This window comes from Vipera berus, assembly GCF_964194415.1.
Source record: "Vipera berus genome assembly, chromosome: 1".
Classification (NCBI taxonomy): Eukaryota; Metazoa; Chordata; class Lepidosauria; order Squamata; family Viperidae; genus Vipera; species Vipera berus.
This window is the reverse complement of record NC_138202.1, coordinates 113476852-114000049: the sequence shown is the minus strand read 5'-3', so window position 1 is coordinate 114000049 and position 523198 is coordinate 113476852. Positions and strand designations below refer to the sequence as shown.

The following is a 523198-nucleotide window of genomic DNA, read 5'->3' as shown; positions in this document are numbered from 1 at the left end:
TCTGTCTGATCTGTTATAATTCAGAGAGCAAATTGGGGGTCCACAATAAAATATTTAAAAGACTTTTTAGATTTGCAATAGTGCTGATGGAACTACAAGATTTTCTGGTGGATGATTTGTATTCTCTATGAAATGAAGCAAAATATAATGGTGCGTTGATGCAGGCTACCACTGTGGCTATGTTGGCCACAACTTCTCAACCTCATCAATTCTATATATGAGTTGCACTCATAAAATAATTCAGTACAATTTAGGGCCACAGTTGGGACAAGAATTTCCATTGCTGAGTAAGGTAGTTGTTAAATGAGTCTTGACTGAGTTTATCATGTTTTTGCCATAACTATTAAATGAATTAATGCAGCTGCTAAATGAATCACATGATCAGTAAGCAAATCCAGCTTCCTCCAGCAACTTTGCATGTTGGGAGTCAGTTGGGAAAAGCACCATTGTAAATACATGCTGGTTGCCAAAGGCCTAAATTTTTGATTAGTTAACCATACGGATGCTGCAACAGTTGTAGGTTGTAGGTGCGAGGACCATTCGTCACTTTTTTCAGTGCTATTATAACTTTGAACTATCCCTAAAAGAATGTTTGTAAGTTGAAGACTACCTGTAACATTTTCCATATTTTTTTAACAAAATGGCTATCTTGTATTTCATCTAATTGCAAATTTTGTCTCCCCACAATGGAATGTATTTTATAGTTTTTGTGATATTTTTCATTCACCCTAAGAATTATGCTTCAGTGCTAGAATGGGTTCTCCATATAAATATATTTTTAATGTCTCTTATCTTTTTCTCTTCATTTAAAAAACCAAGAGGAAGTGAACTGTTATTATTAAATTAAGCCTAGAAGTCAGAGGCTGCTAATAGTATCTGAATGTTTTATTCAGATTTTGAGAATGCTGCCGCTCTTTGTTTTACAAATGCTGCTGCTCTTTGTTTTACAAAGTAAAACAAAGCAGCAAAAAAATTCCTGGAAGCTTAAGTGAATGCAATGCAATCTATGGCCTTCTGAAGATGTTCTGACTCAGAAAGAGGGGGAGTCTCCCTGATCTAAAATCTGCTTCTTGGGTTCATCTTCTGCAAAAATAATCTGTCACATGTAAAGGGATTTAGAAAAATCTTTCTATGTGTGACTAGGCCCAGGTTGCCATAATCTGATACTGACTCAACCCAATACTAGGTCCTTTTTTATTAAGTGCAATTTGAGCCAATAATCATGCTGAGAGAGGAAACTGGGGTTCAGGTTTATTTCTATGCAGAACTAAAGATGGACACCTTAGAATCCATGTCTAAATCAAGTATTCCTGTTGATATTCGACAGGCTGCTGCTTTTTCTCCATAAAACCACATATACGCATAAAAATTTCCTGATATTTCATAACGTTACTTGTTTATTGGAGACATGAGCAGTTTAGGTTAACATCCCGTAATAGACATAAGGGGTGCACTTCATTAGCTAGCTCTCCACCACTGGGTATTTTTTTAACATGCTAATGACAAACTTTTCACCTCTGGACATTTGCCCAGATGTTCTGAGGCCCAGCTTAAGCAAAATGCCCCATTATGTTTCCTTGTTCCATTAATGGGCCCACTTGCAAAATTTTTCAGCATAGGTACAAATTCACAATTAGTCAGCTAGACTAACACTTCCTTTTTTTATGATATTTTGTTGATTTTTTACAAAAAACAATCCCTAGTGCTTAGCAAACAGTGTGTTGTCTGGGTTCATATACTTAACAATAATTAATTTCTACAATTAATCAATATGTTAGTCAATGATATAGTTTCTTGATCTTCTCTTCTTCCTGTAGTATTCTCCTTTTGTCTGTATTAAACAAATATAATTCTTAATACTTTCAGTACATACAAGGTTGAATATAAACATTTTCCTAATATTTGTACAACTAACAATAACATCAACATACAACATCTTTTTAAAATCAACTTATATATCAATTGTATTTATAAAAGTCATCTTATTAATTCATTATGTGTCCTGTTTTCAAGATTCTTATTTAAGCTTAATTTCCGCACTGTATTCAAACCACTCTTATTAGTCAGTTTTCTCAAAATTAATTATCTTTAAATATCCAAACTTTTCATTCACATACACCAGCCCAATATTTTTACAATTTCATATATTGTAAAAAGTATTATACTACTTATATACAGTATTGCTATTACCCTTGCCATCTTCTCATCTTTCCCTAGTACCTTCTCCTATTAATATCTTATGATTTTTTACTTTTTGTATGTATCTTATGATTTATGATTGTATCTTATGATTTATGATCTATGACTTACCACTGTGTTGTTGTTTGTGTGTACACTGAGAAGCTCCGGAGACAAATTCCTTATGTGTCCAATCACACTTGGCCAATAAAGAATATTCCTTTTCCTCTTATCTATAATCACATTTTTTATCTTCTGATCAGCAAAAATTCATTAAGAGTTACCAGAAATGACAACATAAATATTTTAAACTTCATCAGATAAGACAAATTCATACTCCTTCCCTTTGCTTTTAACAATCTTGATCTTTAATCCTTTTAAATAGTCTCCCACAACTTGTTTTATTTGCTTTTTGCCTCTCCCCTTCAAGACTCTTCTGTAAATCCAAAATAAAAAGCATTCAAATTACTCTTCTGTTTTATTGTGTATTAATTAATAAAGCATCAGCTGGTTTCATTTGCATAGCCAGTGTAACATCATTTTCCATGTCATTCCTGTGACCTCTCATTTTTAAAACATTTGAATCAGCCAGTCTTACCCAATAAAGTTACTTCCTTTTAGATAACCTCTTTTAAATCCAGATTTATGATAGCGAACAATCTTAGTAATTTCTGAATACACTGTTCCCAAATATCCTTGAATTTTTCCAAAGTTTGAATATTTTCCTCCATTCTCTATTAATGGATCTCTTCTCATTTAATTATGATTTTTAGGTGTTTTTGGTTCCCCCTAGTGTCCAACCTTCATACTCCCATTTAATCATGTTTCCCCCCCCCCCCCCAATGAACAGCATTTTTCCTTGGGAAGATTTCTCATATTTAATTTAAAAACCTGTAGGAGATGTCCAGACTAAGCCTGAGGGTAGGGTTAAACACATCATCTGTCTGGAGTAAAATCTGCATTTACCATAAGTAGACCAATTTCTTATGTATAGGTGGCATGGAATAAAACTGAAGTGCTTTTGAACTCTATCCTGGCTCCTGTTTTCTTGCACCTGACATTAATCTGATCTATCTCAAAAATGTTCACCGACTATATGAAACCACAGCATGGCATCAGATCTGCAAGCTGGAGCTACAGCTGATGCTTCAGAAACAGAAGGCACCCACACAAGCCAAGGAGGTTTGGAAACTGAAATATGGAATTACCAGGTAATATGCACCAGATTGCTTTTCTTCTGCCCTTGCCAAGTTCAATTCCCATGAGAACTTAAGATTTTGAAAAAATGATGTAGGAGGAGGAACCCATGGAGAAGAAGGGAGGGGAAAGTGATGTAGGAGATGGCTGGGCTGAGCCTCAGGGCATCAAAGGCATCATCAGTTTGGAGTCTCCATGCCCCCAAATAGACCTACATCCAGTCCCTTTGAAGTCCATTGAATTTTATCTAATGCCAGTTTGCACTGACCATTAGTAAATCGGATTCTTGAGTCTAGGTTGCATGGAATAAAATTGCAGTGTTTTGAACTCCATCCTGACTCCTGTTTTTTGTACCTGACAAAATCTACATATATTTTGGTTAGGAATGAAAAAATCGCCCAGTGTAATGAAACTTGCTGTTCTGAAGTCTGCTATATACAGAAAACACTTAACAAGCGGTGTTATGTATGCAGGCACCTGCATAGCAACAGCCACCAGGGGGCGTTGGCCTGAACGGTTTTGGCGGGAAACTCAGTTTCGGCGGGAAACCTAGGGCCAACCCCATTGGCTGTCTGCTTACCTGGCCAGGTATTTAAGGAGGCCAGGTAACCCTCATTTCCCCAGTACGCTACCCCCTTCCAATAAAGAGCTGAACACGTACTCCGGCTGGCGTCTCTTCCTTGCGTTGGACCCACTACACAATAGTGGCGATGAAGGTGGGATTGCTGCCGACAAGGAGCTGAAGTCACTGGGGAAGCGCTCCGCGAGCTGAAGGGAAAGGCATTTTCCTTCCTTCTTTCTGCCCCCCCACGACCGCCAGCCGACCAAACCGCGCCGATCACCGCATCAGCGACCCAAGATCAGATCCAACACCGCGATGGCAAGAGCTGGACAACCCCGCGAATTCGACACCCGCCAACTCGAGACATGGGCCTGCTACCTGGCTCACGTAGAACTGTACATGCGGTCCAATCAGATCTCGGAGGACGGCGCGAAGGCGGCAGCCCTGCTCTGCCTCGGGGGACCAGCGCTCCTGGAAATCGCCACGAACCTGTTCGCCCCGGAGGTCATCAGCTCCGTCGCGTACCGGGACCTTGTGGCCAAGCTCAACGCCCATTTCAGGCCCCGACGCTCCAAAGTGGCCGCCAGGTCGCAATTCAAAAAAAGGGACCAGCGCCCCGACAAGTCCAGCGCCAACTTCCTCACTGCCCTACGGGAGGTCACCGTTGCCTGCAAGTTCTCGAACTTGGAGGAGCGGTTGCGGGACCGGTTGATTTGCGGCCTACGAGACAGGCGGCTGCAAGAACACCTGTTCGAGAGAGAGGAGGTTTCGCTCCAAGAAGCCGAAGATGCCATTCTGGCCCACGAGGCGGCCTGTGGGGCCGTCCAAGCAGTCCAGGAGACCCGGACCGGCAGCCAGGCAGCCAGCGTCCACTGACAGGTCGCCACAGCAGAGGACGAGCCAAACATCAACCTCATCCAACGAAAGCCGACCCCCGACCAGCGAGCCAGACGCCCAGACAACCCCAGGCCTTCCGGAAACGCCGCCACCCCCCAGAAGTGTGCAGGGTGTGGTGGGAACCACGTGCGCAGCCTCTGTAAGTTCTGGTCAGCCATGTGTCGGGCCTGCAAGAAAACAGGCCACATAGCCGCGGTCTGCCGTAGCCGCTGCCCCCGAGAGGAGATCCACGAGCTGCAACCGGAGGAATCGCCGTTCGAAGGTACTGGGACCCCGACCAAAACGCGAATTGGCTATGTTGAGAGCCGGCTGGCCATTAACCACATGGGTAGCCACTGGCTACTCAAACCCAAAATTAGATTATCAATCCGCTTGCAAGGCGTTCCTTGCACCATGGAGCTTGACTCCGGATCAGCGGTCTCAATCATTTCAGACGAGACCCTTAACTACATTAATAGCCGGAGCAAGCAGCGGATTCAATTACGGCCTACAAATTTAACCCTGACCGATTTCCAGAACTCGCCGGTCAAGGTAAGGGGGGAGGCTACCGTCTCGGTGGGGTTTAATGGTCGCGAAGGGCACCTGGTGGTTGTAGTGGTAGAGGGCCGGAGAGCCAGCCTGGTCGGCCTAGACTGGTTTGAGGCCCTGGGAATCACAGTCTCTGGGATCCACCGGATCCAAGGAGACTCCATCGAGGCCGTCTGCAAGGAGTTCGCAGACGTCTTCCACGGAATGCTGGGCAGGTACACAGGGGCCCCCATTTCATTCAAGCTTAACTCGAACGTTCCCCCCGTTAGGGTCCGGCCGCGGCAAGTTCCCTTCACGCTCAAACACAAAATCGAGCGCGAACTGGATAAGCTTGTGGCCCAGGGGATCTTAGAGCCCGTAGATGGGGGGGGAAACCCCAATCATCACCCCCCTCAAATCCAACGGGGAAATAAGGATCTGCGCCGACTACAAATGTTCAGTGAACCACACCCTAAACCCGCACGCTTACCCGGTCCCCGCGGTCAGCCGCGTTCTCGCTTCCCTCCAAGGCGGCGCCATCTTTGCAAGGCTCAATCTTGCTCAGGCGTACCAGCAACTCACCGTTACCCAGGAAACAGCTGACATTCAAACCATAGTAACACACAGGGGAGCGTTCCGAGTGAATAGGCTGCAGTTTGGGGTCAGCGTTGCTCCTGGCATCTTCCAGGAAGTTATGGAGAAGACACTCAGGGGAATCCCAGGAGTCTACCCCTATTTTGATGACATCCTGATTGCAGGAGCATCAGCAGAAGAACTGGCAGGTAGGCTTAGGGAGGTGCTGTCCAGGCTGCATGCAGCTGGCCTCAAACTCAAGAGGGAGAAATGCAGCATAGGTGTTTCCTCCACAGAGTTCTTGGGATTCAGGGTAGATGCCAGGGGAATCCACCCCACAGAGTCCAAGGTGAGGGCCATCAAACTAGCACCCACACCCAGGAACAAGGCAGAGCTACAGGCATTCCTGGGTCTGCTTAACTTCTATCATACATTCCTCCCATACAAGGCAGCCATTGCAGAGCCACTTCACAGGTTACTAGACAAGCAGGCAGCTTGGGTCTGGACTTCCACCCACGACCAAAGCTTCAGGGCTTTAAAAGCTCTACTGTCGGATAAGTCCACAGTGACCCATTTCATCGAGACAAAGCCCATATGCATTGCATGCAATGCATCCCCGTATGGGGTGGGCGCTGTTCTCAGCCACCTCGAGCCTAATGGGGCTCAAATCCCCATTGCCTACTATTCTAGGACGCTGTCTGGAGCAGAGAGGAACTACGCCCAAATTGACAGGGAAGCCCTAGCAGTTGTGGCAGGAATTAAAAAGTTCCACGATTATCTCTATGGCAGGGAGTTCACTGTTTTCACGGACCACAAACCACCCCTGGGCTTGTTCACAACAGACAGGCAGACGCCCCAAATCCTGTCCCCCAGAATGCTCCGATGGTCCATCTTCCTGGCAGCTTACAATTGCAAGCTGGTGCACAAGCCAGGGAAGGAGATGGGCCACGCAGATGGTTTAAGTAGACTTCCCCTTAATACAACAGAGCCAGATCCAGCACCGGCAACACAGATCCTAGCATTGCAGGAATTGCCAGAATGCCCAGTTCATGCCAAGGACATTGCCAGCAACACAGCCACAGACGACATCTTGAGCAGGGTACACACATGGGTTTGCACAGGGTGGCAGGACAAGTCCCCAGGGCCTGAGTTCCAGGCCTATTTCATCAGGCGACACGAGCTCTCCACACACAGGGGTTGCCTCCTCTGGGGTATCAGGGTCATCATTCCCACAGCAGTCCGGGGCAAGGTATTGGAATCCTTACACGAGGGACACCCAGGGGTGGTCCGGATGAAGGCACTGGCCAGAAGCTACCTCTGGTGGCCGGGGCTGGATAAAGACATTGAGGACAGGGTCAAGGCCTGTTACACGTGCCAGAGATCCAGGCCTGAAATGCCATGCACACCGGTGCACAGGTGGGAGGCTACACACAAACCCTGGTCCCGCATCCACATTGACTATGCAGGGCCATTTCAGGGCCAACTGTTCTTAGTAGTAGTGGACAGCCACTCCAAGTGGCTGGAGGTAGTTCCTGTCCCCAACATGACATCGGCTAGGACCATCCAGGTGCTCAGAGCTCTCTTTGCCACACACGGCCTCCCCGACATAATAGTGTCTGCTAACAGGCCTCAGTTTACCGCTACTGATTTTCAGGCGTTCCTGAAGGCGAACTGGATTAGACACGCCACCTCCGCGCCCTTCCATCCATCGACTAACGGGCAAGCTGAGCGGATGGTAAGGACGACCAAGGACGCACTCCGGCGTATCATCAGCGGGGACTGGCATCACAGACTGGCCAAATTTTTACTTGCCCAACACACTACACCGTGCGTTGCTACCGGGAAGAGCCCAGCAGAACTGCGATGGGGACGGCGTCTCATCACCAAGCTGGACCGCTTACACCCAGATCGAGTAGCAGCAGAGACAGATAGGTCACCAACATCATCATCATCATCATCACCATCATTAGCACCATCACCTCCAGCGCACAGAGTCCTCAACGTGGGGGATCTGGTCTGGGCCAGGAACTACGGGCCAGGGCATCCATGGATTCCGGGGGCAGTGGTTGAGAAAACTGGGCCCCTATCTTACATTGTGGGGGAGGAGGGGGACAGACACATAAGGCGACACATCGACCAGCTCAGAGGAAGGGTCCCTGAGTGCACCACACACGCCCAACAGGATAGCCACACCCCAGGAGAGGTTAGCCCAACCGTGAACAACTCAGAACAGGAACCAGAGGAGGAGGGCCTCCTGATCCCAGCCCTGTTCAACCCAGCACAGCGGCCTCACGAACCAGCTGTCCAAGCCCAGGGCCAAGCCACGCCCAGACGGTCCACCCGACCCCACAGGACACCTGCCTACCTGGCGAACTGTGTGTGCAAGTGATCACCCCACAGTACCTTGTTTTTTTTTGTTGTTGTAGACACACAGTGTATATAGTTATGTAACCAGTTGCACATTGTTCCATAGTTGTTATGTGGTTCTTCTCTAAGGGGGGAGGGGTGTTATGTATGCAGGCACCTGCATAGCAACAACCACCAGGGGGCGTTGGCCTGAACGGTTTGTTAAGAAAGTTTGTTAACCCTTTGTCCATACAGGTGCTGACCATGACTTGGACAAAAATGGCTAAGAACCCAGGATTCTAAATTTGTCAGAGACCTCTCTTACAGTCTCCTCATGGGAAGCTGTTTTTTTTTGGAGTGCTTGGGGATGATCCTGAATCCTTTGTTTGTTCAAAGAGGAATTCCAAGTTCCAAGTTTGCCATTGCTTCTCTAGAAGTTTGATAAATCCAAATTATTCAATGCTAATAATGAGAGATGCGGGGAGTCTCTCTTGAAAGTAATGGACATTACAATTTTTAATGTAGATTAGCAATTACCTTACAAGTCAATATTCATATTCCCAAATAAACAGAAGAAATTTTCAGGGATCTTTTCTGTATTAAATGAAGCTAGCAAACAATTGAAGAGAAAGTCCAGGAAATAACAAAATAACATAATAACAAAAAGATTGCTGTAGATTTCAGATTAAAATTTGTTATAGAATGTGAAAATTTTAAAGTATTTGAGAATTTCCTAAGAATTACAAAACATAGATCTACAAATTTGTAAAGTACAGCTGTGGATATTTTTTAATCAGTGTAATTGCTATCCTATCTGCAAATTGCTTAATGAACATTGATAAACTTCTAAGCCAGGGCTTTTCAACCAGTGGTACGGTTAACACCTGTGGTACATTGGCACCTGGCAGGTGGTACGCGACCACCCTAGAAAAGTGGTAGTGGGGGAGGGGAATGAGCTGAACCGATGGCAGCACCGCACAAGCCTAGGTGAGAGATGGCTGGAGCTGCAGGGCTGTTAGGGCTCAGTGGAAGTGCCAGGATCAGTGCCAGTCTCCAGCTGGAGCTCGGCACTGATCCTGGCGCTTCTGCTGAGCCCAGAAGAAGCACCAATCAGCTGGAAAGCAGCACTGATCCCGGCACGTCTGCTGAGCCCAGAAGAAGTGCCAATCAGGTGGAATGTTGCAGCATCCTCAGGGTCTTGTGATTTACATTCAGATGCTTGGCAACTGATTCATATTTATGACAGTCACAGTAACCCAGGGTCATGTGAAGTGACCAAAGCCTGCTGCAACCATCCAGTAGAGGGGGGGGAATAAAAACCAAACACCCCACCCCATCCCACCCCCGCTGCCAGTCCTCAACAGAAATGCTCACAACAATGAAAACCTTGGACAGGAGGAAGAGCGCGACCAGGTGGGCAGGCAGGTGTCTTGCTAGGCTGTGGCTTGCGGGGCACTTTTTTCAGGGTACCTTTTTCAGTGCCATTGTAACTTCAAACAGTCACTAAGCAAACTGTTGTAAGTCAAGGACTATCTGTACATCACTTTTTTCCTTTTTTTTTTTGGTCATCAGGTTTTTGACACCTTGCTAGGTGACTGGTGGTACTCGGATGTTGCCATATCCTAAAAGTGGTACAATGGGTGAAAAGGTTGAAAAGCCCTGTTCTAAGCCCATTCCCAGGAACTGACCTCCCCCCCCAAATTAGTCCCTCTGCCAAATTCTTAGCAGTTAAAAGCTAAGAAAGTATGTTTGCATACAGCAGGGACAAAGATCCCGTATGTCCCAGCAGATTGTCGTCTTGGACTTTTGATTAGGATCATGGATAGAACTGCATCTTAGAAAACATAGTACTCTAGAAGGAACTGAAAAGAATATGGTTAAACGTTACAACTGTATCTGTGTTGTCGCGGAACAATTAACAGTCCGACCAGAGGTGGATGGACCGTGGTTCATTTGCATGGTCAATATCAAAGAAAAGAAATCCAAGGCATATTCTATAGTAAAACTTTTAATGAGAAAACAAAAGACCTAAACTGACTGCATTCATCCATCAGGCAGAAGGGGAAAGAGAAACAGAAACTGTAAGAACATTTTCTAGGCCTGGGCACAAAACAGTTTAAAACCAAAACATTGGCTGGACATAGCTGGAGTCACTATGGTTACAAGATAAGATAAGGTGCAGAGCAGAAAGAGATGTACAATTAGAAATGAGCGAAGCTGGCAAAACTAAAAAAACACACAGTGACATCCCCTTCTTTTGTCAGTGAAGCAGAAAATCAGATAAGGCACATCTTCTTGCGCAGATACTCGTGTTGGGCTGTAGGAAGTGGCTTGTTCAGCATATCAGCAATTTGGTCATGTGTAGGCACATACTGCAATTTGACAAAACCTTGTTTAACTGCTTGTCTTATATTTTGGTAACGGATGTCAATGTGTCTAGACCTGGAACCTGTAAAGCGATTCTCAGATATATAAACCACAGATTCGTTGTCCTCCATCACAGTGATTGGTTGAATCGGAGGTGTCCAGATATCTGTGATTAAGGCATCAAACCACGTTAGAGAATTACATGTATCTGAAACACAAGCATACTCAGCTTCTGTAGAGGAACAAGAAACAAAATTCTGTTTACGCACATGCCAGTAAACAGGACATCCATTCAAAAACATCACATAACCTGAAGTGCTTTTACATGATTTCTTATCACTTGCCCAATCTGAATCTGCATAACAACATAACTCTGCATAGTCAATATGTGTGGGTTCTAACAACAACTTCATGTCTTTGGTGTGTTTTAGATATCTCAATAATTTCTTAACACATGTCCAATGAAACTGTTTTGCCTTGCCTACGTGTCATGATAGGAGATTAACACTAAGTGCAATGTCAGGTCTAGTCCAACTACTAATATATAGGAGTGACCCAATGACTGAGCGATAAAGTGTTTGATCCTCGAACTCAGGACTCGGTTCATGTGTCAAGTTGTGAAAATCAGTTTGCATGGGTATACTCACAGGTTTAGCATCCTTCATGTTGCAGTGATGCAATAGTTGTTCAATCTTATCTTCCTGTGTAAGACTGAACCCCTTCTGAGTTTTGGTAACTTGAACACCTAAATAAGTGTTAATATGTCCTAAAGACCTCAATGTGAAAAACTGTTGTAAAGCTTTAGCAAAACATTCACTCATCTGCTTATTTGGACCAATATAAACAATATCATCAACATAAACAAGAATTATCTCATACCTATTATCAGATCTTTTTGTAAACACGCATTCATCTGTTTCGGACTTAATAAAGCCCATTGAATTTAGTTTGTCAGAAAGACATAAGTACCACATTAAACCAGACTGTTTCAGACCATAAAGACTTTTGTGTAGAAACCAAGTATCCCCTTCTTGCTGTCGGAAACCTGGAGGACCTTTGACATAAATTTCTTCATCAAGATCAGTGTGTAGATAAGCTGTTTCAACATCAAACTGGAAAACTTCTAGGCCAAGGATAGTTGCAGTGGCTAAGGCGATTTTCACACTCTCCGTCCGCACTGTGGGTGAATAGGTATTTGTATAGTCCTCAGGATAACGTTGAGCGAAACCCTGGGCTACAAGTCTGGCCTTGTACAACGACTCACCATTTGGCTTCTTTTTAATTCTGTAGACCCATCGAGTGCCAATAACTTTCTTGTTTGCTGGAGGGCTTGCAGGCGTAAACACCTGAAGTTTCTTTAGACTGTCCATTTCAGCCTGCATTGCCTCAAACCATTTATCTTGCTCTGCTTCAGGAAGATGTTTGATTTGTGTGAACGTCTCAGGAGGAAGTGTAACATTACAAATCAAAGGTAAAGGTGCTTTCATTACTTGCCACGAATATCGCTTTGGTGGAATTCCCTTTGTGGTCCTCTTGGAACGTCTCGGGCCAACCGTCCATTCTTCTTCCGTTTCGTCCTCGTCTTCATCGTCAGCAGCATTGGCGGCTTGCGGAGACGGAACAATGGGTTGAGAAGAACTCGTGGAAGGAACATTCGCCTGTGCATCTTGACCATCAGGCTGCGTGGAATCAGCATCATCATCTCTATGAAAATAAACTCCAGGATCGTTAGAATGAATCCTGGACCAGTCAGCATCTTCCTCAAAAATAGCAGATTGTGAAATCACTATTACATGATGAGAGTCTATGTATTTGCTCCATTTTGAATTATCATCAATGCCCATAAATCTCATCCTTTTTGCTGCAGGACCCCCTTTCTTTCTTTGGGCTAAAGGAATATTGACCATAGCATAGGAACCAAAAATATGGAGACGTGAGAGGTCAGGCTTGTGTCCATATAACATGAAATAAGGGGTCTGATTTATCACACTACTCCAAGTGCGGTTGATGATATGTTTAGCATATTTGATAGCTTCACCCCAGTATGGAAGACTGAGGTTAGCATCTTCAAGAAGGCAACGCATCATGGTTTGCAGAACTCCATTTCTGCGTTCTGCCACTCCATTCTGAGCCGGAGTGTAAGGAGCTGAGGTCTGGTGTAGTATCCCATTCTTACGCATCCAGTCCTGGAAACGCTGAGACATGAATTCAGCACCACGATCACTCTGAATTCTGGCGATGCTGACTTCGAATTGGGTATAGACAAGATTGGCAAAGTCTTTAAAGATCTGAAAGGTCTCCGATTTTTCTCTCATAGGAAATACATAACCATATCTAGAGTAATTATCAACAATTGTCAAGAAATATCTTTTACCACCAATTGTTGGTGCAAAAGGACCCACTATGTCAGTGTGTACTAAATCAAAAATGCGTGTTGACAGGTGTGTAGCGCATTTTGGAATTGCTGCTGCTTTAGATTTGGCTTTCTTGCAGACAGCACAGTCCAAGAACACCTTACACCCCTTTAGATCCAAACCTCTTGCGAACTCTGGCATCTTCTTCAGAACACGGAAACTGGCATGACCCAATCTTCTATGCCACTTATGGGTACACCTGGAATGCAAAGGTTTACCTGTTAGTGAATTCTCAACATTAGCATTTTTATTAGGAACCTCAGGCTTGCTGTGAGCAACCTGTGTCTTATTTGTCCTTTTATTGGCTTTAGGAGCCTTTGGAGTAGCAACAGGATCTCTCTCTGGGACATCTTTCACTGGGCCTGTGCTCTCCCTTTTTGGAACTGGTATACTTGCCTGCTCTTGCGGCTTAGACTTTGGTTTTAAGTAATAAACACCACCAATCAACATGGTTTCAGCAACAATATCTCCATCTTTAACTACATAACTTGCTTTTTCGAGATGGTGTACCTGGAATTTTGATACCCTAGACAAGTGACACTGACTAAGCAAACTACTACTGGCAGACGGAACGTAGTAAACATCGGGAATGAATGCACCGAGCTCTTCAATATAAACAGTTCCTTTTCCCATGACCTGAACAGGATGATTTGAAAAAGAGTACAGTTCACGAAGTTCAGGTTCAGGCTCGTGCATCTCTGTGTAAAGCTCTTTTCTGTAGGTAACATGTAACGCTGCTCCGCTGTCCAAAGTCCAAAGTAGGCGTCTGTTGTACTCTGGTTGAGGCTGTGGATCGTTGGTTACAACCAATGTGGCAAGTGGAGCTTGAGGATCACACCTGGGACCACGACCACGACCTTGTTGTCCGCCTCTACCTCTGCCTCCTCTGGAATCTGTTCCTCTGGGCTGGTACATGGCGGGCGCTGGAAACCGTTGGGGACAATCCCGGGTGGCATGTCCCACACGATTGCAGATGTAGCATCTTGGCATTCTTGGAACGTAGGCTCTTCCATGGAACGAACGCCTCGTTGAAGCTTTTGATGCAGGTGGTTCCCTTAAATGTGGCGCGGCTTGCATAAGTGCCTCTTCTTCGGTTAAAATTCTGCATACATGATCCACTGTGCGTTGAGCAATAGGCACTTGATTAATTTTAGAAATAGCATCTTTCCATTCATAATTCAAAGAGTTAATGATAATGCTGATCATTTGAAAGTCATCAATAGGATAGCCTTTTTCACCCAGTTCTTTTCTTATTCCTTTCATTTTAGTTAAGTGTTCTCCAATATGCTCACCAGGTTTTAATCTAGAACCATGGAACTCAGACAAAAGCAAACATGTAGACTCAATGGACGTAGGCCGGTAACATGCTTCTAATTGAGCCCAAATTTGTTGGGCAGTTGCATCTTGTGAAAATGTGAGCTGCAATTCAGTGTCCATGGACATCAATAACGTTGTGCATGCTCTATTATTCAAGTCCCATATGTCAGGAGGCCATGGCTGGGCAGGAGGATTAAACACCATCACATAGGTACCTTCTCTATGAAGCAAAAGTCCAACTTCACTGACCCATGCCCTGTAATTCTGTCCTGACCGCTTCAGTTTTGAATCACCAGCCAGTGGTACAATAGAGGGTGCCTGTTGAGGAACATGCAATTGGGGTACTGGCTGTGCAGGTTGTGCAATTGGGACTTGGCCTTCAGGGGGCACCAGTGGCGCCTGTGCCAGGGCCTGCGGCAGTTGCACTGAAGCTGCTACAGGTACTGGTGCTGGGGGTGGCTGTACTTGAGCTGCAATACCACCGTGGCCAGCAGAAGGTGCTGGTGCTTGAGCTGCTACAGTAAGTTGGCCTGCAGTCAGCACTGGCCTTTGTATTTGAGGAACCAGTGGAGGCTGCACTTGGGGTGAAGGCTGCTGTGCTCCATCTGAGACAGGAACTTTAATAGTAGCAGTATTAATAGGCATTCTAGCTGAAGCTCCCAATGAATGAGGAGGTGTGGCAGCTTGGAGGGATGCCTGCTGAAGGGATATCTGTGAAAATGTATTCTGCATTCTTTGAAACAGAAGACAGTCAGGCTCCCGTTCGTCTGACACAAGATTCCACTGTGGGCGTGCCTCTGTCTTTGAGGAAGAAGGCAAAATGGCGATCCCTTGTGGGTGTGGCTTTGCTTGTGAAGAGGGAGGCAAAATGGCCGATTCTGAAAACTGAATGCCAGCAGAGGCTCTCCCATGCTTTTTATACCATGCTGCACACAACTTTGCGTTTAGCAGATCCTTCTCTAAAAATTCAATTTGTTCATAATAACTTTGCAAAGTCTTCTCCTGCACAGTTTGCTCAGGGCTTGGAGAATAATAGCTCACCTCCTTCCCTAGTGAAGCCTTAGGTCTAGCACCAAACCTCTCATAATCAGCCTGATCCCCATGAGCAGAGGTTACAACTGGGGCATCAGCTTGAGAGTCTGTAGAAACAGAAAATGGTGAAACTGACCTTGGCTCAGAGGCTGCTTCTCCAAGACGTGTAGCCGATGCCAACGGAGTCTGTAAACTTAAAGGAAGATCTCTCCGTGAAACGGCTGCCTCCTCCTCAGCAGAGAGATAACTGGCCTTCTTCTTTCTCCTTTTACTTGGCATATTTTGAGCAATGAATCACAGCCTCCTCAGTGCCGGACTAACTGCCTGGCTAATTGCCTATCAATAAATCTTGAAAATAAAAATGAACCATCCTCTGCTACCAAATGTCGCGGAACAATTAACAGTCCGACCAGAGGTGGATGGACCGTGGTTCATTTGCATGGTCAATATCAAAGAAAAGAAATCCAAGGCATATTCTATAGTAAAACTTTTAATGAGAAAACAAAAGACCTAAACTGACTGCATTCATCCATCAGGCAGAAGGGGAAAGAGAAACAGAAACTGTAAGAACATTTTCTAGGCCTGCGCACAAAACAGTTTAAAACCAAAACATTGGCTGGACATAGCTGGAGTCACTATGGTTACAAGATAAGATAAGGTGCAGAGCAGAAAGAGATGTACAATTAGAAATGAGCGAAGCTGGCAAAACTAAAAAAACACGCAGTGACATGTGTTTCCATGGATACTATTTCAGAACTCAAGAGAAAGCATCACATATCTAACTGAAAAAATACTGAACACTCACACTAGTTTTTCTATTTTACACTCGTCATCTTGGAACCCCTTACATAGCAATTCTGCTGCTGTGTCATCTGCATCATCGAGGGACAACTGTAACATTTTTAGTCTCTGGTTGTTCTTGAAGACTTCAGCAAGATGCCTGCTGCAGGACTCTTTAAAGGACCATTCTTCCAAACTGAAAAAACAGCAAATATTCAGAAGAATTAGAATATTACCTTCTGATTAGTAGCATTAGTATAGTGGAATTCAAATTATACTGTAGAAATCCCAGACTCCCAAAAGACCTTTTTTGATTCCCATATTAAAAAAGTTTAACACTTCTGCCTTCCCCCCCATTTGCAAAGTTACATTCCTGCATTCAGTTTAACACTTCTGCCTTTTCTCCAAATCTGCAATTGTAAGGCCACATTCCTACATTCCATCTCTGCCTCTGGTAATAAAACTCTTTCCTTATTTACAACCACATTCCTGTCTCTGATTCACATGTGTATACAACAAAGACTTGTTTCAATTAAATTGCCCAGTATATAGTTTTCCTGAAGTTGTCCTTGCTTCAAGATAGGGCCTCTGCCTTCCTGTGATAAACCTTTGCTCCTTGCTTCATTTATAACAAAGACTTGTCTTTTATAATTGTCTATGTTTCAAGTTATGTTTCAAGTTATGTTTCAAGTTATGACAACCCTTGTATTCTCTGTAATATAATAAGCTATGCTTTATTGTTTCCTTTGACCTCACATATGTTCATTAGCAGATGTATGCAATGAGTTATGTTTTTCCTTTATGTTAATTCCTCATGTGTACTTCACCCCTCCCAAATGAAACAGCCTAATAAAAGGAGGGTTTGTGGAGCTGTTAGGGGGGGCACACCATCCACCCCGAGCACTCCATGCTCCCTCACCTTCTTGTATTGGTGCCTCAGTTTGTCTTACTCTGTCTCTAACTCTGCCTAATCATCGCAGTTCCCAAGTATGACCGTCGGAACTTCCGGCATACTGGGTCGGTGGTAAAGGGCAAGATCCTTCCTTATTCAAGGTGTCCACCCTTGCGAGGGTCCCTCTAAATTCCCACCCCTGTTACGGGGCTCTAAGAGTTGAGGCCAGAACCCTGACCGGTCGCTCATCGCAACAACTGGGGGCTCGTCCGTTGGATCGCTCAGCTTCAACTCCACAGCACGACTCCTGTCCAGGCGTGTGCTGCCTGCATTCCCTGTTCTCACGCACCTCGGAGAAGGCTTTACTCGTGAGTAAATGGGCTCATCACCTTTCAAAGTTTCGTCAGGGCATAGGGACGAACTTTTTAATATAATGCAGAAGGCTAATTTTGTTCAAAAACACAATGGCACCATGGTCCATCTTGTAGGAAAGAGACTTTTGACAAAACTTTTACGATATATTAACAAAAATTGTCTGGCTTATCCAAAATCAGGCACTTTGTCTGTTATAACCTGGGAAAAGCTAGGTAAATATTTTCACAATCATCCCAGGGCGCCTGCTGATATTTTGTCTGCATGGCAAGCAGTGATGGCAGCATTAAAACTCTTGCCATCTCCTTTAGATCTAACATCTTCTATCTCTAAACCTCTTGATCACTCTTCTGATCTTCTGCCTTCATCCGTGCCACCCCCACCCTATGAAAAATCAGAGAAACTTCCTCCTATTGCTGTGCATGTCCCCCCCTCTGCTCTGCCTCCAGAGAATCTTTCTTCTGCCTTTTATTTTTGCCCTGCTGTGCCTGTCTCTCCCTCTGGCAAAAAGGAAAAAGCCTCTGAGCTTCTTGCCATTTCTAAACCCCCCCCTCCCCCCTTCCCTCCTCCTCTTTCTCCAAATCTCTCTCCTCACTCAAGAGGCACCTTTTGTTCACTCTATGCTTATGACTCATGCCTCTGGGACATTTCTTTTCCTCTTAATGATTCTCTTTTTCATTAAGCCTTTTCAGTTTCTCCGCCTCCCCCTCCTTATGAGGAAGATTTGTCATCTTGTTATCTTGTTAATTTTTTGCCGCCACCAGCAGCCGGAGGTTAACCAATCCACCCTTGCATCATGAATTGATCAACTATGTGTAAGGATTTTTAATAAGTATAGGTAAGCTAACATGGTTTTGACTATCACAATATCTTGTTTGGGAATCTGAATATAAATAAAAAAGAAATAGAGAAAAATTTTTGCTGTATTACCTCAAGGAGTAAATAGGGATCAATTATTTGGCACGGGACAATTCATTACTAATGACCAACAGGCTCAAAGCCCAAGGGAGGCTTTTAATTTGATACAGGAAGGTTTTGCAAAGGTTTATCAAGGTCCCAATCAGGCTTATTCAGACTTTGTGGATAGACTGCAGGAAGAAATAACAAGGCAAATAGACAATGAATATGCCCGAAATGAACTCCTGTTAAAATTGGCTTATGTGGGGCTTGAAAGAGCCTCTTGGGGCGAGCTGTTCTCAGTAAAGTCCAGGGGCGCGCCTGTTGATTTCAACTGCCTGGACCTGCCTGAGATCTAGCTAGCTCTCTGGATTATTGTTTTGGCCTAAAACCCCAAATTGATATGTGTGTTTTGTTCTGTTTTAAATAAATGATGTTTTATGTGTGTTTTGTTCTGTTTTAAATAAATGTTGTCTTAATAGTATCTGTGTATATATGTCTGTCTGTGTTGTTCTGTGTTATTTCCAAGACTTGGAAGAGGGTCAAAATCCTCTCTGATAACACCAAACAAAAAGGCCTTATTTAACAATGTATGGTTTGTCTGGAGAAAGTATGAAATGGAATTTTTGTAATGTATGGTTTGTCTGGAGAAAGTATGAAATGAAATTTTTGTATGTGAAATTGTTTATGCCAGCAGTCAGAATGGAAGTGAATGAGTTAATTTGCTGATATGTAAATGTGAGTGTGTGTGAAAGGAACAGTAAACTATAGATTTTATTGTTGTAAAAGCCATGGATGATGTGTGAGAGTAAATGCATGTAAAGGAGAGCAAACTATTTTTATTTATTTTTTTTTGGTGGTGAGATTTTTGTAAAGTTTCTTTTACTCCCCCCCAACCCTGCTGTGTTACTTTAAGAGTGAGAAAGGGAGAGACAGCCAGAAGGAGGGGGGGTGGCTGGTCCTTTTAACCATTTTTTTTTCTCTGCTTAGAATTCCAGTCTGAGAAAGGGGGGTGGATGTGAAACTTGATGCCCACTCTTGCAGTTTCAGCTTGCAATTTTTTTTTACTCGAAAGAGGAGAGATTCTTTGTTGGAGAAGTTTTTTGAATTCTTTGAGTTTTAGTTAAACATCACCCAAAAGAAATTACTCTGATCTTTTTGTGGAGTTGTTTTTTGTTTTTGCTTTTTTGTTTTTGATGTTTTTGTGTCTGTGTGCAGGACACATTGATAGAAGGTGATATCTGGGAGAATTTCCCTCCCTTAATCAGCACTAGCCTGTGGATTTTATGCCTTACAACAGGCTCTGAGATTGTTAATACAGGAAAGGAGGAACATATACACTGACTCCAAATATGATTAGAAATGTAGAGGATTGATTAATAGCTAAGAGAAACAGTTGGCTCATGCAAAAGTTGATAGAAGCTGGAAGCAGAAAAGTCAGAAGTTAGGCCAGAATGGCAGAAGGGCAGTGAATGAATGGAAAAGAGAAGGGAGAAACAGAAAAGTGGTTTTTAAGTTGGTTTGCACGGATTTGTGAACACAAGCCTTAGAATGCTGAAGGAACAAGAATGTACTATAGGGAGAAACATGGGAAGTAGTAGAAAGTGAGAGGTAGATGTTGCATGATGGGAGTCGAATGTTGCTATTGTTTAACCAATTGAAAATTTTGGAGTAGATTCATTTATCCCATACGCCCAAAGTTTCTGTTTTAACCAGAGAAGCACAATTAGCTCAATTGATTTTTATGTCTTTGCAAATTTGGGAATCATTTTTTCAAACCTCGAGTGAATTACAATTTTCCTTAGCTGATTGGCATGGCAAGGTTTCTTGCCACCCACCACCCATTATCATTCGCAATGCAAATTGTTCGCACTAACCAAGTAAACAACACCCCAGCGGTCAGCTCAAAAAACTGAACTGGCTGCTTCAATTTTTGCTTGTCAAATTTTTTTCCTTTCAACCTATGTTTATCACACAATTCAAGTGATTTATGGACAACTTTTTTTTAACCTTGCAAAATTTGCTTTCTGAACGCCAACATCTTATTTTTTTTGCTCACATTCTTAGTCATCAGCCTTTTCCAGGTTTTTTGCAAGTGGGAAACAATGTTGCAGATCAGGCTGCCTCCGGACCTTCAGCCTGTTTTTTGCAACCCCTCACCCCCTGGAAAAGTCATTCATATTTTCATCAAAATTCCAAAGCTTTGCAGAAGCAGTTTATTTTCATGTTTCAATTGATACCTTTTCAGGATTCATCATGGCCACCCCCCAAAGGGGAGAAGCCACCAAACATGTCATTAATCGTTGTATTCGGACCTTTGCAGTGCTGGGATGTCCAAAAGAACTCAAAACAGATAATGGCCCTGCCTACAGCAGTCAAGCCATGGCAACATTTTGTCATCATTGGCAAATAACACACAAATTTGGTATTCCATTTAATAGCCAAGGGCAAGCTATTGTGGAACGCACAAATCAAACACTCAAAAATGCATTGCAACGATATTTAGGGGCAAAAGGCGTAAGCCCCCCGACACTCCCAGTGTTGCAAAATGTTCTTGATGTTTATCTTTATACTCACAATTTTTTGAACCTTACAGGGTCACCAGCCACTTCAGCCGCTTCTCGACATTTTTCTAACCCTCCTTGTCCAACCTCCAGACCTTCTGTTTATTATAGGCAACTACCAGATCCTGCTTGGAAAGGACCGGTACCCCTGATCACCTGGGGAAAAGGCTACGCTGCAGTCCAACTTCCAGATCGCACATTGTGGGTCCCTGCACGTTGCGTACGGCCCTATCATGCTATCACAAAGCCTTCCCCTGCTGCTGACTCTATGTCTTTGCCTTTACTCTTTAGCGACAGCTCAATTGAGGGCTGACCCGCATATTATACTTGCACCCCCCTTCACATCTGTCACTTTCACTTTTTGAGATGACTCTCTGCCTCACTGTAATTATGTATTGCAACACCGCGGTCGTTATCTTGCTTCTCCTTTTCCGGCACATATTAAACACACTTATTTTCCATGTACTATCTTCCTTCGTGTAACAGTCACCCCCTCCACTATTGGCTCTTACTCCTGCCTTGGATTTCTAGCCAATGGCACTCGTTTCAATCAAACCGTGTATCTTTTCTCTTCATATTCTGCCTCCTACCTTCCTATTCCTTCTCTGCTTGCTTTTTGGCTCTCCAGATACCCACCCTATTCAAAGGATCCCTGTGCTGTACGCTACGTCCGCTGCAGACACCCCTCTCCTGTCAACACGCTAAAGTGCCTCTGGTCTTTTGATCGCCTCGTCGGCCACTGTGAAGGAGGAAGCAAAAATTCCCCGCCGCCTCATCATCACATTCATCAACGGGCTTCGCCAAGTCACGGCCAGCGAGGACACGACCAACGTCCTTTGTCACCTCCCCGCCGGCCGCGTAACATTGCTTGGACCGATGCACAGCCTGCTGCACCTACCACTCCAAGAAACATTCTACAAGCCTCATCACCACGACGACATTTTCCTCGATCACGACGCTCTTTGCTCTCCGTCCCTAACAACCAGCACCGCCCTGCAAACTACACCTGGACTATCATTGACTTTCAAGGAAACACCCTATACTCCATCTCCAACCGTACCCTGTGGCCCTGGTTTCCCACGCTCTACTTTGACTTTGCTGAAATGCTCGTAGGAGCCCATGGGTTTAAGCACAAAACAAAGTGCGATCCTTCCCCTCGTGAGGTCTGGTGCACAGGCCCAGGCCTGTACATTTGCCCAGGCTATATTACAGACCTATCCCATATAGATGAATGTGGAACCGCCTCTGATTGGTATTGCAAATCCTGGCAATGTGTGTCCACAGGAAAAATTTGGTGGACCGCACCTTACACTACTGATTACATAGAGGCAAGACTGGGGCCGGACTCCAACTTGCCTTGGTCATTATGCAGCAATTGGGCCTGCTGTGGCGTTCGCCTCAACCCAATGTACGTTACCTTCACATCACATGGAAAAAGGCTCCCGCTTGCTGCTTGGTTAGCAGGGAAAACGTGGGGGGGCAGATCCTATGAAAAATCCAGATACAGTCATCCAGGTAATATTTTTATAATTCGACTCACCATGTCCCTAGAAGTATCCCCACCTGTGGGTCCAAATAAGCAAAATAACTCTCCTTTTTTACAACCCTTTTCAAGGGAAACTAATCCATTAATAACTCTTGTTTCCTCCACACACGACGCCCTAGTAGCAGTCCATGCTTTCCCTGACAATGATACTAAATGTTGGTTGTGCTTATCTTCTCAACCCCCTTTTTATGAAGCTATTGGCTCCCCCTCCCCATTTGCAAATAGCACCTCTGATGCCACTTGCAGGTGGTCCAATTCTTCTATAACTATATTTTCCATTGAAGGCCAAGGATGCTGTCTTGGATATGTACCTTCTAATTACTCCCACTATTGTATTAATGCCTCATCTGATGCTTATATATCTTGTATGATATCTATACCAAATGAAAGGACAGGTTTTCCCTATGGAGTTGAGGGATGGTCTATAACGTATACTCACTCTACAACAGCAGATCTTTCCAAACGACTTAAGGGTCAGTTCTTCATTCCTTCTAATGGATCCACTTGGGCTTGCTCCACTGGTGCCACTGCATGTGTCAGTGGAGACATATTACACACACAAAAAGCTTTTTGTATTCAAGTCTACCTTCTCCCAAAAATGTCTGTCTTTTCTGATAATGACTTTATCTCCCGTATGGAACCACCCCAATATTCTCTTCGAGCTAAACGTGAGGTAATCAGCACTGTGACCTTAGCCATTCTCTTAGGCCTGGGAGCCACTGGTACAGCAACAGGTATTACAGGTATGGTCCTGGGTGACCAAAGCATCCGCAAGTTAAGTATCGAAATTGATGCAGACCTCAAACGAATCGAACAGTCTATGGTTGCTCTCCAAAATTCTCTCACCTCACTATCAGAAGTTGTTTTACAGAATAGAAGAGGCTTGGATTTGCTTTTCTTAAAAAATGGAGGTCTATGTGTAGCTTTGAAAGAAGAATGTTGCTTTTACACTGATAGCTCAGGCATTGTGCTTGACTCCATGGCAGAATTAGACAAACGATTGAAAGACAGAGAAAGGGAACGCTCCCAGAATTATACTTGGTATCAAGGAATGTTTAACTTTTCTCCCTGGCTGACCACCCTTCTCTCAGCTATAGCTGGTCCTTTAATTTTATTATTACTTGCATGTGCAATTGGCCCATGCGTTATGGGTAAACTTTTAAATTTTCTACAACGAAGGCTGAGCAGCATTAGCGATGACATTCTGTTGATAAAACACACTGTTGACAGTGAATACAAACACCCTCTTTTAGAATTCACTTCTGACCCAGAGACTGATGCACCCTCACACCAACACTCTTTGAAAGGAACACTGACGCCGGCACAGGAGTTGTCGGAGGATTTCTCTTTTTCCAGCGTAAGTATCCTAGAAGAGAAAGGTTTTGGATCTTGAGGGGCCTTCTCAGTAATTGGCTTTAAAAAACAGAAAAAGAGGAGTTGTAGAAATCCCAGACTCCCAAAAGACCTTTTTTGATTCCCATATTAAAAAAGTTTAACACTTCTGCCTTCCCCCCCATTTGCAAAGTTACATTCCTGCATTCAGTTTAACACTTCTGCCTTTTCTCCAAATCTGCAATTGTAAGGCCACATTACTACATTCCATCTCTGCCTCTGGTAATAAAACTCTTTCCTTATTTACAACCACATTCCTGTCTCTGATTCACATGTGTATACAACAAAGACTTGTTTCAATTAAATTGCCCAGTATATAGTTTTCCTGAAGTTGTCCTTGCTTCAAGATAGGGCCTCTGCCTTCCTGTGATAAACCTTTGCTCCTTGCTTCATTTATAACAAAGACTTGTCTTTTATAATTGTCTATGTTTCAAGTTATGTTTCAAGTTATGACAACCCTTGTATTCTCTGTAATATAATAAGCTATGCTTTATTGTTTCCTTTGACCTCACATATGTTCATTAGCAGATGTATGCAATGAGTTATGTTTTTCCTTTATGTTAATTCCTCATGTGTACTTCACCCCTCCCAAATGAAACAGCCTAATAAAAGGAGGGTTTGTGGAGCTGTTAGGGGGGGCACACCATCCACCCCGAGCACTCCATGCTCCCTCACCTTCTTGTATTGGTGCCTCAGTTTGTCTTACTCTGTCTCTAACTCTGCCTAATCATCGCAGTTCCCAAGTATGACCGTCGGAACTTCCGGCATACTGGGTCGGTGGTAAAGGGCAAGATCCTTCCTTATTCAAGGTGTCCACCCTTGCGAGGGTCCCTCTAAATTCCCACCCCTGTTACGGGGCTCTAAGAGTTGAGGCCAGAACCCTGACCGGTCGCTCATCGCAACATTATACCCTTTAGTTAGAGGTATCAAATATAAAAACAGATGGTACATATAATATTAAAACAATTGAAAGCAATAGTTATGGGCAGTTATAGTATCATATCAAATCCTGAACTTGAAACTCAAATACTTTGGCCACCTAATGAGAAGGAAGGACTCACTGCAGAAGAGCCTAATGCTGGGAAAGATTGAGGGCAGGAGAAGAAGGGGACGACAGAGAATGAGGTGGCTGGCTGGAGTCACTGAAACAGTAGGCGTGAGCTTAAATGGACTCCAGAAGATGGTAGAGGACAGGAAGGCTTGGAGGAACGTTGTCCATGGGGTCGCGATGGGTCAGACACGACTTCGCAGCTAACAACAACAACATAGTATCATATGGTTAGATATAAACAATACATTTAAAGTATATTATTTTCTTTATAAAAAGTCTCAGAAACTTGATGTTGAAAAAGTACTTTCTATATGTTGCAGAATATAGAAAATCTTCAGGAATTTGGACCAGGAATGCATTCTGGGATTCCACAAAAGACATCCCTCATGCAACATGACGGTAAGGTCTCTGCATCACACAACCTTTGACATCTATTGCCTCTCACTTACAGCAGATTCCTGTATCTTCTGCTGCAGGTGAAAGAATCTATGTTTGGTAATATCCATACCAAATCAGGAAACAAACCGATCTGTGAAAGGGTAGAAAAGCTTGTTTCAATCTGTGCAAATCTAAAGTTTTTAGACGTCCCTGAAAAAATGGCAAAGAGGAAGAGGAAGAAGAAAAGGAAAATGATAGCAGTAGTTCAGAAAATAAAATAGTATAAACTGCATATGTTGTGTCTTCTGTTTTTTTTTTAAAAGAACCACTCAAAATGTAAATCTTCTATGGAGTTTAATTATTGAGGTGGATCTTAACTTTATTTGTTATTGGTACTAGGGGGCAAATCTGATTATTTTTTATGTTTATGGTTTCTTGCTTTTTTATTGCTTTTGAGGGAAAAGGGGGTGACTACTTGTTTTATTGATAGCATAATACTTTTTTCAGAGACTGCATTTCTTGCAATTTGTAAAACTACTCCACAACTGAACTTTGTTTTTCTATTTTTTCCAAAATTTCTATTTTTTCCAGAAATACAGGGAAAAAACATTTTTTTCTCATGGCTTCAAAATTTCCAGAAATTTTACATCTCTAGCCCTGACCATCTCTTTTCTCACTCCAGAGGAGGCTCTCCAACACTTTGCTGTGCCTTTCATCAAGGAATTCCAACAATAACAATTTATCCTTCCTTATATTTTTTTAAACTCTGTTTCCTTGTCTCTCAATGCTTCAGCTAACATCCAGTTCCAGTACTGCAGGAACCCCAGTAAAGCCAGTATTATGTAAAGGTTTCTGTATCAAAACATCTAGGATAAAATGCATGCAGTTTCTTACCTCAGGGCTCTTAATTCTGTCAGCTTTTTCAGTGCTTTAAAGAAGTCTTCCACGTATTTTTCATTCAAACTCCATTCCCTAAAGGGGAAAGATGTTTGTGCTCTTCAGCCTTTACTTCAGTGTTTCTAGTTCCTCCAATTTGCAAATATAATAGGCTTCCAGTTCATGAAATAACACCCAATAAAAATAATTGTGGAGTGAACTTTAACTTTCTCTTGAAAATCTTTTGAATGTTCCACCAAATCTTAATCCAAAAAGCTTTTATATTTCTACAAGTCCACCAGATATGAAAATAAGTAGCATCCAAACTGCCACATCTCCAACATTTGGGCTGTAAATTAGGATACATACAAGACAACTTTTTAGGATCCAGATGCCATCTATAAAGCATTTTATAAAAATTTTCTCTTAAGTTTTGGGCCTGGGTAAATTTTACATTTCTAACCCAAATTACTTCCCATATATCCAATGGAATCAGTTCTTGAATATTTTGGGCCCACTTTACCATGCAATCTTTAACTAATTCCATTTCCGAATCCAATTCTATTAAAGCATTATAAATTCTCTTTATATGCGCTTGGTTTTGATCTTTAATTTGTTTTACCAAATTCTCATCCATTAATGTAATACCAACCTTTTGATCTAACTTCCACCTAGCTAGCAATTGAGTATACTGAAACCAAGACTGTACAATATTTTCTTGCTTTAACTCAGCTAACGATTTTAATTGCCAATCATTCCCTACCAATCTAAGTAGTTCCTTATAAGAAATCCTATCCAAGTTCACACCCATAGATACACCCTCTATCACATGTCCAGGAATCCCCCAGATTGGTATTTTATAATTTAACTTATAATAATACTTTTTCCAGACACGCAATAAGGCACTTCTCAAAATATGAGATTTAAAAGCCTTGTCAACTTTTTATCATAAATTAAGTATGCATGCCACCCATATAATAAACCCCATCCCTCAAGATGAAGTATACTTTTATTTGTTAAATTAAGCCAATCACTAACCAATGTTAAAACCACTGCATCATAGTATAATTTCAAGTTAGGCGCCTTAAGTCCTCCTCTTTCCTGTGCGTCTTGTAAGATCTTAAGTTTAATTCTTGGTTTTTTCCCCGCCCGTATAAATTTATTAATACCCTTCTGCCATTCATCCAAATTTGAATCTTTTTTCAAAATAGGTATCATTTGAAACAAGAAGAGAAACTTCAGTAGAACATTCATTTTAACAGCTGCGATTTTCCCCAGCAAAGATAATTGTAATTTTTTTCCAATTGTTTAAGTCCTTTTGTACTTTTAACCATAATGCCTCATAATTATTCTTATACAATTTTACATTAGAGGCTGTAATATATACTCCCAAATATTTAACCTTTTTCACTATTTCAAAACCTGTCAGTTTAACTAACATTTCCTTTTCCTTCATAGTCATGTTTTTAGATAATATTTTAGTCTTATTATTATTTACCTTAAAACCAGAAACTTTCCCATACTGAGTTATAACTTCCATCAAGTCTATAACCGATTGAATCGGTTGAGATAATGTCACAACCAAATCATCCGCAAAGGCTCTTAACCTATAATCATTCTAATGACAAGAGGTTTTGTGTAGCTGTATATTTTGCTGTTCAGACCAGCACTGTGCATTAGCATTGTAATAGTACAAATAAAAATATTAACACTGAAACACTGAAGATGTTGCATTGCACTTGTCTTATTCTGCATCATAATTTCCCCTCATTCAGAGCAGATGTAACACTGACCAATCGCTGAATGAGTGTACATTAAGCCAGAACTACCTGAAAGAGCAGTATGTGTTTCCCAGTATGGTCTCTAGGGTGTTTTTGCAGGTATAACATATGCAGGGCAAGTTCAGTATGTAGAAATAGAAGATTTAATAAAAAACGATCTTCAAAAAAATTGCAATCTCATTTTCTTTTAGCACCCATATAGCAGACCTTCTCAGGGGTCTATGAAATCAAACCTCTTTGCCAGTCTCTGCTGAAAAATAATACAATATCAAAACCTAATCAAACAATTATGAGAAATGGTAGTGGCAATGAATATGTCAATTTCAATTTTTCACATGGTGTTAATCAGTACAAACAAAAGCTCTTTTGAGATCCTCCCGAATGTTTAAAAGTCCCAAGAGAAAAAAGTTGAATTAACAGACAAATTCAATATTGCATTAAGCTGTCCTTGTCTCGTATTGAGGCAGGCTAGACTCTGTGCCAGCTTAAGGAGGCTCTGCTTAAGACCGTGCTGTTCCAGCAGTGACTAGCCAGGTGCTCCATCTATGCTGTGGGATAGCTGGGCCTTCAGTGGCTCCATTCTTCTTCTGCTGTGCCCCCCCCCATTTCTGGGGCTCCTTTTCTTGCTCTTGCTATGGGTGGGCAGTTGAGGGCTGTCCTTCCTGTGTGTTGCCTTTGCCTGCCTAACAGACCTGTTATGTTGTGGGTTCTGATGAGCAGGAATGATGCCACGCAGTTGAGTACAGAGAAACTCATTCTTTATTTAATGCTGGAACTGTACTGAGGACTTGGGGATACCTTGCCACAATATATAGCCAAACCCTTTGGTAGCAACCAATCGGATTGAACCCATGTTTGCTGCCTAAAGTTGACCAATTGCAGGACCGGAGACATCCTGTCTGGGTTCCTGGAGAACCGTTAGTTCTCCAGCAACGCACATGGTTAGATACCAAAAAGCCCAGTACATAACACCCCTCCCTCCTAAGATCAGGTTATCATACCCTTGACAATAGTCAAGGCTTATTAATCACTCCCAACACCCAAATACTAAAATATAATAAACAATAATAATGAATGCTTTTGTTAAGCCAAGGTAGTTAGAATGTCATTACGCGACCTTTACAGACGTGCCTTGTAGTGTAGACTACAATGAGATTAAACAACGGCTAAAATAGCCTGTCAATGCAGTAAGACTATAATGAGATTAAACAACATTTCAATGAACATGCTTGTCAGCTTTAACCCCCCAATTTCTGTAGGCAGTGGTACAATGTCATAACATTACACATCACTTTATTTTACAACATAGTCCGTAAGATATGCAGGGGGTTTGTGTGGTCTGGAGGAACGCCTTGGAGTTCCAGTCACTTTGTGGTCTAGCAGCTTACCCGGTTGGCTGGGTAGACCCATGTCCCCTTGTGCTCCGTTGTCCAGGGGAGTTGAATTGCTCTGGCTGGCCTCTCCAGGTTGGCCCACCCCAGACTCATATTGTTGTGCAGAGTAGGCACAGCGGTTGCTGAAATTCGGCTGGTTTGCCTGGTCAGGGGTCCCATGTTGCACTTCTGAGCTGCCATGTTCTTCCTCAGAATCAAGTTCCACTGAGAAAGGAAAACCCTGGTGGTTCTGGTGTGGGTTGGCTTGTGCACCAGCTTGAGGACCTCGGGAGGGACTTGTACCATAGTCCTCACTTAGTGACCATTCTGGAAACATTTTCCTCAGTTGGTCAATGTGCCTTCTGACCAGTCGCCCTCCCTCCAACCCCACTTTATAAGATAGGGGTCCAGATTCTTTGATCACCTGACCAGGAACCCACAAGTTTCCAGGCCCGTAGTTTCTGGCCCAAACCCAATCACCTCTTTGCAGCCCCCTCGGGGGTTTTGGTTTAGAGACTTCTGATGCCACTCTGTCTGGATACAACCTGTCCAGTTTAGTAATTAAGTGCCTTCCCCAATGAAGCTCAGCAGGACTTTTACCTGTAGCTGTGCAGGCTGTAGAGTGTTGACAGAGCAAGAAATCTGCCAGTCTATGATGCCAGTCACCTGTGATGATGTGCTTGAGGGCCTCCTTTGTTGTCCTCACCATACATTTGGCTTGTCCATTCAAAGAGGGATGAAATGGTGCAGACATGGCATGTCTGATGAGGTTAGCTCTGAGAAAAGCCTGAAACTCAGCAGCAGTGAATTGAGCCCCATTATCCGAAACCAAAACATTGGGCAGCCCATGTGTTGCAAAGAGTTTTCTCAGCACCTGGATGGTCCTAGCAGTAGTCATATTAGGGACTGGAACTACTTCCAGCCATTTTGAGTGGCTATCCACTACTACCATAAAAAGCTGTCCTTGAAAAGGCCCAGCATTGTCAATATGAACCCTGAACCAGGGAGTATGTGTTTCCTCCCATCTATGAACTGGGGCCTGAGGCATTTCAGGCCTAGATCTCTTGCAGGTATAGCAACCATGGACTTGCTCCTCTACAGCCTTATCCAGGCCAGGCAACCAAAGGTAGCTTCTAGCTAAAGCTTTCATTCGTACGATGCCTGGGTGGCCTTCATGTAAGGACTGTAAGACTCTCTCCCTCAATACTGTGGGAATAATGACTCTGTTTCCCCATAATAAGCAGCCCTTATGTGCAGACAATTCATGTCTCCTGACAAAATAACTTTGGAAGTCAGGGCCTGGACTTTTTTCCAACCAGCTCAGAATTTTATCTGTGGCAGTCTCAGCAGCAATGTCCCCAGCATGGAGGGGAAACTCAGGCAAGTCCTGAATAGACAATATTTTAGCAACAGGAGCTGGATCAGGATCCGTTAGTGGCAGTGGTAGTCTGCTGAGGCCATCTGCATGGCCCATTTCCTTCCCTGGTTTGTGAATTAACTTAAATTTATATGTAGACAAAAATATAGACTATCTCAGCATTCTTGGAGATAGTATGTAGGGAGTTTGCTTATCTGTTGTGAATAGTCCCAAAGGGGGTTTGTGGTCAGTGTAGACAGTGAAATCCCTGCCATATAAATAATCATGAAATTTCTTGACTCCAGCCACTATGGCTAAGGCTTCTTTATCAATTTGTGCATAATTACGTTCAGCAGCAGATAAGGTTCTAGAATAGAATACAATAGGAACTTGTTTCCCATTCTTTTCTATGTGGCTTAAGACTGCCCCCACCCCATAGGGAGATGCATCACATGCAAGACATACTGGCTTAGACTCAATGTAATGAGTTACAGTGGACTTTTCTGAAAGAAGGGCCTTAAGATCCTGGAAACTTTTTTCATGTATGTTAGTCCATTTCCAAGGGGCTTTTTTATCAAGTAGCCTGTGGAGGGGCTCTGCTATTGCAGCCTTATGAGGTAGAAATGTGTGATAAAAGTTCAGGAGGCCCAAAAATGCTTGCAACTCAGCTTTTGATTTTGGCCTAGGAGCCATTTTGATGGCCTTTCCTTTTGAATCAGCGGGGTGAATCCCACTAGCATCGATACGGAACCCCAAGAATTCCATTGATGAGACCCCAATACTACATTTATTTTTCTTTAACTTGAGGCCCGCATCGCGGAGCCTTTGTAACACAGCCCTGAGCCTGTTGGCTAATACTTCTGGGGATTTCCTGGCAATGAGAACACATCAAAATAAGGACAGATACCCTGTATACCTTTAAGTGTGCGTTCCATAATCCCTTGGAAGATACCGAGTGCAACGCTGACTCCAAACTGCAAGCGTTTGACTTTGAATGCCCCTCTATGAGTTACTATTGTTTGAGTCATGGCTGTGGCCTCATCTACCGGCAGTTGCTGATACACCTGCACTAAATCAAGCTTAGCGAAAATGGTTCCCCCTTGCAAGGAGGCTAGAATATGGTTGACTATCGGGACCGGGTACGCGTGTTGATTTAAGGCTTTATTTAATGTGCATTTGTAGTCTGCGCAAATGCGAACCTCTCCGTTGGGCTTTAGTGGGGTGATGATAGGAGTTTCCCACTCCTCCCATCAACAGGTTGTAACACACCTTGCTCTACTAGTTTATCAATTTCAGAATCGATTTTGTGTTTTAAGGTGAAAGGAACTCTGCGAGGCTTGACCCTAATCGGTACAACATTAGGATCTAATTTAAAAGAAATTGGTGACCCAGTATAAGTTCCTAGTTTTGATTTGAAGACATCAGCGTATTCCTCACAGACAGCCATGAGGTCTGCAGTCTGTGTCTGGTTAATGCCTGTTATTTGAATGCCCAAAGCCTCAAACCAATCAAGTCCAATAAGACTTGTTCTTTGGCCTTCTTCTACTATGACATCCAGGTGCCCCAAAAACCCTTTAAATTTCACCAATAAGGTGGCTTCACCCTTAACTTTAATGTGAGCATTCTGAAAATCAGTTAAGATAATATCTGAGGGCCTCAATTTAGCCCACTGGTTGCTGCGTCTGCACACAAAATTGAATGTGTCATGGGAGATGATCGAGACTGCCGAGCCGGAGTCCAATTCCATTTTGCATGGAATTCCTTGCAGCTCTACTGAGAGCTTGAATTTAGGCTTAAGGGAACGATGAGCCCTGGTGCGACAAACGCTTCTCTGGCTCTTGAAGAACCCCACACTAGTTGGACCCTGGGCTCCAGTACCTCTCCTTGTCAGTTCCTCCGACCGGTGCTTGGGTGGCCTGTCTCTCTGGCGAGCTCTGCACACAACCGTGATGTGGCCAGTCCTACTGCAAGCCCTGCACGTGGCCATACGGAATCTGCAGTTGACGCGGGAGTGGTTGCCTCCACACCCCTTACACCTAGGTAAGAGAACGGCCCTGTAATCGTTCTCTCTTTGCTGGTTTCCACGGTTTTGTGTGCTTGACTGTCTCTGGAGCTTGTTTATCTCAGGTTCTTCATCTTCTGACGATTCTCCGCCGCATTTGGCGACCTCATGGTGAACAGAATCTTCTATCATGGGAGGTTTGGCAGGCTGCACTGTTTGCATGGCACCTTCAGCTGCTTCGTCAGCCATGACCTCGTCCTGTGCCTCGGCGAATGTGAGATTTGGTCTGGCGAACAGTCTCTGTTGGAGGGTTCTGTCTCTTAGGCCACAGACGAGTCAGTCTCTCAGACGTTCCTCTAGATTCAAAAACTTGCAGAGATGCGCGGCTTGCCGTAGGCCTGCGATAAATTCTGAAGCTGTCTCTCCTGGAAGCTGCACTTGCTGGTCAAATTTAAAATGCCATGCCATCTCCGACATTTTAGGTTGAAAATGTCCGGTCAGCTTCTTCTTTAGGTCAACAAACGATACCGCTTCTATGGGCGTTGGCGCGATTAGGTTTTCTGCAAGATCAAAAGTTGCTGGCCCGCACATGCACAGCAACGTTGCAGCTTTTAGGCCTTCTTCTGCAATCTGGTTTGCCCGTAAATAATTCTCCACTTGCGAGAGGTATGACGGCCAATCTTCTGGAAGCTTGATGTCGAACTCTCTGAGTTTGCCGACCTTAGGCATCTTTTCTTCGATTCCTGCATTTGGGGATCCTGCTTTTTGAGCTCAGGAATTGCGATCTCTGAGCACACAGCCACTAGTGTTGTTATGTATTTACATGTATTAACGATAACATACTTATAATAGAGTACGGGGCTGAGGTAAAGCCGCGACAGCTTTTGACAGCTGTCAAAAGCTGCCGGACAGAACCACGCAGGCGCAGCCGTCTGACAGCTCTCGGCTGTCAGAATCACCTGGCAACAGCACGCGCTACCGATGACAGCTCCGAGCTGTCAAACTCAGCCGGCTCGGATTGGCGAAGCAGACGGCGCGGGAAACCGGCTCAGCCCTGATTGGACAATACGTTGACAGCTGCGAGTATAAATAAGAGCATTGCTCTTCTGTTCTTTGCCTGGTTCTTAATAAAGTTAAGTTTACTTAACTTTGCTGTCCCGCCTGCTCTCTCTCTAAAGCACTGGCGACGAGGATGGGATGCCTGCTTGCATAGCTGAAGTCACCGCCTAGGGGAGAAGAGATTTTTCCCCTTAGCTGAGCTAGTCACTCGCTGAAGTCACTAGGAAGCCTAGCTTCCACACAACGCAAGCAGCAGCACCCACGACCACGACAGACAGCATGACGAACCATGGCCATATTCGCGAGTTCAACACTCGCCACCCAGAATGCTGGGAATCTCATCTAGGCCAGGTAGAAGGGTACCTGGTGGTGAAGAAGATTACGGACGACCGGGCGAAGGCAGCCGCCCTCCTCTGGCTCAGCGGGCCCGCCGTCTACGATGCCGCTGTGGGACTCTTCAGTCCAGAACCCATCGCAACAATCTCCTACGCTGAACTCACCGAGGGGTTGAGTAAACACTTCATGCCCACGAAGTCAGAGCTCTTCTGGAGGGTAAATTTCGCCCGATGAGTACAGCTTCCTGACGAGCCCGCCAATGGCTTTATAACCCGGGTCAGACACGCCGCGCGGCGATGTCGGTTCCCCGATTTAGAGGACCGAATCCGGGACCAAATTGTCATAGGGCTTAAAGATGAGCGGCTGAGGAGGAAGCTGATCGCCAAACCCGCTCTGACGCTGGCTGAAGTGGCGATGGAAGTCATCGCCTACGAAGACAGCCACGGTGACAACCAACGTTCCCCTGATAGCGGGCCCAGCGGGTCCGTGCACCAGGAGGACGGCGGTTTCAGCGGTCCAGAGGAGGACGACATCTCCATGGACATCGATGCCGTGAAGCGGCGATTCGAAAGACTCAGGCTGCAACGCAACAACCGAGGGGGCCCTACCAACAACCAAAAGAGCACCAGCTACCAACCGAACAGGGCTAAATGTGCCAGCTGCGGCGGAAGACACCCGAGAGCATCGTGCCGGTTCCGCAGTGCCAAGTGCCATGGATGCGGAAAAACAGGTCACCTCAAAGCCGTGTGCCGTAGCCGGAGTCGAGAAAATCTACATGAATTGGAGGTGACATCTGCAGGTATGAACCAACCCACACCCAGGGACAGGCACAAATCCAAACCCCTAGTGCAAAATGTGAAGGGGAAAGTGAGGGAGCACACGGTCCACAGCACCCTTAAGCCCAAAGTCAAGGTGGACGTCCTAATTCACGGAATTCCCTGTGAGATGGAAGTGGACTCTGGGTCCTCCGTCTCACTCATTTCTTGGCAAACTTACAGGGACATTTGTAACCGCAGCCGTAAACGGCCTGCCCTACGCCCCACTAAACTCCGCCTAGCAGATTTTCAAAAAACGCCCATTAAACTCCGGGGAAAGGCCTCCGTCCCAACGGAGTTTAAGCAATTTAAGGGACCCCTTACTATACTAGTTACACAGGAAAACAGGACCAGCCTGCTAGGGCTGGACTGGTTCGAGGCGCTAGGGATAGCGTTGACAGGCGTCAATGCCACTCAGCTGTCAAACTTAGAATCCGTCTGCCTTCAATTCGCGGACGTTTTTGACAGCTCACTAGGGAAATACACAGGACCCCCAGTATCATTAAAACTAAACCCGAATGTAATGCCTGTCAGAATCAAGGCTAGAAGAGTTCCCTTCGCCTTGAGAGAAAAAATAGAAAATGAACTAGATCGGCTAATTAACTTAGGGGGTCTTAGAACCAGTGGAAGGGGCCGAATGGGAAACACCCATAGTGACCCCAATTTAGCCCAATGGCCAAATCAGATTATGTGCTGATTATAAGGCGACCCGAAACCGTGCATTAAACGCCCATGCCTACCCGGTCCCGGCTGTCAAAGACATCCTCGCGGCCATTAAATCAGGCGCCATTTTCGCTAAGTTAGACTTGGCGCAGGCGTATTTACAGCTGCCTGTCACCCCTGACACCGCCTTAGCACAGACAATTGTCACGCACAAGGGAGCGTTTAAAATTAACCGCCTTCAATTCGGCATCTCTGCAGCCCCAGGGATCTTCCAAGAAATCATGGAAAAAACACTTAAAGGGATCCCTGGGGTCTGCCCATATTTCGACGACATCCTAATTGCAGGGGAATCAGAAAACGACTTAGCGGACAAACTAACAAAGGTGCTCCTTAGATTCAGGAAGGCTGGCCTCAAATTACGAAGGGACAAATGCTCCATAGGGGTGCCCTCAACGGAGTTCCTAGGTTTTAAAATTGACGCAAAGGGGATTCACCCCACTGAATCAAAAATAAAAGCCATCAAGACAGCACCCACCCCCAAAAATAAGCAAGAACTGCAAGCCTTTCTAGGGTTAGTTAATTTCTACCATACCTTCCTGCCTCACAAAGCCTCCATCGCTGAACCCCTCCACAGGTTATTAGACAAAGGCAAACCCTGGAATTGGTCACCGCAGCACGACAAAAGTTTTAAACTTCTAAAAAACTTACTGACCAGCAACGCTACAGTGGCACTGTTCAACGAACAGCTACCCTTATGTCTGGCTTGTGATGCCTCTCCATACGGCATTGGAGCAGTCCTAAGCCACTTAACTAAGGAGGGAACGCAAACCCCTGTAGCGTTCTATTCCAGAACGCTGTCAAAACCTGAGCGCAATTACGCTCAAATTGATAAAGAGGCTTTAGCTATAGTTGCTAGCGTAAAAAAGTTTCATGACTACCTATATGGTCGTCAATTTACCATTTTTACGGACCATAAGCCCCTATTAGGAATCTTTACAGTAAACAAACTGACACCCCAAATATTATCTCCCCGCATCCTTAGATGGTCTACCTTTTTGTCAGCCTATTCATTCACGTTGGAATACAAACCAGGGAAAAGCATGGGCCATGCAGACGGGCTTAGCAGACTTCCCCAACCAATAATCGACCCAGACCCTGCACCAGCTGGAAAGATACTGGCTATTTCTGAACTGCCAGAATGCCCATTATCAGTCAAAGACATTTCTGCAGCCACAGCTGCAGACAAAATCCTGGGCAGAGTCTTAGGCTACGTCACGTCAGGCTGGCAATCCACACCCCCAGACCCAGAATTCCAACCTTATATTTTGAAACAAAAAGAATTATCCACCCATCAGGGATGTTTATTATGGGGCAGCAGGGTAGTAATACCCGAAAAGCACAGATTAAAGGTGTTGGAAATCCTCCACGAAGGTCACCCGGGCACGGTCAAAATGAAGGCTTTGGCCAGAAGCTACGTCTGGTGGCCGGGATTAGACAAACAAATAGAAGCACATGTAGCCGGGTGTTATCCCTGCCAACTTGTCAGAGCAGCCCAGCCCCAAGCTCCCATACACAGATGGGAAACAACCAAGACACCCTGGTCACGCATACACATAGACTTTGCGGGTCCATTCCAGGGACAAACATTCCTAATAGTCGTGGATAGCTATTCTAGATGGCTAGAGGTGGCCCCAGTTACAAGCACAACTTCTGCAGCCACAATACAAGTTTTAAGGGGGTTGTTTGCCATACATGGGCTTCCGGATGTATTAGTCTCCGATAATGGCCCCCAATTTACTTCCTACGAATTCCAGAGTTTCACAACGGCGAACTCTATTAGGCACACCACCACGGCTCCATTTCACCCATCCACGAACGGCTTGGCTGAGGTGATGGTGAAATCAACCAAAGAGGCACTGCGGAAAATCATCACCGGCAATTGGCACCGCAGACTTGCTCAATTCCTTTTATCACAACACACCACCCCCTGCACAACTACAGGAAAGTCTCCAGCAGAACTTCGCTGGTTCAAGAGACTAACTACCAGACTGGACCGTTTACATCCTGACAGATCCCCACCAGACCCAGAACTCCCCCTCAAGTACAGAACCCTCAGCACCGGGCAAGCTGTCTGGGCCAGGAACTACGGAGGGGGCAATAAGTGGACACAGGGGGTCGTCTTAGAACAAACAGGCCCCCTGTCATACGTCATTGACATGGGAAATAATTCCCACATCCGCAGACACATTGACCAACTACGGCGTCGCAGCCCACAAAATATGGGGGAAAGGGGGAACCTTGAAATGCAAACTGAACCGCCGCCACAGGCAACCGCACACCAAGACACCCCTGAACAAATGACACCACTACAAAACCCCGCACAACAGGACCCTTTCCATCAAGGAAACCCCGAAGCAAGAGAATCAAGCCCCCCGCCCCCCGAGCCAGATTCCAACACATACCAAGAAAAGGAACAAACGGAAGAAGCAATTCCCCGACAGTCCGAAAGAATAAAAAGACCCCCCACCTATTTAGAAGACTTCGAATGGGGCAACCCCAAAAAGAAACAATCGGGGAAACGGCAACTCAATCAGAGGGAGGGGTAAGGGGTGTTATGTATTTACATGTATTAACGATAACATACTTATAATAGAGTACGGGGCTGAGGTAAAGCCGCGGCAGCTTTTGACAGCTGTCAAAAGCTGCCGGACAGAACCACGCAGGCGCAGCCGTCTGACAGCTCTCGGCTGTCAGAATCACCTGGCAACAGCACGCGCTACCGATGACAGCTCCGAGCTGTCAAACTCAGCCGGCTCGGATTGGCGAAGCAGACGGCGCGGGAAACCAGCTCAGCCCTGATTGGACAATACGTTGACAGCTGCGAGTATAAATAAGAGCATTGCTCTTCTGTTCTTTGCCTGGTTCTTAATAAAGTTAAGTTTACTTAACTTTGCTGTCTCGCCTGCTCTCTCTCTAAAGCAAGTGTAGCATTACTAGCTGGCCTAGAGAGGGGGGGATGCTTCTTCCCTCCAGCGAGTAATGCCGACCCCTCGTGACTTCAGCCCTCAGGCGGTGAAGCAGGATCCCACCTTCATCGCCACTGTTATTTTGTGGGTTCAGATGAGCAGGAATGACGCCACGCAGTTGCGTACAGAGAACTCATTCTTTTATTTAAAGCTGGAACTGTACTGGAGACTGGGGTGTACCTTGCCACAATATATAGCCAGTCTCTTTGATAGCAACCAATCGGATTAAACCCATGTTTGCCGCCTAAAGTTGACCAATTGCAGGACTGGAGATGTCCTGTCTGGGTTGCTGGAGAACCATTAGTTCTCCAGCAACGCACGTGGTTAGATACCAAAAAAGCCCAGTACATAACAGTATCTTTGAAAACTTAGTACTCTGGAAGGAAGAGAAGAGAATATGGTTAAATATCACAATTGTGACTATCTTTCCATGGATACATTTCCAGAATTCAAGAGAAAGCATTACACACCAAAGTAAAAAAGAAATACTGATCACTCACCAGAATGTTTCTACTACACAGTCTGGATGTTGGAGTCCCTCACACAGCAATTTCACTGCTCTCTCATCTGTATCCTTGAGGAACAACCATAACACTTTCAATCTCTGGTTTTTCCTCAAGATCTCAGCAAGATGCCTGCTGCAGGATTCTGTGAAGGTCCATCCCTTGAATCTGAAAATACAGCAACTCTTCAGAAGAATTCAAATTATACTTTCTAGTTAGTAATTTAATATATAAAAATAGATGGTACAGACAATACATATTAAAAATGGTTATAGGTAATCCTTGACATATGACCACAATTGAGCCCAAAATTTATATTGTTAAGTGAGAAAGTTGTCAAGTGAGTGTTGCCCCATTCTAGGACCTTTCTTGCCATGGTTGTTAAGTGAATCACTGCAGTTGTTAAGTTAGTCACATGGTTGTAAAATGAGTGGTTTCTCCACTGACTTTGCTTGTCAGAAAATCACAAAAGGGGATCACATGACCCTAGAACATTGCAAGTGTCATAAATATGAGTCAGTTGCCAAGCATCTGAAATTTGATCTTGTGACCATGGGGATGCTGCAACGGTCGTAAGTGTGAAAAACGGTCATAAGTCACTTTTTTCAGTGCCGTTGTGACTTCAGTCACTAAATGAACTGTTGTTAAGTCAAGGACTACCTATAAAATAAAAATAATAGTTATGGGTAATCAACAAATGTAAAGTATCATATGGTTAGATATTGACACTACATTAAAAGTATCCTATAACTAATATGTAGATTATATGTCAAAGTAAAAAATAAGTTCTAGAATGCAAATCTTGGGTTTGGCACATTTCATGTTTGCAGTTGTAATCTAAAATGTATTGCAAATAGAATAGAATTCTAAATCTAATTTCCTTTTAAAATAAGAAGTTAATCTAGACATTGAAGTATATTCCCTCGTTGGTTAGCCATTGTTCATCAGAAGGGATCAAATATCATTTTCAATAAAGAAATATATAAAATTCTTGTAACTTTTAACATAATCTTAGAATTCATATTTTTAAAAAAACAGGTGGTTTAGTAACCCTTAATAAAAATATCTCAGAGTGAAATGAGATTACGACTTTCAAAATTTGTTCCAGTCTACAATGGTTTGTTTACCACTATTGTTGAAGCATGAAATATCGCCACCACATATGGAAGAGGGATTGAATCTTTTCATTACATTTTTAGAATTTCAGAGAAAAAGTGTTACTGATTTTCACAATTGTGATTACAGTAATATATTAGTGGCAACACATCTTACATGAAATATCTCTTTACTTTATTGTTCGAGGTAAATTTAATATTCTATTTCCACTGAAATTTCCATTATCCCATCTCTGTAAGTGTGTTTGTGTGTGTACATGTGTGCTTAGATGTGCTTAGGTATAGTTGTTCTGAAAATAAAATCTACGTTGCAGGGAAAAAAATAATAAAAGGAAGACTACTTTATTTAACTGAGGATAAGAGGGATTACCAAATATTTATCAAAAAATGCAAAACAATTACTGATGCTTAGACTCTTCAATTAAAACTAGTTGACTAGTTGACACTGGGAACTTTAGTTCTGCATCTTTCAATTACATCTCTTAAACCACGTACAGAACAGCCAGCCACAGGATTGTTTATTTCCTGGTGCAGCCCTGAGTGTTCTCCTCATCTTCATATTCAAAAATGTCATACAGATTGGACTCACAGAACATGAGTGCTTTATGATGTTGCTTTAAGGAAACAACAATTGCAATGGTCCCCCTGTGATGATGGATAACTGCCCAGTGCAACCCAGGTCTAACTTATGGCTGCCAATATGAGTGAGGTCAGAGAGAAGACCATGGTTGTCATAGAGGCCATAAAATCTGAAATAATACTAAATCTCATCCCCAAGACCTGGAGCACTCTTAGATTGGAGATTCCACCACAGTCAAGCCATGAAATCCAAGCAGTACTGCTGGGCAGCAACCATCCTCAGCCCGTCCCTACAAACTCATGTAATGGCACTTACAACCAGGTACCAACGAAGAGGCACAATTGTTCCCTAACCCTAATCCTTCCCTAACCCAGAAATCTTGGCTGATGGAAGAACAAAACTGGATAAAGAAAAACTGTATCCAGGTTACTGTCTGCTAAGGCTTCTTTTATAGCAAATGGGGCTGGCAGTGGAATACTTGGAAGGAATAGGACTGAAGGATGATTGTTAAGACTTATTACTAAGATTTACTGAAAATGAGAAAATAACATAAAAACCCAGTGAGTAGCATTTACTTTCAGATGAGGATCTCTATATATGTTACTCTGGGAAATATAAGTTTGGTTGCTTTTTCATGTATTTGTAATGAACTGGAGAAGGACTCTTCCTCTTTGGAAGGCGGCTGGAAGAAATATGCTGCCCAGCCTCATTTCCTCAGTCTTTCTACCACCACCAATTCCACATTGACCAACTATCCAAACAGCCATTCTAATTCACTCCATCTACCAAGAGCATATTTCTATTTGCCAAGCACTTCCATTGATCCAGCTATCAATTCAACCCATCCAACAGGGCGCAGTAGCCTATTTATTAACCTTCAATACCCCCCCCCCAAATCATAATGAACAAACCACTCTAACCCTTATCTTATGAAGCCACAAAAACAGGTGGGATATCCCTGTCCCTCTCTTTTCTCACTTCAGGGCAAGCCCTGACACTATTACCCTGCCTCTCATCAAGGAATTCCCATGAAAATACTGTACCCTTTTCCTAACTCTGCTTCCTTATCTCTCAATGTCAGTTATAACTCAGTTCCATCCTAGGCTTCAGGAATCCCCAGTAAAGCATCCTTTATTGTTGACCATGAGAAATTGATGAGAGACTTCTGTAACAATATTTAGGTTAATAAGCAAACTTCTAATACTATGTAGTGGTTTCTTTATCAATAACATTTAGAATAAAATGCTAGCAGTTTCTTACCTGAGGACACTTAAGTTTCTCAGTTTGGTCAGTGCTTTAAAGAAGTCTTCCATATATCTTTCATCCAAACTCCATTCCCTAAAGGGGAAAGATATTTTTGCTCTTCAGACGTTCGCTTCAGTGTTTCCATTTCCTCTACTTTGCAAATATAATAGGCATTCCAGTCCATTTAAAAAGTAATCACAAAAATGCATTCATCTTGCACTATGGGAAATTAGTAGTAGAAAAAAGACCATTTTGTAAATGAAATGGTTACAGATAGTCCTTGACCAACAGCCATATTAGAACCTGACTATTACAGTCAGAGGTTGCGACAGCCATTAAGTGAAGCTCCCATGTGATTGTCTTACTTACAACCCGCTACCCATGCTCTCCCCGAAGTGATCTTTAAATAAAGCAAAGGGTGCACCAGGGGCTTGGTGGGAGGCCCTGGGAGGCCTAGTGCAAGCTCTGCCATGGGTCACATAAGGCCTCCCCATCCCTGAGCCACCCCTACAGTATGCTCTGCTTCCCTGCAGGCTGTGGGCCTGCTTCCCAACCCACTGGATCCCATACTGTCTTCCCCACCTGGCATCACAAATCATTCACTTGTCTTTGTAGATTTCCTTCTGAAAGCTCTGGAGGTCACATTGGCAACATCTTCATAGCTATCCATAGTGCTCTGTAGATCACATTGGAGAAGTACAAGCTGCTCTTTCCCTAGGCTATATGGTCTGCTTCTGGAAGCAAGAGCTTTTTGGGGGGACTGTTGCAATGAATTTTGGCTGCTGCAAAATGGTGCTCATTTCCAGGAGTGAGTCATGCAGCCTAGGGATGGGATGCGACTTACTGTTCTTCTCCAATGCAATCTATGGAGCAGTGTGAAGATCTGCAGAGCTCACTGGAGATGGCATGGGAGAAGATGCACCTAATCTAGACATGTCAAAACATGGCACTCTATGGGAGCAGTCTGATGGGAGCAGCCATCAGACCCTCCAGCCTCTAGAACCAAAGTTTAGTATTCAGACTGGCTCATTGGATTCTCTGCTGCTTGTTCTGTTACAGGCAACACTGATGATTTGAAGGTACAAGGTACAAGAACATTCTATAGATTAATTTCTCTCTTAGTCATTTGATTCCTGGCTATTAGCCCAAAATTTACAACTTGACAATACAGCTCCTCAAACTTATAATTGTCCGGCTTTCTATTTCCATCATCTGGTCGGGACAATCACAGGTGAGAGGAATAAACAAGGAGGAAATCCTTCCATTGGGAGCTGTAGTAAACTCACCCCTGTGGCTAAAGCAGGATAGGAGAATGAAATCTGGACAAAGAGCTCTTCAGCCAGCTTCACTTCCCACAGATAACAAGCAGCTAAAAACTACAATAAGAAAATTATTCTGATTTCCTTCTGTTAGAGAAAAAATACAACTTTAAAGCCAATTTATTTATTTATTTATTTAATTGGATTTATATACCACCCTTTCCCGCAGGACTCAGGGCGGTTTACAGGGTATTTAAAACAGGAAATACAAAAGTTAAAAACAATTAAAAATAATTACAACAGTCCCTGAAAAAGTAAAAAAACACCCAATTAAAATTAAAATTAAAATTCTCAGCCTGGGCCAGAGAGCTCGAAGAGCCAGGTCTTCAGGTCCTGGCGGAATGAACGGAGGTCGGGGGCAGTCCTAAGCTCCACGGGCAGCTGGTTCCAGAGGGCAGGCGCACCCACTAAGAAGGCCCTCCCCCTGGGTGTTACCCGCTGGCAATCTTTTACCGGCGGCACCCTGAAAAGTCCCTCCCTGTGGGAGCGCACTGGACGAAGGGAGCTTGATGCTGGCAGCAGGTGTTCCCTCAGATATCCTGGACCCAAGCCATTTAGGGCTTTATAGGTCATTACCAGCACCTTGAATCTCACCCGGAGGGCAACCGGAAGCCAATGCAGCTCGCGGAGTAGAGGTGTTACATGGGAGTATCGGGAAACCCCCATCACAACTCTCGCGGCCGCATTCTGCACCAGCTGAAGCCTCCGAGTGGGCCTCAATTTCCACAAGAATAAAATAATTAAAAGCTGCGACACCATAAAGCTTTATAGCAGGCATGTCCAAAGTGCGGCCTGCGGGCCATTTGCGGCCCGCGGGGCGGTTTCATACGGCCCTCGAACAGCCCTCCCTGCTCTATGTAAATGTGGCCCTCCCACGGCCCTCCTGACGTCACCGCCCAAACCTGGAAGACGAGCGGCGCAGGAGGGGTGGGAGAGGGGAGCGATTTGCCTGCAGTCTTTGTGAAGTAGCAGCTTTAGCCGCAGCTTCGCCAGAAGAAACCGACGGGCCCGCTAAAGCACTTGGCGACCTTTGAGTGCAGGGAGGTGGGGTGAAGAAACCCGACACCGCCTCTTGTCTGGCTTCTCAGGCTCTCTCTCTCTTGAGGGGGGGGACGATCTCGCTGCGCCTCCCACTCTAAGGACCAGCCGGGCAGAGCCACGCAGGTAAGCCCTCCTCCCTCCCTGGTAAAAAAAAAGAAATGCAGCAAGGAGGTGCCTGGGGCGGACCACCTTTTCCTGGATGGCCAAACCGCCACGCTCCTCCCCCCACCCCGGGCTTGGCGCGGCGTCTGCCCCGGTGGCCAGGGAGAAAGGGCCTGCCACACGAGGGAGGGCGGTGAGAGGGCCAGGGAGAAAGGGCCTGCCACACGAGGGAGGGCGGTGAGAGGGCCAGCCAGGGAGAAAGGGCCTGCCACACAAGGGAGGGCGGTGAGAGGGCCAGGGAGAAAGGGCCTGCCACACGAGGGAGGGCGGTGAGAGGGCCAGGGAGAAAGGGCCTGCCACACGAGGGAGGGCGGTGAGAGGGCCAGGCAGAAAGGGCCTGCCACACGAGGGAGGGCGGTGAGAGGGCCAGGGAGAAAGGGCCTGCCACACGAGGGAGGGCGGTGAGAGGGCCAGGGAGAAAGGGCCTGCCACACGAGGGAGGGCGGTGAGAGGGCCAGGGAGAAAGGGCCTGCCACACGAGGGAGGGCGGTGAGAGGGCCAGCCAGGGAGAAAGGGCCTGCCACACGAGGGAGGGCGGTGAGAGGGCCGCATCCTGACGTCACCGCCCAAACGTGGAGGACGAGTGACGCAGAGCAGGCACCCCGGGCAGCGCTGCCCAGCCGGCCGCTCCCTCGGCGCTCTTCCCTCACCGTTCCACGGCCGCCTCGCCCTGAGCGCACGCTCACTTGCCGCCTCCGCTTCCTGCACCTTTTCCTGGCTGGCCGAACCGCCACGCTCCTCCCCCCGCCCCGGGCTTGGCGCGGCGTCTGTGCCGGTGCAGCGAGGCTGACGGTGCACGCCTGGCCTGGCCGAGCGGGAGAAGGGCCTGGTGGGCGGAGTCACCGAGCTGGCGCCAGACAGACCTCAACGGCCTTCCCGCCCCCGGAGACGCCCCGGTGGCCAGGGAAAAAGGGCCTGCCGCGCCCTCGGATTCTCTCTGCGCTGCGAGCACCGCTCGGTTGCCAGGCGGGCTCCGAGTGGCAATTTTCTTGTCCGCTGCACGGAAAGGGCTCGGCTTGAATTCTTCCCGGATGTTTCTGGTTGGTCCCCTCTCAAGTGCTAACCAGGAATGCAGGTGAAGCCCTTGGTATGTGGCAGCTGAGAAAATTGCCTTTCAGAGCCCCTTTGTGCAATGGTTCTTTTGTCAGCCAGAAACAATTGGTTGTGACCATCTACCTGGGCACCCTCTACTCTTCAGCAGCCTCAAGGCCAGGCAAGGGGTGGGCGTGCGGCGCTGGTTCTCTTCTCGGCAGGGGGGAAGGTGAGGCAGCGGCGGGGCAGAATTTGTGAAGTGGTGGAAGTGTGTGAGCTGTTACCAGAGAGTCTGACCTTGTCAAAGCAAATAACACAGTTTCCATCTTCCAAGGTCAAACAGAAAATGGCGACTATAAATAAGAAAAGGAAAGTTGACAGTGAGGGCCGCCGTTTCCAGGAAAGGTGGAAAGTGGAATTTTTTTTCACTGAAATACGGAATCGCTCTGTTTGTCTGATATGTCAAGAGACTGTGGCCGTTTATAAAGAATTTAATATCAAAAGACACTACCAGACAAAACATAGCACATATGACAAACTAACAGGGCGCGACCGCAGTGAAAAGTTGAAGCAACTTGAAGCAGTTTTAATGTCACAACAGCGATTTCTCACAAGAGCCCGTGAGTCAAATGAAAATGCCACAAAGGCAAGCTATGACGTGGCAATGTTAATTGCTAAAAATGGCAAGTCTTTTGCTGAGGGTGATTTTATTAAAGAGTGCGTTATGAAAATGGTTGAAAATATCTGTCCCGAGAAGAAGCAAGAGTTTGCCAACATTTGCCTGGCTCGTAACACTATAGCACGGAGAATTGAAGATATTTCATCAGATATTAAGAGACAGTTGACGTCCAAAGGACAGGATTTTGACTTCTTTTCAATAGCCTGTGATGAAAGCACAGACCTATCTGACACAGCTCAGTTGCTGATTTTTTTGAGAGGGGTGGACGATGAAATAAATGTGACTGAAGAGCTACTTGACCTCCAGAGCCTTACGGACCAAACTAGAGGAAAAGATTTATTTGTTACTGTTAGTTCCGCAATAGATGACATGAAACTGCCCTGGAACAAAATTACTGGGATTATTACTGATGGGGCACCTGCTATGGCTGGTGAACGAAGTGGCTTATCAACCCTAATCTGTAACAAGGTGATTGAAGAAGGAGGCAAAGCTATTAAACTCCATTGTATCATTCATCAACAAGTTCTCTGTGCTAAATATCTCAAATATGATCATGTTATGAAACCGGTTGTAAAGACTATTAATTTTATTCGCGCTAAAGCTCTGTACCACCGCCAGTTTAAACAGTTTCTACTGGACATCCAGGCTGAATATGAAGATGTTTTATATCACAACGATGTAAGATGGCTCAGTCGAGGGTCTGCGCTGCAGCGTTTCTACTCTCTCAGAAAGGAAATAAAATAATTCTTGGAAACAAAGGGACAACCGATGCGAGAACTATCTGATCCTATTTGGCTGGCTGATTTGGGGTTTCTAGTTGACATAACAAAGCATCTGAATGTACTAAACACGAGTCTTCAGGGAAAAGATGCAGTGGTGAACCAGCTCTATTCACACATCAAGGCCTTTGGAACAAAGCTGCAACTTTTCCAAAGGCATTTGTCACAAACACAGCCCAATACCATACATTTCCCAGCATTGCAGGAAATAATGAACAGTTTTTCACAGGACAATATCAGTGTGCAAATGAGCAGGTATGCAGCAGACATCGCATCTCTGGCTGGAGAGTTTAAACGGCGCTTTCAAGATTTTGCAGCTATTGAAAAGGAGATCAGCCTTTTCTCCTCTCCATTCTCTGTTGACCCCGATGATGCTCCAGATCAGCTGCAGCTTGAGCTCATTGAGCTGCATTGTGACAGTGAGTTACGCAGTCGTCACCAACAGCTCTCTCTTGTGAACTTTTACCGCCAACTGGATAAGGGCAGGTTTCAGGAGATTCGGACATTTGCAAAGAAAATGCTGAGCTTGTTTGGCTCAACATATTTGTGTGAGAAGACATTCTCTGCTATGAACTTTAACAAGAACCGTGTGAGGACAAGACTAAGTGACTCTCATCTGCGTGACATTTTGTGCATCAAAACCACTGCCTTTCTACCAGACCGAGCCTATTTGCTGCAGTACAGATCTCAGTTTCACCCTTCACATTAGTGCAGGTAAGTTTTTTTAAAATTTTATTTAAAATACATTGTGAAAATTCAGCTGACAGTTGATCTTAATGTTATAAAATGAAAAGTATGCCATTTGCAATTAACTTGGGATAAAATAATTCATTTGCATTTAATTGCAATTGTTCAAAGAATGTTCGGAAAAATGTTCGGCCCTCCAGCATGTTCACTTCATCCAATCTGGCCCTCTTTGAAAAAAGTTTGGACACCCCTGCTTTATAGGAAAGGCCTTAAATGTTAATGTTGCAGTTTATTCTGTATAATAATTCTCTCAACAAGACTAGAAAATGAGCCCTTTATAGATTCAGTGATGAAGCAGAGAAAATATCCAAGAACTGTGTCCAAGTCACACCACTAGAAGGATTTTTTTTACTTTCTCAATCCACTCCTCTTACTTGAGATGAAAAATGAAGCAGGGTTTAAATTAAAATCTCATACATAATCAATCTCTATAGTCAATCATTCTTAAAAATGACCTTGTTTTAAGGGAGATGCTTAAGACATTTCCAATTATTACAGAAGCATCACCTTATGTTATCTACCATGTAAGATGGAAAGTTTTACATGCAATGAAACTTACAAATGTAGTTCCATGGAACATTTTAGGGTATTGAATGTAGTTCTTTTTAATTAAAGGGAGAACTCCTTGAGCTTAGCTATGGCCAAGTAAGCTTCCAATCAGCCTTTAAAGACTGCCAATATTGGGCAATGAATAAAATAATCAAGTTTTTTATTTGTTTATTTAAAATTGTTAAGATTCTCTAGATCTCAATAGTAACGGCCTCTCCAATCTTGAGCTGAGATGAGCACTTCTTGGTGATATGATTATAAGGCTCCTTAAGGCCAAGAGGAATTAATTGGTGTTGGTCAATTGCTCATTTTTAATCATCCTCCCATCCCACACAGCCCATCCCTTGCCTTCACTTCTCAGGACTGAGAGCGCTCTTTAACTTAGCTGCCCAAAGATATTTATGCATACTTCTAAGTGTCATTTTTCTGGTCTATTATTATATATGAGACTGTAGGTTACAGAATAGTGGTGGCAAGATCATAAACAAAAAGAACTGTTCAATAGATTTCCAAAAATACTTACTCATTTTCTGGAAGAAATAATTTTGTCTCTGCATGATGTAGAAATTCAGAACCTTTGACAAAGAGGTACTTTAAATTCTGGCAGTGTTGTATACAATAGCTCAGGATCATCAATTCCATATCTGAGTTGCACTGATAAACTATTTCAGTGCTATCACATATTGCATTTTTTATAAAATTGTCATCTTGTGTCTCATATAAATAACTAAACATTTCTTTTTGCAATTGGAAATTACGTCTCCTTTTTGTAATATTATTTTTACACAGTCTAGTAAGAATTCTTTATTCTTAGGAGAAATTTCCCATCCAAATTCTTTTTTCAACTCTTTCATTCTTTTTGCTTCATTTAAAAAACCAAAGAGGAAGCAAAATCCTACTGCAAAATCAGGCCTAAAAGATTTATGTCTTTCTAAAAGTGCCTGTAAATTTTTATTCTGATTTTCAGAATGCTGTTCATCTCCTTCTTGTAGGACATAAAAGAAAGCAGCAAAAAAACCTCCTTGAAGCTTAAATGAATGAAACTGAAGGTTTGAATACATTCAATGTCCCTTTTGAAGATCCTCTGATTCAGAAAAATGGGGAGGAAGTTTCTATGATCCAAACTGTGCTTCTTGACTTCTTCTTTCATAAATAAGGTTTTCTGTTTCCAAACCCCTTCTGCAGCCAAAGAGCACAACTCTTTCACATTTGATTGGACATCCTGTTTGGATTCTTTGTGGTGAAACTTTAACAGACTAGAGAAATACAGCATATAGATTGCAGTGGGGTTATATGGTGTCTTCTGCAGATCCTTGCCTCTCTCCATCTCCTGTTTCATCACTGTGCAGATGATCCAGCACTTTCTTTTTGTAGGTAAATTGGAAGCTAGCCAGGCATGGAGGGGAAAGTCAAGAAGCAGGAGGACAACCAATCACGTTTTGTGGGACTTGTAATCCAGATTGAACACTAGTCCAACTTGGCTGCCAACTCATCCAAACTGCAGTTTCTGAAGTTGTCTTTAAGAAATGCCAGAGAGCATCAGGGAAATAAGCAGCTCAGGCTACAGTGCAAAATTGCCCTTGGTATCAAATTTTATTAAAATCTTTGCTCCCCTGCTTTTTTATACATTTCTCCTATCTGTAAACTCAACCATTTAACACACCCTTTCTAAATATTATGTGCTTATTAAGCTGCCTAATTACATTAACTTTTTATAATAAAGTTACATCAGAAAAATAACACCAAAATCACTCAAAAGCAAATGTACTTATGTACAATAAACTTTTCTTCATATAATTTGTATCTCCTAATTTTACAAATGTTAATCATTTTTGACAAGATCTGAATTCCTTCATGGCTAGATACCAAAGTAAATGTATTGTTTTTAATTGTTCAATAGTTTAACGATGAGATAGTCCAACTGTGTTATCTTTCCTTCTTAAGGTAACAAAGAAACGTACTGTCTCACAGTATAAAATATCTCTATGACTCATTGTCTATCTTTCTGTAATATGGGTGATTTGGGTGCTAATCTTTATCATTGTAGTTCTGCATTTTCCAGCTAAACGTAGAGAAAACACCAATATGGATTGTGCGCGCTCGGCTCGCAGCTTTTTCGAGTTTTAACAAATTGGTGGACTTTGTGCTGCGCGATCAGATACTGCCCCCTCGCGGCATAAACTGGGGGTGGCGACGGGGGAAGGCGGCGAGGCTCCGCCTGTCCCTTGCGTGGAAGGCGTGGCGAGTTTTTTTCACAGAAACTCCCTTTCTCCGCTTGGAGTTTCCACTGAGCAGCAAATTCGCCATGCGGAAGAGGCGGGGAGGGTCGAGTGGTGTCCGAACTGGCAGCGTGGCCGGAGTTGGAGAGAAGAAGAAAGCTGCCGTGCTTCCTCATCCTCTGTAGCTTTGGAGTTCCCGTAATCCGGCGCCTCTTTTCAGAGCTTCCTCTGTTCCTTGGGAATGTTGCTGTGAGGATGGGCGGGCTCCTTAATTCCCTAGAAACCAGCCTGAAGTTTGGGACTACATCAGGAGTTGCAGGGGGGTTGCCTCTTCCCTAAATTCTGTAAGACTGCCTGACGCTCCTTTGCACCCTTACCAGACAGAATGGATCCATTTGAGTCCTTTCCTTGTGGATTTTAAACTGATCCTCAGTGCCGTGGGGGAGGGGGGGAGGAGGGGAGGATGGGAATGGAAATCCACCCCTTGGCCCAATGTCATACAAACAGAGCAGCGTTTCTCACTTTTGGGACCTTTAAGATAGCTGGATTCCAGGTAGCTGGGGAATTCTTGGGAGTTGAAATCCACCCGTAGGTTCACCCATAGGGATGTGATATATTTATTGTATACCTTTTTTTTCCATCTAGAACTCCAGCCATTACTCCCTCCCTCTTCTTAATATGGCAGTGGTGGGTGAAGACCCTGCCAGATTTACGACAGATGCTCTGCCTTCTGACGCCAGACTCCTCCCAACATTGACAAATGCCTACCTGGGCACCCGAGTCTACAGGGACATCCTTCATGTCAATGGGGTGTACAATGGAGCAGTTGGGCAGACACATCGGGCCGATCTCCCCAGTCCCGTCGATGTCAAAATGGATGTGGGTGGGGCTGATGACCTGAGAGAGACCTTCTGTCTGGACACAAGGACAGGTAAGTGACAATGCCACTTTCCTCATCTACACTGTTTTGGTAGCCAATACATTCCTGCCACCCTGTCAGGGCAGCTTTCTTCAATTCACATGTCGAACATAGAAATTAGCTTTTGTTTTGAAAGGCAATGTGACTCCATGATTTATAAAGGAGAAAAAGGGGGTGGATATAGAAAATTCAAAGTGGGCTATGTTCTCTGAAGTTTGAATCCCTTCCTATCTCATAAAGGAATCTGAAAATCTCTTGATTTTAAAATCAGCCTCCCCAATTAGGTCTCCAGATGCAACAAAGTGGTCCCCGTTTGCATCGGGATAATGCAAGTTGTTCTCCAGCATGTCTTATCCAACTGGGAAGCCTCCTAAAACCTTCAATCTGGAAGAAGACAGGAATTTTTAAAATAGGAATGTATTTTAATTACAGTGCAGAGTGCTCAAAATCTGGAGAACATTTTCACCTTTCTGTGAAAATGGGTATGGTAGCGATGTGAAAAACTCACTGTATTTTGAGGAATTTGCTGACATACTTGGATTTCTCTTGACATACTTAGGAAAAGTTGGAAAATTTGGAGCTCGTTCTCTGTTAACCTGCTTATTTTTCATTCTTGGTTGCTGATCAAAAGTGAAGGGGGAAAATGTTCACCTAGATGCAAAACTTTTCTTGTCTGTAAAAGCCACAGACTCTTTAGCTCCCATCCCAGAGTCATGGGCCACCCTCTCCAGGTCAGGTCTTGCAGTCTGGATACCATAGCAACAGGGTCATAAAGTCACGATGCCAGGTTAATAAAAACTAGTGCTGGCCTTTACACTGGGAGCTTCTGCACAGAACTTAGCACTGGTTACTGTGAAAATCCCCCCCCCCTTATGGGGTATCACTGCTGTCCTTATGAAGGAGCTCCTAACAGCTTGTAAGAAACTGGGTATCAGCTTGCTTGGTACATACACTTTTTATATTAAGCTTTTAAATTAATAATAAAGCCTAAAATTTATTCATTCACTGCTATGTTTATTGTCTCAGAAGCCAAAAGACCAGCTGTGTGACACTTGGCAAAACAATGGATCATCTTTCAGTCCTTAAATTGGACTTCATTTAATTGTTAAGCAGACAATCGCAAGCAAAGATCTTTTTCACATTTCAATTCATCAAATAACAGAAGGGTTATATTGTCGGCCATGTTTCAATTTCTTGTGCCAGACCCAGTCCCTTATGTGAAATTGCAAAGTAGATTTGATGTCAGAATTTAGGGTATGCATTCAAACTGACCCTTTCCTTCTGCCTGTAGGGTCGTATATCCATACAGCCCAGTGCTCAGAATATACAGCTACTCATACGATTTATGCCCACCAGTCTCTTGTCCATCTCCTGGCCTTCCACATAACGATTGCAAGGTCAACTCTCAAAACTAAGCCCATCACAGTGAATCTCCACACCCAGTTCACACCCGAGAGTCCAGACTTGGACTTGCAGAAAGGGCCAGATTTCCTGCGAGCGCAGTGAGTATTATTGTGGGAATGGTTTTTTGGGCTCTTGGCCAGGCATCGAAAGACTGCGATAACAAAATCTAGTTATTTTTCTTGTGCTTTTGAAAATAAAATAAATGCAGTCCCCCTCCAGAGGACACAGGGAGACTATCATGCTAAGAGGGTGCTTTGGATTATAAAAAAAAGGATGGATTTTTGTCTAATATTGCATTCCGTAACCTGCTGTCCTCCAGATATGCTGGCTCTACAACTTCTTGAACTCCCAACTAGCTTGATCTACAAGGCAGAGTGATTAAGGGAGAAGAGAACCATTGGCCCCTACACTTAAAAGGCATAGGCAGAATTACAAAGAATAAGAAAGGGAAGATGGAAAAAGTGTTAGATTAGAGTTCAAAAGGTATGCAGAACAAATTCTTTGTGCTCAATGGATATAAAATTCCAGTGAAGTTTCTATTGTTTATTAGATGGTCTAATCTCCAGAGAGAAACATAAAGGTTCCCATTTTTTTTCTTTCTCTTTAGCTATTTATATGGAAAGACATTGGTCCCAGAAGTAGAGGGTGGCCCCCAGCCTACTGTACACATGATCTGGACCCCGGTGCCCCAATCAGTGACCCTCCCTGGAGATCACAAGGAGCAGAGATGGGAGTTCCTCACTGCCATAGCAGAGAGTGAAGAGGATGTGCAAAGGACCTTTTGTGAAGGAATGTCCCTGATCGGATCTGGTTCCTTATATCTGTCTCACATCCAGGCCTGGGCAGTACTCTGGGAAGGCTGCTGTGTAGATGTGGACGGGCCTCTTCCCTTGAGCCAGGCCATCTATGGTTGCCTGTATTACCTGCTGAGTGCCATTCCTCCTCTTGGCTCTGCTGGCTTCCCTTTCTCTGGAATCAGCCCAGGAGGCCTTTCCAATGGCACCTCTGGTGAAGACTACTGGGGCCATGTCTTCTGGGACCAGGTGAGCAAAGGGCACTGCCTCAGTTTTCTACTACTGTATGAAGTGGAGATGAATTGGGGAAGATGCTGCATGCTGTGGCAAAGACCTGGCCCTCTACTCTCCTGCAACTAGTGTTAGCTTTCTGTGCTGCTCATGTAAAGACTAAAAGGTGTTGTGAATTTTGCACAGTTCCGCCTCCCTCAGTGGCAGATTGATGTAAGTGCCATGCAACTAACTGTTAGTTCAGATATGTGACTCAACCTGGAAAGTGAAGATAGAAAGTTAGACTTAGTTCATCTCACCTGGCATACACAGGGTATAATGTGTGGGTGTGTGTTTAAGCTAGGGATCTTTTTAATTGAAGGTGACATGGATTGAATCAGCCCATTATCTATGTTGTGTCCTGAGGCACAGTCTCTGCTTCTCAAATAAAATATCTTTTTCAAAATAGTCAACAAGTTGGAAGGTTTTATTAGCAAATGACCTGAGTGTGGATCTGTCTCTATCTTTCCTCTGCCATCTCCCTCTCTATCCATTCCTTTATAACTTAAGCTTTGTTAAACTTTCAGTTGTTTCATCTGACATATAAAATGCCATATTTTATTATTGCTCTTCCTGATTTAAACACTCCCCTAAAATGTGATGTGTACTGGAATCTAGCTAGGCATATTCAGTATGAGATTCTGGGCCCATCAATATTTCTTCCACAGTAGTGAGAGTCTCCTGAGGAGGTTTGATATCAACTTTCCATCAGCCTCCTGCCCCAGAGAAGAATATTCATCATGTGGTTCTCTAGTTTGATCTTTACACTGAAGCCACATCATTCCTGGGGCCCAGATTTTTTTTTTTTTGAGGGTGGGGTTGAAGAAGTTTGTCTCCCAGAAGACTCCTGCTCTCCATCTCACCCTCATCTGAAGCTGGGAGCTCTTATGGGAAAGAAATAACTGCTGGCTTTACTCTAATGTGCGGATCTTTTTGCATTTGATGGCAATATTTATATATGTTGTCCTTTTTTAAACCTAGGATACCTGGATATACCCAAACATCTTGCTTTTCTATCCAGAAGCTGCTTGTGCTATCCTAAAATACAGGATCCGAACACTAGAGGGAGCTCTACACAACGCACAGGAACAAGGCTGCAAGGTAGAAGCCTTCTTGCATTTCTTTCCAGGGAAGGCCTGAAACCAGTTTTCTTTATGAAAGAAAAATCTTCACAGCAGGGACCCATAAGAGGTTCTTCTCGACTTGAACTATTTTTAACTTTATCATTTCAGCAAGTTTTTTTTTTAAAAAGCAAAATTCTGGAGCAACAGCAGCAGGTCTTTTGAAACAAAGGTGGCTCTAAACCAGGGGTTGGCAACCTTGTGTTGTTTTTTTTAATGACTCGTGGACTTCAACTCCCAGAATTCCTGAGCTAGACATGCTGGCTCAGGAATTCTGGGAGTTGAAGTCCACGAGTCATAAAAGCCAAGGTTGCCTACCCCTGCTCTAAACAGTTAGGAAAGCCTGGATGATATTCAGAAGCAGCTCTTGGAATCTGAAGTGGGGAAGACTGGAAGTCAAAGGGCAGGAAGTGGGGTCTAAACTGAGGAGATTTTAATTCTTTAACTCAGAAGTTAGACGACTTCTTTTCCAGAGTCAGACCTTACTTTGAAGACAAGTCAGGGATTTTTTTCTGTTCTTCAGAAAGCATAAATGGTTGGAATAGACAAAATACTCCAAATTTCAACAGGTTAATTTGAAAATAATTTATGAAAAAATTTCTGAAACAGCACAATGTCTAGAATTTATTAAATAAAGTAACTTGGACCAACCACCAGTAACTCCACATTAATATATAAATCATTTGAAATTAAGCTAGATAAGTCATTGGAGTCATGGTAGAACAGTGGTTAGAATGCAATATTGCAGGCTAATTCTGCCCATTGCCAGCAGTTCAATTCTCACCAGCTCAAAGTTGACTCAGCCTTGCATCTTTCCAACATCGGTAAAATGAGGATCCAGATTGTTGGGAGGCAATATGCTGATTCTGTAAACAGCTTAAAGAGTGCAGTAATATGGGGTGGTATATGGAGTGGTACATAAGTGTAAGTGCTATTGCTGTTGGAGTACATTTCTAGACCTCAGTGTTACGGCAGTAAGCTTAAACAACAACGAACAATTACATAATAGTAACAATTCTAAGATAATTCTGAAGAGCACACTTGATTCAGAAGTTGGCTGCTAAAAACATCAGTGACACCTGTGTTAACATGGGTTCAGAGAGCACAAGCATGTAAGCATTTTTCAAATGTGCTACTTATTGCTAAGCTTTAAAATCAATAAATTTCGATCTCATTAAATGTTATGGTAAGCTATAGGTAGGGTGGGGGTTAAATCTTCGAAACAGTCTTAACTCCGGGTGATGCACTAATCCCTGCAGTTTTCTTGGCAAGATTTTGGAAGTGACTTGCTATTGCCTTCTTCCTGGATGAATGACTGCCCTAAGATCACCCAACTAGATTTCTGCCTAAGGGGGAGACTAGAACTCAGAATTTCCTGATTTTTGCCTTAACCATTCCACCAAACTGGCTATAGGCAAATCATTATAAAGCCTGCAGCATTGGCACCATAACAGAAAACTTGCCTATTGGATCCAGACAATGGCCCTCGGATGCCATCTTCCTGGGTGTTCTTCTTTCCTATGAACATGTGGCTGAATACTGAAGGTGGTGAATTCAACACACACACATCCCTTACATGAGTTTTACCCAGGGATTTTTTTCTTAAAAAAAAAAAGGTGCCGGAACTCTCATCTTGGCGGGCACAGGAGGCGGGGGGACAGCACTGCTGCGGTCACAGGCACGAGGGGTGTTGGCGGCAGGCTGCCCCCCCGGGGCCAGAGCAAAAAAAAAAGAGGTGCCGGAACGTCATTCTGAGCGTTCTATGAGAAAAAAAGCCCTGCTTTTATCTTTTAATCTTATGATTTTAAATATATATTTTTTCTATTGTAAGTTGCCCCAAGCCTTGCCATGTGGATTGCATACAAATATTATATAATCGGTAAATAAAGGTAGAACATATGTTAAATATACATCAAATGATAATATGCTTCCCTACAAAGTCAATTCTTGCTCAATGACAGACCAAGGAGTTAACTCGGAAAGGCAAGAGGAAAATCTAGAAGAGGTCTGTGCAACTTGTAGAAGGGAAAGGTCCACACTGATAAATTAAAAATCTTTGTGGTCTGCAAAAGAATGCTGGTGGGCTAATCAATGATTTGGTGACTAGAGGAGCATCTACAGTGTTGGAGCTCGTGGTCATGGTAAGCCATGGAGGCACTAGGCAACATGACTTTCAGGGCAGTGGTGGTGATTTTATTACTTAAAAAAAAAAGTCTCTGCTCTGTCCATGGGTGCTTGGTAGGTTGTATGTACAGGCCTGGTCTAGAATTTATTTATTCAACTATGTGACATCACATGATGTATTGCACTTTTCCCCCATTGCCGGCAATGGGGTGGGCGTGGTTTCGTTGTGACGCATATGGCCCGCGGGCCAACAGTTGGACATGTCTGATCTAGAGACATCCATTTTTTGCATTGCAAAGATGCCTTTCATCTGTTGTTTATATGGTTTTATTTTTGTGTGCAAAAGGATTCTAAATTGAGTCATGTCCTGGTGTGAAGTCTGATAGCTTGAGTTAAAGAGCCTATAAAATCTCAAATGACTCCAGTTGTTTTGTTCAAGTATGCTAATGTTCTAAGGTAAATATTATTCATACTATATAATATCCAGATGAGCACCTCAGTAGCATATTGTAGTTCTATGAGGTGTGGTGGGCTTCATAATTTGTGGACTGAAGAAACCACCATGCCATATGTATACTGTATATGCAACTGCTATTATTTTTCAAGCTACATTAATTGAACACATGGCACACATCACAAATCAGATTCCTCTGTAATGCACTATTCCTTTGCATGACCGTAGGACATTTAGAAACGCAATTATGTTCTTATGCTTCCAAGGCATTCTTCCTTATCTTCTTGTTATATTGATAACCATAAAAATACTCAAGGTCTCTTGGGATAGGATAGAATAAGTATGCTATTTAAGGAATGCAATAGAAAGTATTCACAATGCACAATGTATTTAAATTTCATTTTGTTTGAGGCAACTTTTTATAAAAGAATTGCCATTAATTTGTTTTAATAAAATAATTTAAATCAATTTTTACTTGATTTCAAATTAAATTAATTATATTGGTTGACAATGAGATTTTTTTAAGTACAATTGCCAAATGCAATAAACTGGTTTTAGGTATATGTGTGCACTAATTATTTCAACACCAATAAATTTTAACAACAAATTATACAATTTTTTGTGCAAAAATAAAACAAAACAACAGATTTAAGAGCTGTTATCATTAGTTATCCTTAGATAAAAAATAATTCCATCATCCAAAACTTTATTATACTGCATTTAATGAACAGATGCTTTGGGATTAAAAAAAAAAAAGACTGACTACATTTGATTGTGTATCACCATGGCATTAAAACAAAAATTGAACAGTGTATGAAAAATAAAGGTTCCCTAAACGTCTGCAGGCTATATCTATACATTTTCCTTGATAGCACCCTTGCCTTCTTTTTAGCATTGTTTTCAACTTCCCAGCTTAAAAAAGGCAAGCCGTCCCGCACCAGGAGCTGAAAGTTTGTTTAAGCAGGTTGCAAGGCAACCTGTTCACACTCGGCCTTTCTTACCCTCCCACTTTTGAATTAGCCCGTACAGATCGCATTTCCTTCCATTTGAGCCATCTGAACGTCCATCGATGCGATGCATTCTGGTGTTCTGCAACCTGGCTGCCTGAGGAGAATTTGGTTCTCCCGAACAGTTTCCTTCAGGTGTGTGTGTGTGTGTGTGTGTGTGTGTGTGTGCGTGCAAAAAAAGGTGTCGGAACGCCATTCTGAGCGTTCTATGGGGAAAAAAGCCCTGGTTTTACCCCATTTGACCCAGTCAGAGCTATTCTTTGCCAACCGAACAAGGCACAGAATAACGTTGAAAAGTTGCCTTCTCTCACTGAGGACAGAAACTGGATTGAGCAAAGGAGGCCACTGGTCAGTCTCTAGCAGGTTCTTCTGTCATGCAGCAAAAAGCTGCCCATTCCTGACCAAGCATGCTCCAGATTTGGAAGCCCTCAAAGAAAGGAAACGTTTTACTCCTTAATATGCCTTGACCTTGTCCAGATACTTTATTTTATTTTGGCTTTGGTTTTGGCAGGGTGCAAAGTTTCCCTGGGAGAGTGCAGCAACAGGCCGAGAGGTCTGCCCTGAGAAACTTTATGGAGACGAGGAGATCCACATCAACGGAGATGTGATGCTGGCATTCGAGCAATATTTCTGCATCACTCAGGTAGCTGGGGCTGGCTTTGGGCCTCCTGTCCTGCTTATGCTTATGCCAGCAAACCTGGTTAGTCTGTCTGAGTCAGATGGCCAATGGAATCTCTCCTGATGTGCTTCTAGGACTTGAAGCTCTTTCAGCAGGAAGGCGGCTGGGATGTAGTCCAGGCTGTCGCTCAGTACTGGTGCAGCCGAGTTGTGTGGAACTCTGAGGAAGAAAACTATCACATTGCTGGTAAGTATGTAAGGGAATTCCTGAGCAGGGATAAAAGTCAATTCAGTGCATCTTCTCCAGCAGCTAAAGCTGATGAGGTAGAACCTATAACGATAGGGGAGAATGACCTTGGAAGACAAGAGGAAGAGCAGTAAATGCCCAAATGCATTGTAACCAATGTGCACCCTTGGACCTTTATACATCAATACTTATTCTAAGAGTAATTCTTGGAGGAAAAAAAAAGATTGGACAGGTTATAGATGGCCATTCCTAACCATGAGGACATCACAGCGATGGCTTTGAAAGGGCTGCTGTGTTCTAAAAACATCTGCCTCCTTTTAGGTGTTCTGCCTCCAGATGAATATCATTGCACTGTAGATGATTCTGTCTATACAAATGCAGTTGCCCAGAGGAGGTAAGAGATTTCCAGAATCGTTGATCCTACTTCTCTGTCCTTCTCTTCTTCCAGAAATTCTTCTGTGTCCTTCTCTTCTTCCAGAATTGCTGTTCTTCCTTCTATGTCCTTTGTTTTTTTTCTACTTTAGACTTTTTTATGGTTAACATTGAATTCCGGTTCTTAATACATCTGTTAGCTAATGCAAGTTTAAATACCGTATATACTTGAGTATAAGCCGACTCGAGTATAAGCCGAGACCCCCAATTTTACCCCCCAAAACTGGAAAAAGTCATTGACTCGAGTATAAGCCGAGGCTGGGATCCGCCGTTCTGCAAGCCTCCGCCGCCGGCAGAGGCTCGATCCGCCGTTCTGCAAGCCTCCGCTGCCCCATTCTCTCAATGGGAGGCTTGCTTCGGCTGCTTTTCTTTTGGCAGAGCCATCCATACTGGAGGTGGATGGGGGCAGGGCTGGTGCACGTTTTGCCTCTCTCGCCCGGTGGAGAAAAGGGGGCAGCGGGAGCCTCTGGGTGCCCAAGCCACGTCTCCAACCTGTGTGTTTGTGTGTGTGTGTGTGGCGGGGGGGGGGAATCAAATTGGATCTTTTTATTGATGTATCGTACTTTTATTCGGTATTAGGTTTTTATGGATCAATTATGAACACCCGGGGTCCCTCTGCGACTTACGGGCAGAATATCTAACTTCAGAGCCGTCCTCTCCGGCTGCGGTGGCCTGGGGGAGGGCAGCGCGGGGCTCTAGGAGGTACTCAAGATAGTTGGGGGGGATCCAACCTGCCGCGGGGGGTGGGAGTGGGACTTTAGTCACGGACGGCGAGAGGAACCTTCGGAAGGGGAAGCGGGAACGAAGAGTAGATGAGGGTGGAGCGATCGGGGAGCCGGTAACTCAAGTTCCCCGAGTGGCTTTCAGCAGTGGAGAAAATGCAAAATCGCTCGAGACCAAACTCGAAGGAATCAGCTGCCGGTGGGAGCGAGGCGATCCGTGCGGTCCCGTGACAGCCAGTCGGGCAAGCAACGCGAAGAGCGGCAGGGCTTTATTTTTGCACCGTGGAGCTCCCCCTCCCCCTCCTCCCAAACTCCCCCTCTCTCCCCCTTCCCCCCCTTTCCCAGAGCTGAATACAGGGTATTAACCGGCGGCGGAGGCTTGCAGAACGGCGGATCGAGCCTCTGTTGGCGGCGGAGGCTGGATCCGCGCTCCGCAAGCCTCTGCCGCCGGCTGGATCCGCGCTCCGCAACCCTCTGCCGCCGGCGGAGGCTGGATCCGCGCTCCGCAAGCCTCTGCCGCCGGCGGAGGCTGGATCCGCGCTCCGCAAGCCTCTGCCGCCGGCGGAGGCTGGATCCGCGCTCCGCAACCCTCTGCCGCCGGCTGGATCCGCGCTCCGCAAGCCTCTGCCGCCGGCGGAGGCTGGATCCGCGCTCCGCAAGCCTCTGCCGCCGGCGGAGGCTGGATCCGCGCTCCGCAAGCCTCTGCCGCCGGCGGAGGCTGGATCCGCGCTCTGCAAGCCTCTGCCTCCTCTTCTCCAAAAAGGCCTGTTGGAAAACTGCACAGAGCAGAAGCGGCAGCCAGGAGCCCACCATCTCTCCTCTGCCGCTCGCTCTCGCTGCTCCAGCCCTGGCGAGCCAAAGAGACGAAAGGCCCCGAGCGATAGGAAGGGGATCTCTGCCCTAGAGCGGGAGGGGGGAGGGAAAGGGGGGGAGGAAAGGCCCGATCGCTTTGTGTTACCTGCCGTGAAACCAGTCCTTGCAGGCGTCGCACTCGATCATGAAGCGGGTTACATCGTAGGGCAGCCAGGCAGCGGAAAGAAGCAGGCAGGCAGGGCGCGGAGGTCCGGAGACCTGCCGACATTTGGGGAGGTTTGGGGAGGTACGCGCGCACCTCCCCAAACCTCCCCAAACTTCGGCAGGTCTCCGGCTTGGGAGAGGTGCGCGCGATCCCGGAAGCACCGAAGCCTCGGCCGCGCGCAAGTCCTCGGTAAGTTCTTTTTTTTTGTTCACTGGAGTATAAGCCGAAGTGGATTTTTCAGCCCAAAAAGTGGGCTGAAAAATTCGGCTTATACTCAAGTATATACGGTAATTTAAAAGCTCATCGGCACGCTCTATCCTTCAGGAATATAAAAGATAATTATGATAGACTGAGCCTCATGTCATATTTTAGTCTGGCTGTATTTCTCAACTCCCCCATCCTTCCCACTTCCAGTTGACACAGAATTTACTTTCTGGTTTCAAGGCGGAGTTGACCTTCAAATCCAGCAATGATTTAAGAATAATCTTTCCCCCTCTCTTCTTCCTCACCCCCTTTGAGAAAGATACTGCCCATGTAAAGAAAGAAAAGGAGGGCAATGAAATACAAATAGAGTAAGATTTTTTTTATAAGGATACTCTGTCTTATGAAATACATATTACTTCTTTGCAAATTGTAAACTACTTTTGGTGAGCCGCCCCCTAACTGGTTTGAATAATACAAAATCAAGCGCAAATTTCTAAGCACTTTAAGGATTATTTGGGAAGCTTTTTCAAATTCAGTTCACGTGTGTGACTGTTTCTCTAACTTTAGAGGTTGTCATCACATCCCTATCAGTTAGTGCTAAGGAAGACATCCCTTGTGTGGGCGGTTATGGAATCATAGAATGTCAGGGAAAAATAAATTAATACTTCCCTATCAGAGGGCGATGAACCGTGGTTCATATGACACCTGGTAAACAGCAGGTAAAAATAAAGAAACCCGAGGCATATTCTACTGTATATAAAACTTTAATTGGGAAGCAAAGAAAAACCTAACTGACTACATCTTCCCATCAGACAGAATACAAAGGGAATAAAAAAAGTAAAGTGAGAAAACTTTTGTAGACATGCGCAGTTCTAGGCATGAAACCATAACATGGCTGGACATGTGACAATCACCTTGGTTACAGTGATAAGATTACTATGCAGCTGGCAGAAACAGAGTGAGACATGCAGAGCTGACAAACAGAAAAAAACACACGCAGTGACAGCCCCTTTTGTCAGTTACGCAGAGCTCAGATAAGGCACATCTTGTTGCGCAGATACTCGTGCTGAGCTGTAGGAAGTGGTTTGTTCAGCATATCAGCAATCTGATCATGTGTAGGCACATACTGCAATTGAACAAAACCTTGTTTAACTACTTGTCTCATATTTTGATAATGGATGTCGATGTGTCTAGACCTTGAACCTGTAAAGCGACTCTCAGATATATAAACCACAGATTCGTTGTCTTCCATCACAGTGATCGGTCGAATCGGGTGTCTCCAGATATCTGTGACTAAAGCATCAAACCACGTTAGAGAATTACACGCATCTGAAACACAAGCATATTCAGCTTCAGTAGATGAACAAGAAACAAAATTCTGTTTACGCACATGCCAGTAAACAGGACAATCACCTTCGTTACAGTGATAAGATTACTATGCAGCTGGCAGAAACAGAGTGAGACATGCGGAGCTGACAAACAGGAAAAAAAATGCAGTGACATAGAATTCCAAATTTGGAAGAGTCCAGACTAATCTTCCACATTGTACAAAAAAAATCCATTAAACATGAGTTTTGGCTATCCAAGATCTCAGTTTCCGTGTTCATTTAAAGATACTCTAAAGAAAAAGGAATGGAAATACACAGATGATAAGGTTGAAAATGTTGCTGCTGATTTTCTTAGTTTCATTAGAAGCCATCTCTGAAATTTATGAAGAGCAACGGCATTGTTCAAAAATATTCTGTTCCCAAGTAACACAGGTAGAAAGCAGAAAGGTTGAAATACAATTGCAAACCTCATGTAGATAGTTTCTGAGTCTGTTAATGTAACATTTTTTTAAAAAAAAAAATCTGTCTACCCTGGTACTAGTCCACTAAGCTTCTTAAGTAGCATATTCCCGATTTGTCTTCTGCAACAGAATGTATACTGTTGTATCTTCGGGATGCCATTTAATTTCACAGGAGTAAACATTAAGCAGATATGACATCACAGTGATTAAAACTTGTTGGGAGAAATAATTTAATACCTCTTTAATAATAAATTAGCAGCAATCTCAAAGAAAACAAGTGCCCCAAATCTGATGTTGTTTTTTTTAAATGCTAAATGTCAACAATTTGTAATTCTCCATTAACTCAGCTAGATATTTTTCTCTCCATACCATTTTAGCTTGAAATTTGCAATTGACTTGGCCTCCCAGTTGCATTTTGTTGTCCCTGAAGAGTGGAAGGAGATTATGAAGAAACTTAAAGTGCCTTTGGATAAGAGTAGATGTTACCATCCAGAATATGATGGATATTGTCCAGGTGAGGGACTCAGAAGAAGAAATCAAGGTGTTCATCCTATCTTTTAACACCTGCAGGTCAAATTGTTCACTTAATTGTGAAAATGTAACCATCACTCAACCTACACACTAATGTGGAGGGCATCAAATTAACGTTTTACACAAAATTCAGTAGTCAATAGTCATTCTTGCTCAGGAATGTGCTTTCTCTACTGTGGGAATGGGGATGAGGAGAAGAATTGTGTAAAGCCAAGAGATTTTTCTTTTCCTCTCACCAACAAAAAAAGGCAAAATTGTTGTCCTCTCACTTCCATTAACTCTTGGGAACATGGTGATTTTTTTTGCCAGGAGGAATTAGGAAGCTTTGTTTTCCCGTTTTTTCCAATTATCCCCTGGAATCCTCTGATTGCCTAAAACTGTTTGAAACACTGAGGACAACATTGGTGACACTACATGTGGCTTTTGATTATGAGTTGCCTATCCCTTCAAGAGGGAATGTGTTGGAAAGAGATAACTCACACGTTGGCTAACTTATTATTTAACCTGGTCGGCCAGATACTAGAACAGACATGTCAAACACAAGGCCCAGGGGCCGGATCCGGCCCGCAAAGTGGTTGCATGTGGCCCGCGAAGCCATCCTGGAAACAGTGAGGGGACGGCCCCCACTGCCTTGGCCCTGGCCCAGAGACCCTCCTCCTTCCTGCCAGAGACCCTCAGATCTGTCCCACTCCTGGCCAGGCCCCCATAGGCACCCTTGATGCGAACTATGTAGAGCTGGCCATGCCCACCCAGTAAGCCATACGCACTCTAGCCACGCCCACCCAGTAGGCCATGCCCACCCTGGCCACGCCCACCTGGCCCCCTGAGGGCAACCGCAATGCTGATGCGGCCCTCAGTGGAATTGAGCTTGACACCCCTGTACTAGAATATCCTCAAGTTCCTTCTTCAGATGGACATTTTAGCCAGCTCCTAGAGCTTTATTGCAATAGAGTTTTAAACAAAGGAGAGCTTTTCTCAGCATATTAATGTATTGTAACAGCTGCTGCATCTTTGCTTCCTATACATCAAGATTCTTTAACATAAGTAGAGGCTTTCTTTCTGTATTTCCCCCTCCCCCATCAAAGGGAATGCAGTATGAAAAGGAGATGTTCCATTTCCTTAGCAATCATCACCCCACATCTTGGCCATATCAGAGCTTTGCTTCATGCCTCTCCCCATAGGTGAGCCAGTGAAACAAGCTGATGTTGTCTTGCTTGGGTTTCCTGTCATGTACCCCATGGAACCAGAAGTCAGAAGGAATGATCTAGAAATCTATGAGCCGGTGACTGATCCCAAGGGGCCAGCCATGACTTGGGTAAAAAGCTGACCTTGAGGAAGGGAGCGAGTGATTTCTGTCGTAAAAGTGTGGGCTCATGCCCATCTGCAGTGCATCTGTTTGAATAAGGCTGTGTTGGTGGTAGAGTGCTCCATCAGTGGTACCATGTCTTTCTCCCTTCAGAGCATGTTTGCAATTGGCTGGTTGGAGTTGAAGGAAATCAAAAGAGCACAGCAACAAATGGACAAATGTTTCAGCAACATCACCGAGCCATTCAAGGTCAAGCAGTTGGGCACATTTTATTCCTGTCTTTAAGTTCTACTCTTAACAACAATCATCTATATATGTGAATACTCTCTCTCTCCCTCCCTCCCTCTCTCCCTCCCTCCCTCCCTCCCTCCCTCCCTCCCTCCCTCTCTCTCTCTCTCTCTCTCTCTCCATTTTCTTAGATCTGGGTGGAAAACTCTGATGGATCAGGAGCTGTAAATTTCTTGACCGGGATGGGTGGATTTCTTCAAGCCATCTTTTTTGGATATGCTGGGTTCAGGTATAATTCCTACTCAAAATTGTGTGGTGTACCAGAACATGTTCTGTTGCAGAATGAATGACATAGCTTCCCTAACCCTAGAGTTTCCTATAGTTTATTTCTCAGCTATCTTATTGTGTATTTGACTTAAACTTATCGCTGTATGTTCAGAAAAGTTGCATGCAAGTATGTGTAACTGGGAATAAGTCCTTATAAAAATATAGCAAACATACAGGTTAGAAAGGTTACATCTAAAAATAAATAGAGTGCAAATTTTGTAAGAAAGTATTTTGTAAAGCAATGCAGAAATTCGATAGAATGAATTCATTTAGCACTTGCTGTGACTGATTACTGTCTATACAACAGGCCCTTTTGTGTCTCACTCCACACACACACATATATAAATATACAATTGTATTAAAATTAGACCGTTGGGTTTTTGGAAATGCCAAAGTGGATTTGATAACAGGGATAACTATTTTTAGAAGTCAAGGTAGGGGGGAAAAAACAAGCTTTCCCCACTGCAGACGCTTCTAACTGCAGTCATCAAACTCCTCTTGTTTCTCCTAACGGGAAATACCATTAGCTGAGCAGCCAGTTTCCCTCAAGCAGGAAGGTCTCCTAAGACCATCTTGTCTTTTCCCACCATGTTTTCTCACCACATTTTGGTTTGGTATAGCCATTGAATTATGCCCGTTCTATGAACATCTGATTGCAAACTAGGTAGCATCATCGGTGGTATGATCACGTTACCTAGTTTGATAATGAAACATCTGCAAGAAAACAAGCTCAGAGAGCACCAAGGACCTCACAATTCAACCCTGAGCTACAAATATTATCTTCCATCAGTACTTTGTTTTGTTTTGCTGATATTGTTCCACAGAATACTATGTGCATTGATGATGCAAAAATCAAGTTACAAAAGGCATCAGCCACTCTAGTCAGCAGGATTAACTGTCGCCTGGTAACTCTCCAGAGTTTCTGCAAATGTATTCTTCTCCGAGCTCTGGCTTTTTGGCTTTAACATTACTTTTAAAAACTAGTTAATTTAACTTGGACCTTAGTAATTTTCTTTGACACCCCACCACTCCCATCAAGCTTTGGAAGAACTTATTCTTGGACTCTGCTTTAAAATCCGTTGTTCGGGAAAGACTGATAATCTTGAATGACAGCCTGGGTCATGTATCTGTATCCCCTTTCAAGTCTTGTGATAACGTCTGGCCTATTCTAGCCACCGAGTTCTTTCTGCTCTTCCTAGGATCTCCAGAAGCTGCCTGAAGTTTGACCCTGTTTATCCTGATGACATAAAGCAGCTGAACATTACTGGAATCTGCTACTTAGGAAGCAAGCTGAATTTCACCCTCACCAAAGAGAAAACCACCATCAAAATGACCAAGTCTTCCTCTGATTTACACTTATCTGCTCTGGAGGTGGTACTGGCTGGAACAGGAGAGCATCTGTCCTTAAAAGAAGGTGTTACATTGTTTGCTATAATATGAAGAGCCTACATTGCCCCTTACGATTTAAGAACTTTGTATCACTAGCACTACTGGACTAGCACTCAGCATGGCCTCCGGGCATTCATATTTGTTAAAGCTGGAACTGAACCAGTCTAGATCTATAGCTAGCCAAAAACTAAGATCAACCCCTATAGATGAAAATCAAAATCTGTATAAGAGGATGTGTAGTGACTTGCTCAGGACAGCTGAAAAATCTGATAAGTGAATGCCAAACTTACCTGTGACACAATTTCTCTGATGATTTTCCCTCTTTTCATAAGACATAGCTCTGTCTTCTCTGGATTTTCCAGGTGGGAATCCAGGCAAAGCAAACTTAGCTAAACAATTATAACTGGCAGCCCTTGAGAACTTTAGGTTTTGACAGAATTCCTTGAGTTCCAGCTGTTCCAGAGCTCCTAGAAGAAAATGCATAGCAAGAACCCTGCTTAGCTAAGGTCTACTATGCCACTAGATATTGAGACCTAGAAATAATGTTAGGCGATACCCATTGCTTTGTGTGGGGGGGAAACGTATAGACGCTCTTCAGGGTGAAATATCTCTGACCTAACAGACCATGTTGAGTGTAACAGTGTTCCCCAATTGCTAACAGGAAATTTTGAAATTCATGTTTCTAGAAGGGACTGTAGTGCAGACTACAACAAGGTTTAATTCTGACTTTTGGCCAGCAGTGTGGCTAACGGAAGCAAGAATTAATAACAGCTGGAAATGTGTAGATTCTCCAATTTTGTTCTACAAGTATATGAAGAAGCAGCATGAATGAAGGATGGGACTGGAATAGATTTCAATCACTGTTTTACACACTCTTCCTTTCTTTTTGTTTCAGGGCAAAGTGTCTCCTTCTTTACAACTACTGGTTGGATTCAGAAAGAATCTGTTCTGCCATGAAAACCAGCTCTCAGCCCAACCTACCTCACAGGACTGTTGTGGGGGAAATAGAAGAAAGAAGGTTTATTAGAACTGTTTGCCACTTTAAATTATTTTTAAAAATAATAAAGGAGGGATACAAATTTAAAAAATAAATAAACTTTATGACATACATAAAAACTATCAAGAAAGAGTTGATAATTTACTTATTCTACATTATTACTGGCATATTACAGAGACATTTGTAAGTCTCAGCAATATTACTGGAGAAATCTTTTTTTAATGAGTATGTAATGTTACAGTACGCAGCCTGAGATAATACAAATTCCATGGATACTTAATGAAAAAATTATGCCTTTGCCGTTTTGCTTTAATATTATATTGTTGCTGCCCAACTGCATGTTGAACACTTATATTTTCATTTGTACAGCGTAATTCTTGCATAAAGGTAGTCCTTGACTTACAACAGTTCATTTAGTGACCGTTAGAAGTTACAACGGCACTGAAAAATGTGACTTACGACCATTTTTCACACTTACAATCGTTGCAGCATCCCCATAGTTCACATGATCCAAATTCAGATGCTTGGCAACTGATTCATATTTATGACAGTTGCAGTGCCTCATGGTCATGTGATGAGCTTCTGTGACCTTTTTTTTTTTTTTATTAAAAAGTTTTAACATACAATTTTTCCCTTCAAAAATCCCCCCTCCCCCCCTTCTCCCTCCCCCCCTTCCTCTCCCCCCTCCCCCCCCGACTTCCCAGAGCTAAGTACAAGGTATATATAAAAAAAACAATCATAAACAACCATATACTAACAACCATAAACTCTAAAATCTATCACTCTCTAGCTTATATAGGATAAAACAAACCTTAGTAATATTAAATATACATAAATATAAAACTTCTTAACCCTATACTTATTCTGAGTAAACTCAAGCCATTTTCTCCCTTCCATAATATAGCGTTCCTGCGAGTAATCTTTCAAATAGGCCGAAATCTTCACCATTTCGACCAAGTCGGAAACCTTTAAAATCCACTCTTCTATGGTCGGCAGTTCCTCTTTCCAGTACTATCCTATCAAAAGTCTTGCTGCCGTAATTAAATTCAACATCAACTTAGTATATTCCATCAAATTTTTATCCAAAAAGCCTTAACCTTTTTGCAGGTCTACCATATATGAAAATATGAAAATATATTACGTCTTTATCACCGCACCTCCAACATTTAGGCTAATAATTCAGATACATGCTTAGCTTTTTAAAGTCTAAATACCATCTATAAAACATTTTGTAAAAATTCTCTCTTAGATTTCAAACTTATATAAATTTTACATTCCTCATCCAAATCTTTTCCCACCTCCCACTACTTGGCTGTAAGTACGTTGTGAAAGTTCCATAGACTTCTGCTGATCTTGTTCTTTTATCTTTTTTGATCGTTTTAAAGCAGCACGCGTCACCCTCTGTTCTCTGGGATCATCCAAAAGTGTTATAACTTGATCTCCTGCAGCACCATTCTCCTCTATCTGTCCATCTTCAGCCTCTTGATATTCTCCTTCTCCAGATCCCTTTGCAGCTTCCAGAAGTGTTAATGGGGTTGCTTTTAAAACATTATTGTAAAAATCACGCGCTTGCATCACAGTAACCAAACGGTACCTTTTACCTTCATACATCACCATCAACCCAGCTGGAATCTCCCATCTGAACCTTATATCTCGTTGCTTGAGCTCTTGCACCAGAAATGTAAAATCCTTCCTTCTCCTTAAAATCTTTGGAGGAATTTCTTTTAGAACCAGAACTTCTTGATCAGCAATCACGACTTTAGTATCATAGGCAGCTTGTATAACTTCATCTCTAATTTCCCTTTTTGCAAAATAAACCACCACATCTCTAGGCAGCTTTCTCTGTCTAGCAATCCATGAGTTCACACGATACACTTTATCCATACCTCCTTTTATTTCAGATGCTGGCTGATTCAATACCACTTCGAGAGCCTCAGAAACCAGCTGCTTTAAATCTTCCTTAATATTCTCCTTTAAACCTCTAATTCTAATGGCAAACTGCATCTGGAAATATTGAGCAAGACTTAATTCTCTATCCATTTTGTCTCTTAAATCTTCATTCTCCAATACTTTTGCTTCTAATATAGCATTCTTTTGAGTCAAATCTTTGACTTTTTCATCCAAATCTTCCACACATTCAGCCACTTTATACACTGAAGACAAAATGTCTACCTTCATCACGCTGAACTTCTGTTCCATCCTCTCTTCTATTCTCTCCTCCAATTTCTCCTCCATCTTTGCAAATTTATCATCCATTGATTGATTAATTGATTCCAAAAGTTTATCCAGAGCATCTCGTAAGTCCTTCGATGTCACTACATCAGGAGGATGTAATGCCTGCAATGATGATTGTTGCACCGGGGAAGTTCCAGCACTCCTAAGAGTTTTAGGGGGAGGTTTAGCCGCCATCTTTTACTTTCGATTGTGACGCACTTTCACTTAGAGTTTAAAAAATCCATCAAGCTCGAGAGTAGAATAAAATAGTCCTCTTCACCTTTTCCTCTTGTACCGCTCTGCCTGCTCTTTTTATTCCATAGTCCTTCCTTCAGGCAGGGGTGGTCGCAGACGCCTGGCTCTGCTCCATAAAGTCAGGAGCAGAGGCGCTGGCCAGCTGGGAGCGACCCAGGCTACGGGGGAGTTCGATCCTTCGGCCGCCCAAGCTGCAAGCTCAGGCGGCCCCGGAGAACTCAACCCCTACCTGGGGCCTCACCCCCTCCTCTTCTCCCGAGGAGGGGGCTTCAAATTCGCCCGAACAGCTGATCGGCGCTGTTTCGGGCGAAAAAAAACTCAGCTGAGCCGCGGGCAGCCCGGGAAGGCTGTCTCCGTCGCCGCGGAGCCACCGGAAGTTCCAGCTTCTGTGACCTTTTGACAAGCAAAGTCAGTGGGGAAACCAGATTCACTTAACAACTGGCAAGAAAGGTCTTAAAATGGGGCAAAACTCAATTTTCCCTTAGCAACAGAAATTTTGCGCTCAACTGTCATAAGTCAAGGACTACCTGTATTTATTCTCTTTTTGCAACATAGAATGATAAAGTACAATATTATTATGCTAGCCAAATTGCCACAGTAGATGACTTCGTAAATAACTGGCGTTGTATAAGCAATTTCCATTTCTTTGGTAACCTGTTTGGGAAGGGCTGCCTTCTTGTTTTCCAATATTACCAATTTGTTTTTCCATGTGATCCAGACATTTATGACACTCAGTTTCTGAAATGTGGATCTAGAGCTCATGAAATGCCTGAAACGTTTCCTCACTGACATGAAAGCTCTGCTTTTCAATATCAGTTCTGCTGTGATTAAGCTGGAGTCTTCTTGTTGTTGTTAGCTGCGAGTCGTGTCCGACCCATCGCGACCCTATGGACAACATTCCTCCAGGCCTTCCTGTCCTCTACCATCTTCTGGAGTCCATTTAAGCTCACGCCTACTGCTTCAGTGACTCCATCCAGCCACCTCATTCTCTGTCGTCCCCTTCTTCTATTGCCCTCAATCTTTCCCTGCATTAGGCTCTTCTCCAGTGAGTCCTTCCTTCTCATTAGGTGGCCAAAGTATTTTAAGTTTTAGCTTCAGGATCTGGCCTTCTAAAGAGCAGTCAGGGTTGATCTCCTCTAGGACTGACTGGTTTGATCGCCTTGCAGTCCAAGGGACTCGCAGGAGTCTTCTCCAGCACCATAGTTCAAAGGCCTCAATTCTTTGGCACTCAGCCTTTTTATGGTCCAACTTTCACAGCCATAAACTGCAACTGGGAAAACCATGGCCTTGACTATACGCAGTTTTGTTGGCAGGGTGGTGTCTCTGCTTTTTAGTGTGCTGTCTAGATTTGCCATAGCTTTCCTCCTCAGGAGCAAGCATCTTTTAATTTCTTGGCTGCAGTCCCCATCTGCGGTGATCTTGGAGCCCAGGAAAATAAAATCTGTCACTTCCTCCATTTCTTCCCCATCTATTTGCCAGGAATTGAGAGGGTTGGATGTCATGATCTTGGTTTTCTTAATATTGAGTTTCAAGCCCACTTTTGCACTCTCCTCCTTCACCCGCATCAAGAGGCTCTTTAGTTCCTCTTCACTTTCTGCCATTAGAGTGGTATCATCTGCATATCTTAGGTTGTTGATATTTCTCCTGGAGTCTTAATCCTACCTAATTCATGCCTATTGGGAGTTATAGCCTGCACTTGAGGCCTTTTTCATTCTGATAATATCTTGGGGGAGGGGTGTAACCTCTATTTTGCATCCAAACTAAATAATCTCAAAGAAATGTGCAAATTGAACTCTCTAGAAAGTTTCATCAATAATGTCACACCCATTAAAATATAATCATAAGGGAGAATGCTCTCAAATAATTAAGCCAGATAGTGCATCCATAAGCTCTGAACGTCAGAGTCAGTCTCAAGAGAAACATGTATTGTAAACACAGCATTAGATGTTCCTTTCTCCTGAAGTTGCTTCTCAATCCTGTTTTTTCTGACTTCCTGTCTAATGGAGCAGTACTGAGGAGTTCTAACTCCTTCTGTTGGATTTTGTGACACTGGCCCTCTATTACCTGCCATGGCCTTCTTCCTGTGTGGTCTTGCACATCTGTGGTGGCTGCATATGTTTGGAATGAAGCAGGGTGGGGGTTGGGCACAGAAGGTGATCTGTGGATTTCAGGATTGGTTTAGGTCAGGAATTGCATGTAGCCCCTTCACTGGGAATGAAAAAACTTCCTTCTTTCCAAATAATGGGGCAGTGTCCTCAAGAGGAGCTCAGCAGAGAGAGAAGCCTTCTGTGAACAGCAACCAGGCGGCTATTTAAAGGCATTTGTGAGGCATCATTTCCATCTACTTTAAACCTCTGAAAGTCAACAAAGGAACCGCATGATGGCACCCAAACCACAGCTGCAACCAACATTATCCAAGTTAAAAAAAACATTTTGCATCTGGCTGCTCTGGCTTAGCCTGTGAAAACCTCGACATTTTGGGTCGTTGGAGATATCCTGCAGCATTCATGGTTTTTGAGTGTACTGTAGTGTCTGTGTGGGAGGTGAGCTATGGTTCAGTAATATTTTGGAATTAACAGTCGGGAAATGCCAACAAGCGCAGAGGGGCTGGGTGCCATTTTGCAGAGTGGCAGTCAGGCCTGTGTCTTTCCATTCTCCAGTAGAGCTAGGAGGAAGAAACAGCTGCAAGTTCCATTTGTCCAACCTTGCCCATTTGCTGGGCAGCAAACTGGGGCTTCCGCTTGCTTCCTCGGGTGAAGAAAAATTCAGCAGAAGTGCTTTCCAAATTTCTCCTTTAGACTTTTGCAATCCATCTTCCATGGAGCTGCTTTTAAAAATGGTTCAGAACCTGATGATGATCAAGAGATTTTCAAAACTTATTTAGCATCATGATCCTATGCTTTTGGCAACTCCATGGGTTGCCTGTCCATTTCAGGTTCTAAGTATTCACTTTTAAGCAATGGACAGGACTTCTTGCTTGAAGTTACCTGGATTTCTAGAGTGGACATTTTTTAAAAAAATGTTAATTACATAGAATGTGCCCTTCTATGGTTTTCTTGCTTTTTACTATGTGCATCACAAAGAAAAAAGGGTTTATAATGCTTTGTGCATCATACCAATTGGATGTTTGAATTTTGTTTGCAGCTTGGAATTCTGAGTAGATGGGCGTAGATTATATATATGACTAATCTTGGAATCACTCAATCTAATTGGGAACTCCCCTGTCAGAAGCAACAAAACAAGCTGTGTAAATTTCATCTACAGTACAGGAGACTGTAGATAAGCACTGCCTTCTGCTATGTTGGTTTACATCAGTATTTTTCAAACTTGGCAACTTTTAAGATGTGTGAACTTCACCTCCCAGAATTCCCCAGGTGGCATGCTGACTGGGGCATTCTGGGAGTTAAAAGTGTCTTTTAAGGTATGCTCTGTTGCGAGTTTGGAAAAAGTATAGACATAAGTTAAATTATAAGATACCAATTTGGGCAATACCTAAACATGCAATAGAAAATATAAATGTGGGATTCAAACAGGATGAGACTGCATATAAGCAAATTTTAAGTCTAGAAAGGAATGTATGGCAATTAAAGCCATATAATATTTTAAAAGAAGAAAAGATTGTACAAACTTGGTTCCAGTATGGGCAATTACAGGCAAGATGGAAAGAGGACCAGAAAGCTGGCTTTTCAATGACTGATGAAAATTTGGTAAAACAAATTAGAGATCAAGGTCAAGCACATATAAAAAGGATATATAATGCATTGATAGAAATTGATTCAGAAACGGAACTTGTTAAAGATTGTATGATAAAGTGGGCCCAGAATTTTCAAGAAGTTATAACAATGGATACTTGGGAAAAGATCTGGGTTAGAAATGTAAAATTTACACAGGCCCAAAACTTAAGAGAGAATTTTTATAAAATGTTTTATAGGTGCCACTTAGACCCTAAAAAATTAGCAAGAATGTATCCGAACTGCCAGCCCAAATGTTGGAGATGTGGTTGTGAGGATGCAACATATTTTCATATATGGTGGACTTGTAAAAAGGTTAAAGCCTTTTGGATTAAAATTTGGTGGAATATGCAAAAGATATTTAAGAAAAGGATAAAGTTTTCTCCGCAATTGTTTTTATTGGGTATTATTACAGATACTACTGTTATAGACACTAAGTTGATGTTGCATCTAATTACGGCGGCAAGACTTTTAGTTGCGCAATATTGGAAAAAGGAGGAATTGCCGACTATAGAAGAGTGGACTTTGAAAGTTTCCAACTTGGCGGAAATGGCAAAGATTTCAGCATATTTGAAAGACCAATTGCAACAGAGATATATTGTGGAATGGAGAAGATGGATTGAATATATTCAGAATAAATATGGGACTAAAAAGTTTCATTTAGCATTTGAATAAGTAGTGGATTTTTATGATGTATGATTAGTTATTTGTTACTTTATTAATATTATGATTATGGAGAGTTAAAGTCCGATAGAACTTAATGTTTTATTTTTGTTGTTAGCATATTTTACTTTATGTTTGTATTATTATACCCTGTATTCAGCTCTGGGAAGTCGGGGAGGGGGGAGGGGAGGGGAGGGTTGGGGAGAGGGGAGGGGGAGGAGGGAGTTCATTGTATTTAAAAATTGTAAAACTTTTCAATAAAAAAAAAGTGTCAACACATTTTAGAATTGCCAAGTTTGAAAAGCACCAGTTTACATGTATCACATTTCTGTTCCTTACATAGCTTATTAGACTTAGGAAAAGAACAACCTTGTCCTTTATCATATATGATTATTTCTATCTTGCATCCTGGGAATTTGTACAAGACCCCATTTTGGACAAAGAGACCTTATTTTTTAACTTTTATTTAGCTTATGTTTATCACTTCTTACTAGTGCTTTATGCCACTTATTTGTGATGGATTCAGTTTGGGTCACATCTGCTAATGTATATTGACTTTGGATGTAGAGCCTTGGTGGAACAGTGGGCTAATGCCTCCTTAAGTAACACCAGCTGCCTGCAATTAGTGCAGGTTCGAGTCCCACCAGGCTCAAGGTTGACTCAGCCTTCCATCCTTCCGACGTAGGTAAAATGAGGACCCAGATTGTTGGGGGCAATTAAGCTGACTTTGTAATAATGCCGCTTGGGGGGTGTATGAAAGCCCTAATAAGCAGGCATGTACATAGAATGAAGGCTACTGCTAAGCTTGTAAGCCGCCCTGAGTCTTCGGAGAAGGGCGGGATATAAATGGAATTTAAAAATAAAAAAAATGTAGCAATTCTTACTCTTCAATCTGGAAGGAGGTTGTTTTGCAATTAAGAATAATCTGGACAAGATCAAACACTTTGAGCCCTTGAATGAGTCCCAGTAACCCAAATACATTACAAGTGGATTGGACTCCATGACTCAAAACCATATTTCTTGCTTACAACCGCTACTTATAATGCATAATTAACCATTTAATATATATAGATTCTGTGATGGCCATTCATTGTGCATTATGGAATTTGCTCCCTGTCACCTTGGAATTAGACCTTTTCATTTTCCAGTGATGACTTTAGATTGACTTCCAGGTAATTTTTTTTTAATATTAAATGAACATTTTTATATTAAAATCTCTTCCAGAAAATTCCCTGATGCTGCATTTAGTCTATTGGGATTGGGATTATATTCTAAAATTCTGAACACTGAAAACATCTATGTAATGAAGTGGAACATATTGTTGATACTGCACTGGTAAAGCATTTTGGGGTAGTTTCTCTCCTCTCTCTTTTGCTAAGGGCAAATTATTTCCCATATAGATGCAGATTATTCAGATTGATTCAAAGAGAGAGGTGTACTTTTCCCACATTCAAGGACAACCTTTCTCCTTCCCCAGCTTCCCCCCCCATCCCCTAAATAGGACAAATCACAATGGATGTTTCTCTACTTCTCTCATATGTGGTTGGCTACTCCAAAGGCAGCCCTAAAATCATATTTCTAAAATTAAAGCCATCTCTTTTTTGGTACAAATGACATTCAGTTCCTGGGCAGGATGTCAGTTCTGTACTGCAGAGCAAGCTGCTAATCCTCCATGCTTCTCCCAGCCATTTCTTAAGCCAGCTTTAGAAAGTTCAGCCTACACTGCAGTTGGTTGGTGACAAAGGTAAACTGGTGTTCATTCCAGATTCTGGGCACTTGTTATTTTGGCTTACTTATTTTGGCCCCCATAGTATCATGTTTCCCTAACTGGCATTCACACACCCCTCTTTCTTCTGTTAAGATTCGGTTTTATCCAAACAAATCCCACAAATTCCAAACTAGACCTTATACATAAAAAGCCCAGAACCCCTCTGACCATCAAGCTAGCATGTGGGAATGTTTAACAAGGGAGTGAAATAAACCTTGGGTGCCCTGTAATTAGGCTGGCGGCAACTCAGGACCTGTCTTTACTAGAGGAAATGCTCATCCCTTAATCACCAAATGCCCACAGCTGTTCTGAAGCCCTTTAGGGCAGGTTCAGGGAAAGGAGATTGTCTGCCCTTTTTCTTCACCCAGCTGTCAGGAGGAGGATTTACCTTTGAAGTAACATGTAGGGCTGAAGCATTATGAATGACTTTTTAAATTCATTTTTATCTCTTGTTCCCACCTAAGGTAATCTCCATGACTGACAGCAGGAACCTCCATGTAACTTATAGCAGTTCTGCCACTTATATAAGTTTGGATATATGTGAAGCAAAATCCAAAGTCAGTCCTTTCTAAACTCCATTGATTTTGTTTGGGGGGGGGGGAATTAAGCTTGTTGAAATTGTTACTATTTCTTGAATAGCTAGTATTCTTCTAAATAAATATGCACAGGAACAAATCAAAACTCTCACTCAAAGCAAGTTATTTCTTTCAGTGTGATTTCAGGATTGCTATCTTGTCATAATGGTTGACATTATAAAAGGCAATATGTTGAGCATGCATCTAGAAATGGCTGTGAATTGCTCTTCTGGGAGATCTCTAGTTATATACAATGATTTACCCTGCTGGCTTGCTCAGAAGGAAGCCCCTCTGCATTCACAAAGAAGCGTATCTAAGATTTCAGCCTTAATAAAATGCTGAGCAGGAGTTCACACTTAGTGGCAACCTGAGTAAATGGAAGTTCCAAATCTTCTGTACACCAGAATCATTTTGACCACACAGATATCTGGGAATCAACCTAAAAGTTAAGGAAACAGAAAATTATGACCACCCAGTTGTTCCACGTTGGCTCAGTCAAGACACCAGCAAATGAAAAGGAGCTGTTAGCACGTGGCATATCCCATTGGTTGCAACACCATAAGCTGCAACATTTAGCTGATAATAATAAGATAATGATTGGCTTTCAACACAGCTCACACGTTTCATGCCACCATCCAGCAAAACAGCTGGAAACACGATGCTTGGTAAAATGTTCCAGCAATAGTAAACGAGGTAGCCTTTAGCCACAAAGGCTTCAAAGAGCAGCAGCAGCTTCTCTGCTATTATCCTGAAATAGCCATGCTATGCAATAAATTTCCAACCCAGGCAGTTAAAGGGCTAACACATAGCCAGGGCAAACAAACTAGTGGGGGCCATGTGCATCCAAAATTAAAGAGGACTTTTTATGCTAGGGAGTGCTTTTAAAACAAATGGTCGAGGCAAAAGAGAGAAGAGAAACCAGTAAATTACAGAGCTTTGCACTACATTACAATCCTTGTTCCTCGGTGTAACCAAGAAACTAAAGATGGGTGAGCCTCAGAGGAATGTTAAGCAGAGGTTGTGAATCAATAGACATTTTGTAAAACATCCCCCAAGAAGCCCAAAACGGCAAGGGAAAGCAGAAGAGCTTGGTAGATGAGTTTTGAATTATTTTATTATACTTCTATATTGGTAGTAAATGCATGCACTGTGCCTCTGTAACAATATAATTGGACTATATTTTCCCCCTTTGCTAAGTGAAAGGAAGCTAAGACATTCCAGTTATTATAATAAAAGCTTGGTTAAGAAATGTCTGAGGGTATAGCAGCAGTCTCCAGTTGGTGAATCACTACAAATTTTGAATGGCTTCAGATGTGGAATAGGCACATTGTTTATGGATTTTATTAAGCAGAGATTAGTATGATATATCTTAATCCAGTTTCAACTTTGTACCACATTGTATTGGTTTAGTAAAGGAAAGTGTAATACAAATGATTCTCTTTGACTTGACTAAAATTGCCTTTATGTTGAGGATATTTTTCAGCCAAAGCTACAGGCTCATTTAGTCATGACTATTTAGAGAAAACAGATTTTGAGTCCAAATTACTTTTGGAATAGATTCTATTGCCAGTTTTGAAAGTCTCTGAGACTACAATCACAAACACATAGTTGGAAGTTACCACCTTTCACTCTAGTCTAAACAGTCAAGGATTTTCTTTTCTACTTGGACACAACAGCTCTTCTCAAGGGCATCTCCAGGGAGAGAATAAAGTGTCAAAGAGGCAAGATGGCTGCCACTACCACATAAAGCCACGTTTTTTTTATGTACATTATGTGTCAGCTTCCCTTTTTTTGAACAGCACTGCTAGCAGATACCCCCAACTCTTCTGCTTCACATACTATACTATTCTGTGCAATTTTATACCATCAAGAGCCTTGGTGGAGCAGTGGGCTGATGCCTCCTTAAGTAACACCAGCTGCCTGCAATTAGTGCAGGTTCGCATCCCACCAGGCTCAAGGTTGACTCAGCCTTCCATCCTTCCGAGGTAGGTAAAATGAGGACCCAGATTGTTGGGGGCAATAAGCTGACTTTGTAATAATGCCGCTTGGGGTGTGTGTGAAAGCCCTAACAAGCAGGCATATACATAGAATGAAGGCTACTGCTAAGCTTGTAAGCCGCCCTGAGTCTTCGGAGAAGGGCGGGATATAAATGTAATAAAAATAAAAATAAAATAAATAAATTATGGATTCAAGGCTACAGGTTTGAAGCAGAGCTGGCATGCCAGCTGGACTTTTAGACAGAGGTGATCCAAGTTCTCCCCTCTCTCTCTTTCTTTTATTTAGGTTGAATAAATAATAGGTTGAAACATGACCCAGATCAAAATAATTACTTATATTAACACTGAAATGTACAGAGGACTACTGTGTTTTAGTTCTGTACTTAAATAGTAACTAGGGGTAGTCCTTCACTTATGACCATAACTGAGCCCAAAATTTCTGTTGCTGCGCAAGACACTTAAGTAAGTTTTACCCCATTTTATGACCTTTCTTGCCATAATTGTTAAGTGAATAACTGCAGTTGTCAAATAACACAGTTGCAAAGTAAATCTGGCTTCCCCATTGACTTTGCTTGTCAGAAAGTTGCAAAAGGTGATCACACAATCCCAGACACTGCAACCATTATAAATATGAACCAGTTTCCAAGCATCCAAACTTTGATCACGTAACCATGTGGATGCTGCAATGGTCATAAGTGTGAAACATGGTCATAAGTCACTTTTTCAATGTTGTTGTAACTTCAAACAGTCACTAAATGAATGATTGTAAGTCAAGGACTATCTGTATAAAAAAGAAATTGACATCGACAAGAGGTAAGGAACCAAACAGGGCTCTAAGCAAGATTTGAGGGTTTGCTCCTAAAGAAACTAACATCTAACAGACACACACACACACACCCTGCCCCCCATACAAGCCACTAGAACTATTACATGGGGCTTGATGTATTATCTGTATTATCTAAAGAAGCCCAGGTGATAAATGTTCTTATTCTGGCAATCAACTGGAGTAATGCCTTCTAGATATTTCTGAATTGCCTCAGACTCACTTAGCAAACATTATAATAAATTGGGGAAAACCTTTGTAAGAGACCTTCCACCTATTCTGTCTATGCATGCCAAAGCATTTTATTACATAGTTTTCTGGCTTATAGATTAACTGTGCAATCTTTTAAAAAGCTATTGAGAAGAAAATGCCACCAAGTTCAATGGGTATCTATTGTTGGTTGAGAAGTTTTATTATTGAGCTTAAATTACACCTTTGCTAAAAACAAAAACAAAAAAACCCCTTCCCATTGGTTTTCTGCATATGCCAGAGTTCTCAAACTCAATTAACTATTCAGTTCAAGGTAGCTTGTCCTGGGATCTCACCATAAATGATATATAAATGGTGCAAAAACAAAAGGATAAACTTTTTAAAAAATCTGTTTTAGCTAATATATATTGATCGTAATCTTATACATAGTAACATATTAGCAAGTAATTTGAAAGAAACAAGGCTATCTTTGTAAATACAAGTCAGTTTCCAGATGCATTATAATAATTATTCTTATTAGGCTAGCTTTTCAACCTGCTTTCTTTGAATTCTGCATGTCTGCTTACCCAAAATGTGGGCAGATCCAACAGAATATACAGAAAACTAGGAAGGAAAGAACCTCAAAACAGACACGTGTGAGACAGGTCAGAGATGGAACAATTCAGCCATGAGCCTATGAAGGGCCCCCCCGAGGGTGAACATCGGCAGGACTTCTTGAGAAAGGAGTCCAAGGCTTGATTAATGCTTTACTGTAGTGAACCAGATGACCCAGTCAGAAGCAGGTAGGGGTTTTGTATTGTGCAGTGCTTGAGTTACACCCCATCTCTTGTTGCCCTTCACTTTTTGTCCTCAACATCCTCTGGGAACAGTCTGTAAGCCAAATAGTCCATGGACTCCTGAGCTAGCTTGGAAAGGTGGAGGACACCCGTAATCACCAAAGCAATGAGCACCAATGGCAGCACCACACTCCACATTGTGGCAAGGATGTTGTAGCATTTGGCTTTGGAACTATAGCGATGAGCAGCTTCCAGATCCCCAGCCACCTTCTGATCCCGAGCCTTCAAGGGAAAAAATAATAATTAATACTTGAGAATATATTTTTGAATACATTTGAATAGTTTATATAAACCACTTTGCTGCTGTGTTAAAGGTTTGTGCTCTTCCCCTATCTTCTGAAGTGCAAATGGCACAGTTTAGGGAAGAATAGTGGGGGGGGGGAACCATACGTTAACAATTCTGCTTAGTGACATCTTGCTACATTTCATATATCTCAGTTCAATGCAACCTAATTTGTGGAAGGCTAATCTAATGCAGAAATCCCAAAGAGGCAGCAGGAAAAATCAATTCATGTCCTTAATCTTGGTAGACCAGCAGTTAAACATTCTTTAATTTTAAGCAGAATAGGAACATGGCATGTCTTCCTGCCAGGGAAAACCACATGAAATAGTAATTGTTCTCTAGAATTTGCCCTAAACTGTTCCTAGAATTCTTTTCCATCTGTGCCTTGACTGATTCCATCTGCTTGTATATCACTACCTCTCCTATCATCCTATGTTGTTTTTAATCTCACATTTTCACAAAGCACAGTGCAGCCTCTTAAACATAATCAACAAATGCACCATTCATTCGTCATCAGATGGCAAAGATACTGATGCAAAGGTTGTCTCACAAATTCTCTGCAGATCCTTGCTCATGCTGTCATGTAATCCTTTTCAGTAAGTGAGCCTCAAGCCAGTTTCATTGCAAAGAAACCTCCCAAATTAAATAAGATAAACTAGGATTGATCTCATTGTAGCCTAGTTCTTTCACACATCATTCACCTCCTCTCCTAATTTTTCTCCAGTGCCTTTAGTAGCCTGTCACAGAATTATGTAGTTCCTCCCATCTTTCAGATCAACCTACAGCAAACACTAGTGCCCTTTTTGGAATGTCTACCTACCATTCACACCCCACTCACTTAATGGCTTGACTATTGCAACACATTCTACATGGTGCTGCCCTTAAATTCTTAGAAGCTTCAACTGGTCTAGAATGCAGTGCTGCAGGCAATGTTGGGCATGCCTTCGTATACTCATCATCATCATCATCATCATCATCATCATAATAATAATAAAGTTGGAAGGGACCTTGGAGGTCATCTAGTCCAACCCCCTGCTCACATGGTTTTGTGAGCCGAACTGGGTGTCAGTTTGCTTCCAAGTGTGATTCAAGGTGCTGGTTATCACATATAAAGCCTTATATGTCATTGGGCCAGGTTGCTTGAAGGACCACCTTTCTTCTGTGTTTCTGCCTGGCCAGTATAAACTAAGATAGATGGTAGATTCCAGACTCCTGCAATTAAACAGGGTCAAGGCTTTCTTCTATTATGATCAAGAAAGCATGACTTCTCTTCCACAGTGTCTAACTTCTGGAATGAAATTCCCCTGGATATTTTGTGTGAGTCCCACCCTGATGGTGTCCTGGAAGGTCTTGAGGACCTGGCCGCTCTCCCAAACCCTTGATTAAGGTGGATGGAGCCTCTTGATGCATGTATTTCTATAAACATTTTGTATTAAATGACCAGATCTCATCTTGTTTATTTTGTACTATATTTTTTTCTTTTTCTTTTTTACTATATTGTGAAGTTTGGTGGTGCCCAAACCAAAGTACCAAAAGTATCATCCCTACATTAGCTGAGTAAAGGGATTCATCTGAAGAAAATTGCACTAGCACATATTTTAGCCCATTTTCTTTATATTTGGCAGCCTTGAATAAAGCATCTGTATGCACATGCACACACGTGTGTACTTGTGTGCTTGTTGCGGTCTAACTCTTCCCTGGTTTTTTTTATCTACCCAAAAATTCATGTTCCATTTTAAACAACTACTCATAACAGGGCTGAACAAGTTCATAAAATTCCCTTGACTTCCCGGAAGACCTATTGTACTTCTTCCTTTCTTACTCATAGGTAAGAAAGAGATCAAATGTCCTTCAGAAATGACTTACTTGACATAAATGCAACAATTCCCTGGGAAAAGTTACATATTTAGAATATAAATCTGGGATGTCAATCAAATTGCTGGATTGGGAAATTATGGAAAGGATCACTATGTTAAGATACTGTTCCATAAAAGCGTACAAGGTTGACAGAGCTTGTAATTGAGGTACTAGAACTTCTAAATTAGATTTAACTCTTTTCTTGTTAGATATAAAGAAACACCTATTTTAGTGTCCCTAAACTTATCCCGAGTGCCGCGTAACAGAGTGAGCGCCTGTTACTCGTCCCAGCTTCTGCCCACCTAGCAGTTCGAAAGCACGTAAAAATGCAAGTAGAAAAATAGGGACCACTACGGTGGGAAGGTAACAGCGTTCCGTGCGCCTTTGGCGTCTAGTCATGCCGGCCACATGACCACAGAGACGTCCTCGGACAAGCGCTGGCTCTTCGGCTTTGAAACGGAGATGGGCACCGGTCCCTAGAGTCGGAAACGACTAGCACGCATGTGCGGGGGAACCTTTACCTTTACCTAAACTTATTAAATCTACAAATTTAATGAGCAACTAATGCAAGATGGAGCTTTATGAACCTCGAAAGTTTCACAGAAGCTACAAAGGTTCCATAGCACAATATCACAGCTAACATTTGGGAAATGTTCTCTTCCAAAGGTTCCCCAGGGATCATCCCAGGTAAAAAGTCAAACCCCAATGCAGCTCTTGATATATAAGAATAATATCGAAAAGATCTCCTACCTTGACAGAATATGCAAGAGCTACGAAGCCCAGGCAGCAGAGATTCATATAGAGGGTGTTGAAGACTGACCAAATCATATAGTCCTGGGGGACCACAGGAGGCCTGACGGTGATGACAGTGGGAGACGTTTCCTTCTCGTGGGATGTCATGGGCAAGCAGGTTTTGCAAAGGTACAGAGAAAGAAAGAGGAAACACAGTTTCCCAGGAAGATTAGCCTGTGAAGGAGCCAGACCAGGGAAGCCCTTTATATAGTTCCTGGCTAAGGCACATTTTCATCCCCCCGTCTATTTATATAGCAAAGAAATTACAGCTGTAGTTTGTCTGTGGTTATCAGAAATGCCTTGCTAAGACTAAAAGAAATATTTGGTTTTGATGCCTGCCCTCTCTCCCTTGGGCAAGGAATGCTTTTTTTATACCACTGTGGTTGTTTCTGCACTACTCCCCACAATGGAGAGTAATTCAGGCACGTGGCTCAAAGGAAAGATGGGAAGGTGCACAGTGCCACCTACCCACTTCAGGGTGTTCCTGTGAATGACAGATCAGCATATAGCAAAGAGAACTTGGTGTCATTTGCATTGCTTTTTCTTGTGGTTTGGAACGTGGCTCAAGATCCCAAAACAAACAAGCTCATTTTGGAATTCCAGCAACAAAGTTTTATTTAAAAAGAAGCGTTTGCGAAGGCTTGGTGAACTGAAACACACACAGGAGTTCAGCCACACCTTAAAGAGCTGTTTGACACATTTTTATATCCTACCCCCCCATGCAGATTCCCCCCTCCCCTATTGCACTCAACACCCCTTCCCTAATCATGCAATAAACTATCCGGACCGCCTAAAACCACTATCCCCTTCCATGTTCCAGAAAGCCCCTTTGTGCACGTCTTATCTATCACCATCTAATTTTCTGTTAACAAAGCTCGGCTCCTATAGTTATTTCTGTATTTCCTCTTCTTGCGGTTTCAGTTAGCTAGCAACTTCTGCTGAGTTTATGACTTTCAGGTGGCTTCCCCTACAGACCTTTAGATTCATTAGAAATTTCTGATTAATAGTCTATTCCTTTCGTTATTCTTCCAACCATCGTGTCTTCCCTTGCCCCATTGCTTATTTCCTGGGATTTAGAGGCCACAAACACTCTGCAGAAGTGGCCCCAGACTTTTGTGAACCTATAAAGTTTACCTAAGGTTGACAGCTGTTCAGTGGTGGGATTCAGCAGGTTTGCACCACTTCGGCAGAACCGGTAGCTTTCTGTTGCCCAGGCCCAGAATGGACTTCCAGAAGTGACATCCACACAGAGAACTGGTTGTTCACATATTTGAATCCCACCACAGCAGCTGTTGCAGTAAGACCAAATTTGCACACCTTTACATACAGTACACAAAAGTGATTTCATTTGATTTATTCCCAAGGTTGCTCACATAAGCATAAAAGCAGGCCCAAGTCCTATCCCAGGGCCTACAGAAAGAGGCAGGCCTTATGTGTCTCCTTAAATGTTAGCAACCTGGAACCATATCTCAGAGAACAGGGAGGAAGACTATTCCACTGGGTAGGTGCAACAACAAGAAAGGCTCATATAAGATGGTCTTGCTTAATTGATGAGATCCAGAGAATGTTAACCCTGTCCAGCTTATAGGATGGCTGAAATAAGTTCCAAAGAGCTTGCAAACGATCAATTTTCCCACTGGAGGAAACTCTTGCCTCATTCCCCTTCCTTGCTTTTGAGTTTCAGCATCTGAGTAGGAAAAGCTGACTTGCCAGCTTACATTTCCCACTGAGTAATCCAGGAGAGAAGCAAGCTAAAAGAAATCTGATTATTTTTCCTTTCTTTGTAGCAGTGGGCAAAGTGGCATGCAAAGTACCAGGCTATTTAAGAGTTATTTTCATTTTATTTCCCTTGTGTGTTGAATGGAAAGTGAGAGGATTTTGGTTAGTGAAGTTGAAACAGTGACATAATGTCAACACTCTTGGCATTGGCTTACGGTTTCTGCAGTCTAAATGTATGCATTTTGTTAAAGGTTTTTAGCCCTATTTATGGTTGGAATCACAGGACAAATCTCCATGTGACCTTCACAGTTCCCAATGGGATTTTTAATATAGGAAGCGTGATTTCTTGATAACTGGACAATTTCACTCTTCCAAATGACACTTATTTATTTTAAACATGATCAGACAAATGCATATTTTTTATTTTTTTTATTTTTTATTTTATTAATATTTCTATACCGCCCTTCTCCCGAAGGACTCAGGGCGGTTCACAGGGCAAGAATAAAATACAAAGTTACAAATATTAAAAGAAGATTAAATTAGTTGCCCGTTAAAACAATTAATATACTACATTTATAACAACCCCAAAAATACTACAATAAAAATACAAGAATAAAACCCCACCAATCCCCCATCAGGCCAGGCCGGCTTGTACAAACAAAAACGTCTTCAGATCGCGGCGAAAGGAGCGAAGATCGGGCGCCATCCGGAGCTCTACCGGTAACTGATTCCATAGTTCCGGAGCGCCCACAGAGAAGGATCTCCCCCTGGGGGCCACCAATCGACATTCTCTGATCGGTGGCACCCTGAGGAGACCCTCTCTGTGGGAACGCACAGGGCGCAGGGAGGTTGATGCCGGCAGCAGGTGTTCCCTGAGGTACTCCGGACCCCTGCCATGTAGGGCTTTAAACACCATTACTAGTACCTTGAATCTCACCCGGAAGACAACTGGTAACCAATGCAGCTCACGGAGCAGAGGTGTAACATGGGAGTATCGGGAGACTCCCAACACAACTCTCGCGGCTGCATTCTGTACCAGTTGGAGCCTCCGGGTGGTCCTCAAGGGCAGCCCCATGTAGAGAGCGTTGCAGTAGTCTAGACGAGAGGTCACGAGCGCATGAGTGACCGTGCATAAATCATCCCGGCTTAGATAGGGCCGCAACTGGCGCACCAGGCGAACCTGGGCGAAAGCCCCCCTAGTCACAGCCACTATGTGGTCTTCCAAGGTGAGCCGTGAATCTAGGAGGACTCCCAAGTTGCGAGCCCTATCTACAGGGGGTAGTAATTCACCCCCCATAGAAAGAGATGGAATATCCGAATAGACCCGGGATGAAGGTATGCAAAGCCACTCAGTCTTGTCAGGGTTGAGTTGAAGTCTGTTCCTCCCCATCCAGACCCGGACCGCCTCCAGGCAACGGGACATCACGTTGAGGGCATCACTGGGGTGGTTTGGGGTCGAAAGGAAAAGCTGGGTATCATCAGCATACTGATGATACCCAACTCCAAAACCACGAATGATCTCACCCAGCGGTTTCATATAGATGTTGAACAGGAGAGGCGAGAGGACCGACCCCTGAGGAACTCCACAAACGAGAGACCTCGCGGTCGACCTCTGCCCTCCTGTCAACACCGACTGCGAACGTCCCTGGAGATAGGAGGAGAACCACTGTAAAACCGTGCCTCCCACTCCCAATCCCCTGAGACGCCGCAGCAAGATACCATGGTCGATGGTATCGAAAGCTGCTGAGAGGTCCAATAGGACTAGAACAGAGGAATGTCCCCTGTCCCGAGCCCTCCAGAGATCATTCACCAGCGTGACCAATGCCGTCTCCGTGCTGTACCCGGGCCTGAAACCCGATTGGTACGCGTCTAGATAATCCGCTTCATCCAGGACCAGAGGGAGCTGATGCGCCACCACACTCTCAACAACCTTCGCAAGAAAGCGAAGGTTGGAGACCGGACGAAAGTTGTTCAATACAGCTGGGTCCAAGGCAGGCTTCTTGAGGAGAGGCCTCACCACCTCCTCTTTCAAGACGGCAGGGAAGCTACCCTCACTCAAAGAAGCCGATATAACTGCCTGGAACCAGCTGCGCGTCCTCTCCCGGGCTGCATAAACCAGCCAGGAAGGGCACGGGTCCAATAAACATGTGGTGGAGCTCAGCCTCCCCATAATCCTGTCCAATTCCTCCGGAGTCACAGAATCAAACTCCTCCCAGGTGATATCGACAAGACCGCCCGTGTCCTGATCGTCAGACTCTGCCCAGTCAGAGTCCAGACCGGTCCGAATCCGAGCGATTTTGTCCGACAGATGTTGGTTAAACTCCTCGGCACGACCCTGCAAGGGTTCCTCCCTCACCTCTTGATTCAGGAGGGAGCGAGTCACCCTAAACAGGGCGGCCGGGCGATTATCTGCGGATGCGATAAGGGTGGCGAAGTGGTTAGACCTCGCCTCCCTTATCGCAGCGAGATAAGACCTAATGTAGGCTCTTAGTCGCAATCGGTCGGATTCGGATCGGCTGGATCTCCAACCGCTCTCTAGGCCCCGTCTCCGACGCTTCATCTCCCGGAGCTCCGCGGAGAACCATGGAGCTCGACGGGATCTGCACCGGGTCAGGGGCCACAAGGGTACAACTCGGTCAAGAGCCTCAGTGGCTGTCCTTTCCCAGGCTTCCACTAAGGCATCTGCCGAGCTGTGAGCAAAGGAGGCAGGTGGGGACCCCAGCGCCGCCTGGAACCTCTCGGGATCCATTAAGCGTCTGGGGCGGTACCATTTAATTGGTTCCACACACCCACGGCGGGGGGTGGCAAAACGGAAGTATAATGAGTATTGGGAATGTGAATGGAATTAGCACTTTAATTTTTCCTTGTGGGGAGGGCAAGTCTTGTTGCTCTAAGACTAGCAGTGAGTCAGGTAGTAAAGGAACTGTTTTGGCAAGCTGCCTCTACTCACCAAGAGGAAGAACCTCCATTTGTTCATTCCATTCTTTGTATTTTGAAGATTGCAGGTCCACTATAAATTGCCTTGGAGGGACTGGATAACATGTCCTGTGGAAGTGCCCTATATCTGTTGAACATAGATTGTATAACATAGACAGGATGGAGGGCCAAACCAGACACAATGCAGAAAATGAGTAATCAAGTTCATTATGTTTTTTTAAAAAATGGTCCGAAGGCTACGCAATTTCCAGAGCCCAACTTCTTTTCCAGAAGCTATGCACTAAGGGTTCATCTCTGGACTTTCCCATGAAAACTGAACCAAGGTAAGATGCCATCTAGCTTTTAAGTTCCCTACAAATAAGAATACCGTAGTCAAGTGCAGAAATGGTAGTCTTCCTCCCTGATGAGGAACATTGGCCTGTCCTTCCTTCTGACTAGTCTCCAGCTCTCTTAGCTATAGCTTGTTCAAGAGAGAATATATACTTCAAGCTAGCCTTAAATTGGAATCATGGGGGAATCTTAAAAGCAAGCCTTTTTAAATTCAGAAAAAGAAGCTAGTAGTGTCCATGGAAGATGCCAAAAAAGACAAGATGGCGGACATGTCTTCATGACGCAAGCCACCATCACCACCACCACCTTCTTTTTTTAAGGAAGCACTGTACTGGGCAAGACAGCAATGGTTCACAGTGGACCTTATTATAAAGATGCTTTTGTGACACGTCTTAAAGAAGATATTTTAATGAAATCTTTGCTCTGTAGATCTTGCATACCTGATGCTGGTTATAAATAAATGAGCAAGTTGGCCTGAAAAAAAGAGCGATTTAAAGCAGAAGAAATGTGAGTTGAGAAATCACAAAAAATTGGAAATGAGAGCCATCATTAGTAATGGAAAATATTAAATTATTGCAATTATTTGATTTTGGGATAAAATTGCGGGAAAGACCTCAAAGCTTTAATCCCAACACGATTCCTATATTTTCCATTGCCTTTCTCTCCCATCTCACTTTTTTGTTTTTCCCATCCCTCCCTCCCTCCTTCTTTGCCTCATCTCCCAATTGAAGCCAATACTTCCAAAGAATTCAATTCACAAAATGCTTTCCATGATAAATATATATGTATATAACCCAGGAGATCTGATCTTACTTTCCTTTAGACATAGGTTTCTTGAAAGATTTCTAATGGCCACGTGGTGGGGCCACAGTTGAAAGAGAGGTTGTTGGAATGTGCTCATGATGTGAGGAAACAAGATAGAATGACAGTCTGTCTGTATGGAATATTCTTAAAACATTAGGCAGGAAAAATCAAATGCATAGGTATAGTATAGGTGGTACCTTGCTCAATAGTAGTAACTGTGAGAGGGATCTCGGAGTCTTAGTAGACAATCACTTCAATATGAGCCAGCAGTGTGCTGCAGCTGCCAAAAAAGCCAACACAGTGCTAGGCTGCATTAACAGAGGGATAGAATCAAGATCAAGTGAAGTACTAATACCACTTTACAATGCTTTGGTAAGGCCACACCTGGAATACTGCATCCAGTTTTGGTCACCACGATGTAAAAAAGATGTCGAGACTCTAGAAAGGGTACAGAGAAGAGCAACCAAGATGATTAGGGGGCTGGAGGCTAAAACATATAGGGAACAGTTGCTGGAATTGGGTATGTGTAGTTTAATGAAGAGAAGGGTGAGGGGTGACATCATAGCAGTGTTCCAATATCTCAGGGGCTACCACAAAGAAGAGGGAGTCAAGCTATTCTCCAAAGCACCTGAAAGCAGGACAAGAAGCAACGGATGGAAACTAGTCAAGGAGAGAAGCAACCTAGAACTAAGGAGAAACTTCCTGACAGTTAGAACAATTAACCAGTGGAACAACCTGCCTCCAGAGGTGGTGAATGCTCCAACACTGGAGGCTTTTAAGAAGAGACTGGACAGCCATTTGCCTCCCAGCCGCCCGGTGCACGCGCACCTCTTCGAACGGGCAGTGGTGCGCGCGCACCTCTCCAAATGGAGAGTGGCACCGCCCGTTTGGAGCGCGAAGGGGCAGCGGCGCCACTCTTTGAGGAAGCTGCCGTGGCCCGTCTGCAAAGCTGCCGAAAGCGGCAGCTTTGCAGATGGGCCGCAGCAGCTTCCTCAAAGAGCGGCGCCCCTGCCCATTCCGAGAGGTGCGCGCGCACCTCTCCGAACGACCGGAGGTGCGCGCGTACCTCCGCGCGAACGGGCAGCGGTGCCGCTCTTTGAGGAAGCTGCCGCGGCCCGTCTGCGAAGCTGCCGCTTTCGGCAGCTTCGCAGACGGGCCGCGGCAGCTTCCTCAAAGAGTGGCGCCCCTGCCCATTCTGAGAGGTGCGCGCGCACCTCTCCGAACGACCAGAGGTGTGCGCGCACCTCCCCAAACCTTTGGAGAGGTGCGCGCGTACCTCCGTGCGAACGGGCAGCGGTGCCGCTTTTTGAGGAAGCTGCCGCGGCCCGTCTGCAAAGCTGCCGCTTTCGGCAGCTTCGCAGACGGGCCGCAGCAGCTTCCTCAAAGAGCGGCGCCCCTGCCCATTCCGAGAGGTGCGCGCGCACCTCTCTGAATGACCGGAGGTGCGCGCGTACCTCCGCGCGAACGGGCAGAGGGGCCTCTCTTTGAGGAAGCTGCCGCGGCCCGTCTCCAAAGCTGCCGCTTTTGGCAGCTTTGCAGACGGGCCGCAGCAGCTTCCTCAAAGAGCGGCGCCCCTGCCCATTCTGAGAGGTGCGCGCGCACCTCTCCGAACGACCGGAGGTGCACGCGCACCTCCCCAAACCTTTGGAGAGGTGCGCGCATACCTCCGCGCGAATGGGCAGCGGCGCTGCTCTTTGAGGAAGCTGCTGCGGCCCGTCTGCAAAGCTGCCGAAAGCGGCAGCTTTGCAGACGGGCCGTCGCCGTCGGGCAACCGGGAACCGGTTCCATCTCACTTTTTAAAAAATGGCAACCGCGTGCGTCCGCGCATGCGCAAAAAACCGTTTTGCGCATGCGCAAAATGTTTTTTGCGCATGCGCATGCATGGACACACGCACGCGGCTCCCACTTTTTTTAATTTGTGATGGAACCGGTTCCCAGTGGCTCTTTTCCTTTTTTAGGTTGCCGACCACTGGTATAGGGTTTCCTGCCTGAGCAGGGGGTTGGACTAGATGACCTCCAAGGTCCCTTCCAACTTTATATTATTATTATTATTATTATTATTATTATTATTATTATTATTATTATTATTATTATTATTATTATTATTATTATTATTATTATTTTATTATTATTATTATTATTATTATTATTATTATTATTATTATTACATTAACATTTTCTTTCTGGAGCAATCATAGTGGGATTCTTTAATGTCTCTTCCTCCAGTCTAATTTCTCTGATTTAAATCATGCCAAACTTCTACAGGTAGTCCTTGACTTACAACAGTTCATTTAGTGACCAAAGTTAAAACGGCACTGAAAAAGTGACTTACAACCGTTTTTCAGTTACAACCTTTGTAAAATCCCCATGATCATGTAATCAAAATCCGAATGCTTGGCAACTGGTTCATACTTATGACCGTTGCTGTGTCACAAGATCATGTGATCCCCTTTTGCGACCTTCTGACAAGCAAAGTCAATGGGGAAGCCAAAATCACTTAACAACCTGTTAGGCAGGCTCTGAGGTGTTGCTTGATAAAAAAAAAAAGTACAGGAAACCAGAAGTTGCCTTAAAGCTTTACATTTTTATTCCTCTGAACAAAGATGGGCCCCTCTAAAAAGAGAGAAAGCCTCGAATGACAGAAAATCCCTATTTTTATACTTTTTGATTACATAAGCAATCCATCCAGGAAAGCTGAGACACATAAAAGATTTCATCCAGTAAGGCTGGCACACTGTAGATAAGAAGGGAGAAAGCAAAAGTAGCTAAAAATGTTTCCTTTTGGGTCTTTCCCTAAGACACTGTATGTTCACAGGTGGGTTAGGACATTGGGTGTTCTCCTTGCATCCATGACTCTGCAACTCCCCAAAGACAGTGGGGCCATCTGCACATATTCACAATTCATACTTCCTATGCTGTCCCCTAATTCCGGGTCAACCGGGGGAGTGTATTGTTTTTTGTTTTTTATATTGGGTTTTTTATGGTTTGTAAGCCAGCGAGTCACTGAGAGTGTGTGTGTGGCCATATAAATCTTCTAAATAAATAAATGATTCTCTCCCCACAAAAGACAACGGACTCAAAAAGAAATAGGTTCGGTTTTCACAGTGCATGGGTATTGGCCTACTATATATTCCAGGAAATTAGTTCAAGAAGGAAGCAATCCGATCATGAACAGTAATTCCTTGAGAAGACTAATACCAGAATGTATTAATACTGTATGGGCACTTACTATACAGTATTTCCTTCGGCCCAGCTTTGTTACTGAAGATGCCCACTTGAGGGCAGACATGTATCAGCAAAGGAAAGGAACAGAAGTTCAGCTCCTTTCACTCTGCTGTGGCTTCCTGAAGAATTAACATCCTGAGAACATTACTCCCATTTAATGCCCGGTTTCCCTTACATAAGGGACGCGGTGGCTCAGTGGGTTAGGGAACTGAGCTTGTCGATCAGATGGTCGGCAGTTTGGCGGGTCGAATCCCGAGTGCCACGTAACAGACTGAGCGCCTGTTACTCGTCCCAGCTTCTGCCAACCTAGCAGTTCGAAAGCACGTAAAAATGCAAATAGAAAAATAGGGACCACTATGGTGGGAAGGTAACAGTGTTCCGTGCGCTTTTGGCGTCTAGTCATGCCAGCCACATGACCATGGAGACGTCCTCGGACAAGCGCTGGCTCTTCGGCTTTGAAACGGAGATGGGCACCGGCCCCTAGAGTCGGAAACGACTAGCACGCGCGTGCGGGGGAACCTTTACCTTTTCCCTTTTCCCTTACATGCCTATGAGGGAAAAGGTATAAAGCCCTTCTCATGCTCCCATGTAACAGCCAAACTCACCTTGAGGAATAAGTTAAAAGCATTGCAATCCAAACTATTTTTTTTCCATTCAGTACAGGACAATTTTTATCCAACCTCCAATTTTTCCTTCTTGGGGTGGACTTGAGTCAAATTTCAGGCTAGGATTTGGTACGGAGACTATACTGATTGCACTTGTAGATGATCTCCATTATGCCAACTGCACTAGCTCTCAGTAGGAGTCTGCATGCAATTCAAGAAGCCTGTTGTCACCTTTAAAGCTTGACTTGGTATGGAATCAGTACTTGCAGGAACTGCTGTGCCTCTTGCTAAGTTTCTGCCCACCTCACCAAATCAAGCAGTGTGGGCATGCTCTGGATCTCATAGGTCAGACATGTCAAACACAAGGCCCGGGGGCCAGATCTGGCCCGCGAAGTGGTTTCATGCGGCCCGCGAAGCCATCCTGGAAACAGTGAGGGAACGGCCCCCACTGCCTTGGCCCTGGCCCAGAGACCCTCCTCCTGCCAGAGACCCTCAGATCTGTCCCACTCCTGCCCAGGCCCCCATAGGCACCCTTGATGCGAACGATGTAGAGCTGGCCATGCCCACCCAGTAGGCCATACACACTCTAGCCACGCCCACCCAGTAGGCTACGCCCACCCTGGCCATACCCACCAGGCCCCCTGAGGGCAACTGCAATGCTGATGCGGCCCTCAATGAAATTGAGTTTGACACCCCTGTCATAAGTGATGCAGGGCTACTTGGTTGGCCCTAGGAAAAGTACTTTCTCTACTGCAATACCTGTCTTGTGGAATAGCATCCCCATTGAAATATAGACAGTCCTATCCTGTTGACCTTCCAGATTACTCCAGGCACTGGTGACAGAATTTTAAGGGGTGGGGGAGGCAGGGTTATCTGAGAGATTGATACTGAGTTTTTGGCAGGGGCATTTAGATTCCTTTTAATGGTTTGTAAACATGGATTTAAAAAAAACCACCCTTGTTCACTTCCTATGGTTCTTTTGGTAGATATATGAACTTGTTAAATAAATACAACAGATGCCATTCTAAATGCCACTTGGTTTAATCCATTTATTTATTTGGCCACCCATCTTACCGCAGGGTAATTCTGGATGTCTTACAATCTTAAAAAGATAAAAACTATACAAAATCTAAAAGACATAATGTACAGATCCAAATACTGAGCCCCAATTAAAAGATGGGGAGGGAATAGAATGGCGGGGGGAGGTAGGATCTGTTGTTAATCTATCAAAGACCCATGTGAAACCCCTTCACATGGAGCCCCACACCCAGTGGGGGGGACGGGACAAAATGTTCCAAAGGGCAGGCACAATGGCAGAGAATGCCCTTCTCCTAGACCCCGCCAGCTGGAATACTCTGGCCAATGGGATCCACAGCATGATTCCTCTGCCAACACCATCCATGCCAGTTTTAAGTTTGGTACTCATCCCACTTCAAACAAAGGAAATCAGTTATAAACACCTGAAGTTTCTACACCAAGGCTGTTCACAATTCACAGAAGATACATGCCATAAAGAATGTATAAAAGAAGATACAGCAAGTATGTCCATTGTGACTGGTCTCGTACCAAAGGAGACAGAGGCCCAACTAATAATATTGTATATAGAATATAAGATGGAGTACATTATAAACTCACAAGACTACCACTCTTATTAAAGAAAAACTTAAAACTTGATCAAGAAGCAAAGCTGATTTAAATCAAAGAAAACTGTCAATATAATTTGTGTTTTGTCATTTATTTATAGTTACCGGTATTTGCATTTCAAAACAAATAAAACTCAACTAGTGTCCCATGATACCTCCATTTATCCTAAGTATAAAAAGTAAAGGATTATAAATTCAAAATTAACATTTCTGGTGCACAAAAATTTACAGAGTTATTTGGGAATTTAATGTTTTAACCATAGAAATCAGTGTTCAATGACTGGAATGTGATTGCTTTTCCTTAGAAAAATTGCTTTAAATATCACTGCTGTATTGAACTGAATTTTGTTTGCTTGGTCTTAAGTCTCTCATGAACTCTGTCAAGTTGTCATGGAAATCTGGAGTTCTGCAGAATTCAATTGAAAAACTGTTCTACAGATAATATAAATCTCTCCCCCTGTCAGTATAGCAAGTTGTATTAAACTGCACAGAATTCCTCCTTTTGACAAGGGAAAATATACATGAGACAGAGAAGTGATGCAGCCAATATGCCATAAAACATGTTTGGTGATGATATCCTAAATGAATTACTTGTTCTTCACTGATCTGGTGGAAATAATCGGGGTTCCTTCCTCATTTCTCTGAATAATCTAACAATATCTTCTGCACTTAAAATTATTGCAATGAAACAAGTAACAGTGATTCCAATTCCAATTAGGCAGGCAGCAATGTTCAGGCATCTGGCTTTCTTTCCATAGGTAGCTGCACTTTCAGGATCTCCAATAACTTTACGATCCCTTGCCTGAAAAGGAAAAAAATGAAAAAAGGCATATTTATACCAGTTATAAACCTCAAATTATCTATATATGACTGCTGTGAAAATTAATGCTATGTTCAGGCAAATACAAAGTTCCTATCCCTCATATCTTTGTTCATACTTTAGCCTTGGGGGGTTGGGGATTAGACTTGGAAATAAGTCTAAAACAGTATTTGTCCATTTTATTTTTGCTTCTTTTTTATTCCATTTCCATGCAAATACTATGAGGGCTATATTTTGTTTGGTGTTGATGTTTATAACTCTGAATTGTATGGATGCAGTGTTGAGAGTGTAGTCACTGTATTAACACCATCAGTAAACAACTCACTCTTTTGAAGCCAGATGTTGGTGACAGATTGGGATTAAATTCTCAGAGAATTTGAGAAGACCAGAAACATTTTGGAAGAAATAACAACAACAACAATAATAATAATAAAAGTTGGAAGGGACCTTGGAGGTCATCTAGTCCAACCCACTGCTCAGACAGAAAACCCTATACCATTTCGGACAAATGGCTGTCCAGTCTCTTCTTAAAAACTTCCAATGTTGGTGCATTCACCACTTCTGGAGGCAGGTTGTTCCACTGGTTAATTGTTCTAACTGCCAGGAAGTTTCTCCTTAGTTCTAGGTTGCTTCTCTCCTTGATTAGTTTCCATCCATTGCTTCTTGTCCTGCCTTCGGGCGCTTTGGAGAATAGCTTGACTCCCTCTTCTTTCTGGCAGCCCGAGATATTGGAACACTGCTATCATGTCCCCCCTTGTCCTTCTGTTCATTAAACTAGACATACCCAATTCCAGCAACTGTTCCTTATATGTTTCAGCCTCCAGTCCCGTAATCATCTTTGTTGCTCTTCTCTGTACTTTTTCTAGAGTCTCAACATCTTTTTTTACATCGTGGTGACCAAAACTGGATGCAGTATTCAAAGTGTAGCCTTACCAAGGGACTGTAAATTGGTATTAATACTTCATGTGATCTTGATTCTATTAATGCAGCCTAGCACTGTGTTGGCTTTTTTGGCAGCTGCAGCACACTGCTGGCTCATATTTAAGTAATTCTCCACTAGGACTCCAAGATTCCTCTCACAGTTACTACTTTTGAGCAAGGTACCCCCTATATACTATACCTGTACATTTGGTTTTTCTTGCCTAAATGTAGAACTTTACTTTTTTCAACCACTGAATTTCATTTTGTTAGATAGCGCCCAGTGTTCAAGTCTGTCCAGATCCTCCTGTATCTTAAGCCTGTCTTCTGGACTGTTGGCTATTCCTGCCAGCTTGGTGTCGTCTGCAAATTTGGTGAGTTCCCCATCTATCCCCTCGTCCAAATCATTGATGAAGATGTTGAAGAGCACTGGGCCCAAAACTCCTCTCCATGTACATGCGGTTCCATTGAGGACCACACGCTGAGTATGGCCAGCCAGCTAGCTACGAATCCATCTGGTGATGATGCTTTCTAACCCACATTTTTCTATTTTATCAAGTAGTAGGTTATGATCTACTTTATCAAATGCCTTACTGAAGTCCAAGTAAATTATATCCACAGCATTCCTCTGATCTATTAATTCTCTTCCCAAAGCACAATTCCTTTCCTTTAAAAAAACGATCTCATTTCAAACCCAAAATCTAGTGGGACAATCCCCATCTAAACTTCATTAGCAAACAAAGTCAAAGCTGGTTACTTCACATATTCTTGCCCAGGGCTTTTTTTCTCATAGAACGCTCAGAACGGAGTTCCGGCACCTTTTTCGGATGGAACCTTGTAGGGTAGGCAAGGCGGGTTGTATGACATGTGTGAGTTCCGGCACCTTTTTCTTTTACAAAAAAAGCACTGTTCTTGCCTGTCACACACATACAGCTAGAGCTGGAAAGAGAGATTACTAAAGAAAAGAAAATCTCACAAATAAATGATGGCAAATTTGAACCCCCGTATCCTTTTTCTTCTTATACACCAACAAAAAAATATTATAAAAATATTATACTGTAAAACTAAAAATACCATACTATACTATAAATAAGTATCAACCCCTAGATCCCTAAATTGAGTCAGTCAGCGTTCAGGAGAATTACGGTTTTTTCAATGAGCGGGGAGGATGGCCATCTCCAGCCTTAAGCAATCTTTTCCACTGCGTAAGTCACGCTTATGCAATTCGGTAGAGAAAAATCCAGCCCTCGGCGCATGGAAGAACGAAATAGAGCCTGGAATTTCCACTTAATTGAAATGTGTTGATAGGGACAAAAAAAAAAACAACAACCCGCGGACTGCAACGAGGGATGGAGCCAGAAAAGTTACGTGAATCCTGAAATACTGAACGAAAGCAAGAAAGAGAGGCAAACGTTCCCGAAAGAAATGTGATGCCAGGGGGAAAAAAACTTCGATGAAATCGAAAGTGCAGAATTTCTACGGGAAAGAAGCACCGGCGTCTAACTTAGCTTCTCGGTCCCTTCTGGGCTCGCTCGCTCACCTTGATGGAGAAGACGAGGGCGCTGAAACTGAGACAGCAGAAGCAGCCGCCGCTTAAGAATAAAAAGTTGAACAAGGACCAGAGGAGATAGTCGCGGGGCTGCTCCCCGGCGAGTCTCCTCGAGACAGGATTGAAGCCAACGGAGCTCTCCTCCTCGTTGCCGGCGGCCTTGTACGGGACGGGCTGGAGGTCGAGGCAAATGGCGCCGGACGACATAGCTGCCGAAAACAACAAACTCTGCGGAGGAGCCCAGAAACAGAGCGGGCAGGACTGCGCCGCCAAATTCAAGAAAAGGAGGTGGGCGGGGCTACTTGAGGGGCGTGGTCTGCAGGAGAAATGACACCTAGCTAGAAAATCAGAAAAAAATGAAACGGAGCGACTGAAAGCCCTGAGTGGCTTCCGAGAAAGAAGAATGACGTTGTCTTTCAGCCAATAGCTTGGGAGCTGCGTGACAGCGCAGGCCCCACATGTGCTTAAGAGCTGATGTTTCCAGCCCGCGGCAGCCCAAAACGGTCTTAGTGGTGCTTGCCTAATATAGAGCTGGAGGCTTCTTCAGGCCATGCACTCCGGTGGGCAGGGGTGTGGACATACATTGGGATCCTTATTCCGTCATGACCAGATTGAGAGAAGATGCGAGTACTTTCAGTTCATAAACAATCGTGGAGAATCCTTGGGACTCACGTCAGACGTTCGGAAAATGCCTAACGTGACTGCTGGCTAATCAGTCCCCCTCCCCTCCAAAAGCGAAACAATTATTTACATAATATATATATATATATATTTAAAAAGTACAGTCCAACCACGTGTGGTGTTATATATTACATAAGGAAATTGGACATAATTTAAAAAATGGACTGAGCAAACGAGCTCAGGCATGTGTAAAATAAGAATAATGAAAACAATACTAAAACGGTTTTATTATTAAAACAGTTTCGTGCAGCCTATTAATCACACAGCAGGAAAACTGCAATGACGCAAAAGTGTAAAGTGAGAAAAAAAATTAGTGACTTACAATAGATAAAACTATGCATACTGAAAATTGGACTTAAAATATTGTGCCAAAATTTACCCTACTATTAACAGTAGTTTTGCATCGAACTAAACAAAAAATAGAGAACACAAGACTTTGTTGCTGAGTTTTAGTAAGTAAGTAGGAAATTGTACTTTGGCAATTCAAATTGATGGTCAGATTGGCCCTAGTTTCTGTCTCAGTACTCTCTATTAAGTAACTGAGTCAGAAGATCATTTATACAATTTATCAGAATACTTTAGCAAAAAGGGTGTCTATGAAAAAGAGGGAACCCAGGACGAAGAATCAGTACAGCACAGCAGAAAAAAGTACAAAAGAACAATTGATTGGATAGAAGAAACCATCCTGCCCAGTTACATCAATGATATGGACCCTTAGTTAAACATAAGCATGACACTGAAATAAGCATTGTATTAAAGGGGTGTGGGGGGGGGAGTTAGCATGACAAAAAATGATATACAATCAGGGCTTTTTTGTCATACAACGCTCAGAACGGAGTTCTGGCACCTTTTTTGGATGGAACCTTGTAGGCTAGGCAAGACAGGTTGTATGACATGTGTGAGTTCCGGCACCTTTTTCTTTTACAAAAAAAGCACTGTATACAATCATATAGAATCCCTTATGAAAAGATTGCAATCAGTTGAAACAATACATATACTTGAATAATCTTTTGTTATTCAGCCTGAGAAATCCCTTTGCTTTGTAGTTAAAAACTTACAGAGATCTGGTTGCTAGGACAAAAGGTTTCTGCGTTCCATTCTACATTATAAGGTTATGGGAAAAATATAAAAAATAAAAAAGTCTATGTGGCTTTGCCCTCAAAACCTAAGCAAACAGGACTAACTTCATCTGTCAATTGGTGTCTTTTGTCCATTTTAATGTTGTTTAATACAGAGAATAACGTCTCACAAAAGTATGTGGAAGAAAAATTATGAGTGAAACCATTGCTAGAAACTTTTAAAAGTTTCTGGTATTCGATTCCAACTTTCACAATTTCTTGTTTGTAATAGCACTTTTCATTCTGCATACAATTTGTTTCTAAATCCTTAAGTTGAGACTTCAGACTGACAAACACTTGAGTTATAATAATAATATTATAATAATAAAGTTGGAAGGTACCTTTGAGGTCATCTAGTCCAACCCCCTGCTCAGGCAGGAAACCCTATACCGTTTCAGACAAATGGCTATCCAGTCTCTTCTTAAAAACTTCCAGTGTTGGTGCATTCACCGCTTCTGGAGGCAGGTTGTTCCACTGGTTAATTGTTCTAACTCCTTAGTTCTAGGTTACTTCTCTCCTTGATTAGTTTCCATCCGTTGCTTCTTGTCCTGCCTTCAGGCACTTTGGAGAATCGTTTAACTCCTTCTTCTTTGTGGCAGCCCCTGAGATATTGGAACACTGCTATCATGTCCCCCCTCGTCCTTCTCTTCATTAATCTAGACATACCCAATTCCAGCAACCGTTCCTTATGTTTTAGCCTCCACTCCCCTAATCATCTTTGTTGCTCTTCTTTGTACTCTTTCTAGAGTCTCAACATCTTTTTTTACATCGTGCTGACCAAAACTGGATGCAGTATTCCAAGTGTGGCCTTACTAAGGCATTGTAAAGTGGTATCAATACTTCACGTGATCTTGATTCTATCCTTCTGTTAATGCAGTCTAACACTGTGTTGGCTTTATTGTCAGCTGCAGCACGCTGCTGGTTCGGGGTAAATTGGAACTCTGCTAACTGAAGCTCTAATCCTTCAATTTGTAGCCATTGAAAAACATTTAATTCCATAGTAATGTAGATTACTGCATCTAGATACTTGTTTTAAAAGCACATAACCAAGACAACACAGGAATTACTTAGGGACAACTTTGTGAATGTCCTAGAGTGGCCCAGCCAGAGCCCTGACTTGAATGTTATATTGAACATCTCTGGAGGGTCCTAAAAATGGCTGTCCACTTATAGTCACCATCCAACCTGACTGAATTTGAGAGGATTTGCAAGGAAGAATGGCAGAAAATCCCCCAATCCAGTTATGCAAAGTTTGTCGCGTCATACCCAAAAAGACTCAAGGTTGTAATTTCTGCCAAAGGTGCTTCAAACAAAGTACTGAGTGAAGGGTCTGAATACTTATGCCAATGTGATATTTAAGTTTTTTCTTTTAATAAATTTACAGACATTTCTAAAATTCTGTTTTCACTTTGTCATTATGGAGTGCTGAATGTAGATTAATGAGAAAAACATGAATTTCAATAACGGTAGAATCAGGATGCAGCATAATAAAATTGACAAAAGTGAAGGGGATCTGAATATTTTTTGAATGCACTTTATTGGAAATCATTGTCATCACTGAGACCCCTCCTCAAGAAGCCTGCCCTGGACCCGGCTGTTTTAAATAACTACCATCCGGTCTCCAACCTTCGCTTTTTGGCGAAGGTTGTTGAGAGTATGGTGGCGCATCAGCTTCCTCTGTTCCTGGAAGAAACTGATTATCTTGACCCGTACCAATTGGGTTTCAGGCCCGGGTACAGCACGGAGACGGCATTGGTCGCACTGGTGAATGATCTCTGGTGGGCTCGGGACAGGGGATGTTCTTCTGTCCTAGTCCTTTTAGACCTCTCAGTGGCTTTCGATACCATCGACCATGGTATCCTACTGCGACGTCTCAGGGGGTTGGGAGTGGGAGGCACTGTTTTACGGTGGTTCTCCTCCTACCTCCTGGGTCGCTCGCAGTCGGTGTTGATGGGAGGGCAGAGGTCCGCCCCGAGGTCTCTCGTTTGTGGAGTCCCTCAGGGGTTGGTCCTCTCTCCCCTCCTGTTCAACATCTACATGAAACCGCTGGGCGAGCTCATTTTTCTTTCCACCCCGAACCAACCCAGTGATGCACTCGACGTGATGTCCCGTTGCCTGGAGGTGGTCCAGGTTTGGATGGGGAGAAACAGGCTTCATCTCAATCCTGCCAAGACTGAGTGGCTGTGCATACCGGCATCTCGGGTTAACCAGGTCATTCCACCATTAATGCTGGGGGGTGAGGTGTTACCCCCCCCCCCCGTCGATAGGGCTCGCAACTTGGGCATCCTCTTGGATTCACAGCTCAATTTTGAAGACCATATAGGAGCCGTGACCAGGGGGGCTTTTGCCCAGCTTCGTCTGGTGCGCCAGTTGCGGCCCTATCTGGACCAACATTTATTATTTATTTATTATTGGGACTTATATGCCGCCCTATCTCCTGAAGGACTCACATGCCCTACGCACAGTCACCCATGCGCTCATGACCTCCCGGCTAGACTACTGCAACGCTCTCTACATGGGGCTGCCCTTGAGGACCACTTGGAGGCTTCAACTGGTGCAGAATGCAGCCGCGCGAGTTGTTATGGGAGTTTCCCGATACTCCTGTGTAACACCTCTTCTCCGTGAGCTGCATTGGCTTCCGGTTGCCCTCCGGGTGAGATTCAAGGTGCTGGTAATGACCTATAAAGCTCTAAATGGCTTGGGTCCGGATTATCTAAGGGAACACCTGCTGCCGGCATCAACTTCCCATTGTCCTGTGCGCTCCCACAGGGAGGGCCTTCTCAGGGTACCGCCGGTTAAGGAATGTCGGCGGGTTATTCCTAGGGGAAGAGCGTTCTCTGTGGGTGCGCCGGCCCTATGGAACCAACTTCCCATGGAACTCAGGACTGCCCCCAACCTTTGCTCATTTCGCCGGGACTTGAAAACCTGGTTCTTCGAGCTGTTTGGCCCAGACTGAGGGGTTTTAATTAATTAATTTATTGGGTTTTAGCTTAACTTTAGGGACTGTAATTTAATCATAGTTTTAACTGATTTTAATTTTGTATGTTATGTATTTTAATTCTCCCTGTAAACCGCCCTGAGTCCTATGGGAATAGGGCAGTATATAAATTTAAATAATAAATAAATAAATAATAAATTTCTGCTAACTAGTAAATCAGAAATATGCTTAATAAATAAAAGGATGCAATTTTAGATGTTTTTAATACATTCTCCTCAGTCCATGTTTAGCTTTGGAGTGTGCAATGCTGAAACCTGCTGGTGTTAAATTCATGGGGCCTGTTCACATGAACACAAAAACTGACTATGATGTTAATAGTCACTCATTTTGGAAACTGCTTATGCCTTGAAATGAGCTTCGCTGTGCAACCACTCTGTGCGATGATTGGAAGGCATGCCATATCCCTATTGAATTTTGCAAGTTGCTCTCTCCTTCATGTCACCACCGATCACAATTCTGAAGATGACAGATTATGTGCTGATACAAATGGTAAGGATCCACTTTAAGCTCTGGGTGGTGCACTGTCACATATTTCTTGTATTTTTTTTAATTCAAATTTCTTTGGTAACTCAGCAAGACAGAATAGTTATTGTCGGGTGTTGGTGAATGGTGAATGCTGGTGTGTCACCCAAAACATTGTGGTGTTCGCTTTTGACAAGCAAGTTGCCATCATTACAGCAATCTCAAAGCAATACAGATAACAGATGACAAGGATTTTTAACATCTCCTTGCAAACGGCATGTGTACCATCGTGCTTGAAAGCAGCTACCATTGTCCCAGTCCCCAAGAAAACTGCAGTTGAGTGCCTGAATGACTACAGACCTATTGCATTAATGTCTGTAGTCATGAAATGCTTCGAAAGATTGGTTCTCCAACATCTTAGGACATGCCTCCCACTGGACTTTGATAAACATCAATTTGCCTACAGGGGAAATAGGTCGACAGACGATGCCATAGCTACTGCTTTACACTCTGTAGCAAGTCATCTCGAGAGACCTGGAAGTTATGTCAGGATGCTTTTTGTTGACTACAGCTCAGCTTTCAACACCATTTTGCTGAGCATTCTCATCGAGAAGCTGACTGACTTGAAATTCTCCCCCGCCATCTGCGATTGGATTCAAGACTTTCTTAGGGATCGGTTACAAACAGCGAGGGTCGGGTCTGCTTTGTCCACCCCCCTGAAGCTTTGCACTGGCACGCCATAGGGCTGTGTGCTTAGCCCCTACTGTACTCTTTATATACTTATGATTGTGTATCATCTGACCCATCCACTGCGATAATCAAGTTCGCAGATGATACAACTGTGGTGGGTCTTATTACAGGTGGGGATGAGACAGCATATAGGGCGGAGGTACAAAAACTATCCATATGGTGTAGTAACAACAACTTGCACCTAAACATTGGCAAGACAAAAGAGATGGTGTTAGACTTCCGGAGAAAAAGGGAGGAACCTACCCCACTTTACATCGGGGAGGACTGTGTGGAGAGAGTTTCCTCCTTTAAATTTCTGGGAGTCTACCTCTGTGAAGATCTGACCTGGAAAGTTAACACAACCCAGGTGGCTAGAAAGGCCCAACAGAGGCTTCACTTTCTTAGGGTCTTGCAGAAGAACAGGGTAGAACAACGGCTAATGACCATCTTTTACCGGTGTACTATAGAGAGCGTCCTCTCGTATGGTATTGTGGTTTGGTATGCTGGTCTGACAGCCACGGACAGGAAAGTATTGCAGAGGGTAGTGAGCACAGCACAAGATATTGTGGGCTGTTCCCTGACACCAGTGGATGACATCGCCAGGGCTCGTTGCCTTGGAAGAGTGAGGAAGATTCTCAGGGATGACTCACACCCTGGACGGTATCTCTTTACTCTCCTACCATCCGGTAGGAGATATAGGAGTATAGCCAGCCATACCAACAGGCTGAAAAATAGCTTTTATCCATGGGCTGTTAGGCTTTTAAATGTGATATAATCTCTGTGAACCTATGCAGAATTGACTTGGGAGGCCGGTGTGTGGTGTAGTTGGTTCACATGGTGTGGTAGGATGGAGGGTTTGTTGTCACTGTGTGTTGGGGAGAGAGAGCACGGGGAGAGGCTCAGCTAATCTCAATGTACACATGTTGTACTTTGACAATAAAGGTTTATTTATTTATTTATTTATTTATTTATATTGTGAAAGAATACTGATGGGGTTTCAGTGACAATTAAGGGTTTGGAAAGGCCAACAAGAAAAAATGCAGTTTAGAAAGCATCCCACCACAATTTTAAAAGCCTTGTTGGACAAAAATTGGTAAGAGGGAACTTTCATCCCATTTGTGGCTTATTGGTTTTATCTCCCTTCTTAAGATGAAGTTGCTTTGTCTACTCAAGCAGGGCTCTAGGCTGGGTACTGTACTTCAGTTTCCAAATACTTCACAATGTAAGGCTTACATGCACATGTTCAATAACAATGGCTTAAAATCTTCCGTAGTCAGATTTCTCTGTTGACATGATGATGGGTGATAAAAATGGAGAAACAGTTGTCACTTAAAATGAAACTTTAGCCCACCTAATTGCATACAGGTGTCTCCTGGGAACAATATGCCTCACATCATCATGCAAATTATGGAATTTTCATGATTTGGGCAATGGTATCACAACATATACCAGGGTAAGTAAAAGAGTTCGCCAAAGCCAAGGATTAATAAAATACTTATTTCAGGATGAGTAATGCTGGAGGTGTACTTCAAGGTGAGTTTTGGGTAAGATTACCATATTTCAAATTGGGGAAATTGGGGGAAAGTTAATCAGCCCATTGGTTAAACTCGTTCTCTTCAGGTATGCTTGCATAATACATTAAGCCCAGTATGGTGGGAAAGCAGGCCTAAGGCCTGCAGGGACCCCAAAGAGTGGGAAGCAGAACAAGGGGTACGTCGTGAAGTGGAGGTGGCCTTGGGAAGCCCAGAGTAGACCCTATGTGAGCTGGGGAGGTGCTGCAGTGTGGGCCAGGACCTGCCCTAAGCTTCCCATGGCCTTCCCACTCAAAGCACCCTGTGTTCCCCTTAATGACCTATACTTAATAATCATATTGAAGAGAATGGGGATGGTGTCTAGCACATGGAACCAGAAGATTTCTTTAGAAGATAGGCTTAAGATTCAGAAGGATATTGAAAGACTTGAAGACTGTTCAACATAAAAAAATGCAATTTAGTGGTGAGAAACGCAAGATTTTACACTTAGGCAAGAAAAACCAAATATGTATAGAATACAGTAGGTGGTACTTGGCTCAACAGCAATAACTATAAGAGGGATCTAGGAATCCTAGTAGACAATCACTCAAGTATGAGGCAGCACTGGGCCACAGCTGCCAAAAAAAGCCAATACAGTCGTAGGTTGCATCAAGAGAGGGATAGTATCAAGGTCATGTGAAGTGTCAGTTACCGCTTTATACTGCCCTGGTAAGACCACATTTGACATATTGAGTCCATGTTTTGGTCACCACAATACAAAAAAGATTTTGAGACTCTAGAAAGAGTGCAGAGAAAAAGAATAAAGATGATTAGGGGACTGGAGGATAAACATACAATGAATAGTTGCAACAAAGAGAAGGACTAGGGATGACTTGATAGTCTTCCAATATTTGAGGGGCTGCCACAGAGAGGAAAGTGGTCAAACTATTCTCCAAAGCACCTGAGAGCCAAACAAGAATAGCTGGCAATTTATCAAAGAGAGAACCAATCTAGAACTAAGGAGAATTTTCCTGACAGTGAGAACAATTAATCAGTGGAATTACAGGTGAAACTTGAAAAATTAGAATATCGTGCAAAAGTTCATTTATTTCAGTAATGCAACTTAAAAGGGGAAACTAATATATGAGATAGACTCATAAAATGGAAAGCAAGATAATTCAAGCCGTGATTTGTCATAATTGTGATGATTATGGCGTACAGCTCATAAAAACCCCAAATCCACAATCTCAGAAAATTAGAATATTACATGCAATCAATAAAACAAGGAGTGTACATAGAACAATATGGGACCTCTGAAAAGTATAACCATGCATATGTACTCAGTACTTGGTTTAGGCCCCTTTTGCAGCAATTACTGCCTCAATGCAGAGTGGCATGGAAGCTATCAGCCTGTGGCACTGCTGAGGTGTTATGGAAGACCAGGATGCTTCAATAGCGGCCTTCAGCTCTTCTGCATTGTTCGGTCTCATGTCTCTCATCTTTCTCTTGGCAATGCCCCATAGATTGTCTATGGGGTTCAGGTCAGGCGAGTTTGCTGGCCAATCAAGCACAGTAATCCCACGGTAATTGAACCAGGTTTTGCTGGAAAATGAAGTCAGCATCCCCATAAAGCTCGTCTGCGGAAGGAAGCATGAAGTGCTCCAAAATCTCCTGGTAGACGGCTGCGTTGACCCCGGACTTAATCAAGCACAGTGGACCAACACCAGCAGATGACATAGCTCCCCAAATCAACACAGACTGTGGAAACTTCACACTGGACTTCAAGCATCTTGCAGTGTGTGCCTCTCCATTCTTCCTCCAGACTCTGGGTCCTTGGTTTCCAAATGAGATGCAAAAGTTGCTCTCATCAGAAAAGAGGACTTTGGACCACTGAGCAAGAGACCAGGTCTGTTTTTCTTTAGCCCAGGTAAGACGCTTCTGACGTTGTTTGTTGTTCAGGAGCGGCTTGACAAGAGGAATACAACATTTGAAGCCCATGTCCAGGATCCGTCTGTGTGTGGTGGCTCTTGATGCACTGACTCCAGCCTCAGTCCACTCCTTGTGAAAGTCCCCAACACTTTTGAATGGCCTTTTCCTGACAATCCTCTCCAGGCTGCGGTCAACCCTGCTGCTTGTGCACCTTTTTCTTCCACACTTTTCCCTTCCGCATAACTTTCTATTACAGTAATGTGCTTTGATACAGCACTTTGGGAACATCCAACTTCTTTTGCAATTACCTTTTGAGGCTTTCCCTCCTTATGGAGGGTGTCAATGATGGTTTTCTGCACAACTATCAGGTCAGCAGTCTTCCCCATGATTGTGATTCCTACTGAACCAGACTGAGAGACCATTTAAAGGCTCAGGAACCCTTTGCAGGTGTTATGGCTTAATTAGCTGATTAGAGTGGGACACTTTGAGCCTAGAATATTGCACCTTTTCACAATATTCTAATTTTCTGAGATTGCGGATTTGGGGTTTTCATGAGCTGTACGCCATAATCATCACAATTATGACAAATCACGGCTTGAACTATCTTGCTTTGCGTGTAATGAGTCTATCTCATATATTAGTTTCCCCTTTTAAGTTGCATTACTGAAATAAATGAACTTTTGCACGATATTCTAATTTTTCAAGTTTCACCTGCAATCTGTTGCTATTAAAACAATTCTGTGAATAGGCTAAAGCAGTTTCTTTATAGTTGATCACCTAATTTACAAGAATATCACCTTGGAAAGGATGGTTCCATAGATACCCAGGTTCTTAATTGTGAAAGACTTTAAAGGTGCCAATTAGCACATTCAATTGCACCTGGCAGCCAGCTATTAATTAGTGCTCTGTACAGATATGGAATAAGTATCCTTGTAAGTAACCTTACAAATATCTTTGTAATAGTTTCCTTCTGACAGAGGAATGAAACAAAAACAACAATAAACATTTAGAGAATGAATGGTTTTATTAGCTGCCTTTTACCAACAAAAAATCTTCCTACATAGAATATAAAGATATGTTTTTATTTGTGTTGAACTCACCTCAGCTTCATATTGAAATACAGAAAGCTCTGATATTGAAAACATACTGAAATACATAAAAAGTTCCACGAAAAATTAAAATACAGTAATCCTTTTTATTTAACTTCTCAGAGTCACTTAGGTTAAAACGGGCAGTATATAAAATTGATAAATATAATAAATTGATAGAATAATAAACAAATAAAACATAACAAAAATGGATGACTTCTAGGAGCAACAAAGCTTAGGAAGGCAGAAATCTAGACCTTGGGTTAAAGAAAACATCAACTCAGTTAAATAATCTACTTTTCAATAAATAACTTCAATAAGTTGTGGTATGGAAATAGGATATAGATATAGTGAAGAAAATAATCTTTACATACCCCAAAATGTAACCAGTTGATATACTTAAGGCATGCAGCAGAAAGCTAAAGCAATGCTATAGAATACATAGTTGAAAATAGTATCTTGGATGTGTGGTTTAGTTCCCTTTGAATTCTTCCAATTCATCTGGAAGCTTCATTATTTCGAAGACTGTGTTAATGATGAACAGTGCACTACTGATTAATATAATGATGATGATAATATAGATTATGATGGTTATTATCACTGCAGCAATATTCAGGTACTTGGCTGTCCTGCCATGATTAGCTGCACCTTCAGGGTCTCCAAGAACTTTACGATCTCTTGACTGAAGTGAAAAGGGAGAGATTTTAAAAAAATAAGAATTAGCAATGGAAACATCTTTGCAAATGTTTTAATTATTTAAATCTTAGGTAATCACATCAATATCAATAGTTTTCTCTTCAATGCTATCAAGAATGATCTAGGATTATTGTATCCCTCTCTACCTAGAAATTAGAGCAGTGTTTTCTAACTTGGCCACTTTCAGGTACAGTATATAAACTTCAACTGCTGGAATTCTTATAAATTGCCTGCTGGAAATCTGGGATATGAAGTCAACACGCTTGGAAATTGCCTCAATTAAGAAGGTTGATTTAGAGAGTAGTAATCATTCTTTTCCTGAAAAATGGAATAAGGCATGTAACTTTTAATGAATTACCAATCTTTTATATTTTTCATATATTGGGAAGAAAGTAAGAGCACCAAAAAGCACCACTATAGGAAATACAACTTTTCTTTTTGTGAAAGACTCTACAGCAGGTATGAGCAATCTCTTTTTCAAGCAACTAGAAGCCCCTGCTCAAAGCTAATAAAACAAATAAACAAATATGTTTTCAGTCCTGTCAACTTTACATCAACATTATGTCTTTAGTAGCCCTTATTATATATCAGATATAGTATTAATGCTCTTCTAGTTAGTACAACTTCAGTAAGCATAGTGAATGTTCAAGAAATTGTAAGTTTATTCTAACATCTGGATGTCCACAAATTTCTACTCTATGTATTGTTAAGACAAAATAGAAAATAGGCATGAAAATATTATTAATTTGGCTGAAAAGATCATTGGCAGTTCCCTCCCCTTCATCCAGGACATAGCACAGAAGCGTTGCTTCTGTGGGTCCATAAGATTATCTGGGACACTACACATCCTCATCACAACCTGTTTTCCTTGTTACCTTCTGGGAGGAGGCTTCATGGTATCCGTAGTAGCAGAACATCCAGATTCAGCCATAGTTTCATTCCATACAGCATTAACCTTGTAAACTCTCAAGCTTCCTCCTTCCTTATATATTCAAGATGCACAGTATTTAATATTTATTTGTTATATATATGTAGGGGTGTGGGTCCATACATATGTTGCATATAGTCAGGGCTTTTTTTCTCATAGAACGCTCAGAACGCTCAGAACGGAGTTCCGGCACCTTTTTTGGATGGAACCTTGCAGGGTAGGCAAGGTGGGTTGTATGACATGTGTGAGTTCTGGCACCTTTTTCTTTTACAAAAAAGCACTGTATATAGTATGGTTAGATGTGTGTCATGTATGTGTTTCACTTTGAGAGCAGGCAATTTTTGATGTGTGCCATTGTGCCCACAGTAAAAAATGACAATAAAGGTTATCTTATTTTATCTTATTTATCACTAACATGCCTACATATTGAAAACTCTAGGTTATCCTATCAATTCAAGCTCAGAAAAGAATTCAAGCCAATATTGGATGGATGATGTGCCATATAGTAAGTGCTGACTCTTAACAACCACATAGACTTTCTCCATGATGATATGTCCCTAACCTGATCTTTCAGATCTTCCAGCAGTGCACTCATTGCCACTGTAATTGAATTCATCCATCTTGGTCTATGGGATTATATTATGATTACAATTTGCATGTGAGAAAGTTGGTTATAAATGAGTTCAGTGACAGAGATTAATCTGGGCAAAACTAACAACTTGGTTAAACTTTATTCCAATTTGAATTTACCTCACTGAAAAAGTAGACATTTTCAAATCAAGCAATGATTTCCCTTTCCCCATGCTTAATGAAGCTTTGCTCATTTGTACAGATTGTATTGTACATTCATAAATTGATATGGTTGTAAGTCCAGACACTTATGTGACCAGGCTTGTTTTTTATTTTATTTTTTGCAGCAGTCAGTAAGCAAACCTCTGCAATCGACCTCATGGTTGTAATGGAAACCCTGTTCTTCCAAATGGGTGGATTTGTTGGAAAGCTGCAAAAAAATGCTAAAAATTGGCAAAGAAGCCAGAAATTGGAAAACAAAACCCACCAGAAATTGGAAAAAATAGCAAATTCAATTGGTCATAAAGATGAGCAGGTTGCCCAGTGCCTGAAACGTGGGCATGTGATCACGGAGGGACATTTTATAATGGCTAGAAGTGCTTTATGCCCCATAAAGCATTCATTCTGATTTCACTGTAATTTCAAATGCTCATTAAATGATTGGTCATAAGTCGAGGATTACCTGTATATCTGTTCTATGAGCTACAGACATACGCAGGGGGAGTCTACAGATTGGGTTCAGTAACACTGACTAGGCCCAGCAAATCTAGAACAACTCAGTCAGTTGAATGGGTTTTGAAATTTGGTTTCCCAGAACCCTGATCATTATTCTGTTCTCATCATCCATTCACTTTCATCAGAGATCAGGCAAGCAGACACCATCCCCCATACTTGCCACATCCTCTGAGAAAAGCTATTTTCTCTATGTATCAAGCAAGCACAGAAAGCAGTATTCTACTCTATTTGATACAGATACACCAAAGCCTGACACCTCTTCTTTTCCATAAGGGATACAGTATAGAACTGCTGAACCAGAACCACAGAACCACATTTGTTGACGGTTGTGATAGCAGCAAGTACATTTCATGCTGCTAGAGGCCCCTTAGTATATATTTTATTATTTTATTTATATCCCACCTTTTATTATTTTTACAAACACTGCTCCTTGGTGGAGCAGTGGGCTAATGCCTCCTTAAGTAACACCAGCTGCCTGCAATTAGTGCAGGTTTGCATCCCACCAGGCTCAAGGTTGACTCAGCCTTCCATCCTTCCAAGGTAGGTAAAATGAGGACCCAGATTGTTGGGGGCAATTAAGCTGACTTTGTAATAATGCCGCTTGGGGTGTGTGTGTGAAAGCCCTAATAAGCAGGCATATACATAGAATGAAGGCTACTGCTAAGCTTGTAAGCCGCCCTGACTCTTCAGAGAAGGGTGGGATATAAATGGAATTAAAATAAAAAAATAAATAAAAATAAATAACTCAAGGCAGCAAACATATCTATCACTTTTCTGCTCCTATTTTCTCACAACCACCCTGTGAGGTGAGCTGGGCTGAGAGAGACTGACTGGCCCAAGGTCACCCAGCTGGCTTTCATGGCTAAGCAGGACCTGAATTCATGGTCTCCTTCTTTCTAGACTAGCGCCTTAAAACACTAGACCAAACTGGCTGCAGGTTTCCTATCTCCACACAAATGGTATCTCACTTCCAATTAACAAAGATCATTTCCCCAAATTTTGCTCTGCCCCAAAAGATGGGATTGGGTGGGGATTTTTATTTTAATCAACAAAAGGCAGTTTTAAGTCACCAATGATTTTCCCAATGATATTTCCCCCTCAATATGAGCTATTGTGTTGATTTAATTCCTAACAAAGCAATTCTGTGAGACCCAGTTTAGTGCAATGATTGAAGCACCGGATGACAAACTGAGAAGCCATGAGAAGCCAGCTGGATGAGCACAGGGCCACTCTCTCTCAGCCCTAGGAAACAGGCAGTCCAGAAGTTCTTCTGAAGACTGCAGGAGCTTCTCCAGGAGTCAAAAACTGACTCCAAGGCACATACACAGACAAGGTGATTCTGTATAATAAAATCTAATTAGTTCAAGAAGGCAGCATGTAACTGGAGGGAGGTAGGTAGGTACTGTTCTGTATCTTGAGCTAATTTACTACTACTTATAAATAGAGGGGCTATTTACAACAAAGACCATCCTCAATTTAGAGAGATGCTGAAGTAGAGATCTTAAAGGCTACAAAAAAAGAAACGGGGAGGGAGAGAAGCAGCCAAATCTGAAAAGAGGACGGGGGGAGGGGAGAAATGAGAGGGCGCTTCCCATTTTTTCCCAACTGCGTTCACCTTAAAGGAGAAGAGGAGGGCGAACAAGCCAAGGCAGCAGCAATTGCAGGTGGTAAAACTGAACAGCGACCAGACCACGTAATCCTTGACCGCAGGATTAAGACTGGCCTTGGGGTACTGATAGGGACTGATGGGGTGCGTAACGGCCTGGGTCGGCTCCATGGCCAAACCAACCCTCCGCTCACCAACGGCGACCAAAAGCGCCGGACATTAGGGCGGTCGAGCTGATTGGCCGAGGGCATGCCCGCGGCTCGCGAGCCCATGCGATGCTAAAGTGGGCAAGGCCAGTTGGTGTGCTGTCCTTGCGAGGGGCGAGGAGTTAGCTCGGTCCTTTGCAGAGCGAATTGTAGCGGTGGTTACGCTCTTCGTACCGCTAGGCCAGGGGTCGGCAACCTCGGCTCTTTTATGACTCGTGGACTTCAACTCCCAGAATTCCTGAGCCAGCCATGCTGGCTCAGGAATTCTGGGAGTTGAAGTCCACGAGTCATAAAAGAGCCGAGGTTGCCTACCCCTGCGCTAGGCGGAGGTGGGCCTCGCCTCGCTCTTCGAAACCATTTTAAAACTTCTTTAGAGCTACGTTTAGCAAACAAGGGAAAGGTCGGCCCTGATGGTCGTTAACTCCGCCCACTCTTGCGTTAACCTTTTTCTCTAAAAAGACAAATGGGTTTCTGGAAATCTAGAAGAGAGGATAGTAGAGATAGAAATAAACTTGTCGTTTCATTTTCCCCTTTCTATTTTTACTTTGGTTTTTTTTAGTAAGAATTCCGCCTTGATAGAAGAGAGAGAGAGAGAGAAAAAAAATCAAGAATACGGTAAGGTTTATTAAACTTCGATAACCTAGAGCAGGGGTAGGCAACCTCGGCTCTTTTATGACTCATGGACTTCAACTCCCAGAATTCCTCAACTCCCAGAATTCCTGAGGAATTCTGGGAGTTGAAGTCCATGAGTCATAAAAGAGCCGAAGTTGCCTACCCCTGACCTAGAGCAACCTTCATTGGATGTTTTTCATGCAGGTGATTACAGCTCAGCTTTAAAACTCCTAAAGCAGTCCTGACACATTTCTAATCAAAACAGTTCACAATATGATTTCATTGTGATTCAATGGAACTTTCCCCATTTTAATTGTACAATCCTAACTTGTCCCAAATACTGTATTTTCCATTGTCCAATACTTTAAACCTTTCCTTCCTGCATTGGAGGATTCAGCTTCAATGTCTAGCTAACTCTTCAAATGGAGTCTATTATTTCAGAGAAAGTTGTTCCTGAAGTCGGGGTTTCTCCTACAGTTAGTAAATTTGGCTTGCAAGTTCCTAATTGATAATGTGGCAGTATTTACGTTTATTTTATTTTATTTATTTTTATTTTATTATATTTATATACTGCCCTTTCCCGAAGGACTCAGGGCGGTTTACAGGGTGATTAAAACGAAGAATACAAAAGTTGGCACTGGGATATGTGCAACATTTTTGCACTGCTTTTGATCAGAGAAATCAGTATTCTAAAGTAAATTTTCTTTTTCTCCTGGCCTGGAAGGATATATGAGAGAGTTCTGAGAATTTACCATAGCTTTATTCTATTCCCAGCATAATGTTTGTTAGAACTGCACCATGAGTTTAAAACATTAAATGAAAATGAATGGGGTGTACACTCTTGAAAGCTCAGCCCAGAAGCAGAGATTTATAAATGGAGCTCTGGCTGCAGAAATAAATATAGTGCATTCCCCCCAATCTTAAGAGTTCTCATTGTTCAAAGCTACACTTGTTCTTTGTATCTGAGAAGCAAATAGACTGTTACTTTGCATATGAACTTATGATAATGGCTTGTAGTATGCTTCTGATTGAGACTGTCAGTTTCAAGAGATAGAGAATACACTTCTTTGTTGTTTGGATTTTTTTTTATTAAACAGAAATTGCATTGGGACCAGCTGTAAAAGCTGATCTCAAACTTCCTGTCACTGCATTCCTTGAAGAGAGTTTCCATAACTCTAGCCTAGAAAATAAAAGGTGGCAACAATTATCATTTGGTATGCTTTGAAAACTGAAAACATTAATATATTTTCTGTGCTGCTTTTATTATGGATAAGTTCAGATACTTGCAAGGCTACTGATCCAGCTCATGTGGACTTTTTATTTTGTTAAAAAGAAAGAGGATTTAATTATCTGCACCTTTATTTTGCAGTGACAAGTTATTGCATGAGAACAGATAATAGCTTTGTTGTGCTGAACAAACCTGCCTTGCAGCTGATAAATGGGTATTTTTAAATACTTACTGATGATTACACCAAATCTGGGAATCACAATTTTTTTCACATGTGATGGGTTTGGATTAGGTCCATTTCAAGACATGGAATGGTTTTAAATATAGCAGTTAAGAATCTGGTACTGTATTTTGGCTTCCTCTTTGCCCCAGATTATCAGAGCTTTTACTATTCCTAAGAGCAGGCCATAGCAAAAGATATTTCCCTAGACTGTAATTTCAGTTGCTCTATAATACTGGTACTAAAACCATCATATTCCTTGAAATCAAAGTTTCCTCTGATACAGCCGATTAGGGTTCTATACATGACCCATGCAATCTGTTTTGCTAGAATTAATTCATATTTATACAATCACAAGTCATGTCTTGTCATACTTTTTATCTTTTAGTTTGAATCCCCCTCCAGTTCAAGCCTTTTTATTGCAGCAATCTCTACCTTTCCTTTTTCTGCCCTTTCTTATAACTGAACACAGTGTAAAGTAAGTACAATAACTTTTCCCCCCACAGCTTTACCTCTGAGCAAAGCAAATATACTATATCCATTAGTGATTCCCAAGAAAGAGAGGCTGAAAGCCAGCTTGGTGGGTAGTGTTTCCTGTGACAGACAACAGGTATGTGCGCTATGTTATGCATGTCTGTGCCAAGGGGCTGGTTCTGTAACCATGTTGAACCAATTGTGTTGTATATTTGTGGTTTCATTAAAGACTTTCCTGCAGTTGTCGTTCATATTGTCTTTCTACCTAAAGTGAAACAGACACCCTGCTTTCCCCCATACCCATCTCACTTTACAGAAGAAGTTGCATAAGACCTAATTCAGCAGTTATATCCTCTTTAGTGTTTTCTGGGGAAATATATTGTACTGTTATTATACACATGGAATTGCAACCTACGTACCTAATGTATTACTATCAATGAGATAGAATTGGACTTTTTCTCTTTTATGAAATTGGTTTCTGTTATTGAATACACAAATTTATTTAGCTCGTTATTGGAGATTGCATCATTTCTTGCCCCATCAACCACTAGAGCAGAGTGAGAAATAGATATTAAAGGAGACTTCATATTTTCCCCCTAAATTTCTGTCTTTTACCTGGTCTTTGTTAGTAAATTGAGACTCTATGTTTAAGAGTCTAGGGAACTTCCTTTTGACTTCTTGTCTTTCAAGATGCAATTTAGGTAGGTATAACTGGGGATTCTTTGTCCTGTATATATTTTAATACAAATAGTGCTTGTTTAGTGAATATCTCATTTAGCAATCTTTCACTGGTATGATTGTGATAAAATACAATTTTTCAGCCAATCCTTGCATTTACAACCTTCACGGGTTTGTAAAACAAAGGAAAGCTGAAGTAAAATCGTAAGCAGTTTCATTTACTGATCGCTTTGCTTAACAACCAAGTCAGAGGTCACAATGGTGATCACCAAATGAAGACCACCTATAAATCTACCATTTTACTTCAGTTATGTCCATTAGCTGTCAATAATAAGTGGGCTGTCTGAGACAAGTGTGCCCTCATTCGCCTTGGAGAGCACACAGGTGGAAAACCTGTCCTGTTTAGTGTCAGTACTTACAGAATGAATGAACCTTTATTGTCAAAGTACAACCATGTATACATTGAGATTGGCTGAGCCTCCCTTCGTGCCCTCCAACCCCAACTCACAGTGACAACAAACCCTCCATCTTATTACACCATGTGAGCTAATTGCACAACACACCAGCCTCGCAAGTCAGTTACACAGAATACACTTTAAATAATGCTGCATCTCTCCCACATTCTGTCATTTATTTCCCTGTGTATTTTCTGTCTCTCTATTATGCAAAGTTCAAAGTTCAATGCATTTTCCTGCTATGCTTCCCAGAAACAGCTTGATAAACACCCTTTTGTTTCAGGCTTCCAGACTAAATAGAATGGAGAATTGCAGCAATAGACTTTCTCCACAGCATATATTAGGCTGCATTGCTTGAAAAAGAAGTAATTCTTCCCATGAAGTTGTTAAGGTTTGAAATAACTTTGGGAAATAGATACAGGAAACCCTAGCTCAATTTCAACTAATGGTTTAATTAATAACAGTGACTGGGCATCTTGTTACATAGCTATGAAGAATATTCTGCAAGATCTACAGATAACAATATGATTTTTCACTTGGTTACTAAATTCTTGGACTTCCAGATGAACAATGAGTGCATGTCACTAAAAAAGCATTTGAGAAGCAGTGTGAAATTCCTCATCTGTTATGATTTGGTCTTCAGTGGTTTTGTTTGCTATGATGATGCAATCCATAACATTCTGACTAGCTTGTGTGAAGCAACTCTGAACAGTGTGTCTCTCCCAGTCCAGCAATCCATGTCTGGAACACCACCAACCACTTTCCCCCTGAAATGAATAAACCATAGATTCACTTTGCTAATTAGTGTATGAACGGAGAATGAATGGAAAACATCTACAAAGGACAACTTCTATTTGGATATCTGCATATTACATTTTTGAGACATATGTTTTAAGAGAGCACCAAGAGGAAGCTGCTTCTTTTTACATGGTAGAAGCAAACACTGAATTCCTGGAAATGTACTATCTACCATCAAGGAAAGAAACCAATGTGAAATAAAAAGGCTGTATGGACATATTACAATAATGGTGACTTTGGTTAAGATTCTATAAAACTGTTACCTTCGTGAAAAAAAGGACTGCCTGCTACAAGTGCTTTTATAAGCAAGTCTTTTCCATCTTGCTTCGTGCTTGCTCTGGTCTAGTATCCAGGATTGCAGGGCCAGCAGTACAAAACGTCAAATGCAGAATTAGGACTACATAGGTTTATTAGACGACTGTTTATTAATCTACTTTGGATTATTACGTATTCTTCACCAGCCCCAAGTGCAGAACTGATCACTCTGCCCTGTAAATTTCTCTGTAACATTATCCCGTGCCCTCTTACTCTCTTTTTGACTGTGGAAGGTAGACCAGCTTGCTCAGCCTGATTTCCTGGAGTTCTGACTGAATGCATTGGAATGTCCAGCCCTAAAATTGGCCTCCAGGTCTGTTCCAAGCAATTCTGTGATTTCTTAAGTCCAGAGCTAGATAATTGTCAATGGATTGCTACCCAGATTTTCAAAAAAATCTGCAATAAGTCAGTTCCAGAGAGTAAAAATTTAGACCCTTGTACAGTACCCATCCGCCTGCAGCTCCCAAGATTTCTCCAGATTTAATTCCTTCAAGTGAACACTTCTTTAATAATGCAGGTTAATCATAGGAATTCAGGTATGACCTCTGGGAAAAATGTATTTGCACTGATGTCACAGTGCCATTTAAAATGATTTCTATGACACCTCTGGTTTTGTGTTATAGCGACATGACTGAGGGATTGTGGGGTTCCGTACCCCATGGCTGATTTCGCCCTGCCAGGGGACCCTAAATGTGTCTAAAGTTGCCTCAGAGAGACAACAAAGGAGGAGGCCCTCGGTGGATCACAGAAAGACGGAGGTAGATCTGTATGATCCGGGGGAAGCCCTCCAAACCAACAGGAGAAAGGCTAGCTGCACCTCGGTGACTACCCCAAGCTACCGGCAGCCGAAGTCCCAAAGTACCAACTAGAACAACTGTGAACAGTGTGTTGGAAACTGGGTGAAAATATTGGATCTTTTTTTACTTCTAATTTCCTGGAAAAGATCCCCCTAAAGCAAAAATCCTCCGAAAGTAAGAAGGAAGGGGATTGCCCTACTCTTCCATAGATGGAAGAAAGCGGCCCTAATTTTTATGGGGAATAGAAACATACTGAAACGGAATTTCAATATGTCAATATTTGAAACTAAGCTTAAAAAAGAATGTCGAAAACAGGACCTATGGTGATTCAATAAAATGACTCTTCGCAACTGAAACATAAGCTGATTAGAAAAGATGTTATACACTGATGTTAATGTTATTTGTATAAACACTAGAAAAATATTTACATTTAACTTTGTATGTATTGAAAGTACTAAGAATTGTATTTGCTCAATGTTGGCAAAAGAAAAACACTATTTGAAGAAGAGAAGATCAAGGAAATGTATCACTAAGTAGTATGTTGATTATGGAATCATTGAAACTAATTATTATTGTTGTTAAATATATGAACCCAGACAACACATTGTTTACCAAGTACTAAAGATTGTTATTGTAAAAAAAATTATATAATGATTTCCATGACATCAGCATCAGCACTGATACATCTGCCATGGCAAGGTATCTCAGAAAAAGATATTTGGGTGGACCAATATCTAAAGTGATAAATTGTGACCATTACCATTACAATTCCATATAATCTCCTCCTGAGAAATATTTGCTTAGAAGAAGTCTTGCTGGGGGGGGGGAGGGGAGAGAGGAATGAGCATTTAATTATAGCTGTTGGGTCTGTGGTCTCCAACCTTTCCGGCTCAGTGAAGGCAACAGTGATGGCTTTGTGGGGGAGAGGAGTTAGTTTTGCACATGTACACTTGCCCACCATTTCCATGGCCAGGTTTCAAACAGGCTGTGGCCTGGCACTGGGCCATGGATTGGGGACCTCTGTTCTAAGGTGTAGAGGGAGTGGCCAACTATAAGCCATTTCCAGGATACTATGGAAATGCCATCAGATGGTAGCTGGAACACAGCAATGTGCAGGTGCTTCAGATTAACAGCAGTCTTACAGCAGAGGTGCATTTTATAAGCTCACGTTCACTGTGATGAGTTATAGCGCCTTAAAAAAACCCTACAAGCATGATTGAGCCCATACAATTTATTTGAAAAAAATGAATAATTATTTTATAATATGCCACAAGCGGCTCTAAAGGCATTTTCTATTACAAAAGTCATAGAAAAATATAGAAACTCACGGAGAGAGTGATTCTTTCCCCCAGGTTATACCATGGTCGTTCCACATCAGTAACATTACATAGAAGAAAAAGCTGCCTGAGAATAACTAGTAGAAAAATAAGCCAAGAGTGCCAAACAGGCAGCAAAGCCATGTGTTATATTTAAGAAACAGCCTGACATCCCACATAAGTAATGCAGTTATACATTCCAACTCTTGAGATGGGTCCTTGACCACTTCCAGCTTGGTAATGGCAAGACAGCCATTGTTGCAATTGCTGTACGGTACTAGTTTCTCAAAGCAAGGACTATTTTCAAGCCAACAATACATTAGGATTAGGGGTGGAGGCTCTTGTATCAATGACAGGAGGTGGGCAGTTTTCAAAAGTGAAGTACACTGGTGCATGGTTCAGTGAGAGTAACTATTAGTTAACAGCACAACAAGGATGACAATGAAAAGAACAAAACCCAGGATGTTCAGCAGGAGGGCAACAATGTTCAGGCATCTGGCAGTAGAGCCATAGCTGGCAGCACTGTTATAGTCCCCAATCACTTTGTGATCTCTAGCCTGTTAGGAGAGAAGAAAGAAAAGATCCATTACTAGAAGCAACCCATACAAGAACTACTGTCATCCTCCTGAGCTTGAATTATGGTACCAAAATATTCTCCACAAAACAACAGAAATGCCATGTTGACATCAGGGGAAGCAAGAACAAGCCAAAACATCTGATTTGCAAAGATGAGACATGCAGAACAAAATGTGCCTGAACCATGCAATATTGTCTGCTACGTGAACTATGTTTTCTAGGAGACAACACTTTTTTGTCTTTTGCCTTACAGTTCTCCAAAAATGTAATTGGAGTTAAGTTGCTTAGGCCCCTATTACTATTCCCCACTTTCAGGAAACAGCCTGTTTAGGTTAGATATAGGTATTCTTGATTTATAATCACAACTGAGCCCAAATTTTCCATTGCTAAGCAAGATAGTTATTAGGTCAGTTCTGCCCCATTTTACAATCTTTGTAGCCGTAGTTGTTAAGTGAATCACTTCAGCTGTTAAGTCAATAACATGGTTAAGTGAATCTGGCTTCCCCATTGACTTTGCTTGTCAGAAGGTCACAAAGAATGATCACATGATCCTGGGACACAGCAACCATCATAATATACATGCCAGTTGCCAAGCATCCGAATTTTGATCAGGTGACCACAGGGAAGCTGCAATAGTTTTAAGTGTAAAAAGCAATCATAAATCATCTTTTTCAGTGTTGTAACTTTAAAAGGTTACTAAACAAATCGTTAAGTTGAGGTCTACCTTATTAGCTTAACACTAACTCTTTTAATGCATGTAAAATGTGGCAGTACAATTGTGTTGGCAGTAGTCTGGGTTATTGTCTACGCTGAGAGGAGTAGCAAATTTAGAAATAAAAAAATTCAAAGAAGCATCACGCCCCTATCTTATGTTTTGGGAGGCCGTTCATACAAGATCTCTTTAAGAACATGAGTTTTTCACTATACTCCTATGTAAGTTTCCTCAGAAGTAGGTGAATTAACTTAATTTTTATTTCAACTGAGCACTGCACTCAGCTGCAGCTTTAAGAGGAAGATTACTCCCTTTGAAGTTAAATTTCTCTTTCCATCCATTGCATTTAAAAGTGGTGCTTCAGAAAACATGAGTTCTAGATGCAAAAGCAGTAATTGAAAATTAAGAATGAATTTCAGTTGCCCAATTGGCAGTACAATTATCATGCAGCATACTTGCATATGTGAATTAATCTGGCCTTTGGTTAGAATTCTCTGCACTGGATGAGACATCTCATTTTCGTACCAGTGAGTTATAGATATTTCTGTGTAATTATCTAAATTGGTTTGTTGATGTTGGGTTTTACATTCAAAACAAAGTGCAGAGAATTGTAACAAATGGAAAGATTAATTCACATCAAGAAATATGAAGCATAACTGTACCGGCAGTGTGGACAGCTTGAATTTTTCAGCAATATTCATGGAAAAGCTCATGAGACAAAGCTTAACAGAATGCATGAATTCAACTGCACACATGGGCAAAATAACTGGGATGTCTGGTGATGATTCACAGAGCAGCTCCATCATATGCCAAGCATAGTAATAGATGGGGATATACCATGTTCTTCTCTATGGCTGGTCAACCTACACACCCAACATAGAAAACTAAACTAAGGACAGAATGCACAAAAATGCAAATACTGTATTTACTCTTCAGTATTTGCAGAAAGGTTTGGCAATCTTAGAAAGCAAAAGCAATGTTTACTCAACATTAAGTCAGGATTTGTTTCATCATAGATTCCTGAATAAACCATAACTAGCCAAGTTCATATAACATTCAGCTCCCAATGTACAAAATAAATAGTTGTCTCTTGCCCTCAATCAAAAATGTATAGTTCTCTGAAAGCTAAGAGTCTGACTACAAGATGGCAGGATGTGTAATATGCTACTCAAGATTCTTACATTCCTTAATTCTTTCAGATTAAGGCTGCTTCACACCTGCCAATGCATTTTAACAAATGCAGCCTCAGGTGTTAACTTGCCTGTGTTAAGTGCCACAGGGTGTTATCAAACACTGTAGCTTCATATCACCACACAGATCATTCTTTTTAAGGAGATCATTTGCCATCCCATGAAATATTGAGTCATGAAGTAATAAACATGCATGTTCAAGCACAGCACCAGACTAGAAGCCAGGAAACTGAGTAGCAGTCCTGCCTTAAGCTTGAAAGCCAGCTGAGTGAGCAATCACTCTCTTTCAGCTCAATCCTCCTCACAAGAGGGTTGTTGGGCTGTTGTAGAGAAAATAGGAGAAGGAAGAAGTATTAGGTATGTTCACTGCCTCAACTTATACATTTTTTTTATTTTAATTCCATTTATATCCCGCCCTTCTCCGAAGACTCAGGGCGGCTTACAAGCTTAGCAGTAGCCTTCATTCTATGTATATGCCTGCTTATTAGGGCATTATTAGATGGAATAAAAATAAATAAAAATAGCTTACAGCAGTAGGGAAATAACTCCCCCTTCAAAATGAGAAGTGGTGCATCTTGCACAATGTATTTATTCAAAGTTGGCTTAACAATTCCATACTCAATTAGTAAAACGCTTAAGTTTTCAGGTGACAATAAGTCAAGGGTCTTCAAACTTGGCCCATTTATGAATTGTGGACTTCAACTCCCAGAATTCCTCAGCCAAGCATGTTGGCTGAGGAATTCTGGGAGTTGAAGTCCACAAGTCATAAAAGGGCCAAGTTTGAAGACTCCTGCAATAAGTCTTTAGACTCGGTTCACACAACCTATTAGGATAACATACGACTATGATTTCTAAATCCAGCCCACGAGAAGAAGAAATTACAGAGTAGTAAAGTATCCTCTAATCTAAATGTCTGATTTAAACAATAAAAAAGCGGGGGGGGGGGAGAGAGAGAGAGAGCAGACCCTTTCCTTGCAGAATTTACATTGCATAGGGCAGTCCCGCTGATTTCCCTCTCTGAACTATCCGGCTTTAGCGCTCGCTTTCTGCTTGAATAGAGAGATTGGGCTATCTTAAACCAAGTCACTCCCAGCCACGGCAAGCAATTTCCTTCTCCCAACGCGTCAGGCTCTAAAGCAGCGTTTTCCAACCTTAGGAACTTGAAGATGCGTGGACTTCAACTCCCAGAATTCCCCAGCCAGCTATGCTGGCTGGGGAATTCTGGGAGTTGAAGTCCACGCATCTTCAAGTTCCTAAGGTTGGGAAACGCTGCTCTAAAGGAGCAAAATCAATTCGCGAATCCCGGCAGGCGATCCGCAGCGGAACGTCCTTAATGAACTACTGCTTATCACGAAATCCCACGAAAGGTGCGGAATACCGATAGTTAAGATCGAGTTTTTAGGCCTGTTAACTTTAAAACTCAAGCGTCCCATCGGAACCTCTTTTTCCCAAAAACGTTTTCCCGGGAACAAACGAGAAGGGCGGAGAAGCGGAAAATACACAGAAAACACCCAGCGCGTCTTCTCACCTTGACGGAAAAAAACAAGGCCAAAAACCCAAGGCAGAAAACGTTGAAATATAAGGTGGTGCAAAGGGACCAAAGAATGTGGTCGCGGGGCGGCGTTGCATAGACCTGCGGCAGACGGATCACGGTGGCCCCAGCCGGCACCCCGGGAGTCTCGAGCGTTTGCAGATCATGCTCCTCCTTCAGCTGCTCGTAATTCGGCATGCCTGCCTGGCCCTGAAGCGAGTGGGAGAACTGGACGGTGCTCGCCATTTTTCCGAGAGGGAGGAAGCGGACGACCACAACTCTCTGAAAGCCTAGAAATGGGACTGAGCAATTTCCCCTGCACAGAAGTTGGAGGCGGGAGTTTACGCGCTGTTGGCGCCAGGGAAGGCGGTCCTCTTGGAGAATCGAAAGTTGGTTCCGCAGGGTATTTCTCGAAAGAAATGATTTTGAGTTTCGGAATGTGTGCTTAAGGAGCATGGCGGATCGTCATTTATTTTTATTTTTTTGACGATGAAATTCTATTTAGAGGAACAGCATAACTTTAGTAATACTGTGGGCTCAACGAAGAATTCCATGTAACAGTCAATACGATCTGGCCCTAAAAATTAAGTTACTTTGAGCACAGATTTAACCGTGGTCATGGGTCAGGCAATGTGCTAGAACACATATACCACTATTTACCAATCAAAGTGGGACCTTGACGTTTCTTTACATTGAATGTATGATTTCCTGGTCTGTGATTTTATCTGTTCAAAGCCACTCATTACAACACGTGACTTAGCAATGTGGAACTGGCAATTGTGCCTTAACCTATTGTAGTAACCCAATAGCCTCCTGTGGTTTATCCTTATGTTTAGATAAATTCACCTCATTACTGTCAAGAATATTAAAGATTGTCTTAAGGCAAAAGGAGTTCCCCAACAAAGGGGCTTATTTCCTTTCCAAAAATGTGAAACTATAATCAATATCTTATTTATGGCTTTGCTACATTCGTGCATGGAAGGAAGAGTAGTCAGGCTGTCTCTTGTCAATCTACAGTAGTTAACGATAACTATCTGATTTTTCTTTTAATAATATAAACGCTTCCACAAAGCCATCTATTTGTCACTTCCCTCTTCTTAGATTGCTCTCTTTTCTCTTTAGATGCTGGTTATTTCCATTCTTCTGCAGTTGTTTTCCTATGAGCATTTATAACATGAGACAAGTATTGTATTGTGGCATAATATATATTCAAAGGCTTTATATTCTTTTTCAGCAATCACAACAGTATAGCCTGATTAACCTTTTAAGGTTGTTTTTTGTTATCAAGTAGAGTATAAGTCTCACAGAGTTCAAGCCAGCTTTCATAACAATCAGAGTGAGGCAGGCCATAAAGAAGGACATAAAGTGAGGCAGGACATAAAGTGAGGCATAAAGAATATATGTAATAGTTAGAAAAGAACAAGGAAATGGAAAATGCCAAACCACAAGTTCATCTGTCTGTCACACCTATTTGTCAAAGCACAGAGCTCAGTTACAAGTAACCACATGTCTTGCAACTAACCACATGCTGGGAACTTAGGAGCTTTTGCAAGCCACCTGTGACCTTGATCAGTGATAGGTTGCAAGATATTTAGCTGAATTCAGCATAGCAAGGGGGGGAGCTGGGGGCTGTAATTCAGGTAACCAAGCAATGCTAATAAGTGACATTTCCGTGTTTTGCTGTTTTTGAAGTGTATATATGTACTTGCTTTTCCATGAGAACTTGTTCTGATGTTGCTATGGCTATTTTTGCTCTGAACCTTTGTGCAAATAAACTTCTTTTGATTCCGGGGTCTGAGTCTCTTGATTCTGCAACAAGAGCAGACTAGCTTTGCAGTCACTATATACTATTCTTAAAAGGAGTAATAACTTATTACTAAAGACTAACATAGAAAATGCACTGTATAGTCCCATTTGCTCATAGTTGCATCTACTATCCAATTCTGTGAAATATCTTCCCTGATATGCTTAACAAGCTAAAACCTGTAGTTTTATACACAGTCTTACTCCCTTTTGTCTAGACTCTTAAGTCAGTAGCAGTATTGTTCCAATAGTTAGATAAAGAAGCCATCTTCACATTCACATTACAAAAATTGTTTTATTCCATAAATCCCACACCCCTAGAATGCTTCTGATATATTCTCACACCCTTTACAAAAATTCAAAATGGTAACAAATTACCTATAATTTTGAAAACCTAAGTTTTCGCACCCCCTGGAATATCGTCTCACACCCCCAGGGGGCGTGAGCACCCATGGTTGGGAACGCCTGCCATAAACACACTAAACCTTTATAGTTTTGCATATTTTGTGTTACATCATGCATACTATCAGGTTTTCCATGTTTTGATATCACATCATTTTTGTGACTTCTTTTTCATTATTTTTTTCTTGGACAAAAGGGAACTTATTTCAATAACATCCTTTGTCATAATCAGTTTCACTCTCATATTTATTTATTATTTATTTATTTTATTACATTTATATACCGCCCTTTCCCGAAGGACTCAGGGCGGTTTACAGGGTAATTAAAAAACCAAGATACAAAAGTTAAAAACAAATTTTAAAAAATTATATTTGTCTCTGCATAAATAAAACCCCAGTTAAAATTAAGAATAATCCTCAGCCTGGGCCAGAGAGCTCGAAGAGCCAGGTCTTCAGGTCCCGGCGGAATGAACGGAGTTCGGGGGCAGTCCTCAGCTCCACTGGCAGCTGGTTCCAAAGGGCAGGCGCCCCCACTGAGAAGGCCCTATCCCTGGGTGTCGTCCGCCGGCAATCTCTTACCGGTGGCACCCTGAGAAGACCCTCCCTGTGGGAGCGCACTGGACGCTTCCTTCAATTTCATCCCCATTTATTTCATGTGTTATATTGTTTACGAAGTCTAAACTATTTTTTTACAATATGTGCACATTATACAATATCTTTGTCAAATGAAATGAGACCACACGGTCAGTTTCATCCAATTGCACCTTGTTGGGTATATTTCTGTTTAGGCTAAAGCAAATCAACACGAAAGAACATTCAAATTTGTGGTGGGATATAGAGTATTTCCAAAGTTGGGGAAGCAACAATTTTTCTTCTGATTTGATAGAAGACCTACTTTTTGTAACATGCTGCCTTATGAAGAGATCTGGAAAACACAAAAGCTTGCATATCCTTTTGTGCTACTTTGGCTGGTTCTATAAAAGATGTTGCCTAGTTACATACAGCACCTATTCAATCTTGAAAAATTAAGGTTAGGCCTGGTTACTAATTGGGAGACTGCTCAGAATGCCAATTTGTATGCTAGATTAGGAAGTAAAAACATCTTTGAAGAAGGTGATAGCACACCATTTCCAAATTTCCAAGAATAAAAGAGATACATTCCTTTGTATAGTCTATTGATTAATGTTCATAATTTCAAGTACAAATTCAATTTAGACTTCTGTGTCTGGGTTGTTAGATCCTTATTTTCTACATGGCAGTAATGGGATGTTGTACTGAAAACTCTTTATTGTCATCTAGCAGTTATGTGGAGTTTTCTAGTCTCAATTCTATATATTTGACTGAACTAGTGGCAACTAAAAAAAGTGTTTCCTATACTGTGATTTGTGTTGCTTTGACCATTTGAGCACCCTGTTGCTTGTGCTGTTACTATCAGTCACCTCTTAGAAAGTGGAACATCATCATCTATTAAACCTATATTCTGCCCAACACTCAACACCTCTTTTCCTGTTAGTGGGACTGTATGACTGATGCCCAGAATGCTTCCCCCTAAACCAGAATATCTGGTCAATCTATCACAAAGGAGAATTTTAATTACATTCACATTAATTACATTCTCTGAATCTTCATAGTTTGTACTCTAAATTCCAGCACTGAGTATGCACAAAGAGAAGGTAGGTGGAGGACAAATACACATATCCCCCTATTGTCTATGGAGATTCTCAGTCACCCAGGTCGTGGTTGTCCCAAAGGTGCTTTTTCAAAAAGCAACTGGACTTTCTTTGTTACCATTTGCCAAACTTGTGTCACTCTAAGGCACGTCACACGACATATCAGGACTTTTTCCCCATTGCCGGCAATGGGGTGGGCATGGTTTCTGTGTGACGCATCCATCCCATGGGCCAGCAGTTTGACATGCCTGCTCTAAGGTGTGTGAGGTAAGACTGGAAAAATGCTTCAGTTGGGCATTAAGACAGGCAGCTGTCTCTGCAGAAGCTAATGTTCAGTAGCTAATAGTTAATGTTCATCAGCCTAGCAATGCCCACCTGTTAGAGGGCAGCGGCTGTGCCTGCCACAACTTAGAGTGGCCAGTATTGTCTAGACAGAATTTAACTCTTTACTTTCTCATCAAAATCATTAATAAAATATGCCAGATAGAATTAATGTTAAAAATTTGGATCTGGAAAATAGGTAAAACACTATTTTAAAAATGAAATAAAGATGACATTAAACTGTATAGTAGAAATTTGGATTGGAGTGTATTTGGACCAGAAACTAGAAACAGATTATGTTGAATCATTGATTGGTTTATTGGCAGCGCTGAAGGCAAAGACAGGCTTAAAGAGAGGTGGAGTTAAAAGTACCTCTATATATATTTTGCACATTAGAATATACATAAAATTGGCTACAACATATTACGTGCCTAATGAGGTCAGTAAGACCATTAAAATGTAACTATGAGATAATGGGGCAGGAGGACAAATAGTGTTTTGTAAGAACAAAGAGGCAGTGTTCTATGAAGAAAAGTTTTTTCTTAGCTTTCTTCAGCTTGTTTCTCACTGTCCTTTTCCTGGCTTATCAGCATTCCTTGGCTTTTGAAATGTTTTAGGGCTGAGCTAAGTTTCATTTTCAGAAAGCATTTTTTAGCAATAGGGGTAGTGGCCCACCTTGTGGCTCCACCAGTGCTGTTTTTCCTGGGCAGATGTTTCTGAACTGGGGGCTTTTATTTGGGGCCCCAGAATTCTCTTTCGACAGCTTTAGCTGGGTGTTGGAGATCAGACAATGGCAGTATCTTGAGGATGTGGCTAAAAACAGATACTGGGGCATGTTCAAGCAAAGATCGGAAAATTTGAGAATGAGAAGTTAAAGGTTTTCATTGCATAAACATCTTCTACAGTTATATGCTCCTAGCAGTGAGTTTTGAGTTTCTGTTTAAGACAAAAGAGGAGGATGCAGTAAGTCTTGGCAAGCTCTAGGAGTTTCCAGGAAGGGGCCTAGCAGCTTATTTTATCTCCTCCTCTGGGAAAAGACAAGAAAATACAAGTTGAAGACAAGTTCGATAGTCATTGTTCCAGATTTTAAAAACACAAAATTAGGGACACATTAACCAACTTTTCACTTGAGCTATCCATCAAAGAAGAAACACAAATAATATACCATCTTAATAATTCTGCTTTCCAAAATTGCTTTGAACCTGGCAGGGCAGTTGCAGGATAAAAGGAACATCTGGATTTACTCCTGATCAGGCCAGGAAGGTAAAAGATTTTGGTCTGTGAGAAATGATAGTTCCTTGATCTCTTAAAAACCTTGTTTAAAAAAATCAAGGGGTATATTTTCAAGAATATTTGTTCAGATTCACGCTAAACTAAACATTCTCACAGTCTTCAGTTTAACTATCCTTGCAAACTTTTCTTTAATGAAAACCAGGTGAACAATTGGCTGTCTGGAATTCAAGAAAAATAACTGAAGAGAGGCTTTTTTAAGGCTGCAAAAATGCTTCCCTCCCCAGCCAATGTTTACAGTAGTGGCTTCACAGCAGTTTTCTGTTGACTGAGTGGATTATACTTTTCATACATATTCTGATCATTGCTGTGGAGTGAATGTCTCTCAAAGATGTAGCCAAAAGGGTTATGTTATGTGTGTATAGAGATTTAAAATAACATTAAATGCTTCTGTTGATAAATAAAAATGAGCATTCATCTCCTTAAAAGTACACTGGACAAACATGGCAATTAAATAATTTTAAAGAAGCTAGGGGCAACACAACATACTAAGCCACACGAGATGTTTTATTTTTAGCTTGGCAATGGTATATCCACATAGGGAAAAAGCTCAACATTCATCTGTTCTTGCTTTTTTATTGCCCTGAGAATCATCCACACTCTATGATTTCTGGACATCCCTCCACGCCCCTTAATGGCTGCTTTCCTTCTTGTAACAGAAAAGCTACAGACTGTCCCATCTGGGTCCTTTTCTCTGACCCGGAAGAGGAAAACAATGAGATAAGTACCCCTTCCTGCTCTTTTTGAAGCTGTGAGCACACCTACTGCTCCTAGTCTCTGAGTTCCACCTAATTTGGATTCAGTTGATAATCTCTGCAAGAGCCTTCACACACCACTTGTAGGCTGGATCCTAGAAGGTTGTAAAAGCAGGTGGCTGGGGCATTGGCTAAGCAAACTTACTGCTGTAGCATGGTTTCTGCTGCTTTAACTCTAGCAGGAGTGAATTCAGAAAAGCAAGAGGGCAGAGGATTGTTTTTTTAAAAGGGAGAAAAAAAAGAAGAAAACCCTGGTGTGTGATGGAAAAATAAAAAGCTGCAAATTTCCCTTCCCCTTCCTTGCTTCTCCTTTCTCACTTCCTCAAAATTTATTTTTGAATCAGATTCTTTGGATTTCTGGCCTAGAACCCCAGATATAAGTATATTAAGAATATCTGTTTTTTCTACTGTTCAGGTTCCCTCTTACTAGGAAAAGCTATCACCCAATGATCACTGAATAGAGTTGGCAATTTCTGGTCAGTGTGGTGCTCCTTTCTTCAGCAGGAATTCCAGGACATGGGACAATTCAAATTTCTTCAGAAGAGATGAGAAGGTGGCAAATACAGCCAACAAATTTATGCAGGATAAACATCTTGTCTGCTGATTGAAGCTTTTCTGACATGCTTCTCAGGATCTTCCTCAGAATCGTAGAATCAAAAGGTTGGGAGGGATCCTAGAGATTATCTAATCCAACCCCTGCCAAAAGCAGGAAGCTATTACTAACGGATTTCTTCATTCATAGCTATTCATCTCCTAAAACATCCAGGTCCTTTTTTGAAGAGCTTTATCACTAGACTTTTTCTTCCCGATGTCCAACCAGAATCTATCTCCTTTTTATTTATATCAATTGTTTTCTGTCTTGTCTTCTGGAACAGCTCTTAACAATTCTGCCTCACCTTGTTCACAACAGCCACTTCAGAAAACAGCTCTCACATCTCCTTGCAGTATCGTCTTTTCCAGGTTACACTTCCAACTATTCTTCCTGCATTTTTTTTACTTCCAGAGCTCCTCTATTCTGGTTGTTCTCTGGGCAAGATCCATGTTTGTCAATTCCCTTCCTAAAATACGATGTCCAGAACTGCTTGGCAGTGGGGAGCTGGGGAGACAAAGGCTGGAAGAAATGACTAGAAAAAAGAAAAAGAAGTGATTGACTTAAATAAACCTGAACAAATTTTAAAAAAAAAGAGACAGAGAGACTTAAAGACAAATATAGTTAAGGGTATATAGAGGAAAAGGCAACTTACTGAGAACTTAATGAACAAAACAAAGGGTTGATGCAGGAGGCTTTCTTCATGCTATGTGCCCCACTGGCTGGTGTGCCCACCTGCAGTTTGAGTTCAGGAGAGGTGGATAGGATCGGTAGGCAAGTACAGCACCATTTGCCAGGGAAACCAACCTAGTGTGGTAGCTGGAGTGGAATGCTTTCTAAGGAAAGAAAACATTAGCATTGTCTCTTTTTTCCCAACCTTCTCCTGCTGCTTGGAATATTCTGAGCACAGGAAGAGCTTCAGTCTCTGAAAATGCAATGCAATGAGAGAGAAAATGTTGCCAAACTGCAGCTCCCAGGAGCATGACCACCACTAAGGAGAAGTATTAGAAACTCTAGGTCAGGGGTAGGCAACCTCGGCTCTTTTATGACTCATGGACTTCAACTCCCAGAATTCCTAAGCCAGCATAACATAGCTGGCTGAGGAATTCTGGGAGTTGAAGTCCATGAGTCATAAAAGAGCCGAGGTTGCCTACCCCTGCTCTAGGTGTACTGCCTTGTACTGCCAAAGCCCTGAGATAAAGACTGCAGTTCAGCAGCACCTGGAGATTCACAATTTCTTCATCATTACTTTAGTCCCCAGGCAGAGCTGTATTCCCTCTGAAAATTATTCAGAAGTCTGGTGTGAACCTAGTGCTTTTCTCTGATTTTTGAAGAATGCAAATCTGAAAAGCCTTTACTTTCAGAGTCACATTAAAGTTGCATTTCTTTAATGATCTGTTTCAATAAACCAGAAGTATTTTTTTTTCTGGTTTAAGCAAAAGTTTGAGAAAAGCTGTGTATCCTTTCGTGAATATCTGACTTTACAAAGTAGTTCTTCCAAATCAGATTCAAAGTAGGCTTATCATTAGTAAACCATGCCTTGTCAGTGGTTTAGTTCTTCTTTCCATTTAATGTTTGTTCAATATTGTAATATATTGTTTTATTTATATGTTGTATACAATCCTTGGAATTTCTCAAAATTGAATAATAGATCCTTCCAGGTCTGATAGGTGCTGCAATCCCATCACATTGGAAAGATGCAAAGTTTGGAAAGTTGAAGAAGTTGAAGTTGAATGTAGAAGAACCTTCTTGGATGAGAAGAGAAAACCTCTTCAAAGAAAAACAAAATCCACTTGACTGGTGAGAAAGCACTTTGGGATTCCTATTTTAAACTCTTTTCCTGTGTTATGGCACCCTCTTGTGTTTCCTGTTTTCTATTACATATACACATACACATACAGGTTGCTATAATGATCATTCTTGGTTAGTTTTCTGAGGACATGATTCAGTGTAGGTATAAGACAATTTGTTTATGGTGGAGGTGGTGGTGGTTTAACAAGTTCACATACAAATCACAGCTAATGTGGTCAAAACATGAAAAGTAAATTAAAGGAAAAGGAAAGATAAACATGAGTTCATAGTCAGGTAATTAATCCCAGAAGCAACATTTAAGGAGCAAAGCTTTCAGAAAATAATGTCCAATAGCTGACTATGCCAACAATCAATACAAGGCTGTTTATCAGAACTAAAATTCTGTTCACTAATTTACACTACTGTTTACATTAGAAGTTCTGAAGTTGCTATGCTCTTCCTTTGAACCAAATGGTGGAAACTGGATGGTGCAGCTGATCTAAACTGTGGAGTTCTTAATGCTTTCTGAACTTGCAGGTGTTGTTGCTATCTAGTTGGGTGATGAAACAGCTGCAAGCAAACATCCAAGTTCAGATAACACCAAGAATTCAGCAGTCACAGTAAACCTTGATATTTTTTCTACTGCTCTAAATTAGCATGCTATGATTCCAGTGAGAAAAACTGAATAAAATTTATTTACGCTCTTCTGCAAATATAAAACAACATTCTCTGCATGCATACGTTATGAAGTTGTAAAATAGGGAGGCAACATTCTGGGGGTGAAAGCATCTGTTATGAGCCATATGAGTGCAGCTAAGTAAATTGTAGACTGGGATTACCATTTCCTTCGGACTTGCAGAGACACATTAAATTAACTTGGGAACTATATATCACACTAAGATGGTAGATTATTTGATGCCTACAACTTTGCCGGGAGGCTTCTGAATATCTTCCCTCTTAGCAATGATGAAAATAACATCTGCATCAAACCTTAAGACATATGGATTATGAAAACCATTCAGAAAACAAAGATATACAGTAGCATTATTTTGGTAGTATAATTGGTAGTGGATTGAACCATAATGTGATGGGAAATCTAGAAATCTGAGATGCTTATAGATAGCTACAAAGGGATGGTGAATCACATTCTGTTAATGTTTGTATTTCGGTTGTAGAGGAATAGCAAATAGTAGCTCACCAATATTGCCTTCCCCTTCCAAATGCATTTGTGCTCTTTGATTAGCCTGCAGAGCAATGTTACTGGGGTCAATGCCAGTGAAGGTTCAAAAGCCTTGAATTCATTTTCCACCTAAAGCTTGGAATTGTACCTTTATAATGAGATGTCCTTCTTGTCAGTGAAGACAGACTGGGGAATGAGGTGGACTGGGATTCCAGATTCCCCAAGGAGTTCTTTAGATCTTGCACTCACAATCTCTCATTATCTTCCTGCACTTCTAGGAAAAGCCAGTTTGATACTCGTGCCACCAATTACAAAGGCTTCTCTATCAAAAGGGCAGGTATGTTGGTTGGAGAAGAAAGTGGAAACATCAGATATCAGAGGAGGACCACTACAAGCTTGCAGACAAAATTTCTGCTGCAATTACCCTTATCAAGACCTGTATAAACACACTCCCCATTCTTCTGCTGCCTATCTGGGACTTGGCTCTTTGTCAGGCACATAACAGAGCTGACTTATCATATAAGAAAGCCTTACTTTGAACAAAAGCAGTGCCAGAGACCTAAGTAGGGAATAGCCTTTATGCTAAGGCTAGAACACCCATTGAGTTTGTTGGTTACAGTCAGGGCTTTTTTTCTCATAGAATGCTCAGAATGGAGTTCCGGCACCTTTTTTGGATGGAACCTTGTAGGGTAGGCAAGGCAGGTTGTATAACGTGTGAGTTCCGGCACCTTTTTGTTTTACAAAAAAAGCACTGGTTACAGTGATCATATTTTCTTGGGAAAAAAGGACAAACCTGAAAGGGGGCAATCTGAAGGAGGTCCATAAGGATAAAAAATTGTTTATGTTTATAATTTTCTTTTATAAAGGAAAATTCAGGAGCAAAACCCAGAAAATAAATTAAAGAATAGCTTTCTGAAAAAAGGACTGTCCTTTATCATAAAGAAAGTATGGTGTCTGTGCTGTTGGTGGAAACTGCTGCACCCTGACCCATTTTCTTCCTTGATTTGATATTTTATTTTTAGAAATTACTTTTTAGTTATTGGTTTGGACTGCTGACACTCCCAAGAATCTGCTTTTATTTTCATCTCTAGCCCTGTATTCTGGAGGAAAATGAACTATAGCAGGTTTTTTTTTACATGTTTGGGAGAATCCAGTGTTTGTTTTCTGTTACAAGAGACCTTGCCCCACAGAGAAAAGATTTAACATTTCCATAATGTTGCTAGGAGAGATTGGTATTATCAGTATGCTGAAGATGCCCAGCTGTACATCTCAGAAGTACTGATCCAGTATTTGAAACCTGTCAGGTCTGAATCAAGAAGAGCAAACTCCAATATCACTTGAAGCCAAGATCGCCAAACAGAAGCTGTCATAATTTTCCTCTTTCTGCTATGTATTCAAAATGGACAGTGATTAATATTTATATGTATATGTATATATGCATACATATACATGTATATATGGTTATGGTATATATATTTGTATATGGTGTGTGTGTGTGTGTGTGTGTGTGTATGGTATGTATGTGTATGTGTATGTTAAGCACTAATTAGCAACTTCTGAACAACACGGATGGAACTGGACGAGATCGTAATCCTCTCTTTATAATTTTAAAACCTCTTCCTGGAAAAAAAGAATTCCCAAATCAAAGAATATCCCCAGATGATAGAGAGAAGGGGAATTTCCGCCCCATTCTCTCAGGAAAAGAGAAGCGACAAATAACTTTCTTTGGGGGGAGTTCAAAGAAAACTACAAAATTAATTTGGATTTAATATAGCTTTGACAAATTTGGGGACTGAAAGTATTTAAGACTTTCTTTTTGAAAAGATATTTGGAAAGTTGGTGAAATAAGTTTGGATTTAAAAGTTGGAAGATGGATGGTGGACCTTGGCATTACAATTTATTATGCTTAAAGAAAATTTGGCAAAAAGCCCAGACATAGATGGGGCTCTTTGTTGTTCCTGGAAATTTTTCCATTTGCAGACTGCAGCTAGGAAAATTGGGGGGGGGGATCTTTAGGCTGTTATATCTGTATGAAGGAGACAATAAATTGGCCAGCCTGGATTAGAAATATTGACTGATTTTTAGTTTCAAGAATTATCAAGAAATATTAAGAAACAGTGGGAAAGTTGTTTCTGGACTATTTCTCTTTGGAAGAAACATAGATAATCAACAAGAAAATGCAAATGGACTTCAGAAAGAAATTCTTTCCATGTTGAAATCTATTCAAGGGACAATTGTTTTAAATTATGAGGAGACTAAAAATAATTTAAATAACATAAATGAGCAACTCTCCAACTTAAACTTACAAGCAAAAAACATTCAGGAAATGACCATAAAGAATGAACTAGCAACTCAGAAACCAGAAAAAAAATAAAAATTTGTTTTCTTTGTAGCAGTTCATTGATTTCATAAATGCAACACACTATAGTTTTTTTTAATACATAGCATAAAGGTAAAAAAGGATATATATGCAGTGTTTTCTTCATTTTGGATGTCAAAAGGCTTTTGTGGCTCCCAGTGTTTTCTTTTCTGTGAGAAATGGGTCCAAGTGGCTCTTTGAGTGTTTATGGTGGCCGACCCCTGGTCTAGTCTAATGAAAAGAAGGACTAGGGGGGACATGATAGCATTGTTCCAATATTTATAAAGAGGAGGGAGTCAAACTATTTTACAGAGCACCAATAGGCAACACAGGAAACAATGGTTGAAAATTAACCAAGGAAAGAAGGAACCTAGAACTAAGGAGAAATTTCCTAATGGTGAGAGCAATTAACCAGTGGAATAACTTGCCTTCAGAAATTGTGGGTGCTCCATCACTGAAGGCTTACAAAAAGAGACTGGACAACCTCTTGTCTGAAATGATATAGGGTCTCCTGCTTGAGCAGGGGTTGGCGTAGAAGACCTTCAAAGTCCCTTCCAACTCTATTTCTCTGCGTTCTGTGGTCTAGTCCAGGGGTAGGCAACCTCGGCTCTTTTATGACTCATGGACTTCAACTCCCAGAATTCCTGAGCCAGCTGGCTCAGGAATTCTGGGAGTTGAAGTCCATGAGTCATAAAAGAGCCGAGGTTGCCTACCCCTGGTCTAGTCAGTGGTTAGGACACCAGGGTAGAAACCAGAAGGCTTTCAGTTCTAGTTCTGCATTAGGCATGAAAGTCAACTTTATGTCAATCTCTCTTTCAACCCAGCCCACTTCACAAGGTGGTTGTGGGAAAAATAGAAAGTAGAAAGGGTATTAGTATGTTCATTGTCTTGAGTTATTTATAAAAATAATAAAGGAAGAATTAAAAGCTTTTAAAAAGGCAGCAAACAATAAGATGAAAGGCGAATACTTGGTGTGATGGATCAGCACAAATAGTAAAATAAAGATTTAAAAAGCAGTCAAACAACAAAGAGAAAGGCGAACCAATGTTAACAAAACATCTGTGTGTGTGTGTGTGTGTGTGTGAGAGAGAGAGAGAGAGAGAGACAGAGAGAGAGACAGAGAGAGAGAGAGAGAGAGAAGGAAACCTTCCCATTCATTGTTTGTGCAAAGTCTGAATTCCTTGGGCGTTGGTGATCTCTGCCCATTCTAGGTTGGCCGGCTCAGTTTCTCTTGGGGCTATATTATTTGAGATAGGGTTTCCCCTCCCCATTACAGCCTCTCTCTTTGCCTTCTGAAACAATTGCAAGCCAGATGTGTTCCCCCCACCAATATTGGTGTAGTTCAGACAACCTTCCAATCTCTTATATTGCCCTCAGAGCCTCTGCAATTAAGGCTGCCAAAAGTTGGTCACATGGCTTTCTGACATTCTGAAATAGGAACTACAAAAAAGGTGAAATTTCAAAACAACCTTTAAAACTTTATAAAATAAAGAGTAGGGGGCAATCAAAATTCCCAGCAAACACAACAGGATTATAGCTTTGCACTGCCCACAATAGCCCCTGGCCACCCATACAATGTTAGGCTATTAAAGAGATGGTTTAAATGATTGTAAATGTCATGTAGTTGACATAATTTAATGCTCTCCTTTCTTTTTATTGTATTACGTGTTTTATCTTTTCTTCCCTTAACAGCTTTTAGCTTTGGAAAAGTACCTTGAAGCTCTAGATAACCTTTCTTCCCCTTCTCTTTTCCTCTCAATTTTCTCTCCTGAGGAGAGATTTGCAAATGGGGCTTGGAGAGCAGCCCTTCATTTCTTTCTACTACAAATCAGACCCTCCCCTTTCATTGCTGGGGACTCCTTATTGATAATCTAGATTTACAAGTTCAGATCAGTCATCAGTTTTGGAACAGAGTTTTAAAAAGCAAAAATAAAATGTGATGCTATCCAAAATCCATTTAGAGATTAAGATTTTGGAGACATATTATTGATCTCTTCAGTTGCCTTGGTTTTGCTTAATGCACTTTGAATAATTTAGACATTAATGATACATTTTATTTCTGTGTTAGGACCTGGGAGTCTCAAACATTTAAGGAAACTTGACAGTTATATTTACCATTCTCAGTCACAAAAACTGTCAAAACAAAAGGAAGGTGCATGCTATTCACACATTTCTGTGGTGAAATATAGCTAATATGAGATCAAAACAATTATTTTCATCATATAAAAATCCCAGGCACCCAGTAATGAATTATTTCATTCTAAAATGTTTTCCTGCTCACTGTGCATAGAACAACTCTTGCTCATGAAACAGACAAATACCAGCATAAAGAAGAAAAACAATTATGTAACCAAGTAGCCTGAGGATAACCAAGTAAAATAAAGACAACAATGATATTGTGTGAAACAACTTTTCTTTTTTCAGCTAAACAAACTTTAGGCTAACAAATTTTCTGTAGGGCCTGCCTTAGGTACAAAATTAATTTTATTCAAGACATTTCACAAGTAGATTTAAGTCAACTTTCCACTCTCTCTAATTTTACAATTGGTCATAACAGACTTGCCAAATAACTCAGCTCATCCTTACCTTATTGCAGGGGTGTCGAACTCAATTTCATTGAGGGCTGCATCAGCATTGCGGTTGCCCTCAGGGGGCGGGGTGGGTGTGGCCAGGGTGGGCGTGGCTAAAGTGCGTATGGCCTACTGGGTGGGCGTGGCCAGCTCTACATCGTTCGCATCAAGGGTGCCTATGGGGACCCAGGCAGGAGTGGGACAGATCTGAGGGTCTCTGGCAGGAGGAGGGTCTCTGGGCCAGGGCCAAGGCAGTGGGGGCCGTTCCCTCACTGTTTCCAGGATGGCTTCACGGGCCACATGAAACCACTTCGCGGGCCGGATCTGGCCCCCGGGCCTTGTGTTTGACATGTCTGCCTTATTGCATTTCACGAGGAAAGCTAGTGCAGTGTTTGTGTAGTTATTGCTAATAACCAAGAGATGGCACTAATACACTGTTATAGAACATGTGAGATTGGGAAAAGCTTTCATTCTCCATTATTCTAGAGGAAAAGAAGATGTAAAGAACTGTACTTTTATTAAGGGTGTATAAATGGTCTAGTTTCTATTCAACCAGATGTTAACAACTTTGATCATTCTTTAAGAGAGATCAACCCAACGTAAGCCCAAAATCAAAATATCTTAGAGGACTTTTAGAGATCTCACCAAATGATAGCATCTAACTAACCTTGTCTAGGCTTGGAAGTTAAGCAGAATTGGGCAATACTTGAAAGGGAGACTTTCAGAAAATGTCATGACTAGACTGGGAAGAAGGAAAAACCTACAGTAGAAAGCAATGGCAAAAGCAGTGGAAAGGAAAAGAAAGGGAAGGAAAAGGGAAAGGAAGGGAAGGGATGAAAAGGAAAAGAAAGGAAAGGAAGGGAGGAAAAGGAAAAGAAAGGAAAGGAGTGGAAAGGAAAGGACAGTTTGGTCTAAGGCAGGGGTAGGCATCCTCGGCTCTTTTATGACTCATGGACTTCAACTCCCAGAATTCCTGAGTCAGCATAGCTGACTCAGGAATTCTGGGAGTTGAAGTCCATGAGTCATAAAAGAGCCAAGGTTGCCTACCCCTGGTCTAAGGGTTAAGGCACAAGGCTAGAAACCAGAAGTCCATGAGTTCTAGTCCCACATAAGATATGAAAGCCAACTGGGTGACTTTGAGCCAGTCATACTCTCTAGCCCAACTTACTTCACAGGGTTGTTGTTGTGGGGATAATAGAAGGAAGAAAGAATGTTAGATATGTTCACCGCCCTGTTTATAAATAATAATAATAATAGTAAATGCCGGATAGAAATAAATAAAAAGAAAACCACAGACGTGCCTATGAAATCACCAAAAGTTGAACCTGATCTGAAGGGTGTTTCACTTTTATATTAGAAGAAGTTGAAGTCTCCTCTGTTTACCACTCCAACAAGGTGCTAACAATGACATACAAAGCCCTACATGGCATGGGTCTGGACTACCTACGGGAGCACCTTCTGCCAATGTCAGCACCCCACCGTCCTGTGCGCTCCCACAGAGAGGGCCTCCTCAGGGTGCCACCGCTTAAGGAATGTCGGCTGGTGGCCCCCAGGGGGAGGGCATTCTCAGTGGGTGCGCCAGCCCTCTGGAACAGCTTACCAACCGAAATCCGGATGGCCCCCGACCTCCGTACCTTCCGACGCGACTTAAAAACTTTCCTGTTCCAGCAGTCCGGCCTGGCATGATAGCGTTAATTGGGGTCCCAGTTTGTTTTCACTATTGTTTTTTATTATTTTTATTGTTCATCTGTATACCTTCCTTCCTCTGTACACCGCCCCGAGTTCCTCGGGAGAAGGGCGGTTTATAAAAACTAATAAATAAATAAATAAATAAATAAATAAATAAATATTGCCTGCCATAGTTTCAAAGACTGAGAAGGGGGCAGTACACATTCAGGGCCAGCTCTGGCTCAAGAATTCTGCTATCTGCTTTGTAAAAGCAAAGATCTGTATTCCCATCAAATCAAAATATCAATACATGAAGTTTATCACCTTAATTTTATGATTGTAACCCAAGAACAAATTTTAAAAGAGCTAACAACCATTCTTTCCCTCCTTCACAGTAAAAATACAATAATAATAAATGTAACAATTTGTGTGTCCTTTCATAATAGCCAACAATTGGGTAAACAGCGCATTCATCTCAGAATCTGATCTAAGAATGTTGGCATCACAGTGATGAGCATCTGAGCATTTTTGAATGAATATTTAACTTGCATTTTCAGTAAGAAAACTGGAGCGTGTAGTGGGATGGGAGAGATTAGATATAGTCTAAAAGCATCACAATATTGATTAATATTTAGATTAGAAATCTCCCTCTGGACAATATTCCAAATCTCATTTTTTTCCCAGGAATTGAAAATGGGTGATGGAATATAAGAATGCTAAGAGTGCTGAAGGCTGGCTTCCGGTTTGCGCATGCGGCGATGGCGGATGTGCTAGAACAGGGGTGTCAAACTCAATTTCATGGAGGGCCGCATCAGCTTTGCAGTTACCCTCAGAGGGCTGGGTGGGTGTGGCCTGGGTGGGCGTGGCCTACTGGGTGGGTGTGGCTATAGTGCATATGGCCTACTGGGTGGGCGTGGCCAGCTCTACATCATTCGCATCAAGGGTGCCTATGGGGGCCTGGGCAGGAGTGGGACAGATCTGAGGGTCTCTGGCAGAAGGAGGGTCTCTGGGCCAGGGCCAAGGCAGTGGGGGCCATTCCCTCAGTGTTTCCAGGATGGCTTCGTGGACCACATGAAACCACTTCACGGGCCGGATCCGGCCCCCGGGCCTTGTGTTTGACATGTCTGTGCTAGAAGGACGGTCTCCCCGCCATCCAGTCGTTCTTCCTTGGAGGACCCTGAAAAGGGTCAAAAGTCGCCCTGGAGGAGTGACCACTGTGAGGAGGTCCTCCCATGATCGCAGGGGAGCGTCAGCCCTCCATTTGATCTGGAGCAGCTCCTCTGGCCCAAAGCGATCATTAACCCGCTCCCTGCTGAAAGCCAAAATCACCATCAAGCACAATGAAGCAATCTGGAGGATTTGGGTGAGACCTTACCTTACCTTTCTTATTTCCCTAATTACTTTCCTGTGAGACTCTGCTGAAAATCTCCTCACCCTCTCTTGAAAGATCGGCGCCTGCTTACTTGGGGAACAAAAATTTTAAAGCCTCAAAAGAATTCAAATGACTAAGCTAAATAATTAAGCTACCTTATTTATACTTTTGGAATTTTTGGGCTACTAAAAAGTTCTTATTTTTGTGGGGACCTATTACCCTATTTACTGCTTAAGTTGTGAAAGAAGGGGAAAAGAAAAAAAAAGTCTGGAAAAAGATTTTACATGCTATTGAGGACATCTTGTGGCAAAGCCTGGTATAGCAAGTAAACCTCTTCTTTATTGTGAGATCTGGCTGTAACAGATTTATTCTTGACATTATCTTTAAAGATAAGAATTGGGAACACATGGCACTGAAAACAACCTTTAGGAATAGTGGAGGTGGACATTCACTGACTCTTATCAAAATAGCCTCCACTAAAGACCTATCTGTAAACATCAAAGAAATGGAGGAATATATTCCACCACTTGACTATAAACTTATACTTGAAACAATCCTGGCAATGACTGAACAAATGAAAGCCAGACTGAAAGACAAATCTGACAGCATAAACTCACCAAATGAGACTCTGACTTCAACTGATGAATTGACAACCCAAAAACTAACAGAAGAGGAGGAAATTAACAACAAAATAGGGGACTCTAAAGAACAACAAATACAATCTACTGAGAGCCTTAATGCCCAAACTTCAATTTCAACTATAAAACCTACAATTCAACAGACAACAGAAGCTGAAGAAAGCAATACTAAGATGGATGATGCCAAAGGCCTTCAAATACAATACATTAAGAACCTAACCAACCAAACAATAACTATAACACCAGACATGACCTCTTACCTAAGCCATATGGGATTGAAAGAAGACCAGACTGAATTAATGACAACTATGCTATGCCAAACATGGAGATTTGATCTATTAGAGTGACAATTCAATGACTATAAAGGGGTCGCTCTCCTTGAAAAATTGACGACTGGATGGTCTCCCTGGATTCAAACAACCTGTGTAGGAAGAGAGAGAGACACATTTGAGAAGTTAAATGCAATGATATGGAAGCCTGCCTGGCACAAAAAGAAAGCTAGAGTTAAATTTTAAAAATGGGTTTTTTCTTAATGTTGGGATTTGTAATAATAAAGCTTAAAATCTCTTTTAATAGGCCAAGGGGAACTGTTAAAAGATATTAACTGATTTTATATTTAGGACCTAGATTTCTAAGGGAATGAAAATTAGCTACTAGAACATAACTTTGAATTATATTATAGAACTTGGAATGACATAAAAGATACTTTGTTAATTATTGATGAACTACAAAGATGACAAATAGAATACATTTTTGAAATATAATAAGAATGCACTTAAATGAACAATGTACGTATTTCAGATATGATAATTATAATGAAATAGGGGAAATGTGGGTTACCCCAAAATTAAGTTTTTTAGATACTATAGGCTAATTTGGAGCACTGTATTGAAATTAGATAAAACTTAAAAACAGGACGTGGATAAGTATATGTGAAAATGTATTGATAATTGCTCTAATTGACTGTCACAACCAGAAATGTATTAATTTATTTCTGATATTGTGACTAAGGGAATTGGAGAGGGAATTTTTGTTGATGTACCCTGAACTATGTACAAAAAGATTTTGTCATTGGACTTTTGACTATCCAATCACCACATTGCTTCATAAATATTTGGATGTAAAATTAGAAAATTAATAAAACTTTTTTTTTAAAAAAAAGAGTGATGAAGGCTGAGACCAGGGCCGTGGCCTGGGACCAAGTTCCTCTTTTTTCTGGGCAAAAGTTTCTTCAAGTCCAGTTTGATATTTAGTTGCTCTATGGACAATTCCATGTCATTTCTTCAGAACAATGCAGAAGTGGTTTCTCCTTGCCTTCTAGGATTTCTTTTTCATTTATTTGCTTACTCCTAGTGTCTCTGACAGATTGCTATTCCCTGGAGATCTTCCACTGAGGTTCTAATCAGGCCTGGCTCTGTTTAGCTTCTGAACTTACAAAGGATTGGCCAGATGCTGCTGCCTGATGAAACTTCCACTTCTTCTGAGGTTGTATTTTAATTTGCAGCAACACAAGAAAGCACAGGCAGAATTTATTTTGAAAATGTTAAATGTTGCCTCAATCCAGTCAGCCGCTATTGGCATAGATCCAGATGCAGGATTGGAGGCACTATATTAAAAGGAAAATGGTGCTGTGCTGGCAACATAACATAAAGAGAGAATCTCAGTATGAGTGATGGAAACCAGGGACCATGAGGAGCATAGCTGGGAGTATGTCAATGGGCATCTCAGGGTGGTTGTGCTTGGCATCTTCCAGAAGATACTGAATGTTAGTTCTAAGCTCAGGTATCAAAGGGAAATCTGACCAAGAAAACAGGTTGTGTGCAGCATTGTAATCAACTGCATCCTGTGTAGAAGAAAGAGATTGGCAAAGGCAGGGGGAGGAGTTAAATGAGGCATTATTTTAGAATTCCTACATAGTCACAAGAGGAGAAAGTCCAGTCCCTCTTGAATGCTGCTAACCTGGCCCAAGGTCATGCTGATGGTTTTGTGCCTAAGGCAGGAGTAGAATTCAGGGTCTCTCAATTTCTAGCCTGATGACTTAACCCACACACCAAAGTGGCTTTATTAAAAGTTTTTCTTATAATATGGCACTGTTCTTAGTATGTTCACTTTCCAGCTGCATCTTTTATGTCCAATGATGGCTGATGCCTTATTCACTGTTTTCACTGATACACTTATTTGTTTCAACAAAACACGTTCAAAGAAAACATGAATTCCTGAGTAAAAGTCAATATTTAGAAAGGGATCTCTAGGAGAATCCGGAAAATTATATGGAAATTAATCTCCTTTTTTCTGTTGCAAATTATTATTAAAGATATAAGTAGCAAGCATTTATGTTTTGGGGACTGAAGAATCACTGTGGCTTCTAGTCTTGTTCTTACTAACTTTTAGTTATTTGAGAGTACCAACAGAGCTGCATTTCAGTTTTCGAAAAGATTGTCCCAAAGTTCTTTCTGTAGCAGCCATAACTTCAAAACCTGGTCATAAATAGCTTTTGGGGAGAGAGTCCATTTTAAGCTTGAATGGTTGCTAAGCAACCAATCATAGGTCAAGACCTAACAATATATAGTATAGGATAGGTTGTTATTCTTGTTAGTGCCCAGTTTTTGCCATCTTTTGTTGCCTTGTTTTCCACTATTTTATTGGGTTTTTTCTGTGTTTTTACATATAGACTACTCAGAGTCCCTGTGAATCAGATGGTATACAAATGTTTCATCATCATCTACTTAGACCTCTCAGCATAAGCTCCACTTACTAGATGGTAGAGCCAAACCCCAGGGTTTGTTAAAGAGTCATGTCCAATTGAGCTGAGTTGATTTAAATATTTGATTTGATAAAATAGCATATTAATGCATACAAAAGTCCATTCAATTTTCAAATCAGTTCAAAGACACTTGATATAATTCACCTCAACTAAGTGATCTGGCTTCAATCATTCCACTGAAAGGGGTGAATTGATAAAAAAAACCCTTCTGAATCAAAATCTTGCACATCAGCATCTACTACAGTTTTCTTCCAAGTGGAAAATTCAGATTTTTTTTATTATATTCTGGGTGAAACATCTTCAGAAAGTTATGGCTATGCCAGCAATTGTATCTTACAGTGGTGGCATTCTTTAATATTAAAGGGGCAAAACAATGGTGAGTATATGCCAATAGAATTCAAGCAGTAGAAATCCAAAATGTTATGATAAAATCGACTTAGACTGCTTCTTGTCAGTTTCTGAACTCTCTCCTAGAAATCAATATTTCAAGTGTCAATGTATATCTAGAATAACTGAATATAAAAACTGTTTAGGTTTTTTCTGTATTTACTGTGGAACAGCTTTAGACATTCTTCTCTGCAATTGCTTTTGCCACTGGTGTTTTAGATGCACAGAATGGTGCAGACTAACTCCTACTGCTCACCCATCCTCACCATATGACAGGCAGCAGTAAAGAGGAATAATTTACTGTCTAGCTAGCCAAAGTTTTCCCATTGCTTATATGACTGCACAAATGATGTCTAAGACTCCATAGCATTAATTTTAGCCCAGTTGAAATAAGAACACGTTTTATATTTATGTTTTAATATTTATGGCTTCATTCTATTGTATATTGCCCACAGTTGCTTTGTTCAGTGAGATGGGTTGCATACAAATATAATAAATAAATAAATAATGATAATGGACCGACCAACTGAGAAACCATTCTCTGTGCTAAAAGCTCATCCTTATGTTCCATTAATCAAGGCATGAAAATGCCCCACTGTTTTAGAGGATATATCTTCATGACTTCTTGAAATGCTTTGTTAAATTTATTCCTGAGATCTTTGCTTTTCTTGGCTTTGGCTTCTGTTCACTTCTTGGCAATTATCCACTGTCTGTTCAGATCCAGTTTGCCTTCTTCTATTTTTTAGTCTTTGGAAATTTATTTTCACATTAATTCTTAACAACCTTTTTTGACTTCATTCCACAGTTCCTCCGGGTTTCCATCAATGAGATTCAGAACTTCAAAGTGATTCTTAATGTTCTCCATGACAATGTGGGTATATGTTCAGGATTATATTGTAGAAATTGATTGGCTTTCTTATCCACTTTAGCTTGACCTGAAATTGCACCTGAGCAGTTTGTAATATGTTATATAGTCAGCCTCCAGTCACATCTTTGATGTTACAACTAAGCTTTTTTACCTACTTGTGCCAGTATTAATAGTCAATTTCATTTCTGTGCACTTTTATCTGGTGATGTGTATGTATGTAGGCATTGTTTTGGTTGTTTGAAGACTGTGTTGGTAATGAAGAAATAATTAGATTTGCAGAAACTGATAAATCCTTCTCTCACCTCACTTGTTTCCTAGGTGTACAGTCCAACTATATTTCCTTTGCTATTTCCAACTTTATCATTCCATTCTCAATCACAAGCAGCATATCTTGCTTGAATTAGTTGTCAGTTTCAGACTGAATCTGACCACAACATTCTTGAATAAATAAATAATATATATTTTGCAGACCAAGTTTTACAAAAAGGAAGAAAAGATTTTCAAAGAAGATAAAGGGCACTTTTATGTGTTGTGTTGAAATTATAATACAGTAAAGTACAAATTAAATAAAGGTAATTGGGAAATGGGAAAGGATAAGAAAGGGGGAGAAGTGCAGGTTGGGGGGGGAAGCAGTAACTTCCAACTTTTTTTCAGTGTGATAAAATACAACATAAAATTACAGCCTCAACTTTTTGCTTTTTTCATATTTAGCAATTACTAGTCACTTCTTTAACAACAAACTAGTCTAATCCACAAAACCCAAAGTCAAGAGTTCATTTTTTTCTGTCTGGAGCACAAAGTCCAGTAGTAGTTTCTAAGTAGAAACAAAATTAGGTATATTGTTTTCTCTGATCAAAGCAATCAGTTTTGCCATTTTCTGATAGCTCCATCACTTTTTCCATCCATTCTTCTTTGTGGGACAAAGGAAGATAAAACTTTGGGTGCCATCATGAGAGCTGCATCACAGTGCCTCCTGGGCCTTACTCTACTCCAACAGTGTCCTCTTTGTAACTACCACCATGAAAAACTGCAGCGCTGCACCCAGACTTGAAAGGACCATTTTAGTCCATTCAGTTTGTGCCTCAACATCAAGAACACTGAGGAATTAAGACATTAGGCCGAGCACCTCCACCATCCGGGTCAGTGATGAAGATCTAGGGAAGATGTTCCAATACTTAGGGTCCCATCTCTAAAGTGACAGTGGCATGACTGGAGTTGTGTACATGAGGGTGAATGCCACATGGTTGCAGTGGAATGAAATCACTGAAGTGATATGCAGTAGGCATATGCCAATTCAATTAATATCAAAAGTGTACAAAATGGTGGTCTGTCCGGTATGACACTCAGTGTTGGCCAACTATCAATAGTGATAAGTGCCCTTTGTATGTTATGGAGATATGCATGTTCCATTGGGCATTAGACATTTGACCATATCAGCAATGATACAGTCTGGCAGCATATGGGCATTGCATCTATAACAGGGAATGCAGGAAAAATGCCTATAGTGGTATGGCCATGTTGTATGAGTAGCACTCAACACTGTTGCCTGCACCACCTACCATTTTAACATCAATGGCAAATGCCTTTGTGGAAGACCAAAGCAAAAATGGCAGGACACAAATAAGGGGGACATGAAAAATAATCCTGCTGGACCTGGTTGCTGGCATTCATTGATCTAAAAAAGAGATGTGTTCTACCAGGTATGTGCTATTAGTTTTGTCACAGTGAGTACATTGCAGATTTCTCCTGCTTTTGCCAATCAAGGGGTTTCATATACCAGTATTTTTTGTAATTATTATGAGTTTTATTTCTGATGACTCATCTTTATCCTGACTGATCAATGCTCACAGAGCCAGTATCATGGAGCTGCAATTCCCATGGTTATTTGTGCAATGAAACACAGTTACTTTTGGTGAGGGGTAGCTCCATTTTGCCTGCTTCATTTCAATTTGCCAACACAGGGATGACTGCTGTTATTGTGCATTGCTAGTCAATTACATATCCTTGATGGCTGTCCACTAGCTAGTTCCACAGGCTGCTGGCCACAAAGCCAAAACTGGAATCCAATCACCTGCTGACAGCCCTTTGCTGCATCTGTCAGCTGGGTTATTTTTGAACATGGTTCTGGTACTGTAAACTTGTGGCCAGTACTAGTCCAACTGATATGTGACAGGCACAGACAAAGAGCTGCCAGTTTTGTAGGAAAAAGTCCTCCCACCATCCCAAGCTTCCTTTGGCCTGATGCAGCATTCTAAGTATCTGTCTAAACTCATCCAATCCTTTCCCGTATTAAGGAAAGTGTGTGATGCTTGTTTTCCCCACTAATAACGGCACCTGGTGGGATGGGAAACCAGCCAGAGATCTCCAACAAATTATTTCCTTCACCTATGTATTGCAATAAATAAATGAGCATTGTCTTCTATGCCAGCTGTGTTACTGTGAGAGAATATGGATCTGCAATAGGGACCAATAAATTTATGTGGGAAGACTTCTCTGCTGGGGCTGGAGGACATTTTAACTTGGTTGTCTGGAAAAGCCCTAAGGGCTGAGAATGATGGGCAATTCCAGGCTCTGTAAAAGTGGGTGAGAGGAGTCAGAGGTGGGTTATCAAATCCCTTGCAGACACTGAGAGGTAGAGTGGATTTACATAGGCATTGTTTCCATTGCAAGGTGTTAATCACAGTACAGGATGCACTATCTCAACTCATTTAGTGATTCACCAAGTATTCAGATAAGAAGCTTGAATGGTTTGAAAGCAGATTGTAAATGTTAAAATATATGTGATCTGCCACAAAGTGAACTGCAATGTGTCCACCTAGTTAGATTTGACTCCATCCAAAATTAAGACCCTCCATGGTGTTCATCATCTCTGTGTTGCATAATAATGCTGTTTCCAAGCAGTTCAAAATCAAATCATAAGGAGGTCAAAGGAACGCCTGTCCCCTTTCCTCCTCTCTGCTGCCAGGCGAAGGGGAGAAAGAACTGGCATTAACGCCAAGCAGTTTTTATATAACAGAATAGGCTCTGGAGAAATGGCTGTTCAATCAATTAAAGCTGCTGAAAATGTCAACAGCAGAGAAAAGCAACAAGAAAGAAAGCAACAACAGTTCTCAGCATCTAGCCAACCTATTGATTGCTGGCTGGAGGGGGCAGTTTTCACTTGGTTAAATGAAATTTTAGTAGGCAGCAATGGGAAGCTGAAAGAAAAAGACAGTATCAGTTTACCAATAGGAACTTGGAGGAAATGAATATGTCCCCACAAGATAGCCTTGGTTAATTTAACCAATTTTAGTGAATTGATGCTATTTTCTGGATTCACACATTAATTCCTAAACCTAACTTAACAAATGCACTGTTCATAATATATGCTAAGGCCAAACAACAAGGATATGATCGCTTAACATACTGGTCCAGTTTATTTTTATCTTGCCTTTATTATTATTATTTATTATTATTACTCAAGGCAGCAAACATACCTAATGCTCATTCCTGCTGCTATTTTCCCTTCAACCCTGTGAAGGGAGCCTTGGTGGAGCAGTGGGCTAATGCCTCCTTAAGTAACACCAGCTGCCTGCAATTAGTGCAGGTTCGAGTCCCACCAGGCTCAAGGTTGACTCAGCCTTCCATCCTTCCGAGGTAGGTAAAATGAGGACCCAGATTGTTGGGGGCAATAAGCTGACTTTGTAAAAATGCCGCTGGGGGCCCCCGTGAAAGCCCTAATAAGCAGGTATATACATAGAATGAAGGCTATTGCTAAGCACATTGATTTGTGCTTTAGATTGTAAGCTGCCCTGAGTCTTCGGAGAAGGGCGAGATATAAATGGGATTTTTTTTAAAAAAGTGAGTTGGGCTGAGAGAGAGTGACTGAGTCAAAGTGACCCAGCTGGCTTTTATGCCTCAGAAAGGACTAGAACTGTCTCTTGGCTTCTAGCCTGATGCCTAGACCAAATTGGCATGCAGCATCCTAAGCCAAGGGTTCCTACATCACGTTGAGTCCCACACAGCCAATCACATTTAGTCTTGCTTAGCATAGTGCATGGATCCTGCTACTGAATCATGTTAACATTTGATTGGTTGAATGATTTACATGACATGGCTAGACTAAGATGTGATTGACTAGTTTGTGATTCAGCATCTCAAGTGAATAATGCAACAGTGGAAATACAACACATAAATTGAAGTCCAAGGAGTGAAGAATAAGGCAGGTAGAGAGCTACTTTTGCCAAGTTCTCCTCTATTTGATGGCCCTATGTTTACCAAGATGTTCGTTTAAATTCTGCTCCAGGCTTCAGTTTTACAAAGGTATCAGAGTTCAGTGCTCCTTGTGTAACCATAAAAAGCAAAAGCTGGGCTACACCTGAACTTGCTAGTGAAAATTTGTACAGTAAAATGTTCATCTGTACATCCCCCATACAGAATACTGCCTCCTTAAATTTTTTGGAATGTATTTATACTGGAGTTTTGTCCATAAAGTATATGATTAAAAAATGTTGGTACAATAGTGAAATGGCGAGAATTCATATGATTTTTTTCTATAAGAAAATACTGTTTTCACAGCTTTTATTTTTCATATTTATACTATTATGGTTGGCATTAAGAAGTAAAATTTCTTCAACTGAGCCAAATCCCTTTTGAATTTATGGATACATTCCAGAGCTTTTTTTGTAAAAAAAAAAAAAGTGCCGGAACTCACACACGTCATACAACCCGCCTTGCCTACCCTACAAGGTTCCATCCAAAAACGGTGCCAAAAGTCCATTCTGGGCATTCTATGACAAAAAAGCCCTTTGGATTGTTACAATATGGAAGAGGTTTACAATGGCTTTATAGCTCTTTTAACCCCACCCCCAAAATCAGGGCCTTCTTGCCTTCAGTTGGTTGTTCTACTGCAGCTGGTCTCCTGTCCAAGTACTAATCCATTTTGACCTTGCTTAGTTTTTTATTCAGAAAAATTTGCCAAAATGAATGTATTGCCACTTTAAATGGGTAGCTAGCATGACTTAGTATCACAATGACACAAAGCCTTTGAGAATCAGGGCTTCTTCATACATATGTTGTTTTAGGATCTACATTAAGTATGGCGATGGTTTAGCATTTTGTTGGAACTGAATTATAATGAATTGTTTAATAACTTGTGTTAAAATACTAACTTGGCTCTTAACTGTTGAGTCACTCAGTCAACAGAATGTAAATTTAATAAATAACTTAACTGCTTCTGACTGAATATACCATCTGAAATCTGACATAATAAATAGCATTCAAAGTAAAGAGATTATAGATTTACTGTTACTTAGGCCAGTGTTTTTCAACCTTTTTTGGGCAAAGGCACACTTGTTTCATGAAAAAAATCACGAGGCACTCCACCATTAGAAAATGTTAAAAAATTTAACTCTGTGCCTATATTGACTATATATAAAGTAATTCTCTTGAATAGGAATCAAATAAACACAAAGAAAGTATTTTATAATTACTTTTCAATTTTTCCCACGGCACACCAGGCAACATCACTAGTGTGCCGCGGAACAGTGGTTGAAAAACACTGACTTAGGCAACTCTGAAAATAATATTCATGTTCCCTTGGAAGGTTAATATAGAATTCCTGGTATGATTTTGTCCCACATCTCTGGGAACATATTTCTAACCTGTAAACCAGGTTGATTTGGAATATCTGACACACAATCTTTGATAGCAAAAGGAAAAATAACACATATTCTGTAAAAATTAGTAAACCTTTTCATTGGCACATTTTATGCATAGCATTATCTTTCAACTCAGTTAATATTAAAAAGGCATGATATTTTTCCTAAGCCATTGTCTGATTTCTTGGTTCCATAAATATCAAAACACACCCTGCTGCTATTTCACAAAAATATCACTAAAGAGAGGAACTTGAGAGTTAGTGTCAACCTCACCTTTGTTGAAGCTGTTATTTGGCTTGTCATTATTAGCTTACAGGAATTATAGGCTGGCACTTCTAACTTGTACTTGGCTAATTTTAAGAAAAATATTAACATCAGCGAGAAAAAGAGGAGCAGAACGGAAACTTGCTATTATTGAGGTCGCAACAATGGGAATACAGTGTTAGTTACAGTTTTGAGGGAATGATTTAATAATATTTAATACACCTTTTTTCATGGGTTCCCCAATTTAAAAATGTATGGTAGAGTTTATGTAAAAAGCCTTATGTCTATGCATTTATATTTATAATTGCATACAGTAGTATTTGCTTTAAGCCAATTGCTTTTGTCTTTACTTTTTGCATTGGGGTTATACGGTTATGAATGTAGTAATGCTTCTTTTCTAAACTTCATCATTGGCTGACAACATTTTAGACAAAACGACATTAGTTGCTTTACTTCTCACTAGGAAATTTACAGATTTGTTTAAACTAAATTAGGAAGGATTTGGCAGATCACTACCATCTTTCCAAATCAATGAAACTGTATGCATGTATAAATTATACATACAAATAATATGTATATATAATTTCATATATATATATAATTTCATATATATAGATCTTTGGTCATTCGGGTTTTTTTCTCATATATATAATTTCATATATATATATATATATATATATATATATATATATATATATATATATATATATATATATATATATATATATATATATATATATATATATATATATATATATATATATATATACTGTATATAATTTCACACACATAGACATATAATTTCAAGATCACTTAGGAATTATAGCAATCCTTGCCACTGCTACATTGCTTATCGAAATTAATTTAAATTACACAGTATTCAATTGAAACAAGAACAAATTCTCATTCTAATGATACTAAGCAATAATTAATCATTTGATAGAAAATTTGTACACCCAGATTTTAGCTGTAAATATATTGCACTGACTTAAATAGGGTAACTGTCAAGTAGACATTTATAGGATTGCAGCCTTAAGTAGAAAAGTGGGTAAAGGTGTTTTGCTCAGAGAAAACTAAGGGAAGAAAGCTTCAGGGGACTAGGGAAGAAAATACTGTACTACCCCTAAGTCTTAGTGTCCCACTAAATCCAAGCAAAAAACCCATCTTCCTTGGGGTTGTCTTGTTTCTGGGGTATTTTTGCCCCTGTACTTTGTGCTTCTAACTGTCCCTTACAGCAACTTCCAGAACCAGTATCTACCTCCCATCAGATACTTCAAACCAACCCTTTTTCATCAGTCTGCCAGGGGTGCCCACTCCCCCCACCAATATCAACAAGGTGCCTTTTCCCCCTACTAGTATCCTTCTCTGGCTCTCACCCATGGAGAGGTGTGATGGCCATCAGCTCTTGCCAAGGAAACACCTTTCACTAAAACCAACAACTCCAGTCCATATTACTTCAGCCAGTCTACCAGGTCTGCTTACAAAAAGGTCAGCTCACAAAACCCTCCATGGCTAAAGAACCCACAGTCTCCATAGGCAGATTATCTTCCTGACGCTCTGATCTTTCTATCAAGTTGTTCCTTATATTTAAATGAAATGTAGGTAGGTGCAACTTATTCCCATTATTTCTGGTCCTTGTTTCTATGGCAATGGAAAATAATTCTTGACCATCTTCCCTATGGTACCTTTTAATGTACTTGAACACCAATATCACAGCTTGCCTTGTATTATGTTTTCCAGGTTGCAGATCCTAAGCCCCTTCAGCCTGTCCTTGTAAGGAATGTTCTCAAGTCCCTGTATTAAGCTTGTCACCCTCCTCTGAAGCTGATCTAAACTGTCAATCCCTTTCTCAAAATGTGATGCCAGAATTGTCCACAAAAGTCCAGCTATGATCTCAGTTATGCAGAAGAGAGCATAAGGACTATGTATTTTTTTTGTACAGCATTTCTTCTGAGACTGCAACAGGCCTCCTAGAAACTATCTCAAACTGCTGTTTTGTGGTCAGCTTATCACCCAAGTCCTTCTTTAATGTACTGTTTCCAAGCCATGAATCTCCTTGCTTGTAGGTGTGCTCTATATTCCCCCCATAAATATAATATCTTAAATTTCTCCCTGAAGATTTTGTCTCAGCCCAGTCTTTCAACTTGTTCAAACTTTATTATACAGTAGTCTTGCCAATCTTCCTAAGTATTAGCCAAACATCCTTGTCATTCACAAATCTGATAAGCATAATAATAATAATAATAATAATAATAATAATAATAATAATAATAATAATAATAATAATAAGTTGGAAGGGACCTTGGAGGTCATCTAGTCCAACCCCCTGCTAAGGCAGGAAACCCTATACCATTTCAGACAAATGGCTGTCCAGTCTCTTTTTAAAAACTTCCAGTGTTGGAGCATTCAATCAATCTTGTAATTCAGATCATTGATAACAATGTTGAAGTATTATGACCCCAACGTGACCCACTGGTTATTATTGCCCATCTTGATTAGTGATTTTTCTGAACATGGGTTACCCAGCCATATGTGGACCTATCTTATTGTAGTGCCAATGCAAACCACATTATCACAGTTCATCAATGAGAACGTCGTGTGGAACTTTGTCAAAAGCTTTGCTGAGATCAAGGTAGATTATTTTCTGAACATGGTTAGCCAGCCATATGTGGACCTATCTTATTGTAGTGCCAATGCAAACTACACTATCATAGTTCATCAATGAGAACGTTGTGTGGAACTTTGTCAGAAGCTTTGCTAAGATCAAGGTAGATTATATCTACAGTATATTCCCCTGCCAATAATGAGTTATCTTGTCAGAAGAGATGAGATTTGTCTTACATGACACATAGCAAGTCTTCAAATTCCATACAAATAGTATGCTCTATTATCTGCTTTAAGATCTTTTCAGGTATTATGTTAGCTCACTGATAGATAATTACTGGGATTCTCTTTCTTCCCTTCTAGAAGAACGGGGCCAATTTTGTTCTTCTGTGGCGCTCTGATATCTCCCTTATTCTCCAGATCTCCTCAAAGATAATGAACAGACCTCATGAATTCCTTCCATATTCTATTGTGCATTTCATCAGGACATAGGGGTATGAACATTCAAATTAATTAGAAGACTGTTTACCACATAATTTCTGACTTCTTCCCTTACCTGTAGTGTTCATTCCTAGTCTATGATATTCAAATCATTTTATTTTATTGGCTGAAAAGACAAAAGTGAAATAGGAGTTCCTTTGCTTCTGTTGGCCATTCCTCCATCTAGAATGAAGAGCAACCCCAATGCCTCTTTTGACTTTCTTTTGCAACTGACATGTTTGAAGAAATCCTCTTGGTCTAACATAGGTAATCACGCCTCCAGCGCTTTCATTTCTTGTTACTCCTTGCTAATGAATTCCTTGCTAAACTCCACTGTCAAATCAACAGATGTTGATTTGGCCTCCAGAGAAAGCCATGACTGCTTACAAAACAGGCAGGGCAATGCTAAGGATAGAGGACAAACCATAAAATATTTACTGGGGTCCTCTTGAGAACACCTTGACTGCAACCATTTCAGCTGACCCCAATTGTACTTGGTATTTCTGAAATCAGAATGGGGAGGGAAATCTAAATTAGACATTTCAGAACAACTCTTCCCCTATTCCACTTTTTTACATCATGCAACAACCAACAATAACTGCAGTCAATTATCACAAATTAATTTCTGAAGAGCACTAGCAAAGCAATTTCCTTGATGACTCATGAGGATTTTCAGAAGCAGTTCTAGCACTGATTGAAGCTCTGATGGGCATACTTGAAACTTCCCAGGTTTCAGAGAGTTTGACTTGCCATATCCAGGAGAAGAAACGGTTGAGCCCCACAGCAGAACGCTTTACTGCTAGGATGTATCATAGCAAGCCGTTTCTGGCATTCTGCCACAAGGGAAGCCAGCTGCACAGTTTCACCTGCAGCCATCTCAAAGGCCGCCTGCATCCTCAGCCTTTACCATCTTGGAAAATCTTGCTGCTTGCTCAGAGTACCAGTTTGCATCTGCTGGGAAGATACCATCCCTCACGAAGGGGACGCTCTAGTAGAGTTGTAAGTGGCATCTCAAACGAACAATAACATAAAAAACGGGAAGATTTTCTTCCTGAAGCTACAGCAGCCAGATTTCTCTTTCAGGAAGTAGTTCGAAGGCCTGAGAGGTTTGCAGAGAATGATGGCAGCCCCCTCCCTCCTCCTCCCCCCCCCAAATACATCATTCCCCTCCTTTGCCTAGGCAGGCACTGAATCTGCTCCCCAGGTGGATGTTTGCACGTTGGCGTGGAGATGAACGCCGCTCACAGCCGAACTCCCCTTTGCCCCGCCTACTGAGCGAGAGGATTGGGCGGATCGAAAAAAAGGGGGCTGCCATTGGGTCTCGTAGGGCTGCCCATCTGGCTGCCCCGTTTCAGGCTCGGTTGCATCACAGCGTGCGGATGCTGCTCTCTTCGAGCCAAAGCCAGAGCAGCGACGGCGAAAAGGCGATGCTGCTGCCAGGGCATCGCTCCGAGCCGAGCGCGCAAGGCGGGAGCAGGCAACCCAGCAGCTCCGGCTTTGCATCCGCAACGAAAATCCTCTAAAGTGCAGGCCGAGGAACCACAATAATTCAAGAAGAGCCCAAAGCCCGGACGGGGGAGTAACTCTGGGCAGCTTCTCTCCCTCCATTCATTGCCTGGCGAGGACGAATTCTATTACCCTCCTTGTGGGGCGGGGATTTCGGGCTGCTTTTCCACGCACAGAGCCTCAGGTAAACGGAGGTGTCGGCGAGGGAGCGAGCTGTACACTCCCGCGCTGCTCGATCGCTGGCGGGTCGGAGGGAGTCTCCTGCTGCCTGGATGCCTTTGTCCCTTCCCGCCAGGAGTTGGCTGGAGGCGGCCGAGCTTTTCTTGGGGGAGAGCATTAAGGGCCCCCACGCATTCCCGCATCCTCTTGGAGCCGCTCTCGGTAGCCTCCTCCTCCTCCTCTTTTTCCTCCCCCTCCTCCGTTCGGCAGCCCTTTCGGCTGGACAGCGCCAAAACGAAGTTTACGCGCCAGTCCGAAGACACCAAAGTTGCTGCCGTCGCCGCTGCAGGTAACGGAGCACAAGCCGGCGGCCGGCGGGGAGAAAGCGGTAGTCTTTGCCTTCGGGGCAAGATGAGCTGCGAGGGGGCGACGCGAGGCCGGGTTAGGGGCTGACCCCCGCACGTCTCTCCCTGCCTTTCTCTCCCGTTCATCCTCCCGCGGCTCGAGCACCCCAGCTCACCCCCCGGGGGCAGAGAGACCCCCCGGGCATGCTGCCTGGAGGATGCTGTGGTTCCCGGTGAAGAAGATCCGGAAGCAATTCAAGTTGCTGCTGCTGCTGGTGCTGCTCACCTTCGCCGTGTGGTTCACCTACCTGCACATCAACCTGGTGCGCCAAGGCAAGGCGCTGCGCTTGCACTTCGCCTACGGCCGGGGTAAGCAAGTGGGCGGTCCCCTCCCCCCCCACACTTTTGATGCCTTTGCTTTCTTCCGCCCGGGAGCGGTACCCCACCTTGCTTGCTTGCAATTTCCCCAACTCTCCAATCCCCGCGCTATCCTTTGCTTCCCTTCTCAGCGTCTCTTCTGAATTTAAATATTGAGCCATCTGTAGAAGAGTTGCACAGAATCGTGCTCATCCTGTCTGGAGTGATTAATCTGGAATAATACCAACTCTCACGTAAAAGCAGTAGGGCAGGAATATTTGCAAAGCGAGGAAGGAAGTGCTGTCCTACCTTAGGGTGCGTAAATGGATTCAGGGGTAGCAAATAAGTGTTCTAAATTATCAGCCACCTTCTTGAGGTGGCTCATCTTTGTGTTTTGCGTATCTTGCTAATCTTTCCTAACTTTTCCCTTTGATCCATTAACAAATCAGTGTCTTTAATACCTTGGAAAAGAATATTCAGGGCATCCTGAATAGGCTTCATACCTGCTTGTTATCCAGGAATGCTCAGCATCTTAACTTCTGAGGCTGCATAATTGTTTATGTAAACTACATTCATACAGTCTCATTTGGAGGCTAAGGCAGTGAATCACCTGTTTCGCCTCTGGCATATTTGAGAAGACTGGTGTAATAGTTAAAGGCACTGGACTAGGAGCTATGAGAATGAATTATTTTCACCTCTGAAACAATAAAACCAGCTAGGTCACTTGGGCCAGTCATTCTCTCTAAGTGCTAGGAAGAAGGTACTAGCAGAATCACTTTTCCTGGAAAATATTGCCAGGAAAACCACATAGGCAACCATGTAGTCACCATGGGGTTCATTTGAGAGACCAAAACTCATAGCTGGGAAACATAATTTGAGAAATGAGGAAGTCAGTTGGTTTTGTTGAAGAAGGCTGGGTTCTATTAAACCACTTGGTATTTTATTTTTTTAATGCTTGCATGATTGTAAGATGGCAAAACTTGTGAAGATATGTGTGCATGTACATCAATAAATGGTGGTATTTCATAGCAAGGACCTGCAATTACCTGAATTGATCTCAGTTCAAGGGCTTGAATTGATCTCAGTTCAAGAGCAGCTGTCAGATTTTTATTTCTATCAATCTTGATCTGCTAAGGGACAGTCTCCCGGTTGCTGAGAATCTTTCTCTTTTAATGTTAACAGGAAAACTCTTGCAAACTCTGCAGCCCAACCCTATGCAGGTTTATTCTGAATCCCCCAAAGTGTTCAGCTGTATTTTGTAGCTAGGTTTGCAGGTTTCATTTCCCCATCTGAGTTCAGAGGAGCCCACAGAAGAGCTTCTGTGCACTTAACTGGTTCCAGAACTGAGGTCAGGCATTTGGCTACAATTTCCAACAAGCTGTCTAAAATCCTCCAGGTCTTTAGTCTTCGTGGCAAAATGTTTGTAACAGCAGCTCAATATTTCTTTAGAGCTGGACTGAGTAATGATTTCTGAATCCAGCACACAGAGCTCTACTGTATATCTTGGGGGGAAGAGGAATTCCTAAGAGCATGGAAAATGTAGCTTTTTTCTATCTGAGTCACTTGCTGAACTCATACATGGGGCTGAGAAAAGAGAAGCCATAGTCATAATGTCTTCTTTATGCTATTTGAATCTCAGGGGTGACAAAGGAGGGCTTTGATCTCATACAGATTAAGGAGGTAAGATGGGGGCATGTCCTTCTAGGTTGGTTATTTGCTGAACCAAATAATGCCTTAATGGACAAGAAGAAATGGGAGAAATGTCAAGAGGACAAAAAATAATGAAGTGGGTTAGGGAAAATCCTTACGATTACTTCAAATGTTTAATTTTTAAAAATGTTTTAAAACTTCTGGTTGCTGATCAACTAGAGGAAGTAGATTTTTTTTGGAATGGCCATATAATCAATTTAATTTTTAAAATGAAAACCAAGTTTGTGAATTTCACTGAGTTTATGAAAGATGACTTAAATTGTACCACAGACTTTTGCTCATTTGCTAAACCACAATGGGTAGTTGTCAGATAACACAACTGCAGCCAATTTTGATTTATTCAACAGATTATGATTAAGGCATGGTTTACTATGATGTTTCAGATTACCGTATCTGTAATTTACAAGCTCTGTGTTTCTTTTAATCACGGGGCATTTGTTATATCTTAGTAGGAATTTAATTTGGAGTCCTTTTTGCAACAGAAAAAAGAACGCATTAATGGACCTTCTTCTGACCTGAAATCTTAGATGCTACAAATTGACTGTACACTGTTCTACTATAGAGGATGATGGAAATAGATTTAAGAAGATTTTGGGACTTCAGCCTAAGTTCTTACTTGTTCTTCCGTTCAGCTGCATTTTTTTTAATAATTAATTGCTTTTTATTTTAGTTTTGCTTCAGGAAATAGAAGTGTAGTTTGAAGTAGCTTGGTTTACACCACAATGATCCAGGAAACATATTTAGCTTATTACAAGTAGACACAGCAAAAAAATAATGCATAATGTGCCTAAAGTGATATACCACCTGAAGCAGTCCTCTGCTTCCCATCACAGCCATGTGCTACATCTGGCTCTGCTAACTGACATCTCTGCCTCCTGATCACCCCCTAGAAGGTTGAACTGTTATCCTTGGTCCTGCCTAGGTATTGTGTTATAAATGTGGAAATACATATAGCTGAATTGTCTCTATATAAGAGGCAGTGTAGCAAGACATAATGGATGGTCTTATTCTTCCTCTCACTGCATGGGTGGAGATGGTGCTCTTTAGGAGCATTGTAAAATCGGCTCTCCTGAAAAGCAGGTAGAAGGGCAATGTAAATGCACGTCTGGCATTTTGAGATGCAATCCTAAACAAATAATGGATAGAAGCAAGTGTGTCACTGGGATGAAGTAAGATGGAGCTTGGCTGCAATAATTTTGCAGATCAGCATCTCTGGATTATTGCCTAAAGAATGATATAGTTAGTTCAAAACCCAAAGAGATCGGTGCATTAGGAAAGAATTCCTAGTACCTTAAGGGTGAACAAAGTGATTTCCACCAAGAAGATTGAAATTTAACTTGTAGGGTCAAACTACTTGATTTGAAAATTAATTTAAGCCATAGCTAGCATGTGCAAGTGCTATCTGCACTCAAGTTTTATTAATGCCAATCCAGTCTTTTCCTAAAGAATTGTACTAGAAATCCATTGTAGCACCTGAAATATGTCTGTTAAGAAACTTGATTGAATGGCTTCTAATGGGTCTATGTTTTATAGCAGGGGTGTTCAAACTTGGCCCTTTTATGACTTGTGGACTTCAACTCCCACAATTCTTCAGCCAGCATGCCTGGCTGAGGAATTGTGGGAGTTGAAGTCCACAAGTCATAAAAGGGCCAAGTTTGAACACTCCTGTAGGCACATACCAGTTGGAAGCCATAATATAGCTGTGTTATTTTTTGGTTTAAAAACTTTTGGTTTACCTGGTAAACTGGTAATCAGAATGTCAAATTCGGATACTTTTGGTTTTTCTAAATACTTTTGCAGAACCTATGATTTTCATAAAACTGCTTGCTCATAATAATCAAGGGAGAATTACATCTGAAGTTATACACTTGGAACTGAACTTTAATCTCTATCTTCAGACAAACTGATGCTACAAAATTATTTCACAGGACTGTTTTTCTTTACATTGTAAACAGAGCCTGTGTTTTATGGTAAAATGTTTAAACGAGCCTATATTAGATATAAAAAATGGGGAGGAGGATTTTTAGAATTCCCAGTAATCTTTTATTGTTGATCAAAGCTTATTGAATAAGTATGTGTATTGTGGATATTTTTTAAAAAAGTAATGATTAACCATTAGGAATTATTTTGAAATCTTACTTGTTTACATGCACATAGGCAGTGCTTTTTTTGTAAAAGAAAAAGGTGCCAGAACTCACACATGTCATACAACCTGCCTTGCCTACCCTACAAGGTTCCATCCAAAAAAGGTGCCGAAACTCCGTTCTGAGCGTTCTATGACAAAAAAAGCCCTGCACATAGGTAAAGGTAAAGGTTCCCCCGCACATGCGTGCTAGTCATTTCCGACTCTAGGGGCCGGTGCTCATCTCCGTTTCAAAGCCGAAGAGCCAGCGCTTGTCCGAGGACGTCTCCGTGGTCATGTGGCTGGCATGACTAGATGCCAAAGGCGCAACTGAATGCTGTTACCTTCCCACCGTAGTGGTCCCTATTTTTCTACTTGCATTTTTATGTGCTTTTGAACTGCTAGGTTGGCAGAAGCTGGGACGAGTAACAGGCACTCACTCTGTTACGTGGCACTCGGGATTCGACCCGCCAAACTGCCGACCTTCTGATCGACAAGCTCAGCGTCCTAACCCACTGAGCCACTGCGTCCCTATCATATCAAGATGCAAATTCCTTTTCTTCGATTTCATCATGTCTGATTCTCAGAGATTGCCTGGACAGTCCCAGCAGTTTTCTTGCCAAGGTTTTTCAGAAGTGGTTTGCCATTGCCTCCTTCCTAGGGCTAAGAGAAAGTGACTGTCCCAAGGTCATCCTACTGGCTTTGTGCCTAAGGTGGGACTAGAACCCTTATCTCCTGGTTTCTAGCTTAATACCTTAATCAGTACACCTCTCAAACTGAGTCTTAGTTTCAGCGTACAAAGAATGACTATATTCAGGAAATAAGAGGACAAATACATATGACTCTGGAGCTTACCAGTACTATTATAATTGTTTGATTTATGCAGATTTTTAACAGTACTGTGCTGTCATGGATAGCTTTGTGGAGGCTTTGATTGGACATGGGCATGGTGGTATGCCAATAGCTTTGGCCGGCCTGGAGAATGACTTTTATTGTAGCGGACACAACCTTTTTGGTTGTGTGAAATCAGCAGTAGCCTTTGCTCCCATTACCCACCAGCTTAGACTTAGAAGGCCCAATAGTTATTAGCTGCAGTCTTTCCCAACTGATCAGTTTAAAAAAGTAATAATGGATGACTTTTGTTCTGTCCCTTCTTCTTTGTCTTTTGGGGCCTGCTCTGCTCTATCTTATTCCCAGTATTTTTAAAATTAAGGAGTGGGAACCCGTGACCCTCTCTAGAATGATACTACTGAACTAACCAACTCAGCCAACTTGACCATTGATGAGGAATCCTGGGAGCTGCATTCTCAATCACAGGCTCACTATTTCTCATTTATATGAAACTATCATCCAGCTAAAGAATTGGATTTTGATATTAATATGCTGTTGACTCACAGGTATCTGAATTCAGTTCCAGAATGAGAATGAACAGTTGAAACTTAAAAATAGAGGTTTTGTAGGCTGGGAACCTGGCTGATCTGGAGAATATTATACAAGGTGTTCTGGATGGGATGTTTTTTTGCCATGAAGAACCAGGTACAAACTTAGGGCAACCCTGTATTCATTGCAGCTTGAGAGGTACAGTCCAGAGTGGTTTTGACAGGATCCACCTTATTCAAAATCTGGGATTTTAATTAATATGTAAGATGAGATATCAATGCTTTATCTCAAGAAGAGATAGCTGCCACTGGTTTTTGGAGTGGAATTGTCTCTGAAGATAGCCTGGAAACTTGAACAAAATGTAGCTGGATGGATACAGAAAGTCTGTAGACCCAATTCTTTTTTCCCAAAAATATATTTATTTCACCTGTCTGCCCTATATTACCTTAAAAAAACCTCTAGTACTTTCTAGGTCCATTTCAAACTGCCAGACTGGAACTAGTAAGAATTTAAAGGTTAGCTGAAAGGCTTCCTTCAGATCAATATACTAGAGAACTTTTAGGGAACTAGAACTTTTTAGCAAAGACTGTAAATCTGTTCCAATCGGCTGATGCTTTAATTTTGGCATTTATATAGTGCCTGGAGATCTTCTTCTTGAAATCAGTTTTATATGATGAAATAGGTTAATAATTTATCAATGTCTTTTCTAATATGTAAATAATTTGAGAAGGCATTCTTCTAAAAAGGACTTTAAAATGAAAAACCTTAAGCAGTAGTATCATAAGATTGACTTCTGTTGCATCATCAGTATAGTACCTTGAATAGAGTACAACATTCATGCCAAAACTGAAATGTTAGCTTTATTCCGTTTCTAAGTAATCTTGGGCTACTACAGCCACACAGAGAATTTAGTCATTTTGTTGCTCCAACACTGGAAGTTTTTACGAAGAGACTGGACAGCCATTTGTCCAAAATGGTATAGGGTTTCCTGCCTGAACAGGGGGTTGGACTGGTTGATCTCCATGTCTTCTTCTTCTTCTTCTTCTTCTTCTTCTTCTTCTTCTTCTTCTTCTTCTTCTTCTTCTTCTTTTTCTTTTTCTTTTTCTTCTTCTTCTTCTTCTTCTTCTTCTTTTTCTTTTTCTTCTTCTTCTTCTTTTTCTTTTTCTTTTTCTTTTTCTTTTTCTTCTTCTTCTTCTTCTTCTTCTTCTTCTTCTTCTTCTTCTTCTTATTATTATTATTATTATTATTATTATTATTATTATTATTATTATTATTATATAGGAGTATCTGCTACTGCCATTGCAAGGACATATAAAAAAGAAAGAAAAATCCCTGTTAAAATGACTTTTTAAAAAAATTAATATAATCAGCTTTATTAATTATTTATAATCTCTTTGAATAAATTCTTTTTTTTATTAAAAAGTTTTATAAAAATTACAATATAATCCCCAAAACCAACCCACCCAAAACCCCCTCTCCCCGATGAAGCTACCATGAATGTAGACTTTTTGACGAAACTTTATGAAAATCACATAATTTCTAAAAGTGTATATTCTGGTGGTGTTTGTGCTCATGTTCAGTTCAATAAGATGATGGTTTGTAAGCAAGGTAAAGTTGGATATTTTATTTTCCTAATACCCAAGTGCTTCAACTACTGATTTTAAAAATTATTTTCTGCTTTGATAAACCTGGTAACTGAATATAGCAACATTCTGAAACTACTTCCACTGCTCAGTATGTGGAGACAGATAGAAGGGTGTAAAGTGCTAGAAAGTAGAAAATAAAAGAATGAAAACCTTTTTATAAAACATCAAGGGCACATTTTTCCACTTTGGTAGATGATGTATCTTCTTACTAGTTGCTTTTGGAACAAGTGTAAATGACTGCTCAGAATAGTATGCAACTTGAGTAAATATATCAGCTTGATCTATTTTGAATATTTTGTTACAGCTTGTTGCCTTATATATCTGTTTTCTTCTCTTCAGACGAGTAATTTAAGAACAGGGTCTAAAGCAGCCTTCCCCATCTGGTGCTTTTTCCATTTCCCAAAGATATCTGGGAACTCCATGAGTTGTGTGAAAACAGTTGTGATTAGTCTCAAGATGAAATTGAAAACATGAGGAAGATGTGCACTTAAGATTAAACATTGGTTTGGAACAATAAAAGTTGATAATTTTTTTGCACTACATCTTCCCATCTTCTCCTAATATTTCTGGGAGATAATTCTTCCGATCATTGCTATTGCCACTGAAACCTCATCCTCACCAAAATGAGGGAGCTGCCTGGGCTGTATCACTTTGGTTGCTGAGAGGCTAGTGATTAAAGTTCCTCCATAATCATATTCCCCTTTGAACATTGCAATTCAGATACTGCTTTTACATCTGCATGCATTAGCTGGCTTTATATCTCAGACCAAGCCATGATGTGCCTCATTCAGTTGTGGTTTAGTATAATACATGAATCCACTTTGGTTTGTAAACTATGATTTATGACTTAGCACAATGTGAAATCCAGCCATTAACTTTTATTTAAAAATTCCTCAGTCACATGAATCATACCTGTGCATTTGGTTGTTGGTGAAAGTAGAACTCTGGATTCATACTACAATGAGAGACGTGTGAACTCAGACTTTTGCTCACTTTAGACTTAGTGTAATGAGCAGAAGCAGCCATTGTCATGGCTTATCTAAGCTTAAATATTTTACTCAGAAACCTATATTAAAGCACGGCCCATCAAGAAGTAAAATTTTGATTTTGCCACTTCAAAATTAGTTTTGAGCTGTGTCAGCTCTTAAGAATGAGTAGGTGGAGGAAATACAAATGTATTACAGGAATTTTACAGAACTCTATGCCACAAAACCACACACCTATCGGAGGATAAATCAGAATGTTCTCTGAAGGCTTAATCTATTGAAACCACTAGATGTCATTGATTATTAACTACATAGGCTGAATTTAAGAAGATGTTGTAGATAATCAAATTCTCCTGATTGCACATGCTCCCCATTATATCATTCTTCTTCCAGCAAGTATTCAGAGAAAACCAATGACAGTGTTTTTCATAACAGAGTGTTAGTAAGAACAGCAACTGTCATTTGTTTTTACTCATGGTGATACCTGTCTTTGAATGACAATGCAAATAATGAATAATGATTTCAGAACTATACATAGTTTCAATATCACGCTTCCACTTCCGAGGCATGCTGAGTTAACATCCATTACAATTCTAAGTTAATGTTGTAATGCTGTTTTGCAGAAGTTAATCCTTGGAGATCCGTGATATAAGCTGGAGTACTCATTGATCAAATTTACAAAACACAGACTTAAGAGAGTAGGTGAACATTTTATGAGGGGTGGAGAAGCAGTTTAGAGCTGAAACAAAATATTAAAAGACAAATACCGAATGTTAAAAAAGGTAAAGTTTCCCCCGCACATGCGTGCTAATCGTTTCCAACTCTAGGGGCCAGTGCTCATCTCCATTTCAAAGCTGAAGAACCAGCACTTGTCCGAGGACGTCTCCGTGGTCATGTGGCCGGCATAACTAGATGCCAAAGGCACATGGAATGCTGTTACCTTCCCACCGTAGTGGTCCCTATTTTTCTACTTGCATTTTTTATGTGCTTTCGAACTGCTAAGTTGGCAGAAGCTGGGATGAGTAACAGGTGCTCACTCTGTTACGCGGCACTCGGGATTCGACCCGCCAAACTGCCGACCATCTGATCGACAACCTCAGCGTCCTAACCCACTGAGCCACCGCGTCCCTTACCGAATGTTACTGAAAGGTAAAAAAAAGTCCAATATGTCAACTTAGAAGAACAGAACCATCGTAAATGCCACATTTCCCCCAGCTGTCTACACTAAACAGAAATGAGGCTGTAAGTGCTGGGAGTGATTAAACTGTTGGAAGAAAAGACAGGTTAAATGAAGTTTGTTACTTAGAAAAGAACAAAATAGTAATGGGCTGCTGGTTTAAGTAATTATTCTGTACTCTTCAGAACAATTGTCATTCATAGTGTGAAGGCTAAATTCTTTAAGATTTTTGGTTGTGAAAGGATGCAAAAAAAATTCTCTAGTAAATTCAACAGGGTAATTTTGTTTGCAGTGATATAATACAGATAATATTTTATTAGGGCTGATTTTACAATATTATCTAATCAAGAACTGAAGGGGTGGCTGTTAATCACATGTTTGCCCAATGTCTCATTTTTTTCCCCATAGGGAAATCATTAGCCTGATCAGTCTGTTATCTGCTGATTGCCCTTATGTTGAAATACGAGTTACTGCTTTGTTCAAAAATAATCACAGATCCTGGATAGGATGTAACAGAAAGCTACGATTAACTGTGGTTTTCTAGCTTATTCTGTAATATACGTGGAGGGGGAAAGTGCCAGGAAAGGAGTTATATATAGGTAAATACAACACAGGTGCATCCTGATTTATTAGCCCTTGATTTGATCACCTGAAAGTGTCGCATATGCTTACCTGAGCTTGTGAGGAACAGCATTATGAAGAAAGAGTAATAAAAAAAAAGATATAAAAGGATCTTTGTTTCTTAAAATAAAGCTCTTGACTTCAGAATACTATTTTTGTGTTGAGAGGAAGATATGAATTAGGTGATTTATAGGGTTTCAGTGGCTAAAAGAAAAATGGAAAGATAACTGAGAACAATGTAATGGCAAAGCACTGACTTTCTCCTCGTCCTTCAGATCTGTAGGAAGGTTGACACTTAAGGACTTAAAAAAAGAAAAAAAGAAAATACACAGAAAAAGCAGAGACAGAAGAACTGGAACATTCTATTTTTTTTAAAGGTGCTTCCATGTTGGAGGTCAATAAGTTTCAGAGTCGAAGAAAATCCAAGTCTATTGGCAACATTGTGTAGGACAATTGATAAAAAGTGAGAAAATTAAATGGAGGGGTATTGAACATTGCCAGATTTGGATCACAGGTTTTGCCTGCCATAAGTTTTTATTATCTGTCAGATCCAACAATTTGTTTTTCAGTGGTCATTGTCTATGGTAATTTTCAAAAATCTACCCTCCCTACATTTTGTTTCACTCTTCTAATTCTCCCGCATTTAACGGTGTATGTGTGTGTTTGTGTGCAGCATACTTCTTGCATCTGTTGATACGAAACCTTGAACAATATCAATTTTAAAGCATTTAAGATGTTACAATAGTTGTGTTTGCTGCAACTTTTACAGAAATGGCTACATTTATAGTGAGGCAATACTGATTTTATTTTGTGTTCCTATTAATATGAATTTATAACAACCACCCCAGGCTACAAAAATGCCTACAACCATTAGATGGCAGTTAAGAGATAGAGAAGAAATAACTCCCTGATTCCATCTACATGTTATTTGAATTTTTGCAGATTTGGCAGTCCAATGCCAGACCAGCTAACCTATGCTAATTATTACTAACAATAATTGAACAGGATTCTGAAAACTGGTTTAGAGTCCTTATTTTTCTCATCTGCCTCATTCAGCCTAGATAAAGGCTGAACCTAAACGCAAAGAGGTTTATTTTATGCAATTTCTTTCTTGCCAATAAAATGCAACTATGATTAATGCAAAACAATTCCAGCTTTTTCTTGCTGTCTTTTGATATTATTGAGAGGATGGGGAGAGAAGGGAATGCCTTAGTGAACATGAACATCATAGCTTTTGTTATTCTAAAAGTTGGGTGTTTAGGTCAATTTATAAGCACTTTGTCATTGGAAACCTGTAGAATAAAATTTGCAAATAAACAAGGATAACATTTAACATGTTAAAAGGCACCGTGTATTGAATTTAATTCTAGAACAAAAGGGGAAAAATAACACTACAGTATAGGTGCCTTTTTCTGCCTGGTGGAAAAAGAAAGACAGTTTAAGTAGTTTCTTTCTCTTGATAACCCTGAGCTGTTTCTGAAATCAGAGGTCTACTAATTCCATAAGCCACATGTTTACTTTCTTCAAAACTGTGTAGGGGAAGTCACCATGGAGATACCAATCTGTGTTTTTTATTCAGTATAATTTCTGTTTTCAATGGAAAGTACAGAGAGTACTTTTGTATGCGACCTATAAGCATGTAAAGAAGAAACAAATTTGTTTCCTCTTGTTAAATCGATGAAGCAGGTCTGAAGGTAAGAAAATGAGTTCTTCTGTTGAAATGGGCAATGAATATTTGGGAATATTTTACTTCCTTCCATTTTTTCAGTCTGTGTCTTACAAAAATGATTGCTGCATCTTCAGTAAAAATGTGGACACGTCAGGATTTGAAATTCAATGCAGGAGAATTTCACTAAGACTCAGGATATTTTTTTTAAAAAAGATATAAGAGTGCAGGTGGAATTAGGATTATGCCTGTATGAGATTCTTTTCAAGCTAAATGCTTTCATCAGCATTGGAATGAAACCAAAAGTTCATAGACAGAAGGAAGAGATGAGGCTGGAAAAAATGTATATAAATAGTTAAGATAAGGAAAAAAGAGTTTAGATCAATAACAAAGTCAGAGATGCAAATAAAAGGGCCCTCTTGAAATTGTGATTTATAGAAATAAAAATATCTGTAGCAGTGATAATTATCAAATTATTCTGTAGGCAGATCCAGAACAGCATCTGTTGTAGCTTGCTTGGATGGAGAAGTATTGTCACTCAAAGAGCTTATGTTCTTCTTCTATCTAAACAATTGTTCTGTACAAGCTGAAGATTAAATTAATGAAAGGAGGAGAATAACATTTAAAAATGTTTGAATCCTGAAACTTGTTCCTTAACAGAGTGATTTTTACGATTGAGTCAGATTTGAAATCTGCTCCCAAAGTTGACTCAGTTACAGTTTAAAGAGGGCAATCTGAGGGTCTCACAAAGTTCTATTGTGATCAGTGGTTAAGGCACCAGAGAAGAAACCAGGAGATGGTGAGTTCCAGTTCTACCTTAGACACAAAATCCTGGTGGGTGACCTTGGACCAGTCACTCTCTCTCAGTCCAACCCACCTCACAGGGTTGTTGTTGTGGGAATAATAAGAAAACAAAGGAGTATTAGGTAAGTTTGCCTCCTTGCGTTATTTATAAAAATAACAAAGAAATAAAGAAATAGCTTTTGTTGTATTGAAGGAAAAGTCTTCATCAGGGTTCAGTCCAAGCTGGGGATAAACAACATGGTGACTGCTTTAGGAAGAAGGTTACAGTTTATTGAAGAGGAGAGCCAGACAGGAAAATGGCTCTGGAAGAAAAGAGGCTGAGCACATGTAGGGAGTGCTTTTTTATATCCTCTGGAGCCTTTTGTTTGGAGTTGTTTCCTGTTCCTGTTTTGAGGCTTTGACCTATGTCATGTATTTTGACCTGTGTCCCTTTGGCATCTTTGAGTTAATCCTATTATGTCCTGTCTTACAGTTTGGGTGGGGTATGTAGATTTTAGGTGTTTTTGTCTTCTTAATCTTCTAGCTTCAACTTTCCTGAATGGTTTACATCTGCATTTCTATACAGCTGGTTTCTGCTTGAGGGAGGGAGACTTGGGGCTCTTAAGAGGCATGCTTGTCTACCTCTTTAAGATCCTTTGAGGAAATATATTTTTCTGCCCTTTTAATATTTCCTTCTCTGGGGGGGCTAACTTCCCACAGTTGATTAACTGTGATTTGTTGAACAAGCCACAATGATCTAGGTTTACATGTCATACCAAGTTATAAACCATGGTTAACCAACCACAGAAGCTGGATTTAATTGTAGAACAAAAGGAAAAAACACTGCTGTACAGATGTATATTTCTGCCTGGTGGGAAGAGAAAGTTTGTCATTTCTTTCTTTTCTGATAACAGTCATGCTGTTGTCATGCTAAGATAAAATGGAATTAAAAAATTAATTATGGATTATATTTCAATTCCTTGGGTTAAGTAAGTAATCAAGAGTGAGTTATGAAGATATAAAACAGGGATGGGCAGCTATGGCCTCTTTATGACATGTGGACTTCAACTTCTAGATTCCTGAGCCAGACAGAATTCTGGGACTTGAAGTCCATAGGTCGTAAGGAGACCATGCAAACTGCTTCCTTTCTTTGTGTAATCAGTACTCTAGTGGGCATATACCCAGTATATTAAAGTCAGATCCATCAACTGTTCAATAGAATGTGATTATTTCTTGTTCATTAAATTCATCTTTTTTTTCTGTCTGAAAAATATCATTGAGGTTTGCAGACATTTTAATCCTACCTGGCAGGAATACTACAATGCAGCATGTGGACATTGTTAAGATACATAGTTTTGCTTCATGCCAAAAATGAGACATAAATTTAATAGGGAGTTAGCACAGCATTGTGTTGCCTTGCCTGCTAGAGGAAATGCAGTATTACACTCCAGTCACCAGATGGGGAGATTAAGGCGCAACACTATGATTTTTCCAGAAGTAGTGCTGAACAAGAGCTGCTATTGCCAGGTAATGCCAGATGGCATGGGAGTGAGGGGAGGGGGATGCAGGATGAGAGAAGGCAAATGAATCAAGAGAGAGAGCAACTTCTCCTGAGTCATTGCTAGACAATATGATGCCTCCCAGGTGTTTTAGGTTACAATTTCTTGCTACTAGCTTTTTCCTTGGGTTGAATGCAAGTTATATCTATTTATTTGATTTCTATATCTCCTCCCCCCATCTCAACAAGTTGAGAGTTGATATCCAAAGCATCTGAACAGTGCTAGATTATCTAAATCTATTTTTGGTGTGAGTGAAGCAGTTTGGGAGGATTGATTGATTGTGTGCCATCAAGTCAGTATCAACTCTTACTGACCCCACATATCTTCTCCAGTATGATCTGACCCCAACCTGGACCTTCAGGTCTTCCAATAGTGCACCCCTTGCTGCTGTAATTCAGTCCATTTACCTTGCTGCTGATCATCCTCTTTACTTTTCTACTACCTTTCTCAGCATGAGAGCCTTCCCCAGAGAGCTTGCTCTTGATGTTGGAGTCTTTCAAATGCTAAGAAACCACAAGCACACCCCTGAATTGTTGTTCCTGTTTGCTTCAAGCTGACCTTGTGCTGATGCCAGATGATGGAAGGCTAACCTCCCACTGACCTCCAGTTGTGGAAGAAGATGCAGATGACCATCTGCTGTAGCAACTGGGTAGCTTAGTTGCACAGTAGTGGTTGGCAGGGAAATCAGTTATCAGCTAACTGGAGTAACAGAGGGAGAGATATTTAAATCCGACATCTGTTTAATTGACTGGAAGGAGGTAGTGAAGAACGGAGAGAAAATATGATGATAGTATATAAAAACCTTTCTTGCTTTTCTGGGCTACAGAATAACTACTCTGACTGATTAACTGTTATATTCAGTTTTTCTAAATATCCTTTCTCCACCCATTATGCACACTTGTGTCACTATTGAAACATATTTTTGTTTCTGAAAATTAGTCTAGTGTGTTCCCAAGAGTCCAGGTCCTAAAAAGCTTACTTTGTAAACCATTTTCCCAGAAAAAAATATATCTGCATGGCAATACAAATCTAATCTTCCATATTGCTCATTGAAAAAACATGAGCACAGATGTTGGGAACTTTCTTCTTCTTCTTCAGGGATTTGAGGAATGATCAAATGGAGGATATTTGATGGTTGGGTAGAATGCAGCAGGAGGGAATATGGGAGAGAAATTGCAAGCTTCTATGTCTGAGCAGTAGAAGCTAAAGATTCAGAAGAGAAATATATTTCAGGTCTCGCTTGATTTAAAAATATTGAACTTATCCTTGTGAAAACATGTACAGGTTACAGGGCAAACATTTTTGTTCATTGAACAGCCTGGAGGAAATTCACGACAAACCATTTTGGTATTGCTGCCAATTGAATCACATGGAGTATCCACAAAATCACCCTGAAACTCTGGTTTACCTGTATTCCACATTTTTGTACATCAGCCATTTGTGGACTATGGCTAGAAAAAGAACATTGTATTAGTTAGGCCATAATGTTTGGAGAACTTTCTTAAATAAGGGGTGCTTGCAAGTCTCTCTCTGTTTTGGTTTAGGTACTCTAACATTGCACAAGTGGTATAATCAACCAGACAAGACTTTTGCCACATTAGTAAGGGCTGGAAACATATTGATCTTGATTAGTTCATGGTTTTCAAAGGGCTCTTCTATAATTATGGTTTTGTTTTAATTCTGCCACCAGTTCTGATTTTTCCAACTATGCCATTAAAGTTGGATAACATAAGATCTGAAAGTTATTTCATTGAAGTAAAAAGTTGTTTTTAGATATTAGAAACTCATACTGAAAAGTCCTCTGTGAAACTGGAGAGAAATGGATGTTGCTTTGGCCTGAGAGCTATGATTTCATATGCCAATGTGAAGTGTACTCTTTGCCTGTCTAATGTAAGTCCTTCAGACACCACCACCCCCTTTTTTTAAAGGGAAGAGTCTCAGAAGGACTGCTTGCCTTAAGGTCATGTCTTTGAGTCCTTCCACATCATCCCATTCTCATCTCCTGCTATTATCCTTACCAATCCCAACTTGAATTTCTTCCATCAGGGCAATGAGGTTTGCCTTAGTGCCTTGCCTTCCTTGTTTTCCCCACTCCATTGTTTCTTTTTGTAATGAGGGAAAACTCATGTAAAAAACTCTGGCTGGCCACTATCTGGGAAGCAGTAAAGCTGCTGGATGATGTGATTCTGGAGCAGTGTTTTTCAACCTTGACAGCTTTAAGATGTGTGCCACTCCAACTCCCAGAGTTCCCATGCCAGTCTGGGAGTTGAAGTCCACACATTTTAACATACAGGAGCCAAGCTTGAAAAACACTGCTGGAGTGGATAAGGGGATGGTGGCAGAGGGCAAAGGCATCTCCCAACTGGCAGAAGGGAGGAAGCAGAAATTCTAGTTGAAGCAGATTAGTTGAAGCAGAAATTCACCCCGTGGCAAATTACAGGCCCACTACTGGCCCAATAATGCTTGGGAATTCCTGGAAGCCAGGAACTTAGACCAGGAACTCAGTCTTCAACAGGCACATAGAGATGAACAACATTTAAACACAATTCAAAAGAAAAATAAAGCTAAAAAGGGAACAAAAAGTTCAGAACAACTCTCATCAGCAATCAACACCTAGATAAATAAGGATTAACACCAAGATTAATACCAAACAGTCAAAGAGTAAACAATACCCTAATCAAGGAAGTAGCAACTCAGACAAAAATCAAACAGTAAACAACAGCCTAATAAAGGAACTACCAAGGAGAAAACAACACCTCCAACAATATTGAAGGATAAAGGTTATTCTTTTATAAATTGTATAAAAGAATAACACCAATGAATTGTAACACTAAGGTATGAGGCTAACTGTATCCTGCCCATAAAAGTGACTCACAAATGGTAATCAGTAAAAACAATGTATTATGACTTGCTAAAAGCTTCCCAGGAGACTGGAACTTACTATCAGTAAGAAAGGTGAAAATTACAAGTAAACAAGATAAGATAGTGACAGATGTAAGGAAGTTGTCAGAATAAGTCTTTTTGAAATGTTAAAAGCTTCAAAGATCTTTTAGAGATGTAAACCGACTTCAGAGAATGACTTAAGTTTCTTAGGGGTGGCATGTATCCTGAAAAAAGTATAAAATGCCTGGTTTGAAACTTGCTCAGTGCTCTCTTGGAACCCAATCCAGCTTGGGGAGGGTCTAAGAGGCTGCGTTTGTAAACGCTTTCCTTTTTTTTATTTTCAATTTTGTTTTCAATAAATCTTTGTTTTGTTAACCAGACTTGTCTTCGAGTTGTGAGTATCAAATTTTGGGTTTTTAAATCTCACAATATTGACTGGGCAAACTACTATATATAAGCAATGAGCAAGTCCCACTCCCTTCTAGCACTGAAGATGTTACCTAATCTGGCAACAAAATATTTATAAAAGCAAACAAGCAAGCTCAGACAGTGCCAAGGACCCCACAATGTGGGATGCATATTCCCACATTCCTTATATGACTGATGAGCTTTTGTTGCAAAGGAAGCACAGTCCAATTTCTTCTCTGGTACAGCAATGGCTCACTTTGCTGATCTCAAATCAACCAAGTGGAGAATGTACAGAAAGGTTAATTATTTGTTAAATTGGCCAATTCTAAGCAGATGCACTTTATATGTGCAGAGTGTTTGCACATGTTGTTTTTCCTGCTGTCAATAGAATTATTTTGGAAATTCTGACATGCAAAATGGTTGTGATAGTTGGTAAATAAGATTCTGCCTGAAAAGCTAGACTGGGAGATTTCATAGAGTTCTAGCACTTTTTAATTTTAAAGTCCCAGATTAAGTTTTTGGCAGGCTAGTTGTGCATCAAGATGACTAGATGTGCACATTTCTACTGCACAATGCATAAAGAGGATATGCCAGGCTCTTGCATTGTAGCATTTATAAATCTGAATCCTGATCACAAGGGGATTATGTTCCTGATAAAATAAACCTTCTTCTTATCTTTTACAAGTAGATAATTACTTTTCTCTGCCTAATTTAACGCAGAGATTTCTCAGCTGAAATAATGAGACTGTTACCACACTCTCCAGGTTGCAAAGCATATCAAGTCAATGAAGTGGGGATTGTAGTAGGGAGTCAGATAAAAAAAATACTCCCACCCATGAAATGATTCTTAATGGAGATTGCCAATACTTTTGCTGGCTGGAGATTTGCCTGGCATGTGCCTCACTGAAGGGAATGATTTAGCACGTTAGGTCATTGCAGGAGTCAAACAGAAGATAAGTTTTATTTGCACTGAGCTGTAAACAGCAGCTTTAATAGATTCACTTGCAGAATATTAATGGCCTGGCAATCGACAAAGGGAAAAGGAATATGGATTTAGGAAGAGAGATCCGGTTGTACAGGGAAAGGGGTTTTGAGAAGCATTTATTGGAAAGCAGGTAAATAGAGCGAGATTAAGTTTATAAGTTATAAGTTATAAGTTATAAGTTAAGTTTATAAGTTATAGGTTATAAGTTATAGCTTGTAAGCCGCCCTGAGTCTTCGGAGAAGGGCGGGATATAAATGGAATTAAAATAAATAAAAAATAAAAAATAAATAACTCGAAGATTGGCTCAGAGTAGGAAAGAAGCTGAGGACTGGCAGTCCTCTTCCTATAGATTCTTTTATCCTACTGTATTATTTTATTTATTTATTCAATTTTTATAGCTACTCTTCGCAGACAAGTGCTCTGGGTGGTGTTAATTAATTATTAATGCAAGAATACCCCACCTTCTTAAATGAACAGTGCAAAGAAATAGAAGAAAACAATAGAATAGGGAGGACCAGAGATCTCTTCAAGAAAATTGGAGAGATGAAGGGAACATTTCATGCAAAAATGGGCATGATAAAGGACCAAAATGGCAGGGACCTAACAGAGGCAGAAGAGATTAAGAAGAGGTAGCAAAATTACACAGAAGAACTATACAAGAATGAGCTTAACATCCCTGATAATCACAATGAGGTGGTCACTGACCTCGAGCCAGACATCCTAGAATGTGAAGTGAAGTGGGCCTTAGAAAAGCTGAGCAACAACAAAGCTAGTGGAGGTGACAGTATTCCAGCTGAGCTATTCAAAATCTTAAAAGACGACGCAGTAAAAGTGCTACACTCAATTTGCCAGCAAATTTGGAAAACTCAACAGTGGCCAGAGGATTGGAAAAGATCAGTTTACATTCCAATTCCAAAGAAAGGCAGTACCAAAGAATGTTCAAACTATTGCACCATTGCACTCATTTCTCATGCTAGTAAAGTTATGCTTAAAATCCTACAAGCTAGACTCCAGCAGTATGTGGAACGAGAACTACCAGAAGTACAGGCAGGATTTCGAAGAGGCAGAGGAACTAGAGATCAAATTGCCAACATACACTGGATCATGGGAAAGCTAGAGAGTTCCAGAAAAACATCTACTTCTGCTTCATTGACTATGCTAAAGCCTTTGATTGTGTGGATCATAACAAACTGTGGCAAGTTCTTAAAGAGATGGGCATACCAGACCATCTTATTTGTCTCTTGAGAAACCTATATGTGGGCCAAGAAGCAACAGTGAGAACTGGACACGGAACCACTGATTGGTTCAAAATTGGGAAAGGAGTCCGGCAAGGCTGTATATTGTCGCCCTGCCTATTTAACTTATATGCAGAGCACATCATGAGAAAGGCAGGGCCAGATGAGTCAAAAGTTGGAATTAAGATTGCCAGGAGAAATATCAACAACCTAAGATATGCAGATGATACCACTCTAATGGCAGAAAGTGAAGAAGAACTAAAGAGCCTCTTGTTGCGGGTGAAGAAGGAGAGTGCAAAACTTGGGTTGAAACTTAACATTAAGAAAATCAAGATCATGGCATCTGGCCCTCTCAATTCCTGGCAAATAGATGGGGAAGAAATGGAGGTAGTGACAGATTTTATTTTCCTGGGCTCCAAGATCACTGCAGATGGGGACTGTAGCCAAGAAATTAAAAGACGCTTGCTCCTGGGAAGGAAAGCCATGGCAAATCTAGACAGCACACTAAAAAGCAAAGACATCACCCTGCCAACAAAAGTGCGTATAGTCAAGGCTATGGTCTTCCCAGTTGCAATGTATGGCTGTGAAAGCTGGACCATAAGAAAGGCTGAGCACCAAAGAATTGAGGCCTTTGAACTCTGGTGCTGGAGAAGACTCCTGCGAGTCCCTTGGACTGCCAGGTGATCAAACGGTCAGTACTAGAGGAGATTAACCCTGACTGCTCTTTAGAAGGCCAGATCCTGAAGTTGAAACTGAAATACTTTGGCCACCTAATGAGAAGGAAGGACTCACTGGAGAAGAGCCTAATGCTGGGAAAGATTGAGGGCAATAGAAGAAAGGGACAACAGAGAATGAGGTGGCTGGATGGAGTCACTGAAGCAGTAGGTGTGAGCTTAAATGGACTCCAGAAGATGGTAGAGGACAGGAAGGCCTGGAGGAACGTTGTCCATAGGGTCGCGATGGGTCAGACATGACTTCGCAGCTAACAACAACAGTTTCCACCTTCATCCTTTTAATCACAGTCCAGAATATCAACCAGGATATCATCCTGATTCTCACTTGGATGGTCAAATGGCAGCGATAACAGTTTCCGGACTGAATTATCTTAGCAATATTCTTTTTGGCATATTAAAGAGTTCTTATTGTTACTTTTATTTCTTGTGCTTTATTTCTTTTATTTTGCCACTATTACACACACTCTCAGGTTTGGCTTATGGTCATTCATTCACTCACACATTCACAGCTTGTTGAGGTACATATATCTTGTAATAATAATAATGATGATGATGATGATGATGATGATGATGTAGAAATTGCAAACAAATCCTTTACACTCGAACATTTCCCAAAAAACACTTTCCAGTCAAGATAACCATTAAAACACCCAAGATAAAAATTGCAACTCATTATTTAACCATAATCAAATAATTCAATTTTGTATCTTTTCTTCTTCTTCCCAGCCATCCCACCTAGTCCCATAAATAAAGTTCCATTTGTAATTTCTTATATTCCAATTTAAAAGGATCATCCACAATGCTCTGTTGATACATTATTTATGTTTTTTTTTAAAAATAAATGATCATCCAATTCTATTTGCAAGTTCAATATTTCTATCTCTTATATATTATACTTTTTAAGTTTGCCTTAAATTCGTTTTAATTCTCTTCAAAAGGACAAGTTCCTCTTCCAGAGCAACCTTTGGTTCCAGTGGAGTTAAAAAGCTCAAGCACTTCCTGAACCCACAGATCAAACATTGCTTTCAAAATAGCCATCTGGTGCCCTCAAGTGATCAGCCTTCAAAGTCTCGTTATCAGTTTGAAATGTAAATAAGACAGATTTCCATGCAAAAGGATCTTTCTAATTAATTTCAAAGTTCTTTAAATCAATTTTATCCAAACCCTTAGTGTTTAAAAACATTCCAAATATAACCTTATAGTTGTCCTTTTGTTGTATATTGCAAAAAATAAAGTTCTTACAAAGCTGGGAACACATATTTTTCTTTCTTTTTAGATCAATTGAAAAGTAATTCACCCAGCCATTATTAAACAGGTGGTTCTGAAGGTTTTTCAGTCTTAAACAATTAAAAAAATAAAGCACCAAAGTGATAAAAGGATGGGATTTGATTAAGCCTTGACTCCAAGAAAGGCTGCATTAATGGTTCAGAGCATGACGGAACTGCATCTCTAAACTGATTACAAATAACTGCAAAAATGTCAGTTTATGAGATCTACTTAAAAAAAAAAGCCATCTCAAGTACATAGGGAGAATCTCAAGATCTCTTTTTGTTCTGGAAAGAATTTTGGCAGTCTGGATCTAGCATCCAGCTTTCTTTTGTCCCCTCCAGCCCCATGATCCACGGAGTAGAAAAAATGTGGGGTATTCACATTCCTCACTGGATATTTTTTTTAATAAGTAGCAAAAGGTTGATTAGAATGTTGATTTTGGAAAGTTACAAATGGACCGTGAAAAGAATTAAAAGATTCCTTCCTGTGGGAAAAACCTTTTGTTTTGAATTCTTTTTTTAAAAAAAAAAACATAAGGTGGGACTTTTATTTTTATTTATTTTTTATTTTAATTTTATTTATATACCGCCCTTCTCCCGACTTTGAAGGTTGGACACTAGATACGCAAAGAATTGCAACCAGACTACCTTCCATAAAAGGTAAAACGTAAAGGTTCCCCCGCACATGTGTGCTAGTCGTTTCCGACTCTAGGGGCCGGTGCTCATCTCCGTTTCAAAGCCGAAGAGCCAGCGCTTGTCCGAGGATGTGTCCGTGGTCATGTGGCCGGCATGACTAGATGCCAAAGGCGCACAGAACGCTGTTACCTTCCCACTGTAGTGGTCCCTATTTTTCTACTTGCATTTTTACATGCTTTCGAACTGCTAGGTTGGCAGAAGCTGGGACGAGTAACAGGCGCTCACTCTGCTACGCGGCACTCGGGATTCAACCCGCCAAACTGCCAACCTTCCGATCGACAAGCTCAGCGTCCTAACCCACTGAGCCACCGCGTCCACCTTCTATAGAAGACCTCTATATTGTGTGGGTCAGAAGGAGGGCTGAGAAAATATCTGCAGGCCCCTCGCCTCCTGGACATGAACCGTTTCAACTCTTCGTCTCAGGACACCACTACAGGATACTACATGCCAAAACAGCTAGATACAGAGACAGGTTTTTTCCCTTCATGCCATTACTCTGCTGAATACTGTCTTATGTCTAAGATTATTTACCCATGTAGTATGACTGTAGTATTATTATGATCATTCTCATCTTCTCTACTAGCTCTCGCATTAGTATCACTATTATTATTACTCTATTGGCTTGCATGTACACTGAGAGCTTCTGCACTGGAGACAAATTCCTTGTGTGTCTAATTACACTTGGCAAAATAGTGCTATTCTATTCTATTCTATTCTATTCTAGTCTAGTCTAGTCTAGTCTAGTCTAGTCTAGTCTTGTCTAGTCTAGTCTAGTCTAGTCTAGTCTAGTCTAGTCTAGTCTAGTCTAGCCTAGCCCAGCCCAGCCCAGCCCAGCCCAGCCCAGCCCAGCCCAGCCCAGCCTAGCCTAGCCTAGAGAGATCCAGAAGAAACTAAAGATTACAATTAAAGGAGACAAACACCTAAATTTGACTTATTAATACTGAATGGAACAAAATAGTTTAACATTGGACATATTGAAGGATAGTCGTGAACAGTGGATCCAGAACTTAATTTTAACAGTGTCTGTCATTATAGCTAAACTCTGTTTAAAAGATGTTATGAAAGAGGACAAGATGTAATGGACAAGACTGAGACTAATCTGAAAGTGGATTTAAAATGGATAGCCTACAAGAATGATACAGAAAAAAATATATTACACTGGATATGCAAATGAACAGCTGATGTTTTAATAATTAAAAGCAATATATAAAAACCGCAGCCTGGATATTTTTTTTCTCTATTGGGTTTACAAAGGAGGCTTGTTAAAGTTTTGAAGAATCTTGTGGGAAAAAGGCAATGAACAGAAAAAAAAATCAAGTTCTATCTAGGACTTTATTTAAAGGGATTATAGATCAAGTTTGTTAAAAGTAAAATGAAAGCATATAAAGTGTCTGTACTTTTAACACCTGAGAACAGATGTTTCTCGATTTACAATCACAGTTGGGACCAGAATTTCCATTGCTAAGCAAGGTAGTGGTTAATTCAGTCACACCTGATTTTATGACATTTTTCAACCACGGTTGTTAAGCATCCCACTGCAGTTGTTAAGGGAATCATGTGGTTTTTAAGGAAATTCAGCTTTCCCCATTGACTTTGCTTGTTGGAAACTGGCTAGGAAGGTTGCTGTCCAGTCCGAGGCCACACACACACACACATACGCACAGCACAAGTGGAATAAGTGTGTTTATTTTACACAACAAACCCTGTAGTCATTCCCCAAGTCCCAACTCCATATGTGCAATCTTTTAAAATCTGCTCCAAGCAACCTGAACAGAGTGAAGGCAACAGGAGCAAAACACGCCACGGTCTTTTCTGTGTTGGCAATCCAGGAACAATACCAGTGAGACAACAGCCGCCATGACACTCTGGGCTTCAAGGCATGATGAAGGCAGCATGACGAAGCCAATGCGACTCCAGCAGGTACTGTTCACAATGTAGGCAACTTGGTTTCAATGGGTTCAAGGCATGGCAAAGGCAACTTGACTTCACCGGGTACAAGACATGACAATGGCAAGCTGGTCTCAACGAGTTCAAGGCAATAGGTCAAGAGCACAAACGGTTGTCTCCACCCACCATCAGGTTCCAAGCCCTGAGGTAAATAGGTTCCGACCAATGTGCCTTATTAGGAAGGGTGAGGCTCAGTGGTGAGATTCAGCTGGTTTGCACTGTTTCGGCAGAACCGATACCTATTTTTTTGTTGAGTTCAGCAAACCAGTTACCATAAATCTGCGAAGTGATACCGTTACCGCGAGGCATGTCACACCAGTGATGATGTCAATGCGATGCATGTCACATTGGTGGTGATGAATATGCGAGGTGCGTTGCACCGGTGATGACATCAGTGCAGTGATGATGAATATGCAAGGCACGTCATGAGGGTGATGACGATGAACTGAATGGGTTGTTAAATTACTTGAATCCCACCACTGGAGAGGCTGTTCCTGGTGAGTAGCCTCGCTGACCTACATGTGCCTTCCTCCATTCAGTTCTGTGCAACCTGGGATTGGGTGGGAGCAGCAACTCCTCCTCTTCTGTGCTGACTGGCTGCAGCTGTGCCTGTCCTCCAGCCTGCACATCCAGCTGTTAGGCCGCTCTCTCTCGGATTCCCTTTTCCATCACAGTTTCACCTTCCCATCACAGTTTCACCTGGACCATCTGATTCTGCCACAGAGCTTTCCATGTCCCCCTGGTGCTCTTCCTAGTCCTTCTCAGATGCTCCCGGAACCAGCTGTTCTTCATGATCCAAGCTGGCACCCCAAGGAGCCCTTACAGCCAACATGTCCCCACAGAATTGCAACCAATCATAAATATATGTTTGTTGCCAGGTCCCTGAATTTTGTTCAAGTGACCATGGGGTTGCTGCAGTAGTTGTAAGTCAGAAGTCACTTTTTTCAGCATCATCATATGTTTGAATGGTCACTAAAGAGATGGTTGTAAGTCGAAGTATACCTATACAGTCTACGTTACAGAAGGTTGGTGTTAGATGATGGAGTTATTTCTTCAACTATCTACGATTTTTCTTCTTTTGTGGTCACTATCCCACTACCCCTACTATAGCCCTTCTAGAAAGAGCCAACTTTTATTGGGTCAAAATAACAGTAAGGAGGAAAGGCTTCATATCACATCCACAATTGATGGATGATGCTATGAAGATGCTGTAATTTAGATCATCTAATACAGAAACTATAGTTCAAAGGAAGCCCTGATAAATTTGTAATAAATAATTCAGAGCCTCAAACTTCCTAGAAACTATCTTAGTTTCAGGGTATCTGTGCAGATAAATGATGTGGCACCATCTGTTTTGAATGGGGAGAAGTCCTCACTATCTGAACCTGGATGAGACACAACAAAAAATTAGTTTTCTCTAAAGGGACTATTTTAAATAAATTATTCCAAAGTTAATTAGGCTCAGATGGATTTAATGTGTGTGGTGCTAGCTTACAACTCAACACTAGAGTAATTGAGAAAAGAAGAATTTTTATTTTAGGAAAACCAACATTTGAAAGAATAGCTTATTTGCAACAGGTTACATGAGACTGAGATTTGTATTTGAACTCAGTTATCTCTTATCTGTAAGCTTCCTGTTATTGTACTACAACACGTCTTTGAAATTCTGATCTTCAAACAGAAATAAGGATTTACATGTCATTTGCATACAAACGTATTCTAGGAAAAAATATGTATTGTTGGCTACATAAGAAAAACTAGTGCCACTGTCAATATAAAAAACTTGCATAGTATTTCAGAGAAGGCAAAAGTTAGAATCCTAAATAATATGGCTAACATTGAAGTACAATCTACAAGGGCACTTTTGTAGACTTTATGTAGATTTAAGTATTCTGCAGCCAGCTTGAACAGCTAGCTAAATGATATTATTTGTCTGGTGGCTTATTATTAATGCTTTGCCTAAGGAAATGCAAAATGCAACCTATTACCTGAAATGCCCCAAGCAGCTGCTCTGCTAACATTTGCTCAGAGCATCCTAGCACAGTCTCAAGCTTTCTTCTACTCACACATATTAGCAGAGCACTGTGGAGACAGCACATAAACGCAGCCCTTCACCACTTGCAAATGCGATGATCCGTAGCTATTTTGTATTCCTATGTTTTGCTCAACTCTGCTGCCTCTTCCCCTGTGTTACATGGGGATAACAACATGCTATTCACGGACAGCTGGAGGATGGAATACGCATGAGCTGTATTTTATAAACTCTGCCCTGAGTTCTGTATTTGTATTCCCTGACAACAGTGCTTGAACCTAGCACTTTAGTTTTTCAGCCATGGAGCAAAGCATTCTCCGCCATATCAGAAATACCAGCCCTATTATGCCACAGGATTTCTGTGATTTTGTATCACTTACCCACTCTCCCTATGACATCTCATCATTCTATCTAAAGTGGGGGTTTTTTCAAGTGCATAAAAGAAGATATTTTTATATAATCCAGAAAAACTGTTGGGTGGTATGATGAGGTGATGCTGTGCAATAATGATAGCAATTTCAGAAACAGCAGATACAATAGCAGAAGAAAAATATTTTTGATAAGTTGTTTTCTTGTCCTAGCCATCCCAGGTCCACTGAAATTAAACATCACACACACTCTTCTCTTGGATTCTTTTCTGTCCAGAAATATCAGATTTTTCTCTTTAGCTTTTGTGTGTCTCTCTGTTGTATGTAAAGCCAATGGGTGGGAGGGAAGGAGAGAGAGACAGAGAGAGAGAGACAGACAGAGAGAGACAGAAACAGAGAGAGAGAGAGAGAGAGAGAAGAAAAAGAAAGAAAGAAAGAAAGAAAGAAAGAAAGAAAGAAAGAAAGAAAGAAAGAAAGAAAGAAAGAAAGAAAGAAAGGGCTTAAGTAAGAAGTTATTTTCTTCTGAGAATCTCTGAATTGCTCTGCATTCTTATTATGATTATATGTGGAGAGTGAATGAGAATTCAACATGATTTAAGAATTGATTTAAGTATGTATTTTCCAGGGGTATATAGAATTAAAAATATAAAAGAATAATTTGTGTCACACACAATGCTTTCAGTACATTAAATAGGAAATACATTTGCCATGACCTCCGACATATCTTTTTTTCTGTATGCAACATGTAAAGTTCTAAAGTTTCTTTTTTTCTTTTTCTTTTTTTTATTAAAAAGTTTTACAGATACATTATAAACATAAGACCCACGCCTCCCCCACCCCCACCCAATTTCCCCTCCCTCCCCCTCCCCCCTGACTTCCCAGAGCGTAATACAGGGTATTAACCCTAACAATCTTAAACTATAATATGCTAACTAACTATAATAACACTTTAAATCCTATCGAACTTTAACTCTCCTTAAAAGTAACTAAATAATAATAAATCTTAAAAATCAAATGCTAAATGAAACTTTTTGGTCCCATATTTATTCTGAATATAATCAATCCATCTTCTCCATTCCAGGATATATCTTTGTTGTGAATGGTCTTTCAAATATGCTGAAATTTTTGCCATTTCTGCCAGGTTCGAAACTTTTAAAGTCCATTCTTCTATAGTAGGCAAATCCTCCTTCTTCCAATATTGCGCTACCCAAAGTCTTGCTGCTGTTATTAAATACAACATCAATTTAGTTTCTATAGCAGTACAGTCTATAGTAATACCCAGCAAAAATAATTGTGGAGAAAACTTTATCTTTTTCTTAAATATCTTCTGCATATTCCACCAAATTTTAATCCAAAAAGCTTTAACTTTTTTACAAGTCCACCATATATGATAATACATTGCATCATCACAACCACACCTCCAGCATTTAGGCTGATAATTTGGATACATACATGCCAATTTCTTAGGATCTAAATGCCATCTATAAAACATCTTATAAAAATTCTCTCTTAAATTTTGTGCCTGTGTAAATTTTACATTTCTGACCCAGATTGTTTCCCAAGTATCCATCGTTATTGGTTCTTGAATATTCTGGGCCCATTTTATCATACAATCTTTAACAAGTTCCGTTTCTGAATCTATTTCTATCAATGCATTATACGTATATCCTTCTTATATGTGCAGGACTTTGATCTCTAATTTGTTTAACCAAATTTTCATCTACTATAGAAATACCAATTTTTTGATCCTGTTTCCATCTAGCTTGTAACTGTCCATACTGAAACCAAGTTTGTACTATCTTTTCTTCTTTTAAAATATTAAATGGCTTTAATTGCCATACATTTCTTTCCAATCTAAGAATTTCTTTATATGTAATCACATCATGCTTAAATCCCACACTTATATTTTCTATCGCATGTTTAGGTATTGCCCAAATTGGAATTTTAAAATTCAACTTATAACGATATTTTTTCCAAACTCGCAACAGGGCATATCTTAATATATGTGTCTTAAAAACATTATCCACTTTTTTGTCATACAATAAATAAGCATGCCAACCATATAACAAATCATATCCTTCAATATTCAGTAATCTCCCTTGTGTTAAATTAAACCAATTACTAATTGATGATAATGTCGCAGCCTCATAGTATAATTTAAAATTGGGCATTTTAAGACCACCTCTTTCACATACATCTTGCATTATCTTAAGTTTAACTCTCTGTCTCTTCCCTGCCCAAATAAATTTATTAATACCTCTCTGCCATTCCTCCAAATTTGAGTCTTTTTTAAGTATAGGTATCATTTGAAACAAAAATAAGAATTTAGGTAAAACATTCATTTTCACAGTTGCAATTCTTCCCAATAAGGACAATTGTAATTTTTTCCAACTATCTAATTCTTTTTGTATTTTTAACCATAATAATTCATAATTATTTTTATATAATTTCACATTTGAAGCTGAAAGATATACCCCCAAGTATTTGATCTTCTTAACTCTTTCAAATCCCGTTAGTTTTCCTAAAACTGCCTTTTGTTCTTTAGTTTCTTTCTTAAAAATGACCTGGCTATTTCCTGAATTTGGAGAAGATCAAACTTTCAGTCCGTCAGATTACATGGAAGTAGTTGTTGAATAGCAATTCCTAGATAATAAATGATGCATACAGAAGGAAGAAGTGTTTTCTTAATGTGAAAATAACATCTTCCTTATTGTAATATGCAAAATCTAAGAACAAATATCAAGCCTAGGGTTTAGAAAGTCAGTAGTAAGGAGAACTCCTGGTTATGCCTTGGAAGTTGATTCTGGATTTTCTTGTTATCTCTGGATAACTTTTCTGTGGTGTGCTGTGGAGTTTACAAGCATTTCCCTGTCAGTCTTTTTCTATCAGCACTGTTGAGAAATATGTCAGCTTTCCAATGGGTTCGTGCCTTTTTGCTTTCGGATATCTGACCTCCATTAGCTCCCCAGCTGACAGTAAAAGTTGGTAAAAGCTACAAGACAAGATTTGAAGGGAATAAAGTTGAAAGGTTTGGATGATGAAGGGCCTTGGCTAAAATAGGAACTGTATATGAAAAATGTGTAGCGAATATGCTTTCTGCTTTCATCATGCCCAAAAGCTGCTGTCAAAGCAATTAGAGTCTGGATCTGTATGAGAGAACAGTAGTCCTGTGTATTTTTTTGTGCCTGAGTCATTGTGAGATTATGGAATAATGCTCAATGGGGTCATTAATGCTACTATGAGTTCATTAAGCAATGTCCTCTTTCATTATTACATTCCTCTTGACAGGCATTAGACATTCACATAGGTAAATTAGGATATTAATTCTAATTATAGATAAATAATATCATTTTAAAACCATGTAAATATGCACTGGAAGCTCCTCGATGTTAATGGCATTTCCCCCCAAACACCTACATTTGATTCAATTAATCGATCAATTAATTCAGGAATTGTATCTGAGAGAATTTAAGAAGTAGCAGATAGTCTTTGTCTATGTTTGTTTACGTTAGTCAAGTAATAAAATTAGATCCCTTCAGAAGAGCATTTATATCAAGCTATTCTAATATTGATTTTAGATGTTCAAGGAAACCGACAAAATACACAAACAAATAAAAGCACTTACAGCCACTTCTTTTTAATGTAGAACAGATAAGCATATTGCATAGGCATTTATTTCCATTCCATTGTCCAATTAAAAAGGTAAAGGTAAAGGTTCCCCCGCACATGCGTGCTAGTCGTTTCCGACTCTAGGGGCCGGTGCTCATCTCTGTTTCAAAGCCGAAGAGCCAGTGCTTCTCCGAGGACGTCTCCGTGGTCATGTGGCCGGCATGACTAGACGTCAAAGGCGCACGGAACGCTGTTACCTTCCCACCGTAGTGGTCCCTATTTTTCTACTTGCATTTTTACATGCTTTCGAACTGCTAGGTTGGCAGAAGCTGGGACGAGTAACAGGCGCTCACTCTGCTACGCGGCACTCGGGATTCAACCCGCCAAACTGCCGACCTTCCGATCGACAAGCTCAGCGTCCTAACCCACTGAGCCACCGCGTCCCTTTTATTGTCCAATTAGGGCTGGACAAATGTATAAATAGCAGTTATTGGTTTCATTGTAGTTGAACCGACAAAATAATGTAATGTAAGAGAATACAGGTAGTCCTCGAGTTACAACTGTTCATTTATTGACTGTTTGAGGTTACAACAGCACTGAACAGAGTGACTTATGACTATTTTTCACACTTACAACCTTTGTAGCATCCCCATGATCATGTGATCAAAATTCAGATGCTCAGCTACTCAGTCATACTTATGCAACCTTTTGCAACCTTTTGATAAGCAAAGTCAATGGGAAAGCCAGATTCACCTAATAGCCGTGTTACTAACTTATCAACTGCAGCAATTCACTTAAAAATTGTGGCAAGACAGGTCATAAAATGAGGCAAAATTCACTTAACAAATGTTTTGCTTAACAACAAAAATGTTGGGCTCAGTTGTGGTCGTAAGTCAAGGACTACCTATACATACAAGTACACTATCAAAGACCTGGAAAGCCCAATGTGATCAGTCTGCTCTCGCTAAGAACATTTCCTTGAGCAGTCAAATCCCTTTTTTCAAAGCAGCAAGATACTTACACCATATAACTGTTACTTTAGTATGCAGCAGTGCACTTCCCACATCAGTCTTGGAGGACTGATATAAAAAAAAATCCTATATGAACTGAGATTGTGCCCCTGTGGACAGGGGGCTATCGAAACTACAGCTCACATCCTACTATATTGCACCTTCTATAAAGACTCAAGAACCCATCTCATAAGATTTCACCTTATAAAATACCTGGAAAACACTGACTTCTTTTATGTATAATTGCTGTTATTAGATCAGTCCCTTGTAACCTCTTTGAAGGCGGCTAATTTTTGTTATACTGTCTGCAAAATAAAGCAGACTTTGACTGCCCACTGACAATCCTCCACCAATTGTTAAATATTATCTTGTCTTAGTTTATTTTATTCCATTTTAGTTTTCAGTGTTATTTATTTGTAATGCTGGTCTGTGACCATAACAAAAAAACTACTTACTTAAAAGTACTGTACACATATTTAAAACAAGTAAGGACATTTACTGTTACATACTGACATTCTCCTGGCCGCGCCGCAGAAGAACAAGGAAACTCCTCGCGGCCGCACTTGACAGTTGACAGCTGTCAAAAGGCCGCCGGAACCAAACTCACATGCGCGCCAGCAGCCGCTGACACTGACAGCTGTCAGAAGGCCGCGCAGGCGCATTACCCAACAGACTGACAGCCGCGAGCTGTCAGAATGCCGGCCAAGGATGCACGCGCTACTCAGCTGGTGTGCCAGCCAGCTGACAGAGTCCCCCCGGCCAAGCTGCACATGCGCCATCACCAGGGAGCTGTCAAAGCTGCCAGCTGGCCATTGGACGCGGGTCTCGCGGCGGGAGAATACGAGTTCCTGATTTGTTGTTGACATTTACAGTTTACTATATAAAGGCATGTTTTTCCGCTTGTCAGCTCGTCCGGAGCTGAAGCGAATAAATCGTTAAACCCAAGCCGGCCGTCTCTTTCTGATCCTTGTCCGAGATAGTTCACTGGCGACGAAGGTGGGATCCCGGTACAATAGAGCTGGTCACTGAGCTAAGTCACGGCCAGAAGGAGCTCCGTCCCAGCTGCTCAAGTCAGTGCTGAAGTCACAGGCTGAGGGCAGGACACCCTTCTACTCGCTCGTACGGTACCGTGGACTCACTACTATGGCCAATCTCGGACACATCAGAGAGTTCGATGTCCGACATCCCGAAGGATGGGAGTCGCACTGGGGCCAGGTCGAGGGGTACCTCATTGTGAACAAAATCACGGAGGATCGCCACAAGGCCGCAGCACTCCTCTGCCTCAGCAGACCGGCCGTCTACGACATCGCAGTGGGACTTTGCAGCCCGGACCCGGTCGCCACTATACCCTACGCGGAGCTGACGGACCGCCTCAGTAAGCACTTCATGCCTAGGCGGTCAGAACTGTACTGGCAGCTCCAATTCGCCCGCCGATGACAGCAACCGGGTGAGGCATCCACCGCGTTCATCGCAGGGGTCCGTCATGCCGCTCGCAGGTGCCAGTTCCTGGACCTGGAAAACCGCATTAGGGACCAGATCATTGCCGGCCTCCTGAACGATCGGCTCCAGCAAAAACTAGTGGCGAAGCCCACGATGGACCTCGCGGAACTCACCCTAGAGATCATGGCATACGAAGATAGCCACCGCGAAGACCCGCCGGCGTTCGGCGACAACCCCAGCAGCTCGGTCCATCAAGCCTGGGAGGCAGACCATGAACCCCCGGCGGTCGACTCCGGGGTAGATGCAATCATCCCCCGATTCAACCGAATGGCCACGGGCCGCAAAGGGAACCGCAAACCAACCAGGCCTGGGGGCGCCAACCAGAAAACCATCCCTGCAGGCACCAAGGCCAGGTACGCCAGCTGCGGCGGGGGCCACGCAAGAGCAACTTGCAGGTTCAGAAACGCAAAGTGCCATGGCTGTGGGAAGACAGGCCACATCCACTCTGCGTGCCACAGCCAAAACCAGGAGACCCTCCATGAACTTGAGGAAATCCCGTCAGGTAGGACCAAATCTCCCCGCCCTCCCCAGAAACCCGTACTGTCCATCCTCTTCAAACCCAAAACCTCAGCCACCCATCTCATACGAGCCAAGGTTAAGGTCTGGGTCAAAATCCAAGGGGTCCCTTGCGAGATGGAAGTTGACTCAGCGTCCTCCGTCTCTATTCTATCATGGGACACTCTCCAAAAGATCAGTTCTAGGTGCAAGTGCCGCATTCCCCTACAACCTTCCAAAATCCTATTAGCAGATTTCCAGGGCGCTCCCATAGCTTTAAAGGGACAAGCCAATCTAAAAATAAAATTCAAAAAATTCCAAGGAAACCTCCTAGCCCAAATAACGAAGGAACCCAGGACCAGCCTCATCAGCCTGGACTGGTTCAAAGCTTTAGACATTCGCCTAAAAGGGACCAATCGCATCCAGTCCATGACCCTGGAAGGTGTCTGCAAAATTTTTGCGGACGTTTTTGACGGGACGTTAGGCAGATACACAGGTCCCCCCATTGATCTGAAGCTCAAACCTGAGGTCGGGCCCATTAGAATCAAAGCCAGAAGGGTCCCTTTCGCGCTAAAACAAAAAAATTGATAGAGAATTAGATCGTTTAGTCACCCTAGGGGTCCTAGAACCCACCGACAGCGGGACGTGGGAGACCCCCATAGTCACACCGGTCAAGCCAAATGGTGACGTGAGGATCTGCGCGGATTATAAAGCCGCCCTCAACCGCGCATTGAACCCTCACGCTTACCCAGTCCCCGCTGTCAGGGACGTCCTGTCAGAAATTGGTTCAGGCTCCATTTTTGCGAAACTCGATCTAGCGCATGCGTTCCTGCAGCTCCCTGTCAGCAGAGACACAACTGACGCCCAAACCATAGTCACCCACCGAGGGGCTTTCAGAGTAACCCGCTTCCAATTCTGAATCTCCGTGGCTCCTGGCATCTTCCAGGAGGTCATGGAAAGAACATTGAAGGGAATCCCCGGGGTCTGCCCCTACTTCGATGACGTCCTCATCGCAGGGGATTCCGAAAGCGTATTAGCAGCCAGGCTGCACGAAGTTCTAACTAGATTCCGCAGAGCAGGACTAAAACTAAAATGAGAAAAATGTTCCATCGGAGTCCCCTCCACCGAGTTCTTGGGCTATAGGATAGACTCCAAAGGGATCCACCCCACAAATTCTAAAATCCTAGCAATCAAGGCTGCCCCTACCCCTAAGAACAAGTCAGAGCTCCAGGCATTCCTGGGGCTCTTAAATTTCTATCATGCCTTCCTACCAGGGAAGGCAACGATAGCTGAACCCCTCCATAGACTACTAGACAAAGGGGCAGTGTGGCAGTGGACATCAGTCCACAATGACAGTTTCAAAAAACTTAAACAGTTGCTGTCAAGCAACACCACCATTTCTCATTACAAGGAGGACAAACCCCTATCCATAGCATGTGACGCATCCCCCTATGGGATCGGAGCAGTCCTAAGCCACCTCTTAAGCGACGGGACACAGGCACCCATCGCATATTATTCTAGGACTCTCTAAGGCTGAGCGAAACTACGCCCAGATCGACAAGGAGGCACTGGCCATCATAGCGGGAATAAAAAAATTCCATGATTATCTCTACGGCAGGCCCTTTACCATATTCACTGATCACAAGCCCCTACTTGGATTATTCACTTGGGACTGTCAAACTCCCCAAATTTTATCCCCTCGAATGTTGCGGTGGACAACTTTCCTCTTGGCATACTCCTACCAATTAATCCACAAACCAGGCAAAGAAATGTGCCACGCTGACGGCCTCAGCAGGCTTCCCCTGCCCCAAGTGGACCCTGACCCCGCACCAGCGGGTCACATCTTATTTTATTTATTTATTTTATTTATTCTATTACATTTATATACCGCCCTTTCCCGAAGGACTCAGGGCGGTTTACAGGGTGATTAAAAAACCAAGATACAAAAGTTAAAAACAAATTTTTTAAAAAATATATTTGTCCCTGCATAAATAAAACCCCAGTTAAAATAAGATTAATCCTCAGCCTGGGCCAGAGAGCTCGAAGAGCCAGGTCTTCAGGCCCCGGCGGAATGAACGGAGGTCGGGGGCAGTCCTCAGCTCCACTGGCAGCTGGTTCCAAAGGGCAGGCGCCCCCACTGAGAAGGCCCTATCCCTGGGTGTTACCCGCTGGCAATCTTGGCTATTCAAGAGCTCTCGGAGTGCCCATTGACAGCGAAAGAGATCGCTGCCGCCACCGGCAGAGACCCAACTCTCAGCAGAATCCTAGCTTGGGTATCCTCAGGCTGGCAGTCCGTTAGCCCTGGCCCCAACTTCCAGCCATATTTTGCAAAGCGACACGAGCTGACCTCGCACTTAGGCTGTTTACTCTGGGGCTGTAGGGTGATAGTGCCACCGGGTCACAGACCCAAAGTCCTTCAAACCTTGCACAACAGACACCCGGGCATCATAAAAATGAAAGCCCTGGCACGCAGCTACGTTTGGTGGCCATCAATCGATAGGGATATCGAAGCACACGTAGCCGGCTGTTACCTATGCCAGCAGTCCAGACCAGTGCTGCCCCAAGCCCCAATTCACAGATGGGAAACAACCCAAAACCCCTGGTCCCGTATACATATTGATTTCGCTGGCCCTTCCAGGGACAAGTCTTCCTCATCATAGTGGATAGTTTCTCAAAGTGGTTGGAGGTTCTCCCGGTTTCTAGCACAACGGCTGCCACCATTCAGGCTCTAAGGGGGTTTTCGCAACACACCGCCTCCCCAACGTAATACTTTCTGACAACGGGCCTCAATTTACTTCCCGTGAATTTCAGATCTTCACGACGAACAACTACAGTATATTAGGCACGCCACGTCGGCCCCCTTCCACCCTTCGTCCAATAGTCTTGGACTATTGTGTCCAAGACTATTGGTCATGGTGAGGACCACCAAAGACGCCCACCGAAGAATCGTCACGGGGGACTGGCACTGCCGTTTAGCCCGATTTCTCCTAGCTCACCATTCAACACCCTGCTCCACCACCGGAAAATCCCCTGCCGAACTCCACTGGGGCCGCAGACTGGTGACAAGGCTCGACAGACTGCATCCCGACAGACCAGCGGCCGAAGAAGCCAACAAACCCCCATCCAGGACATTCACACAGGGACAAAATGTCTGGGCCCGGGACTATGGGGGAAGGGATAAATGGACCCAGGGAGTTAACCTGGAGCAAACGGGGCCCCTTTCCTACACCATAAACGTCGGCAGAGGACTCACCCTCCGCAGGCACACAGATCAGCTCCGTCCCAGGTCACTTCCCAACCTTCCCCCGAGACCAGTACCCGAAGATACTGGACCAGTACCCGAAGATACTGGACCAGTACCCGAAGATACTGTCCCCTCTGGGAGAAATTATCCTGACGAACCGCAAACACCCCCGGACTCGCAAAACCCACCCCCGTCTTCCCCAGGGGACAATTCCACGGTAGGAGAAGGCCCCGCCGCTCTAACAGGACCAGACGGCCTCCCGCCTACCTCGCGGACTTCGATTGGGCTGGAAGCATGCCGACGAACAACAGTTATGGTTAAACTTATTAGGTTCAATCCAAGGGGGGGGGGAAAGGGGTGTTACATACTGACATTCTCCCGGCCGCAGAAGAACAAGGAAACTCCTCGCGGCCGCACTTGACAGTTGACAGCTGTCAAAAGGCCGCCGGAACCAAACTCACATGCGCGCCAGCAGCCGCTGACACTGACAGCTGTCAGAAGGCCGCGCAGGCGCATTACCCAACAGACTGACAGCCGCGAGCTGTCAGAATGCCGGCCGAGGATGCACACGCTACTCAGCTGGTGCGCCAGCCAGCTGACGGAGTCCCCCCTGGCCGAGCTGCACATGCGCCATCACCAGGGAGCTGTCAAAGCTGCCAGCTGGCCATTGGACGCGGGTCTCGCGGCGGGAGAATACGAGTTCCTGATTTGTTGTTGACGTTTACAGTTTACTATATAAAGGCATGTTTTTCCGCTTGTCAGCTCGTCCGGAGCTGAAGCGAATAAATCGTTAAACCCAAGCCGGCCGTCTCTTTCTGATCCTTGTCCGAGATAGTTCATTTACTTAAGGCTGAGGACACACATGTGTAAGCTTTTGTCACCAGACTGCCTGCTTGTCATATCCTTTTTTGGAGGGAAGGAGGGAAGGGATTTGTGGCTTTCCAGCAATTCTTGAGCTGGAGTTCCTGGCAGCAACAGCTAACATGGCGAAGGATGAAGAATGTATCAACATCTGGAGGTCTTCTCTGCAGTTTCTATATTGCTGCCTGAATGCAAAGTGCCTGCAGACATTCTGCAGGATTCTTATTGGTGGCAAATAAGGGCACTTCTTTTTCTGAGGTAGTCACAGATCACAAACAGCAGCAGCTCCTTTTAGATGATGCGCCTTTCTCCATTTGTACATTTTGGCTGAGGGATTAGTAGCATGGAGGGAGAGAACAACCTGTGCAGCAAGTTAAATAAAAATAGAAATCAAATTTATGGATGATGCCTTTTTCTCACAACAAAGTATTGAAGATGCTCTTAACTGAAGGACTTTCAAATAAGAAGCATCCCTGAAAGGCATGCCTGAAGGGCACGTGAGAGGTTTTTTCAGTCCAAGTAGATGGCTGATAATTTAGAAATGAAAATAAGCACAGGACTGTTTGTAAAGTCATCTACGTGCCTTTTGTCTGGTTTTTTTGAAAATGTGCAGAGTTGGGGGCAATGATAATCATAGAGTTGGTGAAAGTTTGCTTCGTAGGTTGAGTTTTGAATGGATTTCAAAGCGGTGACCTGAAAAATGTAGGGCAGTATTTTCACTTGTGCAGTAGCACGGTAGTCCAGGTGGAATTGCAGCAAATAAAACTCTTTGTACCAATAGGTCAGAGGTGGATTAAATAATATTCCTCTGAACCTCCCACAGAAATAACTTTTGAGACATGGCAGCTTGTAGATCCAAGCAACCAAGAATGCTACTCTCTGCAGCCCTTTGCTTTCTAATACTCTGAGTCCAATTGGCATGTAGGCAAACTTTGCTTTCTACATTTTACATTCTATAGCAGTCTCATGGTATTTAGGTATTCCTGTCCTGCTTCCTGGTCAGTGTTTCTCTTTAGAGAACAGCCAATTACTAATTTCTTTACTATTTACCTTTTAATGGAGTGGAACTTTGTGGCAAAGCTCCCTGACCTAACATTGTACGAAACTATAATGTGGATAGTTGGTGTTTGCTTAGTTTGGTATGTAAACCAATCATTGTGACAATGCTGATTTGCAGCTTAACATGTTCTACAAGCCGATCAGTTTTAGTCCATCTAATACATTATGATTCAATTTCTTTCACGAATACATTGCTTTGTTTGTTATTTTCCCTTTAATTCTCCCTTTAGAATAGATTTGCCCAGTAAACTAAGTGGACCATAAAAGAAACACATTTAAAACCTGAATCAGAATTCTGTACTTTCCATACTAGGCACTGAGTATACTTTCATTCTGTTGTTCTTATTTCTTCAAGCTTTTCTTCATTCCATTTCTATGTATGTTGGACTAGCAGTTTTCAAGCTTGATAATAGTATAGAGTGTAATGTATTGGGCTTGCTTGTTAATACCACATGGTAAGGGCTGGTAGGTTGCTAGAGCAGGGAGCTAGCTAACGGCTCCCAGTGTTGTGATTCAGGGTCAGCCTGTGGGTTCGGCAGTTGGGTCGGACGACTCAGAGGAGGAGGGGGGTGTTGAAGAGCTTGCTGAGGGGGTTGAAGATCTTGCTGATGAGAGCCCTCAGCCAGGCCCCTCCCACCTGGTCACGACGGAGACCCAGCTGTGTGAGCCTGACAGCGTGGATGAAGATGACCCACAGCTGGCCCTGTTCAAGGACGCCCGACGCAGGAGGCAGTCAATCAGGAGTAAACAGAGGAAGGCAATGGGGCACCTCGGAAGGAGGCAGAGAGAAGTCACGCCCTGAACTGTATAAAAGGGGAATGCGTGGGAGGGCTGGTTTGCTGAAGGCAACCGCTTGATTAGTTCCTGTTTCATAGCTCCTGTTTCATGGTTGGTGTCTTGTTTTGCTCTGTTTTATGTTTATAAATTTGGCAGGCTTAATTCTAGCCTCTTGCCGTTTGTAAAGGGGTTGTCCCTGCCTTTTTTGCAGGGCCGGTAGCAGGCTGGTACAGAACACCCAGCATCTCAGACAACCCATCTCCACTGCTGCTATTGGTTGCCCCTAGGTGGCAATAGGTTGCTTCAAACCTATTGGCCGCCACCTAGGGGCCAAGGTATAAATTGCTGCAGCTGCAGCCCTGTTGTCTAGTTCAGATCCTGCAAGAAATAAACCATGCTCTTTGCTGAACTCACTCGCCTCGTCTTCATTCCTGCGCAATGAACCCAGTACACAACATAGAGAATGCTCCCTCACAGTTTTGTAAAAATGGTTCCAACCCCTACTTTGTAGGGCTAAAGTTACAGGAAGATATAAGCCCTTGTCATCCTTTTAAGGTGTCTTTTGGTTTATGGCTTATTTGTTCTCACTTGCCACAGTAGGAAGCCAAAATAGCCCTCATTTCCTGTCTCTGCTACTTTCTGAAATGCTTTCAGTCAGGCAACTGAAAATTAGATTTCTAAGGCACAAATTGCTGTGCTGTAGAGCAGAGGCCCCCAACCTTTTGGGCACCAGGAACCAGTTACATGGAGAGAAGTTTTTCCACAGACCGGAGGGGCTGTGGTGTTGTGTGCTGCCTGCATCCTGCAGATGGGGCTTTGGTTGTTTGTGCGGCCCAGTTGCTGGTATGCCGTGGCCCGGTACCAGTCCACAGACCGGGGATTGGGGACCCCTGCTGTAGAGGCTTCAGGTTTGATTTGAAGTGAGACTGAGAGAGATGTGCAGGAAGTGGGGAAACCTGGGCAGAAGCAGTGACTTCTCATAGCCATATTGTTTTTCGGTTTGGGCCATTATGTCAATGTTATTATACAACCACAATTTACAGCCCAAATTCTGGTCTCAATTGTGGCCATTAATTCAAGGATTACCTATATTATACCACTATTATGCTTTACAGATCCCTAGGACTTGCAAGTAAAAAAGTGATACGTAGAAACTAAGTGAGGGGACAACTGTGTTACTGATTTCTATCGTTATGAGGCACTGATCATTCCTCATTCAGATTTTCAGCATCAGAAGGTTTTTATTTTAAAAAATACTATAGGAGGAAAATGTTCAAAATACTACAGGAGGAAAATGTTATCTGGGGAGTGCCAGATAAGCAGAGGCCAATTTAAACTAACTTCATTTATATGGTAGCAGTCTACATCCCCTGAGAATCCCACCAACTAGATGTGATGGTGAACAACCTGGAATATACCTTTTCAAAAGCAAAATCTTCCAATGAAGTGTGTCATTCATTGCTAAATCCATTGTTACATCTTGTGACCATTAAAGACTTTAACTTTAATGAATGTTATAATTTAATTTTAAGTTTGCAAGAAGTCAAGAGCAAGTGACCTCTTGTCCAGGCATCAGCATGATTCAAAATCGATTTCTTTCTCAGCTTGTCTATACATTCAAATAAGTTGGAGGTGTTGAAGGAAAAGTCTTCATCATGGTCCAGTCCAAGCTGGGAATAAACAACATGGCGACTGCTTTAGAAAGAAGGTTGCAGTTTATTGAAGAGAAGAGCCAGAGAGAAAGATGGCTCTGGAAGAAAAGAGAAAAAGCACATGTAGGAAGTGCGTTTTTATACCCTGTGGGGCTCTTGAGGTTGTTTCCTGTTCCTGTTTGAGGCTTTGTATTTCCTATGTCATGTATTTTGACCTGAGTCTGAGTGTGCCCTTTTGACATCTCTGTGTTAATCCTATTATGTCCTGTCTTAGAGTTTGGGTGGGGTATGTAGGTTTTAGGTGTCTTCTTCTTCTTAATCTTCTAGCTTCAACCTTCCTGAATGGTTTACATCTGCATTTCTACAGAGCTGGTTTCTGCTTGGGGGAGGGAGACTTGGGGATATTAAGAAAAAACTGGGCATGCTTTTCTGCTTCTTTAAGATCCTTTGAGGAAATATATTTTTCTGCCCTTTTAACATTTCCTTCTCTGGGGGGCTGACTTCCCACAGAGGAGAAGACTTTTAATTCAGACTTGGTGAGAGACTATACTATACTATATTTTCTATTGTTGATAAGAGATTTTCTACCACAGGGATCCCCAACTCTCGGTCCATGGACAGGCACCAGTCCACAGCATGCCGGAAACTGGGCTGTTCAAACAAGCAATGCCCCATCCACGGGATGCAGGCAGCATACAAAACCAGGCCCCCTCCAGTCTGCAGAAAAACCTCTCTCCACGGAGTCTGGTGCCCAAAAAATTGTGTGCTGCTGCTCTAGCATCTTCAGAAATACTCAAATGGAGCCCCCCCCTTTTTTTACTTTCTCAAAAACCTTCTTTTGAATTCTCAGCACATGTTTGAATATTTAGGCTCAGCTTTTTACTGTCCTAGATGCTTTCATATTTCTCTTTCTTAAGTTACAAAATTTGTGGGCTTTGAATCATTTGCATGAAGAGAAAGATCCATTTGCATGCCATAAAACCCATTGTTAGGCACAAAAAAAGTATAGATGGTTTCATTAATATAATGCAGATAAAGAGTAAACTGGGCCCTTCCTTGTAAGGAAGTCCATGCAGAAAGTTAAGAAAAAGTGAGTAACAGGAGCGATGTACTTGGCAAAGTAAAAAAGAAGGGAAAGAAAAAGAATCAGTAAATGTAATAAGAAAAAGAATGGTAGATGGTCTTTGTGAAACATCATTTCATAATTAAGGGTGACCTTTTGTTGCTATGCTTCTAAACAAAAATCATTTATAATCTATACCAATATTTTGTACAATGTTGGTCTTAAATAAATAACTGGGATCTCTGAATTTTTGGGAGTCTGTCTACTACAATCTCTGCTTAAGAATAGCATGCTTTAGAAAAAAGAACTGATAGAAGATAATATCACTTGAGAACTCTTAAATTTATCATTTTGATTTTCTGACTCAATCAATCTTGTTTTATCACAGCCTTCCAATATGGTCATAAAATTTGTAGGCAAGATAATAATGCTATTTTTTTAAAAAAGTTAGGGAAGCATTTTATGTAAATTAGCCAGAAGATTTTTTTTCCTGTAATAGGGACAGTGTTTAACGTTGGTTGGTCACTTTCTATATTGAATTATTGGTGGTACTTTAAATTGCCATGTTTAGCCTACTTTGGCTTCTCTGAGCATTTTAGCAGGGGTCCGGAGTACCTCAGGGAACACCTGCTGCCGGCGTCAACTTCCCTCCGCCCTGTGCGCTCCCACAGAGAGGGCCTCCTCAGGGTGCCACCGGTCAGAGAATGTAGATTGGTGGCCCCCAGGGGGAGGTCTTTCTCTGTGGGCGCCCCGGAGCTATGGAACCAGTTACCGGTTGAGCTCCGGACGGCGCCCGATCTTCGCTCCTTTCGCCGCGATCTGAAAACATACCTGTTCGAACAAGCCGGCCTGGCCTGAGGGGGGATTGGTGGGGTTTTTACTATCATCTTATTGGGGTTTTATTAATGTATTTATTGTTTTTTATGGGCATGTATTTAATTACTTTTTAATTTTTGTAGCTTTGTGTTTTATTCTTGCCCTGTACACCGCCCTGAGTCCTCCGGGAGAAGGGCGGTATAGAAATATTAATAAATTAAATTAAATTAAATTAAATCTCATGCATTAGTGGGGCTTGTGTTCTTCTATCATCCCTTTTTCACTACCCACTTCTAAAAAAACCTTATCTAAAATATATTTTGTAATTTAAAGAATTTGGAGTGAGGAAGGGAAAGTTGAAGTTTTTATTTATATTGTATTCACCAGCCTTAGTTTTCCACTAGGAATCTCAGCTGATTTCAGGTTTGAAGTTGCCATATATATCATTTGAATAACTGAAGTTACACACTAAAGGGAAGTAATCACGAGAAGGCAAACTCATCATCAACCAGCTGCAATTGGATACTTTTTGTAACTAAAACAAAAGAACATCAAAATACCTCCTGGGAGAGAAGCAGGCTATGATCATTGAGAATGTCAAATAAGTATTACAGGTAATGCTCAACTTACAACCACAACTGAGCCCAAAATTTCTGTTGTTAACTGAGACATTTGTTAAGTGAGTTTTGCTCCATTTTATGACCTTTCTTGCCACAGTTGTTAAGTGAATCACTGCAGTTAAGTTGGCAACACAGTTGATAAGTGAATCTGGCTTCCTCACTGATTTTGTTTGTCAAAAGTCGCAAAAGGTGATTATAGCCTTGGAACATAGCAACGGTCATATATATGAACCAGTTGCTAAGCTTCTGAATTTTGATCACACGATCATGGGGATGCTAGAAAGCTTGTAAGTGTGAAAAATGGTCATAAGTCACTTTTTTCAGTGCCATTTTTAACTTGCAAATTAATTTATAATTGGAAGTAAATTGATAAATTTATTAATTGTCAGGGGTTTTTCCCAAATACTTTTAAAGGCACCTTTACTTCAGAGACTGAGAAATGCTACTATCTCCATAGCTTAGTGGGTGGACACATTAAAATTTAACCAGCCTGATCATCATTAGCACCAGTCCTGTCTTATTAGTAAGGTTGTTCTAGCACTGCTGTAGATATGCCTCTTGGGAAATCTTTCCAGGTTCGTTAGACAGTAGGAATTCAAGCTGGATCTCAATGGGTTGATTTGGTTAGGGAAAATAAAAGGAAATTAAGGGAAGAGAAAGAAATTGAATGGTGCTTTGCCTTAGCTGTGGATGGGTAAAGGTCTGCCTATACAGTCCAGTATTTCTGTTTTTCCCTCCCTGTCATATGATGTGATGCAAGAATGGGATAAGCTTTTCTGGATAAGCTAGAAAACGGGAATGCTCTTTTCATTAGCTAAATGTTATACTTCTGAGGCAAATAAACCCTATACATCTGGAAGTACTTGGGGAAGTGGGGGCAGGGATACAAAATACAGTGTTGTGCACTCCACATTCTTTACATTAAAGACCAGATTTAGGTGACAGCTGAAGAGGAGAACTTACAACATTTGCCAATTCCACATTTGAATTTCATTTATTGAGTACATCCCATTAGGAGCAATGCATATTGTGGAAACTTAGTACTATGGTAATCAAGGGTGGAGAAGGAAATGGCAACCCACTCCAGTATCTTTGCCATGAAAACCCTATGGACAGTACCAAAAGGCAAAACGATATGACGCTAGAAGATGAGCCCCTCAGGTCAGAAGGCGTCCAATATGCTACTGGGGAAGAGCAGAGGGCTAGTACTAGTAGCGCCAGAAAGAATGAAGCGACTGGGCCAAAGCCAAAAGGATGCTCAGCTGTGGATGTATCTGGTGGTGAAAGCAGCAGGTGTGAGCTTAAATGGACTCCAGAAGATGGTAGAGGACAGGAAGGCCTGAAGGAACATTGTCCATAGGGTCGCGATGGGTCGGACACGACTTCACAGCTAACAACAACAATCAAGGGTGACATTAGCCACCTTTTCATACTCTTCCTAAAGGGAGAAGAGGTTTCATAGAAAATGCTCCTTTGTGGTTCTTATGTGCCAAGCTGCCATCATTTAGTGATTTGACAATGAAGATTCTGGTTGCATTAGGCTACAATTACTTCTAATGCCTTAAACTGTGCTATGAAAATGATTATTACTGTGTCCTTCTGCTGAGAATTGCATAGTGGATAGGAAGCGTGGTACAAAGCCTGTACATATTTCAGAGACCCAGATAAATGCTCAGTAATGATGACAATAATGGTATATGTCAGAATTTGTGCCTATAATGAAATCATGATCAGCTGGAAAGCCTGAAAACCCTGCCTCTCTCTGTACTAAGCTTGCTTTGTGGGCAGAACTGATTTTGACAGGCTGTGTTGAGTAGACTGACAGAGGGTACAGAATGTTGGCAGATGGATATGGTTTCATGTTTGAACCACTAAAGAAGTCAGCACTGAAGAATTTAACAACTCTATGTACCATAGTATATCAGAAGAAATGTTCTTGGCTTAGAAAGAAGGAAACATTGTTTTTGGCGTAAATTTTAGTTGGGATTTGTGGGTTTTTGTTGTTGTTTTTCCTTTGGTAACTGAGAGCCAAAATAAGCTATTTGCCTATCCATAAAATCTAATAGAAATAGTTTTTAAAAAGTATACCAAAATGCCAGGAGACTATATACCGCAAGCCAGTTAGTCTCAGGTAAGGCAGGCTGATTGCTTACCTCTGAATAAGTCTGTTCAAACAAATGTTTGCAGAACCGAGCTGTAAAGCAATGGGACTGAAAATTGTGTTCACTGGGTTTTAATCATGACTCATTTAAAAGGTGTTATTTAAAACCCAACTCAGTACATTCCAGTTCAATTGGATGGAAGAGTTAAGGGAGCAAACAGGAAGGGCAGTTCAATGACACAACATTGGAAGGAAAATAACCACCCGAAAGAGTCTTCACACAGCAGGATAGAGACAGAATCCATGCAAGCTTAGTCAGATTATATTTTAAAACCTAGCAGCTGCATCTATGTAATATGTTCTGCTTGATTAGTTTTATCCTTGTAGTTTTTTGTGTTCTAACATGCATGAAGAAAGCGATTATTCAGTTTATTCAATTGTTCAATTTATATCTCATCTCAAGCAAGTACGGTATTCTGGGTGGCTTACAACAATTAAAAAAACCCACCAAGAAATGGAGGGGGGGTTGGGGACTCCTGATCTAACAGATATTAAATGTCTTGTTAAGGCAAAACAAGAAAATGATTAACTAGTCGAGGTAAGCAAAGAGACTAACTCAGGGGTAGGCAACCTCGGCTCTTTTATGACTCATGGACTTCAACTCCCAGAATTCCTGAGCCAGCTGGCTCAGGAATTCTGGGAGTTGAAGTCCATGAGTCATAAAAGAGCCGAGGTTGCCTACCCCTGGACTAACTTGTCCAAGCAAATATTTGGCTGCTAATTAAAGGTATGTTTCAGTGACAGATACAGGGGCCATTGGATCTCAGAGGAGGCAAGAGCAGCGACAGAGAAGACTTTCTTCCTGGATCCCATCAAATGATACTGTTTTAGTGATAGGCTGACTCTGTCAGATTGAATAGGATGTGCAGGCAGTATGGGAACTACTTTTCTCGATTAGCCTGATGCCATGAAGGGCTTTAAGGATGCTAACCAGCATTTTGAATTGCATCTGGAGACCCACCAGTAACCAGTGCAGGGCTCATAGTAAAGATATTATGCTTATAACTACCCATGCCACTACAATCTGCACCATCTGGACAGCCATTTGTATGAAATGGTATAGGGTTTCCTGCCTGAGCAGGGGGTTGGACTAGATGACCTCCAAGGTCCCTTCCAACTTATTGTTGTTGTTGTTGTTGTTGTTATCTGCAGCTGTCAAGTGGTTTTCAGGGACAGCCTTATGTAGAGTGTATTGCAATAGGAAGGGTGACCAATCCAAAGGGCCTTCTAGTCCAGCAAAGAGAGCATCTGAGGCACAAGATGAATCGGTGCGAAGGTCTTCTTGGTCACAGCTGCCACTTGCTATCTAAGCAGGAGCCTCATGACTGTTGAGCTTCCAGAGGTCCCTCAACACCTGGTTATGCCAGCAGACCTGGGGGGGCAAGGGGACAGATGAACTAACGATGTTGCTCTGCTATCTTTAACATCCCTTCATCTATTCTTTTAGTTTGGTTTCTATAATTTTTAATGTATTTAGTTTCTATTAATTGTCTTTAGCTCTGTTGTACACCATCCAGGGTCACTTGTTTGTGAGGTAGGTGGCTATATGAATTGGTTTTATTAAACAAATATAAATAAAACAGTATTTCATCCCTGAGTAGAGTAGGACTAAATATAAATAATTTCTGGATCCAGAGGGGGCAAATAATCACAGCCATTTAGCCTTACCAGGATTGAGTTGATTCTGTTTCGTTTCATCTAAATCCTCACAACCGTAAGACACTGGGAAAGGTCATTGGCAGTATTACTTCGACAAATAAGGCTGAGATGTACTGCTAGCTATTATTAGCATACTGATGGTACCTAACCCCAAACCGATGGATGACCTCACTCAGTAGCTTTCTGTAGTTGTTATAGGCTTTGTTGCTCTTGGCATGTCAGGGGTGCTAGACTCAATTCCCCCCCCAAAAAAAACAATACTAACTAGTGTTGATTATTTTAAGGTAATGGAAGAGATGCCTAAACTAGATGTAGCTTCTGTGGCCCGCAATAAAAACCAACTAAAGACCTCTTGTTCTTCAGATCCTTTTGATTTCTCTGTTATAGCAAATAACAGAGAAATCAAAGGAAAATTCCAAAAATTAAGATACCTTTAGTACAATGTGTTTTTTTAATGGGCAGGCTAGATGTAAAATAGGATTCCTTCAAAAACTTTATTTTTAATAGAACTTGGCATCTAGGTAAATATTTGTATACTAGGTAAATATTTGTATACTTTTAAAAACAAATGTAAAGTACAATATAAAAATACCTTGGAGATAGTTAAAATATTGGGAACACTGGTTTTGGACATTGGAGGTTATCTATAAAATTCTCTAAGTGACCTTAGCCAAATCTAGTCTCTTATTTCCTTGCTAAATTAACCACACATGTAGTCTTCTTTCAGACCAGGCCTTCAGGAAAAATAAGTGTATGGGCTTTTGCTAATTTGATGATAAACTAATGTTATTATATAGACTATTAAGTTTGCTAATTTGTTATTCTAGTTTGCTTTTTCTTACTTATTTCTAAAAGGTTATCAATATAACCAGGGCTTTTTTCCTCATAGAACACTCAGAACGGAGTTCTGGCACCTTTTTTGGATGGAACCTTGTAGGGTAGGCAAAGCAGGTTGTATGACTTGTGTGAGTTCTGGCACCTTTTTCTTTTACAAAAAAAGCACTGAATATAACCACGGGAGACATAAAATAAATGTCCAATGACTGACAATATTCTTGCTCCCGTTTCCGCTGCACAAAATGCAGTGGTAAAAGAGAAGCAACAAATGGTACACACAGGTAGTCCTTGACTTAGGATCACAATTAGATTGCAATCTCAGTTGTTGAGCAAAGCAGTTGTTAAGCAAGAGACTCACCTGGTATTCCTGGTTGCAGTCATTAAGCAATTTCCCATGTCATTAAGTGGCTGGAGGAAATTCCTGCCTGCTGAAGGATTTTAGCTCTGTATGGAGCTGAAATCTTCCCAGCAGGTGGACCTTTGAGAGCAAAAGTCTGCTTGGCAGAGGGTTTAAGCTTCACACACAGCTGAAATCCTCCCAGCAGGCAGACCTTTCACTTTCAAACATTCCTGCAGCCAGCTGAAGGATTTCAATTCCCTTCCATGCATGGAGAGAAAATCCTTTGTGGGGTTGCAGGAACAGAACTGAAATCTTCAGGTTTCTGCAACCTACTGAAGGATTTCCCCTCTCCTTTGTGCACAGAGTCTCTCTGTATACCATATGTTTTAACAGCTAAGCACTGTCTTTCTTGTATATTTGTTCTGAAGCTTATTTTATTGGAAGGCTTCCTACCGTTTCCATCAAAAGTTATCTGTTGTACTCGGCTATCACCCAGAGAAAGCTGGAGTAAAAGTGACAAAAAGCACCTTGTTGGCAGAGAAGGAATTGCTTTAGAAAGAGGCTTCTTGCAAGTCCCTGATTCTGAATTTTAATCAGGCATTGGATTACTTGATATTTCAAGGCTGTTTAGCTTTCAGCCTGCCTATCCCTGCTGGCTCATTAAAAAGAATTCTAAATACATGGCTTGTGGGCCAAGAGTAGGAAAGAAAATTAGGGAATTGAAGAATGATGTGGTGGAAGCATTATTATCCTACTTAGCTTTTCTGCATATTTTTATAGCTTGTGTCTTCACAGTTTATTATGAAAGTACTAGATATCCATCAAATGGATACCCAGGCTTCTTCTAGTTATGATTTGCAGTGTAGCAGTGTTTTTCTGTCCTTTTTTCCCTTGCTCTCCCTTGATGTTCCCTTTTTATAATAACTACCCATTCAAACATTTCCTTTTTCATACACATCTTGCTCTATTGCTTTGTTTGATGCTATCTCTGAAACCTTATCCAGTTTTTCCCCCTTACAACTGATTTATTATCCCAGTCAGTGGCCTTTATCCAGACCACTTAACTTGATGAACTCACTACCTGTGCTCCTAAGTCAAGGACTACCTGTGTATGCTACCTGCCTGATGGATTATTTATTAATTTATTTCCACACATTTCTATGCCACTCCAGTCTGGACTCTGAATGGCTTGAATTCCTACAATTTTTAACCTCCACAAGATTATAAATAATAATAAAAAATCAAAATAAGCAGAACCAATCTTAACCTCACTCCATCTACACCCTCTGCAGAAGAACCGTCCTTCTGCTTCTTCCCTCAAAGTCCTCCAGAAAGCCAGGTCTTAACTGCTGTAAGGAAAGTTAACAGGGACAGGGCTGACTTTATATCCTTGGAAAGGCTCCTTCAGAAGAGGAAGGACTATCACCAATATTCAACCATGAGAAACCTGATAACCACATTCCTTTGGTGGTATGATTCTTAACCTACCTATTTTTCCCAATCTTACTGGGCAGACAGATTCCTCCCAGAGGGTTTAGGACCATAAGACTCCAAACCTTGGCCACACCACCTCCGCCTCCCACCTCTGCCCATTTACTGCCAGTGTTCCTCCTCAGCTGGTCCTCTCCCACTATTCTCCCTGGCCAGTGGGCCCCTTGCTCTCTGCCCTCTGCCCTTCGGCCTGGCCCTTTCGCCAAGACACCCTTTGTCCAGGCCTTTGGCTGCCAGTACGGTGGGTGGCAGGCAGAAGCCATGGTGCTGCAGGGGGGCAACATGTGATGGGCAATCGCAGGGGCTGTGTTGTGGGGCAGCAGGTGAATGGTGCTGGTGGATCTTTTCTGATTGTAGGGTGTGTGTGTGTGTGCAGGAGAAAGGCAGGGCCAGCACAGCTTCAGTGATTGTGGTGGGAGTGCAAGTGAATGGCAGGGCCAGCACAGCTTCTCCGATCCCCTGCGATCACCCTTCGTACATTGCCCCCCTGCAGCACCATGGCTTCTGCCTGCCACCCACCTGATTGGCTGGTGGCTATCTGTCCTGCACAGCCAAAGGCCCAGGACAAAGGGTGTCTTGGCAAACGGGCCAGGCCGAAGGGCAGAGGACAGAGGGTAAGCAGCCCATTGGCCAGGGAGAATGGGCTTGGGAGGGCCAGCCAAGGAGGAACACTGGTGGTAAATGGGCAGAGGTGCGAGGTGCGAGGTGGAGGAGTGTGGCCAAGGGTGGGAGCCTAAGCATCCCATTCCGCTCTCAGAGCAGCTAGCTTTGGAGACACCTGAACTCTGAGGCACATATAGGGTTTCAGAAGTAACTTCAGCTTCTTGAATTACAGTATACCTGGTAACAGCCATTGCTGTTTTTACAATAAAGGTGTCACCTAGACAAACCTATGCATGCCTATATGATTTGGATGTTGCATTTTAAACAGCTGCATGCTCCTAAAAGTCCTTTAGGAGCAGGCTGATTAGAGTAAGTTGTAATAGTCTAGATGTGAGACTACAGGGACATACACACAAACCTGTTTCAGGAACAGTAATAATTGGTGCACAACATATAATTGTGCAAAGATTTTGTGCAAGTTCTTGCATAGCCTCCCCTTGGTCTTCTAGGACCCCCAGATTGTGAACCAGTTCTCCTTATAGCCTCATCCATTGCTAGAGATGGCCAGAAACCTATGCAAAGAATCAGTTGACACTGGATTCCACACCACTCAATCTTGCTAAGGTTCAGCCTAAGCCAGTTTCTCCCATCCAGACTGTTTGCCTTTGGGCAAAGATACAAAAGCTCTGCTGCACTGGCAGCATATCCAGCCAATATAAAACTGGATTTCTTTGGCATATTGATAATATCCCTACTTATACAGAGGGATAATTTCACCTAATGGCTTCATGTAAATGTTGTAGGGAAAATGCTAAGCTGTGCAACACTCTCCAGTGGAGCATTTGAGGGTTTGATCCCTCCTCCCAGGACTGGGTAGAATCAACTACTCAGGAAGGAGGAGAACCAATGCATAACAGCCCCTCCACTTCCCAACATTCATAGCTATTTCAAAAGGATAAAGATAAAGGTAAAGGTTTCCCCTGTCCAGTTGTGTCTGACTCTAGGGGGTAATGCTCATCTCCTCTTCCTAGCTCAGGTCATGTGCTGATGTGACTGTAATGTTTTGGGATTTTACTTGAACTGTTTCACGTGTCTGTTTCAATGCTGCTTAAGGTTGCTCAATTGGTGTGTCTGTGTAACGGTCACTGACTAGCCAGACTTGCTGTCTCCAAGAAGATCATTGGATGATTTGGGGCGGGAATGGGTTTCTTTAAACCTATTGGCCGCTGCCTAGTGGCCAACTGTATAAGTAGCTGTGCAGAAGCCTCTGTTTCAGTTCTGTTCTTGTTTGCCTCAATAAAGCAATGTTCCTGTTTGCAACCTCTCGTCTCGCTTATTGCCAGCAAAGAACTCACTACACAACAGTGACTATATACCAAGGCACACAGAACGCTGTTACCTTCCCACCAAAGTGATGCCTATTTATCTACTTGCATTTGCATGCTTTCAAACTCCTAGGTTGATAGGAGCTGGGGCAAGAACAGAAGCTCACCTCATCACATGGTATTTGGGTCTCAAACTGCAAATCTTCCAATGGGCAGCCAGCACCTTAAACTCCTAGGCCATCACATCCCCTTGTTCAGAAGGATACTGTACCACAATCAATGGCATTGCAGGCTGAGAATTACAATGGGACCAGGATTCATACTTGCCCTATCTGAAATCGTGTTGTTGTTGTTGTTGTTAGTTGCGAAGTCGTGTCCGACCCATCGCGACCCTATGGACAACGTTCCTCCAGGCCTTCCTGTCCTCTACTATCTTCTGGAGTCCATTTAAGCTCACGCCTACTGCTTCAGTGACTCCATCCAGCCACCTCATTCTCTGTCGTCCCCTTCTTCTATTGCCCTCAATCTTTCCCAGCATTAGGCTCTTCTCCAGTGAGTCCTTCCTTCTCATTAGGTGGCCAAAGTATTTGAGTTTTAGCTTCAGGATCTGGCCTTCTAAAGAGCAGTCAGGGTTGATCTCCTCTAGGACTGACCGGTTTGATCGCCTTGCAGTCCAAGGGACTCGCAGGAGTCTTCTCCAGCACCATAGTTCAAAGGCATCAATTCTTTGGCGCTCAGCCTTTCGTATGGTCCAGCTTTCACTGCCATACATTGCAACTGGGAAGACCATAGCCTTGACTATACTAATGCTAATCTGTTATTATAGTTTTTAACATGCCGCGTTGCACATTATTGCACTGTGGAATTTAAATAAATATTACTGTCATTTTTGTTTCAGTCATTGTTTTTATAAACCTGTCTGGATAAAGTGATTGTTTTTCATTCTGTATGCACTTTCTCAAGGATAAGATGCAGTGCTGAAGTACTATCGAAGGAAAGAACTCCTGAAGTAGAGTAGAGTGCTTTATACTGTATGGGGACGAGTGGAAAGGAAGAACAATGGAGTTAAAAATTTCCAGACATCATGTTTTACAGCTGAACTATAAAACTGAAAGTATAAAGACAGATTCTCTGATGTCAGAGTGAAGATGAAAGCCATTGGAAGGGTGGGTTTTTTCATATAAAGAGCTGTCTTTCTAAGATGAGATGGTGAGTTTTTATACTTTAGCTGAAAGGAATCAAATCATGTTTTTTTTTAAAAAAAATTGTATTCAATGGACCCTAAGGTTCCACAAAAACGAGATAGGGTTCACTGAGAGATTAAAGGGGGAGATTTGTACTCAAACATGTCCAAATTTCTGTTATTGGAGCCTTACCTTTTGGTCAGGGATTCTAGATTTTTTTTAATTAATGGTTTCCACAGCATGCAAATATCTGAAAAATCTCTGCTTTAGATGTCTAGGAACCAAAATTAGCAAATAAAAATAACTCTGAACTTTTGTGATGAGGTCCTATGAGCATTAATGTAGAGGAAATGAGATTGATTAGAATTAAATAGGCATTTCCAATAGCTTGTTGAGTTCATGAAGGGATAAGATATAGGATTAGCTACACAAAATAGAATGTTGGTAGGGTCTGCAAAGAGTATCTAGTAGCAAAGTCAGGGACAGTATTTACTACTGCCAAAAATTAATTGTGTCATAGGGCTAAAATGTCTCATTATGATCATTGAATGCAGCAATGTTAGTATAAATTGGACTGTACCTTTAAGCTCCTTGTATAAACAGCTTGTTCAATCCTGCATTTTAACTGCATCTTCCATTTGTAATTATACATGGAACTGTTTTGTGGAACAACATCTGTGTCTTACATGAATAGCCTTTCAGAATTTATTTGTTCCTTGATTGTACCAAAAATAATAAGCAAGATGGATATCATTCTTCACAACCAGTTTATATCCCTTGTATTTTTACCTGGGAAGGAGGGTCCATTTTTCAAATGTTGGCTTTGCTTTCCAGCTAGACAGTAGCATGGCTCCAGATAGAGTCCTTAATGGAATTCTAACTATGATAAACTTAGCTGTGCTATCCTGGACTTTGGGCCTGTTGCAATAACCAGCATTAGGCTCTTCTCCAGTGAGTCCTTCCTTCTCATTAGGTGGCCAAAGTATTTGAGTTTTAGCTTCAGGATCTGGCCTTCTAAAGAGCAGTCAGGGTTAATCTCCTCTAGGACTGACCGGTTTGATCGCCTTGCAGTCCAAGGGACTCGTAGGAGTCTTCTCCAGCACCATAGTTCAAAGGCTTCCATTCTTTGGCGCTCAGCCTTTCATATGGTCCAACTTTCACAGCCATACATTGCAACTGGGAAAACCATAGCCTTGACTATATGCACTTTTGTTGACAGGGTGATGTCTCTGCTTTTTCGTGTGCTGTCTAGATTTGCCATGGCTTTCCTCCCCAGGAGCAAGTGTCTTTTAATTTCTTGGCTATAGTCCCCATCTGTGGTGATCTTGGAGCCCAGGAAAATAAAATCCGTCATTACCTCCATTTCTTCCCCATCTATTTGCCAGGAATTGAGAGGGCCTGATGCCATGATCTTGGTTTTCTTAATGTTAAATTTCAACCCAACTTTTGCTCTCTCCTTCTTCACCCACAAGAGGCTCTTTAGTTCTTCTTCACTTTCTGCCATTAGACTAATAGCTCCCTGCTATTGTTTGCATAAAATATGGATACTAAAACCCCACAGCTGTCACAAGAAGACAACTCTGAATGTGAAGAAGCTGCTCCAGTGACCTGTGGAATTGCAGACTTAAGAGACACGATTACATGAGCCTTGGTGGAGCAGTGGGCTAATGCCTCCTTAAGTAACACCAGCTGCCTGCAATTAGTGCAGGTTCGCATCCCACCAGGCTCAAGGTTAACTCAGCCTTCCATCCTTCCGAGGTAGGTAAAATGAGGACCCAGATTGTTGGGGGCAATTAAGCTGACTTTGTAATAATGCCACTTGGGGTGTGTGTGAAAGCCCTAATAAGCAGGCATATACATAGAATGAAGGCTACTGCTAAGTTTGTAAGCCGCCCTGAGTCTTCGGAGAAGGGCGGGATATAAATGGAATTAAAATAAATAAAATAAAATAAATAAGTTGATCAAACACAGACACTACTAGTGCAGCTGGAAAGTCAGATGAAGATGACATAAGGCAGGCATGTCAAACTGCTGGCCTGTGGGCCAGATGCATCATGCCGAGACCGCACCCACCCCATTGCTGGCCATGGGGGAAAAGTCCCAATACATCACATGATGTCACGTGACATCATGAGTTTGACATGCCCCCCCATCCACGCCCACACTTGCCAAGGAGAGAGGAGAGGAGAGCAAAGACTTTCTATGAGGTTCTTTGCCAAACAAAGAAGTAAATAGCTAAGGAGCAGCTGGCTGTAGCATAAATTTAAGAGGTAGCCCCAATAATGATCCTTTGTTGGAATTAACCATCTGATCTCTGGCTCTGGAGTGATACCCATGTTTATATTCTGTTTGTGAAATTCTGGTTTCTGGACTGGCTGTCAACTCTGACCTGGATCTTGGAACTCTGGACTGGACTTGGACTATTCTTTTGTGTGTGCTCCTATTAAAGAAAATCCAATCAGGCAAGCTTCTTTCAGAGATTCTGTTTTGCTTGCATTCCTTGACTGCTGTTATCTTTTGGTCTTTGGCTAATTTCCATAGCAACTGTGTGAGTGTTTAATTGGAACCAGAAGCAGGACAACAGCTGTAAATACTTAGTGGCAGTACTTAAGTATAAAACACACTAAATGATAATGTTGCTATAGTTTGAGCCCACCTCTTTTGGCTATTTATTAAAAAGGAATCCTGGGGGGAAAAACAGCACTATTTTAAAGAACCCACTCATTCAGGTCAATGTGAGTCTTAAACCAATAGCATCCTTTTCAAGGTCACACAATGATATCTAAAAGGTTGTGCTCTTTTGATGTATAGCAGAAAGATGCTGTACTTGGATGTAGTGAGAAGCACATTTTCAAAATAGGCATAGCAGTCCAGTATTGTGATATCTAATGAGTCAGACTCCAAATTGGATATCTCAGGTAATCTGCTTGTTATTGGAGAAGCACAACAGCAGACTGATCATCTGACTTGGAACCTGGTCAGGAAAAGAACCTCTGTCTCCCCACGCACAGAAAGATCAAGTGAATAGAACAAAAACTTTCAATGAGGCTTCTTGAAAGGAGCTGTGTCTGAATCAATGCTCTAGAAGAAAGGCTTGGCAGTCCTATATCTGCTGGCAAATACGTTTTTCAGTCAGGGACACGATTTCCTGAATTGGTGCTGCTTCTGATTCCTGATCTGACCTTTAGCTAGGTACAAGATAACACTCAGCTCTGATTCATGGATTTTGAATTTGTCTGCCCAGAACTTCACCTTCCAAAGTAGTAATTGCACTCCTGCACTGCAGTGAGATTTATAGCTGCCATAAAGACCTTTTATATACATGTGACCTCTTGCATTTGTAATTGCTGGCACAGAACACATATTAAATAGCAAACACCTCAATGCTAAGTTAACAAGTCAGGCATCTCCAGGCAATTACTAGATGAGTGAGAAGGTGTATGAGAGAACCAAACATTTACACCACTTGAGGATTAAGCATATTATGTGAATATACCCAACCACTTAAACAAAAAAAGAAGGTTAGGTGCCAGGAGAAGCTGATTTCTACTCTGAATATAAATTAATTTGCTATTTGCCTTAATTTGGTTTGTACTAGGTATGGGGAAGAGCATAGAGTTATGCTGGAAATTGCATTTGATATATCTAAGCAGTTCTGTCCATTGAGATCAGTTAGAAAGCTCTTAAGGTTTTTGTGCTTCATTTTTCCTTGCTTAGTATGGTGTTGCTTTTGTTTTGTGAATTGAGGACATAATAATCATTGTCAATGATTCTTAGAATGTTCTGTAAGCATTTTTTTATGTGGTGGAATTATATATCTGAGGATGTCTTTTTTTGTCTCCTAACTGATTATCAAGAGCCAAAACACGTATGCTGTTTCATTACAATGAATAGAAAGTGCATATAAATTATGCAGCCTCCTTTCTCCCCTAAAGCTCTTTGATGCTGTACAGATTACTCGACAGAATTGTAACTCTGGACAGAGTGAAGAAGGGAAGGTGTGTTTCCTTCATGTTCCAGCAGAGCCTAGAGCACAGGTGGGCAACCATGGCCTCTTTATGACCTGTGGACTTCAATTCCCAGAATTCCTGAGCCAGCATTAGCAGACAACAAAACCAACAACAACAAAAAAAACCAGACATGCTGGCTGGCTCAGGAATTCTGGAAGTTGAAGTTCAGAGGTCATAAAGGGTCAAGGTTGCCTACCTGTGGCCTAAAGGAGCAATCGCTGACCATCATCAGCAGGTTTACTAAGAAAATAAAACTTTGAAAAGCCTATTTATATGAATCTGAAAAACGTAGTCATTTCATTATCTTGGACCTTTTCTGTAATTAAGAATACAAAACAAAATAAGTGCACTCAGAAGTAGAAGTCCAAAATCAAACAAGGTACAAATGACTCTTTTTCATCTATATTCATTTAGCCTTCCTGCAAGGCTTGCCTGGTACCCACTCTGATTATAGGCACAAAGCATTTTAGTTTTTTCTTTTTAAAAAAATATTGCTAACTTTTAAATTAAGTTTTAATTTTTTTTTCATGTCCTGAGTGTCTAATGAGTGGAATTCTATCTTTTTTTTTAGTTTGGAGAGAAAAAGAGAGGGAGAGATGAAGATTAGGTTTCTCTGAATTTCTGACAGAAAGAAAATGTAGAAGTACTGGTTGGTAAAGAATTTGCTTTAACTGTAATTTGAGATTGAATGTATAGCATGGAAGATCTGCAGTACACTGAAAAATCTGCAATCTGCAGTCTAAACAGGAACCTCACATTTGAATCAGAGGTGTTTCATGAAATGCATTAAACTTTAGATCTTGTTACTTGCTTAATGCAAAATCAAGAGTAAGTATTTTTTGGATTGATCGTCTTGTGACAACAATAAAGAATAATACAAACAAAAAACAACCCCCCCCCCAATATCTCCTAATTTAGGAGATACATTATTCAGGACCCTACATTCATATTGAATGGAACACAGGATAGAAAATATACAATCCTTCAGGAGGAAAATAGTGCCTGCTTATTTTGTGCCATCTCTCTCAACCCAAATGCTGTGGCCCTTGGTTCCTTAAAACTATGGCCCTATAGGCATGGAAAGATAGAGCATTCATGCATAAAGGCAAGACTTGGAATATTGTCTGAGGTTCTTGAGTTAGAATGGGAGAATCTGGTATGTTTGGACAATGTTATCAGACAATTGTTATCTTATTGTGAATATAGGAGAGTAAAAAGGAAGGCATTATAGTAGGAATTTATTAAATTCCTATCATCCTTTAGAATGGATGTTTTTGCAGTACTGCTCCATCCTGGCTGGACAATTGTGAGTACCATTTGACCGTACCAGGTAATCCTACACTGTAGATCTTCCCCATGTTAAGAATAACAGCTCTTTGCAATCTTCTCCCTTCATTTTGACAGGGTTGCTTCTGCAGTTCCCGTGTTGCCAAAAAGAAACTGGTCCTATGCACACCTTTGTTATTTTTATTATATTGACAGAAATGGGCTCCCTTCCTGTGAAGTGGAGAGGAAGGGAGAAGAGCCTTCTGCCCCTGGAAAGAAAGTGCCAGACTTCTGACACTCATTCTGTCGGGTCTTTGTGCCTGACGCTCCTAAGGTTCCAGGGGGTGGCAAGGACTTAGATTAATTGGTAGCTCTGTTAAATGTCTGGAAAAGTATTTGATGTCTGCCAGCCATCAAGATGAGGTAATTATCCTTCTAACCCTTATGGCCTACATTAGCTGTACATCATTTTGCTGTCATAACACATGGGGGACTGTTTTTCATGTACTAAAAATATGAGCCAAGAGGACCCAAGCATACAGCAGAGGATAAAGGAGGGAAATAGATTTCAATTTTCAGTATGTATGGGAGCTATAGTTTTGACAACCTTTTGAGTTTCAGTGTTTTGGATACGGAGCTGGAAAGCTGAAGCATTTTCTCTGTAGGAGGAAAGGTGTAAATCTTAATCATTTAATTGTTGCTATATTTAAATGCAGATGAAGTGCTAGATCTGGACTTGATTTACATTGACAATGTACTTGCTGGGTCTTCAGGAAAAATTCTTGCTCTGTTCTATAAACAGAAGAACACCGACATCCCCTAAACCAGAGGTCCCCAAACATTTGGGCACCAGGGACCGGTTCAGTGGAGAAATGTTTTTCTGCGGGCCAGAGGAGGTGTGGTTTTGTGTGCTGCCTGCATCCCACAGATGGAGCTTTGCTTGTTTGTGCATGCTGTGGCCCAGTACAGTCCATGGACTGGGGGTTGGGGACCCTTGCCGTAAACTTCACTGAAAATGTTACCTAGCTTGGTTCAGAAGCTTGAAGCAGTGGCGTAGCGTGGGTTGTCAGCACCCGGGGCAAGGCAAGTAATTTGCGCCCCCTAACCTGTGGATTTTAGCACTCGAGTCTCTTCCACTAGCTCAGGAATTCTGGGAGTTGAAGTCCATGAGTCATAAAAGAGCCAAGGTTGCCTACCCCTGAGTTAGGTTCAAGGCAAAAAAGGGTCTCTGGAGAAGAGGGAAAATGCTAGTTTAACACTGAAACAAGGCAACTTTAAGGTGCCTCAGCTGTGATTTAGGATGAGACAAAGAGAGGACATGGCGTTGAAAATGGTTAATGGGGCATGTTTGTTCCACTCTTAGTGGACGTCAGGATAAACCCCACGAGAGAATGACCTTACAACAGATGTGAATAGGCTTGGACTACGTTTGTAGATTGAGTGCATACATCACATGGAGCGATGATGGGCTTCATCAAGATTTATGATCCCACAATTGGCTAGTTTTCTCCATCTTGTCCTAAACCCTGGATACCAACCACGGTTTATGGCTTAGCATGTGGCGTGGGGTTGACCCAACATGTTAGGCGACAAACAATGACTTCCAACTTACAATGCCTCAGCTTCCCAAGGTTATTCCAAAGCTGGAAAAGCCAACCAACCCACCCTGCAGCTTTGCCTGCTTAGGCTGAACCCCAGGAATTCATACTTGCTGCGGCGCCCGACCTATTTTCTGCCCAGACGCTGCTTATCCAAGCCAAGCCGCCTCCTTCTCTTTGGCACCTCACCCCAAAGATTCGCCGGCCTGGCTGGAAACTCTCGCTGTTGGCGACGTGTGTCGGGGGGGCGGTCCCGATCGCCGATGCACAGTTGGATCGGCAACCTGCCGACGCAGCTTTCGTTCCAGAGCAGGGACCCCCGGAGAGACGCTGCAGCGATCCTCCCCCCGCGGGAAATCCACCCTCTTTCAAGCCCCGCCGCGCCCCCCCCCGCCTTTGGCAACCCCGGGAGCGCCTTGGGAGAGCCTCCGCAGCGGAGCCCCGGGCTTGCAGGAGGGCCGCGCTCTGTGCACGGCAGGAGCCGCCTTCTCCTTTGCGGGGGGGGAGGAGGGAGAGAAGGCTTCCGTCCAGCGCCAGAGCGAAGGCGGAGCGGCCCGAAGGAGGAGTCACGCTGTGTGGTTGTGTGTTTGTGTGTGTGTGTGTGTGTGTGTGTGTGGCGCGCCGTGGGGCGTCAGGCCCTTCCCGGCTGGGGCTCCGGTGCCTCCGCCCTGCCGGATCCCGGCGCCGTCGAGCGCGCCCCCCCCAGATGTTGCGCCCGGTGCGGCCGGCCCCCCCTGCACCCCCCACGCTACGCCACTGGCTCGAAGAATGAACCTTCACCCTCATCCGACAGATAGTCACCACTATTGCAAAGTTGTTGGCCTCCCAATACTTTTGTATAAAGAGTAAAAGGCTAATTGTGCAGATGGATCTAATAAAAAGTAATGCTGAACATGAGTTCTCCATGTTTGTCCTCCCTATCTCTCTGTACTTAGAAATCTTGTAATAGTTGCCCAAGTCACAAGAATGAATTTCTTGATCATCAAAGTAACGAATACTGTGATATAAAATTGGAACAATGCAAAGAACATTACAAGTATTATTCACTAGATTGCTGTTCTGAATGCCAAGAGAATTTGTCATCAAACATCTGTTCTTATCCCTGCTGTGTTAATGACACAACTGACATGTATTGCCTTTCCCAACATACCAGAATGGATTGGTAATAACTACAGTAATAAATTAAATATGCAAACCCTTGAATAAAATATTACTCTAATATTGCCAATAAAAAACTGAGAATAAAGGTAAAAAGGTAAAGGTTCCCCCGCACATGCGTGCTGGTCATTTCCAACTCTAGGGGCCAGTGCTCATCTCCATTTCAAAGCCAAAGAGCCAGCATTTGTCCGAGGACATCTCCGTGGTCATGTGGCCAGCATGACTAGACGCCAAAGGCGCACAGAATGCTGTTACCTTCCCACCGTAGTGGTCCCTATTTTTCTACTTGCATTTTTACATGCTTTCGAACTGCTAGGTTGGCAGAAGCTGGGACTCTGTTACGTGGCACTCGGGATTCGACCTGCCAAACTGCCGACCTTCTGATCGACAAGCTCAGTGTCCTAACCCACTGAGCCACCGCGTCCCTTGGGAAAATATTACTCAAATATTGCCAATAAAAAACTGAGAATATTCTCTTTTAAAACTTCGCCTTGTTCAGAATCCCCCAGACTTTAACAGGTAAATATGAAAACTGTTTCTATTCTATTCGATAAGTAATAAAAGATCAAGCTGAAACTTAAACCTTTTTTTCTTTCCAAATTTCATAATTTTCTTTGTGAGGCAGGCCATAAAGAAAGATACAAAGAATACATCAAAATGCTGCAAGTCATAAAAGGTAGGACATAAAAGTGAGGCATGATGAAAATGTGTGTATTAGTTAGAAGAAGAACAAGGAAATGGAGAATGCCAAACCACAAGTTCAACTGTAGGTCACGTCTCTTAGGCCAGCACAAAGTTCAGTACAGCTAACCACATATGTCTCGCTTGTAGCTAAACCACAAATGGTGCTGGAAACTTAGATGTTTAGCAAGACACCTGTAACCATTCATGTAACCAATCAGAGCTCATAAGTTACATTTCCGTATTTTGCTACTTTTGGAGACTATATATGTAGTTGCTTTTCCATGACAAGGTGTTCAGATATTGACATTGCTTTTTGTTCTGAACCTTTTGCGGGCAAAATAAAACAAACTTCTTTTGATTCCGAGGTCTGAGTCTCTTGATTCTGCAACATTTGGGCTCAGCTATGTGACACAATGAAGATTTATTACATGTGCACTCATTACTGTTTATTTTAATAGCAGTAAAAATGCCTTACTGAGCTCGTTGGTACGAGGGAAAAAAAATCCCTTCCACTTATGGCTATGCTATTTTTCTAATACAACCCACCCTGAGTAATTTGTGGCATTAGAGGAGAGTAAGTACATCTCTCTTTGTTGCAATGCCAATAAGGAAAATGCTACAGTTTACACCTACGCTGGGATATACAGTATTCTGGCTGCTTTGAAAATAAAAGAGAAAGATGTATTCTTTTCTGATCTTCAATGTATCTTCAGGATATTTGCTTTTAAGGCCTGCAGGGTGAAGCCAATTGCAAAGTGGCCTAAACTAGGTCGGCAAGTTGATTTTTTTTGCTTGGAACAATTAGATTCTACCCTATGGCTACTCATGCTTGAATATAGGTAGCAGCCCTCCAATATCCCAGTGGACTATTGCAACCCCTCGGCCCCACAGAGGCCATTCTTTTTAGTTTGGAATCTAAGATGAGTTGTGTTATGTACTGAGATAAATTGCTTGGAAACAGTTGAGTAATAGTTAACTGCTGTGTCTCTTTAAACTTCAGACTGCTTGTCTCCAGAACTGTTAACTTGTGTTTAGGTGGGAATCACTGCTTTAAATTCATTTGCCACCGCCTAGTGGTGGTCCGTATAAATAGAAGCTAAGCAGCAGTTAGTGCTGCTTCTGTATTAACCTAATACATGTGTTCTTGTTTTCACCAAACGCCTCGTCAATGTCTCACAGTTCCCAATATTTAAAAAGTTGCTTAGGGGTATTTTCTATTATTAGGGGCAGTGATTTTATTTAGGCCTTGGACCCAATCTGGTTGTTGTTGTTGTTTCTGTTTATATCACATTAATGGCATGTTTAAAATATACACAGTCTTAAAAAACTAGCTCTTTTAAGAAGTCAGCAGAAAGGTATGTCAGAGGGGATGGTGCTCAAGCCCATCTCTCTCAGGGTTATTCTGAAGGAGCCTTGTGGTTTTTCACATTGGTTCCCCCAAATAGGGACAACTGTGCAATTTTTTTCCTATGTTTAAATCAAGGTGCATATGGATGAGTCGTTATTCTATCCTAAAGGAAAAACAAGGATATGGCACTAACATTCCTAGAAAAATCTCTTCCTTACTCCCAAACCCTGAACAAATATGATGTAAACTAAAGCAATGTTTCTCAATGTTTCTCAACTCAAGCAATGTTCAGGATTTTAAGATGTGTGGACTCCAGTTCCCAAAATTCCCCAGCCAACCCAGTGAATATTGCAAGTTAAAGTCTACACACCTTAAAGCTGAGCTGAGTTGCAAAGCACTGGGGTAGAAAGAGCTCTACATCTGGCACGTAATCAGAGCTGCTAAATGAGTAAAACGTTTGCTCACACAATTTCAGGAATTAACCAAGTTTAGTGGAGAAGAAAAATTAATATCGTTTAAATGCCTACTTAAGAAACCTGCCTCATTATTGCAGAAGCCTGGTTATTGCCATTTTTACTAGTGTAAGACATCATTGTAAAGAAAACATAAATGGCTCCATCTATCCCAGATATAAAAGAAAGGACACTGAATGCACAATGATAGCTGATGTCCTTTCTGATAAGCAAGGGAGCTATTGCGATTAAGAAATTTTAGCAGGTTTCTGCAGGTTGTTGTTTTTTATCCTTCTGCAGTTTCTTCTTTCCTTCTTGTGCCAAAATATTTAGACACTCTGACAGTGCAGGAGAAGAAAAAGTAATAATACAACAGCCTTCATTCTTCATTATTTGCTTTCCCCCCTTTTTGATGGAGACATTTGCAGGAAACCCCAGAAATCTACTGCCTCTTAGTCTCGGTGGTATGAAGAGGCATGCTTGCCTACACCATGGTTTATGTGGTGTGAAAATGCTTTATTAAGCTTGTTCTTCCCATTGCTATCACCGCCAATGCAGTGTATCAAGTGAGTTTGCCAGGGATATTAACCTTCATTTATTTACTTTCTCCTAGTGATAGATTGGTGTGATGTTGTTCACTGGGCCATAAATAATTGGTCTGAGTAGTAGGAGAGAAGCTCAAGGGAATAGGATGTTCGCCTCCTTTGCAGATGTAGATGCTGAGGATAGCCTTCTGCCAGAGGGCATCAGGTTGGTAGAAAACGGAAAAAAAACATTTACTAACTTCTGCTGAAGTAGCCGAAGGACCGCTCGGGACGACAGGCTAGTTAAACAACAAGTTTATTTAGAGCAAGACAACATTGAATGACTTGTTCGGCTTTTATAGCCGACAGCTGGTCGCGAGGACCAATCAGCAGTGTTTGTTTTGGCGCCGTGTCAGACGGGGACCAATCAGCGTCGTCTTCTTCTGACAGCTCCGGCTTCCGCGTGGTGTGGTGTTTTGACAGCCGCGAGCTGTCAGTGGTTGCGCCTGCGCAGTGTGGTGGACGCTTTGACAGCTCAGGCTTCTTCACGGTCCGGAGTTTGACAGCCGCGAGCTGTCAGTGGAGGCGCCTGCGCAGTGCGGGGAACTTTGACAGCTGTCAAAGTTCCCGCGTGTATTCCTGTCAAGCGGCTTTACTTAAATACCTTGACGATGCCCTAATATTTATACTTGTTAACATATGTACACTTCCATTGAAGAATGTTTACATATACAATACACCCCTTACCCCTCCCCTGGTGCGTTTCTTTCCTCTTGGATGTTTGAACCAGCCCATTGATAGTCTTTTAAATAGGTGGGTGGTTTCCGATTCCTGGTTGATCGGCGAAGGGGCGGTGGGTGGTCTGGGTCTAGTTCTTCATTTTGATGTTCAACTTCCTGGTTTGGGATAGGCAGTATTTCCGGTGGGGGATGTACGTCGGCACTGGTTGGTTGCTCAGCATCGTGTGGCGGTTGTCTGGGTCTGAGCTGGTCAATATGGCGGCGTATGTTGCCCTGTGCCTGTGTAGCTATAAGGTATGAGATGGGCCCTGTTTGTTTTATTACAGTCCCTTGGACCCACTTGTTTTTATCTGTGTATGATCTTGCCCATATTAGTTGACCAGGGTTAAGTGTGCGGCCGGGGTGGGGGTGTTGTGGTTCTTCTGGGTATGTGTCGGGGTGCAGTCTGTCGAGACGTGTTATTAGCCTCCTTCCCCATCTTAATTCCGCTGGTGATTTGCCGGTTGTGGAGCATGGCGTTGTGTGTTGTGCTAAGAGGAACTGGCTGATGCGCCTCTGCCAGTTCCCTTTAACGAATTTTTTTAATGCTTCTTTTGTGGATCGTACCATAATTTCAGCCATCCCGTTTGACGATGGGTGGAACGGCGCCGACGTGACCAGCCTAATACAATTCCTCGTAGCGAAGATCTGAAATTCACGAGAGGTGAATTGAGGTCCATTGTCGGAAACTATGGTGTCAGGTAGGCCGTGAGTTGCGAATATTTTCCGTAAGGCCTGAATAGTGGCTGCGGAGGTTGTTTTCCTAAGGGGCGTGACTTCCAGCCACTTGGAATAGCTGTCCACTGCTATTAAGAAACTTTGGCCCTGGATAGGCCCTGCAAAATCTATATGTATACGTGACCAGGGGTTCCTTGTAGTCTCCCATTTATGGATCGGGGCCTGGGGGGGTTCCTTCCTGGTCTCCTGACAGGTATAACACCCGCCCACATACTTTTCAATGTGTTTATCTATGCTAGGCCACCACACGTAACTTCTAGCCATTGCTTTCATTTTTACAATTCCAGGGTGCCCTTCATGTAAAATGTGTAATGTTTGGTCTATGTTTTCCTCTGGTATGATGACCCTATTTCCCCATAGCAGGCATCCTCTATGTGTTGAAATCTCGTTTTTCCTATTATAATAAGGTTGGAATTTGGGTTGTGGGTTTTGAGCTGGCCACCCAGTTGTGGCCCATTTGAGGACTCTGGCAAGTATTTTATCTTTTGCTGAATTATTAGCTATTATGTTTGCAGTCAGGGGGCATTCAGGAAGTTGAGAGATTGCTAAAATTTGGCTGGCTGGGGCTGGATCTGAGTCCCTGGTTTGTATGGGCAGTCTGCTGAGACAGTCAGCATGTCCCAATTCCTTACCTGGTTTATGTATTAGTTGATAAGAATAGGCTGCTAAGAACGTTGACCATCTTAAGATTCTCGGAGAGAGAATTTGTGGTGTTATTTTATTCCAAGTAAATATGCCTAGCAGGGGTTTGTGATCTGTAAATATCGTAAATGGTCTTCCATACAGATAATCATGAAATTTTTTGACCCCTGCTACTATCGCTAGGGCTTCCCTGTCAATTTGTGCATAGTTTCTTTCAGCTTTGGTCAGAGTGCGAGAATAGAAGGCTATGGGTCTTTGTGTGCCGTCCTTGAATAGGTGACTTAAGACTGCCCCAATTCCGTAGGGAGAGGCATCGCAAGCGATGCATATTGGGGTGTCTTCTCTGAAAAGGGTGATGGTTGAGCTTTGGCAGATAATCTTTTTTAACGATTGGAAACTATTTTCATGTTCCTTGGTCCAGGACCAAGTTGTACCCTTGTCGAGGAGCCTATGGAGAGGCTCTGCAATAGTGGCTTTGTGGGGAATGAAAGCATGGTAAAAGTTTAACAGTCCCAAAAAGGATTGAAGCTCTTGCTTATTCCTAGGGCTGGGTGCGGTTTGAATAGCCCTTAGTTTCTCAGAGGTGGGGTGGATGCCCTGGCTATCGATTTTATACCCTAGGAATTCTGTAGAAGTGACTCCAATGGAGCACTTTTCCCGCTTAAGTTTGAGACCGGCTTCTCTGAGCCGGCTCAGCACAGCTGACAGCCTGTCAGCTAAACTAGCTTCATTTTCTCCGGCGATGAGAACATCGTCGAAATAGGGGCAGACCCCGGGTATTCCTTTCAGGGTCTTTTCCATGATACCCTGGAAGATACCCGGGGCTGCAGATATGCCGAACTGAAGCCTCTTAACTTTAAAAGCACCGCGGTGGGTGACAATAGTTTGCGCTTCCGCGGTGTCGTCTGTGACAGGCAGCTGTAAATACGCCTGCGAGAGGTCAAGCTTGGCGAAAATGGTGCCAGAGCGGATGGAAGCAAATACGTCCCTTACCGCTGGCACCGGGTAAGCATGGGGGCTGAGGGCTAGGTTGACTGTCGCCTTATAGTCAGCGCATACTCTCACTTTGCCATTAGGTTTGATTGGGGTGACAATAGGGGTCTCCCAGGTTCCCCCATCTGTTGGCTCCAGCACCCCTAGACTCACGAGTCGGTCAAGCTCGTTTTCAATTTTTTCTTTGAGGGCAAAGGGTACCCTCCTAGCTCTTATTTTAATTGGTTGGATTGCTGGATTTAATTGCAGGGAAATGGGGGGACCTGTATATTTCCCTAAAGTGCCCTCGAAAACGTCGGCGTACTTTTCGCAAACGGCTTCCAGGCTGGGTGTTTGAATGGTATTAACCCCTGATAAGGCGATGCCTAGTGGAGTGAACCAGTTAAGCCCTATCAAGTTGGTACGGTTCCCTGGCGTAACTAAAACCTCCAGGGTGCCTTTGAACCCCTTATACTGTACAAGGACCTTGGCTTTCCCTTCCAACGGAATAGGGGTTTTCTGGAAGTCTGCAAGGTGAACCTGAGTTTGTTTCAGGGGAATTTGTCTTCGGCCTTTCTGACAGATCTCCTGATAGGTAGTTAGCGAAATTAAGGAGACCGCTGACCCTGAATCCACCTCCATGTGGCAAGGCACCCCCTGAATTCTGACCCAGACCTTAACCTTGGAACTTATGCAGTTTACCCTATCGATTGTCTCAACCCGGTTGCCTGGTGGGGTTTTCCTGTTGGCCTGGGCAGCTGGCCTACCTGGGGGGTTTGCCTCCACCTCATTGACGTTGTCCCGGCCCTTGCTGCGGCACACCGGCTTGATGTGGCCAGTCTTCCCGCAGTTGTGGCATTTTGCGTTCCTAAAGCGGCAGCTTCCACGGGCATGGTTGCCCCCGCAGCTGGCACAGGCGGCTCGTTGCACGTAACGCGGGGGTGGCGGTGGAGGGTCCCTGACTCCTCGGCGGTCCGACGTTTTTCCCCTCCTCGGCTGTCGGTGCTCCATCCTGCGCTGTAGGGCTTCTCCATCGGTGAAATCTACCGACTCTCCGCTGTCGCTGAAGGTTGCGCTTTCCTGGTAGACGGTCGCCGGGGTCTCTGGGGTCGTGTTCGTCGGCTTCTTTTTGTGGCTGTGTTCATATGCCATGATCTCCCTGGTCAGCTCAGCCAGATTCATGTCAGGTTTGGACGTCAGTTTTTTTTGTAGCTTCTCGTCCCTCAGACCGATCACCACCTGGTCCCTGATGCGGTCTTCCAGGTCGGGGAAGCAGCAGTTCCGCGCGGCGTGTCTGACCCCGGCGATGAACTCGTTGGCGGGCTCGTCCTGCCGTTGTTTCTTTTGTGCGAATTGCACCCGCCAGTACAGTTCCGAGCGAGCCGGCATGTAGTACTTGTTCAGCTGGTCCACCAGGTCCGCGTAGGAGACGTCCGTGATGGGCACTGGGCTGAACAGCCCGACGGCTGCGTCGTACACCGGGGGCCCGCTGATGTACAGCAGGGCGGCGGCCTTTGCTCGGTCGTCAGTAATTTTACTGACGAGGAGAAATCCTTCAACTTGGCCGAGGTGTGATTGCCATCTCTCGGGATGGCGGGTATCAAACTCCCTCACACGGCCGAAGTTTGCCATGTCGTCCGGTCCTGGGTTGCTCCGATGGAAGTTAAAACTTCCGTGTCAGCTCTTGCCGGGAACTCTCTTCCTCGGCCGTGACTTCAGCTCCGGAGCGATCCCACCTTCGTCGCCAGTGAAGTAGCCGAAGGACCGCTCGGGACGACAGGCTAGTTAAACAACAAGTTTATTTAGAGCAAGACAACATTGAATGACTTGTTCGGCTTTTATAGCCGACAGCTGGTCGCGAGGACCAATCAGCAGTGTTTGTTTTGGCGCCGTGTCAGACGGGGACCAATCAGCGTCGTCTTCTTCTGACAGCTCCGGCTTCCGCGTGGTGTGGTGTTTTGACAGCCGCGAGCTGTCAGTGGTTGCGCCTGCGCAGTGTGGTGGACGCTTTGACAGCTCAGGCTTCTTCACGGTCCGGAGTTTGACAGCCGCGAGCTGTCAGTGGAGGCGCCTGCGCAGTGCGGGGAACTTTGACAGCTGTCAAAGTTCCCGCGTGTATTCCTGTCAAGCGGCTTTACTTAAATACCTTGACGATGCCCTAATATTTATACTTGTTAACATATGTACACTTCCATTGAAGAATGTTTACATATACAATACATCTGCCCCCCTCTTATTGCAGCTGAAAGGAGAAGTTGAAATACACAAAAACTAGGGTGTTCTTTCAATTTTAGCCAGATGGATAATGATAAAGAATAGAAGACAAAATGATCATCATTTCTATAGCAGATAATTGGAGGTTCAGAGAGCTGATTAAAATTTTGATGATAGAGATTTTAAACCAGCTTTTTCCAAACTCATGCCCTCCAGGCACCTTTCAGAACTCACCAACCAGCATGAATTTTGAAGGTCACCGAGTGGGGAAAACTACCTTAATATGTCTGGGACTAGAAACTTTTACACACATGTTCTTTTCAGTGTTGACCTTTCAAAAATTAAATGTTCCTGTAGGAATATATGGCCATTGTGATTTATTTATACCAAGAAAAATGCATTTTTGGGATTTATTTATGTCTTTTAATTTAGGTGCTACCTGACTCCAATGAAATTCTAAGAAACAATTCTACAAGAGGTTGGGTTTTTTTTTCTTCACTGCCATGATCGGACAACTCCTTGCTTATCTGATTCTTATTGACCATAACCAAGATCATTCTCTGTTGACCTGACCCAGAATGTCTCATTTTCAACATAGATGTTTCTCAATCAATTCCCTATTCCCTGTACCTTTAAGTATTTTTGAGAAGGAAAAGTAGGACAAGGTAATTGTTTCCTTCCTCCTTGTCCTATACTGTTCAGAATAACCTGAGATGATAAGAGCCTTGGTGGAGCAGTGGGCTAATGCCTCCTTAAGTAACACCAGCTGCCTGCAATTAGTGCAGGTTCGAGTCCCACCAGGCTCAAGGTTGACTCAGCCTTCCATCCTTCCGAGGTAGGTAAAATGAGGACCCAGATTGTTGGGGGCAATTAAGCTGACTTTGTAATAATGCCGCTTGGGGGGTGTATGAAAGCCCTAATAAGCAGGCATATACATAGAATGAAGGCTACTGCTAAGCTTGTAAGCCGCCCTGAGTCTTCGGAGAAGGGCGGGATATAAATGGAATTAAAATAAAAAAATAAATAAAAAAATATTATATTAATAGGGAGTCTTCTGTATTTCTGCTTATATATGTCTCTTCGTTGTATGGTGGCAATTTTCCTGGGCCCTAATGCAAATATAGGGAACTGTAAAATGGGTTTGTTTGTCTTTCTCAGTTCCATGCCATTTCCTTTGCTTGCTGTTTTCTGATAGTGGCTATTAGCAAATGTTCAGCAGAGGTAGGTCATTGAACCTGGCAGGAAATTAGCCAGCTCTTTTCTTTTATCACTTTAAATTATCTGGTACAGGAAAAAAAACTACGTACCATATTTCTTCAGGAGAAGTAAAACACCCATGATACAATCAATTTTCTGCCTCACCCCCATCCTCAGCATGTGTACATACTCAATCCTATATGCTATAATGTAACTTTCCAAAATTAAATTTGGCACACATATTGAGAACATAATTTTACATTACAAGGTTGAAACCCAGCTTGATCTCCCAGGAAAAGATGACTGCTCCACATTGCCACTATGGAAAGAGAAGCAGTGGAAAGATGCAAAAAATGACCTTGTGATAATCTAACCTGAGGCTTCAAATTCTTTGCCTCAATATTCTTAAATAAACTAATCTAATGCAAATGAAGGTATTGATAATAAAATGGTACAATTTGGGCAGCTTTGCGGTTGATACTCCATCATTATTTTCCTTAAGAGAATTGGGAACCAGTTCTTAGCCTTTGAAAAACCTAGCTACTTTCTGTTTTCATCTCCATATTTCTTATCCTTACTTATCAGCAAGCTTCCTTAAACCTTTTCACTCCTGGACCCCATATGTGTAGTTTTGGAGCCTTCAGGTTGAAATGGTTAACCAGCAGGAATCTCAAAGTCTGGGTTTCCTGCATTGCACAACCATATTTTTTCCCCCAAATACAGCCCCTTCTCAGATGGGGCTTTCATGCAAATGCTGGGAATCAGTTCAAGAGCAGATGCCTACATATGAAGGAGTAGACCTGTTTTGTGCTAACGATTTGGAAACATAATGCATTTTCAGAAAAGGTATCAGCAGTTGTAACTCCTGGTTCTCTCTTACAGGGTAGGTCTGTCAAATTGTATTAGTAGTAGAGTTATGAGATCTTTGATGCAAAAACATGGATAAGTTCCAGATGGCAGCAAAAGTTTGAATTTTTCACTATCTTTTTGTTGCCATCTAGCAATCACCTGAGTCAGTACATGCTGAAACTACCATGTTTCCCCGAAAATAAGACCTAGCTTGATTTTTACACATGCGCCCAATATAAGCCCTACCCCCAAATAAGCCCTAGTTTGGGGGCAAGGTGCACATGTAAAAATCAAGCTAGGGTGGGTTGGGGGGATGGAGCTGCCCTACAAGCCCTGCACCCACTTACCTTAGGACCGCTGCAGCCAGACCTCCCATGCCCTGAGACCTTTTTTTTTTTAATCCCATTTATATCCCGCCCTTCTCCGAAGACTCAGGGCGGCTTACAATCTAAAGCACAAATCAATGTGATTAGCAATAGCCTTCATTCTATGTATATGCCTGCTTATTAGGGCTTTTGCCCCCCCAAGCGGCATTATTACAAAGTCAGCTTAATTGCCCCCAACAATCTGGGTCCTCATTTTACCTACCTCGGAAGGATGGAAGGCTGAGTCAACCTTGAGCCTGGTGGGATGCGAACCTGCACTAATTGCAGGCAGCTGGTGTTACTTAAGGAGGCATTAGCCCACTGTTCCACCAAGGCTCTACCTGTTGTGCCATTGCCTGAGTTCTGTGGTTGGTGCTGCCAGTCGCAGCAGGAGGCTGTGCAGCACATTGCGCCGATTGCACTGGTGCCACTGCTTGCAGCAGGATGCCACGAGGCTCATTGTGTCAGTCACAAGCGGCAATAGCGGCACTATCAGCATGATGAACCTCACGGCCTCCTGCAGCAAGTAGCACCACCATCGCGACTGGTGGAATACGCCACGTGGCCTGCTGAGAATGGTGGCATGGGTGCAATTGGCATGATGCACCACACGGCCTCCTGCTGTGAGTGGCAGCACTGGCGCAATCAGCACGATGATCCACACGGGATCCTGCTGTGACCGGTGGCAGCAGTGCGAGTGATGTGATGTGGCGTGTGACCACAAGTGGCCACAGAAGAACTCTGGCAGCAGCGCAACAGGTGTCGGGACGTGAGAGACCTGGCTGCAGCGGTCCTAAAGTAAGACATCCCTCAAAAATAAGACCTGGTGTCTCTTTTGGAAGCAAAAAATAAGACCTGGTGTCTCTTTTGGAAGCAAAAAAAAAGACTGGGTCTTATTTTCAGGGAGACACAGTATATGTTACTTTAACTTGCCTCGACTTACTATCTTGCTTGGTGTCTACAAGTCCTACAAGTAGGTCACAACCAGGATTCGTTAAAGTCTGAAGGTCCAACTGCAAAGTACCCAACTGCAGGTGCCCATTGCCTGCAAGCTCCAAGGCTGCCACCCCTACCTGGACTATTTATGTCATTGTTTATCAAGGCATCATGGGGTTGGAAGGGACCTTGGAGGTCTTCTACTCCAACCCCCAGCCAGGGCAGGAATCCTAAGACAACCCCATACTAATGTTTCTTCAACCTTGCCTTGAAAACCTCCAGGGATTCAATAAAGCAAGCTGTTCCACTACTTTGTAGCTTTAATGATCAGGAAATTCCAGTGTCAAGTTTGGATGTTCAGAGTAAAGCTTCCATTGACTCCTTCATATGCTTGGGCCCTATGGAGAATAAAGTCACACCCCATTCTTCATACAGCCATGGGGCGGGGGCATCAATAGAGCCTTCAGTGTTGACTCCTGGTGATTGCCTGTACTTTTCAAAAGTGGTTTCCCTTGTCTTCTTCCTAAGCTGGGAAAGAGTGACTCAGGAATTCTGGGAGTTGAAGTCCATGAGTCATAAAAGAGCCGAGGTTGCCTACCCTTGGACTAGCATAAAGTCAACCAACTGTCTTTGTGCCTAGGAGAGGACTAGAACTCATAATCTCCTGGTTTCAAGCATGGTGCCTACACCAAATACCCTTTCCCTCCAGGTATTGGAAGACTGTTATTACGAATTCCTTTGGTCTTCTCTTTTGTAAGCCAAAAAGGGAAAAAAAATGTCAAGGTGGACTTTTGCATGTGCCCTGGTTACCTCTTTTGTCTTTGAGCTGCTCTTCTGGAACAACAGCCCATGCTTGCTGATAAACCAAAGCAGCGAAGACCTTACATGGTTTCCTTTGAGGTCTGTTTATAACTGTATTTAGGGTGCTTTAAAAATGATTTTTCTGGAGGTATTACAATCAAATATGACATTCAGAGCAGTAGCTGGTCCAGGCCATCATAAACACTGTGATATATGACAGGTTTTGTGGTGAAACAACAATGAAGATCTTTTACAGCTTGTAACTCTATGCCTCAAAACGTTTTTTAAGTTTTTAAGGCACCATTTATGAACATGTAAAGGGTACCCCTATGGGGTCCCCAATTTCTGGAGTCATTGCAGAGGCGGTCCTGCAACAATTAGAGACCTGGGTGATGTCCACGTATCGCCCCAAATTTTGGGTGAGATACATGGACAACACGTTTATGGTCGTCAAAAGGCAGGATAAGGATAGATTCATGGGTGAGCTTAACTCTGTCTACCCTAACATCCGCTTCATGGCGGAGGAAGAAGCCAATGGAGTTTTGGCCTTTCTGGATGTGTTGGTTAAGCACCAATCAGATGGTTCCCTTCACACATCTATCTACCATAAACCTACACACATGGACAGAATTCTCCATTATAAGAGTAACCATCCTATAACCCACAAGGTTAGCTGCATTAGAACGCTTTTTAAGCGGATGGATACACATTGCAACTCATATAAGGCAAAAAAGGAGGAAAAGTGCCACCTTTATCACATTTGCAGAAGTAATGGGTATCCACTAAATTTCATTAGACAATACAGCAAACCACATGAACTTGTCCGTAACCAACATGAATGCACGCCGATGGCACAGATAACACTACCTTACATCCATTGTGTACCCGAAGCCATGGCGTGCATATTGTCCCCCCCAAAGTCAGTGTTGCCCACAAATCTGATCAAGCTCTGCATGCCTGTGTCATGCGTCCAAAAGATCCACTCCCCAATGAAGAGAAGTCCTCAATTATATATAGAATAGCGTATGAGAACTGCCATTGCAATTATATTGGGGAGATGGCAAAACGGTTGGGGACTAGGATACATAAACACGAGCTTGCAGTTAAAAGACATGAACAGCATTCGCAGGTGTGGGCGCACATGGGTACACACAACCATACCTTTGATTTGGCAGGGCCTGAGGCAATTGCCCGGGACACCAACAAGGGCAGCCGATTATTTAAAGAGGCCTGGTTTTTGGACCATGCCTCAATTAATCGTCATATAGACCTCCTCCTACCAAGCCCTTGGGAGTTGGGAAGAAGGATGGCGCAAATAATGCGAAAACTCACGGACTATACCATTGAGCCAAGATCAAGATCGATATATATTCCCCCACCATATTAAGCAGCCATTGAAATCTCCCCTGATGTTATAGTTTGGAGTTTGCTAATTAAGCAGACTGCATGTTGGGTTGGGTTTTTTTTGTGTCTGGTTCCTTGTAGTGTTTTCACTTTGCTTTTTTGAAGCTCTGAGTCAGAATCTCCTTTGCTTACCGCACAGTGTTTATCGAGCATGAGGGTGTAGGAAACAACTTTCAAGTAAAATGCAACTGGTTCCTAAGGTCCCCTGGTGACTTTGCAGCTGAATTTTTATTGCTAAAATTTCATCTATCATTCTAGAATGATAACTTCTGAGAAAAGGAGGCTGTAGAAAGTGAGGTGCTCACAGGATGCCTAACCCCAAAAGGTCCATGTTTGAAACATAATCCAAAGGTTGGTCCTGCTGCCCAACATTTCTCTTATCATCTTTGCTGTGCACATTGCTCTAAACCTTTAGTTCACCTTAGTAAACACATTCACGTGTGTTTTGCTAGTAAAAGTTAAGTAGTCCACCAAAGCAAGTTATTTTTTGATGTACGTGGGGTTGCATTTTTTAAAAAAAGTTGTAAAATATGTTGATAGTACAGAATCAGAATCAGAATAGAGCTGGAAGGGACCTTGGAGGTCTTCTAGTCCAGCCCCCTGCTCAGGCAGGAGTCCCTATATCATTTCAGACAAGTGACTGTCTAGTCTCTTCTTAAAAACCTCCAGTGATGGAGCGCCCACGATTTCTGAAGGCAAGCTGTTCCACTGGTTGATTGTCCTCACTGTTAGGAAATTTCTCCTTAATTCCAGGTTCCTTTTCTCCTTGATTAGTTTCCATCTATTGTTTCTTGTCTTGCCGTCTGGTGCTTTGGAAAATAAGTTGATCCTATCCTCTTGGTGGCAGACTCTCAAATACTGGAATACTGCTATCACGTCCCCCCAGTCCTTCTTTTCTCTAGACTGGCCATTCCCAAATCCTGCAACCGTTCTTCATATGTTTTAGTCTCCAGGCCTTTAATCATCTTAGTTGCTACTCTTCGCACTTTTTCCAAAAAGTGGTGACCAAAACTGGACGCAGTATTCCAGATGTGACCTTACTAAGGCTTTATAATTTTTTCCTAGATGCACACAGATCTGCACACAGATTTTGATTATTTTTTCCAGGTATTGATGTCAGGCTGATTGGTTTCCTGGGTCTGTTTTCCCCCCCTTTTTTGAAGATGGGAACCACATCAGCTCTTTTCCAATCCTTAGGTAGTTCACCAGTGCTCCAAGATTTTTTTAAAGATATGATACAATGGTTCTGAGATAACAGCTCCTTCAGAACTCTAGGATGTAATACATCAGGCCCTAGTGATTTATAATCATCAAGGTCAGACAGGTTTTCTCTTACCATTTTCTTGCTTATTTTAATTTTTATTTCTAGTTCATTTTTACAGTTATGTTTTTGTAGGTTGGCCTATAGTTCCTTTTTGTGTGAAGACTGATGCAAAGAATGAGTTAAGCAGCTCTGCTTTCTCTCTTCTGCCTGTTACTTTCTTGGCATCTTCTCTCTTTAGTGGACCAGCTGTTTCCTTGACTTTTTTTGTTATTTATATATTGAATGAAACGTTTATATTATTTTTGACTTTTGTTGCAAGTCTTTGTTCATTCTGAGCCTTTGCTTTTCTGACTTCATCTTTGCAGTTTCGGGATATCTGCTGATATTCTGCCTTAGTTATGTGTCCCTGTTGTCATTTTTTGTATTTATCCTTTTTGTCTTTCAGTTTATCAGAGAGATCTTTGTGAAACCATGCTGGTTTCTTCTTGGATTTCTTGTTTTTCTTTTTCAGTGCTACTGTGTTGGACTGGGCTTTTATGATTGTATTTTTAAGTGCTCCCCATACTTCTTGAGTTGTTTTCCCCTTTAGGATTTTTATCCATGAAATTTTGTTTAGACTCTCTCTGAGTTTGTTAAAATCAGCTCTTTTAAAGTTTAGGACACTGGTTGCATTATATTCTATTGCTTGTGTTTGCATTATACTGAATTCCAGTATGACGTGATCACTCTCGTCCAAGGTTCCGGCAATTTCAATTCCCTCTATAATTTTTTCTCTATTAATAATAATTAGGTCTAGTATAGCTTTTTCTCTAGTTCCCTCCTCTACCTTTTGGGTGACAAAGTTGTCAGCTAAGTTGGTTAGGAATCTGCTAAACTACTGTTGTTCCAATATTGGGAGAAATTATGTACAATCCTGATACGTAATGAATAGCCTGCTTTGGCTCATTTGTTACCTCTTTACAAAAGAGACTTTCAGCCTATCCAATCATCCCAGCCTCTTCCTTAATGCTGGCAATCTTTTTTTTTATTAAAAAGTTTTACAGATACATTATAAACATAAGACCCACCCCTCCCCCACCCCCACCCAATTTCCCCTCCCTCCCCCTCCCCCCCTGACTTCCCAGAGTGTAATACAGGGTATTAACCCTAACAATCTTAAACTATAATATGCTAACTAATTATAATAACACTTTAAATCCTATCGAACTTTAACTCTCCTTAAAAGTAACTAAATAATAATAAATCTTATAAATCTAATACTTATTCAAATGCTAAATGAAACTTTTTGGTCCCATATTTATTCTGAATATAATCAATCCATCTTCTCCATTCCAAGATATATCTTTGTTGTGAATTGTCTTTCAAATATGCTGAAATTTTTGCCATTTCTGCCAGGTTCGAAACTTTTAAAGTCCATTCTTCTATAGTAGGCAAATCCTCCTTCTTCCAATATTGCGCTACCAAAAGTCTTGCTGCTGTTATTAAATACAACATCAATTTAGTTTCTATAGCAGTACAGTCTATAGTAATACCCAGCAAAAATAATTGTGGAGAAAACTTTATCTTTTTCTTAAATATCTTCTGCATATTCCACCAAATTTTAATCCAAAAAGCTTTAACTTTTTTACAAGTCCACCATATATGATAATACGTTGCATCATCACAACCACACCTCCAGCATTTAGGCTGATAATTTGGATACATACATGCCAATTTCTTAGGATCTAAATGCCATCTATAAAACATCTTATAAAAATTCTCTCTTAAATTTTGTGCCTGTGTAAATTTTACATTTCTGACCCAGATTGTTTCCCAAGTATCCATCGTTATTGGTTCTTGAATATTCTGGGCCCATTTTATCATACAGTCTTTAACAAGTTCCGTTTCTGAATCTATTTCTATCAATGCATTATACGTATATCCTTCTTATATGTGCAGGACTTTGATCTCTAATTTGTTTAACCAAATTTTCATCTACTACAGAAATACCAATTTTCTGATCCTGTTTCCATCTGGCTTGTAACTGCCCATACTGAAACCAAGTTTGTACTATCTTTTCTTCTTTTAAAATATTAAATGGCTTTAATTGCCATACATTTCTTTCCAATCTAAGAATTTCTTTATATGTAATCACATCATGCTTAAATCCCACACTTATATTTTCTATCGCTTGTTTAGGTATTGCCCAAATTGGAATTTTAAAATTCAACTTATAACGATATTTTTTCCAAACTCGCAACAGGGCATATCTTAATATATGTGTCTTAAAAACATAATCCACTTTTTTGTCATACAATAAATAAGCATGCCAACCATATAACAAATCATATCCTTCAATATAATAAATAAATAAATAAATAAATAAATAAATAAATAAATAAATAAATATTCAGTAATCTCCCTTGTGTTAAATTAAACCAATTACTAATTGATGATAGTGCCGCAGCCTCATAGTATAATGCTGGCAATCTTGACGTGGATTTGGTAGTATTGTACCTAGTAGCATTGAATTTTCAGAAAGTGGTAAAAGCTGGTATCTTCTTCCTAGCTGGAGTAACCTTGGAAAAGATCACTGCTTTGGTATGAGATTTACCAGCCTTGAATCATCCTTGTATGGGCCTAGAATTGTGGTTTAACATTTGCTTTAGTGAAGAATCTCATAATAAAGCACAGAAAGATCACTAATGAGTCTAATTTTATGGTCCTTTATTGGCCTGTTGCTCACTATTTGATTGCCCTGTTTTATTGCTCTAATTATATTGTTAATTGAGTTTATTACTTGTTCCTCTCCCCACCTCCTTTTTTGATTAAATGTAGATTTATGACCCCTCTACTCTCTACCATACGGTGCTTTCATTCTTGCCATATTCCTGGCTATGAAATCAGGACTGTGTTGATTTCAAGATGAGTGTTTAAGAAATACAAGCCTCTTAAAAGTAGTAAATTTCCACAGGATTTTCCCTGTTGGTGAAAGGTGGGGATTGCTAAGCAAGGGCTTCAAGAAATGAGAGGTGGTGGTGACCATTTATTTGCATTTTACGTTAAACACAACCAGAACCGTTCTTTTCAATGTGGTCCCTTAGACTAACACGCAATCTGTTAGAATTCCTTTTCTCCACTTGCAGATAAGAACTTTAAGATGAAAAGAAAAGATCTGCATGAAGACCAAGGTTACATGCTGGGGGAAAAATATATGTAAATTTAAAAAGTCAATTTTTTGGTGACCTTGCAGGGAGAGATTGGTTGCATGCTCTTATTTCTATTATCATTTGTTTCTGTTTCAATTCATGGCTGTCTATCCTGAAATCTGCTAGTACTTAATTTACATCAGTGGATGTTTAAAGTCCATTTGCTAAAGACAGTTTATCATGTAAAGAAAGTAATATACTGTATATTTATTATTTTATTTATTTTTATTCCATTTATATCCCGCCCTTCTCCGAAGACTCAGGGCGGCTTACAAGCTTAGCAGTAGCCTTCATTCTATGTATATGCCTGCTTATTAGGGCTTTCATACACCCCCCAAGCGGCATTATTACAAAGTCAGCTTAATTGCCCCCAACAATCTGGGTCCTCATTTTACCTACCTCGGAAGGATATGGTCTGGAAGAAAGAAACTAATGCACATGGTTTGAAAAAATTCCAGACGACTACTAGATGGGTAAAGAAAACTAACTTTTGTTGCTGGACTTTTGAAGTCTAGTGCAGAAGCTACATTGCAAAAAATAAATAAATTCCACGTGTGTTACATGAATGGTTCCAACTACATCAGATTTGGTTGCTTATGTGTTCCATTTGTAACTTCATTTTCTTTTCTCTCTCTCTCTCTCTCTCTCCCTCCCTCCCTCTCCCCTCCCTGTGTGTGTGTGTGTGTGTGTGTGTGTGTGTGTGTGTGTCTTTCTTTCACCTGTTCATAGAGCAGAATATAACTGCATCTGGTTTTCTTGCAGTTTCACTGTTTGTTTTTTTCATTTGGTGAGCAAAAAGTCATAAATCATTAAATGAAGTCAGCACTCCAGATGATTACAACTACAGTTTTTGAGAAAGATCAATTGTATCAAACAGAAATAGGAAATCTACTGCCCTCTAGATCTTCCTGATTTATCAGTCTCAGCTACCGTGGCTAGTGTGGCCCACAGAAACGAATGTTTGGAAGTCAATTTCTGCAACATCTGGAGAAATCAAAGATGGTCCAGGTCTGGTATAAGGGTTGCAGAGTAGAAATAATTTTGGTTTATGGAGAGGATCTGCAATTACAGAATGTTTTTCTTTGTGTTCATGTGTTGTTAAAAGAAAGAAAATTCCGCCTTATGCTGCATCTAGCGATTTTAGGAATAGCTGAAAAAACTAGATTGGAAATGGAATTTTACCTTGCAGTGTATCACTTGCATATGCATATTTGGAGAACAGTATCACAGTATTCTTTTTTTTTTTGCACAATTCTGGCAGCTACCCACCCCACAGATATTGGCTTCACTAACTGAATAAAGGTATATCCTTTAAGAACAGCTACATGCAGGTCATCAAACTGCCGCTTAGGGCTGACGTCTTGGGGTGGGGGGCCTATTATGCATAGAAAAATACTGAGATCTTGTAAGTGGTGTGGATATCCCGTGCTAGAACAGCTTCACTTTGCATGCAATTTCTAGAGGAGCTTAGAAGACCATATTTGTAATTGTAGGTTTTCCAGGGAATCAAGATCTGTATGTACTGTAACTTTCACATTTGTTCATAGCTAGCTTTTCAACGAAATCTCTTTCTGGAGCCTAAATGATGACATTTGCCAATTCCACAACTGTAATATCTGATTCTCTCTGGCATCCATCTTCTGTGGATTTTGGAAGGATTAACGGTAGCACTTTCCATTCCCTTTTTCAGAGTCATGAACTGACACTGTTCAGGGCAAAATAAGAGCCAATATGCAACTTGCTTTTTTTAATAGTTGTCAGCTAGGCTTCTGGCTTTTGGGCATTCTCCTGGCCATTTATTGTTTCAAATAACACCAGTAAAGTCCCCCTTCTTAGAGGGACTGGGTTGCCCCCTTTTCTCCCATTCTGATTAGATTGAATCTGATGCGATCATTAGTATGGGAAGAGCCCAGGCAACTGTACGAATCTATGTAAAATGCTTCTGTTCTTCTGCAAGAATGTTCAATGCAACTTTGCAAAAATTAGCTATTTCTTCTCCCAGCAGGGAAAAAACCCTTTGTTTCCTCATTTTATTACTTGCAAATAATCTTTTTTTATTTTATTTTATTGATTACATTTATTTGCCGCCTGTCTCGCCACAAGAGGTAATAATCTGAAAAATTTGTGCCTAAGGGCAGGTAGAGCGCCAAAGAATTGAAGCCTTTGAACTATGGTGCTGGAGAAGACTCCTGCAAGTCCCTTGGACTGCAAGGTGATCAAACCGGTCAGTCCTAGAGGAGATCAACCCTGACTGCTCTTTAGAAGGCCAGATCCTGAAGTTGAAACTCAAATACTTTGGCCACCTAATGAGAAGGAAGGACTCACTGGAGAAGAGCCTAATGCTGGGGACGACAGAGAATGAGGTGGCTGGATGGAGTCACTGAAGCAGTAGGCGTGAGCTTAAATGGACTCCAGAAGATGGTAGAGGACAGGAAGGCCTGGAGGAATGTTGTCCATGGGGTCGTGATGGGTCGGACACGACTTCGCAACTAACAACAACAAGGGCAGGTTCTTCTTTGGACTTGTGCTAGAGAGCCCATCCTCAGGGAACTTCTCTCTCACCAGAATGTGGTCGCAGTGACCGACCCAGATTGGTGCCTGCAACATTATCCTGGGACACACATATTTGCTTTCAGTCGTGGACCCTTATATCTTCATGGTTCCATTGCTTCTCAATGTCAACATAGGAATGCTTAAGAAGAAAAACAGACAATTGGCATATATTTCATACTAAATTGCCTGGTAGTTTTTGTGTGTTCATTATGGAATATGACACATTGTGTTATTTGACTGTATGTAATCATCTGTTGAACAGAACTGAATTTAGAGTAATAAAAATGGAAAACATTGCTAGCAGGGGGTCTCAGAAAAAAGCAAATTGACGCTGCTAGAAACACTCCCCAGGGATACAAAACTACAAAAATCCAATCAAAGGAAAAGGTTGTAATAAAAACTAGAGTATGCAGCAAACAACAGAGAAACACAACCAGAAAAAATGGTGGAAACCTATTTGGGGGTGGGGTGGGGTGATTTCCACCTAATTTAAATACAGATCTATATTGGATTTGATGATAGTACGTATTTTTCATTAAGTACGCTCATCTTAGTTACTTTTTTGGAATCTTTCTGCAATTGTTTACTGGTGTAATTAGAGAGCCACTGTGAAAATCATCACTTTTATTGACACTTATACATTATCAGTCTTGTAATTGACTTGGGAAACAAAACATATGAAGGAACTGCAGGGTTGTAAGGGCAGTTCTGTTAGTCCCAAGGCAAACCTCTTGGAGGGGATCCCAACATTGTTAAAAGGGTTATTGACTGCATTAGAAGGAGTTGTGCCCCTCTCAAGAGGGAAGGGCAACATTTTTGCCATTTCTGTTTTTATTGTTTATTTTAGCAACATAGTACGCTTCTGATTATTTGATCCCTAATTCCTTTTTTACCAAGATGACTGTTGGAATGATTGAAAACCTTACAGGTTGGATCCAAATTCAGTCATACTTAAAATGAGAATCCTTGAAATCAGTGAAACTATGCCGGAAGTGATTTGTTTGTTTCACTGTTTTAGTGTGTCTGCTCTAAGTAGAAGCTGGAATAGGAGGCTTGTGGCTGCAAAGTAGCACTCCCTTCTTCCAAAATTGGCCTGATCCTAACCCTCAATCTTCAGGAACAGATTAGGTTTTCTGCAAAAGTGAGAGAAGTAAGAATCAGTTCTGCTGGCAGAGACAGAGACCCACTAAGTATAACCCTAAATCTGATTTCAACCAACTTATTGAAAATTAAAGAGTTTGTAATTTTGGTAAAGAAAATAGGATAAGCAGTAGATGGGAAATCTCAATATTTCCAATGGGTGTCACTTTTATCAGGAGTAAATCCTTTTGGTTTCTGTTGTATTTGAGCTAGTTACATAGTGGGGTTCACAATGCTGGAATTATTTACCGGTAGGTTTTTTTTTCCTTTGATTGCTATATTTACATGCTGCCAGGCATCAGGATATTCAAAGGCAATTGGCAAGCCAAATTAATCATGAACTAATAGATTTGATTTTAAAATTGAGAAAAAGCGGGCAAGGGGAAAAAATAAGAATTAAAATACCAAGATCAGGTCTTACATAAAGGATATGCAGAGGTGAAGTTCAGAAATAGGAGGAGTCAAATGGTAGCTAGGCCTAAGTATATAGTAAAGACGACTTCTAAGGAAAAAAACTTTAAGCTTCTTCTTAGATTCCTTCTTTGCAGAGAAGCAAAGAAATCCAGTCTTTGCTTACTGAGTGAATCAAAATGTGGACGAATCCTAATAGATTCACCCATGCTCATTTGTGAGTGCCTCCATTATGTGTTGGCTTTCAGGTATCTGATTTTCTTCAACATTCAGTTTTCCACAATCCATTGATGATAGCTTAAAGCTCTTAAAAAATAAAAAAAACTGACGATGTTAAATTATGAATAAGAAGCACTTTGCAGCTCTTGTTTTATAAGCAGATATCAGGCATAACTCTTCCTTGTCTTCTGCAGAAATGAGAAATATCTGACACTAAATGTACAGTATTTGCTCACAAAAATCCAACTTTTCCATCTTGCTCTTCCTGTGCACGTTTGATCCCAAGCACAGCTGATCAGACACTAGATCTCATTTTCTGAGGTACATTTTCTATGACACTAATTTTTTCATGTTAGCTTCACTTGTATTATTGCTGTTCCATTATTTATTAGTTAAGATGCTTATATTCTGCAGCTCTAGAGCTAGGAAGGACGTTTCAAGGAGCTGCAGTTGTTTGAGGAAAGGCTGAATGGTTTGTGGGATGGAGGGGTAAAAGACATTACAGGTCAAAGCCATTGCAAATTAAAAAAGGAGAATAAGGTATTTTAGGAACATGACATTTGTCCTATAGACATCACTGGGGTTCGGACAGCTGCTTTATTTGTAGACTCTTATGATGAGGGATGTGGTGGCTCAGTGGGTTAGGACGCTGAGCTTGTTGATCACAAGGTCGGCAGTTTGGCGGGTCGAATCCCGTGTTCCGCGTAACAGAGTGAGCGCCTGTTACTCATCCCAGCTTCTGCCAACCTAGCAGTTCGAAAGCATGTAAAAATGCAAGTAGAAAAATAGGGACCACTACGGTGGGAAGGTAACAGCGTTCCGTGCGCCTTTGGCGTCTAGTCATGCCGGCCACATGACCACGGAGACGTCCTTGGACAAGCGCTGGCTCTTCGGCTATGAAACGGAGATGAGCACTGGCCCCTAGAGTCAGAAACGACTAGCACACATGTGCGGGGGAACCTTTACCTTACCATTACCTTTATGATGAGGAGGCTCATAAATATGTATTATCAATTGTGCCAGTATGAGCTTCTGATAATTACATTAACATCAAGTATTTTATTTCTTAATCATATGACATTTAAAGAAGGAACTTAAATAGATAAAAGTCTTTACCTATTTTAATGCATACATTAATAAGGAATAATTGTGAGAGTCAGTTTAATGTAGTGATGTAGTTTGCAATACTGGAGTATGGGTAGGGAGATCCATGTTCTTCCCTTGAGTATAGAAGGTAGCCGGGTCACCTTGGGCCAATTACTGTATACTTCTCTCAGTCCAAAACAGCATCATATTTTATAAACAGCTGGTTCAAAAATTCATGATGGTGCATTGATAGCCTTGTTGCAAGAACTCCCAAGCACAGTGCAGAAAGGCAGAAGCCCCTAAACATTATAGGACAAACAAAGAAGGCACTCATAAACAATCAAGAAAATTATGTGAGTAATTACAAATTTGAATTCTGTGTGTGCTTTGCAAACAAAACAATCTTTAGGGTTGAGTCAGATAAACAGAAATGTCTCTTGGATTATGTTTTTCTACTCCAGCTATTCCCAGTTGCCAGAGGTTTTGATCATAGTCATTGGGCCAACACCTTTTCCATTCAGCTCCTGTCTTTTATTACATGCCAGTTCTTGGAAGTTAATCCAGGTCTTGCTGAGAGTACCATGGCTTAACCTCACCTTTTGGAATAAAGGTCTTGAGATAGAATCCAACTGATTTTAAATGTAATAAGAAAATGTGGTTTCGCAAGGCTAGGATCTCAATGTCAAAGTTGGCATATAAAGGATCTGAGGCTCATTTCTAGCTACATGCCAGGGAAATTGTGTCAACCTCAGTGGAATGAATCTCATGTAAAACTGGAACAATGAATTTGAGCCAAAATTAATTTTTATCCAATGCGTTCCAGATGTGTTGGATTTTCATGGGATGGGCAGCTATATAAATGAGATGAATGCATGAGTAATCTTCATGCAACATAGTCACTGGATACACCAATGAAATGTATGGGACCTAAAGTACAATAGTTCTGGAAGACAGCAGGTTGAGTTGGGTTAAATTTTTCTCTTAGATATTCTGCACCCCAAATTCTTACCAAGCTTGGTAATGATGGAGTTAATTAAGAGATGGGTGTGTTTTTTTCACCTCTTCTATAAAGCTTTTTCAGCAAAGGTTGCAATTCCACTATACAAAGCATTGCTAATTAAAATCCAGGCCTGAGGGGTTTTTTTAAAAAAAAATTCTACCCCTTTTCTCCTTCATTTGTTCCGGCTTGATGAATTTAAAATCATTCACAGGGCATTGTGTCTTTTAAATGCAAGACCTTTGTCACAGCAATCCTTGGAATCTCTTTCCTACAAAAAGAGAGGGCACCTGGGGGGCATCTGCTTGATAAATGGGTCCAAATTTTTGCAGCTAATTGTGGCTTCCCCACTGTGATACTTTTCAAACTGTGATATTTTACAAGTTAGACTTATTATTTGCTCTCTTTAGTTAAAGATAATTAGAGAGTCTGGAGGCTTTCTGGGGAACCGGTCTCTTCTTCCCGGTCTGCCAGAAAGGAACAGAATTTATTGCCATTTTTGACAGACATGCATGACAAGATATTTAATGTGATGTTTGATAGAAGAACAGCCAGTTTCCAGTCCTCAAGAACTGTGCATTTGTTGGTGGGAGAGGGGCAGGAAGGAGGATATCTCAAACTTTGGCATGAGAACATAACTGTGGCCTCTGATTTTATTTGTTTGTTTGTTTGTTTATGTGCCTTTGATTTGTGGTGACTGTCTGGACAAGTGCCTGCAGTTTTTTTGGCAAGGTTTTTCAGAAGTGTTTTGCCCTTGCCTGCTTCCTAACACTTAGAAAGAGCGGTCTGCTCCAAGGCCACCCAGCTGGTTTTGTGCCTAAGGCAGAACTAGAACTCACCATCTCCTGGTCTTGTGCCTTAATTGCTACATCAAACTGACTCTAATGTAAATATGTAAATATTCTAAAAATATTTTTATGGGTATCTTTGAAATGTATGAATGTTCAGTTGTTAGATAAATCATCTTTGTCCAACAAATTCTATCTTTCATGATGTAGAATATATCATGTAGTGCCCTCATTTCCATTTCTATTTTCCTGTCATTATGGAGAAGCTCTATACAGTCAGTAAAAACAAGACCAGGAGCTGACTGTGGCTCAGACCATGAGCTTCTCGTTGCAAAATTTAGGCTTAAACTGAAGAAAGTAGGGAAAAGCACTAGGCCACTCAGGTATGAGCTAAATCATATCCCTGATGAATATACAGTAGAGGTGACAAATAGATTTAAGGAATTAGATCTGATAGATAGAGTGCCTGAAAAATTATGGACGGAGGTTCGCAACATTGTGCAAGAGGTAGCAACTAAAACCATCCCAAAGAAAAAGAAATGCAAGAAAGCAAAATGGCTGTATCAGGAAGCTTTGCAAATAGCTGAAGAAACGAGGGAAGCAAAAGGCAAGGGTTACCAGTTATTGGTAATGACAACAAAGAATTTTAATGAGAGAGAGAGAGAGAGAGAGACAGACAGACAGACAGACAGACAGACATAGATAAAGGTAAAGGTAAAGGTAAAGGTAAAGATAAAGATAAAGATAAAGATAAAGATAAAGATAAAGATAAAGATAAAGATAAAGATAAAGATAAAGATAAAGACAAAGATATTAAAGGACTAAGGTTAGAATAACTAACACTGCTTGGCACTGTCCATGCAAATTACTACAGTATTGTTTCCAGTGGTTCTGAAAGTACTTTTTGGTATAAAGCTACAGATACACAGATAATGTAAATCAGACATGTCAAACTTGCGACGTCACGTGATGTCACATGACGTATCGGAACTTTTTCCCCATTGCCGGCAATGGGGTGGGTGCAGTTCCCTCATGACACATCCGGCCCATGGGCTGGCAGTTTGACACCCCTGATGTAAATTGTTGCCTTTTATTCATATCTCTTTCCTATTTTTCCAGTTAACTGTTTTTTATGTTTGCTGATATTTAATAACATTAAGCTATAACTGTTGCTAGCTGAACTGAGTGATCTGCATGCTTGTATTAACCTGGATGTGGGAATTGATTGAAAGTGGGCTGTGTGCAAACTGAACTGGAAATTACCCACAGATGTTTTCCAACAAAAAAGCTATGGATCCAGCAGGGAGCCAGAATTAAAATCGGACCACCCAAAGCATCCCAGTCACAAAAGATCCCAATTTATTTCCAGGTTCTTAGCTAAGCATCAGAGCTTATTCTCAATTAGGAGCATTTTTTTCATGCCTTTAAAGCTAGCATAAAATTTCTGAAAATGGTGGTGACTTTGGGATTGGAGGATCTCATGGTTGAGGAAAAGAGTACAGCAACTTGTAACGTGAAGATGAAAGCACTATTTGAAAAGACTGGACCTTTCTGAAGGCCTTGGAGATGCAAGTCCAGAGAAAACCCGAGCGAGCAGAGTTTGGATAAAAAAGAATAGATTACTAATGACTGAAATAATTCTAGGGCTGAACTCAATAAACTGTAAGTTGATTGAAAACTATGCTTCAGGGTATGAAATCTGGGACAAGTTAAGAGAGACATGATCAGGAATTGCAATAGTACATTAATATTCAAAAAAATTGTAAATCTGAAATTATTAGGGAAAAATGGTTTAACAGAATTGATGGGGAAAAAAGAACCAAAGCTTGTTAAGCATGAGGCTTTTTTGCAAGGTTATCAGATGATTTCTGTGAAAAATTTTTTTATCTAGCGAACTTTTGCAAGACCGTTTACCAACAAAAAGTGGAGATAAGACAGCATATGAGTTGTGGAATAGAAGTAAGCTGGTTCTGACACACCTAAAGGTGTTGGAATGCAATGCTTATGCAAATATTCCTAAAGAAGACCTGGAATAAATTAAAATAAAAAGTAAAGGTAAAGGTTCCCCCGCACATGCGTGCTAGTCGTTTCCGACTCTAGGGGCCAGTGCTCATCTCCGTTTCAAAGCCGAAGAGCCAGCGCTTGTCCGAGAACGTCTCCGTGGTCATGTGGCCGGCATGACTAGACGCCAAAGGCGCACGGAACGCTGTTACCTTCCCACCGTAGTGGTCCCTATTTTTCTACTTGCATTTTTACGTGCTTTCGAACTGCTAGGTGGGCAGAAGCTGGGACGAGTAACAGGCGCTCACTCTGTTACGCGGCACTCGGGATTCGACCCGCCAAACTGCCGACCTTCTGATCGACAAGCTCAGCGTCCTAACCCACTGAGCCACCGCGTCCCTATAAATTAAAATACAGAACCCAATTAGCAATGGTGTTGATCCATCAAATAAGAATGCAGCACTGCAGGCTAACTCACTGCTCAAACCAACAGTTCGATTCTCACTGGCTCAAGGTTGACTCAGCCTTCTGAGGTTGGTAAAATGGGGACTCGGATTGTTGGGGAAAATATCTTGACTCTGTAAACCACTTAGAGACAGTTGTAAAGCACTATGGGGCAGCATATAAGTCTAAATCAGGGGTATCAAACTGCTGGCCTGCGGGCCGGGTACATCATGCAGAGGCTGTGCCCACCCCAGCTCCAGCAATGCGAAAAAAGTCATGATATGTCATGACACGTCACGTGACGCAGCGAATTTGACACCCGTGGTCTAAGTGCTATTGCTATTTTACTGAAGAAGAAAAAAAGATTTTATTTATTTATTTATTTTATTTATTTAATTGGATTTATATACCGCCCTTTCCCGCAGGACTCAGGGCAGTTTACAGGGTATTTAAAACAAGAAATACAAAAGTTAAAAACAATTAAAAATAATTACAACAGTCCCTGAAAAAGTAAAAAACCCCAATTAAAATTAAAATTAAAATTCTCAGCCTGGGCCAGAGAGCTCGAAGAGCCAGGTCTTCAGGTCCCGGCGGAATGAACGGAGGTCAGGGGCAGTCCTAAGCTCCACGGGCAGCTGGTTCCAGAGGGCAGGTGCACCCACTGAGAAGGCCCTCCCCCTGGGTGTTACCCACCAGCAATCTTTTACTGGCGGCACCCTGAGAAGTCCCTCCATGTGGGAGCGCACTGGACGAAGGGAGCTTGATGCCGGCAGCAGGTGTTCCCTCAGATATCCCAGACCCAAGCCATTTAGGGCTTTATAGGTCATTACCAGCACCTTGAATCTCACCCAGAGGGCAACTGGAAGCCAATGCAGCTCGCGGAGTAGAGGTGTTACATGGGAGTATCGGGAAACCCCCATCACAACTCGCGTGGCCGCATTCAGCACCAGCTGAAGCCTCCGAGTGGTCCTCAAGGGCAGCCCCATGTAGAGAGTGTTGCAGTAGTCTAAACGGGAGGTCACGAGCGCATGAGTGACTGTGCGTAGGGCATCTCAGTCCAGGTAGGGTCGCAAATGGCGCACCAGGCGAACCTGAGCAAAAGCCCCCCTGGTCACGGCTCCTATGTGGTCTTCAAAATTGAGGCGGGAGTCAAGGAGGACGCCCAAGTTGCGAGCCCTATCAACGGGGGGGTAACACCTCACCCCCCCATCGTTAAAGGTGGAATGGTCTGGTTAACCCGAGATGCCGATATGCACAGCCACTCAGTCTTGGCAGGATTGAGATGAAGCCTGTTTCTCCCCATCCAGACCTGGACCGCCTCCAGGCAACGGGACATCATGGCGAGATGATTCCAGATGAGCCACAACATTTAGATAATAGCATACATTTTTTACCAGTAGCACCTGGATTTAGCCAAGCAGCTTTCAAAGAGAAGCATCACATAATAAAAGAGAAATAGTGATGAAAATGACATTGAACAATCAGAAGGGGTTATTGAAAATGAGTCAAGAATCAGAAATAACATCAGATTCAGAATGCTGATAGAACCGATCCCAGAATCAGACAATCCCAAAGACCTGATAAAGAAATCCCACCAGCTAGAACATGCTACGTAGCTAGAGCAAGGAACGGACCTGATCCCAATTCATAGAAAGCGCAGAGTTCCATAACTCAGAGAGAAAAATGGAAGGAAGTGCATGGGATGAAATGGAACCCTTGCACAAAAACATTTTTTAAAAAAAAACCAGAACTACCAAATAGCGAGAAAGCCATGAGTTGTAAGTAGGTTTTCCAAACTAAGCATGATACTCATGGAAATTTCAACATTGTGTAGTGGTTGACTGGGAATATGTAGAGCAGAAACTAAATTACCTATAGTAATTTTCCAGCCCAATGTTGGGCTGCTAATGATATAGATTTGTTGGTATAAAATATGAATATCACTGTAAGAAGAGCAGGCCAGGAAATATATACTACATGCTGCAGCCTTGGAAATCTGAAGCATGGTCTGTTAATAGGTTTTATTTTCTATCAGGCCGTTTTGAAAATGTAAGTAAATGGTGCAATTTTAGGTTATGACCTTGTCTCCTGTCAGAAGCTGGGAGACTTTTTTTATTCCATATTGCATGCTGACTTAATGTGATTGGTCCTATCGGTGCCTTAGCTTTACTTAAACCTCACTGTCGCTGTGTCTTAATTGCAAAACTTTATGCAATCAACTCTATTCCTTCTTATTGCTTGGTGGAATTTCTCCAGCCTATTAGTGGGTAGGACAACAGGGCAAAGCAAGCTTCCCTTCTACCCATTTAGAAGCTTAGTTGTCAAAGCTCCTGCCTGGTACATTAGCTCTTTGAAGCAGAAATGGCCTTGATATCCCTGCCCATCACCAATAATCATTAACTCTTACTGCTAAAGGACATTGTTTAAACATCTTTTGTGACCTACTTTAACATCACCAGTTCAGTAGCTTTAATAGCTATTCTGCCTGGTAAAGGACAGGCTGTCATTAGTGTCCTGCCAGCCTGTAGAATGACTTGGCCTCCTGTTCTTTCAGATTAGTTTTTCCCCTGTCTTTTAGTGCAGTTTGGCAGATAACCTTTGAGAATATGGTAGTCTATTTACACTTCTACTTATCTATACCTCTTATTTCCCTCTGTCCCCCTGCTCTAACCTGGTTATTGCATACATCTGATGGGAGAAAAAAAAATCTGGGTTAATCTGATCCTTCGTGAATAAAACCAGAATTAATTGTAATGGTTAAATCTGAAGTGCTCAAATTACAGTTCTTTGAAAAATACTGTCTCCTGAATGATGCAGACTGCCTTGGGAGGAAGATGTAAACGTTTTTTGCTTGTTAATGTCTGCACCATATTAATTTATTCCTTACAAGGGACTGTTCTATCCCAAATAAATACTAGAAAGACAGAGTCGATGGGTAATACAGGTAGTCCTCGATTTATGGCCACAATTGGGATCAGAGTTTCTGTTACTAAACAAAATGGTTATTAAGTGAGTCGTGCCCAGTTTTACAAACTTTTTGCAATGGTTGTAAGTTTAGTGAATCACATGGTCCTTAAGGGAACCTAGCTTCTCCCACTGACTTTGTTTGTTAGAAGCCAGCTGGGAAGGTAATAAATGGGGATCACATGACTCCAGGATGCTGTAACCCACTAGATCAGGGGTCAGCAACCTGAAACAGTGAAAGAGCCACTCGAAACCGGTTCCCTCACAAAAGGAAAAACTGGGAGCCGCAAAAAATGTGTGCACATGCACGTACATGCGCGCATGTGCAGAACAGGGTTTGACTGAAGAGTGGAGCCAAGGCAAGATATGCACCTACCCTGCATATTTGAATTGATTGGTTGAACTTTTTTAGTCCCACTTTGTTTTTTGTTTTTTTGGACTGCACATGGCAGAGGACTGGGAGCCGCAGGAGATGGCTGAAAGAGCCGCATGCGGCTCCAGGGCCGCGGGTTGCAGACCTGTGGTCTAGTCCAGGGGTCAGCAACCTGAAACAGTGAAAGAGCCACTCGGAACCGGTTCCCTCACAAAAGGAAAAACTGGGAGCCGCAAAAAAATGTGTGCACATGCGCGTACATGCACGCATGCGCAGAACAGGTTTTGACTGAAGAGTGGAGCCAAGGCGAGATATGCACCTACCCTGCATATTTGAATTGATTGGTTGAACTTTTTTAGTCCCACTTTGTTTTTTGTTTTTTTGGACTGCACATGGCAGAGGACTGGGAGCCGCAGGAGATGGCTGAAAGAGCCGCATGCGGCTCCAGGGCCGCGGGTTGCAGACCTGTGGTCTAGTCCAGGGGTCAGCAACCTGAAACAGTGAAAGAGCCACTCGAAACCGGTTCCCTCACAAAAGGAAAAACTGGGAGCCGCAAAAAATGTGTGCACATGCACGTACATGCGCGCATGTGCAGAACAGGGTTTGACTGAAGAGTGGAGCCAAGGCGAGATATGCACCTACCCTGCATATTTGAATTGATTGGTTGAACTTTTTTAGTCCCACTTTGTTTTTTGTTTTTTTGGACTGCACATGGCAGAGGACTGGGAGCCGCAGGAGATGGCTGAAAGAGCCGCATGCGGCTCCAGGGCCGCGGGTTGCAGACCTGTGGTCTAGTCCAGGGGTCAGCAACCTGAAACAGTGAAAGAGCCACTCGAAACCGGTTCCCTCACAAAAGGAAAAACTGGGAGCCGCAAAAAAATGTGTGCACATGCGCGTACATGCACGCATGCGCAGGACAGGGTTTGACTGAAGAGCCAAGGCAAGATATGCACTTACCCTGCATATTTGAATTGATTGGTTGAACTTTTTTTAGTCCCACTTTTTTTTTTTGAACTGCACATGGCAGAGGACTGGGAGCCGCAAGAGACAGCTGAAAGAGCCGCATGCGGCTCCGGAGCCGCGGGTTGCAGACCTGTGCACTAGATAGATAGATAGATAGATAGATAGATAGATAGATAGATAGATAGATAGATAGATAAATAGATAGATAGAGATAGAGATAGAGATAGAGACAGAGATAGATACACACACACACACACACACACACACACACACATATGCCGGCTGCCAAACACCTGAATTTTTATCATGTAACTGTGGGGATGTTGCAGGAGTCAAAAGGGCAAGGACCGGTCATAAGTCACCTTTTTCAATGCCACTGTTACTTTGAATGGTCACTAAATGAATGGTTGTAAGCAGGGCTTTTTTTGTCATAGAACGCTCAGAATGGAGTTCCAGCACCTTTTTTGAATAGAACCTCGTAGGGTAGGCAAGGCGGGTTGTATGACATGTGTGAGTTCTGGCACCTTTTTCTTTTACAAAAAAAGCACTGGTTGTAAGTCAAGGACTACCTTTACTATAGATCAGGTCCAATGTGGAGGCAATATATAAATCCCTAACTGCAGATGTTAACAGATGCTGGGAAGAGAAGCAGCCCAAGGTGGCACCTTGACTTGTAGCAGGAAGCTATTAGAATAATGGACTGCTTTTTGATGCCCTTTCCAAATGTGCAAGAAATAATGTAATCATATACCATCAGTTATAAGCAGTTCATCTACAATCCTCAACTATAAAGCCATCGCCAAAGGTCACCAGTTCTACAAAATGTCTTGTAGATGCCTGTGATACTTTGCTCTCACTAATTATTTTTCTTCTCAGCTAAGGACCATGCTTCATGTATTTGGTGAACTTTATTCTGTATTAAGAATAATATTCTTCAAGGTGTGTGCCTGGTTGCTGTAACCTGTCAATATTAATTCTTCATTCCTGTAAGCTCTGGGAAAATCCAGTCTTGGTCTGATAGATTATTGTTGCCCAAGCACTACCCACAGCAAACCCCTGAGTGTGTATAAAGAATTAAATTTGGATGTTCACTGAAAGCTGATGTGATACATTAAAAGTGCTTGAAGGGTGATGATGCTTTAACTGAATAATGTGATTGCAAATAGCTGGCTAGCCATGGTTAGATTAGAATGGATTAAAACAAAAGGCAGATGGTATAGGCAGGTATGGGCAATTTTGGTGCAGAAATCCAGGCTGTGCAGCAGATTCTATGTCCTGAAAGAAATGAAACACCCACACCTATGATGTTTTATTTATTCTATCATTGGGATAAGAATAACCAAGACTTTAAGAAAAAAAAGTGGCCAAGGATGGGTGTACAACTGGAAAGAGAAGGTGGACCCTAAAATTGCTACCAAAGTCAAAAATAACAAAAAAAAGCTTCTTTCAACATGTAAAAAACAAGAAAAAAGTGAAGGAAATGATTGGTCCATTAGTGGGTGAAAGTGGCAAGAAGGTGACAAGCAACAGGGAGAAAGCAGAACTATTTAACTCGTTTTTTGCATTTGTCTTTACACAAAGGGAAAAAACAGTCCAACCTATCAAAAAAGTGCCATAAAAATAGAATAGAAACACAAGTTAAGATAGGCAAGAAAAAGGTAAGTGAGCACCTGTCCAGCCTAGACGAGTTCAAATCACCAGGACCAGGTGGATTACACCTGAAGGTTCTGAAGGAACTGGTAGATGTGTTCTCAGAACCACTGAACTATATTTTTCAAAGATCCTGAAGCACTGGAGAACTGCCAGAGGACTGGAAAAGAGCTGATGTAGTTCTCGTCTTCAAAAAAAAGGAAAAAAATATGTCCGGGAAACTACAGACCTATCAGCCTGACCTCAATACCTGGGAAGATTCTGAAAAAGATAATCAAACAACGAATCAGCGAACACCTAGAGGCAAACAAAGTCATTACTAAAAGCCAACATAGATTTGTCAAAAACAGATCATGCCAGACAAATTTTATTGCATTCTTTGACCAAATGACAAAATTAGTGGACCAGAGGAATTCTGTGAATATAATTTACTTGGACTTCAGTAAGGCATTTGATAAAGTAGATCACAACCTACTACTTGATAAGATAGAAAAATGTTGGTTAGACAGCATCACCACCAGATGGATTCGTAGCTGGCTGACAGGCCGTACTCAGCGTGTGATCCTCAATGGAACTGTATCTACATGGAGGGAAGTGTGTAGCGGGGGCCCCAGTGTTCTGTTCTGGCCCCAGTGTTCTTCAACATCTTCATCAACAATTTGGACGAGGGGATAGATGGGGAACTCATCAAATTTGCAGACGACACCAAGCTGGCAGGAATAGCCAACACTCCAGAAGATAGGCTTAAGATACAGGAGGATCTGGACAGAATTGAATACTAGGCGCTATCTAACAAAATGAAATGTAATGGTGAAAAAAGTAAGGTTCTACATTTAGACAAGAAAAACCAAATGTACAGGTATAGTATAGGGGGTACATTGCTCAATATTATTAACTGTGAAAGGGATCTCGGAGTCCTAGTGGACAATCACTTAAATATGAGCCAGCCATGTGCTGCAGTTGCCCAAAAAGCCAACACAGTGCTAGGCTGCATTAACAGAGGTATAGACTCAAGATCACATGAAGTATTAATGCCACTTTACAATGCCACACTTGACATACTGCATCCAGTTTTGGTCACCACGATGTAAAAAAGATATTGAGACTCTAGAAAAAGTACAGAGAAGAGCAACAAAGATGGTTAGGGGACTGGAGGCTAAAAAAATATAAGGAATGGTTGCTGGAATTGGATATGTCTAGTTTAATGAAGAGAAGGGCGAGGGGTGACATGATAGCAATGTTCCAATATCTCAGCGGCTGCCACAAAGAAGAGGAAGTCAAACTATTCTCCAAAGTGCCTGAAGGCAGGACAAGAAGCAACTGATGGAAACTAATCAAGGAGAGAAGCAACCTAGAACTACGGAGAAACTTCCTGACAGTTAGAACAATTAACCAGTGGAACAACCTGCCTCCAGAAGCGATGAATGCTCCAACACTGGAAGTTTTTAGGAAGAGACTGGACAGCCATTTGTCTGAAATGGTATAGGGTTTCCTACCTGTCTTCTGCCAACCTAGCAGTTCGAAAGCACGTAAAAATGCAAGTAGAAAAATAGGGACCACTACGGTGGGAAGGTAACAGCGTTCCGTGCGCCTTTGGCGTCTAGTCATGCCGGCCACAAGACCACGGAGACGTCCTCGGACAAGCGCTGGCTCTTCGGCTTTGAAACGGAGATGAGCACCAGCCCCTAGAGTTGGAAACGACTAGCACGCATGTGCGGGGGAAACTTTACCTTTACTTTTAATTATTATGGTTGGTTGCACAGCCAGCCAGATGTTTAGACTAGTTTGGCATTTTTATCCAAGGACCTAGAATAGGAAGATGTTGTTTGATGTTGTTAAAAAGATCATCATAGGATGTAAGCTGTTGCAAGGAAAGCTGTCTTTTGCAATTAACTGAAGTTATTGTTAGGGTTTGGAAATGGGCTGGATTAATAGTTGTGATTTTTTTAAAATGGCATGAAGATTTAACAGCAACTTGGCATATGTATGGCCTTTGTGTTGAATGGCTAGTAATTTCTTATCTAGAGAAAGTCTGAATTTATTTGTGACTTCCGAGATTTGCCATATACCAATTTAAAATCAAAGGGTTTGATGTAATATTTGAAGTATATTTACTTGATTTGTTTTGTCTCATGCTTTCAGAATCCCAGTTCTGAGACAAGCAGATTTGAATTATGTACATCAATTAAATTGGGCAATTTGCAACTGAGTAATTTTCAGTAATACTGAGTATTCATTAATAACCATACCTGGGATGGCTAGTATCTTCTAAGTGACTCATGCTAAAGGCCAGTTCTTCTTGCATGAGTCACCTAGAAAACACCTGATCAGGCCATCTCAGGTTTGGTTTTCAGTAAAGACCAAGAAGCACTGATGAGAGTGAGGGTTAAGTGTATTGCTATAGATTTTGGTCTGTGTATATCTGTACTGTTCCTTAGTCAGAAATAAAATGTGACATGAAATACAGTACATGGATGGGAGCTTGATTTATTATAAAGATTTGCTAGATATGCATCCTAGTAAACCTTGGCTAATTTTGAGAAGCCAATAGAATCACTTGGGTAATTCTTGGATTTATTTTATTATTTTATTTTATTTTATGTGCCACCCATCTCGTCTAGATGAAAAACCTTTAGGAAAAGCTAGGTCCATAGGACAGATTGAGAAAAACCAAAAGCCTTTGTAAGAGAAGGAAATGGCTCACTCCTTCCATATTGCTGTTAAATAGAATACATGGATTTGTCCTTGAAATCACCCGAAGTGGAAATTAACTTGAAGAAAAAAAAATACTTCTACTGCACAAAAACTTACCCTGGGTGAAACTGTGTGTGTGTAAATGCACAGCAAGCAAACAGCTCTAATTATAGCTTCTGGGGAATTGGATATTGTAAAGTCCAATAAAGTTCAGAATGATTTTATCCTGGATAGTTTCCTATTTGTGAGGACAGCAACGTGATCTAAGGCTGTTAGCTTGTCTTTGGGGCACAGAGCTATAACTAACATTTTGAGCAGTAGCTGAGCAGAAAATACTGCAGGAATGGGGGCTGACAGCAAATCTGCTTCTTCGGAATGCATGCTCGGTCTGCTTCATTGCTAATTGAGAAGCATATCCTAAGGAAAAGTGGCCCGCAGGGAAAACAGGACTGGTGTCTGCTGCATAAATCCAAGCCAGACTAGTATGCAAGACAATTGCTGCCTCTGCTCCACAGAAGCAAAATGTCAGGTGCCTTCAGCCTTCAACAGTATCAAGTTTCCTTTCTTCTAGAGAAGGGCAGAGCTATATTTGAAGAAGAAATGCCCAGAATAGTTAGATTTATCCCCTGGGGAAGAAGAGTAGATGGGAAAGAAATGCAAAACAACCCCACCCGGGTTCTCTTTGGTATAAAAGGGGATAGAAGCACTCAGAATACTTTTTTTTTCATACCTTACTACAGCAACAAAGTTGAGTTTGAGTATTCCTTGTGGTTTGTTTCCTGACTTGGCTTATCTCCAAGGCCTGAAAATTTCTTCTGATGCTGATTAGAATACTTATGGGCTACGTAAGACCCAAATCCCTGAAAAATACAGAGGCAAGTTATGACTTCTGTATTGTTCTTTTTTTTCTTTTTCTTTTTTTAAAATCCATGTTAGGGACGCGGTGGCTCAGTGGGTTAAGACGCTGAGCTTGTCGATCAGAAGGTCAGCAGTTTGGCAGGTCGAATCCCAAATGCCGCGTAGCAGAGTGAGCGCCTGTTACTCGTCCCAGCTTCTGCCAACCTAGCAGTTTGAAAGCACGTAAAAAATGCAAGTAGAAAAATAGGGACCACTACGGTGGGAAGATAACAGCGTTCTGTGCGCTTTGGCGTCTAGTCATGCCGGCCACATGACCACGGAGACGTCCTCGGACAAGCGCTGGCTCTTCGGCTTTGAAACAGAGATGAGCACCAGCCCCTAGAGTTGGAAACGACTAGCACGCATGTGCGGGAGAACCTGTACCTTTACCTTTAGTCACATTAGTCACGGAGCTCCAGTGAAGGAAAGCTATGTTTTATATCCTGCAAGCTGAAAAACCAAACTCTCAGTTTTGACAATTTCAAAGAAGGAGAGGGGCTCGCTTTTAGGAATCGGGAATTGATCTGATACTTTACATCGTCTGATTCTTTACATCTGACCGTGTCTGAGTGGTTTTATTCTGAAAATGCACACTTAATATAGTGATTGAAAAAAACTGAAAAGATCAAACTTTCTAGTTTTGTCTATTGCTACAGAGAACAAAATCTACATTTTTAAAAAATGCAACATATTAAAACAAAGTATTGATTGTTCCCTTTTTTATGTGCCTTGGATAAGAAGTAATATTTTCACTGAGTAGCAAAAAAGAAAGGAGTAATGTTTTTTTCCCCTTGTTTTGATCAGCATTTGACTAGGCATTGCTTCCAGCTTTCCTAATGAGATTTTAATTTAAACAGCATATGCACTGTTTTGATTTTGTGTGGCAAAAAGCTGTAGAATGCTTTACAATATGTCCTGGTTTCTTGCTTCTTGTTACAACTCTGCATTTTGGGAAGATGGGGGGCGGGCGGTGAGGAGGGACAGCCTTGTCTTTGTATCTGGATGGCTCTAAAGCAGGACTTTTCAACCTTTTCACCCATTATACCACATTTAGGATATGGCAACATTTGAGTACCACCAGTCTCCTAGCAAGATGTCAAAAACTTGATGACCAAAAAAAAGGAAAAAAGTGATGAAGTACAGGTAGCCCTTGACGTACAACAATTCGCTTAGTGACTGTTCGAAGTTACAATGGCACTGAAAAAAGTGCCCCCCAAGCCACAGCTGAGCAAGACACCTGCCTGCCTGCCTGGCGGCGCTCTTCCTCCTGTCCAAGGTTTTCAGTGTTGTGAGCATTTCTGTTGAGAATTGGTAGCGGTGGTGGGGTGGGGGGTGTTTGGTTTTTATTCCCCCCGTCTACTGGGTGGTTGCAGCAGGTTTTGGTCACTTCACTTGACTCTGGGACACTGTGACCATCATAAATATGAATCAGTTGCCAAGCATCTGAATGTAAATCACAAGACCCTGGAGATGCTGCAACATTCCAGCTGATCAGCGCTTCTTCTGGGCTCAGCGGAAGCGCCAGGATCAGTGCCGAGCTCCAGCTGGAGCCTGGCGCTGATCCTGGCGCTTCCACTGAGCCCTGACAGCCCTGCAGCTCCAGCCATCTCTCACTCAGGCTTGTGTGGTGCTGCCACCGGTTCAGCTCATTCCCCTCCCCCACTACCACTTTTCTAGGATGGTCATGTACCAACTGCCAGGTGCCAATGTACCATAGGTGGTACCCGTACCACTGGTTGAAAAGCCCTGCTCTAAAGAGAAGTCATGTATTTCCCTCACAACCTCCCTACAATACTGACTTTTGAATTGTACTTGTTAACTGGGAAGAATCTTATTCATCTCATTATTTGTTTATCAGAACATCAAAGTGTAACACTGGAGGGAAGCTTGTGGAGGAAGCTTTGTGTTGTTTTGTGCATTCTGTAAAACTTGTGACTTTTTTTTAAAGACAAAGAAAAAAAGACAATAACCCTCTGGGGTACATCCTCAAGACACTGTCTCCCCTAGATTGATTTTTAAAAAGCAGCAGCTGGTACCTGTCAAAAAAAGAGGGGGAAAAAATATGGCTAGGCATGGATAAAAGATTGAAAGCCGCTTCAGGCATTGCGTGGAGTAATCTCTGAAGGAAGGGAGAAGGATCAGACTTGCTAGGATGTAAGTGGGATAGGATGACTTCACTTCATACAGGATGCTGTAACCAGTTCCTTATCCTAATATCCTGCATGCCTTAATCATAAGAAACTTTATAGCAGTAGCAATGCTGTCTAATCTCTTTGAAAAGGCAAATCTTAGAAAGACAATAAATTATGCAAAATTAAAAAGTGTACATAAACCCATTTACATTGCTTGAACACAGGAACAGGTGTCATGGCTTTTATCAGAGATTTTGGTTCACTTTAATGGAGAAATTGCTCTCAGCCATAACTGTGTACCACATGTATGGACTTCAGATAAGGAAAGATATTCTCAAATGTTAAACTGCAGTGTATGGTGGCTTGAAAAAGGAACAGTATCTTTCATAAGCTGTGATGGTGCAGTGGTTAGAATGCAATATTGCAGACTGACTTTGCCCACTGCCAGGAGTTTGACCGGCTCAAAGTTCACTCAGCCTTCCATCCTTCCAAGGTCCGTAAAATGAGGAGCCAGATTGTTGGGTGCAATATGCTGATTCTGTAAACTACTTAGAGAGGGCTGTAAAGCACTATGAAGTGGTATATAAGTCTAAATCCTATTGCTCTAAGAGATGCTTCTGCTTTGGTGTACAGTATTCCAGCTTAGTCAGAAGCTTAAACATTTTCAGGAAGTGTGTCAATGATGTTATTGACTTTTGTGGTTTTATTTCTATAGATTATTGAGTTATTTGCAGCATCCCTGTGAAGGAGGCTTCTGTTATCTCTCACCTGTGTTATACCTGAAATCAAAAATAACTTGCCATGTGCCATCCAGTCAATTCACGACTAAACTTTAGCCCATGTCTTTGAAATCCAGGTCCCTTGTATTTAGTCAGTTTATGGCCAATCCTGAAATCACAATTGTCTTCTAAAATTGTTTTGAGCCACCATCCAAATAAGCCATGTGCTTTTTAATGAACCAGAGCACACACAATCTCAAAGCAGAACCGAAGCAGCCAACTTAGTACAATCTGCTATCTATTCAGCAATCAAAGAGCAGTCTATGTTTCAGAATCAGTAGTCATGACCAAATGGGCAATTTTTAATTGGTTTTGTGTGCACCAAGTGGTTGGCCACAAAATCTTCCATGTCTTCCGGTGGAGCAGTGATATATATTATGAGTTGCTTTTCATCTTCTTCCAGGCTGGAAGGAAAACGGAGTTGTTTCTGTCTGTCATATTGGTGGCACTGGTCCCATTTTTTTCCCTTTAATCCTCTTAAAAGATATGAGGATTTAAGAGAGCCTCTGAGCATGGTCAGGCTTGCTGGTTGTCGGCTTGCCACAGAAGTAGAGATGGAAATACTTGAATTCTGCTTTTTAAAAACTGCATGAAATAGAAAGCTTACGCTTGAAGATTGCTTTATGTTTCTTTTCTTTCAAATTTCCTCAGTGCCTAACCCAGGGTTTTATATTTGGTGTGAGTTGTAGCAACTGCTATACGGTTGGAGACAATAATCTTAAGGCGATTGCTAGCAAAATGGAGCCCCTGTTATATTTACAGTAAGTCTTTAGCTATATAATAGGATATATGAAAAGGTAGCAGGTCTGAAGACTCAGAGACAAATGGTGCATGAAATGAAAATGCTTTTATATAACAAGGGAGTACATGAGTATGGTTCATAAAACTTTTTTTTTTTTGAGAAAAGTTTTCCTTTCTGGAATATTGTCTGCTTTCCAAACAAGATATGCTAATTTTATTTCTTTTTGCTTTTCTACTAAAATATTCAAAGTGGTAGATTAAAAAAAACTATTTAAAGGGACTATTTAAAAATACAGAATACAAAACCCCAGTGAACAATGATCAAAATATTTAAATATATTACAAGTATTACTCAAATGAGCTGAAAATTAAAAGCTTGGCAAGCAGAGAGAATGGCAGTCAAATTCCGGGGGGGTAGAAGAAGTCCAACAGGGTAGGGTGACCACAAGAGACACAATAACTTTCCTGAGTTGTGTAAATGGGCCTCAGAAATAAGGGACATCTTCAGAAGTGAAATACCAAGACTGTATATTTAGAATGTACATTTTCATTAATCAGAAAATGAATCTAATAAATAGTGAGGCCCTAAACCGCCATAGGCAACCTTGGCTCTTTTATGACTTGTGGACTTCAACTCCCAGAATTCATGCTGGCTCAGGAATTCTGGGAATTGAAGTCCACGAGTCATAAAAGAGCCAAGGTTGCCTAGCCCTGCCCTAAACCATTTAGAAATTGAAAAGATAGCATCAACACCTTCTAGTATGATCAGTAATTGACAAAGAGACTAGAGCAATAACTAGGGTCAAGACTGATACCTGCAAAAACAGTCTTTTTCAGCATGCCTAGATTAGCCTACCATATCTGACATGTTAAAATTTGAGTGATATCCTTTGATTTTTCAAGTAGGAATGCTTGGAAATGGAAAGAAAGGGAGTCCCTGGGGATTTTACTCCATTAGTTGTTGACTAAATGAGGCAGTGCTCATCTCCGTGAGTTTGAAGCCATGAGTTGGTGCTGTCCAAAGATGTTTCCGTGGTCATGTGTCCAGCATGACATCACAGAGCACTGTTTCCTCCGCACTGAAATGGTACCTATTCATCTACTCATATTTGCATGCTCTCAAACTGCTAGATTGACAGGATCTAGGCAAAGATAGGAGATCAGCTTGTTGTGCGACACTTGGGTCTCGAACCCAGGCTGACAGCTTTCCAGCTAACAAGCCTAGCATCTTAATCACTGAGCTATTGTGTACCCTAGATATGATTGGGCTGGTTAAAATTCCATTGCAGATGTGCAAGGATTCCTTAGTACATATCAGGACGCTTGAAATCCAATAAGGTATGTGTAAACAATGGCTTTCCTACTAACCTGAAGCAAATTGATGCTCATTAAAAGTCAGCTGAGCTGGCAGCTATTTAAAACTAAATATATTAGTAGACTAGACAAAGTGCTAATGGAGTGAACATGAGTATGTTCTCTATATATGGCAACTTAGATATAATGCAAAATACTGTTTCTGTCTTGCTAGTCTTCACAAATTTCTGGTGCTGGCTATTGTCCAAAAGACCTTAGATAAGATAGACCATTATTTTTGGAGCAAATAGAATAGTGCTGGTGTTTATACATAAATCTGACTTTGAAGTGCCATTACTCAAAAATTAAGAGGTGAATTGTGGATAGTAGGCATTGGTGTGGCCAGCCATTGCTTCAAACTTCTTATCTCCTGGGAAGTGGATTGAATGCTGTGTTAAACTTCTCAAACTTGACTCCCGCAAGTGGAATTGCATCATTAATTAATAATAGAAATACAGAGTAACCGCAATGCTTCAGGCCCTGAGGCCACACTAAGATCTAATTGCATGTAAACATCTTGCATTGCAGTGGTGGATGTGAGAAGGTTATAAATGCTTCACCATTAATGCTTTGGGCTTGTTTCCAACTCATGTGCCACTCTTTTAGCCGAGAATTGGTGAAACCTGTTTTGTGCTACATTGATTCTAGAGAAATCCCAAAACACCTGATTTCCTTGATATCTGCGAAATACTGGGCTATTTAAAAAAGGCCTTGAGGCAATTTAGAATCCTATATTTTTCTGTTAGAGAACCCACAGTGGAACATGAAGTTTGGTATGTGCTTTGTTTCCATTGAGTACCTCCTTGTTCCACACACTAGCTGCTCTGTACTTGCTTACACATTATTTTCCTGAGCACTTTCTGCTTCTTTTCTCTCATAATGGTCAAGGACTCCCATTTATTCACACAAGGATGAAATAAACCTTATAGCATGCTCATGATTCTTGGAGCAGAGGAGACTTCTATCATCACATCTTTCTAGTTCCACAAGGATCAAATTAATCATATTCCCCCTGTTTCGTCTCTGACTTTCTACTTTGAAATGAATAATTGCTGTTAATTTCTTTGTCTCTTCACTCTTACAAAAGAATGAACTGCAAGTAGGAGAGATTGCTGTGATGGAAACCAAGTCATAGCTCTTCTCATATTGTTGAGCATCTCAGCAGGAGATAAAACACAAAATTGGATGGAGAATGCAGTCTGCACAGTCCAAAATAACCTGTGCAACTTGAAGCTTCCTTTCACATTTACTTTCTTTTTTTTTTTTTATTGAAAAGTTTTAAAATACAGTTTTCCTTTAAAAAACCCCCCCTTCCCCCTCCCTCCTCCCCTCCCTACCTCCCCCCTATCTCCCCCCTCCCCCTCTCCCTCCTCCCTCCCCTGCCTCCCCCCCTACTTCCCCTCCTCCCCCCCTCCCCCCCCGACTTCCCAGAGCAAAATACAAGGTATATATCTAAAAAGCAATCATAAACAATCATATACTAACAATTATAAACTCTAAAATCCATCACTCTCTAGCTTATATAGAGTAAACCAATCCTTAATAATACTAAATATGTATAAAGAACTAAAATAAAAGAAAACTAGCGTCATTCCCATCTATGTTCTTCCACAATTCACTATTTCCTAAACATATTCTCATTTACACATCACAAACACCTATCCCTATTAACCTCTCTAGCCAAAATAGGCTATAATAGATAATTCTTACACAAATTAACCCACATTCACCCACAAAACTTTCTTCCTCTTCCTCTGTAATAAATTGTCCATTAATTCCAAATTAAAGATTCTGTTACCATACATATCATCCCAAAACTCTTAAAAACACAACTACCATAGATTTCTACTAGACCTATCTTCTTTTCTTTTTTGAGCGTTTTAAGGCAGCACGCGTCACCCTCTGTTCTCTAGGATCATCCAAAAGAGTTGCAGCTTGATCTCCTCCTGTACCATTCTCGTCTATCTGTCCATCTTCATCCTCTTGATGTTCTCCTTCTCCAGATCCCTCTGCAGCTTCCAAAAGTGTTGATGGGGTTGCTTTTAAGACATTGTTGTAAAAATCATGCGCTTGCTTCACAGTACCCAAACAGTACCTTTTGCCTTCATACATGAAGCTCAACCCAGCTGGAATCTCCCATCTGAACCTTATATCCCTTTGCTTGAGCTCTTGCACAAGAAATATAAAGTCCTTCCTTCTCTTTAAAATCTTTGGAGGAATTTCTTTTAAAACCAAAACTTCTTGACCAGCAATCACAACTTTAGTATCATAGGCAGCTTGTATAACTTCATCTCTAATTTCCCTTTTTACAAAATAAACCACCACATCTCTAGGCAACTTTCTCTGTTTAGCAATCCACGAGTTCACACGAAACACTTTGTCCATGCCTTGTTTTATTTCAGATGCTGGATGATTCAATACCACCTCAAAAGCCTCAGAAACCAGCTGCTTTAAATCTTCCTTAATATTCTCTTTTAGGCCTCTAATTCTAACAGCAAACTGCATCTGATAAAATTGGGCCAAACTCAGTTCGCTATCCATTTTGTCTTTGAAATCTTCAATTTCCAATACTTTTGCTTCTAATATAGCATTCTTTTGAGTCAGTTCTGCCACTTTGTCATCCAGCACCTCCACACATTTAGCTATTTTATGCACTGAGGACAAAATGTCTACCTTCATCTCTCCAAGTTTCTGTTCCATCCTTTCTTCCATTCTCTGCTCCAATTTCTCCAATTTCTCCTCCATCTGTGCAAATTTAACACCCATTGACTCCAAAATTAACTGGGTATGTTTTTCAAGATCCTTCGATGTCACTACATCTGGAGAATGCAACGCCTGCAGTAATGATTGTTGTTGCACCGGAGAATTTCCAGCACTCCGAAAAGTTCTAGGGGGAGGTTTAGACGCCATCTTTTACTTACAATTGTGTCGCACTTTCACTTTAAGTTTTAAGCAAAGTCCATCAAGCTCGAGAGTAAAATAAAATAATCCTTTTCATCTCTTCATCTTTCCCTCTTGTACTGCTCTGCCTGCTCTTTCCCTTTCATAGTCTCTCCTTCAAGCAGGGATGGTCGCAGACGCCTGGCTCTGCTCCATGAAGTCCGGAGCAGAGACGCTAGCCAGCTGGGAGCAGCCCAGGCTACGGGGGAGTTCGATCCTTCAGCCGCCCAAGCTCCAAGCTCAGGCGGCCCCGGAGAACTCAACCCCTACCTGGGGGCTCACCCCCTCCTCTTCTCCCGAGGAGGGGGCTTCAAATTCGCCCGAACAGCTGATCGGCGCTGTTTCGGGCGAAAAATCACACAGCTGGGCGGCGGGCAGCCCGGGAAGGCTGTCTCCGGCGCCACGGAGCCACCGGAAGTCCCTTTCACATTTACTTTCTTATGGATGTTGTTTTTTTTTCATATCTGAGCTACCACATTTCCTCAGCTGAGATTTTGTATTTAAATTTTTATTAGTTTATCAAAATAAAAAATACAAAGAAAAATAAAAGGGAAAGGAAAGGAAAGAGGAAAAAGTGTGGGGAAAAGGGGGGAAAAGAAAGAAAAGCATTGACTTCTGATTTTTTTTAGCACAGTAGAATAAGGTAATAACAAAGAGTGACGTGGTGGCCTAGTGGTGAAGACACTTGCCTGCCACTTAGAAGGTTGCAAGTTCAATCCTAGGTAGCGGCAGAATGGCTCTTAGGGTGCAATGAAAAAATACCTGCTGCATGTCAGCAAGGGTATCTGGCCAGCTTAGCTCCATCCAGTTATTTTTATTTTTATTTATTTTAATTCCATTTATATCCCGCCCTTCTCCGAAGACTCAGGGCGGCTTACAAGCTTAGCAGTAGCCTTCATTCTATGTATATGCCTGCTTATTAGGGCTTTCACAACACACCTCAAGCGGCATTATTACAAAGTCAGCTTAATTGCCCCCAACAATCTGGGTCCTCATTTTACCTACCTCGGAAGGATGGAAGGCTGAGTCAACCTTGAGCCTGGTGGGATGCGAACCTGCACTAATTGCAGGCAGCTGGTGTTACTTAAGGAGGCATTAGCCCACTGCTCCACCAAGGCTCTTGGTATGGCCATGACTCCACCCTGAATAAAGGGACTACAGGTTCATAAAAAGAAAAGAAAAAAGGTGATAACATGCAGCCTCAACTCTTTGCCTTTACATAAAAATATATACTAGCCATTTCTATAACAACAAACCTAACTAATCAGCAAACCCCAAAGTTAAAGTTTTGGGTTTTTTTCTCCTCAAGCACAAAATCCAGAAGTTTTCAAGTAGAAACAAAGTCAGTTCTACTCTTTAGTTAAAGCAGTTAATTTAGCCGTCTCTGCTAATTCCATCAGTTTGTGCAGCCAATTTCCTCACTTGAGATTATGGGAAAAAATTGGATCAAAAGTTTATTTTTCATCAGATCTAAAACCGTACTTCTTGAACTTGGTTTGTAGCTCCAAATGATGAGTTACTTGTGTTGGGCTTGTGCCAGTAAGATCTCTTGTTATTCTTTCCTGCTCTGCTTTTCACTGAATTTTTTAAGCATCCAAAATTTTCTTCACCTTAATTACTTTCCCCGTGGAATTATTAATCACTGTTAAGAAAGTGAAGACAGAATTGGAAGACGATGAAACTAAAAGGCAAAGGTTTGGGGTTTGGACTGCAGTAGAACTACTCTTCTTTTTGATATTTATTATACACCAGAGCCAGTTTGGTGTAGTGGTTAAGAGGCTAGAAACAGAGAGACCATGGGTTCTAATCCTGCCTTTGGCACAAAGCTGGGTGGGACATTTTGGACCAGTTACACTCTCTCAGCCATAGGTAAGAGATAAGGGCTGAAACCACTTCTGAAAAATCTTGCCAAGAAAACTACAGGGAGTAGTTCAGGCAGTTATCAGGAATCAAATACTGAGTCAAAGAGAAGGAAGGAAGGAAGGAAGGGAGGGAGGGAGGGAGGGAGGGAAGGAAGAAAGGAAGGAAAAGAAAGAAAAAAGAAAGAAAGAAAGAAAGAAAGAAAGAAAGAAAGAAAGAAAGAAAGAAAGAAAGAAAGAAAGAAAGAAAGAAAGAAAGAAAGAAAGTGAAAGAAAGAAAGGTAGCAACATACTTGGGCAGCTTACAAAACAATAAACAACCACAATAAAAATGTACAAGGCAACTCTTCTACATATCAATATGCCATCTTGCTACAACCTTATCCTATCACAATGCTTGTGAGAAGAATCAGCTCTTCAAGGTCTTCTGAAATGCTGGAGAGTGGGGGCCTGCCTGCCAGATTTTGGGGTTCCACAAGTAAACTGATCTAGTGCCATTTAGAGCTTTAACAGTGATAACCATCACCTTAAATTACAGCCAGAAAAAAACTGGAAGCCAGTGTAGCAGTGGAGTAATATGGCAAACTGTGGTGTGACCAGAACTTCATTTGCCATTGCTTTCTGGATCATTGTTCTTTCCAGAAGGTCTTTAAGGGTACCCCATGTAGAGCAAAATTCAGTAATCTAACCAGCAAGTCACCAGAACATAAGTGACTCTAGGTCAGACCTCCCATAATTGGTGCACAAGATGAATCTGTGTAAAGGCCCATCTACTCCTTGAGCAGGAGCCATGACTCCAGAAGGACCCCAAGTTGTGCATCAACCAGGCAAGAGCAAAAGATGATGTATCACTAAATCCAAGAGGCCCCAAACCCCATTCATTCTATCTTGAGTGAGTGGAAGCTGGATTCCCACCCCCAAACCCTTATAACTCCAAAGCACTGAACCAACAAATGGACAGTGTTGGTTGGCTGACAAAGGTGGGGATGTATAGCATATTGATGATTCCACACCTCGTGCCACCAGACGACCTGTCCAGTGGTCTTGTCTAGGTATTAAAGAGAAGGAATGTGAACTCTAAGGTAACGTAGTATTTGATCTAATCCACCCCCTAAAATCAACTGGAACCAGTTACAGAGAAAGGAGAAACACTTGCAAAACAGTGCCCCCCACTTTGAACCCCCCAAGCTGGTCCAGAAGGATACCATGTTGATGGTATTGAAAGTCAGCGAAAGATCCAAGAGGGATAGGATGGATGAACTACCTAACGAGAAGGAAGGACTCACTGGAGAAGAGCTTAATGCTGGGAAAGATTGAGGGCAAGAGAAGAAGGGGACGACAGAGAATGAGGTGGCTGGATGGAGTCACTGAAGCAGCAGGCGTGAGCTTAAATGGACTCCAGAAGATGGTAGAGGACAGGAAGGCCTGGAGGAACGTTGTCCATAGGGTCACGATGGGTCAGACACGACTTCGCAGCTAACAACAACACTACCTGCATCCCAAGCCCTCCACTGACATGCCTAATGCTGTTTCTGTGCTGTAACTTGGCCTGAATACTGACTAAAAAGGGTCCAGATAATCTGCTTTACCCAGGCCCTCTAAAACTGAGTGCTTACCGCCCTCTGAGAAACATTCCCCAAAAAGGAAAGGTATGAGACTAGACAAACTAATATGGTTGAGTTCAAGGATAACCTTTTGGAAAGGGGACACACCACTGCTTCTTTTGAGGAAGGCATCTCCCTCCCCCCCTCAAAATGAGGTGTTTATTGCCACTTGGACCCAACTGCACACCACTCCTAGGAGAACTTTACCAACTGAGAGGGGCACAGGTCTAAAGCTTAAACTCTTCCCAGAAAACTAAGTCCTGGTCACTTCAAAGGACCTGCCCAGCTGCTTCCCAACTCCAGCTCTCTCAGTGGCTTTTCAGAAAAGGGCAGAGGGCATCAGCGCTTTCCCACTCTTGGCAGGAATTAAGCCTCTGTTAGGACCAGTCCAAGCAGGGGAGAGAGTGTGTGAGGAGCCAGCTTCAGACAGCTAATCTTTGGTATCATGGAATGACTGAAAACCATAACTGTATTTTTTACTTTTGGGGAGAAAGGTACTATGGAATTTCATTGAAATCATTATAACTTGGGTGAATTTAAATAATTTGCACTTTGCTACTCGATCAGGGAGAGGAAAATATCTTGAAATAGGTCTGCTTCTAGTAATATAGATTTGGGTATATTATGATAGATTTAAATATGAGTTTTGCAGATAATTTGATTTTTTCCCCCCTTTATGGTCTTTATATTGTTTCTTTTATTTATTTATTATTTATTTATTTATTTATTTTATTACATTTATATCCCGCCCTTCTCCGAAGACTCAGGGCGGCTTACAAGCTTAGCAGTAGCCTTCATTCTATGTATATGCCTGCTTATTAGGGCATTTTTGCATGGTTTTAATTTGCTTTGCATTTTGTTGTTAGCTGCTTATGGGTTGCTGTTGTAGTTTACCTTTCAAATTCTTTACCTTTTAAAAATCCCGGTAACCTCCTTCATTTATGCCATCTTTAACAGATTCATAACATGTTTTGGAGGTGAGGCATGTGATGAATAACACAATTATCCCAAAGGAAAAGAGAACATTGGTTTGTTGAGGCTCAATGATGGCTAGAAACAGAATAGAGGAACTTGAAGACTTAATTTCCTGTTCCTGTCATGCAGCTTTTGCATGGATGAAATTTCTGCTCCTGTTGCCTAGGAGATGGGTTGGGGCTGTGGAAACTGGAAGGGAGCATGTTGCTTGTGGAATACTAATGGCAGTATAGGGTCAGCTGCTGCTGCTTTGTGAGAATTGGTGTTGGGATATTAGCTATGGAAGGTATTCTTTTTTAAAAAAAAAAGTTAATTTGGGGAAAAAGTAGTTAGCAAATCCCAGGAATGAGGCGTGCTGTCTGTCTCTGTGCTTCAACAGTTCAGTTTATTTTCTTTCAGTGGTGGATTTTGACTTACAGCTAGCTTGATCAACCAGAAAACTAAAATGGGAAATAATGCTAAAAGTGTTAAATAAAGCAATGCTTTATAGCAGGGGTGTCAAACTCAATTTCATTGAGGGCTGCTTCAGCATTGCGGTTGCCCTGGGGGGGGGCAGATGGGTGTGGCCAGGGTGGGTGCAGTCTACTGGGTAGGCGTGATGAGTGCGTGTGGCCTACTGGGTGGGCATGGCCAGCTGTACATCATTCGTGTCAAGGGTGCCTATGGTGGCCTGGTCAGGAGTGCGACAGATCTGAGGGTCTCTGGCAGGAGATGGGACCAAGGCAAGTGCCAAGGCATGGTCCACTGGAGGAGCCTCACTGTTCCTCTCAGGCCTTGGGAGGGGAGCTGGACGGTGATGCGGAGGTCAAATGCCCAGCCCAGCCGTCAAGAACCCATGGCACTAAGCCCAGCCCCACTTCCCCAAGGGGGTGCCCAGTTGCACTTACCTCCTCCTCAAGGCTGCTGCTGCTGTGCTTGCTCTTCTTAGCCAGGTTGCTCATGATGGGTACGAGGGCAAGGTCAAGAGGGAGGCCCACTCCCTCTCCATGTGAGGAGCCCTGGCTTTGTATCCAAAGCTTCCTTAGCAGACCCCCCCAGGATAGGCCAGGAGGAGGGGGCAAGGGGATGGTAAAAGGGCAGCAGGGCAGGACTAAGGCAGGACTTCCCTCAGACCCTCCCTCTCCTTCCTTCCTTCCTTCCTTCCTTCCTTCCTTCCTTCCTTCCTTCCTTCCTTCCTTCCTTCCTTCCTTCCTTCCTTCCTTCCTTCCTTCCTTCCTTCCTTCCTTCCTAGAACAGAGTGGTAGGAAAATATCTGAGATGAGGGAGGGAGAAAAACAGGCAAGAAACACAGCTGGGGAAATGTCATCCTTCGTGAGGAATGAAGAAATGCACCATTGCCTGGAAGTGGCCAGCACATGGCCTTTGCCTACTTCACATATCCAGCTTGGTGGGCTCTGAGGGAGGGGATGCCATGAGCAGCATGAGAGTCGATGTTACCTGCGCAATGCTGCCCAGCCCCCAGCCTGCCCAGTTTTGGCAGGGAGCAGGGAGCTCTCCTCACAGTGCCAAGAGGCTGGGCCGGGGGACACGAATCTGAAGAGAAGCGCAATGCTGCCCAGCCCCTAGCCTTCCCGAAGTAGGCAGGGCCATGTGCTGGCCACTTCCAGGCGATGGTGCATTTCTTCATTCCTCACAAAGGGTGATACCTCCCCAGCGTGCACCCAGGAGGCAGTGGCGATGTGGCAGGGGCCAGTCCCTCACTATTTCCAGATGGCCTTGTGGAGCTAAGACTGAATGTATTTCAGCATAGATGACCACCACAAAATTGTACATTGGCTCCCGGCCGGCCTGGGCCAGGGCCAAGGCAACAGGGGCCATTCCCTCACTGTTTCCAGGATGGCTTCGTGGGCCACATAAAACCACTTCACGGGCCAGATCCGGCCCCCGGGCCTTGTGTTTGACATGTCTGCTTTATAGCAAATTAAGGACTCACATACCGAAGGCTCTACGTCTACAAGATTAAGGGGATACTGAATTGGGACCTGTTTGGGCCTTTCCATCATATGCTGGGTCTTGTCAGTCAAGAAATGTCAGCTGGTGGGCACTAGGAGATGTGCCATCTGTACCATTGTCCCTGCCCTTCCCTCAAAGTTGAGGATGACCCCCTGCCTACCCTGTTGCCTTTTCACAAGGCTTTGATGACCAGGCTTTTGGGACTAGAACCCCAAAGTTTTCTATGCTGACATTTTTTCTTGACTGCCATATATATTTAATTTTGTACTGTGTTGTGTTTTTAATTGTTTTGTGATTGTTCACTGCCTAGAGTCAGTTGTTTGAGATGAGCAGCTATAGAAATTGAATAAATAAATTGCTCCATCTTTTACTCCTTTTCTCACAACCTTGACTTGGCAAACATTGTCCCTTGACTTTGCACAGTGCGACATTAAGGTGCCGGAATAGCTTGGCAGCAGACTTAAAATTCCTAATTTAACAAAATACAAAGGAGTTTTTTCTCCCTTCACCTTCTCTGTTGTCTGGTTGAAACTAAGCACTGGATGAAAAACGGTGTGTGCTCATGGCATCTGCAATCTTGGGCTCAGGCCGCAAAGCCTTGGACCTTTCCCCAATGTGCCACCATCTGGTATCTTCCAGACATTTTGGACTGAAGCTCTCACAGTCTTTTATCACTGCCATGGTGGCTGGAGTTGGAAAGCATTGAATTTGAAACAACTGCCAGGCAGCAAGTCATTTTACTCCGCGTATTGCAAAGACAGGTAACCTACAGCATCAATCTTTTTGTGACATTCAGAGCCTGCTTTGACTATAATTACTAAACCTGACAATGCAAGTAATCCTCAACACAATTGAGCCCAAACCTTCCATTGCTAAGCAAGACAGTAGTTAAGGGGCTTTTGTCTCATTTTATGACCATTTTTTTTGCCAAAGTTGTTAAGCAAATCACTACAGTTGTTAAGTGAATCATGCAGATTCTGGCTTCCCCCATTGACTTTGCTTATTGGAAGCCAACTGGAAAAGTTGCCAGTGGTGATTGCGTGATCCCAGGACAGTGCAACTGACATAAATACATGCCAGTTGACAAGGTAAGGTAGGAAAGCAATTGAAACTGTAGAACAAACGCTACAGCAGGTATATCACAGTTACCTTCAGTCCCGCCATCCATAGCCCAATTCTGGTAGTTATTTTGGAGCTATTTTTACTAAAGTAAATAAGGAAAATAGTTATTTCTATTCAAAAAAAAAAGCTAGAGAATGGAAGGGTGAGCCAGGGCATCAGAAATTCCAGACACCTGAAGATTTCTTACGCTTCATTCACAGTCCTGCCTAGTCTGGTGCCTAAACATATAATGGTGGCACTTAGGAACTGAAATACCTTCTGCAGCTCACTAAATGTATATTTTAGTATCAAATACATGAATAAATAACCAGTCAAAGTGGGCTGTTAGGGAAAGAACTGCTCATACCAGCAAAAGTAATCATTTTAAAGTTTGTTTTCCTAGTTTTACCAGGCAATATTTTTTCCCCCTATAATGATGAATTTTCAATCTCTTAACTTTTGTGTACTATGCTGACATATACATTGCGCAAAGTGCTAGTGTTTTTGCTGTATGGTGTGTTTGTATAACAGTAGCTGCCCTGGTTTTAGGTTAGCAGTTGAATTCTCTTTGGATGTGCGTAAATGATTGGTTGGTCTCTGGGCTTCTAGGGCAACATTTACTTTTGCTGTCTTTGGTCCTGCATTCCGATGATCAAGAAAAGTGCAACGTGATAAAGTTTTCTCCTCAATTGTTTTTATTGGGTATTGTTGTAGATTGTGATGTTAAAGAAACTAATTTGATGTTGAATATGATAACAGCAGCACGGTTACTGGTGGGACAATATTGGAAGAAGGATAGTTTGCCTACTATAGAAGAATGGGTGCTTAAAGTTTCGAATCTTGCAGAAATGTCTAAGATTTCTGCTTACTTGAAAGATCATTCACAGGAAAGATATATTTCAGTTTGGAGGAGATGGATAGATTATATTCAGAACAAATATGGGACTAAAAAGTTCCATTTAGCTTATGAGTAGATTTTAGAGGGATATTGTTATTGGTACTTTGTATGTAGTTATGTTAAAGGGGAGTTAAAGCACATTATGAATTTGGTTAATTGTATATTATGCATAATTTGTATTTAGAATATGATTATTATAACTATAATCCTGTATTTAGCTCTAGGAAGTGGGGGGGGAAAGTGGGCAGGTTTGGGGTGAGGGGGATTTGGGGATATATTGTAAAATTTTGTTTTTGTAAAACTCTTTAATAAAAAAAGGGAAAAAGAAAAGAAAAGTGCAACGTGTGAATAATGGCAGTTGCATTCCTTGCAGCTTCTTCTGCATTGTGCTGAGATGGTTAACATAGAATACCTTCACCGTTCAGAGGAAAAAGTTTTAGTTGTTCTCTTCACAGTGAAGGCAGACTGTGTATAAAAACATCAGCTAATGCATTGTAAAGTCTGTATTTTGGGGGTGGAACATATAGGATTCCTGGCATAGGTCTAGAGTTCCTGATGAACCATCGCACCTCAATGGGATTGGACTGCATCACTTGGTCCAGCAGAAGGGGCATGCTGCGAGGCCTTGCCAGCCAAGGAATTCTGGCTGGTGGGGTCCAAGCAGTGATGGGATTCAAATATGTGAACAATTGGTTCTCTGTGTGGATGCACCTTCCAGAAGTCCATTCTGGGTCTGGGCAACAAATAATTAGCTACTGGTTCTGCCGAAGTGGTGCAAACTGGCTGAAATCCCCCCACTGGGTCCAAAAGAAGTCTTCTCTGCCATAGCTCCGGGAACATTGTGCTCTTTGAGGTGAGATCTGCTTTCTCCCTCTTGGCCTTCCAAAAGGGCCTGAAAACTGTTCTGACAATTAGCTTAGGACCCTGATGAGGCCGTCTCATTCTAGAGTTGGTTAGGTGATTAAGAGAAGATCCACCCTCCACTCAGTTTACGTTTCAGTCTCTTTTGATTTAGGGTTTTTTTTTGTTGTTGTTAATTTTTAACATTTCAAATTTTAATGCTTAATGTTTTTAATGCTTTGTTTTATATTGTTGTCATATCATGTTTTAACCCGCCCAGAGTTGCTTGGCACTCAAATGGATGACATATAAATTTAATAAATAAATAAATTTTACTCCTGCAAAGCTGCTTGGCTTTAGGAGAAAATCTTGGGTTATGGCATATCTAAAAAGAGGATTCTCAAAAACCCCTAGTTAGGTAGAAAAGCAATTAGCAGATACCAGTTCTTAGTCCTATAATAAGCGGTAATGACTTCATCTCTCTTATCTCTTCTTTCTTCTTCAGTTACTTTTTTAATGTGACGATCTTAGTCAGAAGATCATCTGAACCAGTAATCAAATGGAAACCACACATCATCTTGGTCCTCCATCATTACTAGAAATAAGGGAGTAAAAATAACACATATTGGAATCCATTGATGTTGGGCAGCTATAATAAATTTTAATTAAAATTCATTAATTAGCATGCAATCTAGCTAACTTTCATTCAACTTTCATGAAGATAGAACCAGGACAACTTTTCCTAGTTTACAAACAAATAAAGGTTTTTAGTTAATCAATTTATTTATGAGAGTTCTGTCCTACTCATGTAAACGACACACTGGATGGCTTACAAATGAATAATCTAAGTAACAATAACTGAAACATCTACTGTCAACAACAGAAAAATAAGTTTGGAAAAAAATGAAATTCTAGTAAAATTAAACTAAGACTAGAATTATAGTGAAACTTTGATTTACCAGATCTAACTCAATGGACTTTATCTGCAGCAAGCCAAATTATACTTCAATTTGCATAATATGGTCATTACACTAATGATGCAAATTGCATCATTTGCATCAATTTGTATAGTTTGCACAATGAGATTACTGAAATGATATAAAATCTCTGATCATAGTCCAGTATGGTTAGAGATAGAAAAAGATAATAGGGATAGGCGCTCCTGGCGTTTAAATGAAAATTTGTTTAGATATCAGGAAAATGTGGAAGAGTGTAAAAAACAGATGAAGGAATTTTTTAAAATTAATATGTATAAAGGTACTTCTATTGAAATGGTTTGGGACGCTAGTAAAGCTTATATGAGAGGTGTATTAATATATTTGAACAATAAATATAGACGTAACTTGGAATTTAGGAGGAAAGAATTAGAGAATGAAATTAAGGAAAAAGAAAAGGCTTTAATTTTGAACCCATCGGATGGGAAGACTAAAGAGGTAATTAATTTATTAAGGGGACAGTTTGATACGTTGATGGCTGATCAAGTGGCAACTAACTTACGGTATGTTAGACATAATACTTTTTGCAATGCCAATAAACCAGGTAGATGGCTAGCTTATTTGTTAAGGAAGAAGCAAAGGGCTTCTAATATAGAATAGAACATAAGGGTAAGGTAGTCTACCAGCAGAGTCTTATCAAAAAGACTTTTGTTGATTTTTATTCTAAGTTATATGCTAGAGATAAGATTAGTGAGGCAGATATTGATGAATATTTGATGAAAGCTAATATTCCTGTTCTTACGCAAGAACAAAAGGAAGAGATGAACCAATTGATAACTGATGAAGAAATTTTTTCAGCAATTAAACAATTGAAAGTGGGCAAAGCGCCAGGTACGGATGGACTGACTGCTGTGTATTATAAAAACTTACAGTTAGAGATGGTGAAGCCTTTAAGGGAATTGTTTCAGACAATTCAAATGGGAGGAGGGGTACCTCCGTCTTGGAAAACTGCTTTTATTTCTTTGATTCCGAAGGAAGACCAGGATGTCACCCAAGCAAAAAATTATAGGCCAATATCACTTTTGAACACGGACTACAAGATATTTGCTAAAGTTTTAGCTAACAGATTAATGAGGGTAATGCAACAAGTAATTCATGGTGATCAAACTGGGTTTATAAGTGGTAGACAAATGAAGAACAATGTGAGGCATATAGTAGATTTGTTGGAATTTTTGGAAGGAAACAATCAGATCTCTGCAGCGTTGATCTTCTTGGATGCTGAAAAAGCCTTTGATCAATTGGATTGGCAATTTTTGTTGAAAGTATTAGATAAAATGAAATTTGGGGATAAAGTTTTACAACCAATTAGGGCAATATATCAAAAGCAAACAGGCCGCATAATAGTTAATAATAGTTTGACTGAAGTATGTAACATTGAAAAGGGTACAAGGCAGGGGTGCCCGTTGTCACCCTTATTATTTGTTTTAACATTGGAAATATTATTGATTAAAATACGGGATTCGGATAAAATTAAGTGAATTCAAATTAGAGACCAGGATTATAGATTGAGGTTGTTTGCAGATGATCTGGCTGTTACAGTGACTCAGCCTGATTATTCAGTTGTAGAATTGATGGAGATACTAACGCAATATGGGAAAGTTTCTGGATTTAAGGTTAATATACAAAAAACTAAAATGTTGTCTAAGAATATGACAGTATTACAAAAGGCTGTCTTAGAAGAGCTAACGGGATTTGAAATAGTTAAAAGGGTTAAATATTTGGGGATATATTTATCACCCTCAAATGTAAAGTTGTATAAAAATAATTATGAAAAGTTATGGGGAAAAGTACAAAAAGAATTAGATAGTTGGAAAAAATTACAATTATCTTTACTGGGAAGAATCGCAGCTGTGAAAATGAATGTTTTGCCAAAATTTTTATTTTTATTTCAAATGATACCTATACTTAAAAAGGATTTAAATTTGGAGGAATGGCAAAAAGGTATTAATAAATTTGTTTGGGCAGGGAAAAGGCCACGAGTTAAATTTAAGATTATGCAAGATACGCGTGAAAGAGGTGGTCTTAAAATGCCTAATTTTAAATTATATTATGAAGCTGCTGCTTTGTCAGCGATAAGTGATTGGTTTAATTTAACACAAGCGAGATTACTAAATCTTGAGGGTTATGATTTGTTATTTGGATGGCATGCATATTTATTGTATGACAAGAAGGTGGATAATGTGTTCAAGATACATATCTTAAGGTATGCTCTGTTGCGAGTTTGGAAAAAGTACAGACACAAGTTAGATTATAAGATACCTATATGGGCAATACCGAAACATGCAATAGAAAATATAAATGTTGGGTTTAAACATGATGTGACTACATATAAGGAAATTTTAAGTTTGGAAAGGAATGTATGGCAATTAAAGCCATATAATATTTTAAAAGAAGAAAAGATTGTACAAACCTGGTTTCAGTATGGGCAATTACAGGCTAGGTGGAAGGAAGACCAGAAAATTGGTTTTTCAATGATTGATGAAAATTTGGTAAAGCAAATTAGAGATCAAGGTCAAGCACATATCAAAAGGATATATCTTGCATTGATAGAAATTGATTCAGAGACGGAACTTGTTAAAGACTGTATGATAAAGTGGGCTCAGAATTTTCAAGAAGTTATTACAATGGATACTTGGGAAAAGATCTGGGTGAGAAATGTAAAATTTACACAGGCCCAAAATTTAAGAGAGAACTTTTATAAAATGTTTTATAGGTGGCACTTAGATCCTAAAAAATTAGCAAGTATGTATCCCAACTGCCAGCCCAAATGTTGGAGGTGTGGTTGTGAAGACGCAACGTATTTTCATATATGGTGGACCTGTAAAAAGGTTGAAGCTTTTTGGATTAAAATTTGGTGGAATATGCAAAAAATATTCAAGAAAAGGATAAAGTTTTGTCCGCAATTGTTTTTACTGGGCATTATTACAGATACTACTTTTGTGGACACTAAGTTGATGTTGAATTTAATTACGGCAGCGAGACTTTTAGTAGCGCAATATTGGAAGAAGGAAGAACTGCCGATTATAGAAGAGTGGACTTTAAAAGTTTCCAATTTGGCAGAAATGGCAAAGATCTCAGCGTACTTGAAAGACCAGTCGCAACAGAGATATATTGTGGAGTGGAGAAGATGGATTGATTACATCCAGAATAAATATGGGACTAAAAAGTTTCACCTAGCATTTGAATAAGTATTGATGTGTTATATAAATTACTTGTAGTTATTTTAATAAGAGTTAAAGTGCGATAGAACTTAATATTTTATTGCTGTTTGCATATGGTAGATTATGATTGTTTGTATTTTTATACCCTGTATTTAGCTCTGGGAAGTCGGGGAGGGGGAGGGGGAGGGGAGGGAAGAGTTGGGGAGGTTTGGGGAGAGGGGAGGGGGTTGGGAGGGGTTTTGTCTTTTAAAAAATGTACTGTAAAACTTTTCAATAAAAAAAATCTCTTTGGTTGCATAAATATTCTTCAATTTTCAGGAGTTTTATTAAAACTATGGAAAAAAAACCTAAATCTGTAAGTGGTTAATGCCTTTATGAAAAGGTCCCCTCTACTCTCAGTTGAGCTAAATTTCTGGTAGAGGGGTTTGTATTATTTTCCCAGCAGCGGTACCTGAATAGTTTGCGATTGCTTTGTTCAACAATGGTTTTTTTGATATCACTGTGAATTGAAGTCCTGCCCCTTTCTAAATGCATGCAAAGTGAATGAATGTACAAAGTAGTTTTGCTCCATTTTGAACTTGTTGCAGGTGGTTCTTCCTGTTGGTTCCCCATCCGTGTGCTAATCGGGTCCAACTCCACTTAGCTTTTTCAAAGTCAACCAACTTCACTTGGTGTACTGTTTTTGTTTTTTTTAGGAATATCCAAAATGGACAAAACTCTGCAAGCTTTTCATCAGGCCAGAGAGTGTTTTTTGTTGTTTTGTTTTTTAAAAAAAAGCAGCACAGAAAAAATAGAAAAGTTGAAAACTCAGGCCAGATGGTTCAGGCACGAAATCTGTATTTCAGAGTCAGTCTACAGATTGAATGTAGTTGTTAGTGGCAGATATCATTAGTGTCATTTTACAACCGGCATTCAGAGGCAAAGAATGCTTCCCTCAGCTCTGAAAATAAAAAAGTGTCACCTTTACTGTGGGTGTAAAAGACATCAACTGAGAAATTGTGTATTTGTTTTTGTGTCATTTTTTCCCCTAGCTGGTTATTTGAGCTGCGCTTAATATTTGTCTTAAATCTGCCTGATAGATTTTTCTAGCAATGGTTTACTCTCTTGCCAGTGTTAATGCTTTGTTTTTACGTCTCTCTTTATATATGTAATGGTTGTATTACTTGCATTGTTTCTTATATAGTGTTACCCTCTGGAGTTTCTGGTGTCCTGTTTGGAGGAAGTACAAATATTAAATTGAAAAATGTACATGTTGTTTCATCTGTGCCAATATCAGATGGATTTGAAGATTTGTTTATTTCTCTATGTTTATGTGGCTCAGCTGACTTTGTGTGTACATTTGGGGAAAATGCCATATATAACTTATCTAGATCAGCAAGTATTAGTTGGTAGAGCTGCACTTGGTTCATTCAAGGCCAGAATTGCCTTGCTTGTACCAAATCTTAGGCCAAGATCAATAGATGGACTGGATAGATCATTTAAAGTGAGTGAGGGCTCTGTCTGCAGTGTCTTCATTCCAGAAGCATTTTATTGAGCACTTTCCCCCTTCAAGAGTGGTAAATGTGAGTCTGAGTGATGATGGAAGCTCTCTTTGGAGATGGGATTTGTGTTACACAGGAGAGCAGTTTCCTGCCAATATACAATTAAGATTCATTTCTGATGGCTGCAGCCTAGCTGACATCTAGTGCTCTAAGAATCCTCTTGATTGTATCTATTCCAGTTTTATTGGCTGGAGTGGTGGGCACTTTTCCTGTTCTTTTAGATGGCTCTATAGTAGTTGGCATGATTGGGCTCAATATAAATGAAATTTCCAAGCAAAGCTTAGGGCTGACAAAGATCACAGTTAAAGATGAACAAGAATCCTGCATTTGTAGCCAATTCAAATTACCCAGAAGCCAGCATTCTACCTGAGATATGCATTAGCAAAAAGATTATTTAGGTATCATAAGGACAAGAGATGTTCCAGCTTCTCAGAAAAGTCTGCTGAGTAGCCATGTCTGGAGACGGGGTCTTGCTCAGGCAGCCGTTCTTTATGTTCTCAGCCCTTTGATTCAATAAGCCAAACATTAGTCAACGAAAAAGGTGTAAAGCAGGGGTCTTCAAACTTGGCCCTTTTATGACTTGTGGACTTCGAGTCCCAGAATTCCTCAGCCAGGCACGCTGGCTGAGGAATTCTGGGAGTTGAAGTCCACAAGTCATAAAGGGGCCAACTTTGAAGACCCCTGGGGTAAAGCTTTTATACAGCACTAGTTGCATAACTATTTATGTGAGGCAAAATTGCTATCTGTTTAATATTAGTCTAGTGTGCAAGTTTTTGGCTAGCTTGAGGGAGCTGGTGGAAGAATTTCAGGTATCTCACAGTGGCAGGCTTCTCAGATTGAGCCACTTGGATTACAGAAATCCCTTTTGAAATGTGCATTTTTATTATTTAATTCAACGTATGTTTACTCAGAAGTTTTAAAAAATTAATTAAATTTATGTAGCCACCCATCTCACCACAGGCAACATAGATTTCACTGCAAAGCCTCTCCATAAATAAGCAGCACCCACATTTTAACATTTCCTTAGTATTATGCCTTTTTATACCTCACCATTCATCATTACTTTGACATCATTTATGACTTTTTTGGTCATTTTTTTCTTAAACGTTAACACATTTAGCTTTTATTTGGATTCCCCCTTCAATATATCTCTCTCATTCCTCTTCAGACCTCAGAAATAACTGACTTTCAAGATTCCCTCATTTCACTTTGTCTCAAATCATTTTTACAGCTCTCTTCTCATATTTTCAAAACGGCTTTTTATTTCCAATCAAGACTATTCTTTTATTGGCCTCCTTGGATCTTAGCTATCTTGTTATCTTTGGTTTTATTCTTTGCAATAATCTTTCTCATGTTTTTTTCTTGCTATACAGATGACACTCTATCTTCCTCAGACCTTCATGTTTTGCAGTTTTTATGCAATTTATCCATAGCCTCTTTCACTTCCTTACTCCACCCAGCATTATTTTTAATATTTCCTATTAGTGTAACCCCGTAGACATCTTTGGTCCTTTATTCTTTTTACTTCTCCATGCAGCTTCCAGATTCTTTTTTCTTGTGTTCACTTTCCATTCATCTTGTGAGGAGATGAATCTGCCTTTAATATTGTTTCATTCAGGGCTGGAACTTCCTCTCTCTACAGTATTTCTACTTTCACTCTAGTTTATTTCATATATTTCATTTTCTTCCATGTCTTGGAAGTATTAGAAAGTGGTCTGTCGCACATTCAGAATTCTCATCACCTTCACCATCACTGCGAATTCAACCATTCTTCATAAACAGAAATCAAATCAGATATTTTTTGAGAGTTACATTAATTCCTCTGCCCTGTATAGGTATGAATAGGTTTGTGCTGAACTGTGTAATGTGAAATAAGCAGATATTTCTCTAAGCAGGTACTCATGAAAAAGTCACCATCCTCATTAATTCTTGAGTCTCTGAATGGCCCAGTTTCCTTTTTTCCATCTCTTTCTCACCCATCCATTCATGTCTCCTAGCAGAACAATTTTCCCAGTAGATCACGTTCATTCAGAATATTGCACAGTTGCTTCCAAACACATCCCTGATTCTTTTATTCTAGCCATTCACTGGATCATAACATGCACTGAAATTTTGTTTTATGTGCTTCCACAACAACCCAGATGATTGCAATTCGCTTTCTGGCATATAGTCTAGCACTCTCTAATTAACCTGCAGCTTTACATCTCTGTGATTATCAACTCCAGTGAACAAGATCTGACCTCCTTCATCCAGATTTATTACCTACTTGGCCTTTCTCTTGATTTCACCGGCGTACAACATGTCTCTGTCTTTCTTTCATTTCATTCATTAGTTTGTGGTCTTTACCATTTCTCCTTTTACGAGCCAGTCACAATCCTCTATATACCAAGGCTCATGAATGGGTAGGTAGCAACCCTCAGCACCCTTCATGACTTTCATCAATCAATGCTGTGAATACCGTATGCAAATTCTTAGACCACTTAAAACTGAATAATACCTTCTGGTCCTCCCACTGAGTCTTACTCAAGGGGTTCTGTTGGTCAACACAAAACATTTCCAATCATCTGTAAAATTGTCAAGCTTTGCAAAACTATCCTAAACTAGGTATGCCTGTAACAATGGATAAATTGATTCATTTTAATTATATGTTTATACTTAAGAGCTGCCTTTTAAGCTACAGCTGGAAAGATGATACATAGTGTTCTAATCACTGTGTAGTCTTAATTCTGTTCCACAAAAAACATGTTGCCTACTGTATTCCTTTATTCCTTTATTTTTTATTTATTCCTTTATAGTCCTTCTGTTTGTTTTCTTCTGCAAAAGTTTTCTTCTAGATGGGTGACATGCTGTTTACATGTAAACAGTTAAGGAACATCTGGTAGATACTCCAGCTGTCTTTATTGTTGAGATTTGGAAAAGCCAGTCTTGACGTTCTTGTCATTTGGTTGGACCCATGATCACAAAAGTTACTAAGCTTCAAACCCTTTTAGCTTTTCATTAATAAAACTGACCGTTTGTTGTGGGAAATTAAGGTGTGTTTTTTTCATTTGATGTGCACATATTAGAACACATATACAAAAAAAGTTGCCAATCTACTCAGTAGCAAGCCAACCTTATGCAGTCTTATATCCTGTATACTACAGTTTAGGGACAGATGGAAGAATTACTATCAGTGCTGAGTCACACAACTTTGAATTCATCTATAAATTGCCTGTTTGCTGTTTTTCTCTCCCTCTCATCGATAAAATACTTCAAGTTGTTTGGTACAATTTTTTGAATTTGCCTCAGTATTTGAGCATTAGTAATTGCCTGAAAAAGAGTGGTTATTAAGTAGGTTGGAAAGACTAAATAGAAACAAAAGGTGGGGGGGGAAGGAATATATACTAACCTTAGCTATCATTCTAAATAGTACTTTGGGATTTAAAAAGATATAGCCTCTCTTTGGAAAAAAAATCTTTCAAAAAAAACAAAACTATTTTTGCCTTCTTAGTAGCATAGGATAATAGCCTATATCCCAATCCTTTCAGCAGAATTCTTTTTACTTCAGATACAATACTTGTATAGAACATAACTGATATCATATCCTTCAGTTCTGTGCAAGGCAAATAAGAGGCTATATTTATGCAAAAGGGAAAACATGAATCTAAGATGACCTTCCAAAACGTAGAAGCATAAACAGGAAAGGTTAAGATAAGCATAAACATAAATTGTGTGCCCAGTTTCCTTACCTTGTCAACTTAAGGTTGTCTGTACCAGCTGAAACCAATCCTGGCCTTCTCTCTCTCCCTGTGTCTGCACATACGGGTAATCCTTGACTTACAACAGTTCATTTAGTGACCATTTGAAGTTACAATGACACTGAAAAAGTGACTTATGACCATTTTTCATACTTATGACCGTTGCAGCATCCCCATGGTCACATGATCTACATTCAGATGCTTGACAACTGGTTCATATTTATGATGGTTGCAGTGTTCCGGGGTCATGTGATTCCATTTTGCAACCTTCTTGACAAGCAAAGTCAATGGGAAAGCCAGATTCACTTAACAACTGTGTTACTAACTTAACAACTGCAGTGATTCACTTAACAAACGGGGCAAGAAAAGTCACATTTTTAAAACTCACTTAACAAATTTCTCACTTAGCAACAAAAATTCTGGGCTCATTTGTGGTTGTAAGTCAAGGATTGCCTGTATTGTACATGAGATGCACGCGTGCGCACGCGCACACACACACACACACACACACACACACACACAAATCTGCCAGAAGCTATTTTGTAAAAAAGAGCAAGGGCAGATTAAATATATATTTATTAAAATGAATTGCCTTTTTTAAAAAAAAATGTACATTGAAAAAACTACAAACACATTTTTGTTCTCCACCCTTCTAGCAGAAACCACCTAAATGAAAGATAAAAATAGACTGGAAGAAAGGATAGCTGCAAACAGGGGATGGGTGGGTGGGAAATAGGGGAAAACCAAATTGGATGGAGGTGACACTGCAGAGAGAAAGTAACTGCACAGGGAAGGAAAGAAAGAGGCACCTTGTTTAGATGTTACAAAAAATGATTTAATTTTGGCAAGCAAATGACTTCTTCCCAAGCAAGAGCTAATCCTCCATGGTACTCATGTTTTTCAGTCATTTGTACTTCTTGCCCATTCCGGAATTGAGTTCCTTGAAGACTAAAGAAACGCCTAATCTTAAGGAAGAGTCATTCAGAGCATGGCCAGTTTCAGAAAGCGTTGGCTGGCAGCAGTTAGAAAGGCCAGGGGTTGCCCAAGAATGCCAAGCTCCTTGGTGTTACCAGCTGAATGGCGTCACTGAGCACCTGCCCGTGTGTTTAAGAAAGTACTTATTAATGCACTGGCTGGGACTTATTTATTTATTTATTTATTTATTTATTTATTTATTTATTATTTATTAATGGGACTTATATCCCGCCCTATCTCCCGAGGGACTCAGGGCGGCTAATAACAACAAAAATTAAAGGTCTCTGTACAGTAAATTAAAATTAAAAATTGAAATAAATTAAAGATTAGAGTTAAAATTGTAAACATAATTAAAATCCCTGTCATTCCAGGTCAGCCAGGTGGAAAAGGAGTGTTTTGAGGCCGCAGCGAAAGGACTGGAGATCTTGGGCCATCCGAAGCTCAGGGGGGAGCTGGTTCCACAGAATTATCCTAATTCTTACTCTGTGTTATGTGTAATTAAAAAATGGGTGGATGAGACAAGGCACGCAGCTCAGCATCACAGTAAGAACAGTAGAAGATGTTTACAGAACCTCTGCCATTTCCCCAAAATCAGGGCAAGCCCAACTGTCTGTGAGATGAGGGTTATTGAGACCAGGGCTAGGGCAACCCTTTGGGGTTGGCTCTCACCAGCCTCTGAAGAATGTATTTGCTTTGTCTTCCTCTCTGCACCCGGAATCTAGCATTATGCTGACTCTATTGGAAGGGTATACACTGTATTATCCACATTTCCTTAAGCAATCATGGACAGAGGTATACAGATGTTACACTATGTCCCCGACTCTGTACAAGGTTTTACAAGATTTCTACCTCTTCTTGGGGAACAAGGGGATTTCTCTTTTGCTCTGTTTTAAGGAACCAGAGTGGTGTTTTCAATTACATTCACCACCAGCAGGTGGCACATGATTGGTTCCACTCTTATTAGAAATCATCAGATGTACGCAGCCAGATCTCATTCTATGGGGTTCAAACCCAGTTTCAGGAATTGATATTACGCCACTGATTCAGAAAGGCCTGGGAGGAGTCATAAAAAACTAATCTGGAAGATGAAGAAAAAAAGTATATACATATGTGTGTCTGTGTGTGTATGTAGACACACACACGCACACACGTATATACTTTATATATACACTTTATACTTTATATATATGGGAGAAAGCAGAACTGCTCAACTCGTTTTTTGCATCCATCTTTACACAAAGGAAAAAAACGGTCCAACCTATCAAAAACCGTACCGTAAAAAACAGATTAGAAACACAAGATAGGGAAGAAAATGGTAAGTGAGCACCTGTCCACCCTAAATGAGTTCAAAAGACCAGATGGATTACACCCCAAGGTTCTGAAGGAACTGGCATATGTGATCTCAGAACCACGGAACTTTCAAAGATCCTGGAGTACTAGGGAACTACCAGAGGACTGGAAAAGAGCTGATGTAGTTCCCATCTTCAAAAAAGGGGGGAAAAATGGATCCAGGAAACTATAGACCTATCAGCCTGACCTCACTACCTGGGAAGATCTTGGAAAAGATAATCAAGCAACGAATCAGTGAACACCTAGAGCAGGGGTGTCAAACTGCTGGCCCGCGGGCTGGATGCATCATCCAGAAGCCGTACCCACCCCATTGCCGGCAATGGCAAAACTGTCCCAATACGTTGCACGACGTCATGTGAGTTTGACATGTCTGACCTAGAGGTAAACAAAGTCATTAACAAAAGCCAACATGGGTTTGTCAAAAACAGATCATGCCAGACAAATCTTATTGCATTCTTTGACAGGTGACAAAATTAGTGGATCAGAGGAATGCTGTGGATACAATTTATTTGGATTTCAGTAAGACATTTGACAACCTACTACTTGATATGATAGAAAAATGTGGGTTAGACAGCATCACCATCAGATGGATTTGTCGCTGGCTGACCGGTCGTACTCAGCGTGTGGTCCTCAATGGAACTGCATCTACATGGAGGGAAGTGTACAGTGGCGTGCCCCAGTGCTCTTCAACATCTTCATCAATGATTTGGATGAGGGGATAGATGGGGAACTCATCAAATTTGCAGATGACATTAAGCTGGCAAGAATAGTCAACACTCCAGAAGATAGGCTTAAGATACAGAAGGATCTCGACAGACTCGAACATTGGGCGCTATCTAATAAAATGAAATTCAATGGTAAAAACAGTAAGGTTCTACATTTAGGCAAGAAAAAACAAATGCACAGGTATAGTATAGGTGTTACCTTGCTCAATAGTAGCAACTGTGACAGGGATCTTGGAGTCCTGGAGGACAATCACTTAACTATGAGCCAGCAGTGTGCTGCAGCTGCCAAAAAAGCCAACACAGTGCTAGGCTGCATTAACAGAGGGATAGAATCAAGATCACATGAAGTGTTAATACCACTTTACAATGCTTTGGTAAGGCCACACTTGGAATACTGCATCCAGTTTTGATCACCACAATGTAAAAAAAAGATGTTGAGACTCTAGAAAGAGTGCAGAGAAGAGCAACAAAGATGATCAGGGGACTGGAGGCTAAAACATATAAAGGAACGGCTGCTGGAATTGGGAATGTCTAGTCTAATAAAGAGAAGGACAAGGGGTGACATGATAGCAGTGTTCCAGTATCTCAAGTGTTGCCACAAAGAAGAGGGAGCCAAGCTATTCTCCAAAGCGCCTGAAGGCAGGACAAGAAGCAATGGATGTAAATTACCCAAAGAGAGAAGCAACCCAGAACTAAGGAGAAATTTCCTGACAGTTAGAAGAATTAATCAGTGGAACAACCTGCCTCCAGAAGCTGTGAATATATATTTTAAAATTTTATGTGGACATGTATCTTAAATATACTGTATACCTCTGGGTAGTTAACCAATTTACAAAAACAATATAACAGGAATCCTTATAACTAAACAAAGTTAAAAGTAATCAATAAGCAAGCAAATGCCTGATATACCAGGATAGGAAAAACTTATGATCTTTCCTAGCTCTCCTGGCCAGCTTATTCTTAGACTAAAGTTGTAGGAGGATTCCTTCTGAGTGATGAAATGCTCCATCAAATACACTGCCAATTTTGAGTATTCGTTGTCCTAGCCTGGACAGGGTTAGGCAGCAGCTGCACTAATGTGTTCATAGTCTGTGCTTCCCAAACCAGCAAGTATTGTATAGTTATGGACAGATGACTAGAGGCTGGTACAAACGTTTGCAAGATGGATGAGAGACTTAACATTTGGATCTGGAGCCAAATGGTTTCCTAAATTTGCTTGAAAAGTTTCCTTTTCATCTCTCAAAGATGCCATTAATCTAGCTGATCTGTAGGATAGATAGACCAGGGCTTTTCAACCAATGATACGGGTACCACCTGCGGTACATTGGCACCTGGCAGTTGTTGTGCGCTCATCCTAGAAAAGTGGTAACAGAGGGGAGGAATGGGCTGAACCGGTGGCAGCACCGCACAAGCCTGAGTGAGAGATGGCTGGAGCTGCAGGGCTGTCAGGGCTCAGCAGAAGCGCCAGGATCAGTGCCTCTTTCCAGCTGATCAGTGCTTCTTTGGGGCTGTCAGGGCTCAGTGGAAGTGCCAGGATCAGCGCCAGGCTCCAGCTGGAGCTCAGTGCTGATCCTGGCGCTTGTGAGCCCAGAAGAAGCGTCGATCAGCTGGAATGTTGCAGCATTTCCAGGGTCTTGTGATTTACATTCAGATGCTTGGCAACTGATTCATATTTATGATGGCCACAGTGTCCCAGGGTCATGTGAAGTGACCAAAACCTGTTGCAACCACCCAGCAGACGGGGGGAATAAAAACCAAACACCACCCCTACCCCACCCCCGCTGCCAATCCTCAACAGAAATGCTCACAACCATGAAAACCTCGGACAGGAGGAAGAGCACCGCCAGGCAGGCAGGCAGGTGTTTTGCTCGGCTGTGGCTTGGGGGGCACTTTTTTCAGTGACATTGTAGCTTCAAACAGTCACTAAGCAAACTGTTGTAAGTCAAGGACTACCTGTACTTTATCACTTTTTTCCTTTTTTTTTTTGGTCATCAGGTTTTTGACACCTTGCTAGGCGACTGGTGGTACTCGCATGTTGCCATATCCTAAAAATGGTACAATGGGTGAAAAGGTTGAAAATTTAGGGCTTGCCTAGTATTCTTAAGTGCCCTATTGCCAAATTAATGCCTTGGTTTATAAAGAAGCTGAGAGGAATGATGCAGATATGAAAACAGAACAGAAGAAATTGTAGGATGAATCAAGAATAACAAGAAGTCACCAAGAGTTGTTCAATGTTGAGATGGGTAGCATACAAATGTAATAAATAAATGCACAGTGCTTACAGAAATGAATCTCTTTCTTTGCCTCCATCACATCCATAGAAAACAGAGCAACATTATAGGCTTGTCTATGTTGGGAATTGAATTGAATATATATACTAGTTCTTCTGGGCTGCTGAACAATTTTTGGTATCATGAATCATGATAATTGTTCTAGAATATCTGGAAGGCCAAACCTATCCTGCTGCAGGCTTCAGCCATACATTAACACAGAATCTTGGATGGTTATGAGCTGAAGATATTTCAGTGAAACAAGTGATGTAAACAAAGCTGAGGCTTGCCTGCAAGGCTTGCTTTGAAAATGGGAGCATGCTGAAGAATTGTCCAGGTCACAAATGAAGGCGAAGGTCAGTTCAGTCCAAGGTTTTAGAGCCAGATCAAATAAAAGTTAGTGATCCAAGAAGCAGAATCCACACACAAATATCATGCACAAGCTAGAGGTCAGACATTGTTTCTAGCAAGGAGAACAGAGGCAGAGTAGATTCTTTTATAGACCTCAACCAGCTGTCAAAAATAGAAATATTTACTTCTTTACTTGGTGAGAAGTCTAATAGACCTCTATTCTGCTCTCCCCTCTACTCACTGTGTGTGTGAGCTGAAAGGTCTTACATCCTCCTCCTCTGACTCTTTGAGTTGCTCAGATGTTGCTTGTGTTTAATTGTCCTCATGTGATTTTTCCTGAGGCTGCATACCTGAAGCTTTTTCTCCAGAATCTCAGTCCTGAGCTTGATAGTTCATGTTCTTCCTGTCAGGACTGATATTTCATACTTATGCCATTGACTGGTGTTGTACCATATAATCCCATCTTGTCTCCATGCTGTTCGACATGTACACGAAACCAGAAGGATGATCATTTAGTGATTTAAACTGGTTCACTATCAGTATGCTGATATCTCCCTAATCTATTGCTGTCCACCATGAAACTCCAAGTGTCAGTATTCTAAAATATTGCTTAAGTTTCATGATAGGCTGAGTAAAGATGGATGTGCTGCTGGTGTTAGCTCTTTGAGGTAGTCCACGCAAGAAGCACAACCAGGAACATCAACACTATTTTTTTTATTGAAAAAAATTATTAAATGTACATTTAAAAACAAAAGTGGACATGATTCAACTTCCCTGGCTACAGCACTGCTATTAGTATTACCTTATGTAACAAAAAGAAAAACATACTCGTGACGGGACAGAGTATGACAAAATATACATATAATATCTGTAAATTTTCTGGTAAACCATCTTTCGGTCATCTACATTGTACTTAAATATCTTTCAATTGTGTCCTGATATAGGTGCTAGTAAGAAGTCTTTGCGTTATCAACTAATCAATCAATAGTCATCTCAGCGTCCCTCCTTATCTCTGACCATTCGTACAAATTTTTCCAAATTTCATAATACTCTGTTTCAGTTTTATTTTTAATCTCTAGAGTTAACCTGTCCATTGCAGCGCAGGATAGTACTTTGTTTCTTATTTCTTCTTCAGTAGGGGTTTCCTTTCTTTTCCATTTTTGGGCATAGGTCAATCTTGCTGCAGTTAAAATATGCAATAGTAAGTAAAAAGATGCTTTGCTGAGTTTATCATTAATAATCCCTAATAAGGAGGTTTCTGGTTTTAAATCAATGTTTTTGTATCAACACTATCTTTATGGTAATGTTATATTGAAATGTTGCGAGACTCAAAGTATTTCTCCCCTCCTCTCTTGAGACTCCAAAAACTAGGCATCCCATAGTTTTCTCCCACCAGCAGACTGAGCTATTCTTATATCAGTATTAGAGTATTGTCTGGGTTGCAGGTCTTCCTCTTGCCTACCAAAGTCATTCCCATAATCCATTACACCTGATTAATAAGAAATTGGATTCAAAGATTAAATCTGTCCAGAATATTGATGCCAACATTTTAAGCCCAAATCATTTAAGGTCTGTCTGAGACACAGTTTCTTCTGTGAAGAACTTGTTGAACAGACTCTTTTGAAGATGTCCCTACTTTGAGAAACTTCTTTTATCCTGTTGTAAGGTTCTCCTACTGAATCCTTTCTGGGCTATGAAGTGCATTCTTTCTGGAGCTGGACTGTCTTGCATTTAAAAAAATCTTTAAAGACATCTATTTAACCAGGCCGCTAATCCCAGAATGTTGGAGTTGGAAGGAAGCTTATGGGTAAGTTCTAGTCCAACCCATTGCCCAGTGCACCGGAATTCCCTAGATGGTCATCCCACCCCTATTTGGATGCCTTCCACAAGCAGAATTGTTTACCCCTGTTCTAGGCAGCTTGTTCCACCGCTTAATAGTTCTTCCACCAGGAGAGTCCTCCCAATATCCAGCATTTTTTTTTAAAAAAAATTCAATTTGTTACTTCTTGTTCTGCCTTGGCTTGAACAGAAAACAAGAGTTGCAGTTATCATAACTCCCCTTCATCTTTTCTTTTGCAAGCTATAAGTTCTGCTCCTTCAACCCTCCCCAAAGTTTGGATTCCAACCTCCTTATCTTGATACTTCTCTGAATTGTTTCCAGCTTCTGCACTGTAATTTTCAAGGGTGGTGCTCAGGACTGAAGAGCGCTCCTACTGCAGAAGAGCCAAGGCAGATTATAATGGAGCTCTTATCTGCCACAACTATTTGATGGCCATTGGTGGAGCAGTGGGCTAATGCCTCCTTAAGTAACACCAGCTGCCTGCAATTAGTGCAGGTTCACATCCCACCAGGCTCAAGGTTGACTCAGCCTTCCATCCTTCCGAGGTAGGTAAAATGAGGACCCAGATTGTTGGGGGCAATTAAGCTGACTTTGTAATAATGCCGCTTGGGGTGTGTGTGAAAGCCCTAATAAGCAGGCATATACATAGAATGAAGGCTACTGCTAAGCTTGTAAGCCGCCCTGAGTCTTCGGAGAAGGGCGGGATATAAATGGAATTAAAATTAAAAAAAAATTATTTTATTATCTGTGTTTTGATTTACTTGTTTTTTTTAACTCTCTGTGTTTTGTTTGACATTTAAGTTTTCTTGAACATTTATTTTCCACAGAAAAGTGGTACATCAAATAAATAAAATAAATAAATGATAAGCCCTATTTCCTTTTCATAATTTTTAACTCGCATTTCAATAAACCAGAGAATCTAGGATATTCCAGATGTTCCTGTTTCTCAACTCCCAACATTCTTCACCACTGACAGTGGGGAAGGTTGTTTGGAATTATGATTGTGACAATAAGCTTGTTGGGAATTTGTGATTCAATAGCATTTCAAGCAACGCTAGTTCCTTACCTCTGTAATAAGTCTTTGTACAAGGGAAGAACTCATCAGATTTTACAGGTATCTTCATTACATGCCAAAATAAATCAATAAAACTAGAGGGTGGAGGATTAGTTTATAAAGGAAGGGGTGTTTATTTAGCACATATGCTGTCATCATGTACATATGTTATTGCACTGGCAAAGTCTAGTCCCAAAGATTGAGCTACCTCTAAGTAAGTAGCAGGTGTTTACATGAAACAGATGATGGTATTGTAATTTCTCATTGATAATTGCAGTGTCTGTAATCTCACCAACTGTGTTAGTTTCAGGGTTTCATATCCTGTATTAAAGGGTACATGAAAATGTGTGAGAGAATGAAGTTGAGAATATTAATGTTAATTGGCCCAATTCAAGATGAAACAATATCCTCAGAGAAGGGTTGTGTGGCTTGTTCTAAATCTGTCTGCTCTCTTTATCTTAGCCAGAAGTCCAAAGAAGCTATTTAAATCTGTACTCTGTTTGCAGAGTACAAATTCAAGCATTTCTTTATGTTATCATTGCATATGAATGATTTAAAGTAATAGTAAACAAGCTGTTGTTGCTGTAACGTTTTTTGTAAACACTCCTGTAATACATGGGAATGTTGAGGCGGATACTAGCAAATTCCATAAATGTCCAATGGTACTTCAGTAGATTCAGTGGATTCTTGGAGTTCAAGGAATTTTAATTGAAAAGAAATACTTATACCAGTCCTAACTAGCTTAAGTGAATTTCTTGTTTGGACATGAACATTTTATTAGTGTAGGTTTTTTTCTACCTGTTCGCCCCACATCATTTGGTTATCACTTTGCAGGAAATTTCTCCTGTTAACACTGCACAAACACTTGATCTTAGCCAAAAGGCCGAGAAGCGAAATGGTTTGAATAGGAGAGACAGACTGGTTCTTATAGAAAATACATGAAGGAATTTTGTTATAAATATGCATAGGTACCTTGATAGAAAAGGTTTGGGATGTTAGTCTTATTTTGAATCTATTGGATAATGGGGTATTATTGTAGATTGTGATGTTAAAGAAACTAATCTGATGTTGAATATAAAAAGGATAGTTTGTTTATTATAGAAGAATGGGTGTCTAAAGTTTTGAATCTTGCAGAGACGTCTAAGATTTTTTGTGTATTTGAAGGATCATTCACAGGAAAGATATGTTTCAGTTTGGAGGAGATGGATAGATTATATTTAGAACAAATATGGGATTAAAAAGTTCCATTTAGCTTATGAGTAGATGTTAGCGGGATATTGTTATTGGTACTTTGATTGTAGTTATGTTAAAGGGGAGTTAAAGCACATTATGAACTTGGTTAATTGTATATTTGCATAATTTTTATTTAGAATATGATTATTATAACTACAATCCTGTATTTAGCTCTGGGAAGTGGGGGGGGAAGTGGGGGGTTTTGGGGTGGGGGGCATTTGGGGGTAAAACTTTGTTTTTGTAAAACTTTTCAATAAAAAAAAACACTGCACAAACACTAACCTATTTCAAGTACTAATCACCCAATATTTCTCCCCCACACAATAATTTATAAGCTTTGTCACCAGAGATTGTGTCCTGCTTTTCTTTTTATAAGATGGAAGAGACAAAATTTAGTGGTTGGGTGAGAGAAAGTAAATTCTCTTCAAACAATTTTTAAAGCTCTTGGGGGAAAAAAACTTTATAGAAACATGGTGCATTACAGTGAAGAATTGTATAGCCTCATTTTCTGTTTGCTTTCAAGTTTCAATTCTAAACAACAGAAAGCAATCTGGAAGAAACCGGGGAGATAGTTGGCATATAGTGCTTAAAGTGTTGGAGATCCAAAGATCCACACTTACCATGAAATCTCATTGGGTGACTTTGGGTGAGTGATTCTCTCTGAATCCAAGCCTATTTCACAGGATTATTTATTGTGGGGATAAAATGTGGTGACATTCCAGTATATGCTGCCTTAAGTTCCTGGACAGTGGGGGGGAAAAAAGAGAAATAACTGTAACAGCAAAAAAAAAGCCAAAATGAGGAAAAAAGAATAAGTTAACAGTAACAAAATATCTAGCTGGAGTATTGAACAACATTACAAAAGCATTAGTTTGAGGGACAATGCATTTTGATTTCAAATACAAGATGAATAGTAGCACATTTATTGCATTATGAACTCACAATCTGGAAAGGATCCAGAGTAGACTGAGAGAGTGACCCAAAGCATCCAGGGGCTTTTTGAAGAACTATTAGTTTGTGATTGTTGTCACTGTAACCTTTGCAGGGTTTATTGTTTTTTGCAGGCTAATTTCAGAAAGGATAACATACCGTATGTATTTATTTATTTGCAGGCATTTGTATTCTGTGCTATTCCAAGTGGCTAGCATTCTGCTATTAGAAACATAAAACATACAGCGATACATAAAAATGACAATAATCATATGGGCAGCGTGCTCAATAATGGATTAATTCCTGTATTCACTCACACTGGAGGTGGAAGATTGGCATCAGATAGGGAGAGGGTTGGTGCAGGCCTTGTCTCTGTGCGCTGTCTTCTCATGGCTTGCAATGCATCTGCTTTTTCTTTTGCAGATGGTGAGCGACTGGGAGAAGAGACAGGCCCTGGCAAGCAAGCAGCTGGGGCCCATGTGCCCTCTCCTCACAGGAAGGCTGAGGACTCCAGCGAGAGCCAGGAGGAAGAGCAGATGGTAACTTAATTTGTGGCTGGCTTTGGGCTTTTTCTCTTTGTTGCTTATTGAAAAATAAAGATTTCTAATAATGTTTGTTTGGGAAGTAGATTGCTAGAATAGTAGGAAAATACTGTAGGGAAGTGATTCTTCCCGATTCCAGTATGCTTGGGGAAGGGGAGGGATACCTATAAGGAAGTGTTTTGAGGTATGAGCATGATGTAGACATCAGTTAGAAAGCCAGCAGTGCCACTACTAGGAAGACTATATCAGTATTAAACAGGAACATATGTTAATGGTGTCTAGATCAACTACTTGGAATCCACAGGGGATCACTTTGGGTTAGCGAAAAATTGTCTGGGGGAAAAAACGATTGCTAAATACCCCGAAAAAGGGGGATGGTATACTCCAGCTCCCTCTATCCCCAAACATGATGGACTTTTGCTAACAGGAATTGTGAGTTCATTCTGGATGAGTCATTGGTCTCTCATTTCTAGAGTTTCTCTGTTTCTCTGAAGTTATGTATAAGTAGATGGATGGTGCTCCATCTCTCCTCCATGTCTGAGTTTAGGTACAAACAGAAGATTAGCGCCTGTCGTTACCTGCTTCAAAAGTTCTTGGTGCAAAGAACAGTCTAACCTTCCCCCAAGCTTGGAGACCAAAACTCTTCCTCACCTTCTGTAGGTGCAGTGCTTTGGACTCTGATTTTCTCTACAACTAAAGAAAAATCAAAGACACTTTCCAACCTCAGACTGACTAAATTCATATATCATTATAAACTATTATTTGTTTTGGTAACAGCTTGTTGAACAAGATACAGTGGCCAAATCAATTTTCTATGCTAAGCAATAAACTATTTTTTTATTGCAAATTTTATTATTTAAAACTTTGGACAAGGTGTTAACGGTCTGACAATCCTTCTTGTCTTACATCATTTTTGTCTTTTATATACATATATACACTTTGTGTGTAAGGGACGCGGTGGCTCAGTGGGTTAGGACACTGAGCTTGTCGATCAGATGGTTGGCAGTTTGGCGGGTCCAATCCCGAGTGCCGCGTAGCAGAGTGAGCACCTGTTACTCGTTCCAGCTTCTGCCAACCTAGCAGTTCGAAAGCACGTAAAAATGCAAGTAGAAAAATAGGGACCACTACGGTGGGAAGGTAACAGCGTTCTGTGCGCCTTTGGTGTCTAGTCATGCCGGCCACATGACCACGGAGACGTCCTCGGACAAATGCTGGCTGGCTCTTTGGCTTTAAAGTGGAGATGAGCACCGGCCCCTAGAGTCGGAAACGACTAGCACGCATGTGCAGGGGAACCTTTACCTTTACCTGTATACACTTTATGTACATATCATTTATATACAGTTATAGAATATTCAATCTTACCAACCACCTTATTCTAGTAATATGTGAAATCAGCATCCTGTGTGTTTCTGTTGTGACCAATAAACTATTTTTTAAAAGCCATAGTTTCTGGATTCTCACCTCATGGCTTAGTACAGTATATAAGAGAGCCAGTTTGATGACGTGGTTAACGGCACCAGGCAAGAAACTGGGAGACAGGGGTCCTAGTCCTGCCTTTGGTGCAGTTTGGGTGACTTTGGGCCAGTCATTCTGTCTCAGCTCTAGGAAGGAGGCAGTGGCAAAGCATTTCCAAAAATCTTGCCAAGAAAAATGTAGGGACTTGCCCAGGCAGTTGTCAGGAGGCAAGACTGACTGGAAGGCACACACAAAAAGCCTAACCATGTCTTTAAAAATAATGAGAAAACAGTGAGAAATTGTATTACTGTACTCTGTGAAGCCGGTGTGGTTGAAGGAAGACTTTATTCTCTAGGATGTTAAGAAGGGCAGGGGTTATTAGCACTACTGTCAAGCTGTCCGATGCAATTACAGACCCCTGAAATATTACACAGTCAGTGAGGACTGAAATACAAGCATGACTTGGTTTTACCGAGGTATTGATATATTGTCTGAAAGTCAGTAACACCTGGCTTAGACAGTTGGCTAGATTTTTGTCCTGGTTAATAGTGGTTTAGAAGGATATTTCGGACTGTTGCATTTAACTTAATGTAGTCCAGCATGATTAATAATTAATATTAATAATCTGTACAGATTTGTTCCTGACCTCCAATATTAACATTTTCCGTGTTTTCCCCCCCTGGGAAATTTTCTCTAATAATGGTTTGTGGCTCTTGCAAAGGGTGGGGAAGAAGGTTGGTTGCTGAGGTCAAGTTCTGTGACAATTTTTAAAACTGGAGTTAAAGTAATTGGGACATCAACATCCCTTAAGAAATATCTTTGTGAATGAAAGAGATCCAGACTATAACATACTGGAGATTTTTTTTATTATTATTATTTATTTATTTTTTGGCTGCGGGGGATTATTTTTTAAGCAGCAATTTACTGGGCTTGGCAGCTGGCACTTAATAGCTGAAGGAAAAATTAGCAGGGCTTTTGTCTGCTGAAGTTGCAGAGCTACCTTGTTAAGCTGTCTCATAAGGCTGGTTAAGAGAAGATATTAACACTCCTGTAGAAGAGAATATCTGTAGTTCAGGGTTGAACTGTAGTACTGTCTGTGCTTGGTTGTTTGCTTGCGGACCAGTGGTGGGATTCAGCCGGTTCGCACCACTTTGGCAGAACCGGTAGCTAATTTTTTGTTGCCCAGGCCAAGAATGGATTTCCGGAACTAGCATCCACACAGAGAACCGGTTGTTCGCATATTTGAATCCCACCACTGTTGCAGACGTTTCATTCACTAACTAATGGGATGTCTGTAAGCAAACAGCTAAGTATAGAGGAGCACCAAGGACTCCATTAAAGCTCCTGTTAGCATATTGCTTTGTGATAAAGCTTTGGCTCTACCAGAATTGTTCTTTACCCTGGCTAGAAATAGTAAGCAAATTGGCACATAAAGAGCTTGATCTGAAAGGGAGGGAAATGATTCTGTGCCTGCCGATGATAACTTCCCTTGTGACGATGATAGTGGTGATTATGTGAAAGGGATCAGCACCTCAGAATACAAGTTGTCCTCAATTTGTGGACGACTTACAAGAGTTCATTTAGTGACCGTTCAAAGTTAATGGCACTGAAAAAAGTGACTTACGACCATTTTTCACAGTTACGACCTTTGCAGCATCCCCGTGATCATGTGATCAAAATTCAGATGCTTGGCAACTGGTTCGTATTTATGACCGTTGCTGTGTCCCAAGGTCATGTGATCACCTTTTACAATGTCAATGGGGAAGCCGGATTCACTTAACAACCAGGTTACTAACTTATCAACTGCAGTGATTCACTTAGCAATTGTGGCAAGAAAGGTTGTAAAATGAGGCAAAGCTCACTTAACAAATGTCTCACTTAACAACATAAATTTTTGGGCTCAATTATGGTCATAAGTCGAGGACTACATGTAGAAGAGAACATATTGACAAAGTTGGGTGAGAAGTAATGCAGAACACATAACATAAGCTAAAGAAGAGTATTGTATGATACTTGGCCATGTTACATGGACACAAATGTTAATTAAGTCCCCCACATGAGCAATAACATTTAACAGTATGTTGATTACGTATCTTTAGAGATAAGGGCATAGTAGGACGTGCAGAAGCATGTCTCTCGCAGCAGTTGGCATGAAAAAAAAAATAAAACCAAAAAAGTATAGTTGCTGTCATTTTACTAATGATTTAACCATTTTTGTAGTCCTTAATTTTGGTTGCCTTGTTAGGATGGGACTTTTGGAGCATATGGCTTTAAAACGAGGTACGCCTAAGCATGCTGACTTTCTGATACTACATCTAATATCTTGGACAGTGCCTGTAAGAGTTTCCAGTTCAGATCATGTTTGCCAATGGTGTTCCTGCATTTTCCCAGTGCTTTTTCAGTCATTTTTCTGCTGCAAAAGAATCAGACTAGCTTCATAATCTTTCTGATTGATAGCACTATGAATTGTTCATTTAGAAACAATATTTGGCTAGACTGCCCACGGAGCTGTGAACAGAAACCAAAACTCTTGAAAGCCTGTTTATCTCTAATAGTAAATTTTCTGGAACAAATATTCCAAAGCCAAAGTATGCAGATATTTCTCAGTTAATTAATTATACATATTTGAATTAAATTGCCAAGTTATATATGACATTGGCTTTTCAAAGAATCTGGAATGTTGTTTCACTAAATATATGTATTTCAGTAGCAGATATATATAGGCCATCCACAGGCAGTGGTCACAGTAGTGACAGCTCATATTTGTTGGCAATCCAAAAAAATTACACACACACACATACACACACACTCACTCAGGATTAATGAGAAAGCACCTTAATAAGAGTTCATCAACAAGAGGAAATATATAGAAATTGAACGCCCGCCCCCACTCCCCCATCTCTTTCTCCCCATCCACACAGACCAAGACAGACACATAAGGGCATTCCAAAGACATCATACATAAGCTTATCCCCTTGATCTGAGGTCAGAGGCTTTTCTGAGGAAGGAACTTCCTGCTGATATCTCCAGAGAGATTGTGGTTTGTTTGTTTTTTAAATAAACAGTTTTATACCTTCTTTGCTCCCCCTTTGGATACTATTTAGAATTAAGGGAGCACCTCACCGTGTATTGCAGCTTTTCTTCAGCCCAGGATAGAGGCTAGCACTAGAGATGACATTGTGTGGAGGAGCAAGAAATACAAGAACCATCCACTGGAAGCAGCGATGGCCTCCCCTTGAGTGACTCCAAGCAGCATTTTGTGGAATCAAGTCTTTGTACAGACCACACAATATTTCTTTACCTTCAAGCTGCCAGTGTTATACTGCAGAGCCTCACCAGTCTCTTCTGAATTCCAGGCAGCAATGCAACATTGTTGGCAGATTTATCTTGCAATGTGACCACAGCCTGGATTCAGAATCATGGCAGCCAAGATATTAGTTAAAAAGTTGGTCAGTCACAAGATTAAATTATGGGCTAGGTCGATAGAGTACCGAAATTCCCACAATGGAGGAATGAATTGTAAAAAGGGCAGAATTGGCTGAAATGACAAAACTAATCTATTTGTCAAGGAGAAAAAGACGAGTGCTTTTTTAAAGGGTTGGAAACTTGTATGTTTTTTTCCCCTGAAATAAAAATGAAATGATAATTTATGGAATTAATGATTGAAAAGATGAAAATTAAATTAGGGATTGACGGGATTTCTGGAATAATAGTTAAGAGGGAAGGGAGACAAAGCTTTTGCTAATATCTGTTGAAGGGAAGGTTGGAAGTCATTATAATTCATTAGTTTATTTCCTTTATTTTATTTTCTTGGAGCTTTTTCTTTTTTCTTCTTTTTTATTTTCTATTTTTTCCCCTTCAGATCTGACTTTTACTGTGTATAAATTTCTTAACAAAAATAATGAAAAGTTGGTTCTTAGACTTGCCTTCCTTCCATTCTGATTGTTATATACTGAGCTTTTGGGGGTTTAATCACATGTGCTGCTGGAGAACTAACGGTTCTCCAGCAACCCAGACAGGACGTCTCCAGTCCTGGCAGCAGTTAACGTGGTGGGAATAATGGGTTCAATCTGATTGGTTGTTCAGAGCATGTGGACCATATATATTGTGCAACATTACCCCAAAGCCTCAGTACAGTCCAGTCTCACTACAATAAAGCTATGATTCTTCTGTACTCACCTGCCTGGCGTCTTCCCTGCTCTTCAGAACCCACAACACAACAGTGGCAACGAAGGTGGGATCCTGTTTCACCTTAAAGAGCTGAACTCATGAGGGGTCGGCTTTACGTGCCCTTTACATACCCCCCCTCTCCCTCAGCTGGCTAGCAAACTACGTTAGTGGCCATTTGCTCAGAATTACCCGTCTGAGCTCAAGAAGCAGGATCAGAAATGCAGGAATTAGTCAAGATGCCAAAGGTCAGCAAATTAAGGGAGTTCGATATTCGCCACCCAGAAGAATGGCCGTCATATCTTTCTCAAGTCGAGAATTACTTAAGGGCAAATCAGATCGCTGAAGATGGGCTCAAAGCTGCAACGCTGCTATGCGTCTGTTGTGATTCAGGGTCAGCCTGTGGGTTCGGCAGTTGGGTCGGACGACTCAGAGGAGGAGGAGGAGGGGGGTGTTGAAGAGCTTGCTGAGGGGGTTGGACAGCTTGATGAGAGCCCTCAGCCAGGCCCCTCTCACCTGGTCACGACGCAGACCCAGCTGTGTGAGCCTGACAGCGTGGATGAAGATGACCCACAGCTGGCCCTGTTCAAGGACGCCCGACGCAGGAGGCAGTCAATCAGGAGTAAACAGAGGAAGGCAATGGGGCTCCTCGGAAGGAGGCAGAGAGAAGCCACGCCCTGAACTGTATAAAAGGGGGAATGCATGGGAGGGCTGGTTTGCTGAAGGCAACCGCTTGAAAAGCTCCTGTTTCTTGGTTCGTGTCTTGTTCTATTTGTTTTTGTATCATTAAATTTGGCAGGCGTAATTCCAGCCTCTTGCCTTCTTGTAAAAGGGGTTGTCCCTGCCTTTTCTGCAGGGCTGGTAGCAGGCTGGTACAGAACAGCGTCTGTGGGCCAGCAATGTTCGACCTCGCAGAAAACCTGTTTGCCCCCACGCCAATCGAAGCAGTATCATTTGCCGACCTCAAACAAAAACTTAAGGACATTTTAAGCCAAAAATGTCAGAAATGGCGTGGAGATTCAAGTTTGACCAGAGGGTACAACATCCAGGAGAATCGGCAACAGAATACATCGCGGGCCTGTGCCAGCCCATGCCTCTTTGCAAATTCTCAAACCTTGAAGAACGCCTGAGGGATCGGCTCGTTTGCGGCCTCAGAGACAAAGCCCTCCAACAGAGACTATTCGCCAGACCCAATTTAACATTCTTGGAGGCACAAGACGAAATAATGGCCGACGAAGCAGCTGGAGGAGCCGTGTAAGTAGTGCAAACCGCCAAACCTATCAAGGCCGAAAAAACCGTTCACCACGAGGTCGCTAAATTTGGCAGCGAACCAGCAGTGGAAGAAGAGACGGAGATAGACAAGCTACAGAACAGCTGGGCGCACAAGAACGCAGAAATGAACAAAAAGAAAACACAAGGCAGTTCTCTTCTCTAGATGTATGGGGTGCGGAGGCAACCATTCCTGCGCAAACTGCAGATTCTGTATGGCCACGTGCAGGGCCTGTGGGAGGACTGGACATATCGCGGTCGTATGCCGGGCTCGCCAGAGAGACAGACAACCCAAGCATCAGTCGGGGGAACTGGCAAGGAGAGGTACCGGGGCCCAGGGTCCAACCAGTGTGGGTTTTTTCAAAAGCCGGAGAAGTATTTGCCGCACAGGGGCTCGTTGACCCCTTAAATCTAAATTTAAGCTCTCCATTGAACTGCAAGGCATTCCATGCAAAATGGAATTGGACTCCGGTTCAGCAGTCTCAATCATTTCACATGAGACATTCAAATATGTCTGTAAACGCAGCAATCACTGGGTTAAATTGAAGCCCTTGAGCATTATCTTAACTGACTTTCAGAATGCCCAAGTTAAAATTAAGGGGGAGGCCACCATATCAGTAAAATTTAAAGCATTTTCAGGGCACCTGGATGTTGTAGTAGTAGAGGGTCAGAGAACAAGTCTTATAGGACTTGACTGGTTTGAGGTTTTAGGAATTCAGATAACAGGCATCAACCGAACGCAGAATACTGACCTCAGAGCTGTCTGTGAAGAATACGCAGATGTGTTCGATTCTAAACTAGGAACTTATACCAGCCCACCTATTTCATTTAAATTAGACCCCAGTGTAATACCAATCAGAGTCAAACCGCACAGAGTTCCTTTTGCATTAAAACATAAAATCAATTCAGAAATTGATAAATTAGTAGAGCAAGGGGTATTACAGCCTGTTGAAGGGGAGAGTGGGAGACCCCTATCGTCACCCCACTTAAACCAAACAGAGAGGTTTGCATTTGCACGGACTACAAATGTACCCTAAACAAAGCTTTAAATCAGCATGCCTACCCGGTTCTGATAGTCAGCCATATTCTAGCCTTTTTGCAAGGGGGCGCCATTTTCGCTAAGCTCGATTTAGCGCAGGCGTATCAACAACTGCCAGTAGACGAGGCCACAGCAGCGGCCCAAACAATAGTGACACACAGAGGAGCTTTCAAAGTCAAACGGTTGCAGTTTGGTGTAAGCTTAGCACCAGGGATATTCCAAGGGATCATGGAACGCACCCTCAAGGGCATTCAAGGTGTTTGCCCGTATTTTGATGATGTTCTCATTGCCGGAGAATCCGCAGAAGTATTAGCAAATAGGCTCAGGGCTGTCTTACAAAGACTTCGCGATGCGGGCCTTAAACTGAAAAAGAATAAATGTAGTATTGGGGTCTCATCAACAGAATTTTTGGGGTTCCGTATCGATGCCAGTGGAATCCACCCCGCAGAATCAAAGGTAAAGGCCAGCAAAATGGCTCCTAGTCCTAAAAACAAAGCAGAATTACACGCATTTTTGGGTTTACTGAACTTTTATCACACATTTCTACCTCATAAGGCAGCTATAGCAGAGCCCCTCCACAGGCTACTTGATAAGAAAGCTGTATGGCAATGGACTAGTGTACATGAAAAAAGTTTTTAGGACCTTAAGGCCCTCTTATCAGAAAAATCCACAGTCACTCATTACATAGAGTCTAAACCTGTATGTCTTGCATGTGATGTATCTCCTTATGGGGTGGGGGCAGTTTTAAGCCACATAGAAAAGAATGGGGAACAAGTTCCCATAGCATTCTATTCCAGAACCTTATCTGCTGCTGAACACAATTATGCACAAATTGACAAAGAAGCCTTAGCCATAGTGGCTGGGGTCAAAAAAAATCATGATTATTTATATGGAAGAAATTTCACTGTGTACACTGATCACAAACCCCTTTTGGGATTATTTACAACAGATAAACAAACCCCCCACATATTATCCCCAAGGATGCTCAGGTGGTCTATATTTCTGTCTGCTTATAAACTCAAGTTAATTCATAAACCTGGAAAGGAAATGGGCCATGCAGATGGCCTCAGTAGACTACCCCTACCACTTATAGATCCTAACTCAGCTCCTGCTGCAAGAATATTATCCATACAAGATTTGCCTGAGTTCCCCCTCCATGCTGGGGACATTGCTGCAGAAACGGCCACAGATAGAATTCTAAGCAGAGTTTTGTCATGGGTATTAACAGGATGGTTAGAGAAAAGTCCAGGCCCTGAATTCCAAAGTTACTTTGTTAGAAGGCATGAATTGTCTGCACATAAAGGATGTTTGCTTTGGGGAAACAGAGTCATTATTCCCTCAGTATTAAGAGATAGAGTATTACAGTCCTTGCATGAAGGACACCCAGACATAGTGCGCATGAAAGCATTAGCTAGAAGCTACCTTTGGTGGCCAGGTTTAGATAAGGCTGTTGAGGAGCAAGTACACGGGTGTTATATCTGCCAAAGTTCAAGGCCTGAAATGCCCCAAGCACCTGTCCATAGTTGGGAGGAGACTCATACTCCCTGGTCCAGGATTCATATTGACTATGCTGGGCCTTTTCAAGGACAGCTCTTCTTGGTAGTAGTGGATAGCCACTCAAAATGGCTGGAAGTAATTCCGGTTCCTAATATGACTACTGCTAGGACCATCCAGGTGTTGAGAAAACTCTTTGCTACACATGGGCTACCTGATGTCGTGGTTTCAGATAATGGGGCTCAATTTACTGCTGCTGAGTTTCAGGTTTTCCTCAGAGCGAACCTAATCAGACATGCCACATCTGCACCTTTCCACCCATCGTTGAACAGGCAAGCTGAACGAATGGTGAGGACAACCAAGGACGTCCTCAAGTGCATCATCACAGGGGATTGGCATCATAGACTGGCAGACCTTTTACTCTGCCAACACTCTACACCCTGCACAGCCACAGGTAAAAGTCTGGCGGAGCTTCGTTGGGGTAGACGACTCATCACTAAAATAGACAGACTTCATCCAGACAGAGTGGCATCAGATGCTTCTCAACCCAAACCCCTGAGGGGGCTACAGACTGGTGATTTGGTCTGGGCCAGAAATTATGGGCCCAGACACTTGTGGGTCCCAGGACAGGTGGTTGACAAAACTGGACCCCTATCTTACACAGTAGGGGTGGAGGGAGGGCGACTGGTCAGACGGCATGTTGACCAGTTAAGGAAAAGATTTCCAGAACGGTCACTGAGTGAGAACTTTGGCACAAGTCCCTCCCTTAGTTCTCCAGCTGGCACACAAGCTAGCTCTCATCCGTACCACCAGTATTTTCAGCACACAGCAGAATTCGAGTCCGAGGAGGACCAAGACAACTCTGAGGTGCAACATGGGACCCCTGATCAGTCGGATCAGCCATGCATCAGTGACAGCTGTGCTCACTCGGCTCCAAGTCTTGACTCTGGGGTGGGCCAACCTGGAGAAGCCAGCCAGAGCAGTTCTCCGTCTTCAGATTCTGCAGCACAGGAGAACATGAATTCATATGGCATGCCAGATAAGTGGGTAGACCACAAAGTTGTTGGAACCCCAAGGCGTTCCTCACGGCCACACAAACCACCTGCATACCTTACAGACTATGTTGTTAAATGAAGGACAATGTATTGTGTAAAATGATCACCAGTTCTTAGGCATGCCTGCTCATTTAAGATATTTTTTTGATTCTTTTGTTAATCAACACAAGAGTTGTGATGCATTGCATACTGAAAAGGGATTAACAGAGGGCGAGTCTTTTCATCGAGACGTTCTTTAATTTCTTTGTAGCTATCATAAGGTACTGTTAGGTACTGTAACACTACTGGCAGAACAGCAGAACTGTCATTAGTCTCATTGCATGCAGTTGTGCATAACATGTCCGAGAAGGTCGCGTTATGAATCTACTACCTTGAATGGGGTCAAACATTCACTTATATATTGGAAGTTGGGAGTGAATTGAATTCTTTAAACTTGTAAGGGTTATATTATTTGTTCTTAAAAGGGGGAGGGGTGTTATGTACTGAGCTTTTGGGGGTTTAATCACGTGTGCTGCTGGAGAACTAATGGTTCTCCAGCAACCCAGACAGGACGTCTCCAGTCCTGGCAGCAGTTAACGTGGCGGGAATAATGGGTTCAATCTGATTGGTTGTTCAGAGCATGTGGACTATATATATTGTGCAACGTTACCCCAAAGCCTCAGTACAGTCCAGTCTCACTACAATAAAGCTAGGATTCTTCTGTACTCACCTGCCTGGTGTCTTCCCCGCTCTTCAGAACCCACAACACAACACTGATCATAAGCGTAAAGCTATTTAGTGACCCTAGCAACCATCTTTGAAGTAATCAGGGATGAAAAGAAGGCACAAACAGACATTTAAATCTCAGCAGCCTTTCTTCCTTTAAGGTAGCCTAAGCAGCAGTTCTAGAGGTCCCAGAAGAGGTCCAGATGCCTTCAGGAGAGAAATTCTGTGATCCTTCAGCAAGTTCTCTGTTTTTACTTTTTATTCAAGTTGCAGTATCTAAAAGTCACTGTTCTATAGAAATGTTTAAAAGAGCCCCTAAAGGCCATGGGTTCTATCATCTCCTATTAAAGAAGTCTGTAGGGATGTTGTCATTGAATTTTTATTCATTCATTCTTGACTTCTTTTTTTAAATCTCCCTGCATGAAGTAAACAAATGTGTCTCACTCTCACCCAGCCTGTTTTCCTCTGAAATGCTAATTTCCTGTACAGGACAGTGTTCCAATATGCAATCTCCTACCCATTTTCTGAACAGATAATATGTTCAAGAAGGCTGTATTTTGTGATTCTGCCGAACACATTTCCTGACTTACTTTGATGCATATAAAAACACTCTTCTTTTTATTTTCCAATTAGATTACATATTGCAGCACAAGGGAAAGTAACAGATGAAAAATAGGTGTAACTGGATCATTTAAGGCTAATTTTAAAGCAATTATGCTGGATAAAATTCCAGGAAATAATTTAAAATTGATTATTTTGGTCCTTTCTGGGTTCCTTCCTATAATAGCCTTCTGTTTTCAGAGTATCTGGCCTCATGCTTTTTTATTCATTACAAAATTAATTTTCTCTCTCCTAGGGATTTCCAATATCTGCCAAATCTCTTGGCACGGATTCATTTTCTTTTGGCTGTTGGCTATTGAAGACCTCACATTTTGCCTGGCCTTACCTTAGAAATGAACAACATCTATAGGAATAGGACTGCAGCTATTAAAGATGGCAGTTCAAACAGCAGGAATTGACTGTGTAGTAGAAAATCATCTAGAGTAGGATGGTAAAGGAAACTCAGTCTAGGCTCTTTAGTGCTACACTGAGGAAATATACTCACAACCCAAATTGAAGCATGAAAATACAAACTAGACTGACTTTCCTAACCCCTGCTGCTGTAGGACCACACCCAGGTTTCATAACAACCATTTAGAATGCACTGTGCTTTTAGGAAAGCAGTCTATATTCCTCTTAAGAGATTGGAAGCAGTAGTAAAAGGAGGAAAGGAACATGGATAGTTTTCATCCATTATTAACATTTTGTATGCTTTCAGCTTTGTTCATGTTTGTCTCCATCTCTCTGTGTTCAGGAGTGTTATGAAGTGCTACCATCTGTGATGCTTTAAAAACTGTCATATTTATCCTTACAGTATTTTTTTCTTTGCTGGTCTCACTGTTTTCAAAACAAATAAAACAGATAAAGTTGCCAATGCCAAAAGACTGCCCAAGGAGGTAGCAATACTAGTAATGCTTAGTTTTGCTGGCAATCTTCTCTTTTATAATTGACTGCAATCGTTGTTATTTCCTTTTATCCAGCCTTCTTATCATTAACATTTTATTGTTATATTTATAACAAGAAATAACGTTATTTTAAAGTATTTTGCATGGTATATGCCCATGGATTAGTTTCACTGTTGTATAAAAATATATTCCATTCTAACATTATTTGTCAATATAAGTTGCTTTATAAGGAAGGAAGGAAGGAAGGAAGGAAGGAAGGAAGGAAGGAAGGAAGGAAGGAAGGAAGATTTTATTTAAAAGATTCACAACTGCATGAAAGTAGAAGATATTTATTCTATATACAAAATGCAAATATTGTCAAAAAGGCTCTCATTTATACAAACTAAGGAACTAAGCAATGCGCGAAGGGAACCTCAAGAAAGACCACACATTCAAGAACAAAATACTAGTTATTAAATTTTTCAAGAAATAGAGAATCTCCTCACCATGAAATGAATCTTCTTCCACCATCTATCCTAATTTATTCAGAAATATTGTTAGTTGGACTTGATGCAAAAGATGCCCTGGACTCATTGAAAAGCTTGCAAAAAATAGACAAAATTATTCCAGAATTCAGTATTGCAAATCAAAATGTAATAAAGCCTAGGACGCATTGTTGATTGAGTTTAAGAAGGAGAAACAGACATTTAATCACACCTCTGGTCATTTAAACCGCTATCAAACATTAAATGTATGTTGGTATAAAAATCAGAACTGGAGAGCTCTTACTATTTACTAGGCACTGCTCCTTTCCAGATTTGTAATTTTGCACTAATTAAATAATTTCTAATTCTTGATCCCAAGCATTAGTGTTCAGCCTCACCATCCTTGTTAACAGGAAGAAAAAAGGCAGCTCCTGTGGGATGCTTCAGGGGCCCTGTAGTTACAGTATGTGAGGATTGGAGCCATGGACTGCAGAGTTCCTGGATAACCATGCGCAACCTCCCCCAACGCAAGCTATGGAAAGAGGTCACTTTGCTGCTGTAGGGATTGCTGGGCTGGCTGACATCGCTTCGGGATCTGCTGCCACACCATTTCTCTTTTTTCCTTTTCCCTTCAAGCTTGGTTTGAGTCCCTTTTTCCATGGTCAGCTCCTCCTTACTGGAATGCTGCCTTTTGCCCCATCATGGTAGACTGGGCCCCACCACCTTCCACTGCCACTGCAGTTTTGAGGATGTTCCAAACTGGATTCATTGCAAAATGGTTATCTAGAACAGGGGTCCCCAACCCTCGGTCTGTGGACCAGGATCGGGCCACAGCATGCCAGCAAATGGACCGCACAAACAAGCAAAGCCCCATCCATGGGATGCAGGCAGCACTCTCCGGTCCATCAAAAAACCTTTCTCCACGGAACCGGTCCCTAGTGCCCAAAGGTTGGGGATCTCTGATTTAGAGGAACCTGCACCATTTTTTTTGCAAAGTACTACCATCCTGAATGGTCTTCCCATTTGCAATGTATGGCAGTGAAAGTTGGACCATAAAAAAGGCTGAGCGCCCAAGAATTGAGGCCTTTGAACTATGGTGCTGAAGAAGACTCCTGCGAGTCCCTTGGACTGCAAGGCGATCAAACTGGTCAATCCTAGAGGAGATCAACCCTGACTGCTCTTTAGAAGGTCAGATCCTGAAGCTAAAACTCAAATACTTTGGCCACCAAATGAGAAGGAAGGACTCACTGGAGAAGAGCCTAATGCTGGGAAAGATTGAGGGCAATAGAAGAATGGGACGACAGAGAATGAGGTGGCTGGATGGAGTCACTGAAGCAGCAGGCGTGAGCTTAAATGGACTCCAGAAGATATTAGAGGACAGGAAGGCCTGGAGGAATGTTGTCCATAGGGTCGCGATGGGTCAGACATGACTTCGCAGCTAACAACAGCACCATCCTGAATAATTTGTTATTTTTCATAGCACTGGCTGCCTTAGGGTCTATACCTGTACAGGTCCCAGTGCTCCCTTCTGTTGTGAAATATTTTTCTTCCACTGCTGCTTCCAAAGTTAGTGTCATACTATGAATAAGGGATTTCCCTGAAAATAGTTTGCCTTTGACTCACAGATATGTTCTTTGAGTCGTCAGAGTCCATTTCACACAGGCTTTCATTCAGGAGTTCAGGTAATAAGTACATCCATATCCCAACAAGTGTTTTTTTTAATGTTTGTTTCACAGCAACAGCAACATCATGAAGAATTGAGGCCAGGAAGAAGAGAGGCAGTGACTGATAATAAATTCTGTCAACAAAAGGGAGCCCATTAGGATGCATAGTGCCAAAGAAATAATTAGCCAACTTTGTTGAAGTGAGCTAATTTAAGCCCCAGAAGTGGTGGTGGTGGGGGGGAGCCACAATGCCCTTTGAAGGCATTATTAAGAAGATGGTATGATAGTACTGCAATTTTTTTTCAAAGAAAGATTTCTTCTGCTGCCTTGAAATTTGGCTATGAAAGAGATTTGTCTGCTGTTTTGATGATGGGGGAAGAAAGGGTGGGCTGCCATTTCTGCTTCTGAAGGAGAAGGGGACAGTGTGTCTCTGCATCCCTCCCAAATATAAATTTTCTTTGAAAATGTTTCTCATGGAACAGCCTTAACTCCAAAGCCCAGTCCTGACCCTCTCCAAAGAGTCCTGGGTTTTGTTTTGTTTTGGGTTTTTTTTTTACCTGACTTGTGTATACTTTGCACTTGGATATCAGTGTATGAAGAGGAGTACAAGCCTGGTGAAAACTGAATAAATGGGCTTTTTTCCTGCTCTATTTCCTTCCCAGCCTTTTGTCTGTCTGTGTTTGTGTGTGTGTGTGTGTGTGTGTGTGTGTGTGTGTAGTGTGCATGTAGCAATGGCAGATCAAAAAGCCTCTGTGTTCCTCAATAATAAAAACCCGAAGTTCCCTCTTTGCAGCTGCTGGGAGAAACTGAGTGTGTAACCTTGAGGAGGAAGCCCAGACTGCACACCACAGCTATTATATCTGCGTTCTTTAGAGAGAGGCCCTCCCCATTCATCCTTCTTGAAGTTTAATGAAATAAAAGTTTCCATATTTACAATATTTCTCTCCTGCACCATTCCCCCCCCCCCCCCGGTAATGCTTCTCTCTTGGATCCTGGGATCATGTTTCAAAGTATTATTGAAACAGGATTTTTTCCCCCCACTTCTGCAATGTATAGAGGAAATTATTCAGAATTAAGTTGTTCTGATTCAATTAACTCTTACGTGCGAATTCCATCCTTGGAAGAGACAGAGGCAAAAGGGATAAAAACAGGGCCTGGATTTGGTTGCTTGAGCCATTACAGAGGTTTCTTGGAATGGGTGCCAGTTTCTGGATGCCAAGTGATAATTTGCAATGTTAGCCATTCCTACTAAAGATTTACGGGCTTCTTATCTTTTTTCTATGCATTGTGTGAAACTGAAGTATTTTATTTATTGACTAAAGGTTTTTATTTTTATTTTTATTTGGCTCTCTTTAGCCATTGTAGCCACTGAGGTTTAATGTGTCTGAAATGGATTTTGTTTTCATTAACATCATGTCCACCTATTAGCTTCTATTCATAATTTTACATATGACACCCCCTCCTGCATTATTTTTGAGAATCATAAATAATTATCTTCTTTGATTTTTTTTTATCTTCCAAGAGCTTCTTTTTGGGAAATAAGGCAAGAGGACAATAACAAAGCTACTCTTCTCTGTGCTTTAACATATACTTTTCATTATGAAACAAGAAAAAAAAATCTTTCTTTTCTTCACAGAGTTAAATAAGTAACTTAACATCATAATCAAAAACAATAAACCACCTTCTGTACACATAAACATTGTGTGGAAAATACAACATGAGGCAGGACACACAAACAGACTTCTTGGTAGACTAATAGACTGGGTGGGAGTTTTAAAAGTTGTAGTGTAATACAGCCGGAGGGTATCAGGCCGTGAAAGATTTTCAACATAGAACAACACTGAAAGTCAATTAGACAAAAGAGATGAAAAACCTGTGTGGATGTACAGTATGTACATCCATCTTTCAGGGCCCAAATCTTAACCAGGCAGCAAGGGACAGCAACTTGCTTAAATCTATACGAAAAGGAAGCTGTTATAAGATCCAAATAGACTGGATTGTGTGGTCAGAACCTTTCTCAGGTCAGAGTGTTTATGAGCTCTGAACCAGAATAGGGCTGGAAGGGACCTTCGAGGTCTTCTAGTCCAACCCCCTGCTCAAACAGGAGACTCTATATCATTTCAGACAAGTGGCTGTCCAGTCTCTTCTTAAAAACTTCCAATGATGAAGCACCCACAACTTCTGGCAGCAAGCTGTTCCAGTGGTTAATTGTTCTCACTGTTAGGAAATTGCTTCTTAATTCCAGGTTGATTCTCTCCTTGATTAGTTTCTATCCGTTGTTCCTCGTCTTGCCCTCTGGTGCTTTGGAAAATAAGTTGACCCTATCCTCTTTGTGGCAACCTCTCAAATACAGGAATACTGCTATCATGTCCCCCCAGTCCTTCTTTTCTCTAGACTAGCCATTCCCAAATCCTGCAATCGTTCTTCATATGTTTTTGTCCCCAGGCCTTTAATCATCTTAGTTGCTCTTCTTTGCACTTTTTCCAAAGTCTCAATATCTTTTTTTGTAATGTGGAGATCAAAACTGGATGCAGTATTCTAGGTGTGACCTTACTAAGGCTTTATAAAGCGGTACTAATACTTCCCATAATTTTCCCATGGCATCCATCCATGTACTGAGGTAGAGGTGATTCCAGAAATCATATTTCCCAGTTTTTCCTTCTTTGTAGCGACAGGGCTTAAGGTCTGACTGTTGAGTCTATCCATCCCTGTTACCTTTCCTTTCTCTTGCCACAGTGCCAAAGGCCCCTGAACCCCTATACCCATGTTGGCAAACCTATGGCACGCATGCCACAGGTGGCACACAGAGCCCTCTTTGTGGGCACGCACGCCATCACCCCAGACCTAGGCCTTCAGATGGGTTTTATAAAACCTTTTCGCTTTAGGCCTCGGCCATGTGCAAAAAAAACAAAAAAGGTTCAATCAATCAATTTCAACTTCTCGCAAAGTTGGAATTGATTGATTGAACTTTTTAGTCCCACCCAGTCTGCCGTCACCACCCCAGCCATGCCTACCTAATGGGCCACGCCTACCCAATGGGCCATGGCCGCCCAATGGGCCACACCCACCCAGCACCCGATGATATATAAGTGGGTTTTGGGTTGCAGTTTGGGCACTCAGTCTCTAAAAGGTTTGCCATCACTGCCCTATACAAATTATTTGATTCTTTGGCCTTTTCTGTCTACTTGGAAATGTCTTGCTTTCAGACAGCCAGGCTATGTTACAAGGCTGAACAAGCTTTGAGCAATGTAAAGCTACTGTCTTTGCCAGTACAACATATAATAAAATATATACCATAGAGCCATGTCTTAGTATCTCTATCCCTGAGATGATGCAAAGATCGGAAAGCTACTCCTGCTTATCTAAGTATCTGCCCCATGTAGCCATCTTTAATAAGAATCACTTTTAGAGCTGCTGAAGTTGCTAGTCCTCAAGCTCATGTATACATTGGACAAAAGGCTGCAGGTTTGGGCTATTCTTAGTAACTGATATCATCTACAGTTGTAGGTTTGATGAATTCTTTAAAGGAAGGGATAACAATCAGATCTTAAGTGGTTCTGTTGTTTTGCCTGCCTCTTGTTGATGTGACGCCTGGCACTATTGCAGCTCATCTATATAAAAGCAAGGGCAATTAACTTTTCTCTGGTTCCTGAGGGCCACAGTTGGATTAGTCTTCTATGATACAAAGCATCCAGCTGGCAATAAGGGACCATACAAAGTTGAAGTAGCTATTGAAGGCCATACAACTATTCTCATAATCCCTCCAGGACTCCCCCACCCTCAAAGTCACTTAACATATTTCTCTGGAATTATCATCATTATATTTCCATCCAAAGATGGGATTACTTTGTCTCTTAAGGCCTTATTTTTGTAAACTGCTCAGAATAGGCCTTCAACACAAGAACTGTTTCAGTTCCTGCTGATCAAATGGCATGCTTTTAAGCTAGTTTGATTTAACCTTGGTACAAAGTGAAAAAGCAATGTTCTGCAGTATCTACAATTGCTTATTCTGCCTGTGAAGAAACCAGTGATTCATGAGCACCAGAGCTCACTGTGAGCAAAAAAATTTTTTTAAAAAAAATCCAAACAAACGAGAGTGCAGTGGATCCAACTTGTGACTTTACACATTAGTGATTCATTAATCAACAGTTCAGAAAAATCAGTATCAAGGACAATGCACATGAGCAATGTGGATATCCACAGTATTATAGGAGCTGTATTAACTGATCATCCTTATTAATATTCACCTGTGGTGCAAAGAGTAAAGACAGATGCTTGCTGGAGACATGCACTTTAAAGACAGTGGTGCTATGGTCAGAATTTGATTCATTTGTCTTGGCGGTCTTAGGATCCCAGATCTGCTTCTTCTGAGTTCCTTAGAGCAAGAACATATTCTTCTTCTAGAGATGAAGAAATAATCATTTAAGGATGTGAGAATAGCCTTGTCTACACTGTAGATGAGTTTCATCCATACTGAATTCTCTGGGTCTTCAGATTTTTTTAAAAAATGGTATGATGTAATTGACTGAATGTTTTTTGGTTTTTGCTTAGATATTTTATATTGTAGCTATTATTATTAATAATCCATAATATTTTGGGTGGTACGTATGCATCTCCATATGTGTATGCATGTACGTATATGTAGGCTTTATAAATGTTAATATATCACTGTATTAAAATTCCTGGTGGCTGTTGTCTTCTAAAAGTGGCAAAGTAAGTTGCAAGTTTGCATTAACTCCATCTAGAAGAGGGCAGTGGTGCACACATGGTAGACATAACGAAGTAATACTTTTGCTTTTTTTAAAAATAAAAGCATTTGTTTACAAAAACCAAAATGTTATTCTCTCAATTCTATTTTATCAGCAATTTCAGTCTTAAAAGAACATTTACATTATACCTTTAGGATTCACTGTATATGGTGTAACTTATTTCAGAATAAAAATGATGCCTTGGCTTGTGCTTCCCTCCATCCTCAAAAGTAGTTCAAAAGGCCACAGGAGCTTTGATGAGTACAGGAATATGTTCCCTCTCTTCCCACACTACATCTGGTAATAGCATATACATCATGTACACAGGCATAGCTTTGTGCATCCCAACCCGGGATCTGGCTGCGGTGAGAGGGCAGGACAATTAACCATCAATCCACCCCTGATGTGAGAGATCAGTTGAGGTCGATCTATCCCGGTTAATCTGTGACCACGTTTAGCCCGGACTTAAGTACCATTGGTTGTGAGAGAGCTGTTATGGTTCTTGTGTCTGTAACTGGCTCGGGTGAGAGTTGAGCCAGCTTGGCTTGGCTTGGTTTAATGGATTTGTTTTGCCATCCTGATTTGTTAACACTAATAATCTTTTTCACATCTTCTGCTCTACTCATCTAGCTGATGTAAACGACCCAATGCAAACATCCTTGGCATATGGTTCGCTTACATTACTCTACTGTGGATTTATATGCCCTCAGGAGAGTTCCTGCCTCCTGGGCGCGACCTACCGCCTTGTATTCCATCTCCCTTGAGGACGGGCCCAATTGTTGGGACCCTGAGAGGTGGTTGGGCATAGATAGGGGCTGTTGGTTGAACTTAATTAAAAAGCCCCTACTATGTTTTTTAGCCGGTTGGTTTAGGGGGTTAGGGAGGGGGGTGAATGATAGAGGTGGGAGGGATAAGGGTATTTTATCAACCGGCTGTCAGTCCAGGCCGGAGACGGTTCCCGGTGAGACGGGCTTGGGGTTGGGGACCTCGGGTTCTTCCAGCTATGGGGTGGGGTTTCCTATCCCCACGATGATTGGGAATGGCAGCAGGAGGTTGCACGGAGGGCCATACCAATGTCTGGGATTACGCCCCCGCTGTTTTCAAGCGGTAGCGTGCTCTGACCCTCCGGTTGCTACCCGTTTATCCGGGGGTGAGGGAGATCTGGTCCCTGAGCTTAGACTGGTGTATTTTAATGCCAGATCCATGGTGAACAAAGCTCCCCTTGTCCGAGATTTGATCGAGGAGGAACGCACGGATCTGGCATGCATTACAGAAACCTGGTTGGGCCCAGAGGGAGGTGTCCCTCTGACTGATCTTTGCCCTCCTGGTTTCTGTGTGCTACACCGGCCTCGGGCTCAGGGTAGGGGCAGGGGTGTGGTGGTGGTTATACGGGAGACCTTATATCCGCGGGAGACCACTGTCGTACAGATTGGTGGGAGTGAGTCGCTCCTCCTGAGGTTTGGCTCTGGGGTTCAGTTGGGCTTGTTGCTGACATACCTGGTTGTTAGGCATATGGTGCTAGCCTACAATGTTGGGTTGAAAATATATTAACCATAATGCTATGTCTTTAAGAAGTTAATTGGCCAATGGGTGTGTAAGTGTTTTCATGGCCATAAGAGGAAGCTAGGAACGTAGCTTCTCTCTCTCTCTGAATTCACTGATCTCTACTATTACTGTTTTTGCTCTGCTGTTGGTTTACTACTGTTGTAAACCTGAACTGTGTATTGACCTCTGGACCGGTAAGAAGACTTTGTAGTTTGGATTACTCCTTGGACTGTTGCTATTGTGTATGACTTGGACTGTTTATTTTTGACTGTGCATTTTTGTTTTTACACCACCTCAAAGTAAAATACTTTTTGCTTTTAGAACTCAGTGTATTTCTGTGTGTGACTTTTACTGCTCTCAGTACCCATTCCTTGTCTGTGCAACTCTTTGGTAGCACAAGGAGACCTCTGCACAACAAATTCCTTAACACTGGTTATGGGCCCAGGCCTGTACTGAGAGTAAGTACACACAGTATTCCTAGCTGAGTTTGTATTTGGTGTAAAATGGCACAGGAACTGTTGTCAGGCATCTCCTGGATAACCCGGTTGGATGGGACAAACTATGTTTCCTGGTCCACAAAATGCTGCTTGCTTTTGCGCAAGGAAGGACTATGGGCTGTTGTAAATAACCCACCAGATACTACTGCTTGGGATCCAGATGACGAAGAGGATGCAAAGAAGTTAGACAACTTTAAACGAAGCAATGAGAAAGCTCTTTGCATTATTGGACTAACACTGAATGACCAGCAGCTTGTCCATATTCGTGGTGAGGAGTCTGCTGCTAGGTGTTGGGATGTTTTGCGAAGGCTTTATGTTCGTGACAGTGTGGGTGCACATATACACCTTACACGTAAGCTGTTTAGGGCTCGTCTGCAGAAGAATGGAGATATGCTGACCCATTTAAATTACATGAAAGCAACTTTTCAAGAGCTTCATGAAAAGGAGCTGATTTTTTCAGAGTTGCATCAGGTCTACATTATTCTGTCATCTTTGGATGAGAGTTATGATGGATATGTTTCTTCTTTGGAAGTCCTGACCAGAGAGGAACTGACATTGACTAACATTACTGGGAGACTGCTGGAAGAGTCCAGAAGGAGGCGTGACAGAGACCAGCTGAGAGAGATACAGCCACAAGAGGAGCAGCAATTCACCACTGCTTACAACGTCAAGAAATGTTATTCTTGTGGGGCTAGAGGGCATATAGCCAAATTCTGTAGAAAGGGTAAAAAACAGAATGTGAATAGCAGTGGGAAGGCTAAGAAGGGCATTGGTTTGGCTATTTCTGGTGAATCAACATCCAGAAATAATGAATTGTGGGTTGTTGATAGTGGGGCTTCACAATGCATTACTAAAGTGAAAGAGAGGTTTATTAATATGAAAAACAGCAACCAATATGTTTCACTGGCAAACGGTTGGAGGATGAAGGCCTCTGGTGAAGGTAATTCCTATTGTCCATGCATTGATGAACAGTTACCTATGTTATATATACCTAAACTAAGATTCAACCTGTTATCTGTAAGGGAATTGGTTAAAGTTGGGTTTGTGGTAACATTCAGAGGGGAGCAATGCACTATTGAGAGGAATGGAACCTGTGTAACTGCTAATTTGAAAAATGGTTTATTCGTTCTCACAAGTAACCAGGTTAGTACAGTTAAAGCTAACTCGATATGTGAGAACAAGAAGCCACATGATGAATGTATACATTTATTGCATAGGCGGTTAGGGCATGTAAACTTTAACTCACTACGTAAAACAGTTGAGTTAGTAGAGGGAATTACACTGAAGCCATGTAGTAAGTATTTGAATTGCAATGCCTGTAATCAGGAAAAGAGCAAGGTAACTCCGGCAAACAGGTTAAACGGCTTCAAAACAACTGTACCTTTGGAAGTTGTGTTTGCTGATTTAATTGGACCCATGAAACCAAGTTTAGGAGGGTCATGCTATATGTTAAGTATATTGGACCACTACTCTAGATATGGTTTTTGTTATCTGCTTAAGTCAAAGGCAGATACTTTCCAACAATTTGCAAACTGGCTGAAGTTCGTGGAGAGAAAAACAAAGAGAAAGGTTCAGTGCATAATTACTGATAATGGTACTGAATTTACAAATAAGTGTTTTGTTGATATGCTACAATCAGCTGGCATTGAGCATAAACGTTCAGCCCCTTATAGGCCACAACATAATGCATTTGTTGAGAGACGTGGGCAAACGTTACAAGCCATGATGAGAACTATGTTAAGAGATTCTGGCTTAACAGATAGACTGTGGGGGGAGGCAGCAAAATGTGCAAACCATGTTCTGAATATAGTTGCTAATACTTCTACTGGTAAAATACCATATACTATATGGCATGGTAGAAGACCAAACCTTGATTACCTGCACACGTTTGGCACCCCAGCTTGGGTCCACATTCCTGCACAACTCAGGAGTAAAGGCCAACATAGGGCTAGGCAATTATACTTTGTAGGTTATGAAGCTAACCATAGATCATATCGTTTCTGGGAACGAGGCACAACTAATGTATATAACAGTGCGAGTGCAAGATTCCTTGAGCACGTTGGTTGGGATAGGTTAGAGCAAGTAACTGTTAATACTGATCCTCTAGTGTTTGAGGACTCCTCTGATAACGTAACTAGTAATGATAATGCATCTCCTGTAAATATAAAAGATGAAGAGGAGATAGGGGAGATAAAAGATGAATCAGAGGAAGGAAAGGAGACAGAAATTCAAAGCCCTGTAATTCCTTGGCGTTCAATGCGTATCAGACATCCACCTGATCGCTATGAAGCTAGTATAGTATGTCAAGTTAGTGTAGAGCCATCTAACTATGATGAGATCAGGATGTATTCTGAAAAAGAACAGGCATCATGGAAAGCTGCAATGAACAGGGAGTTGAATTCTTTGCAGGATCTTAAGGTTTATGTGAAAGCTAAACTGCCACCTGGTGAGCAAGCTATAGGTTGCAAATGGATATATAAAATAAAGAAGGGAGCAGATGGGACCGTAACCCATAAGGCACGTTTGGTTGCACAAGGTTAGAGTATTAGAGTATTGTCCATCTGATGTAAATATTGCAGACCATTTTACGAAGGTACAAAGTGCTGTGAAACACAATGCTAATTGTGAAAGAATGTGCATAAGATTGTAAGAGTTATATATTATTCTACCCAAAGGGGAGAATGTTAGGCATATGGTGCTAGCCTACAATGTTGGGTTGAAAATATATTAACCATAATGCTATGTCTTTAAGAAGTTAATTGGCCAATGGGTGTGTAAGTGTTTTCATGGCCATAAGAGGAAGCTAGGAACGTAGCTTCTCTCTCTCTCTGAATTCACTGATCTCTACTATTACTGTTTTTGCTCTGCTGTTGGTTTACTACTGTTGTAAACCTGAACTGTGTATTGACCTCTGGACCGGTAAGAAGACTTTGTAGTTTGGATTACTCCTTGGACTGTTGCTATTGTGTATGACTTGGACTGTTTATTTTTGACTGTGCATTTTTGTTTTTACACCACCTCAAAGTAAAATACTTTTTGCTTTTAGAACTCAGTGTATTTCTGTGTGTGACTTTTACTGCTCTCAGTACCCATTCCTTGTCTGTGCAACTCTTTGGTAGCACAAGGAGACCTCTGCACAACAAATTCCTTAACACTGGTGCCCAGCTGTGTTGCAACGGCCCTGCCCGGGCTTCTCAACACCCTTTCAGGGCTGGTGGTTGAATTTCCCAGACTTATGGTTCTGGGTGATTTCAACCTTCCATCCCTGGGCGGGTCATCAGAGTTAGCTCGGGAGTTCATGGCCTCCATGACGGCCATGGACCTGACCCAGATAATTCAGAGTCCGACCCATGGAGGGGGTCACACTCTCGACCTGGTTTTCCTATCTGGGCAGTGGTTTGAGGATCTGGGAGGGGGCTCGCCAAATATTGTCCCCCTGTCATGGTCCGATCATCACCTCCTGCGGCTGGTCTTCCAATACACTACCCCTCGCTGCTGGGCTGCGGAGCCGACCAGGTGGTTCCGCCCCAGGCGCCTGATGGATCCAGAACGGTTCCAGATGGCGCTTGGGTCTATACCTATCTCCCTCACTCACAGCCCGGCCGATGCCTTGGTGGAGGCTTGGGAGAGGGCCGCCACCGAGGCACTTGACCGTGTTGTACCCTTGCGACCCCTGACCCGGCGCAGATCTCGTTGGGCTCCATGGTTTTCTGTGGAGCTACGGGAGATGAAGCGTCGGAGACGGAGTCTGGAGAGCTGTTGGAGATCCAGCCGATCTGAATCTGACCGATTGCGGCTAAGATCTTTTATTAGGTCTTATCTCGCGGCGATGAGGACGGCGAAGTCTAATCACTTCACGGCCCTCATCGCGTCCACAGATAATCGCCGCCCTGTTTAGAGTAACTCGTTCCCTCCTTAATCAGGAGGTGAGGGAGGAGCCCTTACAGGGGCAGTCCGAGGAGTTCAGCCAGCATCTGGCGGACAAAATTGCTCAGATTCGGACCGGGTTGGACGCTGACTGGGCAGAGTCTGACGGGGAGGAATCGAGCGGTCTTGAGAGTAGTATTATCTGTACTGAGTTTGATCCTGTGACTCCTGAGGAGGTGGACAGGATTATGGGTAGGCTGAGCTCTACCACCTGTTTATTGGACCCGTGCCCCTCCTGGCTGGTTTATTCAGCTCAGGAGGAGACACGAGGCTGGTTCCAGGCAGTGATATCTGCCTCTTTGAGTGAGGGTGTCTTTCCTGCCGCCTTGAAGGAGGCGGTGGTGAGACCCCTTCTCAAGAAGCCTGCCCTGGACCCGGCTGTTTTAAATAACTACCGTCCGGTCTTCAACCTTCGCTTTTTGGCGAAGGTTGTTGAGAGTGTGGTGGCGCATCAGCTTCCTCTGTTCCTGGAGGAAACTGATTATCTGGACCCGTACCAATCGGGTTTCAGGCCCGGGTACAGCACGGAGACGGCATTGGTCACGCTGATGAATGATCTCTGGTGGGCTCAGGACAGGGGTTGCTCCTCTGTCCTAGTCCTTTTAGATCTCTCAGCGGTTTTTGATACCATCGACCATGGTATCCTGCTGCGACGTCTCAGGGGGTTGGGAGTGGGGGGCACTGTTTTACAGTGGTTCTCCTACCTCCTGGGCCGTTCGCAGTCGGTGTTGACGGGAGGGCAGAGGTCCGCCCCGAGGCCTCTCGTTTGTGGAGTTCCTCAGGGGTCGGTCCTCTCTCCCCTCCTGTTCAACATCTATATGAAGCCACTGGGTGAGATCATTCGTGGTTTCGGGGTGGGGTATCATCAGTACGCTGATGATACCCAACTTTTTCTTTCCACCCCGAACCAACTCAGTGATGCCCTCGACGTGATGTCCTGTTGCCTGGAGGCGGTTCAGGTCTGGATGGGGAAAAACAGGCTCCGACTCAATCCTGCCAAGACTGAGTGGCTATGCATACCGGCATCTCGGGAAAACCAGTTTTGTCCATCGTTAACTATGGGGGGTGAGGTGTTACCCCCCGTTGATAGGGCTCGCAACTTGGGCATCCTCCTGGATTCACGGCTCAGTTTAGAAGATCATATAGGAGCCGTGACCAGAGGGGCTTTTGCCCAGGTTCGCCTGGTGCGCCAGTTGCGACCCTATCTGGACCGAGATGCCCTACGCATGCGGTCGTGACCTCCCGTTTAGACTACTGCAACGCTCTCTACATGGGGCTGCCCTTGAGGACCACTTGGAGGCTTCAACTGGTGCAGAATGCGGCCGCGCGAGTTGTGAAGAGGGCTTCCCGATACTCCCATGTAACACCTCTACTCCGCGAGCTGCATTGGCTTCCGGTTGCCCTTCAGGTGAGATTCAAGGTGCTGGTGATGACCTATAAAGCCCTTAATGGCTTGGGTCCGGGTTATCTGAGGGAACACCTGCTGCTGGCATCAAGCTCCCTTCGTCCCATGCGCTCCCACAGGGAGGGCCTTCTCAGGATACCGCCGGTTAGGGAATGCCGGCGGGTTATTCCTAGGGGAAGAGCGTTCTCTGTGGGCGCACCTGCCCTCTGGAATGATCTACCCGTGGAACTTAGGACCGCCCCCGATCTGCGTTCGTTTCGCCGGGACCTGAAAACCTGGTTTTTCGATCTATCAGGCCTGGACTGAAGGGGTTTTAGCTTTTTAAATGTTTTAATTGGGCTTAATTAATTTAATGTATTTTAATTTTATATTATTTTTATATTGTATTTTATTCTGCCCTGTAAACCGCCCTGAGTCCTTCGGGAATAGGGCGGTATAGAAATTTAAATAAAATAAAAAATAAATAAAATAAAAAACTGCACTTGTGTATGTATGTAACACTTCTTAGAACAACCTTCCCCAACACTATGTTGGTGAATGTGTAATTTGGTTCCATTAGCTCCATGAAATGTATTCAGAAGATACCCTGACTGGATGGCAGGGGTTGTCATCCAGCACATCTGGAGAACCCTGGATTTTAGTACAATGTGATGTACAATGTACAGTGTGATGCCCAACAGACACACACTTTAATCTCCTTTACTAATGAGCTTATGCTATTGCCACTCGTATTTCTTTCCTGAGGGGAGATTTGAGAAATTATTTCAGTGTACTCTGCAAGAAGCATGTTGCACATTATTCTCTTCTTATTTATTACATAAAAGAGAAGTTCAGAGTAATTTATTTCTATTGTGAGACAAAATCAGATTAATTTCCCATGGGATCTTCCTGGCCAATTCAGTCTGCAGGTTTGGCCTACTCTGGGTTCCTTCAACTAAACAATGTCATCTAGGAGGACTCCAAAGTGTGCCTACTCTGTAGCAGTGCCTTTCCTCTCAAATGAGGTTCCTCCTGAGATCCGGATGGCCCCCACTTGGCGGTTGTTTAGAAGAGCTTGTCTCTTAACCTGGGTGTTTGGTGAGGAAGAGTGAGACCTCTTGCTTCATCGTACTTCTCACTATTTATCTTTTATTGATTTGATTGTAATTTCTTTGAGTTTTGTGAGCTGCCCAGAATGAGCTGGGCAGGATGCAAGTTGAAATTATCATCATCATCTTTATCTTTATCATTTTTTAAAAAAACAAAAAACAAAGGAGATCTAGGGAGCCATTTTTGGCAATGTTTTTGCTGTGTTCATTTAGACTTAATGGTTTCCTTTTGTTCATTCTATTACCATTCATTGGCAGATAGAAAGACTCTACTATCAATAAACTAAATTGCATTATTTCCACTACAGCATGGTTATGACAAGAAACTTTTTATTGTTCACAGTAGCTGTGAATCTGGGCATGGACCAAACATTCTCTTCGAATTTCCTAGTAACAGGCATATTGCTTATCTTGAGATTAACTAGAACAGAAAAACTTTTCAATGTCACTTGAGTCTCACAGTTAAAATTATGCATAATAATAATAGCAATCCAAGTATGACCTTGCAGGCAATTTCATACTGAATGAGTGTTAGTCCTTATTTTTAAATTATGATACAAAAGTTGTTACACAGGCTAAAGCTTTGGACTTTGGTGAAGGAGTGATTAATATTATTTTGTAATGGTGATTCATTTATTAGATTTTGACCCTGCCTTTCTCTCCTCTATTGCAAATGGCAAGAAAACAAACTAGAACTTTGAGCCCTATGAAGGAATCAGTTCTAGATTTCAAGGATACACTTTTACTTGGGGATGGCAACAACAGCAATAATCTAAAGGTAATTGAGAGATTCCCTTTTCTCAAATGGGCCTCAAAGCACCAGGCATAACGTCATCCCAAGGCATTGTGGGAAATGAAAATGGAGGATCACTGAGCCAGCTGCTCAGCATGGAGGACCAGCCAAATGACAAGCTGGTGGGTCCCATGCCATGTTTATCCTGGCATGAGAAGGAATGACAGAATGGATTCCATTTGTCTAGTCCTGAGTTTTTGGCATTACTGTAGAAGGGCAGGAAGAAACAACCATCCCTTTGGCTCTCTCATCAATGAAGTAATGCCAGCAACCAGTAGTTCAGCAAATTCTTTCCATATCCATTTAAATTCTGGGAGTTTCCAGGCAAGCTTGTATAAGATTGCAGAGAATAGAGGAAAAGAAATTTAGTAGGATCACCTTGGTGGAGCCAGAAAAGGATCAGTGCGTGACATCCATGGAGAAATAAAAAAAAAAAAATCAAGTTGGTAGTTGCAACTGAGTGAAGAAAACTGATCCTTTTTTATGGATGTCACTTTAAAAAAAAGAAAAGGATGGATCTTTGTGCAGTCACAGCTGTCATTTTGACACCCTTCCCCCAGCACAGAAACCACTATTATTTATGGGTTAAGGGAGCTTTTCTCATTTTTGGAGCTGGGTTATTAAATGTAATCTGGTAGAGCCCTAATGCCTACAATAAGCAATTAATACACAAATTGATATCAAATAATTTGCTACGTTTATGCTATGCTTTTCAACAGAATAGTCTCCAAAAGCAGCTTACAGTAATAAAATTGCAATAGAAATGGTGCTGGGGTAGAGGTGGCCAAAGTCCCAAAACTAAAAGATAAAATTAATGTGAGAAGGGAAGACCGGAGGAAAAAACCAGGGATATCATTTTGACAATTCTGTAACAATAATTCGTTATAAATCAACCTGGAACTGGTCAATCTTCCATTTCTCAGGAGTATAGTGGAATGAAAAGGGGGATATAATTTCATGCTGATTCTTATCCTGGCAGTGAAATTTAAATTTGTCAAGAGCCCACCAAAATCACTGCAGTGGGGGAAAAGGAGTCAGAACCTTCATGAAATATCCCTGTACTGTGTTTACTCCTGTCTGGTTCTATGGTAGGGAAAAATTGAATCACAGGAAAAATGTGAAGGGCTATATATTGAGAATAATCATTAATTTTATAATATGCTGTGTAAAATGTACAAAACATGAAGAATCCATCCTCATCCTGTCAAGGATTGTTGACTTGGGTATATCTCTGTGTTTAAGCTGTTAAACCAGGGGTCTTCAAACTTGGCCCTTTTATGACTTGGGGTGTGCCTGGCTGAGGAATTCTGGGAGTTGAAGTCCACAAGTCATAAAAGGGCCAAGTTTGAAGATCCCTGCGTTAAACATTTAGTGCTACAAATGCATTCAACGACAAATATATCCACACTCACAGGTGCATACGGGTATAAACTGGTCAGTGTCCTGTATTTTGAACCTGATGAAGAAAATAATTTTTTTCTCTGACTCACCTCTGTAACAGAAACTGGTTCGCCATTTAACTCAGGGGGTCAAAAATAAAGCTTTGTGAAGCACCTCTTCTCCAAGCATTAAAGCACTTGCATAGATGACCACTGTTTCAAAATTTGTTGCAAGGCACCTATATCCACACCAGACTGCCACAGGTACCCTTTTGAAGCAGCTGCACAAGTCTGTTGCCTCTTTTGATCTTTTCTTATCTCTTTGGAATCTTTTCTATAGCCTTCTATTCTTTTTTTTTAATGAAGAATTGCACTTTCTTGGCAAGAACTGGTGTACTTTAAAACTGGCAAAAAGAAAATTGGCTGCCAGTTTCCTCCAGAACCCCTCGCTCCCACATTTTTTTGTCTTTGTTTTTATTGCATGGATGTAGGAAGTAGAAATAACAAATGTGATTAACACGCTTCAAATCCTTAAATAATGTACAAAATGCCAAAAGAGGAATATGGAATGTGCACAGTCACAGGGGGCAAACATACAGTAAGCCTTTCCAGACTGCCAGGTTCCTAAAACTTAAAAATGCACATTTAAATGTTTTCAACTTCTACATATTTTTTTAGATCTATTTTGATACTAAGATACTGTCATCAAGGGCATGTTTTTTATTCTTGGAAGTATAAAACTTGCAAGAGTTTTTCCCTTTTTACTTTCAAACTGGGCAACAGCTGCATATTATATTCTCTAAGCTTTGGACCACAATTTTACAAAAATCCTTTATCCTCTCTTGATAACCAAATTGTGTCTCTCCCTACCAAAAAATGTCTTCATCTCTTTATCTGACATATCAGATGTGTATCATTTATTTATTTGTCTTTATCTTCCCTCTAAAACTTAATTCTCTGAGAGGATGCTGTGGGGTGGTGGTGGTTGGGAAATGAGAAAAATGATTACAAAACTGCAATGTATCATCTGCCATGGTGATATAGCAGCACACCTGGATAGAAAAGCCTGGAACAGATAAAATAATAGGGGCATGACTCCATTTAAACAGCTTTCTGAACAGCTGTAATTGTGGAGGCATTTCGCTCAAGCAGGAAGTAGAGCAAAAGAAGATACATTTTTAACAATTTATACCCAAATGCCAGAGAGTTGATTGAAGATGCTGTCTGTGCCAAGGTTTGGCCAGGCAGGGGTTAAATACAGGACAATATCCAAAGTAGCAGGGCCAGATTTTCCTGCAATGGAAACACCTCCACCCCCACCCCTCCTCCCCACTCCCGCATTGCCAAAGTGTAGCTGTGAATGTAATAGTAATACTGGTGATATTAAGAAGTTAAAGCTAAAATGTGTTTTTTTTCTCATCAGGAGAAATGTGGTAGGAAAGAAATCGTATTACAGATGGGAATGCTATGGTGTCATGAAAACCGCCTGTAGGCAAGGCATTTTGCTGGTAGATTAATATAGCTGTCTGGAAGTGTACAACGTGTATTTGTCTGTGATGAAAAATTATTTTGCCTTAGGTTCCTGCAGCATGAGCATGAGGCAAAATAGACATGAATAGATGTGACTGCTATACATGAGACACATATTATTTATTTCATAGAAGTGAATCCATCTCTAGGGATGTGACACAGAAACCACTGCATTTTGCTAGAACATGCCCATCAATAAAGTAAGCTGGGATAAGGATTGATATAGTTTTTAACCATTTTCCACTGCCTTATCTTTCCAAGGATACTTTTGAAGGATACAGATTATGATAATGTATTAATTATTCATAATTAATAATTCATTAATAATGGAAATGGGACAGCTCGCTGGAGCCAAATTGCTGTGGCCAACTTGTCACTGCGAACTTGTCACGGCCAATTCACCATAGCCAGCTCATTTTGGGACAACTTGCCATCGCCAACTTGCTATGGGACAACTTGACGCAGGACAATTTAACAATTCAATTTAATTATTTAAAGCAAATATATATATATATTAATTTGTAATCATTCACATTTTATTCTGTTCCTTCTTTTGCATCCTTTCTTTAATGATTCTGTTCCACCATTTCTTTGATATTAGTGTAACTCTTGTCTTGCAGCAAGTTGTCCCATGGCGAGTTGGCCACAGTGAGTTGTCCCGTGGTGAGTTGGTCATGGTGAATTTTCATAGACCTCAGTGAGAGGGGCAGCATATATATTTAATAAAGAAAAATAAGGATTTTAATTCAGACCACTCAAAAACTGGTAATGGGAAGCCTGAAATTGTGTCTGCACCATGAAAAGGAATCTGGAATCAGATCAGATCTAGATTTAACAAACCAAAAGTAAAAGACTAACTTGTATCTGGATTCCAACAAAAGAAAATGTGTGTAGCCCAGGGTTGAACTGTTGGGTTCTTTGTTATCTCTGAGCTTGGATGCTTTCTTGTAGATGTTTTATTACCAGGCTAGGTAGCATCATTAACGTGAGGGAGCATGAGATTTGCTGGTTATTCATATATGATAGTTTGCCCTGCTAGTCTTGGTTCAAGTATGGTTTTCTTCTTGATGATCCCTTGATTAAACTATTGTTTTTCCCATGATTGTGTGTCTGGTTTTGTTTCATTCTTATCTGACTTTTGACCACTGGCAGAGATATATCTAGGCTGCTTGTTTCCTTGCTAGGCTTCTGACTGTATCTTTTAAATCAGGCTTTTCAACCAGTGGTACGGGTACCACTTGTGATACATTGGCACCTGGCAGGTGGTACGCGACCATCCTAGAAAAGTGATAGCGGGGGAGGGGAATGAGCTGAACTGGTGGCAGCACCGCACAAGCCTGAGCGAGAGATGGCTGGAGCTGCAGGGCTGTCAGGGCTCAGCGAACGTGTCAGGATCAGCGCTTCTTCAGGGCTGTCAAGGCTCAATGGAAGTGCCAGGATCAGCGCCAGGCTCCAACTGGAGCTCGGTGGTGATCCTGGCGCTTCTGCTGAGCCCAGAAGAAGCGCTGATCAGTTAGAATGTTGCAGCATCCCAGGGTCTTCTGATTTACATTCAGATGCTTGGCAACTGATTCATATTTATGATGGTCACAGTGTCCCAGGGTCATGTTAAGCAACCACCCAGCAGATGGGGGGAATAAAAACCAAATACCCCAACCCCGCTGCCAATCCTCAACAGAAATGCTCACAACAATGAAAACCTCGGACAGGAGGAAGAGAGCTGCCGGGCAGGCAGGCAGGTGTCTTGCTTGGCTGTGGCTTGGGGGGCACTTTTTTCAGTGCCATTGTAACTTCAAACAGCCACTAAGTGAATTGTTGTAAATCAAGGACTACCTGTACTTCATCACTTTTTTCCTTTTTTTTTGGGTCATCAAGTTTTTGACAGCTTTCTAGGTGACTGGTGGTACTCGCATGTTGCCATATCCTAAAAGTGGTACAATGGGTGAAAAAGTTGAAAAGCACTGTTTTAAATGATATACCAGTACAAATGGGATTTGTGTCTATAGGTATATTGATCACTGTCTGAAAGCCAAGCTTTCAAAAATTCTCTAGCATTTTTGGATTTGGCTTAATCTAAAATTTTACCAGTTTCCCAGCTGAAACTATGGCTGAGTTTGTCCAGGTTTAATGACTTTTAATATTTCTTTTGGCTGCCAGTTGGTGTTCATGAATGTGGTCTGCCAATCTGGGTTGGTTTATAATATTTCAGGCTGTAGATTGTATAGACTGTCTGCTTCTCCATTTGCCTGCCTTTTTAATTTTCCCAAGGAAGTAAACACTTTGGAACAAGTTAGTTGCTGCAATGCACCTTTGTCCTCAAAATATTTTCTTGTTTTCATAGTGTACTACTATTAGAATACCCTTTTAACAATAGAAGGTTTTCTTACATTCCATCAAGACCCAGAGCTAAAGTGAAAATAATGAAATAAAATGTCTTCATGCTAGTCTTCATCCATTTAAAACACACACACACACACACACAGACACACACACACACATTCAAGTCTCAGGCAATATATTTTTGGCTTCCACATAAGAGAAGCTCACTTGCTTCTTTTCAGGAGTCACCTGAACTAGGTGACGGTCAGCTCAAAACTAAGAGTATTAAATAAAGCTCCCATTGAGGGTTGTTGTTGTAGTTCCATGTCCAGGCTCAGTAATGCTGTAATAATCTCTTCATCTGTGAAGATTTAACTTCTGAGGTTTGAACACACCTGAGATGGGCTAGAACACACAGAGCAATGTTTGAGGAAAAATTACAGTTGTCCAGCTAGGAGAGAAACAAAGGTTACAGTGGCCATCTTGTTGCTGATGTCTGCTGGAATGTGCCTTGTACAACAAGGTCTTGAAGTAGTTCCATCCATGCACAGTAGCTTCCTCTGGGAGTAAAACTCATCTTCAGATGTAGACAAAGGACTTCAGAGACATGCTGTATATTTGCACTGAGTAATACTCAGTAGAATGTTTGTATATTGAACCTATGTGGCTGCACATTTCTTATTACAGCAGAGTTTTTGTCTGTACCAACTTCTTACGTTTTATAAGATAATTTTTATATCCTAATCCTTCTCAACGTGTTAGACTACTTCCCAGTATTCCCACCTGGAGAAGACACCACCTGGAGAAGATTGTTTCCTATTATGGTGTAGCCCACTTCTGCAAATAGTTCCTTTCCCTTCCAGAGTTCTGTGGTAGTTCTTGTGAACAATAAGAGGCCCACATCTTTCTGTGTGTTTGCCAGATAGAATATCTGTTGTCATTTCAGACAGCCAATCCTTTTTATGTTAAATGCTTATGAATGAGATCAGAGCCAGACTCCAGATGGGAGCAAGTGCTTTCAAGAGCCACAGCTCACCTTTACATCCTTCTAACCACTGCACTGATTGCCTCAGTGACAGCTACAGCTTCCTCATAAGGAAGAAAATAGTGAATTAGAAGCCAGGTGTCAAAGTCCCAAGCCTGCAGAAAGCAGCCACCTGCCACCATCTTTAGCGGGTACAGGCATTTTGTTTTTTAAAAAAACAAACCCATTGCTACTGGAAGGAAGGCCAGGTGTAACACAGCTAATTTTGGGATGTTTTCCCTTTCCTCCTTCATTGGTGGCAGCTGTCTGAGAATTAATTCTGCCAGAAGAGGAATTTGACAAGGTGTCATTGATCATAGGCTAAGGCTTTTGTTCCCTTCTTTGAATACCCTAATTGCCTAAGTAATTTGTCTCATTATAAGGAGGGATGGTTGACATAAGCTGAGTCATTTCCTGCTGATGTTTCTAATCTGAATGTCTCAGGAGTGATAGCACTGTATATCTGAACAGAACTAGAAGATCTTCCTTCTATATCTGCTGTAACGATAGATTCCTGTACACAGGAAGGTGGACTGGAGTATTTCATTCAATACTTGCATTCTATTATTATGAACTAATTTTTGCAAAACCTTTGTATTTGGCACTGGTATCATTTGGAATCATCAGGCCAAAAGTATGTTTCTTTGGTCCTTTACAAATGTCATCCTACTTAATTTTTCTTTTGTTTGCATTTCCCTTTTTTAAAATTACAGGTAGAAGATCAAGGCGTTCACGGGTGGTTTTCTAAAAGGTATAGTCATGACAGAACTGGAAGAGCCTCAAAACCAAATGTAACAAGCCATGTTCTGCCTTGGAATGAGGAGGTAAGTGATGCTTTGGCCCAGCACAACTACAAGGAATGCATTGGTTGCCAATACACTTCTGATATAGTTGAAGGTGATGGTTGTTGTTTACAAAGCCCTATATGGTTTGATACTTGGTCAACCCATCCAACGCTGGCTTCCCAACATGAAGTTAAAAGCCCTTCCTATGTCAGATTTGGGGAGGGAAGCAAGGGAACAATGTTTCTCAATCATGTTCTTCATGCCTATGGAATACTTTATTGCAAAAAGATAGAAACTCTGGCTTTTAGAAGGATGGTTCCAAAATGGTATTGTTCTGGAGAACCTTTGGCAGTTCATGTGGATAAGCTTGATAAGAAAGGGGACATTATTGCTATAAGTTTTACTGTATGCTGTGGAATTTATTTTTTATTGGATTCTGTGTCAACCAATAGAGGCCTACATGGAGTTAGTGACATTCAAATGCTATGATACATAAAGCGATTATACATCTAGGTTGTCTATGCCCTCAGCCTTTATTCTGGAATTGGTTGGTAGACTCTCAGGCACAGCGTGGCTGGTATAGATATCTTATTGTAGATACGTATGAGGCTAAGTATAATAGATCTGTTTATTCAATACACAGCATGCAAAGCCAGCATGTGTGCATCAGAATTTAAATTCTAACCTTTTTCATTCTGTATTTGGTTCCTGCTATGCCAGTATCATTCCCATTAAGAGGGAGAGAAGACAATTTGGAGTTTGTGATTTTGCAGGGAGAACATTTAGAAAGTATTATTAAAACATTGAGATAATTGAACTGTTGGAGCTAACCCAAATCATGGTTTGCTAAATTAGACAGAGGAGTCTGGTTTGTAAATAACACTAAGCCACAATAGCTCCAAAATCACATCAGCCTAATCATCTGATGGCTTAGTGTTTTGTGTGTAACAGCATGATGCAATCCACTGACATTAATGGGAAGTATAAAATAAAATTAGAATATTTGCTCTGTTTCTATTCTGATGCTTCGTAGAAGTTTCATAATGAATTTCAGCATTTGATGTCAAGCTTACGTTCTCTGCCAAAAGGCTGTAACATCCTGTGAATAGACTAATTCTTGGCTGAGGAGACCATTGTTTTATGAAACGATCTTACAATAATTGAACTTTTCCTGAAGGTTTATGTTCATAGCGGCTAAACAATGTTTTTAAATGTTGCCAGGGAGGTTCTACAATTCAGGCAAATAAATAAGATTTAATTGATTCAGTTCCCTCCCCTTTGATCCTGCTCATCTCCTGCTGAATCTTTAGCTGAAATTTATTTACAGAGTTTGGATTAATACTCTTTATTGTAACACAGATACTTCCATCTGGGCATTTCAGATGTTGTTTGGCTGCCATTGTGACAGGAAAATACACAGAGAGGCTGTTGTTACAAATGCATCCCACTGGGATTGGCCCATCCCACATGTGCTGACAGAAGAGGCATCCTGTGGGCCCCCTTGGCCCGATTATTCCTACTGGGGGGAGGTCCAGGAAAAGAGCATTGCATCTGCCCTCTGGCACTTCTTGCCCCACCCCTAATGGAAGGTCAGCCCTACTCTCTTGATCTTTTGTAAGAGCCTAAAGACTTGGCTCTGCCAGTTAGCTTGGGGGAGCATCAGTGTGTGTGTCTGTGTGTGTGTGTGTGTGTGTGTGTGTGTGTGTGTGTGTATGCGTGCTAGTTGTTTCCGACTCTAGGGGCCGGTGCTCATCTTCATTTCAAAGCCGAAGAGCCAGCGCTTGTCCGCGGACGTCTTCGTGGTCATGTGGCCGGCATGACTAGACGCCAAAGGCGCACGGAACGCTGTTACCTTCCCACCATAGTGGTCCCTATTTTTCTGATCGACAAGCTCAGCGTCCTAACCCACTCTGTGTGTGTGTGTTTGGGGCCTAGCAAGGTATTCTAAATACTTAACAAACACTTAACACATATCTCCCTTGCTTCTCAGCTAACAAAGCGAGAAAGAGCCAGTGGCCTAAAGGTTAGAACAATTGCCTAAGGTGCAATCGGCCCAGGTTTGAATCTCAGAAGGGTATGGCTGGCTGATGAGAACAAATAAGTTTGAAATGATCATATCAGTCTCCCTTTAACTCTTTGTTAGCAATATATGTGTGTCTGTGTGTATATATATATATATATATATATATATATGTTTTCTGAGGTTTTCGCGGGTGCCTGTATGTGGATCCTTGGTTTTTCGGGTTTTTCCCCGCGTAGAACTAAAGGTGTAGGCGCAACGTTGCGCCTACACCTTTAGTTCTACGCGGGGAAAAACCCGAAAAACCAAGGATCCATATATATATGGATCAAAAAGCCTTGACAAATACTTAAACATATATATATATATATGTGTGTGTGTGTGTGTGTGTGTGTGTGTGTGTGTGTGTGTGTGTGTGTGTGTGCAAATTATTCAAATTGCTAATAAAGAATTTTGGGAGGCTGAGATGATCATTTCGAACTCTTTATGTTCTCATCAGTCAGTCATACCCTTTATCTGAGATTCGAACCTGGGCTGATTATATATTAGGCAGTTGTTTTAACTTATATATATATGTATTACATTACAGAGGGAATCTGGAAGCTGCATTACAAAATAGCCAAATAGAAGTCTGGGATATGTCATTATGGATAATAAAGTTTCTTGTTTTATTAAGTACTTAGGTTTGCACAGGAGTCTGATCAGCATCTTAAATTGTTGTTGTTGTTAGTTGCGAAGTCGTGTCCGACCCATCGCGACCCTATGGACAATGTTCCTCCAGGCCTTCCTGTCCTCTACTATCTTCTGGAGTCCATTTAAGCTCACGCCTACTGCTTCAGTGACTCCATCCAGCCACCTCATTCTCTGTCGTCCCCTTCTTCTATTGCCCTCAATCTTTCCCAGCATTAGGCTCTTCTCCAGTGAGTCCTTCCTTCTCATTAGGTGGCCAAAGTATTTGAGTTTTAGCTTCAGGATCTGGCCTTCTAAAGAGCAGTCAGGGTTGATCTCCTCTAGGACTGACCGGTTTGATCGCCTTGCAGTCCAAGGAACTCGCAGGAGTCTTCTCCAGCACCATAGTTCAAAGGCTTCAATTCTTTGGCGCTCAGCCTTTCTTATGGTCCAGCTTTCACTGCCATACCTTGCAACTGGGAAGACCATAGCCTTGACTATACGCACTTTTGTTGACAGGGTGATGTCTCTGCTTTTTAGTGTGCTGTCTAGATTTGCCATGGCTTTCCTCCCAAGGAGCAAGCGTCTTTTAATTTCTTGGCTACAGTCCCCATCTGCAGTGATCTTGGAGCCCAGGAAAATAAAATCTGTCACTACCTCCATTTCTTCCCCATCTATTTGCCAGGAATTGAGAGGGCCAGATGCCATGATCTTGGTTTTCTTAATGTTTAATTTCAATCCACGTTTTGCACTCTCCTTCTTCACCCGCAACAAGAGGCTCTTTAGTTCTTCTTCACTTTCTGCCATTAGAGTGGTATCATCTGCATATCTTAGGTTGTTGATGTTTCTTCCGGCAATCTTAATTCCAACTTTTGATTCATCTAGCCCTGCCTTTCTCATGATGTGCTCTGCATATAAGTTAAACAGGCAAGGCGACAGTATACAGCCTTGCCGGACTCCTTTCCCAATTTTGAACCAATCAGTGGTTCCGTGTCCAGTTCTCACTGTTGCTTCTTGGCCCGCATATAGATTTCTCAAGAGACAAATAAGATGGTCTGGTATGCCCATCTCTTTAAGGACTTGCCAGAGTTTGTTATGATCCACACAATCAAAGGCTTTAGCATAGTCAATGAAGCAGAAGTAGATGTTTTTCTGGAACTCTCTAGCTTTCTCCATGATCCAGCGTAAGTTAGCAATTTGATCTCTAGTTCCTCTGCCTCTTCGAAATCCTGCCTGTACTTCTGGTAGTTCTCGATCCACATACTGCTGGAGTCTAGCTTGTAGAATTTTAAGCATAACTTTACTAGCATGAGAAATGAGTGCAATGGTGCGATAGTTTGAACATTCTTTGGCACTGCCTTTCTTTGGAATTGGAATGTAAACTGATCTTTTCCAATCCTGTGGCCACTGTTGAGTTTTCCAAATTTGCTGGCAAATTGAGTGTAGCACTTTTACTGCATCGTCTTTTAAGATTTTGAATAGCTCAGCTGGAATACTGTCACCTCCACTAGCTTTGTTGTTGCTCAGCTTTTCTAAGGCCCACTTCACTTCACATTCTAGGATGTCTGGCTCGAGGTCAGTGACCACCTCATTGTGATTATCAGGGACGTTAAGCTCATTCTTGTATAGTTCTTCTGTGTAATTTTGCCACCTCTTCTTAATCTCTTCTGCCTCTGTTAGGTCCCTGCCATTTTGGTCCTTTATCGTGCCCATTTTTGCATGAAACGTTCCTTTCATCTCTCCAATTTTCTTGAAAAGATCTCTGGTCCTCCCTATTCTATTGTTTTCTTCTATTTCTTTGCACTGTTCATTTAAGAAGGCATTCTTATCTCTTCTAGCTATTCTTTGGAATTCTGCATTTAATTGGGCATATCTTTCTTTTTCTCCCTTGCCTTTCGCTTCCCTCCTTTCCTCAGCTATTTGCAAAGCTTCCTCAGAAAGCCATTTTGCTTTCTTGCATTTCTTTTTCTTTGGGATGGTTTTGGTTGCTACCTGTTGTACAATGTTGCGAACCTCTGTCCATAGTTCTTCAGGCACTCTGTCTATCAGATCCAATTCCTTAAATCTATTTGTCACCTCAACTGTATATTCAACAGGGATATGATTTAATTCATACCTGACTGGCCTAGCGCTTTTCCCTACTTTCTTTAATTTAAGCCTAAACTTTGCAACAAGAAGCTGATGGTCTGAGCCACAGTCAGCTCCTGGTCTTGTTTTTACTGACTGTATAGAGCTTCTCCATCTTTGTCTGCAGAGCATATAGTCAATCTGATTTCTGTGTTGACCGTCTGGTGATGTCCATGTGTAAAGCCGTCTCTTGGGTTGTTGGAAAAGAGTGTTTGCTATGACCATCGTATTCTCTTGACAAAATTCTATCAGCCTGTGCCCTGCTTCATTTTGTACTCCAAGGCCAAACTTGCCTGTTATTCCCGTTATCTTTTGGCTTCCTACTTTAGCATTCCAATCCCCCATGATGATAAGGACATCATTTTTGGGTGTTAGTTCTATAAGGTGCTGTAGGGCTTCATAGAACCGGTCAATTTCATCCTCTTCAGCACTGGTGGTTGGGGCATAGACTTGGACTACTGTGATATTGAATGGTTTGCCTTGGATTCGAACTGAGATCATTCTGTCATTTTGAGGATTGTATCCCAGTATTGCTTTTCCTATTTTTTTATTGACTATGAAGGCTACTCCATTTCTTCTGAGGGATTCTTGCCCGCAGTAGTATACCTGATGGTCATCTGAATTAAATTCACCCATTCCTGTCCATTTTAGTTCGCTGATACCTAAGATGTCAATGTTTAGTCTTGTCATCTCTTGTTTGACCACGTCCAGCTTTCCTTGATTCATGGATCTTACATTCCAGGTTCCTATGGAGAAAAAATCTTTACAGCATCGGACTTTCCTTTCACCACCAGACATATCCACAGCTGAGCGTCCTTTCGGCTTTGGCCCAGTCGCTTCATTCTTTCTGGCGCTACTAGTACTAGCCCTCTGCTCTTCCCCAGTAGCATATTGGACGCCTTCCGACCTGAGGGGCTCATCTTCCAGCGTCATATCGTTTTGCCTTTTAGTACTGTCCATAGGGTTTTCATGGCAAAGATACTGGAGTGGTTTGCCATTTCCTTCTCCAGTGGATCACGTTTTGTCAGAACTCTCTGCTATGACCTTTCCGTCTTGGGTGGCCCTGCACGGCATAGCTCATAGCTTCATTGAATTACGCAAGCCCCTTCGCCACGACAAGGCAGTAATCCATGAAGGGGCATCTTAAATTAACTTCATGCAAAATAACATTGTCATGATCTGCATTGTATTTATTGAAGCATCAGTTCTAAAACGCTGACTGTTCATGAGAAGATACATTGTTGGGCTATATCTGGGATTTACTTTAATATTGTTCCATCTCAGCCATTTTTTTTTGTTTCCATACCCTCAGCACCTATGACTTTAATGAACCCTGTGATCTAGTCTTCTATTTCAAGTATCACAATGATACTTGGAGAACAGCAGCTGAGGATGTGCCAGCTTCAATGCAAGAAGCAAGGACATTATTAATCACTGCTTGGATGGGATTATCATTGCAACAGAGATGTTAAGAAAGGGAAAGTCCCATTTTCAGCAAGATTGTGGATTCAGGAATTGCTATGCTGTAGCTTGTAATTGTGAATGGGGGATGTGGGTTGACTTCAATGACCTCTGGGCTTGACCCCTTCAGCCACAGATGCCAACATTCTTGGAATCAAATATTAGCAATATTATGTGTAGTAGCAAGAGTTTTTTCAGTTTCAGGAGGAAATGGGAAAAATGGTTTTCTCAGCAGAATCATCTCTATAAATAGACTTTTGTATGACTTTTTCTATTCACTTCCTTTAGGACAAACATGGGTTGTCCAGAGGAGCAGGGCCATCTCTGAGTGACCACCAACCCATTGGCACCACCTCATGTTGATTTTTAAGAAAATATTTAATAACATTTTATTTTACCTGGCATTTTGAACAGGAGTTAACTGATTTAATCTTTTCATAGTCTTTTATACATAAGTTTACATTGTTTCTATTGCATCTGAAACACTGGATATTGGTTTATACTTGGATGTTTTCAAAATCTATTTATAAATATTTTTTTAAAAAAATTCAAAAGGAAGATAAAAATTTAAAGCAAGTAAAAATTCAACAGAAATTTTAAAGTGCAAGAAAGAAAAATAAGCCAAAAAAGAGAGAAAAGACAAAGAACTGAGTGCCAATCCTTACTTCTTACTCTTTGATTACAACATTCCCCTCTTCTTTCTATAATCTGCTCACTTGTTGTAAATTCATTTTTTTCTGTTTTACACAAAAAATCCATAAGGGTTTTCCAGCTAGGGATAAATGTTGATACTGTCTTTTCTCTGATTTTTTTAAAAAACACAACAATTTAGCCATTTCAGCAAGTTCCATCATCTTCATCGGCCATTTCTCATTGTGCATGGTATCGAATCTTTTCATTTTTATGTGCACAACAATCTTGCTGCAGTTATCATAAATGGAAGCAAAGTTCCATTACTTTTTTTTTCTAACCGTTTATCCATCAATACCCAAAGGGGGGGAAAAACTGGTTTCAGTTGTACATTAGTCTTTAAAATCCTCTGAATCAGTGTGTGTATTTGAATCCCAAATTTTCTACCTGTTCTACCATCAAACATGATAAAATGTCTCTTCTTGTTCACACTTCCAACATAAATTTAATGTATTTTTATACATTATAGGCAATTTCTCTGGCGACATACAGTATCTGGTGACATGTTTTGTGGAGAATAAGTTATATTTTGGTTTTGTTCCAAGTTGTTTTGATGGGTTAATATATGTTAAAGAGGGGTAAGAAATTTTAAACAATCATATGTCTAAAGGACCTCTATAAAAATGGCATATCCATTTTACATGGAACCGCACTAAAATGGTAGAGTTCCTATCTTATAACTTCTGGAAATATATATCAAATAACATTCAGATGGAGCTAATTAGAGGTGATAGCTTCTTTTTTTCTAATATCAGTGGGGTAAAATAGCAGAGAGCCATTTCTGAGTAGCAAAGGAACTTTTCTATTCTCTATGTTTCTCATTCATGTAAGGCTACTAGCTTTCAAGGTGCATAACACATGTATCTATCCATGATAGATCCCTATTTCATTGGGCTCTATATTGCTCCAGAAGACTTGTAAAGATCATTTATTTGAAAGTGCCTTCAAGCGAAATACTCTATGTTCAAGAGTGCCTGGATGTGATAGAGAAGAAATACAGTGCTAACTTCTCCTGGTTATGCAATTTACATGAGTTGTTGTTGGTGTTATTATTTTAAATTTATTGGCCACCAACTCCAATGGACTCTGCAGCACACAACACTATTAAAACAGAGTTCACAAATATTGGGTTTCCATGGGCTAACTAGGTGGTCCCAAACTTACTAAATTATAAATCCTTTTCCATCCAATAATTGTTGTAATCTTGCTAATGCAAGGCATTAATAAAAGTACATTTTTATTGTGTCTTCAGTATGCTATCATATTTTATAAACTAGAGTTGCTATAGGGCAGTGATGGCGAACCTTTTAGAGACCAAGTGCCCAAACTGCAACCCAAAACCCACTTATGTATTGTCCGATGCTGGGTGGGCGTGGCCCAGTGGGTGGGCATGGCTGTGGTGGTAATGGCAGACTGGGTGGAACTAAACAGTTCAATCAATCAATTCCAAATTTGTGAGATCTTTTTTTCCCCTGTAAGAAGTTGAATTTGATTGATTGATTGAACCTTTCTCTCTTTTTTTGCACACAGCAGCGGAGGGTTAAAGCAAAAAGGTTTTATAAAACCCAGCTAAAGGCCTAGGCCTAGGATTGGGACAATGGCACACGTGCCCACAGAGAGGGTTCTGCTATAGGTTCGCCACCACGGTTATAGGGGAAACTAATAGTAATAATGAAAGAATAAATAAAGTCTTAAGTTGGTGGCCGTGTTTAACTAGCAGAATGAGCCTCAGAGGATAGAAAGAAATTACAAAATAATTGGAGAAACATGGGATGGAGGTATGCAAGGACAGAACTAGCACATATGTTCACCATAGACTGTAACCCTGGCAATAAGAAGCTTGATGTGAGTTGAGATTCTCTAACAGGAAATTCTCTAAAACAGTAATCCCCATAAAACTTTGAGGTTGCTGTACTATAATAATGTTTTGGTTTAATAGAATTATCTGTTGGGTTTGTATTTGGTTTTTCCAGTGGACTTGTGTTGATTAACAGCTTGGGAAATATGCAGAAGTTGCCAGATATCTTGCTTTAGCTGGACAGACTTCCTTTTTTTAGCCAAGATAATTTTTGGATGGTACAATTGATATGGCTTAATGATCAGATATGCTTAATATTAATATTGGCTTGGATAATGTTTAAAGTGTAGCTGTCAGCAGTAGAAAGAGGCCATTACTGTTCATGTGGCTGTGACCACCTGACTGGGTTTGTATCACAGAAAGGTAATATGCAGGTAGCCCCTGCCGTTCTAAGAAGGGAGGCAGGGCTGTTCAAGGTTAAAACTGGTGCATGGGTCTGCATTATAACCCATTGGCTGAAACTACTGTTCTTCCCCACAGGTCTGAATTCTTTCCTTTTGGAAACTATAACTATAAATCAACATAGATTAGAATTATTTTATTAAAACTCTAACATCTCAGCCTGTCCAAGGAGGAGTTCCTAATGATGGGCTATGAGCAGGCACTTAGTGCATTTAAACAAAGTATTAAGAATCAGGAAGTTCAACAGGACATGTCTGCTTTACCCACTATTGGCTAGAGCTGAGAGGCCATAATAAGCTCCAATAATTTATCAAATATGTCAAGTTGCAGTTGGCTGTCTGAAAATTTGTTTTCACCTCTCCTTTGTTCAGAGCTGGAGACCTCTAAGTTTTCAAAACGGCATTATTAATTTCTAAGATCTAAATACCCAGCCCATCCTTAGACTAATATTACAAGCCAGTATGCAAGTGATTGTTCTATTTTTGCCTACCTGGAGAATACATTTTGATTTATTCTGCAACTGTCCACATTCCACATTATTTTCTTATAGTTAAGGGGTCTAGTCACATCTTTCAGTTATTCAATTATTTATTTGCTGATAAACAAATGGCTTCATTTTTTTTAAAAAAAATTAGATATACATTAATATTTATCCTTTAAGGAATCTCCCAAGTACATTTTATTTAACATATTTATAACTTGCCTCCAATGCAGAGGATCTTGTAGTGGTTTATACTGCATAAGGCATTGTACTGATAAAGGAAAAATATTTGTAGTTCAGGGTTGAACTTTGGTGCTCTCTGAGCTTCGTTGTTTTCTTGCAGACATTTTGTTACCCAAACTAGGTAACATCAGTACTAGTAAGGAATGGCTCTCAATTTATATTCTAGTGATTTGCCCTGTCAGTGTTGGTGGGAATTATCTTGGAGGTTCTTTGGTTGAGCTTTTACTGTTACCTTGTTTGGCAGCTCCTTAATAGGGGCATTGTTTACTTATTGATTATTGGTCTGATGTTAATCTGATGCTAACATCATTAATCTGATGTTAATCTTGGTGTTAGTCTACCCATTTTGTTGGAAGATGTTGTACAGATGGCCTGTTTCCTTTTTCTGTTGCTCAGGATTGCTGCACTGTGTTTGTCTTATCTGAATAGAGTTCTTACACAAGAACAAGCCAAGTCCAAAAACAATAGAGAAGTTCTCCAGGCCTGTCGCTCAGACAAATTGGCCATCAATAGATACAATACATACCAGTATAAACAATATCTACTTACTCTGCAGAAGAGAAAATCAACAAGCCAAAAGGGAACAAAAAGACCCAAGCTCCTCACCACCAGCAATCAACACCTGGATGAACATAGATTAACATCAGGCCAACAATCAAGAAGTAACAATACCCCAGTCAAGGAACTGCCAAATAAGCTAACACTAAATAGCCCAACCAAAGATCCTCCAAAACCACTCCCACCAATGCTGACAGGGCAGGCCACTAGAATATAAACTGGGAGCAAACCCCACTCCTTACTAGCACTGATGATGTTACCTACTTTGAGTAATGAAACATCTGCAAAAAAAACCCAACCAAGCTCCAAGACCAAGGAAACTCTCATAATGTATTGTGTTCATCAGTAAGTGCTCAGTAATATTTACCATGTAAAATATGGAGTGATACTCCATTTTGTTTTGTTTAATGACATTTATATACTTCCTTTTTTACTAATTGATGAATATTATCAATAACTTAGGTGTCTACCTGGTAGAAGAAAGATGTCTTAGATATTAATCTCATATTTAAGAACTCCCATAACCATTTAATATTGTTTTGGGATGGTACAAGCTAAAATCCAACATTTTTGATAACTCAGGTTCATTATTGTTATTTTTTACATACACATACCTGCATACCTATACCTACACATATACCACAAAACCGCCTGAGAATTTATGCATAGCCTAAGTGATGCCATTTTATTTGCAGTACAAAGGGAGAGCAAACTTGCATGTATTTGAAGATTGGTGTGGAGGAGCTGTGGGACATCTGAGGAAGAATCTGCATTTCCCCCTATATCCTCATGTAAGTATAATCTATTCTCCAGAAAGATGCCAGTGTTTCATAGCTTCCAAGATAGTGCTTCCTCTCTTTTTTCTATGCAGTAAATATTCTTAAGCCCTTCTGAAGTGAATTTACATGTTGTTAAGTGTAATTTGGCTTTATCTGAATGTTAATGAATTCCAGATAGTAATATCTTTCATTTAAGAGTATTTACCATTCATTCATTCATCTATCCATCCGTCCATCCATCCATTCACAGCATTTGTAAACGGTTCCTGTCATTCTGACTCTTTGTATACAACAAAGTAAGAAAAAACAAAGCGTACAAAAGTAAAATAATCACAGTCAGTCTTTTCTCTCAGGTCCCATATTGATTTGCTGGGCTACAGTTTCTCCTAATTAAAGATTGTGCTGTCCAGAAATTATTCGAGTTGCAGTTCAGTACAACCCAAGGACATAAAATTGAGTAAGAATGTAGTCTATACAGCTTCCTGTCCCTATGATTGTGGCCAAGGAATTCCCACTGGTTTAGGACTGACCAAATATGGGAACTCTCACAAAATTAGAATCTGATAGAGGAAGTTATATAGTAGAGTGTGGGAAGATTAGCAGTACAATTGAAATTCCCACTTGGCTTCATTTATTATTACAAATGATGCCTTTACATTCTTACAATAGGCACTTTGCTGGATGAGTGAATGTATTTTATAGCCAAAGGCCAGCAATGTAAAAGAGCTTAGAAGAGGAAAACATCAAGACAATTGTGCAACACATAATAAAGCAGACAGTAACACTAAAGTAATAGGACATTATTTACTATATCCGGAGAGAAAGTTTAACTGGCATTCTCTCATTTTGCTAATGTTTTGGGTAATGCTTTGATTTTGCACAATGCATAGGAGGAGCTCATATATATAAATTCTGTTTTCCAGTGTATGCTATCACAGTGAATACAATTGGACAGCATTTCTCCAACATTTCACTTTCCCAGTGGGAAGTGGAATGTTACATGCAAAGAACTTCTTTTTTCCTTTCTATCTTTTAGACTCGTACAACAGTAAAAAAGTTGGCTGTGTCACCCAAGTGGAAAAATTATGGGCTACGTATTTTTGGCTACATTCATCCCTTCAAAGATGGTGAGTACAATAAATTCTCCTTCAAGGGCAGAGCTTCTTTTCTGGAGTTTCTCTCCCCTAGCTTCATGCCAGAATATTTTTATTCAAAAAAAAAACCCACCCTATTATTGTCTTGCTCCCACAATCTCACCCTGGGCATTGTTGTGCAGCTTCAGAAGAAGCCAGATTATCCACGTAATGATTGTAACACATTTTGCTTCTCACTGCCCTTCCCAGGTCACAAGTTACATGCCTTCAAAAAGCTTATGAGATTTATGAGTAAAGTATTTCTTTCTCCTCCCTTCTTAAAAATAAACAAACAATAAGGCACTGCCACTCCAGGTTTTTTTGAGACCAGACAGTAGTATTTAAAAACACATAACATTATGCCCCCGTCTTGGAAAACTGCTTTTATTTCTTTGATTCTGAAGGAAGACCAGGATGTCACTCAAGCAAAAAATAATAGGCCAATATCACTTTTGAATACGGACTACAAGATATTTGCTAAGGTTTTAGCTAACAGATTAATGAGGGTATTACAACAAGTAATTCATGGTGACCAAACTGGGTTTATAAGTGGTAGACAAATGAAGAATAATGTGAGGCATGTAGTTGATTTGTTGGAATTTTTGGAAAGAAACATTCAGATCCCTGCAGCGTTGATCTTTTTGGATGCTGAAAAAGCCTTTGATCAATTGGATTGGCAATTTTTGTTAAAAGTATTAGATAAAATGAACTTTGGGGATAAATTTTTACAACCAATTAGGGCATTATATCAAAAGCAAACAGCCCGCATAATAGTTAATAATAGTTTGACGGAAGTATGTAACATTGAAAAGGGTACAAGGCAGGGGTGCCCGTTGTCACCTTTATTATTTGTTTTAACATTGGAGATATTATTGATTAAAATACGGGATTCGGAAAAAATTAGGGGAATTCAAATAAGAGATAAGGATTACAGACTGAGGGCGTTTGCAGACGATCTGGTTGTTACGGTAACTCAGCCTGAAGATTCAGTTGTAGAACTGATGGAGATAATAATGCAATATGGGAAAGTTTCTGGATTCAAGGTTAACATACAAAAAACTAAAATGTTGTCTAAGAATATGACAGTATCACAAAAGGCTGTTTTAGAAGAGTTAACGGGATTTGAAATTGTTAAAAGGGTTAAATATTTGGGGATATATTTGTCACCCTCAAATGTAAAGTTATATAAAAATAATTATGAAAAGTTATGGGGAAAAGTTCAAAAAGAATTGGATAGTTGGAAAAAACTACAATTATCCTTATTGGGAAGAATTGCAGCAGTGAAAATGAATGTTTTGCCAAAATTTTTATTTTTATTTCAAATGATACCTATTCTTAAAAAGGATTCCAATTTGGAGGAATGGCAAAAGGGTATTAATAAATTTGTCTGGGCAGGGAAAAGGCCACGAGTTAAATTTAAGATTATGCAGGATACGCGTGAGAAAGGTGGTCTTAAAATGCCTAATCTTAAACTATACTATGAAGCTGCTGCTTTGTCAGCGATAAGTGATTGGATTAATTTAACACAAGTGAGATTATTAAATCTTGAAGGCCATGATTTGTTATTTGGTTGGCATGCATATTTATTGTATGATAAGAAGGTGGATAATGTGTTCAAGGTACATATTTTAAGACATGCTCTGTTGCGAGTTTGGAAAAAGTATAGACATAAGTTAAATTATAAGATACCTATATGGGCAATACCGAAACACGCAATAGAAAATATAAGTGTTGGGTTTAAACATGATGTGACTACATACAAGGAAATTTTAAGTTTGGAAAGGAATGTATGGCATTTAAAGCCGTATAATATTTTAAGAGAAGAAAAGATTGTACAAACTTGGTTTCAGTATGGGCAATTACAGGCCAGGTGGAAAGAAGACCAGAAAATTGGTTTTTCAATGACTGATGAAAATCTGGTAAAGCAAATTAGAGATCAAGGCCAAGCACATATTAAAAGGATATATCTTGCATTGATAGAAATTGACTCAGAGACAGAACTTGTTAAAGATTGTATGATAAAGTGGGCTCAGAATTTTCAAGAAGTTATTCCAATGGATACCTGGGAAAAGATTTGGGTGAGAAATGTAAAATTTACGCAAGCTCAAAATTTAAGAGAGAACTTTTATAGGATGTTTTATAGGTGGCATTTAGATCCTAAAAAATTAGCAAGTATGTATCCGAACTGCCAGCCTAAATGTTGGAGGTGTGGTGGTGAAGATGCAACGTATTTTCATGTATGGTGGACCTGTAAAAAGGTTAAAGCTTTTTGGATTAAAATTTGGTGGAATATGCAAAAGATATTTAAGAAAAGGATAAAGTTTTGTCCGCAACTGTTTTTACTGGGCATTATTACGGATACTACTGTTGTGGACACTAAGTTGATCCTGAATTTAATCACGGCAGTGAGACTTTTAGTAGGGCAATATTGGAAGAAGGAAGAACTGCTGACTATAGAAGAATGGACTTTAAAAGTTTCCAACCTGGCGGAAATGGCAAAGATTTCAGCGTATTTGAAAGACCAGTCGCAACAGAGATATATTGTGGAGTGGAGAAGATGGATTGATTATATCCAGAATAAATATGGGACTAAAAAGTTTCACCTAGCATTTGAATAAGTATTGATGTGATATTTATATTGCTTGTAGTTAGTTTATAAGAGTTAAAGTGCGATAGATTTAATAGTTTATTGTTGTTTGCATAAGGTAGACTATGATTGTTTGTATTTTTATACCCTGTATTGAGCTCTGGGAAGTCGGGGAGGGGGGAGGGGGAAGGGAGGGAGGGGTTGGGGAGGGTTGGGGAGAGGGGAGGAGGTGGGGAGGGGTTTTGCTTTGTTAAAAATGTATTGTAAAACTTTTCAATTAAAAAAACAACACATGACATTATAAATTGCAGGTAGCCTGCCAGGACAGGAAACAAATTTATATGTCAACTTTCCTGTTCTTATTAGCTAAATTATCTTTCCTTGTCTTATAGGAGATTTTCAGTTTTCTGTAGCTTCGGATGATAATTCTGAATTTTGGCTTAGCTCTGATGAGACTCCAGCCAATATACGTCTGGTGGCGTTTGTGGGCAAGGTGGGCAACTTCTGATAATAAGATAAAGATAAAGGTATCGTAGCAGCTTTCCATGGGTTGATGTGTTTCTTATAGCCTTCTTTACAAATAGTACCATTTGGCATCATCTCTTTGGTTCCTTGCTGAGAGAGTTAAATGTAAATGAAATTGTAGTGTTGCCACTGGGAAACATATAAACATTGAACCAACTCAGCTGTGAGTTTTACATCTGGAGGCTGCATAATTAAAACCTGGATCTATTGTACGAAATTCAAATGTGTGTGTTTGAGGGTCTCTTTGAAATTCTCACATGTTGCAATAGTGATATTTTATATGCAAGTCCCCTTCTGCTCCTGTGGTTCACAGCTTGAGCCCATTTGGTTTCTTCACTAACACTGCTTTGCATCATAGGTCTCTTGTCTATGGCTAGAGCACAAGGTTTATGCTTATTTCTCTCACTTCATTTAGAGTGAAAATAGAGTTCTCATTTCCCTACTATGTATTGAGAGTCTATTTACCTCTATATCAGAGAGTAAAGAAATGCTGGAAATAAGGCAATTTTAACCATATAAAGGAGGAAGTTTGCAGTTTGATTTCAGGCAAAATGCTTTAGTTTATTGAGTTAGTTAATTAGTTATTACATTTATTTATGCACAGCCAAGTTCCCAGATTCTGGATGGTTTACAAATTAACTATCATGAAAGCATTATATAAATTTCCAAACAGTTACTCTGTCCAATTGCCAGACCAAACCATCATAACCCAAGCCACCAATCAAATAAAAAGAAAGCAGGAGCCCAGTGTCACAATAAAATAAAAGTTTAATAAAGCACACATTATTTTTTAAAAGACGATTAAACAAAATAATATTGGCAGCCTGGAGAAAGGTCTGAATTAGACCTTTGAGGTTAAAATATTCCATAGCATTAAGGCTACCCAAAACAGCTTCTGGATCCATGATCCCTTAAATTGTCAGGGCCCTCAGCATCCCTTCCCTGCATGCTTGTATAGGTTGGGGAACATCCAATTAGGAGAGGCAAGTCCTCAGATAACCTAAAACCAAGTCACAAAAGGCATTACAGATTAAGGACAAAAAAAAAACCAGATTGGCTCTGGAAAACTAACAGTAACCACAACTTCACATTACAATTACATTTCTCACATATTACTAACCAGGCCACTGCATTTTTACCAGTTCAATTTTACAGTTAGAGATAACTCCTGGAAGAGCATATTACAGTCATTTAATTGTTGGGTGTGATTACTTTTGGTAAAGTTTCTTTATCCAGGAAAGGCTGCAAATGGCACATCAATTTAAGATGAACAAGCTCTCCTCTGGTCTTAGTTTCTATCTCCTGTTATAGTAAAACCTGAAGGTTTTCAGGAAATTGCCTAAGCCACAGATCTTCCCCTTCAAAGGAGAGTGTAATCTCTTCAGATCTGTTAAAGGATCAAGAATAAAGCAGGTTTCAGTCTGAGCTATCAAGGCCACAACAGCTCCCTAGCATTGTTGTTGTTGTTGTTGTTGTTGTTGTTGTTGTTAGTTGCAAAGTCATGTCCAACCCATCGCGACCCCATGGACAATGTTCCTCCAGGTCTTCCTGTCCTCTACCATCTTCTGGAGTCCATTTAGGCTCACACCTACTGCTTCAGTGACTCCATCCAGCCACCTCATTCTCTGTTGTCCCCTTCTTCTCTTGCCCTCAACCTTTCCCAGCATTAGGCTATTCTCCAGTGAGTCCTTCCTTCTCATTAGGTGGCCAAAGTATTTGAGTTTTAGCTTCAGGATCTGGCCTTCTAAAGAGCAGTCAGGGTTGATCCCCTCTAGGACTGACCGGTTTGAATGCCTTGCAGTCCAAGGGACTCACAGGAGTCTTCTCCAGCACCGTAGTTCAAAGGCTTCAATTCTTTGGCGCTCAGACTTTCTTATGGTCCAACTTTCACAGCCATACATTGCAACTGGGAAGACCATAGCACTTTTGTTGGCAGGGTGATGTCTCTGCTTTTTAGTGTGCTGTCTAGATTTGCCATGGCTTTCCTCCCCAGGAGCAAGCGTCTTTTAATTTCTTGGCTACAGTCCCCATCTGCGGTGATCTTGGAGCCCAGGAAAATAAAATCTGTCACTACCTCCATTTCTTCCCCATCTATTTGCCAGGAATTGAGAGGGCCAGATGCCATGATCTTGCTTTTCTTAATGTTTAGTTTCAACTCAACTTTTGCTCTCTCCTTCTTCACTTGCAGCAACACTCTTTAGTTCCTCTTCACTTTCTTCCATTAGAGTGGTATCATCTGCATATCTTAGATTGTTGATATTTCTCCCAGCAATCTTAATTCCAACTTTTGATTCATCTAGCCCTGCCTTTCTCATGATGTGCTCTGAGTATAAGTTAAACAGGCAGGGTGACAGTATACAGCCTTGCCGGACTCCTTTTCCAATTTTGAACCAATCAGTGGTTCCGTGTCCAGTTCTCACTGTTGCTTCTTGACCCGGATATAGGTTTCTCAAGAGACAAATAAGATGGTCAGGAACTCCCATCTCTTTAAGAACTTGCCACAGTTTGTTGTGATCCACACAATCAAATGCTTTAGCATAGTCAATGAAGCAGAAGTAGATGCTTTTCTGGAACTCCCTAGCTTTCTCCATGATGTTGGCAATTTGATCTCTAGTTCCTCTGCCTCTTTGAAATCCTGCCTGTACTTCTGGTAGTTTTCGATCCACATACTGCTGGAGTCTAGCGTGTAGGATTTTAAGCATAACTTTACTAGCATGTGAAATGAGTGCAATGGTGCAATAGTTTGAACATTGTTTAGCACTGCCTTTCTTTGGAATTGGAATGTAAACTGATCTTTTCCAATCCTGTGGCCACTGTTGAGTTTTCCAAATTTGCTGGCAAATTGAGTGTAGCACTTTTACTGCATCGTCCTTTAAGATTTTGAATAGCTCAGCTGGAATACTGTCACCTCCACTAGCTTTGTTGTTGCTCAGCTTTTCTAAGGCCCACTTCACTTTACAGTCTAGGATGTCTGGCTCAAGGTCAGTGACCATCTCATCGTGGTTATCAGGGATGTTAAGCTCGTTCTTGTATAGATCTTCTGTGTAATTTTGCCACCTCTTCTTAATCTCTTTTGCCTCTGTTAGGTCCCTGCCATTTTGGTCCTTTATCATGCCCACTTTTGCATGAAACGTTCCCTTCATCTCTCCAATTTTCTTGAAGAGATCTCTGGTCCTCCCTATTCTATTGTTTTCTTCTACTTCTTTGCACTGTTCATTTAAGAAGGTATTCTTATCTCTTCTAGCTATTCTCTGGAATTCAGCATTCAATTGAGTGTATCTTTCTTTTTCTCCCTTGCCTTTTGCTTCCCTCCTTTCCTCAGCTATTTGCAAAGCTTCCTCAGACAGCCATTTTGCTTTCTTGCATTTCTTTTTCTTTGGGATGGTTTTAGTTGCTACTTCTTGTACAATGTTGCAAACCTCCATTCATAGTTCTTCAGGCACTCTGTCTATCAGATCTAATTCCTTAAATCTATATGTTACCTCTACTGTGTATTCATCAGAGATATGATTTAGTTCATACCTGAGTGGCCTACTGCTTTTCCCTTCTTTCTTCAATTTAAACTTAAATTTTGGAACGAGAAGCTCATGGTCTGAGCCACAGTCAGCTCCTGATCTTGTTTTTACTGACTGTATATAGCTTCTCCATCTTTGACTGCAGAGCACATAGTCAATCTGATTTCTGTGTTGACCGTCTGGTGATGTCCATGTGTAGAGCCATCTCTTGGGTTGTTGGAAAAGAGTGTTTGCTATGACCATCCTATTCTCTTGACAAAATTCTATCAGCCTGTGCCCTGCTTCATTTTGTACTCCAAGGCCAAACATGCCTGTTATTCCGGTTATCTTTTGGCTTCCTACTTTAGCTTCCTCCCTAGCATTAGGCAAAGACTTTTCTAGCACCTCTGATCTGGCCTACGATGATTTTATGTAACTGGGTATCATCAGCAATGGCTGTTGAAGGATCTGAAGGAGGGTGTATATGTGGCAGAATTACTTTGCCTTCTTTACCTGATCAGGTTTTAGTGATGCATGCTGAGTCTGCCCATTCATGTGCTTCAAGGTCATGAATGAAAGAGGTCTTATTATTTTATTTATTATTTTATTAATTAGATTTCTATACCGCCCTATTTCCAAAGGACTCAGGGCGGTTTACAGGGCAAAGTTAAACTATGAACAGACTTGATATTTTCTAAGAGCAGCTTGAGGCTAAGACACCCAGAGGTCTAACCTTCAGGTTCAAGGATGGGTACCTGGTAAAAAATGGAAATCTGCACCAAATTGTGGTTCCTCTTTTTCCTGTTACAGCCAACTCATCACAACCACCTCTTCAGGAGACTCAAGCAGTTGGGCATCCTATTAAAATCCATTCATACTGTGAACAATTTGCAGTTTTAGAAAGAAGTAGCATAAGAAGCATTAAAAAATATATGGAATAACTTCAGTAGAGAAATCTACAGTGTTAGTGAGTTTTAGCTTAGCTGTCTAACTTTAAAATGTTTGAAAACAGCTACATAAGTGCTTCTACCCCCCTGCTGTCAACAAACCCTCTGTAGATTTTTCTGAATCTGAGAAAAGTGCATTCCTGTGCATTTATAGACACAAATGTAATGGACACAGAGAGAATTAATGCAACTCCCCAGGCTATTTTGATTTCTACAATCGTAGTGCTGTTTTGCTGTTCAGCAAACCTGGATCTTTGACAGAGGCAGCAAAGTTATGATTGAGGCCTCAAGGACTACTCATTCAATATTACTCATGGCATGTTATACCTTATAAGGAATCAGCAAAAGATTTCAAAGAAAGGGTTGGATCTGTGTAACAACTCCAGAGTTGTTTAACTCTGCCCTTAGCTCAACTTCTCATGAAAAGAAATTTTTTAATCTGGAAACCTAGTGGGTATATTTGAGGAGTTAGAGAATTTGGTAATATCTGCTCTATAATATTTAAACATGGAAATATATCACACACATAATGAGAATGGTATTCCTACTTTATCCCTTAGTGCAGGGGTCTTCAAACTTGGCCCTTTTATGACTTGTGGACTTCCAGGAATTGCTGGCTGAGGAATTCTGGGAGTGGAAGTCCACAAGTCATAAAAGGGCCAAGTATGAAGACCCATGCCTTAGCTACTAAAACTATTATATCTAACTACTTTAGTCTAGCTACCCCTGGTTCAATGCCTTCAGTTGATTTGGAATTGCATCTCTCCAACTTGCAGCCAGCAAGATCAAAGACACATCTGGAGAATACCAGCTAGGCAGATCTAGATTCTGCAAGGAAATGACCTTGGGCAAAGGTTTCCTGTGCTTAGAGTTACTTTTCTAGGATTCCTTATTCCAACCAAGGAATAGGAAGGAAATGCTATTTGCAAAAATTTAATTTAATTTAATTTAATTTATATACCGCCCTTTCCTGAAGGACTCAGGGCGGTTTACAGGGTATATAAAAAAATCAATACAAAAATTAAGAGCAATTTAAAAAGATTAAACTAAGTCCCTGAAAAAATATAAAACCCCAGTTAAAACCCCCAATTAAAACTCAGCCTGGGCCGGAAAGCTCGAAGAGCCAGGTCTTCAGGTCTCGGCGAAATGATTGAAGGTCAGGGGCAGTCTTAAGCTCCACGGGCAGCTGGTTCCAAAGGGCAGGCGCCCCCACCGAGAAGGCCCTCCCCCTGGGTGTCATCCGCCGGCATTCTTTGACCGGCAGCACCCTGAGAAGGCCCTACCTGTGGGAGCGCACAGGACGAAGGGAGCTTGATGCCGGCAGCAGGTGTTCCCTCAAATATCCCGGACCCAAGCCATTTAGGGCTTTATAGGTCATCACCAGCACCTTGAATCTCACCCGGAGGGCAACCGGAAGCCAATGCAGCATGCGGAGTACAGGTGTTACATGGGAGTAACGGGAAACCCCCATCACAACTCGCGCGGCTGTATTTTGCACCAGCTGAAGCCTCCAAGTGGTCCTCAAGGGCACTTAGTTGCTTTCACAATTGTTGCAAGAAGACAGAAAGGACTAGTTTTTTTTAATAGCAATGTGAGCAGAATGTTATTGTTCCAGAAAGAGATGTGAAAGAGTTAAACTACACTTCCTGCACCATTTTTTTCAGCCCTGAATTACAGCCTCTGAATTTGCTTGTCAGTAAAGACCAGGGGACTTCAAACTTGGCCCTTTTATGACTTGTGGACTTCAATTCCCAGAATTCCTCAGCCAGGTATGCTGGTTGAGGAATTCTGGGAGTTGAAGTCCACAAATCATAAAAGGACCAAGTTTGAAGAGCAAAGAAGAGCAAAGAAGAAAGAGAAGGGAGAAAAACACATACTGTATATATGATTAATAGCTTGGTTCTAAAAACATTAGGAAGTAGGAAATTACTAGGAACATTCTTTCAAGACAGAGACATTTTCCTATGAAATTGATCAGATTTCATATCTGTTTTCCCTTCCTCTGAACATGTGTTTTTATTGCTTATCTTACTAATATTTCAAAGACTGTCTCTCAAACATTGGGAAGTTTTGAAATCCCCAGGTGCGCCGAACAGATTTATAATCTGTGGCTTTTGACTTTCTCTTAACAAATTAAAGCAACACAAAATTAAAACTTCCTTTATGGTCAGATTTTAAACTTGAATAGCCAAGTCCCAGGACAGCCATAGTTCTCTCCATTTGTATATTTGTAATGGATGCACCCCCTTCATGGATTACTGCCTTGTCGTGGCGAAGGGGCTTGCGTAATTCAATGAAGCTATGAGCTATGCCGTGCAGGGCCACCCAAGACGGAAAGGTCATAGCAGAGAGTTCTGACAAAACGTGATCCACTGGAGAAGGAAATGGCAACCCACTCCAGTATCTTTGCCATGAAAACCCTATGGACAGTACCAAAAGGCAAAACGATATGATGCTGGAAGATGAGCCCCTCAGGTCGGAAGGCGTCCAATATGCTACTGGGGAAGAGCAGAGGGTTAGTACTAGTAGCGCCAGAAAGAATGAAGCAACTGGGCCAAAGCCGAAAGGACGCTCAGCTGTGGATGTGTCTGGTGGTGAAAGGAAAGTCCGATGCTGTAAAAAAATTTTCTCCATAGGAACCTGGAATGTAAGATCCATGAATCAAGGAAAGCTGGACATGGTCAAACAAGAGATGACAAGGCTGAACATAGACATCTTAGGTATCAGCGAACTAAAATGGACAGGAATGGGTGAATTTAATTCAGATGACCATCAGGTATACTACTGCGGGCAAGAATCCCTCAGAAGAAATGGAGTAGCCTTCATAGTCAATAAAAGAGTAGGAAAAGCAATACTGGGATACAATCCTCAAAATGTCAGAATGATCTCAGTTCGAATCCAAGGCAAACCATTCAATATCACAGTAGTCCAAGTCTATGCCCCAACCACCAGTGCTGAAGAGGATGAAATTGATCGGTTCTATGAAGCCCTACAGCACCTTATACAACTAACACCAAAAAATGATGTTCTTATCATCATGGGGGATTGGAATGCTAAAGTAGGAAGCCAAAAGATAACCGGAATAACAGGCAAGTTTGGCCTTGGAGTACAAAATAAAGCAGGGCACAGGCTGATAGAATTTTGTCAAGAGAATAGGATGGTCATAGCAAACACTCTTTTCCAACAACCCAAGAGACGGCTCTACACATGGACATCACCAGACGGTCAACACAGAAATCAGATTGACTATGTGCTCTGCAGCCAAAGATGGAGAAGCTCTATACAGTCAGTAAAAACAAGACTAGGAGCTGACTGTGGCTCAGAACATGAGCTTCTCGTTGCAAAATTTAGGCTTAAACTGAAGAAAGTAGGGAAAAGCACTAGGCCACTCAGGTATGAATTAAATCATATCCCTGTTGAATATACAATAGAGGTGACAAATAGATTTAAGGAATTAGATCTTATAGACAGAGTGCCTGAAGAACTATGGACAGAGGTTCGCAACACTGTACAACAGGTAGCAACCAAAAGCATCCCAAAGAAAAAGAAATGCAAGAAAGCAAAATGGCTGTCTGAGGAAGCTTTGCAAATAGCTGAGGAAAGGAGGGAAGCGAAAGGCAAGGGAGAAAAAGAAAGATATGCCCAATTGAATGCAGAATTCCAGAGAATAGCTAGAACAGATAAGAATGCCTTCTTAAATGAACAGTACAAAGAAATAGAAGAAAACAATAGAATAGGGAGGACCAGAGATCTTTTCAAGAAAATTGGAGAGATGAAGGGAACGTTTAATGCAAAAATGAGCATGATAAAGGACCAAAACGGCAGGGACCTAACAGAGGCAGAAAAGATTAAGAAGAGGTGGCAAAATTACACAGAAGAACTATACAAGAATGAGCTTAACATCCCTGATAATCACAATGAGGTGGTCACTGACCTCGAGCCAGACATCCTAGAATGTGAAGTGAAGTGGGCCTTAGAAAAGCTGAACAATAACAAAGCTAGTGGAGGTAACAGTATTCCAGCTGAGCTATTCAAAATCTTAAAAGATGATGCAGTAAAAGTGCTACACTCAATTTGCCAGCAAATTTGGAAAACTCAACAGTGGCCAGAGGATTGGAAAAGATCAGTTTACATTCCAATTCCAAAGAAAGGCAGTGCCAAAGAATGTTCAAACTATCACACCATTGCACTCATTTCTCATGCTAGTAAAGTTATGCTTAAAATCCTACAAGCTAGACTCCAGCAGTATGTGGATCAAGAACTACCAGAAGTACAGGCAGGATTTCGAAGAGGCAGAGAAACTAGAGATCAAATTGCCAACATACGCTGGATCATGGAGAAAGCTAGAGAGTTCCAGAAAAACATCTACTTCTGCTTCATTGACTATGCTAAAGCCTTTGATTGTGTGGATCATAACAAACTGTGGCAAGTTCTTAAAGAGATGGGTGTACCAGACCATCTTATTTGTCTCTTAAGAAACCTATACGTGGGCCAAGAAGCAACAGTGAGAACTGGACACAGAACCACTGATTGGTTCAAAATTGGAAAAGGAGTCCGGCAAGGCTGTATACTGTCGCCCTGCCTATTTAACTTATATGCAGAGCACATCATGAGAAAGGCAGGGTTAGAGGAATCAAAAGTTGGAATTAAGATTGCTGGAAGAAATATCAACAACCTAAGATATGCAGATGATAATGGCAGAAAGTGAAGAGGAACTAAAGAGCCTCTTGTTGCGGGTGAAGAAGGAGAGTGCAAAAGTTGGGTTGAAACTTCACATTAAGAAAACCAAGATCATGGCATCCGGTCCTCTCATATCCTGGCAAATAGATGGGGAAGAAATTTATTTATTTATTTATTTATTTAGTTGCATTTGTATACCGCCCTTTCCCTGAGGACTCAGGGCGGTTTACAGGGAATTAAAAAAAAAAAATCCAACATACAAAAGTTAAAACCATATTAAAAAATATTAAATTGACCCTGTACACGATTAAAACCCCAATTAAAAATTCTCCTCAGCCTGGAGAATTTAAGAAAAGCAAGATCATGGCATCTGGCCCTCTCAATTCCTGGCAAATAGATGGGGAAGAAATGGAGGTAGTGACAGATTTTATTTTCCTGGGCTCGAAGATCACTGCAGATGGGGACTGTAGCCAAGAAATTAAAAGACGCTTGCTCCTGGGGAGGGAAGCTATGGCAAATGTAGACAGCACACTAAAAAGCAGAGACATCACCCTTTCAACAAAAGTGCTATGGTCTTCCCAGTTGCAATGTATGGCTGTGAAAGCTGGACCATAAGAAAGTCTGAGCGCCAAAGAATTGAAGCCTTTGAACTGTGGTGCTGGAGAAGACTCCTGCGAGTCCCTTGGACTGCAAGGTGATCAAACTGGTCAGTCCTAGAGGAGATCAACCCTGACTGCTCTTTAGAAGGCCAGATCCTGAAGCTAAAACTCAAATACTTTGGCCACCTAATGAGAAGGAAGGACTCACTGGAGAAGAGCCTAATGCTGGGAAAGAATGAGGGCAAGAGAAGAAGGGGACGACAGAGAATGAGGTGGCTGGATGGAGTCACTGAAGCAGTAGGCGTGAGCTTAAATGGACTCCATAAGATGGTAGAGGACAGGAAGGCCTGGAGAAATGTTGTCCATGGGGTCGCGATGGGTCAGACACGACTTTGCAGCTAACAACAACAACAATGGATGCACAAAGGCCAGTGTCAAAACTTGCACATTTATGTCCCCTTTAACATATAAGGAATACTCAGACCTACCTAGGATCAACGCCACATCTCTTTGTTATGAGAATGCTGTGGAACTTTCTGCAGCGATTGCCAGCTGAGATTATTAATTTACAGCTTAGTTTTTATCCCATAACAAATGCTTCAAAGGCAATTTCATACCTTTTCCTCTGGTGTTCCATTGCTCTGCCTTCCACTTCCTTGATTTTTTTTCCCTTCTGAAGCCAACATGCTGTAGTGTCCTGTCACCCCTTCTTCCCATTTTCTTTAAGAATGATTTTAAAAGCAGATTTGTTGTTGCTTTCACAAAGCTACCATTGTTATTCCCTCCCCATAAATACAAATACAAAGGAAAAATGAGATTGGGAGCAATTGGATGCAGGTGGGAACACTGATTTTCTTGTAATTTCCATACTTCTCTGTCTTCTTTGATTCCAGCTCTAGGTAGCAGAGATAGGAATGTTAACAGAGACACAAGTGAATTTTTTTATCATTTGTGTGGTGAAACTGAGACAGTGCCTTGAAAAGAAGAAGAAGTTGTCACATTTTTTATTTATTAGATTTTTATCCAGCTTTTATTACTTTATATATAACTCAAGGCAGGGAGCTCCCTAATATTCCCTCCTCCTCCTATTTTTTCCACAACAACAACCCTCTGTGGCGAATTGAGTTGACAGAGAGTGACAGGCCCAAAATCACCCAGCTGGCTTTCATGCCTAAAGTGGGTTTAGAACTCACAATCTCCTGATTTCTAGGCCACCTCCTTAACCACTACACCAAACCGACTCTCACTATTATAGAGATTGAAATAATTAAGGAGGCCCTATCATGGGACAAGCTTTACCATTCTTGCATTATCACAGAAGTGACCGGTTGCAAGCCATTCTTGTTTGATCAGTCCTTTTCCATTTTGCCTATATGCAAAAGCCAAGCCTGGCTGAATTAGATTAGTGCTTGAATAGGAGAGTATCAAGAGATCGCAGTAGGTGAGTCTGGGAAGTAAAAAAAAAAAAATTCTGGAAGAAGACAATAGTAACAAACTTCTCCAAGTAGCTGTTTTTTTAAGCAGAAGATGTCAGTTGTCACTAATGAGGTTATATTTTTTTATTGCTGCAAAAAAATGAAACAATATCTTCATTTCTTCTTTTTCCTCCTCCTTAGCTGGGCTCTGAGTGGACTGCTCCAGGAGAATTCACAAAATTTAGCTCTCAAGTCTCGAAGCCAATCCGGTAGGTGCTACCACCATGTCCTTCCATTTTTCATTTTGACGGATAGACTGATCCTAAGAATTAAAGGAAGAATAATTCACTACTTTTGAAATTGACAAAGGAGAGCAGCCAAGTCATGAAGTGGAAGAATGGCTTTTCATTTTTCTTCAGGCTGGTTTGTTTTTGCTTTAATTCTCTCTGCTAAAATCTGTGGAAGTGGAGATGACTGTAGCCTCAAGAGTGCATAATCCATGGGCTCAGTCTGAAATCATTTAACAGAGGTAAGTTGAACTTTTGAACTGATAAGTGCCAGGCTAGCCGCAGAGCATTCTGTTTTGGTTCCTCTTGCTGATGGCAAGATTTTCTATGGAGAGCATTGGGATCTCCAGAACAGATTCAACCCAGCAGAGAATCTTATTCTCTTTCTTCAACCCACTCTTCTGAATTTCCAATTTTCTCACAGTCAGGCCTCTAGGAACTGATGCTTGAAAGCTCTAAAGGAGTCTGTTCAAAGGACTCTTCCCAACAAGTCATGCAAAGAGCATATTGCAGAAAGACTTCACGTGCATTTCACTATGCTTTTCTCAGAGTCGGTGTAATCTGCCCCCACCCAACTTCTGTATTGAATTAGATCCATGAGATGGACACAACTGGTCAGTTGAAGCCAGTGGTGGGGTTCAAATATGTGAGCAACCGGTTCTCTGTGTGGATGCCGCTTCCAGAAGTCCATTCTGGGCCTGGGCAACAAAAAATTAGCTAACGGTTCTGCTGAAGTGGTGCTAACTGGCTGAATCCCTCCACTGGTTGAAACCCTTGCCCCCAAAAGAGTTGCTCTGAACTTCCTGCCTGGCCAGGTAGAATAATGACCTCCACAATGGAGGTGTGGTCGGCTTGCTTTTTTCAAAGAGCTTACGAATTCACAAATATCAGGTGGTCATGCACCATGTAATTCCACATTGAGAAGTAACATATTGGGTATTAAGGAGGGGTGGACTGTTTAGAAGAAACAGGATGCTGAGTAATAGCTATGAAAATATATTGAGGCAAACAGGGAGTCTGCAGCAAAGCGGGATGAGTTATGGCAAGCCCTTCCCTTACATACCTGTGTGGTAATAGCACTGGGCTTACTTAATGCTACAAAACCACATCTTGCTCCTTTCTTACCAGTTAACCAAACTAGTGAGTTCTTTTTTGCTGGTAATTGCCAATTGCCAACTGAAAGCAGAGCAGCAACTGACCTGGTTTCTGTTATTTGTTTTGCTAACAGCAAACAACCAAAGTGCCATTTTTATATTATTATTATAGTCAGCCAGAAGTTTAGACTGGATTTGGCATTTTTTGATGGTGTTTAAATGCTGATGATGTTTAACTGATGCTCCAAATATTTTAGGATTGCACCCAAGATGCCTGTCACTATTGGTACTATCTTTGCTTTATTTTGCCATCGTCATTCTATTTGCAGATCTTTTTATTTTGTGACTTATTATTATTTAATTTTCTGAAAATTGAGTTAAGTCAATTGACTTCAGTGGCTGTAGATAGTTAACTTTAGAACCAGCTTTCCTGACCCAAGGTCAGTTTTAATCCAAGTTCAAAAAGCCATTTGCTATGTTCTCATAACATTGTAGTTCCAATCAAATAAATCACACCACAACTTAACATAATGGTCTTGCTTACATGATGTGCTAAAATTGTACCTAAACTCCAACAAACATTGAACCATAAACTGCCTGTCCTCATTGTAACTTATACAAACCCAGGCTGTCTCTCAAAGCTGCTTAAAATGGCAAGTAAACTTGCGTTTCCATTAGACTTTTTCTTTTCTTACTGGCTATCTGTTTTGTATCTTCTCTTTTTTCTTTACTGTCTTCTGTTCTCTCCCTGGTTTACACAAAGGCTGGTCACTTTGAAGCTAAGCTACTTTCTGTCAAATTAGAAGTCTGTCAACTTCATTCCCGCTGTTTTTATTTTTCTTTGAATCCAGCTGGCAGCTCTCTTATGGCCGCATCTTCTTTTGCCCCATCAGTTTATTGTCAAGCTGGACCTCTCTTGGCATTTTGCTGAAGAAGTGTTTCCCTCATACACAAAATTGTATCCTGTCAACAGAAAAGCATAGGCCATTTGAGTAATTGGGAGTCCTTACAAGGTATCTGTTCTGATTCGTACAGAATTTTCAGTACTGGAGCTGCAGAATCTCTTGGAAATGACTATCTCCTCTCAATTTCAATACAGTACATTGTTTTTTGCCAGGAGGGTCCTCCTAAGCAGTAGACTGCCCATTCATGATATTGTGAGTTTATGCTCTTTTAACACATATAAACACCTTTGTCCTTTCCATGCAGTAAGGGATTATTTCGCAAATAGTTGTAATGGCATGAAAGTAATATTTAAATAGATCTCTGTGAAGGTTACCAATTATTTTTCTGGAAGTCACAGTCTATGCACTAGTTTCATTTCCCCCTAACTCCTAATATATAGTTGTCTTTTCTTGTCTTTTTTATCTTTGCATAGCTTCTTTTTTTCTGTGTATATCATCAAACTGGAGGTGAAGTGTGGGTCTTCCAGAGTTTCCTCACTAGGGCCAAGACACTAACCGTTCCAAAATAATAATGATATGTGCTGAATGCTTATTGTTTTTCTCTGTTGCTAGAGGAGAGTGATGAGGACAGTCATTCAAACGCAGGAATAGAATATGAATGGACACACACATGCCTAAAGAATAGACAAGCTAAAATGAAGCTGACTACTGGCATGATGGAAATTTCCCAACAGCAATACCATCATGCTGGTACTTAGTAGAATTTTAAAAATGTGAATCTTTCAATGATCTAGCACTGATTCATGCAGGGAGGAATATTAAAATAACAGCATGTTCTTGTGTCACTAAACAATCTAAGCACTCAGCAGATCAAGAAACAAAGGTCAATATATTTTTACCTCAGTTTCTCTGCTGGAGACATAGTGAGACTGAAAGTAATTCACTATTTCAACTCCAAAAAGCTATGGATTTAAGGTTCCCTTAAATCTTCCCTTGCCCAAAATTTCACTAAAAATAGGTAAGCTCTCTTGCTTTGGAGTTTGGGTCAGTCAAACCTTATTTTTTGAATGAGCTTGTTTTCCCTTTCCCATGTATCCCATTCTTGAAAACATCCCAGGTTTGTGATATTGGGTGTTCTCAAACCTCATGAGAAACAGGAATGACTAGAGCTTAACCCCAATCCGTGAACTAAAGTATCTGATCATGAATTTTCTTGAAAGAACTAAAAAATAAATGCCTTTGTTAGATTATCTCTGAATAGTACAATGCAAAGTCAGGAGCAAGTTAGCAAAGGTATCTTATAGTCTTCCCATCATTAATAGCAATAAGACTTATACACTGCCCTATAGTGCTTTACAGCACTCTCTGAGTGGTTTACAAAGTCAGCATATTGCCCCAACAATCTGGGTCCTCAATTTACTGACTTCGGAAGGATGGAAGGATGAGTCAATCTTAAGTGAGTCAGGATTGAACTCCTGGCAATGGGCAGAGTTAGCCTGCAATACTGCATTTTAAACACTGCACCACGACAACTCTTAATGATTCCTTATTTCTGTTCCTGGAAATGATTTGGTACAATCCATACTTGAGAGCTTGCTATATTTTAGTTCAGTGTTTTTCATTTTCTGCAAACTGTGACTTTAAATGGAAGGGTTCAACTTTTGTGCATTTGACATTGGCTGCAGATGATTAGCTTGGGACAAAGTACTGTGTTAATCTAATTAAGGCCCAATGGAAAAAAGTGGAAGGGAAGGTTGGGCATCATTAGTAGGGGCGACAATTGTTGGGACTTATTTGCCATACCCAGTTCAATAAAACAGCTGCCTGGAGACCAGCCAACTTTGATAGCAAGAAGTCTGTCTACCTCTGGGAATTCCCAGGGGAAATTAGAGGAGCTTTTTATCCTTGTTCAATTGAAGTACAACTGTGATGAGTAGGACGTGACAGTGCTAGTTTACATGCCCTGCTTTTGTGTATCAATGTACACACACAGAAACACATATATGCTATAAAAAGTGTCTATATGTCTAATTTGAGACATATTTTACAATATGTGTATGTTGTTTTTTAATGGTGCTATTGTGAATCACCTCTGGCCCAGTGACTGGAGGAATATTTTTCAAAAAAATCCTTTAAATAAAATGAAACAAATACATTTGAATGATTTTCCTAATCTACAACCTTTCTTTGCGGCTTTGTTCCCAGGCCTTATTGAGCTCCATCACTGGGTGTCTCTGCTGGATCACATAAACTTCCTTTATTCAAGTCTTAGCCAGAAATATACTTGGAATGATTTTTCCTCTTAGGCTGCAAGTGTTCTAAAGTATTACACTACCCTTATTTATTTTTTAAAAAAACAAATGCATATTCCATGCTTTCACTAGCAGCTGACCATGTGATCTTAGAAACAGTAACTTCTGGCTTCGACGAAACTCCAGGATCACCTCTTTTCTTTTGTCTTTTTGCCCGAAATACTGGATCTTCATAAAGAAAACTAAGCTCTGCTTTAGTTCAAACGATTTTTGATCCAGAAGGTAGGATAAGCAATGGTGATTTTAAATTACAAGGAGGTAGATTTTGGTTGAACATCAGGAGAAATTCCTAAGTGTAAGAGTTTTTCAAAATCAGAGAGTCTCAAAGAATGATGAATTCTCCTCTATTGGAGATGTTTAAATGGGTGCTGGATGGTCACCTGTCAGGGATGCTGCACTAGTGGATTCCTGTGTTGAATAAGGAACTGGACTTGATCATATCTAAGATCCCTTTCAGTCCTACCATTTTGTAATTCCATGACTTGAATTTTTGTTATTTTAATCAGTGTTGTACATCATAAAATATACTAGATTGCTTATCGGTTAAAATGCATAGACGTGCTTTCAGACTTTCTAAGAATTGCATCCTTCTTGAAGAGAAGAAAGAAAAGAACGGAAATATATGTTCTAAACCAAGGGTCCCCAACCCCTGGGCCGTGGCCCACTACTGGGCCATGGCCTGTTCGAAACTGGGTGTGGGAGAAATGGATAAGCGCGCATGTGTGAAGCTCCATTTGCACAAGCACCCTCTGCTCAAGCACCCTCTATTCATGTGTGTGGAACTTTGCATGTGAGCACAAGCACCCTCTGCTCAGGAGTGAATCTTCATTTGTGTTAGTGGAGGGCATGCATACGCGCTGTTTGCACAGATGGAGCTGTGCACATGCACGTATGCTTTCCGCTCATGCCCCTCCCATGCCAGGCTGGTTTGCCAAGCTGGAAAAGATGGGGATTGCTGTTCTGAACAGCATTTGTGTTCTTGCACTGAAGCAGGGGTGCAGTTTATGAGGGTGAAGGTTCGTTCTCTGAGCTTGTAGATGCAGTTTATGTTAGCTATTTGAATTTGTCAGGAACTCTTGTTAGAGCAAAGGTCCCCAACCTTTTGGGTACCAGGGACAGGTTCTGTGGAGAAAGGTTTTTCTGGAGACCAGAGAGTGTGTGATTTTGTGTGCTGCCTGCATCCCATGGATGGGACTTTGCTTGTTTGTGCAGACTGGTTGCAGGCATGCCGTGGCCCAGTACCGGTCCAGGGACCAGGGGTTGGGGACCCCTGTGTTAGAGGACATGCTACTGAATATATGTCCAGTACTATATAAGTCATTGAGTAGCAACACATCCCGTTCAAAAGGAAAAGTGCTCATAACATACTTTTCTTGGAAGCCACAATTAGGCTTCAGGCAGTTATAGGTGAATGCTAACAGACACCAATATTTCAAGTAACAGTTAAATATATTAAGATATACATAGGGAAGGAAATTCTCACTGGAATATAAACTGCATTCTAAAGTTTCCTAGTCCCTTAAATTTTATTTATTTAACTTAAAATGAGTCAGAAGAGAGATAACATTGTATCTTTTTATCTATTGCTCCTTTTCTGTTCCAGGGATCATAAGGTTCATAAGTGTGAAGAGATGGTGCAATCTCTAACATTTAGATCCTGAATTCTATGTTTTGATCCGTCTCCTTTTTAGATGATAACATATACTATATCTGTTAAATCTGTTACATTTTATGGCCCTTCTGAGTTTCTGTCTAAAATATTAGCTGGAAATTAATAAACTAGGAGAGGTGTCATTGCCCATATTAAGGGATACAATTCAGTGCAGGTCATTCCAGCTTTTGATAAAAGTATGAAAATTCTTCACCTCAGACTAAGGGCAGATGGAGGTTTACTTTCTAAACTTTATGAAAAGACCCAGAAGTCTCTCTGTTCTTTTTTCTTAATGTTTAATGCCCAACATGCTTACCACAGCACGGGACTCTTTCAACAGGAAAGCCTTTGTACTTCTTCCTTGAATAGCCCTGTGATCATGTAAAGAGAAAAAGGATAAGAATGAAGAATCTAAGCTTGATGTAAACAGAAAATTCAAGGATAACCTGGCAATAGAGACAGGCTATTTATGGCTGTTTAAAGAAAAAAAATCAGAGCATAACCAAGATTTTTTTAAAAAAGTTTTCTATAGAGCATTTGAGTCAAAAAGCTGTATAATGCACTGTATTTATAAAAGAAAAATGGCTCTGAATGACAAAGAATTATAGACAGTTGGAGTGCATCCATAGAGAAGACAATTTATTCATGAACCTTCAACGTTTTTGTAGAGTTCTCACTCTTAGTGAATTTCCTTGTCAAGGAAGCAATTTCCTTGCTTCCATTCAGAAAACATAAGATGATCCTCCTACTTCATAGATAATTATTTGGAGAAAGGTCTCATATTCCTTTGGGTTGTTAAACGCTGTTATCAGTAGAGGTAGCAGAGAATGAAAAAGTTTGGGAAGTGAAATAAAGGGAATAGAAACAAAAACGTCAAAAGAAATTTCAAGTCTCAACTGGAAAGCCCTGTTTTTCAAAGAAGATTCATTAGGCCCCTTTGTAGAATTGGTCTGATAAGGAAAAGGAACATTAAATTTATTTAAGCATCTATATAAACTGGTGGTTGATCAATTCCTTCCCATTTATCTTTTCAAGACAAGACCTTTTTGGTACTCTCATTTAGTTTCCTTGAGCAACAAAAGTTGCAGAAGTGCTAGTTTGGCCTAGGTTTCCAGAAGTACTTGTCTTTCAAATGATATAATTCAGACAAACATTTGCTGAACTAAAGAAATGGTGCAAAATGGCCATTTTGTTTTTTCTGGGGTTTTTTTTTTGGGGCGGAATGTTTCTGAAGAAGTGTAAAGTTAGAATGTAGGGAGCTATCAACCAAGTACTTTCTGAGCATCTGATATCTCTTATTTGGGATGAAGATAGCAAGGATTAAATATGGCATCTCTAAGTTGATTGTGGCTTATTTGGGCAGTTCTTTGAAGTTAATTATCTCATGGTTTCCTGTGGTCTTTGAAGTAAACTAATTGTAATGCCCCTGTTCTTAGCAAGTTCAGGGTAGCCCAATTTTGTTGCTATTAGAAAAAATGTCCACCATTTCTGCAAGATAGTGCCACAAATGAGTTAGCAAGCATCAGCTAAAGTTAGTAACTGTCCATCTTATATTTTGGGAGACTGAGCCTTGTTTTTCCATGTAGAATCTTCTTGTTTTCTTCCCAGGGCTTAAGAATCCCTAACTTACAAAATTATCAAACTTTATTCAACTCTGGGGAGTTTGTGTTGTTATTAAAATGAATAACACACTGCATTGATTGAGTTTCTTAGCTAGTTCAAAGCAGACTTCTGGCTCCCTGGATGGAAGATGAGATATGGTTTCCATGGCAGCAGCAGCAACATGCAGTGCACCAAGCCAGCAGGGAGGATTTTAGGAGTCTTCTGCTCTGACCAATCAGAATTGACAGGCAGCAATGATACCATGGCAGGATCTCTGCTGTAGCTGCAGTTCATCTATCTCCCCTGTGTCAGCTAGGGGCGGTCATCTATTATAGCTGGGATTACTGACAGCATCCTCTTTGCCTTTGTTCTAATTCTTCTTTTTATTCCTTCAATGCTTCATCTCCTTCATAGCAGAGATAGCTTTCTGAATGCTTGAAGTTTTTCCATAGATCCTTCAGTACTACACTTTATTTGAAATTTAAAAGCTATCGTCAAAGTTATGCATACGTGATTTGGAAATACATAGAGCAGTGATGGTGAACCTTTTAGAGACCGAGTGCCCAAAGTGCAACCCAAAACCCACTTATGTATCATCGGGTGCCGGGTGGCTGCGGCCCATTGGTTGGGTGTGCCCCATTGGGTAGGTGTGGCCATTGGGTGGGCGTGGCTGCGGTGGTAACGGCAGACTGGGTGGGACTAAAAAGTTCAATCAATCAATTCCAACTTTGCGAGATCTTTTTTTTCCAGCAAGAAGTTGAAATTGATTGATTGATTGATTGAACCTCCTTTTTTGCACATGGCAGCGGAGGCCTAAAGTGAAAAGGTTTTATAAAACCCAGCTGAAAGCCTAGGACTGGGATGACGGTATATGTGCCCACAGAGAGGGCTCTGCGTGCCACCTGTGGCACACGTGCCATAGGTTTGCCACCATGGACATAGAGGCTTTAGGTCCAAATGCCACTTCTGAATCAATGAATAAAGTCTAATTTTATCTGCACAAGCAAAAACAGAAGACATGTTCAAAGTTATCATGGCTGCATTTTATTGTTTGTTTCCTGCCCATCTCGTCGCAAGGTGACACTGGGTGGCTAACAACATACAAAGAATTGGACCACAAATAGGCAAAGTGTTGAATATATATGCGATGAATGACTAAGCAAAATATTCATGTCTAGGGCCCCATTCTTTGTCTTGGCTCTGCATCTCCCCTTTCCCTACTGTCTATAAGCATTAGTAAGGATTATGTTAGGTTCCATGATAATACGTTGCTGGAATATGTGGTAGGGAGGTAAACTTTTTTTTTAGCTCATCCAATGCCCAGTGTTGGATGGTTCAGCAATCTTTACATGTTATATGCTTCTGCATATAAGAGACCAGGCATGTGAGCAAAGATAATCCTGTTGCTATTCAATCTTTACCATTTATTCAGCCCATTTTAAGCATTCCCAATATTTCTACAATAATCTTCAAGGCAGGCCTTTATAACTTAAATTATAGGGATAAAAAAAATAACTGAGGCTGGAAATTGGAGTTTTTCAAAGGACATTTTACTAAGCTTATGCTGAGATAAAACCATGGTCATTTAGATCCCAGCTGATGCACTTAATCTTTGCACTACTACCGCTCCCTTTTATCTTTTGTTACATCCACTGTTCCTAAACCCATGAAAATATGAATAGTTGTGCCAGTTTATGCAATTTGATGAATTGCAGCATTTTTCTCTGAAAGTAGAAAACATAGATGTGCTTTACATTTTAGAAAAGGGGGATGACCCTTTGCGCCCTTTCCTAGTAGTCAGCAGGGAGCTGTGGTATTATTCATTATTCCTGGGATGATACTGTATATTCAGTACCTCTAGTTAAAGAGAGACCAAAGTGTACAGCCAATAGGACTCCTACTCTGCTGCCTTTCTCTATTCCTGGGCACACACAAGGCCCATTGTTGGACAGTCTATGTGAAACAGAGTCAATGGCAGCTTATTTCATCAGTTTCTTCCCCCACCCCTCTGGTCTCTAGTATGTTGCTACCAAAGAGAATTCCTTCAGGTCCTGTAAATCTGGGGTTATAACCTCTCTTCCTTTTCTTCTCTTCCCACCTAGTGTCCTTTCCTCCAGGCGCTACTACTTTGAGCTCCTCCATAAGCAGGACGACCGTGGATCTGACCATGTGGAAGTGGGTGTAAGTAAATCCCTATCGATTATTTTCCCCATCAGGTACAATTAATCCATTAAGAAAAATAGCAATAATTCTGGCTGCCAGCTTTTTGGTTATTGACTCAAAATACTGTCACTGAATACATGTCGATCAGAAGGTCGGCAGTTTGGCGGGTCGAATCCCGAGTGCCGCGTAACAGAGTGAGCGCCTGTTACTCGTCCCAGCTTCTGCCAACCTAGCAGTTCGAAAGCACGTAAAAATGCAAGTAGAAAAATAGGGACCACTCCGGTGGGAAGGTAACAGCGTTCCGTGTGCCTTTGGCGTCTAGTCATGCCGGCCACATGACCACGGAGACGTCCTCGGACAAGCGCTGGCTCTTCGGCTTTGAAACGGAGATGAGCACCGACCCCTAGAGTCGGAAACGACTAGCACGCATGTGCGGGGGAACCTTTACCTTTACCTTTTAAACTTCCCTAGGGACGCGGTGGCTCAGTGGGTTAGGACGCTGAGCTTGTCGATCAGAAGGTCGGCAGTTTGGCAGGTCGAATCCCGAGTGCCGTGTAACAGAGTGAGCGCCTGTTACTCGTCCCAGCTTCTGCCAACCTAGCAGTTCGAAAGCACGTAAAAAATGCAAGTAGAAAAACAGGGACCACTCCGGTGGGAAGGTAACAGCGTTCCGTGCGCCTTTGGCGTCTAGTCATGCCGGCCACATGACCACGGAGACGTCATCGGACAAGCGCTGGCTCTTTGGCTTTGAAACGGAGATGAGCACCAGCCCCTAGAGTTGGAAATGACTAGCACACATGTGTGGGGGAACCTTTACCTTTACCTTAAACTTCCCTAGCCCCAAAGAATTTCTGGCAGAATATTAACTGGACTTTCATTAATGTGGGCTAACGGAGGTACAAGCTAAAAAAAACAACCTGCCCATGTTTATCAGATCAATGTTTATCAGATAAGACAAGCATAAGAAACTTTTTTTTCTTAACTCCCTTAATTGGGTCTATATAGTAAAACAAAGGATAAGGGAGAAAGAGATAAGTCCCATCTTCTCATGCTTGTAATGGAGATCAGGAAGGTTTTTTTTCCCCCTTCAAATTAATTATAGACTCCACTGGGGAAAATGGAGAGAGTGAGAAAGAGTTCCTAGGTGCTAATTTCTTAAACACTTTTATTCACAAGATAAAATGTCTCAAAAAAACAAGCTCATTTTCTTGCCTCTTTGTTGAGCTGTATTCCTTTTGTATAAGGCTTCGCTGCACTGCAGGCTGCCGAAGGTAAAATATTCGTCTTTTTAAAAGAGGCTCCATTACATTTCTAAATTAAAAGGAAAACTAGCCATTCAGTAAATGCTCTTCCCTCCCATGGATTGCCTGCCTGTACCTACTGTGAAGTCTTTCTCAAAGGATTTTGGATCCTCCTGGCAGGTGTAACATCCAGAGAACAGGCAATGGGGGAGATGCTCCATAGGATTATTTTTGGTTTAACATCATAACCAGGGGTGTCAAACTGCCAGCCAACGGGCTGGTTCCGTCATGCGGAGGCTGCGCCTACCCCAGCTCCGGAAATGCAAAAAAAAAGTCACAATACGTCGCAACATGTCATGTGATGTGGCGAGTTTGACACCTGTAACATACCATCCTTTGGGTGCTCCAAGAACTGAAAAGCACCTGGGCCTGTAAAACTATTGTGAGGTGATTTGCCTGGGTCAATGTTAAATATGATGAATGAACAGCTTATGCCCTATCTAAAAGCAAGTATATAAAGCAAGCAGATAAACCCAAACACCTTAATGCTTGTGTCCAAATGCTTGTCAGTTATTCCCAAGCTGCCCTCCCAGGATTAAACATAGCAGCATGAAATATTGAACCTATAAGAGCAGGAAACGGAAGTAGATTTTTTTAGGGGGAACTCAAAGTGACTGGAACTGCTTTGTGTTCAGACATTTCCAAGGGAAGCATCACAAACAGGACAATAACTCTCAGCCCAGCTCTAGGAATATTATCAGTAGACCCTAAATACCAGTTCTCTGAATAATCCAGGTTTTATTTATCACACATGAACTCTATTTAGAGGATTCTTGGACATACATTATTTTAAGGTATTCACTAGAGGGAGATGAAATTTTGTTGAAATGAAATCTCTTTACCCTAAAGGCAGTGTTATTCTGAAACCATTTTCCATATCCAGAGCAGTTTTGTGATTGTTTTTCATTTGCTTTGTTTAAAAAAGTGAACAAATGATATTGAAACTATAAAATTGTAGGTGGCTGTCCGGCCCCCTTCCCAATATTAATATTCACATTGCTATTTAGAATATTGTATGTAATATTTGCATTTTGAAATACAGAAGACAAGTTCATATAATAGGCAGAAGATGTGTGAAGCATTTTCTTTTTAGTACATTTATAGAAACACTTAGCTTACATTCTTTGAAAGGAAATAATAACACATTCCACAGAAGGATAAAGGATTTGACTGCAAGTCAAAAAGCATTGAGACATCACCCAAGAGAATAGTGTTGTCTTTTCTTACAATGCCTGGATCATTTCTCGCTAAAAAAAAACCTTAAATTTGGGGGTAGGAAGAAGATCCATGCTTGGCTCCAGAGCAGGATATAAATGAGATATACACTGGTAGATAGATGCCAATGGTCAAGTTTGGTCTTCTCAATTTAAACAAAATAGATTCTAGTCACAGTACTTACTCAAACTTATCAATCTTTTATTAAGGAAGACCTTTTACTTTCAAATTATACCCTCAACGCATCTTGAGGGAAAATTCCATAAAGCTCCTGTGAAATGGGATTTGCACTTGTTTTCAATGGAGAATGGCAGCCACTATATTATCTGCTGTCCCTTTCATAATATGGTACCATGGGGACAAACATTGGATCAGATGATGGAAACCTTCATGGGTTCTGAAGTGGAATGTATACATTTTTGTTTGTGTGTTCCTTTACATTAGTTACTAAGTAGTCACTCTTATTTTGTTGTTGGTTTGAAAGAAATATAAACCAGTCCTGGATCCCTGGGAAAGCTGCAGTTTTAGAACTGGTGACTCTTAATGACATTAATGTTTTAAGTTTGGATAGATATCTACATTTGCTAGAATTATACTCACATCTAATCAATTTTATTTTCATTTAATCACTTTTATTCAAATCTGCTCGTGTTGGCATTATATTTTATGTATTATACCTATGTGATATCTGTGGTTGCAGCAATAGACTTTATTACTTATGAATATAAATACATGCAAATTGAAGGACTTCTCCTGTTTCTTTCAGTGGCGAATTTTCCTTCCCAGCTTCAAGTTTGAAGTCATTGATTCCCCTTACATCTCACTCTATACAGGTAAAGATTCTATGAAGCCCTAGAAACCCAATTCCCACTGCATAGTAATAAATAGGATTGCAGTGGTTATGGTTAATGAGGACAGTATGCAAAAAAGTGAGGGGTCATCTGTACTTATTGCCTAAAAGACCTTGTATTCTGACTTTTTTTTCTTGCGTTGAACACCTGTATGCCAATTTTGTAGCATATAGCATCATTGTGCTAGGTGAGAGGATAATCTTTTCAGTATAATTAGTGTTCAGAAAGGTTGATCAGCACAAGATAGAAGAAATCCCAGAGAAAAATGAATAAGGATCCCTTTTCTTAGGCAGAGGGACAGCTTTGCTTCTATCTTCCATCAGACAATAGAGAAGAAGGCATAAAAACTCTGAACTTTGTTTAGCAGTCTAAGGATCATCTTTCAAGTTTATTGGATTTATTATTTTTATGCATCATGTAAAGTCTGTCCTATGTGCTCAAGCTTTGTTGATTAAATATTGTGGGGTTTTTCCCCCAAATTACATTATATTTTGTTACTTTCTGAAACTGCTAGTCAATTTGATTAATTTTGTTGTTTATATTATTGCTTGATTTTGTTAGTTTATTTTCCTCTGATCTTTTATCATTTTAATTGTGTAATGGCTGTGTTTTTATTACTATTTCTTTTTAGAATATGTAAATTGCAAGGGAGGCCTTAAGGTGGAATAGAAATCTTCCAGATAAATTAATTGAATAATTTTTTCCTGAACTTTTTCCTTCATAGTCATTTTTCTCAAAAACTTTACTAGGTCTTTTATTAATACTGTAGAACATGGTTGTCAAACTCGTCATGTGACATATCGCGATGTATCACTTTTTTTGCATTGCCGGCGCTGGGGTGGGCACGGCCTCCATATGATGCAACCGACCCACAGGCCGGCAGTTTGACACCCCTGCTGTAGAATGTTTGCTTCCCTTCTCTGCTGAGCTATCAACTTGCCCTGTATAATCTTTTTTCCATTCAGCCTTCTAAAACTACATCTCTGAAAATCCCTTCTACGAGTTCATTCTAGAAAGTATGGGGATTAAATTGAGGACTTCTGAGGTCAGAAGCTGAGAAGCCCAAGGCACATATTTGTCAAACTTCAGGAAGGTAGTAGAAAAGTGCTGAAATTAAACCACAGTGGGTATGATAAGGAACTGCACCTTCATGTTGATTGAGGACAATCTACTGTTTTAATAACTTCTTTCTAATATGCAGTGGGGACTAACATCTAACCATGCCATGTCATGCATCTAAGACTCTTTAGCTGAGTCTAATTCATATTAAGCTGTGTCAACTCAAACGTCTAGAATCACTGCTGGTCTCTTGTCTATGAATCTGGCAGCATGCTGATGAAGTTGGGAGTATGCTCCATAAAATAATATCAGATGGATCAAGCATTTGAGCTATGAAAGGCATTTAGTTACTGTCTTTCACAAATAAAAAAGAAACAATGTGAAATGTTGATGCTTTGCCTAAAAGTAAAAGTGTGTATGTGTAATATCTCTCGGGGAGCAGTAAATATAAATAAAATTCTAGGAGCATCAGAAGCTTCTCTAGGAGCTTCTTTGGTCCCTGGGCAAAAAGAAAAGAGGCTAGCATGAAAAGCCCTCCCCCCATCCCAGCAAATGTCCATCAGATGATGCTTCCTAAACTGAATTATGAACAGCTGTCTTGTAAACAAGGATGGATAGTGCCAGATTTAATTAAATCCATAGATCTTCCACTTCCTGCTCATAACTTGGTCTGGCAGCAGGAGGCACTTGATGAATAGATTTCTGCCTGGCACTCAATACACAAGGTGCCTATAATTCAGAATCCAGCAGAAGGTGTAGATAAAGCAGAGGGCTTGTGTAAAAGTACAGGGGCATGGCTGCCGCCCAAGGGATCAGGGCAATTGGGGTATTGACAGAAGTGCTTGCAAGATAGATGGGCTGTGAGGGAATGTTTCCATCTGGAGACATCAGTCATTGTGAATTTTCACCTCTGTCTTCTGGTCTACGGCTACCACTCCATGAAAAGTGATTTTCTTGGTATCTCATTCTTTGCCTGAAATTCCTTCCTTTGCCAAAAAACAGAAAATAAAACAGGAATGATTGCATATGAACCTATGAGATATAGGGAGGAAAAGAGTGAAATATTACCATTTAATATTTAATATATTTTAAACATATTATCACTGGCATAATTTTTGCATTTGATCATTCTTCAACTGCGTCCTGGGATGACTAAGTTAAGCTTTGTGTTGATGTATTCTGTACAGGGAATTCATGCAATTCTCACTGCAGATTTTATGGTATTTGTATCATGTTTTTCAAAATTTATGAAGCAGTTTAGAGATAACAACAGCAATAATGCAGAAATTAAGCCCAATTGCAAAAATGGGATCAACAACTTGCATTAAAATCAAGAAGCAGCTTATCAGTCAGTAACTTCAAAGGCAGTTAGAACAAATGAGAGGTTATATTTCCCAAAGCAGAGTATAATAAGGAAGGCTGTACTTCATTACTCTATATTATTAGAGAAGTGCCTTTCTAATGAACTTTTCCAGCCTATCTTGTAGTATGGAGAAGAGCAAGGCTCTTGCTGTCTAAAAACCAGATCAGTAACAATATGGTTCTTGATAGACCAGTATCATATCCTGCCTTTAGGTAGTCTTAGTTGAAAGACAGGTAATAGTAACCTTTTGAGGAAGGCAAATCTCATGTAGGAAGTTTACTTTGGAAAACCCCAAAGTATTTAATAACTATAGCTATATTTAATTATGTAATTTAGCTGCCACATACAGACAAGTGGATGAATATTGTGGATGTTATCACAGACTTTGCTGCTATTAGGCATCTGGAATTACTCTCCTTGAGGGTGGAATATGGCCACAGATGGCAGTAATTTCCATCTACTCTGCCCAGCTCCTCAAGCTACTCCTGTCTGGTTATTTGTCCCTGTCTGCTTTTCCTTTTGCAGCACTACATGTTTAATCTTCTTAGCCTATCTATTTGCTTTTCCCAATCATTTTTTAAAATAATGGTTGCTAAAGAAAAAAGAAAAATTTTGAATTCTAGCACCCATTATTATTTGCAAAGCTTTGATCAAAAAGAATCTAAATCCTTTAGAAAGAAAACAAGTCAGCAAGCATGTATGGAAAAATGCAAGAGAACGTAACAAAACTATTGTAGTTAATATGTACCAGCTATTCAAGAGAGATGTCCATGGGAAAGTTGGTGAAGCAATTGAAGTACAGATTATGGGAGACGCACTCTTGTCCTTCTGGTATTGTGCTTTCCATAACATGTCATCACATCTTTAGTGTGACTGGAGGAAAGGTCTCTAAATAGCTGCCCTCTTTTGCAGGGGCCTGCCTCATTGGAGCAATGAATTTGTTGTTGCTGTTGTTGTTGTTAGTTGCGAAGTCGTGTCCGACCCATTGTGACCCTATGGACAATGTTCCTTCAGGCCTTCCTGTTCTCTACCATCTTCTGGAGTCCATTTAAGCTCACGCCTACTGCTTCAGTGACTCCATCCAGCCACCTCATTCTCTGTCGTCCCCTTCTTCTATTGCCCTCAATCTTTCCCAGCATTAGGCTCTTCTCCAGTGAGTCCTTCCTTCTCATTAGGTGGCCAAAGTATTTGAGTTTTAGCTTCAGGATCTGGCCTTCTAAAGAGCAGTCAGGGTTGATCTCCTCTAGGACTGACCCATTTGATCGCCCAGGAAAATAAAATCTGTCACTACCTCCATTTCTTCCCCATCTATTTGTCAGAAATTGAGAGGGCCGGATGCCATGATCTTGGTTTTCTTAATGTTAAGTTTCAACCCAAGTTTTGCACTCTCCTTCTTCACTTGCAACAAGAGGCTCTTTAGTTCCTCTTCACTTTCTGCCATTAGAGTGGTATCATCTGCATATCTTAGGTTGTTGATATTTCTTCCGGCAATCTTAATTCCAACTTTTGATTCATCTAGCCCTGCCTTTCTCATGAAGTGCTCTGCATATAAGTTAAATAGGCAAGGCGACAGTATACAGCCTTGCCAGACTCCTTTCCCAATTTTGAACCAATCAGTGGTTCCGTGTCCAGTTCTCACTGTTGCTTCTTGGCCCGCATATAGGTTTCTCAAGAGACAAATAGATGGTCTGGTGTGCCCATCTCTTTAAGGACTTGCCACAGTTTGTTATGATCCACACAATCAAAGGTTTTAGCATAGTCAATGAAGCAGAAGTAGATGTTTTTCTGGAACTCTCTAGCTTTCTCCATGATCCAGCGTATGTTGGCAATTTGATCTCTAGTTCCTCTGCCTCTTCGAAATCCTGCCTGTACTTCTGGTAGTTCTCGATCCGCATACTGCTGAAGTCTAGCTTGTAGGATTTTAAGCATAATTTTACTAGCATGAGAAATGAGTGCAATGGTGTGATAGTTTGAACATTCTTTGTCACTGCCTTTCTTTGGAATTGGAATGTAAACTGATCTTTTTCAATCCTGTGGCCACTGTTGAGTTTTCCAAATTTGCTGGCAAATTGAGTGTAGCAGTTTTACTGCATCGTCTTTTAAGATTTTGAATAGCTCAGCTGGAATACTGTCACCTCCACTAGCTTTGTTATTGCTCAGCTTTTCTAAGGCCCACTTCACTTCACATTCTAGGATGTCTGGCTCGAGGTCAGCGACCACCTCATTGTGATTATCAGGGACATTAAGCTCATTCTTGTATAGTTCTTCTGTGTAATTTTGCCACCTCTTCTTAATCTTTTCTGCCTCTGTTAGGTCCCTGCCGTTTTGGTCCTTTATCATGCCCATTTTTGCATTAAACGTTCCCTTCATCTCTCCAATTTTCTTGAAAAGATCTCTGGTCCTCCCTATTCTATTGTTTTCTTCTATTTCTTTGCACTGTTCATTTAAGAAGGTATTCTTATCTCTTCTAGCTATTCTCTGGAATTCTGCATTTACCGTAATTGGGCATATCTTTCTTTTTCTCCCTTGCCTTTCACTTCCCTCCTTTCCTCAGCTATTTGCAAAGCTTCCTCAGACAGCCATTTTGCTTTCTTGCATTTCTTTTTCTTTGGGATTCTTTTGGTTTTAGTTCGCTGATACCTAAGATGTCGATGTTCAGTCTTGTCATCTCTTGTTTGACCACGTCCAACTTTCCTTGATTCATGGATCTTACATTCCAGGTTCCTATGGAGAAAAAATCTTTATAGCATCGGACTTTCTTTTCACCACCAGACACATCCACAGCTAAGCGTCCTTTCGGCTTTGGCCTAGTCACTTCATTCTTTCTGGCGCTACTAGTACTAGCCCTCTGCTCTTCCCCAGTAGCATATTGGACGCCTTCCAACCTGAGGGGCTCATCTTCCAGCGTCATATCGTTTTGCCTTTTAGTACTGTCCATAGGGTTTTCATGGCAAAGATACTGGAGTGGGTTGCCATTTCCTTCTCCAGTGGATCACATTTTGTCAGAACTGTCTGCTATGACCTTTCTGTCTTGGGTGGCCCTGCACGGCATAGCTCATAGCTTCATTGAATTACGCAAGCCCCTTCGCCATGACAAGGCAGTAATCCATGAAGGGGGAGCACTGAATAGCAACGTACAATTTAAACTAGTAGCTAGATCACATCTGCTCTGGCCTGTTCTGTGGCTGCAACAAAGTACCCTAGATGTAAATTGTTCCAACCGCTGCTTTACAGCTTCCTCACAGTTGGAGTGGAATAGTATCTCCTTCGTTTTATCTTTTCATTGTAGAAAAGAAAATACCATTCTGAGCAACTCCCAGATCTAGCCCACTTTTGTAAAAAACAAAAACAAACCCATTATTAAATCTTCTATTAAAAATGCAATTAAAGGGTTATCCTCATATTTCTATTTTATACAGTTAAAGAAGTATATAATCTTCTTAAGACAAATTAATTGTCATGGCACAAAAACAAAGCAAAGTGTCCTTTTATGAAGCCCAACACAACTAGGCAACATCAGCAGTGGTGGGATTCAAATATGTGAACAACTGGTTCTCTGTGTGGATGCTGCTTCCAGAAGTCCATTCTGGGCCTGGGCAACAAAAAATTAGCTACCAATTCTGCTGAAGTGGTGTGAACCAGCTGAATCCCACCACTGAACATCAGGGAAGCAGAAACTGCAGATTTCAGTAAGGTATCTTTAATGCTAGTCTGGAGTAACTACCGGTACTGTACAGAAAGTGGGACATTATATAAGAAGAAATTCCTGCCTCCGTCTATAGTCTGTTTGTTGAGGCCGAATCTCTTTACATTATTTAAAACACTTGCTGTTATGATTTATAAGCTAAGGTACCAGTGGTCTTCTATCCTTTGATAATTAATCCCTATGTTCTTTTATATTTCTTTCCCACCCACACCCACACCCACACCCATCCTCAATCTCTCATATCTTTCTTGTATTTTACTTCATGATTGGCATTTCTGGTCAATCTTTTTGCCTGTTCTGAAATCTAATAATACAGATTGTGATTTCCAGCTATAAGTTAATGCAAGCTGTATTGTCTTAGATGTAAACTTGAAAGCAAGTGAAATATTATTAACTCTGATTGTTTTTAGTATGGTCCAAACATGTGGATGTTTGCTTTGGTCCTGAATTCTGAAGGTTCCTTCCTAACCTGCTGGTTTGGGAGACAGTGTCACCATATAGAATTAGAACTGAGCAACTACTCAGTTGAGACAAAAATCTAGCCTGAAGATGGTTCTTCCATTTTTCTGCAGCTGTAGCAGCTTCTTAGTATTGACCTGGATGAAAATCTTCACTAAACAGATATGGCCATGACATCCATGAGGCATCTTTTTATAAGTAAGAGTGAAGTGACCTTTATTTTTCAGGTCTTCAAAATAAAAGAACTTTGCTCTTCAGTGATAGCCCTGAAACTCTCAATATGACCTTTATTTTTGGGTCATTAACAGCTTGTGATATTGTATAGCAGTCTAGGTCACTGCCCCAAAGGGGCAAATTAAATTTATATTTCTGCACTGTTTATTCCATGTTGCCTGATGGAAGACCTGGAAACTAGAGACACACATTAGACATTCCAAATGAATTCACATTAGCTTCAAATTCTGTATCCGAGCCAGAGAATTAGATTGAGATTACTTTCATGTTATGAAAGTGTAGTTCCTTTCACCATAGCTAGGAGACCTTTAATCATCAAGGTAAGTGTCAAAAGCTTTCAGAACTGTGTTCCATAGTATTATGGTACTTATTTGTTTTTTATTTTATTTTATTTAATTTGGCATTGTGCTGTCAAAGTTAGTATCTTGATGGTAATTAGCAAAAAAGAGCAAACATTTTCAGAAATAAGCTGAATTAGCCAAATAATTCTCGTCCTGATTAAAATTACTAGAAGGTCCTACTCTCTGGCTCTTGGAGCTGGCTGTCCACTGGATCTTACTCTTTGATAAACCCTATCGGTAACCAGGCAACCAATTCTAAGGCCTCTCACCTTCACTTTGTGTATTTGAAACAGTAATGAATGAACCAGATTCTTTTCAGTTTAGATATGATAACATAAATGCCCATCCTATCCTGTTTTCTTATGAGTTTGAAAATGTTCTGAAGTGCCCCCCACTTTTTCCCCCCGAAGTACTTTTTGATACACCTTTTGAATTGAATACTGTGCCGGGTCATTTAAGGAATCTGAGGAAGTACAGGCCAGGACTGTTCACAACAAAAAGCCCACCATTCATTCTTCAAGCCCCACCAACACCCCAAGTGCCAGCCAGAATAGAACAACTCTCTGCGGCAAACTCGCCACGGCCTACTCACCGTGGCCAATTTGCTGAGGCCAACTTACCATGGGACAACCTGTTGTGGGACAATTCAACAATTCAATTTAATTATTTAAAATAATTTTAAAACATGTTAATGTTTATCATTCAAATAGGATTTTGTCCCTCCTTTGGCTTCCTTTCTTTAATGATTCTATTCAACTATTTCTTCGATGTTACTGTGACTCTTGTCCTGCAGTGAGTTGGCCATGGCGAGTTGGTCTGTGGTGAGTTGGCCACAGCAAGTTGATTGCAGTGAGTTGGCCACGGCGAGTTGGCCATGGTGAGATGTCATAGACCCGTGCTAGCCCATCATTTTAAAGACTCAGGTCAATTTCATAAGCCACTTTGTCAGCAAAACTCTTTTCTCTGCCTCGTGCCTAGTTATGTGTCAGCAGCTAAGCCTCCTTAGTTCTGATGCCATGAAATTTCTACAAGTAACAGACTCTCCATATACAGAAGCACAATACAAGATGGTGGAAAGGAGACGACCTCAAATGTTTTGCAGTTCTGACAGAATATTTTTTAGAAAAATCAATCTTCTGTTAGTTTTAACACATGAAGCTAGTGTGATTTTAAAGACAAAATGTTAAAAGGTGTCTCAGGAGAATAATGGACATGTAGACATGCTGAATAATTTAAAGCCTCGATTTCTGACAAAACTTGTTTGACCTGTGTTTTGGCTTAAACTACTTTAAAGCAAAAGGCTCTGCATAGTAATGGTAGGTATTGATTGCTCTCGTGTAGAAATGTGCAGGGGGAAAAAATCTGTGAATGTTGTTATGAAGAATCTTGGATTGTATCTCTTAGATTAACTGGTCTGAATAACACAGTTGCCTATTTCAAAAATAATAGATGAATAATAGAAGATTTGATATGTGCATTGAATATAAATAGTTAAGAACAATAATAGCCTCGATGAAATTATCTATATTTCTAAAATACTCTTAGATGTAACTAATTTACAGCTAAAGAGAGATTTTCTGAGTTGCAGGGTAAGAGACTTCCTCTTGGTAACCCAACATTTTTTCTGGACTAAAAGGGGAAAAAAAGAGATTTTATGATTTAAAAGACAAAGCTTAACAAGAAGTGGATGTAAGAAAGGTGAAAACAGATGAAGGGGATAGTTATTTTGAAATTTATTTTATATTTTTGTTATTTATTTATATTATTTATTAATTATTTTAGTGAATAAACTGGAATAATTTGGAATTAAAGTAGACAAATGAAACAGACATTTGTGGGAATGCTTTTTTGTTTACTATTATAGAGTGCAGACAATTGGTGAATTTTACAAAACAAAAGATAAGGGTACAGTAATATGAAGCTGACTACGATGCTGACTATAACCACAGAGTGCCATTTGAGACAACTAAAGTATTAAGGACACAGAAAGACAAAACAGGAAAAAAAGGCTTTCCTTTTACTTTTTCCCTGGCAATTGAGATACTTTCCCTTTTGGATTACAATATTACAACAGCAACCACCAGAAAAACAGCATGAATAGCAAAAGGGAGGAGAGGATTGCTAGAGCAATCTGTCTGAATTACCAGTATACCACATTTACTTTAAAAAAGATTTGAAGAATTGAGCAATAAGTTAACTGACTCATTTGATACTTAATCGGCCAAATTCCTGGATACTAAATTGACAGGTTTTGAAAAAACAGAATGGATGAAAGATTTGTAAAGATGAAAGAGAAGATGAAAGAAGTTTAAAAGATGGACAGTTCTCTAAAACAGGTGTTTGGAGGTGTAAAATAAATTGTCATTTTCTTAGAAAGGCAGAGGTTATGGGCAGCTGGAAAGAGAATTAGATAAATTGGGACTACTGGAAAAGATAAATCCTGATTCAATCTCAATAAGAGATTTAAATACCCAAATAATAGCACATTCAAAATACATCTCCCAGTAGTGTAGGTCTATAGCAGTTATCTTCCCCTTAGGAGCCTACCAAAAATATTGACTGTGATTACCATTAATGATACTCAAAAGAAAGGAATCACTTTTTCTAACAAATGCTACTGGAAAAGTTTCCCCCCCCCCCACCTAAATAGCAGCCAACCTTGAAAAGGATGTACAGTCACATTTTAAAGGTCCGAGTTGGTAAAAAGGCTTAATAAAAATAGAGATACTGCATATAAAGTGAAAATTACCTATACCTAGATAAAATATAGCCTAGTTTTGCATAATTTTGATGAAATCCCTGTAGTTCTAAAAGCTCTACATCAAGTAGAAACTCAAGTGAGATTGGAAGGAATGTAGTTGCCTTTAAAACAACCAGTTGTGTTTGGAAGTGAGCCTTTACTACAGTAGGAAAACACATGGGCAATGGTCACAAGCCCTATCCAACCCCCGGGGGCAACAGAAAATAATAGTTCGACATATGCTTAAATCTAAATCAAAACACCTCAAGAAGAGTATCATAGAGTAAATAAATAAATAAAAATAAAATAATCACAAATAACAAAAGGCTACAATTTTTCATAGAACATAAAAAAGCAGAGAAGAAAGAACTGATAAGCATAAAGGAGGCATGCAGGCAGTAACAAAAATGGCAGGGCATTAAGGTGAAAATAGGAACCAAATGCCAAGCAAGATCTGCAACAAGGTCACCAGATTTAGTAGTATATTTTCATGAAGAAAGCAGTGACATTTTCATCAAAAGGTATGCTGTAAATCGAGCCTTTGATCTAAGAATTTCTAACAAATGATACATTAAACACGCCATGTGTGCTTTTATGTGTTTACACACAGACAAGTGCACATGCACGCAAACCATTTGTGCTCTAGAAAACTCTCAGAACTGAAGTGCCACCCAGAAAATGACATTAATAAGAACAAGAGAACAGAGTAAGGAGGAGAGACCACTAATCATTACTACTCAGGGGAGTAGGTTGGTTGCAGATAATAGGCTTTGTGAAAATGCTAGGAATCTATTTCAAGAAGCCTCTTGCTCAATACTAACATGGGCTGCCTTTGCTGTGCAAACACCCAAAGGTATGTAAGTTTAACTTTCAATAGACATAACCTCTTTTCTTGCCCCTCTCTTCCTCTGCCCTCAGATGAATCCAGCCTGAAAATGAATGAGGTAGACCATGTGCCTCAGTCTCTTGCTAGCCACTCTGACAGCTACCTCTGGGGTGCACAAAGGGATGAACATGGAGCTGATATGCTGAAGCCTGACCCTCGGGATATTTTCTTCCTCAGTAAGTGGGAGAGAAGAAACAATTTGACTAAGAGAAAACCAGTTGGATACTAGGAACCTGTGTTACGCTCTAAAGTATGATAAAAGCAGACACTCAGGGATTAAGCTAAGGAAATATCTGTGTGAGCAGCAAAGGGTTAAACAGGCATTCATTAAAAAAATGTTTACATATGTGACATTGACCACTTTTCTGAGAACTTTGGAAAGGCCAAGATAGATGTCTCTCACCTGATGTTCACCAAGAATATTGTGGTACTTCAGCATAGGAATAATGAAAGGTGGTCCAATATTGTTTATAATGTGCCAGGGTAGGTAGATCACTTTATGCTGGATGGAAGAATGCTCCTAAAAAAAGTCTTCTCCATGGAAAGCAAAATCCCTCCTCATAAAGTGCTAAAATGACAAATATCTGGCACTTAACTGAAGAAATTAAGTGTGGCTGTCATAGACTAGGACAAATCAGACAAGAAGATCACGATCTGGAGTGAATCGTCACTTCCATTGAGTTCGTGTGGACCCTGGAACATCATGTGGTCTAGAAAGGTCTCATTTCTTCTTTCTTAATTGCCTTTATCTCAGCTCCCCAGATTGAGCCATCCCATGTGGAGAATGTGCTGGTCCCCTGTGCCTACAGCCCCACATATGTGGTGAAGGATTTTCCTATTGCCCGCTATCAGGGCCTGCAATTTGTAAGTGTCTGATGGGCTTTGTTACCATTTTTTCCCTGCCCACATCTCTTGTCTTTTTATTATTTCTTGTTAGTATGCAAAATAACAGCATCAAGAGTGATCAGAATGTTTTAATAGGAACTGCATAAATATTAGTAAACCAGAAAAGGGAGGAAAGGTGAATCTAGGAAGAGAGAATTGGGAAGGGATAGAGAAGAGAATGGGAAGGTGATTGCTGCCTGAATACCAAAACCATATTGAATGTAATAATAATAATAATAATAATAATAATAATAATAATAATAATAATAATAATAATAATAATAATAATAATAATAATAATAATAACAATAAGAAGAAGAAGAAGAAGAAGAAGAAGAAGAAGAAGAAGAAGAAGAAGAAGAAGAAGAAGAAGAAGAAGAAGAAGAAGTTGGAAGGGACCTTGGAGGTCATCTAGTCGAACCCCCTGCTCAGGCAGGAAACCTTATACCATTTCAGGCAAATGGCTGTCCAGTCTCTTCTTAAAAACCTCCAGTGTTGGAGCATTCACCACCTCTGTCTTGTATTAATCCCTGTGTTTCTTTAGCCACAATATCCTGGAGTGGAAGTTTGTTTCTCAATAAAAGAAAATAAAAGCTACATTTAAATTTATCACAACACATACATTGAGATGCAGACCTTAACAATTTCTCTCACCCTAGTTAATAAAGTTTATGGTCTTGTATAATAATCATGATTTAGGATTTGCTTGTTCCTGGTGAGATTATCCACACATCTGTTCTTTTTCCTTAGTCTCTGCTGAGACTGGGATGATAGACACCTTACTGTGATTTTTCTCATCAGTTTTCCCCTTCTACAGGTCTACCTCTCTTTTGTTTATCCCAATGATTTCACCCGGCTTACACACATGGAGTCAGAGAACAAATGCTTCTACAGAGAGTCTCCACTGTACCTGGAGAAGTAAGTATGAAGGAGAGTCATTACAAAGCAGCTCTGAAAGAAATGATTGAAGTGTAGAAAGTCCATTGGTGAAGGAAAGTATGTTATCTTTTGACAGGCTGAAGGTGTCATCCACACAACCTGCTCACAGCAATGACGATATGTCCAACTTGCTGTTTGTTCAGGACTTTGCAATGGAGCCTGATCTAGGAGGTCGCCTACTGCTGAGGCATGTTGAAGCTGGGTCCAAGGTGTTATGGCTTGAAAGAAATATTTTTTTCTAGAAGCTCTCTCTTTTGGACAATAGCAATAGCACCTAGACTTATATATTGCTTTATAGCACTCTTGGGTGGTTTACATAGTCTATTGCCCCCAACAATCTGCATCCTCATTTTACTGACTTCAGAAAGCTGGAAGGCTGAATCAACATTGAATCAATCAGGATCAAACTCCTGGCTGTGGGCAGAGTTAACCTAGAGTACTACATTCTAACGACTGCACCAATATGGCTCCTTGGCATATGGGGGAAGAGGCTTGAGGTGAGATGATCAGAGATGCAGATCTGCTCAGCTGCAATCCATCTAGCAGGCCTGTGATGGGACCACCTCCTTTCGTTCAGTCTTGGGGCCTGACACTCGTTTCTGTAGTGCTCTCTTGACTCTGTGGGAGACTAAAATTGTCACACTTTCACAGGGAGATCCTCCCTCCTCAACCCCACTTTAAATATTGATGACGGGTGGACCTAGAGATCATGAAGATTTCTTCATGACTAGCCTTTTCTGCCTTAACAAGTGTAATGGAAATAGAAAATTGTGCTTCTGTGGCCCATATGATGAGGTATTCCCTTCACAATGCCCAGTGCTCTTTGGGAATGCCCCTCAGCCACTCTCTTCTCGGAATGTTTTTTCTAAAAAAAATTTTATTTATAACACACAATTTGGTACACACAGTTATAATCTTTTCCCCCCTCTATCCTTTTGGATATTCAAAGTGTGCATGTGTGATACATGAATCAATGAAGTGGTGAAGCTGGTGGAAGTTGCTGAGATGGCTAAGTTGATTTGTCTGATCAGAGAAAAGGCAACGACTTTGTTTATTGCTGCATGGCAACGCCTTTATAGACTGCTTACATGAATCAGAAAGAAATGAACTTGCGATTTATGTTTTTGCTTATTAGACTGGATAAATTGTAGAAAGAAGAGAGCACAACCACCATAGAATAAGGGATAAATTTATAATTGTGCCTATAGCTGCTCTAAAGAAAATTGGAAACTACTTCTTTCTATCTCATTTCTTTCTTTCCTATTTTTCTTTTACTTTTCCTTTTACTTTTTTGAATTTTTAGGGTTCTCTTTGATTTATTTCTTCATTTTCCATTAGTTCATATTAGTTTTTATCTTTTTAAACAACAACAACAACAATAATAATAACAACAACAATAATAATAATAATAATAATAATAATAATAATAATAATAATAATAATAATAAGAAGAAGAAGAAGAAGAAGAAGAAGAAGAAGAAGAAGAAGAAGAAGAAGAAGAAGAAGAAGAAGAAGAAGAAGAAGAAGAAGAAGAAGAAGAAGAAGAAGAAGAAGAAGAAGAAGAAGAAGAAGTTGGAAGGGACCTTGGAGGTCATCTAGTCCAACCCCCTGCTCAGGCAGGAAACCTTATACCATTTCGGACAAATGGCTGTCCAGTCTCTTTTAAAAACCTCCAGTGCTGGAGCATTCACCACCTCTGGAGGCAGGTTGTTCCACTGGTTAATTGTTCTAACTGTCAGGAAGTTTCTCCTTAGTTCTAGGTTGCTTCTCTCCTTGACTAGTTTCCATCCGTTGCTTCTTGTCCTGCCTTCAGATGCTTTGGAGAATAGCTTGACTCCCTCTTCTTTGTGGCAGCCCCTGAGAAATTGGAACACTGCTATCCTGTCACCCCTCACCCTTCTCTTCATTAAACTAGACATACCCAATTCCAGCAACCGTTCCCTATATGTTTTAGCCTCCAGTCCCCCGATCATCTTTGTTGCTCTTCTCTGTACTCTTTCTAGAGTCTCAACATCTTTTTTACATCGTGGTGACCAAAACTGGATGCAGTATTCCAGGTGTGGCCTTACCAAAGCATTGTAAAGTGGTATTAGTACTTCACTTGATGTACTATACAATTATACAAAAAATGAATTAGTAAAGAATCTCCAGCTGTTTAACAATGCACTACCATAGATGATACACCTCCATTACAAAAATCTGGACAATCGCTCAGTGGCTAAGGAAGAGAGGGTTTTTTGTCTTTTTTGCCACCATCTACCGGTAGTAGTTGATAAATAGATCTGAAATAAAACTGGAGGAATTATGAAGATGTGCCTCGGCAGAGCATCCCACAGCTGAACACTTTTCTGAGACACACTAAAAGCCCTTTAACTCTCCAAGAACACTTATTGAGTGGCTTCACTTGAGTAGCACAACTCCATAAAGCTACCACATTGCAGTTAGCACACATCACTACCCAGATGCACATTTTGCACATCATTTGGTAGTCGCCTTTCCTATCATTAGAGACATTTGAATGTAACCAAGGAACGGCACCAGTCCCTGCTCTCATATTGCCACTGGAGAAATTGCACAGAAAGCAGCACAGCATGGCCTCATGTTAGATAGTCCTTAGGAGCAGCACGATTTATGCTGACATGATTTCCTCCCAGCTCTGGGGCAGGAGGAGGGCACAGCAAAGCAACTCTGTGGAACTATTTGAAATATAAAATAAGAATGCAAGAGATATTTGACCTTTGGGCTTCTAGTCCATATGATGATGGTAAGGCTAGAGGACAAATACTGTTGACCCATTCTCTTATGATTTGCCTCTCTTTCCCTTCCCAGGCATCCCAATTGATCTTAGCCATATTTGCATGGCCATCCTTGATCATGAAGCCCTGTAGAAGATGTCTCCAACCCTACTCAGTCGTATTTTTAAAAATGATTAGAATGACCCGTGGATGACATGTTACATGTGCTGATGAGTCCCACTTCTTGACTAGCAACAGCTGCAGAGAGGAGTCTTTGCAATAAGTTACACATGAGCTGTGATTTTAATCTGTTCAGGTTCCAGCTTGTGAAGAATCTTCACAGATGTCTGGAAGGCCCTTTCAGCAAACGTTTGCAAGAAAGGCATGAACCACATGGAGAAGGCTTACTGGAGGACTGGGGGCTCTTGACATACTTCTACATGATACTCTCCTGATACTTGAGCCAGTTTTAATTACAACTCGGTCATGTACAGGAAGTACAGATTTGTGACTTAGATATGAGTGCCTCTGACACTGGCATTGAGACAGAGTCTTACCTTTCCCATGCTTTGCTCCACTTACTAATCAGACACGCATTGTGTTTTTTTCTACCTAAGTGTTCAGAAACTCAGTTTCAACAACTATCTCTGTCCTTCAGTACTGGTGCATCTAGGTGAGTACATGTGTGTAGCAGACTACTCCAGAAATCTGGTGAAGCAAGCTGTAACTCACAAAAACTTACCCTTGCAATATTTATGTTTCTAAAATGCCCTTCTAAAATCTGTGAGAAATAGGATAATGTAGGCCAAGACCCTCAGATACGTTTGAGTAACACAGACTGTATGTGGGTTTGTGTAGGTACACCTACACTGCATCTAAAATGTTATTCTTTTTAATTTCAGATTTGGTTTTTCTAAGTACATGAAAATGGATGAAGAGGAGGAGGATCTACACCAAAGAGCCTTCCTCTTTCTGAATCCTGATAGTGAGTATTGCCAAGATCCAGCTTCATCCAGCCAATCAGAGACCACTTTTAGTATTTAACTTATTTTATAAGCAGCTATTGAATCATTGACTGCCAGCAGTATTATAATAATACCATTCGCTTGCAGGACTTGTGGTAACATTTTTGTACTATCCACTTGCAGAGCTTACATTTCCAGCTGTGGCAAGTTATGTTCTGGGGTGATTTCTGAATGCATTTACACAGGGACTTCTTTTTAGATAGCATTGACAGCTCTGCTCCTGTAACAGAAAACTAATGTGAAAATCAGTTCTTCTTATATATAAGAAGATATTGGTTTTGTGCACAAACTGCTGCACATCCAAGCAGATTCTCAAGTGGCCTTATTAAAGGCATGCAGTGCCTGCCGCCTATGCACAGAAGTATTTGATTCTGGTCCTATTCTGTGGGGAGCATCCTGTACAGCAGACATGTCAAACACAAGGCCGGGGGCCGGATCCGGCCCGCAAAGTGGTTTCATGTGGCCCGTGAAGCCATCCTGGAAATAGTGAGGGAACGGCCCCCACTGCCTTGGCCCTGGCCCAGAGACCCTCCTTCTGCCAGAGACCCTCAGATCTGTCCCACTCCTGCCCAGGCCCCCATAGGCACCCTTGATGCGAATGATGTAGAGATGGCCACGTCCACCCAGTAGGCCATACGCACTTTAGCCACGCCCACCCAGTAGGCCACGTCCACCCTGGCCATACCCACCCGGCCCCCTGAGGGCAACTGCAATGCTGATGCGGCCCTCAATGAAATTGAGTTTGACACCCCTGCTGTACAGGTAGTTTTCGACTTATGACCCAATCGTTTTAATGACAGTTTGAAGTTACAACAGCCCCAGAAAATGTGACTTACCATCTATCCCCAGTTATGACTGTCACACTACACTAGTGGTCATGTGGTCGCAATTTGGACTCTTAGCAACTGGTTCACATTTACAACGGTTGCAGCATGTTGCAGTCAGATGTTCATGGTTTGTGTCAGCCCTCTCAGGTAAACCAGACAGGAAATACGATGAGATGAAGTGATTCTATTTTATTGTAAGGCTACATTAACAGAAGCTTGCAAGTCTGAAGACACAAAACTTCCCGCCTCCACTTTTAACTCCTTCATCCATTAGAGTGGGTCTTTCCTAAGTTTCTTTCCCTGACTGTTAACCAACTGAAGGCATCTATCCCTTGTCTGATTCTTTCCCAGGCATCATCTCCTCCTCCTCCTCTTTCCCCATGGCCATTCATATATTGCATTACATCTAAGACCTTTCCAGTCAGCTTGGGACAAGCAAAGTCAATTGGGGAAGCTAGATTCACTTAACGACCACATGGTTTGCTTAACAACCACAGTCATTTGCTTATTGACTGAAGTAAAGCTGGTCGTAAAATCAGATCTACTTGTGTAATGATCATACCACTTAGCCATTAAAATTGCAATCCCAATTACCACCCAAAAGCAAGGACTCCCCTGATCTCTGCTCTTCCCTGTATCTTTGTGACATTGGATTTCGAAAGGCCCTCCCAACCAAGGAAGCCATTTTTGCCATCTAGACACTGTTAATCCTGAGAACAATCTTTTGCTTACCTTAAAATGCAATCAATACTTTTCCTAACTTAAACCTGGTTCACAGTAATGAAAATATTAGACCTTCAGCCTCTGCAACATGTACCCTTGACCTTTTGCAAAAAAATGAAGAGGCTTTGTTAATTATATGGGGAGAAAACAATATTTTAATTCGTCTGGTTTGAAATTGACCAAATTTCAGATTCCTAGTTCTGTCCCCCAAAAAACAAATTATGGAAATCTATACAGTGCATATTGTTTTTATTTTGTACAAAATATTTTTGTAAACACATTTACAATAATTTGTTGGCCAGAATAGACTAGAAGCATGGAAAACAATGACCTTATGACCTTTATTTACCCTGTAAGGCCACTGTTTTTCATTATATCATCAAGTATCTTATTTAGAACAGGGAGGAACAACTTGTCTCTTACACCCCCCCAGATGTTGTTATACTGCCTTATTCATCATCCCTCGCCATTAGCCATGCTGTCTAGGATTCATGGAGATTGAATTTAAGGAAAAGTCTTCCCTGCCTTACAATCAGAGCAATGGAGGTTGCTGAGTTTAGGAAACAGGAATATTATAGCTTTGTTTTCCGAGAGCTTGTTTATTCTAAATGTTTGCTGTTTTCTACCTCCCCAGTCTCTTCTCAGTCTCCTGCTATAGGCTCTATTGACTTAAAGCTTTGTTCTTTATCTCATTGTCTGCCACACCCTCCCTACCCATGAGTCATCCTACCAATCCCAGATACCACTCCAAGATTTGACCTACTTTGTGAATAATTTCCTAGATTTCCTTGACGAGGAGGAAGAAGGTGCTGATAGTCCTGAACCTACTGACCCTTTTCCTGATGTCAAGAGCCCCAGTGTGTTGGATGCCCATGTGTTCACTGGAATGAAGAGAAAAGATAGGCCCTTAGCCACAAAGGATTATGGGAATAATATGGACTATAATAGTTTTCATCAGAAGCAAAATAAGTTTAACGAAGAAGGAGACTTCACGAGGCAAGCTGTCTCTGTAGGCCCAAGCAGTGAACCTAGCTTGAGTCCTCAGACTGCATCTAAGGGCTTCCAGGCTTATGAGAATGCAGCCCCCTTTGGAGAACATGTCATCATCAACGGCCGATCTCTCAACTGGGCACAAGATGTGGAGAAGGGAAGGAAGGAAATTGATCAGGGACTACTGTCGTCTTCAAAAAAAGGCAGCTCTTTCAGCCTCCAACCTCACCTTTCTGTGCCCTTCTTTGTTGGAAAGGCCAAGCAGCAGAGTCCTAAGGAAGAGAAACAATCCAAGAAAGAGACAAGCAAACCTCCAGAGAAAGTATACGTGACCAGACTACAGCCCAATAAGAAGAAGGCCCCATCACAGAAGGATGTCTTCCCTGGAGTCTTCCTCTATCCTAGATCTCCAAGGAAGGTGCGATGGAACTCCAGGATCCCTCAGGGTCGCCCTGCTCCCTCCAACAAATTTCATTCTCCCTCTGTCCATAGAACCTCTTTGCTTGTTGGTAATGCCACGAGGGAAGCAGATCTTCCTAAAAGGAAAGGCCTACGAGCCAGCCGGAAATGGGAGCAATTTTATGGTAGGCAACCTTTTAAAGGCAGTATTAAGCGGCAGGTGCGCCCAAGTGCCTCAGTCTTGCCTGCAGAAGGGCTGTTCAGCAAAGAAAACTTTGAGGTCACCACTCCAGCAAGGACTATGTTAGATTTCAATTCTTCAGAGGCAGTGCTGTCTGAAGGGGTGCAAGTGACATCTTTCCTCCAGATATCAGAAATGACGGAATCTCAGCAGAAGGGGCTTGAGGGCCCTCAGAAGACCCAGGAGGAAGAAGTGGAAGAGGAAGTGTCTGATTATAGCTATGAAAATTCTGAGCTACAGCAGAGCTGGCTAGAGGACTCCATCAATTGGCAAAGGACGTTTAGTGTCAGCCCTGTTGACTTTGAATTGCTCCGCTCAGACTGGAATGATCTGAGGTGCAACGTTTCAGGAAACTTGCAGCTGAGCGAGAGCGAGGTGGTGGATGTGGTGGCTCAGTATATGGAGAAACTCAATGAGAAGAATGGCGGGTAAGAATGAAAGAGAATTGTGTGAAGGGAGGCATTATCAGCAGAACAGATAAGGGTGGAATGAGGTTCGCCTTCACCCTTCCATCCAGCAATTAGGTGTACTACTCTAGGGGAAACTGTTACACTTGTGTGTTTGTAGGATGTGTGTGTTCTGCCCAGGATCTTGTCAGATTAAAGGAGATTTTAAAAAATGCTAAATGAATGGATGTACAGCTGATACAAGATAGTTTCTTGGAGGAGAGTATTTGATGTGGGCCAAGCTTCCATATGACAGCTTTCTGTCCTTCCACCCCCAGCATCTACACTCTCTTGCGAATCATTAATGTTGAGAAGCGGCGAGACACGGCCCGAGGCAACCGCTATCTGATGGAGTTAGAGCTGATGGAGAGGGGTCAGAGAACAGTCCGGCTCTCAGAATACATCTATGTCCTGCTCCACCAGGGCAAGTCAGAGGACAGCACTGAAGTCAACCCCGAAGGGCCTGCAACAGTAGCCACTGAATCACAACCACCACCTAGTGCCTGGAGTCTTCTGTATGGAAAACCCATCCTCTGCCGACCTTTGCGGCTCAGCTGGAGGCATGATGTTATGGTACATTTTGTTGTCCCAGGTAGGTGATTTGCCCCCTGTATTCCAGGGTTGAAAGGCTACTTTTCCCAGGCACGACGTATGAGGCAGAGGGAAAAACAAACCCAGGGACCAGCTGCAGTTGGGTTGGGGTTGAAAGAAGTTTGGAAAAGAAATTTCTCCTGGAATACACAAATATTCTTTTCTATCCTCTTTATTGTTCCCGTGGGACCTTGTTGACATGAAATGAGAGAAATTATAGGAGGAAAGTCTGTCTATGCTCCATTTGGGAAGGAAATGAGAGAAGAGTAAGATCTGTTCCTCCCTAGCTAATCTCTGTGCACTGTGAAAGAGTAGCAGTTAAGAATACTGTAACCCAGATCTTAAATAATGTGTTTTTGTTTGCATTGGTAAATCCCATATTCTACAGTATAATGAGACTATAGAAAGAGCAAAGATGCACTGATCAATAGGTGATAAGGCAATTATATTGGTACTTAGCTATATTGGCATCTCTTTACGTATAATTCTGTTGTTCTGCTATTAGAAGAATGTAATGCTCAAATACTGAATTTCTTTGGGCTAGAAACTTCTGAAGTCTTTTGAGGTCATGACTGAAACCTGTGCTGAGAATTGTCCGTATGCCCTTGCTATTGTGAGTCCATAAGGATAATTGAAGCCTTTAATTCAGGGGTCTTCAAACCTGGCCCTTTTATGAGTTGTGGACTTCAACACCCAGAATTCCTCAGCCAGGCACGCTGGCTGAGAAACTCAGGGAGTTGAAGTCCACAAGTCATAAAAGGGCCACGTTTGAAGACCCCTGCTTTAATTAGTGGAATGTTTCCCTATAAACACTCTATTGAGCTTTTGTGTTAAAATGCCCCAAATCCCTGTTCATATCTTGCAGTGAAGAACCAAGCACGCTGGATACAGCAGTTCATCTCAGATATGGCCAGTCTATTTCTGAACACCAAGGATGCCAACTTCAATATCATATTGGTGGATTTTGATAGTGATGACATGAATGTGGAGAAAGCGCTTCAGGAGGCTCACCTGCCCAGGTAACCCAAGCAGTGATGAAAGCTCCAGAACCATTTCCTCTGATGGTTCTTCCCTAAGTCCTCACAGCTAAATCTTAAAACTCCCAAATTTCTTTTAATGACTGCAAACCTTGCCCACTACTTTTCTGTGCAACATATGGTAGGTTCAATTAACCACTAGGAAGATGGAAAGCTGTTTTAGTAAAATCTGCTCAATTTCCTCTCTAAACTTGCCACATTATGTGCAAACAACCTGATCACTGTGTAGAAGAGTGAGGCTTCAGATGCAAAGGATGCCAGCACGAAAGAAACAGTGCTTGTGTATACAAAAAAGAAATGCCAACAACAGCATGGCTATACATATCAAAGTTTTGTGTGTGTGTTATGTCTCTAACGAATGCCATCACTCTTGTTAGATCTGCTTGGATGAGTTCCAAGTTTTATTAACCATTGTAAATATCAAGAGAATAAATTAACATGCATATAACCTTCCTAGGGCTGTAGGTTTTAATCAGTTTTATTGGTAGGTTAAAGCTAAGCCGTGAAGGTATGTACTAGGAAGTGAACCTCATTGAAAAAAATAGATGCATGTGTCACCTCTTATTCATTCTTCAGTCAAAGGGACTCCCAAAGCAACTTCCATAGATTCTATTTATTGAAAAAATAATAATAATTAGTGTATCACTAAACAACCAGTCATAGTTATAGTGTGTCAGTGTATCAATAAGTAACTAATACTTTGGCTAAGTGTTTTTGATCTAATTATTCCAAAAGCCAATAGATAGATATAACTGAAGGAAACCAAACCACTTGAGAACCTAAAAGAGCCAGCAGATATAAGCAATGAAAGAAGCAGCATCTTGAAGTTACTACTATATTTTAAGGAGCCTGTCCCAGGATTAACACAGAGTAAGGAAAGAAGGGACGCGGTGGCTCAGTGGGTTAGGACGCTGAGCTTGTCGATCGGAAGGTCGGCAGTTTGACGGGTCGAATCCTGAGTGCCGCATAACAGAGTGAGCGCCTGTTACTCGTCCCAGCTTCTGCCAACCTAGCAGTTCGAAAGCACGTAAAAATGCAAGTAGAAGAATAGGGACCTCTACGGTGGGAAGGTAACAGCGTTCCGTGCGCCTTTGGCGTCTAGTCATGCCGGCCACATGACCACGGAGACGTCCTCGGACAAGCGCTGGCTCTTCGGCTTTGAAACGGAGATGAGCACCGGCCCCTAGAGTCGGAAACAACTAGCACACATGTGCGGGGGAACCTTTACCTTTACCTTTAAGGAAAGAAGAAGAGACAACTATGACTGTAATTTTTTAGCCTAGTTTGAGCATGCTCAAAAGTCCTAGCTGGCACAAAACAGTTAGCCACTCTCCAGTTTGATCTTTTAGGCCAGGGGTAGGCAACCTTGGCTCTTTTATGACTCGTGGACTTCAGCTCCCAGAATTCCTGAGCCAGCCTGGCTCAGGAATTCTGGGAGTTGAAGTCCACGAGTCATAAAAGAGCCGAGGTTGCCTACCCCTGTAATCTAGGCATATCCATTTGAGAGTATGGCAACTTAAGGTCAATCACTTTTAGGGGCTTGGGGAAAAAAAAAAGAAAAGAGCGGAGAAGTAGAGAGGGTGACAATTGCCCATACTTTATCCTTGCCCATTCTCTGCAGTGAGAAGCAGGAGGCGCCTTGTCTTCCTATTAATGATTTAAACCAAAAGGTGAGAAAAGAGAGGGAGGAGGAAAGTAATAATAAACAGTTGTAATGAAAAGCCAGAAGAGCTGAGGGAGTGGTCCTGTGACTGACTTAAAACTTTGCAACAAGAGCCTGTGGATATGAACACAGAAGTAATTCCACTGAATTAAATAGAATTTATGCCCTGTTAAGCATGCCTCCTGAATTAATCTATGGAAGCTCATCTGAATTCATAGGGCTGCAAGTTAAAGAACAGTGCCTAATTCTTCATTTGTTTTTAAGTCTCTTGGCTTCAATTATCACTCTGGAAAAAGACAATGAACAAGAAAATCTCGAGGAGGAACTTTCCCTCTAAATACAACTGAAGAGTTCACTGATTAAAAAAAGTTACGGGTGAACTTTTGGTAATATATGAAATTATTTACCTTTGGTTGAAGAGATGAGAGTTAAAATGCTCGCCTTTCTTGCCTGTCATCTTCTTGACTGTCATGTACTCTTCTCCACCTAGAGTAATCACTTCTTGATTTATAGCCTCTTCCCTGATACTGGGAATCTTCTGGTACTTAGAGCCATTTTGCTGAACAGACTGAGCTTCCTGCTGGCTTCTCCACCACTGTGCCTTTATCTCCTGCCATTCCTTTACAGGTACCAATATTTGAAACGTACAGGGAACTTTGAGCGCTCTGCAGGATTACAGGCTGGGGTGGATGCCATAGAGGTGAGACCCAAGGAGAAGTAGGAGGGCCTTCCTGGAGGTGTTGAATGTCTACTTTGTCCCCCACTCATGGCCTGCCTGTAATGCTCTTTCACCCCTCAGGATGGCAGCAGTATTGTATTCCTTTGTGACCTGCACATTCACTTTCCCCTCAATATTCTGGACAGCATCCGGAAACACTGTGTGGAGGGAAAGCTGGCCTATGCACCCATTGTCATGAGACTGGGCTGCGGGAGCTCTCCACGAGAACCCAACGGTAAGGTGCTGCTGTTGCTGGGAAACTATTGCCTGTGAATTGGTGTAGCATTTTCAGGCACAGAACTAGGAATCTTGGCTAGCGCATTCCTTCAAGAGGCCTTCGCTAAGCGGTTTTGACATAAAAAGCACTAAATGATAACACTGCCAAGTGTGGCTGCTCATTGAAAGCCGTCAGCATATGTGCGGCTGTTTTAGTGGAAAGGGATGAGAGGAAGTATGCTCTTTTTAAAAATATGTACCATACTGTTGCTATTAATTACTTATTATTGTATAAATGGGGCCATATGCTTAGTCTCTAAAGTCTTCAGGATCATCTGAGCTTTGTGCAGTAGACATTCCTTTCTGCCCAATATTCATCTCCTAAAATCTGTTTCACAGTTGTAACTACCGTATTCTTGGAAATACGGAGTAGATGGCTTCTTCTCCAGAGGCACTGTCTTTGCAGAGAAGACAACATGGGAAAGATTTAGGCCAGAGGCAAAAATCCTGTGCCAGATGTTGCTAAATTCCTATTCCCAGCACCCCTCCCTTTTGATCGCTCAGACTAGGACTGCTGGGACTTGTAGTTCAGCAAACTTGGAAGGCTACAAATTCCCTGATATAGTTTTAGTACAAGTATCCTTAAGCAATAATAATAATAATAATAATAATAATAATAATAATAATAATAATAATAATAATAATAATAATAATAATAATAGATGATGATGATGATGATGATGATGATGATGATGATGACAGTGGTGGAATGGATCTTGGAGGAAGTTTCTCTGTAGTTCTAGGTTGCTTCTCTCCTTGATTAGTTTCCATCTGTTGCTTCTTGTCCTACCTTCAGGCACTTTGGAGAATAGCTTGACTCCCTCTTCTTTGTGGCAGCCCCTGAGATATTGGAACACTGCTATCATGTCACCCCTAGTCCTTCTCTTCATTAAAGTAGACATACCCAATTCCAGCAGCCGTTCCTTATATGTTTTAGCCTCCAGTCCCCTAATCATACTTGCTGCTCTTCTCTGTACTCTTTCCAGAGTCTCAACATCTTTTTCACATCGTGGTGACCAATACTGGATGCAGTATTCCAAGTGTGGCCTTACCAAGGCATTGTAAAGTGGTATTAACACTTTACGTGATCTTGATTCTATCCTTCTGTTAATGCAGCCTAGCAATGTGTTGGCTTTTTTGGCAGCTGCAGCACACTGCTGGCTCATATTTAAGTGATTGTCCACTAGGACTCTGAGATCCCTCTCACAGTTACTCTATTGAGCAAGGTACCACCGATACTATACCTGTGCATTTGGTTTTTCTTGCCTAAATGTAGAACCTTACTTCCTATATTATTTTCCATAATGGATCAGAAGTGGAATTTCCTGATAGACAAGTAGCCAGGGGAAAGAAGTCTTGTATGACATTTTAACACAGATAATTCATCTCTAGCCAGCAAAAGTAAAATAGATAAAATAGGTCTTGGTGACAAATATACCGTCTATCTCCTAATGTTTTCAATATGGACACTATCATCAAGGGGATGGTGGGGAAAACAAAATGGGAAAGTTTTGCTTTGCAAAGAATGGCTTGCAAGCCTCTTTCAGGTTCATTCTAATAGGAAATAATATAGACATACCACACTTTGGGTATATACCGTATATACTTGAGTATAAGCCGACTCGAGTATAAGCCGAGACCCCCAATTTCACCCCCAAAAACTGGGAAAAGTTGTTGACTCGAGTATAAGCCGATCCGCCGTTCTGCAAGCCTCCGCCGCCGGCGGAGGCTGGATCCGCGCTCTGCAAGCCTCTGCCGCCAGCAGAGGCTCGATCCGCCATTTTGCAAGCCTGAATACACAGGAATACCCTGTGTGGCCGCGGCTCTCGGGGAAGCCCTGGCTGTCCGCTTCCTCGCTCCACGCTGCCATTCGGGGCCCGCGCGTTCCCTGGGCAAATCGCGGCGCCCAGCAGGCGAGGAAACACGCCCGCTCCAGTCGCCCCCCCTTCCCTCAGGAGACGCGAAGCAAGTGACCGCCCGGAGCTTACCGAGGACTTGCGCGCGGCCGAGGCTTCGGTGCTTCCAGGATCGCGCGCACCTCTCCCAAGCCGCCGCCGTCCGGAGACCTGCCGAAGTTTGGGGAGGTTTGGGGAGGTGCGCGCGCACCTCCCCAAACCTCCCCAAACGTCGGCAGGTCTCCGTTCCTCCTGCCGACGTTTGGGGAGGTTTGGGCACCTCCCCAAACCTCCCCAGGTCTCCGTTCCTCCGCGCAGACCTGCCGACGTTTGGGGAGGTTTGGGCGCCTCCCCAAACGTCGGCAGGTCTGCGCGACATTTGGGGAGGTTTGGGGAGGCGCCCAAACCTCCCCAAACGTTGGCAGGTCTGCGCGGAGGAACGGAGACCTGCCGAGGTTTGGGGAGGCGCCCAAACCTCCCCAAACGTCGGCAGGTCTGCGCGGAGGAACGGAGACCTGGGGAGGTTTGGGGAGGTGCCCAAACCTCCCCAAACGTCGGCAGGAGGAACGGAGACCTGCCGACGTTTGGGGAGGCGCCCAAACCTCCCCAAACGTTGGCAGGTCTGCGCGGAGGAACGGAGACCTGGGGAGGTTTGGGGAGGCGCCCAAACCTCCCCAAACGTCGGCAGGAGGAACGGAGACCTGGGGAGGTTTGGGGAGGCGCCCAAACCTCCCCAAACGTCGGCAGGTCTGCGCGGAGGAACGGAGACCTGGGGAGGTTTGGGGAGGCGCCCAAACCTCCCCAAACGTCGGCAGGAGGAACGGAGACCTGCCGACGTTTGGGGAGGTTTGGGGAGGCACCCAAACCTCCCCAAACGTCGGCAGGTCTGCGCGGAGGAACGGAGACCTGGGGAGGTTTGGGGAGGCGCCCAAACCTCCCCAAACGTCGGCAGGAGGAACGGAGACCTGGGGAGGTTTGGGGAGGCGCCCAAACCTCCCCAAACGTCGGCAGGTCTGCGCGGAGGAACGGAGACCTGGGGAGGTTTGGGGAGGTGCCCAAACCTCCCCAAACGTCGGCAGGAGGAACGGAGACCTGCCGACGTTTGGGGAGGTTTGGGGAGGCGCCCAAACCTCCCCAAACGTCGGCAGGTCTGCGCGGAGGAACGGAGACCTGGGGAGGTTTGGGGAGGTGCCCAAACCTCCCCAAACGTCGGCAGGAGGAACGGAGACCTGCCGACATTTGGGGAGGTTTGGGGAGGTGCGCGCGCACCTCCCCAAACCTCCCCAAACTTCGGCAGGTCTCGGACGGCGGTGGCTTGGGAGAGGTGTGCGCGATCCCAGAAGCACCAAAGCCTCGGCCGCGCACAAGTCCTCGGTAAGTTTTTTTGTTGACTGGAGTATAAGCCGAAGTGGAATTTTTCAGCCCAAAAAGTGGGCTGAAAAATTCGGCTTATACTCAAGTATATACGGTAAATAACATGAATACATTATACATAATGACATTTTATCCTTAGAGAAGGTCAGCATTGTATTTTGAATAAAATTAGATTTTGCTATTTTTATAGCAATTGATCAGTTGACTAAAATATTTACATATGCTTTTCCAATTGCTCAGAGCTGTTTACTACTTAATCATAAAAACTAATCATAAAAACACCAAACAAATGTGCACCAGCAGAATGAAATAAACGTCCAACCCAAAAAGAGAATAAATGGAAGGTAGGCTGCAATTACTTGTTTTGCATACTTCAGCTCTGCTTCTTCTGGGTGTGGGAAAAGAGACAAGGGCATCTATAAAACCATTTCTGAGTCCAGCCCCTAGTGGGTGCAGGAATCCAAATGAGAGCAACACAGAGAGATGTCTATCCAGCCGCTGCTTGAACACAGTCAATTATTTTCCATCATGGAAGGAAGATCACCGCCTCTTTGGATAACTGCCTGCTATCCTTATTGTTAGGAAGGGTTCTTTCTAGCATTCAATCAGAATCTGCCTCGTGGTGACTTAAATGCAGGGCTTTTTTTCTCATAGAACGCCCAGAACGGAGTTCTGGCACCTTTTTCGGATGGAACCTTGTAGCGTAGCCAAGGCGGGTTGTATGACATCTGTGAGTTCTGGCACTTTTTTTTTTTTAGAAAAAAAGCACTGCTTAAATGCATTATTTAATGCAGTGCATTCTGGATTGACTGAGCCAGTCACTCTCTCTAAGTCCTAGGAAGATGACAACAGCCAACTATTTCTGAACAATTGTCAAGAAAACTTCATGGACTTGTCCAGGCAGCTGCCAAGAGTCAAAGAGCAGAGGTAGGCAACCTTGGCTCTTTTATGACTCGTGGACTTCAACTCCCAGAATTCCTGAGCCAGCATGGCTGGCTCAGGAATTCCGGGAGTTGAAGTCCACGAGTCATAAAAGAGCCAAGGTTGCCTACCCCTGGTCAAGAGTAACATGAAAGTCCAAAAGAAAAAAATAATGTAGGAGCTACATCAGTTGCTAGTAGACTTTTGGATACAATTTCAAGGCTTTGGTTTTGTGACTTAGTTCCTCAATAGCTTTGGGACCATCTGACTGAGGTAAAGTTTACCTTTCTACAAGGCAGGAGGACCAGCTGAGGACGTCTCCCTCATGAGGAGGTAACTTGCCTCCCTGATTGCAACCCCTCATTTTTGAACTCCTTCCTTGTTATCCTCGGAAAGCAATCAAGACAATGTTTTTGCAATAGACTTTGGATAAAATGATGCAGTTGAGTTGAACCTAGCTGACCCAGAAAGGAAATATTTTATAGTCTAACTTTACAATGGGTTTTGTTGTTTGCTAAGTGTTTGTTTGGTGGATGTCTATAGTTTTCATCTCATTGTGAGCCAACTAGAGTATTAGGAATGAGAGACACATGAAGTATTGTATAAACAAACAAAACATCCCGGAAGAATGCAGTAGGAAAGCCACCTTATAATGTATGAGGAAGACTGCATGATTGTATCCAACCTGAAGGTTTTTTATCTTCTTTCTGTTCCCATAACTGTTCCTCATAGGTCCTCATGTTATAGCAGTCAATTATAATGGTGTGTAGACCCATTAGAAAATTATTTTGAATAAGGAAGTACATGCATCCTCTTCCAGAATTTTGTTTATCAATAAAAGACAGTGTCAACATTCATTATGGAGCCCAATTCTGTAGGTCTATTAGTTGGAACCAATTTGATCTGAGCAAAGGTACCATTTCAAGGGGCACGCTGGGCACTTGTAAAGCTGGCATAACCTTTCCCTACCCTAAATTGCTTTACATAAAGGTTACCTCCTCATTTCTTTTTTATCTACATGAGATAATGTTGCTTGCTACCACTCAAGGACATGTTTCTATGATCTAAACAGGACCGTTCAAACTTCTGATGCTTTCCATATCAAATCCGAAGGAGGGGAAAAAAATCTTGCCTTGTCTTTTTCTCAGGCTACTGGGAAGTAAATGGCTTTGGCCTCTTTGGGATCTATAAGTCTGACTTTGATCGTATTGGAGGGATGAACACAGAAGAGTTTCGGGACCGCTGGGGCGGGGAAGACTGGGAGCTGTTGGACAGGTGAGACTACTCTCTATAAAGTCTCCATATCTTTTCCAGCCCATGTCAGAATTCTTCTGGTCACTGAAAAAAGCAGACTATTTTGCCTGAATAAATAGCTGGGATTATTAGACAGAGAGGTCTCTGTTGACGACTGTGTACATCATTGTTTTTACCTGCAAGATCATTAAATTATTTGCAAGTAATGCGTTGCACTTCTACCATCCTAAGGACACAGTGAGCTACAATTTTGAACAGGCAAGGGCAAACTGAAACACATCCCTCCCCTCCCCATCACTCCCCATCCTCTCTCCCCGCAAGCCGATGCTGTCTGCTTTTATTATCTGTGGGCTGGAAGTTGTGAAACTGACTTTAAAAAGACCTGGGCTTGCAAGCAAAATCTAAAATGCTTTTGAAGCCTGTGCAAAAATGCCTTTAGGCTAATAGCCTATTTGAAGATTTCCTTTTCAAGTGACATAGACACCATTTTTCCCTCTAACAGAGAACTAGACTGCTACACCCTCCCTTGGTTATTTTTAACCCTTGCTTAATAAAGGGAAATCCAGTCTTGCCCAGGTTTTTAACTTATTTTTTACTTCCAGACGGTTGTCAACCTACAGACATAATTGGGACTGCAGCTTTGGTCACATCATTGTGGTCACAAGAAATTGGACTCAATTTTACAATAGTTTTTTATGACTGTCATTAAATGAATCACTAAGATCATGAAGCGAATCCAGCTTCCCCAATGGGCATTTTTTGCTGGAAACTTAACAGAATTGTGACTGCTATAACCAGTCATAAATGAGACCTGGTTGACAAGACCCCAGTCTGTGTCATATGACTGAGAGTATAAGGTCATAAGTGCGAGTATAAGATCACAAGCCATTTTGCCAAGGCCATTGTAATTTTAAACCGTTATTAAATAGCCATAAGTTGAAGGCTACCTTTGTTTTCCCTTGGGCTTGGGATAGTGTACATTTTCCTTTCATTGCTTCAGCTGAAGAACCAAGAATTTATCTTTTTTTTAATCATTTTATTTATTTGCTGCTAGTCAGCAGAGCAATCCAGGACAATACAGATAAGTCCTCGACTTTACGACCAGTTGCTTACCAACTGTTTGAAGTTACAACAAACCTTGAGGCTTGTTACAACCCACATTTAAAGTTCTGATTATCAAGGGACCTGTCATGTGACCTTACTTCAGGAGCTCAGCAACATGGGCATACAGTATTTACAGTCATTTGTAGCATCTTGCAGTCATAAGATCACAATTTTGCCATTCATTCATTCATTCATTCATTCATTCATTCATTCATATACTGTATAGACTGAAAAAGAAGAAGAGACTCCTTTCAGGACTTATACATATAACTACATCCCTTATGGCTAGCTCAACATAGAAGCAGGATGGGGAAGAGAAAGGTATTATTGTGTCATAATAACTAGTTTGAATTTTGGCACATTCTGGGATCCTTCTCCAAGATCTACTACACCAATAAGGACCTGCACTTTTTCCCCCCCAGAAAACTAGCACATGGTTTTATTTTTATCCAGTCTTTCAATCAAGTACAAAAGACACCATACATAGCACACTTTCTCTTGGTTTCCCCCTCAACTATACAAGCTCTAGAGCGGGGGTTCCCAATCTTGGCAACTTTAAGACTGCAACTCCCAGAATCCCCCAGCATGGCTTATTTTTGCTCTCTGTGCCCAAAGCAATTCATACATATAGTACTGTATTTCTCCAACCACATACATTCTTTCCCACAGTAAGGTTACTGTTTCCTTTAGTGTATTCTCAATTGATCAAAGGCAATCTCCCATTTTGAAAATAAATTGGGTCAGAGGGTGGGGGAGCCTAGTCCCTTTGATGTAAAGACAGTACACATTCACAATATAAACAATGTGTAAGTCAGATGCTCAACTAACCACAGACTCCTGCATGTCCCTAGGTAGATCAAACAGTCTTGTTTTGCCCGCTGGAAATGGTTTGAATTGCGACTTTGTCAAATCTTGAGAAAAGGAGTTCCAGAATCCCAGAATAACCTATGAGGGCACCGCCCAAAATGTTATGCAGGGCAACAGGTTTGCTCACATTGACTATGCATGTTTGGTTGAAAATTAATCCCATAGAATTTAATAACACTTTCTTCTGAGTAAGACTGCAGAAGATTATAGCCTTAGCCGTTTGATTTGATCTACCCATCATTTATGTTTATTTCTAAATATAATCCTGTCCTTGGTGAGGTCAAAGTATGAAGTACGGTAGTCTTGATGAATTGCCTGTTGAAAGAGACAGTGTACAAAAAGAACAGGAAAAACAGTAGGTATAACATTTTAACTTCTATGCAGCTAGATGTATCAAAACACCAATACACATCCACACATTTGTAATTTATTTAATAACATTTAAATGTGGGGCATCACCATTTAAAAATAGGGGGGCAATGTGTACCACACAAGTGACACCTCTATAGGGAGAGTGCTATCATTGAAAAGCCCTGGTTCTGAATCACATACTGTGGGAAATATCTATATGTAAGGCCACATACAGGATCTTGCTGGGCAAATTTAATATATGGGCCCACTGATATTGGAAGAGGCACTATTTCAAATATTTAGATTCTAAACCAATTAGGGCTTAATAGACAAATGTCATCACGCCAAGCCCCAAGGCAAGATAGGAAGCAAGTAAATGTAACCAAGTTTAACCAATAAGGCTCAGTCAGACACAGGCAGTAATTGTTTATGGCCTGAGGTCCCACAGTCCAATTCAATATCCCTAGGGCTACTATATTTGGATTGACAAATGTTTGGATGATCATTAGATGGCAACCACAGGAAGTCCTTGACTTACAACAGTTCATTTAGTGGCTGTTCAAAGTTACAATATCACTGAAAAAAGTGACTTATGAGCGTTTTCACTGAAAAAAGTGACTTATGACTGTGGCAGCATCCCCATGGTCATGTGATCAAAATTCGGACACTTGGCAGCTGATTCATATTTATGACGGTTGCCATGTCCCAGGGTCATGTGATTATCTGTTGCAATCTTCTGACAAGCCAAAAGTCAACGGGGGGAGCCAGATTTATTTAACAACCATGTTAGCAATTTAACAACTGCAGTGATTCGCTTAATAACTGTGGCAAGACATGTGGTAAAATGAGGCAAAATTCAGTTAAAAACTGTCTCGCTTAGCAACAGAAATTTTGGGCCCTGTTGTGATCATAAGTCAAGGACTACCTGTAGGTAGTCGTGTAGATATTTTTTTTCAGCCCAGGTATTCTAGCACTGGCTGTTCCTGCACCAGATGCAGCTTTTGAACTAGCTCCATGTCATATCAGCTAATCCATATATGAAGTTACTCCTGTTATGCATGAAAGAGTTCTGTAGCAGAGGTTTACTTGGAAAAGCTAACTCATGATCTTTCTGTCTCCTCTTTCTCTTTTCCCTTCCGTTGCCTGATTTATTCCCATTGTTTCTAGGGTGCTTCAAAGTGGGCTAGAGGTAGAACGTTTGCGACTCAGGAACTTTTACCATTACTACCATTCCAAACGTGGCATGTGGAATTCACACAGCAAGAAGACACCCAAAGACTAAGCACCAGCTCTGCCATCAGCTGGACCCCCTACTCCTGGTCTTCTTTAAGCAGGAACAAGGAAACAGCAGCCACAGCATGACCCAGCACAGATTTTCTAGTGCTACAGGTAGCCTTCTGGATGCAGCATCAGTCAGAGGCCAGACCAAGAGCGCTTGGAGTGGAGGTTTTTCTACGAAACTACTATTTAAAGCAAACCATGTTTATTTTGGGATTTTTTTGTGACTTTTCTTAAAGGATCTAATTTCTTAGTAAGCAATTACATTTATTAACTCGGTAGTGCTGAAAGGCAAAGAGTACTGCTAATAGGAGAGTGAGGTGAGCTCGCCAGTATTACTGCCAACCAGGAATGAGCTGGTGCAGCTTCTCAAAACTCATGTAACTGCCAGGAAAGGTTTATGACTGTATTTGCCCTACTTTAACTCCTCAAGTGAGCAGGGAAGCGGAGAGTCTTCAATATGTCACAAATGGTTCCTTCTTGATGTGTTTACGCCCCTGCCAGTGGGAGAAGCTGAAGAGAAATGAAAATATTTCAAAGGGGCATGAAAAGACTTGTATCGGGCGAGAGATGCTCCAGCCTCTTCAATACAATTTTGGAATTCCCCCCCCCACACACACACACTAGCTCTGCTGCTTTTGCTGCTCCAGCCCCACAGTTATATTGTGCCTCTGGTAGGAATTACTTCAAAACTCCTCTCATAATAGAATTATAAATAACCATCTCCAATCCCAGGGTGAAGGTAGAGCAAACAAATTGCCCTGAAAAATTAGCTTTATAAGGGGGAGGGGATAGCCAGGAAAAAGCTCATTAGAACTTTCAGGCTCCAGCATTTTGGGGTGCGATTACCTCATCAAAGGGATGGGAAGTATTTTAGGCTTTCTGTTCTCCTACATATTTGTGTCCTCTAAAATTGAATCTGCACTTTTTGTCCACTGGGAGACACACAGTCTCCCAACAAGAGGATATTTTCCAGGTAGAAAGATATAGAGGATATAGGACTGGCAAAGGAACAGAAATCAGAAAGCGCATCTGACTCTCTCTCCTTCCACAACAGAGTTGCTTCCGAACATCCCCCTCACTTTTCTTCATCTGTTGCTTGGTACGAACCAAGACTGGCTGCCTACCAATGTGAGAGATAAAATACATTTGATATAATTGTCAGCAAAGAAGCAAACGTTACATTGAAATAGAATTTCTGGGAACAAAGGAATTCTGGATTGTGATGGGTTTACAGCAGGAGTCATCACCCATACTTCCTACTCTGTGCCGTGTTAACGGAGAACGCAACATAAGAATGATAATAATAAAACCTCACAACCTTTTATTTGGGAGGGGCAGACCCTAAGAATGTAGACTAGTGGCTGAAGGGATTGACTTGGTAGGAAGGGGCTGACCATGTTTCCCCCCCTCAGTTACTGTTTTTGGAGCAACCTTCTCTCTTTATGTACTATGAATCAAATATAGAGAATGAATGTGGTTTCACTACTTTCTGGCTTCATCTTTGGGTTGCTATGGTGAGAGTATCAAAACAGGAGTGGAGAGAAGGGCAAAACAATATTTCCAAGCTAATTTCTGTGAAATTATGAGGTAGAAAGCTGTTTTCAGAAAGTTATGTCTGATTTTTTTTAATGGATATTGTTATTAAAAAAAAATAAAGTAAATGTCCTGGTTCTGATTTTCTCCAGTTTCTGTTTTGTAAATTCATTTGAAGTCATGGTACTAGCAGGGTGGGAATTTTTTCTTCCTGCAGAGGCCCAAACAAGGCCTGCAGTGTTGATAGGAAACGCTTGGCAGGCTCGGCTGTTGCTGAGACCAAAAAGACCAAAAGTCTTTTCCTCTCCCCTCTCTGCCAGGTGCTGTGGCACCCAACCAGCTGCAGTCCTGTTTTCAAAGAGTAGGGAATTAGTTTCATTAGTTCTTTCATAACATACTTAACTGGCTCAGGTGAGCATATCATGCCTACAGCTAAACTCATAGGGGGTGCAACAGTTGGGGCTACAATCCATCCTCCAGGTCAGCCTATCATGCAAAGGTCTATGGCAGGGGTCTTCAAACTCGGCCCTTTTATGACTCATGGACTTCAACTCCCAGAATTCCTCAGCCAGCATGCCTGGCTGAGAAATTCTGGGAGTTGAAGTCCATGAGTCATAAAAGGGCCGAGTTTGAAGACCTCTGGTCTATGGTGATTCTCAGTCATCCAGGTCATGATTGTCCCAAAGGTGCTTTTTCAAAAGGCAACTGGACTTTGTTTTTCCTTGAAGATATTTCGCTTCTCATCCAGTCAGAACTGAACTCTAAAGAAGCTTCTTGGATGAGAAGCGAAAAGTCTTCAAGGAAAAACAACCAAAGTCCAGTTGCCTTTGGAAAAAGCACCTTTGGGACTATCATGCGAACAAACTCAAGAGGGCTAATCTAAGCTGCCTTTCTCCTGCCAGAACAGAGACAAAACCCTGGAATGACCCCCATTCCAAATATATCTCCATTTTATTCTTATTCTCTAGGCAGGTTGAGTGAAGCATTCGTAGAAATAAAATGCACAAAAGGAAAAGATGAGCTGACTGCTCTTCACATGACTGGAACATCTGGAATGATGTGTTGTCAATGGCAAGGGAAAAGTTTCCTTGAGGGAGCAACTGACTCAGAAATGTTTTGCATATAAAGCCACTCATTAGAGCAGCTTACACCCAAGAAAATATACATGAAATATATTTTCACCTGAAGCTATAAACAGAGAATGGAGTATCACACACAAAAGTGTGATAAAATGCTATTTGGTATATATTAGGTAGAATGTTCGGATTAAAACCCAGTTGATGAAACCTCAATCAGGGGAAGGTAGATTTATTGAATAATCTGAATAATTGAATAATGTTGACAGCAGAAAACAAGCCAATTATTTCCACCCTTCCCCAGCTATTTTCAGCCAGTTGGGGCTGTTTTTTTAAAAAAAAAATACAAGTACGCCTCGACTTACAGCAGTTCATTTAGTGACTGTTCAAAGTTACAGTGGCACTGAAAAAAGTGAGTTATGACCATTTTTCACACTTATGACCGTTGCATCCCCGTGGTCATGTGATTTCCATTCAGATGCTTGAAAACTGGTTCATATTTATGACTGTGGCAGTGTGATCAACCTTCTGACAAGCAATGTCAATGGGGGAAGCCAGATTCACATAACAGTTACTGACTTCACTACACTTCACAATTGTGGCAAGAAAAGTGAAACGGGGCAAAATTCACTTAACAAATTTCTCACTTAGCAACATAAATTTCAGGCTCAGTTGTGGTTGTAAATTGAGGACTACCTATGTTTGGGTGCATGGGACTCTTACTTTGCCCCACCCAAAGGCCTGTAGGTGGATGTGCATTATTTGCAAGAACTGTGGAATAAAGAATTGGAATGCTTCTCATTTACTAATCAATGTGAAGGCTCTTGGAGAATATTTGGCATGGTTTTTAAATCTTAGGATGAGGTTAATGTGTAATGTATATGTACAAACGTTATTAACAAGTTAGAACCGTTTATTCCGCTTATTTCTATGAGGTAAACACCACTGACAGGGGAACACGCGGGAACTTTGACAGCTGTCAAAGTTCCCCGCCAGGGCGCAGGCGCAGCCATTTGACAGCTCGCGGCTGTCAAAACACCGAAGCCGGCTCACCATGCGGAAAGAAGAACTGTCAAGACGCGGCGGCGGTGATTGGTCCAGCTAGACGCGGCGCCAAAAGAAACGATCCTGATTGGACGACACTGACAGCTGCCGGCTATAAAAGCCGGACAAGTTATTCTGTTCTTCGCCTTGTTCTAAAATAAATCTTAGTTAAGTAACCTGTCGTCCCGAATGGTCCTTCGGCTACTTCACTGGCGACGAAGGTGGGATCGCTCCGGAGCTGAAGTCACGGCCGAGGAAGGGAATTCCCAGCCAAGAGCTGTCACTGGAAGTCTAACTTCCGAACGGAGCGAGCCCAGGACCGGACGACATGGCCAACTTCGGGCGTGTGAGGGAATTCGATACCCGCCATCCGGAGAGATGGCAGTCACACCTGGGGCAGGTCGAGGGTTTCCTCCTCGTCAGTAAAATTACCGACGACAGAGCAAAGGCCGCCGCCCTCCTGTACATCAGTGGCCCCCCGGTATACGACGACGCCGTCGGGCTGTTCAGCCCGGTGCCCATCACGGAAGTCTCCTACGCGGACCTGGTCGACCAGCTCAACAAACATTACATGCCAGCTCGCTCAGAGCTGTACTGGCGAGTACAATTCGCCCAGAAGAAGCAGCGACAGGACGAGCCCGCAAACGACTTCATCGCCGGGGTCAGGCATGCCGCTCGTAACTGCAGTTTTCCTGACCTGGAAGACCGCATCCGGGACCAAGTGGTAATAGGCTTAAGGGACGAACGTCTCCAGAAAAAACTGACATCAAAGCCCGACATGAGCCTAGCCGAACTTACCCGAGAAATAATGGCCTACGAATACAACCACAAGAAAAAACCGACCACATCAACACCGGGAAGTCCAGCAACCGTATACCACAAAAACGCAACCTTCAGTGACAGCGACGAGTCAGTAGACTTCACAGACGGAGAGGCCCTACAACGCAGGATGGAGCGACGACAACAGCGAAGAAACGACACGTCAGACCGCCAAAGAGCCAGAAACCCCCTGCCACCACGACACGATCAACGGGCTACCTGCGCCAGCTGCGGGGGCAACCATGCTAGGGGAAGCTGCCGGTTCCGAAATGCAAAATGCCACAATTGCGGTAAAACCGGCCACATCAAGCCAGTGTGCCGAAGCCGGGCCCGCGACAACGTGCATGATCTGGAGGCCAACCCCCCAGGTAGGCCAACCACCCATGTCAACAGGGGAGGAACACCAGGGGACCTAGTGGAAACGATAGATAAGGTGCACAGCCTAAGCCCGAAAGTAAAGATCAGGGTAAAAATTCAAGGAGTCACCTGCAACATGGAGGTGGACTCCGGGTCAGCAGTCTCCTTAATATCGTTTAAAACGTATCAGGAGATCTGCCAACGGAGCAATAGGGAAATTCCCCTTAAAAAAACCCAGGTCCACCTAGCAGACTTCCAAAAAACCCCCATTCCACTAGAAGGGAAGGCTAAGGTCGCAGTAGAATACAAGAAATTCAAGGGACCCCTAGAAGTCTTAGTGACTCCAGGAAACCGCACCAATCTAATCGGGCTGAACTGGTTCAGCCCCCTGGGCATCGCCATTACTGGGGTAAACACAGTGCAAGCCTCAAGCCTCGAAGCCGTCTGCAACAAGTATGCAGACGTCTTTGATGGCACACTGGGGAAATACACTGGCCCTCCCATCTCCTTAAAATTAAACCCAACCATCCAACCCATAAAAATAAGGGCTAGGAGGGTTCCATTCGTTCTCAAAGAAAAAATTGAGAACGAATTAGAACGCCTCGTAAGACTAGGGGTACTGGAACCTACTGAAGGGGGAAGCTTGGAGACACCAATAGTCACCCCAATGAAACCTAACGGGGAAATTAGATTGTGTGCAGACTATAAGGCGACCCTTAACCTAGCTCTAAGCCCCCATGCTTACCCGGTGCCAGCGGTGAGGGACGTCCTCGCTTCCATCCGCTCCGGCGCCATTTTCGCAAAACTTGATCTGACGCAGGCGTACTTGCAACTGCCTGTCACAAATGACACCGCGGAAGCTCAAACAATTGTCACGCACCGCGGAGCTTTTAAAGTGAAAAGACTTCAATTCGGCATATCGGCAGCCCCGGGTATCTTCCAAGGTATCATGGAGAAAACCTTAAAAGGAATACCCGGGGTCTGCCCCTATTTCGACGATGTTCTCATCGCCGGAGAAAACGAAGCAAACTTAGCTGACAGACTGTCAGCTGTGCTGAGCCGGCTCAGAGAAGCCGGTCTCAAACTAAAACGAGAAAAGTGCTCCATCGGAGTCACTACCACAGAATTCCTAGGGTACAAAATAGACGCCCAGGGCATCCACCCCACCACAGAAAAATTAAAAGCTATTCAAACAGCTCCCAGTCCAAAAAACAAACAAGAACTCCAAGCCTTTTTGGGATTATTAAACTTCTATCATGCCTTCCTTCCCCACAAAGCCACTATAGCCGAGCCTCTCCATAGGCTCCTGGACAAGGGCACTGCCTGGTCCTGGACCAAAACGCATGAAAATAGCTTCCAGTCATTAAAAAATATCATTTGTAACAGTTCAACTGTCACACTCTTTAGAGAAGACACACCAGTATGCATCGCTTGCGATGCATCTCCCTATGGAATTGGGGCGGTGTTGAGTCACCTATACAAGGACAGCACCCAAAGACCCATAGCCTTTTATTCCCGCACACTTTCAAAAGCTGAAAGAAACTACGCGCAAATCGACAGAGAAGCACTAGCAATAGTCGCAGGGGTAAAAAAGTTCCATGACTATCTCTATGGCAGACCCTTTACTATATTCACGGATCACAAACCCCTGCTAGGAATATTCACCTGGGACAAAACAACCCCGCAGATTCTATCACCAAGAATCCTGCGCTGGTCCACCTTCTTGTCAGCATATTCATACAAATTAATACACAAACCAGGGAAAGAATTAGGACACGCAGACTGCCTCAGCAGACTGCCTATTCAAAGCAAGGACACTGACCCAGCACCTGCAGGACTCATTCTGGCAATACAACAACTTCCAGACTGCCCCCTTTCCGCTAAAATCATAGCTAAAAATTCAGCTAAGGACAAAGTACTGAGCAGGATTCTTAGGTGGACAACCACAGGATGGCCAGCCAAAAATCCACACCCACAATTCCAGCCATACTATAACAGAAAAAACGAAATGTCATCACACTTGGGATGCCTTCTGTGGGGAAACAGAGTAGTAATACCAGACAAAAACATTGCACAAACACTAGACACCCTACACGAAGGACATCCAGGCATAGTTAAAATGAAAGCTCTAGCCAGGAGTTATGTGTGGTGGCCTGGCATAGATAAGGATATAGAAAAATATGTGGGAGGATGCTACCCCTGCCAAACAACAAGAAGCGAACCACCCCAGGCCCCAGTACATAGATGGGAAATAACAAAGAACCCATGGTCACGCATACATCTAGATTTTGCAGGACCAATCCAGGGGCAGAGTTTCCTAATAATAGTTGACAGCTACTCAAAATGGCTAGAAGTAATCCCCCTTAGGAAAACCACTTCAGGAGCCACCATACAAGCCCTTAGAAAGATCTTCGCCACCCACGGCCTCCCAGACACCATGGTTTCAGACAATGGACCACAATTCACCTCTCGTGAATTTCAGATGTTCGCTATGAAGAACTGTATTAGGCTGATCACGTCTGCACCGTTCCACCCATCGACGAACGGGATGGCTGAAATTATGGTGCGCTCAACCAAAGAAGCATTAAAAAAGTTCGTAAAGGGGAACTGGCAGCGACGACTCAGCCAGTTCCTAATGGCGCAACATACAACTCCCTGTACGGCAACCGGCAAAACACCAGCGGAGCTGAGATGGGGAAGGAGACTGATAACGCGGCTCGACAGACTGCATCCCGACACTTACATTGCGGAGCCGGATCACCCCCCCCCCCACCCCGTACATTTAAACCTGGGCAAATGATCTGGGCACGATCATACACATCCAAAAACAAATGGGTCCAAGGGACTGTATTACAACAAACTGGACCCATTTCCTATCTAGTACACACGCCTACTGAAGGCCACTTACGACGGCACATAGATCAGCTCAGGCCAAGACAACTACAACACCACCCAGACCTTCCCCCACCGGACAGCCAAACCCCACCCCCCCTAGACATCATACCTGCACCAGATCAGGAGGAAGGGGAGCAAGAAAACATACCACCACCGGAACACGACAACGCACCACCCCCAAGACGTTCTAATAGAAACAGAAGAGCACCAGCATATTTAAAGGACTATGAATGGGCCGGCTCCAACAACCAACAAGGGGGAGGAAACAATCCAGGGGAGGGGTAAGGGGTGTAATGTATATGTACAAACGTTATTAACAAGTTAGAACCGTTTATTCCGCTTATTTCTATGAGGTAAACACCACTGACAGGGGAACACGCGGGAACTTTGACAGCTGTCAAAGTTCCCCGCCAGGGCGCAGGCGCAGCCATTTGACAGCTCGCGGCTGTCAAAACACCGAAGCCGGCTCACCATGCGGAAAGAAGAACTGTCAAGACGCGGCAGCGGTGATTGGTCCAGCTAGACGCGGCGCCAAAAGAAACGATCCTGATTGGACGACACTGACAGCTGCCGGCTATAAAAGCCGGACAAGTTATTCTGTTCTTCGCCTTGTTCTAAAATAAATCTTAGTTAAGTAACCTGTCGTCCCGAATGGTCCTTCGGCTACTTCATAATGCATTGCCATGTGCAAATGTTCAGGTTTACTAGAAACCTTCGAGCATGTAGTGGCAAGAATGCTTCAGATCTGATGTGGGCATTCGTTTTAGACCCACTGGCTTCCCCTTAAAAAAGCTGTACCTTTTCTTGGTCTTGTATACACGACCCATGCAGGCTAAGGCATAATGCTGATCTGAGTTAAGAAGGCAGTTGCTGCATCTTTAAATCTCTTTAATAAGTCCACGCAGCTACTTTGAGAATCCTGGAATATTCACTGCTGCTTTAAGGAATATTCAACAGGTACAGAGAGGGTGCCCACATTGGATCTGAAGCACCTCTGTCTGCTTTGCATTTGAGTACTGCACCCCTCCAGTTGGCTGACAACCACTTTGTGCTGGAAGTATAAAATGATGCAGGTCACTTATGCAGAGGAAATGAGGTTGCTCCACTATCATGCTGTTTTGTTTGTATCTTTATCACTACTTTTTTTTTGAAGAATAACTTAGGTTAAACATCTGAATGTGATTTTCAATTATGTACAATAAGGTAGCAGAATAATTATACATTTAAAAAGCATGGTGAGTAGCAAAAGAAGATTTTTATTTTACAGTGGTAAAACAATGTGCCATCCTGGATTTACGGTCTTGAATTTGTGACATGTGTATGGTTTTTTTCCCCTTATGAACTGGCTCTTTATCAACAACCCAGAAATACTAATCAACTTTATTCTGTGGACAGATAGACAATGATGGATTGTGAGAGAGAGAGAGATCCCTTTTTTTGTCCTATGTTCTCCCCTTCTTCACTAAGGCAATTAAAAAAAAATAGACAAAAGCACAATAAAGCCAAACTATACCTGTTAGGCAAGTAGGTTCAAATTTGGTCACAGTAACTAAATTGTTGCCAGCTAAGCTTGAAGTAGATCAAATCAGTAGTCAATGTGATGAAAGAAGTAAGAAAGAAATATATACATTTACAGTATCTTGACACCACCCTGTTTGGTGACCTACAAAGGAAAGAATTTATACTTGCTCTCAATTATGTTAAACTGGGCAAAACACAGCACTCAGTTCTTCTTTACAGCTGCTCAGGACATATTTATTAACTTGAATCCCGTCCTACAGGTTTTCATGGGATGGGGTGTGGTGGAGTGAAGGTTGGGCAGGCTAAGAACACGGTGGAATTCTGAATAACTTTGGAGGACTATATTTAGAACCAAAGAGATGGGAAAATGAGAATAGGGACCACCGCTTGAGAAAAGGAAAGACACAAAGTCTCTTTCTACTAGTGTTAGGAAAGTAAACATTTTCTTTTATTTATTTATTTTTTAAAAAAAAAACAACCACCTATCTAGGGACAATAGTATTTCTTTCTGTTCTGAAAGCTCCAGCCAAGGTTGCTTTCAGGCAACAGAGATGTGGATCTGATGCAAATGACTATAGCCCAAAGTCCTGGTGTTCCCTTAGGCAAATACATAATGTCAAACAACTAAAGATGAAGTAACTCTTCTAGGCATGTCCCTGGCCCTAATTAGTGTTTATTTTACATTTTGTTAGGGGAAAGGTACCACACTGAAGACAAAATATGGGCATTAAACAGTCCCACAGTGATGTTCCTCTTCCCAATGGCTGCATGAAACAATATTAATGAATAAATCTCATTAGCGCCCAGAGGCATTTGGCTGCATCTCTGTTTCACAAAAGGTCAAAGAGCTGGTTATGGTCTAGTTTTGATTTCTAGGGAGCTAAGCTGCTTTTCTCCTCCAATTCACCTTCAGGTATCCACTGCTGTTCATTACTGTCCATTGCTCAGTTTTCAGAAGTCATGAGTGGTGTCTCATACATGTGTAGACTTGATCTAATGCAACTCTAAGCAGATTGCTAAAATGTACACTAATTCCATCAAGTTGCTTTTTGAACCTTTGACTTTATATCAAAATTAAGTCTTCCAAGAGTTCTTGGGCAAAGCTGATCTAATATAGTAGAAAGGACTACACACTTTCTACGTTCCAGCTCAATTACTACATAAGGGATGGTCATCCTGTAGGACATTTGTAGTCCCTCAATGCTCCATCAATAGATCCATAACTCCTTCCAGAGAATAAGTGGGGGCTTTACTATTTCATCTTAGGGCTTAGTGTCATGAGAAAAATAACTTTTAAGTCCCTGCAAAAATTGGAGCATCGTGCTTGGTTTTTACCTATATCTAATTCCTAAAATGAAACAATGAGACTGAAATTTCAACCCTACCCATCTAATGAAAAAAAAACCTCCAACCTACAGTTAAGACATAGAAAGGTTCAGTTCTTCCTTGCCTAAAATGTTCACACTCATCTGACTAAAATGGAGCCCATTCACTATTTCATCAAATGTTTCTTGCAATCTAGTTGACCTGCTCAAGTCTCTATGAGCAATGTCAGCCTAGTCGTATCTATCTTAAAAGGAAGATGATTTGGACCATTGCAGGTGTCACAATCAGAGCCCATAGAATGGAGACTGTTTAAATGCACAAATCAAAAGCCCCCAGTACCCACTGAGTACCCAGGAATCAGGAACTAATATTGTCTTGTGGGTCAGGTAAGCATTCAATAAGCAACCCATAGGTCAGTGTACAACTGAAGACTATCAAACTTCAGTTTGTTAAATGGCAAAGAACATACATATTTTCTCCTACTTGCATTTCAGTGGAATGGGGTCAGCCTGAACCCCTATTTAAGGGGACTCTGCTGACTATTTAGCTGGGTTCAAGATCCTATAAAGCCCTGAAATCCAAATCAAAAACCTCATTCTTCACCCAAGCGTTCTCTGCCTTGTTATTCATTGCTTTCCTTTCTCTTGCCCCACTTTGTTGAATATTTATAATAGTTTTAATTGACTGATTATAATTGTGTTTTAATTATTTGTAAACTACCCTGACAGGTAGTTGAAGCTTAATTAGCCTCCCCCAGTAGTGTTGCCAGATATCTTGACTTGCAAATTGCATCATTCCCTCCCAAAATGTCATTGATGATGGTAATGGGAATGCCTAGTTATCTCTTAGGATATAAACACTAAGCAATAGCAGTCCACAGCCTGGGTTTCTCAACTGCAGTGGGGGAAGTTGCTCACCATCCCTGCAACTTATTTTACTAAGCTACAAAATATAGATGAAACAGAAGAGAATGAGGCAAATGGTCAAAACACCATTTCAAGTGCAGGTTTGCTACACAGAAAGAGCTATCTGGCTGCATCAACTGCATCAACTACTGCTTTAGTTAGCTGCAGGAAAAGATATATGGCTGAAGTCAAGACAGAGAAGGGGGTGGGTGCATTTTAGCATACCTATTGTGAGCTGTAGCTTACAAGGCTTGGAAGTACTTGTGAGAAATTGAGAAATGAGTGAAAAGAAAAAAGCTAGGGACTAGCTGATATCTGTTGAATGAGCCGTGGTGGCACAGTGGTTACAATGCAGTAAAGGTAAAGGTAAAGGTAAAGGTTCCCCTGCACATGCGTGCTAGTCATTTCCGACTCTAGGGGCCAGTGCTCATCTCTGCTTCAAAGCCGAAGAGCCAGCGCTTGTCCGAGGACGTCTCCGTGGTCATGTGGCCAGCATGACTAGATGCCAAAGGTGCACGGAACGCTGTTACCTTCCCACTGTAGTGGTCCCTATTTTTCTACTTGCATTTTTACGTGCTTTCGAACTGCTAGGTTGGCAGAAGCTGGGACGAGTAACAGGCGCTCACTCTGTTACGCGGCACTCGGGATTCGACCCGCCAAACTGCCGATCTTCTGATCGACAAGCTCAGCGTCCTAACCCACTGAGCCACCGCGTCCCGTCTACAATGCAGTATTGCAGGCTAATTCTGCCAACTGCCAGGAGTTCAATTCTCACCAACTCAAGGTTGACTCATCCTTCCATTGTTTCGAGATTGGTTAAATGAGGACCCAGATTGTTGGGGGGCAATATGCTAACTCTGTAAACCACTTAGAGAGGGCTGTAAAGCACAATGGTGGAGTATATACTGTAAGTCTAAGTGCTATTGCTCTTGCTATCTGTAGATACCTATTTGTGTCTGCCAAGTAGAAGTATCAACAGCATGGAGGGCTTTATTTTAAAAGATACCCAACTTCTAGATTAATTGTGCCTAGTCTTCAAGCAATAAAGTAAAGAATGAAGAATGTTTCCAAAGTGTTAGCCAACTGCTGGCTTGCAAAATCTCAAAAGACAGCCTTATTCAACTCTTTCCCTTCTTCGAGCAATTAATTTTGTTCTCTGACCTACAAATCTATCCTTTTAAAATAAGAATCAGGTGAAGGTGTTGCAAGAATTTTACAAGTCATTCTTGTCCTTTAGGTGTTTGATGCAGGGCAATGCAATTTATAAAACATCTAAAACCTTTGTACTAGGTAGAGTTGTGTGAAATAATGCATGTGTGGAAATATCTGGCACCTGAAACTGAAGTGTGAAACTGCTAATGAAGGATGAGTAGGAACAACTATCATGTCTTGCTAAAACCAATCAAGCCTTGCTAAAAGCTGAACAGAGAACTTGATTCCCAGTGGAACTTAATTGCATTGGCCTCAGAAAATTGGATTTTTCATATGTCCTTTTCTCTGAAAAAGGAGAGTATAAAGGCACGTGCTTTGAAGCTTTTCTTGTTCCTGATAGATATCTGTAATACTAATCCAGAAAAAATGACTTGCAAAACACAGTGCCTGAAGCACTGGAGAATTCCACTAGAAAAATCACATCTTGAGCACTTGGAGGGGGTAGACCTTAACTTTTATTCACGTAAGCCAGAAAAGGAAGTAATGCTCATACTATTCAGCTGTCTCATCGCAGAAAATAAAAATATTCACTTGCTGCTAGCATTGTGAATATTCAGGTAAGAGGGTTTTTTTAAAAAAAAAAACTTTAGTTTTCCTAAAAATATCAATCCATTTCCCCCTTACTCTGCTTCCTGTAATGGTTCAAGCCAAGTGTGTACCTTCTCATTAACATTTGCCCTGTGCTACTTGGGCTCAGTGGGTTAGGACGCTGAGCTGGTCGATCAGAAGGTCGGCAGTTTGGCGGGTCGAATCCCGAGTGCCGCGTAACAGAGTGAGGGCCTGTTACTCATCCCAGCTTCTGCCAACCTAGCAGTTTGAAAGCACGTAAAAATGCATCTAGTCATGCCAGCCACATGACCACGGAGATGTCCTCAGACAAGCGCTGGCTCTTCGGCTTTGAAATGGAGATGAGCACCGGCCCCTAGAGTCAGAAACGACTAGCACGCATGTGCGGGGGAACCTTTACCTTTACCTTACTTTATCTGAAAGTTTTTGACAAAACTTTCTCCCATTTGCATGAGGTGTGACAGTTGCATAGGAAGAGAGCATGAGGCAGACATTCAGAATGCCAGGCACCAAGGGAGAAAAGAAAAGAAATTGGTAAAATGGAACCAGGTTAGACTGAGAAATACGAAGGATACAGTTGATAAGACACCAGGGGAAAACTATCTAGTTTCTTTATTTTAACGCAAAGGGGGTCTGTCCTGATGTCCAAGGAAAAAGTTACACTTCTCTGCCTGCTTGGGGAATGTGGAGGGAAGGGAATATCTATCCGTTCACCTGCTGATACACAGACAAGTCTTGACTTGATAAGAGTGTTCACAACGCCCTCCTTAGGCAATGAGTACCACCTAGCAACAGCCCCACCCTGCCTTTTCCTTGCACTTTCCTTGCTCTTCCTTCACCATCAAGCACACCTTCCCAAGGCAGTGAGAGCTCCCTGTTGCCAGCCTCACCGCCACCAACACAGAGACAATCTTCAGGAGGAATGTGGATAAGACAGCTGGCCTTGAGCAATGGGAAAGCTTCCTCAGCCTGAGGAGAAAGAGAACCTCAGAACCCTATTTTTAAGGCAAGCTGATTGGAAATTTTGAGAGTAATACTTCAATGTATTTAGGAGATAGGAAGTTGGGGAAAGCCTCCATTAGAGCAGTGACAGTGAAACAGAAGATCTCACAGCTGAAAGCAAACACAAACACAAAGTTAAATAGTAGGTCACTACTGGCCAGCAGCCGACCTAACCCAGTTAAACACTGCTGTTTAATTGTTGTTATGTTAGCATGCATATGCATTTGAGTATTGAACTATGTGGGTTTTAATATATATTTTAATGTTACTCTCCACTGAGGCCTTAGAGTCAAAACAAATGTCACCCACAAAGTAAATAAAATCTGCAGGCCTTCCTATTATCCTACAAGTACAGAAAAGAGCCTATATATTTTCTTTTATCTAAGGAAATAAGAAGCAACACCACGCTGTGTTGTGGTACGGTTCCAAGCCCAGGATGGATTCATTCAGTTAATTAGGACTTTAAAGGAAAACACCTTGTTGACTCACTCCCCAAAGCACTCTGTGAACAGATACAGGCAGCCATAAAATATTCTGTTTGACACTATGCCAATCCAACATTCACCATGCAGAAAAACTACTGTGTTCTGCACATCCAAGGCTTCCATGCAATTTTTCAAAGGAGTTCCAGGCTCAAAGGAAAGCAGATGCAATATTCCCAATGTCCACAAGGCGGTGCAATTGATGTAAATGTAAATAATGTAAATTATTTGCATGTAAATAATGGAAACGTCCCATAAGTGTTAGCTGACACAGTGTTAGATGGACTTCATTCAAGCCAGCATGGCATGGATCACCCTTCTTTAGAGCTAGTCTCAATCTGGAATAGGTGAAGCAATTTTAAATAGCTGTAGTTGTGTGCCTATGTTATGAAGAGTTTTCTTCATTACATAAACAGTTTATCCTTCGGTTGTGACAGCAATTGGGACCAGAATTGCCATCACTAAGTAACGTGAACATAAACCATGATATTGCATGTTACTTAGCAAAAGAATCCCAGTAGTCCCAATTCCCCTCATTAAGCAAGGACCTCACATGACCGCAATTTATGGTTTTCTGATAGTTTTTGCTTTAGAATGTTGATACCCCCTTTTAATTTAGTATTCCTTCTGGCTATTATTTTTTATTACTATCTCATTGCATTATCTTACTTTTAATATCTGTTTTGTATTTGGAAGCACTACTTACCTGTGAATAAGCTATCCAGAATGAGCTTTTTCTCTAAGTAAATAGGCATATGATTGCTCTGTAAAATTCATGCATGTGTCAAATAGCACAATATTGACTTAGAGAATTGTGAACAATATTTAATTTATTCATCAAGGCAGTAAAAGACATTTAGCTTTACTAAGAGAACTATCCCGTACAGTTTGGCTCTTGCATTTTTAATTTGTTTCTTTCTGAAGGAAAGGAGAGAGGGGAGGTTTGTCTTTTTATGTTCAGATTTATTATTATTATTATTATTATTATTATTATTATTATTATTATTATTATTATTATTATTATTAATTTTATTTGTATACCGCCCTTCTCCCGAAGGACCGATTGGGCGGTGAACAGGGCAATACATGTTAAAAACAAGAATACAAAAATTAAAAGAGATTAAACAAGATGCCCAAAAACTACAGCAATAAGTTAAAATACAGTAAACAACAATAAAATCCAAACCCATCACCCATCAGGCCAGGCCAGCTTGTTCAAACAAGTAGGTCTTTAGATCGCGCCGGAAGGAGCGAAGGTCGGGCGCCATCCGAAGCTCAACCGGAAGACGGTTCCACAAATCCGGCGTGCCCACAGAGAACGCCCTCCCCCTGGGGGCCACCAGTCGACATTCTTTGACCGGTGGCACCCTGAGGAGGCCCTCTCTGTGGGAGCGCACTGGGCGGAGGGAAGTTGATGCCGGCCGCAGGTGCTCCCTAAGGTATTCCGGACCCTTGCCATGTAGGGCTTTGTAGGTCATTACCAGCACCTTGAATCTCACCCGGAAGACAACTGGGAGCCAATGCAGCTCGCGAAGCAGAGGTGTAACATGGGAGTATCGGGAAACTCCCAACACAACTCTTGCGGCTGCATTCTGTACCAGTTGGAGCCTCTGAATGGTCCTCAAGGGCAGCCCCATGTAGAGAGCGTTGCAGTAGTCTAAATGAGAGGTCACAAGCGCATGAGTGACCGTACGCAAGGCATCCCGGTCTAGATAGGGCCGCAACTGGCGCACCAGGCAAATCTGGGCGAAGGCCCCCCTAGTCACAGTTACTATATGGTCTTCTAAAGAAAGCTGTGAATCTAGGAGGACTCCCAAGTTGCAAGCCCTATCTATGGGGGGTAATAACTCACCCCCCATAGAAAGAGATGGAATATTCTGAATATCCTGAGATGCCGGTACGCACAGCCACTCAGTCTTGTCAGGGTTGAGTCGAAGCCTGTTCCTCCCCATCCAGACCCGAACCGCCTCCAGGCAACGGGACATCACGTCGAGGGCATCACTGGGGTGGTTTGGGGTCGAAATAAAAAGCTGGGTATCATCAGCATACTGATGATACCCAACTCCAAAACCACGAATGATCTCACCCAGCGGTTTCATATAGATGTTGAACAGGAGAGGCAAGAGGACCGACCCCTGAGGAACTCCGCAAGCGAGAGGCCACGAGGTCGACCTCTGTCCCCCTGCCAACACTGACTGCGAACGTCCCAGGAGATAGGAGGAGAACCACTGAAGAACCGTGCCTCCCACTCCCAATCCCCTGAGACGCCGCAGCACTGCACTGCACTGCAACCTTTATTATTATATATTTGCAAAGAAACGTGCATTCTAGGGAAGCCATCAATTATTGCATGAGGAAGCCGGTCTGTTTTGGCAAAAATGCTGGGGTAAGAATAACAGAAATCTTCAGAAGACCAGACATTTGACCTTGGTGCTGATTTCCAGATAGATGACTGAAACTTTGAAGAAGAAACTAAATTCCCTTATGATGAAGTGTATGTTATCTTTTATTGTTGGGGGGGACCCTCACTGCAGGTTTACAAGGCAAAATGAGTATTCTTTTGTTCACTGATGGATTCAGTGGCTGCTGATTGAAGCTAAGTCTGCTGGTGCTGTAGGGAGGTTGTTAAGTGGGAACACAACACTATTATTAGTGAGATGAATGAAGGCAGAGGCATAGGAGCTGCTTGATGCAAACTGACACCAAAGTCTGAGTTCCTGCTAGCAATCAGCAATGGAGAGCCTAAACAATGGGAGTATAGTAGTTTTCTTGCCTTTCCTTCATGAAATCTTCAAAGAAGATTAGGTTCCTACCCTGACAGTGCCTGATAGAGGTAGCCCATTCCTTTTGAAGTAGACACCATTTCAGCCTGCCAAAAATGCTGGAACTCAGTTGTATGCTTAACTCAATGGTAGCCATTTACCAAGATGTGCTTCATCCGGCAAGCAGGTGAATTTATAATTAAACTGTATCAATATTTATGGACCAATCCATCAAAAATAAGATGGGATCAAAATGGCTATCTTCAGATTTCATTCAATGAGCTAAGCAGAACTATTTTTGTTGAAATGTATAGAATGATGCTGTAAATTAAGTTAAAAAGAATTAAAACAAGTTAAGGTGCAGTGTGCCACTAATTCTATGCAGGCTTATTCAGTGTGCAGTTTTATGAGCAGGTATAGTCAAATATCAGAATGAACTCTGATATGGACTGAATGAATAATAAACATGTACAAAATTGTTAGTAATCAATTAGTAATCAGTTAACAAATATGTACAAACTAGGCAACAAGATCTATTACATTCTTCTTATAAGTGTAACTATTAGCTTGTATAACTATAATATTTATATTTGAATTATGGAACTATCCATGAAGATGTTATTATCATTTATAATGACGTCTTCATGAATAAAAGGTAAAGGTAAAGGTTCCCCTGCACATGCGTGCTAGTCGTTTCCGACTCTAGGGGCCGGTGCTCATCTCCGTTTCAAAGCCGAAGAGCCAGCGCTTGTCCGAGAACATCTCCGTGGTCATGTGGCTGGCATGACTAGATGCCAAAGGTGCACGGAACGCTGTTACCTTCCCACCATAGTGGTCCCTATTTTTCTACTTGCATTTTTTACATGCTTTCGAACTGCTAGGTTGGCAGAAGCTGGGACGAGTAACAGGCACTCACTCTGCTATGCAGCACTCGGGTAGTCTAATTCAAATTAAAGCACTAAAATGTGAGAATAATTTGACTAAGCCTTCTCCATCAGGCTCTCAGCTTCAAATTCTTGAGTCTAGTTCCTGGATCAAATTATATTATGTGAACTCTAATTAACCATTTGAAATGGCTCTCAAATGACAAAACTATCTAAGGTTTTCATCATCAGTGATAGAAATATGTTGATATACAAATCAGCTAAAACATTACACATTTATAGATATGTGACTGAATTCCCAATTGAGGAGGTTTAACACATTTCGTCTGCAGGAAAGCCTTTATTTCAAGGTATGAATATAAATGTTCAATAAGAGCCATTAAATTAAGAAGAGTGTTGACTTCCAGGAATCCATGTTATAGTGAATGAAAGATTTTGTGGCTGGAAAATTTCAGAATAGAAAGGATTTATATCAAGATACAGCACAAAGGCTTGTGTCTCTTTTTGGTTGTTCAGCAATGTTGGAGCTAACTCCTGGGTTAGTCCTTGAATTCATCCCTCTCACTAGAAGACCTCAAAGGTCCCCTCTATTGTTGTTATTGCTATTGTTACTAATCAACACTCCTGAAATCCTTGTTTTTCTCTATTCCTTTTGTGAGCCTTAAACATGCAGTTAACTGACAAAAGGCTGTTGAGCACAAAGCCACAAAGTGACCAGCCAGGAGAGGAGGGGTTGAATGGATGTTTCTTGAGGCTTTTTTTTTATTCAGGAGCTGAAAACATTACAAATAGGAGAGCAAAAAGAAAAGTCAGCCTTAAGCTAATTATGTAAAGAAGTATTCTTGTCTAAATGACATGAGCTTTTTATTAAATACATTTGATTAGAACTTTCTGCAGCACCATAAAGCAAAAGAAAACAAGCAATTTCAATAAACTTAGAGAGACCTTGGGAAGAATTCCATGGATGAGAATCCTAAAGGGGAAAACAACTCAAGAAGCTTGGGAAGTTTTGAAAAGTGAGATAATAAAGGCCCAGTCTATTCCCAAGTGTCCATTGTAATAACTTCTTGAATATTCTGAGCCCACTTTATCATACAATCTTTAACAAGTTCTGTTTCTGAATCAATTTCTATCAATGCAAGATATATCCGTTTAATATGTGCTGGATCTGGGTGAGGAACGTAAAATTTACACAAGCTCAAAATTTAAGAGAGAACTTTTACAAAATGTTTTATAGGTGGCATTTAGATCCTAAAAAGCTTGCAAGTATGTATCCGAACTATCAACCTAAATGCTGGAGATGTGGTGGCGAAGATGCAACGTATTTTCATATATGGTGGACCTGTAAAAAGGTTAAAGCTTTTTGGATTAAAATCTGGTGGAATATGCAGAAGATATTCAAGCAAAGGATAAAGTTTTGTCCGCAATTGTTTTTATTGGGTATAATTACGGATACTACTGTTGTGGACACTAAGCTGATGCTGAACTTAATTACGGCAGCAAGACTTTTAATAGGTCAATATTGGAAGAAGGAGGAACTGCCGACAATAGAAGAATGGACTTTAAAAGTTTCTGACCTGGCGGAAATGGCAAAGATTTCGGCTTATTTGAAAGACCATTCGCAACAACGTTTTATTACGGAGTGGAAAAAGTGGATTGATTATATCCAGAACAAATATGGGACTAAAAAGTTTCATTTAGCATTTGTATAAGTTTTGATGTGATCTTAGTATTGCTTGTAGTCATTTTATATGAGCTAGAGTGCGATAGACATAATAGTTTATTGTTGTTAACATATGGTTGTTTATGACTCTTTTTACCTTTTATACCTTGTATTTAGCTCTGGGAAGTCGGGAAGGGGGGAGGGGGGAAGGGTTGGGGGGAGGGTTAGGAAGGGTTAGGAAGGGCTGGGTGGAGGGAGGGGGGGAGAGATTGTTAAAGATAAAATGTATTGTAAAACTTTTCAATAAAAAAAATAAAAAAATAAAAAAAAATAAAAAAAATAAAGGCCCAGTCTAGCACAATACCAACAAAGAAGAAAAATAACAGCTCTCAAAAGAAACCAGCATGGCTGCATAAAGAACTCTCTGATAAATTGAAAGATAAAAAGGACAAGTATAAGAAGTGGAAAGAGGGGCACATAACTAAGGCAGAATATCAGCAAATAGCCTGAGCCTGCAAAGATGAAGTGAGGGAAGCTAAGGCTCAAAATGAAGTAAGGCTTGCGACCAAAGTCAAAAATAACAAAAAAAACCTTCTTTCAACATATAAAAAACAAGAAAAAAGTTAAGGAAATGATTGGTCCATTAGTGGGGGAAAGTGGCAAGAAGGTGACAAGCAACAGGGAGAAAGCAGAACTATTTAACTCGTTTTTTGCATCTGTCTTTACACAAAGGGAAAAAACAGTCCAACCTACCAAAACCAGTGCCATAAAAAACAGAACAGAAACGCAAGTTAAGATAGTCAAGAAAATGGTAAGTGAGCACCTGTCCAGCCTAGACGAGTTCAAATCACCAGTACCAGATGGACTATACCCCAAAGTTCTCAAGGAACTGGCAGACGTGATCTCAGAACCACTGAACTATATTTTTCAAAGATCCTGGAGCACTGGGGAACTACCAGAGGACTGGAAGAGAGCTGATGTAGTTCCCATCTTCAAAAAAGGGGGGAAAATAGATCCAGGAAACTACAGGCCTATCAGCCTGATCTCAATACCTGGGAAGATTCTGGAAAAGATAATCAAACAACAAATCAGTGAACACCTTGATGCAAACAAAGTCATCACTAAAAGTCAACATGGGTTTGTCAAAAATAGATCATGCCAGACAAATCTTATTGCATTTTTTGAACAAGTGACAAAATTAGTAGACCAGAGGAATGCTGTAGATATAATTTACTTGGACTTCAGTAAGGCATTTAATAAAGTAGATCACAACCTACTACTTGATAAGATAGAAAAATGTGGGTTAGATAGCATCACCACCAGATGGATTCATAGCTGGCTGACAGGCCGTACTCAGCGTGTGGTCCTTAATGGAACTGCATCTACATGGAAAGAAGTGTGCACTGGGGTGCCCCAGGGCTCTGTTCTGGGCCCAGTGCTCTTCAACACCTTCATCAACGATTTGGATGAGGGGATAGATGGGGAACTCATCAAATTTGCAGACGTCACTAAGCTGGCAGGAATAGCCAATACTCCAGAAGATAGGCTTAAAATACAGGAGGATCACGCTGGGCGCTATCTAACAAAATGAAATTCAATGGTGAAAAAAGTAAGGTTTTACATTTAGGCAGGAAAAATCAAATGCACAGGTATAGTATAGGTGGTACCTTGCTCAATAGTAGTAACTGTGAGAGGGATCTCGGAGTCCTAGTAGACAATCACTTCAATATGAGCCAGCAGTGTGCTGCAGCTGCCAAAAAAGCCAACATAGTGCTAGGCTGCATTAACAGAGGGATAGAATCAAGATCACATGAAGTACTAATACCACTTTACAATGCCTTGGTAAGGCCACACCTGGAATACTGCATCCAGTTTTGGTCACCACGATGTAAAAAAGATGTCGAGACTCTAGAAAGGGTACAGAGAAGAGCAAGAAAGATGATTGGGGACTGGAGGCTAAAACATATAGGGAACGGTTGCTAGAATTGGGTATGTGTAGTTTAACAAAGAGAAGGGTGAGGGGTGACATGATAGCATTGTTCCAATATCTCATGGGCTGCCACAAAGAAGAGGGAGTCAAGCTATTCTCCAAAGCGCCTGAAAGCAGGACAAGAAGCAATGGATGGAAACTAGTCAAGGAGAGAAGCAACCTAGAACTAAGAAGAAACTTTCTGACAGTTAGAACAATTAACCAGTGGAACAAGCTGCCTCCAGAAGTGGTGAATGCTCCAGTACTGGAAGTTTTTAAGAAGAGACTGGACAGCCATTTGCCTGAAATGGTATAGGGTTTCCTGCCTGAGCAGGGGGTTGGACTAGATGACCTCCAAGGTCCCTTCCAACTTATTATTATTATTATTATTATTATTATTATTATTATTATTATTATTATTATTATTATTATTATTATTATTATTATTATTATTATTATTAGTTTAGTTTTAGTTTTAGTTTTATTAAATTTTTATACCGCCCTTCTCCCGAAGGACTCAGGGCGGTGAACAGGGCATATAATAAAAATACAAAACTACAAAAGTTAAAATAGAATTAAATTAATGCCCAAGATAAAACAATAAAATATACAAATATTTAAAACCCAAATTAACTCCCCATCAGGCCAGGCCAGCTTGTTCAAATAGGTGGGTCTTTAACCCGCGCCGGAAGGAGCGGAGATCCGGTGCCATCCGGAGCTCCACCGGCAGTTGATTCCACAAAGCCGGGGCGCCCACAGAGAAGGCCCTCCCCCTGGGGGCCACCAGCTGGCATTCTCTGACCGGAGGCACCCTGAGGAGGCCCTCTCTGTGGGAACGCACAGGGCGGAGGGGAGTTGACGCCGGCAGCAGGTGATTATTATTCCACCATATCATGAAAAATCTTGCAAAGAGATATATATGCTCCTTTGGCAAAAATATTGTATTCACCCCAAAGCAAGAGGAACTCGAATTTAAAACACTACTCCCCTGAAAAGATAAAAAAGAGAAAGCAGGTACTTTTCTGGTTCGCCCATCTTTTCAGGTAAGTAAATACCCTTTTGCTTTTGTTCAACCATATTCTTCTCCGTATTTAGCAGCAGCTGAGTGAGGGCTTATATTTTCACCTTCTGCAATGGCAGAGGCCTCCCTCTCCCTCTTCACTTCGATAAGAGTGTTCTCTACTTCCACCCAAGACTGCCAGCTCCAGGCCAAGGAGACTAATTATGTGCTTACATCTTCACTGCACAAAGCAAAATGCCATTTCAGCTCTCCGCTGAGGCATTCTTTCTGTTTTACAATCCCGGGAATTCATTTCACATTTTCTTTGCGTTTGGACTGGAAGAGCACTTAACTGACATGCGGCACAGCCAAAAAAGCCTCAACGGCTACAGAATTATCATAGAACATGATATGACACCAATAACTGAAGAATAGGAAACACAGGCTCCGATGGAAGTTAGGCCCATCATGCATTTGCTCTAAAGCAAAATTGCCATCAAGGGATTTTGTAACATTTATGGCACATCTGCAATTGTAAGCGTGGAAATCTGTTGTATGTCAGCTGCCTTTAAAACTGCTTCAATAAACTAACTTGATCTAAAATAGGAAGGGAAAATCAATTGTTCTGACCACATTATACCTTTCCCTTTTTCAGCTGCACAGGTCTACCCTAAGCTCAGTTTGAAGCTAAACCATTACAGTCCAGAACAGCTTGAGACCAGATTATCTCATGGATCACCTCCCGCTGTACCTTTCTTAATCTTAACACCTTTCAAATATCCTCCTCAGTTTTTTTTTAATTTAACAGGATTCTTGTATCCAAGTTTTACATCTTTTTTAGATGAATGTGTTGTATTGTTGTATATATGAATGGTATTATTATTTTTTTAGTTTGACTTTACAAAAAATAAAAATTGCCCACTGCTCAGAGCTGGCTTCAATCAGAGCAATTATAAGCCTTGTCAAATAAAAAATAATAATAATCTATCAAACCACATGAGGCTGTGACCACTAGGGAGACAACTTTTTCTTAGTGGTACCTAACTTCTGAAATATACCAATTTTTATGGGGCATTTTGAGCCCAGAAAAAATGGTTGTTTTTAATTCCTTTACCAGGGGTGTCAAACTGCCAGCTTATGGGCCACTGGCATCATGCGGAGGCCCCGCCCACCCCAGCTCCAGCAATGAGAAAAAAGTCACTATACGTCACGACATGTCACGTGGCGCAACAAGTTTGACACCCGTGCTTTAGACCATTAAAATAAAAGGTAACCTGCCAGTAATAAATATATTTATTCTGAATAGGCTTTTTTCTAAAAAAAAAATTAACTTATTCATTTTATAATGGCAATTTTTGAGCCATCCAAAGTATGATTATGCAACTCTCTCTCTGTATAGTTAATAATATATAAATAACAGTAATAGAATTGGAAGGGACTTTGGGGGTTGTCTAGTCCAACCCCCTGCTCTCATAGAAGGCCTGTATTATTTCTGATAGATGGCAGTCCAGTCTCTTCTTCAAAGCCTCCAATGTTGGGGCACCCACAATTTCTGAAGGCCCAACAGATAAACAGGCCAAAGCTTCCTGCCTGGTTGTATCTTATTGGAGGAAGAATCTTTGTAGCATTTCAACCACCCTTGAATCATGGGATATGTAGTTAGAGAATTTCTACTCCTGAAGAGTAGCTGCTAAACTGGTGCTGACCCTGTCCCTTGGGCCATAAGCAATCCTTCAGATATGGAGCAGATCTCAGTGGTTTGCCACATTAGCATTTGATTAGCTTCCCAGAGAACAGCTCTCAGCTCCAGCATTTAGCATTTATACCTGCCGGGGAATGACAAATGGCACCAGTTATACATGTGACTTAATTTCTTTCTCTTTCCCCAGGTCTACGTTTTAAAAAAAGAATATTTTGTGGAATAGAACTTTAGAGGCTATTCCTTCAAAGAGAAACTATAGTGTAAGAATTTCACACATCTGCTGAAGTAGAAAAAAATCTGGAGACGATACTGGGGAGAGGGTGGGGGGGGGGGAAATAAAGGACAAATTTAAGTAATGGTTTTCAGCGCCAGTCATTCATATATAACTGCAATGACTCTTTGTGAAAAGAAGGTCTTATTCTGACTAGGAGCAACACTCTGCTTTTCAATCCTTTCTCATCAGTTTCCCAGCTCTATAGCCTCCCACGCCAAGCTCAGAAACAATTGTTCACTGTGCTGTCTTGCCCAAGAGCATCTTCAGTCTTAGAAGAGACACCAGGAGCTGAAAAATAAATCTGCTGTAGGACCTGCTAGCATGTTTAGGTTGGATTTTTTTTAGCTGCAAATCCAACATGGGATGGGAGGAAGGACTAGCTTAGCTGACGCCTCTTGATGAGAAGACTACATCTGGTACAAAATATTTGCATTTAGCTTTCTTTTTAGAGTCCTTAGCTGAAGGCTTCTGTAGAACTTTCTCTTGCACTAGGAATCTCCAGATACTTTTGCTTACTTGACTAATTAAGCTCAATTGTTTAAGGCTACTTTTTTTTTCATTTCATTACACATTACCCCAAACTATTCTAGGCTAGGTCCCACAAAGTTAAACTGCTGTTCGTAACTCTTAGAATTTATTTTTATGTTATAGTTTATTCCATGCCCTTATAACATTAAAGTTAACCTCAGAAGCCTGCTGAGCAAAGATGCTGACCAAATGCAAGCAATTCAGGTGGCTGTTTAGTTTAGCATCCAAAAGACTCTGGCTCGTTTAAACTTCGTACAACTTAATGGTCTCTAAAATAATCTTTATTAATCCCTTGTTTGCAGATTTGGAGGAATCAGCAATGAAATGTGTACAAGTTTAGAACTCATGGGATCCATGGGCAGAGGAGCTTTATGCTTTGCAATATCCTACTACGGTAAACAACCTCTGCATTTGACACATATCTATCCTCTAGGGAGTCAGTGCTTCTTGATTAGAGCATCTTCTAAACAACAGGCTTCTTTTACTTAGCTTGATGCTCTCTAGATATGTTGGAGTTCATCTTCCATAATTCATGAGCAGCTGGGCACTGGAATTCAACACTTCTGGGATAGCCAAAGGAGACTTACTCAGATTTACAGGCACCAGGCTCTGGTGAACCCCTTCTGAAAAACCTTGCCAAGAAAAATGCAGAAAGCTCTTAGGCAGTCACCACGAGTCAAGACTGACTCAAAGATGAGGAGGAGGAGGACGACAGCCATGATCATGATATATCATGCCTATGATTGGCCCTCTTATAAGCCAGAGTGAGGAGGTCACTCAAAGTGGCAGATGCAGAGGAGGCAGGGAGCGGAAACTCAGTGTTTCTCACGAATAATCTGCTGCTCTTAGATGCTTGGTGGATTCTGTTCCATCTCTGTGTTGAAGTTTGGTTCCCACAGACAGTCCAGTTGAGTTCTGTACTTGGGAATTGCTAGGTAAAGAAGCAATTTTGATTTTGGCATGAGATGAGGGTAAAATGACATTCTAACCAGGGGCTTGCAATTCTTCAAAATGTCAAACTATTCCTTTGTTTCTTAACTCAGGAAACTTCTCTTTCAAGACAACTGCTCCTTCCAAAAGTAAAACAAACCGTGGAACAAACAGATGAAAGAAAGGAAACTCAACAGTGTGTACATAGTATCACACAATATCCTTAATCTCACATGCTAACAAAATAATGCTTTGGAACATACAATTAGATTAGAGCCATGCAAACAAAGGGAAATGCCAGCTGGTTTTGGAAAAGAGACTGCTGTTTTCTAAACAATAACTATTGCTGATGCATGTTGAATAATTGAATAAACCAAAAAAATTCTAAAAAGTAGTCAAAATAAAAAGGTCTTTGATTGTGTCAACTACATTAAGCTGTGGAATGTTCTTAGGAAAATGGGAATCCCAAGACATTGTATCATCCTCATTCAAAACAGAATAGGAAGCTTTCATACAGATAGAATATGGTAAAACAGATTAGCTCCAGGTCAGCAAAGCAATGAGACGAGGCTGTATACTGTACCCTTATTTGTTCAGTTTATATGCTTAATATATTTTGAAGAAGGTTGGATTGGAAGAAAAGTATAGTTTTAAAAATGGAAGAAAAACATCAATAACCTGCACTACCCTTATGACACCACTCTGATAGCTGAAGATGCAGTGATCTGTAATGAATCTAGTAATGAAAGTCAAAGATAGCAGTGAAAAAAGGACCACAATTAAATGTAAAGAAGACAAAACTAATAGTGAAGCTGCCTTAGATTTGACTATGAAGACACTAAAGCAATAGACAGTTTCTGGGTTTTTGGATCAGCTATCAACAGTAAAGGAACTCGCAGCCAAGAAATCCACCATAGACTAGCACTTGATAGGGGAGAAATGAAGGCCTTGGGAATTATATTCAGATGCCGTAATGGGTCTATATCTACAAAGGCCAGAATCGTGCAGGCAATATTTTTCCCTGGGGCACTCTATGGATGTGAATCCTATAATGCTGGGATATGTAGAAGGAAAGAGAAGAGGATGACAAGCAGCAGAGTATATGAAGTCACAGTGCGGATGGGTGAATCATTGGAAGACCTGAAGCTGAGGATCCTGTGGCCTATGTGGTCACCAAGAGTTAACCCTAAATCAATCAATCAATCAATCAATATTTATTTTACTATGCTCAAATGCCATTCAAATAACAATTTATAACAAATAACAGCGTATAACAATGAGTATGGTAGTGTTTATACATGCTGTGATTCTGAAAAAACACTAATCAAAAGCACTGCAACATAGTCCACAAAGTGGGATGTAGACAATAACAAGTCACAATATGTGCTGTGGCTGTCAATCTAATAGGCATACCAGCCGATTCATGATTTTTTTCATAGTATTTTATATCAACAAAGAATCCTGCAAGACTTACCCTTGAAGGTGAAGCAATTGCCCTAAAGCTGTGTAGCAAATCTTGCTTCACAGGCTTGATGCAATTTTTCATAATCCTATTACTGACAAGTTGTTTCCATGCAAAGAGAAATGGTGACTCCTTGGCTCCTCCTTGTCAAGACATTTTGAAAAGACCTTGCATGGCATAACATAGTTTCATTTGCAGAAAGATTTCTGTGTTCAAAAAGCTGTGTCATCTTTTCTGCTTCTGAGTGCTGTGTGACAGCAGAGGAAAGCCTCTGATTAACTTATAGAGATCCAAGCCTTGAAATCACGCCAAGGATAACTTTTAGTCAATACAGTGCTCTAGTGCTACAGTGCTTAGAAGAGGAGGAGGTGGGGAGGTCCAAGTCCTCACACTTAAACTAGTCCTCCAATGAAGAGAGGTGACAAAGAGGTAGTCTTTGTCTCTACCTCCTTATTCCACTTGGCTTGCATCAGCATCTGGCACTCCTAAGTAAGCCAACCTGCTGATCATAGTCTCAAGGTTGGCTCCACTCAGCACCAAAGAACTGATCATCATAAGGATCTAATGGAGATGGCTCCAAGTACTCAGCCCAGATCGCTGTAGCTTTTGGGTTTTCCAAAACCCAACATCGTTTCACTGTGAAAGTCCTATACAAATAGTCCTCGACTTACAATCATTCATTTAGTAACTGTTCAAAGTTACGACAGCACTAAAAAAAGTGACTTATGACCATTTTTCACAGTTACGACCTTTGCTGCATCCCCATGACCATGTGATCAAAATTCAGATGCTTGGCAATTGGTTCATATTTATTACAGTTGCAGTGTCCTCATGTGATCACCTTTTGTGATCTTCTGACAAGCAAAGTCAATGGGGAAGCCAGATTCGCTTAACAACCATGTTACTAACTTAACAACTGCAGTGATCGCTTAACAACTGTGGCAAGAAAGGTCCCAGAATGGGACAAAACTCAATTAACAAATGTCTTAGTTAGCAAGATAAATTTTGGGCTCAACTGTGTTTGTAAGTCAAGGACTACCTGTACCCTGAGTCACACAATTCTTTACAATATCCCTTCCTGCATCATTAATGCTGGAACTCTTCTACTCTGTCTTGCTGCCTTGAAATCCGAGCAAAGTTCTGATAGTGCTGCCTTATGGGAAGATGCAGCAACCAAATGACTTATGGAGAAAGCTTCTTCATCCTTAATAGCTTGAGGTTTGGGACATTATTTCTGGTATCACATTGGATGAAAGAAAGAAATCTGTAGGCACTGAACAAAGAGTTCCAAATGCCAAATGACAACACTCCATCTTGAAAAGATTGACTAGGAGCTATTGAGAAGCTAAAGAATATCAAGGCAAAAGGAAGTCCAGGTCTGACTCCAAAACCAAGGGCATCATCTGCTATGTCTCTTGCTAACAGAAGTTTGATGCCTATCTGAAATAAGCAACTCTGTAGCCCTGGCTGAGCAGCTAGCCAATTTTGTGTCTTTCTCCCTTTCTTCTACAGCCCGGCCTCTTGATGGCTATGTTGGTTTGTATCTCCAAGCTCCACAAACCAGAGACAAAACAGCTAATATGAACAATAACTGACCACGGGAATTGTCTGCTAAAACAGTTGCTCTGTGTGCAGAAGAAGTACTCCAAGTTCAGTCCATTGGAAGTCTGGTTTGAACACACAAGAACAGCGAACTCTTAACGTAAGTACAGCAGCTGCTTTTGGTAGCTACTGTGTGAATGACTTGTTGAGTGCAATTAAGTGATAATTGTATGCCTCAGTGAGAACCACGCAGATGTCAAGCTTGCCAACTTGCATCTTCCCATCCAGCTAATCCAACCAGATGTTTATATGCTTCATTAATGAGATCTAAGCTGCTAATAGTAGAAGCAAAAAGGATCCTGGGTTCATAGTGGAGTGCTCAGGGAAAATATTCAAAAATATGAAGCTACTGAAAAAAAAATCCATGTTTGGAAACTAGAATGTGAACTGAAAGTAGATCTGTTGGTATAATGATGCCCTTTTTCAATGGCAGAGTATTGTAGTATTCTTGGTACTAAGAACAGTGCAACATGTATAGAATAATGTGGATGCTGGAGAAGCTCTCCTAAAAGGAAAGATCCAAGCAATTGGGGCTCTTTAACTTGGAATGAAAGAGAGGAAGATATGAGATGGATGGCATCAATAGTATGGACAGAAAGAATTGTTTCTCTTTCAAAAACCATGGTAGAACACAAGAAGAAAATACTTTTTCACATTACATATTTAAACTGTGACAATAGTAAATCTGAGTGATTTTTAAAGAGGATTAGATGGGTTCATGGAGGATCAAGCTATCAGTGGCTTCAAATCCCGATGGTGATTTCCTGCTCTCTGCATCACAGGCAGCATCCCTAAAATACTGAGGGAGGTGGAAGGGAGCTACTGTCTTCCTGTCCAGATCTGTGAGTATCCCACATGCACCCAAATAGCCTCAGTGTGTAACAGAGCACTGGACGAGACTAGATGGGAATATAGCTTGATCCATAGAAACTCTTGGAAATTCATGTGAACAAATGACTTTCAATCTTCTACCCCCAAATCAATTGTTTAATGTTATCAGTTGTGATGTCCAAGCTCATTTGCTAGATTATGTCAGGAGAAAGCTCATTTTGGACAGTGCCAGTCTTCTTCTCCACTCAGTATCAAGGATGCAGCTGTAGAGGTGGTCAACGATATTATGTATCTGGGGGTGCAGATAACTAACAATGTGAATTGGTCTCTCCATACATCATCCTTAGTGAAGCGTGCAAACCAGCGTCTGCATTTCCTGCGTCGCATGAGGAGAGCACATCTTTCTCCTCCTGTCCTGGCCACTTTTTACAGGGGCACAATTTAAAGCATTTTAACAAACTGAATCGCTGTCTGGTTTGGTGGCAGCAGTGCCTCAGATAGAAGGTCCATACAGAGAGTGGTAAGGACAGCCGAGAAGATCATAGGAAGCTCGCTTCCTGATATTCAGGATGCTGCTTATAAGCGCTATGTGCTTAGAGTTCAAAGCATTGTTAGAGACCCCACACACCCACTTTATGGTCTGTTTCTGTTGCTCGCCTCTGGGAGGAGGTTTTGAAGTATTTCTAGCAGGACTACCCCATTCTGTAATAGCTTTGTTCCCTATGCCATCAGTCTGGCAAACTCGCAAGATTCGTTTCTCTCGCCATACACATGCATACATAACCCGAACTAGACTGCTGTTTCTCTGTGTTGTATAGTATATGTGGGTATATGCATAATTCTGTATTTATTTATTTATTTTTGTCATATTTATGTAGCGTATATCGGAGGTGGTGGCCCTTTGAGAGCTGTATGCAATGAAATTTCATTTTAATGTATGCCGATTAGTGTACACTCAAAGTGACAAAAAAGTTATTATTCTGTTCTATTCTTCTCTTCTGCCACCCACAGTCCTAGGACTGCAAACTGATTCAGCCTAGCAGTTTTGCCTCCTGACCTTCAAGTATCACATAAAGAAGAAAAAAGAAGAAGAAGAGGCATATCACCCCCAAAACCACCCAAGTGAGGAGAGGTACAGCATATATGAGTTTAATAAATAAATCAGCAAAATGAATAAAAACAGAAGAACATGCCATGATTTTGTGCAAAATTTCTATTTATTAGTTAAATGGGTACAGTACATCTGTTTTTCCAATGATACGCATATGTGCAGTTCACATTTTGTGTAATGCATTATATTATAAAGAGGACTTCAGTATCCTGTTCACACTTGTGCAGGTAAATAATATTTTTCCTGCCACTTTTATGTATAACTCAAGGTGACAAACATACTTAATGTCCTGCCTCCTCTTTCCCCCACAATAACCTTGTGAGGTGGGTTGGGCTCAGAGAGAGGGACTGGCCTTAAGTTACCCACACAACCAGTGTTCATATCTCAAGGAAGCCTAAAACTCATTGGTTTACTGATTTCTATGCCAGCCCCTTAACCATTACACCAAACCAGCATATAGTGGTGTATATTTGGATTTCTATTTGTTTTATTCATCCACTTGCCCTTTTCCTCAAGCACTCATTCCTTTTAAAGACATTCACACGGATACTCTAGAATCACAAGATGCTCTTACAGCATCCTACTACTTGGGATAATAACAACTTAAATAAATAAAGACCAATGCAGACATACAAAAACAGGAAGAGCAATGAGACTTCCCTTACTCCTTAACCTGTTGATCTACAAACCAAAAAAGTGTTTGCATTTCCTGGGTACCAAATAATTCCCCCCCCCGTGTAAAATATTGCTGTGTAAAATATAGTGGTTCAGTCTTTACTGATCATAAGATTTCTGGCTCATATACATGCCTATAAAAATACATAATACTTGTTTCTCCTTGTGTACATACAGACGTACAGGAGCATTTTTTTAATAATATGTGTTTATTTGTAGTCTATCCTCCCTCTGAGGATATGCAGGGGGAAATAATTTTTCTGCTGTGAATATGAAAGGTGAAAAAACAACCATGCAGAGGTGAGGCTTGACATTATCCATCCCTTGATATTCTCAAAGCCTAAAATTCTTCTATAAAAAGGTAATTTAAAATAATGTAGGCATGGATGTGAGGAATCCTTGTGCAACCAGCTCACATCTCAGGAATTCAACAGAAGAATCAGGGAAGGGGTCAGAAAGAAGAAAAGTGATCAAAGACATCGCCTTTCCTTGCAAACACACAGTCATGCACATACACACATACAAACACACACACATACACACAGAGAGGGACATCAAAGTTCTACATTCTAGGTCTTTCTTCTTAAGCAGATGACCACTGTTAAGAGAAAAAAACAAACAAAAGTAGTTAAAGGAAAGAAAAAAATATTGGCTGATGAATAAAGGCTGTCAACAGCTTCTGTTCTATTAAATCCTAAAGAGACATTGCTCGCTGTGTTCTGGCAAGTCTGTCTGCAAGCAATCTTTAATAGGACAGCTCTTCAAAGCGAGGACAACTTCAGATATTGAATGATCCCCCAGTAGCCTTTCAGATAGAAGGCAGCCTCTTGGAAAGGAGGAATCCATGGCTGCTGTTCCCAAAATAGTTTCTTATATTCATTAGCTCAGTCTACAAAAGGAGCCAGCAGCACTTTAGTACTGTAAGCTTCCATTTAAGGTCTAATTTCCAATTTCTACATTTCTGTGTTCTGGTGTTCTATGCATTATTATGTATCAAGAACATACTGTATGTAAACTAATTAAGTGAGGTAAAACCAAAACAAAGAATGCTCTTAAAAACAGCTGCTCTTTGCTGGGTGCCTTCAAGTCAGTCTTGACTCGTGGCAGCAATTTTCTTGGTAAGATTTTAGAAGTGGTTTGCCCTTGCCTTCTTTTTCCTAGGGCCTAGAGTGTGATTGGCCCAAGGTCACCCGGGTGGCTTTGTGTCTAAGGCAGAACTAAAACTCGCTGTCTTACAGATTGTAGTCCACTACACTAAACTGGTTTGCTTTTTGTTGTTTTTTTGCAATTGCAGTTTGCAAATTTTCCACATTGATTTCAGCTCCTGAGACCTGACGTGGTGTTGTTGAACGAAGTAAATAAGGAAACAAAAGGGAAGAAATATCTGGGAAATTAAGATGAGAGAAAAGGGGCAGAAATGAAACATTCTTTCCTGTCTCAAGTGCATTTAACAGCATTTCTCCTCATGATAGCCAGAGTCATTGACTGAGCTGGCCCAGACTGATAGAAATTGTAGTCCACAATAGCTGGAGGATATTGGGAAAAGCTGGTGTAAGACAAGAGTAGGAACCCTGGTGAGAGAGAGACACTCCACTGTGTTGCAAATGGTATGGCCGTGATTCAGCCCCCTTTTAATCCAGTGACTTTTTTGTACATTCCACTCAGCTAAAAGTAAAAATTGAGCTGTGAGTTAAGTTAGCTTTGGGTAGAAAGACTGAGAAACTTGGAGAGGACCCATGGATTCCCCCTGTAGCAACTTGCACAACGAGCTCTATCATCACTGCCACAGAAAGTTCAAACTTGTCTTGTTGGTTTTCAAAGTTTGTTTTTTAAAGGAAAATCTAACAACAAGGAAAGTAACCGGTTGGATAAAATCAGTGGGTGGAACTAACTGTTAGCTCCCAGCCTAGCCCAGCCCAACCCAACCCAGCCCTAACCTACCCTCGCCAAGCCTTGCTTGTGCTCACACCAACAGTTACTGAACAGTAGAGCTTAATCATTCCAGGTGTTTGCAGAAGGAAATAACTACCCATCTGGTCGCCTTTGGGACTTCGAGAGCCCCAAGCTTAGGCCCGTGGGAAATTCTGTCTGTCACCTTTGAGAGGATGCTGCAAGGAAACAAAAGGTCCAAGATGCCAAGCACTGTACGTCTTATCTATTCTCATTCTCTCTCTCTCTCTCTCTCTCTCTCTCTCTCTCTCTCTCTCTCTCTCTCTCTCTCTCTCTCTCTCTCTCTCTCTCTCTTCTACTGCCTTTCCATCTTGATTAATAAGCCAACTTTAAGGCAGCTAGTGTTGAACTGTTCTAAGCAAGGGCATGGCAGCTTTATATCTTGGCTCTGGGTATTGTAAGTAGGATGGCATCTCAGTGCATATCCTGGTGCAGAATGTATTAGTCTGCTTGGGAACAGGCAAGTCTTATAATTATCTGGTGAAAGCATGTACGAATAGCACTTTGAAATACCCTTTACTGGGAGCCAACCCATAATTACTTCAGAACAAGAATCCTGAATGCACAGAACGTTTGGTTGCCTGGCAAATTGTAGGCAAGCAAATCCTTTGGGGTCTTTAAATAGTTTGCAACTTATGACCTTATCAACCAAGGCTTGAGCTCTCGCATAGGATAGACCCAGTGAGGTGGTCAAGAGCATTTTGCTCTCCTTCATAATCTTGCCACATTGTGGGTGATCTTGTTTAGAAACTCTGGTGCTGTGAACTTGAGACTAAAATTCAGAAATCCCACACAGGGCATAAATGGGCAGGTGTGTCTCCATTTCCAAAATGCAATTCCTTTGTGGTCAAGTGAAATTGTGCTTCTTGGCATGGCACGCATGGAGTACTTATGAAATTCACTCTTATGAATTGTGGCATAATGGCTGTGTTTGATGGGTCCAAAGGAATAGAAATATCCGCAGCAAGTGATGAGGCTCTCAGAGTCTATTAGCCATTGCAATCTAGTGTTTTCCCCTAGCAATGGGCTTCAGCTTCCATAATTTCAAAACCAATTTAATGCTTCTTGTTGGTCAAATGTCATAGTCATGAATGTGCTGGGGAATAAATAAAAAGTAATGCCCCAGCTTTAAGCTTTGCTATTTGGGGAGGGGGTGTTGTTTGTCGTTTTTCTTCAGGTGAACATTAGAAACCGAGTTGGCAGTCCAATTTATTGTGTTTATAATGATGTCTGAGGAAATGCTGAGAGTCTGTTTGAGAGAAATAGAGCAGTGGACTTTTTACAGTTACAAATGATGAATAACTTCAGAACAGCTTCATCCACAGAGTTACAGTGAAACATAGCAAAAATGTTCTATTTGACTGGAAAGAACATTACTGTAAAGTTCCTTAGCCTGGAAAACCATTTTTGTCATGAATAACACCATTTACTACAAATATATATAACTTGGGCAGGTAAAAATGTTTTATCTTTCTCAAGAAGTCAGCATTTCTTTTTAAGAGACAGAGTGTGACTATACTGTATATGCTAAGACAGAATGGTAGCGATGGCGTGGGAATCTGAAGTGAGAGGGATGGCCTGGGCGGGAACTGCTGATGAATTCCAAATACTCTCTGCAGATTTTGGAAAGCAATCCTCTCTTGTTCTCATTTCCCATGCAATAAAAGCAAGATACTAATGAAATATTTAATTAGCTGCTCTGAAGAAGAACTAGTACTTAACCTTATGGAATATGTGTGGGAAGAAGAATTTGGAAATACGTAGCATGGAAATGTAGTGAACAAGGCTTTTCATTTGGGTCTCTAGCTACACAACAGGAAGGACTGATTTGTCCCTCCAATGCATCCTTTGTTTATCAAATTAGGGCAACAGGGGAAAGAAGAGAGGCTTTCCCCGTTTGTTGTACCAGCTACAAACTTATCTGCAAGAATAGACTGGCACATGTTAATGAAGGAGACTATATTCCTTTTTGAGTTGTTATTTCTCAAAATTGCTTATGCTTGCACATGCTATAAGAAGGGACGTGGTGGCTCAGTGGGTTAGGACACTGAGCTTGTCGATCAGAAGGTCGGCAGTTTGGCAGGTCGAATCCCGAGTGCCACGTAACAGAGTGAGCGCCTGTTACTCATTCCAGCTTCTGCCAACCTAGCAGTTCGAAAGCACGTAAAAATGCAAGTAGAAAAATAGGGACCACTACAGTGGGAAAGTAACAGCGTTCCGTGCGCCTTTGGCGTCTAGTCATGCTGGCCACATGACCACGGAGACGTCCTCGGACAAATGCTGGTTCTTCGGCTTTGAAGCAGAGATGAGCACCAGCCCTTAGAGTTGGAAACGACTAGCACGCATGTGCGGGGGAACCTTTACCTTTACCTTACACATGCTATAAATTAAATGAGTGCTGGAGGCTTTAAGGGAAGGCGTGGGTTTGAAGGACTTGTTCATTCTGTCTACATTCTTTCCAGCCTGGCAACTTTTTTTTTATTAAAGAGTTTTACAAAAACAAGATTTTACAATATATCCACAAATCCCCCCCACCCCAACCCGCCCACTTCCCCCCCACTTCTCAGAGCTAAATACAGGATTATAGTTATAATAATCATATTCTAAATAAAAATTATGCATAATATACAATTAACCAAATTCATAATGTGCTTTAACTCCCCTTTAACATAACTACATACAAAGTACCAACACTAAGATCAATAACAATATCCCTCTAAAATCTACTCATAAGCTAAATGGAACTTTTTAGTCCCATATTTATTCTGAATATAATCTATCCATCTCCTCCAAACTGAAATATATCTTTCCTGTGAATGATCTTTCAAGTAAGCAGAAATCTTAGACATTTCTGCAAGATTCGAAACTTTAAACACCCATTCTTCTATAGTAGGCAAACTATCCTTCTTCCAATATTGTCCCACCAGTAACCGTGCTGCTGTTATCATATTCAACATCAAATTGGTTTCTTTAACATCACAATCTACAACAATACCCAATAAAAACAATTGCCGAGAAAACTTTATCTTTCTCTTAAAAATCTTTTGAATGTTCCACCAAATTTTAATCCAAAAAGCTTTTATATTTCTACAAGTCCACCACATATGAAAATAGGTGGCTTCTAAACTACCACATCTCCAACATTTAGACTGTAAATTAGGATACATGTTAGACAACTTCTTGGGATCCAGATGCCATCTATAAAACATTTTATAAAAATTTTCTCTTAAGTTTTGAGCCTGAGTAAATTTAACATTTCTGACCCAAATTATCTCCCAAGTGTCCAGCGAAATTGGTTCCTGAATATTTTGTGCCCACTTTATCATACAATCTTTAACTAATTCCGTTTCCGAATCCAATTCAATTAAAGCATTATATATCCTCTTTATATGTGCACAATTTAAGTCTCTAATTTGTTTTACTAAATTTTGATCTATAATTGTGATGCCAACCTTTTGATCTAACTTCCACCTAGCTTTCAATTGGGTATATTGAAACCAAGAGTGACTTATGTTTTCTTGTCTTAACTCATCTAATGATTTAAGTTGCCAATCATTCCCTTGCAATCTAAGTAATTCCTTATAAGAAACCATATCCTAACTCACTCCCATAGATACGCCCTCTATCGCGTGTCCAGGAATTCCCCAAATCGGTATTTTATAATTTAACTTATAATAATACTTTTTCCAGACACGCAATAAAGCACTTCTAAGAATATGGGATTTAAAAGCCCTGTCCACCTTCTTATCGTAAAGCAAATATGCATGCCATCCATATACCAAATCCCAACCCTCAAGATGAAGTATTCTCTTATTAGTTAAATTAAGCCAATCACTAACCCATGTCAAGGCAACCGCATCATAATACAATTTCAAATTCGGCGCCTTAAGTCCCCCTCTTTCCCTAGCATCTTGTAAAATCTTAAATTTAACTCTTGGTTTTTTCCCCGCCCAAATAAATTTATTAATACCCTTCTGCCATTGATCAAGGTTGGCATCCTTTTTCAATATAGGTATCATTTGAAACAAAAAGAGAAACTTTGGCAGAACATTCATTTTAACAACTGCAATTCTTCCCAATAAAGATAATTGTAATTTTTTCCAATTATTTAAATCCCTTTGTACCTTCAACCATAGTGTTTCATAATTATTCTTATACAATCTCCTCAACAACTCTCAATAAAAATTGCCAATTCAATTGGTCAAAGGCTTTCTCTGCATCCAAAAATATCAATGCTGCGGAGACTTGGTTGTTCTTATCCAAATATTCAAGCAAGTTTACAATTTGTCTTACATTATATTTCATATACCTCCCAGATATAAATCCCGATTGATCACTATGAATCATTTGTTTCAAAACTTGCATTAATCTATTAGCCAATACTTTAGCAAAAATCTTATAATCTGTATTCAAAAGCGATATAGGTCTATAATTTTTAGGTTGAGTAAGGTCTTGATCCTCCTTTGGAATCAATGATACAAAAGCTGTCCTCCATGAAGGAGGAACTGCACCTCCAGTCTGAATTTCATTAAACAAAATCTTTAAGGGTTCAATCATTTCAACCAACAACATTTTATAGTAAATTGCTGTTAATCCATCTGTTCCCGGAGCCTTGCCCAATTTCAACTGTTTAATAGCTAAAGAAATTTCTTCTGATGTAATTGGGCAATTCATCTCAAGTTGTTGTTCTTTTGAGAGTACGTGATTTCTGTTTCTTCCTTAATTGGTAAGCCAACCATCTACCAGGCTTATTAGCGTTACAAAAAGTATTATGTTTAGCATAGCGCAAATTAATTGCTACTTGATCAGCCAGTAGCATGTTAAATTGTTCTTTCAGTAAATGTATTGAAATCCTTAAATTATTATCCAATGGATTCAAAATAAGCTTTTTCTCCTTAGATTTAATCTCTTCCTCAAGATCTAAACGTTTTTGCATTTGCTTACGCCTGTAGGCGTTGTTCATATAAATCAAAACCCCTCTCATATAAGCTTTACTAGCATCCCAAACCATTTCCATCGATGTACCTTTATGCATATTTGTAACAAAAAATTCTTTCATATGTTCTCTACATTTCTGCAAGAACAAGTCATTTGTAAATAAATTCTCATTCAGCCTCCAGGATCTTCTACTACCATTTTCAGCAAAAAAAACTCCAACCAAACAGGACTATGATCCGACATTGTCCTTTTTGAGCCCCCATCCTGAGCAAGGGCCTTTCCCAGTGAAGAACAGATTGGTCTCGCAGGAGCAGGATCAGCTCATATGTGGAACTTCCATTTCTGCTCAGTTAGCAAAGGAAAAGTGGGATAAAGGAGAGTCTTGTATTGCCTTCCTATGGGGATTTTTTTAAAATCAAGATACTTAAAAGGCAAATGTTCTAGAGAGTTCCTTTTTGTTCACTGAAATTTAAACATTCTCTGGGCTGCCCCCAATTTGGAACCCTCAAACAACAGGGAAGGTGAGGGTCATGGCAGATTCTTATTGCCTGCCTATCAAGAATCCAGATTTTTCATGTCATGTTCTAGTATTACATTTTCTATATTCTATAGATAGTCTTTGACTTACGACCAGTTGTTTAGTAATTGTTGGAAGTTACAACCACCCTGAAAAAAAGGGAAATTGCAACCCGGATCCTATGTTCTAATGGTTGCCCCCCATCCATGGTCACGTGACTGCACTTTTGGTGCTCAGAAACATGGCTCCATTTACGACCATTTGTGGGGTTCTTTGATCACATGACTGGTTGTATGATGGTTTTGACAAAAACCAGCACTTCTGGTTTTCAGCAAAACCATGCCATTGTGAACAATGGGTTTACTTAATGACTGTGGCATTCACTTAGCATTGCCATGTGACCAACCCATTTCATGACCTACAGCCATAATGGGCAGGCTCCATTATGGTTGTAACTTGAGGACTACCTGTATTCAGAACTTCAACTTTTTTGAGTAACACTTAAGTCTTTATATTGCTGGAGACTGATGTGGGATAGTGTTCATGGGATTTTCTGTGTTCTTATTCTTCCATCCTGGGAGGAAAAATAATCTGTCGCCTTACTGGTGAGAGTAAATCTCTGATAAACAAGTTGAATAGAGGTGCTTATCCTATGTTGTTGCTACCCATATATGTTAGAATTCCATAATTCCCAACTCTGGAGTCCTAAAGCATCTGGAGAGCACTAGGCTGGGGATGTTTTGAAAGACCCTTTCAATTTCCTTTTGCTTGTCTCAAGCGTCATATTTTTTAAAAAAATTAATACCCAGTAGTCATTACCCATGCTAATTCATCACTTTTAATTTACATATTCATAATCTTCCTAATGCTTATTATCCTTTTGCCTTTAATCTTCTCTTGTTCTCTATTATTGACATTGTTCTGAGGGAACCCTAATACAGATCATTGAAAATAGTGTGCCTGGAACATACATATGTACATATACACACATCCGTACACCATCATACCTTTCTCTTTTGGGACAAGCAACATTACAAAAATGCAGAAATAGAGTAAGAACAGTAAGCTAAAGAAATTAAAGGCATGAAATTACACAGTGAAAGGGACTATAGCAAAATATAATACATACAGCACCATACACTATTCCTGTCCATGCAAACCATCCCTTACTTCTATGACATAATACATATATGTTGTTTTCTTTAAACTTATCACCTTTTTCTTTCAGAGGAATTCAGTTTCATCCAGCCATGACTTTCTCAGCCTTCCCCTTCCTTTCAACCAGTCATATACAGTATATTGTTGAGAAAATTGAACTTTGTTCATTTTTCTGCAATGATCAAGTCATACCTTTGTATTCAATCCATACTGTTCATTGTTGCTCCCTTGATCTTTTCTAGTTTTGTCATGCACACTTCTTAAGTACTTCTCCCACAGCATTCAACTTACATTTATATTTTCCTGACATATTCAACTCTTATTCCACATGACAATGGACCAAAGTATGCTTTTATACTCAGCCATGTTTGCTTCTTTCAAGAAGCATCATATACTATTCACTAACATTCCATCAGCATTTGCACAACTTAAGATGTCTCCATGCTTTTTTTTTACCTTGAATAAGTTTTCTATCAAGAAATACAAATTTATGTTGCTCCACTTTTTCATTTCCAAGCGTTCGTTCCATTTTCCATGTCAAACACAGCCTCCTAGATATATAATTTTTAATCCATGCTTCATCATCCTCATTGCATCAGACAATCTAACATTCTAACATGTCATTTGAGTTTTCATCCAACAATACAAGATTGTCTTCATATAAATGTACACTCTCATTTGTGCCTTCAGCAGCAGTCCACAAACTTCACCATAAGCTTTCCTGCCATGTAGCCGGAATTGAGCCCAAAATTTCCACAATTGAGCCCAAAATTTCCTTTGCTGAGCAAGACAGTGAAGTGAGTTTTGCCGTATTTTATGACTTCTCATGCCACAGTTGTTAAATGAATCACAGCAGTTCTTAGGTTTCCTTATTTACTTTACTTGTTAGAGAGTTGCAAAAGGGGATCACATGACACCAGGATACTGCAGCAAGCGTAAATACCACACTGCCAGTTGCCAAGTGTTTTAATTTTGATCACATGATCACGTGGACGCTGCAACAGTCGTAAGTGTGAAAAACGGTCATAAGTCACTTTTTCCAGTACTGTTGTAACTTCAAATGGTCACTAAATGAACTGTCGTATAAGTCGAGGACTACCTGTACTCAAGATTTGTTTTCTTTCCTGCTCATGTTGAACCATTCACTAAGCACTCCATCTAGTCTCACACTTGCTTTACTTACTGCTCTGTTCTTACTCAGTAAGCAACAATCAACTCCATATTCATACAAAACACTACATAGTTCAAGCTACTTTATCATATTCTTTCTCTAAATCAGTAAACATTCAATAAGCTTTCCTTCCCACATTCTGACCTGAAGACTTCTGTGGGCATAAAGCTGCCCTGCGTTTTGCTCCTTGCCACCTTGTGTGTAGTCTTTGATTAGACCTCTACCCAGCTCCTTCCCAGGTACATCTGACAAACTAAATCCTACAGGATTTGCATTCACTGTCCCTACTTGGCCTTTGTATAGGGCGGGGTTCTGAAACTTTTTGCCATTAGACCTTTTATGTTATCTTAATCACACACCTCCCTGAGAAATCCAAACACCAAAACGAACAGAAATGAACTATGAAAGAAATACAACGAAACTTTGGGGAAAATGGATTTACTATAGGAATATACTGTAGCTAAACAGTTTTTCACTCTGACTTGATTTGGTACCTAAATCTAACTAAAAGCTTTTGCCTGCACTTCACAGTTTGGGAAACCCTGCTAGTCCTTGATATATGACTGCAATTAAGCCCAGAATTACAGCTATAACTGTGGTCATTAAGCAGGTCGCCACATGACCAGACCTGATTTTATTATCTTTACTGCAGTGATTGTTAAGCTAATGTGGCAGTCATTAAGCAAATGATGCAGTCATTAAATGAATCAGTTTTTTTTATCCAATGAACGCTTTTTACTGGAAGTAAAACTAGAAACTGGCAAAAAAGATAAAAAATCATGGTCGCGTGACTGAGTAGTGTTGCACACAGTCATAAAAATGAACTGATTGCCCACTGCTCAAAATGCGATGAGATGACCGCAGTGCCCAGTCACATGGAGGCCACATCCAGATTTCAATATCTGAATGATCTATCTCCAGTTATATCATCTCTATCACCACAGCATTGCCAATATTTGTCAACATTTCTACAGCATTCCACCACTCTGCATTTGTTTCCATCAAAATCATTCTGCATTTTTTTCCTCTTTTACTTTTCAGCAGTCCTCACTTTTGTTAACTACTTCTTTGTAACTATGTTACTCTCTGTGCACTTTATCCAGTATTTTCTCCCATCCACATTTCTGCAGCAATCATTCTTTTATACGCATTCTCTTCTCCTCCAGAGTTTCAATCAATCATCATTTCCCCAACCATCCTTTCTATTTTTCCCATTATTGCAACTCTACACATTGCTCTAGCACTTTGTAACATAATTTTTATCCCTTTGTGCAGGGGTGTGCTGGTAAGTGTATAACAAATAGTTCTGGTACCTCTATTAGCACTGCCACACTGTGAGCTGCCAAAGGGCTGCAGCTCAGCTCTGCTTTTAACTGGCTCACAAAATTCCAGAAATTTACCACTTGGCTTGTGTGAGCCTGTACAAACTAGTTCCAGCACACCGCCACCTCTGTTCCAATTAGCTCCCACATCTTCTTTCCTTATGTCCACTTCTGTTCATTCTATTGGGATATTAATTATGATTTGTCCAGGACGTGCCCATTTTCATCCTGCAATTGCTCTGCTTTTACTCCTTTTCTTCCTGCCCATTTCATGCAAAGTCCCTTCTTGATGCTGCCATCAACTTTGAATGTCCTACATTCAGAACTTGACAACCCTCTTGTCCTTAAAATTATTCCTTTCAAATTCATCATAAATAATAAAATTTATCATCCTTTTAAATTTTATTCCTTTGCTAGTTGTTTATAAATTATCTAATGTTTAAATTAAAGTGGGCAACTATGGCCTCTTTACGACCTGTGGACTTCAACTCACAGAATTCCAGAGTCTTCCATAGGTTGTAAAGGGGCCATAGTTGTCACCTCTAGAACAATTAACCAGTGGAACAACCTGCCTCCAGAAGTTGTGAATGGTCCAACACTGGAAGTTTTCAAAAAGAGACTAGACAACCATTTGTCTGAAATGGTATGGGGATTCCTGCCTGAGCAGAGGGTTGGACTAAAAGACCTCCAAGGTCCCTTCCAACTTTATGATTATGATTATATCATGTATTTGAAATAGGGATTTTAGTAAGCAGACACAGAACCTAACTGCTTTTTTTCCCTTTTATTTTCATTCAAATTCATGCTGCTACTGCTTTATTCCTGTTGTATTCCATGTTGCAATCTTCTTTGTGCCGTGGTCCTCCCAGATGGGCTTATGATAATGACCTCTACTACTTCTCATGACTTTGGTCAACTGAGACACATGACACTTTTTAGTATGATACAGAATCTGTCTGTAGATACAGTTACCGGTTATGCTGCAGTGGTAGCAATAATATCAGTCACATTTTGACACATAATACTGCACCCCATCAATTTGAAAGTATATACAGTGCTGAAATGTTTCTGGGGATCAACAGAATTCATAAGATTCAGTCACAGATTTGGAGTCATCACTGGGCAAGTATCAACAACTATTGAGGTGAGGTAACAACCGCCTCCACACTCCTGGCTTTCTGGAAAAGCCTAAAAACTTGGCTCTGCTGCGTAGTCTGATCCTCCAGCAAGGCCTGCTACCATAGGAGTGGCTGACTGTGGAGAAAAGATTCCACACCTCCAAGCCACCCATCTTCTTGGTTTTTAGCTTTTTTATTCATTTTTTTCTAATTTTAATTATTTTCTAGTACTTTTTATTTTTTTATTATATTGAAACCACTGTATCACTGCAGCAGTGAGATGGACGGCATAGAAATGTAATGCATAAATAAAATATCCCTTAAGTCAGGCATATCAAACCCGTAACGTCATGTGACATTCGTGCAACATATCGTGACTTTTCCCCCATTGCCGGCAATGGAGTGGCCGTGGTTTCGGCATGACGCATCCGGCCCACGGGCCAGCAGTTTGACATGCCTGCCTTAAGTAATAACTTAAAGCAGTACTTACCGGTATATGATTATAGTTCATTATGCACTGTGCAATTCATTTATTACTAATCTGACAAGGCCAATATTACCACAGTTCTTTTTTTTTTGAAATGCAACAGAATAGAGTCATAATCTTATCCCCAGGACAGATAGCCCATTTATCACCCAAAGTTATTCAGATAAACCGACTGGAGTTCCTAGAAGCCTTAAAGTTGAATTGGAAAACTGGGGGCAGCTCCCTATAAATGATGACAATCTAGCTAAAATTGTCTGTGAACAAACTTCTGTTCTGTTTCATCATACAATTCATAGCACATGACCGCTAAGGGAATGACAGTGTCCAGTTCCAGTTCCTTTATTGTAACAGATGCTTCCAAATTAATTTCCAACCTGCGGTACATTTTGAAATAGATTTGCTTTTTCCCCAGTTGCAGGTTTTGTTTAATAGTGGGAAATCAAAGGTTGTCCAATCAAAGGCAAGAAACAAGATGACTTGGTTGCTGGATCTAAACTCCATTTTTTTCTGGTTTCAACATTTCTGCACAATAGTTCCTTTAGAGAACAGCTGCAACTCCTGGTTTTGTTCTGTAGTAGCTCCCTTCCTGGTTTCAAATGATGATGAAGGTGAACACTGATGATGATGATAACGATGACAACCTCCTATTTTCCCCATCACAATAATTTTATGAAGTGGGCTGAGCTGACAGAGATGGACTGGACCAAAGTCACCCAGCTGGCTTTCATGCCTAAGAGGGGTAAAGAACTCTTGGTCTCTTGGTTTCTTGGTCAGCTCCTTTACCACTATACCAAACTGGCTGTCTTGAGTTCTTTTTAATCATTTTTTAAAAAATGATTTTTGTCATCTGATGAACTACTGGATTGTCCCTTTACCAGCCTTGCTCCTTGCATTATTCTTTCCACATTCTTGGTATGACTGACAAGATTGAAATGTGGTATCTAAGGTGACTTTTCCAAGCAGTAGCCAACATGTTTTTTTCCCCTGCCAGTCCCAATGATGTTGCCTTCTTTGCATCTCCAGGCCAAGTATGAGATGGGCTAGATCAACCTTACCTGTTCTGGTGTCTAAGTAATACTTATTTCATTGTTCCAACATAACTGAACAGCAGTCTCAAGATATATAAAATCTACTAACCATCACCACTCACACTGTTAGAGGTTAGTTGGTTGATGACAGTAACTGGGAATAAAATCAATAAGACAAAACAGAGATTAACAGGGGAAAGGCAAGTTTCATGCTATTATATTTGATAGTACTTAACAGTTTAGAGTGTCCGCACAGTGATTAATGCAGGTTTGTGTTGACAAAGAAGAAAAGGGCAAGACTTGGGTACAGAAGTCAAGATTGACAGAAGGACAAAACTATGTTGAGGCATTCAGGCCAAAATTGACAAATGTGAAAGGGATCTCATGGCAACCAACTCACCAACCAAAACTGCTCTGCAAGAGCTGTTTGCCCTACTTCATTTAATGTCAGGAAGCGAAGTTTTGGAAATAAGAGTATGGAGAGATTACATGTTTGGTAGAATCAATACAGGACAAGCCAGTCTAGGGTTAATAGAGGGAAGAGATTTAAGTCAGAAACAAGCTTCAAGAGAAGCACATTCTGCCAGAAGCTTCTTAAAATCAGAAAATAAGACAGAGGCCTAAAGAAATGAGAATGGCAGGAGGAAGAGAGAGAGGAACAGATAAGCATCAATTGCTGTAGAAAGAATGCTAAGCAATTGGATAGGGCTGATGGAGTGCGCTACCTACTCATAACATTCTGCAGAGATCACCTAGAAATATTCAACATTCAGTTCAGTCATTCATGCCATTTCCATGGCTGTTCATGCAATCGATGGCTGAAGGGGTGGGGGTGGGGTGGGTGATTTATTTATTTTATTTTATTTTATTATTTTATTATTTTATTTTATTTTATTTTATTTTATTTTATTTTATTATTTTATTTTATTATTTTATTTTATTATTTTATTTTATTTTATTATTTTATTATTTTATTTTATTTATTTATTTTATTTTATTTTATTTTATTATTTTATTTTATTTATTTTATTTTATTTTATTTTATTTTATTTTATTTTATTTTATTTTATTTTATTTTATTTTATTTTATTTTATTTTATTTTATTATTTTATTTTATTTCCTCTGCTGCCAACTCCATGAGGACATCTGGTGGATTTCAAACATTCAATTCAAGGCTGTAAATAATGCTCCCTCCCTTGGTGTCCCATTCCAGCACTATGATACATTAAATCCTCTATGGAATAATTGTTTCAACTGCTTTCATGAAGACCAATCTGGATCTTTGGTGATAAGCTGTTCCACTGCCGTGGAACAAAACCCGAGAAATATAATTATTCCAAATATCCGATGAGAGGCTCTTGAATTTCTAATTGCAATGCAATGCACTGAACTGATTATATCTATTTGAAGCAGGTGGTACTGAAAGATACCAAGGGGCAAAATCATGAAGTGCTTCATAGTGATGACCTGCACTTTGAACCAAACTCAAAAACCGTTTGGCAACCAATGAAGCACCCACAACACTATTATAGTTAGAGGGTCTCAGCAGAGCCACTCTATTTTATAAAAGTTGTATTTTTTGAGTATGGTAGTCTGCAAAAGCTGACCCACATAAAGCAAACTGCAGAAATGTATCCAGGAGGGTAAGAGAATGGTTAGCAACTGGTGCTCTGCCAAAGCAAAGCCCCCCACTGCACCAGCTTTAACTGCCTATCCAGCAGTGGCCATGGGTCTAGGAAGTCCCCTTCTCTTCATCTCCTTTAAATGAAGTGCTATTCTGTCCAAAGTACAACTGAAGCAACCAAATGAGTCTTGGGCAAACGGCATCTCTGTTTTGCAGGGATTCAGCTTCTGTTTGTTCTTTCCCATCCAATCATTTACAAGTTCCAGACATCAAGTCAATACTTCTACAGTATCCTATGACTCAGCCCAGGGTAGAGAGATTTATCTGGGAATCATACCTATGTTGATATTGGAGAACATACATTGGAGAGGTGAACCACCTTTATCACCACAGCATAGGATCAAACGCAAACTCTTATTTTTGTTTGGTCAAATTAACTTCTTTGTTCCACAAAAGACTCTCCTGGATTAGAGCACAAAGAGAGGCCACTCCTGGCCAAACTCATTTAACTGTTGTGATTGCCTTCATATTTCAAATGCTTGATAGAACTGCCTATCATGTTGCTGGGGAAATTTCTTAAGTTCTTACAGGAATCTCTCTGGATTAATAAGCACCAGAGATAGATTGCTAAGATGGCACCACTTTGCAATCACCTGCAGTGAAAGTATCCTTCAGGAAATGATCTGACCATAATAAGAGACTAACCACTAGCCCTCCAACTTCACCTTACTACCAGCTGCTTTTATGGGAAGATTAAATCTAACATATGACAACTTTGTGGGTTTAGGCCATGGTTGCCACAGTGGTTATGAAGCTCTGAGTGTCTGTGATTCTCTCCCTAGGTATAAAGATTGTGGTCCTGGGGAGATTTTAAAACCAGCTTATTGATAAGATCTAAGATCTCAGGATGTGCTTTGTAGCAAAGTGGGCAGTGTATAAAGATGATCCCCAGTTTATTTTGCCTCATGATCCGACACATAGCCTGTCATCTGAGACATAGGCTTTGGCTAATATCATCATCAGACCTCCCTATCTTGGAGGCTACAATTTATGGTAGAAACTGAAACCCAAAACTGAAGGCAAATCTGACCAAAAAAAAAGTATAGCTACCCTTGCCCAACTAGGTGTGGATGATGGTGATGGTGATGATGAAGATGATATCCTGTCATATATTGGTGATTCTACAGACCAGGTCTTTCCATATCTTCCTATCTTGCACTACTTCTTTGAGTTGTTCTATGCTCTGTCTGGTGTCAGCTTTGATGGTGAGGTTTGGATAATACAAGCCAAGTTACCTAGAATTGGAATACATGCTCATTCATCTATTGAGTATGTATAAATGAGTAAATCTTTGAGGGAGATGGGTGCTACATCAATGTGAAAAATAATAGCTAAGCAGTTGTTCTTCTTTTTAACAGAGTAAACTTTGCATTCAGATCCTGAATGACTTTCTGTATCTGTAAGCCTCTCTTCATGCTATTATTTGCATTCTGGCCTTTTCCTTATTCATTAGGGTTTTTCCATGATAAAACAGGTATTATTTTCTGTTTTTGAAATGTACAAAGCAAATGGTTGTGTTGAAAGATGAAAGTGAGGCTAAGTCTGAGAGAAGTATGGAAAGATGAAGACTGATTTCAAACAGATTTACTGTGGATTCAGCCTAATTTATCATTCACATTTTATGTAAGCTCCACAGAAAATGGTCACCATTTGTAAAGATTTTGTGCCCATAATTTTTGGGAACAACTGAAGAGCAAATAATCTCCATATGTATAGATACCAGTAAAATTACTGTTCGCTTTTAAAGAAATCTAATTTTAACATGAGGTAGTTATTTTACAGGCAGATGAACCTCTCCAAGTATACTCTTCTGAATGGATAAGTTATCATTTTTTTAAAAATCGATATCTGAACTAGTGCTAAAGCACTGAAGTAGTCAAAAAGAATATTTATAACCATGATATTACAATTCAATATATCTAATGCTGGGAGGAAATCTTTCCACTTCCTGTCATTTTAGCAAAATGATTTATGGTGGCAGTGACAAAAACATTACAGTATTTTAAAATGGTTTTTTAATTAGCATTATTAATATGGTACGTCCATAATGCTATAATGCTACTTCAAAAAAATAGATCAGTGCTATTCTATTGTGCTAATAAGATTCATTTAACAAGATCTTTCTAGTCACCATCATGAATCATTCCTTGAAACAGCATCAACTGGAAAAAATGTACATGTGTTTATCACAACTTGCATATGGGTACATATAGAAACACATGCAGAGAAAGTCTTAATAGAATTAAACAAATATGTACATGGATAGAAGATAATGTCGAAGCTCATTTATTTCATTTGTTTCTTGTTCTCCCCTCTAAGCATTTCAAAATGGTGTCCACAGCCTTCATCCAACACCATTACAAACGTTATCCATGTCCCACTCAGGCAACATATGTAACGCAATAAAATGCAGTGCCTTTGAACTGTGCAAAACAACAACTACCATTATAACAGAGAGGAACGACTGAAAACTTGCCAGTTGAAAAACACCCATCTGTTTTCATAAGAGAGAAGAAAACCAATTGCTTCCTTGACACTCATCTGCTCTTTTGCAGCTAAGAATTCACTTAGATCTTGGAATGGCTGTAGGGAGATTCCCAGGCTTGGGCTGGGTGTAACCAACCACAGAACTTGTACACAAGATTTAACTTGCACATGGAGCAATTGCTAACTGCAGTGGTTGCCAAGTTTGGCTGCGTTTCACACTGAAAAATGCTTTCCCAGAGCGCAACTGGCAACTTTAGGAAGTTTTGTCTGTTTTATTAGGAATGATTTGTTGCTGCCCAAAATTCATGCCAGTTTGGGGAAATGCTACTCTGGGCATGCACCTTGTGTAAAGAGAAGGCTCGGGCAAAAAGAAGCCCATTGGGTGGCACATTAAGAGAAACAGAATTACCTGGAGTTAAGAGCTGCCTCCCACCTGAATCTGAGCACCTGAGGTGTGTGCTGTTTGTTCAGGACACACTTTCCAATTTGCTTCTAAGGGAGTGTCCTTTTAAGGTAGATGGGGGAATGATCTCAGAAAGCAGCATTGCTTCTCTGGTTTAATTTATATTCCTTAAGTCTGTGGCATATTTTGATACAAAAAGTGAGCTAGAATAGGGTGGAAAGTTGATTTGGAAAAGAAGAAGAGGCAGGTAAGGGGGAAAGAAAGTGAATTTTCTCTTTCCCCCTTGAGTGATAAAATGGACACACATCCTTACATACACACAGAGAGAGATTACAGCTGATTCAGATAAATTAGTAAACATACACAGGATCTAATTTGGCCCTTACCTTCCCCTAAGGAAAAATATTATTGACTGCCAAAAGAAGCCAAGAGACCTAGAACCTCTCCAGCAGTTGCCATGCAGGTCAAGAGCAGGTTTGTGATGGTCTTCCTCTGCCAAGCCCAGGCATCCTTAGAGGGAGAGGCTAAGAGTCACCCATCAGGAAGTCTTGTAAGAGTTAGACTGGAGGGTGAGACACTCATAAATTGCACTCTTTCTGCTTAAATCAGCAAACACACCCTTTTTTCTTTTTTGGCACCTCTAAGTGTGTGGTTTTTTAAAATTTCAGCTTCAAACACTGATGTGGTTAAGTCACAATATATCTTGTTTGAACTTAAAAGCTCAGCAACATAAATTCAGCAATAGGGTTTGATGACTTTGGTACTAGGGTTTAGCATATTGTACGTTCCCAATCATTGCAAATTAGAAAGGAAGTGTACTATATTAAAATGGAGGAACTTTCTGCTCCTTTTGAAAAGAGGTTAGTTGCTGATCACAGAGACCTTGCTACTGCTGTCTCCTCTCCTCCCCGCAAAAGCCAAAATTCTCCATCATGGCGCCATGCAAAAGAATGGAATGCCTTGATTGGATAAAGGGGATGGAATTGGATCTGTTCATTATTTCTCACAATTAATGAAATGCTATGGGGCCAGACACCCTGTGTTTTAGTCATGTTTACTCATGGTGACGAGCTAAAATAAACACATTTTTGCTTTAAAATCAGTGCTACTTTTTAGATATATTCTGATTCTTTCTATTCAAGTTCTTGCAATATATTTTCAACAATGTGGCTCAAACATTTCTTACAGGACTTTGGTGGCAAAAATAGCAAATATTTTGAACACATTAAATGACAAACATAATTTTATATAATATGTAAATATAATACACACACACACGTGTGTGTGTGTGTGTGTGTGTGTGTGTGTTTATAAAAGGTATTTGTGGTATTTTAATGTGTTCTGTTGATATGCTTGTTGACATTCACCCAGCATTGTGAGACTACAGTGGTAGATAAATTATGTTAATAGATAAATCCAAACATTAATAAATAAGATGCTAACATGAGATGGAAGACCATAAAAAACTGTCTTTGTGAAAATAACCAAACAGTCTAGCCAGAAGGATATCATTGGTTTTAAGAAGCCATGGAGAGAATCAACTCAGTTGAATTCCCCCATTTCTACAGTATTAGTAAAAAACATTTCACAAAATAACCGAAGCATTTTCTGCTTCAAAATTAGATCTGAATCCTGTTTGAGATGAATCTAGACCAGGGCTTTTCAACCAGTTGTATGGGTACCACCTGTGGTACATTGGCACCTGGCAGGTGGTACGCGACCATCCTAGAAAAGTGGTAGCAGGGGAGGGGAATGAGCTGAACCGGTGGCAGTACCGCACAAGCCTGAGCGAGAGATGGCTGGAGCTGCAGGGCTGTCAGGGCTCAACGGAAGCACCAGGATCAGCACCAGGCTCCAGCTGGAGCTTGGCGCTGATCCTGGCACTTCTGAGCCCAGAAGAAGTGCTGATCAGCTGGAATGTTGCAGTATCTCCAGGGTCTTGTGATTTACATTCAGATACTTGGCAACTGATTCATATTTATGACGGTCACAGTGTCCCAGGGTCATGTGAAGTGAACAAAACCTGCTGTAACCACCCAGCAGATGGGGGGAATAAAAACCAAACAACCCCCCACCCCACCCCCACTGCCAATTCTCAACAGAAATGCTCACAACAATGAAAACCTCGGACAGGAGGAAGAGCGCTGCCGGGCGGGCAGGCAGGTGTCTTGCTCGGCTGTGGCTTGGGGGGCACTTTTTCAGTGCCATTGTAACTTCGAACAGCCACTAAGCAAACTGTTGTAAGTCAAGGACTACCTGTACTTCATCACTTTTTTCCTTGTTTTTTTTTGGGGGGGGGAGTCATCAAGTTTTTGACACCTTGCTAAGCAACTGGTGGTACTCGGATGTTGCCATATCCTAAAAATGGTACAATGGGTGAAAAGGTTGAAAAGCCCTGATCTAGACCGCATAATCCCACACCTATGATCAAAAGGCAAAATAGAAAATTGGCAATAAAACAAATTTGTGCTTATTGCAATTTATGTATTCAAATTTATATATTACAATAGGATTCGTGCTTGTTTGGAGATATTTTTCTGCCCTTAAACTTTCACAGAATCCCACCAAGTTCTCATGGAAACCTAAGGTTTCATGGAGTACATGGACAACGTGTTTACATTGTTTATAAGGAAATACAGCTGCAGTGATCAGAAAGATGATGAATGGGAAAAATAGAGAGCGTGTTGGAAACTGAGACAGTGTAAAATGCATGGAACAGGAATTAAAAGTATGAATTGTTTCTTTGTATCTGCAACTTTCATCTGAAGATGCTGAAGTGGGTTTGAAGAGGTGGGCCCAGGGCTTTTTTTCTCATAGAACGCTCAGAACGGAGTTCTGGCACCTTTTTTGGATGGAACCTTGTAGGGTAGGCAAGGTGGGTTGTATGACATGTGTGAGTTCCGGCACCTTTTTCTTTTACAAAAAAAGCACTGGGTGGGCCAATTGCACTCTTCTAATTTATCCACCTTGTAGGGTTTCAGTCATTACGAATCCCTATCAAAGAGTAGCTAAATTACTGCTTTACTAAAAGGCAACATATTCTTATAGACTTATCATTCTTCTAGAATAAAATATTAGCATAAAGTATTTTATGGATAGTGTTGCTTTAGCTTCTACTGTATTGTGATTACTGTGCAGTGAAGAATCTTGAGCTAGACCTTCCAGAAAGGATTGGGGCTTTTAGCAAGCCATAAAATCTCTACTGTTAATAATAACATACTGGTAACACAGTATGTATCAATAGAGTCCTTAGGGCTTTCTGAGCTTGATTATTTTCATGCAAACATTTCATTACCAGGCTAGGTAACATCTTCATTTCTAGAATGGAGTGGGGTTGCTTTCTGTTTATATGCAGTAGCTTGCCTTGTTAGTGGTGTGTGTGTGTGTGTGTGTGTGTGTGTGTGAGAGAGAGAGAGAGAGAGAGAGAGAGAGAGAGAAAGAGAGAGAGAGTTTTTCCTTGGTAGTTCTTTGATTACGTCACAGGTCTGCAACCCGCGGCTCTGGAGCCGCATGCAGCTCTTTCAGCCGTCTCCTGCGGCTCCCAGTCCTCTGTCATGTGCAGTCCAAAAAAACAACAACAGTGGGACTAAAAAAGTTCAAACAATGAATTCAAATATGCAGGGTAGGTGCATATCTCGCCTTGGCTCCATTCTTCAGTCAAACCCTGTTCTGCACATACGCGCATGCGCGCATGTACGCACATGTGCACACATTTTTTGCGGCTCCGAGTTTTTCCTTTTGTGAGGGAACCGATTCCGAGTGGCTCTTTCACTGTTTCAGGTTGCTGACCCCTGGATTAGGTTGTTCACTGCTTTGTTGTCTGGTTTTAACCCTTGCTTATCTGTATATTGATTTTGATTGCTGGCAACAATAATCTTGTTTCCCTTTTTAGTTTTTTATTATCTCTTCTGAATGGTGTGTAAATGTGGTTTATCTCTATGTGCCTCTTGCATATGCATCAATCAGATGTTTGAAAGGCAGCAGGGGTTTATTAACAGTGACAAAGGGAAGTCTGGCTCTTAACAATAGCACAGGGTCACCAAATTAGATGGGTATGAGGTAGGATAAAACCCAACGGGGAATTGACCAAAGGCCTAAGGTGGCAAACAGGAAGTAATTCTGTATGGAGTGGTAACCCATAATGAAATGTGTATAGTTAGAGATAATGGTAGACTCCAAAGATACTTTTAAAAAAATATTGATTGCTAAGCAGGAAATGAGACATAAAATAACATTACAAAGGACAAAAGGTCTCTCCAGCCCAGCAATCTATTTCCTCATAACCAATCAAGTCCCCACTCCTATTCTTTAGGTACTTGTATTCGGAGTCATATGTTTACATGTGATTCCAGGGGGGGAAAACATAATGCATCTGAAAGTCTGTTCAGTAGTCAAGGAAATTTTCAAATGCCAAACAAAATTAAGAGATTATTGAAGGATATTTTCATCAAATAATTTAACTGAGGCTATATAAAATTCAGTCTTCTGATATTGGGCAGGGCTGCTTGTGTCTTACAGGAACTGAAGTCTAAGAGTGCCAGATGGGGAGATTGCCTTAAGGAGTGCTGTCTGTCAAAGTGGATACTTGTGACCTAGGCTGACAAAAAAGACAAGCTCAGGGTCCAATTTAGTCCAATCTCTTTACTATTTTCCAATGTTTTCTAGCTATAATTCCCAGATTTTGCAGGCAACACTGCTACTGTCTGGAAATTTGGGGAGTGGCAGTTCTTATACATTTGGAGGGTGCCTGACGGGACATAATCTAGTCTTGCTCCAATTGCACAGCAGAACCACATCAACCGTTGCTGCAGTTGTTTGTGGATATCAATTCAATTAAATATATGCTGCCTTTTTACATGCTAGAAATGCTGCTGAAAACAGCAGCAGTTCTCAGTATTCATAATATTGATACAAACTGTCCTCCATCTGCCCTTTCCATTGCCATCTGCTGATTTTACTGTACTCATGCATGAAGTCACAGCTTCCAATGACAGTTCATAGTTTTTCACTGGATGCAACTCTCAAATGGCCTCATCTTGTGTTTCACATTCATGGCTGAACTGCTTTGGTAATCCAGTGGAGACAAAAAGTGTATTGATTGCCCTGCAAGACTGCCTCGGAAGGCTTTTGTGACTGACTGTGAGAGAGAAATTTGAGCTGAGGAGAAACTGAATGACACCACCTGGAAAAGGAGGCAGATGGGTTTCAAGAAACTGCCACTGAATGGGTATTTTCATGTATAGATTGTGTAAATCACTCAGGATTAACCCATTGTTCTAAATTATTTGGCTGTTTATGAGGCTGAGGGGTTAAAGTTCTTGGCTTACTCGTCCCAGCTTCTGCCAACCTAGCAGTTCGAAAGCACGTAAAAATGCAAGTAGAAAAATAGGGACTACTACGGTGGGAAGGTAACAGCGTTCCGTGCCCCTTTGGTGTCTAGTCATGTCAGCCACATGACCACGGAGACGTCCTCGGACAAGCGCTGGTTCTTCGGCTTTGAAACAGAGATGAGCACCAGTCCCTAGAGTTGGAAACGACTAGCACGCATGTGCGGGGGAACCTTTACCTTTACTTTTTAGAGAATTAAAAGATTTTCTTTTCAAAACTAGTCTGCCTCATAAGAAAACATCATCTATGGTGACAATGCAATTCTCTGTGTGTAAAACATTTTGAAATAAAAAAAAAGAAACAGAAGCAAAAGAGAAAAAAGGAATAGCACAAAGTAAACAGATAAAGGCATTTACAAACAAAAAATTAAGTAAATTGAGTATACATTATCAGAGTAATATTAGTTTAACCAAATTGAAAACCAATTTTAAAGCTGCAGATGATTAAGTCAAATTAAATAGTGGGTATCAATAACATAAACAACATAAAGGGTAAATCTGAGTGAAAAAAATTACTTGTACCTAATCAAGTTGTACCTAAAAAATCTATTAACAAATAATCCAAAAATTAATTTAAAATGTTTATATTAAAAGAAACCCATATTTTAGATGTGGCAATAGACTTATAATCCCCAAATATCTTCCATGCTAAATTCTGTATCAGATTTCTTTTTAGGTATGAAATGTTAGACATCTAGGCATATTCCTATAATTACATTTGCAATTTCTCTACAGGAAGAATTTGTGCTTTCCAATGAAAGGCTATTCTAGCAGTTAATATAGTAGAGTTATAATACACACATTATAATATAGTACATAGTTATAATGTAATACAGACATGCAGTGCTTTTTTTCTAAAAAAAAAAAAGGTGCCGGAACTCTCATCTTGGCGGGTGCAGGAGGCGGGGGTGGGTGGGGTAGGGTGGTGCTGCTGCGGTCATGGGTGCGAGGGGTGTTGGCGGCGGGCTCCCCCCCTGGGGCCGGAGCGGCTGGTGCTGTGGGAACAGCAGGGCCCGCTCTATATGGCGGCGCTGCGTGGGGCAGGCAGCGGAGGCAGTGCGGGGCAGGCGATGCAGGGCAGCCACTTAGGCACGCAGGGCAAGGCAACGGTGGCGCAGGTCCAGCATCAGGTAGGCCACCAGCCTGGCTGACACGGGTGAGCACAAGGAAGGAGTGCACATGGACTCCGCAGAACCCACCTCCCACTCCTTGTCCTCTCTTACTTACCTAGTTGAGATGGTGTAGTTGGGCAGCAGGGAGGGATGCAAAGTTCCTGCCTACTTGCTTTTGCTGCAGACAACTAGCCAGTGCAACGTTTGCCAGCCAGGTCTTTTGGCACGCTCAGCAGCAATTCGTATTGGCTTTTGAAAGCCAATAGAGGGAGTAGAATAGCTTGTGCAAAAGCTTTTTTGTGTGTGTGCAAAAAAAGGTGCCAGAATGCCATTCTGAATGCTCTATGAGAAAAAAGCCCTGCTTTTATGTTTTAATCTTATGATTTTAAAAATATATTTTTTTCTACTGTAAATTGCCCCAAACCTCGCCATGTGGATTGCATACAAATATTAGATCATTGGTAAAGGTAGAACATGTGTTAAATATACATCAAATGATGATATGCTTCCCTACAAAGTCAATTCTTGCTCAATGACAGACCAAGGAGTTAACTCGGAAAGGCAAGAGGAAAATCTAGAAGAGATCTGTGCAACTTGGAGAAGGGAAAGGCCCACACTGATAAATTAAAAATCTTTGTGGTCTGCAAAGGAATGCTGTGGGTTAATCAATGATTTGGTGACTAGAGGAGCATCTACAGTGTTGGAGCTTGTGGTCATGGTAATCCATGGAGGCACTAGGCGACATGACTTTCAGGGCAGTGATGGTGATTTTATTACTTTGTTTTTAAGTCTGTGCTCTGTCCAAGGGTGCTTGGTAGGCTGCATGTACAGGCCTGGTCTAGAATTTATTTTGGAGCATTCAACTATCTAGAGCAGGCATGTCAAACTCATTTTGTTTGAGGCAACTTCTTATAAAAGAATTGCCATTAATTTGTTTTAATAAAAGAATTTAAATCAATTTTTCACTTGATTTCAAATTAAATGAATTATATTGGTTGACAATGATTTTTTTAGTACAATTGCCAAATGGAATAAACTGGTTTTAGGTATATGTTACTGGAAGGAAAAAGCAATCCCTGCTGCGTTACTAATCCCAGAGAAGCATTTGCATGTATGCAGGTATCCTTAGGGTACCATAGTTATGGATGAGAAATATTGGTTGCAAAGGTGGCATTTCTGGATGTAATACAGATATTTTGGACTTATTTTTGTTTCTTTGCATATTTGATATTTTTAAAAAAGCATATGCTACTATGCTTATGCACATACAGTATGTAACATCTTTTGCTAGGATACATGATCACTGCTTGTCCAAAGTTTTAATACACAGATAATACCACCAGAAATTATTTTAGCCTTTTTAATAAATGTTGTTATTGATGTTAAGCTCACCAGGGAAAACATCATATATTGTTATGTATATACTAGGTTAATTATTTAAAGACTGAAGTGCAATATAACTAGATTCTAAATAATCTATTTTTCAAAACGAACAACAGTCCAAACAGTAAAAGTAAAGTCCAATTTAAGAACATTTCATTCTTAAGAATTTTTTAGATTCAAAATAGTTTTCAAGATTGTACAAAAGATACTATTTTTTTCTAAAATCAGCTAAATTAGACATTTTACATTGAGAAAAATGTTTCTCATTTCTTTCCTAGTACCTTTGATTTCATTGCAGAGATGTTAACATAAGAAATAGATTATTTTGTTATCTAATTTTACCTTCCAAAAGACAGAAGCAGATGAAAAATGTGAGGTTCTTTCCTGTTGGCTTTTTTGAATTAGCTGTTTTAGATTCTAAAAGTTTAGTTCCTAAAGAAGTAATCCTGTAAATAATTTTAATGTCCTTCTCTAGTGCAGGCTCTTTTATGACTCAAGGACCTCAACTCCCAGAATTCCTGAGCCAGCATGGCTCAGCTTGGAAACCTCTCCCTTTCCCCTCAGCATGGCTGGCTCAGGATTTCTGGGAGTTGAAGTCCATGAGTCATAAAAAAGAGCCAAGATTGCTAGCCCTGCAATAGGCTTAGGAAAGCCAATAAAGGAGCTGGGGGTTTTTTGGTTTTGTTTTGTTTTTGAAAAAAAAGGTGCCAGAATGCCGTTCTGAGCGTTCTATGAGGAAAAAAAGCCCTGCAGACATGTCAAATTCACGATGTCACGTGACATCGCACAATGTATCGGAACGATTTTGCCATTGCCGGCAATTGGGTGGGCGCAGCTTCCGGATAACGCATCCGGCCCGCAGGCTGGGGGTTTGACACCCCTGATGTAATACATATAATACAGTTAATATGTACAAAACTAGCACCTATTTTTTGTTGTATCAGCACAATTTAGTTTGGTAGTACAACCAGAAAGGGGAAACAGCAGCAAAAATGTATTAGAGATGTGTGGACAATACACCGTTTTTGTGCGGCAGGTTTTAGTGACATGAAAACAAAAAGGCAAGAAAAGATTCAAATGGTCTCATTCTGGATGTGAAAGTTAGCAGGTACACTTTCTTTAATGATTCAGTATGCAAAGATAAACGTGCAAAAAAGTATCTGCGAAATACCATATGGTGATTTCTGTGCCTGAGGTACTAAGTACATGTTGTTTCCATTGATGCCTTTAATCTCGTAGCCACCCGATTTGAGATTTTTGACAAAATGAAAAGTGATAGGTACATTTGAAGGGATTAAAGTTCATGATTATATATAAAGCAGTATGAAGTGGGTTTATCTGATCCAAGGTTGAAATAGATATGTGGTTATTTCTACTAATACTTAATGGACTTTTGCTGACCAGGACTGAATGATGAGATTTCAAGGATCTGTTTATACCTAAGAGATGAGACATGGGATGAAGAGATTATACTTAGAAGATAAATTATTAAAATTGTTTATATTTGTTGTGGCGAATGGGGGAGTCATTTCTTTTTCTTTATTCTGCATTCTTATGTTTTCTTCCTTTTTTTAATATTTTCCCTTTTTCTGCACTTTAAAATTTTTATTCTTTTATTTTCTGTAGTTTGTACTAGTTTTTAGTTTAACTATAATGCTTTGTAAAATCATTATTTAAAAAGTGAATGCACACTGAAGAATGGAAGGAAGCAAAAGCCCAGCCCCACTTTTATTTGATGGCTCCTCCTCCTCCTCCTCCATTGTTTGCAACACACAGTACATTCCTTGCATCTGATGCTTTTATTGGAGACTTCATCACGTAGCCCAGAGTCACCTTATATGAGAGATGGATATTACATAAAAATGTAATCAATAAATAGCATAAAAAGCAAAGTGGCTGCAGCATAGTTGTTAGAGATGGGGGAAAGCTTTTTCACGATCTGCCTGTTACTTGTTACTTTGGGCAAATAACATAATAAAATAAAAATAATAAATGCAGGATTTAAAAAATCTAAAAAAGGCTGTCTGTCTCTCTGTCATTGTTAAAGAAAATAATGAAGACCAGTTGTTCTTTAGTGAAACAGCACTAAAGTACAAACGTGGGAGAAAGGCTGACAACAAGATCTATCTCACCTGAAAAGTCTCAATCTCCATTTTAAGCTAGAAAAGATCAGTATAAGGAGTGGCAGGCCTGGGGTGTCCCTGGAACACTCAAGAGTACCCTACCATTAGAAACAAAGAAGCAAGTACACTGAATCAGCACAAACAACACCCAGGACAGATCAGAGATTTTATCTTAAAAGTCCACTAGACTTTGAGCTGAACATATCAATGTCATGCATAGTTTATGCTGTGGTCACCACAGGCTGACCCACTTCCCATTTTGGTAGACTTCCCACAAAGTCAGTTTTCTCTGATGAATCATGCAAATGACCTCACGCTGTTTTCCTGTATCGAGTCAACAGAGATATCTTGGGTGGGATAGCACTATTTGCACTTAGGCTGTTACAGATAAGAATACAATGCGTCATGTTGAAGACTGCTCTCCCTTCCTCCCCCAATAAGCTTTCTAAGCTTCTCTAGGATTAATATTCAAAGTGTGTACTGGTATACTCCTGTGCCTAATTAGTGGGATGCGGTCAATGTTATATTGAGTTGAGATAGTGCCTAGATTACAGATCTTCACATGGAAATAAGATTCATTTAGGTTTCACCTCTGGGATATTAGTCAAAACGTATCCAAACTGACCAAGATTATTCTTACCATTTGCAAGGAATGCTGTGTATGACATAGACATGACTAAGGCTGATGACCTAGTATGAACCTTCTCTTTAATAAAGACCATTCTGTAAAAGCCTCAATGAATTGGGATCACCTAGGCTGTTATAGGAAATATGGACTCTGTATCTTGTAGATCAGGGCTTTTCAACCAGTGGTACGGGTACCACCTGTGGTACATTGGCACCTGGCAGGTGGTACGTGACCATCCTAGAAAAGTGGTAGCAGGGGAGAGAATGAGCTGAACCGGTGACAGCACCACACAAGCCTGAGCAAGAGATGGCTGGAGCTGCAGGGCTGTCAGGGCTCAGCGGAAGCGCCAGGATCAGCACCAGGCTCCAGCTGGAGCTCGGTGCTGATCCTGGCACTTCTGAGCCCAGAAGAAGCACCGATCAGCTGGAATGTTGCAACATCTCCAGGGTCTTGTGATTTACATTCAGATACTTGGCAACTGATTCATATTTATGACGGTCACAGTGTCCCAGGGTCATGTGAAGTGAACAAAACCTGCTGTAACCACCCAGCAGACAGGGGGAATAAAATCCAAACACGCCCCCCACCCCACCCCCGCTGCCAATTCTCAACAGAAATGTTCACAACAATGAAAACCTCAGACAGGAGGAAGAGCGCCGCCAGGCAGGCAGGCAGGTGTCTTGCTCGGCTGTGGCTTGGGGGGCACTTTTTCCAGTGCCATTGTAACTTTGAACACTCACTAAGCGAACTGTTGTAAGTCGAGGACTACCTGTACTTCATCACTTTTTTCCTTGGTTTTTTTTTGGGGGGGTCATCAAGTTTTTGACACCTTGCTAAGCGACCGGTGGTACTCGGATGTTGCCATATCCTAAAAATGGTACAATGGGTGAAAAGGTTGAAAAGCCCTGTTGTAGATAGAGGATGGTGATGTTGGAAGATCTGGTTATGAGTTTGAGGAAAATTGTGCAATGTTTGGAAGGAAAGCGATCAAAGTAGGGGCTAGAGGAGGGCGATGTTCTTTTAGTTGATATAAATTTTCATTATCTAAAAATAAGATGATAGAGTACACAGAATATGATTAAGTTATTCAGAGACCAAAAAATGACTGAAAATGGCAAATATTTGATAAGAAAAGGTGTCTATTTATTATGTATACTGTATGTTGTTTAAACAAATATTTCTGTATTTATTTTTATACATGGAAAAAGAATTATTTAAAAAGCACCACTAATTTCATTTTTATCATAAAAGACTAAAACAAAGATATAAGAATAATGAGAATTTTTCAGCGTGGAACAGGTCATTGTCAATAGTGAATTTGGGGGAAAAGGGACATAGATGAAAAGGAAAGTTGTGAAAAGAACAAACATGAAAACAAAACTATTGAAAGAAGATAAAGTATGAGTCTTCAATCTAAGAGCCTTGGTGGAGCAGTGGGCTAATGCCTCCTTAAGTAACACCAGCTGCCTGCAATTAGTGCAGGTTCGCATCCCACCAGGCTCAAGGTTGACTCAGCCTTCCATCCTTCCGAGGTAGGTAAAATGAGGACCCAGATTGTTGGGGGCAATTAAGCTGACTTTGTAATAATGCCGCTGGGGTGTGTGTGTGAAAACCCTAATAAGCAGGCATATACATAGAATGAAGGCTACTGCTAAGCTTGTAAGCTGCCCTGAGTCTTCGGAGAAGGGCGGGATATAAATGCAATTAAAATAAATAAAAATAAAATAAATAAAAATAGAGTCCTCTATTAAACTTGTAGTTTAATTTCCCAACAGAATGAATGGAAAGTAGATGAAAGGAAGTAGGATGTGAATGCTATTTGGAGTAGAGTTTTATATTACAGAAATGTGTAGAGTTACCCTAAATATGAAAAATAACACCTTGGGAAATGATGATTCTTACAACATTCGTTGGGATAAAGTATAGGGATGGAGATGGAGATAGAGAGATATAGTTACTACTGTGGTGAAAATTAAAACATATTGCAAAAAACTAAGGGTGAGAAAAATATACTGAATAACGTCTAAAGAGACAAAATGGTTAGGGAAGGAGAGAAAATGCACAATTCTGATATACAAGTAAAAATACTATATGATTAAATAATTTATATATTATTTCGAAAGTCTGTGAAGACAGCAAAAAAAAAGCCTCCAGCAGAGTTCATGTAATTAAAAATAAATGTGAATTGAGATGGAACTGATGTGTGGGAATGCTGGTATATTACAGTTTTATATGGGAAAAAATGTGATGTGTTGAAGAGTGGGCTTCAAAAAAAGGGCGGTTTGCAGCAGCATCCCATGGTCACATGGCCACAAATTTATGACATTTTTGCCAAAAACCAGTGTTTATTTCTAGTTGTCAGCAAATCACCTCATAGCAAACAATGGATTTGCTTAATGGCTGCTGCTGCAAAAAAAGATAAAATCAGGTGCTTCAAGACTGTCATGATTTATGACTATAATAGCCAGGCTCCATTATGGTCATAAGTTGACTACTTGTATATTTGATTCAGAGAAAGCATATGATAAAACAAAGAAGCTTGAATTACAGGATGTTTTGTACAAGAGAACTCCCTTGGAGAATGCTTTCAACCATGTCTAGATAATCCATATCCTCCATAGTCCTCTGCAATTGCTAGCAACCTTCTCCAAGGAATGGTGCATTCCTAAGGTCATGTAAGTAGCCGATCTCAAGTGGCTGGCTGAGAATGCAAATAATGTGCCACAAATTTTAGACACATTGCATAATGCAATGAAAAACATGAATCTAAAAATTAATGTATCTGAGGCTATGGTATTTATGTTTGATGGAATACATTGAAATAATTGCAAGTTATAAGTAAAGTTTTAATGTGTAAGGATAGCAAAATGCAGTTCTATTTCCATTTTGGTGTATTTTTTTTTAACTGGATACCCTATTAACTTACTCTTACTTATAATTTTGTTTATCCTAAAAAGAAACAGTATACTGTAATGAGAATAATATGAATATTCTGAGAATAGTGTGAAGTGTGTGTGTGGGGGGGGCTATATTCAGTAAGATTTAAATATATTCTGGCAAATGCTGAACATTATCCCAACTTCTGACTTAACTTTTGCACATTTTGGGCCTGTTTCCCACAACAGAGGGTCACTCCTTTTTAACAAGGTCATCTTCCTTTGAGAATGTTTTCTTATCCAAGGGAATTGTTCGTATTTTAACTAAATGTTTAATAACTGGATACTCAGCATTTTGCTGTGCTGTGCTGTGCTGTGCTGTGCTGTGTGGAATTCATAAAACTAAGCAGGGTTGGGCCTAGCTATTACTAACATCAAGGCTACATACTTCTAGAGAGTCTTTCGTCTGGACATCTGACAGCACTTCATAAATGCTAGTTAATTATTATTTGGCTAGAGACCATACAAACAATACTATAAACATGGTACATAAAATAATTATTGTTCCATGCAAGCCGCAGGCTGGCACATTTGCAGAAATAATTGTTGTTTCAAGAATGAACCAAATTAGTAATATGCAAGAGGGGATGGCTTGTATCCTATCTAATACTGTAGTCCAATTTTATTAATGGTATCTGGAATATGATTGTTAAATAGCGGATTCTTTGATGCAGGAATGAAGACGCGAAACGGAGTACAGGGTAACTCATCATTTATTTCGTGCTGTGACTATACTGGAGGGAATGGCTGCAACCAGCCGCAATATATAGTCTAGCCCCTAGGCGGCAGCCAATAGGTTTGAATCAACCATTGCCGCCTGGAGATAGCCAATTGCAGCATAGGATACTTGTAGTCTGGGTTGCTGGAGAGCCGTTAGCTGCTCCAGCAACCCACGTGGTATTCCCTCAAAAAAGCCCAGTACACAACAATGATCATTCCTAAAGTCATGGTTCCATCCCTCCTGAAGGGGCATTGCTTCCAGTCATATGTTTGCAGACTGGAAATATCTGAGCTATTTTAATATCATTTAACTTTCTTAATATGTAAATATCTTACTGGATAGATATAACCTAATAAAAAAAACAAGTTTGATGGAATGAGACAGAAGATTCTAGAACTTACTATAGAGTACAATAATTCTAGATACCCATATAGTAGTTGACATCACCCTGTCAACAAAAGTGCGTATAGTCAAGGCTATGGTCTTCCCAGTTGCAATGTATGGCAGTGAAAGTTGGACCATAAGAAAGGTTGAGCGCCAAAGAATTGAGGCCTTTGAACTATGGTGCTGGAGAAGACTCCTGCGAGTCCCTTGGACTGCAAGGCGATCAAACCGGTCAGTCCTAGAGGAGATCAACCCTGACTGCTCTTTAGAAGGCCAGATCCTAAAGCTAAAACTCAAATACTTTGGCCACCTAATGAGAAGGAAGGACTCACTGGAGAAGAGCCTAATGCTGGGAAAGGTTGAGGGCAAGAGAAGAATGGGACGACAGAGAATGAGGTGGCTGGATGGAGTCACTGAAGCAGTAGGCGTGAGCCTAAATGGACTCCAGAAGATGGTAGAGGATAGGAAGGCCTGGAGGAACGTTGTCCATAGGGTCACGATGGGTCGGACACAACTTCGCAGCTAACAACATATAGTAGTTGGAAGCCAGCCTGGGAATTTAAAAAAAAAACTATCCCAGAAAAAGGTAACAACAGTATGACTGGCGACAAAATGAGATGGTCATTTTACAAAGTCCCAGTCCTCAAATTTGATTTGGGGAAGTCTTGTTTGTGGGGAAGGTGCAAGTACTCTGTACAGCACTCTGTATATGCTCCTCAGTCATGGGCTGTTTATGCATTTTTCCTGCCTTTCAGTTAAGGCTGGGTCTTCAAACTCGGCCCTTTTATGACTCATGGACTTCAACTCCCAGAATTCCTCAGTCAGGCACACTGGCTGAGGAATTCTGGGAGTTGAAGTCCATGAGTCATAAAAGGGCCGAGTTTGAAGACCCCCGACTGGAGACAAACATAAAAGGACTTTTTGCAGTCCAGTAACAGGAAAAGGTTACCAGGTGGAGGAAAAAATATTTGCACACAAAAACTTACAAACTGAAATGTGTGTAAGCAACAGCACTGTAAGGAAATAATTGACTAGTGTGTACCTAAGAACAAAGAGGTGTGAGTGTGTGTGTGTGTGTGTGAGTGAGAGAGAGAGAGAGAGAGAGAGAGAGAGAGAGAGAGAGAGAGAGAGAGAGAGAGAGAGAGAGTTCTGCCAGGACCACCATATATGGCGAAGCAAGCAGGGAAGGTAATGTTGACTCCGCCCTAGGGCTGTCCCCTGTAGACAGGTGAAATTCTCTCTGCTTATTCTGAAACGGGGCAAGTTGAAATCGTTGCACACCTTCCAAAGCGATACATATGGGAACCCCTTGCGGGAAGCTCCCAAGCCAGCAGCTGCCACCACTCTGATCTCTGCGTTCGTCACTCCCACCACATACTTTTGCAAAAGGGGAAAAAAACAACAACAACACCCGGCTGTTATAAACTTCCCTTGCTTTTTGCTCCACTAGAAACTTCATTTAAGTCCAGCTATCGCAAGCGAGACGCCCCTAGTAATTGCTGATCGGCGTGTGCACAGTTGGCAAGGCGTAGCGCCGCCCAGGCTTCTGGGTGGGGAGAAGGGAGAAAGCAGTCCGGGACTTTGACCTGCCTCGGGTGGAGGGGCAGCCTTCCTCGCTTCGGCCTCCGTGACCGCGTACTTTTTGCAATGCGAGGGGAGCAAAAAGCTCGGGCTCGGCCGAAGCGGGGCGGTCGCGCGCGCGCTCCTCCTTCCCTTTCTCTCCAGGGAGTCAAGGCAGTTTATTTTATTTATTTATTTTATTTAGATTTATATACCGCCCTTTCCCGAAGGACTCAGGGCGGTTTACAGGGCATTTAAAAAACAGTCAATAAAAACGTTAAAACAAATTAAAAGAGATTAAATAGAACCCTGAGAAAATTAAAACCCAGTTAAAATTAAAATTAAAAATATTCTCAGCCTGGGCCAGAGAGCTCGAAGAGCCAGGTCTTCAGGTCCCGGCGGAAAGAACGGAGGGTGGGGGCAGTCCTAAGCCGGACCAGGGCAATTTGCAACTTTCATTCCCAACAGAGAGGAGGAGGAGGAGGAGGAGGAGGAGGGGGGGGAAGATAAGAAAGGAGATGATACCCCCACTCCACCCCTTCAAGGCTCGGAGGCCTCGCAAGCACCCATAACCGCTTCTGCCGGTTTGCGGAGCTGACGAGGGCCAGCCAGGGCAGGGCCCGGCGGTTGCCTCTCGGCACCCTTGGAATTCATTCTGCCTTGCAATTTCGCTGCTCGCCAAACGCCTCACCTGCTTTAAAGGTGAAACCGGCTGGCCAGCTCTGCCTTAAAGCCCGCCTTCCTTGCCGCTGTCACTTGCTAGGCTAGGGAAGGGGTGTGACCGCGTAGGTGTGTTACAAGCAAGGCGGGGAGGGGGGGAGGAGGAGGAGGCGGCCTGGCCAAGGAGAAGCCCCGGGAGACCAAAACAAGGCAGGCGGGGCGGAGGTGGGGGAAAGACGGCGATGGCGCGGGACCGGGGAAGGTTATAGGAGTCTGGTTGTGTGCGCGCGCGCGCCCCGAGTGGAGCAACTTTCTCGAGCTGAGGAGCCGAGGTAGAGAGAGCGAGGCCTGCCGGAGCCACCTGTGGGCAAGTTCGCGCCTTTTTCGGAGCGTCGAAGCGCCGCTCGGGCTCAGAGAGAAGAGGAGCCGCGGGGGTTGTCAGAACTTTTTATTTATTTATTTATTTTATTTATTTTTTTTCCCCGCCGCCCTCGGAAAAGTTCTCGCTGGGTCAAACGAAGCCTGAGGCAGACAAGAAAAAAAAAGAGAGAAAAAGAGTCGGGCTGGTTTAATGTAACCCCTTGCTGGGCTGCTGCCGCCACCACCACCATGCAGGAAAATAATTTCTTCTTGTCGGCTCTGCAGCCGGAGAACGGCGTGTGCTCCTTGGCGCTGCCCTCGGACCAACAGCTGGACAGGAAGCGCCAGGAGGCGCCGGACGCCGAGCTGCTCAAGAACGCCCGGGTGCAGGAGCAAGTCCGGATGCGGATGGTGCAGAAGAGCCACTCGGGACCCCGGAGCAACGGAGCCTTCTCGGACTACGGGGAGTTGAAAGGTAGGCGCTGGGGTGAGCCACTGGGGGTGGGGGGCTTGGGGAGGGGAGAGAGAATGGCCTTAGGGCTTTTTTTCCCCAGAGCAAACAGGGTGGAGGCGTCCATCTAGGGCAGGGGTAGGCAACCTCGGCTCTTTTATGACTCGTGGACTTCAACTCCCAGAATTCCTGAGCCAGCTATAGCTGGCTCAGGAATTCTGGGAGTTGAAGTCCACGAGTCATAAAAGAGCCGAGGTTGCCGACCCCTGATCTAGGGCTATAAAGGGACTTGAGTGGAGGAATTCTGGGAGTTGAAGTCCACGAGTCATAAATGAGCCGAGGTTGCCGACCCCTGATCTAGGCCTATAAAGGGACTTGAGTGGGTTGAGCAGGCCATTTACCCAGACGTTTCCTGCGAATGTTTTGCGGAGTGACAGTTCTCTCCCTAGTTCCTAGGGAAAACAAACAAACAAACAAACAAACCAATCGTAGCTTGCCAAAAGCCACCCTGGTGATTGCGTGAGAGGTTGAACTGGGATGCCTTACTTGAACCTACTCACGCTTTTTTATTGCACCTAATTCTGATTGTTCAATGACTTCGCCTAAGTTTCGTCTCCAGTGTTGCATCTATAAAAGGCCTGGCTGGACTTTAGGGGAAAAGCTGTCTTTGGAGGATTTAGTTCAAGAATGCTGATGCAAATATTGCTTCCAGAAATACGTTGGGTTGGGTGTGTGGCCTTGATTGCAGCTGTGTAACCAGTTGAAGCGTCTTTGAATTGTATGAAACAATGATTAGCTGTGTTATTAGGGATGCTTTCATTAAAAAAAAATTTTATTTTTCCAATTGCAGTTCTAAGTTAATGGAATGTGATGGGAAATCCACATGTTGTCTTTCATTTCTAGCCTTCTATTCATCTCATATAAGACACAGTAGTACCAATGATTTCTTAGCCAAAAGTGAGTTGTGTGAGATAGAGTTTTGCCTTTCATTAATTTGGTTTTTCATTAATTTGGTTTACGTTGCATTGCTGACTGCCAGTTTTGTAGGAGACAGCCTTTAGGTTTTTAGATAACTAGAATACTCCTTCATTCCTCTTTTTTTTTCCTAGAAAAGAATGACATAAACTGAAGAAACTCACAACTATAACTTCTTCCTAAATAAATTCAGGAATATTGTAATTTGGAATCTCATCTACAACACCTATCTAAAGCTTATCTAATGGTGATAAAAGTAGAAGGAATTTATTAAGTTAGTCTTTTATTGATACTATATTATAGTTGTTCAAAATATTATGTAATGTTGTTGTTAGCTGCGAAGTCGTGTCCGACCCATCGTGACCTCATGGACAACGTTCCTCCAGGCCTTCCTGTCCTCTACCATCTTCTAGAGTCTATTTAAGCTCACGCCTACTGCTTCAGTGACTCCATCCAGCCACCTCATTCTCTGTCGTCCCCTTCTTCTATTGCCCTCAATCTTTCCCAGCATTAGCCTCTTCTCCAGTGAGTCCTTCTTTCTCATTAGGTGGCCAAAGTATTTGAGTTTCAACTTCAGGATCTGGCCTTCTAAAGAGCAGTCAGGGTTGATTTCCTCTAGGACTGACCGGTTTGATGGCCTTGCAGTCCAAGGGTCTCGCAGGAGTCTTCTCCAGCACCATAGTTCAAAGGCCTCAATTCTTTGGTAATACAGAACCATTATCAGTAATACTTTATTAGGTTTTGGTTCCACTAAATTACCGTAAATAGAGCTAGTAAAAAGTTTTAAGACTGAACATAGTGAGATAAACAAGATGGGAAGCTTGATCTCAGGCATGTTTACTTGGAGATTATGTCCCACTGGATTTATTATGTTTAAATGTGCATTTGAGTTATTGAAAAACAGTGCAAGTAACTCGATAGCTGAACAGAGCAGGATCTGAATTTGCGCTTCCCCTTTTATTTCACTTATCCAAAAAAACAACAACAACTTTATTGATTAGCCCTTATCCATTTTCCAATGTGAATCAGGAGTTTATTTTTCACTAATTAACAAATGTCTTATTAGAAAAGCCTTCTTATCAGAGTCATTTTGTCTTTCATAGTTGCATCACTGGCAAAAAAAACAAAAACCATTTGATGTCATTTTCACCACCCCAGGATCTCTAGAAAGTTGTAGCAGTTGGATGCCTGCCAATCCAGGAACTACCATAATAAAAGCATTGAGCAGAATTATAGTTTTGAACTTCACATTTTCTAGATGGCATCTGTTACAATTATATCGCCTCTAATTACTAGGCTTTTGCTCCGTTAAATTGAAAAACTGACTAACATTTGAAAGAAATTCATTTTTTTCTTTTTAAGATGGAGTCTGAGATATTGTGGCTGCATTTTTGTTCATTATTTTTCATGTTTTATATTGGGAGTTCAAGACAAACTCCCAAATTAGGAGATGTGGTATAATAATTTTATGTAAGCCACCAAGCTAGGTCAGACTCTTCATATTGTACTTTCTGGTCTGGAAGTTTGACTTGAAAGTTTCTTCCTCTAATCTTTTGAGAGAATGCCTTAACTCATGGGTGTCAAACTCAACCACGTCACATGACGTATTGTGACTTTTTTTGCCTTTGCGGAGCTGGGGTGGCCGTGGCCTGCATGTGACGCATTCAGCCTGCAGGCCACCAGTTTGACACCCCTGCCTTAACTGTTCTGACATAATTGATAAGTTGAGAAGAAAGTTTCATAAATTTAATTTATCACTATTGCTTAGCTTATTTACATATAACTTCAGTAGAAGTTCATCTGGATAAAAGTTGCCATCTCCAATTCTTTATTGGGAAATGATAAAATTTCTGATAAATTCAAGTCAATATGGCAATTTAATCTTAGCACTGTTGTACAGAAGGTAACTGGAGAAGTTTGGTTGGGAATTTGGTGTGGGTTGTTGCCGAGGCGGTGGTTTCTTAACCCATTTGAACTCTCCTTGACACTGTTTATCAACTCATTGTTTCTACTTCATGAGTTCTCTGAAGTTCTTTTGAATTTGTGTATTAAAAAGCATTGTGGTGTCTATCTTAACTATGTCCTCATAATGTTCTGAGATTACTGAATGGTAGTAGATTCATTGCCCAGGCTTATGCTAACTAAATTGCCTTTGAATTGTACTCTGATTAATGCTTCAGAAAAAGGTAAGCCAGTTTTGAAGATACCAGGACCTTGATTTTTGTGTCTGCTTTTCTTTTGCTATATCAGTCTGATTCTAATCATAAACTGACCCCATGCCCTGTCCTGGCCTTTCTCCTGCCTGTTACAATGTTGTTATATATCCAATAGAAAGATGGGATTTACACAAAGTCATTATTAAATAACATGGGGATCTTAAATTTGGTTGAATATGAATTATCCACAGATATAGAATAAGCAAGTCACTATTTCTAATCAGATTATTCAGGAACTAGTAATGTATTCCAGGATGAAGGACCTTTCACCCTTTAGGTATTGATGAACAGCAATATTAAGCTATCAAGGTCAGTAATGCAGCAAACTGGGATTTGTATTTCTAGAAAGCCACACATTTCCCCCTGATGACAACCTATTTATCTTCTTCCTGTATCAGAATTATCCAGACTTCGATACATACCGGTATTTCTTTCCCCCCACAAAATTCAAGGCATACGTAGGTATAATTCCTATCTTGGTACAGACCTAGTAGAGGTTCAGACCTGGCTGCTTCTGAAACTTGTATATCTTTAATGGATGTCTAAATTCTTTTGTGAGATAGGGAATTGGTTCCAGATCAACAATGGTTGAGAGACTGGGTTGTGACTTTTGAAAACGGAGCTTTACCATGGACAGAAAGGATGATGCTCAAACATGCCATACAGAGTTCAGAGTTCCCTCCAGAAATCTTAAAACTTTTATAATCGCTAGCCATTGGCCGCTCTCAATAATGCTGCTAAGTTTTTTAGTCCAGTATATTTGGAAAATTCTAGATAGCCTGCAGATGTTATAGAGAAGAACACTAGCACAATAAAGATACTGGAGGGCCAATTTGTTCAGTATGTTTCTCTGAATTTTTGGCAGAGTTGTTTATATAGAGATTCTCAATCATGATTGTCCCAGAAGTGCTTTTCAAAAGGCAACTGGACTTTCTTAGTTTTTTTCTTGAAAACGTTTCAGTTCTTATCCAAGAAGCTTCTTCAGTTCTGACTGAATAATGGGGAATGGATTGATGTATATTCTTTTCAGTCAACTGGTTGTTAGCATTCTGCGGGTTGGCCCTTAGCTCTGTGGGAGTCATTGAGGCCATTTGGGGGTTTATCTGTGTCCTCGGGGTCAGCTGACTCAGAGTGCAAGTGGATGTGGAATACTTCTTGGAACTGTGCAAGGGCTATGTTGGAGACAGGAGATAGGCGGTGTCCTATTCGGAGTCGGGGAGTTCAGCTTTATGGGTGTGTTCAATAGTGAGAAATGCTGCTGTTATCTGGCAATTTGCATTGCTAAACATCATAGCAATATTGTCAGACCATGGTGTCACAACAGCTTAGAGATACTTTTGGCTCACAGTTCACATGCTGTATCTGCTCCCCCCATCCCATTTTAAGGAAAAAGAATATTTCCATTCCAAGGGTATTTGTAATGAAAAACTTTCTCTCTAACTAATCATGGATTCATGCTATGCTATATGAGTAGGCTCATATAATAAGATTACAGGTTAACACAGAATTTATGACTCTGAACAAGTATTTTGTATACAGTATATATTGAAAATCTCAGTTTGGGCATAGAAGTAGATCTGGATAAACAGAGTTGATATTATTAACTCTTTTCTGGTCTGAATGGGTGCCCTCCAGTGACTGATAAAAGGTCTTTCGCCTTCAAATACAGGACTGAGATAATAGTGTCCTTAAAGAGCTTTTGAAGTGCTTAAATTTACGTTCTTCAGGGGAAAAACAAAGACTTTCCTGTTTGTTCTCTGTTTTCAGTAGAGATATAGAGCTAGGGAGCCTCAACTATGGTATGCAGCACAGTTAGGTTTAGGGAGGTGTTTTCCTGCTATCCTATCCTATCTTTGCTCCACAACCACACTTGAAAAAATTGTGACGGTAGCATTCAGAATTGATTTTAATCCTTTTAAGAGGAAGCATCTTGAGTATGATACACTTGCCTCTGGAGAGAGAGAGAGAGGAGCCTGGACATTATATGCATCTTCTGCCCTGTGGAGGAGACGGAATAAGAGAGAAGATAAGAGAAGAAAGGCAGAAACTGCAACAAAGAAAATGGGAATAAGATTCTGAATAACACTGCTGAGAAGATGACCAACTGGAGCTTCCAGCCCAACTGCGCCTTAAAAAGGATAGGCAGCATGCTACCGGTAGTAAATAATAATCACCAGCATATGCTTACAGGGATTATTTTAACCTGCAAAAGGAACTCTGTAAACTTACCCTGGTGCCTTCTTACACAGAACATAGATGTTAACATTAATTACTGCCTGTTGCTGACTCATAATTTAGCACAACTCCAGAATTCTAAAATATTTAAATGGTGATAGCTACTTATTATATACCGGTATATATTCTTATAATTACTATATTATATATCCTTAATTGTTAATGTGGCAACTTGCGTATCATCAGTTGTCTTTGGTTTCTTGCCACACCAAAACTGAACTGGGGAATCCCTTTATACCGACATGTGTGCTTTGAGGATGGATTGCAACCCTTCTCCAGTCATCAGCCTTGACTCACCTGATGTTTTGTTGACATGTCTTCTTTTCTTGCTTGCTTCAGTTTTACATTGTTCTAGTCAGGGCTTTTTTTCTCATAGAACGCTCAGAACGGAGTTCCGGCACCTTTTTTGGATGGAACCTTGTAGGGTAGGGCAAGGCGGGTTGTATGACGTGTGTGAGTTCCGGCACCTTTTTCTTTTACAAAAAAAGCACTGGTTCTAGTCATCAGAATCATTACCATCAGTAGCTTTTCTTTCCTTTTTTATTTCTAAAGCTGGTTTCTTTTTTTTTTTTTAAGTACCTGTTTTTTTCCTGCTGTTTAACTTTTGATGCTGTAGATCTGGGGAGGAAAACCTCTGTTTTGAGGCTTGAGTCTGAAAAGATTACAGTATAATGATTCTCATAGTGAAATTGTCTCCCTGTTTTCTAGCCTGATGCCTCCTTAACCAATACACCAAACTGGCTCATACAAAAGTATACACCTAGCCAATTCTGCATAAAACACAAGAATGCCTAGCAAACAATATTTTCCTGTGCCAAAAAGTCAAATGTGAAGTTTTACATTACTTTTATTGTTGGGGTTTTTTTAAAAAATAAAATATTTGGAGGCTTACTTGAGATTAATTTATCCCCAAAATGGGGTATGCCAGAAAACCATGTGCTACCCCAAAATTGCTAACAAGATAGAAATAGAATGAGTGAGGATGAGGGGGGAAAAAACTTGATCAAATTTATTTTGGTACATTTAACAGGGACATAATTTCCATAAATTATGTTTATTACTTATAAAATATACACCCCACACTTTCATTTTTAGGAACTGTAAAGAAGCCAAGAGGGACACAGTGGCTCAGTAGGTTAGGACGCTGAGCTTGTCGATCAGAAGGTCTGCAGTTTGGCGGGTTGAATCTCGAGTGCCGCGTAACAGAGTGAGCGCCTGTTACTCGTCCCAGCTTCTGCCAACCTAGCAGTTTGAAAGCACGTAAAAATGCAAGTAGAAGAATAGGGACCACTACGGTGGGAAGGTAACAGTGTTCCGTGCGCCTTTGGCGTCTAGTCATGCCGGCCACATGACCACGGAGACGTCCTCGGACAAGCACTGGCTCTTCGGCTTTGAAACGGAGATGAGCACCGACCCCTAGAGTCGGAAACGACTAGCACGCATGTGCGGGGGAACCTTTACCTTTACCTTTAAAGAAGCCAAGACATTTTGAAGAAAGGTAAACATATCTTGTTGCATATCAAATTGGTGCTAGCCTAATGCAATAAATCATAGGAACAGAAATGAGAAAGGAACTTAAAAGCTGTTCTCATCAGATCTCTGCTTAATGCAGAGTACAAGGACAGCATCCCTGATCAATAATGTTCTAGTCTTTTCTTAAATTCCCTTTTGAAGGGTTGTCTACCACCTGTTGGAGAAGTCTGCTATATTGTCAAACTATTATTAGTAGAATGTTTTCCTCATACTTAAGCAAAATCGGGGGGGGGGGGGCGTTGTACTTTCTTATTATTATTTCAAGTTCTTCCTTTTAAATCAATAGGAAAAAAGTTGTTTTGTCTCCTCTACAGCAGCTCTAAATGACAGTTGGCTGTTCTCTGTTCTTCCTCTCCCTACCAGCTATTCTGTTTCCAGTACTAAACTTTGTTTCTTTTTTTTGTTTTTGTTTTATTTTAAAGTTGCCATTGGCAAGACATTATCATGCTTTGTTCTTTGATGATGTTATTCAAAAATAAATATACTTTTATGTACAGAAAGAATGCACTGTTGTACTGAAGGCATTTAAAGTTCTATCCACTTCATAAGCAGTGCCTATGGCATACTTCCATGATTGATAGGGATATGCATATAATAGAAAATAAGTTTTATTCTTACTTAGGACAAAGTACCCACTCAAATGTTCTCTCCAGTGTTTCTACTCGGCTGTATTCCATTACAATAAAAATTGAAACAGTCTGAACATTTTCTCCCCCAGCAGAATGAAGAAACTTTTTTTATTCTGACAATTTTAACCACAAAACAAAACAAAGTCGGGAATAACTAACTATTGCTTCCTTGATATGCAAGAATGGGTGGGTAGTAGTCTATGCTGAATGACACCTTCTATCCAAGTTTTAGAAAATGTCGCTAAAGGCATGAATTTTAACACATTTTTGAAAACGCTAATTACATTCCCATAAAAACAATGGAAAGGCAGCTTTGTTTCTATTAACCGAAAAATTGTTTCAATTACCGTCCGTTATCAAAAAAGCCCTTCTGTGCTTCTATAGAAAAAATACAGATTTTTTTTTCCAGTTTCTTAGATGTAGTACCATTGAGGACTACTCGTTGAGTATGGTTAGCTGGCTGACAAACCATACTCAATGAGTTGTCCTCAGTGGTACTACATCTACATGGAGAGAAGTAAGCAATGGAGTACCACAAGGCTCCGTCTTAAGCCCAGTACTCTTCAGTATCTTTATCAATGACTTAGATGAGGGAATAGAAGGGGAACTCATCATATTTGCAGATGACACTAAGCTGGCAGGAGTAGCCAATACCCCTCTTTTAAGAAGAGACTCGATAGTCACTTGTCTGAGAATGGTATAGGTTCTCCTGCTTGAACAGGGGGCTGGACTAGAAGACCTCCAAGGTTCTATTCTATTCTATTCTATTCTATTCTATTCTATTCTATTCTATTCTATTCTATTCTATTCTACTCTACTCTACTCTACTCTACTCTACTCTACTCTACTCTACTCTACTCTACTCTATTCTATTCTATTCTATTCTATTCTATTCTATTCTATTCTATTCTTAAAGTCTTTAATATTCTTTTCAGATAGTACATCTTTCTTACTTAGAATTTCTTCATGTTTTGAATTTAAAGATATGTTGGTCAGATTTCTGTAGGCTGCTGGATTTTTTTTTTCAGCCTGTCTGCCTGGTGCAGACAAAAACAAATGCATTTCCTGGTGTTTTTATTAGGGCTGGCTACAAAAAAGAAGTGCTGGTGTTCCTTGAGTACATGAATAATATTAATGTTACGCAAAAGTGTACACAAAAGGTGGATAACAAAGTTCCATAAACAAGACTAATCAAATTATTGTGCAGATTCAGCCACATTGGTACCCCCTCTTTGTAACATGGACTATCCCTGCACAAATAAAGGTGTGGCATAACCCTCATGGAACTCTTTGTTTCCCCACACATTTTTCTTTCTTTTCAACAGCACCAGTTTACCAGGCAGACTAGCAGTTCTGCGACTGCAAGTACTGTAGTCTCTCTTTTTGTGTGTGTGTGTGTGTGTGTCTGACCTTATCCTTAATTGCTTTTTTTCTCTCAATACTCCATTCCCTCATCACCCGATCCAGACAACAGCAAATAATGATCTGTGCTACTCTACTAGTTTGGGCTACAAAAAGTCTGGAGAATATAACCCAATCATAAGTCATGAAACGAGCTCAGCTGCATGCTCAGAAGAACTAGATTACGCCCCAAAAAGACCCTTGGAAAAAGCTAAGATTTAATTTAGACTCAGAATAAAACTGTGTTTTATTTTACGGGGGCATCAAAGAGTCCTCTTCAAAATCAAAGCGTTTTGCACATCCCTACTGGATACCGTTTGACTTGAACTCTAGGCATTATATCTAAGATTCTCCAGAATCCCCTTCTCATCTAATTTTCTGTTCCTGGGTCCCAGTGCACACTCAATCCCATTATGTTGTTTTGGAAAGTTTTCCTCTTAAACATTTTCCTGACTAAAAGTTGTACATGGTTCACCAGACTTTGTAATTCATACCCCCTGCAGATCTCTCTCAGATGTGGCCAGTGAATATAGATAAATTGGTAGGGTTTGGTGTTAGATTTCCCAGAATTCCCAGCCAACTAGCAAGTGGGTATCCTGGGAATCCTAGGTGACATAGCTGGGTAGCACTAAGTTGGAAACGGGGTGATCTACACATGTATTTGATACATATGTATAATGTCATATATTTGTGAAGAAAGTATGAGTCAGTCTTTTTGTCTGGAAGACTTCATCACAAGTTAATACTTTGGAACCCCACCCAGTTTCTCTCGCCTGCCATCACATTATCCATGCATGTGGAATGGCCCCTCTGCGTGGCTGTTAGCTCAGCAAGTGTCCTTCTCTTCTTGAAATTACCTTTTCTCCAGATCCACTTTCACAAATTATTTCTAGGCACAGTTAATAAGCCTTGGTGGAGCAGTGGGCTAATGCCTCCTTAAGTAACACCAGCTGCCTGCAATTAGTGCAGGTTCGCGTCCCACCAGGCTCAAGGTTGACTCAGCCTTCCATCCTTCCGAGGTAGGTAAAATGAGGACCCAGATTGTTGGGGGCAATAAGCTGACTTTGTAATAATGCCGCTTGGGGTGTGTGTGAAAGCCCTAATAAGCAGGCATATACGTAGAATGAAGGCTACTGCTAAGTTTGTAAGCCGCCCTGAGTCTTCGGAGAAGGGCAGGATATAAATGGAATTTTTTTTAAAAAATAAGCCAAATATTGCTTTTTCTGTACTGGATGCACATTCCCCCCTTGCCCTGTGAGAGGGAATATATAAAGCATGTTTGTGTTTATTTCTCAAATTCCACCATGAGAATTCTACAGGATGCATAAATATATGCTGCAAATGAATTATCTGGGTGTGTGGCTCTCTATGGAATCCTACATTTTGCGTACATTCCATGAAAAGGAACCAGGTTTTTCTGGGCTATACATACGTGCACACTCAATTTTAAAAGGAGAAGGCGAGGCAGAGCAAGGAGTGGGGACTCCGATCCTTTCTAAAACTTGTGAGGAAAGCAGGCAGTGGAAACAGCATATGGTTGGAGCAATTAGTATAGTAGTTGTGTCATTTCTGGAATCTGGGTTTATTGAAGGGCTGTGAAACAGCAGAAGCACCATATTGTTGAATTAATTTTCTCTACACAAACATAGGTTTTCAAATCTCAAGTTTAACGAGTACCTTATTTTAATTTCAAGCTTATGTTTTACCTCACACTTCACATTTTAGATCTGTTCATTTCAGTTTCCTTGACTTTAGATAGACTTAAATATTGCTCAAAAGTCCATGTCAGATCAGCGTTTGAGCAGAGCTGGATAGGCCTGTTTTTCATCACTAGATTGGGCTAAATTGTGCCAGCATTTAGAGTTAGTATTGGTCAAGTATAGGGGAAGGGATTTCTTTGTATCATTGATTCCTAAAGTTGAACAAATACTTTGTAGCTATTAGCCTGTTACTTCTTGACATCTGACATTTTGCATGCAATAGTAATTAAATATGTATGATAGTAAGATAGATGCTGACAGTTGCAAAAGGAAACAGGAATTGCAACCTCAGTGAGCTTTAAAACTTTCCTTGGGATAGCTTTAACAGATGAAAGCAGAACTAGGTCAGATTTGTGCTGGTCCAGGTGTTTCCTGAAGGACACCATTAGCATGAGATTCACTCAGGATTATTACCAGCTCAAATGATTCCCTGGGAACTAAAAATAGACTTTGCCAACTAGCATAGCTCTCGCTGAAGTCACCACTGTTTGTGAATATTACTTTCTTTTACATCCTGATGGTAACTATTGTGCACCAATATCAGCATGGCAGAATGAGCTTCAGCATCCAGATGCAGCCCTGCATATAAAAGCGGGAGTGGTGTGCAACATTAAAACCTGTAGAATTCTCTCCCCCCACCCCAAATGAGAAAATAGCATTGCACATCCTGGAAGAAAATATTCAGCTAAAGCATAAAATCCTAGAAGAGATTCATCACTGATGCTAACCCAAGGCCTGGGGGGAAAGCCAGTTTTGAATAGACTTTTTAAAGATAGAGGATATATGGATCTCTAGAGGGGATTCTGTTCGAGAAACTCCTGAAGTATACAGTCATAGTTTAGTCCTTTGTAACCATACACATTAGTGTAATCATGAAAATACCCTTGCTGCACTTGACAGCATCTCCCAAAGGTAGCTGTGGAAGTTCAGGAATATGTGGTTTAACTTCCAATGCACTTTTGCCTACTTCAAATTCAGATACTGCACACTTCCATAGGAAATACATCACCCTAATCCAGGGCTTTTCAACAAGTAGTACGGGTACCACCTATGGTACATTGGCACCTGGCAGGTGGTACGCGACCATCCTAGAAAAGTGGTAGCGGGGGAGGGGAATGAGCTGAACCGGTGGCAGCACCGCACAAACCTGAGCGAGAGATGGCTGGAGCTGCAGGGCTGTCAGGGCTCAGCAGAAGCACCAGGATCAGTGCTTCTTCGGGGCTGTCAGAGCTCAGCGGAAGCGCCAGGCTCCAGCTGGAGCTCAGCACTGATCCTGGCGCTTCTGCTAAGCCCAGAAGAAGCGCCAATCAGCTGGAATGTTGCAGCATCTCCAGGGTCTTGTGATTTACATTCAGGTGCTTGGCAACTGATACATATTTATGATGGTCAGTGTCCCAGGGTCATGTGAAGTGACCAAAACCTGCTGCAACCACCCAGCAGACGGGGGGAATAAAAACCCCTGCTGCCAGTCCTCAACAGAAATGCTCACAACAATGAAAACCTCCGACAGGAGGAAGAGCAGCGCCAGCCAGGCAGGTGTCTTGCTCGGCTGTGGCTTGGGGGGCACTTTTTTCAGTGCCATTGTAACTTTGAACAGCCATTAAGCAAACCGTTGTAAGTCAAAAACTACCTGTACTTTATCATTTTTTTTTCTTTTTTGGGGGGGTCATCAAGTTTTTGACACCTTGCTAGGTGACTGGTGGTATTCGGATGTTGCCATATCCTAAAAGTGGTACAGTGGGTGAAAAGGTTGAAAAGCCCTGCCCTAATCTAATAAAAATAGGGAATTGCCTGGAACCAGTCTGGATGGTGAGTATATAAAATCTGAAAAGTTTTGTTCTATTATCAATTTCTTATCAGAACAGCTCAGTGTAGTAATTTCCCATTTTACTCATTCGTTTATTTCATTCATTATACAGATGGGAAAATAAAGTCTTTGTGGAGCTAGCTTTTCATGAGGCTAGCTAAACAAATTTAAAATAGGTCCAAATTTTCTTTCTGCTATAAGAACTATTTAGCCTGAAGTACAAATCTGACAGACAAAATGGTTTAAAAACATTTTATAGTTGTTATTTATATTTAAGGTTTTTTTAATCAAGTGATGGGTAAGTAGAAGAACTATTTAGTTCGAATCTGGCAGAGCAGAAAAAGAAGAAAAAGGAAACTCAAGTTCATAATAAGGTAGAAAATTCGGAGATTCATCGCTAAGATGCAGTACTGTGCCTTGTAACATCATAAAGTATTGCAGCATTCAGCAACAATTGTATAATTTATTCTGTGTCTGGTGGAGTAATACAATAAATATTTACTTTGGATTAAGACTGAGGTTCTGTGCAATGTAAAATGCTGCCTCACCCAACAATTGATGTTCCTCCCATTTTTTAGCTTAAAATGCATTATGTGTCTCATGAATAATTCTTCAGTGCAATGCTTTCATTCTTATGTTTGTGTATAAACACACATACACTTGAATGTTCTAGGAAATTGGATTGTATTTTATTTCTGTGACATTACAAGCGTTTTTCTGTTTAGTTTTGTTGGCTCACTTGCCTATTCCAGAAAGAAAAGATAGGACTGAGGCCTGAGAATTGTCAAAAAAAATGATTAGAAAATACTGATTTCTTTGAGTATAATATTGAAATGCACCTGATGAAATGAATAAATAAATAAATTTATACTCAAAGAGGATTTATCAATGATTCCCCAACGGATTGGAAAAGGAATCAAGTGGGGTGCTGTGAGAATCAGACCTGAGTTCTTCGACGCTTTTAGTAATGGCTTGGGTGAGGAGGGTGGAGGGAATGCTTATCAGATTTGCAAATATCAGAAAATTGGGTGGGGATAACTAATACAGACAGAAATAATATTCAGAACAATCTTGATAATTTAGAGAAACACACTAAAAGTAATAGAAATAAATTTAATGATGTGCCAAGTTCTTGATTTAGAAAGCAAAAACCAAATATACTTGTACGCTGCCAAGAGTCTTTCAGTAAGATAGAAATACATTAATAGAAAGATAGGGGGCATCTTGTTAAAGATTTGCTTTGAATATATAGGAGAAAACCATAAAATAGGAAAACTCCATGTAAAGGAAGAGTCTCTGAGTGAATTATAGGAGTTCAGGACAAGTATCAAATGTGATCCAGAATGACTCACTGTTTCGTCCTAAACAGAACTGAAAATTTACTCGAGGATCTGACCTGCCAAGTGCCTCATTAAGGAATGCCACAGCCCTTGGTATATTGAATATGGATTCAAGTTTATTTTAAAATGAAAACCTGAATCCAGAGTTCTGGGATAACTGAATGCTTTCTAGCCTTATCAAATTATATTGTGCTCTTTCTGTAAACTGCCAATTCGTATCTGAGCCTGGTTTAAAGTGTGTGTATTAGAATTCAATTTCTTAAAAAGCTAAGAAGATTGAAGTTGTTTTAAAGTTCTGCCTTCAGCTTTTCCAGATATGCTCTCATTGCGATCAGCAGGTGGTTTTATAGAAACAACACTGTGGGGACCCCCCCACACACAGAGATTCCTACTGCATTTAAACATTAATGTTTCTTGGAATAATCTTCTTGTTGCCCTACTTTCATTGAGCAGACTTTCCCCTCAGTCATTTCATGTAGCTTCTTAAATCTTCATGGAGTTAAAACTTCACTGTGTCTCCTTGGCTCTGCAAGGATTGGAAAGATTACATGCTTGCCCTGCAGTCAGAAGCCAGGGCAAAGCCAGAATTTCCTAATGGGAAACAGCAGGCCCTCAAGCTCTTCAGAGCTGTAGCTTTACAAAGGAAAACCAGCTTTGCTTCAGTCTCAAATACAGTAGTGCAAAGCAAGAAATCAGTTAACTCACCTCCCCTAAACAGCTGACTTTGGGAGAACAGGCAGGGTTGGAGCTGCATTGGAATTGCTGCAAAGCTTCTTTAAAGCAGCAACACACCTCCAAATTAGTTTCCCCCATTCCCTGTGTTGCATGGAGAAAATTGTAACAGGTAAAAGTGTCCCCGTCAACTGGAAAGAATGAATGGCTAAGGAGGCAAAAAATTCTATGTTTTAATTGATTTCCCTTTTACTTTCCAAAAAAACTGTGGCAGCCGATTGGGATACCCAGAGGGCAGATACAGAAGGTGGTACTGGAATTGCAGAGGGAGAGAGAACCGGATACTATCTCTGTCCTTTTTTTGCTGATGGAAGATTTCCGAGAGGAACCAAAGAACTAAACTTCTTACCAGTGGTCTAAACTCTTGAACCAGTTTGAGATGATCGGATGGAGCGTTTTCCTTCCACTTGTTAGCCAAAGGCTGAGGGCTGGATTGCCTAGCATTGTGATCCGATAACATTATTTGGCTAGTTTTTATAAGAGAAGCTTTGTGTTGTATTTTTGAACAATTTCCAGCAGAAGCCTGAAAGCAAATCTATTAAATGAACTCTAAGCCGTGGTCATAAGCTAAGATGTCACGTATGAGAAAGGAAATTAATATGTCAACATTAATGAGAAGCTCTAGGAGCTGAGTTCCTTGTAGGGTTCTGAGCCAGGATTATGTTTCCTCTTTCGTTGGAAGATACACCACAGTATATTTTTTTCAATAGGTATGTTTGACCAATAGCATCTAGTTAATTCTTTTCAGTTTGAGTCATGTTTAATAACAGCATATGTACTTGCTTAGTAAAATGAGAGGAATTATCATTCTCTTCTATACTACTTCTATAAGCTTTGTCTTAAGTTGAAGGCATCTTTCAAGGCACAGCAGGTTTTCTAATTGTTTGCTATAAATGTTCCCTACCCTCATCCTGACTTACTTGCCTTCTATAGTAATGGAACAATTAACATTGTTGGTGCCAGAAGAGGTTAACTGTATGAAAATTGTTAGGACCATATGATTGCCATACCACTAAGGGGTAAGGGGAGAACCATGTTAATCTATAGTAGCAAAAACCAGGAGGAATCTGGTAGCATTATTTCTGAATAACACATTTCATCAGACACTTAGAGTGGCTAGATTGGTGTAGATTTATTTATTTTATTTTATTTTATTTTATTTTATTTTATTATTTTATTTTATTTTATTTTATTTTATTATTTTATTTTATTTTATTTTATTTTATTTTATTTTATTTTATTTTATTTTATTTTATTTTATTTTATTTGATTTGATTTTATTTGTATACCACCCTTCTCCCGAAGGACTCAGGGCGGTGAACAGGGCAATAAATACTAAAATACAAAAATACAAAAATTAAGAAGAGATTAAACCATAATGCCCAATAAATAAATTACATAAAAACAGTGATAAAACCCAAACCCATCAGACCAGGCCGGCTTGTTCAAACAAATAGGTCTTTAGATCATGTCGGAAGGAGCGAAGGTCGGGAGCTATCCGGAGCTCAACCGGTAAATGGTTCCACAGATCCGGCGCACCCACAGAGAACGCCCTCCCCCTGGGGGTCACCAGTTGGCACTCTCTGACCGGTGGCACGCTGAGGTGGCCCTCTCTGTGGGAGCGCACTGGGCGGAGGGAAGTTGATGCCGGCCGCAGGTGCTCCCTAAGGTACTCCGGGCTTTAAAGGTCATTACCAGCACCTTGAATCTCACCCAGAAGGCAACTGGAAGCCAATGCACCTCACGGAGCAGAGGTGTAACATGGGAGTATCGGGAGACCCCCAACACGACTCTCGCGGCTGCATTCTGCACCAGAATTTAAATTGGGATGGAGTGGAGGGGAAGATAGGTTATGCAGATGTAGTTTACAAGTACCATATCAGTTAAAAACTGCACTATATTAAACACCTGTTTTGTTTTAGCACCACCAAATCTTTCTTGTGATAGTCCTTTCAGTTGTTCCCTCATTCTTTTAATGTTGACATTGTATGTTTTAATTATGGCTTCCCAAGTGTATTGTAGACCCCTACTAGACTAATTTACACAATCTATTTTTCTCTGCAGGATCTTTTTTTAAACATCTGTGATAATTGCTTCACTTTGGTTTCATCAAGATTATAATCATATGAATTGAATAAGTTTTGTTTGGGATATATAGGATTCTAAACTTTCTAACAAAATTTCATATAATTGTTATCACATATTTTCCATTGCATTTTTCTCAAATGATTATGTCCGCTCTCGCCGTACTGATATTTTTTCACTTTCTAATTTCATACCTAGATAACTATACTGCATAAGAAATATGTGGGTTTTTTATGCATCATGAACCAAATTATGAAATCCCTCTGAATTTTCAGGAAGTACAGATACAATTTCAATCTGAAATCAGTTATTCCTGCCTAACAAATCAAAATGTGTCTGTGTTAGATTCTTATTACATATTTGTATATTATAAAACATTGTAAGCTAACATGTTTAAAAAGCCCTATAGAATTTATCATTGAAACTTCACAAGTGGTGAGCAAATAAAGGACTAGGAAAAGGGGATGGAGATAAGACAGTAATACTGTTAATATGGGATAAGAACAAAGAGGTTAAACCAAAAGCTTAATGTGAACATCGACTTTTGGTTGTAACAAGAAAATAGTTACTCTCTCTTCCTGAATTACTGACTAGTTTTATAAATGTTACATGACTGTTACAATTGATGAAATTATTAAACGTGTAAAACTACTGCATTTCACTCTAAATGTTTGCACAAATACATTCCTCTACAGCAGGGGTGTCAAACTCAATTTCATTGAGGGCCGCATCAGCATTGCAGTTGCCCTCAGGGGGCCGGGTGGGTATGGCCTGGGTGGGCGTGGTTAGAGTGCATATGGCCTACTGGGTGGGCATGGCCAGCTCTACATCATTCGCATCAAGGGTGCCTATGGGGGCCTGGGCAGGAGTGGGACAGATCTGAGGGTCTCTGGCAGAAGGAGGGTCTCTGGGCCAGGGCCAAGGCAGAGGGGACCGTTCCCTCACTGTTTCCAGGATGGATTCGCGGGCCACATGGAACTACTTCACGGGCCGGATCTGGCCCCCGGGCCTTGTGTTTGACATGTCTGCTCTACAGTGAGGTGAGACATGTCTTATAATCTTGTATTCACGTAGCTAAATACAAGTTTAGTCACAGCCTCCCCAAGTGGGTATGTTCCCATTGTGCTGAAGTTCAACTTGCTTTCAGGCTTGCTAACTGGGGATGTTCAGAGTTGGTTGAACACGCCTGGATGTCACCAAACTGCGGAAAAGTGCTCTGAGTTAAGCATACAGTATGAATATCAAACTGCTCAACAATTTAAGTGGGAACTGTTGTTCAAAAGGGATTATCGTGGAATACAGATTTTTTTCTCCATTTAGGGCAATGACCTTTTTTTCCAGTGAGGGCAATAACCTTAACCACCAGTTCATATTAGTAAGTAAATAAAAAGGGAAAAGATGACAGGATTAAAAAATACATTGTGTTCCAGATTTTCTCTTAAAATTTCATGAACAAGGCAGGGCTGTTGAACAATAAAAGACTTGTCTAAAAATGCCCTTGGTCTAGTTGACACATCAGTCAAAATCATTTTTGTGTACTTATTTAAAGAAATAAAGACATGTGCTACTTTTAATTGGAAGTTTCTTTAACAGGCTTGTAAAATGGACATGGAAACCATTGTACTTCCCTCCCTCTAGAGTCATGAACACAGTGTGGAATCATCCAATAGAAAATATTAAATTATAACAGCTAAATCTCAGCTTATGAAGTATTACATTTGTGAAAGTTTGGCCAAGGTTTCTATAGTAACTATACAGCTTCTGAAATATAATCACTAGCAGTGTTTGGGCTGCACCTGGATTACCCTGATAGTTGGTCTCCTCCTTTCTTTTCTCCAGGAAATATGCCAAGCTAAAGCTCTCTCAAAAGGGTCTTTGTTAAGAAATAATTTAAAAAGTGTTTCGATTTTGATACAAAAAGGAAAGGATACCTGGGAAATAAAGCATGAAATAGTTCAGTGAAGAGACAACACAAGGGACTGAAACCTTTTTATTTATGGTAGTTAAGCCTACATGAGGGACTTTCTAATATATGAGAAAGGAGGAAATCGAAGTGGAAAGTGAGAAGGACATTCTATAGGAGCTTTCCGTAGTCTTGGATTGGCATTTGTAGACAAAGAGTGTGAATTGCTTCTGATAAAATGTTGCGTAGCATTAAAGATTTTGTGCATCGAAGTTGCAGATTCAATCATATAATCTATCCATTCAGCACTGGTAGCCCAGTGAGTAGGCATGTAAAGTCCTATCTAGGATTTCTTCAGGCTCTAAATAGAGAATTTGACCAAAAAGCCTCTTATTTCCTGTAGCGTGCAAGCTCATTTGTTACCAGTAGGATTGCCAAGTTGATAGTCAATGTCAATTGACTGAGAACTTATTTTATGCAATCAATTGGGATAAAATAATTTTATTTATTTTATTTTATTTTATTTTTTCATTTTAAAGCTTTGTACATGTGCATTTCATGCATCATATTTTTGCACATTGGCATTGCCTTTCATTTTGATAAGGCCAGTTGGCTAATCAGTAAAAGTGAATGAATGCGAGAGTGAATGATATAAATTCTGGGTAGAGATTTGTAAGAAGGGTCTGAATGTAAGTGCATTGCAGTGTCTGTATACTGCAACAGCCAAATGATAATCCAGTGGAAACCGAATCTTGCTCATAGAAGAGAAGGATCATTTTTAGACTTAAGGTATTATGTGTATGGAAATGATTTTATTTCTTGATTTTTTTAAATGTATCTGTATTTATTTCAGAGCAATGTTCATGTCTATTTCCTATATATTCACACGTAGAAAATTAGTGTACATGAATCAAGGTTGGGATTCTTTATATGAATGATAGAATGAAGTCTGGTTTGTGAAATGAATGTTATTTTTTTCCAGATATGCTACTATCTAGAGTTGGCAAGGATAACCCATGGGCTGCAAGACATACATAATTTTGTGGTCTTTTTTGGTCCATAAAGTTCCCTGAAATTTGTGCAACTGCTAAATAACCATGGCAATTGTTGAGTAATTGTCAGCAATACCTGGCATAATAGCAGATTCCCAAGATAAAGATTCCCTACTATAAAATAGTTACTATGTTATAGGCAGGGCTTTTTTTCTCATAGAATGCTCAGAACGGAGTTCCGGCACCTTTTTTGGATGGAACCTTGTAGGGTAGGCAAGGCGGGTTGTATGACATGTGTGAGTTCCGGCACCTTTTTCTTTTACAAAAAACGCACTGGTTATAGGGCTCCACAATCTCCTTAAATAATCTTTATGCATGTCTCTAATGTTTCTTTGAAACAAAGGGCAAATACAATGGTGTCAAAACATATCATTTATGCAACCATGTTCTGAAGGAAAGAATGGTCAGGGGTCCTTGGTGCTCTCTGAGCTTGCTTGTTTTCTTGCAGACATTTCAACTTCAGACCAACAATCAAGTAAGCAATAACCCAGTCAAGAAACTGCCCAAGAGCCATCAGCAAACAGCCCAACCAAAGAATCCCTAAGACCACCCCCACCCACACAGACAGCCAAGATGCCAGAATATAAACTGACAGCAAATTTGTACTCCTTACTAGCACTGATGGTGTTAGTTAGGGTAATAAAACATCTACAAGAAAACAAGCAAGCTCAGAGAGCACCAAGGACTCCGATTTCAACCCTGAACTACAAATATTCTCCTTCATTGGAAAGGATGGTCTCTGACACTAATTTATTTAACTGAAAGTACCGGATACCTTGAAAGAATTGCAAGCTTTTTATTGTTATTTTGGCAGCATTACAATAGCCTGTAAGGCTGTCTAGCAGCTCCTGACTTGTGAGCAGCTTTATATCCTGTGACTAAGTCCTTACAGCTTTAACATGCCATTCAGAGAAGTGTAGAATCAAGTAGCCTCTAAGAAATGGTTGCAAGCAGGTTCAGATGGCTGAAAAATCTTGCCAAGAAAACTGCAAGAGCTTCTTGCATATCAGTCTCCCTTAATTCTTTGTTAGCAATTTAAAATTTTCACAAATATGAGCTGTCACCGGTGTGACTACTGCCTGTCGATGGCCTTCAGGATAGGCTGACACAGGAAATAAAGATTTGTCCCATGTTTGGGGCCTAGCAAGGTAATCTAAAAACAGTTAACAAGCATTTGTTATATATATATATATATATATATATATATATATATATATATATATATATATATATATATATATATATATATAAAGTATTTGTCAAGGCTTTTTGAATATAATTTTTGAATAATTTGCACATATATATATATATATATCCCCTTCATGGATTACTGCCTTGTCGTGGCGAAGGGGCTTGCGTAATTCAATGAAGCTATGAGCTATGCCGTGCAGGGCCACCCAAGACGGACAGGTCATAGCTGAGAGTTCTGACAAAACGTGATCCACTGGAGAAGGAAATGGCAACCCACTCCAGTATCTTTGCCATGAAAACCCTATGGACAGTACCAAAAGGCAAAACGATATGACGCTGGAAGATGAGCCCCTCAGGTCGGAAGGCGTCCAATATGCTACTGGGGAAGAGCAGAGGGCTAGTACTAGTAGCGCCAGAAAGAATGAAGCGACTGGGCCAAAGCCGAAAGGACGCTCAGCTGTGGATATGTCTGGTGGTGAAAGGAAAGTCCGATGCTGTAAAGATTTTTTCTCCATAGGAACCTGGAATGTAAGATCCATGAATCAAGGAAAGCTGGACGTGGTCAAACAAGAGATGACAAGACTGAACATCGACATCTTAGGTATCAGCGAACTAAAATGGACAGGAATGGGTGAATTTAATTCAGATGACCATCAGGTATACTACTGCGGGCAAGAATCCCTCAGAAGAAATGGAGTAGCCTTCATAGTTAATAAAAGAGTAGGAAAATCAATACTGGGATACAATCCTCAAAATGACAGAATGATCTCAGTTCGAATCCAAGGGAAACCATTCAATATCACAGTAGTCCAAGTCTATGCCCCAACCACCAGTGCTGAAGAGGATGAAATTGACCGGTTCTATGAAGCCCTACAGCACCTTATAGAAGTAACACCAAAAAATGATGTCCTTATCATCATGGGGGATTGGAATGCTAAAGTAGGAAGCCAAAAGATAACTGGAATAACAGGCAGGTTTGGCCTTGGAGTACAAAATGAAGCAGGGCACAGGCTGATAGAATTTTGTCAAGAGAATACGATGGTCATAGCAAACACTCTTTTCCAACAACCCAAGAGACGGCTCTACACATGGACATCACCAGATGGTCAACACAGAAATCAGATTGACTATATGCTCTGCAGCCAAAGATGGAGAAGCTCTATACAGTCGGTAAAAACAAGACCAGGAGCTGACTGTGGCTCAGACCATGAGCTTCTCCTTGCAAAGTTTAGGCTTAAACTGAAGAAAGTAGGGAAAAGCACTAGGCCACTCAGGTACGAATTAAATCATATCCCTGTTGAATATACAGTAGAGGTGACAAATAGATTTAAGGAATTAGATCTGATAGACAGAGTGCCTGAAGAACTATGGACAGAGGTTCGCGACATTGTACAACAGGTAGCAACCAAAACCATCCCAAAGAAAAAGAAATGCAAGAAAGCAAAATGGCTGTCTGAGGAAGCTTTGCAAATAGCTGAGGAAAGGAGGAAAGCGAAAGGCAAGGGAGAAAAACATAGATATGCCCAATTGAATGCAGAATTCCAGAGAATAGCTAGAAGAGATAAGAATGCCTTCTTAAATGAACAGTGCAAAGAAATAGAAGAAAACAATAGAATAGGGAGGACCAGAGATCTTTTCAAGAAAATTGGAGAGATGAAGGGAACATTCCATGCAAAAATGGGCATGATAAAGGACCAAAATGGTAGGGACCTTACAGAGGCAGAAGAGATTAAGAAGAGGTGGCAAAATTACACAGAAGAACTATACAAGAATGAGCTTAACGTCCCAGATAATCACAATGAGGTGGTCACTGACCTCGAGCCAGACATCCTAGAATGTGAAGTGAAGTGGGCCTTAGAAAAGCTGAGCAACAACAAAGCTAGTGGAGGTGACAGTATTCCAGCTGAGCTATTCAAAATCTTAAAAGACAGTGCAGTAAAAGTGCTACACTCAATTTGCCAGCAAATTTGGAAAACTCAACAGTGGCCACAGGATTGGAAAAGATCAGTTTACATTCCAATTCCAAAGAAAGGCAGTGCCAAAGAATGTTCAAACTATCGCACCGTTGCACTCATTTCTCATGCTAGTAAAGTCATGCTTAAAATCCTACAAGCTAGACTTCAGCAGTATGTGGATCGAGAACTACCAGAAGTACAGGCAGGATTTCGAAGAGGCAGAGGAACTAGAGATCAAATTGCTAACATACGCTGGATCATGGAGAAAGCTAGGGAGTTCCAGAAAAACATCTACTTCTGCTTCATTGACTATGCTAAAGCCTTTGATTGTGTGGATCATAACAAACTGTGGCAAGTTCTTAAAGAGATGGGAGTACCAGACCATCTTATTTGTCTCTTGAGAAACCTATATGCGGGTCAAGAAGCAACAGTGAGAACTGGACACGGAACCACTGATTGGTTCAAAATTGGGAAAGGAGTCCGGCAAGGCTGTATACTGTCACCCTGCCTATTTAACTTATATGCAGAGCACATCATGAGAAAGGCAGGGCTAGATGAATCAAAAGTTGGAATTAAGATTGCTGGAAGAAATATCAACAACCTAAGATACGCAGATGATACCACTCTAATGGCAGAAAGTGAAGAAGAACTAAAGAGCCTCTTGTTGCGGGTGAAGAAGGAGAGTGCAAAACTTGGGTTGAAACTTAACATTAAGAAAACCAAGATCATGGCCTCTGGCCCTCTCAATTCCTGGCAAATAGATGGGGAAGAAATGGAGGTAGTGACAGATTTTGTTTTCCTGGGCTCCAAGATCACTGCAGATGGGGACTGTAGCCAAGAAATTAAAAGACGCTTGCTCCTGGGGAGGAAAGCCATGGCAAATCTAGACAGCACACTAAAAAGCAGAGACATCACCCTGTCAACAAAAGTGCGTATAGTCAAGGCTATGGTCTTCCCAGTTGCAATGTATGGCAGTGAAAGCTGGACCATAAGAAAGGCTGAGCGCCAAAGAATTGAAGCCTTTGAGCTATGGTGCTGGAGAAGACTCCTGCGAGTCCCTTGGACTGCAAGGCGATCAAACCGGTCAGTCCTAGAGGAGATCAACCCTGACTGCTCTTTAGAAGGCCAGATCCTGAAGCTAAAACTCAAATACTTTGGCCACCTAATGAGAAGGAAGGACTCACTGGAGAAGAGCCTAATGCTGGGAAAGATTGAGGGCAATAGAAGAAGGGGACGACAGAGAATGAGGTGGTTGGATGGAGTCACTGAAACAGTAGGCGTGAGCTTAGATGGACTCCAGAAGATGGTAGAGGACAGGAAGGCCTGGAGGAACATTGTCCATAGGGTCGCGATGGGTCGGACACGACTTCGCAACTAACAACAACAAAATATATATATATATATATAAAGTATTTGTCAAGGCTTTTTGAATATAATTTTTGAATAATTTGCACATATATATATATATATATATATATATATATATATATATATATATATATATATATATATATATATATATATATATATATATATATATATATATATATATATATATATATATATATCAGCGTTCCGTGCGCCTTTGGCGTCTAGTCATGCCGGCCACATGACCACGGAGACGTCCTTGGACAAGCGCTGGCTCTTCGGCTTTGAAACGGAGATGAGCACCGGCCCCTAGAGTCGGAAACGACTAGCACGGACGTGCGGAGGAACCTTTACCTTTTATATATATATATACAGAACCTATTATTTTGTCATATGAACTGTGGGATCTATTCAAAATATATCTTGAAGAAAGCTATGATAAGTAAATTGAAGCCCTATTATGAAATAGGATATATTTGGCATGACAGTTTGTGGACAGACAAGATAAACATTGTCCTATGACCTGCCTGTGAGTTTCTGGAAGCAGTTAGTTGGTCACCCACGTAGGTATTTTACTGCCTGAAACAAATATGGTGCACCCTCTAACGTTACATGTGGAAAAGCCACTAGACTGGAAGTGGAATTTTATTTCAGCACCAGTGACAGCATCTTTCACAGCCCCTGAGGACAGCAGGCTAGCTCAGAAAACAGAGAGATGATATAGTTATTGGGCATGCAGTTCTGTCTTCCAACAACTTGCAATTGTTGCAGTTTTCCCACAACAGCTGGGGAAGCTACTTCCCTCTTCCTAATTGCCCAACTGGACTGTTGTGAGCAATCCACATAGAAATGGTATACTTGACAAGAAGAATCTTTGGTGATTTAGCAAGATTGCTGTATACCAATTTAGCCTCCTGGGACTTTAATTTTATGGTAAAGGAAGCCAGTTGGATATTAAATGCTTGGACTGTCCTGCATCTCCAGGGATAGAATCCCATATTGCAAGTAAGGTAAACGAGTCCCCACAGATTTCACTCTGTTAGTCTTTGCCAAATATAGAGGGCAGTGCTCATCTCCATTTCCTCCATATAGCAGGACTAGGTAGGAATCCTGTCCCCAAGATTTTAGAAGACTCTTGCCATCTTGAAGACACAGTATTGAACTGGATTGGCCAGTCAATAGCATAAGATTATAAACCTGTGCCATTTCAGAAATACAACATGGGAATAAATGAAACCAGAACTTTGGCTATTAATAAGATGAACGCAAAACCGCTCACAATTACAGAACCTATATTACAAAGCAGAAAATGATACCCTCCAGGGATGCTAGGCAATATCTTCCATCATTTTCAGCCAGATTGGCTGAGAATGCTGGCTGGGAATCAGAATGCAGGGGATCTGGATCAGTCCCCATCGCTGAGTTGGGGACTACCCTAAATTTGAGGAGAAATTTTGATTTTTGTCATGCAAATAACAAGTCTCCGTAAAATGTAACTGGCTTCAGCCAATTACTGCCCTGCTTCCATTACTTTCTTCACTTTCTATACATAATATCTCTCTGTATCCTATTGCAGGTGGAATCTCCCCCAATGGTCAGTTCAGAACTCTACAGCAACAGTTTAGCTCAAGATCCCAAACCAATGGCACAGATCACAAAAGTTTGGTAGGTACTGCTGTTTCTGTTCCCTGTTTCTAATAATATTTAACTGCACTATTCCCACAGTTATTTATATTTCAGTGTTATTTATATTTCAATCTGATCTGGGTGGTTGGTTTATAGGCATATGTGTCCTTCCTGTTGCTGACTTCCAGCCCTGCAGCCTTTAAAGTGATGATGCCATATAACACGCTTGTTTATCCTAGTAATGGTGTCAGGGCAAGCAGTGCCTATTCTTAAGCCACAAACAGTGTTGATGTTAATGAGGGCAGCCTGTAGCCCCCAGAATCCCTATAGTAGATGCTCATTTGTATATAGACTAGATGACTTCAAAATACCTCAGCTGGTCTAGGAACTGGCATGAAGGAAGTGTGCACTTATCTGTGTATGAGAGACAGGATTTATCTGCTTTTGAAAATAAGTATTAACTTTCCCTTCCGTCCTTCCTTCTTTCGTGCCCCTTGCAGCTGCACCATTCCGTTGGCAACAATGGCTATAATTCCGTGAAGGCTGCCGGCTGGTCCTCCCGCTCAGCAGTGGATCTCAGGCCCAATGCTAGAATAGCCGCTGTCGGCAATGGCACCGGCCCCAAAACTCCCCTGTATGGCACAAATTACAGCTCCACCACCCGGCCCAGGTCTTTCAATGACAAGAACTACCGGAACGGTCAGAACTATGACACCATGTCCTTGCACTCCCTGCGTCTGACAGATGGTCTAGGCGGCCCTGGAGGTGTGGATGACCACTACAGTTTAATGTCTGAGATGGATCCACTGACCCAAGCGAGACTCTACAGAAACCAGGGCGGGGGTGGCTTCCAAAGATCCTACGCCTTTGAGAGGCAGATGAGCGCCGGCTCTAACGCTTGTGCAAAGCGACCCCTTGACTGGATGGATGGTATGGTGGTCCCCCAGAACAGGACCGTCATCCGTGCACCAGCCATGCGCACTCTGCAACGTTTCCAGAGCAACAACCGCTCCCGATTTAGTACAGGCTCCTTCAGTGGCGCTCAGACCTCCCAAGGAGGGGCTGGGAACACCTACGTTACAGTGGAGCGTACTTCCCGTGCCCCTTCTGTGCACAGTTTGGCTGAATCCAACCACCATTTGCAAGACCTGCGTGGCATGGACATGTTTGATGGTCAAAATACACTGATGTCCCAGCAGTCCTACTCCGGTGGGTAAGTGTGCTGTGAATTTGTAGCAATGCAATGCTCTGGTCCTAAGTGAGCTGAGGAAACTGGGACAGATGGCTTTCACCCACTTAGCTGCCCTGAATTCCAGCCAAATCAATCTCTATTGACAGTGGAAAGTGGGAATGACATGACTGCATTTCAGGCACACAAAGTAGTCCTAGACCGAGAAACCTTTCCACGGGGGCATGGAGCAGCTAATTTTTTGCAGATTGTTTCTTTGCCTGGATGCTCTTTATTGGTGAATCTGGAAGTTAAGGTACCTGTTATGCCTAAAGGACTCAGGTGGCAAAAGAATGGCACCAGTCTCTGGATTCTGCCATTACTGAGGTGAAATCCACCTAAAATAACCAGCACAGTGGCCAGGAAAATAATACAAATTACATTCTGTCTGCTCACTGATTTTCATATACGGGAATTGTAAATGAGGTTATTCTGAGTCTGGGCAGGCATTGACGTTTCTATCAGTCCTAATTAAACTTACAGGGTGTTAGTATATGGTATTTTTCTATAACAGATGTTTCTATAACAGATGGGTTATTTCATTTATTCCTTGTTGACTAGCTGTAGGTATAACAGCTGAGATTGGCAAGGTAAAGAACCATTGGTTCCCAGACTAGAAATGGCCAGTTTGGAAACATATCTTCTTAAAGCAATACGGCGACCCAATAGTTTTTTGTTAATTGAGAAAAGTGAAAGAAAGAAGCTTAGAATTGAAACCAGTGGTTATGAATGAATTAATTTTTATCTCTCTCCCCTCACACCTCCCTCTTCTTCTCCCTCTGTCCCTCTCTCTGTCTTTGACATCTTTGCACTGAATTGGGCAAGTAGCGGATGGCACAGAATCTTAATTTTTTTATCACAACATAAAATCTTTTTTTTCCTGGAGTTTTGCATTTTGAGAAATTACATTTGTAGCTGTGAAAAGTAAAGCAAGTTTCTACCACTTATGTAAGGGAAAAGATTTATATAAGGGAATATTGAATAGCAAAAGCAAAGGTAATAGTTTAGAAACTTGATGTACAGTATTTACATTTATGGTCTGATTATCCCAGCCCTGTAACCCTATTTTATCAGGCTCTTTCCTTGTTAAGCTCTCTTCCCCTTCCTTTTTTTAAAGCAAGATCTTTATGTTTTGGCAAGGAATTCAAATTCCTTGTATGCCTCAGATCAGCTAGTAGGGCCATTTTGTACCTAAATGTATATATGTAGTTTTGTTTAGTAGATATACATAGTCCTCAGCTTACAACCAGTCACTTAAATGAACATTCAAAGATACAACAGATACCCCCACACAAACCTCCAAAAGGTACTTACAACCCAATTTTTAAGTTCCAACAGCTGCAACCCCATGCAGTCATATGACTGCATTTTGGGCACCTGGCAATTGATACACACAACCATTTCTAGTGTCTCACAGTCACATTATCACAATTTTTTGCTGGTTTCCAGCATTTACGTCCAGTTTCTGACAAAAAAAGCTCATTGGATAAAACAGATTCACTTAATGATGGTGGTATGTTCAGTTAATGAGCATTGCAAAAAAAAAAGGAATAGTCAAGCGGTGATTTATTTAACAACTGCAACAATTTATTATTGTAATTCTGGACTCAATTACAGCTGAATTTTTTTGGGGGGAGGGGGTAAGCACTGTCACTGCATGTGTTTTTTTTTAGTTCGTCTGAAAAGCTCAATTCTAACTCTACATTTCTTTACCTATCTGGTAACCATAGTGAATGTCATGTGGTTTAGCTATGTTATGAGTTAGCTTTGCTGTGTGCGCAAGCGTAAAAAGTTTTTCTAGTTTTTGTCTTCACTTTTCTTTTATTGTCTAACGAGAGAGGATGTAGTCGGTATCAGATGGATATTAGAAATCTCTGTAAAAAAGGAGAAGATTTGAAATGGCATAATGTCCTCTCTGATTTAATTTTGGTTTCAGATTTGATGACATTGATCTTCCCTCTGCCGTGAAATATCTGATGGCTAGCGACCCCAACCTCCAGGTGCTTGGGGCTGCTTATATCCAGCATAGGTGCTACAGTGACAATGATGCCAAGAAGCAGGTGAGGCTAAGATGGATTTATAGCTGAAGGCATGCCTAAGATCCCAGTATTATTTGCAGTTTACTCAGCAATGACTCTCCTTTAAGAGGTTGTGCCATGCTTAGTTAAAACAGTTGTGGTGAGAGGGGTTCTTGTACGTTAAAAGGGAAGATTATTTGACTGAAGAAAAAGGCAGCTTGCTTAGAGACAGGATGAGAGGGGTGCACGTGGGTGGTGATGAGACAGGATGAGATGGGTCCACATCTCTGCTCTTCTCTCTTTAAGTTGTGTGCCACTCTCCCTCTTTCCATAGGCTCGCAGTCTCCAAGCCATATCCAAGCTGGTGAAGCTCTTCAACAGTTCTAACCAAGAGGTGCAGCGCCATGCCACTGGTGCCATGCGCAATCTTATTTACGACAATGCAGAGAACAAGCTGGGGCTGGTGGAAGAAAATGGAATCTATGAGCTGATGCGCACTTTGCGGGAGCAGGATGATGAATTACGCAAGAATGTTACTGGTGAGTGAACATTGTTGTAGCCAAATTGTGGGCAGAGGACTTGGGAGCGTGGATCTATAGCCCACCCAGGAAATAGGAAAATTAAAAAGAAATAGGATAAGTCATAATTTTTTTCGAACTAATTTCAAAACAGTCTTTCTAGTGGCGCAGTGGTTAGAAGGTAGTATTGCAGGCTAATTCAATTCACTGCTAGGAGTTTGACTGGGTCAAGGTTGACTCAGCTTTCCATCCTTCTGCAGTCAGTAAAATGAGGATCCAGATGGTTGGGGGGGGGCAATATGCTGAGACTGTAAACTGCCTAGAGAGGGCTGTAAAGTACTTGAAGCGGTATATAAGTCTAAGCGCTATTGCTATAGCCTTCCACTGGGGAAAAAGTGTGTCTTGCCCTAATGTTACATTTAATTTCCACTGTATCTTAACATAAGGGTCAGAAGAGGAGAAATCTTAGTATAATGAGAATGATCCTTGTGATTAATAGCCAAATGTTACAACAGGAGGAAGCAATTTCTATCTTAGAGAAAATGTCCTTAATAGGAAATAGAAAAAGGTTCTGCTTTTTAAAACTAAATTTCATTTAAAAAATATCACTGCATCAACTGGCTGAAAGTGATTCAGCCTTTATAAAGCAATGCTAGTGTTTTTTTAATCTACTGTTCAACCAAACAACTACCAGGTACATTATAATAAAATATAAACAGTAGTATAAGTTCAATCTAGAAAAATAGCTAAACAGAGGAAGATTTCATGAGACAGATGAAATCCTCCCACTGGTGTTGCCAGTCCTAAGTTTCCATTATAAAGTAAAACCGCATTTCAGTGAAACTTTGTGTGGAGGTGACATCTGTTATTCCAAAATGTCCATTAAATATGAAAGTATGTCGTCATGGCCAGTTATTTTATTTTATTTATTTATTATAATTTCATAATTGCACAAATGGCATACATGACAATTTGTTTAATGTCATAATTATGCAAAAATGAATTATAGATGTTTCAGAGTTAAGGTAAATTTAATGCTTCGTCAGGCTACTTTAGATGTAATGGACTTGTTTGTTATTTTGCAGGGATGTCTGTTACATATTCACATTAAATATGAATCCATGAAATTATATGCTGTATAAACAATTAGTAATTAAATATGTGATATGTCGGGTATGGGAGGAGTGAAAAAAAGGAAAAGGAGAAAAAAGATTGGTAGAGGTCAGGAAAGAAACTATGGCCATCTCATCTCCTAATTATTTTTATATAAGCCAGGAAGAGTCTCAAACCAGAATGGAAATAAATAACTAGAGTAAATATTTCAGTGACAAATTTTAAGGTATAAAAGAAATCTTGAGGATGGAGTCTCGCACCCCATCAAAATTTACAAGCAAGATTCAGAGATTGCTGTATCTAAAAAAAGTCTTGCAGTAATAGAAATATTATATAGGGTGGCAATATGATTAAATTGATAATATAGGGTGGCAATATGATTAAATTGAAATGTGATAGATTTGAAAACCTGAATGTATCAAGAGAGAAAGGATGGCAAAAAACAATGTACGCAGATTTAATGCCAGAATTGAAACTGCCATCTGTCTTTACACAAAGATTAAATGCAGGCAAGACATTAATTGTATTTGCCTTTTTCTGAAGAAAACAACGTTGGCTTCTATTTTCATCTGGAAAGAAACCTCTAATGTACAGCTGAATTGCAGTTACACAAATAGTAATCACATTTATAGACAATCACAGTCCCAAAGGAATTGCGACAGTTACTGCTAAACCAAAATGTTTTAACCAAGAATTTGGCGAGTAAGCTATGATTTACTGAATGATACACAGTGTCAGTTTGAGTTTGCACATCACACTAAACTAAAAATGCTAAGTTTAGTTTATAGGTGAAACCAGGGTCATATTTAGGTTATTTGTATATTTTTGGTGCATTAGATGCATTCTTGTTCAAAGCATTTGCTTCCTTCTGTTCCAAATTCCCTTCATAATTAGCAAGCTTTAATTTTCCTAAAATAGTATTGTAGTTTATTTCTTAATTCACAAACAGTAAAACTACATTGAGGAGTAAATGAATGGAAAGAATCAGCGAAATACTAGCAACTGCTGGATACTCTATTTTTTTTGAATATCCTTCTGGGTAGAGATTGGAATGTCAGCCTGTTAACAGGATCAACTTCAATGGCCCTCAGCAAATCCTAGCAAAGAAAAGGGTGTTAGGAGAGGTTGGGGAAAGGGATATGAAATTTCTGTAAATTAGGGTAAGTGGTTGTTCTGCTTAACATCTGGTAGAGATAAAGAGAAGCAGGGCTGGGGGAGCAAGGGGCACAGTGTGGCTATATGTTGCAGTTTCTGGCAAATATCCTTTCCTAGGAAGAACCGGGAATAGGAATAAAGACATCTGCCAGAAGGAAGAGATTACATTTGCCTTCTGTTATGCAAAGGTGCTTTTCCTGTCTGACAAGCTCTGATTGTTTAATACCAAGGCCAATGAGAAAGGTAGGCCCAAAGCATTGAACTTTCATGCATGTTTCTAGCACATTGGACACTCGTGAAATGTTAATGGAATTCAATTGAAGTTGGAGAGAGTAATCCTCTGATACCATTGTCTAGGGCAGGGGTCCCCAACCTTGGCAACTTTAAGACTGGCGGACTTCAACTCCCAGAATTGGGAGTTGGAATTCTGGGAGTTGAAGTCCACTAGTCTTAAAGTTGCCAAGGTTGGAGACACCTGGTCTAGAGCAAAGGTCTCCAACCTTTTTGGTTTGGTGGCCCGGAAATGAAGGCATGCACAGCTACATGCACACACACAAATGGGCCGTGCGCCTGCGCATGCAAAAATATGCAACCCATTTGTGCACACACACAAGCACATGCACACATGCAAATGGCCGCATGCATGCACGTGCAGATGGGGCTGGGTGGGCAAGAGTGCTGCAAAAGGGGCGGCACTAGCGCTGGCAGGATGCTATGGGTAGCACTAATGCCGATGGGATGCTCTGGGGTGGGGTGGTGCTAGCGCTGGCAGGATGCTTGGAATGGCACTAGTGCTGATGGGACGCTTGGGGGTGGGGCGGCAGTAGCACCGGTGGAATACTCAGGGTGGCGCTAGCATGTGTGTGTGGGAGTGAGTGCACACCCATGTGCATGTGCAGCCCGGTGGCCAAGCGGCCGTGGCCCAGTATTGGTCTGCAGCCTACAGGTTGGGGACCCCTGGTCTAGGGGACCAGATGAGCTTAACAAGGTGGCTGGTATTTAGAGGAGTGAGGGTTAGAGAAGATAGATCTCTTATAAACTGATGTGCTGTTAGTGTATGTCATCAGAGAAATTGGCTAGAATTTTCCCATGTTGGAAATATTGTCATGTTTGGTGGACATATAAAAAAAATAGAAAATTTTGGATTTAAATACATATACTGCTTCAGAAGGGACGCGGTGGTTCAGTGGGCTAGGACACTGAGCTTGTCGATCACAAGGTCGGCAGTTTGGCGGGCCGAATCCCGAGTGCTGCGTAGCAGAGTGAGCGCCTGTTACTCGTCCCAGCTTCTGCCAACCTAGCAGTTCGAAAGCACGTAAAAATGCATGTAGAAAAATAGGGACCACTATGGTGGGAAGGTAACAGTGTTCCGTGCACCTTTGGTGTCTAGTCATGCCGGCCACATGACCATGGAGACGTCCTCGGACAAGTGCTGGTTCTTTGGCTTTGAAACAGAGATGAGCACCGGCCCCTAGAGTCGGAAACGACTAGCATGCATGTGCGGGGGAACCTTTACTGCTTCAGAAGATTTTAAAGATTAACACAGGTTGAGACCAGAGACTTTTTTTTGGGACTGATGGACAAAAATTTGGAAAACAGTCATGGATCTTTGTTTTTGTACATGGTAAGCACATTGAGATTTTTATATGCACAAAGTTGGAAAAATTCAGCATTACCTACAATACCTAAAATGGAGGAATGGCTGGTGAAGATGATGGAGCTTGCTGAAATGGATAAATTTACTTGTTTGATCAGAGAAAAGGCAATATCTACATTTATTGGTGACTGGAAACCCCTTATAAATTTACTGAATTATCATGAATTTATGGTTTTGGTGATTTGACGGGATAGATTATAGAAAGGAGAGAGTTATGAGGAGTAAAAGCCAAAATTATAACTGCTATAAAAAAGATTAATCTTTTGCCAACTACATGGCAAAAATCTAAACGTTTATTATGGGAATGTTTTCTCAGCTCTCTTGTGTACTAAACCCCTTCATATACAATCAGCAAGCTTCAAAGTTCCAAATAAATATTGCAGTAATATATTTACTGATAATTGTACTACTTTTCCTAGTAGCCTGAGGTTAATTGCAGTCTTGTGCAAGATCCACTTTCTAATTCTAGGCAAACCTAGGCCCCTCTTTTAGCTTTCATCCATTAATTCCGTCATAAACCATCTGCCTCTCTAAATCCCAGCTAAATCTGCATCACTATCTTAGTTTCGTAAGAGAAAATACCACCTCATCTTGCTTTATGTTGCTTCTCTTTTAAGAGAATTCTGACTTTTTGAAGTCTCATTGTATTTTATCTCACCCAATTCTTTTCACTCCAAGAATTCTGTATATACATAACCTGTTTTCCAGAAACACAGTATTTTCTCTCCATGTGTGGCTTAACTGCTCTTCAGCTACCCGAACATGCACAGTTGCAACAAATCTCTTCATTTCATAAACAAATGTATGTTGGCTGCTGAAAAGAACAACCTTAAATTCTTGTTTACTAACTTGTGCTCGGCTACACATCCACTGATAAGCCATAATGTGAATTCAGCAAGAGCCATCCTGTCCTTCAGTTGCCTGCAATTCTGAATGGAACTGTCCCTGGGTCAACTTACTATTTCATTGTCACACTCTATTTTTTTGTAAGTGGTTACCATTTTTATTAACAAGGGTAGGGATTAATGTTCCCCTTGCATGTTAATGCACGTTAAATATCTGTTCATCCCAAATTTCCTAAGAGGGATTGTGCTTATGCCTTTCAGCAAAACCAGCTATAAAAGCTTTGGCAGAAGCTGAGGAGAGGCATGAACTTAGTAGCCATACTAAGTTAGTCAGTATGGGGCACTTGCATGAGTAGGTAAGCAAGCCCAAAGCCCACTGGCATAGAGACCTGACATCTCAATATCTACAGCTTCTCAAGCAGCTACAACAGTGGTTGACACACTGGGATGCTGTAACAGTTAAGACTGCTCATGAACACAAAACAGAATGAATGAGTGACATTTCCTGGTGGCAGCAGATAATAAACTAGAAAGGGGAAGAAGCAGAAGCTGTTAGTCACAGTTTTTCTGTTGCTAGGCAGCCAATATTTGTAGTTATTGAAGGGGGGAAAGGAAAGTTTATTTTATTTTATTTATTTTATTTTAATTCCATTTATATCCCGCCCTTCTCCGAAGACTCAGGGTGGCTTACAAGCTTAGCAGTAGCCTTCATTCTATGTATATGCCTGCTTGTTAGGGCTTTCACACACACCCCAAGCGGCATTATTACAAAGTCAGCTTAATTGCCCCCAACAATCTGGGTCCTCATTTTACCTACCTCGGAAGGATGGAAGGCTGAGTCAACCTTGAGCCTGGTGGGATGCGAACCTGCACTAATTGCAGGCAGCTGGTGTTACTTAAGGAGGCATTAGCCCACTGCTCCACCAAGGCTATTGATGCTATTAGCCTTATTGAAAGCCTCTTTCAGGCCTTCCAGAAGTTAAACCCAGCTGGAGATCTGGCCCTTTTGTGACTATACAACAAGGAAGAAGAGGCAGAGGTCAGCCTGTAGCCTTATAGAGATCAGATTGCAATTCCCATGATCATTCATCCTCAATTATGTTGGTGGGGTTAATGTTCAACAGTATCTGAGAGAACAATGTTTTCCATCCTTACTGAAAAGGGAAGAGGAAAGTAACCTGACAAATACGAAAACTAAACAAAATTAAATCCTGAAGTGTCCTCTAATCTTGAGATCTCAGCTGTGAGAAGCTATATAGACAAAGGAGATAAGTTGCTGGAAGGCATGGTGGTTGGCTGGGCCTATCAGACTGTCTTGCTCCAACAAGTTAATATGATTCAGCCATTGCGTTGTTTACAGTGAAATATTCTAATAATGTTAAGAGCGTTACAGTGCTTGATTTGTGCAAGTTTATACACAGCATTACCTAACCAGAACTTGTCTGCTTCGTTTTCTTGCTGTCCAAAAAGAATTTTCTCAGGAAGTTGCTCCATTTCTGCTGTTTTGTCTCTACTCATTACTCAAACTGATGTAGATAGCTAACAAACAGTCCAGGACTCTGTTAATTCCCCCAGGTTTCACTAAACAATCAGAATTTTTGCAAACAAGCTTTTCTACAGAATAGATCTGCAGTACACATGGTTCTTTCCTCACTATGGGCACTTATCTGTTGCATGCTATGTGAAGCTAGATTGGGATTTAACATGTCGTCAGAAATAATCTTAGATGTTTAGCCTAGCCTGGGATGCAACATTAGATGCACTATTCATAGCAAGGCTATGACAGGCTATAACCTCAGAGCAGTCAGTTGTCCCAAGATTTCTTCAGAACCTGTATATGTGTTTAAAGGAAATTTGCAGTTTAACTATGGAATGGAAGAAATATTGGCACAGTTCTGAATCTGATTAGAATTTATTTAAAAATTGGCAGAAAAGTCTTGGATCTTCATTGTTTTATTTATCCATTTTAAAAAGAAGCAGTTAATTGCTCAGTGCAGTTTCCAAGAAAAAATAGCACCAGGTTGATTAATAATTGCTTTTTTAACACTGACTTTCCAGTTTATTTCAACTGTAGTTTAATTAGAGGAAATTGCTGGCTCACTGGAACAATAGTTTAAAAAAAGGGTTTGAGGAGACATGAAAGAGCTTGCATGTACATTTAATACCAAAATCAAATGAATGAGTGACCTTGGTTGCACTCCAGGATTCAGCAAATAACAGGTCTTGCATTATTCAGAGTTGCTGTGGGATCCAGCAAAGAAAACATTGATCTGAGGTTAGTAATAATTGTGTTCATGGCCCTGCTCAGCCATAATAGGCTCAGGTGGCTTTGTGAATGTCATTCTGTGTCAGGTGACATGGGAAAGCAAATAGGACAGGTTAACATCTTCCTAACCAGTAAATTCTTTGTAGGTAAGTTTCAAGGCACTTTCTGAATTTGGGATAATTCAAAAATAACTTCAAGACAGGTCAGGGCATCATTAGGCCAATGTCTGCCCTCTGCAATTTTGCTTTGCCATTAAAATCTTCCTCTGAGTTTGGTATTAGCTGCCTACTTGCAAAATTGAAAATGTGACTGAAACCTAGTTGTTGTAAAGATTAATAACATAAGGATTGTGAAACATTCTGCAGTCTAAAAATAAATGGTGATAATGATAATTATAGCTTGAAAGCAACACAGGGATAAAATAACATACTACAACTTTTACTTAATTCTAGATATAGTGTGCATGAACAGTAGCCTCAAAAAACCTTGTTTTTTTCCATGGGAAAAAACTGTTATATGTGATTTTAAATCTCAGGTTGATGAAATGTGTTCATTCTTTACTTGTGACTTTGTTTTGTATTGACCCAGAGGGAAATCTGGCTGAACTCTTCTGTGTGGTCATAGTTTAATCTGCTGCTTAAAAAGTTACCAGTCTTACGTACGTGTATGTTACTTATGGATGGAATTCAACCTCCTTTTTCTCCCTCTTCATTTTCTTGTTTGTTTTAGTTTTAGCTTTTTTCTTGTTTTGATATTATAAGCAATAAATATTTTTATAAAAAGCTGATTACTTAAATCCCAAAGGTCTAGTAAGTATAACAGAGCCATTCCCATCTTGCTGAATAGTGCCTTCTGCAAAGACACTGTCTCATTCCTCTGCCTCCTGATTGATTGCTTTGCAGGCATTTTCTGGAATCTGTCTTCAAGTGATAACCTCAAGGACCGCCTTGCCCGGGACACTTTGGGGCAGCTCACAAACCTGATCTTGATCCCTCTCTCCGGCTCAAGGAATGCTGCTGTTATCCAGCAAAATGCCTCTGAGGCAGAAATCTTCTACAATGCCACTGGTTTCCTCAGGTACTTTAACTATATGAGAATTATAGGGTCTGAAAGAAGACCCAGAGTAGGAAAATCCTGAAAGATAATAGTAGTAATTGTTGTTATAATCTTTTAGTAAGATTGGTAGAGATAAAAAGAAAAATGCAAGCATTGTCAAATCCCATTCAGTGAAAACAGTTCATAAATAATGTAGAAATAGTGAGCATCATTACTTTCATAAATTTCTTTGGCAAATGAGTATGCTTTGTATTGCATGGATAGAGGAGAATGTTTGTCTATCTGTATGGTATGCTTCCACTAAATATATGGGAGAGTTATTCATCCATAGCCTTCCTCATTTATGCTGTTTTAGCCAATGTCACCGATTTAATGCATAGCAAAGATTAGAAACAGGATGATGGCAACACAATCAGCACATTATGTTTCTGACAGGTGAGGATCAAATTGAATCAGTACTTGAAGTGGAGAGTAATCCATTTATGAAAAGTATCTATATATGGCTGCTGGAACATTATGTTGGATTGCAAAGCAAGATACTATGAGAGTGCAATTTTTAGTATCAAAATATCCCCCCAAAAATATAAATCAAATTTTGCTGCCACTTGACTTTGTCAAGATTGTGGCTGAGTTATATGACCTAATTTTGCTGGTTTGAATGCCGATAATTGGCCATGCTTGGTAGAGTCAATGATAATGGGAATTCTGCAACAAGTTGCTGATTCCAAGTTCAGATAATATTCTGGATCCATATTTTACTGCTTGCTGGAGGGGGGACAGTATGTCTGAAAAATGTTCCCTGAGATATTCTATTTCTTTTCTAAGAATAAGAGGGCAAAGACTTGAGTTTGAAGAGGGTGCATTGAAGGAATATTCTTGTAATGATACCCCTTCATATTTCTCCTTAGGAATCTTAGCTCTGCTAGCCAGCAGACTCGGCAGAAAATGCGTGAATGCCATGGATTGATAGATTCCATAGTTAGCTACATAAATAGTTCACTGGAAGTGGGAAAATCAGAGGACAAGGTGAGATCTCTCATTTTATTCTAAATCCAGCTTGAATCAAGTGGGGAAATGCACTTTTTCCAAGACAAAGGAAAAAGCTCTGGTTAGCCAGAGCTAACCAGCTGCAACTGCAGCTACTAAGTTTACAGTTGATCTTGTTGAGTATGTTGTATGAATACAGCCAGTGAAATACAACTAATGGTCCATGTGCAAAGGTGGATATCAGTGTAATAATTTAAAAAATATCATCTTATGAACTGTCTAATAGACTAAAGGTCTGGTTCTTCAAATGAAGTTTAATGCTTGATTGTCACTTGGAATAGAGATGTCCAGGAACTTATTCTTCAGCCTAACAGATTCTTTGCAAAAATACTATATGGATGGCTTCTGGCACCGAAACAACCTGAATCTGTCAAAAGCTGATGAAGATTCTTGTTATAAGATGCCTCTGGCAAACTTTTGAAAGGCAAATGATGCATTGTTAAACAAATATGTATGTTTGATACAGAAATATTATAAAATGCTCTCTTGTCTGGAGCTCTCTATATTATTGCCTAAGGGATCCTGTAGCAAAAATTAAATAGAAATCAGAATATATGAAATACACTAGTAATATCTGAACATCAATTTAGCCCAATTTAGTCTATGCCAGTTAATATTAAAAATTAAGAAAATAATAGAAAAATTGCAGTAAATAATATACTATAAAAGCCTTTTGTTTTTGTTTTTTAAAAAATGGATTCTGTCCTCACAGAGTGTTGAGAATGCAGTCTGTGTCCTGCGCAACCTCTCCTACCGACTTTATGATGAAATTCCTCCTTCCTCGCTCCAGCGGCTGGAAGGACATAAGAGGAGCGATGGAGCCAACATGACAAGTGAGCTGGTCGGCTGCTTCAGCCCACAAAGCAGGAGGGCCCGAGAGGTGAGACTGCGAAGAATGGCATTATGGGAGAGAACTGAGCCTGTTCTGGGCAGCCCAATATTTCACGGGATGAAAAAAAGAAAGAAGGAAGCTTGCTTGAGAGGAGTCCATGGGTTGACTAAGAAGACTAGACTCTGAGCATATCAGGATTCAATCCCAGCCCCTATGGTCATGCACAGGCCTCAGTCCCATATCTAGAGTCTTCACTAATGTATTGCTTTGGACAGAATAAATTTTCTCTTCAGCTAAATAACAGTACTGAATCCCCAACATCGGTGGGGAGGTATTTCTAGATCAATTGGTCATATTCCTTTTCACATTTAAACGGTTAAACCCCAACAATTCTTCTGGAATAGAAATTATTACCTTTGGTAGTTGTGATATCCAGAGGGTTGTCAGTTCCTCTGAGTAATTGGGGGGAATTAATGCTGAAGTACAAGAAAGGCGTACAGTTCTTATGGGATGAATAATACCCCCAAAGAACAGAAACTGGGTCAAATTTTGATTAGAAATAAGTTGTGGAGAATAGGCTCCTCGGGAAATGGATTAAGAAATAGTAAAGCCTTTTCAAACTGGGTAAGCTGTAAAGGAGACAACAAGATTGTAGCTAGAACAAAAGTTCATACAACCTCAAAGAACGGTCATTAAATACTCTCTCACTCTTCTCCTTAGCTCCACATGAACTCTGATATTGTGACTTTCACAGAAGTTTCTAAGGATCCTAAAGGGTTGGAGTGGCTGTGGAACCCCCAGATTATAGGGCTGTACAACAGGCTGCTACAGCGATGTGAACTAAATAAGCATACCACAGAGGCGGCCTCAGGAGCGCTTCAGAATATCACAGCAGGAGACCGGAGGGTAAGGCTAACTCCAGAAATACCATCCTGAATCCTCTGAAGACTTTAAAATATTAATATTTAAAGTATTAAAATATTTAAAGTATTAAGGAGAGGAGGGAGTTAAGACATGAACTTGACTTTTTGTAGGAAGCTTGAGTTAGATATGGAAGATGAACTCCCTGATGGTTCCCTTTATACATTCAAAGAACGACATGGAGTAGACCTGCTCAAACAGTGGAGCACCTCTCTTGCCAAAACTACCGACGACCATTCCCCATTGTTTCTTGTGCCCTGAAGGAAAAGGGCTCTGGGGTTTTCCCCTGCACTGGGCTTATGTTAACCCAATAATACTTATCAACACTGCCAAAGCTCTGGAGTTTTTAACTTAACGTATAGAGAAGATATCTAAGAAGAATGCATGCTCTGCCTACTTTGCATTTGCTTGAGCTTGAACAGTGATTGCATTGAAAACTTGCCCATCTTGTTATGGAGAGTGAGAAAAGGGGAGGAGCAAAGCAGATTGCAGGAAAGAAAGGAGTGACAAGGCTTCCATTGTCTGCCTAAAGCCAAACATGATTAATGCAGTTATCAATGGTCCAGAAGGCAGTGGGAGTAAAGAAATAGAAAGAATAAACTGAGTCATCTGTTGCAGCAATCAGATACTTCTTGGTATAGATATATGAAAGTTTTATAATTTTCTAGAGCACTTTACAGTAGAAGAATCAGTCAGATATTACTTCTTCACTGTGCCTAGACTGCTTACTGACTCGGCAGGTGAATCATCATTTGCTAGCTCGTTCTTCTCTTCGTCTCTTTCAGTGGGCAGGTGTCCTCAGTAGGGTGGCCTTGGAGCAAGAGAGGATCCTGAACCCAGTACTGGACAGAGTCCGCACTGCTGACCATCACCAGCTTCGCTCACTGACCGGATTGATTCGCAACCTGTCTCGGAATGCACGCAACAAGGATGAAATGTGTGAGTTATTCCTATAGGAAAACACAGCAAAAGAGGCAGTTCCTGCAATTCAAATGCTTTACTCATATCATCCATAGTGAGATTTTAGACAAAGAACATTTTTTCTGTGTATTTGCTAACCCGTTTTGTTTCGGATTGGCAGCAACCAAAGTGGTGAGTCATTTGATTGAGAAACTTCCTGGAAACTCTGGAGACAAGTGGCCTCCAATAGAGGTAATAATCAACATCATTGCAGTGCTGAACAACTTGGTTGTGGAGAGCCCCGTTGCTGCACGTGACATTGTCTACTTTGATGGCCTACGCAAACTCTTCTACATCAAGAAGAAAAGGGACAGGTATGTGGGAATGGCCAGCAATTTCCATCCGTACTCCATACTGACTTCGCTATTAGAGCAGCGTTTTACATTCTTTAACTTCTGGACTCTGCTGCAGCTTCAGAAAATTTCCTTATGGCCCTTGTTTCAGCATCACAGAATCTATTTACTAGATTCATCTAATGTTCAGAAATAGAACCAATTTGATATAGGAGTTAAGGCATTAAGAGTTCTGGTCCTTCTTCAGGTACAATGTCAGCCTGGTGACTTTGGGCCAGTCATTCTCTCTCAGCCTTAGGAAGCAGGCAGTGGGAAATCTAAAACTGCAATCTTGCAAAGAAAACTGCGGGGACTTGTCCTGGCACTCGCATGAAGGCACATACCGTATATACTTGAGTATAAGCCGAATTTTTCAGCCCACTTTTTGGGCTGAAAAATTCCACTTCGGCTTATACTCCAGTCAACAAAAAAACTTACCGAGGACTTGTGCGCGGCCGAGGCTTTGGTGCTTCCGTGATCGCGCGCACCTCTCCCAAGCCACCGCCGTCCGGAGACCTGCCGACGTTTGGGGAGGTTTGGGGAGGTGCGCGCCTCCCCAAACCTCCCCAAACGTCGGCAGGTCTCCGGACCTCCGCGCCCTGCCTGCCTGCTTCTTTCCGCTGCGGAAAGAAGCAGGCAGGCAGGGCGCGGAGGTCCGGAGACCTGCCGACGTTTGGGGAGGTTTGGGCACCTCCCCAAACGTCGGCAGGTCTCCGGACGGTGGCGGCTTGGGAGAGGTGCGCGCGATCCTGGAAGCACCGAAGCCTCGGCCGCGCGCAAGTCCTCGGTAAGCTCCGGGCGGTCACTTGCTTCGCGTCTCCTGAGGGAAGGGGGGGCGACTGGAGCGGGCGTGTTTCCTCGCCTGCTGGGCGCCGCGATTTGCCCGGGGAACGCGTGGGCACCGAATGGCAGCGTGGAGCGAGGAAGCGGACAGCCAGGGCTTCCCCGAGAGCCGCGGCCACACAGGGTATTCCTGTGTATTCAGGCTTGCAAAATGGCGGATCGAGCCTCTGCTGGCGGCAGAGGCTTGCAGAGCGCGGATCCAGCCTCCGCCGGCGGCGGAGGCTTGCAGAACGGCGGATCGGCTTATACTCGAGTCAATAACTTTTTCCAGTTTTGGGGGGTGAAATTGGGGGTCTCGGCTTATACTCGAGTCGGCTTATACTCAAGTATATACGGTACACACAATCCTCAAAAGGTCCAGTCCCTTTCAAAAGCAAATGGCAAGTTCTAGTGCATAAATCAAGGGCTGGAGGAAGGAAGAAAATGGGCAAGAAAGCAAGCCTGTCAGACCTCAAAAGATTTTCACTTCACTTTTGTTAATTAATCCATCTAACTGATTTATTTCCAACACTTGAGAGTTTTTTCCACTCTAATCTGACTTATTAGCTCCTTTGTTTCCTGTTATGGCATCTAGACTGATCCGTACCATTTATCCCACAGACCTTACCTTAAGAGCCTGGTGGATGAAAAGTCTGATATACTCAATTTGAAAATGCCCCTTTCCAAAGAGCCCTTGTTGAATGTGTGCCAGCTGCCAAAAGAAGACCAAAGTGCCTATGTAGACTGGCTATCCTAGCAGAAGAGTCATTGGCATTTCTGAAGTCTGTGAAGCTAACGCCACTCACTATTGCCTTACAGGAGCACAGAAAGGCTTGGGTGCTTCTGTCCCTCATACAGCCTAAAATCCTCTTAAACGTAGCAGCAGTTTTCCTGGCTTTGCAAAAATATAGATCTATTCCTGTAGGGATGCTGCTGAATAAATATTTGAGATCCAAAGATTAAGATCCAGGAAATGGGAGGATAAGAGACCAGCTACAGATAGATGAGTGTGAATATCTTGACTAAACATCCATTAGTAATTCACAGAGAAGGAATGAGTATGTTTGAGTCCCAGTGTGCACCAGTAGCATGTTACAGATTTCTCTTCTTTCTCCAGCTCGGATAATGAGAAGGCCTCCAGAGCCGCTTCCAGCCTCTTGTCTAACATGTGGCAGTATAGCAAGCTTCATCGGGACTATAAAACGGTTTGTGTTTTTTTCCTCTCTCCTCTATTCCAAAGTGAGCTCATAGCGCCTAAGTCTCTAGCATAGGACCCATAGATGATTCCCTTGGTGTCTGTGGGGCTCAGATATGTTAGCATTTGCTGGATCACCACTGATCTGATGTGTGCTTGTGACAAGTCGTCTTTATGTTTTACAGAAGGGCTTTCGGAAAGAAGACTTCATTGGCCTGTAAAGAAAAGGACCTGCAGAAAATGGACTCTCCAGCCCTAATTGTTCTCCAGGCATCTTGTTAATAAAGCACCACTAAGGACTGTGACCTTACATCATGAAACCCCCTTTTGCAATCCCCTCCTTTTTAAAGAGCCGGTGTCACTTGGCTAACATGTTTTATATTTTGCATTGATTCCTTTTCTTTAAAAGTCTGTATAAAGCTCAGGTTTCTCTGTCTTGGTCATCTTACACTACAAAAGTATACCATGAGTGAAGATGCAAATCAATGTCCAGGCAAACTCTGAAGCCTCCTATCAGCATTGCCAAAGCCATGTCCCGACTTCCCATAGAACTGGGATTTCTTTTTAGAATGTATGGATGTCGATGTCACAGCAGAAATTGCAGACTGCTAAGGATAGTGGAGAAGTTCTCCCAGGGGGTCATTTTATCAAGGGTGCTTCCATTTGCTTTCATGTTTATTGCTTTCTTTTATTCCCTCCCTCCCTGGAACTCCCCTATAAAATTCCCTGGTTATTGCATATATTTTCCTACCTCTGTATATTCTGGAAATGATTTGCTTGCATTTAATTTCAAAAGGACTGGGTTATATGAGTTTGAGATATAGATTTTAATCAGATGTATAAACCTATTTGTAAGATTTTAGGAAAGTCTAATTATTGGAACTGCGGAATAAATGTACGGTAGGCTTTTAAAGTTGCATTAACCAATGCACAAGAGGACAGTGCCTTGGAATATAAATTTAGGGTGGAGTTTGGTGATGGATTTTCTCATTTTTATTTGAAAGCTATAATGAGTCTGAAGACATAATTTTCTGGAGCTACATATAGCATAATTTACTTCATGTCTTGTGGGTTACAAAGCCTATAAATGGGGAAAGAAATTATGGGAAGGAAGTGCTTGCTCTAAGGAGGTACTTAAGCTGGGTATCGAGTCCCCCTGTGATTTGTACAGAATTTTACTTTTATCTCTATTCGAATAGGATTGACTTGGTGAAATTAAAGTGCCTGAGACTGTCCCGCTGAACCGTTTTAGCAGCAATAAATTCATAAACTTCAGATCAACACGTATTCGCAATGTACTTTGTTGGACCAAAGAACACTTCTGCACTACATTTATTAGCACTTATCCTGTTAAATGAGAGTTCTGTTGAATACACAGTTCTTGCCTGATGTGTGGTGACACTGATAGAAGAGTGCATCCTAGCAACTGGATAGATAGTTTCAGTAGCCTGGCAAAGGAACTTTGGTGGGCAGTCTGCCCTGGGTGCTGTCAGTGAGGAGATGCATTGTCTGGGTGACTTTAGGGATGATGAGGAACCTACATGGAGGGTTGGTGGTGGGTGTGGAGTCAGATTACTGTTGCGGTATGCTGATTGGCTGTTTGGCGGTGAGTGGTATGTTGCAGGAAGGGGGGGTTAAAAAAATTATCCAGATGTCAAATACCTCAGAAATGTCATTGTCTAGTTTTGTGACTTCATACAGTATTATAGTCTGGCATATGTAATGAAAGTGCTGAGCTGCTTGACCTTTTTCCTCCACAGAAGTTAACAAAAAACAAAAATGGCACAAACTACTTAGGGAAGGCAGCTCTTGTCACTCAATATGTCAGCATAGTTGAATGTACGTTTTTTCTCTTATAAAATTTAATCCAATTATTTATTTAAAGCACAAAATGTCTGGGATAATAAGGCTGACTGAAGGAGATAAGAGTCCTAGGGTAAGTATTAGAATAGGCACTTATCAGCAGGAAAGATGAAAATTAGATCCGTGCAGCAACTAGGATTCAAAGAGAAAAAGGTGGTTTGGAGCACATATGTTGCACCAGTTGGCAGTAAATCAAACATCTTTTCCTGGGGTTGCACATGAGCACCAAGAAGAAACACCACTTTAAGGATTTCCCAAGAGAATCAGATGCCCATATGTGGTCCAATATTAAAATCCCTGCCCAGTCTTAAGGAAAACCATTAGAAACAAAATCATATTCTTATTAGCAAACATTAGATCTGTGACTGATTCATCTCCGAATATGAGAAAATGCTAGCAAATATCTTTCTTATGACTGTAACAATCACAATGTTGAAAGGGAAACACTATTAGAAGCCATGGTGGCACACTGGTTAGAATGCAGTATTGCAGGCTAACTCTGCCGACTGCCAGCAGTTTGATTCTCACCAGCTGAAGGTTGACTCAGCCTTCCATCCTTCCGAGGTTGGTAAAATGAGGACCCAGATTGTTGGGGTCAATATGCTGACTCTGTAAACTGCTTAGGGCAATAAAGCACTATGAAGCAGTATTTAAATCTTATTGCTAGTGTTCTTATATGCTGGGAAGGCTCGACATTTCTCCATTCATACAAAATTTCATGATTCCTCATGTATCTGCTTTAGTACTTCAGCAGACTCACTTTAGGCTTCCATAATACTGGCTGATAGACAACACTGCAAAATCAATAAACAGCAAGAAGCCTCTTTCCACAGATGATGCATTCATCAAGTTGTCATAACACAAATATTCAGTCAAGGCATCCTCTTCCAAGCCAGATATTAGTCTGCTGTTCTTGGGCTATTTGTTTCCATCTTTTCTGAAGCCTTTGATAAATACCTTGACTATGACCAACAACAGGCTAATCCCACAACAATTCTTGTATGCCTGATTGCCTTTCTTGAAAATTGGAAATATTGCCTGTTTCTACAAACAAAGTATGTCCTCAGACTCAAATAATTTGAAGGAATAAAGCTGACAAATTAGTGTATCATAAGCAGTGTTTATTGCTTCTGCAGTGACTTTATCTGTGTCACTAAGTTTCCCTCTTTTTAACTGATGGATGGCAGCTTCAGAGATTCTGGAGTTACATTATTCAATTGTTCCATCTGGGCTGTCGAGAGTTGGTGGCTCTACTGGAATGTCTTTCAGAACAGGGCAGTTGTAAAGGATCTAGAAGTACTATACAAATGAGTCAATCATTCAGTTCTGGAGCTCACATACAGTTGCAAGAAAAAGTATGTGAACCCTTTGGGATTATGTGGTTTTTGGCATGAATTGGCCATAAAATGCACTCTAAACGTCATGTAAGTCACAACAATAGAAAAACAGTCTGCTTAAAATAATACTACACAAACATTAGCTGTTGTCATGTTTTAATTGAAGATAAGATGGAAACATTCACAGTGCAGGGTGGAAAAAGTATGTGAACCTTTGGACTTAACTGGTTGACCCTCCTTTGGCAGCAATAACCTCAACCAAACGTTTCCTGTAGTTGCAGATCAGACCTGCACAACGATCTGGAGTAATTTTGGACCACTCCTTTGCACAAAACTGTTTCAGTGTAGCAATATTCTTGGGATGTCTGGTGTGAATCGCTCTCTTAAGGTCATGCCACAGCATTTCAATCGGGTTGAGGTCAGGACTCTGACTGGGCCACTCCAGAAGGCGTATTCTGTTCTGTTGAAGCCATTGTTTTGTTGAATTACTTGTATGCTTTGGGTCATTGTCCTGTTGCATCACCCATCCTCTGCGGAGCTTCAGTTGGCGGACAGATGGTCGCATGTTTTCCTGCAAAATGTCCTGATAAACTCGAATTCATTTTCCCATCAATGACAACAATCTATCCAGGCCCTGAGGCAGCAAAGCAGCCCCAAACCATGATGCTCCCTCCGCAACTACAGGAAAGGTTTGGTTGAGGTTATTGCTGCCAAAGGAGGGTCAACCAGTTATTAAGTCCAAAGGTTCACATACTTTTTCCACCCTGCACTGTGAATGTTTCCATCTTATCTTCAATTAAAACATGACAACAGCTAATGTTTGTATAGTATTATTTTAAGCAGACTGTTTTTCTATTGTTGTGACTTACATGATGTTTAGAGCCCATTTTATGGCCAATTCATGCAAAAAACCACATAATCCCAAAGGGTTCACATACTTTTTCTTGCAACTGTATCCACTATCTGCTTTTCTGGTATCATGTTGAAATTTACTGCTGAGGCAGCATAATAAGTGGAGAGGTTGTGATATTGTCGACAATGTAAAAGTTCTTCAAGTTCTTTTGCAGTACTATTCCAATAGACAGTCCATTTTGTTTTGAAGCAAGTGTCAACTTGCTAATTAAATGGTCAATACAGTGTCAAATCTCCTGAGTTTGCATAGTTTTCATTCATCCAAAATCTATTATTGTGTTTCGTGTCTTCCAATGGGATAGATTTTGTTGGCATACTTGTTAATTATTTCTGACAATTGTGCCTCTTGATCATTTTCATCATCCACGTGAAAAATAGTGAGAAAAAATAGTTGGAATTCTTGTTGGTAAGTAAGGTCTTCTATCTTCACTCCTCCATAACAATTGGTGTGGCTACATTATGAGCAGTTTATATTAAAGTAATATGACTGCAGTAGAGGGGTGTAGAAACACAATGCCTCTTGTTGACTAGATGTCCACGAGTGATGTTTGAAAACAGCTGCTGAGTTAGAAATAGTTGAGTACTGGATGAAGGCCATTTTAACTGAGGTTTTAATTGGTGCTGATTGGATGTTTCCAAACATTAGCTCATTTACTTCTACAAATGATAAGAGGCACAGGCCATTGTCAATTATCTCTCCAATACCAAATTTCCCCAAGACATTTTTCCAGCCTTGCTAGTTGTTACCAACATGAGCATTAAAGTCACCAATGTTCAGGATTTATTACCTCTGTGCAATGAATCCACAGTTGTTTATAACTGTACATAGAATAAATCTTTTGCCTCATTCCTCCTTCTGGGAAGCATAATTAAGCACATTTTCATGGTACCTAAAAGTGACAGTTCTGTTAATTGACTCGAAGCTGATGAAGCTTGCAATACATTTGGATGCTATGAGAACGAAGCTAGTATGCTCTGGATGTTTCTTGCCTCCACAGTAATACAAAAGACATCACATTGTCGCTGTCTTATATGTGGACACAGACATTTCTAGATCTAGTAAGATGCCATTGTGATAGTGCCAGAATTGAAATTCCATACTGAAATAACTCATGAATGATCATTTCTCAATGTCTGACCCGGCAACCAGTTTGAACATTCTAAGTGGACAGTTTAAAATAAGGCGGGGTTTTTTGGCTTTCCCATTTTTGATTATGTTTGGCTACTTGTGTATTTCTCATCAGCATTCTGAATTCAGTTATGCAACCCTGCAGATCTATCAGGTAAACCTTCCAGTAAACTGTAGCATTATCCTCAATGGGACATTTCTTTTTCATTCCCATAGTTTCCAATTCCTTAGCAGGGAACCAGTTCTCCCCCTTCATCTGGTTTGGGGTCTGCCTGCACGTTGCCTGCAAGACTAGCTATGTATTCTGCACACAGAACATTTTGTTCTCTGACTTTTTAGCTACCAAACAAGGTGGGCAAGGGTTGGACAATGTCATAGAGAAAGCAGATCTGTACACCAGGCACCATTGATCTTAAAGAAATGTGATTATTTTTGGTAACTGATCTCTTGCTCTGCTACTGTATTTGCTTCTTTAGGGTGGCATATTCACTTAACACTTAAGTTTCATCTGTGAAATGCCCAACATGCAAGCATGCCAGAAGAAACCTCCTCCCACAAAGTCAGTCTTAAGAATGAACTTCTACAAGCAGTCACACATCAAGAGAGCAGGGGAAAAAGTCTATATGAGTAAAATAATTGTGAAGTCTTTCTCCCGGCAGGCAAGTGTGCCGAACAAACAACCTTACAGGAAAATCAATGAAATTTGAATTATGTTGAGGTCAGGGGAGAGTAGAGAGTTTCCTATGTGATGCTTTAGTAATTGAATAGTAGGAGGAAGTATGAATATCACCCTGGGAAAACATTTACTTCTAGCTAGGACAGAGATACTTATGGTTGTATCTTTCTGGTACCAATGTACTTAATTTCAGACAGGATGCTTGAGACCAATGTTTGGAAATTGGGCTGTTAATTTCTCTCCCACTATCTCCTTCAAGAGACAAGATGCAATAATCCAGCCTGATTATTCTAATGATTAGAGCTTAACATGTTGAGCAGCTAGATAAAACTACTGCTAATTTGCTAACCTACTTCTTCACTGAGACCGTCTGATTCTCCATCAGAGCAATGTGGGATCTGTTGTCTTGGCCATGAAATCAGTTGCTCATATTTAAACCTAGGAGAAAAGTGGACATTGTATAATCCTTGAGACACGGTTTTAACCTTTTACGTACTGGATACAGCTACATAACATGGGTCTATGACAATTCACCATGACCAACTCACCATGGCTAACTAGCCACAGCCAACTTGCTACAGCCCACTCATTGTGGGACAACTTGCCAAGCCCAACTCACCGCGAGACAATTTGCTGTGAGAGAAGACTTACACTAATATTAAAGAAATCGTGGAGTTATTATTAAAAGATGCAAAAGGAGCGACAGAATGAAATGAGAATGACAAAAATTATTCTTATTTATTTTGAATAATGAAATTGAATTGTTAAATTGTCCTGTGGCAACTTCTCCCACAGCAAGTTGGCAGTGGTGAGTTGGGCGCAGCGAGTTGTCTGCGGCAAGTTGTCCCATTCCAACATAATACATTACCTTGGCTGTGTTCATGCAACCAAATCCTAACAGCCTAATGGGATGGCCAAGTTTGCATGACATGATATAATGTGGCTTATTTGGTTTTGATTTGGTAATCTGCTTTATGGTTTAAGATAAACATGGCTAATTTGATCTGAACAAATAAGATGTCCTTGAATCAAAGTCTGTAAGCCACAAATGATAGTATCTTAATCTTTGTTGGAGGAGGGCTTTACCTCTTTCTCTGTGCTCTAGATCTAGAAAAGCCTGAACCATTGTAGGAGAAGAATATGAAAAGTTAAATCCAAGGGAATGAAAGATAATAGCTTTGGGTTTCAACAAACCCTCTAGAGCAGGGTTCCCCAATCTTGGCAACTTTAAGACACATGGACTTCAATTTCCAGAATTCCCCAGGTAGCAAAGGAATTCTGGGAGTTGATGTCTATGC

General features: G+C 41.3%; 5 protein-coding genes and 1 pseudogene across 8 annotated transcripts; 3 read left to right on the top strand and 3 right to left on the bottom strand.

The window, feature by feature from the left end:
* Window positions 1-34777: 34777 nt before the first annotated feature.
* LOC308670205 (NACHT, LRR and PYD domains-containing protein 12-like) lies at window positions 34778-50608 on the bottom strand (annotated as a pseudogene). The gene is made up of 5 exons: window positions 50464-50608; window positions 48825-49687; window positions 42009-42086; window positions 39051-39221; window positions 34778-34889 (listed from the first exon to the last, which is right to left on the bottom strand). The product of its transcript is annotated as an NACHT, LRR and PYD domains-containing protein 12-like (transcript).
* Window positions 50588-75463, top strand: PGGHG (protein-glucosylgalactosylhydroxylysine glucosidase). Of its 3 annotated transcripts, XR_014024735.1 has the most exons (15): window positions 50588-50864; window positions 51166-51451; window positions 52731-52941; window positions 53451-53886; window positions 54889-55008; window positions 59125-59256; window positions 59367-59478; window positions 59800-59872; window positions 64021-64157; window positions 65356-65489; window positions 65634-65729; window positions 65900-65997; window positions 67235-67449; window positions 68320-68442; window positions 75037-75463. XR_014024735.1 is itself a non-coding variant. In XM_081314780.1 (14 exons), exons 2-14 carry the CDS (start codon window positions 51199-51201, stop codon window positions 68379-68381), a joined length of 2079 nt encoding a protein of 692 aa, XP_081170906.1. In that variant the 5' UTR covers window positions 50588-50769; window positions 51166-51198; the 3' UTR covers window positions 68382-69035. The 3 variants fall into 3 exon arrangements, 2 of the variants coding, with proteins under 2 accessions (XP_081170906.1, XP_081170905.1); XM_081314780.1 differs by lacking the exon at window positions 75037-75463 and having other exon boundaries at window positions 50588-50769; window positions 68320-69035; XM_081314779.1 differs by lacking the exon at window positions 75037-75463 and having other exon boundaries at window positions 68320-68870.
* Window positions 75464-81493: 6030 nt separating this feature from the next.
* On the bottom strand, window positions 81494-84533 carry IFITM5 (interferon induced transmembrane protein 5; the record flags this gene model as incomplete). The annotated part of the gene is made up of 2 exons (XM_081315435.1): window positions 81494-81715; window positions 84384-84533. 2 exons carry the CDS (start codon window positions 84531-84533, stop codon window positions 81494-81496), a joined length of 372 nt encoding a protein of 123 aa, XP_081171561.1.
* Window positions 84534-121020: 36487 nt separating this feature from the next.
* LOC308660589 (interferon-induced transmembrane protein 1-like) lies at window positions 121021-125443 on the bottom strand. Its single transcript, XM_081315014.1, has 2 exons — window positions 125132-125443; window positions 121021-121682 (listed from the first exon to the last, which is right to left on the bottom strand). Exons 1-2 carry the CDS (start codon window positions 125378-125380, stop codon window positions 121524-121526), a joined length of 408 nt encoding a protein of 135 aa, XP_081171140.1. The 5' UTR covers window positions 125381-125443; the 3' UTR covers window positions 121021-121523.
* A 33331-nt stretch (window positions 125444-158774) lies between these two features.
* B4GALNT4 (beta-1,4-N-acetyl-galactosaminyltransferase 4) lies at window positions 158775-404110 on the top strand (the record flags this gene model as incomplete). Its single annotated transcript, XM_081313323.1, has 20 exons — window positions 158775-158925; window positions 294755-294870; window positions 330659-330769; window positions 341935-342030; window positions 343055-343145; window positions 346131-346231; window positions 357600-357667; window positions 367352-367430; window positions 370695-370761; window positions 381600-381743; window positions 382322-382431; window positions 383270-383370; window positions 387029-387111; window positions 389484-390759; window positions 391056-391369; window positions 392234-392387; window positions 394696-394768; window positions 394868-395021; window positions 400401-400527; window positions 403996-404110. The coding sequence occupies 20 exons, from the start codon at window positions 158775-158777 to the stop codon at window positions 404108-404110; spliced, it is 3531 nt and encodes a 1176-aa protein (XP_081169449.1).
* A 67487-nt stretch (window positions 404111-471597) lies between these two features.
* PKP3 (plakophilin 3) lies at window positions 471598-516303 on the top strand. Its single transcript, XM_081346760.1, has 13 exons — window positions 471598-472234; window positions 497969-498057; window positions 498519-499231; window positions 501183-501306; window positions 501599-501803; window positions 509721-509895; window positions 510783-510900; window positions 511634-511801; window positions 512474-512659; window positions 513460-513613; window positions 513756-513948; window positions 515906-515993; window positions 516169-516303. The coding sequence occupies exons 1-13, from the start codon at window positions 472009-472011 to the stop codon at window positions 516202-516204; spliced, it is 2475 nt and encodes an 824-aa protein (XP_081202886.1). The 5' UTR covers window positions 471598-472008; the 3' UTR covers window positions 516205-516303.
* The last annotated feature ends 6895 nt before the right edge of the window (window positions 516304-523198 follow it).

Excerpts from the sequence above, each read along its gene's own strand:
- PGGHG (XM_081314780.1), top strand. The coding sequence starts at position 51,199 with ATGGCAGTGGTGGGTGAAGACCCTGCCAGATTTACGACAGATGCTCTG. Across the intron at positions 59,479-59,799 it reads AGAAAACTATCACATTGCTG|GTGTTCTGCCTCCAGATGAA; the intron begins GTAAGTATGTAA and ends GCCTCCTTTTAG. Across the intron at positions 59,873-64,020 it reads AATGCAGTTGCCCAGAGGAG|CTTGAAATTTGCAATTGACT; the intron begins GTAAGAGATTTC and ends ATACCATTTTAG.
- LOC308660589 (XM_081315014.1), bottom strand. The coding sequence starts at position 125,380 with ATGGCGAGCACCGTCCAGTTCTCCCACTCGCTTCAGGGCCAGGCAGGC. Across the intron at positions 121,683-125,131 it reads CCTTGTTTTTTTCCGTCAAG|GCTAGAGATCACAAAGTGAT; the intron begins GTGAGAAGACGC and ends CTCTCCTAACAG.
- PKP3 (XM_081346760.1), top strand. The coding sequence starts at position 472,009 with ATGCAGGAAAATAATTTCTTCTTGTCGGCTCTGCAGCCGGAGAACGGC. Across the intron at positions 501,307-501,598 it reads ACAATGATGCCAAGAAGCAG|GCTCGCAGTCTCCAAGCCAT; the intron begins GTGAGGCTAAGA and ends CTCTTTCCATAG. Across the intron at positions 512,660-513,459 it reads TCACAGCAGGAGACCGGAGG|TGGGCAGGTGTCCTCAGTAG; the intron begins GTAAGGCTAACT and ends CGTCTCTTTCAG.